At 46.6% G+C, this 535,925-nt stretch overlaps 1 long non-coding RNA gene across 1 annotated transcript; it reads right to left on the minus strand.

The window, feature by feature from the left end:
- Positions 1-46,860: 46,860 nt before the first annotated feature.
- LOC138258635 (uncharacterized) lies at positions 46,861-486,526 on the minus strand. The gene is made up of 3 exons (XR_011198469.1): positions 486,416-486,526; positions 224,802-224,934; positions 46,861-47,482 (listed from the first exon to the last, which is right to left on the minus strand). It is a non-coding gene; the product is annotated as an uncharacterized lncRNA (long non-coding RNA).
- Positions 486,527-535,925: the final 49,399 nt, after the last annotated feature.

Below are 535,925 nucleotides of genomic sequence, written 5' to 3' on the forward strand. Positions count from 1 at the left end.
TTTTAGAGTCGTGCAGAAGTGTTTTCCCGCTGAAAGAACGCCAACAAGCCTTGCTAGCTGCAAATCGTGCGGTTAGCGTTTTTGGATGCTGCTGTGGCCCAGGAGGGACCCGGAGGTCGCAAATTAGACCAGGAGGTAGAGGGGACGTCGAGCAAGACAAGGAGCCCTCTTAGCAGCAGGTAGCACCCGGAGAAGTGCCAGAAACAGGCACTACGAGGATGCGTGAAACGGTACTCACCCGAAGTCGCACAAAGGAGTCCCACGTCGCCGGAGAACAACTTAGGAGGTCGTGCAATGCAGGTTAGAGTGCCGTGGACCCAGGCTGGACTGTGCACAAAGGATTTCCGCCGGAAGTGCACGGAGGCCGGAGTAGCTGCAAAAGTCGCGGTTCAGAGCAATGCAGTCTAGCGAGGTGAGGCAAGGACTTACCTCCACCAAACATGGACTGAAGAGTCACTGGACTGTGGGGGCCACTTGGACAGAGTTGCTGGATTCGAGGGACCTCGCTCGTCGTGCTGAGAGGAGACCCAAGGGACCGGTTATGCAGCTTTTTGGTGCCTGCGGTTGCAGGGGGAAGATTCCGTCGACCCACGGGAGATTTCTTCGGAGCTTCTAGTGCAGAGAGGAGGCAGACTACCCCCACAGCATGCACCACCAGGAAAACAGTAGAGAAGGCGGCAGGATCAGCGTTACAGAGTTGCAGTAGTCGTCTTTGCTACTTTGTTGCAGTGTTGCAGGCTTCCAGCGCGGTCAGCAGTCGATTCCTTGGCAGAAGGTGAAGCGAGAGATGCAGAGGAACTCGGATGAGCTCTTGCATTCGTTATCTAAAGTTTCCCCAGAGACAGAGACCCTAAATAGCCATAAAAGAGGGTTTGGCTACCTAGGAGAGAGGATAGGCTAGCAACACCTGAAGGAGCCTATCACAAGGAGTCTCTGACGTCACCTGGTGGCACTGGCCACTCAGAGCAGTCCAGTGTGCCAGCAGCACCTCTGTTTCCAAGATGGCAGAGGTCTGGAGCACACTGGAGGAGCTCTGGACACCTCCCAGGGGAGGTGCAGGTCAGGGGAGTGGTCACTCCCCTTTCCTTTGTCCAGTTTCGCGCCAGAGCAGGGCTAAGGGGTCCCCTGAACCGGTGTAGACTGGCTTATGCAGAATTGGGCACATCTGTGCCCAAGAAAGCATTTCCAGAGGCTGGGGGAGGCTACTCCTCCCCTGCCTTCACACCATTTTCCAAAGGGAGAGGGTGTCACACCCTCTCTCAGAGGAAGTTCTTTGTTCTGCCATCCTGGGCCAGGCCTGGCTGGACCCCAGGAGGGCAGATGCCTGTCTGAGGGGTTGGCAGCAGCAGCAGCTGCAGTGAAACCCCAGGAAGGGCAGTTTGGCAGTACCAGGGTCTGTGCTACAGACCACTGGGATCATGGGATTGTGCCAACTATGCCAGGATGGCATAGAGATGGCAATTCCATGATCATAGACATGTTACATGGCCATATTCGGAGTTACCATTGTGAAGCTACATATAGGTAGTGACCTATATGTAGTGCACGCGTGTAATGGTGTCCCCGCAATCACAAAGTCAGGGAAATTGGCCCTGAACAATGTGGGGGCACCTTGGCTAGTGCCAGGGTGCCCTCACACTAAGTAACTTTGCACCTAACCTTTACCAGGTAAAGGTTAGACATATAGGTGACTTATAAGTTACTTAAGTGCAGTGTAAAATGGCTGTGAAATAACGTGGCTGTTATTTCACTCAGGCTGCAGTGGCAGGCCTGTGTAAGAATTGTCAGAGCTCCCTATGGGTGGCAAAAGAAATGCTGCAGCCCATAGGGATCTCCTGGAACCCCAATACCCTGGGTACCTCAGTACCATATACTAGGGAATTATAAGGGTGTTCCAGTAAGACAATCTAAATTGGTAAATTTGGTCACTAGCCTGTTAGTGACAATTTAGAAAGAAATGAGAGAGCATAACCACTGAGGTTCTGATTAGCAGAGCCTCAGTGAGACACTACACAGGTAACACATTCAGGCACACTTATGAGCACTGGGGCCCTGGGTTACCAGGGTCCCAGTGACACATACAACTAAACAACATATATACAGTGAAAAATGGGGGTAACATGCCAGGCAAGATGGTACTTTCCTACAATATGCAAATCAGTCTTGACCCTGTTCCTCATGGGAACAGTCCAGCCCGAACTGCCAGGCCAGGTTCTCCCTGGACAGGAAACAAGCATCCTGGGACCGGTTTCGGGGTTTCACCCCTCATCAGCCAGGCTAGCTTGAATCCAGTGGCACAGTGAACCCGGGACCCACGTCTGGGCATACCCGGCGCAGTTAGGGCAGCAAAAGCAAAACAAAACACAAACGCTGTAGGATAGCCTAACTGGATGGACGGAATGCGGAACCAATCAAACATTCACCCCCAGTCACAGATCTGGGTTTAATCCATCCATTATTTAGCTCACCATGCCACCCCAGTTTGAACCCAGCCATACGCAAATCAGTCTTGACCCTGTTCCTCATGAGAACAGTCCAGCCCGAACTGCCAGGCCAGGTTCTCCCTGGACCGGAAACAAGCCTCATGAGACCGGTTTCGGGGTTTCACCCCTCATCAGCCAGGCTAGCTTGAATCCAGTGGCACAGTGAGCCCGGGACCCACGTCTGGGCATACCTGGAACACTTAGGGCAGCAAAAGCAAAGCAAAACACAAACGCTGTGGGATAGCGTAACTGGATGGACGGAATGCGGAACCAATCAAACATTCACCCCCAGTCACAGATCTGGGTTTAATCCATCCATTATTTAGCTCACCATGCCACCCCAGTTTGAACCCAGCCATATGCAAATCAGTCTTGACCCTGTTCCTCATGGGAACAGTCCAGCCTGAACTGCCAGGCCAGGTTCTCCCTGGACCGGAAACAAGCATCCTGTGACCGGTTTCAGGGTTTCACCCCTCATCAGCCAGGCTAGCTTGAATCCAGTGGCACAGTGAGCCCGGGACCCACGTCTGGGCATACCCGGCGCACTTAGGGCAGCAAAAGCAAAGCAAAACACAAACGCTGTGGGATAGCGTAACTGGATGGACGGAATGCGGAACCAATCAAACATTCACCCCCAGTCACAGATCTGGGTTTAATCCATCCATTATTTAGCTCACCATGCCACCCCAGTTTGAACCCAGCCATATGCAAATCAGTCTTGACCCTGTTCCTCATGGGAACAGTCCAGCCCGAACTGCCAGGCCAGGTTCTCCCTGGACCGGAAACAAGCATCCTGGGACCGGTTTCGGGGTTTCACCCCTCATCAGCCAGGCTAGCTTGAATCCAGTGGCACAGTGAGCCCGGGACCCACGTCTGGGCATACCCGGCGCACTTAGGGCAGCAAAAGCAAAGCAAAACACAAACGCTGTGGGATAGCGTAACTGGATGGACGGAATGCGGAACCAATCAAACATTCACCCCCAGTCACAGATCTAGGTTTAATCCATCCATTATTTAGGTCACCATGCCACCCCAGTTTGAACCCAGCCATATGCAAATCAGTCTTGACCCTGTTCCTCATGGGAACAGTCCAGCCTGAACTGCCAGGCCAGGTTCTCCCTGGACCGGAAACAAGCATCCTGGGACCGGTTTCGGGGTTTCACCCCTCATCAGCCAGGCTAGCTTGAATCCAGTGGCACAGTGAGCCCGGGACCCACGTCTGGGCATACCCGGCGCACTTAGGGCAGCAAAAGCAAAGCAAAACACAAATGCTGTGGGATAGCGTAACTGGATGGACGGAATGCGGAACCAATCAAACATTCACCCCCAGTCACAGATCTGGGTTTAATCCATCCATTATTTAGCTCACCATGCCACGCCAGTTTGAACCCAGCCATATGCAAATCAGTCTTGACCCTGTTCCTCATGGGAACAGTCCAGCCCAAACTGCCAGGCCAGGATCTCCCTGGACCGGAAACAAGCATCCTGGGACCGGTTTCGGGGTTTCACCCCTCATCAGCCAGGCTAGCTTGAATCCAGTGGCACAGTGAGCCCGGGACCCACGTCTGGGCATACCCGGCGCACTTAGGGCAGCAAAAGCAAAGCAAAACACAAATGCTGTGGGATAGCGTAACTGGATGGACGGAATGCGGAACCAATCAAACATTCACCCCCCAGTCACAGATCTGGGTTTAATCCATCCATTATTTAGCTCACCATGCCACCCCAGTTTGAACCCAGCCATATACAAATCAGTCTTGACCCTGTTCCTCATGGGAACAGTACAGCCGAACTGCCAGGCTAGGATCTCCCTGGACCGGAAACAAGCATCCTGGGACCGGTTTCGGGGTTTCACCCCTCATCAGCCAATCTAGCTTGAATCCAGTGGCACAGTGAGCCCGGGACCCACGTCTGGGCATACCCGGCGCACTTAGGGCAGCAAAAGCAAAGCAAAACACAAACGCTGTGGGATAGCGTAACTGGATGGACGGAATGCGGAACCAATCAAACATTCACCCCCAGTCACAGATCTGGTTTTAATCCATCCATTATTTAGCTCACCATGCCACCCCAGTTTGAACCCAGCCATATGCAAATCAGTCTTGACCCTGTTCCTCATGGGAACAGTCCAGCCCGAACTGCCAGGCCAGGTTCTCCCTGGACCGGAAACAAGCATCCTGGGACCGGTTTCGGGGTTTCACCCCTCATCAGCAAGGCTAGCTTGAATCCAGTGGCACAGTGAGCCCGGGAACCACGTCTGGGCATACCCGGCGCACTTAGGGCAGCAAAAGCAAAGCAAAACACAAATGCTGTGGGATAGCGTAACTGGATGGACGGAATGCGGAACCAATCAAACATTCACCCCCAGTCACAGATCTGGGTTTAATCCATCCATTATTTAGCTCACCATGCCACCCCAGTTTGAACCCAGCCATATGCAAATCAGTCTTGACCCTGTTCCTCATGGGAACAGTCCAGCCCGAACTGCCAGGCCAGGATCTCCCTGGACCGGAAACAAGCATCCTGGGACCGGTTTCGGGGTTTCACCCCTCATCAGCCAGGCTAGGTTGAATCCAGTGGCACAGTGAGCCCGGGACCCACGTCTGGGCATACCCGGCGCACTTAGGGCAGCAAAAGCAAAGCAAAACACAAACGCTGTGGGATAGCGTAACTGGATGGACGGAATGCGGAACCAATCAAACATTCACCCCCAGTCACAGATCTGGGTTTAATCCATCCATTATTTAGCTCACCATGCCACCCCAGTTTGAACCCAGCCATATGCAAATCAGTCTTGACCCTGTTCCTCATGGGAACAGTCCAGCCCGAACTGCCAGGCCAGGTTCTCCCTGGACCGGAAACAAGCATCCTGGGACCGGTTTCGGGGTTTCACCCCTCATCAGCCAGGGTAGCTTGAATTCAGTGGCACAGTGAGCCCGGGACCCACGTCTGGGCATACCAGGCGCACTTAGGGCAGCAAAAGCAAAGCACAACACAAACACTGTGGGATAGCGTAACTGGATGGACGGAATGCGGAACCAATCAAACATTCACCCCCAGTCACAGATCTAGGTTTAATCCATCCATTATTTAGCTCACCATGCCACCCCAGTTTGAACCCAGCCATATGCAAATCAGTCTTGACCCTGTTCCTCATGGGAACAGTCCAGCCCGAACTGCCAGGCCAGGTTCTCCCTGGACCGGAAACAAGCATCCTGGGACCGGTTTCGGGGTTTCACCCCTCATCAGCCAGGCTAGCTTGAATCCAGTGGCACAGTGAGCCCGGGACCCACGTCTGGGCATACCCGGCGCACTTAGGGCAGCAAAAGCAAAGCAAAACACAAACGCTGTGGGATAGCGTAACTGGATGGACGGAATGCGGAACCAATAAAACATTCACCCCCAGTCACAGATCTGGGTTTAATCCATCCATTATTTAGCTCACCATGCCACCCCAGTTTGAACCCAGCCATATGCAAATCAGTCTTGACCCTGTTCCTCATGGGAACAGTCCAGCCCGAACTGCCAGGCCAGGTTCTCCCTGGACAGGAAAATAGCATCCTGGGACCGGTTTCGGGGTTTCACCCCTCATCAGCCAGGCTAGCTTGAATCCAGTGGCACAGTGAGCCCGGGACCCACGTCTGGGCATACCCGGCGCACTTAGGGCAGCAAAAGCAAAGCAAAACACAAACGCTGTGGGATAGCCTAACTGGATGGACGGAATGCGGAACCAATCAAACATTCACCCCCAGTCACAGATCTGGGTTTAATCCATCCATTATTTAGCTCACCATGCCACCCCAGTTTGAACCCAGCCATATGCAAATCAGTCTTGACCCTGTTGCTCATGGGACATTCCAGCCCGAACTGCCAGGCCAGGTTCTCCCTGGACCGGAAACAAGCATCCTGGGACCGGTTTCAGGGTTTCACCCCTCATCAGCCAGGCTAGCTTGAATCCAGTGGCACAGTGAGCCCGGGACCCACGTCTGGGCATACCCGGCGCACTTAGGGCAGCAAAAGCAAAGCAAAACACAAACGCTGTGGGATTGCGTAACTGGATGGACGGAATGCGGAACCAATCAAACATTCACCCCCAGTCACAGATCTGGGTTTAATCCATCCATTATTTAGCTCACCATGCCACCCCAGTTTGAACCCAGCCATATGCAAATCAGTCTTGACCCTGTTCCTCATGGGAACAGTCCAGCCCGAACTGCCAGGCCAGGTTCTCCCTGGACCGGAAACAAGCATCCTGGGACCGGTTTCGGGGTTTCACCCCTCATCAGCAAGGCTAGCTTGAATCCAGTGGCACAGTGAGCCCGGGACCCACGTCTGGGCATACCCGGCGCACTTAGGGCAGCAAAAGCAAAGCAAAACACAAATGCTGTGGGATAGCGTAACTGGATGGACGGAATGCGGAACCAATCAAACATTCACCCCCAGTCACAGATCTGGGTTTAATCCATCCATTATTTAGCTCACCATGCCACCCCAGTTTGAACCCAGCCATATGCAAATCAGTCTTGACCCTGTTCCTCATTGGAACAGTCCAGCCCGAACTGCCAGGCCAGGATCTCCCTGGACCGGAAACAAGCATCCTGGGACCGGTTTCGGGGTTTCACCCCTCATCAGCCAGGCTAGGTTGAATCCAGTGGCACAGTGAGCCCGGGACCCACGTCTGGGCATACCCGGCGCACTTAGGGCAGCAAAAGCAAAGCAAAACACAAACGCTGTGGGATAGCGTAACTGGATGGACGGAATGCAGAACCAATCAAACATTCACCCCCAGTCACAGATCTGGGTTTAATTCATCCATTATTTAGCTCACCATGCCACCCCAGTTTGAACCCAGCCATATGCAAATCAGTCTTGACCCTGTTCCTCATGGGAACAGTCCAGCCCGAACTGCCAGGCCAGGTTCTCCCTGGACCGGAAACAAGCATCCTGGGACCGGTTTCGGGGTTTCACCCCTCATCAGCCAGGCTAGCTTGAATCCAGTGGCACAGTGAGCCCGGGACCCACGTCTGGGCATACCCGGCGCACTTAGGGCAGCAAAAGCAAAGCACAACACAAACACTGTGGGATAGCGTAACTGGATGGACGGAATGCGGAACCAATCAAACATTCACCCCCAGTCACAGATCTAGGTTTAATCCATCCATTATTTAGCTCACCATGCCACCCCAGTTTGAACCCAGCCATATGCAAATCAGTCTTGACCCTGTTCCTCATGGGAACAGTCCAGCCCGAACTGCCAGGCCAGGTTCTCCCTGGACCGGAAACAAGCATCCTGGGACCGGTTTCGGGGTTTCACCCCTCATCAGCCAGGCTAGCTTGAATCCAGTGGCACAGTGAGCCCGGGACCCACGTCTGGGCATACCCGGCGCACTTAGGGCAGCAAAAGCAAAGCAAAACACAAACGCTGTGGGATAGCGTAACTGGATGGACGGAATGCGGAACCAATCAAACATTCACCCCCAGTCACAGATCTGGGTTTAATCCATCCATTATTTAGCTCACCATGCCACCCCAGTTTGAACCCAGCCATATGCAAATCAGTCTTGACCCTGTTCCTCATGGGAACAGTCCAGCCCGAACTGCCAGGCCAGGTTCTCCCTGGACAGGAAACAAGCATCCTGGGACCGGTTTCGGGGTTTCACCCCTCATCAGCCAGGCTAGCTTGAATCCAGTGGCACAGTGAGCCCGGGACCCACGTCTGGGCATACCCGGCGCACTTAGGGCAGCAAAAGCAAAGCAAAACACAAACGCTGTGGGATAGCCTAACTGGATGGACGGAATGCGGAACCAATCAAACATTCACCCCCAGTCACAGATCTGGGTTTAATCCATCCATTATTTAGCTCACCATGCCACCCCAGTTTGAACCCAGCCATATGCAAATCAGTCTTGACCCTGTTCCTCATGGGAACAGTCCAGCCCGAACTGCCAGGCCAGGTTCTCCCTGGACCGGAAACAAGCATCCTGGGACCGGTTTCGGGGTTTCACCCCTCATCAGCCAGGCTAGCTTGAATCTAGTGGCACAGTGAGCCCGGGACCCACGTCTAACGCTGTGGGATAGCGTAACTGGATGGACGGAATGCGGAACCAATCAAACATTCACCCCCAGTCACAGATCTAGGTTTAATCCATCCATTATTTAGCTCACCATGCCACCCCAGTTTGAACCCAGCCATATGCAAATCAGTCTTGACCCTGTTCCTCATGGGAACAGTCCAGCCCGAACTGCCAGGCCAGGTTCTCCCTGGACCGGAAACAAGCATCCTGGGACCGGTTTCGGGGTTTCACCCCTGATCAGCCAGGCTAGCTTGAATCCAGTGGCACAGTGAGCCCGGGACCCACGTCTGGGCATACCCGGCGCACTTAGGGCAGCAAAAGCAAAGCAAAACACAAATGCTGTGGGATAGCGTAACTGGATGGACGGAATGCGGAACCAATCAAACATTCACCCCCAGTCACAGATCTGGGTTTAAGCCATCCATTATTTAGCTCACCATGCCACCCCAGTTTCAACCCAGCCATATGCAAATCAGTCTTGACCCTGTTCCTCATGGGAACAGTCCAGCCCGAACTGCCAGGCCAGGATCTCCCTGGACCGGAAACAAGCATCCTGGGACCGGTTTCGGGGTTTCACCCCTCATCAGCCAATCTAGCTTGAATCCAGTGGCACAGTGAGCCCGGGACCTACGTCTGGGCATACCCGGCGCACTTAGGGCAGCAAAAGCAAAGCAAAACACAAACGCTGTGGGATAGCTTAACTGGATGGACGGAATGCAGAACCAATCAAACATTCACCCCCAGTCACAGATCTGGGTTTAATCCATCCATTATTTAGCTCACCATGCCACCCCAGTTTGAACCCAGCCATATGCAAATCAGTCTTGACCCTGTTCCTCATGGGACATTCCAGCCCGAACTGCCAGGCCAGGTTCTCCCTGGACCGGAAACAAGCATCCTGGGACCGGTTTCGGGGTTTCACCCCTCATCAGCCAGGCTAGCTTGAATCCAGTGGCACAGTGAGCCCGGGACCAACGTCTGGGCATACCCGGCGCACTTAGGGCAGCAAAAGCAAAGCAAAACACAAACGCTGTGGGATAGCGTAACTGGATGGACGGAATGCGGAACCAATCAAACATTCACCCCCAGTCACAGATCTGGGTTTAATCCATCCATTATTTAGCTCACCATGCCACCCCAGTTTGAACCCAGCCATATGCAAATCAGTCTTGACCCTGTTCCTCATGGGAACAGTCCAGCCCGAACTGCCAGGCCAGGTTCTCCCTGGACCGGAAACAAGTATCCTGGGACCGGTTTCGGGGTTTCACCCCTCATCAGCCAGGCTAGCTTGAATCCAGTGGCACAGTGAGCCCGGGACCCACGTCTGGGCATACCCGGCGTACTTAGGGCAGCAAAAGCAAAGCAAAACACAAACGCTGTGGGATAGCGTAACTGGATGGACGGAATGCGGAACCAATCAAACATTCACCCCCAGTCACAGATCTAGGTTTAATCCATCCATTATTTAGCTCACCATGCCACCCCAGTTTGAACCCAGCCATATGCAAATCAGTCTTGACCCTGTTCCTCATGGGAACAGTCCAGCCCGAACTGCCAGGCCAGGTTCTCCCTGGACCGGAAACAAGCATCCTGGGACCGGTTTCGGGGTTTCACCCCTCATCAGCCAGGCTAGCTTGAATCCAGTGGCACAGTGAGCCCGGGACCCACGTCTGGGCATACCCGGCGCACTTAGGGCAGCAAAAGCAAAGCAAAACACAAACGCTGTGGGATAGCGTAACTGGATGGACGGAATGCGGAACCAATCAAACATTCACCCCCAGTCACAGATCTGGGTTTAATCCATCCATTATTTAGCTCACCATGCCACCCCAGTTTGAACCCAGCCATATGCAAATCAGTCTTGACCTTGTTCCTCATGGGAACAGTCCAGCCCGAATTGCCAGGCCAGGTTCTCCCTGGACCGGAAACAAGCATCCTGGGACCGGTTTCGGGGTTTCACCCCTCATCAGCCAGGCTAGCTTGAATCCAGTGGCACAGTGAGCCCGGGACCCACGTCTGGGCATACCCGGAACACTTAGGGCAGCAAAAGCAAAGCAAAACACAAACGCTGTGGGATAGCGTAACTGGATGGACGGAATGCGGAACCAATCAAACATTCACCCCCAGTCACAGATCTGGGTTTAATCCATCCATTATTTAGCTCACCATGCCACCCCAGTTTGAACCCAGCCATATGCAAATCAGTCTTGACCCTGTTCCTCATGGGAACAGTCCAGCCCGAACTGCCAGGCCAGGTTCTCCCTGGACCGGAAACAAGCATCCTGGGACCGGTTTCGGGGTTTCACCCCTCATCCGCCAGGCTAGCTTGAATCCAGTGGCACAGTGAGCCCGGGACCCACGTCTGGGCATACCCGGCGCACTTAGGGCAGCAAAAGCAAAGCAAATCACAAACGCTGTGGGATAGCGTAACTGGATGGACGGAATGCGGAACCAATCAAACATTTACCCCTAGTCACAGATCTGGGTTTAATCCATCCATTATTTAGCTCACCATGCCACCCCAGTTTGAACCCAGCCATATGCAAATCAGTCTTGACCCTGTTCCTCATGGGAACAGTCCAGCCCGAACTGCCAGGCCAGGTTCTCCCTGGACCGGAAACAAGCATCCTGGGACCGGTTTCGGGGTTTCACTCCTCATCAGCCAGGCTAGCTTGAATCCAGTGGCACAGTGAGCCCGGGACCCGCGCCGGGTATGCCCTGGCTGTAAAGTATCCTTTGTGGTGTATTTATCGTGTCACTGGTGTTATGTGTGTTTTGCAAATGCTTCACACATTGCCTCTGGGATAAGCCTGACTGCTCATGCCAAGCTACCAAGGGAGGGAGCAGGGGTTATTTTAGTTGTATAGCTCCCTCGTCCTGACTAGAGTGGTGAGTTCTTCCTGGCTGAGGTGCATACCCTAGCCAACCAGAAACCCCATTTCTAACAAGGGGTCCCTTATCTATCACTGAGGAGTAAAACGGTGGTCTCTGGTCTCTTTCTTACAGTGTAGATGAAAGGAACCATGATCTGGGAAGGGGTATGTTTTATAGTGTGATTTGCAGGTCCACTGAGCCAATGTATGTCAGTTGTGTGGTTTTGAATCCATCCAATGGGCACTTGTCTGTTGCTTTCCTGAATGCGTATTGCAGCGGCAGCTGAATGCCCCAGAGATTGCCACGTAGACTGTGTTATTGTAATGGGTTTGGCGGTTCCTTGCAGCCATGACAGCCACAGAGTAAGCACCGCCAAGATCACAGGCTCTGCACAGCTACGGGCAGCCATTTGGGTTGGCAGATGGTGGTTCAGTCTGCATACATCGTAATATGGTGGTCTGGAGACTGTCGGTGCAGTGGTCTTTTTGGGACCCCTGTCAAACTCGTAATTGAGCAGTAAGTTTTAGAGATGCAGTTGTTCCCTTAATGCTAACTTCCGGTGGGAACTGGTGAGGTTGTAGGGTCCAGAGGGTGATCCTAGTTAAATGGGTGCGCTCACCACGAGAAAACGTGACCCCTGGGAAACCTGTTCTAGGTGCTTGCCCAGCATTACATCTGTTGCTGTCTTTAAAAAAAACTTTGAGACAGGTTTCTTAACTGATCTTGAGATAAAATGTATCCTGCCTGGACATTGATTACTAATTGTCTACATGCCCTCCAGTACTGAACACCCAGACTCTTGGTGCTCTTAGCACTCCATGTACTTGGGCGGAAACTTTGCTAACTAATTTACGTGTTTTTGAATGCAGGGGATTTTGGGAAAAATGTATAAGAAACTCAATAGCTAGGGTTACAGATTACCGAGTTTTCCATTGTAACCCACAGAATTAGACCATTGAGACACAGAACCGTTGGCTGACAGAGCATTATGTCAAAGGTGTCACACTGTAGAACCAGCAGAGCCAGGTTCTGGCGTTGGAAACCCTTCGGTTCTGCTGAAATGGGGCAGCAAACTAATATACAGCAGTGCCCCTGTCTGCTAAACTCTAAACGACCCCTTGGGTTTTCTTAGTGTTAATTACTGGGCCTAGCTGTATCTGAGTTTCTCATCTCTATCACCTCCTAGAGGAGAAAATCTTCACTGCTTGCTTTTGTCATTCCTGGAGAATCAGGTTCTCAAAGGGAATAATTTGGTTTATTTATTTAAGAGTGGGAAAATATTGGTAGCATTGGGACACCAACGGTAAATGACAAATGACAACACAGAAATAATGTTAGTAACTTCGAACTCCCACAGCACCTCAAGAAAAGGCCTTACACCTAACTGCTTTCATACGTAGAATAGAGAGCCTGTAACTTCCTTTACGATACTTACATTTTTATGGTGAAACTGCATGATGTTTATCAAGTATGTGCTGGCTTGGTATCAGGCCAGGCCTGCATTTTAAAAGGTGACAAATGCTTTGATGTCTGTTAGGAAGCAGTGCCACCAGGAATTCAAAATAAAAAAGGTAATCTGTGTTTTGCAAAAATTTCACAAAGTGTGAAATTATTTGATGTCTCTTGGGAAGGAGTAAACCCAGACATCAGAAGGACCTGGGAAGATCCCCTAAATCAAGGATGAAACGGAGAGAACAAATTGGCATAGCACCCGCCACCCCTTTATCTCATAACAGGTGAAGAAAGACTATGTCACTGCTATTTGGTCATATTTACACCTTCGACAAACTCCTCTCTCGGTTAGAGTCCTTTACAACGGAGGGAGTGGGGATGGAAGAAGGATAGTACACTTCAGACACATCTCCAATGATATGCGGGGAGATCACTTGGCATCTGCCATGTTGGGTGAGGAGGGGTCAATTCTGTGGCTGGAGAGAAGCTCTTGATGTCCACTTTGGGTACTGTAGAAATATATCTTTGGCACAGACCCGAGTTCTTCTGAGCTTACTCCTAGCACTCTGGTAAAGGGGAGCTTATAACCCAAGAATGCCTTCGTCCTTTCATAGGGCAGGACAGTTCTCTCACCACTGCAATGGCTTCTATGCACTTGACTTGGAATTTGCAAGTTATCTATGGCTGACTGAATTAGTCTACCTCCCTACTCTGCCTGTGAGGGCAAACTTAAACTGCAAGGATCTATGATCAAAGTACTTTCTCCTTGAGGGGATGCTGCCATGCCCTGGGGACGTGCATCTCCGGCCGTATTACTACGGGTCCCTTCACAATACGGTTACCTCATTGGCTCCTTAAGCTGCCTGCATGCTCCGCCCTCCTTCTTTTTCTCGGGCAGACGACTTAATTGGTCTGCTTACCCAAAACGACCTACTAATCTGTTGTCTTCCTCACTGTCAGGCTGTCATTTCAGACCTGGTTACCACATGCTGTCTTGACATGACAGTCAGTGAGCATACCTTGTGGCGCTTGGTGGTACAGAGTGGGTGGTAACGTATTTCTGACAAGCGGGCAAAGGACTGTGATGAAGTTGCCTGCATTGCGACTATTGCTATGTGGACGAATACGTATTTTTATTTTTGTGACTCCGAATGACCTAGCTTATTGAGGGTCTTACATTGTAAGGTGTAAATCTCTGTTTCGCATTAAAGATAAATGATACACCTAAACACCATGCTGAACCCTATGTAATTCATAAAATGTAAAGTGTGATGCAAATTGCCATTTAATATAATACCGGACAAGATATTGCGGGACAAAAGAAACAGAACTTGTATACCGATTTTATGAAATGGAAACCTACTGTATTTTCATGCAAGACAAAAGAAAAAAATACATGTAAAACGGAACTTACAATGTTTTTAGCTAAAAACCTTCCATTATTCTTATTACATATGGTTGCATTTTGATGGTAATTATTTTCAGCATTACCTTGGATCGCAATAAAAAATGAAGTATATTTTAATTTTGAATATGTTTGTTGTGATCGACTTTGTCTACCAACATGCTGGTGAATACCACTGCGCCACAGAGGTCAAGAGAAAACATTTATTTATGTACACGTCACCCCATTGTAAAGGCTCAAAATCTAGCCACGGAGGTGAATGTGTTGAGCACTTCACTCCCCTAGAGGCTATCACGGCTTTTATTTCATAGCACAGGAGTAAAAGAGTATGCAACAAGTAAGCCTCTGACCATGGCGCATGAAGGATCGTATGCATATTAATGAACGATACTAACATTAGAGGCCTGTAGTTAAAGGTAAGTAACCTATTTCTTTATCAGCACTGAATCTTTCAGACTCACATGCTTGAATCATAGTAGCAATCAGTTATCACGTGATAAGCAGTTTCTCTTTCCTTGGAAAAGGTTGCTCACAACTGCTTGGCACACTGAAGAATCTGCTGCTTTATTGAGGTCCAGGCATTTAGCATTTGGTTAACATGTGCCTGCTCATTCAAGTCGTGGCACAACAGATTTCACTGAGTGGCACAAATGCATGCAACATCGTTGTAGATGGCCTGCATCTTGTTGCACGAATATTAGTTTTCTTGTAAGTGGCTTCAATTTACTGATCTATCTTGCTGTGCACGGGTTTATGAATTGACAATCCACTCCCTTCAAGATTGTTTAAAGAGAGAGTAGATCAAACTAGTTACTTGCTTTCTGTAATGCATTTTCTGGTAGACTATGTAACCACAGATTCCTCGCCTTAGAATATTGCTTGACCAGCATACTGGATCTGGAAAATGTTTTAATCAATAATCCTGCCTGCAGGGAGTTGGCGCCTGCGGTCGTCATCCGCACCAGATGTGATGTGCGTGATGCGTGCTGACATCAGTTGTTTTTGTGATGCTTCCACACCTGCAGATGCAGTGCCATAAACAAAAAAAATGGTCTTGACCAGTATGCAGATACCTTAAAGGTCTTTTTAGGTGTAAGAGTCCAGTTCACAGAATAGAGAAGATGGGTCGGTCAATATGGAATCTTTAGTTGGTCTCTGCCAGAAGAGGAGATACCAAAGGTAAGTAACTTGTTCTTCTGATTGAACTTCTAACTGCAGATTCTTCACCTTAGCATAAATATCACAGCCGTACACCCCAGGAGGTGACTCTGAACTGGCTCATACCAGAAAGTCCTGGAGTACCAAACTGGCAAAGTGCTTGTCATGCCGGACTTGACAGTCCAGGTAGGAGTGCTTCGTGAACCTATGGAGTGACATCCACATTGGAGACTGTCAAATGGCCACCGTGGTAGGAGCAGCCTTGGCTCTGTTCAAATGAGCCCGCAAACCCTCAGGAGCTTCCTTCTTTGACAAGCAGGAGATGATCTGAATCTGCACTGCTCAGCCTTTCTTCTTATCCATGAACTGGATAAAGAGCTGGTAATTCACTTGGTGGTGTTTAGTCCGGTCAATACAGAAGCTCAAGGCCCTCTTCGGGTCCAGGCAATGGAGACGCTCCTCCGCTTTAGAGGGGTGGCGTGGAGCAAAGAACTACGGTAGGGTGATAGTTTGACCAACGTGAATAGGTGTCACCACCTTCAGCAAGAAGGATGCATTTGACTGAATAGAAGGTAGTAAAAGGAGGATTAAAAGAGAAGGCCTGAAATTCGCTCGCCCTCTGGGCCGATGTCATAGCCACTAAGAAAACTGTCTTAAGGGTAAGCAAACTAAGGGAACAGCTATGCAAGGTTTCAAACAGGGAACACGAGTAAGACCAAAACCAAATTCAGGTCCCACTGGGGCATGACAAAATGTGAGCAGAGAAACAAATGTTGTAGCCCTAAGAAAAGGCAACATCATTGGAGACTTAAAAAAGGAGGCCGGACCGACAATCCCAAGAAAGCCAACACAGCCAACAGATAACCTTTCTACTGTGCCCAAACCAAGAGCTTCTTGGATCAAAGACACCACAAACAACAAAACCTCAAACAATTTGGCATGAAGGGGTTCAACCTGATTGGTTGAGCACCAGACCACCAACTTCTCCCAGCGACAGGGTATGCACATTTGGAAGAGGGATGCCTGTCTCCCACAATATCTGGAGGGAGGGTAAAAAAAACAAATCTACCATCGTTCCATCTCCAAGCATGGAAGTAGGTGGACGCAGGTTTGGGTGCAGCACTCTGCCCTCTTGTTGCGACAGGAGGCTTTCCTGAAGAAGCAGCCCCATTGGAGGACAGATGATCAGGTTCAGGAGTTCATGATACCAAACTCTCATTCCCCAGTTCGGACCCACCAGGATGACTTGGGCTCAGTGTTTCTCGATCTTCTTCAGAACTGGGTGCAGTAGTGGTATTGACAGAAAAGCATACAGGAGTCTTGAGTTTCACTCGACATGGAATGCATCTCAAAGCAAGAGCTACTTTGAAAATTCCAATGCGCAGAAGCAATGACATTGCACGTTCCCAGTGGTTGCAAACAGATCGGCCAAGGTTTTCTCCATGCGCTGAACAAATCTTTTGTTACCTCCAGATCTAACCACCATTCATGATCAGCTTGGCGTCAACGACTGAGTTGGTGTGTCCTGGTATTCAAAGATCCTGAAGGTGCTGTACCAATGGGAACATTTCTTGGCCCTCCAGCCACGTCCAGAAGCGCAGGGCCTCCTGGCACTGGGTCCACAATCTCACCCTTGTTAAAATATCAGGAACATAGCCCAAATGTCTTGGACTCTCCCTCCCAGGGATAGGTGCAAATCTGCACTGTGTTCAAAATGGCTTCAATGACAGGGAGGGTCTGTGAAGGAGTCAGCTATGACTTCAGCATGTTTACAGTCAATCCCCAACAATTTGAGGAGATTTGCCATAGTCTGGAGGTGGATGACGACCACCTGGGGAAAGCATCCAGTCATCACGGTTGGGGAAAAGGGACCCCCAAACTCCAAAGAGGAGTTGCAACCACTGTTGACACTTCAATTAGCATGTGAGGGGTGCTGGTAAGGCCCAAAGGGAACACAGTAAACTGGAAATGCTCCTGGCCCACTGAGAATCGCAGGTAACGCCTGTGGGTCTGCAGGACAGGAATATGAAAATAAGCATCCTGCATGTCCAACGCTATCCTCCACTCTCCAGGATTGAGGGCAGACAAAACCTGAGCTGAGGCTAGCATCTTGAATTTTTTCCTTCCACTGGAAGGGATTAAGAGGGCAAAGATTTAGAATTGGACGGAGCCCTGCGTACTTTTTCGGCACCTGTGAGTAGCCGGAATAACAATCACGAACTAGTTCCGCTGTCTGCACCATCTTTATAGCTCCATTGGCCAAAATAGCCTGCACTTCCTGTTGTAAAAGGGACGGTTGGTCCTCTGTCTGCCGTAGTGGCATGGTAGCAGAGGGCATAACCCCAAATAACGATTTGCAACACCCACTCATCCAAGATAATGGCCTGCCGCTCTGGCAAGAAGTGGCAGATTCAGCTGCCAACCTGGGACACATCAAAGAAACTTTGGGAGAAGGGGTCTGAGAGCACCATTGTGTACTCTACCTTCTTCCTCAGTATCCCACAAGCCTTGATATCTGAAAATAAATTTCATCTGTTCCTGGGTTACTGCTGTGTCTAGTGGTTTTCTTTCATTGCTCCAGGGAGGGTTGTAAAAGTCTTCCCTAACATGGATGTCCCCCGAAAAGCCAGTGGAGCGCACCCAAGCATGTAGTCGGCTACCAACACTGGATGCAATAGCTGGCCCAAGGACTCCATAGTATCAAGGTTGCAGCAGTTAGAAAACTTCACCACATCACAGCCGTCCTGCATGGCCTGGGAAAGGATAGCATGAGCTTCCTCAGACACCACAGGAAGGACTTGGGCAACAGAGTTCAACAGCACATAGGAGAACCTGCTCAACAGACAGGAAGGGAAAGACTAGTGGATGAGAAAACCTTGTGCCCAACAGTGTCAAGGCATTTAGATTCCCTATCCAGTGACGCGAAAGGGAAAGGATTAACTGCGTTTGCTAAAGCCTCCACCACCAGACACTCTAGGGAAAGATGTTGGGTAAGAAAATCCAGATCCCCCAGTGCAGGACGGTGACGATGTGCAAATTTGGTGGTTGACTAGGTTTAAACTAGGTATTCTGAAGGGTATTAGTTAACGCTTCATTAAAAGTCAGAAGTGGCTCCATGGAGGTTTGTGTTGGTTGCAAGACCTCCGGCAACAAATGTTTATAAAGCTGGAGGTCAAGAATGACAGCAGCTCTATGGATCACCATAGCAAATGATGCAGTACCTGTAGTGGCTGGGCCCGGGGGAGAAAATAAGAAAGAGACAGGGGAAGCGTCTAATCCATTCGCCTCCTGTACCTCATCTTACCAATTGTTGTTGTGATATGCCAGAGTGATGTAATCTCCGGCATCCTACCTGCTATTATCTGAATCGTGCCAAAAATGTCACGAATAAACTGTTACTTGCTCCATTTAAGGGCAACAGTGTCAGTATCAGAAAGATTAGTGAGCAGAAACAAATGTCAAGCTCGGTCTCTGAATAGGTCGATGCTGTGCCACTTCAGTGTCAGACAGACCCCAGCAGGGACATGCAGTGCAGGTAAACTTGGCATTGGTGTCAATGGATCACACCCAGGCGTGGGACATGGTGCCAGGAATAGCAACCGTGCTGACATTGGCACACATCTGGACTCAGAGGGTCAATAGTTCCATGGAGGTCCCAGCAGATCTTTTGACCACCTGGGGCCCAAAGCGCTCCAGAGGGAATTTGCTGTGCAATCAGCCACATCATAGCCTCCTGGAACTCCTGAATCTGAGTGGGAGTGGTCCTGGGCCCAGGAAATGTGGGCTGGCACGAGGCAGAATCAGGAACCTGCTCTGCTGAATGACTTTGGGAGCGGGTCCTGGTGGCACAGTCTTCACACCCTTGTTGACAGACTTGGAGTGGCATGATGGGGAAGAACCCTGCATGGACTTCTTCTTTTTCTTCTTGTGCGACTTACTGAAGAATGGGACCTGGATGACAAGTCCTCTGGGGACCGGTCACAGGACTGAGAATGGTCCCATCCCTGTGACTTCGATCAGCGAGGGATCTTGCGTGTCGGGTAATGAAAAGCTTCACCTCCTGCTCCTGGATGGCTTTTGGATGCATCTGGGTACACTCACTGCAGGTTACAGAGTCGAGAGACGACCTCATGCACCAGAGACACACCACTTGGGAATCAGTGACAGACATTTGCTGGTGAAACTGCTGACAAGGCTTAAACCTTGCCCTACTTTGGGGGGACATGTCCCTGGCAATCTGGTGCAGATGTGACAGAAAACCACCAAACTTTGAGGAAAAATCATGCATGTCACATCCGGTGTGGACGATGCCAGTTCAGACCCACAGGAGCAACCTCCCAGCAAAAAGGGGTAATGTTTCAAAGTTTTTCCAGATCCAATCTGATGCCTGAGGAATAATCTAAGCCGAGGAATCTGTGGTTAGAGGTCTCTATTCAAAAGAAGCTTTGAAGCTCTTGGCCCAATCAATGTAGAGTTACAAGCACCTGCAAAAATCTAGAGAGTGCTCTGAAAATGGACTGGGAAAAATGAAAGAAGCACCACAGTCGCATTAAAATGAAATTGTGGGGCATCATTGGCGTGCATGTTTGGTTTGTTCCTAATGTAGCCATGTCCGTGATAAATAGAAGGAAAGGTTTCTTGACTGTAAATCCTTGAATGAGTCCACTTGTGTGGATGCCAAGGCTAGTAGAAGCACATTTTCCATGTGAAGTACTCCAAATCTAATCTATGCATCGGTTCAAACTGTGCTGACATAACTCGGCTTAGCAATCATATTCAGTTCCCAAGGTACATGTGAATGACATTTCAACAGAAATGTCCTTAGAAGACCTCTCATGAAGTCTTTTACAATCTGTTACAAAATTAAGGAGGTCAAGATCTTTTGTATCATGAAATGGTGCCAGGTGCACTTTAAATGATGCATACCTGAGTACTTCCTTGGCTGAGTGCAACACGTATGAACAAAATCTGATGGGGTTGTGATGGTACTGAGCGCAAGCCATGTTTTGTGCCTCAAGCACAACCATATTTCCACTTGGACCCATATTTGGAAAAGAGTTCCAAGTCTGAACCAGATTTCTTTCTGCATTCTGAAGTAACTCCCAGGGAGCCAACACTTGGTCAGAGGCCAGGTTCTTGCTGCTTCAAAAGATGAGTGTGAGGAAGATCAGAATGCAACAAGCCAATCCACACTGATTGGTGAACTAATGCTTTTTCAGCCTTGCCTGTGCACTGAGAACCATGGCATAGGGTTTCTCATAGCACTGACTTTTGGGTCCAGGGGACTCTGGAATTACTTTGAAAATTCCAATGCGCTGAAGCAATGACATTGCATGTTCCCAGTGGTTGCAAACAGATCCGCCAAGGTTCTGTCCATGCGCTGAACAAACTTTTTGTTACCTCCAGATCTAACCACCATTCATGATCAGCTTGGCGTCAACAACTGAGTTGGTGTGTCCTGGTATTCAAAGATCCTGCAGGTGCTGTACCAATAGGAAAATATCTTGGCCCTCCAGCCATGTCTAGAAGCACAGGGCCTCCTGGCACTGGGTCCACAATCCCAACCTGGTTAAAATATCAGGAACATAGCCCAAACGTCTTGGACTCTCCCTCCCAGGGATAGGTGCAAATCTCAACTGTGTCAAAAATGGCTTCAATGACAGGGAGGGTCTGTGAAGGAGTCAGCTAAGACTTCAGCATGTTTACAGTGAAGTCCCAACAATTTGAGGAGATTTGCCATAGTCTGGAGGTGGGTGATGACCACCTGGGCAAGCATCCAGTCATCAAGGTAGGGGGAAAAAGGGACCCCCAACCTCCAAAGAGGAGATGCAACCACTGTTATCACTTTCATGAGCACCTGAGGGGTGCTGGTAAGGCCCAAAGGGAGCACAGTAAACTGGAAATGCTCTTGGCCCACTGAGAATCGCAGGTAACGCCTGTGGGTCTGCAGGACAGGAATATGAAAATAAGCATCCTGCATGTCCAATGCTACCATCCACTCTCCAGGATTGTGGACAGACAAAACCTAAGCAGAGGCTAGCATCTTGAATTTGTCTTTCCACTGGAAGGGATTAAGAGGGCAAAGTTTTAGAATTGGACTTAGACCTGCATCCTTTTTCGGCACCAGGAAGTAGCCGGAATAAAAATTACAAACTAGTTCCGGTGTCTGCACCATCTTTATAGCTCCATTGGCCAAAATAGCCTGCACTTCCTGTTGTAAAAGGGACGGTTGGTCCTCTGTCAGCCATAATGGTATGGTAGCAGAGGGCATAACCCCAAATAATGATTTGCAACACCCACTTGTCTAAGATAGTGGCCTGCCACTCTGGCAAGAAGAGGCAGATTCAGCTGCCAACATGGGACACATCAAAGAAACTTTGGGGGAAGGGGTCTAAAAGCACCATTGTGCACTCTATCTTCTTCCTTACTATCCCACAAGCCTTGGTATCTACAAATACATTTAATCTGTTCCTGGGTTACTGCTGTGTCTAGTGGTTTTCTTTCATTGCTCCAGGTAGGGTTGTAAAAGTCTTCCCTAACATGGATGTCCCCCGAAACGCCAGTGGAGCACACCCAAGCATGTAGTCAGCTACCAACACTGGACGCAATAGCTGGCCCAAGGACTCCATAGTATCAAGGTTGCAGCAGTTAGAACACTTCGCCACATCACAGCCGTCCTGCATGGCCTGGAAAAGGATAGCATGAGCTTCCTCAGACACCACAGGAAGGACTTGGGCAACAGAGTTCAACAGCACTTAGGAGAACCTGCTCAACAGATAGGAAGGGAAAGACTAGTGGATGAGAAAACCTTGTGCCCAACAGTGTCAAGGCATTTAGATTCCCTATCCGGTGAGGTGAAAGGGAAAGCATTAGGATTAACTGCATTTGCTAAAGCCTCCACCACCAGACACTCCAGGGAAAGATGTTGGGTAACAAAATTCAGAATCCCCGGTGCAGGAAGGTGACGATGGGCAAATTTGGTGGTTGACTAGGGCACATGTGCAAGGTTTAAACTAGGTATTCTGAAGGGTATTAGTTAACGCTTCATTAAAAGTCAGAAGTGGTTCCATGGAGGTTTGTGTTGGTTGCAAGACCTCAGGCAACAAATGTTTATGAAGCTGGAGGTCAAGAATGACAGCAGCTCTATGGATCACCATAGCAAATGATGCAGTATCTGTAGTGGCTGGGCCTGGGGGAGAAATTAAGAGAGAGACATGGGAAGCGTCTAAACCATTCTCCTCCTGAACCTCAACTTACCAATTGTTGTTGTGATATGCCTGAGTGATTTAATCTCCGGCATCCTAAGTGCCATTATCTGAATCTGTACCAAAAATGTCACGAATAAACTATTCCTTGCTCCATTTAAGGGCAACAGTGTCAGTATCAGAAAGATTAGTGAGCAGAAACAAATGTCAAGCTCGGTCTCTGAATAGGTCGATGCTGTGCCACTTCAGTGCCAGACAGAACCCAGCAGGGATATGCAGTGCTGGTGAAGTCGGCATTGGTGTCAGTGGAGCACATCCAGGTGTGGGACATGGTGCTGGGAATAGCAACCGTGCTGGCATCGGTGCACATCTGGACTCAGAGGGTCAAGTGGTTCCATGGAGGTTCCGGCAGATCTTTTGACCACCTGGGGGCCAAAGCGCTCCAGAGTGAATTTGCTTTGCGAACAGCCACATCATAGCCTCCTGGAACTCCTGAATCTCAGTAGGAGTGGACCTGGGCCCAGGAAATGTGGGCTGGCACAAGGCAGAATCAGGAACCGGCTCTGCTGAATGACTTTGGGAGCGGGTCCTGGTGGCACAGTCTTCACACCCTTGTTGACAGACTTGGAGTGGCACGATGGGGAAGAACCCTGTATGGACTTCTTCTTTTCCTTCTTGTGCGACTTACTGAAGAATGGGACCTGGATGACGAGTCCTCTGGGGACTGGTCACAGGACTGAGAATGGTCCCATCACTGTGACTTCGACCAGCGAGGAATCTTGCATGTTGAGTAATGAAAAGCTTCACCTCCTGCTCCTGGATGGCTTTTGGATGCATCTGGGTACACTCACTCCAGGTCACAGAGTCGAGAGACGACATCAAGCACCAGAGACACACCAATTGGGAGTCAGTGACAGATATTTTCTGGTGAAACTGCTGACAAGGCTTAAACCTTGCCCAACTTGGGGGACATGTCCCTGGCAATCTGGTGCAGATGTGACAGAAAAACCACCAAACTCGGCTTAATAATCATATTCAGTTCCCAAGGTACATGTGAATGACATTTCAACAGAAATGTCCTTACAAGACCTCTCATGAAGTCTTTTAGGATCTGTTACAAAATTAATGCGGTCCATGTCTTTTGTATCATGAAATGGTGCCAGGTGCACTTTAAATGATGCATACCTGAGTACTTCCTTGGCCGGGTGCATCACATATGAACAAGATCTGATGGGGTTGTGATGTACTGAGCGCAAGCCATGTTTTGTGCCTCAAGCACAACCATATTTTCACTTGGCCCCATATTTGGAAAAGAGTTCCGAGTCTGAACCAGATTTCTTTCTGCATTCTGAAGTAATTCCCAGGGAGCCAACACTTGGTCAGAGGCCAGGTTCTTGCTACTTCAAAAGATGAGCGTGAGGAAAATCAGAATGCAACATTCCAACCCACACGGATTGGTGAACCAATGCTTTCTCAGCCTTGCCTGTGCACTGAGAACAGTGGCATAGGGTTTCTCATAGCACTGACTTTTGGGTACAGGGGTCTCTGAGGAGAGGAAAGGCACAGGCAAACATGTTACACTAAGTGTTAGACCTGACATCCTTAGTATGGGCTTTCCCCAAACTTTTTGCCCTAACCCCTTATGCTTCCTGAATCTGGTTTTGTTAGCTTTAGGACTGTGCACATTACCACTGCTAACCGGTGCTAAAGTGCTTTAGCTCTATCCTTTAAACATGGTGAAATTGGCTGACACTCAATTGGTGCATTTATTTTACTTGTGAGTGCTAAGTAAAGTAGTACTATTTGTACCCAGGGCCCCTAAGTTGAATGCTACTAGTAGGCCTGCTGCACCCATTGTGCTACCTATTTAAGAAGCATTTTAAAACATGTCTCAGGCCAGCCACTGCAGCAGGAAGAGCAGTTTTACCAGGCCTAAACCTTCCTATGTTAATACATATGAGCCTCCAGTAAGGTAGGCCCCAGACAGCCCACAGGGTAGGGTACACTGTATTTTAAAAATAGGACATGTGTTTTCAAGTTTTATATGTTCTAGCACTGAAAAACCTCACATATCCTAGTACTGAAAAACTCCTAAATTTGTTTTTTATTACTGTACTAGTGTAAGGCCTACCTCTCCCATAGGATAACATTGGATGTCCTTATTACAGTCAAGAAATGCAACTTTTTGATTGGTAACAGGTAGAAATGTCATGTTGGGCTTGAATTAATTGTTGTTTAAAATCCTATTTAATGGTAAAGATGTATTTTAAGTCACAATTGTGAAAATGTCACTTTTGGAAAGTTGGCAGTTTTGTGTCCTAACCATTTGGTGCATGCTGCAGGTGCCCTGGGTCACATGACCATGCTTCTAGGCTTTGTGTATTCCTCCCAGACAATGAGACAATTGGGCTTAGGTGTGGACAGGATGGGCCATTCCGACAGGATGGGTGGGGGTACAGCTGTTCCCTGCCCCACTTGCACTTCAAAGGGGCTGCTTCGACTACACACAAATAAACCTAACACTGGTACTTAGTCACACCAGACTGCTTCAAGTATTGGCAGGGGAAGGAATGAACTTTCCAGAGGCAAATGTAGAAAATTCCCACACTCCAAATCCTGGCATCAGGCATAAACAATGGACCATCAGACCAACTCTTTCAGTACACTCCTGGAACTGTGGAGGACTTTTGAAGCACTGCCTGGAACACCCAGACATCTGCCCTGCTGTTGAGGCATCTCTTGTCCTCCCTGAGGACTGAGCTACTGCTACCAGAGGATGGACCTGCTGCTTGAGGCTTGCTTTGCTTCCCAGAGGACTGCCCTGCTGCTTGAGGCCTGCCTTGCTGCTTGAACCCAGTAACACCAGAGTGACTTCAAGGGCTGAGTTGTCTGGCCGCTAGTGTAAAGTACAGGGACATACCAAGCTTCAAAGACTTTGAACATTGCACCTCACCACTGCTGGAGTAAGTCCCAACCCCCTAATGGTACCCTTCCAGTCCTGTACCCTTGATTTAGATGTTAAAGGTGCTGTTCTTGTCTAACCCTAAAAGTTGAGACTTGGAAACATTTTCACCGAAAATGCCAAAATAACCAACAGATGAGCAGGACCTACTTGCCAGCCGATCCACAAAAGGTGCATCAGCAGTCGGCCTGACTCCATGGTAGCTCCAGCTATGTTCTTTTCCACGCAGCAAATCCTGTTCAGCTGGAACTCCAAGCAACCATTTCAGCATTGTGGAGCCATCTTCAGCTACAGCATGCAGCTTCATCCGCTGGAGGTTTTCGACTTCCAAAAAGTTAAAGGTAAAAATCATCACCGGGCTCAACAGCAATAGGCTCCCCATCTTTGACAACAACCTTCTCAGCCTGGAAATCCAGCTTCTCCCGTTTGGGGCATTTTCCCACCATCACTGACAGCTTCACCGAGAACTTGTCCATCACTCCTCAGTGACAGCAACTCCCCTTCATACACTGGCTGTTGCTCTGCTCCATTGAACTCTACCTTATCTTAGACTTTTCTTCAGAAAAACCTTTAAGTCCGAAGGTAAGCCGAAAAAGGCTTACAGCAGGCTTATAGCATGTGTATCTGAACCATGCTACCTCGCAGTCAGCCTTAATTTTTTACTTTGTTCATCTCACGTGAATAGATACCCACAGTTGGCGCTTTGATCTTTTAGGTGCTATTTTCTACAACAAAAATAAATAAATTCATAACTCATGTTCTACTTTTTGGATTTTTTATGTCATTTTGTTTCTTAAAATGTATTCTATTTTTCTAAATTGGTTTGGGATTTTTCTTGTGTTGTGTTTTCACTATATTACTGTTTGTGTGCTGCATAACTTCTTAACACAGTGCTATTAAGTTAAGCCTAACTGCTTTTGTGCCAAGCTACAAGAGGGTTAAGCACAAGTTAATATAGTGACTCTTGTGGTTCACCCTGACAAGGATTGTGGTTGGTTCTTGAGTAGGGTTAGCACCACCATAACAAATAACCCAATTTCTTGCACGGTCATCGAAAATGCTTTACTCTTCGACTGTGGTTTCTAGAGTCTTTAGGAGAGGAACTGGCATTTTTTGTTCTGGTATGTAGTGACTGATTCAGGCGAGGCCGACAACAGTGTTTGAAGATCACCTGTAGCTGGTGTTGATGCAGCTCCAACTCACGGACGTATGATAAATAGTGACTTACTTCATCTACCATGTTGTTGATACCTTGACGATGCTCTGTAGAAAATCATTGTTTAGAACTGCCCAGTCCCAGAGCTTTGCACCCCTCTGATAGTGTGTCTGTTCTAAGGTGCAAAGATTGACCCTTCAATGTTGTCGTTGACTGCCCAGACCCACCCCTCTTGCACCTCCTCTGATTCCTCTGATAGTCAGAAATGCTTGAAATCTATTCATATCGCCTGCAATTCTAGGACATTGATGAGAATCATTTCGTACTCCTCCATTCACACTGTCTTTAATGCTTTTATTTACAAATCCTGCAGGTAAACTCCCACCCTTTCATTGTGCATTACTGTGCATTTTGCAGGCTCATAACAGAGGGAATGGTCGACCAACTTCGAGCTACTGAGAATCCTCCCTAAAAGCATCACTGTTTTGAGGCAACCTGCAATATGTATTCCTCCTCCGATGTTCCTGAGACAAAATTAAAAGCAAGGAGGGAGTTAGCAAAAAAAAAAATTATCCAACTCTTATAAAACTGTTCAGAATTGCCATGGAACCAATGGAAATGCGTTCCAGAGCTACAGATCTAGTACTGTAACAGAACTACTGCTACCCGTCCAGCTTAAAACAAGGAAATCGAAGATGATGTTGACATTTTGATGCAAGAGACCTCGTTGGAATAAAGGGAACTACTAAATTAGCCAAGAACTCTGACCCAGTCTAATAAACTGCCTAGTAAACAAATCAGAGTCCTGAACGTGTTCCTTGACTAGCAGCCAATGCAGAGCCTGTAGTTCTGCCAAGACATAGTCAAATAACCTGAGGGGAATACCAGTTTAACTGCCAGATTTTCAAGCCTTTTACTTTTATTGACAGACTTTGCCTGTATCCCCAGGTACAGAGACTTACCGTATTTACCAAGCGTTGACATAGACAATAGGTCTTACTTTTGGGACCTTGCAGCACATTATCCTGGGTGCTGTCCCGCCAGAGACTAAAGGGCTGTACAATTACTACACACTAGGTCATGCAGTCTGATTGAGGCATATATGCTTCCCTCAGGAAACATTTACGGACACATTGCAAGGGTTTTTAACTGCTGGTAATTTTGGATTGGGTACCCACTAAAGTAATCTTGTCTAGTGTGGTCACTACTTAGATAGTAGGTCCTTTACAGAAAAAAAATAGAGACCCCTGGTTTGTGTAACAATGAAAGAGTGGCTTACCAGTAAGGAGACAGCAGTCAAATGTAGGAACTGGTAGTCAGCATGCATTGCAATGCTACAGCATGTCCTGCTTATAAAAGAGAATGGTAATTAGGGTAAAATTACATATGGAACAGACAGTCTTTCCTGATGTTGCTCACTTGCTGTTGTCTTTAGATGAAGCAATTTAGATCCCTGTATGTGGAATTCACAATCTTAAAGTCAATGTGGCAATGCTACTACCAGAATAAAAATACAGGGATTTTAGGTATGTGCTGTGTACTAATTGATACTTTCCCACTAGAAAAACAGTTTTTAAAACTAAAAATCCTAATGGACACAAGTGCATCGGCTCAAATGGCGATCCCATAAGAAAGGTCAATACTAAGTTAAGATCCCACTGTGGCATAACAAACGGAGTGGGTGGAAACTTATTTGTGAGACCCTTAATGAACCTCAATACAAGAGGTGACTTAAACAAGGAGGGTGGGTCTGGAAGACACAGAAAAGCCGACAGCATTGATAAATAACCCTTAACTGTGGCAACTGCACAATCCCTCTGTGCCAAGGATAAAGCAAATAACAATACATCCGACAAATGGGCCTTCAAGGGATCAATTTGGTTCTTTCCACACCAACTGACAAATCTGGCCCACCTGCTTGCATAGATCGATTTGGTGGAGTGTCGCCTGGCCGATAAAATAACTTCCACCACATCTGGCGGGAGAGGAAAGGAACTGAGGTTGCCCCGTTCAATCTCCAGGCATGAAGGTGCAGGCTCTGGAGGTGGGGGTGTAGAACCTGCCCCTGCGACTGTGAGAGGAGGTCTGCCCTGTACGGGAGACGGAGCGGAGGGCACAGAGAGAGCTGGAGAAGATCCAAGTACCATACCCGTCTTGGCCAATCCGGAGCTATTAAGATCACTTGTGCCCGGTCTTGGCGGATCTTCCTCAAAACCCGAGGAATCAAGGGTGTGGGAGGAAACATGTAAAGCAACTGACCCTTCCAGGACATCTGAAACGCATCCCCCAAAGCTCCTTGCACCGGATACTGGAGACTGCAAAACGACGGGCAGTGTGCATTCTCCAGAGTGGCAAACAGATCTATTTGTGGATATCCCCACCTCTGGAAGATGTAAAGGACCAGATATGGATGAAGACGCCACTCGTGATCGGACGAGAGGAGCCGATTGAGACTGTCCGCATGCACGTTCAGAACTCCGGCCAAATGATTTGCTATCAAGCAAATCCTGTGGTCCTGAACCCAGGACCAGAGCCAAAGAGCTTCTCTGCAGGGAAGATACGACCCCACTCCTCCCTGCTTGTTTATATACCACATCGCTGTAGTATTGTCCGTCAGGACCTGAACCGACTGACCGTGAAGGGAAGGGAGGAAGGCCTTGAGAGCCAGATGTATCGCCCCATAGTTCTAACAGATTGATGTGAAACTTCTGTTCCACTGGAGACCAACAACCTTTGATCTCCAGGTCCCCCAGATGAGCTTCCTACCCTAGAGTGGAAGCATCCGTTATCACAGTGGCCACTGGCGGAGGTAGCGAGAACGGCCTTCCTTGCGACAGGTTGCCGACCGCAGCCCACCATCGAAGATCCGCTGCAGCGTCTCTCGAGATCTTTAGCGATTTCTCGAGATCTTCTTTGTGTTGAAACCACTGCCTGCGAATGCAACACTGAAGAGCCCTCATGTGCCAGCATGCATGAGTGACCAGCAGAATGCAAGAAGCTAACAGACCAAGCAGGCAAAGGACCTTGAGGACTGGAATGACCGCTTCATTTCGAAACATTGGAATCAACTCCTGAATGTCCTGAACCCACTGCAGGGGAGGAAAGGCCCGATACAATGTTGTGTCCAGTACTGCCCCTATGAACAGGAGGCGTTGAGAGGGCTCCAGGTGAGATTTGGGCACATTCACCGAAAAGCCCAGATCGAACAACAACTGAGTTGTCGACTGCAGGTGATGCCGCAAGAGCTGTGGAGACTTGGCTTTGATCAACCAATTGTCCAGATAAGGAAATACTGCTATCCCCTTTCTTCTGAGCTCCGCTGCAACCACCGCCATCACCTTCGTGAAGACTTGAGGTGCGGAAGTAAGACCAAACGGAAGGACTGCAAACTGATAGTGTAGGGACCCCACCACAAACCGGAGATACTTCCTGTGCAACTTGAGGATCGGAATATGGAAGTACGCATCCTGCAAGTCGACGGACACCATCCAATCTCCTTCGTTCTACGCCAAAAGAACCTGTGACAGGGTCTGCATCTTGAACTTTTCCTGCTCGAGGAACCAATTCAAAATCCTCAGGTCCAGGATTGGTCTCAACCGACCATCCTTTTTGGGGATCAGGAAGTATCTTGAATAGCAGCCCTGACCCGTCTCCTGCTCCGAGACCAACTCCACTGCGCCCTTTGACAAAAGGGAAATCACCTCCTGTTGCAGTAAGAGAAGATGGTCGTCCGAACAGAAGGATGGGTGGGAGGGATGGGAGGAGGAAACTCCCGAAAGAGATGAGCATACCCTTTCCCCACAATATCGGTGACCCAGGAGTCTGATGTTATTGACTCCCATGTGCGAAGAAAGTGAGTTAGTCTCCCCCCTACAGGAGATGTGTGAACAAGGAGTGGTGGAGAACTAAGGTTGCTTTTCCTGCTGCACCCCTCCAGAGGAAGAGGCAGAGTACTGCTGGGCGGCACCTCTCGTGTGTACTCTACCCCTGCCCCTGATGGATCTAAAAGGAAGAGTTCCTGCAGAGTGCTGTCCTGCCGCATGGAGCCTGCCTCGAAAGGAAGCGCCACGACCAAATCCTCTAAACCTTCTAAATTACTTTAAGGCAGAGGATGTGGCTGCATGTAGCCCCAAGGATCTCGCAGTGGCTCTACTCTCCTTAAAACCTTCCAAGGCAGAGTCGGCTTTCGATCCAAAAAGCTTGTCCCCATCAAATGGCAGATCAAGGAGAGTGGTCTGAACATCAGGGGAGAACTCTGACGAACGCAGCCAGGCATGCTGCCTCATCGCTATGGATGTGCCCATAGCCCTGGCCACCGAGTCTGAAGTGTCCAGCCCAGATTGGATCACCTGGGTCGCCGACAAAAGGTTCAACACCTCTGGTGATAATCCCGGGTGCCCCTTAGCCTCATCCATAGGGGCATAAATTTAATGTCCTAAAATTCAAGTAGCATTTGTGGATTTTAAAGCCATGCTGCATGATGAGAAGGCCTTTTTAGCTGTCTGGTCCATTCTCTTAGACTCCCTGTCTGCTGGAACTCCGGGAAACGATCCAGGAGCAGAACGGGAGAAGCACAACGCTTGCACAACCAAACTCTCAGGAGTTTGGTGCTTGGACAAAAAGTCTGGATCACCTGGGGCCACTCGATAACGTCTGGCCACCGCCCTGTTTACGGCAGCTGAAGTCACTGGCTTCTTCCAAACTTCCTTAATAGGGTTCAAAGGAGCCTCATTGAAAGGAAGAAGGGGCTCCGCCACAGCTGATGCTGGATGCAGTACTTCGGTAAGGATGATGGTCTTCACATCCGCAGCAGGAAGTGGAAGGTCCAAAAAGTCTGCTGCCTTCCTCACCACAGCATGAAAGGAGGCAGTCTCCTCTGTATACTCCCCCGGAGAAGCCAAGTCCCATTCCGGGGAAGTGTCTAGGCCGCTTGCAGTATCCAGGCCTTGCAGGTCCCCTGAAGGCTCCATGATTTCTCCTTCCTCCAAGTGCTGCTTCTCATATTCTTGTTCTTCCAGCAGCCTCAGCGCCAACCTCCTGGAGCGGAGCCTGGACTCGAGCACTGGCGTAGATAAGGCATCAGCTGACGCCGAAGATCTCTGACGACATCAACCCTCGGAGCCATCCGATGTGGGATCCCCCCGGCACCACAGGCATCTTCAAGGTCGACTGGATCCGTGGTGAATCCATCGGTGCCGGGATGGTGGACGTCTTCGGCGTCACCGGTCTTCTGGGCGACGCCAAAGGCATCGGCGCCGAAGCAGTACTTCCGGAAGGAAGAAAGGGCATAAAGGGTGTCGGCTTTTAAGGAGCCGGAGCACCCATGTCATAGGCCAAAGGAACTGACAGACCCGCATGCCCGCCTCCAGGCGCCATGGTGGCAAAAATATTAAATTTAGGATTTAGAAATGCTGCAGGGAGAAGCCCTCGGCTCCTGAAGCGGATCCACTTCATACACCGACAGTGGAGACGTCAGTGAAGCTGGAGTCGTTGGAGGTGGAGGTGTCACAGTTGGGCTGATCTCCCACGTCGGTCGGCACCGAGCCGATGGACACCTTGAACGGGAGCGATCTCTGCTCGATCGGCGCCGTGAGCCATGTCGGTGCCGAGAGTCCCGATGGCGTCGATGAGACTTCGAGGATCTAGAAGAAGACTCTCTATGATGATGCTTCTCCTTCTTCTTCTTAGATCGAGCAAGAAACAACTTAGCCTCCCATTCTTTCAGGGCCTTAGGTTTCATGCGTTGGCAAGAACCGCATGACTCGACCTCATGGTCGGAACTAAGGCACCACAAGCAATTCTCATGTGGGTCCGTGACCAACATGCGACCTCCACACTGCTTGCAGGGTTTAAAACCCGACTTCCTTGGCTGTGACATAGTTACACCGGAGTGAAACTGTAGCTCCCTGGTAGCCTTGAAGAAAAACCGTTACTCGACGGCACGGAAAAAAGGGAACTGACCTCTGCATGTCGACGAGGGCTTCTTATTGCCCGGATGACGTCATACGACGTCGCGTGGACTTGGGCAATTGTGACGTCATCGTCGACGTGCAGAGCTAGAAGAAAATTTCCATTGAAAGCTGGCGCGAGGAGAAAATTCTTTAGGTGAGGAACCCACAGGTAGTTGTATCCATCAGAAACACATGATTTTTGTGTCCACTAGCTGCCAAATGAATAATGTGAGCCAAATTTTATTGCTGCCATAAATGTAAACAATTAAAAAAATTGCAGTTGGTTTCCCTCCTATCAAGATAACCAGCAGAAGCTGTTCCCTGCTACAGCGGGGTTGGGGGGACAAGTTATAGTGTGCACTCCGAGAACACAAGGCTGTTGACGACAAACAGAGACAAAGGTAATATTTCAAGCATTTAATCATATAAATAAGTGTATTTCTTACAGGTTGCTAATTCTTTTGCTGAAATGCTTGTGGGATGTACCATATGGTAGGGGAATTATATATACTTTGTTTTGTTGGTGTAAATATGTCCTGCCTACGTGTTATCTTATTGGACTTGTTCTGTTATTTTCAGCATTGCACCTACATGCTATTTCAATGTTTGTTTTCCAGTTTGTAGAAGGGAGGACGTATTGAGTTGATTAAGTTGCTCCGATTCCACTGTGGCCCATTTCAGTTTGAAATTAATGTGGTTTAGCTTTGGAATGAATGGCACTGGAGGCAGCTGAAGCAGAGAAGCTATTGGAACGTTAGTTAACCAGGCTGTGTTTTTTATAGAAACAAATTTGCTGACCTGAGCTATTAACCCTTTGGGTGCACTGGACGAGCAGGTCTCACCCTCGGCTAGGGTTGCTGTGTGCCGATGACGAGACCAGCTCGTCCTGCACCTAGCCCACGGGTGGAGTGCTAGTGCTCCCCCCGTGGGCCTCCCACCCCCCCTCCACTGTGCAGGGATGGAAGGCAAATCGCTTTCCCTTCCACCCCCACCTCGGCGATCTGATGACATTGGTGCAACGTCATCAAATGCTGCAGGGAACGCGCAGGAGGACATTCGCTTCCAGCGCATTTGGAGAGAGGACTTACACAAGGTAAGGGTGGTGGGGTTGGGGAAAAACAGACGCAGGGGTAAAGGAAATAGTTTTTCCTTTCCCCTTGTGCCTGTTTTGAATGGATTCCTACTCCACGATCGCAGGAGAGGCACGCAATCATGGAGTAGGAATCCACCCACTAGATGCCAGGGATGTTTTTTTGTTTATTTTGGGGAGCGACCCCTTAGACAACGGTCACTCCCTGGAGGGCAATATCCGATCGATTTTTTGGTCGATCTGCCCTCCCCCTGGGGGGGGGGGTGTCGAAACCCACTAGACACCAGGGATGCAATTGCAAATATGTTTTAGAGCAGGGACCCCTTGGAAACGGGTCGCTGTCCTGGGGGCAAGACTTTTTTTGTTTTGCCCCCCCGGGGCTATATCGGCCATATTTTCACCCGATCTGGCCCCCGGAAAAGGGGGGGGCAAAACCCTCTAGGTGCCAGGGATCTGTGTTTGTGTGTGTGTTTTGTTTGTTGGGGGCAAATCAGCCTATTATTTTTAGGCCTATCTGTCCGCAAGCAGGGAGAAGAAGCCACAAAGACACAAGGTTTTTTTTTTTTGTTTGTTTTTTTGTATGGTGGGGGCAACCTATTTTTTTAGGTCCATCTGCCCATAACGGGGGCAGAATCCACTAAGGCGCAAGGGATTGTTTTTGTTTCTGTGTTTTTTGTGTGAGGAGGCGACCCCTTGGCCAAGGGTCGCTCCCCCAAAAGGGGTACACAACTGTTGGCCATGTCTGCCCCCCATGGTGGCAGATCCACCTATTTCTTTTAGGCCCATCTGCCCCCAAAGGGGACAGAATCCACTAAGGCGCCAGGGATTGTTTTTGTTTTTTGTGTGGGAAGGGCAGTCTTTTGGCCAAGGGTCCCCCCCCCAAGGGGGACACATAACTGTTGACCATTTCTGCCCTCTGTGGGTGCAGATCAGCCTAGTTTTTTTTAGGCCTAAGAGGGGCAGAAACCCCTAGACACCAGGGAACATTTCTAAATGTTTGGTGGTGGGGTGTTTGTCAACTGGCGAAGTATTTGCATTTGTGATTATAACAGTTTATTATACATTTTTCTTCTAGTTCAGAGCTTTTGCTTCCGTTCCTGTGACTCCTTGCGGTTTTGGCAGTAGTTGACTTGCAGTTTGCATAGTTGCATGTTTTAGGTACAAAAAAACAATTTACTCCAAAAGAGTATTGATGCCATGCATGAATGGCATTTTTATAGATGGTGTACTAAATGCAGGATTGTGTGTGAAATTATCCTTAGATTTGTGCACAATGATATTTGTGTTTTCTTATATCTAATATTCTTTTCTTTTTAGTGGGATATCATTGGTGATGGCTGTGTCTGTGCAGAGAAATTGCTGGTGAGTCTACCTTTTTCAGGCAAGCGAGTGGTACAGTTTTTGAGTACACAACTCTTTGTGATAAAGCTACACTTTGTTTATTACTTATTTTAGACAGTGCTGGTTGTTGTTGGTGCATTTGTCAAGTTACTTTTCTTGAAAGGATCATGGCTAGCCACAGGGCGACCACTCAGCAGGTTATTGATATGTTTTCTTTGTCGTCTTCTGATCATGATTATGAGACTGACTCTGCATCTGAGGCAGAGGAGAAAGTGAGAGATTCTGGTAGTGAATTTTCGCTCCGAGAGAAATCTTCTGATGAGGAAGCCACTGTTGGTGCAGATGAAGGATCTGTTTTAGAGGAGGACACTGATGTGCCAATAGTGCAGCAGCCTGGGGCTGAAGGGTTTCCCGCTGGAAGACCTGAACTCTGGGTTGCCCCAAACATGGAGCAGCCAGAGTTGCCTGCCTTTACTGGTCTCCCAGGGTGTAGAGTGAATAAAGAAAACTTTTTGCCTATCAGTTTCTTTCAGTTGTTTATGAACGATGTATTTTTGGAAGAGATTGTTGAGCAGACTAATCTGTATGTGAAGCAGTATTTGAGGGACAACGCAGGCAAACTTAGGCCACAGTCTAGAGCTACCCAGTGGATTCCCACAAATCTGGATGAGATGAAAAAGTTATTGGGTTTGACTTTTTTGATGGAGTTGATAAGGAAGCCGTCACTGGCTTCTTATTGGTCTACTAGTCCCTGGATGGCAACGGCTATATTTCCTGCAACCATGACTCGTATTCAGGATTTGCTTCTTCTTCGAATGCTGCATTTTGTTGACAATGCTTTGGCCTTGCCACGAGATCACCCTGATTCTGACCCTCTTTTTAAGATTAGGCCTGTCCTTATCATTTTGTAGATCAGTTTTCAGAGGTCTATGTTCCAGGGAAAGAAAAATCTGTAGATGAGTCTTTGGTCCTGTTCAAGGGTGGTTTGGTTTTTAGGCAGTACATTCCTAGCAAGAAGGCACAGTATGGAATTAAGATGTATATGCTGTCTGAAAGTAGTAAAGGATATGTTTACAATTTCCTGGTCTACACTGGTTGTCCGCCCAGTTTTGGAGTTAGTGAGATAATTGTGTGGGAAATTGGTAGACAACTGTTTAAAAAAGGTCACCATTTGTACATAGACTGTTTGGGGTGCGGTTACCGAAGTGCGCAAACCTGCATGCATTTTGGACTACAATAAGCACATGGGTAGTGTTGATAGAGTAGATCAGAGGTTGGAACCATGCACTGCTGTTCGTAAGTCTTACGTTTGGTATTAAAATTTGGCTATACATTTGTTCCATTTAGCAACCTTTAATGCTTTTATTGTGTTCAGGGATTGTTCCCCTGAGTCGGGGATGAAATTTGTTAAATTTCAGGAATCAGTGATAGAGAGCCTTGTTGTGGTTGAATACGCAAGAGTTCTTAGAGTAGCAGTGGTGGTGGATGTGGCTAGATTGAAAGATCGCCACTTTCCTGATCAAATTCCTCCCACTCCCAAAAAAAGACTTTCCCACTAAGAAATGTAGAGTCTGTGCCCAAAGAGGTATCTGGAGGGAGACTCGTATGTACTGCCCCGATTGTCCTTCTAAGCCTGGGCTGTGGGTGGCCAGCTGTTTCAGGAGTTACCAAACCCAAAAGAACGATTGGGAACTACGGTGAGGGTAAACTGCCTGTTCTATATTATTGTATATTTTTTGTTCAGTTTCACAGTAGGCATTACTGTCATGTATTTAGTTAGAGCTTTTGTTTGTAGTTTTGTACTTACTTATAGTATATGTGAATGCTGTGTCAGGCATGTGGGCATATGAAAGTGATGGGCACTTGAATGGCGCTGTCTGTTTATGTGAGTGTTGTAATGTGCTGGGCCAGCGGCTGGCGGCTTGAATGGTCCTGAGCATGTTATGTATGAAAGGTGTGTGAATGGACTGTAAAGCGGTTTGTGCTTGATGTGTCTTTACAGCTCACGAGCTGTGAATCATTGGTTCCGTTTTTTGGGCTTTCAATTATTAACAGTGCATTTCATTTTTGTGAAATCTCTTGTTAATAAAATTTGATCTATTGAACCATCATTCATCCTCGTGCCAAATCCAAACTGTATGTTTGGTCAAATTAAAAATGAAAAAGCCCCCTCCGCTGTAATCAGGCGTCGAAGCACACCTGTGACATGCTAGATGTCTCGGTTGGGACCCCGATGATGAAGCGTGCCACCAACTAGGTTGGTCGGAGAGGGGTCTTTTTATCATAACCTAAGGGTGTTTCTTTTCATAATTTGAATGTTTGGAACATCACAGAAGGATGTGGACACATCAAAATGATCTATTACAGAACCACTTGTTTTTGCGGGGGGCACCTGCGTTTTTGGTCCCGGGTGTGGCGGTCATCTAGGGAAACCTACCAAACTCAGACATTTTTAAAAACTAGACACTGGTGGAGTCCAAGGAGGTGTGGCTTACGTGGATTCCTCAACATTTTCTTACCCAGTCTCCTCTGCAAATCTCAAATTTAGCTTAAAAAAGCACATTTTCTTTGTAGGATCACCACGCCGGCACATATTTCCTACCACCCACCCTTCTCCTCAGTCTCACAAATAAAATGATACCTCACTTCTGTGGGTCTCCAGAGCAGAGCCCGCCTAAAAATGTATAAAAGTATTTTAGAAATTGTGCTTATCAACTTGCTGTGCTATCCCCTCAATCTCTACATGTTTTTGGCCCTTCCCTGTTGCAGGCACTTGGGCCACCCACACAAGTGAGGTACTTTTTTTATCGGTAGACCAAGGGGAACATTGGGTGGCAGGAAATTTGAGCCGGCAAAGTGATCCTACAAAAAAAGGGAGGAAAATTAGATTTTTTAGCTAGAATTTGCAAAGGATTCTGGGTAAGAAAATGTTCTCATACCTCCCTGGACTCCACCGGGTACCTAGTTTAAAAAAATGTCTGGGTTTTACATGTGTCTCTAGATGGCTGCCAAGCCCAGGACCAAAAACGCAGGTGCCCTCCTTGCAAAAACAGGTAGTTTTGTAATAGATAATTTTGTTGTGTCCATGTTGTGTCTTGGACCCTTCGCTGTCGCAGGCACTAGGCCTACCCACACAAGTGAGGTACCATTTCTATCGGGGAACGCTGTGTTCAAGGTCATTTGTGGCTCCCCTCAGATTCCTGAACTTTCCATCACAGAACTGTGAGGAAAAAGTGTTTTGGGCCAAATTCTGAGGTTTGCAAAGGATTCTGGGAAACAGAACCTGTTGACAGTCCCACAAGTCAACCCATTCTGAATTCCCCTGGATGTCTAGTTTTAAGAAATGTATAGGTTTGCTATGTTTCCCTAGGTGCTAGCTGAGCTAGAGGCCAAAATCCACAGCTAGGCACTTTGTAAAAAACATGTCAGTTTTCGTTGGGAAAATGTGATGTGTCCATGTTATATTTTGGGGTATTTGCTGTCGCAGGTACTAGGCCTACCCACACAAGTGAGGTACCATTTGTATCAGGACACCTGGGGGAATGCTGGGTAGAAGGAAAGTTGTGGCTTCCCTCAAATTCCAGAACTTTCCATCACCGAAATGTGAGGGAAAAGTATTTTTTTGCCACATTTTGAGGTTTGCAAATGATTCTGGGTATCAGAGCCTGGTGAAAGCCCCTCAAGTGACCCCATATTCTGGGTTCCTCTAGGTGTCTAGCTTTCAAAAATGTATAGGTTTGCTAGGTTTCCGTAGGTGCCGGCTGAGCTAGAAGCCAAAATCCACAGCTAGGCACTTTGCAAAAAACATTTCCGTTTTCTTTGGGAAAATATAATGTCTCCACGTTGGGTTTTGTGGCAATTCCTGTCGTGGGCACTAGGTCTACTCACACAAGTGAGGTACCATTTTTATCGGGAGACTTTGGGAAATGCTGGGTGGAAGGAAGCTTGTGGCTCCCCTTAGATTCCAGAACTTTGCAGCAGCGAAATGTGAGGGAAAAGTGTTTTTTGCCACATTATGAGGTTTACAAAGGATTCTGGTGAGAGCCCCACAAGTCACCCTTTTCTAAATTCCCCTACGTGTCTAGTTTTCAAACATGTATAGGTTTGCTAGGTTTACCTAGGTGCCGGCTGAGCTAGAGGCCAAAACCCACAGCTAGGCACTTTGCAAAAAACAGGTCAGTTTTCTTTGGGATAATGTGATGTGTCCATGTTGTGTTTTTGGGCATTTCCTGTTGCGTGTACTAGGCCTACCCACACAAGTGAGGTACCATTTTTATCAGGAGACTTGGGGGAATGCTGGGTGGAAGGAAATATGTGGCTCTTCTCAGATTCTAGAACATTCTATCACTGAAATGTGAGAAAAAGTGTTTTTTGGTCAACTTTTGAGGATTGCAAAGGATTCTGGGTAACTGAATCTGGTACGAGCCCCACAACTCTCCCCATCCTGGATTCCACTAGGTGTCTAGTGTTCACAAATAGGTCTGGGCGGTTTCCCTGTGTGCCAGCTGAGCTAGAGGCCAAAATCCACAGCTAGGCACTTTCCAAAAAACAAGTCAGATTTCAATGTAAAAATGTGATGTGTCTATGTTGCGTTTCCTGTCGCAGGTATTAAGCCTACCCACACAGTTGAGGTACCATTTTTATCAGGAGACTTGGGGGAACACAGAACAGAAGAACAAGTGTTACAGCTCCTTGTCTTTCTCTACGTTTTCCTTCCAAATGTAAGACAGTGTGTAATAAAGACGTTTATTTGAGAAATGCCCTGTAATTTACATTTTAGCATGGGGACCCCAGAATTCAGAGATGTGCAAATAACTACTGCTTCTCAACACCTTATCTTGTGCCTATTTTGGTAATACAAAGGATTCCCTGATACCTATTTTTGACTCTTTATATTTCACCAAATGAATTGCTGTATACCCGGTATACAATGAAAACCCATTGCAAGGTGCAGCTCCTTTACTGGCTTTGGGTACCTAGGGTTCTTGATGAACCTACAAGCCCTATATTTCCCTGCAACCAGAAGAGTCAAGCAGACGTAATGGTATATTGCTTTAAACAATCGGCCATAGCTGGAAAAAGTTATAGAAGAAAACGTGGACAGAAATGGCTCTTTTTTCACCTCAATTTCAATATTTTTTTATTTTAGCAGTTACTTTCTGTAGGAAAATCTTGAAGGATCTACACAAATGACTCCTTGCTAAATTCAGATTTTTTTCTACTTTTCAGAAAAGGTTAACTGTTGGGGATCCAGCATTGGTCGCACACCTGTTTCTGTCACTAAATAGGAGGAGGCTGAAAGCACAAAAAATAGTAAAAATGGGGTACGTAGCAGTAAAATGCCAAATTCTGTTGAAAAATGTGGTTTTCTGATTCAAGTCTGACTGTTCCTGAAAGCTAGAAGAAGGTGATTATAGCACCGCAAACCTTTTGTTGGTGCCATTTTCAGGGGAAAAAACGCAAGCTTTTGTCTGCAGCCCTTTTTCCCCATTTTTTAAAAAGAAACAAAATGTTAGCTGTATTTTGGCTAATTTCTTCTCCTTCAGGGGAACCCACAAACTCTGGGTGCCTCTAAAATCCCTAGGATGTGGGAAAAAAGGAGGCAAATTTGGCGTGGGTAGCTTATGTGGACAAACAGTTATGAGGGCCTAAGGGCGAACTGCCTCAAATAGCAAAAAAGGACTCGGCACCTGAGGGGTAAAGGCCTGGCAGCGAAGGGGTTAAACAAAAGGTAACATTTACCTTTTTGTCTCTAAATGTTTATTTATGGCTGAAAATATTATCCATTCAGGGGAAACAACTGTAGATCCCGAGTATGCCTTACAAATCTTTCTGTGAAGCCCCAAATGTGACATAACGGTTACTTCACTAAAAATGATCGCAAATTATTATTTGAAGCAAAAGTTTATCAGTAAAACTTAAAATAGTTTGTGACCGCAACAGACCTGTAAGTGCAGGACGGTCTCGCACCGAAGATTACGCGCTTCCTGGACCAGCACCTGGTTTTCCCTCTGCTGGGGTGTCGCTCCGTTAAAGAGGTCAGAGAAGGATCACGGAGAAGGAAATGAAAAATGGTTGTGCGGGAGTTGAGGTTTATGAATGTATCTGCTGTCTACTCACATATTGTATTGTATTGTATTGTAATCGTATTTATATAGCGCTTACTACCCCTGACGAGGCGTCAAAGCGCTTTTCGATGAGTAGCACGCTACTCCGGTACCCATATGGCAATATATTGAGTGTAAATGGGTTTACATGTTTTCTATTGAGGAAGAAATTTAGACGGCTCCTTCCGAACTCCTAATATTACAAGAGCTGTAATAGTAGACAAGGTTACTTCAGTGGTCACCACATGCCAGATTACCAACAGTGATTACCTCTATATATCAGGCATAGTAGCGAACAGTAAAGTAAAAACTTTTGTGACTGTCAAATGCCTCTACATGTTAAACACATTTTTAAATAAATGTTTTATTAATTTTCGAAAGACATTGTACAATTCAATGGAAATCAAGACAAGATATCCTGTACACCACAGGGTGCATTGTCGTAGGCTTTCACGTATACTATGTTTTAAACATACAAAAACAAATTAACTTGTGAATTTCCCAACTTCCACCTCTCCCAAACTATACATGGTTAACACATAACCACCATCACTGCAATGCAACTTAAAGCAAATTAATATTAGTAATAAGTGCTCCCTACTAGTGTTTGATTTGTATCACTCCAATTCCAGCTTTAAATATATATTGGAAATTAAACGATTATTCCCCAAACATCAACTTACGAGTTCGGAAAATACATATTTCTGTTACCCGAGCTGCATACAGGAAAGCTACTTACAGGTAGCTGGTACCAGTAGCTAACAAGAGAAGTGTGCACTGCACAGTCTCTAACACATCTCCATAAACCTAGTAATTTTCCTCACGGTCATCCTCTCTCAGAAATCTGCCTTCTTCGTTGTCTTTTTTTTGTTCTCCTAGCGTTCCTGTTCTTTCTTTCTTTCCCACATGTATGGACATTTGAGGCTCTCGCTGAGGAGATTAAGGTGGTGGTGGTGACTGAGAAGATGGTGTTGACATAGGTGGATAAGGTGGTGTGCTCCAAACCTAATGTAAAAATTCTCCATCAAGTGCTGCAGACTGTAAAAAGTCTAAGGAGATGTGAACCATGTAAGGATCCCTATAATATGTCCTAGACTCATAGGCCCATATTTATACTTTTGTGCGCCGCATTTGCGCCGCTTATTGACGGAAAAACGGCGCAAACTTACAAAATACAATCGTATTTTGCAATTTTGCGCCGCATTTGCGTAAAAAAATGATGCAAATGCGGCGCTAAAAATGTATAAATATGGGCCATAGTACGTTTATTTATTTTTTAGTACTGCTGCAGAGGGGTCTCAAACCCAGATGGCAATACTGGAAGAGAGCACTTCTTGCATTATTCTTTATAAAAGCAAAAACAAACTGCTAAGGAAGAGGGCACATTGTTATGTTTTATACTATAAAGTTCACTTTATCTTTCACTTAGCGAGCTCTTTTTGGGCACCAAGCAGTTTCTAAGAAAACAGTAAACGATTTTACAAAGCTGCAGTGTGTTCTCTTCCATTGCAATTGGTCTTTGCTTTTCACAGAAACAATGCAGTTTGGATTTGCTACAATTTTCTGAGGTTTTGAATTCATTATTGTATTTAACACATAGGGCCAATTTCTTATATGTCAATTGCTCCTGGTTCCAGATGGTCTAGAACATGACAGTCCATGTTTCCCTACAGAAACCCTGGAAGAACAGCAGTGATCTGTCCAACCCATGCTCTTCTTCCATGTCTAACCTTTTCCATATCCGAGAGGTGCTCTACGTTCAGCTGGCCTGGGCTGCAAGTTGTCTCTAAGTGCTGATCATGGTCGCTGTCATCTGCTTCCTCTTCTCCGTCTGGGATTTGGACTGGTAGCCACATGTGAACATCAGCAGAGAAGGTGGATGAACGCTTAAGGGATTGTATCTCTGGAGCAGAGGGCACTGTGATGTTCTCATTAACTTATTAAACCCATGTTTTAATGCCATCGAGGGATTAGTTGAAGAGGGCACAGCCTAAGCCACTGCCTACAAGACTATTGAGAAAATGGTTGCATGGAAACTGACAATGTTGTAGATGATCAAGGTCCTGAAGGTAAGTGGGCTGTCAGTACTGCCTGCGATGTCGGTGTTTAATGGTCAAATGATGGCTTCCAACCATAGGTACCAATGTTGAGAAAAAGCCAGCATTGTTCACGATATTCTTTTATGGGAAGGAAGCTTGCACTTTTCACGTTGCGGTGATTCTGCATTTGAATGAAGCTTGTGCTGTCTGTGATGTTATCTGTTTTACATGGGGTGGTCTGCTTTGTCTATGTCATAACTATTCTTTGTGTGTTCACTGTGCACGCTGCGCCTGTTCTTTGTGAAAGAAGCTTGCACTGTGGTGTAGATGTTGTTTATGTGAGGAAGCTTGCACTGCTGCTGCATATGTTGTATCTCGTGAGTGAATGTATGCGTGTGTCGGAAGCTTCCAGCATCGCTGTCCCTACTCTATTATGTGTATGAGGAAAAACATGCACTGCTTCTGCTGCACCTTTTATATGTGTAGTCTTTTGTTTGTGAGAAGGCGGAACTGCTGTTGCCCATGTCTGTTCCATTGTCACAGTGCATCCTGATGCTGTAAATGTTATGTTTGCAGGGGAGGCGTGCAGTGCCTGGTATACGTGTGAAGAAAGCGTACACTGCTTAGTCAGTTTGTATTCATTTCCGTAAGCATTTTGCACTGCTGCTATCCATGTTGTAGTGGTTCTGTTTACGATGGGACATATGCACCTCTACCGCCAATGCTTGCCCTTTCTCTGGGAATAATGAAAAGTGTATCCTGCTTTCTTTTTTTGATCCGTCCAGTGAGACGGAAGTAGGCATTGTTACTTCCTGTTGCATACCTGTTATGTACATTTGAAAGGAAGGCTTGTACCAATCCTACATCCGAGATTGTATTTCTTTGTGAGCAAGTCTGCAATACCCATTTGCATTTGTAGGGGCCCGTCTTTATCGTCTTTATCGCAAGAGCTCCAGTGAATTAATTTACTAGGTTACCGGAGTAAATGGAATTAGCTGGAAGATTAGTGATCTGTGTATTGTTCTTCCTGGTCCCCTAAAATGGCAGTGCTGTACACGGGCCAAAAAAGATAGATTATTTCAGTTTTATCCTGTCACCGACTCTGCATTTTGATGGACTGCATGGGCTTAGGCTGGATGCCACTGTGCACAGGTCAAAGTGTAATTGGCCTGGATATTGATGGGAATGCCTGAACCACAATGTTCTTAGATTTGAGAGGGAGTCAAGTGCACAAATGTCATAGAGGAAGGGTCTACGGAGATGTTGCCTGACATCTGCGGGGATGCACTTCTCTTTAAAGCTGCGCTTGGAATTCACTCTTCTTAGGAGTTTGCCAAATGCAGTTAATCCAAAGAGTAAGACTTCTGAAAAGAAGGCCTATCCTGAGCCACAGGCAGATGTTTCCCTCAGACGGCCATTACCACTCCGAAGGATGGAGTGGCAAGGACTCATTGGCAACACTTCACCTGGGGCTCAAGGAGATAAGCAGTAAGCAGACGGACATGCTCGGTCACCACTGTAATGCCACCAATCATGTGGGTGAGTCTAAATAAATGGAAGCCCCTTTTCTAGTTTTGGGTGGGTATTGGTCTTGGTCCTTATAGCAAGTCAAATGTAGGCTCTGACCTTTGATCAAGGTTGGAAATTCTTCAAAGGCTAGTGATTTGAAGCCTGATTTAGATTTTAGAGGGTGGGTGCTCTGTCACAAAAGTGACAGAATCCGGTCTGTCTTATTCTAAGTGCAATGTCACAAAATAACAGATTGTTGAAACTTTTCAAACACTCACCCCCAGTCACAGATCTGGGTTTAATCCATCGTTATTTTGCTTGCCACGTCACCCCAGTTCAGACCCAGCCATATGCAAATCAGTCTTGACCCCACACCCAATGAGAGCAGTACAGCCTGAACTGCCAAGCCAGGTCCTCCCTGGACAGGATTCGAGCATCCTGGGACCGGTTTCAGGGTATCACCCTTCATCAGCCAGGCTAGCTTGAATCCAGTGGCGCAGCAAGCAAGGGACCCACGTCTAGGCATACCCTAGCCACTAAGGGCGCACAAGGCAATGTCACAAAATAAAATGATGGACGGAGTGTTGAAACTTTTCAAACACTCACCCCCAGTCACAGATCTGGATTTAATCCATCGTTATTTTGCTTGCCACGTCACCCCAGTTCAGACCCAGCCATATGCAAATCAGTCTTGGCCCAGCACCCAATGGGAGCAGTACAGCCCTAACTGCCAAGCCAGGTCCTCCATGGATTGGATTCAAGCATCCTGGAACTGGTTTCAGGGTATCACCCTTCATCAGCCAGACTAGCTTGAACACAGGGGTGCAGCAAGCAAGGGACTGCTAAGTGCTGCAGGATATAATGCACTTGTAATAACATGGAAAGGACAGCCATCACGTTTGTGATGGAATAACCCACACGCCAGTCTCTACATAAGGCAAAAGGTATGGAACACCCTCAAAGAAGACGTATGTGTTCTACAAAGGCTTACCCCCTGGCTATGATAGCCTGGGACGTCTTGTTTTTGGTGTAACACAAGGATGCCAGGCTTCATCATGTTCACCAACCTACATGTCATATATACTGAAGTTACCCTTTCTAAGTGATTATGGGCCTCATTCGGACTTTGGCGGGCGGCCTGGCGGGCGGCGGAGGCCGCCCGCCAAAGTCCCGCCGTCAGAATACCGCTACGCGGTCAAAAGACCACAGCGGTAATTCTGAGTTTCCCACTGGGCTGGCGGGCGACCGCCAGAAGGCCGCCCGCCAGCCCAGCGGGAAACCCCCTTCCACGAGGATGCCGGCTCCGAATGGAGCCGCGGGAGTGGAAAGGGTGCGACGGGTGCAGTTGCACCCATCGCGATTTTCAGTGTCTGCTATGCAGACACTGAAAATCTCAGTGGGGCCCTGTTAGGGGGCCCCTGCAGTGCCCATGCCTGTGGCATGGGCACTGCAGGGGCCCCTAGGGGCCCCACGACACCTGTTCCCGCCATCCTGTTCCTGGCGGTTTTTACCGCCAGGACCAGGATGGCGGGAAGGGGGTCGGAATCCCCATGGCGGCGCTGCCTGCAGCGCCGCCATGGAGGATTCCTCAGGCCAGGGGAAAACCGGCGGGAAACCGCCGGTTTCCCTTTTCTGACCGAGGCTTTACCGCCGCAGTCAGAATTGGCCTGGATGCGCCGCCAGCCTGTTGGCGGTGCATCCGCGGTCCCCGGCCGCCAGGGTCGGAATGACCCCCTATGTGTGTTTCTAATGTAGACATGTTATTTGACCTGAGAACAGTCTTGAATATCCGGTTTAGATTCATCTCCTCAGTAGTATCACTTATGTCCCAGCATGAGAGTGCAACCCATTCCCAGTTGTGTACTCCCAACAAACATATATTTGGCACATGGCTCCGGTTTCTATAATCAATTGTGAAGAAGAAAAACAAATTCAGTGCAGATAAAACACCTGGTGGAAAAGCTCAATATTTTATGAGTTAGGGCTGACGTTAATGGGGCAAGGCACAATGCCACTGTCCACACCTGTGCATCGAAAGCCTACTCCTGTTATGGGACACCATGTAGCTACCCTGCCTGCTGGAACAAAAAACAAGATTCCTTTCTATAACCCTCATTAAACTTGGGGTTGGCTGGAGGATAATACTGGGTCACACATTCAACTGAGTAGGCTGCACTTGTTTGCAATGATAATTTTGTACATGTTCTGTGTTTAAGGGAGTTTGAACTGCTGCAATCTGTTCTGTGCGGGATCTGTCTGTGTGAGAAGCTTTAATGACCATGCTGTACCTCTTGTGTGTGGGAGTCAATGGTCTATAGGGGTTACAACAATGAACTACAGCTTCTTGTACATATATTTTCAGACCCGGAACCCTAGTACTGAGGCTGTTTATTGACTTGTTCAGAGGAATTTCCTCTGTAATACTAGCAAACCTCTGGCCACTGCCATTAAGCCACTTAGGAGGTATTTTGTTGAATGATTTCAGGGTGGTAATTGGAGGTCCTCTAACAAAACAGGTAAAGACGTCTTCTGTTCCTTGGCCTCTTTGCTTGATACAGTAACAGTCTTCATGTAGGTGTGTTTCTTGGGGTTAGCTATGGTCTTCCTCCTTGACCAGATAGTAGAGCGTCGATTGTGGTGCCTCATTCCTACCACAGATGCATAGGAGTTCTCATCTGGAAAAGAAAAGCATGTGAGGAGTGAACACACAAGACAGCTCTCCCATTTCTTTTTTGACACTGTTACACCATGCCTAGGAAGGGGAGTCTAGAAGCACAATTTTGTTTTCTACCCAGGGGCCCAACCTGTGATCATATGAACAAGTTACTTACCTTCGGTAACACTTTTTCTGGTGGATACAGTAGCTACCTGTGGATTCCTCACCTTATGAATTATCCCAATGCACCAGCATTCAAGGGAATTTTTTCCTAGCTCTCCAGGTCAACGAGGACGTCACAATAAGTAAGTAACCTGTTCTTCTGATGGATACAACTACCCGTGGATTCCTCACCTTATGAATAGAATCCCAAATCAGTCCCGCGCTCGGAGGTGGGTGCCCGACTGGTCAAACCAAGAAGTCCGGGCAAAATGGCCATCCCTCCTAACTTCTGAGTCTAAACAATAATGCTTTGCCTAAGTGTGGAGGGAAGCCCAAGTTGCTGCCTTACAAATATCAGCAACCAGCACACCTCTAGCTAAAGCCAAAGTGGCAGACTTATCCCTCGTTCAATGGGCCCTAATGCCCTCAGGGGGAACCTTCTTTGCCAGTGAATAAAAAATCTTTATGCAAAGAATGACCCCCCTTGAAAGAGTCCTCTTGTGGACAGCTTTGCCATTCATTTTGCACACATATCCAATGAAGAGCTGATCATCAATTCTGAAGTCTCTCGTCCTTTCTATGTAGAAGCTCAGGGCCCTTCTCGTATCCAAGTGATGCAGCCTTTCCTCCTCTTTTGATGGATGGGGAGTTGGGTAAAAGGACGGGAGAGTAATAGATTGTCCCAGATGGAAGGGAGTAACTACCTTGGGAAGGAAAGCCGCCCTGGTTCTCAGCACCACCTTGTCAGCATGAAAGGTAGTGAAAGGTGGTTTCGAACTAAGAGATTAAAGCTCACTCACACGTCTAGCCAACGTGATGGCTGTTAGAAAAACTGTCTTAAAAATAAAAAACCTCAACAGGCAAGTACGTTGAACCCATCAAAAAAGTCAAAACTAAATTCAAATCCCACTGAGGCATTATAAACGGAGTGGGAGGAAACATGTTTGTTAACCCTTTAAGGAACCTAAGAACTATAGGGGACTTAAATAAGGAAGGCTGATCAGGTAGGCAAAGAAAAGTCGACAGCGCTGATAAATAGCCTTTCACTGTCACAACTGCGCAACCTTTCTGTGCTAAGGAAAGTGCAAACTGCAAAATATTAAATAAATGGGCCTTTAAGGGATCAATTTGTCTCTCTCTACACCAAGTAACAAATTTCGCCCATCTACCAGCATAGAGAGTCTTGGTGGAGTGTCGCCTGGTGATAAGATAACATCCACCACTTCTGGAGGGAGAGAAAAAGAACTCAGATTGCCCCATTTAATCTCCAGGCCTGTAAGTGCAGGCCCTGGAGGTGGGGGTGTAGAACCTGCCCCTGCGACTGCAAGAGGAGGTCTACCCTGTGAGGGAGACGGAGCAGAGGGCACAGTGAGAGTCGAAGGAGGTCTGTGTAGCACACCCTTCTTGGCCAAACCGGGGCTATTAATATGACTTGAGCCCGATCTTGGCAAATCTTCCTCAGAACTCAAAGAATCAAGGATATGGGAGGAAATGCGTAAAGCAGTTGGTCACTCCAGATCATGCTGAAACGCATCCCCCAACACCCCCTCCATCGGATACTGGAGGCTGCAGAACAACGGGCAGTGTGCGTTCTTGTGAGTGACAAACAGGTCTATCTGAGGTGCTCCCCATTTCCGGAAGATGTGAAGAACCTCTTCCGGATGGAGACGCCACTCATGATCTGCCGAAAAGTGCCAACTGAGACCGCACGTCGAGAACTCCGGGCAGATGGTTTGCTACTATGCAAATCCGAAGGTCCTGCGCCCAGGACCAGAGCCGCAGAGCCTCTTTGCAGGGAAGGTACGACCCTACTCCTCCCTGCTTGTTGATGTACCACAATGCGGTAGTGTTGTCCGTTAAGACTTGTACCGACTGACAGCGAATGGATGAGAGGAAGGCCTTGAGAGCCAGACGTGTCGCCCGCAGTTCTAACAGACTGATGTGAAACATCTATTCTACTGGAGCCCAAAGGCCCTTGATCTCCATGTTCTCCAGATGAGCTCCCCACCCTAGAGTGGAAGCATCCAATATGACTGTAGTCACCGGAATTGGAAGACAAAACGTTCTTCCTTGAGAGAGTTTGCCACCCACAGTCCACCATCGCAGATCCACCGTAACATCTCTGGTGATCGTTATCAACTCCTGAAGATCCCCTTTGTGTTGAAACCACTGCTTGCAGAGGCACCACTGGAGAGCCCTCATGTGTCAATGTGCGTGAGTGACCAACAGAATGCAGGAAGCGAACAGACCCAGCAGACGTAGGACCTTGAGGACTGGTACAGTTGCTTCCTCTTGAAACATTGGAATCATCATCGCCTGAATGTCCTGAATTCTCTGAGGAGGCGGGGAGGCTTGATTAAATGTTGTGTCCAGTACTGCCCCTATGAACAGGAGGCGCTAAGGGGGCTCCAGATGAGACTTGGGCAGGTTTACCGTAAAGCCCAGGTTGAACAACAACTGCGTTATCACCTGCAAATGAGCTCCGGGGACCCAGCTTTGATCAGCCGATCGTCCAGGTAAGGGAATACAGATGTTTCCTTCCTACTGAGATCCGCTGCATTCACTGCCATCACCTTCAGGAGGACCTGAGGTGCGGAAGTAAGATCAAAAAGAAGGATCGCAAATTGGTCATGTTGCGACCCTACCACCAACCGGAGATATTTCCTGTGCGACTTCAGAATAGGGATATGAAAATAAGCACCCCTTGTTCATCGCAAGAAGCCTGTACTAGGGTCAATATTTTGAACTTTTCCTGCTTGAGGAATCAATTCAGAATCCTCAGATCCAGGATAGGCCTCAATCGACCATCCTTCTTGGGAACCAGGAAATACCTTGAATAACATCCCTGACCCCTTTCCTGCTCCGGAAACAACTCCACTGCACCTTTTAACAAAAGCGTATGCACCTCCTGCTGAAGCAACAGGAGATGCTCTTCTGTGTAAAATTAATGATAGGGAGGGAAGGGGGGAGGAAACTCCCGAAATGGAAGGGCATAACCTTTTCCAACTATGCTCGGCACTCACGGGTCTGATGTAATTAACTCCCACTAATGGAGAAAATGTAACAGCCTTCCACGGGTAGGACATGCTGGTGAAAGGTGCGAGAACTAGGGCTGCTTCCCTGACTGGACTCCCCTGGAGGATGAAGAGGAGGAGGTAGGTTGCTGGACGGCTCCCCGCATTCGAACTCTCGCACGACCCCTGTAGGACCTGTAGAGAGGGTTGGCAGGCTGTGGGACATAGGACTGCTTCCTCCCATGAAAGGACGATCCACGGCCAAACCCTCTTAATCTACGGAAAGGTCTGAAGGGCGCAGAAGAAGCTTGAAGTCCCAAAGATTTTGAAGTGGCTCTGCTATCTTTTAACCTTTCTAAGGCTGAGTCCGCCTTTGCTCCAAATAGCCTTGCATCATCAAATGGGAGGTCCATCAATGTGGCCTGCACATCAGAGGAAAACCCCGAACCTCTGAGCCAAGCATGCCTCCTAGTTGCAATGGAAGTCCCCAGGACTCTAGCAACTGAGTCCACAGTGTCCAGTCCTGATTGAATCATCTGCTTAGCTGCCACTTGGCTGTCCTGCAGCAGTTCCTTAAATTGCTCCTGAACGTCCTGCGGCAACTTAGGGACTACCTCCTTCACCGTATCCATTAGGGCGTAAATATAGCTCCCCAGTACACAGGTTGCATTCAGCGATTTCAAGGCCAAGCTTCCAGAGGAGAAGCATTTCTTTGCTGACTGCGCCATGCAATTTGACTCCCTATCAGATAGCGTTGTAGGGACTGAACCCAGAGCCGATCTAGATGAACAAGAAGCTTGTACCACCAAGCTTTCCGGTGTTGGGTATTCAGACAGAAATTGGAGATCACCAGGAGCCACTTTGTACCTTCTGGCTACAGTCTTAGAAACCGCAGTTGTCCTCTACCTTCGCCGACATCTTTTCTCCTTCTTAACTTTTGACAGAAAAAGGGTAGCCTCTCTCTCTTTCAGAGCTTTCGGGTTCATACATTGGCAGGACGAGCAACCTGCCACATCGTGATCAGAACTGAAACACCAGAGGCAGTTCTCGCTCGGATCCATCACCAACATATGTCCTCCACACTCGCTACAAGGTTTAAACCTGGATTTCTTCGGTGTGGACATAGTAGTGCTACCAAATAATTCCCTCAATACAGTTGCGAAACAAATGAGAGGTAGAAAACCATTAGCGTAGAAGGCGCAGAAAAAAGGGAACTAACGTCAGCAGACCGGCGAGGACTTCTTATGGCTCCGATGACATCAGACGGAGTCACGTGCGGAGCCGATCAATTGTGACATCCTTGCCGATGTGGAGAGCTAGGGAAAATTTCCGGAAAATGCTGGCACATTGGGAGAATTCATAAGGTGAGGAATCCACAGGTAGTTGTATCTATCAGAATGTGCTGACTTCGTCATATTGTATATTTACTTCTCCCAATCCATGTTGACTTCTCCATAGCCTGTACTTACTTCTGACTCCTTATGTTGCCTCCTATCTCTATGCTGACAGCTTCCTCTTTTAGTTGTCCCCTTCATGCTCTATATGTTCTATGTAGGCACCTCTGTACTATATGCTGACTTATCTCTCTTTGCACTTTTTTCTTCCTCTCCTGTACATTGTTTTCCACCTCTCTAAGTTGGCTATTCAGCTCTTATTTTTATCTTTGTTGGTCCCTCCCAAATTATTTATTGACTCCTCCATTCACTGGCTCATTATCACTCTATGCAGACATTTCCCCTCTATATGTTGTCTGCTTCCTCACTATGGTTATGTTTCTCCTAGGTACACAGATGTCTCCCTTCTATAATGGCCTTTCACTGCTTTATAGACTTCTCCATCTCTATGGTGATTCCCCCACCACTGAATATTGATGTTTCCTTCTCTAGAGTAGTACCGCAATGCTTTACATTATCATTTTCATCCTTATGGTGGCTTCTACCCACTCTATTAGCTTCTGCCACCAAGTGCCATCTCTTCTGCACAGCATATTGAACTATAATTCTCCGGTGGCTCTATCATGTTCTACGCAGGCCTTTCAACCCTCCGCTGGCTCCTCTATGGACTATATTATAATTTTACGTTTGTGTTTTTCAGGTTTTCCTAGTGGTTGTGGCTTTCCAATCTTTATTTCATCAGATTAGTAGGTTCACAGTTAAGCACTGGAAGGAAGGAAGAAAGAGGAACACTGGGAAAGAAGGGGACTAGAATGGGCCATGATATTTGGATGAGTACACTGGTTAACAGTCAAGGGGGTCAGAACTTGGCAGCTTGTAGTTCCTGCCCCTTGAATATGCAAATTCACATCTGGCAGAACAGTCAAATTTTGTTTTAATTATTTAACAGCAGCTAGATAGTGTATGTTGGGTGGTCAATCAGGTGTGCAATTTCAATTTTTTTGTCTCCTGCTCACACAAGAGCCTCAGTGTCAGGAAGCAGGTATGAAGGTATTGATTAGTGCTTGGAACCTGGTGGAGCAATACTCAAAACCCACTCACGTCACGTTTTTCCCAGGCAACTAAAGTCTAGATTTCCCTACAGAGTTTTGTCACTCTGTAGATTGAGGCTTGAAAGCGAGAAGAATGCCCTACCCAACAGAGCTCTGACAACAAACTAAGGGGGTCATTGTAGGGGACAGAGGAAGCACCGCCAACAGGCTGGCGGTGCTTCTGGGGCTATTCTGACCGCGGCGGTAAAGCCGTGGTCAGAAAAGGGAAGCCGGCGGTTTCCCGCCGGTTTCCCGCTGCCCCTGTGAATCCCCCACGGCGGCGCTGCAAGCAGCGCCGCCATGGGGATTCCGACCCCCTTCCCGCCAGCCTGGTTCTGGCGGTTTTCACCGCCAGAACCAGGCTTGCGGGAACGGGTGTCATGGGGCCCCTGGGGGCCCCTGCAGTGCCCATGCCACTGGCAGACACTGAAAATCGCGACGGGTGCAACTGCACCCGTCGCACACCAGCAACTCCGCCGGCTCCATTCGGAGCCGGCTTCCTCGTTGCTGGTGCTTTCCCGCTAGGCGGGCGGGCGGCCTTTTGGCGGTTGCCCGCCAGCCCAGCGGGAAAGTCAGAATGACCGCCGCGGTCTTTTGACCGCGGTACGGTCTTCTGGCGGTTCCCGCTTGGCGGGCGGCAAAGTAGGAATGAGGGCCTAAATGTCTCAGTAGGACATGAACTCTCACATAGCCTGGAGATGTGTCGGCCTTCTCTGATACCTGGGCATAGCTTCTCTCATGGTCCACAACATTTACTGGGAAATTGTGGTACACTTTTCCTAAAGCTGGGACCGTGACCTTGCTATGCCAACAGAGGGTGCTAAAAACCAGTTACTTCCTTGTATTGTTTTGTAGGACAATGGGAATACAAACAAATATTAATGAAAAAAACTCTAAACTATGTAAACTATCCTAACATTTGAATGAACTTTTATAAGAGTGTGGATTGGTTGCATTTCACTTGAACCTGTCCTGTGAAGCTACAGGAAAAACTATTATGCCAGGACTGTGCACTCATGTTAAGTTTAAGTGTCATAGCATAAGTTATCAGAGATCTACAAATTGTATGTGATTTGTTGAAGAAGTAAAAACAACATTTAAAATTTCTTTATTAGCTTTCAGTGATATATAGTTCACGTAGAAACTATAGAGAATGCATAGTCACAGACCTTGAGGTACTTTCTCTTTTCATATTGAAAAGTATTTCATTTAGGAAGTTCCATATCAAAGTACAGAGAGTTGGTTGTACTGAGAATGTTCCTGTGGAAAGCGTTCCAGCCGTGAGAGCTCCCGTCATGCTCTGCGGCTGAAGGCAGGAGGCAGTAGGAGGGAGAGCGCGCGGAGATTAGACGCGCTGCGGCTGAAGGAATGAGGAAGCCGCCCCAGGATAATTGCTGAAGCCGGGCTAAAGCCAGGTTGCCGGAGGAATGCGTAAGCTATTTTAGAGCCGTTGTTAGGGACGCCGGCTCGGAAAAAAAAAACGGGAAAGCCGTCCTGGAACTTTAATTACAGCCGGGTTCACGGAAGCCTCGGAGCAGGAAGGAGGTCGGACAAGGTTGCTAGGGACGCCGAGGCTGGCGTTTCCTAGCTGTGTCAACGCGGGGGGGGCCTCCCTAAGACCTCTCTACCGTTTTTTACAGCCTACTGGAGGCACTTATGTCTGGTTCTCTGTCGGAGGATCCTGGCCAGTCCTCGAGGAGAAGAGAAGAGGAAAACTGTAAGGAATTTACATCAAAGGCACAGGAGAGGAGGTGACTTTTCCAGGGCTTTTTTTCTTATGGGAGAGGTTGCGGCTCTAGTAGATTCTGTAAGACGCAGAGAAGCAGAGAGTTACATTCCTGCATATTTGTGTATCCCTTTTTTTCGTTGTTTTCTCTCCCCCTCCCTTTCTATTTTTCTTGGTGGGTCTGCTTGCCGAACCCCCCGGTTTTATCTAGTACTTAAGGCTTAAAGCTTATTTTCATTGCTATATTCTGTGGGGGAGGGGGACATAAGGGGATAAGCAGGACGGAGGGGGGGGGATTTTTCCCTCCTTTCTCTCTTTTTTTTGAGATAGAGGTTTCACCTCATCCCCTTTTTTTGGGGGGGGAATTTTGCTGGTGCAATTCAATTTCCTTTTTCTTGCTCCAGGGGGAGAGGGAAAAATGCAGCGGTCTCCACATTTTACAGGTCGCTCCGCTGCCAGAGCTCCTACGGTAACCCACATCACCAAACAGAAGCGACCAGCCCCTTCGGATAACCACCTGCACAAGGCTCTGGTCTCTGCCCCCCTCCTTCAATTTCAGCTATGGATTCAGTCTCTAGTTTGCCTGCACCTTTCCCTATCAGCCCTCTACCCTTAGAAGCCAATTCATCCGGCACCCCCCTTAGTCTGGATTGTCCGTCTGATGATTCAAGGGCCCCCCCATCGGATCTGGATTCTAGTCCAGGGTTAATGAAGGGTTCATTATTACTGACTCAGCCGATCACCGGCAGCGGCTCTGAGATAGCTGCTGATTCAACAGTGAACACTGGATCTGCTTCTAGACACCTTTTTCCTTTGTTTGAAAGTGGAAGGAATCGTAAGGAAGATCATCTGGTATTCAGCATTACCCACACTTCCCCTGTGCAGCCGGTTGACTCGGCTTCACTATCAGCACAAGAATTGATCAACAAAGCAGGGCCCAACGCAGTAACTGAAGCTTCTACCCTCGCTTCCTCCTCTGATGCTTCTTCTATTGATTCAGCCGGGCCTAAGGGGTTAAGGGAAGCCTCTGCACAACGAATGATAGTTATGGCAGACACCGGTGTTCCTGCTGATAACTTACTTCTGCAGATTCTAAGTGAGTTGAAAGCATTAAAAGTCTCCCAGGACGATGCGAATCAGAGAACAGAATCTCAACTGAACCTGATCTGCAGTAACATCCAGCAGCTCAACTCACGAGTTACAGGTATTGAACGAGTCTCTGCTCTGGAGGATACTTGGGTGACGGTGGAACCCTCTTTGGCAAAGTGCCAAGCTGACCTGCTAGATCTACAAATTCGTCTGGACGATGCTGAAAATCGATCACGCAGATCCAATTTGCGTTTTACGGGAGTCCCAGAAGGGCGTGAAAATGGTCAGACGGTCATGGAGTTGGTGACAGATCTTATAAAAAGTCATGTTTTAGCAGGGTCAGAGGATAAGTATCCGGATCTAACAATCATGAGAGCCCATCGGGTCCCTGCGGTCCAACCATCCAACTCTAAGGGGGTTATTCTAACTTTGGAGGAGGTGTTAATCCGTCCCAAAAGTGACGGATTTACCACCAGCCGTATTACGAGTCCATTATATCCTATGGAACTCGTAATACGGCTGGTGGTATATCCGTCACTTTACCGTCACTTTTGGGACGGATTAACACTCCTCCAAAGTTAGAATAACCCCCTAAGTATCCTCAAACTATATTAGTGAACTTTGGGGACTTTCGTATTAAGGAACAGATTTTCCAGAAAGCAATTAGAACTAAAACTTTACAAATTCCCGGAGACTACTCATTCAAGATTTTCTCAGATATGTCAGTGGTGGCAGCGCATCGAAGAAGAGAGCTAAAAGATATGATTCCAGCTTTCCAAAAAGCAGGGGCGCAGGCAGGCCTCGTGCAACAATCAAAATTTAAAGTGTTTTTTAAAGGCCATTCAAACTTCATTCATACGGTTGATGCTGCTAAATCTTTGTTGCATGCAATTCAAAACTCTGAACAACCGGCACGAGAAAGGGGGGCGCGGGGGAGGAACGCAAGATAGTCTATAAGGATCTATTAAATACTAGAAATGTCAGTCTCATAGTAGAGGCCGGACCTCCTTTTTGTTTTTGTTCCCCCCCCCTTTTTTTTTTTTTTTCTTTTTGGTTTGTGTTTTTTTTTTTTTTTTTGCCGTAGCGTATGGACAGACTACTCTAAACTTCTCTCTATAGCCTCTAGCCCAGGGTGCTATGACAAGGCACCTCGTAAGGAAAGAAGTGGGACAAAGGGTGGGGGAGGGATGTGGCCCCGGATCGTCCAGGCGGGAGGGCTCCAGGTGTGGGCCACTAAAAGGAGGGAGGGAAAGGGGGGGGGTATGGATATTAAGATTTGTTTTAGTCAATGTATAGGATCGTCACGATTGATTAGGAGTTTTGTCCCCAGATTTAGTGAGACTACAGGCACACGACCCCAAAATTTAATTAAATGACACAATTACTCTTACCATTAAGACTCCTATCCTGGAATATTAAAGGATTAAACAATCATAGGAAGAAGTCCGCTATCGAAAAAAGGGTAATTGATCTTAATCCCTCAGTTATATTTCTTCAAGAAACCCATATTCCATTTTACAAAGTTTCAGGTTTTCAAATGTTTAAAAGAATGGCTGATTTTAAAATTCTAGCGGCAGCCTCAGCGGCTCATAGAGGGGTGGCAGTTTTCTTAGCTAGAACCCTGAATGCACAACCGCTGGATTTTTTCTCCGATCCTGAAGGGCGTTGATGCTGGGTTCAGTGTACTATCGCAAGGGAGAGATTCATTTTTGTTAGCTTTTATGCCCCTCTGACAGATGATCCAGGCCCGTACATAGACTTGTTTCACTCCCTTCTCCAGTTGACAGGGAAAATTATTATTGGGGGGGATTTCAACTTTCTTCAGGATCCAGCTCTAGACTCTACCGTAAAAGGTAAGAGACAATATAAACCTAAAGTAGCCAAGATGTTTAGAGATTATGTTAAGGTGCTGGCATTATGTGATCCTTGGAGGAGAAACACCCCTGACGTAAGGGAATATACCTGTATCTTTTCCCGATTTAAAAGATCCTCGCGTATAGATTTCTTTTTGATCTCTGAAACTCTGTGTTATCGATCTCAATACGTCCTGCATTCTGGTCTTTCAGATCATGCCCTTCTGCTGCTGGAAATTTCATTCCACTCTACAATTAAACCACTGCAGATTAAAAGGTGGATTTTCAATCTCTGCCTTTTCACGGAAGAAGGGTGGATACAAACATCACAGGCTGAAATAAGAGGATTCTTTCAACGCAACCAGGGGTCGTCAACCCCAGCAATAATCTGGGATGCATTTAAGGCTTATTTCAGGGGCCAGGTGATCGTTAAAGAGGTAGCTGATAGACGGGCTCTGAAACAACAAACTGCGGCACTGGAAGAGGTAGTCCACAATTGTCTAATCTGTTATTTGAAGGCCCCTTCGGATATCAATAGAAAGGCGTTCGAAGCTGCCAAGAAAGCGTTAGCGTGATTTAAAAAAAAAAAGTTGATATAGAATATGGATCTTATAAACAGAAAAGTTATGAAGAAAGCAATTTTACGGGAAAATTCTTGCCATGGCAAGCTAGAGATCGTATCGCTGGCAATGTTATACACGCCTTAAGATGCCCGATCACTGGGGCCAGGCGCACTGAGCCTTGGGACCTTGATCAAATCATGCTGGAGCACTATAAACAAATCTATAGTGGCACACAGGGAATGTGGTTAGTTTCCCTAAGAAAAATAAAGATAGGGAGGATCCAAATGCTTACCGTCCAATTTCATTGTTAAACACAGACTACAAAATTATGACAAAACTATTGGCTAATAGGCATAATGGGGTTATTAATAAACTGGTGCATCCCGATCAAAATGGTTTTGTGGCTGGTCGACAGCTGGCTACAAACACACACTATTTAGCAGAGGCTCTTGATTATTTTACGACTAATAAAGTCCCTGCCATTATTCTTCTGCTGGACGCAGAGAAAGCCTTTGATTTGGTAGTCTGGGATACACTTTATTTAATTTTATCCAGCTACAAGGTACCCACTCAAGTGATCTCTTTAATTCAAAGGCTGTACTCAAATTCTGAGGCTAATATTATTATAAACTCAAGGTCTGTGGGACAGCTTCAAATACAACGAGGGACTAGACAAGGGTGCCCACTATCCCCTATTTTATTTGCCCTTTTTATTGAACCATTTGCCATTAAAATTAGACAGAATATTCAGGTTCAGGCACCGCTAAAATCAATGGGAAAAATTAAACTTTATGCAGATGATATTATTCTGTTTTTGGACACAAAACACTCCTCTCAGGAAGCGACCTTTAATATATTCAAAGAATTTCAGCAAATCGGTGGCTATAAGATTAATAGGACCAAGACCGACATCATTCTTTGTGGCACTACTCCTAATTGTCTACTTCCTGAATTAAGAGGATGTGTAAACCTCAACCCAAAGAGATACTTGGGGGTTTTCTATTCGGCCAATATAAGTGATCTTTATGAACTGAATTTCGCTCCTCTACTTCAGAAAACTCAGGCTTTACTCACTCGTTGGAGGCCTCTTCCTCTTTCGATATTAGGCCGCATCACATTAATTAAAATTTCAATTTTACCACTTTTTAATTTCTTATTTGCAGCCATTCCGTGTGTTTTGACGCAACCCTTCTTTAAAAAACTGGAATCCCTATTTCGCTCCTTTATCTGGCAGAACCGAAAAGCTTGAGCCGCCTTGAGCATACTGTATGCCGATAAGGAGAAGGGGGGACTGGCCTTACCCAATTTCAAAGATTATTATTATGCTTTCTTTGCACACTATTATGCTAGCTTTAAGTTAGAATACTTCGTGGGCTCCAAGTTTTTTATTGATTTTCGGGTACTAATATGTCAAGAGTATAATACTCGGAACCCAGCTCTTTTGACCAAATCGCCTAAAAAAGTTTGTTATAAAATTCTAAAATGGCTTCTTAAGAGAAGAGTGGATTTCGCTAGAAAATATTCAATTCCCTCTGTTCATTTTCACACCCCACTCTCACAGATTTCTCTATGTTCAGGGACACAGCTTAACGAAATTACAGTGAAAAGGTGGGAGCGCGCTGGATACAGTAAAATTGGAGATTTCTGGGTTGAGGGTAACTGGGAACCCCCATGGAAAATCGTGATTACAGTCAATAATGATCTTTTGCTGGTTAGATCCTACAATATTTTGCTAAAGGTTTTTAAAGACTTAGGCCCTCATTCTGAGCCTGGCGTGCGGCGGGCGCCGCCCACCGGGCGGAAACCACCGAAAGACCGCACCGCGGTCAATAGACCGCGGGGGTCATTTTGACTTTCCCGCTGGGCCGGCGGGCGATCGCCCGCCGGCCCAGCGGGAAAGCCCCTGCAACGAATGGAGCCGGCGGAGTTGCAGGGGTGCGACGGGTGCAGTAGCACCCGTCGCGATTTTCACTGTCTGCATAGCAGACAGTGAAAATCTTTGTGGGGCCCTGTTAGGGCCCCTGCACTGCCCATGCCACAGGGGCTTTACCGCCGCGGTCAGAATGGGCAGTGAAGCACCGCCAGCCTGTTGGCGGTGCTTCCGTTGCCCGTGGCCCTGGCGGTTTAGGACCACCAGGGTCAGAATGAGGGCCTTAGATACTAATTCTATCATTAATACCCAATCACTGGTATCAGAATTAGTTACTCCTCTGCGGGTAAGGAATGCAGGGGCATGGAGAAGGCTCTTGGCGGAAAGGTTTAAAGTGGATTTGGGGATAAGAGCTCAAAAGAAATGGGTTAGTCAGGTGGGCATGATGCTCTCAAGTGAATACTGGGAGACTATTAACCGCCTAAATTTCTCTGCGCTACGAGGGGCTAATTGGCACAGAATTATATTTTTTAGCAAATGGCTGCTGTATCGAACCCCACAAGCCCTATCCCGTATGGGGATTGGCCACCCAAATATGTGTTTTCGGTGCAAGGAAATAGGGGCAGCTGGTTGGATACATACAATAGCGACATGTAAATGTATACAGAGATACTGGGAAGAGGTCTTTGCAATGTTAACATCCATTGTGTTGGTACCCATATCTCCGAGTATTCCCTTGTTGAGTCTGGGCTATGATCCCGAGGCAAGACTCTCCCCTCGGCTGGAGAAGCTCGTATTTATAGCCTTGGCGGTGGCTAGATCACTGTTGCTGAGAAACTGGCGGTCTGAATTATCTCCTACTAGTCAAGGATGGTACAATAAAAAGATTCAAGTTAGACTTCAGGAGATGAGATATGCTAGGAGAATAGGCAATGTCAAAAAGTTCTCTCTAATCTGGGGAAATTATTTCTTGGATAAGCCTGATTGATTCTTTTTTTTCTTTTTTTTTTCGTTTTATTCTTTGAAAGTGACAATGTATCCTATTGTGTACTGATGTTAAAAATAATAAAAATAATAAAAAAAAAAAAGAGAATGTTCCTGTGTATGTGGTAAATGGTGGAGGCAATGAAAAAGTCGAGAGTGCTTCACTCCTGTTGGATTTTGAAAAGAAGGTTAGTGCATCCTGACAGATTGTCATCAAAACAGAGTGATGGACTTGGTCACCATCCTTTCTCAAATGTTAGCAGTTATAACTAAATTACAACAGGAGGTCAGTTTAGTGAAATCTGAAAATGAAGAATTACATGCAGAGTTAAGTGCAATGAGAGAGGATATAAGTAAGGTGTTAAAGTCACAGATGAAAATGTAAGTCAAGTATCTCTTCTTCACAGAAGGCAAGTTTTCCTTGAACATTCCAGTTCTGGGGTGATTCCAAGTATACCACTGGTACCGCCAGAAAGGTTCTCTGGAGAACCAAAGACAATTGTATTACTTCTTAAACAGTAAACTGAGGTAGTACTTGTTTTGTCCTGTTTCATTGTGAGTGCCCGCATGACAGCGGGCAGGGAAACAAATGAAAACTCCGCTCCCAGCAAGCAGGAGCAGTTTTCACGTTCCTGCTTGCTGGGAGTGGAGTTAGTGTTTGCTGTCACAGCTCCCACCAAGCAAAAGCAAACAGCTATTTCCTGAGGGTGGGCATCTCGGGAGATAGATGGAGCCAGCCCTTAGGAGTGGTGGTCCCCAGGGCCATTAATGGCTCAGGAAGGGATGGGGGGCTGCGCAGCCCCTTTCCTTTAATTGGCATGTGCTGGCCCTAGGGAGGTGGAGGTGGCCGGGGCTACATATCGCCCAGGAGGGGGCTCCCTCACAGATTTTATTACGTCTTTGGCACCGGGAAGGTAGTGGTCCACGCAGCTCTCCCATGCATCTTTCCTCTTTTAGCCTCAGGGAGGAGGGTCCCCAGGCTCAAATGAGCCCTAGGAAAGGACCCTGTGCACCCCCTCCTTTACTTTGTATATTGCCTCATGCACCTGGGACCTGGCCCCCACCCAGGGCTACATTTTAAACAAGCACAGGAGACTGCACTTTAAAAAAAAAAACATTCAGAGGATTCGCTGATCTTCCCCAGCACAAACACTAGAGAGTTAGGGTATTCCTAGCCCTGCCCCCTTTTTTAAAGTTTTTTTTATTTTTGGAACTCGGCTGAAGTCGAACCTAAATGGCTTGGTTGAAGTGTTGGCAGCCAATCAGATCTCAGCACAAGATCTCCAGGATCTGCGGAGACGCTGTGTCCCTAAATATCTAGATTTTGTTTTCCTTCAATATCTCTACAACATCCGAACGGATTTACACTAAATCACAAACAGCACGTTCTCCGGACCAAAAGTTAGCTTTCTGACAAATGCTGTATTATTCCGTCCAGCAGTCTGGGCTGCAGTTGTGTTCGAAATCCCTGTGGGAATTAATATGGGAAACACTTTTTTTGACTCCACTCCCCTTTTTTCTCAGCCCTCGCTTGACCAACCACCCCAAACTTACCAAGCACAGTAAGACACAGCAGGACACTTTTTTGGGGAACATTATGTGAAGATTCTTCACACGGCGCCAGAGTTATAGGCAAGTCAAAAAAACCTTTTCCTATTGAAACTAGGTCCTAACTTTAGCTACCTACTGGTGACCTCCAGTAGGTAATATATATAAATAAATTTAGAATATCTTAGACAGTACCTAGATGAAATCTGACTTATTAGGCCCATGTTGTCTCTTAAGTATTCTCCATTATTTTGTGTTCTCAAAAAAATGTGATCTGAGAACATGTATAGACTACAGAGCCTTACTAGAGTGACACCAAACAACTGTTACCCTATGACATAATTTTTTTTTTTTATTATATCAGTTTTGAAGCACAGAAATATTTACAAAATTGGGTCTCAACGGAGCTTATCATCTAGTTGGCGTTCTAGAGGGTGATGGGTGTAAAACGGCATTCCACACTAAACTTGAGTTTTGTAGGCCATGCCTTTTAGACCCAGCCATGCTCCCGTAACATTTCAGTATTTCATTGATGAGGTTTTGAAAGGATTGTTTGGATGTGTTTTGTACGGTCTACTTAAATGATATTTTGATCTGTTCTGACTCTTTAGAAACTCACAATTTACATGGTAAGGAAGATTAAGAGAATAACATATTTTCACTAAGATGGATAAATGTTTTTTCACACCGATAGTTGTTGGTGTACGTAATTACAGGAGGGCAGTAAGACAGATCACAATAAAATGTCAGAAATTGTTCCTTGGCCCGCACCACGTTTGGTCAAGGACCTTCAATATTTTCTGTGCGTTGCCTATTTTATAAGAGGTTCATGCGTAAGTTTTAAGAAATTATATAACCCCTCCCCACTTAACTGCGAAAGAGAGCAGTTTTTGCTTAACCTAAAGGAGCAGATAAAGCTTTTTGTTTTTGAAAGAATATTTTTCTGGTGCTCCAGTTCTGCAACATTCTAATGTAGACAGTCTTTTTATTGCTGAAACAGATGCTTCCTATCATGCATGGGATGCACTTTCTTTTAGAGAAATCCAAACACTCTTCAGGTTCTTTTATAAACTTACTTTTCTAAGAAATGTTCACCAACATAGTTGAAATATTCAATAATTGGCAATTCATTTTTGGCTATTAAGAGATCTTTTGAAGAACGGAGACAATATTTGATAGTAGTCAAATACACTATGGAAGTGCGCACTAGTCACAGAAGTTTGCAGTTCGCTTAATCAACCAAAGCACTAACGCAAAGACAGCTCGGATAGACCTTATTCTTTGTTTTTTACCATGATTTAGTGGTAACCTATAGACCATGTCTTAAGCCTAATAAGACTGATGCCCTATCAATTGAACAGATGAAAATCAGTTGACAGAGCATTCACCATTAATTTTGCCCTCAATCGTTTTTCATGATCATTCAATTGCTCTAAATAATTTAGTTTCATTTCTGACAAAAGTACACACAAAGTAAAACTACTGAAGAAACTCTGTTAAAAGAACAATAAAATAAACATAGAAAGGTGAACTACTGTGTCAATTGAATACTATATATTTATGATCAGTTAAGTTAAGAAAACAAGCTATTGACTGGCCTCATGATTCAAAGGTGTCCAGACTCCCTGGAATTGCTAAGACGTTAGCAGAGGTAAGGAGATAGGTTTGGTGCCCGGGCCTATATGCTGATGTTAGGAGTTGTTCTGCATAAACATGTTCAATCTGTGCCCAAATCACGCATTCACACAGTAAACCAGTGGGGTTGGTGAGGACATTCCCTGTCAAGTCAGGACCCTGTCCCACAGTGTCAATGATTTATCATGGAACTAGCCAAAAAGTCAAGGTTGCGCAGTATTTCTAGTGGCTGTGGGCCATTTGGCTGTGACCGGCGATTTCACATCCTTGGTTAGCTTTCTTACCCCTGAAGATTTAGCACAGAGTTTTGCACAAACCATTATTAGATTATATGGTATTCCACAGCAACAGAGGCCCTCAATTTATTTTAAAGTTCTGGTCTTCTCTGAATAAAGAACTAGATATGGAAGTTTTTCTTTTTACCAGTGACCATAGCCAGACTGAGATGCTGAATTAATGTTTTGAACAGTAGTTGAGATATATAGCAGGCCTTGTCACAAGAGGAGAATATGAGTAACAGGCTGTGGTTGGCAAAGTGAACATACAATAATAGCAAACATTCATGTATTAGAATGTCACCTTTTTGTGTGCATGACCATCATTCCTGCATACTTTCTTTTAATCAGTCCCTGACTGCACCAGTTCCTTTTGTACAGAAAAAGTTAACTAAGAGAATCAACTTTTAAAAATCAGCACAAAAAGCCTAAGAAAACTAATGATATTTATACTCTTGATAGTGACTGGAAGAGAAGACCACTACCCCAGTATGCTGTAGGTGAGAAAGTGTAATTGCTCACAAAAGTTACACCTGTAAAAATCTTCCAAAATGCAGTCCAGGTTTTTAGATCCATTTGTGATCAAACAGTTTTTGAAGACACTGTTGAAGTTGCCTTAGTCTATGAAGACTCAACCAGTTATTCAAATATTGTTGTTAGAACCTTGTTCTGAAAAAAAAACAATGTCTTGCTTCACATCCTCTACCAGTTCAGGAGGTTGTGGAAAGTGATTGTGAAGTACATATGATTTTAGATGCAAAAATTGTAAAACAAAAGTTGCAAAGTTTGGTGGAGTGGGAGGTGTCTGGCTATCAAGAATGATCATGGGAGCCTGTTTCATGCTCTACATTTGCTGAGAAAATGATGTGCAAAACATCCTGACTTAAGAGGAGCTCTTATCACCAAGATGCCGGCTATCAGATGTAGGGCTGGAGGAATTGATTACTGCTTGGAACCTGCAAGCGGGAATAATACTCCAAACCTGTTTATGCCAAGCCTTACAAAGGGAAGGAAAGGCTGGCAGTCCCGACAAAGTGTCAGCACCATCTGGACTGAGGCTTCATGTGTGTTGTGTTTCCCTCGTCCAGGTCTAGTTCTTGTGTTGTGTGCAGTCAGCTACCCCAGGGGTGCTAGCTCCATCATGCTACGTTAAATAATTAATGCAGTCAACTGTACTGAATTGCCATTGCTGGGTTTAATCAAGACTTGTTACTTGTTACTTGTTGCAGTTCATGTGTACAGTTGCCATTGCCAAGGCTCGGTTTTCTGCTTTTTTCTGCTCTCAAGAGGATGGTTTGTAAACACTTGAGCCTCTGCAGGTTTCTAGACAGCTGCTGTCCTGGTTGCTAGGCAACACCCTCAAGCTCTTCTGTTTGCCATGTGCTACATGTGACTACTTCCTAGAGAGACTATAAATAGCCTCACACAGGTCAGGCAGTGCTTGGCTTTGTTTGCTGTTTCTGCAGAGCTGAGGTGAGGAGGGTCAGCCATCACCTCCAAGCTTCTTCACTGTTGCCCAGTAACCAGGGAAAGGACTAAGCTGATGTCAAGAGCCAGCCCAGCAGAGAATTCCCCAAGGCTTTCTCACTTTTGCCCAGCAACCAGGATCCAGGACTTCTTCTAGTCAAACTAAGTGACAAAATAAAAGGCACTCACAGTAGTGTGGTTGCTTTTGAACTAATCCTTTGTGTATTTAAAAAAAAAGACTTTGGTGACTTTCATTTCAGAAAGAGACATTTAAGGTGGTTAGAAAGAATGTCTGAAAGACTGTTTAGTCTTGATTATTTTCATTATTTACTCTTATTCAACTGCTTGCTGTCTTTAACATGTGACCTGTGAAAGAAAGCAACACATCTGAAACCTGTTGTAAGAATATAACCCTCATTAATGTGTGTGTGTGCCGCCTGTTACTAACAAAATCACAAATTTCTACAAATCAGTTTCAGCTTTGATCCATACTCAATGTCAGTGATTGTCACAAAAAAGAACACGGGGGCAATCATGTTTTGAAAGTCTTCTGAGCTTTGTTGCTCAACCAGTGCTTATGTGTATTTATTTGTGGGGAGAAAATATTGCCATTTTGTGTGTTTTAGTTAAGTTACATGTTTAGTGTGTGCAACAACATCAAGAGTGATTACTTAACAAGATATAGGGCAGAGAGAAGTCCCAGGCAATAGTGACGCATTCCTGCAAGCCCTATGGAGTGGAGAGAAAGTACAAGGAAGCAAGTTGAGTGACAGGTGATTATTTGAGTGTTTGAGTGAATGCGTGAGCTTTAGCTGCCTAGTGGGCAGCACGTCACTCATACCTGTTCCTTTCCAGTATAAAACCTGACTCCTCAACAATGCAGTGACACCGACCACCTGCACCCTTAAGAGTAGGGGCCCAGCTGGACCAGGCAGCAGTGGCAGTGTATCTCTCTCTCTCTCTGTCATCCAAATCCCCTTCCTTTGGGGACACTTGTCGGGACTACCGTGTTACGATCGACACTGCTAAGAGGTGTCCTGGGAGGACGGGGGACAGTCATCGCCCCTGCAGAGGACCTGCTTTTCAGGTGAGTGGTCGAGCTCTCACAATGTTCAAGATAACCGCATCATGCACTAGCATCCTGACAACAAACTTAATTTCTTCACAGGTCATGAATTCTAACAAAGTATGGAGATGCAGGAGACAGCTTCTGCATTTTGATATATCCCTTTCCTCATGGCTCACGGCACCTTAGGTAGTGAATTATAAAACAATGTTGCCCAGTTAGCTGCCTGGATTGCATTGGAAAACACTTGGATTACAAATGGGAATTTCTAAAAGTCATATTGTTACTGGAAACACTTGTTCAATTGTTTGAACATTTACATGAATTCTTATAAGGCGGTGAGTTTGTTTCATTTTACTTTAAGGATCTTGTGAGGGAACAAGAAGGATTATTAAGCCAGGACTATGTACTCATGTTACGTATAAGTGTCACAACATAGGGTAATAGAGTGAGTTCGGGAATGTTTACACCACTTGTTAGAGCTGGAGTACCAAATCATTAAAGCTTGTAAATTAACTGTGCAATGCTTTATGAAACTTTTAACTTAAATTATTTGTCTGATGCCTACAACTTGTATATTTGAGCTCCATTGTTGCACATTTCTGTGTTGCTCAAACTTTGGTGATTATGTTGTTATAGCTTTTATTCTTTTTACACTTTTTATTATACTATTTCTCTTTTATGCTTACCTATTGATCCAAATTGCTGTCTGGAAGTTGTTTATGGCACTGGATGCCGAAATAAAGTTATCTGACTGACTGGCTTTATAAAACTGTAACTCACCTTACAGAGAGAGTACTTAGTGATGAAGCTTGAGGTAGCTATTCTATTCACAAGGACACACGTTTAGTGAACATATATTTAAGTTACTCCATTGTTTAGTTTCAGTAATTACCAGTTCCATGCCAAATTATAGAGAGCTTGTTACACAGAGCCATTACCAAGATATAGCCATACATTATTTCAGTTAAGTGCAGCGCTTTCATGGCATGTTACTAAAGATACCTTTTTGCCTTTAAATATGCACTACAGCCTACAGACATCATTGACCAGGAAAAGTGAAAAGTCAAAATGGTGGAGTCCAAGGTCTGTTTTCTTACTTATTCCATTCCTCTTTCTCCAGTTCTACTACTGGACCTCATATTCCTGTGTATGTGTGTTGGGATAGGAATGTCCAAATATACAGGTGTGTTATTATGCCATAAGTTCCTGGCTGCATTTGTATTTGGTATTGTGACTTTTACTTTTGGTCCTAGTGTCAACCTAATTTAGCAGAGGCTTAGGCTTGTCTTTGACTGTGCAAGGTCCAGGTAAGGTCACATGACCTGGAGGGGGTGCACCAAGCGTAACCTCATTGTGGACAGAGAACTACTGTTCCTGTCCAGGGTGTAGGATATACAGAGCTGGTAGCAGCGTATCATGTTTTATGACTGATAGATTGACAGGATCTTTTAATCTGACTCAATAAAAATATGGCCTATTGGCCCAATTGTATATTGTTTAACTATTCTATGAATGCCCAGAAACCTGAGTAAAAATTTATTGTGTATGTCAAGTGCTTGTAGCGCAGTTTTAGTAGATGTAAGACTCTATGTGTTTGAATCTGAGTAATGAAGCCACTGGGATCCATTTTCCGTGCCCATTGATTAGCAAGGCACATGGCAGAGCATGAGAAAAACTTCCCATCCTGTGGAAGTGTATTGCTTCAATTCTTTGGCTCGTCGATGAAGATCGGGAAAATAAAGTGAGGAGGATAGAGATAGGGTGACCTTTAGAGATTCCATGAGAACTTTATTAGCAAGGTGCTGCTTATTAGTTCCTCCTGACAACTGCTCTTTGGTAAACTGTAATGGTGAAGAATGGGACTGCAGTTTATATCGTTCAGGTACCCCATATTACTGTTTAAGAGAGGCTAATGTTGTGGGTGGTCCAGTTTGAAGGCAGCCCCACTGCTACCTGCAGTAAGATGAATCAATGTACACAAGGGCTATGTCTAGAGAGCAGCCTGAGAATGACCAACTGAAAGAGAACCAAACCAAACCAGTTATGCAATCTTAGACACTGAATCCACATCACCTCCTTAGAAAGTGGGTGTAAAAGTGAGATCCCAACCATCCCACTCAGTTCCAAGTCCTTCATGACATGCTGTGTGACAAGGCGTGTACCTGCAAAATAGATAGTCTCACAGGGATGAGGATACATCACCTGAAGTTCCAGTTTTTTTCTGGAGGTACTAAGGGTCTGCCTAGTGCCTAGGAGCTTGCTTGGCTGTTAAGAGAGGGAAGGTGTCTGTCTGGACCTGCAGCGGGAGGGACTGCCCAAGAAGGGCTTCCAGTCTCTTCAGAGTTCTCGGTGAGAACCGCAAAGGTCTATATGCTTTCCCTGATCGGCCAGGTCAGGAATGCTACTGTTTTGGTGTACTGATCAGCCCAGTATGACAGCCACTGCCTCAACTGACGTACCCACCAGGGATGTATATATATATATATATATATATATATATATATACACACACACACATATATACATATATATATTCAATGCAAAATGGTCTGAAACAATTGTACGTCGCGCGCACTTCACTAACGGTGCTGATGACGGAGGTGACCAACCTCAGTTAACATCGATATCAAAACTCTATTGTATTGTTGCAGCAACCACCAACGTGTTAGGAATTCTCACAGGTGAGACTGTGAGCAAGACTTGTGAGAAGTCGAAACGCGTTGGTGGTTGCTTCAAAAATAAAATAGAGTGTTTATAAACCTCCTGGAGTGCGATTAATATTTTCGATATATATATATATATGTAGGGGAGTGCCAGCTCTTGAGAGGCAGCAAAGAGGCACAAGCAATATGCTACATGCTGGGAAAAAATACAGATTGTTTGCCTAGTTTTCACTCTGCTGATATGTATATAAACTTGCGTCTGCCCACGCTCAAACCATGTAGGAGAGAGCGCGGTAGCAAGTGAGCTATTTCTGAAGCATGGGACTTAAACACATTTTAAGTCTTCAGGAAACCCACCTCACATACTCCGAAGCCACTATTGAACAAGTTACTTACTTTCTGTAAGTACCTTTTCTCCTGGAAACTCTATCTAGCTGCAGATTCCTCTCCTTTTAAATATTACTCAGGAATCAGACTCGATCCAAAAACTTTTCAGCAGTACCTCGGCATGCCTTCAGGTAACGACATGCGGCTGCACAATGATGCCATTACACTCTGGATATGATGTGCGGGGTCAATAAAGGCCCCACTCCTGCACGCTGACATCAGCTCATTTCAAGGCTGCCCACACCCCAGACCCAGTGGCCCTGGAACCAATTGGTTGTGAACAGTGTGCAGATTCCTAGAGGTGGGGTCTTATTAAAGAGTAGAGTCCAATCACAGAACAAGGAGGATGGCAAGATTGTTGAGGAATCTGCGGCAAGATAGACTTCACCAAAAAAAGCATTACAGAAGGTAAGTAACATGTTCTTCGGATAGAGACTTTGAGGTGCAGATTCCTCACTTTTCGAATAGATATCAAAGCAGTACCTATTGGAGACACGTACGTGAATGGGTTCAAACCAGAAAGTGCTGCAGGACCAAGCGAACATGTGCACCACCAAACAACAAATGTGTCCCAACAAAAGGCGTATACAGTTTTTGTAAAGGGACACTTAGATGTCAAAATACAACAATCCCCTCCAAAGCAAGGTCAAAGGTGGTCCACGGTTGCCGCTCAAACTCAAAGCATGAAGGTGAAGATTGTGAAGGCCCAGGCACAAAACTCTGCCCTTAAAATGTGACAGCAGGTACTCCCGGAGGGGCAGCCTGATCGGAGGACAGATGCTCACTTCTTGAAGTTATGGAATCCATACTTTCCAGGCCCAATTGGGATCCACTAGAATGATTTGGGCTCATTTGGTCCTGATCTTCTTGAGAACTCAGGGTAGAATGTTATCAGTAGAAAGGCATACAGCAGTTCTGAGTTACACTCAAGACGGAGTTCCTCGAGGGGAAAGGCAGGAAACCTGGACTCTATCCAGAATGGCTTTGATGAAAGCAAGTATCTCAGGAGAAGTCAAATGTGACTTTGGCATGTTGATAGTGAACACAAAAGAAGAAAGTGGTTCACCGTAGTCTGGAGGTGGTTGCCTGGGGCAAACCTGTAGGGGAAAAATGGCACCCCCACCTCTGAAGGTGAGCTCCAAACACCTCCATAAGTTTTGTGAACACCAGAGGGGCACTACGGAGACCAAAGGAGAATACAGCTAAACTGAAAATGCTTCTGGTTCACCACAACTCGCAGGTAGCTTTGATGGGCTGGCATGAAGGGAGTATTGAAATAGGCATCTTGCAGGTCCAAAGTCCCCATTCAGTCTCTGAGGTGGAGGGCAGGGAAGACCTGGGCTAAAGTGAGCATTTTGAATTGCACCTTGCAGTTGAAGACACTGATAGGGAGCAGATCTAAAGTAAGTCACAGGCCTCCATCTTTTTTGACCGCCAGAAAGTGGCGGGAATAACAACAAAAGGGCTTGCACTGCCTGCCGCAAAATGGAGAGATACTCTTCCATCAGTTGCTGGGGATACAGTAGAATGTGGGACAGAGAAGAAAGTAACAGTAAGGTATAACTCCTGTGGACAATTTGTAGAATTCACCTGTCTGAAAGTTCTTATCTGCCAACCCGGGTAGAATCGCTGTATTCTAACGCCACCAAATGGCTGTGCTCCAGTAAGGGCACGCTAAAGAGGTATGTCAGGTGGGGCTGCAGGAGGAGCAGTAGACAGGGTGGGCCGTTAACCTTGGCCATAGTGGCATGGGCACCTTGGAGTAGACCCCAGAACTGCTGGGTTCCTTGCGGAACTTGGATAGGTTGGCAATATGACCAGTGCTTAATTTGTAAATAAAAACGTGCTGGTGGCCAAAGCCCTCCCCTTGAACATGCGGCTGCTGCAATTAAATGTGCAAACATGGAATACTGAGGCAGCATAATCCTGAAGCCATCTCAGTCCTCTTCAATCCATTTACAGCCACTCCTGCCCCCCAGCTCAGTCTTGCAGCTTTCTACTTTCTCCCATTGTGATGCTTTTTCATTCTTCTCTTCCTCCATCTTTCCCATATGTGTTTTTTGCTTGCAGTAAATGCTTGAGGCAGAAAAATATGTGCCGGCCCTCAAGAATAAGTGCTGGTGCTCTGCACCGGAAACAACAAGCACAAATCATGCACTGGGTATGGGGCACCCTGGCCAAATCTGCGAAAGGAGCAGAGGAACTGTTGCAGTTGGCAAGTTGGGGGGGATGCCCAGAGAGAAAGCAGTAGCCCTGCTCTCCTTAAAATTTTGAAAACAATCAACCTTGTCCCTGAACACCCAAGGCCCGTCAAAGGCCATTTTCATCACAGAGGACTGGACATCACCTGAGAACCCAGTAGATCGCAGCTATGCATGGTAGCGAATGGCAAAGCTGGTGCCTAAGGCCCACTCAAAGAAACTGGTGGTGTCCAAGTCACAGAAAATCGGAAACGTGGCCGCATCATGCCCATCTTGAATTGCATGAGCGAGAACAGATCGTTGGACGTACCATTGAGGACTCATGCCACCATATTCCAAAGGGCGTGGGAATAGCGTTTGGCAGTCTGTTGATAGGGGGTCCAGAACAAGGTTTGATCCAAGTCCCCAATAAAATATTTGTCACTGCACTGTTAAATGGAAGAAGGGGCTCAGAAGTTGTTAGCCCCAGTTGAAGGACTTCTGTCAGGAAACTGGCCTTAACCTCCAAGATTAGGAGTTGGAGGTCAAGGACTTCAGCTGCCATATGCATCACCATGGCAATTGGAAGCAGATTACTCTATGGCAAGTCCAGGGGGTGAGGAGACCTATTTCAGGAGAGGTAATAAGACCACTAGCCTCCTGTAGGTCCTTGCACCAATTATTATCCTGGTAGGGTTAAGCAAAACTCGGGGATGGCTGGTCCCCAGTCCAGCTGTGAAAGAACGTTTATGTATGGGGCTAGCTACCCCACAATGTAAAAACGTAAAAAATGTTTTAAAAAAACCCTAACTACAGAAATGTCAACCAAAAAACAAAAGACATCCTGGCTTTGAGGTGAGAAGAATCTCCTCCAAAGAGAGCTATGACCTTGTGGTGAACGCCAGAGATCCCTGTAAGCCACAAAGCTGATCTACCTGCTTTCTACCAAGACCATCACCATTAGTACATGGAACATATGGACCATATATAGGCAAGACAGCCCTAGTGGCAGCAGAGATGAAAAATACAACCTTGCACTGCTTAGCATCAGCGAGACCAGATGGATACAGACTGGACAGTAAAGACTGGTTTCAGATTGAGATTGATGTCCTGAGATTCCAGGAAAATGCCCCTCTATTCTGGACACAAGGAAAAGAACACCCCACCTACTCATGGAATAGTACTGATACTAACCCCGGCAGCCAACAGAGCTCTGATTGTTCTAGAAACCCACAGTCCCAGAATCATCACTGTGACCTTCCGCAAAAAGAATAAGAGGATCAACATGAATGCTGTCCAATGCTATGAACCTCCAAATGACAGCAAAGATGAGGGAAAAGAACTGTTTTACAACAGACTCTAGTCCATCCTGGAGAAATACCTTGCAACAGACATCACCATACTGATGGGGGGACCACTATGGTAAGATTGGAAGAGACAGCACTGTATACGAAGAAGTCATGGGCAGCCATGTCCTTGGCGACATGAACGAGAATAATGAAAGGCGTGCAGATCTCTGTGCCCTGAACAGTCTGGTGATAGATGGTTGTGTATTCCACACAAGAATACATAAGGCAACATGGGCGTCATCAGACCATTCAACAGAGAATCAAATCAACCATGCCTGCATTGCCAAGAAGTTCCAGAGGTACCTGCAGGATGTGAGCGTGATGAGAGGAGCGAACGTGGTGCCAGACCATCCCCATGTCATGGCCAGGCTAAAGCTAAAACTGAAGCACGGATGAAACCAACAAATCAATGGCAGCGATATAACACCACCCATAAAAATGGAGTGAATACTCAGTCACCCTCAGTAACAAGTTTCAAGTCCTACAAGAACTAGAGGATGACAGAAACCCAGTAGAAAGTCACTGGGAGAAGATCAAAGAAATATTGACAGAAACCTGCAAGGAGGTACTAGGTCCCAAGAAAAAACAGCATTAAGAATGGATCTCCGCTGAAACTCTCCACTGACAGTCAACACCAGCCAAACAAGAGCAGAAAAAGGGAAAGCTCAAGGCGAATACACCAAAACCAACAAGGAAGCAAAGATAAGCTTAAGAGCAGGCATGCGAAGATTCATCAATGGTCTTGCCACAGAAGCCCAGGAAGCAGCAAGTCATGGAAACTTGAAAGAACTCTACAACATAACAAGGAAAATCTCCTGTTGGTGCAACAAGCCAAGAAAGACTTGTTAAAGACAAAGCCAGGAAGACACGTGGGTAACAAAAGCCAACAACAAAGATGGGTAGAGTGCTTTGAAGAACTGCTGAACCAGCCCATGCAGCAGCCTCCAACAAATATACAGCCAGCTGACAAGGACTTGCCAATCAACTGCAGCAGATCAACCAAGGAAGAAATATGGCAAGCCATTCAGCATCTGAAAAATAGGAAGGCAGCAGGACCTGACAATATTCCTGCAGAAGCACTTACGGCAGATACTGAAACATCAGTAGACATGCTCTAAACCATGTTTGCAAGGATCTGGGAAGAGGTAATGGTGTCATCAGACTGGAAGGAGGAATATCTCTTCAAGATACCAAGGAAAGGTGTCCTGAGTAACTGCCTGGGGTTAACAGAAGAGTTATCCCTCTGTATATTTTGCAAAGTGTTAAACAAAGTCTTCCTGTACAGAATGAACAAGTCAACACTCAGTTGTGGAACCAGCAAGCTGGCTTTCGCCAAGATAGATCCTACAGAGACCGGATTTCCCCACTGTGCATCATCATTTAGCAGTCAATGGAATGGAACTCCCCCTTCTATGTCAACTTCATTGACTATGAGAAGGCATTCAACAGCGTGAACGACAGACCCTTTGGAAACTCTCCCACCACTACAGTGTGCCAGATAAACTCGTAACAATCATCTTGAACTCTTACAAGGCAATGGCCTGCAACATTATCCATGCAGGACAACTCCTCGGAGCCTTCCAAGTGAGGACTGGAGTCTGTGAGTTTTTTTTGCGCTCGCCTTTTCTTTTCCTGCTGGCCATAGACTGGATCATGAAGACATCCACAGCAAGGACAAGAAATCGGATCCAGTGAACTCCTTGGACGCAGCTTAACAAATTAAACTTTGCACACGACTTGCCGCTACTCTCCCATGCCCATCTGCAGACTCAACAGCAGACCAACAATGTGGCAGCCACATCAGCACAAGTTGGCCTCAACATCTACAGGGGAAAAAACAAGATCCTGAAGGTTAAAGCAGCCAGCACAACTGCAGTCACTCTTGCAGGCGATGCACTGGAAGAGGCTGAGGCCTTCAACTATCTAAGCAGTGTCATAGACAAGCAGGGCAGCACTGATGCTGACGTCAAGGCAAGAAGCATCAAAGAAAAGTCTGCCTTCATTCAGCTAAGGAAGATCTGGAGCTCAAGGGACCTAATGCTGCAAACCAAGATCAGGCTTTTTAACCCCAATGTAAAATCGGGTCCTTTTATGTGGTTCAGAAACTTGTGGCGGTGGCAAAAAAAGTGAGCGAAGATACACCTCAGGGGGAATCTTTGATCAAGGTCAGACAGATGTTGATTCGGCATCTGAAAAAACAATTCGGACCTCCTAATCTGGAACAGATAGAGTTGGCATTGGCATCAAACAGCCCTGGGCCAGAGTATGTCATGGTGGAGGCAAGATGGGCTCAGAGGGTGTAACTGGCACCATGGGTGAACCCACCAATGGTACTCCAGATAGAACACCTCTTGACTCTTTGGGGCCTGACGGTGTGCCAGAGGGAGCTGGTAAGAATCTGAAGTGCTGGATCATGGCTGTGTAGAATTATTTTATCTGTTGTGGTGGGGCTGACTGACCCTGAAAGACAGGTCATGCTGAAACCAATTGTGGGATCTAATTGCGCCGCTGAAGTTGGCCAGCTTTGGAAGTGAGATTGAGAAAAGTGGCACTACCCCTGTGCCTGCTCAGATGAATGCGAATGGCACGAGGGATTGGAATTCTGCTCCAATTTCTTGTGTTTCTTCTTAGACTAAACCTGATGTTTTTGACTGTGATGAAGATTGAACTTTTGAGAAGTTATGGCGACTCAGGGAGTGAGAACGTGACCAGGACAGAACTTTCGATGTGGACTGCGACTTAAAATGGTTCTACCGGAGTCTTTTTGTTCTTGGCAAAATACTGCTTCTTCTGGCGTTCCCTGATGGTCTTCAGGTTTATCGACACATAGGTGCTGCAGGCCTTGGAGTCATGGCCCCCAACCAGATACTACAGGTGTACCTGATGTGGATCTGTCACAAACATCTGTTGCAACAATCCCTACAGCGCTTGAAGCCTATCGTTTTTCAGGTGAAATCTCTTGAACACTGGAAAAAAATTGAGAAAGGGAAGTACCGGATCATCATCTGGTGATGCAGAAATAAAGGAAAGGGCATCAGTGAGCAGCAGTGGTGCCTACAAGGGAACCATATGTAATTTCCAGAGTGGAACAGAGTCAATGCAGCGAGGTACTTCTAAAAAAGTTCCAGATCCAGTCTGATGCCTTGGGAATACTCAAAAGGTGAGGGATCTGTGGCTAAAAGTCTTGGTCAGAAAATAACATATCCAAATTTTATAAAGGGAATACTCTACCTAGAATCTATTACTTAATTAGCACTTCACCTTTTTCTGGACAAAGAGGAGTCTTTATAATAATATTTAACCAATCACTGAAAATGTTAAATGCTGAGATCGACTGCAGGCAGATGGAAAATAGCACCAGACTAGCAAACAGTTTGTTTCGGCTGATCCATATGCACCTAACCAGGAAAATCCTCAATTCTTTGCCAACATAATGATGGAAGATAGAATTAATCAGCTACAACATACTCACCATTACTACAGGCCACTTTAACTGCATTCTAAATCGAACAATGGGTGTCACTAACACGGCACACAAAGGCAGGATGAAAAAGACAGAGCTAGTGTCATCATTATGGTGGAATTACTGAAGCTGATGGATGATTGAAGAGAGCTTAATCCCAATAAAAGGGAACATACACTTTGCTCTAAACCCCATAGCAGTCCTCTCGGATAGATATATGTCTAACTAGTGCTCTGATTGCCTTACCTTGCAAAATACAAATTCACCATCTTTTACTTGCCCACCACTCAGCCATATAGCTTAAATGGGACTGCAGAGATACATAATCAATACTAGTATTACTTCCCAAAATATATGCTAGAATGGGATGACTATATCAAATACCATTGATGGGCAGGGCTAGGTCTGCCTGGCTTTCATGGATCTTTCCTGCACTTTCAATAGCATTGTCAGGTCAAAACAAAGGGAGATTATTTTAGACCTGGGGATGCAGGCTGACCTGGAGCTGTTTGTAAGAGCCCTTCATTTTGATTTGTCAGAGTCACTGAGGTTTGGCCCGCTAGGCGAGCGGACAGGCAGCATTATGTTGGGTTGCGGGGTGAGAAAGGGCTGCGCCTTGGCCCATATATTGTTCCTTCTGTATATAAATGGCCTAGGTGCAGCTCCTTCCAGTGTAGTCTCGGATGCCCCTTCAATTGGCTGGAAAAAGATCCCTGTTTTATTATATGCAGATGGTGCGGTTTTATTACTGAGAACTCCCAACGGTCTTAATATTTTATTTCTGGACTTTGTATCTTTTACGGGGACACTGGGCTTGGCAACTAATCAAGCAAAGATTTTCATTATGGTATGTAAGCCAATGAACAATAGGATGGGGGTATAGCTTTGAATGATCACCCCGTTGTACAAATCACAGAGTTCTCGTACCTAGGGGTTGTCATGGATGTTAGGTCCAATTGGGGGCCGTTCATAGCCAAGATGAGGCTGAAATTTGTTACTTCAATGGGCTGCATTTTAATCTGTCCATACATATTGGCAAAAACCTGTAGTCCCTCTATTGGAAGTTTATAAAAGGTAATGTCTTCCAATCCTTACCTATGGTGCCAGAATCTGGAGTTATGTGAATTCCACCTCTCTCCAGGTAGAGCATGATAGGGACCTCAGGAGACTCCTTAGAGTCCCTCCCGCATGCTCCACTTTAATAATCCATCAGCAGCTTGGGATGGAGTATGCTGAGGATGCTATCAAGCTTGCTTCTATGGTGTTCCACCTGGGCTAATCTCCATGCTGTGCTAAACAGAGAAATCATTAACAACTATCTTGGGTGTGACAAAGGCTCGAAAATCTCATGATTAGACTACATCCAAACTGAATTTACAAAGCTGGGCAGGCCGTCTCTCTTTATTACCCTCTCCTCCATACAGAAGACCGACACTGTGTAGGTTAAATCTGCTTTCATGGCCAGGTCAAGAACCTTGAGGAAGCACCATGAATTCAATAAATGGTCCGTCAGAGACTATGCGGAGGTTCACCTTTTTCCCTCCATGGAGCCTTATCTCAAGGCGATTGATAACTCACTGGATAGGTGTTTGCTTACAAGATTCAGGTTAAGATTTGTGAGGTGGCATCTTGGCTTTCCTGTTGGCCAATTTGAACCCACAACGGTTTTATTATGTCCATATGACGAATCCTCGCTGCAAAGCCTCCTACACTTCTGTAGGAAGTTGGCTCTGTATGTACTATTTCAAAGTAAGAAATAGCATGCACAGAGTCCAAGGGTTCCCCTTAGAGGTAAGATAGTGGCAAAAAGAGATCATTCTAATGCTCTATTTTGTGGTAGTGTGGTCGAGCAGTAGGCTTATCAGAGGGTAGTGTTAAGCATTTGTTGTACACACACAGGCAATAAATGAGGAACACACACTCAGACACAATTCCAGGCCAATAGGTTTTTGTATAGAAAAATATATTTTCTTAGTTTATTTTAAGACCCACAGGTTCAAGATTTACAAACAATACTTTAAATGAAAGGTATTTCACTTAAGAACTTTAGGAACTTTGAATTAGCAAAATAGCAGATACAGTTTTCACACAAATGGCAATCAGCTATTTTAAAACTGGACACTTAGTGCAGGAGGTAAGTGTTTGTTAGTTTTACAGGTAAGTAAACCACCTACAGGGTTCAAAGTTGGGTCCAAGGTAGCCCACCGTTGGGGGTTCAGGGCAACCCCAAAGTTACCACACCAGCAGCTCAGGGCCGGTCAGGTGCAGAGGTCAAAGTGGTGCCCAAAACACATAGGCTTCAATGGAGAAGGGGGTGCCCCGGTTCCAGTCTGCCACCAGGTAAGTACCCGCGCCTTCGGAGGGCAGACCAGGGGGGTTTTGTAGGGCACCAGGGGGGGGGGGGGGGGGACAAGTCAGCACAAAAAGTACACCCTCAGCGGCACAGGGCGGCCGGGTGCAGTGTGCAAACAGGCGTTGGGTTCGCACTAGGTTTCAATGGGAGACCAAGGGGTCTCTTCAGCGATGCAGGCAGGCAAGGGGGGGGGGGCTCCTCGGGGTAGCCACCACCTGGGCAAGGGAGAGGGCCACCTGGGGGTTGCTCCTGCACTGGAGGTAGGATCCTTCAGGTCCTGGGGGCTGCGGGTGCAGTGTCTTTACCAGGCATCGGGTCTTAGTCGCGGTCAGGGGGAGACTCGGGATTTCCCTCTGCAGGCGTCGCTTTGGGGGCTCAGGGGGGTCAACTCTGGCTACTCACGGTCTCGTAGTCGCCGGGGAGTCCTCCCTGTGGTGTTTGTTCTCCACAAGTCGAGCCGGGGGGCGTCGGGTGCAGAGTGCAAAGTCTCACGCTTCCGGCGGGAAACGTGTGTTGTTTCAAAGTTGCTTCTTTGTTGCAAAGTTGCAGTCTTTGTGGAACAGAGCCCCTGTCCTCTGGAGTTCTTGGTCCTTCTAGATGCAGGGTAGTCCTCTGAGGCTTCAGATGTCGCTGGACCCTGGGGAACGCGTCGCTGGAGCAGTGTCTTTAGAAGTGGGGAGATAGGCCGGTAGAGCTGGGGCCAAAGCAGTTGGTGTCTCAGTCTTCTCTGCAGGTTTTCAGCTCAGCAGTCCTTCTTCGTCTTAGGTTGCAGGAATCTATCTTGCTGTGTTCTGGGAGCCCCTAAATACTCGATTTAGGGGTGTGTTTAGGTCTGGGGGGTTAGTAGCCAATGGCTACTAGCCCTGAGGGTGGCTACACCCTCTTTGGGCCTCCTCCCTGAGGGGAGGGGGGCACATCCCTAATCCTATTGGGGGAATCCTCCATCTGCAAGATGGAGGATTTCTAAAAGTCAGAGTCACCTCAGCTCAGGACACCTTAGGGGCTGTCCTGACTGGCCAGTGACTCCTCCTTGTTTTTCTCATTATCTGTCAAAAGTGGGGCCGTCGCCGGAGGGGGCGGGCAACTCCACTAGCTGGAGTGCCCTGGGGTGCTGTAACAAAGGGGGTGAGCCTTTGACGCCAAAACCCATCTCTTGTCTTTCCCTTTCTATGGCTAGAAGCTGACTCTCCAAAGCCAATCTTTTAACCATCCTGGCTAACAGGAGGTCATCTTCATTGAGGCTGTCCTCAATGTTTCCAGAGGTGCTGGACTCTCCTGTGAGAGAAGCAGCATCTCTGACTATCACTTCTGGAGACAGGGTTTGAGGGACCCTGTGCTCCCTAACTAGGACTGGAGGTGGGAATTCCTCCACTTCACTAGCTTCCCCCTCTGGGAGGTTATCTTCAGAGGGGTTGTTCTTAGCAAACTCTGCCAAAAGCTCCTGGAGCTGTGCTTTGGTAGGGTTTGAACCAGTTTTAATCTTTTTGGTTTTGCAGAGAGACCTTAACTCTGACATCCTAAGATGCAGGTAAGGGGTGACGTTGAGTTCCATCATATTCTCTTCTGCATTAGACATTATGGGGGTCATTCCGATCTTGGCGGGCGGAAACCGCCATGCGGCCGCCAATGCGGCCGCATTCACGCGGCCCCCATTCCGACATTCCCGCCGGCCCAGCGGGAATGAGGCCGCAACACAGGAGCCGGCTCCGAATGGAGCCGGCGGTGTTGCGGCCGTGCGACGGGTGCAGATGCACCCGTCGCGCTTTTCACTGTCTGCTATGCAGACAGTGAAAAGCTGGCCGGGGCCCTGCCAATGGTATGGGCAGTGCAGGGGCCCCCAGGGGCCCCAGGACACCCCTTACCACCAGCCTCTTCCTGGCTGTGAAAACCGCCAGAAACAGGCTGGCGGTAAGGGGGTCATAATCCCCAGGGCAGCGCTGCTTGCAGCGCTGCCCTGGCGGATTATCACCGCCGGGGCAGAAACGGCAGAAAACTGCCGGCCCCGGCGGTGCGACCGCGGCTTTACCGCTGCGGTCAGAATAGGGGAGAAAGCACCGCCAGCCTGTTGGCGGTGCTTTCAGTCATTATAGCCCTGGCGGTCTTGCACCACCAGGGTCAGAATGACCCCCTATGTTTCTAAAAATTGGAATACTTTTTAAGAATCTAAAACTATCTCTAGAACTTAATTCAAACTTTTACAAAACTTTGAAACTCTAAAAGAAATGCTAACAAGGACTAACACAAGGCCCTAGCAGGACTTTTAAAAATTTAGAAAAATAGCTAAAAATTCAAAAATCAGTTTCTAATGACAATTTTTGGAATTTAGTCGTGTGATCAGGTATTGGCTGAGTAGTCCAGCAAATGCAAAGTCTTCTACCCCATCGCTGATCCACCAATGTAGGAAGTTGGCTCTGTATGTACTATTTCAAAGTAAGAAATAGCATGCACAGAGTCCAAGGGTTCCCCTTAAAGGTAAGATAGTGGCAAAAAGAGATAATTCTAATGCTCTATTTTGTGGTAGTGTGGTCGAGCAGTAGGATTATCTGAGGGTAGTGTTAAGCAATTGTTGTACACACACAGGCAATAAATGAGGAACACACACTCAGAGACAATTCCAGGCCAATAGGTTTTTGTAGAGAAAAATATATTTTCTTAGTTTATTTTAAGAACCACAGGTTCAAGATTTACAAACAATACTTTAAATGAAAGGTATTTCACTTAGGAACTTTGAATTAGCAAAATAGCATATACAGTTTTCACACAAATGGCAATCAGCTATTTTAAAACTGGACACTGCAATTTTCAACAGTTCCTGGGGGAGGTAGGTGTTTGTTAGTTTTGCAGGTAAGTAAACCACCTACAGGGTCCAAAGTTGGGTCCAAGGCAGCCCACCGTTGGGGGTTCAGGGCAACCCCAAAGTTACCACACCAGCAGCTCAGGGCCGGTCAGGTGCAGAGGTCAAAGAGGTGCCCAAAATGCATAGGCTTCAATGGAGAAGGGGGTGCCCCGGTTCCAGTCTGCCAGCAGGTAAGTACCCGCGCCTTCGGAGGGCAGACCAGGGGGGTTTTGTAGGGCACCAGGGGGGACACAAGTCAGCATAAAAAGTACACCCTCAGCGGCACGGGGGCGGCCGGGTGCAGTGTGCAAACAGGCATCGGGTTTGCACTAGGTTTCAATGGGAGACCAAGGGGTCTCTTCAGCGATGCAGGCAGGCAAGCGGGGGGGGGGGCTCCTCGGGGTAGCCACCACCTGGGCAAGGGAGAGGGCCACCTGGGGGTCGCTCCTGCACTGGAGGTCGGATCCTTCAGGTTCTGGGGGCTGCGGGTGCAGTGTCTTTACCAGGCGTCGGGTCTTTGAAGCAGGCAGTCGCGGTCAGGGGGAGCCTCGGGATTCCCTCTGCAGGCGTCGCTGTAGGGGCTCAGGGGGGTCAACTCTGGCTACTCACGGTCTCGTAGTCGCCGGGGAGTCCTCCCTGTGGTGTTTGTTCTCCACAAGTCGAGCCGGGGGGCGTCGGGTGCAGAGTGCAAAGTCTCACGCTTCCGGCGGGAAACGTGTGTTGTTTCAAAGTTGCTTCTTTGTTGCAAAGTTGCAGTCTTTGTGGAACAGAGCCCCTGTCCTCTGGAGTTCTTGGTCCTTCTAGATGCAGGGTAGTCCTCTGAGGCTTCAGATGTCGCTGGACCCTGGGGAACGCGTCGCTGGAGCAGTGTCTTTAGAAGTGGGGAGATAGGCCGGTAGAGCTGGGGCCAAAGCAGTTGGTGTCTCAGTCTTCTCTGCAGGTTTTCAGCTCAGCAGTCCTTCTTCGTCTTAGGTTGCAGGAATCTATCTTGCTGTGTTCTGGGAGCCCCTAAATACTCGATTTAGGGGTGTGTTTAGGTCTGGGGGGTTAGTAGCCAATGGCTACTAGCCCTGAGGGTGGCTACACCCTCTTTGGGCCTCCTTCCTGAGGGGAGGGGGGCACATACCTAATCCTATTGGGGGAATCCTCCATCTGCAAGATGGAGGATTTCTAAAAGTCAGAGTCACCTCAGCTCAGGACACCTTAGGGGCTGTCCTGACTGGCCAGTGACTCCTCCTTGTTTTTCTCATTATCTGTCAAAAGTGGGGCCGTGGCCGGAGGGGGCGGGCAACTCCACTAGCTGGAGTGCCCTGGGGTGCTGTAACAAAGGGGGTTAGCCTTTCACGCCAAAACCCATCTCTTGTCTTTCCCTTTCTATGGCTAGGAGCTATCTCTCCAAAGCCAATCTTTTAACCATCCTGGCTAAGAGGAGGTCATCTTCATTGAGGCTGTCCTCAATGTTTCCAGAGGTGCTGGACTCTCCTGTGAGAGAAGCAGCATCTCTGACTATCACTTCTGGAGACAGGGTTTGAGGGACCCTGTGCTCCCTAACTAGGACTGGAGGTGGGAATTCCTCCACATCACTAGCTTCCCCCTCTGGGAGGTTATCTTCAGAGGGGTTGTTCTTAGCAAACTCTGCCAAAAGCTCCTGGAGCTGTGCTTTGGTAGGGTTTGAACCAGTTTTAATCTTTTTGGTTTTGCAGAGAGACCTTAACTCTGACATCCTAAGATGCAGGTAAGGGGTGACGTTGAGTTCCATCATATTCTCTTCTGCATTAGACATTATGGGGGTCATTCCGACCTTGGCGGGCGGAAACCGCCATGCGGCCGCACTCACGCGGCCCCCATTCCGACATTCCCGCCGGCCCAGCGGGAATGAGGCCGCAACACAGGAGCCGGCTCCGAATGGAGCCGGCGGTGTTGCGGCCGTGAAACGGGTGCAGATGCACCCGTCGCGCATTTCACTGTCTGCTATGCAGACAGTGAAAAGCTGGCCGGGGCCCTGCCAATGGCATGGGCAGTGCAGGGGCCCCCAGGGGCCCCAGGACACCCCTTACCGCCAGCCTCTTCCTGGCTGTGAAAACCGCCAGAAACAGGCTGGCGGTAAGGGGGTCATAATCCCCAGGGCAGCGCTGCATGCAGCGCTGCCCTGGCGGATTATCACCGCCGGGGGCAGAAACGTCGGAAAACCGCCGGCCCCGGCGGTGCGACCGCGGCTTTACCGCTGCGGTCAGAATAGGGGAGAAAGCACCGCCAGCCTGTTGGCGGTGCTTTCAGTCATTATAGCCCTGGCGGTCTTGCACCGCCAGGGTCAGAATGACCCCCTATGTTTCTAAAAGTTGGAATACTTTTTAAGAATCTAAAACTATCTCTAGAACTTAATTCAAACTTTTACAAAACTTTGAAACTCTAAAAGAAATGCTAACAAGGACTAACACAAGGCCCTAGCAGGACTTTTAAAATTTTTGAAAAATAGCTAAAATTTCAAAAATCAGTTTCTAATGACAATTTTTGGAATTTAGTTGTGTGATCAGGTATTGGCTGAGTAGTCCAGCAAATGCAAAGTCTTCTACCCCATCGCTGATCCACCAATGTAGGAAGTTGGCTCTGTATGTACTATTTCAAAGTAAAAAATAGCATGCACAGAGTCCAAGGGTTCCCCTTAAAGGTAAGATAGTGGCAAAAAGAGATAATTCTAATGCTCTATTTTGTGGTAGTGTGGTCGAGCAGTAGGATTATCTGAGGGTAGTGTTAAGCATTTGTTGTACACACACGGGCAATAAATGAGGAACACACACTCAGAGACAATTCCAGGCCAATAGGTTTTTGTATAGAAAAATATATTTTCTTAGTTTATTTTAAGAACCACAGGTTCAAGATTTATAAACAATACTTCAAATGAAAGGTATTTCACTTAGGAACTTTACGAACTTTGAATTAGCAAAATAGCATATACAGTTTTCACACAAATGGCAATCAGCTATTTTAAAACTGGACACAGTGCAATTTTCAACAGTTCCTGGGGGAGGTAGGTGTTTGTTAGTTTTGCAGGTAAGTAAACCACCTACAGGGTCCAAAGTTGGGTCCAAGGCAGCCCACCGTTGGGGGTTCAGGACAACCCCAAAGTTACCACACCAGCAGCTCAGGGCCGGTCAGGTGCAGAGGTCAAAGTGGTGCCAAAAACGCATAGGCTTCAATGGAGAAGGGGGTGCCCCGGTTCCAGTCTGCCAGCAGGTAAGTACCCGCGCCTTCGGAGGGCAGACCAGGGGGGTTTTGTAGGGCACCGGGGGGGACACAAGTCAGCATAAAAAGTACACCCTCAGCGGCACGGGGGCGGCCGGGTGCAGTGTGCAAACAGGCGTCGGGTTCGCACTAGGTTTCAATGGGAGACCAAGGGGTCTCTTCAGCGATGCAGGCAGGCAAGCGGGGGGGGCTCCTCGGGGTAGCCACCACCTGGGCAAGGGAGAGGGCCACCTGGGGGTTGCTCCTGCACTGGAGGTCGGATCCTTCAGGTTCTGGGGGCTGCGGGTGCAGTGTCTTTACCAGGCGTCGGGTCTTTGAAGCAGGCAGTCGCGGTCAGGGGGAGCCTCGGGATTCCCTCTGCAGGCGTCGCTGTAGGGTCCCAGGGGGGTGAACTCTGGCTACTCACGGTCTCGTAGTCGCCGGGGAGTCCTCCCTGTGGTGTTTGTTCTCCACAAGTCGAGCCGGGGGCGTCGGGTGCAGAGTGCAAAGTCTCATGCTTCCGGCGGGAACCGTGTGTTGTTTCAAAGTTGCTTCTTTGTGGCAAAGTTGCAGTCTTTGTGGAACAGAGCCGCTATCCTCGGGAGTTCTTGGTCCTTCTAGATGCAGGGTAGTCCTCTGAGGCTTCAGAGGTCGCTGGACTCTGTGGAACGCGTCGCTGGAGCAGTGTCTTTAGAAGTGGGGAGACAGGCCGGTAGAGCTGGGGCCAAAGCAGTTGGTGTCTCCGTCTTCTCTGCAGGTTTTCAGCTCAGCAGTCCTTCTTCGTCTTAGGTTGCAGGAATCTATCTTGCTGTGTTCTGGTCTGAGGGGTTAGTAGCCAATGGCTACTAGCCCTGAGGGTGGCTACACCCTCTTTGGGCCTCCTCCCTGAGGGGAGGGGGGCACATTCCTATCCCTATTGGGGGAATCCTCCATCTGCAAGATGGAGGATTTCTAAAAGTCAGAGTCACCTCAGCTCAGGACACCTTAGGGGCTGTCCTGACTGGCCATTGACTCCTCCTTGTTTTTCTCATGATCTCTTCCGGCCTTGCCGCCAAAAGTGGGGCCGTGGCAGGAGGGGGCGGGCAACTCCACTAGCTGGAGTGCCCTGGGGTGCTGTAACAAAGGGGGTGAGCCTTTGAGGCTCACCGCCAGGTGTTACAGTTCCTGCAGGGGGAGGTGAGAAGCACCTCCCCCCAGTACAGGCTTTGTTACTAGGCACAGAGTGACAAAGGCACTCTCCCCATGTGGCCAGCAACATGTCTGGTGTGTGGCAGGCTGCTAAAACTAGTCAGCCCACACTGGTAGTCGGTTAAGGTTTCAGGGGGCACCTCTAAGGTGCCCTCTGGGGTGTATGTTACAATAAAATGTACACTGGCATCAGTGTGCATTTATTGTGCTGAGAAGTTTGATACCAAACTTCACAGTTTTCAGTGTAGCCATTATGGTGCTGTGTAGTTCGTGCATGACAGACTCCCAGACCATGTACTCTTATGGCTACCCTGCACTTACAATGTCTAAGGTTTTGCTTAGACACTGTAGGGGCATAGTGCTCATGCACTTATGCCCTCACCTATGGTATAGTGCACCCTGCCTTAGGGCTGTTAGGCCTGCTAGAGGGGTGACTTATCTATACCTATAGGCAGTGTGAGGTTGGCATGGCACCCTGAGGGGAGTGCCATGTCGACTTAGTCATTTTATCCCCACCAGCACACACAAGCTGGCAAGCAGTGTGTCTGTGCTGAGTGAGTGGTCCCCAGGGTGGCCTAAGACATGCTGCAGCCCTTAGAGACCTTCCCGGGCATCAGGGCCCTTGGTACCAGGGGTACCAGTTACAAGGGACTTACCTGGATGCCAGGGTGTGCCAATTGTGGAAACAAAAGTACAGGTTAGGGAAAGAACACTGGTGCTGGGGCCTGGTTAGCAGGCCTCAGCACACTTTCAAATCATAACTTGGCATCACTAAGGCAAAAAGTCAGGGGGTAACCATGCCAAGGAGGCATTTCCTTACAACTTCACCTTCTTCTGTACATTTATTAATGATCTTACACAGCAGTTTTTAATTCCCATTATACGAAGAAGGGGGGTCAGAACCTCTGGTGCAGCCCTGGTGTACCTACAACAATTTGACTCCCAACCAACTGCATTAATATTTGTTCCTTTCTGAAATGTGCTGTTTAGAAGAAAAGCATTTCTATAGCATTCCAACGATGTAGACGAAACCTGACTCCCTCTTCACTCTCCAGCCCCTCAAACAGCCCTCTGTACTTGACTTACTTTTACATAAAGCAATGTTTTCCCTTCTTTTTTATGCGTTCTTTGCATTTCTATATGCATGATAACGTTTGGCTCTGTGCCTTCTTTGTTCTGTGCTGTGTACATGGCTTTTACGCTGACGATTCGGGGAAGAAGGGTGCCCACTGTATGCTCCAAATTTGTGTGCTGCCGCTTTTCTTCGTTGGCTGGCCAACGAGCATTGATACCTACAAATATATTCTGTTTGTTCCTGAGGATCCGGTGTCCTTCTTCCCGTCCATTCGACGAGGATGCAGATGTTTTTCACTGACAACCAGGACTAATAATGTTGTCACAGTAGTAGTCTCTGAGGAACAACATGGCTCTACTCCAGGTAAATACACCACCACACCAACTAACCAGTGGCGGCCGGCAGCTTTAGGAGGGAGGGGGGTGGGCGGGGCAAACACACACACCAACACACACACTCATTCTTTCACACACAGACACGCATGCACGCACATCCATTAACACTCATACCATTCAAACATGCACGCACGCACCAAACATTCATTTTAAAACATCACACACACTCATTCTTTCACACACCCACGCACGCACATCCATTAACAACATTCACACCATCCAAACATGCACACACGCACCAAACATTCAATTTGAAACATCACACACATACACACACACTTACCTTCGGCCTCCAGGTCCCAGGAGGGTTGGGACTGCTGCCTTCCCTCATTGGCTGACCCTAGGTCAGCCAATGAGGGAAGGCAGCAGTCCCAGCCTCGTCACAGAGTGGGATGGGGTCAGTGAGACTGCTGACCCCACCACACTCTGTGACGAAGTGTCACTGATTGACACTCGCCCTGGGCACTTCAGGGCTTAAACTGAAGCGCCCAGGGAAGAGTGTCAATTGGTGACACTTTCCTCGTCACCCAGAGGAGGGCCTCGAGGCACCTTTGCTGGGCTCAGGAGGTCACGCCCAGCAAAGTTCAGCTCAGGCAGCCAGGAGTCTGTGCAAATCGCGCATGTCTGCTCCTGGCTGCCTGACCTGAACATGAAGAGTGTGTCAGGCTGACCTTTGTTCAGCCTGACAGACACTCTTCATGGGGGGGAAAAGGTGGGGGGGGTGTGGCCCCTCCACCCTAAAGGACGGGCCGCCACTGCTCCTAACATTGTTACCTCATTAATAGATAGAGCAGATGCATTACATCATATTATTTGACATGGAGAAAATATTTGATAGTGCATCTTGGCAAATCAAGTGGGAATTATTGAAAAAACTGAATATTGTACATAACAAGAACTTACCTCCTCCTTAACAATCACTCAAGGCACCAGGCAAGGCGGCCCACTGTCGTCGGTTCTGTATGCTTTATATATGGAGCCATATATTTACCAAATAGGAAAATCTGTACCCGCATCGCTAAGCAATCAGTTGGATGCCCCTTAACAGTCTACACCAATGACATAATTGTATTCACACCATACTACCATTCCTTACATATCATAGAACAAGAGGCTATTAAGTTTGACAAAATATCTAGTTATTAACTAAATTACCATGAAACTCAAATTGTTCTAGCTGGTGGAGCTACTAGCACACATGTACATATCACATAGAAGGCCAGATATTTGGGTATAACTATTGCACCTACATCAATCTTTTGTTTTAAACATAACTACGACTCCCTATTACAATAGATTAAAGCTTTGCTAGCTAAATGTAAGCATTTGTCAATCCCCTTTACAGGACCTATTACCTTGGTCAAGATGAATATTCTTTCAAAATTATCATACTATTTTTGTGCACTAACACTATGGGGGTTATTCCAACTTTGGAGGAGGTGGTAATCCGTCCCAAATGTGACGGATTTACCACCAGCCGTATTACGAGTTCCATAGGATATACTGGACTCGTAATACGGCTGGTGGTATATCCGTCACTTCACCGTCACTTTTGGGACGGATTACCACTTCCTCCAAGGTTGGAATAACCCCCTATATGTACCCAACAACTACTTTAAACAGCTTGAGTCAATTATTTCCAAAGGGAAAATTGCACGCAGGCCTATAAGATTCCTGAAACTGCCCGTCAGCAAGGGAGGATGGGATCTCCCAGGCTGGAGGCTGTTCTATTGAGCCAGCCTTGGCATTTGCATTAAACTATTACATGATAACAGCAGGCTAACTGGCAATACACAGTATTTAGGAACAGTAACCTGTGCATTAGAGAAAACAAACACGGTGATACCAAAATTAGATAAAAAACTATAAGGGATACGAGTAGGATTCGGAATGGAAATAAAAAACAATTCTTGCAGATTCCAGATGTACATGCATACACTCCACTACTCAATTACAGCAAACTTCCAGAATGTTTAACCTCTTCCTGTTTTGCTACATGGTATCAATCCAGGATTACCCCCTTAAAGGATCAGTTTGATCGACCTGTGTCATTTTGTAGATCTGAATGGGCTAAATCCCTTTCAGATCCACAAAACGAGTTCTCATTACATCACAGTGAATACTTCAAATACTTATAAATAGGAGACTTTTTCTTTAACTGATTATATGTTTACACTACCTTTAAATCAATATGAGTTTGCTAAGATGACTGTTAGCCCTAATCAACTATCGATTTCTGAACACACCCGTAAAAGAAATTTAAAACTGATGATAATATTATTATGGGTAAATAAATTGTCTATAGAATTAGAAGTAGTAATAACAATTCAGGAGTTTACTTATAGTCTGGCTTGACCTAACTAGACTACCTGGCTAACTTTACCTCACACTTTTAGACTTTTATGTTACCCCATCTAAACTTAGTTAAGTGGTAATTGTTTGACTTTTATGTTACCCCATCTTAACTTGGTAAGTGGTTTAAATCAGGTTACCACTGTCCACGATGTTCAACTGATGCTGCAGACAAGATACATGTTTGGTAACTGTCCCAAAATAAATTAATTGTGGACCTCAATTCTATGTGGAATCCCACTAACACAACTCTCTGTATTTGATATCACTCTCAATATGATTTTATTGTGAAGTAAGGCAGAAGACAGTTTGTTATGCAAAGGCAATTGCTAGACTGTTTATTGCACAAACAAAAAAAAATGGAAATCCGCAAACACACATACTCATGATGAATGGTGAAGGAAAGTCACACTGGCCTATGAACTGGAACACCAAAATGTGAGGATCAATCGCTATGCTTCAACGGATTTGGTGAAACATCTGTGACTATTTAATTAAATCAGTTATCTTCCTTTTCAAAATTTGTCCATCTAAATGATAAATTATGTATACTTACCTAATTCCTTTCTTCTGCCCATTTATTATGCTATTACTTATGGAATGTACTGTATTTTTCTAAATTTAAAAAAGGTGAGGAATCTGCAGTTAGAAATATCTGTCAGATAATTTGTTTTATTTCATACAAGTTGATCCTGAGGGACTGAAGAGCAGAACAGAAGAACTCAAGAACCCCAGCCCCCTGGTGACAAGTATCAGTACATATTAGTCCAATCCACCCTAAGCATAAAAACGGCTAAGGCATACTTGAGAGGTACATGAGTCAAGGATGACTTTAGTTCCTCAAAAAGAACCTCATGAAGAATGAATACCTGATAGTGATAAGTCAAAAGGCATATAAAAGAGGTAGCTAATGGAAGTATGCACAAATTACAATCACAGGACAAGTGAGAATTAGCCTCCTTCGTCTCTGTAAATCTGAAATACTCTGTTGGGCCGCAATCAAAGCAGCAGATTCCAAACATACTTATTTTGGTTTTGTGGTAGATCATGTTATTCTGCCAACTTCAATTTTTCTAATGGCAGTCCAGGTACTGGTTCTGTCCAAGTCAGAGCAATGTCCATATACCCTACTACTGTCCAGGTGACAGTCTTTTCCAAGATATATCATCTGCTTTCTACAAAAAGTGACATAATTTTCTCTGAAATATGCCTTGAGGCACGACACAAGAATTGTCAGGAGAAAATATCTCTTCCAGAGACAAGACCTGGCTTATCCACTGGCATGCTCTGCATTCCTAACAAATAATTTAGCAAGAACCTGGTTGGAGAATAAGAACCAAGATAAAATGACCAGAAGGCCAATGTCCAATCTAAGTTTCATTGGGAAAGGTCTGCACAACTATCAACCATGTTACATGAAGATCCTGGATGAAATGGTTAGATTTCTAGAAAGGATGCAGGATTTTGGCAGTGTCAGTTTGATCCTTTCAATAGCTTTTAACACAATTGACCACAAGGTGCGGCATACATGTGCATATGGCCTAGGAGGAACTGGGCATTGGATGACCTTCTGTGCATGCATGACTAACAAGGAGTCTTGGTTCTCCTCTTTTTGGTGTGCTAATATCCCTTTTGGAGTTTGTTATTTACTAATTATAGAGTGCAGCAATCACTCCTAAGTGTACCTTGGCACAAGGAAAATTTAGATCTGATAAAACCAGAACAGAATACATGAATTAACAATAAGCAAAATAAAGAAGTCAAACACTCTTCTGAGCATGAGATGAATACAAAAAGTCCTCATTTGAATTGAAAGATCACTCTTAAAGCTTTGAATCGAGAAATCCAATGGAGTGGCCCTCCACAGGTGACAGTCTCATCTGAGGAACCGCTTAAATCATAAGAGAGCTGCAAAATAAGGATCAAGATGACAGCACCAAATAGCTAGTGTCCAATCGAAGCTTCATTGGAAGAGTTCTGTACACCTTTCAACAAAGTTAAATGAAGGGGGGGCCATGGCTACGCCGGCAAACAAGATGGCCGCGTAGCGTTAGAGCTTCAATGGACCGGACCCCATAAACGGCGGAATTGAAGGATTCTGGCTGCTAGATGCCAGTAGGGTGACTGGTGCGGCAGATGATGGGGGAACAGAGGGGGCGGCAGCACTGTTGGAGCAGTGCAGTGACGCCCTGCACACCGGCCTTGCGCCTCGGAGGCCACGCATACAACAGGGGCTGAGGGTGGGCCTGAGGCGCAGGTCGGCTGGCTTCAGGGCTATCAACGTGAGGTTTGACACCATAGTCAGCCGTTTGGATCAGATGGTGGAGCGTCTTGACAGGCACAACACGCGAATGGCACATTCAGAGGACTGAATCTCAAAGACGGAGGAAGCGGCCACCAAAATGGCCAGGAGATTGGAGGTGCTAGAGACCCTTCTACACACAGTCACCATAAAAAATGAGGATTTGGAGATGTGGAGCAGACGCAATAATCTTTGCATCCTAGGGGTAGCGGAAAGGACCAATACAGGGTGCATGGACCTCTTTGTCGAACAACTGCTCATAGAACTGTTTGATCGTGCTAGCTCCACCCCCACATTTGTGGTGGAATGGGCGCACAGATCTCTCTTGGCACGACTCGTGCCGGGAGCCCCCCGCGACCGATTGTGGCACACCTGCTAAACTACAGGGATCGTGACACAGCGCTCCGCTTGGCTCATGCAAAATCTCCCTTGCAACATCAAGGAGCCATAATCTCTATCTATCAAGACTTCACGATGGTGGTACAGGAGGCCAGACTGAAGTTTAAAAATGCTAAGACCGCCCTTCGTGGTCTGGGTCTCCAATATGGGATGTTGTACCCAGCCAGACTTCGTGTCGAGTCCAGGGCAAGACGCGTTTCTTTGAAAAACCGGCTGAGGTACTTGAATTCTGTAAGACATTCTCAGGAAGAGCCTGCGATCGGCTCACTCATCGTCTTGGTGGTCTCCGGGCCATACCCTGGGGGTATCCTGTTAGGATCTGTTCTCAGAGTCATGAGTGTTGTCTCCTCTTGGGGGGCTATGCTGTTTGGATGGTGGCGAGGCACGCTGGTACAATGTGTGTCATGACTCTACACCTGCCGGCCATCCCACTACCCTTCCTCCCCCCTCTTATGGGGGCACCATGAAGACCGCCTGGAACCTTGGATTCCCCAATAATGCTAACAGTTCTTACCTACCTTTGCAAGATGGGGTCCACCATCAGTAGCGTTGTCACCCCTCCATGGTTGATACCTCACTGTTTGTTGTTTTGTTTGTGTTTCACCAAGGGGGTCACTTGGCAACTTCTGTCAGCTGTCGGTGGGGGGCGACGGACAATTGTTATAGAGGTAATGTTGCTGCCTTTATGCTGCTGTTAGTTTTTCTGTGCGCACCCTGGGGACATATGTGCACTCAATTATCTTACATCGATGACCGTTACACAGACTACAGGGAGACCGAATTTAAATATCACATTTCTATCCTGGAATATTAGGGGTTTTAATAATCCATGCAAAGGGAAGAAAGTTTTACAATATTTAACCAGAAATGGCGTGCAGATAGTCTTTCTGCAAGAAACTAATTTAGCACCCACATCTAGCGCTACATTTGCTAAACAAAGTTACTCTAACTACAGTTCCTACTCTCGGGAGGCCTGCATACTGATTCATAAAACTTTACCATTCCATCTCCAACACACTATTACTGACCCACAGAGCAGATTCATTTTTGTGCATGGCATGCTGGCCGGTGGCAGGATCACCCTACTTAATATATATGCCCCCAATGTAGATAACCGTGATTTCTTTTCCACACTCTAGATGTATATAGACAGGGAGCCTGCGGACCATCTGATACTTGGAGGCAACTTTAATCTACTCCAAGATACAGGTCGGGACATCACATCTTTGCACCCTGCAAATAAACCCCAATCTTTGAAAGTGCTACGCAGTATATGCCATACCTACTCCCTACGGGAACCCTGGCAGATATCGCCCTCTGCTGGGCTAGCCTATACATTCTATTCTGCCCCCCATGAAACCTGGTCCGCATAGATTTCTGGCTTCTGTCACCACAGACCATGTCCTGGTTTTCTCTGTCTCCCATCTCCCTCAACTCTTTCCAACCACTTCTCAGTTTGACTTGTTCTATGCATTCCCTGTCTGGACTATTTTGAGAGCACATGGTGTTTCCCTGCTATGGCCCTATTAGATGAGGTGTTCCAGTCTGATCTCTGCATCGCCATTATAGAATACTTTACCATTAACGCGGCCTGGGTTACATCTAAGGCTACATTATGGGAGGCGTTCAAGGCCTACTTAAGGGGGATCACCACTGCTAAGCACTCAGGTGTTCTGTGAACTATTCGCCGGGATATCAGCTGTATCGAGGTCGCACTGGTGGAGGCGGATAGTGGGGTGTCTTTGCGGGCGGATCGGGCCGCCCGAGCGAAATTACTGGACACATTTCGGGAAATGGCAGAACACGAGGTCAACTTCTTGGGTAAATATGCTAGGGTGCCCCGGTACAGCGAGGATGAGAGGCCCGGCTGCACGTCGGCATACCTTCTCAACCCTCCTATATCGCTCTCTTGTATCCCTGAGTTGCAGGGGCCATGTGGCACGAAAACCTCAGTGACTTCTGAAGTACAGACAGTACTATTTGATTACTATAAACAACTTTACACCACCTGCGTACAGAATCACTCCCCTCAGATGCAGCGATATCTGGAGCAGGTGGCCATGGCGTGGCAGCAGTGGCAGCAGATACTGCTGCCACAACAGCAGTATCTAAGCGAACCCTTCATGTCCGAGGAGGTTATGCTGGCAATCGACTTTTTGAATGGCTCTAAGGCACCAGGCATGGACAGATTTACAGCTGTCTTTTATAAGGCATACAAGCACATCCTGGGTCCCCCATCTTCTGGTCATGTACCAGGAGGCCTTGGAGGAGGGAGTACTCCCACCCATGCTGAGGGAGGCCATAGTCACTTTGCTGTTAAAACCGGTCAAGAGCCCTATCCTCTGCAGCTCATACTGCCTGTTGTCACTCCTGAATTTTGATATTAAATTACTGGCAAAGATGGTGGCAAACCTGCTTTTCCTATTGTTGGACCAGATAATCTCACCAGCTCAATAAGGATTCATTCCACACAGGTCCACATCGCTCAACTTGCATACAGTGTTCGCGTCCCTTCATTGGGTTTCCCCAAAGATACGAGCTGCAGTTCCCTCGTTGGATACAGAGAAGGCTTTTGATTCTTAGAATGGCCCTTTCTAGAGGCCACTCTCAGAAAGCTCGGTATGCCCCGGGGCTTCATCTCATTGATAATGCTGCCGTATTCCTCTCCTACTGCCCGCATCTGGGTAAACGGTACACTTTCACAGGGATCATCAGGGGTGCCCCTTTTCTCACCCCTTACCCTTCGTTTTCATAATTGTGATGGGCCCTTTCGTATTTCACCTCCAGGAAAAACACCTACATAGAGGATTACAATTCAAGACCAGACCATTGTTGGTCTTCTCTATATGCAGATGATATCCTCTTGACTCTCTGCTACCCTGTTACCAATTTGAGCCCGGTGATGGCAGAGAAAGCTCGGTTTGGTCATTTCTACGGCTTGCACATCAACTGGCATAAATCCGAGTTGTTTCCCCTCTTGGAGGTGACTACCCCAGTACACTGTGAGTTCCCTCTCTCAGGGCGCGAGGACCACGTTAAGTATTTGGGTATCCATATACATCTGGAGAAGGAGCACGTACTCAGATTAAATTATGAACCGGCAGTGGAGAGGCTAACCATGCAGATAGACCGTTGGATCCGCCTCCCCTTGTCAATGGCTAGCCAGGTGCATTGCATTAATTAAAATGGTGGTTCTTCCGTGTTTTTTGTATTTCTTTAATAAAATAACGATTCCCCTCACCAACACATTCTTAACTACACTACAAACCTCACTGATGTAGTTGATCTGGGCTGGGAGGCACTCCTGTGTACGTTGGGAGGTACTGACACTTCTGTATGAACAGGGGGTTTCGGGGTCCTCCATTTTCAGTTATACTATTTAGCTGCCCAATGCCACTACACATGCTATTGGTACCAGCCGGATGCTTGGCTACCATATTCAATACTAGAACAGGACACTGTGTTCCCTACTCAACTACAATCGCTGCTGGCGCTTGGCCATCCATTGGACTCTGTGGACGTCCAGCCGTTGGCCACGACCTGCTGGGCATGGCGCCGACTGGCTTGTCTTCTCTCCTGTAACTTGCTATACTTAGCGGCGCCCCCCCACCCCAGTGACAATCCATGGCTCCCCCTCACATCGGAGAAGCTGGTACAACAAACGCTTGACTCTTTCCAGCTTACCGCTATGGGCGACCTTTTCCCACAAGATCATATTTTCTCATGAACATAGTACAGTCACTTTGAATCTGCCACATACATGGATCACTTTATCTTCTGACGCTTGCAGAGCACATTACGGGTGCTTTTACCTACTTACCCGGTAGCACCCTCTGATTTCTCACTTCTCACATTAATTAATTATAACAGCAGACTCCAGTGTCTGTTCAGGACGGGAGGGTGCAGGAGGCGGACCTGGGGCATCACCTGTCTGATAAGATATGGTATGACTGTTGCTCTCAGACACGCATGTTGTCTTTAATAAACTTGTACATTATAAATTTCTTCATAGAATCTATGTGACCCATAGTTCCTTGGCAAAAATAAACCCCTCCCGATCCTCGGCATGCCTGAAGTGTAAAACAGAAAATGCAGACTTCATTTATCTAACACGGATATGTGGCGGGGCGATGAAATATTGGAGAAAAGGTTTTTCATATATTGTCGTTGATGGTGGGTACTGTTGTCACCCTGATGGCACTGATGGGATATGTTGAGAGCATTGCTAAACCTCTCCGACGCTTCACAGCCATACCTCTTCTCTTTGCAAGGAGAGAGAAAGTGTTACATTGGGATTCTGGGGCACTGCCTGTGGTGCAGGCTTGGCTCCGGAAGCCTCACATACTGTAACATAACCAGTGAGATATATGCCTCTGTGCAACCTCGCGCCCAAGGTATATCTGGCAGTCGTCCAGGGAGTATCGGTCAACCCTGGATGACTCCGTGATGCGGGGAGATCCTGCTTCTGAGCACACTGCAGCCCATGGTGTGAAGATATCCGGAACAAAGACATAGCCAATGACTGACTCTTTGACTTCTCCGTGAAAATAGTGCACAATATGTGTCATCCTTCTATACCCTATATAGTACTGCCCTTTATTTGTTCCACCTCTTCTCATATGAACTTCTTATGTGTACAGGTCCCGAACTGCGACTGTACACAGACACAAATGGTGCATATTTCTGCCCCTGCTGGGTGCACAACTTGTTATTTTTGTACCGTTTTTGTTTGAAATATAATAAAAATAAATATTTTTAAAAAAGCAAGTTACTTGAAGATTTTTGATGAAATGGTTGGATTTCATACAGGGTGCAGGTTTCTGCCCATGACAGGCTCATCCATTCAAATGCTTTTTACACAAATGACCAATAGGTGTTGCATGAGTGTAAATATTCTATCAGGTATTGCATGAATTGTTTTGTATGGGTAACAAGGTGTCCTGCAGCCACCAATGATCCTTCTCTTGTTGGTGTGCTATTATCCCCATTGGAGTATGATGTTATTTACTAATCATAGAACACAGCATTCCCCCTAAGGGTATCTCGGCAGTAGGAAACGTTACATCTGATAAAACCAGAATCCAATACATGAATCACTGATAAGCAAAATTCAAAAGTCTTAAATACTGTTCTGAAAGAGACATTAATTGTGATTATTCTTGAGCTGGATGGAAAGATTATTCCAAAGCTCTGAAGCTAGAAATTAGAGGGAGTACCCCTCCGTAGGAGAAAGTCTTATCTGAGGAACCAGTAACAGTAGAAGAGAGCAACAGTGCAGAAGTCTAAGACCCATTTTACAAGTTGCCCGTTAACTTATTGTGGAGAAAGTGGGGTCGGAAGTAACAATTTTATGTCAAGACAGGAGGCTAGCATTATGCATAAACCTTTTATTCACTCCTTCCAAACAGCACTTTTAAAAGTTTCCAATATACATCACAATAAACTAGAACTTTCAGTCCCATAAATACTCCTTGTTCTCCATCTTCCTCCTCTTCTTTGCTGCTTCTGACCAATAAGTACACTTGTGATTTTGTGTTTATGAAAGTGATGGTTTAATAATATTTATAAGGATGTTAATAATTATGTTGAAAATAAACAAGTTATGGGTATGAATGTTTAGTTTTTTAATGAGATGTTTCATGATTATGTAATATTTATGTAATATTTTAACACAGTTTTTCTGTTATTGTCTGTTATAGTCTGTTTATTTTTATTGTATTTAATGTATGATGCTTGAGTAACTGATTCATGTAAAATCCTTGAGTAAGGTAACCGTATTTCAAATTATTAACATCGTTGTGAGGTAAATTTTTAGATTTTTTTTTTTTAAACGGGTGTTTATCTTGAAAATCAAACACAAGTGAAAGTTCTTTGCACACATTCGGGTATCAGTAAGAAGAATTGAGCGCAGCGCGCTGTTCCGAGCGGGAGGAAGTCTGTTTGTAGGACAAGCAGAAGTGTGACAGCGCTAGAGCAGAAACAAACCTGAAACTTGAATGCTATGTTAGGACCGGAGGCTCCGATTATACTTCTCTTTCTACGCTTTAATATTTTCAGCAGCCAATAAGAAAGAACTTTTTAAAATAAACTACATATCCCTTGAATCCACCATAACTGATGAACAACTATAGAGGCCAGCCCTATAAAACCTTCATGAAGAAAAGTCTCTTTCTTTGCTGCTCCGCAGCCAGTTAAGTCATTCTGCCTTAGCGCGTTATTTGTATGCTCGTTACTGGTGTTTTTTACTGCGTAATTGCACGCTGCCGCTGCACTGCTTATTTTTTCTTTATAGATGCTCCGGGTGCGGCTTGCCGCCCCGCGTCTGTAGTGGAGCGGGAGTTATTCTAGTGGGAGTCCTCTTTTCATAATTATAGCTTCAGGACGCGCCTCGGCGTACGCGCAAGCTGGTGGGCGTTTCCACTTTAATGAGGGTTTGCTGACTTGCGTGTACTGAAATTACTGAGCGCGATCTGGCAAAAGTGAGCCCCTGTGCCTGCCAGCCTTAACGAAGGCACCAGCATGATCCTGGGGTTTATCCTCGATATTTCAAAAACCCCTTTGCTCCCACTGAACGCCATGACAGACTGAGATCTCTCAGGGTTGTAAAACTGTCAGAGGCTTTGCCTAGAGCCAATTTCAGGTGCTCCCTCCTCAGGTTATCTATTTTGTTTACCTGATTTGGGGTTTATATTAATAAGCTCCCCCTTGTTTCCCTTTGGGGCCCTGTGACAGGGGATACCGTAATGATGACTCACAGCCAGTGGTATATTGTGAAACACAATGGGGGTCATTACAACCCTGGTGGACGGTGTTAAAGCGGCGGTAATACCGCAAACAGGCCGGCAGAAAAAAAAAGGGAATTATGACCGTGGCGGAAACCGCCAACATAGACAGCCACTTTAACACTCCGACCGCCACGGCGGTATAGACAAGCAGCGCGGCGGTCACCGCCAACAGACAGGCGGAAGACAAAGTACCGCCCACAGTATTACAACAGGCCAATCCGCCACCTTTTCCGGGGCGGATTCACCGTGGATAAAAACACGGCGGAAACAGACATTTCAATGGGAAAACGCTCACCTGAACAAACTCCACGAGGAAGGAGGGCACCATGGAGCCGGAACTCCAAATACTCCCTGCGCTTGTCTTCCTGCTCCTCTACGAACATCAGCAAAGACAACGGTGAGTACTGCACCTACGACATAGGGGAGGGGGAGGCAAAAGTCACGGGGACACACATGCAACACCCCCACCCCCATCCCGACCCTCACCCACTACAACACACACACCAATGCATTTCCGAACATCACAGTAACAACCCCCAAACCCCCCGGAAGAATGCTAAGACAAAAGGAAATTAGTTCAACCATTGTAATGTATCAAAAAACAGTAAGCTCATATATACATCAATATATACACATTCCAAATATATACATCACGATTAGTAGTACAGGTATGCACATTTCAATGTCCGTGGACCACTGGGCCCAAAATGCATGGGTGAGGCCCACACACGATACCTGTCCTGGAACGGAGAGAACACTGCAGGGGCATCAGATAGAAATACAACAGGCACCTCAGGGGGAAGGGAAGGGGGGGCACCTCAGCCGGATGACTGCACCACGCCAGATCCACGACGGGGCTCCATGCCCATTGATGTATCCTGGGGAGTGCAAAGCCACAGTCTCACAAGTCTCTACAGTGGGTGGTTTGCCCACTGTACCATCCTGGGGAGTGCAAAGCCACAGTCTCTCAAGTCTCTACAGTGGGTGGGTTGCCCACTGCTGTATCCTGGGGAGTGCAAAGCCACAGTCTCTCAAGTCTCTACAGTGGGTGGGTTGCCCACTGGACCATCCTGGGGAGTGCAAAGCCACAGTCTCACAAGTCTCTACAGTGGGTGGGTTGCCCACTGTACCATCCTGGGGAGTGCAAAGCCACAGTCTCTCAAGTCTCTACAGTGGGTGGCTTGCCCACTGTACCATCCTGGGGAGTGCAAAGCTACAGTCTCACAGGTCTTTTCAGTGGGTGGTTTGCCCACTGCTGTATCCTGGGGAGTGCAAAGCCACAGTCTCTCAAGTTTCTACAGTGGGTGGGTTGCCCACTGTACCATCCTGGGGAGTACAAAGCCACAGTCTCACAAGTCTCTACAGTGGGTGGGTTGCCCACTGTACCATCCTGGGGAGTGCAAAGCCCCAGTCTCTCAAGTGGATAACAGTCTCCACTGGTTCTGGAGGGGGACTGGTGCCCAGAGTGCTTCATCCTGTGCAGGATAGATGGAGTGGATGCATGTCTCCACTGGTTCTGGAGGGGGACTGGTGCCCAGAGTGCTTCATCCTGTGCAGGATAGATGGAGTGGATGCATGTCTCCACTGGTTCTGGAGGGGGACTGGTGCCCAGAGTGCATCACTCACCCCGTGACGGTCCCTGTTGCATCACTGACCCTGCCGCTCATGGGCTAGCGGTGCTTGAGTTGGCGGTGCTTGCCCTGTTCAGCGGTGCTTGCCATGGCGGTCTTTGCCCTGTTCTGCGGTGCTTGACTTTGCTGTCTCTGACCTGTTCAGCGGTGCTGTCCATGGCGGTCTTTGCCCTGTTCAGCGGTCTTTGCCCTGTTCAGCGGTCTTTGCCCTGTTCAGCAGTGCTTGCCCTGTTCAGCGGTGCTTGCCCTGTTCAGCGGTCTTTGCCCTGTTCAGCGGTGCTTGCCATGGCGGTCTTTGCCCTGTTCAGCGGTGCTTGACTTTGCTGTCTCTGACCTGTTCAGTGGTGCTGTCCATGGCGGTCTTTGCCCTGTTTAGCGGTGCTTGCCCTGTTCAGCGGTGCTGTCCATGGCGGTCTTTGCCCTGTTCAGCGGTGCTTGACTTTGCTGTCTCTGACCTCTGCTGCGGTGTGTGCCATGGCGTTCCCTCATTGCCCAGCAGGGCTGTGGCTGCCGGGGCCCTCCTGGGCACTGACTCTGGCGGTGGTCTCCTGACCAGTGACGACAGTGCTGCCCTCCTGGGCACTGATTCTGGCGGTGGTCTCCTGACCAGTGACGATAGTGCTGCCCTCCTGGGCACTGACTCTGGCGGTGGTCTCCTGACCAGTGACGACAGTGCTGCCCTCCTGGGCACTGACTCCGGCTGTGGTCTCCTGACCAGTGACGACAGTGCTGCCCTCCTGGGCACTGACTCCGGCGGTGGTCTCCTGACCAGTGACGATGGGGATGGCGGTGGCGTCTTGGGCAGCGGGGAGGATGGCGGCCTTCTCCGCCGTGCTGCTCTTCCCAGACTTTGGAGACTTCTTCTGCCCCTTCACCACCTTATGAGGAGTCACAGCTGACTCAACACTCCCCCCTGGACCCTTGTGGGTGGCATTGCCGGCAAGTGTCTTCCCCCTCTCCAGTCGGGCACTGTACAACTTCTGGTGCTTCACAGGGGGTGGACTGGCAGTGCTTTGGCTCTGTGTCACACTGGCTACCCTGGTGCCCGGTGCACTCCACATACCTCGAACAGGCACCACTGGTACCGGAATCTTTTTGGCTGAGGTGCTACTACGGGACCTATGAATTGGAGGGGGGGGTGATGGGACAGAGGTCAAGGTTGCTCAGGAAAAGTTTCTGACGAACACTGGGGCGGGTAGCTGGAGGGGGTTTGGGAGTGGAGGAAGAGGAGATGGTTGTAGGAGGTGTAACCTTTGGTGATTTGGGTGCAGGTGCATGTTCTGGAGGCTGTCGTAAGGTGGATGGATGTTGGGAGTGTGTGTGCCCGCGCGTTTGTGTACTTTGGGAGGGGGCGTCACAGACACACTAGGAGAGGACACAGGGGACATGTAAATGGTAGTGGGGGTGGTGAGCGGGGTATGGTGCTGGGTGTTCTGGTGCGAGTCCTAGTGGCTGTTGTGGTAGTGCATGCAGGTGAGAGTGTAGACAAGACTGGGAGGGAGGAGGGAGACGACGAGGAGGGGGAAACAGTGGAGGCAGTGGATGTTGCTGTGTCTGTATGTGGGTGATGCTTGTGTGAGTGCCTGTGGGATGTGTGGTGCCTATGTTTGCCTGAGCTGCCCTTGTGTGTTGAGGTGTGTGCAGGCTGGTCTGATGGTGTGCTTGGGATAGGTTGAGGTACAGGGGATTGGGTCTGGGTGGAGGAAGTTGGAGGGAGGAGGCTAGACACAGGGACAATGGCTGCCATCAGTGCTGAGGCCAGAGATTGCAGGGTTCGATGATGGGCAGCCTGACCAGAATGAATGCCCTCCAGGAATGCATTGGTGTGTTGCAACTCCCTTTCTACACCCTGGATGGCATTCACAGTGGTAGACTGCCCAACAGTGAGTGACCAGAGGAGGTCAATGGCCTCCTCACTGAGGGCAGCAGGGGTGACAGGGGCAGGGGCTGAGGTGCCTGGGGCGAAGGTGATGCCCACCCTCCTGGATGAGCGGGCACGGCGCCAAGGCTGAGGGGCTGCTGGGAGGGTGATGCTGGTAGGGGGGTGGCGGCTGTACCTGTAAAAGTGGGGGGCACAAATGGTGCTGTCACCACAAGGGAGCTCCCATCGGCGGACGAGTCCGTGTCGCTGTTGGTGATCCGGTGACCGACGTGAAGCTCCCCTCGCCCTCCGTCCCACTGGTGCATTCTGAGTCCGTGGTGTGGCCCTCCATGGCCATGTAGGATGCAGCTCCCTCGTGCTCCGGTGCCACTGTACCTCCGCCTGATGATGCTGATGCACAAAAGAACAGGGAGAGCACAAAAAGGGGTGGGGAAACAGAAGAAAGACAGGTTGAGTGCATGGCTTACCGCTACAGTTGGCGGACAATACAGACACAGCAGCCCCCTGCACTACGCCGCGCTCTAGGCCTCTACAGCTGCAATTCCTGGGATCTGGCCTATATCGTTATGGTGGACATCTGCACACATGGATGCCACAGGGGCATGTATACCTGTACTTGGCACTCTACTGAGGTGGGGTGGAGTGGCACATGGCATGCATTACGGAGGGGCCTAGCCTACGGAACTCGCCCTGGCCTAGGGAAACCCACAGCCCTCCTCCCCCACCCAGAACCCTCAACAGCGCGAAAAGTCCCGAGAATGAGGGTGTACTCACCTCCTTGTGGCTGCTGTGATGCCCTCAAGCGCCCATCCAACTTCGGGTAGGCCACCGCCAGGATCCGGAACATCAGGGGAGTCATGGTGCGACGGGCACCCCTCCCACGTTGGGAGGCCATCCCCAGCTGAGCCTCCGCCGTCTTCTTTCTCCAGCGGCGAATGTCCTCCCATCTTTTACGGCAGTGGGTGCCCCGTCTCTGGTGGACCCCCAGGGTCCGTAGGTCCTTGGCGATGGCACGCCAAATGTCCTTCTTCTGGTGGGCGCTGACCTACATGACATGCACAGGGGAAGAAGAGAAGTCATTACCAAATGCGCCGTCAAAGTGAGTGGTCCACATCCCTGCCCTTGCACAGCAGCACTTGCAGTGTAGGTCCTCTCCTGTCGAAGATCAGGTATCGAGTGATTGAACAGATAGAAAATGGCAGTCACGTCTGCGGCGGTGACGTTCGCGGCGGTGCGTATTAGCACCGCCGGCGCACTTCATCATTGGCTCCTGGGACCCATAGGGTCCAATATTAACCAATGCAGCATTGCGCCGCGGTCTTCGACCGCCTACCGCGACGGAGTACAACGCCAGCGCAGTTACCTCACACCCCATTGTCCCAGTTTAGAGGTCAGGCAGCCGCCATTTCAGGGGCCCACATGGCTTCATTTACTACTGCGTCACACATACCTAGGCCTACACTCGACACACATACAGGAAGATTTTTGTCTTTGGTGTCGTGTTCTGTGTATCTGTGGGTACATACCTGGGATTTTGTTGAGTCTGTGGTCGCTGTTGTCCTTCCTAGGCACCGTCAGCTGGGACATGTGAGGAGATGGCGGAATCCTCCGGTGTACCGACCGCTGGTGGACCTGTTGACAATGGAGGAGCGACATTTAATCATCACCTACAGGTTTGACCGTGCCACAATCCAGGAACTGTGTACCCAGTTGGAGACAGATCTGATGTCACCAATCCGCCATCCCACAGGTATCCCCCCTCAAGTGCAGGTGCTGTCAGTACTCCATTTCCTAGCAAGTGGGTCATTTCAGACAACAGTGGCCATGGCATCAGGGATGTCCCAGCCTATGTTTTCTAACGTATTGTCCAGAGTGTTGTCTGCCCTGCTGAAACACGTGAGAAGCTAAATCGTTTTTCCCTCAGGTGGAGGATTTGGCTACAGTGAAAGGTGACTTCTATGCCCTGGGACACATCCCCAACATCATAGGTGCCATTGTTGGGACCCATGTGGCTATGGTCCCCCCCCACAGGAGTGAACAGGTGTACAGGAACCGGAAGAGTTATCATTCGATGAATGTACAGATGGTATGTTTGGCAGACCAGTACATCTCGCAGGTAAATGCTATGTTCCCTGGCTCAGTGCATGACGCCTACATCCTGCGGAATAGCAGCATCCCTTATGTGATGGGTCAACTCCAGAGGCACCGTGTGTGGCTATTAGGGGACTCTGGTTACCCCAACCTGTCATGGCTATTGACCCCAGTGAGGAATCCCAGGACCAGGGCAGAGGAATGCTACAATGAGGCCCATGGGCGGACTAGGAGGGTGATCAAACGCACCTTCGGCCTCCTGAAGGCCAGGTTCAGGTGCCTCCATATGACAGGTGGTTCCCTATTCTACTCACCAAGGAAGGTGTGCCAGATCATCATCGCCTGCTGTATGCTTCACAATCTTGCTTTGCGACGCCAGGTGCCTTTTCTGCAGGAGGATGGTCCAGATGACGGTGTTGTGGCAGCTGTGGAGCCTGTGGACAGTGATGAGGAGGAAGCAGAGGAAGAAGACATTGATAACAGGGACTCTGTCATACAGCAATATTTCCAGTGACACACAGGTGATAACTATTTTTTTACTATCATATTTACTTTCACACTTCTACCTCTATCCTGTCTGTCAATTTGAAGCAGTATTTGCTAACTGAGTGGTACATTTCCATTACGGTTTCACAGGTGTGGTTACCAACGTGTGTCATCTGCTTGCACTGCCCATATGGGCATAGGAAGTGGAGCTGGGGCAGTTCCAATCTGGACAGGGTAACAAAGTGGGACAATGGGATGTCAATCAGGGTGGTCTCATTTCTTGGCGGGGTCTTGGCATCGTGATCTGTCCTGTTCCTGGATCTCAGGGACCGCTTGCGGGGTGGTTGTCGGTCTTCAGGGGGTGGGGTGCTGGTGTGGTGGTCCTGTGGCGGGGCGTCCTGTCCACTAGCGCCGGCGGAGGTGGTGGGCAGTTCATCGTCCAGGCTAGTGTCAGGGGCCCCTTGGAGTGCCACGGTGTCCCTCATGGTGTTCTGTATGTCCTTCAGCACCCCTACGATGGTGCCCAGGGCGGAGCTGATGGTTCTGAGCTCCTCCCTGAACCCCAAATACTGTTCGTCCTGCATGCGCTGGGTCTCCTGAAACTTGGCCAGGACCGTAGCCATCGTCTCCTGGGAGTGGTGGTAGGCTCCCATGATGGAGGAGAGGGCCTCGTGGAGAGTGGGTTCCCTGGGCCTGTCCGCCCCCTGTCGCACAGCAGCCCTCCCAGTTCCCCTGTGTTCCTGTGCCTATGTCCCCTGGACCGTGTGCCCACTGCCACTGCCCCCAGGTCCCTGTTGTTGTTGGGGTGGTGGGTTATCCGGGGTTCCCTGTAGTGGTGGACACACAGCTGATTGACGTGTCCTGGGTACGGAGGTATGGGCCCGCTGGGTGGGTGCTGTGCTGGTGTTACCAGAGGGTGGAAGTTCAGGGTTGGGCTGTGCCTGTGCGAGGGGAACCGACTGTCCCGAGGCCCACGATGGTCCGGGCTGGTCATCTGGATCCAGTTGGCCAGAGCTGCTGTCATCACTGTGGGCCTCTTCTGTGGGTGGGGTGGAGATGTCTGGACCCTCCTGTCTGGTGGCGTTAGGTAGTGGTCCTGCAGGGGTGTAAAAGCATGATTATTGCATCTGTGTCTGTCATGGTGTGCAATGGGTGGGTGAGTGTGTACCCCTGTGCTAGCATTCCTGTGTGGGGGCTTGTGTGATGATGGTTGGGGGGTTGTTATGCGTATGTGCAGTGGGCATGCTTTAGTGATGGGTGTCCATGCTTTGTTGTGTCATGGAGGGCTTGGTGTTGGGATGTGTGGTTTGTGTTATTAGTACATTAGTGAGGAGTTGGAGTGATAGGGGAGGGTGTGAGGGTGGGGGTGTGTGATAGCATGCAGGTAGGGTGGGGGATATGATAGTTAAGATTAGACTTACCATTGTCCATTCCTCCACCGACTCCTCCGAGGCCCTCTGGATGTATAATGGTCAAGACCTGCTCCTCCCATGTTGTTAGTTGTGGGGGAGGAGGTGGGGGTCCGCCGTCAGTCCGCTGAATCGCGATGTTGTGCCTGGAGACCACTGAACGCACCTTCCCCCGTAGGTCGTTCCACCTCCTCCTGATGTCCTCCCGATTTCTTGGGTGCTGTCCCACTGCGTTGACCCTGTCGACGATTCTCCGCCATAGCTCCATCTTCCTAGCTATAGAGGTGTGCTCTGCACCTGTGATCCAAATAGCTGTGGCTCTACCCTTACGATTTCCTCCACCATGACCCTGAGCTCCTCCTCCGAAAACCTGGGGTGTCTTTGGCGTGCCATGGGGTGGTGTAGGTGATGTGTGTGGGGTGTATGTGGTGATGAGTGTGGTGATGTGTAGTGGTGTGTGGTATTTTGTGCGTGGATGTTGTGTGGGTGATGGTGTTGTGTGCCTCTGTGTGGTGGGAATGCCTATTGCTGTGCTATCTCTCTGTCGCCTTTGTCTCTAATTTTTGGTCGTAGGGGTTTGTGGGTGATGTGGGTGTGTGTTTTATATTGTGTTTGGTGTGTGGGAGTGGTGTTTGTATGTGTATCAGGTGTGTGTATTTTTAATTGTCCAATGTGGCGGTGTTTTGGAGATGTGTGTGTATTTTGAGCGCGGCGGTGTGTACCGCCAATGGAATACCACGGTTGAAAGACCGCTGCATGGATTCGTGGGTCGTGATAGCATGGGCGTGTTTCTGTTGGCGTGACGGTGGAGGTTTTGTTTTCGCCAGTTTATCACTGACTTTTGGTGTGGCGGACTCTGAGTTTCGGCGGATTCCGAGATGTGTGTTATAATAGCTGTGGCGGAATTCCGCGGCCGCGGCGGTGTATTGGCGGTCTTCTGCACGGCGGTAAGCGGCTTTTACCGCCAATGTTGTAATGACCCCCAATGTCTTTATTGAGTGAAATGACGTTTGTAGTTTATAGTTTCTTTTATTTTTCTTGGTTCTGCTTTCTAGGTTCACAGGTCGTTTATCTTCTTCTTCTTTCTTTCCAGATGGGCTCTCAGGAGGCACATGTGGAAAGAAGCAGATACAGACAACGATGAGTGGTCTGGTAAGTTTTCTTTCTTTTGTTTTATTCTATTGTTTTCCCTGTTCTATCTTATTTGTCTCTCCTTCTTTGCTCTTCGGCTTTTGCTCTCTCTCTCTCTCTCTGTGGGTCTGTCTTCTCCTGCTTTCCTCTGGTTTCTATTCTTCAGTGGCTGTCTTGTTTCCCTTTCTTTTCCCTCTTTTATTTATCTCTTAGGGTTATGATTGTGCTACAAACTACAACTGTGAACATCTTTTGTCTGTTTCCCTTTGCTATATGTTGAGTCAGTTCAGTAGAAAAACAGTCTATCATGACTCCGTAGTGAGAACAACAAACCTATGTTCCCTAATCAAATCAAAAGAAGTATGAAAATGCCACAAACAATTAAACAAAACAAAAGCAAAAACCAAAATATTCCCGTTCCAGAGGCTCTCAGCATATGGTAGGTAGCTGCCTGTCCCCCGCCCGCCTCCCGCTCGTATCGTGGGAAGGTTGAATTAGCTCGCAATCCTCGTACCTGCAGAGGCCACGCTCTCCCCAGAGCGTGGCCGGATCCCGGGGTTTTCCTCCTCCTGGCCCTTCGATGGCTGAAGTGGTGGAGAAACCACCGGTGTTGGACACCACTTCCTGGTCTCGGCGTCCGCTGCACAGGGTTGAACCCGGATGGTTCACCCACCTTCTCCGGGTCCTCCTTCTCCCGCCGCTCCTCCTGGGGTAGCTGTTGTTCCCGCGTCTGGTGCAGGCTCTGCCTCCTTGGCTGCCGCTGTTGTTACTGGCGCTGCCACTGTCTCCCATTGTGCCGCCGCTACAGATGGTGCCACCGTCCTTTTCCTCTCCACTGTTGCTCCTGTCTCGCCCGCCGCTCCACTCCCTGCCGTGTTCTCCCTGGCAACGTCAAGAAGGGATTTACAAATCCCCTCGTCACCCGGATGTCGATGCTGATAGGTCCCTGACCGGTCTGCATCCGGGTCGGGAAAAGCGGCTGCACTGGTGCCCCAGAGGTATGGCGGGATCGACCCCGTGTCGGTCGGCCCGTCACATTCACCCCCCCTAGGTTGTGGCTGATAGAGCCACACAGCCAAAGGATACCGTGATATGTAATCAGCATTAATCTGCCGGGATCCCTGAGAATGGTGAACCTGAAAGGTGAAAGATTGTAGTGACAAAAACCACCTGAGGACATGGGCGTTAGTATCGTTATGACGAGCCAACCAGGACAAGGGAGCATGATCAGTAAGCAGTGTGAAGGGGCGACCAGTCAAATAATAACATAGGGACTCAACAGCCCATTTGACTGCCAGACACTCTTTCTCAAGAGTAGGATAATGTCGCTCATGGGGTAGCAGTTTTTGGCTCAAACAGACAATGGGATGATAAAAACCATCCCCATCCGTCTGTGATAATACCGCACCCAATCCCAGATCAGAGGCATCTGTTTGTACCTGTAATGGTTTACTGAAATCAGGACAACAGAGTACCGGTTCGGAGGTCAAAAGAGTCTTTAGTTGCTCAAAACTGTGTTTCTCCATGTCGGAGAGGGAGGTAATATGGTTGGGTTTGGTTTTTCAGAGCAAATCAGTAAGAGGGGCAGCAATCTCAGAGAAATGGGGTATAAATGGCCTGTAACATCCAACCATTCCAAGGAAAGCCCTGATGTCTTTTTTCTGACGTGGAAGGGGCAGGTGGGTAATAGCTTGTACTTTCTCAACTTGGGGTCATTCCCTCCCTTCACAGATAATGTACCCGAGTTACTTAATGGAATTATGACCCAACTTACATTTCTCAGGGTTTGCCGTGAGGTTGGCTGTGCGAAGTGCTTGCAATACTTGGTTTAAATGAGATGTTCCTCCCAGGTAGAACTATAGATGACTATATCATCCAAGTAAGCGGCCGCATATGCCTGAAAGGGACATAGGACCATATCTATGAGGCGTTGAAAAGTAGCTGGTGCCCCGTGGAGACCAAACGGTAGGACAGTGAACTGATACAGACCTGAGGGGGTGGCGAAGGCCGTTTTTTCCCTATCTTCTTTTTTCAGGGGTATTTGCCAATAACTTCCTTAAATCCAGGGTAGTCATATATTTAGCTTGTCATAAACTTTCTAATAATTCATCAATCCGGGGCATGGGATATGAATCAAAGTGGGACAGAGCATTTACTTGTCTAAAATCAATGCAAAATCTGGTGGTACTAAGACTATGGGAGAACGCCAAGGGATGGAGGAGGGCTCAATAATACCAGCATCTAGCATATCACTGACTTCCTGTTCCACCACCTGCTGCTTAGCTTCCAGTATTCTATATGGGTGTTGTCGAGCTACTCTATCCCCGATCGTACGTATATGGTGCTGAATCAAGTGTGTTCTGCCTGGGGTTTTAGAAAAGACATCTAAGCTAGCTTGGACGAGTTCTTTTAGTTGGTTCCTTTGCTCCACCAAGAGCTTCTCGCTCAGTTGGGGCATCTTTATTTCAGTTGGTGTGATTACTTCAGTGGGATAAACTGGAATATCGCCCTCACTTCCAGTGGTTATATACATGTTTGTATTGGACTCATTATTCTCATACCATGTTTTAAGCAGATTAATGTGATAAATTTGTTCAATACCAGACCTGACTGTGTATGGACCCTGCCACCGTGCCAGCAGTTTATTTTTGGTAGAGGGTAAGAGTACCAACACTTTGTGTCCTATTGTCGGGCTATGTGGGCTACTGTGTGCGTCATAGTGAGTTTTTTGTTTTGCTTGAGCCTCTCTCAAAGTTTTATGAGCTTTTTCCCATATGGTATGTAGGTTTTCTTTGAGGTCTTTTGTATAAGTGAGGATGTCCTTTAGATCATCCTCTGACTCCTCCCATTGTTCAGCCAGTATCTCCAATAAAGTACACGGCTGTCTACCAAACAAAAGCTCAAAGGGACTGTGCCCAGTAGAGGACTGTATATGTGTTCATAACGCGTATAGTACCAGGTGCAATTTTTTCTCCCAATCTCTTCCAGAGTCACTTATGACTTTCCTCAAAAGTGTTTTAATGGTCTTATTATAGCGTTCCACCAGACTGTCAGTTTGGGGGTGGTACACTGAGGTCCGAATTTGTTTTACCCCGAGGGTGTGACATACACCAGACATTAGTCTCGACATGAAGGGAGTACCTTGATCTGTAAGGATCTCTTTGGGAAATCCTACGTGCAAAAAAAACTCGATCATGGCCTGGGCTATGATTTTAGTGTTCATGCTGGCTAGCAGAATGGCCTCAGGATACCTTGTAGCATAGTCTACTATAACTAGCAAATATTGGTGTCCCTTTATTGACAGTGTTAGGGGTCCCACCAAGTCCATTCCTACCCGGGTAAAAGGAACATCTATTATAGGTAGGGGTTGTAAGGGAACAGTTCGATTGTGGGACGGGTTTATTAGTTGACATTTTGGGCATATCTGGCAGTGTTTTCTAATATCCCTATAGACTCCCAGCCAATAGAATTGTTTTAGAATAGCTTCTTCTGTTTTTTCCCTCCCTAAGTGACCTTCCCAGTTATCCCCGTGCGCCAAGTGGAGGACTTGGTCTCAATAGGTTTGGGGCACCACCAGGTGGGATTTTTTTCCCCGGTACGTCTGGACATCTCCTATACAATAACTCATTGGTGAGTGTAAAAGTAGGACCTACCGGTGAATCGTCAGGTGCTAATGCAATTTGCCACGCATTCTTCAGGGTAGGATCTTCTCTTTGGGCCTGCCAGAATCTTCCTGTTATGAACATTATGGCCTTTGGGAAGGCAGAGACAGGGGTTGTGGTAGGAACAATCTCTTTCTGATACACCCGCTTTTGTTTGCGTTTTTGTTTTTTACTGAGCTTCCTTCTGGGACTATTTCCTTCTATATTGGAGGATACGAAAGGGGCTTCCTTCCACCATGAGTTTGCTATATGGTCCTGATTTGCGGTGTTCAGTAACTGGGCAAAAGCTTCATAATCAGTTCCTATAATCATGTCTTCACCTAATTCTGGAATTACGCCTACGGAAAGGTACTCCTCTTGTTCTCTCCAATTAATCAAAATAGTGGCCACAGAGTATGTCTTTCTGTCTCCATGTAAGCATGTTATTAACACTTGGGCATTTGGGACCCACTGATCTGGCTGTACATAGATCTGTTTTACCACACTTTGGCTGCACCCAGAGTCAATAAGGACATTCCTCTCTTCATTATTAATCCACATAATTGTGGTGTATTTCGCCATGTTGTGTCCGAAGCACAAGACATGACCCTTCATCATGCCTATTTCCATAGGCTCTTCTGGTTCTTTTTTTAAGGGACAGTGTCTGGCTATACGGCCCCACTCTGCGCAATGAAAGCATTAAGGACCTGTCATGACTTTTCTAGAAGGGGTTGGATAAGGGACACTGGCTCTATCACTTCTAGAACTCGCTATTGCTCTGGTATATAGGGGCTTGGGAGTAGGGACTTGCGAGGTTGTGGAAGTGCTTTTAGGATGGGCACCTCGAAATTCAGGAGCTCGATGAAAGGCACAGGCAAGATCTATTGCAGTACGATTACTGCGGTCAGGATGTTGTCTGATCCAATTTCTAGTGGTGGGTGGGAGGGCATCAAGATATTGTTCCAAAATAACAGCGTCAAACATCGCATCTTTAGAGAGGTCTCAGTTGGGTTTAGCCACTTCCCTCTAGCATTGTATGCCCTATAATACAGAGTACAGGGATTTTCCTGTGGTATCCATTTTGTTTGGCGGAACCGAACACAATAGCTTTCCTGATCCAGTACAATCCTTTCCAGAATTGCTTTCTTGATTTCACTGTATAGGGTTACCCCTTCCGGGTTGATGGCTTGATATGCCGCCTGTAGATGGCCTGTTAGTAAAGGGGCGATGTATTGGCTGCATTTATCAGTCGGCCAATTGGCTGAGCTTGTGACCCTCTCGAAATTAGTAAAGAACGAATCAGGGTCCTCATTGTCCTGATATTTTTGAAGGCACTGCTTGGAACATTGGGGTGTACCCTAGTATGGGCTATAGTTTCTGTCAACTTTCCCAGGGCGGTTTCATGCACCAGTTGGTTATTTGCAATAATTGTGGCCTGGCTCTTTAAAGCGGTCTGCAGCGCTTCTCTTTCTTCCTTCAATTGCTCCTCCCAGACCAATTTGAGATGCCTCTGTCCTTCTGGCTATCATCTCAGCAAGGGATGGTTTGTCTTCCATTATGGTCCCTTGTCTGTTGGGTCTTCCTAAGAAGAAATCCCACTTCTGACACCACTGTGACAGGTGATACCTTAATGACGACCCGCAACCAGTGGTATATTGTGAAACACAATGTCTTTATTGAGTGAAATGGCGTTTGTAGTTTATAGTTTCTTTTATTTTTCTTGGTTCTGGTTTCTAGGTTCACAGGGCGTTCATCTTCTTTCTTCCACATGGGCTCTCAGGAGGCACATATGGGAAAGAAGCAGATACAGACAACGATGAGTGGTCTGGTAAGTTTTCTTTCTTTTGTTTTCTTCTATTCTGTTTTCCCTGTTCTATCTTAGTTGTCTCTCCTTCTTTGCTCTTCGGCTTTTGCTCTCTCTCTCTCTCTCTCTCTGTCGGTCGGTCTGTCTTCTCTTGCTTTCGTCTGGTTTCTATTCTTCAGTGGCTGTTTTGTTTCCCTTCCTTTTCCCTCTTTTATTTATCTCTTAGGGTTATGATTGTGCTACAAACTACAACTGTGAACATTCTTTTGTCTCTTTCCTTTTCCTCTATGTTGAGTCAGTTCAGTAGAAGAACAGTCTATTATGACTCCGTAGTGAGAACAACAAACCTCTGTTCCCTAATCAAATCAAAAGAAGTATGAAAATGCCACAAACAGTTAAACAAAACAAAAGCAAAAACCAAAATATTCCTGTTCCCGAGAATCTCAGCATACGGTAGGTAGCTGCCTGTCCCCCTCCCGCCTCCCACCTCCCGCTCGTATCGTGGGAATGTTGAATTAGCCCGCAATCCTCGTACATGCCAAGGTTACGCTCTCCCCAGAGTGTGGCCGGATCCCGGGGTTTTCCTCTTCCTGGCCCTTCGATGGCTGAAGTGGTGGAGAAACCACCGGTGTTGGACACCAATTTCTAGTCTCGGCGTCCGCTGCACAGGATTGAACCCCGACGGTTTGCCCACCTTCTCCGGGTCCTCCTTCTCCAGCCGCTCCTCCTGGGGTAGCTGTTGTTCCCGCGTCTGGTGCTGGCTCTGCCTCCTTGGCTGCCGCTGTTGTTCCTGGCTCTGCCGCTGTCTCCCGTTGTGCCGCCGCCACCACTACGGATGGTGCCGCCATCCTTTTCCTCTCCGCTGTTGCGCCTGTCTCGTCCGCCGCTCCACTCCCTGCCGTGTTTTCCCAGGCAACGTTGAGAAGAGATTGACAAATCCCCTCGTCACCCGGATGTCGATGCTGACAGGTCCCTGACCGGTCTGCATCCGGGTCGGGAAAAGCGGCTGCACTGATGCCCCAGGGGTATGGCGGGTTCGACCCTGTGTCGGTCGACCCGTCACAGGCCCCTTTCCCAGTGGTGACCCTATGATTCTGGGTCAGATTGAGTAATACTTTACCAATCATGTATGAGAAATCCAAGAGGGGATGAGAACTATTATTACGACGAAATACAAACTAGTTATTTCAAACAGAACCTTGTGACAGCGCTGGATGCAGGAGTGCGCCAGAACGTTAATGATGCCTTAGCTAAGGCTCTAACTCCAGTGAAGAATCACCTTTACCGGTTTGCTCAACAACAAGGCTGGCTTCCCCCCTCGGGGCATGATTGAAGGGCATAGAGCCTCTTCCACAACACTGCCTTTTAAAGAAATTCAATAGAAATTCAATCTGAAGCCTTCGAGAAACTGGCAACCTCTTTGGCTAATGAACACCCCTACAGTATGCCTTCAGAACCCCGTGCAGAAGGGTTAATGGAAGACTCCGACACTTCCTCCTCTCGAAGTTTGTCGAAAGACGACTCTCAACCACCACGCAAGCGCAAGGCAAAAACCCATCATACCTCAGTCAATAAACAGGCAAAGCTTTTGACCTTTGAACCAGGGGAAATTATCCACCCCAGATCTACTGCTTGGATACCTTCCTTTGAGGTAGCAGACTATGTGAAGGATCACATTAGACAAGACTTCAATAAAGAGGTGCGCGCACATTTGCGCTCAGAGTGCCCCAGACCTGAACTCCCTGACAAGGTAGCAGAGACTCCAGAAGTAGACCCTTCCATGGTGACTTATCTAAAGAAATAAACTAAAGACCCAAAAAAGGGAATCGACAGAGCTTGCAAATCCTGTCAAGATAAGCTCTTAGATTTTTCAGGCCCTTTAACAAAAATCCTGGAACTGGCTTACCAAGCAAAAGAGTCTAACTCTCCAGTAGATACAGAAAACCTTATTGGTTGGGCACAACATGCGATTTGCCTGTTGGGCAATACCAACTGCGCTATTTCAAATGAACGTCCCTGTTCTATCCTGATGAAACTGGACCCTAGATTAGCAGACCTTGCATCCTCAGAAGCAGGCCCTGCGGCACAAGGCCTTTTATTTGGAGCTCCGTTTCTTAAAGAGCTGTCTAAATTCCTTGCCACTTTCTCCAACTTGGATAAAGCTAAGGGCTCGTTCAAGAGAGCCCTTCGCCCTCTTTTTACCCGGGCCGGATGCTTCAGGGGGCGAGCGTTCGGCTGCGGTTATCAGACTTCATCCGAAGACAGCTTCCAAAGCCACAAGGGTAAAGGTGGCTATCAAGAGCAATCCTCCACCTTCTACCCTTCAGAGGATGCTTTCGTAGAGGAAGGTTCAGGGATGCAGCAGCCGCCATCCAGGACTCCTCTCCTGCAGGTGAGAATAATTCAGTGGGAAGAGGTTTCTTTAGGGTGTTTTTTTCAACTTTTTTACCACAATTGGCAAAAACTCTCAAACTATCCTTGGGTATTGGAATCCGTTCTGGGTTTCAAGATAGAATTCTTTCAGACTCCCCGTCAAGTATCCTTCCCCAACGCGATGTATTTTTCCCACCCAGATCGGATTTTCATTCAAAAAGAAATTCTTATTCTTCTATCAAATAATGGCATAGAAGAAACCGATCTACATCCCGGGGGTTTTTGGAGCCCCATTTTCCTGGTCCAGAAAAAGGGAGGCGGTTCAAGATTGGTTCCCAATTTGAAGGAATTCAACCAGTGGATTCTTTACCGTCATTTCAAAATAGAGGGGATCCATTTACTAAGGACATCCTTCGGATAGGAGATTAGATGGTTTGTTTAGATTTGAAGGACGCCTACCTGTCCATTCCTATTTTTCCTCTTCACAGACGCTTCCTCCAGTTTCGGTGGGAGGGGAAGATTTACGAATTCAGGGTTCTCCCCTTCTGTCTGTCATCAGCTCCGTGGTGTTTTATGAAGCTCATGAGGCCGGTAGTGGAATCTCTGAGAGCCAGGGGTGTTCGTCTGATCATTTATCTGGACGACATAATAATCATGTCCCAGTCTCATCAAACTGTAATGACTCATCTCGAATGGCCGATTTATCTCCTTCAGGAGTTAGGATTTGTTATCAACGTCCAAAAATCCATTCTGACACCTACACAATCTATAGAATTCCTAGGTTTTTTAGTGGATTTGCTTTCGGACCAATTGATTCTTCCTCAAGTGAAAGTGAGGAACATCAAGAGAGAATTGAGACTAGCCTTGTCCAAGAAGAATGTATCCTTGAGATCCCTGGCTCGTTTGGTGGGACTTCTGGCCTCTTCTATTCAGGCGATTTTCCTGGGTCTCCTGCACTACAGGTCTCTTCAACGTCTGAAAATCATACACCTGAACAAGGGCTTGTCTTGTTCCCATTCAGTTCCCCTATCAGAGGAGGCGAGAATCGAAATCTCTTGGTAGCTAAGTCACATGGAAGCATGGAACGGCAGAGCCATCTTCCCCTGTTCCCCGGACCTAGTCATAGAGGCGGATGCCAGTCTGTGGGGTTGGGGTGCTCATTGGGGCCAAATATCCATCGGGGGTCATTGGTCCCAGGAGAATCTATATCAATTGGCTAGAGCTCTTAGCGGGATCCTGTGCAATTTGCAGCTTTACAGCAAAGCAAAATGCTGCATTCTACTCAGAATGGACAATGTTTCAGCAGTTCGGTATGTGAACAAATTGAGAGGAACACGTTCACAGTTACTGATGGAGACTGCCAAAGACTTTTGGCATTATTGTCACCAGAATCACATTTCAGTGACAGCAGAGTACCTCCCAGGTCAACGGAATGTGATAGCGGATTGGCACTCCCAACATTTAATGGATGCCAGTGATTTGAGATTGCAGCCATGAGTTTTCAGAGCCATCATGCGGAAGTGGGGTCTGTGCAATGTCGACCTTTTCACTTCACGCCTGAATACTCAACTCCCGACTTACTTCAGTTGGCGACCGGATCCGGGAGTGAGAGCGACAGATGCTTTCCTCCAGGAGTGGATTCCATTCCTCTCCTATGCATTTCCTCCACTTGTGATGATCCCCAGGGTCCTAGCACATCTTCAGAGACAGGAGGCAGAAATGGTGTTGATCTCCCCATAGTGGAGAGCACAACCTTGGTTCCCCATCATAATGGAACTGGCCTGTGCTCCTCCCAATCTCTTGTCCTGGCGATGGAACCTCCTTCTGGATCCGGTGGGGTCCCCTCATCCTTTGATCCTATCAGGACAACTGTCTCTACTAGCATGGGCACTTTCAGGCAAAACTGGAGTCTCCCAGGCTTTTCGAATGAAGACCAAAAATTCATCAATCAATCCTGGGCTCCCAGTACGCATAAACGTTATGCCTCAGCTTGGAGACGCTGGTGTAGTTGGTGTAATTCACAGAGTTCAGATCCCTTTAATGCCAATTGCACCTTGATTTTGAATTTTCTGGCATCTTTAGCTCCCTCAGGGATGGCTTATAATTCAATTAACAATTTCCGCCCAGCAATTTATGCCAGCCATTTCTTCATTGAAGGGAGACCGGTTGGTCAATTACCTGTTGTTTGCAAATTGATTTGTGGCATTAGAATGTTGAATCCCCCCTTACCTAAATATTCAGAACTTGGGATGTTAACATTGTTCTGCGATTTTTGGATTCCTGGCCTTCCAGTAAATATCTATCCAGGAAACAGCTATCTGCTAAGCTTACCATTCTTCTCTGTCTCATATCTTGTAAACGTGTGTCTGACGTTAATGCTTTGGATTTAGCAGGGAGACGCTTCTCCCCTGAAGGAGTTTCATTTGTTATATCTAAGTGCAAAGCCAGATTGGTATCCTATCCGGCATTTCCAGATAATAGCAAGCTTTGTGTTGTACAATGTTTGAAGGATTATGAAGTAAGCCATTTTGACCAGTCTCCTCGGCAACCCTAGCTAGATGGGTGAAATGGATCTTGTCAGAAGCTGCCACTGATGTATCCAAATTTGGCGCACATTCTGTGAGAGGTGCTATGGCATCAAAATCTTTTGCTCTTGGGTCTTGTTTGGAAGACATATTAAGCGCAGCAGATTGGTCTTCTGATTCCATGTTTAAAAGTTTCTATTATAAACCTATTTTGGATGTTTCATCAGTGGTAATGGCAAGACTTTAAACTAGCAAAATCGGAGCCTCCGGTCCTGACACAGAATGAAAAAATTTCTAGCATTTGCGTTAAGAATTTTCAATTCTATTAAGGACATGGAGGCGAGGATTATCCCACCCATTGTTTGAATTTCATCGTTAGGTCTTTCATGGTACATCGTATATTTGCATATTGTTTGATGTTGTTATTGCAATTTTTCCCATACTCATATTAATGTTGTACTATTAAAAAGAAAATGTGTTTTAAGTCTGTTTGTTTTGTCTATGAGACAGTGTTTATGGCTGTTCTTTCCCCATACTTGGTTTAGGTCAAGAGGAGAAAAGACTGAACCTTTTTTCAACGACTGGATCTCCTCTTGGGATTCCTGCCTCTTCCACATCATAGATGGGATGTTTCTTCGTCTTGGTTCGGAAGTTTGGTTGTTTATTTGGACTTGAGGTTTATTTTCTTGCGACACTTTACGGCATCAGGGCATTAGCTTTGTCTATGTGCGAAGAAAGAGGAAGAGATGTTTCTTCATGAAGGTTTTATAGGGCAGGTCTCTATGGTTGTTCAAGTGTTATGGTGGGTTCATGGGATATGTAGTTTATTAAAAAAGTTATTTCTAATTGGCTGCTGAAAATATTAAAGCATAGAAAGAGAAGCATAATCCTTGCCTCCGTGTCCTTAATAGAATTTTACATTCTAAACGCGATAGCTAGAAAACTTTTCAGTGGACAAGCGTTCTGTTACTGGAGGAAGCAGAGCGGGGCATTGACACAGTATTAGTGTCTATAGGAGGTAGACCTTATTTTGGAGCACTGGGAGCATTTTTCAGAGGAGATAGGCATTCAAACCACGTTGCTTAGCAACAAATCACTCCTGACAGAAAGCACTAGTCTGCGAGTGACGGGGAAAAACGGCAGTTGGTGGCTGACCTGAGACAAAAAATTCATGCGGTAATCATTGTGATTTCGGTGAAATACTGTAATTGTTATTCGGAAATCATCATGAAAAAACAATTTTTACAAAAGATGGACGAGCAAGGGAGTGTGAGATTTGCCAGGAGAGCCTGATAAGGAAAATCATCACACAGGAGTTAGGTGGTGCAGCTCAGGAAACAATAAAGCAGGTTTGACTGAAAAAAAGAGAGAAAGCCCACATAGATGATGAGGAGGTTTTTTCAATTTCTGGTGAGGATGAGGTGCAAAGAGGTCCAGGAGGAAAATATACAAAAAAGAGTTTGCAGCGTGATGCGGGTGATGAACTGCTTTCCATTTTGTCTGGTGTTGTGACTTTGCATTGGGATGAATAGAAGATAATGGGTCTGTTCCCCTGAAAGGTACCTTTATCTGTATATTGGAATCTACTGGTCTTGGACAAAATGTTTTGATGCAGGGGAACCTGTAGCATGAATTATTGACACCAGCTGCCACTGGCTATATGCCAGAACAAAATTACACATGATTGTGGCTTCAAACATAGCATTTTTTGAACCGCAAGGGATGAAAGGATAGTTCGGACTCGGGGCAACCTTCTCCAGCCAGTGGAAATGGATGCTTTGCGAAGGTTGTGAAGACTGACAGTATCTTTGTCCTCCTGGGCTTGAAGCATGGTGGAAACTGGTAATCTGCAGGCATGTGATGGGTCAGAGGTGTTGCAGGCTAACCTTTCTCTATGAAGGCAATGGAGCAGCTCCTCAAAACAGGTGATATTCTTGCTTTCTCCTCAGCAGCTGAGGTGACCTTGTGGCTCCTGGACAGACTCTGTCCTGCAAGTTGTCCCCACACAGGTCCTTTCAGTCAGCTGAAGGCCTTCCTTGAAGAATTGGTAACTTCTCTTGTGAGACACAATCCCACTACTTTGCAGGTTAGTAAGTTCTTCCTGTTTTTCTCCAAAACGCAACAGCAAGGTTACTCTGCAGGTTAATCAGATTGAGACTGACTCTAGAGGGAAAAGTGGCAATCGTGAAGAGGTTCCACTCCTGGACCTTAGTTCTTAAAGAAGATACCCCAAAACGTGTTTTTTTAAAATTATTATTTCTTTTTTTATTAACTGCCTGATTATTCTCCACTATTTGGTGGGGGGCGGGTTTAGAAGCTCTGCTAGCTTAAGCAACACCAAGATGCATGTACTGCAGCTCATAATATTAACAAGCATTGCCAAAGCTTTAATATGATACACTGCACTCACAGGCTCCCATTACATAGAGGCACACTTTCAAGCAACTCCTTGCACTCATTCCTCTGCAACCACCCTTGCGCTTATTCCAATGCGCTTGCTCAGGTAACCCCCTATACTCACCTACACACACTGCACTAACATCCTATAGGCACTGTGAGGCAGACCCCGTGCACGGGGCAACTACAGACACCCACATCAGGCAAGTAATGCATACCCCCAATAGGCACTGTCTCATTCATCCCTTGCACACACAAAGGCACTCTTAATCAATCAACACACAGCTTTATTCGATCAATTGACCATAAAAGCACATAAAACCAACTAGCGAAAATACAAGAATAAATTATCATTTTGATAAGATACAACAACTACAAATCAATAAATTATTTCGAAGTCATTAAAACATTAAAAACAATAAAACAATAAAAACTAAAATTACACAAAAAAACTCTAAAAAGAGATAATAACCTTAAGTTGCTTTTTGGTAGTGGCAACGCATGCGCCAGGCTGTTACTAAATACTTGCTCACTGGGAGAATTACATCAGCTGAATTGTGACTTTTTAACACCCATAGAGCCAAGGAACAGATCTTAAATCCCATAGCCCTGCAAGTGTTGTGAATCCATTTTGATCGCAGGTTCACATAAGCTGGACAAAAGAACATAAAATGTTCAATGGTTTCGGAGGTACTGCCACAAGCAGGGCATATATCAGGGAGACCAATCGGCCCCCACCTGTGGATCAATGACATCAGGGGCAGGGATCCAAAACGAAACCTTGCATATAGGCTTTTGCCGTGCAGATCCGGTATAATGTCCAAATAGGCTTCAAACTTTGGAGTCCATTTAAGATCAGTAAAAAGGTTAGTTAAACGGCCATGAGATTTACAGGTTATGTTGTTGTCCCTAACATAAGACCAATAAGTTGACTTTAAAACATTTTTGTGCCGTCTCTCTAATTTGTGGGGATTTTCCCAATAGTCACCCAAGCCCAACAAGCGGAACCAATGGGACACATGACAAATCCAAGGGACAGTATTGGCATTTTGACATTTTAATAGATCAAGTAATGAGATCTTATATATATCTAGTTCGGGGGTAGTCCATAACCTGATCCAGTACAGGAGAGGTCTTAAAGTAGCTAAATCTGCAGCTCGACTTAACCCCAAATCCAAAAATATTGGGATCAGGGGTGTGGAGCGTGGACACGCTATCAAGGCCCTCGCAAAGTTGTTTTCTCCCACTGAAATCTTGTTACAGTTGGAGAAACCCCATACCTCCGCTCCATACATAGCTGCACCTTGTGCCTTGGCTATATAAATCTTCAATGCTGGAGAAACAGCTTTTGCAAAAGAGCCCTGATAAAAGCGCAATATGGGCGAAGCTCTATGCTGTAACAACCCTGCACTTTTTGTGATCTGCTCTTCCCATGATAGTTTACTAGTTAACCTAACTCCCAAATAGTCTATAGAGCTAACTTCCTTCAGGAAAACACCATTGATGTAGATGGAACATCTTTTCCTAGGCCCTTTGGATAACACCATTAGTTTTGTTTTGTTAATGTTAACTTCCAACCCGTGATCGCGACAAAATAAGTAGAATCGATCAACAAGGATTTGTAACCCCATCGGTGTCTTGGAAATGAGGAGCGAATCATCTGCGAAAAGCAGGATAGGGATTTTTTGTGTGTTCAGGGAGGGTGCATCATTCTGGCATATGGACACAGCCTTCACTACTTCGTTGATGAATAAAGTAAATAATAAGGGGGCTAACACACAACCTTGACGGACTCCCCTTCTGATTGGGATCTGTTCTGTCAGTTCGCCTTGTTCGCCCCACCTCACTTGGGCATAAGTGTTTTCATGCAATCGTTTTAGCAGGAGTAGTAGGTCCTCTGGATCTCCGAGTCTGCCCAGCACTTCCCATAATTTAGCTCTTGGAACCAGATCAAAAGCAGATCGCAGGTCTATAAATACTACATATAGACATTGCTTGGCGACAAGGACATATTTCCAGTACAATATAGCCAGTCGAAAGACCTGGTCTACCGTGCTAGTTTTGGCACGGAACCCGGCCTATAGTTGAGAAAAAATGTGACACTCCTCAACCCAGCTAGTTAGCCTCTGCAGAATTTGTTTAGCAAAAATCTTTTGCAAGTTATCTATAAGGCTAATTGGCCTGTAGTTGGCTGGAAGGTTAGCATTTCCTTTTTTATAGATGGGTACAATTTCAGCCCCCTTCCATGTGCCCGGGATTTGTCCCCCTGCAGCTATGCTATTTGAAATGGCATTAATATACCAGGACCAGATGTTTGGTTCAGATTTATACAGATCTCCAGGGAGTTTGTCCGGTCCGGGTGCTTTGCCAAGTTTCAGACTGTTTATAGCCTCAAGGGTTTCTTCTACTTTAAAGGTGAGATGACCCTTGGGAATACACTGGGCCCCCACTTGGACTGACGTGCTGGGGATCACAAAGGCACTCATTCCCTGCATAAACAGACATCACTCCCTTCGCAGACAAACAGACTTATCGCTCACCTGACAAGTGAACCTCTCCTGCACTCACACATTGGCATGCCCTGCGCTCAACCCTCTCGAGCCACTCCGCTACCCCCCTTTTTTGTCCACTTACAGGCATCCCTGTATGTCATCCCCCTGCACTTCCCTTTGAAAAATGCATGCACCCCTTGCTCGTCCCCACATACACAAGACGTCCTCTGCACACCTTGAACTCTGGCACCTTGTGCAATGACTCTTTACAGGCAGCCCATGAACAAACCTCAGCCAGATATCTTCTGCATACACTCTTTAGAAACACCAGTGTATTCACAACCTGCACACACACAGGAACCTACTTAGATACCCACACTCTGCATTGCTACCACATAACATAAACCCTTCCTTATCCCCCACTCCCCCACCACTACCCACCAGCCCCCTGGACTCGCACCCCTGCCCTCACACAGACACCCCCTTTACTACACATAGATACATCACTCACCCTGCACTCTCCCTTTAAAGAAGAATCTTTTCAAAATATGGCCCGAGTATCGATTATCTGGGTGCATGGGTATGTTGGGGCTTCCTTGTGCAACCAATGTGGGAAAGTTCAGGATTTGGAAACATACTCCAGCTGGCTGGGTTCAAATTTTGCTTCACCATCTGAAAATGTGCAACTAGATCTATGTGGCTGGGTAGATAATAAAGCCCCAGAGTAGTTCTTAATTGTTGCACAGGAATGCTTCACTGTACCAATCACCACTTGACCCTGATGACTTCGGCAGGTGCAGTCTTTGCTCGTATCTCCGTGCATGATGCTGCAACAACCACACTTTTCGGGTATGGTTTGCCACCACCGATCACTATTCGACCCTGTGGCCTACCCTACAGTGAACCTCTACACCTACTATTAAAGCAGATGCAAACATCACCTTCCAGATCGTTTGGAGACAGTGAGTGGCAGTCATTACTAGGATGAGATACATATATGTGTATTGCACGGCATTAAGACTGTGCCCATAACATCTTGTTCATGAGGACCTTGACTCTTTTATTTAAACAAAAATAACTTATTTTAAATCCATAAATCGTTTTGGTCTTGCACGCACCTTAAGCCATTTGGGGTCTATGCAATTTGTTATTACATATGTCACTACGATTTGTATGATGAGCACAGAAAGGCTCTGTTCCACTATTGTAATTTATTATACATATGGGCCACATGTAGCAAATTTCAGATTTGCGACTCGCAAATTGCGATTCAGAGCGTCTTGCAATTTGCGATTTGCAAATCCGAATGTATGGCAGTGTCCTTGACACTAATTGCGACTCACAAGGGGGTCGCAAATGCCCATCTCATGAATATTCATTAGGTAGGTCGCAATTTGCGACCCACTTGTGAATGGCAGCCCTTACAGGGATGGTGGCATGCTACGGACAGGAGACCACCTTGTCTGTGACTGCTTTTCAATAAAGCTGTTGTTTTTTTTTTTTTGTAATGCAGCCCGTTTTCCTTAAAGGAAAACGAGATGCATTACAAAAACAAAAAATGAAACGTTTTCGTTTAATTTTTCAAAGCAGGCAGTGGTCCATAGGACCACTGCCTGCTCTGAATTTTTTTTTACAGTGACATTCACAACGGGGAAGGGGTCCCATGCGGACCCCTTTCATTTTGCGAATGGGTTAGCACCCATTTGAAATGGGTGCAAATTGCGATTGGTTTGCGACCGCGTTCGTGGTCACAAAACAATCCTACATTGCACTGCGAGTGGCAATTAGGAAGGGACACCCCTTCCTAATTGCGAGTCACAAACCCGTTTTGCGATTCGGTAACTAGGTTACTGAATCGCAAAACTGGGTTTGTGCATCGCGATGTGCTTTTTGCACGTCGCAAACAGCTAAATTAGCTGTTTGCGACGTGCAAAAAGCTTCCTACATGTGGCCCTAAGTGTACTAATTTTCGGAGACTAAATACACAACTAAAATGTCACTTTAGAAATTTTAATTCATGGATAAATTGTGGAGAAGATCAGCATAAATGTTGTTTATTTGTTTCCCCTCTGTTTAGATTTTTTCAGACCATCCTTTCCAATTACTTTCATCAGTACAAAGCAAAACCTTTGTTCTTTAGAAATGAGTTAACATCATAATTTTATAGTCCGATATCCACATTATATTAGGGTTTATGCTTAAGAAAATACATGTAGTGTTTTAATTGCAAATGTTTTCTTCTTGGGCATTTGTCTATAATTCATGCACAATTGTTTTAATGTTTTTGGCAACTTTCACAACTGCTCTAGAAACATTTTTTTTTTGTTAATATCTGCAAATGTATGTGGCAAATGAGACAAATCAATAATACTGGGAAAACGCAGAGGCAGAATAGTCACATAATTCCAGTGGCCCTGGGTATATTCTATTTTCATGCTGAATAAACAGGAACTCATTTTCAAGACCATCTAGTACTTACATTATGCAACATAATTAACTATATTTATAAATCGAATAGCACTTCCTCTCTGCAGCAGTTACACCCCTCCACTCCCAACTCCCCGCACCACACTGAAATGAACTCTAACACTTTTTGGATCATGGTCACAATGACCTTGTAAGGCATAATGGGAGGGGGTTTGTTGCTTAAATAAACTAATTGATCAGCAAGTCGCAATCTATGGATTTGTTATCCTTTCAGCTGGCACCCATGGACACCAAATCTAAAGATGAGAGCGTTTCATTAAGGTGGACTGCAAAAAATGACCCAAAGAACACCCCCATTTGTAAATAACTTGTTCAGGTTGCCTGTCTTATGTACTTGTAGGTTTCCAAAACGTGTTTCTTGAAAACCTTCACACTATATAATGCCTGCAAACTTTTGATGATCCTTTGTAGTTGAAGCTTTATTGTGCTGTTTAAATGCCATTTTTGTCATCTACAATGTACTGAGCCCCTACAGGGCCCAGTGCAAATTTAATAAAAGTACATGTTGAGAAGCACATTTCATATTTACTGTATTTCAACCCATATTTGTGTTTGAGACAATCCCCATTTATAATGACCAGCCCTTCATTTAATACAGTTTACCTCAAATGAAGAAACAACTACTCCATTACTTCACAGTAGAAGTGAAGAGAGATCCTAATGAGCATGGGGAAGCATTATAGGTTGTAGAGGCTCTTCGAATGACACGTGATCTATTTTTAGTGACCTTTTATTTTTTCACAGATAGTTTTCCACCACTGCCCACCTTTAACTTTACAGATCCAGAATCTATTTGGCTAAAAGCAGAATTTCAGGTGATGTTGAGTCTTAGTTACTTATGGTATGCATCAAAGAAGGAATTCTTGTTGGATTGAAATAGTGTCCCTTTTTAATGGTATTTATTTTTATACAAAGGAACCTGCATGGTGGTAGTGGACAGAGGATCTTCACTTACAAAGTAATCTGTGTTCATCAGTTATGCTTTTGGGGGCCCTGGGTGGGAAACATAGCAGTTAGAGAGAATGCGTTCAAGTCGATACAGAATAATCCAAAAGTAAACCCTGGCTTTGCAACGAATTCTCAAGTAATCCTCGTCCATCCTGAATTTGTCAGAGAATCTTCATAGACTAATCCACACTCATCACTCAGTTGTCATGGAATCATCCTAGAATATTTCCCATTCATTCAGAAGGTGTCATGAAATCATCTTGGAGTAATCCACGCTCATCCTGAAGTTGTCATGTGACCATCCTAGAGTAATTTACTCTGATCCTGAAGTTGTCAACTAGTATTCTTTAAGTAGTTAAAGGTCATCACACATTTTCAATTGGAGTAATCAGAATATCATCCTAGAGTAGTTTCTCCAATGACTCTGGGGTCATCCCATTTAAATATTACATCCTATATACAAACTTCAGGATGGTTTTGGATGACTCCAGCAGATAATTACAGGAATAGGCCAGCTAGAGTCATCAGATGACTTTGGAATGACTCCATGAAGATCTTCCTTTTTGACTTGGATATGGAAGTTTCTTCCAAAAAGAAAGGAGTCCTAAGCAACACAGAGAGAGAGTGGGTGTCTGAAGCGGCATGCAAAAAAGGCAGCCTAGCACTGCAAGTGATGACATACCATCAGATGAGATAGAATTAAAAGGAGGTGCATCCAATACAGATAAATATATCCTGGGTCTCGATTATAATGACAGCATCATCTGGCTCTGTGTCAGAGTCAGGAATAAGGATGGGGAAGGTGCCACTGGAGGTATCAGCACTTGAGTGGGCTCTGAGGAAGGTCTCTGTCTCGCCGGCCACTCCGCTCTGGATCCAGCAAGGGATCCATAGGGGCCTGACTGGCGTTGATGGCGAACCCACTGGTGGGCATAAAGCGGGACCCCTTCCCAAACCTGTAGGGTCGGAAGGTGCCCGTGAGGGGCTAGGCGAGGGTTACTTTGTCTCCTAGAAAATCAGGGAAATGGGGAGCAGACCCTGACTCGGGCTCCGCAGGGAATTTTTGTCCTGGTGAGACTTACCCAATTTCTCTGATGACTTGGATTATGACGTTTATCGCTGGGTGCATCTCCACGAACAATCTCAGGTCCTTCCGTGCAACTAAGATCTCCAGCGCACAGGTTGTCCAATGTTCAGTAGAAAGGAGCTTGAGGGCTCACTCACTCAACACCTTTGGATCAGTGGCGCAGCAGTCCTCACAGGTCTTGGAGTCTTAATCACGCTCCAAGCTCCACAAACACACCAAGTGGGATCTGTCACAGACATCTGTCTGTGATAGGCCTCACAGGGCTTGAAACTAGTTGGTTTCTTGGGTGACATTCTCACACCAGGAAAGAAATCTCTTAAAAAGAGTCAACAAAAGTTGGCAAAAAAGCCAGTCCAACAATGACTGAGGGCAGCTCAGACCGGATCAGCACTTTCTGGCGTAGAAAGGAAAGAAATGACATCCACCCAGCAAAGCAAACACAGCAAAGGGGCAGTACTCCTCCTCACAGCTCTTCTGCTCTTCTCCTTTGCAGAGTCTCCTCTTGATCCAAAAGTGTTCTAAAAGTCTGGGGTTTTGGGTCCAATACTTATACTTATTCCTGCCTTCAAAGGAAACCCTTTGTAGGGCACAATACCCTGCCTTTCCTGACCTGGTCCCAGACACACTCCAGGGGATTGTAAACTGCACTGTGTAAGGACAGGCACAGCCCTATTCAGGTGCAAGTGTCAGCTCCTCCCACCACTCTAGTCCAGGAACTCCCACCAGGATATGCAGGGCACATCTCAGCGCCCTTTGTGTGACTGTCTAGAGTAAATTCACAAACAGCCCAACCGTCATCCTGAGTCAGACATGTATTCCGCAGCATATACATATATATCTCTGTCTGTTCCCAATGGGAAATTAGACTTAAAAGATATTTCAAGGCAATCCCCATGTTAATAAATGGGAGGGATGGGCCTTGCAATAGTGAAAAGCGAATTTAGCAGTATTTCACCATCAGGACATGTACACAACACCAGTACATGTCCTACCTTTCAAATACACTGCACCCTGCCCATGAGGCTACCTTGGGCCTAAATTTAGGGGTGCTGTACATGTACTAAAAGGGAAGGTTTGCGCCTGGTAACTGGGTGCACTTTCCAGGTCCACATGGCAGTTTAAAACTGCATACACAGACACTGCAATGGCAGGTCTAAGACATCTTTACAGGGTTACCCATGTAGGTTACACAATCAGTGCTGCAGGCCCACTAGTAGCATTTGATTTATAGGCTCTGTGCACTCATGGTGCACTATACTAGAGACTTACTAGCAAATCAGATACGACAATCATGGATAACCAATCATAATTACAGTTTACGCAGAGAGCATATGCACTTTAGCACTGGTCAGCAGTGGGAAAGTGCCCAGAGTCCTTGAACCAACAAAAAGTGTGTCAGAAAAATAGAAGGCAAAAGGCAAAACGTCTGGGGATTACGTAATGTGGGATACATTTCTCCTACAAGTTATTACAGGAGCAAACAGATATATTACAGAGTTGCCATTACAATGCCAAGCCTAAAGAAAGTTAAAATGACAAAGGGTGTCATAATAAACAACTGCTTCAAATATGGACCAGCATGGATATAGGGATGTTAGTAGTCCAAAAGAAAACAACAATTAAACACAATGTTTGGGTATAAAAAACAAGGTTATAGAACTATCTGACTAGGTGGTAGTTACATTGGTACCATAAGGGCATACATGTGTGAGTAGATGGTTTGCATTAAGAAACATGCCTGTCTGCTGCCCAAGTGACCTAGGAATCTCTTGTGCTCTCGTTGCAGCTACTGACTTTTTTTTATTGATTATTGCATATGCAGAACAATGAAACAACAAGAATGGCCCCCCAAGTATAAATACAGGTTGTGTCAAAATGCAGCCCTCTCCTGACACAAATACAGTCTATTCGGCAGGCCCAGATTCCCACTGCATAAGGCATCATGGTAACAAACTGTCAGCGCCAGCCAAGTCCGCCAGCCTTCTCGATAAGTACAGTCCCTGCAAAAGTCCAGCAGAAGGGCCTTGAACAATACCGTGAAGTGAATGCTAACAACAGAAAAAAACAAAGAAAGAGAGAGGCAAAAGACAGGCAGAGTGTGCACACAGAGGCGCCCAACCGCAAACATCTATACAAAGGACACAGCGTGGGCGGAGACGATGGGAAAAAAGACGTCTAGGGTGTGCGCAAGCAAGCATCACTCAACCTTCCCACTCAATGTCGCCAAGTAAGCTTGCAAAGGAGCCCAGATATCTTTTGGTCGGGAGCCCTCGAGGGATAGCTCCCAAAAAAACATCAACTGTTCCTGGCAAAAGGCAGCGTCACAAAGCCATTCAGACCCATGGGGAGCTCGCCCCCTTCCCCAACACATGGCAACCTGTCGCTTAGCCAGCAAGAGAAGCAGACCCACCAGCCTTCTGTGAATCCGGCAGACCTCATTCACATTACCAAGCAGCGCGAGTTTGGGGGATATAGTTATCTCCAACCCAGTCATCTCAGTAATCATACGCAATACCTCCACCCAAAAAGCATGGACCTCTGCGCATTCCCACTCAAGATGCAGAAAACCAGCGTCCGGGGCATGGCAGCGCTCACAGCTCGCATCTGCACGCAGACCCATGGAGCACAGCCCACTAGGCGTACAGTATAGGTGGTGTAGAAACTTGAAGTGCAGCAGCCGCAACCTATAGTTAGGGTACAACGCTCTCATATGCGCACAGCAACTGCGCCACGTCTCCTCCGATATAGGCTCTCCCACATCCATCTCCCATCTAACCCCAGAGGACCCTCCTAGCCCACCCCGCTGCCCCTGGATACAGTTATATAATTTTGTAATTAGTTTGCGGGGCAACTGCGCACAACACAGCATCTCCAAAGCGCGACACTCTGACGGAGCCTCCGGGAGACCAGGGAACCGAGCACGCAGCATAGCACATACCCTCAACACATACAGCCGCTGTAATGCAGTTGCGCATTCATCTCCAAGCGCCTCACTAGGAGGAATCAAACGACCATCTGCAAACCAATTACCCAGCAGAGTTAAGCTGGCTTCCCGAAGAAATTCACGTATTCCCCCATCTCGGAACATCTGGGCATCAGCAACGGCTAAAACAGGTAACAAAGGGGCAAAAGGGGTGTCAGCTCCGGAATCATGCATCAATGCCTTCCACCCTTGGCAGTACACGCCACTGTGTCGACACCCCGCAAACGAGGCCGAGACGGGTGCCCAAGCACACGTACCAAGCCGTCTGGCCAAACTGCATCAATTTCAGGCGCCAGATGAGGCAGGTAGCGAATTGGGCGCAACCAGTAGTACGCAAAGTGCGCCTGCGCAGTTATAGTACAGCTCCAAATCAGGGGCGGCCAGCCCACCCAACTCAAAAGGCAGCGTCAGCTTCTCCCAGGTGATACGGGGCTGGCCGCCTGCCCAAACCAAACATATCAGAACAGATCGGAGACGCTGCAAAAAACTCCTCGAAAGTGGGAGCGGAAGATTTACAAACAAATACAAGAATTTGGGGAGCACCACCATCTTCACAATGGCAATACGCCCAATCAGCGAAAGCGGTAATGTGCGCCATGCCTCAACCTTCTCTTCAAACCACAAAATGGCGCATCATAATTGGCCAACCAGAGAGTTTCCGTGTCACAACTCAGCTGGACTCCCAGATAACGAACCGGGCCCGCCACCCATGCTATAGGGTACCGGGAGGAGAACTTCACGACACTTGGGGACAGAGGCAGCACCACTGACTTAGACCAATTAATCACTATACCAGAGGAAGTGCCAAAGTGCACGATCTCATCCAACCGAATGTCTAAATTCCGGCAAGGGTCCCATACATACAGCGCAATGTCATCAGCATACATAGATATCAAAATGGGCCGTTGCCTGAACTGCAGACCCTTGTCATTATGCCGCTGTCGCAACCCCGCCGCAAGGGGCTCCATTGCTACCGCAAAAAGTAACAGAGACAATGGGCAGCCCTGACGAGTTTCATGGGCAACCGGAAATGAGGCAGACACACTCCCATTTAGGCGCAGCCTAGCAGTGGGCTGAGTATATAGTAGTCTGACCAGCTTCACAAACTGTGCACTCGGACCCACTCGGGCAAGTAGCGCAAACATATACTCCTATGCTAAGGAATCAAAAGCCTTAGTAGCATCCAGAAACACCGCTGCAGCGTTATCACCAGCCTCCATCGAACCAGCAACCGCAAAAAACGTGTGTAGGTTATGAGACGTGGATCTCCCAGGCACGAAACCTGACTGGTCTGGCAGCACCATCAGAGGAAACAGCAGCTGCAAACGCGCAGCAATCATTTTGGCCAAGATTTTATTATCAATGTTGATCATAGAGAGTGGGCGATACGCATCACAACAACCCGGATCCTTCCCGGGCTTGAGAATCGTGACGATCAGGGCCTCCCGGAGCGAAGCAGGGAGAATCCCAGCCTCCAGAGATTCCGCGTACACCTCCAAGAGGTGAGGGGCAAGAATATCTGCATATTCCTTGTAGAACGCAGGGTTCAAACCGTCAGTACCAGGAGACTTATCGCCAGGCAGGCCTCGGATCGCTGCAGTCACCTCCTCCACAGAGAATGGAACGTCCAAATACGAGCGGTGGGCATTGTCGAACCACACAAGTACAATGTCAGAGAAATAAGCCTGCGCCGCCGCCGCATCCAGCCCTACCAGATCAGCATATAGCTGTGCAAAAAATTGGGTAAAAGCTTGCATGACGCCACTCATCCCAGCCACACGGTCATCACCGACACCTACAATCTCTGTGACGTAATTGCTAGCCCACGGCCTGCGCAACATATCCGCAAGCGTGCGTCCGGCCCTCTCCCCTTCACCATAGCGACGTGCGCGAGCGTTCTTCCCCAAGAAACAAACCTCTCGAAGGGAGGCCTCCTCATACAAAGACACCGCTCTCCGCAGCTCCGCCAGCACCTCACCAGACCAGCTCTCCACCAAGCGCCGCTCCAGCTCCGCAATCCTCCCCTCCAAATCCGCCAGCTCCCGACAAAGGGCCTTCAGCATCCCATGCTGTTTCGAGAGACATACCCCTCGAATAACCACCTTAAATGCCTCCCACAAAGTGCCCGCGACCCTCACAGAGCCACTGTTTTCAGCAAAGAACAATATGATGGCCTCGCGCACCTCTTGACGAAAGGTTGCATTCCGCAACGCCCCGCAAGGTAGCCTCCACAGGAACGTGCGCCCCAACTCGCAGGGCACCTCCAGCACTAACCGAACCCGCGAATGGTCGGACAGCGTGCGAGGCAGATGATCAACAGAGCTCATCCATAACTCCACATCTCTGGTGCCCAACCAGCGATCGATACGGGACCAGCTGCAGTGGGCATAGTTGACGCACATGCCCTCTCTGATAGCACCATGCCTCTGCCTCCCCAAATCCACCAGGGTGCCCCCATGCATTACCGACGCCAATGCCCTCGCCACCGCAACATGCTGCACCCTGGCCACACTCTTGCGGTCCATCCACGGATCCAGAACCACGTTGAAGTCACCACCCCAAATTACTATGCCGGTTCCCAACGACTCCACCAGACGCCACAGCTCTCGAAAGAACTCCAGATCGTCCACATTAGGACCGTAAACAGCAACCAACCGGCAAGCTCTGTCCAACAGTGTGCCACTCAGCAAAACAAACCTGCTGTACGGATCAACAATGACCCTCCGAGAACGCCACTGTATCCCTTTACGAAGCAGAATCGCCACTCCACGAGTGTCACTCGAGTACATCGAGCAGTGATATTCGCCAACCCAGCCAGCCTTTAACCTGCCCAGCGTTGATGCCACCAAGTGGGTCTCTTGCAACATACAAATATCTATGTCATGACGTTTAATAAACGCCGCCACAAGACGCCCCTTCCGCCTATCATTTAGCCCGCGCACATTCCAAGTCAAACAACGTACTTTTGTCACATTATTCGGTCCCATCTCGCCCACTTCGTACAAACCATGCACCGCCATGCAGCACCACCCCGCCAGCCAGAAACCAGCAAGAAGACAGAAAGAAAGGTGTAGAGGACAGAAAATATACAAAGTAACTGAACCCACCTGTAGGAAGTTGGCTCTGTATGTACTATTTCAAAGTAAGAAATAGCATGCACAGAGTCCAAGGGTTCCCCTTAGAGGTAAGATAGTGGCAAAAAGAGATAATTCTAATGCTCTATTTTGTGGTAGTGTGGTCGAGCAGTAGGCTTATCAGAGGGTAGTGTTAAGCATTTGTTGTACACACACAGGCAATAAATGAGGAACACACACTCAAAGACAATTCCAGGCCAATAGGTTTTTATATAGAAAAATATCTTATCTTAGTTTATTTTAAGAACCACAGGTTCAAGATTTACAAACAATACTTTAAATGAAAGGTATTTCACTCAGGTATCTTAGGAACTTTGAATCATCACAATAGCATGTACAGGTTTGGCAAAAATGGCAATAAGCTATTTTAAAAATGGACACAGAGCAAAAATCAACAGTACCTGGGGGAGGTAAGTATTTGTTAGGTTCACAGGTAAGTAAAGCACTTACAGGGTTCAAAGTTGGGTCCAAGGTAGCCCATCATTGGGGGTTCAAGGCAACCCCAAAGTTACCACACCAGCAGCTCAGGGCTGGTCAGGTGCAGAGGTCAAAGTGGTGCCCAAAACACATAGGCTTCAATGGAAATTGGGGTGCCCCGGTTCCAGTCTGCCAGCAGGTAAGTACCCGCGACTTCGGAGGGCAGACCAGGGGGGGTTTGTAGGGCACCGGGGCGGACACAAGTAGGCACAGAAAGTACACCCTCAGCGGCACAGGGGCGGCCAGGTGCAGAGTGCAAACAGGCGTCAGGTTTGTAATAGGATTCAATGGGAGACCCGGGGGTCTCTTCAACGATGCAGGCAGACAAGGGGGGGGGGGCTCCTCGGGGTAGCCACCACCTGGGCTAGGAAGAGGGCCGCCTGGGGGTCGCTCCTGCACTGGAGTTCGGTTCCTTCAGGTCATGGGGGCTGCGGGTGCAGTGTGTTTTCCAGGCGTCGGGTTCCATGAAGCAGGCAGTCGCGGTCAGGGGGAGCCTCTGGATTCCCTCTGCAGGCGTCGCTGTGGGGTCCCAGGGGGGTCAACTCTGGCTACTCACGGGCTCGCAGTTGCCGGGGAGTCCTCCCTGTAGAGTTAGTTTTCCGCAGGTCGAGCCGGGGGCGTTGGGTGCAGAGTGGAAAGTCTCACGCTTCCGGCGGGAAACGTGTGGTCTTTAAAAGTTGCTTCTTTGTTGCAAAGTTGCAGTCTTGTGGAACAGGGCCGCTGTCCTCTGGAGTTTCTTGGTCCTTTTAGATGCAGGGTAGTCCTCTGAGGCTTCAGAGGTCGCTGGACCCTGGGGGATGCGTCGCTGTTGCAGTTTTTCTCGAAGTGGGGAGACAGGCCGGTAGGGCTGGGGCCAAAGCAGTTGGTGTCTCCGTCTTCTCTGCAGGGCTTCAGGTCAGCAGTCCTTCTTCGTCTTCAGTTTGCAGGAAACTAGTTTCCTAGGTTCTGGGGTGCCCCTAAATACTGAATTTAGGGGTATGTTTAGGTCTGGGAGGGCAGTAGCCAATGGCTACTGTCCTTGAGGGTGGCTACACCCTCTTAGTGCCTCCTCCCTGAGGGGAGGGGGGCACATCCCTATCCCTATTGGGGGAATCCTCCAAAACAAAGATGGAGGATTTCAAAAGGCAGTGGTCACCTCAGATCAGGACACCTTAGGGGCTGTCCTGACTGGTGGGTGACTCCTCCTTGTTTTTCTCATTATCTCCCCTGGACTTGCTGCCAAAAGTGGGGTCTGTGTCCAGGGGACGGGCATCTCCACTAGCTGGAGTGCCCTGGGGCATTGTAACACGAAGCCTGAGCCTTTGAGGCTCACTGCTAGGTGTTACAGTTCCTGCAGGGAGGAGGTGTGAAGCACCTCCACCCAGAGCAGGCTTTTGTTTCTGTCCTCAGAGAGTACAAAGGCCCTCACCACATGGGGTCAGAAACTCGTCTCTCAGCAGCAGGCTGGCACAGACCAGTCAGTCCTGAACTGAACAATTGGGTAAAATACAGGGGGCATCTCTAAGATGCCCTCTGGGTGCATTTTTTTATAAATCCAACACTGGCATCAGTGTGAGTTTATTATTCTGAGAAGTTTGATACCAAACTTCCCAGTATTCAGTGTAGCCATTATGGAGCTGTGGAGTTCGTTTTTGACAAACTCCCAGACCATATACTTAATATGGCCACAACTGTACTTACAATGTCTAAGAACAGACTTAAGACACTGTAGGGGCATATTGCTCATGCAGCTATGCCCTCACCTGTGGTATAGTGCACCCTGCCTTAGGGCTGTAAGGCCTGGTAGAGGGGTGGCTTACCTATGCCACAGGCAGTATTTTGTGTGCATGGCATCCTGAAGGGGATGCCATGTCGACTTTGCCTTTTTCTCCCCACCAACACACACAATCTGCAATGGCAGTGTGCATGTGTTAGGGGAGGGGTCCCTTAGGGTGGCACAACATATGCTGCAGCCCTTAGGGACCGTCCCTGGTCACAGGGCCCTTGGTACCACTGGTACCTTTTACAAGGGACTTATCTGTGTGCCAGTGGTGTGCCAATTGTGGAAACAATGGTACATTTTAGGTGAAAGAACACTGGTGCTGGGGCCTGGTTAGCAGGGTCCCAGCACACTTCTCAGTCAAGTCAGCATCAGTACCAGGCAAAAAGTCGGGGGTAAATGCAACAGGGAGCCATTTCCTTACACAAGACCCCCCCCCCAGCCCACAGGCCAGGAGACTCAGCCAAAGCTGGGAGAGTCTTCCTAGTCTGTCAGGCGAGGAAGAGTAGAGGAAATAGGCTGGTCTGTTGCAGGGCCTACTCTGCCTTACATCCTCCTGTTCAGGTAATTTCCTTTGGGGAACTGACCCACTTCCACAGTGATAGGACCTAATCTGAATTGCCTCTTGTCTGTGCTTTTAATGTCTTCACCCATTCTCTCTATTTTGGGGCTAGAGGTATTCACCTCTGCTAATCTTATCTTAGCCAGGGTCACCACTAGCTTACCCAGAGGTTACCCAGAGCTGGAGTAACCCCACCATGACCAACAGGGTCAGGGGGACTAACTTGCTATTTGGCATGGGGTGAGAGCACCATGCCAAGGATAGTGCAGCCATAAAGGCTAACACCCAGCAGAGGCCACTGACAGCTGTCAGTGCCCAGAACCACACCTTTAGCTCTTCACCTACAAGGGAAGGGGCTAAGTTACAGGCTTCTTTGGGTTCAGGGTGCCTGTCTGCTGTGTAAGAGTGGGGGGTTACTAAATCTTGTAGTAAACGCCCTTCTTCCACTCTTTCTTCTGTTAACTGAGGAGCCACCCACTCAGGTTTAACAGTTGCCTGACTAGCCAGACTTCTTGTGGGTCAGGTTGGACTTTACCAGTGCCACTTTTGGAGTTCTCCCCTACTGGAGCAGAATCTCCTTGGCTTGCTGGAACCTTGGCTAAAGGTTGTCTGCCTTTCCTACACTGTTTTCTTTTCTTTTTCTTCTGGGGCCTACTTGCAGTTACTGCAGGGGTAGCACCTCCAGAATCCTTGGGAGAGGGCTGGCACTGGACCAGTTCCTCTCTTGGGCTCTGACTAACCTCTGGGTAGTCATTTCCAAAGAGACAATCAAGGGGGAGGTCTGTACTGACTACCACCCTTCTCCAGCTAAAAGTCCCACCCACTTCTATGGGCACAAAAGCCACAGGCCTATCAGTGACCCTGTCTGGGCTAACTCTTACTCTGGCAGTCTCACCTGGGATGTACTGGTTTGAGAACCCCAGCCTGTCATGCACAATAGTGTGACTGGCACAAGTGTCTCTCAGGGCAGTGGCTGGGATTCCATTCACCAGTAGGTAGTGGAAGTGTCTACTTCCCTCTGGAATCTCCAACTCACCTGTTGGGCCCTTTTTCCAGTTGAAGGCTTTGAAGACCTTCTCATCTGAGGAGTCATCCCCAATGGCTACACAGGTCACCCCTGGGATTTTGCTAGGGGGTTTGTTTTTTGGACAAGAAGTGTCCTTGGTGTGGTGCCCTGTCTGTCTACAGTTTTGGCACCATGCCTTAGTGGCATCCCAGTTCTTACCGTGGTACCCACCTTTGTTTTGGGTTGTGTCTTGGGGCCCACCCACCTGGTCTGGTTTTTGGGGGCCTACAGAGGACTCTTTCTCTTTGTTTCTAGTGTCACCCACTTTCTCCGGAGGAGGCTTTGTAACCCCTTTCTTTTGGTCACCCCCCGTGGAAGTTTTGGTTACACTAGTCTTGACCCAGTGGTCTGCCTTCTTTCCCAATTCTTGGGGAGAAATTGGATCTAGGTCTACCAGATACTGATGCAACTTTTCATTGAAGCAGTTACTTAAAATGTGTTCTTTCATAAACAAATTATAAAGCCCAACAGAGTCATGCACTTCATTTCCAGTTACCCAACCATCCAGTGTTTTCACTGAGTAGTCTACAAAATCAACCCAGGTCTGGCTCGAGGATTTTTGAGCCCCTCTGAACCTAATCCTGTACTCCTCCGTGAAAAATCCAAAGCCCTCAATCAGGGTAGCTTTCATGAGGTCATAGGATTCTGCATCTTTACCAGAGAGTGTGAGGAGTCTATCCCTACACTTTCCAGTGAGCATTTCCCAAAGGAGAGCACCCCAGTGAGATATGTTTACTTTTATGGTTGCACAAGCCTTCTCAAAAGCTGTGAACCATTTGGTGATGTCATCACCATCTTCATATTTTGTTACAATCCCTTTGGGGATTTTTAACATGTCAGGAGTATCTCTGACCCTATTTAAGTTGCTGCCATCATTGATGGGAGCTAAGCCCATCTCTTGTCTTTCCCTTTCTATGGCTAGGAGCTGTCTCTCCAAAGCCAATCTTTTGGCCATCCTGGCTAACAGGAGGTCATCTTCATTGAGGCTGCCCTCAATGCTTCCAGAGTTGCTGGACTCCCCTGTGGGAGAAGCAGCATCTCTGACTATCACTTGTGGAGTCAGGGTTGGAGGAACCCTGGTCTCCCTAACTAGGAGTGGAGGGGGGAAATTGTTCTCCACTTCACTAGCTTCATCCTCTGTAAGGGTATTTATTTTCAGAGGGGTTGTCTCTAGCAAACTCTACCAAGAGCTCCTGGAACTGTACTTTGGTAGGGTTTGATCCAGTTTTTAGTTTCTTGATTCTGCAGAGAGTCCTTAACTCTGACATCCTAAGATGCAGGTAAGGTGTGAGGTTGAGCACCACCACTGTCTCTTCTGCAGCAGACATTATTTCTCTAAAGGTTGGGATACTTTTTAAGAATCTAAAACTATCTCTAGACTTAATCCAAACTTTTAGAAAACTTTTAAACTCTAAAAAAAATGCTAACAGGGACTAACACGAGGTCCTAGCAGGACTTTTAAAAATTTTGAAAAATAGCTCAAATTTCTAAAATCAGTTTCTAATGACAATTTTGGGAATTTAGTTGTGTGATCAGGTATTGGCTGAGTAGTCCAGCAAATGCAAAGTCTTAGACCCCACCACTGATCCACCAATGTAGGAAGTTGGCTCTGTATGTACTATTTCAAAGTAAGAAATAGCATGCACAGATGCACAGAGTCCAAGGGTTCCCCTTAGAGGTAAGATAGTGGCATAAAGAGATAATTCTAATGCTCTATTTTGTGGTAGTGTGGTCGAGCAGTAGGCTTATCAGAGGGTAGTGTTAAGCATTTGTTGTACACACACAGGCAATAAATGAGGAACACACACTCAAAGACAATTCCAGGCCAATAGGTTTTTATATAGAAAAATATATTTTCTTATTTTTTTTAAGAACCACAGGTTCAAGATTTACAAACAATACTTTAAATGAAAGGTATTTCACTCAGGTATCTTAGGAACTTTGAATCATCACAATAGCATGTACAGGTTTGGCAAAAATGGCAATAAGCTATTTTACAAATGGACACAGTGCAAAAATCGACAGTTCCTGGGGGAGGTAAGTATTTGTTAGGTTCACAGGTAAGTAAAGCACTTACAGGGTTCAAAGTTGGGTCCAAGGTAGCCCATCGTTGGGGGTTCAAGGCATCCCCAAAGTTACCACACCAGCAGCTCAGGGCCGGTCAGGTGCAGAGGTCAAAGTGGTGCCCAAAACACATAGGCTTCAATGGAAATAGGGGTGCCCCGGTTCCAGTCTGCCAGCAGGTATGTACCCGCGACTTCAGAGGGCAGACCAGGGGGGTTTTGTAGGGCACCGGGGGGGGGGTGACACAAGTAGGCACAGAAAGTACACCTCAGCGGCACAGGGGCGGCCGGGTGCAGAGTGCAAACAGGCATCGGGTTTGTAATAGGATTCAATGGGAGACCCGGGGTTCTCTTCAACGATGCAGGCAGGCAAGAGGTAGGGATCCTCTGGGTAGCCACCACCTGGGTTAGGAAGAGGGCCGCCTGGGGTTCGCTCCTGCACTAGAGTTCGGTTCCTTCAGGTCCTGGGGGCTGCGGATGCAGTGTGTTTTCCAGGCGTCGGTTCCTTGAAGCAGGCAGTTGCGGTCAGGGGGAGCCTCTGGATTCCCTCTGCAGGCGTCGCTGTGGGGCTCAGGGGGGTCAACTCTGGCTACTCACAGGCTCGCAGTCGCTGGGGAGTCCTCCCTGTAGAGTTAGTTTTCCGCAGCTCGAGCCGGGTGCGTCGGGTGCAGAGTGGAAAGTCTCAGGCTTCCAGCGAGAAACGTGTGGTCTTTAAAAGTTGCTTCTTTGTTGCAAAGTTGCAGTCTTGTGGAACAGGGCTGCTGTCCTCAGGAGTTTCTTGGTCCTTTTAGATGCAGGGTAGCCCTCTGAGGCTTCAGAGGTCGCTGGACCCTGGGGGATGCGTATCTGTTGCAGTTTTTCTCGAAGTGGGAAGACAGGCCGGTAGGGCTGGGGCCAAAGCAGTTGGTGTCTCCGTCTTCTCTGCAGGGCTTCAGGTCAGCAGTCCTTCTTCGTCTTCAGTTTGCAGGAATCTAGTTTCCTAGGTTCTGGGGTGCCCCTAAATACTGAATTTAGGGGTGTGTTTAGGTCTGGGAGGGCAGTAGCCAATGGCTACTGTCCTTGAGGGTGGTTACACCCTCTTAGTGCCTCCTCCCTTAGGGGAGGGGGGCACATCCCTATCCCTATTGGGGGAATCCTCCAAAACCAAGATGGAGGATTTCTAAAGGCAGGGGTCACCTCAGCTCAGGACACCTTAGGGGCTGTCCTGACTGGTGGGTGGCTCCCCCTTGTTTTTCTCATTATCTCCCCTGGACATGCCGCCAAAAGTGGGGGCTGTGCCCAGGGGCGGGCATCTCCACTAGCTGGAGTGCCCTGGGGCACTGTAACACGAAGCCTAAGCCTTTGAGGCTCACTGCTAGGTGTTACAGTTCCTGCAGGGGGGAGGTGTGAAACAACTCCACCCAGAGCAGGCTTTTGTTTCTGTCCACAGAGAGCACAAAGGCCCTCACCACATGGGGTCAGAAACTCGTCTCTCAGCAGCAGGCTGGCACAGACCAGTCAGTCCTGCACTGAACAACTGGGTAAAATACAGGGGGGATCTCTAAGATGCCCTCTGGGTGCATTTAGTAATAAATCCAACATTGGCATCAGTGTGGGTATATTATTCTGAGAAGTTTGATACCAAACTTCCCAGTATTCAGTGTAGCCATTATGGAGCTGTGGAGTTCGTTTTTGACAAACTCCTAGACCATATACTTAATATGGCCACAACTGTACTTACAATGTCTGAGAATAGACTTAGACACTGTAGGGGCATTTTGCTCATGCAGCTATGCCCTCACCTATGGTATAGTGCACCCTGCGTTAGGGCTGTAAGGCCTGCTAGAGGGGTGACTTACCTATGCCACAGGCAGTATTTTGTGTGCATGGCATCCTGAGGGGGATGCCATGTCAACTTTGCCTTTTTCTCCCCACCAACACATCTGCAATGGCAGTGTGCATGTGTTAGGTGAGGGTCCCTTAGGATGGCACAACATATGCTGCAGCTCTTAGGGACCTTCCCTGGTCAGAGGGCGGGCCCTTGATACCACTGGTACCTTTTACAAGGGACTTATCTGTGTGCCAGGGGTGTGCAAATTGTGAAAACAATGGTAAATTTTAGGTGAAAGAACACTGGTGCTGGGGCCTGGTTAGCAGGGTCCCAGCACACTTCTCAGTCAAGACAGCATCAGTATCAGGCAAAAGGTGGGGGGTAACTGCAATAGGGAGCCATTTCCTTACACCACCCCACCACCCCTCCCACGCACCCCCCCCCAATTGGGCCATTGCAGAAATCCACCCTCCCAAGCCCCAAAACCACCCCATTATAACACGTAAACAATGATCAGGACTCATCCAAAGGGCGATAACCGGCCTACCATCTCACCACCCAGTTGAAACTGGAGGAGAGGGGCACAAGGGCCGAACAGCAAATTAAACAACAGAGCGATCCCAAGTACAGAAGTGGATCACCGTAGCCCGGCAGCTCCAACAGGCCGCGCGCGCTCCAGCAACTCACAAATTTGTCATTGTCACTCAAGGTAGCCCTCTCAGATCCGGAGCCGTCCGGGCTCGCAACCTCCAGCCGCTTAGGCAATCGTCTAGCAAACCTGGCAGCATGCTTTGGGTCAGTGAAAAACAGTACCTTTCCCTCATGTCGCACTCGCAGCCTGGCAGGGTATAACAGAGCAAATCTTACACCCGCCTGGGTCAACAAGCGCTTAGTCGGTAAAAAGGCCCAGGAGTGTAGACTGGAAAAAAACTGAGTTCAGAGTTCTTATACATCACCGGCTTCCTCTCACGTGCCAATCGTAGAACAGTGTCTCTGTCTCTGTAGTTCAGCAGGCGGGCAATGATGGGTTGCGGAGGTGTACCAGGCGGGGGCCGAGGCCCCAAGAATCTATGGGCCCTCTCAACCACAAGCAGACGGGAGAGCTTGCCCGCAAACAGGTCAGACAGCATGCTTTCGACAAAGTCCTCCATGCAACCCATGTCCGTGATTTCCGGCAGCCCAATTATGCGAATATTATTTCGTCGCGACTGCGCTTCTAAGTCCTCGTTTTTATTCCGGATAACCTCCAGAATTCACTCCATTTGCGAGAGCTGTTCTCTATTACCAAAACGGGCGTCCTCCATCTCCGATGTCCGCGTCTCCAGGATCTCAAATCTGGAATCATGGTCGTCCACCCGAGCTTTTATTCGATCTAACTGCTCAGTTACATGGTCCAGCTTTGCATCAATACCAGCCAGGCTGCTCTTGAGCTCTTGGAACATGGACTTCACTGGTTCATCCAAGCTCCCTTCCTCAGCTCCGTTGCAACTGGACGTCAAGGCGGAGGACCCACCTCTCTTTTTCCCTCCATCGAAGGTGAGCAAAGCCTGACGTTGCCCTGCCTTACCCATGGTCTCAGCTCTGTTGTCAGCCAGTACTCGCACCAAAGAAACGGATTGTGATGCAGCCAGATCCAAGGGTCTCCCTCCACCAGGGCCCCCTCTTCTAGCACTCGTGCTACACCTCACCAGCCGATCAAGCGAGGCGCGGGACACCAATCGATCAATTGGTCACTCCGCAGGACATCCAAGCAACACCCACCGCCACCAGCATCCACCGCAGACGTCAGCTCCACAGTCCAGTGCAACAGCACCTTCAGCTGCAAGCCAAGGTCAGGAGCTCAGTGCAGGTCCAAGCGCAATAACGTAGGTCTTCCCCTATCAAGCGCCCGACTCTCACCACATGAAGGCCAGGCCCGCCTCACCCTCTTCAGTGGCAGACCACCTCCTCCTTTGGACCGATCGCTCTCCTCCGCAGCCAGGATCAAGCGCGACCAGCCAGGTCCACCATGCAGCAGGCAGTTCGCACCGGCCCCCCAGGCCGGCCTCTAGCACCTCACTCCTCCATGCGCAGTCTAGGGCCGGTCCCCCGCAGCCCCCCTTTCACCAGGGGGCACCAACAGCAGGCACCAGCACCGAGCCAAGGACGCCCGACGCGCCGGAGGGCAAGCCCGGCCCTCCGAGCAGTCAGCTCTCCGCAGGCGTGCCAGCCGACCACCACCAATCACAGTGCCTCGCACCCCCGCGCCAGAGGGCACCGCTCGGGACGCGGTCCGACTAGACTGCCGATGGCCCCAGCCGCCGGAGGAAGCGAGAGACCCCCGGCAATTCCACTCGCCCCCAGCTTCGGAGGACCAGCGCACCGCACGGCCGGGCCCTCACCCGGGGCCCAGGAAACACCGCGATCTGCCTCTAGCAGCGGCCCGCTATAGGAATCAACGCGGCGCCTGCAGTCTCAGGGGCCCACACAGCCGGCTCAAATCCAGGAACGTCGCCCATCTGGAGAAATAAACGTTTAAACGGCCCGAGGCCCAGCAGAGCCTCACTCCATGTCGGCCATCTTGCCCGTCGGCTAGGCCACACCCCCCGTTGCAGCTACTGATTGACTTGTTTTGGGAGGGTTTGCATAGTATGTATGCTACACAATGTAGGTTTGGGGGAAGGACAGAGTTGTGTGAGTGACTGGAGGATATATTTTGGGAAAGAGATTGGGATTAGTGCTTACCTGTTGTAATGTTACGGTTGGGTGCAAGTGGTAACCCATACTGCAGTTGAGGGTCTATTGTGGAGAGGATATCCTCATCCAAGGCAGAAATAGCTTTCACAAGATGAAGCCTATCTAACTCCTTCACCCGCCAATTCTTACCTGGCCATTGTTTTCTCGGTGTCCCCCATGGTGTGGACTTCCTCTCCCAATGTATTCACTGAATCAGTGACCACCTTTGAGCCCCACTGTGGGTGAATGGAGGCAGGCCATGTCGATTTTGTAGTGTTTTACCATATATTTTACTACAAGGGCTAACTCCTCCACAATTAAATTTCTATTCCTTCGTAGATGGTGTCTGTATACTGGACGTAAGATGTAGTTGCTGGTAGATGCAGGAAGACAAACAGGAAACAGGAAAAAAAAAAAGGAGAGTCTATGGTGTGGGCTGTATTTATGTGGTTTGAAGTGAATCTCACGTTGGTGTGATTAGGCTCAGGTGTATTTTATCCTATAAGCGTCCATATAAAGGTCCGCCACTGCATGCAGAAGTCAACCATCTGCATTTGGAAGTCTCCACTAACTAGGCAGAATGTAAACTATGATTGTAAAGCTACTAGCAGTCATAGTAGTCATAAATTACATAGTAGGAGACTTCACCCCCTGACCTGTATGGTGGAGACATGTGCACTGACTGACACTCCAAATCTATGTGATCTGTGCCTTTAACCTATACAGACCATATGATTTCAAGGGAGTCTACCATTTGATATAGAATGTAGGTTTTGGACCTCTGACAATGTAAGGGCAGACATTGGCCTGCATTAGCTACATATTAACTGCATCCAGAAAGAGACTTCTCATAGTGGAGCCCAGGAATATGCTGAAAGAAGTAATTATATGCAGCCAGTTAAGCATGCAAAAGGTGATGGAAGGAATGCTTGCAAGAATTCTAACCAGTGGCAATTGCTTGGGGTAACATTCCCACCCATCATACTTCTGCCCACCATGCCACCTCAAGTTGGAGTCAGCCATATGCCAATCAGCCTTGACGGTGCTAAAATAGGAATGGCCCAACCTGAACTGCTTGGCCAGGTCCTCCCAGAACTGGAACACAAGCAACCCAAGACAGCCCCAGCCCCAGCCCAAGTAAATGTGATCAAAATTATAGTTCAGTTTATGTACTTGAGTTTGAAATGTCACCATATACTCCTTATGAAGCATGGAGTACTGCATGGTTAACACGTTGGTTTATTACAGTATTACTCAATGTAATACACGTTGTAAGTAGCGTGCAGAAAAAGGAAGTTGGGTGGCACACAATTAGAGAATGAATTCCTGTATTGTACTTGGAGAGCTGCATAGTCATTATATTTTCTGCTGAAAGACCGTGTTTTTAAAGCAAAGGACTACTCTACTGAATTAGGAACTTCTCTTATATCTAAACAAATTACCTGCTTCAATGAATTAAAACAAACAGTCTGAATGACATATGCATACTTCACATCATGCCCCCTTGAGATTAATTATAATATTTACAACAAAGAAAAACTGAACATAATCAGCAAGGTTTTTTTGTTGTTTTTTTTTTAAATAAAAAATTGGTTCTTTAATGAAAGGCTACAGTTACTTAGTGACTGTGAATAAAAAAAAATATTATTGACAGAGCTGGCCTTTGCTTTGCCTTTGAAACAAAGGATTCTGAATATATAAATTTCGTATTTGTCATTAATATATGTATATCCTTAGTAGGTGGTACCTTAAAATAATATGACTCAGCATTCCTTACATTGTGCCCAGAAAAATATAGTCAGCTGTGCAGGATCAGCCACATGGTGTAATTTTACATTGTTGATGGAGACAAAACAATTTTCTTTGGCCCCCGCCAATGTTGGTAGAATTACAGTTCTGGTCCCGTATATACCTAATACTGGGACTGGTGCTCGATAAGAAGGACCAAATTTATTTTTCACAGCGACTTTCTCACGTACAAGATCCCCAACTCTGAGAATCCAGCTGGTAGATGTTACAGGCACATCCTTGATTCCTGTGGAGGCAGCACTGATACAAGAATTATCGTCACGGAACTCTTGCAATTCCTGTAAGACAGTGACACGTTCATTTATGTCAAAAGGTGTTTCTGCTGCCAGGACCATCAAGATCTGGAACATACATTTGTGTTCCGAAGAGGCACTCATATGAAGTACGAGCTACCATGGGACCTTCTAGGCAGATTATTAAGTGCTCTCTGGACTCCATATAGGTGATTAAGCCACCTATGATCCGTACCTAAGACTCTGGCTGTTAAGGATTGCTTTAAATCACAGTTTAATTGTTTCACGACACTATGTTCCTCGGGATGAAATGGAGACGAGTACTGGAGATGGACCCCGAACGAAACCATGGCGTCCTTGCATGCCCTTGAGGCGAAAGCAGGGCCCTGGTCCGAATGGAAAGCCGCAACCGTATATGTACTGATAAAGACTCGCAAATCTTTATTAACAGTCCGAGAGTCAGCCGAGCGTTGTGGCCACACCCGTAAAAATCTGGAGCATGAATCAACAGCGACTAAAATATACTTGTATGCACTGTCCGGTGTCAGGGGACTGCAGTGGTCCAAGTACACACATTGTAATGTTTTGTTTGAAATCAGGAGGGGTGTCTGCGACAGGCGTTTGGCCGTGGAAACCTTTATTTGTTGGCAGTCATAGCAAAGGACATACTGCATGGTGTCTTTACAGAGACCTGGCCACCAATAACGGGGAACCAAAGCGGGTCCAAAAGGGCAGTATAAAAAAAAAAAGTTTTAAGGCTGACAAGTGGGGCAGAATTTTTATCGGTATAGATGAGACAATGCTGGGTGGTAGGAATGTTGTGGATTCCTGCAGATTCCGGAAGATTCCATCACAAAAATGTGGAAAACAATTGTGATTTCCAGCAAAGTTGGAGGTTTGTAGGGCATTGTGGGTACCAAAATGGTGCAGGTGCATGTGAAGCACACCACCCTGGACTCACCCAGATGTTTAGTTTTCAGATGTGTCTAGTTCTTGTGGATTTTTCTACATGGCAGCGACCCAAAGTCCAAAAAGTACAGCCCTCACCATTCCAAGTGGGACAATTTTGAGAGTTAGCGAAGCTCCCATGGCCCAAATGTAAAACAAAAACCCCAAATAATCAAATGTCCTCTTGCTTGCCTTAGGATAAGATATTTTAGTGTTCGGGGGGTGAGCTGAAATACTGTTATCCCCTTCAGTTGGGGTGCGGGCATAACCATGCCCATACTGGTTAGTAGCCACCACCACCCTTTTTTTTTTTTTTTATTCCCTGGCATCTCTTAGACTTTCTGCCCCCCCAGGGTGTGGATCTGGCAGGCAGAACAACTTTGGCCCCATTTATTTGGGGTGGTGGTATGGTCATACCCCCACCCTCTTATTTTGAAAAAAAATCTGCCCTGGTCTCTGGTGGGCTTTCCGCCCCCCTTGGGGGCAGATGGGCCTTCCAAAAATAGGCAGATATGGCCAACTGTAATGTGCCCCTATGGGAGCGACCCTTGCCCAAGGGGCTGCCCCCCCCAAACAAAACACACACATACACACACCAATCCCTGGTGTCTAAGTGGTTTCTGCCCCCCCCGGGGGCAGATCGGCTTAATAGAAATAGGCCAATCTGCCCCCAAGGGGAGCAGAAATGGCCTACAAAAATATGACCCCTCCCCTCGGGGAGCGACCCTTGCCTAAGGGGTTGCTTCCCTTGAGTGAAATTGGTGCAAAAAAATCCTTGGGACCTAGTGGTTCCTGCCCCCCTTGGGGCTAGATAGGCCTAATAAAAATAGGCCGATCTTCTCCAAGGGGGTAGAAATGTCCTAAAATAAATTTGCTCCCCAGGAGAACGACCCTTGCCTAAGGGGTCGCTCCCCTTGCGTGAAATTGACGCAAAAAAATCAAAATCCCTGGTGACTAGTGGTTTCTTCCCCACTTGGGGGGCAGATTGGCCTAATAAAAATAGGCAGATCCGCCCCAAAGGGGGCAGAAAAGGCCTAAAAGTAATTTTGCCCATAGGAGTCGCTCCCCACATATAAAAAAAGTAAAATAAACAAAAAAAAGTATCCCTGATGTCTAGCGATTTCTGCACCCCCCCCCCCCCCCACGGGGCAGCAAAGGTCTAAAAATAAATTGCCCCCCCTGGGGAGCAGCCTTTGCCCAAGGGGCCGCTCCCCTCATTCAATAACAAAAAATAAGAAAAAAACTCCCTGGTGTCTAGTGGGCATTTCTGCTGCCCAACCGCATCTCAATGCTGAGAGAGACATGAAAGGAGAGGAAAGGCCTTTCCTCCCCCCATGAGGCAGTCCAGGGACGTAACAGATACGTCCTTGACGCCTCAGCTCCGCAGCCAAGGACGTAACCGTTACGTCCTTGCCTGCCAAGGAGTTAAACAGACAGCATCCACTTCACAAACACTAGAATATCTAACATTTACTTTTTACACTGGGTGGATCTGCACTGGGCGAGTTGTTGTTGCTGCAAAATAGGTAAGCTCAGTAGGCCAAAGAAAGGTGTTTAAAGTGAATCAGAAAGTAATGAATAAGCTGAGGAATACCAATATTCTGAAAGAATGTTGTGCATTTTACCATTTCTGACTTGAGAGCCGTTGTTCTACAGAAGTGCACCAAGGATGGAACTCTGTGGGTCACTGATTCACTGATGAACAGCACCATGAAAAAAAAAATCATAAATCATGTCTGAAGCACTGAACATTTACCGAATCCCCCTGAGCACCCTTTTCTGCTCGAGAGCCTACCTATTGATATAACATTCACATTATGTTACATTATTAGTAAAACAGAAATAGCATTGTCAATGTTTTTACTTTCCATATAAGATAAGGCAAATGACTGTTAATCATGATGATCGACAAACAAGACATGGTGTTGGGTACACTCCAATATTACTGGGGTCACATCCGGAAGATCTCCTTAGCCCCAAAGGAAATGCACCCTATTTGGAGAAAAGAAGAGCTGGCTGAGGGATCTCGCTCTTCCTCCTGCAAGTTATGATCCATAAAAGGAGTGTTAGAATTCAGAAGAAGCTGTCAGAGAATTTATCAGCAGGCGGTGAAAAATGGAGCCCCACCCTTGTATCCCAAAAAAACTCAGTATGCACACACAATGGTTGAGATTTTTTTTACATATGAATATTTATATTTAAGACAATGTCTTATGGAGCCAGTTAACTGTGCTTGGCTCCTGCTTTGCTAACAAATGTGCAAACAATACCCCTTTGCAGAAGTATATGGAAGCTAATTGTAAGTAAATGCCTCCTTAGCATGGTTACCCCCTGACTTTTTGCCTTTGCTGAAGTTATGATTTGAAAGTGTGCTGGGACCCTGCTAACCAGGCCCCAGCACCAGTGTTCTTTCCCTAAACTGTACTTTTGTCTCCACAATTGGCACAACCCTGGCACTCAGGTAAGTCCCTTGTAACTGGAACCCCTGGTACCAAGGGCCCTGATGCCAGGGAAGGTCTCTAAGGGCTGCAGCATGTCTTATGCCACCCTAGGGACCCCTCACTCAGCACATGCACACTGCTTCACAGCTTGTGTGTGCTGGCGGGGAGAAAATGACTAAGTTGACATGCCACTCTCCTCAGAGTGTCATGCCACCCTCACACTGCCTGTGGCATAGGTAAGTCACCCCTCTAGCAGGCATTACAGCCCTAAGGCAGGGTGCACTATACCACAGGCGAGGGCATAAGTGCATGAGCACTATGCCCCTACAGTGTCTAAGCCAAACCTTAGACATTGTAAGTGCAGGGTAGCCATAAGAGTATATGGTCTGAGAGTCTGTCAAACACGAACTCCACAGCACCATAATGGCTACACTGAAAACTGGGAAGTTTGGTATCAAACTTCTCAGCACAATAAATGCACACTGATGCCAGTGTGCTATTTATTGTAAAATACACCCAGAGGGCATCTTAGAGATGCCCCCTGAAAACATACCCGACTTCCAGAGTAGGCTGACTAGTTTTTGCCAGCCTGCCACACACCAGACATGTTGCTGGCCACATGAGGAGAGTGCCTTTGTCACTCTGTGGCCAGGAACAAAGCCTGTACTGGGTGGAGGTGCTTCTCACCTCCCCCTGCAGGAACTGTAACACCTGGCGGTGAGCCTCAAAGGCTCACCCCCTTTGTTACAGCGCCACCGGGCATCCCAGCTAGTGGAGATGCCCGACCCTCCAGCCACTGCCCCCACTTTTGGCGGCAAGGCTGGAGGAGATAATTAGAAAAACAAGAAGGAGTCACCCACCAGTCAGGACAGCCCCTAAGGTGTTCTGAGCTGAGGTGACTCTTACTTTTAGAAATCCTCCATCTTGTGGATGGAGGATTCCCACAATAGGTTATGTGATGTGCCCCTCTCCCCACAGGGAGGAGGCACAAAGAGGGTGTAGCCACCCTCAAGGACAGTAGCCATTGGCTACTGCCCTCCCAGACCTAAACACACCCCTAATTTCAGTATTTAGGGGCCCCCAGAACCTAGGAAATTAGATTCTTGCAAACTTAACAAGAAGAAGGACTGTTGACCTGAAGCCCTGCAGTGAAGACAGAGACGACAACTGCTTTGGCCCCAGCCCTACCGGCCTGTCTCCTAACTTCGAGGAAAACTGCAACAGCGACGCATCCAACAGGGACCAGCAACCTCTGAAGCCTCAGAGGACTGCCCTGCAACCAAGGACCAAGAAACTCCCATGAACAGCGGCCCTGTTCAACAATCTGCAACTTTCTGCAACAAAGAAGCAACTTTAAAGAATTCACGTTTCCCGCTGGAAGCATGAGACTTTCCACTCTGCACCCGACGCCCCCGGCTCGACCTGCGGAAAACAAACACCTCAGGGAGGACTCCCCGGCGACTGCGAGCCCGTGAGTAACCAGAGATGACCCCCCTGAGCCCCCACAGCGATGCCTGCAGAAGAAATCCAAAGGCTCCCCCTGACAGCGACTGCCTGTAACAAGGGACCCGACGCCTGGAACCAACAATGCACCCGCAGCCCCCAGGACCTGAAGGAACCGTACTCCAGTGCAGGAGCGACCCCCAGGCGACCCTCTGCCTAGCCCAGGTGGTGACTACCCCAAGGAGCCCCCCTGTGCCTCCCTGCATCGTTGAAGAGGCTCCCCATTGCTCTCAATACAAAACCCGACGCCTGTTTGCACTCTGCACCCGGCCCCCCGTGCCGCTGAGGGTGTACTTTCTGTGCCTGCTTGCGTCCCCCCGGTTCCCTACTAAACCCCCCTGGTCTGCCCTCCGAGGACTCGGATACTTACCTGCTGGCAGACTGGAACCGGGGCACCCCTGTTTCCATTGAAGCCTATGTGTTTTGGGCACCTCTTTGACCTCTGAACCTGGCCGGCCCTAAGCTGCTGGTGTGGTAACTTTGGGGTTGCCTTGAACCCCCAACGGTGGGCTACTTTGGACTCAACTTTAAACCGTGTAAGTGTTTTACTTACCTGTGAACTTAACAATTACTTACCTCCCCCAGGAACTGTTGATTTTTGCAGTGTGTCCACTTTTAAAATAGCTTATTGCCATTTTTGTCAAAACTGTACATGCTATTGTGATTATTCAAAGTTCCTAGAATACCTGAGTGAAATACCTTTCATTTGAAGTATTACTAGTAAATCTTGAACCTGTGGTTCTTAAAATAAAGAAAATATATTTTTCTATATAAAAACCTATTGGGCTGGAATAAGTCTTTGAGTGTGTGTTCCTCATTTATTGCCTGTGTGTCTACAACAAATGCTTAACACTATCCTCTGAGAAGCCTACTGCTCGACCACACTACCACAAAATAGAGCATTAGAATTATCTCTTTTTGCCACTATCTTACCTCTAAGGGGAACCCTTGCACTCTGTGCACATTATTTCTTACTTTGAAATAGTATATACAGAGCCAACTTCCTACATTGGTGGATCAGCGGTGGGGTCTAAGACTTTGCATTTGCTGGACTACTCAGCCAATACCTGATCACACGACTAAATTCCCCAAATTGTCATTAGAAACTGATTTTTGAAATTTTAGCTATTTTTCTAAATTTGTAAAAGTCCTGCTAGGGCCTTGTGTTAGTCCCTGTTAGCATTTCTTTTAGAGTTTAAAAGTTTTATAAAAGTTTGGATTAAGTTCTAGAGATAGTTTTAGATTCTTAAAAAGTATCCCAACTTTTAGAGAAATAATGCCTACTACAGAAGAGATGGTGGTGGATCATCCCTTACCTGCATCTTAGGATGTCAGAGTTAAGGACTCTCTGTAAAATTAAAAAGATAAAAACTGGATCAAACCCTATCAAAGTACAGCTCCAGGAGCTTTCGTCAGAGTTTGTTAGAGACAACCCCTCTGAAAACCTTACAGAGGGGGAAGCTAGTGACCTGGAGGATAATTTCCCCCCTCCTGTCCTAGTTAGGGAGACCAGGGTTTCTCAAACCCTCACTCCACAAGTGATAGTCAGAGGTGCTGCTTCTCCCACAGGGGAGTCCAACAGCTCTGACAGCCTCAATGAAGATGACCTCCTGCTAGATAGGATGGCCAAAAGATTGGTTTTGGAGAAACAGCTCCTAGCCATAGGAAGGGAAAGACAAGAGATGGGCTTAGCTCCCATCAATGGTGGCAGCAACTTAAATAGGGTCAGAGAAACTAGTGACATGCTAAAAATCCCCAAAGGGATTGTAACAAAATATGAAGATGGTGATGATATCACCAAGTGGTTCGCAGCTTTTGAGAGGGCTTGTGCAACCAGAAAAGTAAACAAATCTCACTGGGGTGCTTTCCTTTGGGAAATGTTCACTGGAAAGTGTAGGGGTAGACTCCTCACACTCTCTGGAAAAGATGCAGAATCCTGTGACCTCATGAAGGCTACCCTGACTGAGGGTTTTGGATTCTCAACTGAGGAATATAGGATTAGGTTCAGGGGGGATCAAAAATCCTCGACCCAGACCTGGGTTGATTTTGTTGCCTTCTCAGTCAAAACACTGGATGGTTGGATTAATGGCAGTGGTGTAAATGATTATGAAGGGCTGTACAATCTGTTTATGAAAGGACACCTTTTAAGTAATTGTTTCAATGATAAACTGCATCAGCATCTGGTAGACCTAGGTCCAATTTCTCCCCAAGAATTGGGGAAGAAGGCAGACCATTGGGTCAAGACTAGGGTGACCAAGACTTCCACAGGGAGTGACCATATGAAAGGGGTCACAAAGACTCCCCAGGGGAAGTGTTGAGACATCCAAGGGAAAAAGTAAAGGGTCTTCTACAGGGCCCCAAAAACCTGCTCAGGAGGGAGGGTCCAAAGCCTATTCACAATCCTCATTTGGGTACAAGGGTAAAAACTTTGATCCCAAAAAGGCCTGGTGTCGTAGTTGTAATCAGCAGGGACACCAAACTGGAGGCAAGGCCGGTCCCAAGAAAGGTTCCACTTCTACTACTACTCCAGTTAGCACTGGAATAGCCATTCTCCAGGTGGGATCAACAGTGTGCCCAGAGTAAATCAGGGTCCACACTGAAGCTACATTAGTCTCTGAGGGTGGGGTGGACCTAGCCACACTAGCTGCCTGGCCCCCTAATATGCATAAGTACAGGAAACAACTCTTTATTAATGGGACTAGTGTAGAAGCCCTGAGGGATACAGGTGCCAGTGTCACAATGGTGACAGACAAACTGTTTTCCCCAGGACAATACCTAACTGGACAAACTTATCCAGTCGCCAACGCTGACAATCAGACTAAAGTACATCCCATGTGTAAAGAAATGGCTCCCTGTTGCAGTTACCCCCCACTTTTTGCCTGATACTGATGCTGACTTGACTGAGAAGTGTGCTGGGACCCTGCTAACCAGGCCCCAGCACCAGTGTTCTTTCACCTAAAATGTACTTTTGATTCCACAATTGGCACACCCTGGCATCCAGGTAAGTCCCTTGTAACTGGTACCCCTGGTACCAAGGGCCCTGATGCCAGGGAAGGTCTCTAAGGGCTGCAGCATATCTTATGCCACCCTGGGGACCCCTCACTCAGCACAGACACACTGCTTGCCAGCTTGTGTGTGCTGATGAGAACAAAACGAGTAAGTCGACATGGCACTCCCCTCAGGGTGCCATGCCAACCTCGCACTGCCTATGCAGTATAGATAAGTCACCCCTCTAGTAGGCCTTACAGCCCTAAGGCAGGGTGCACTATACCATAGGTGAGGGCACCAGTGCATGAGCGCTATGCCCCTACAGTGTCTAAGCAAAACCTTAGACATTGTAAGTGCAGGGTAGCCATAAGAGTATATGGTCTGGGAGTCTGTCAAAAACGAACTCCACAGCTCCATAATGGCTACACTGAATACTGGGAAGTTTAGTATCAAACTTCTCAGAATAATAAACACACACTGATGCCAGTGTTGGATTTATTAAAAAATGCACACAGAGAGCATCTTAGAGATACTCCCTGTATTTTACCCAATTGTTCAGTGCAGGACTGACTGGTCTGTGCCAGCCTGCTGCTGAGAGACGAGTGTCTGACCTCATGCGGTGAGAGCCTTTGTGCTCTCTGAGGACAGAAACAAAGCCTGCTCTGGGTGGAGGTGCTTCACACCTCCCCCCTGCAGGAACTGTAACACCTAGCAGTGAGCTTCAAAGGCTCAAGCTTCGTGTTACAATGCCCCAGGGCACTCCAGCTAGTGGAGATGCCCGCCTCCTGGACCCAGCCCCCACTTTTGGCAGCAAGTCCAGGAGAGATAATGAGAAAAACAAGGAGGAGTCACTGGCCAGTCAGGACAGCCCCTAAGGTGTCCTGAGCTGAGGTGACTCTGACTTTTAGAAATCCTCCATCTTGTAGAAGGAGGATTCCCCCAATAGGGATAGGAATGTGACCCCCTCCCCTTGGGGGGAGGCACAAAGAGGGTGTACCCACCCTCAGGGCTAGTAGCCATTGGCTACTAACCCCCCAGACCTAAACACGCCCTTAAATTTAGTATTTAAGGGCTCCCCTGAACCTAAGAATTTAGATTCCTGAAACTACAAGAAGAAGAAGACTGCCGAGCTGAAAAAACCCTGCAGAGGAAGAACAGAAGACACCAACTGCTTTGGCCCCAGTCCTACCGGCCTGTCTCCTGCCTTTCAAAGAAACCTGCTCCAGCGACGCTTTCCAAGGGACCAGCGACCTCTGAATCCTCTGAGGACTGTCCTGCTTCAAGAAAGACAAGAAACTCCCGAGGACAGCGGCACTGCTCCAAAAGAACTGCAACTTTGTTTCAAGGAGCAGATTTAAAGACCCCTGCAACTCCCCGCAAGAAGCGTGAGACTTGCAACACTGCACCCGGCGACCCCGACTCGACTGGTGGAGAACCAACACCTCAGGAAGGACCCTCCGGCGACTCCAAGACTGTGAGTAACCAAAGTTGTCCCCCCTGAGCCCCCACAGCGACGCCTGCAGAGGGAATCCCGAGGCTCCCCCTGACCGCGACTGCCTGAACTCCATTTCCCGACGGCTGGAAAAGACTCTGCACCCGCAGCCCCCAGCACCGAAAGGAACGGAACTCCTGTGCAGGAGTGACCCCAGGAGGCCCTCTCCCTTGCCCAGGTGGTGGCTACCCCGAGGAGCCCCCCCCTTGCCTGCCTGCAACGCTGAAGAGATCCCTTGATCTCTCATTGATTTACATTGAAAACCCGACGCTTGTTTCTACACTGCACCCGGCCGCCCCAGTGCCGCTGAGGGTGTACTTTTTGTGTGAACTTGTGTCCCCCCCGGTGCCCTACAAAACCCCCCTGGTCTGCCCTCCGAAGACGCGGGTACTTACCTGCTGGCAGACCGGAACCGGGGCACCCCCTTCTCTCCATTGAAGCCTATGCGTTTTGGGCACCTCTTTGACCTCTGCACCTGACCGGCCCTGAGCTGCTGGTGTGGTAACTTTGGGGTTGCTCTGAACCCCCAACGGTGGGCTACCTTGGACCCAAACCTGAGACTTGTAAGTGATTTACTTACCTGACAAAACTAACAAAAACCTACCTCCCCCAGGAACTGTGAAAATTGCACTGTGTCCACTTTTAAAACAGCTTATTGTGTTTTATGTAAAAAGTATACATGCTAATGTAATGATTCAAAGTTCCTAAAGTACTTACCTGCAATACCTTTCAAATGAGATATTACATGTAGAATTTGAACCTGTGGTTCTTAAAATAAACTAAGAAAATATATTTTTCTATATAAAAACCTATTGGCCTGGAATAAGTCTTTGAGTGTGTGTTCCTCATTTATTGCCTGTGTGTGTACAACAAATGCTTAACACTACCCTCTGATAAGCCTACTGCTCGACCACACTCCCACAAAATAGAGCATTAGAATTATCTCTTTTTGCCACTATCTTACCTCTAGAGGCAACCCTTGGACTCTGTGCACACTATTTCTTATTAAATAGTATATACAGAGCCAACTTCCTACACTAATGCTTCTTATTCCTCCTTCTGTCTAAAACAGATCTCTACAAGTTCACTTTCCCTTGCAGCTGCAGGTACGACACGTATGCCAGACATGTGGAAAGTTTTGTTTCCTGTACCATTAATTTAACTGGAATCTTAACACATGAAATTTCCAAAACTGAAAAACATGGCGCTCAAGCATATACTTGCTAGCATTGGCAAATTGTCAGTCAGATTCTGGGCTATCACACATAGGCCCTCATTATAACCATGGCGGTCGGTGATAAAGTGACGGTAATACCGAAAACAGGCAGGCGGTAAGAAATCTGAAATTATGACCGCGGCGGAATCCGCTCAGACAGACAGCTAAGTTAACACACCGACCCCCAGGGCGAAACCAACAGGCACCACGGCAGTAACTGTCAACAGCCAGGCGGAAGACAAAGTACCGCCCACAGTAATATGACCCACCTATCCGCCACCTTTTCCGGGGCTGTACCAACGACATCAATAGCATGGCAGAAACACTGCACAGAAGGGAAACGACTCACCTCTGGACACTCAAGGAAGAACCACGCCGCCATGGAGCCCGAGTTGCATGTCTTCCCTATGCTCTTCTACCTTCTCCTCCACAATGAACACATTCGCCGGCGAAGACGATCATGGTGAGTACTGCCGCCTAGCACACAGGGGAGGGGGAGAGGAAAAAGAGAGTCACACACACATACGCAACACCCCCACCCCCAACACCACACACACAACCAGATACAATAACATTACATATTCACCCCGTACCCCTCAGGAATAATTCAAGGACAACCAAAATAGAGTAAAAAGAGTGTAATAAGACAAATATATTAGTAGTACGTGCATCCAAATCAAAAAGTATATACATATTTACAATGCAAGGGACAGTGCTCAGTCCTCAATGTCTATGAGCCACAGGGCACATCACAAAGTCCAAGGTCCAACCTCACTCCTGCAACAACACGGAGAGAACACTGCAGGGGCATCAGGTCGAAAATAGACAGGCACCTCAGGGGGACGGGGATTGGAGGGACACTTCAGCCGGAAGATGGTACAGCGCCACTGGTCCTTGAGGGGGCAACATGCCCATCACTCTGTCCTTGGGAGTGAAAGGTCACAGTCTCTCAAATGGGTGATTTGCCCACTGCTTGGTCCTGGTGAGTGCACGGCCACAGTCTCTCAAGTGGGTGATTTGCCCACTGCTTGGTCCTGGGGAGTTCAAGGCCACAGTCTCTCTAGTAGATGGCTTCTTCACTGGTTCTGGAGGGGGCATTGTGCCTAGTGAGCTTCATCCTGGGAAGGATGCAGTGAGTGGATGGCTTCTCCACTGGTTCTGGAGGGGGCATTGTGCCCGGTGAGGTTCATCCTGGGAAGGATGCGGTGAGTGGATGGCTTCTCCACTGGTTCTGGAGGGGGCATTGTGCCCAGTGTGCTTCATCCTGGGAAGGATGTGGTGAGTGGATGGCTTCTCCAATGGTTCTGGAGGGGGCATTGTGCCCAGTGAGGTTCATCCTGGGAAGGATACGGTGAGTGGATAGCTTCTCCACTGGTTCTGGAGGGGGCATTGTGCCCAGTGTGCTTCATCCTGGGAAGGATGTGGTGAGTGGATGGCTTCTCCAATGGTTCTGGACGGGGCATTGTGCCCAGTGTGCTTCATCCTGGGAAGGATGCAGTGAGTGGATGACTTCTCCATTGGTTCTGGACGGGGCATTGTGCCCTGTGATGCAGATCTTGGGGAGTGCAAGGTCACAGTCTCTCACCTGGGTGTTAGACCCACAGGATTTGCAGGGGCCAGGCCGCACAACAGGCCAGTGATGCAGGACTACACGCTGTCCGCCGGCGGTGATGGTTGCTCAGTGGTGGCAGTGGCGGTGCTGGTGTCGGTGCTGGCAGTGGTGGGGGGAGGCTTCAGCCTTTCCCCTGCAGCCTCGGACGGCTGCCCACTCGGGATGCTGCTGCTGACAGTGGTGCTGGTGTCGGTGCTGGCAGTGGTGGGGGAGGCTCCAGACCTTCCCCTGCAGCCTCGGACGGCTGTCCACTGGGGCTGCTGCTGCTGGCAGTGGTGCTGGTGGTGGTGGGGGGAGGCTCCAGCCCTTCCCCTGCAGCCTCAGACGACTGCCCAGTCGGGCTGCTGCTGCTGCCAGTGGTGCTGGTGCTGGTGTCAGTGCTGCCAGTGGTGGGGGAGGCTCTAGACCTTCCCCTGCAGCCTCGGACGGCTGTCCACTGGGGCTGCTGCTGCTGGCAGTGGTGGGGGGAGGCTCCAGCCCTTCCCCTGCATCCTCTAACGGCTAACCCACCATGGTTGGTGGTGGGGGCTCCAACTGAGTCGCAGTGTCCTTTTTGCCTGCTGGCCAAGGCCCCTTGCCCTTCCTGTCAGCAGCTTGGGGTGGCTCCTTGCTCCTCTTGGCAGCAGCTGGGGACTGCTCCTTGCCCTTCCTTTTACCAGCTGGGGGTGCCTCCTTGCCCTTCTTTGCAGCAGCGGGGGGTGCCTCCTTGCCCTTCTTTGCAGCAGCTGGGGGTGCCTCCTTACCCTTCTTTGCAGCAGCTGGGGGTGCCTCCTTGCCCTTCCTTGCAGCACTTGGTGCAGGCACCCTATCAGTGTGGATGCCTGGTGCGCGGGATCCTCTCCCACCTGGTGTAGCTGTGGACACTACTGTGCCCCTGGACTGGGTGGCTGAGGTGCTTGCCTGGGTACTGACCACCCTGGCCTGACGTGAGGGATGGGGTGTGGGAGGGCTAGGGAAGAGGCCAAAGGTGGAGAGGAAAAGCTTCTTAGGGACATTGGGGCGGGAAGAGGGAGATGGTCTGGGAATGGAGGTAGAGGGAGTGGTTGTAGGAGGTGTCTGTCGGCTGTGTTTGGGTGCAGGTGCATGGGCTGGATGCTTTGGTGAGGTGGATGGCTGTTGGGTGTCTGAGTGCTTGCGTTTGTGTACTTTGGGAGGAGGGGGCACAGACACAGTGGGAGAGGACACATGGGACGTGTGCATGGATGTGGGGGTGGTGACTGCCAGTTAGGGACATGTGCTGATAGGTGTGCTGGTGATGGAGGTAGTGGATGAGGATGTAGTGCATGCAGGTGTGAGTGTAGACGCAACTGGGAGGGAGGTGGACAATGAGGGGGAAGGGGCCACAGTGGAGGCAGTGGATGTTGGTATGTCTGCATCTGGATGGTGTTTGTATGAGTGCCTGTGGGATGAAGTGTGGTGCTTGTGTTTGCCATGTCCACTCTTGTGTATTGTCCTGGGTGCATGCTTGTCTGACTGTACGCTTGGGATAGGTTGGGGTTGAGGGGAATGGTACTGGGTAGAGGAAGTTGGAGGGGGGAGGCTAGAAACAGGGACAATGGCTGCCATCAGAGAGGAGGCCAGAGCCTGGATTGATCTCTGTTGGGCTGCCATGCCAGTGTGAATGCCCTCCAGGAATGCATTTGCCTGTTGCAATTGGGCTGGCCGTCCCTGGATGGCATTCACAATGGTTGACTGCCCAACAGAGATGGATCGCAGGAGGTCAATAGCCTCCTCACTCAGGGCAGCAAGGCTAACTAGGGCAGGGCCTGAGGTGCCTGGGGCGAAGGAGGTGCCCACCCTCCTGGTTGAGCGGGCACGGGAAACACGCTGAAGGGCAGCTGGGAGGGTGGTACTTGTATGGGGGTGGCGGCTCTACCTGTAGCTGGGGCGGGCACAGAGGTGTCCGCCACCACCAGGGAGTTTCCATTGGAGGAGGAATCCATATCAGTACTGTCCCCTCCTGTCTCCGCCGTCTTGCTCCCCTCGCACTCCGCACCACTGGTGTATGTTTTCAAAGGGTGTTTATTTAAGTGCTATGAGGTAGAAGGGGATGTGCAATGGGCTGGGGTGGTGATGGAGGAAAGTCCAGGATATAGTTCCAGTCTATTTGTTGCACAGGTGCATTGTCCAAGGGGGCATAGGATGGGGAGCAATTGGCAGTTCAAGGTGGACAGGGTGACAGAGTGGGACACAAGGGTGACAATCAGGAGAGTGTTATTTCCTGGCAGGGGTCTTGTTGGCAATAGTCTCTGGCTTCTGCCTGGATCGCAGGGAACGTTTGCGGGGTGGTTCTCCTTCTGCAGGGGGAGGGGTGCTAGTGGCCTGTTGGTCCTGTGGTGGGCCTCCTGTCCACTAGCGGTAGCAGAGGTGGAGGGCTGTTCATCGTTTGGCTGGTGTCAGAGGCCCGGTGGGGTGCCACTGCCTCCCTCATTTTGTTGGCCATGTCTGTCAGCACCCTGCAATGGAGACCAAGGTGGTGTTATTGTTCTTCAAGTCCTCCCTGATCCCCAGGTACTGTCCCTCCTGCAGCCGCATGTTCTCCTGCAACTTGTCCAGTATCTGGCCCATCGTCTCCTGGGAATGGTGGTATGCTCCCAGGATTGCAGTGAGTGCCTCCTGGACAGTCGGTTCCCTGGGCCTGTCCTCCCCCTGTCGCACAGCAGGCCTCCCATATTCCCTGTTGTCCTGTGCCTCTGTCCCCTGAACAGTGTGCCCACCGCCACTGACCCCAGGTCCCTGATCGCCCTGTGTTTGTGGGGTGGCCTGGGGTCCCTATAGTGGTAGACACACTGCTGATTGATGTGTCCTGGGGACAGAGGTGTGGGCGCGCTGGGTGGGTGCTGTGCTGGTACTTCCTGAGGGGGGAGGCTCTGTGGTGGTGTGAGAGTGTGCCTGGGTAACCGACTGTCCGGAGATCCCTGATGGGCCAGGTTAGTCATCCAGATCCAGGCGAGCAGAGCTGCTGTCATCACGGTGGGCCTTTTCTGGGGGAGTGGGGACTGGATGTTGCTGGCACCTCTTCTCCGGTGACACTGGCTGGGGGACCTGTGGGGATGTAAATGCAGAGTTAACGTTTCTGCATGTGACATCATGTGCTATTGTTGTTGTTGCCCTGGCAGATCTGCCTTTGAGTGAGTAGCTATTTTTTGGACTAGTTGATTCTCGCCAGTGTGCATACAGCAGTGATAGGTGTCCATGCAGGTCTCTGAGGGGTGTCCATGCATTGATGTTACATGCAGGGCTTGGTACTGGGATGAGTGGGTTGTGATGGTGGGGTATGTGGGAGGTGGTGGAGTGATGACAGTGAGGGTAGGGGTGGGGGTTTGTGATGGCATGCAGGTAGGGGGTGATAGTAGTAAAGAGTTGTCTTACCAGAGTCCAGTCCTCCTCCTACTCCTGTCAGGCCCTCAGGATGCATGATTGCCAAGATTTGCTCTTCCCATGTTGTTGGTCTGGGGGAGGAGGTGGAAGTCCACCTCCAGTCCTCTGTACAGCTAGTTGGTATCTTGCTGCTGTGGAACCTACCTTCCCCCGTAGGTCGTTCCAACTCTTCCTGATGTCGTCTCTTGTTCTGGGGTGCTGTCCCATGGCATTGACCCTGTCCACGATTCTCCGCCATAGCTCCATCTACCTAGCAATGGATGTCTGCTGCACCTGTGCTCCAAATAGCTGTGGCTCTACCCGGGTGATTTCCTCCACCATGACCCTCAGCTACTCCTCAGAGAATCTGGGGTGTCGTTGTGGTGCCATGGGTTTAGTGTGAGTGGTGAGGGTGTGTGGGGTGATATGTTGGGGTATGTGATGTAAAGTGCGTGGATGGTGTATAGGTGATGATGTTATGTGGCTCTGGTTGTGTGTGTGCTCTTGCTGTCTTTCTTTGGTATCAATTCTTTATAGTCGTAAAGGGTTGTGGGTAGTGTAGGTGTGTGTTTTATAGTTGTGTGGGTGTGGTGTGTGTATGTGTGTCAGGTGTGTGTAGTTAGAATTTTCCAATGTGGTGTAGTTTTGTTTGAGTGTGTGTATTTTGAGCGCAGCGGTATGTACCGCCAATGGATTACCGCCACTGAATGTCCGCCGCTGTGATTCGTGGGTCATAATGCTGTGGTTGTAGTTCTGTTGGCGTAACAGTGTAGGTTTGGATACCACCAGTTTATCACTGGCCTTTGGGCTGGCAGACTTGTGTGTATGGCTGTATAGTGACGGATTGGTATGTGTGTGTCATAATATGCTTGGCAGTTATCCGCGGCGGCGGCGTTATGTTGGCGGCAGTCGGCATGGTGGTAAGCGGGATTTACCGCCAATGTCATGAAGAGGGTCATAGTCCCTAGCATTAAAATCAGTTATGTTCATATACAATCGGCCTGTCTGTATGTAACATGCACTATTATTACATGAAGGCCAAGCCACACATAATGGTTCAAAGGGTAGAATCACCTTGGCGTCAAACTCTGTTGGCAAGAACTAAAGGATCTTCCTTAAAATGCAATGCATAAAGCCAAGTGCAAAAAACATTATTGATTATGCTTTAAATGAAAGGTCCTCACCTATAAGGATTTCAAAGAATTTAGAGATATCCATAATCAAAGAATTCAGAGAAATCCATAATCATACTGCTTGTGAAATTGCTACACCATATTGCTGTCTGAAATCCCCGGGGACACTAACAAAGAAAATCTACTCCTCTAAGACTAATGTATTAGAACACATAGTGGGCCCGCAGATCAAGAGACAGGAGGATTGAAGGACTTTGTCCCACACCACAGTATGGTGAGAGAGAACTACAAACTAGTGCCAAGCAGCTCCAGGAGAAGGAGCGCTACTTAGCGCCCGTATTGGTCCTGCAGTGCACGACCGGGTTAAGACCAGGCCGAGAGCGGCCCATCTGTGTCCATCAGAGCCTGGAGGAGGCTGAGCTATACCACCTACTGTGGTTTTCTTGTTTCCTTACACTGGTAAACAACTGTAAAGGCCCAATATAGACCGAGCGGGGACTATTCTTCATTGATAAGCTCCAAACGAGGAGTGCACCAGGGCTGTATTCTGGCCCCTTTTTGACAATCCAAATCATTGTCACTTATCACAGAAAGGGAAAGACATGACAAGTGGGGAAACGCCCCACCCCAGCTCTTTTCTATTCGGACGATGCAGTTTTTATCAAGAGAACTGCAAATGGGTTGCATAATTCGAAGGATTGGTTTTCTGTTTTTATGAATGATTTAGATTTAAAAGTAATCCTTACTAAATCGTTTATAATGATTAGTGGTCCTAAATGCACTAGATACATATCTCATTCGATTGGGGGGACCCTGTTGCTAAGGTGATGCATTTTAATTATTTAGGAACCTTCTTTGATTCAGGGCAAGTTTGGGGCCATTTACGGAATCTAAAAGCGCATCAGTTTTCTAGAGTTGCTGAAGCAGTATTTCTCTTTGCATCAAAGTTGGGACATAAACCTGCGAGAGTTATTACAGTTGTATTACAGTTGTACAAGAGCAAATACATACCAGTGGGACGTTATAGGACTGGAGTCTGGGTCACACCAACTCAGAAATCCTGCAAAAGGTAGAAAATAACTCTATGCATAGACTACCCTCTGTGCCTCCACGCACAGCCACACCCACCTATATATGCCACGATGAAGTAGTGCTGATCTGTTTGGTGGCTACTATAAGAGTTGCTCCTCTGATATTATGGCTCAAGATGTGGCTCACACTGGAGGAGGGCTTTTCAACATCAACCTTAAAGGACTTTATGGCCTCAGATGAACAGGCTAACATCCCCTGACAGGCTGTCTCAATGTTGGGCATTCCAAAGTGTTTTCCTAATTCAAAGTCCATTGACTTAAGTTAGAACTTTGCTTTGTGATCACTGTCACAGGGTACGTGATGCTAACGCACAATGTTTGAAGACAGTTGTCGCATATTCTGCTTTGTCTACCAGCCAAATATTGGAGCCATATCTTTTCCATAATATATAATCCGCAACACAGATTATATCTAACGCTTTTACGTTTAAGCACTTTGCACTTTCCGTTAGCCTTCCGTCAACGGGGTGCTTTGTTCTCGAATCCCCCAAAATGCCCCGGTGATAACTTGTCGCACTATTCGCTTTATGCTTTTTTGCACTTTGTATAGATCCTGGTGCACCAGCTTTTTTATTACCGATCTTGCGAGCTGCTAACAGGAACTGTAGGATGGGCATGCCGTGTCTACAGCAGCTAGGCTCCCTCTTAGTTTCTGTAGCAGCGATTCATTATATTCGAGGTACTTTAACTGTAAGGAAAAGATCTGGAGTTTTAATATGATATTTTTGGATACAATATATTGATTACGTTTTAACCATTTTAACTACTGTATTTTGTGATTTGGCAATTTTTGTATTTGATTTCTTTGCCGCACATGTTTTTTTCTATGTTGTTATGAAATAACATACTTATTTTACGTTATGCATCAGCCAGATTTTACTGCTAGCCAGTTTGTTATGGAGTTGATTTACCGGATATGCCTTGTCATTCTTAAGTGTTTTAAGTTTTTTTATGTGTCTATGTCACATTCATGTTTTTTGTTACTATTTCGTTAATTTTCATGGCGTATTAGTCAAATAAAGGAACACTAAATGACTGATTAAGCATTATGGACCATTATAAGGGCTAGTTTTCTTAAGGAATATTTTTTGACGGAAAGCATTTCCTTGACATTTTCCTTGACATTTAGAAATGAACTTTTCCATGAAGTCAGCTATGAAACTAGCAAATGATCTTAAATATTGTGGAGGCCTGCAGAGAACCAGTGGAAATTTCCCATGTAAAGCCCCTCATTCAAACACCACACATCAGCATGTGGCCCAGATTATTGGACCTATTGTAAGCGACACTCTTTTAAACTAGAAAGCAGTGTAGAATACTGTTAGCACAATCTAACATTGAGTTCACAGGACCCGTGAATGTCACTTAACTACTTTCCTCTGTAGTACAAGGAATAACCCATGAACAACACTCTCCTCCGAAGCACTAATCAGTGAGCCAATATGCATTCAAAAAAGTAACTGCTTCAAACATCATCCTCAAATGATTCACCTCTGAGTCTAGAAATCTGTGGAGAGATAAGAGTGGAAGGGAACCTGAATACGTACGTCTCTGGAGATGACGAGTAATGTGCAGACACAGAATATCAACCAATGGGCTGTTAAGATTTGTAAACTTTTGTTTTCAGTCATCCTTTTATGCAAGGTACTCAGTGCCCCTCTCACAGTGGTGTACTGGGCGGAAGCCTCCGTAAAACAAAGGTAGGTCTTGGTGACATAACAACGTGAAACCTTAACTGTAGAGGTTCTAAAGTGACTTCAGGAAGGCATGTGTTGAGGGAAAGGGGGTACACTGACCACCACAACTGATGCGTTTTGAATCAAAGTGAAACACCCTATGTTCCTGCACCACAACATATCAGAACCACTCTAGTGCAGGTCACCAGGCCATAATAAATAAACAAATATTCCATATGGATATTAGGGCAGTCTCGGTACTCTTGACTGGATAGAAACTGCAGAGAGTACATTTCCAAACAGTGCTCCCACTGTTTGATCACAAAGCACAACTGTACATTTGCCAACTCTGGACAGTTAGCAATAATTATCTACCAAGTGCAGAGAACAGAGTCATATGAAGTTGTTTTTTTCCAGTTGTTGAGGGCCCTTTTCTGTCGGCTAGAAACAACTAGAATCATGGAAAACTGATTAGGGTGATACTAAACGAAATAAATCTCTTAGGGAGGAAACTTGTTTTTGCATTTAGTAGGAAATGCAGCACCAGCTGGATCATGAGAGACTGAAAATACATGTCACTGGTTACTGAAGGAGTCTCCACAATTCTGAAAGAGTGGACTCATACGACAGGGAGAAACATACGCATTAACAACAGCAGCCGAGAATAATTCAAAACGTTTCATCAAGCTAAAATGATAGGAAGAGGCAAGTAAGCCTACAAAATGCCCGAAAAAAGGTCTAATTTACTCTAAATAGCATGCAGTTGGAAATAAAGGAAAGTTTAGAACAAATCAATATATTGTAGAGGCACTATTGGCATGTTTCTAAATATATCGTTTTGTTATTATGCCAGAGACCATCTACCATTGTTAGCAATATCAATATTTAATCATACTGCACTGGCAGAACCATTATTACAAATTAGAAAATGAGACACAAGTTCAACCGAATTGGAGCACAAACTTGAAGCTTTCTCTGGTACACTATTTCCATTCCCAAAACAGCCATTTCTCCAGAAAGCAAAAACGATTTGAAGACCGACTTGAACCTTGGGTGGGCCATGAGGTACCAAATCAGCTATTTTCTCCAAGCTTTGACTCGTAATACGTGAACGTGCAATTTTGTTCAGGTGAATGACTAGCTTCCTACAGTGAGGAATATTCGAAACGCAGGACTACCATGTCATGAGCAAAGATGGCAACTACACTTGAAAAAAAATATGTATTTATGCTCACTCCAGAACAGACAAGCCTATGGAAGGCAAAAAGGCAGTGAATTTCATGAAAGCGCGAGCAAAGATCTGCTGAACTAACATGCCCCCTTCTTGCCAATATTCCAGTGCACATGTTGATGGGAGGCCTGCTACCCCATCTTTCTAGACATGTAAATCATTGATTAGAGTCTGGCTGCTGTAATGTTTTTACTTTACATAGTTAACCTGTGCGTTTGTGCATATTTCAGATTGTCACTGTCTGTGTACTAAGTGTGACTCCCATCCCATTAAAGAACCTGGATATTACAGAATGGAACAACGGTAGGTTTGAGTCTATGGGCACTCTTAAAAGTTAGGTACAGCTGTACTACTGCATATGTAATGAATTGTAAGATCAGCGGTTCATCAAGCTTGCTAAAAAAAGGTGACACTGATGTCTGATTGGGTGATACTAGTAAGCAACACATTTCATACATATTTATTTAGACCTTTGCTTTCATTATTTAAAGTGGTTTAATGAGTCTTGCTGCTCAGAGGTCTCCTTATCATACAAATTTCCATGGTTCTGCCGAAGGCTGCAGACACTTCAGAACACATTTTTTTTTGTGGCAGTTCGCAGATTTGGTGGTGGCGGAGTCTGGCTGCGCCCATGCCTTCGTTCTATGATGTGCACTAGAGAGGGACTTTCAGGAATGATCTCCAGGTCCGAAGACTTCCTTTTGAATAATTGTTTGATCTTCACTTCTTGCTTTTCCTTTGCTTTTCCATCTGAAGTTCTCCGTTGTGTCCAGATACTGGATCTCCGATGATGCTCAAAAGACGCCACAGAGCCATGTTCTGGAACAGATGGGCAAATGAGGGGAGCACATACACAGGACAGCTCTCCAACCTCCCCCCCATTAATTATATCCCTCTTTTCCATACAGGAGTAGGGATTCTCCATGGGCTCCTACTTCATTATTCAGTGACTAACCTATTGCTTGTCCCTAAAGCGCACCTGCTCTTAGAAAGTCAGTATGTTCTGACTAACAAGGATATATTTCTCCTTTGCTGCTCTGTTCCCATTCTATAATGAATTTATCTCCTCGAGGAGCCACCTGTCTGCTGTATATTCACTCTCCAATCCTTATGTTATGCCCTTTGTATTATTTATTGATTTCTCTTGCCCTGTGCCTACTCACGCCCACTCTCTATATTAATCTCTTCCTCTATAGATTAGCTCTTCCCCATGCAAAACTGAGTTACTTTTGTTGGCTTCTCCTCGCCTAGCACATACTAGCTGTCTCATGTGTGATATTGCCCTCTCTCTCAAAGGTATTCCCTCAAACATTCAATAATGTGGTCTCCCTTGCTGTAATGCTTTCTCTTTGGGTTTTCTAACTTCATTCTTTAAATTAGCTCGACCTAATCTATATTGATAATTTCTATTTGCGGCCTGATCTCCTTAGTGCTCTATTATTTTCATTGACGCCTTTGAACTCATATCTGTCCATATCTAGGTTGGTTTGCTGAGGGGTCCACCATACTGTACATAAAAGTCTTCCCTCTAAATGATGGTTCCTTCATTTTCTTTGCAACCATCTCCCACTCTACGTTACAAGCTCTACACTGACGTCTTCCAATTTATGTTGGTTCTATCTTGAGTCTCTTTCTTCATACTGACTTTTACCTTTCCAAATTCGGCTCCTTTGTGCTCTATAATCACCTACCTCTATATTCTCTTGCAAATCTATATAACTTAGTCTCCTGAATGTCTGCACATATGGACTAGCCCCTTTGTGCTGTGTTCAGCCTAATCAATTATAAATTTGCCTTCTCTTTAGGGTTCCTCCATTTTCACATTGTTATCACACTTTCCAACCTGTCCCAGCTTATTTGTGATAGCCCCTTCATAATCCACATATTCTTCACAATCCCCATACTGGTTATTTCCAGCCCTGCACGAACGTCAACCTCTTTATGGCTACACTTCCATTTTTTCCACCTCCCTATTTTATCCTTTTCGTGCTCTCTGTGGATTTCTCTGTCTCCGTGCTGGCTCTTCTACCTGCTCTGCATTTAGCTATACCTCTCTAAGATGGTCCCCCCAACTAGCTTTCAAATGAGGGTGTTTCAATCAGATTGCAAATCTCTGCAGCTTTTTCATAGATCAAGCAATTTCCAAGCAAGTAAAAATCTAATGCAACGTGAGAAACATTGGACACAGTATCTCTGAGATCCTGTGTCACATCTGACGCTTTAACTATGTTTCTTTCTTTCAAAAGTAGTCCACATTTCTAACACTCTTAAATTTAATCTCAAATAGGTCGCCATAAGCCCAGTACAAAAGAAACCAATGTCTGATCTAAAGGTACTCGCTAAACATTCATCTATATCCAACTTCCCAATCCAAGCAAGACAATGAAACAGAAACTCACAAAAAATACAACAGTGTTCGTCACAACTCAACTGCTGTTGCCTGATAAACCATCAGATCTAAGATCCTTTCCAGGGACAACCATGATTGAGAGCAGGGCAGAATATGATTCGCCAATAGCCTTTATCATTCTGGAGTTCTCACAGACTAGAACAGATACGATCATGAAATACAAATCAAACGACTTTAGCATAGCTGGGGATAACAGGTACAGCCCCCTGACTGAATTCAGTCATTACCCAGTAAGCCAAACTATACTGAGGAAGCTCAGGGAGGTAATAGCAATTAAAATCTGTACTCTACCTCTGAGTTAGGCAGATGTGTAGAGTAAGTGAAATGCATGCTTTCTACTTTTCAGCAGTACATCTCAGAAGCTACTCTTTCACCAGCCCCTTTTTCAAGAGGAGTGTGCATGTGAGTGTGATATCTATTTTTCTATTCTTCTTGCTCTAAGACAACTGTCCTCATTCTCTTCGTATCCCCTGTTTGGCATGCAGGCAGATATGCCACTGGCAGCCTAATCAATAAGAGGCAAACGTGAATGGCTTAATGAATGTGCTGTGGCTGTACAATGCCCCCAAGAATGGGTCTCTAACACATCTTCATAACTATTTGTTTGGCCTAGACACATGATCACTTTAAATTTTATAATACCAGTTGGAAATGTGCCCTTTCTACAGGATCATTCTAATTGGTTTGGCTATTTTCTGAACCCTATGTTTGCGGGCTATAGAACTCTGTGCACTTTATCCCTGCTAACCTGTGGTAAAGTGCTTGTTTCCCCCCACTCAATATGATAAAATTGGTATTCTCTTGATTGGCGTATTGAACTACCAATAACTCTCTAGTTTATGGTACCAAAGAGTACCATACTCAGGGCCTGTAAGTTACATTTCTCAAGTGGACTGCAGTACCCATTGTATCATCCAGGACAATTATAAAGTAAACATGAATTCAGGCTTGCCACCAGTTGTTTGGCTGTACATGTTTTAACTGCAAATTCAACCTGCCACAATAACCCATTTTAACAGGCCTAAGCCTTCCTTTTAAATATTTAAATATTGAAAAGCCACCCCTAAGCAAGCCTTACTGCCCATAAAGACAGGGTGCATGGTATTTAAGAATAGGACATGTAAAAGTTTAATGTTAAACACATCCTTACTGTCGAAAGGCCCAAAAAGCTATTTTCACTGTAGCAGGATTAGCTGTTCCATAGGAACACTTTGGGATAAAATATTAAGTTTGATAAATGGTACCTTCACCTAGGAAACGGCTAGAAAAATATATCAAAAACTCTTTTAATTGTAAAGTCAAATGTTGTCTAATAATTGCAGAATCGTTCTTAAGGAAGTTTCTTTTTGCCAGTCTTTCTTTAACTCCTTCGCTGCCAGGGATTTGCACCCTCTGGTGCCAGGCCTTTTTTTTTTGGCTATTTGGAGCAGTTTGCGCTTAGGCCTTCATAACGTTTTGTCTACATAAGCTACCCACGCCAAATTTGCGTCCTTTTTTCCAACATCCTAGGGATTCTAGAGGTACCCAGACTTTGTGGGTTCCCCTGGAGGAGACCAAGAAATTAATCAAAATACAGCACAAATTTAGTTTTTTCAAAAGAATTGGAAAAAAAGGCTGCAGAAGAAGGCTTGGGGTTCTAAAATCACCATCTTCCTACCTTTCAGGAACAGGCCAACTTGAATCAGGAAACCACATTTTTCAACACAATTTTGGCATTTTACTGGGACATACCCCATTTTTCCTGTATTTTGTGCTTTTAGTCCCCTCCCAGTTAGTGAAAGAAATGGGTGTGTAACCAATGCTGGATCCTGGAAAGCTAAACATTTCCGAAAAGTAGACAAAAGTCTGAATTCAGCAAAGGGTCATTTGTGTAGATCCTACAAGGTTTTCCTACAGAAAATAAAAGCTGAAATAAAAAAAAATATTGAAATTGAGGTGAAAAAAATAATAATTCTCCATGTTTTACTCTGTATCTTTTTCCTGTGATGTCAGATTTTTTTAAAGCAATATACCGTTACATCTGCAGGACTCTTCTGGTTGCGGGAATATATAGGGCTTGTAGGTTCATCAAGAACCCTAGGCACAGAAATGTCCTAAAACAATTTGTCCCTCCAGGGAAGTGACCCTTGCCTAAGGGGTCGCTCCACTTATCAATGTAAACAAACAAAAAAAACTGAGGTGTCTAGTAGCTTCTGCCAGAAAAGGCCTAATAAAATTATAGCCTCCTGGGGACCGACCCTTGCCTAAGTGGTCACTCCCCTTGTAAAACAAAAAAAAACAAAAAAAACATCCCTGGTGTCTAGTGGCATTGATCGTGCTGCAGGAATGCTCAGAGCGACATGAAAAGGGATGGAAACATCTTATCTTCCCTTTTTTATGACTCTCTGACCTCCCCCGATCGGAAGAGAAACAAAACCTTTTCTCTTCCGACCGTGCTGGAAGCATGCTTGCAGCGCGATGGGAGACGAGCTCTGGTGAGGTCAGCACGCGACAGCGCGCTGATGTCATCAGACGTTACTGGAGGGTGAGGACAGTGGAGGGGTGTGGCCCTCAGGGGGAGCGCTAGCACTTCCCCCGAGGGCCAATACAAGGGCATAATGGTAACATCCGTGGTGCCTCAGCGCCGCGCCACCGGACGTAACCATTACGTCCTTGGCACCCAAGAGGTTAAATGCGTTCCAATTGTCACTTGGCAGCTGAAGGCTCCCTTGTGGTGAGCTGTGAACTGCTAACAAGAGCAAATAATAGACTGGCAAGAATGGGCTGAACATGGACAGAACATGATAGAATATATAGGAGAGGGTGAGAGGATCCTTTTTAACATTTAAGTGTCAAAACCTGCTTGAATGTCACTTCCTGTTTGACATGTCTTCTGCAGTTTTTCATATGACCGTTTAGGCGCTCTTCAAAGAGACCCCCACTGTGACAGGCAAATGTTAGCTGACACATGGCAAGGCCCTTTTCTTGTCCACCCAGACAGTCAAGCCCCAATCACATAGCACTCATTGATAATAAAGTATCACAGTCTGTTTGACAGGTCTACTGAGTTTACATATAACATTTTGGGTGCACTTCAAAGTCCAGAAACAGAATGCCAAAACACTTTGTGTGTATCCACTGTTTGGTTGGAGAAAGTTCATCTTTGGTTTTACTAGATTTCTGACTGAGTTTGTTGGGGGCACAGGGGCAGTCTAAAACCAGATTTTAGTGTTAGATGTGGGATGACACTAGGATTGCCAAAGTAACACTCCCAGCCCTGAAAGGAGGTTTAGCGTTCCCAAAGACATCAACCATCTTGAAAATGCTTAAAGTGGGTAGGATTGGCCAAGGAACCTTTACTCTGTTGGTTAGGGCTTCTCCAGGGGTCGTTCCCACCCTCTAGCTTGTGTTGGGCATAATTGTGGCACATCTGTGCACACAATCCAGAACACTGCTGGACTTGAGGAAAATCAGATGAGGTCTAAAACTACTGTCTGTAACCTAAGAAGAGCCCTGGAGGACTGGATCAGCTCTTTCTCCTGTATCTAGGGGAAAGAAGGGGACTCCAAAGGTCACAAGGCCAACCTCCTGTTAAAGCTACTGTGACACAACAAGCTACAAGAAGCCTTTTCCTGCAACTATTCAGCAGACCTGTGGCACCTGGACTGGACTCTCCTGTTAGCCTCTGCCTTCCACCGTTCGGGTCTCTAAGCGCATCTCCTGCAGTCCAGGGTGATTCAGAAGTATTCCCCTATAGGAGATTAGAACTTAAAAGACTAAAGTCAGAAGGCAAAATCTTTGACCAGGACGAACCTGGTTGGTTTATTCGACCCAAACTCCAACGTGGTCAGTGTCAAATTGAGTCTAGGTCCTGTTCTACATCGACCATTTACTATCATTGGCACTTTGTGCTTCTTTTACTCTATTTCTACTCAAAAAATTTATAATCCATATCTACGGTATCCCTTATTGGATTTTTGTTGTTTTATTAAATTTTACTCTATTTTTCTAATTTGTTTTAGGATTTGTATTGTTTTGCATTTAAAATGTATTACTGTTTTAGAACAGCTTAAATACTTTACACCTTGCTTCAAAGTTAAGTCTTTCTGTTCTGTGCCATAGCTACGAGGGGATTGAGCAGAGGTTTAATTAGAGACTTTAGTGGTTTACCCTGACAAGGATTGTGATTATTATTTGAGGGGGGGTACTCACCCTCTTCAACTAATAATCCAATACATATTCTCCAACATTGAAAGAGGCAACAGAACTCTGACAGATAAACTCTTTAAACACCACTAACTAGGGACACAGAGAATGTAGAGTTATTGAGAATCCAGCCATTATACATGTGGAAGTATTTGCCAGTATGTGAGAACCGATCTATTTCCAAGTATGTGGTCAATTAATACATTAACACTTTGTCCATCAACTTTGTCATAGTCCTTACATCAAGAGTTGGGTCCCTGCCCAATGATGAATAACCATACATGCTTTTTAAGAAAACACTATTCCTTCTTCTATTTTCATCTGTTAATAATTTTTCCCAGGAGCAACTCTTGTTCCTCTTCCTTTCACAGGTTCTGTTTTAAGACAGTTTTCAAGCTGCAAAGCATCAGTGATAATTCTGCCTGAAAAACATTTGTTCAATTCTTTTCCCTGCTTCTCCTCATGGGCAAATACAGTGGCTCCAGAGAGATATCAAAGCACTCTGAACAGAAGCAGCCACCCAACTACAAGACAAACAACTCACAATACAACCCTCTCAAGATTGAAAGTCCTATAGCAATTGAGCACCTCCAGCTTTAAAATCTAAAGTTCTGGTATAAGAAGTCGTAGCAGGTGAGTAACTCAGAGTTAAAAGCTCAATTAATAAGCAGAGCAATATCAACGTGGGCAACCATTTTGACAAAAGCGTGTGGAACAAAACTGAGTTGTGGCAAAGATATTCAGACATAGAAACCCCATTCTGCAGAAGATCACTAAAGTACTTTAGGATATAGCTTTCACTCATGGTCCTCTAGAGAGAGGAGACCAAGAGCATCCGCCCTCACTCATACTGAGGGAGCTGGCCAAGTATGTCACTACTATGAAGATACCCTGTTGCTGAGCCCACTTCAACAGGTTAATTGCCTCCCAACATAAGGGCCATGACCACAATGACCACAAAGTGTCCTGTTTGTTGATATAATGGACAGTGATGACATTGTCTAACAATATCTGCAGAAGGCAAGGTCAATTCTAAGGTTTCAGCTGTAATATGTGCTACAATCATAAATGAGGAGCCTTCCTCTGAGGCAGGGCCTGAAGGGTAAGCCATGTCCTCATCTACTGAGGTGTCTATACCACTTACAATTTGTAAGTCCATATACAAGCAGCCATCAGCATTACAATTGGGAAGGAAAATATTATCTCCTAAAGTTTGTCTTACCTTTTTACCTCATACTAGTAACATCTTACAAAGTTGACGGCTTCAAGAGTGGTGTCGTAGTGGACACTATGGGGGTCATTCCGACCCTGGCGGTCATGGACCGCGGATGCACCGCCAACAGGCTGGCGGTGCATCCATGGGCATTCTGACCGCGGCGGTACAGCCGCGGTCAGAAACGGGAAACCGGCGGTGTCCCGCCAGTTTCGCAGCGCCGCCATGGGGATTCCGACCCCCTTACCGCCATCCTGTTCCTGGCGGTTGTCGCCGCCAGGAACAGGATGGTGGTAACGGGTGTCGGGGGGACCGTGGGGGCACCTGCAGTGCCCATGCCAATGGCATGGGCACTGCAGGGGCCCCCTAACAGGGCCCCACCAAGATTTTCAGTGTCTGCCAAGCAGACACTGAAAATCGCGACGGGTGCAACTGCACCCGTCGCACCCCTTCCACTCCGCCGGCTCCATTCGGAGCCGGCATTCTCATGGAAGGGGGTTTCCCGCTGGGCTGGCGGGCGGCCTTCTGGCGGTCGCCCGCCAGCCCAGCGGGAAACTCAGAATTACAGCGGCGGTCTTTTGACCGCGCAGCGGTATTCTGACGGCGGGACTTTGGCGGGCGGCAAAGTCAGAATGACCCCCTATGTGTGGAATTTGCATCAGCAGTACCCTGAAGGAGGCTCCGATGTAACATGGGTGGCACTTTAGCAGACTTAGACTTGTTTTTAGGCACCAGGGCTGAATCACATGGAGGTGAGGTATCGGGGTCAGAGTAGCTATAATTCACCAAGCTTGCAGAGACATTCTCCACCAATGGTAGGGCAGAGGTTGAGGAAGCCATCCTAAAACGATCCAGCAAGCAATCTGGAAAGCTACACGGGGTCAGCCAACGGACCCTAAAATGCCAGTCTCATCTTTTTCAGCTTTAGAATCTTCTCCACAGACAAGGAAGAGTATCTCGTCATCAGCATCAAGACTCTGAACAGTCCCAGAAGCTGAACCATTTCCTTGACGAAGAAGGAAAAAACAAGTTACTTACCTGTACACTGCGGTTCTCCAGTATCGATATCTTTCATAGATTCACATGGTTGAATCTTCCCTCTTGCCAAGGTGTTCAAAACAAGCAGTAAGTAGATTAATAGAACAGACAAAGTAATTCACATTGTTAACCAATTCAGATTGCTATGATAAGCCCAAACTCCGGCCCATCAGGCAAGACCCTGAACCACTCTCCCGCTGCAGAGCCACCATATCTCAGATTTTGAGTATGAGTGTAATAAGATATATCTGTGAGGCAACGCAATATTGCCTGTCTAACCGCAGCATCTGCTTTCCATGCTTTATCCAAACAATAGTGTTTGGTGAAAGTATGCACTTTCAACCACATTGCTGCTCTGCAAACTTATGGAATTGATACTTCGGCAAACAAGGCAGTGGATGTAGTCATCTTTCTGTTTGAATGTGCAGTGATTTTTGTGGACAATGGTCTTCCTGCTTTTTCGTGGCAATATGCAATTGCTGCCACTACTAATTAGCACGCTATGCTGCTTCTTGATAGTGTGTAACTCTTTATGGGTGAAGCAAAAGAGATAAGTAGTTGATCCGAATTTCTGAAGGCTTTTTGTTCTGTGAATTTAGAATTTCAAGCAACATTTGACGTCCAGAGAATGAAGATTGTTCGTCCTGGGGTGGCGAGGTGACAGGAGTCAGAATATTGTCACTGTCATCCAGTGGTGCCTTGGGATTTTCCTCCAGCCAAGGGTCGTCCTTGCACCGGTTGTCTTGAGTACGCAGAAGTGCTGGGGGCCCTGTAAGAGTGTTGACCAGTGTAATGAGGTCAATATCCCTGCTGTGAATATGGCTGCTATCATTAGGACTGGAAGGAAGGCCCTTGACCTTATTGTCCTCTTGCTCTACCTCCACAAAATGGCTGAAAATGCCATTGCTGGAGCATCCCTGGGGAGTGCACAGTATCTGTATGGGGTTTGATGGCCTGCAGAGCGTCATCCACATGTTTTCTAAACAAATTATCCCCTTTGAAGGGCATATCCAGAATTTTGAATTGTACTTCAGGGCAGAAAGAGGTCGCTTTTAAGCAGCCCTGTTGCCGTAATACTGCCACACCTGCCATCTCTCTAAATGCAGTTGATGAGATGTCCATGCCAGTATCTATCATTTCAGACAATGCTCTAGCCCCTTCTTGCAAACTGTCCCTCGCTTCCTTTTTCTTGTCCTCTGGCAGGAACTCCGAGAAGTCAGATAAATCAGACCACAAATAACATATATAATGGTTGTAGCGACACAGAATAGCCACCACATTTGACACCCTGATGGATGTAACTTTCATTGCTGACTAACGTTTGTCGATGTTGTTTAGCCACCTGTCCTCCTTGTCTGGTGGTGTTCAACTCGGAGCAGAAGGATTTCTGGATCTTCGCTGGGCAGCCAAAGCATCATCTAGAGCTTTATATTTTTTATCCAGCCTGGGGATAGCTGCAGGACCTTCTTCCGAAATATGGCTGATAATTGGAATAGAGCAGATGAATTTTCTGGCAGAGTCCTTATAGTCATACAGGAAACATTCTGTTTACTTTACTGGAAGAGGTGGATCACATCTTTTAAAAGCATGTTCCAGTAACTTGTAAAAGCCTCCAAGAGGAGAACTTGCAGGTGAAGGTGATGGTGACAAAGGGACAATGTAATCATCCTTTTCTTGAACTGGTACAACTGGGCCTGAATTAGTTCCCCTTTTTCAGGTTAGTCATCAGTGTTGCTAAATTTGTAAATATCCCTATTGGTGATAGGCAGTGGTTGTGGTAATGTCCTCTGCTCTTGAGCGGTAACAGGTATTGGACTTGTGGATAAAGGTGACGTGCCAGGAGCTCCTGCGCAACCCAGAGAAAGTGGTAACTGGGTATTTGCTTCAGAGAAGCACTTATAGTAATCTTTAAGCATATGCCTCAAGACAGTGATCAAGTAAATAGGTACTGGGATAGCATATTCTATTGAGCCTCGGTGTTCTAAATAAGGTTCCTCGTAAGTCATACCTATGAGAGTCACCCTGCTGGTGAGTAGCAAATGAGTAGTCTTCTTCCAAGTAGGTGAAAGTGTCTATCTTAGGGCCTTCCTCCTCATCCGTCTCCTGGCACTTGTCTCTTTGCTGTGACGGGCTATAAGCTGACCGAAAAGTCACTCCTCGCCTAATTCCTCAGTGTGAAGAAGGCAGTCTGGAGGTAATGGAAACACTTTGCTTGGTGACATTTAATTCAGAGCCAAAAGCACAGCTCTATTCTGCCTCGGCAATGGGCTCGTCATCAAAGGCGCAGACGAAGAATAGTGTGTTTATTCTCAGGGTTATGGCCAAAGATACTGGTATCGACGCTGGAGACTTATAAGTCGCCATGACAAGGTGGTCATTATCACAGCTTTTGTCAACGAAGCAGTCATCTGCGAAGCTGTTGTTGGAATCTCCGTTGACACTGTAACTGGAAGTGAAAGGGACTGTACCGTAGACGATGTTCTCAAGGAAGATGTCGTTGACCGGTGCGTTAACGGTCTAATTTTCGACGAAGATGCATCCTTGAGAGGAGTGACAGACACCGAGGATGAAGGAGAAGGTTTCTTCTGAGAAGAAACAAAGATGAGCCTTTAAAGATTGATTTTACAGGCACAGATGTTTTTCCAGTAGACTTAAGTCTCTTGGAGTCTTTGTCTCATGAGGCCGAGTCCTCATTTTTTGCGCTTACACTCAGCTGGGGAGCGACGTGGACCCTCTTCCTCGTTTGAACCAGGTTATTAGCTGCACTTTTGTTTCTGGAGCCAAAAGAGCAGCCTGGCTTCCCTGTCTTTTAATGTTTTAGAAGAAAACATTCTCCAATGTTTGCAATCCTTGGATTTATAGTTGGGATGTAAACAGAAGAGACAATCCTTTTGAGGGTCCTCTGAAATGTCTTGGTTTTCCACAAGATCTGCATGGTATGAAAAGGCTTATTTTGCATTCCTCTGATATGATGCCCAAATACTGAAGGAAGAAAACATGTTCTCTTTTCTTCTGCGGTATGGTGGCTCTGCAGGGAAAGAGTGGTTCAGGGTCTTGCCTCCGACTGGCTGGAGGTTGGGTCTATTATAACATTGTGAATTGGCTAACAATGTCAATTGCTTTTTCTATTCTATTCTATTCTATTCAAGTACTGCTTGTTTTGAATACCATGTGAGTCCCACCATGATGATAGGGAAGATCCAAGCATGTGAACCTAACAAAGATTCAATACTGGAGAGATTGGGAACTCTTCTGGGAGATCATTCCCTTAAATGTGACTTACTTGTGGGTAAAGGAGATCGCTTAGCTATGCAGGGCCTTAGCCAGAAATAACATGGCCTTCTGCTTCCTGGCGACCTTCGAGTGCACAGAGACACAGGAATGACATGAGCCAGCATTGTGCTCCAATTCGAGACACCATATGCACTTGTCAGGTGGATCTGAAAGGGACATCTTGCAGTATCTGCCAAAAGGCTTAAAACCTCAAAGTTTTGGAGGAAGCATATTAAAAATTATTTTGGTAAGACTGAGAGACGGCTTCAGACCTGCATCAATGAGGCATGGAAAAACAGAAACAGATGCCAACTTGCTGTCTGGCATCTAATATACCCAAGTATCATCATGCCTGGTGGCAGAATTACAGTCGGAGCCACATGGCACGATCTAGTGGCACTGTAGAGCTATTGCTGGGGAAAAGCTTTCCTGACCAGTCTAAAGTTGGGGAGGAAAATTCTTAAGATGAGGAACCTGCTGGAAGATGCATTCATCAGAAAACAGCAGATCTCTTGTATGCCATATGAAGAATGCACTGATGTCAATGGCACTCTAAATAAGACTCTGGGCAGGAGTCCTGTTCTGCCAAACTAAATACATACCACTTTCAGCTCTGTGAAGGTGTTGACATCAGCTTGTGGCACTAGTAGATTGCCAACCAGACAGACAAGCAAACATTTAGACTAAGAGACTTTGTTCAGCCTGCCAAGGGTTAGCAGCAGCCTGACTTTTTGTTATATTTTTATTAGGTTTCACCAACATACACCACAAATACAAAGGTACTACCGTAATAAATCACATCACTTTTCATCAGCATTACATGTCAGCAGGTACCGGTAAGCAATAGATCGGAGTACAGCTGAACAGCACAAATCAAATATATCAAAGCATCACTCATTCCACGGATTCCTCAGTCCCAGTGTTAGAAATGGGGTCTTTGATTGGCAGTCAGGTTACCCCCCTGTTCAAGTAAGGACCCTCACTCTAGTCAGGGCAAAGGAGAAACACACCTGGTTAACCCCTACTCACCTCCTTGGTAGCTTGGCAAGCGCAGAAAGGCTTAACCCAGGAGTAATGTGTAAAGTATTTGTACCAACACACACAGTAATACAGTGAAAACACTACAAAATGGACACCACACCAGTTTAGAAAAATAGGTACTATTTATCTAAATCAACCAAGACCAAAACGCCAAAATTCCAACATACACCAGTGAAGATATGAATTTTCAAAAGAATAAGAGTCTTACTCCATAAACAACAATGGAAACGTTGATTTTATACAAAGAACCTGGTCTGCGTCACAAATAAAGCCACACAGGGGAGTGTGCTTTGGTAAAGTCAGCCATGCGTTGATTCCTTACTCGCAAGTGAGGCCATGCGTCGTTTCTTTTGCGGTCGGTTAAACGATGCATCGTTTTTTTCCCTCGCAAGACAGTGATGCATCAGTTTCCAGACAGGGCACCTCGGATCCGTGCAGGTTCACGATGACTTTGACGCTCATTGACGATGTATGAGAAATCTGGACGCACAGTGTTGGAAAATTGCGCTACATGGGATTGCGTCCTTATCAGCAGCTGCAAGCGGGTGTTGCGTCATGTCTCCAGCCGCGATACGTCGACCTCCCAGCCTTGATGCAGGTGGGGCATAGATTTTTGCCACGAAACAGGTGGCGTGTTGTTTTTTAGTCGCGTTGCAGGTGGTGGGTCGAAAATTTTCCTGTACGGCATTCTGTGCTTGTATTTCAGTCCTTGTTCTGCCAACATACTGGGAGTCTTCAAGTCCACTAGATAGGTAACATCACTCTTGCGGTCCCCCACCTCAAAAGCCCCAGTCCACTTGCCCTAGAGGGCTATAGGCTCCACTGGGGCCATCATCCACACTTTCTGGCTAGGCTGAAAGTCAACCAGAGTTGCTTTCTGGTCATACCAGCGTTTCATATCTTCCTGGCTTGCTTCCATGTTCTCCGGAGCGAGCTTCCTGAAGCAGGCTGTCTGGTTCCTAAAAGCCAGCATGTAGCTAAATACATCCTGGGGGGGATTACTGGAGGCCTTTTCCAAGCATTCCCAAACCAGACTCAGAGGTCCTCTCACAGGGTGTTCATACAACAGTTCAAAGGGGTTAAAACCAAGTACCTTTTGTGGCACCTCCCTGTAAGCAAACACAAGGCAAGGCAAGGGAATGTCCCACTTACGCCTCAAGGGCTCTGACAGGCCCATAATCATGCCGTTCACAGTGCAGTTGAATCTCTCAACTAGATCATTTCCTTGGGGGTGGTAAGGAATGGTGAACATATATGTCACCCCACACTCCTTCCACAGAGACTTCATATAAGTAGATATGAAGTTTGTACCCCTATCAGATACCACCTCTTTGGGGATCCCCACGCGGGTAAAAACCCTCATCAATGCCCTTCCCACCACCGGGGATGAGATTGATCTCAGAGGTATGGCTTGAGGGTACCGGGTGGCATGGTTCACGAAGGGCAGAAAAAACATGTTGCCCATGGCTGTCTTGATATCCAGAGGCCCCACAATGTTAATACCCACCCTTTCGAAGGGGGTGCAGACAACAGGAAAAGATTGGAGGGGAACCTTACATTTACCCCCACTCTTGCCACTTGCCTGACAAGGCTTGCAAGACCTACAATATGCATCAGAGTGCCTGCGCATTTGGGGCCAGTAAAAGTGGGTGACAAGCCCCTCAAAAGGTCTTGTCCTGCCCCAAATGTCCCACCAAAAGCACATCATGAGCCAGACCCAGTAGGAAGGCTCTGATGCACTGGGGTACCAACATCACATGGGCTGCACCAGGCTCAGCAACCTTAGGCTCGCTACAGAGGAGGTCCTCCACCCAATAAATCAGATGGTCTGCAGCCTGCTGCCGCAAACCCTTGAGAGTAGGGCATGTTTTCTGTGCCTCACAGAATGCTTCCCTGGTGGGTCCCCCTTCCTGCTGCCACTGAGTCAGCTCAGGGACCTTCCCCAGCCCAGCCACCTGTTCCCCTGTAGGCTCCAGGGCACCCCCCCTCAGCTTCAGCCTCCCCCCGGACCATGGAAACTTCTGGGGCCAGTTTCCCGCGCCCCTTGCCCTTCCTCCTTCTGGCAGACACCCTGACCACTCTTTCAGGCTCCAGGGTTTCCTTTTCACCCTGACAGGCTGCCATTGACCGGGTGGACACACACATCCACCCTGGCAAACCCAACATCTCCAAGTGAGACCTGTGGTCCGCCTGCTTCCAAGGGGAATCTACCATGCCATTGCCAAGCAGACAATTTAAAGGTATAGTTGAACTCACAGCTACCCTCAAGGAACCCGAGAGCCCCCCCATTCAAAGGGAACCTGCGCCATGTCGCACAAACGCTAAGGAGTTGTCTACTGCAACTACTTGGTGAAGTACACGGGGATGTATCTGCTCTTCAGGTGTAGTCACACTGGCTCCTGTGTCTCTCAGAGCCTCCATCCTCTGTCCACTGATGGTCACCCACTGCCTGTATTTCTTAGTGTTCTCAGACACGGGGGTCCTCTGTATCATCCAACTGTCCCCTAGTGAGACATGGGTCATCTCAGCTGGCTCCCACCCACCTGGAACCAACTCCTCTCCAAGAGCTATACTGGCCAAACCCTGAGACTGAGCACCAGTGGGTGCTCGTGTCCCCTTTGGGACATTTGGGATCCCCCCTCATGTGACCCACCTGATCACATGCAAACCACTTGCAGGGACCCTTCTCTGCAGGTTTCCCTGTAGAGACCCATGGTTTGTTTTCTATTAGGAGCTGTGAATCCTTGCCCTAGGACCTAGCTTGGGGCCCTTTAGAGAACTCCCCTATTTACCCTTATACCCCCACTTCTTCTGACGGGGACCCTGGCCATTCTTGGCATGGTCTCCCCCATACCTCTTCTGGACCCTGGTGCTCTCCCACCGGTCCGCTTCCTGCGTAAGCTTTCTGGGGTCAGTCAGCTTGCTGTCAATCAGGTGCTGGCGCAGCTCTGGAAAACAAAGACTGGATAAATGCTCCCAAGCAATCAAATTGCACAGCCTTTCATACGTTGTCCCTTCACCCAACCATCCAGAGACCAGCAAAAAGAGTCAGCACATTCCAAACAAGTTGGGATTCCTCTTTTTTTGTAGGACCTAAACTTATCCCTGTACTGCTCAGGGGTGAGACCGTACCTTGTGAGTACGGCATCATTCATGATATAGTAGGTGAGTCCCTGAGGATCCCCTAAGGATGTCAGAGTGTCCCTCCCCTCTATCTCAAAGTGCTAATACAGACCCGCCCCCCAAAGTGCTTCAGGGACCATGTTCACGTGGAAAGCTGACGCATACCCTTTAAACCACAGATAGATGTCATCCTCCCTCTTATAATCCTTTATTAAGTCCTTTGGAATGTGTACTCTCCTCTTTGCATGCAATGAGGTACTGCTGCCATCATCTCTACTAGACTGGCTCCTCTGATCCAGTTCCCTTAAACTGAGCTCATGAGCCAATAGCATATTTTTCTCCTCTATGGCCAACCGTCTCTCTTCCATCTCCATTTTAAGCTTCTCTAATTACAACTGGTTCAACCTCTCTGCCTCTCTGTCCTGCAACTCCTCAGGACCCTTGGATAACATACTGCTACCTGCCCTGAAGACCCTCCCCCAGGCAGAACAGGCACATTCACTACCACATTATGATACTCTGCACCTCCCCACCCCTCATTGTCCTCCTCTGTGTGCCTCCCAGCCTCCTTGGCTGCCCCCCAGGCTCTCAATGCCTTTTGTAGCTTTTCCTTCCTGATGGAGCTCTTGATTGGGCAGGCAAAATCCTTACAAAATTGCTTAAGCTGACCCACTGTGTACTCCTCCACTTTCTCCAACTCAAAAACTGATTTTGTAGACACAGCTGGTGCATCCCCAGACTGAGACAGGTTGGTAAGGTTCACTCAAATGTGCAAAGTTCCAAAAGGAACAGAGTTCTCAAGAGAAGTTCAAAAAATCTAAAATCACCAAAAATATGGAAGCAGGAGAAAGTCCAAAAAGAGAAAAAGCAAAAACACAAAGACAAGTAGTATGTGGTCACGTAATGGTCTGCACTGAAAAGAGTAGTGTACACTTAATCACTGTATATCAAGTACAAATATAAGTCTAATCCCATCCACTGATCACCAATGTTAGAAATGGGGTCTTTGGTTGGCAGTCAGGTTACCCCCTGTCCAAGCAAGGACCCTCACTCTAGTCAGGGCAAAGTAGAAACACACCTGGTTAACCCCCACTCACCCCCTTGGTAGCTTGTCATGAGCAGAAAGGCTTAACCCAGGAGCAATGTGTAAAGTATTTGTACCAACACACACAGTAATACAGTGAAAACACTACAAAATGGACACCACACCAGTTTAGAAAAATAGGTAATATTTATATAAATCAACCAAGACCAAAATTACAAAAATCCAACATACACCAGTCAAGATATGAATTTTCAAAAGAATAAGAATCTTACTCCATAGAAAAGAATGTTGATTTTACACAAAGTACCTGGTTTGCATAAAAAATAAAGCCACACAGGCAAGCGTGCATCGGTAAAGTCAGTGATGCGTTGATCCCTTACTCGCAAGCGAGGCCGTGTGTCGTTTCTTCTCCGGTCGGGTAGGCGATGCGTAGTTTTTCTCCCTCACAAGACAGTGATTCATCGATTTCCAGATAGGTCACATCGGATCCGCACAGGTTCACAATGACTTTGACGCCCAGCGACAATGTATGAGAAATCTGGATGCACAGTGTTGGAAAACCGTGCTAAGTGGGGTTTGCGTCATTATTAGCAGCTGCAAGCGGGTGTTGCATTGTTTCTCCAGTCCAGATGTGTCAATCTCCCAGTCGTGACGCAGGTGGAGAGTCAATTTTAGTAGTGAAGCGGGTAGCGTGTCGTTTTTCAGCCGCGTTGCAGGTGGTGCATCGCAAATTTCCCTGCATGATGTCCTGTGCGTGGATTTCAGTCCTTGTTCTGCCAACTTCGCCTCTCAGGGGCCCAGAGACTGGACAGAGCACCACTTGGCAGGGCAGGAGTCTCAGCAGAGAGTCCAGGTGCTGGCAGAGGAAGTCTCTGACTGTCCTGATACTTCAACACAGGAGGCAAGCTCAGTTCAAGCCCTTGGAGATTCTTATCAAGCAGGAATGTACAACAAAGTCCAGTCTTTGTCCTCTTTCAGGCAGAAGCAGCAACTGCAAGCCAACCTAGCAAAGCACACTCACAAGCAATGGGGCAGTACCCCTCCGCCAGCTCTTCAGCTCTTCTCCTTGGCAGAGGTTCTTATTGATTCCAGAAGTAATCTAAAAATCTGGGGGTTTGGGTCCACTACTTATACCCCTTTCTGCCTTTGAAGTAGGCAAACTTCAAAGGAAAATCTCTGGTGTTGCAGGATCCTGCCTTGCCCATGCTTGGCCCCAGACACACACCAGGGGGTTGGAAACTGCATTGTGTGAGGGCAGGCACAGCCCTTTCAGATGTTAGTGACAACTCTTCTCTCCACTCTAACTCAGATGGCTCATCAGGATATGCAGACTACACCCTAGCTCCCTTTGTTTCACTGTCTAGAGGGAATTCACAAACAGCCCAACTGTCAGTCTGACCCAGAAAGGGAATCCACAAACAGGCAGAGTCACAGAATGGTTTATGCAAGAAAATGCCCACTTTCTAAAAGTGGCATTTTCAAAATGACACTTTAAAAACTAACTTTACCAAAAGATTTATTTTTAAATTGTTAGTTCAGAGATACCAACCTTCATATTTCTATCAGATCCCAAAGGGAATCTGCACTTAAAAGATATTTAAAGGCAGCCCCCATGTTAACTTATGAGAGGGATAGGCCTTGCAACAGTGAAAACCGAATCTGGCAGTATTGCAATGTTAGGACATGTACAACACATCAGTACATGTCCCACCTTTAACATACACTGCACCCTGCGCATGGGGCTACCTAGGGCCTACCTTGGGTGTGCCTTACATGTATAAAAAGGGTATGTTTGGGCCCGGCAAGTGGGTGCACATGCCAGGTCAAATTGGCAGTTTAAAACTGCACATACAGGCACAGCAGGTGCAGGTCTGAGCCATATTTACAGAGCTACTCAAGTGGGTGGCACAACCAGTGCTGCAGGACCACTGGTAGCGTTTGATTTACAAGCCCTGGGCACCTCTAGTGCACTTTACTAGGGACTTACTAGTAAATCAAATATGGCAACCATGGAAAAGCCAATTACACATACAATTTACACAGGAGCACTTGCACTTTAGCACTGGTCAGCAGTGGTAAAGTGCCCAGAGTACCAAAAACAGAGTCCAGCACACAATCAAAACACGGGAAGCTTACTAGTAAATCAAATATGCCAGTCATGGAAAAGCCAATTACACATACAATTTACACAGGAGCACTTGCACTTTAGCACTTGTCAGCAGTGGTAAAGTGCCCAGAGTACCAAAAACAGCAAAAACAGAGTCCAGCACACAGTCAAAACATGGGAAGCAGAGGCAAAAAAGACAGGGGAGACCACGCCAAGGATGCGAGATCTAACACTTGGACAATAAATCCAATTTAAACGGGCCCCAAATGTCCTTAGGCCTTAAAGGTTTTGGTAGCTCCCCTGCATATAGTTCAAGTTGCTCTTGCTAGTATGCCATATCTCTGAGTTAGTGTTTAACAATAGGTACAGCCTCCGTAGCCCAGTGTAGTGCAACATGTTTCACCCATGAAAGCTCCACCACTACCAGTTTACGATTTACAGGCTGTAATGGCTTAATTAATCCAAGCAGGCACAGCCGATGAGAAAGTTCGACCAGCTCCTGCACTATTTCAGAGATGGTGGCTGTCACCTGCTCCCAGAACCTCCTGATCTGCTCACACTCCTAAGCCAGATGTAAGAAGCCCACCTCCCTCTCCCCACAGAGCACACAGTTTGCATCTGCACGCAGTCCATATTTAAACAGACTCATAGGAGTGTAATACATTTGCTGCAGGAATTTAAAAAAAGTAGGAGGTGAGCATGACTGTTAGTGCACAGAAAATTTCAGTTCATCTAAACTGAGAGGTATGTCCAGGGCTGCGTTCCACCTCTCCATAGAGCCACACACCGGAAGCTGTATGTCCCCTGAGAGGTACTATAAAGGAGCGAAATTAGCTTCTGTCATATAGAACTAGTGATTAGTGTTTGGAGTGCATTGAGGGTTGGGGGTGCTCAGTAGGGAATTGGAGGTACATGGCTCTCAACCTATAGTAAGTGAAGGTCAGGAGGGGAGCCCACGTCTGGGGTGAATCCGTTAATTCAACAAATGTTCCTCCAGGATAGGTATCTCACATTGTGCATCCCGTGTACCTTCAATATTGTGACGGCTCCTGGTTCATGAGTGAAGGATAAATTGGGACGATAGGGAAGCAGAAGTGAAAGGGCATACAGAGGGAGCTTATTAGCTCGTGCCAATTGAAACCAATTATGAGCAAAGTGGGCCTTAGCACATAGGTGATACAAGTACAGATCCGGGGCTTCAAACCCACCCTGGTCGTAGGGCAATGTGAATGTGACCCAGCTAATTTGTGGCTGCTTTCCCGCCCTTACTAGAGTGATCAGATGTGATTTGAATTTGAAAATTGCTGCATCAGTGTAATAGGGATATTGGTGAAGAGGCAAAGAAACTTGGGTAATATCACCATCTTCACTAACGCCACTATATAGGCCAGCGAAAGTGGCAGGTGCGTCCATATGGTGACTTGTTCTTCAAGTTTAGAAATCGCCACCCTGTGGTTGTGGTGAATCACTAAGTCCGGGTCTCTATGCACTCATAACCCAAAATATTTAAAGGGGTCAGTGCTCCACTTAGTAGGAAGTCCAAACTATAGGGCAGGGTGGCTGTAGTTAGAGGGAGAACTATGGATTTTGACCAATTAATACTTAAACTTAATAATATGTAGTGATCATAACAGATATAGGCCCTCATTCCAACCCTGGCGGTCGGTGTTAAAGCCGCGACCATACCGCCGACAGGCTGGCGGTCCAAAAAATGGAATTCTGACCCTGGCGGTTACCGCCAACAGAGACCGCCGCTTCAACACTCCGACCGCCATGGCGGTACAAACAAACAGCCTGGCGGTCACCGCCAACAGCCCGGCGGGAGACAATGTACCGCCTACCCGATAACGACCCACCAATCCGCCACCTTTTCCGGGGCGGGAGCCCCGCCGATAAAAACACGGAGGAAACAGACTACGAACGGGAAAACGCTCACCTCCACATACTCCACGCGAGATTCCGGCAGTATGGAACCCGAGTTACAGGTCATCCCCGCACTCCTATACCTGCTCCTGTACCAGGAGCACGCCCGGCGGCGCGGAAGACATCGGTGAGTACTGCACCTACGACACAGGGGAGGGAAAAGATTACCGGCACACACCCACCCACCCACACCCACTACAACACACACATCAATGCATTCCCACAGATCACTGTCACAACCCACAAACCCCCCCCTCCGAAATAATGCAAAGACCAAAAGAAGAGATCTTAAACGGGCAGATATATTGAAAAATGGACAGCAGTAATCCAAATAAATAAATAAACTATGTACAAAATATATACATCTACTATATGTAGTCCAACCACTGTCCGTGGACCACAGGGGTCCTGAGCAAAGGGGCAAGGCCCAGTCCCACGACAAGAACTCCACGGAGAGAACACTGCAGGGGCATCAGAAAGAAAAAAGGACAGGCACCTCAGGGGGAAGGGAAGGGGGGGCACCTCAGCCACTTGAGTACACGACGCCAGATCCACGAGGGGACTCCATGACCACTGGCCCATCCTGGGGAGAGCAAAGCCACAGTCCATACAGTTGGTGGCCTGCCCACTGGGCCATCCTGGGGAGTGGAAAGCCACAGTCCATACAGTCCATACAGTGGGTGGCCTGCCCACTGGGCCATCCTGGGGAGTGCAAAGCCACAGTCCATACAGTCCATACAGTGGGTGGCCTGCCCACTGGGCCATCCTGGGGAGAGCAAAGCCACAGTCCATACAGTCCATACAGTGGGTGGCCTGCCCACTGGGCCATCCTGGGGAGTGCAAAGCCACAGTCCATACAGTCCATACAGTGGGTAGCCTGCCCACTGGCCCATCCTGGGGAGAGCAAAGCCACAGTCCATACAGTCCATACAGTGGGTGGCCTGCCCACTGGGCCATCCTGGGGAGAGCAAAGCCACAGTCCATACAGTCCATACAGTGGGTGGCCTGCCCACTGGGCCATCCTGGGGAGTGCAAAGCCACAGTCCAAACAGTCCATAACAGACTCCACTGCCACTGGAGGAGGCATGTTGGCCAGAGGACATCCTGCAGCCCTGCCCGAGACAGATCCTGCCCTGCCACGTCTGCCAAAGGGCCAGCGGTTCTTGCCTTGAAGGGCCCAGTTCAGCGGTTCTTGCCTTGAAGGGCCCAGTTCAGCGGTTCTTGCCTTGAAGGGCCCAGTTCAGCGGTTCTTGAGACGGCGGTCCCCAGCGGAGCGGTACTGGAGACGGCGGGGCCCAGTTCAGCGGTTCTTGCCTTGAAGGGCCCAGTTCAGCGGTTCTTGCCTTGAAGGGCCCAGTTCAGCGGTTCTTGAGACGGCGGTCCCCAGCGGAGCGGTGCTGGAGACGGCGGGGCCCAGTTCAGCGGTTCTTGCCTTGAAGGGCCCAGTTCAGCGGTTCTTGCCTTGAAGGGCCCAGTTCAGCGGTTCTTGAGACGGCGGTCCCCAGCGGATCGGTGCTGGAGACGGCGGGGCCCAGTTCAGCGGTTCTTGCCTTGAAGGGCCCAGTTCAGCGGTTCTTGAGACGGCGGTCCCCAGCGGAGCGGTGCTGGAGACGGCGGGGCCCAGTTCAGCGGTTCTTGCCTTGAAGGGCCCAGTTCAGCGGTTCTTGCCTTGAAGGGCCCAGTTCAGCGGTTCTTGCCTTGAAGGGCCCAGTTCAGCGGTTCTTGCCTTGAAGGGCCCAGTTCAGCGGTTCTTGAGACGGCGGTCCCCAGCGGAGCGGTGCTGGAGACGGCGGGGCCCAGTTCAGCGGTTCTTGCCTTGAAGGGCCCAGTTCAGCGGTTCTTGCCTTGAAGGGCCCAGTTCAGCGGTTCTTGAGACGGCGGTCCCCAGCGGAGCGGTGCTGGAGACGGCGGGGCCCAGTTCAGCGGTTCTTGCCTTGAAGGGCCCAGTTCAGCGGTTCTTGCCTTGAAGGGCCCAGTTCAGCGGTTCTTGCCTTGAAGGGCCCAGTTCAGCGGTTCTTGAGACGGCAGTCCCCAGCGGAGCGGTGCTGGAGACGGCGGCCATTCTATGGCCAACTGCTCATTGCCTGGTGGTGCCCTCCTGGGCAGCGGGGATGGTGCTCCTTCAATGCCCACCTGGGCTGTGGGTGGTGGGGCCCTCCTGGCCAGCTGGGCTAGGTCCTCCCTGGGCAGCGGCTATGGGGGTGGTGGGCTCTCCCTGGGCAGCTGTGACGATTCCTCCCTGGGCAGCGGCTATGGGGGTTGTGGGCTCCTCCTGGGCAGCTGTGACGGGTCCTCCATGGGCAGCAGGCCTGCTGCCTGACTTCTCCGCCTTGCTGCCCTTGCCCTCCTTAGTCGGGAGTCTGTGGCCCTTTCCTCCCTTTGGAGCTGTGGCTGTTGACGGTGGCTGGCTAGTGTCCTGGGGGGATATAGAACCCGGGCTCCTGCGGCGGGCCTTCCGCCTTCTGCTCCTCTTCCCAGGGGGTGGGCTGCCTGTCCCCTTGCTGCTGGACGAAGATCCAGACATGCGGGCTGGTGGGCTCCAATACCCCTGCACCCTTGTCAAGGGGGCTGCAGGGCTGGTGGTGGCTGAGGTGCTCTTCTTACCCCGACGAGAAGGAGGGGGGGGCTTAGGGTCAGGAAAGAAGTTAGCAGTAGCGAGAAAGATTTTCTTGGGACAATGGAGAGTGGTAGGTACAGTGGGAATGGGAGTGGAGGGAGAGGATGTGGTTGTAGGTGAGTCACGTTTGCTGTCTTTGGGTGCAGATGCAGGAGGGATAGGCTGTCGTGAGGTGGATGGCTGTTGGGTGGGTGGGTGGCTGCGTTTGTGTGGTGTGGAAGAGGGGGTGACAGACACAGTGGGAGAGGACACAGGGGACGTGTAAATGGCAGTGGGGGTGGTGACTGCACGTGTGCGGACTGGACTGGAGGGTGTGCTGGTGATGGAAACACTGGCTGATGGTGAGGTGAATGAAGGTGTGAGTGTAGACGTCACAGGGAGGGAGGAGGGAGACGAGGAGGTGGGGGTCACAGAGGTGGTAGTGACTGTTGGCATGTCTGCATCGGAATGTTGCTTGTGTGAATGTCTGCGTGATCTGTGGTGCTTATGTTTGGATGAGCTGCTCTTGGGTGTTGAGGTGTGTGCAGGCTGGTCTGATGGTGTGGGTGGGACAGGCAGAGGAACAGGAGACTGGGAGGAGGGAGTTAGTAGAGGGAGGCAGGAGACAGGGACAATGGCTGCCGTCAGTGCTGAGGCCAGAGCCTGGAACGATCGCTGATGGGCAGCCTGACCCGAATTAATGCCCTCCAGGTACGCATTGCTGCGATGAACCTCCCTCTCCACCCCCTGGATGGCATTCAAAAGGGTAGTCTGCCCAACAATGAGCGTTCGGAGGAGGTCAATGACCTCCTCACTGAGGGCAGCGGGGGTAACAGGGGCAGGGCCTGAGGTGCCTGGGGCGAAGGAGATGCCCGGCTTCCTGGCAGAGCGGGCACGGGGCGAACGCTGAGGGGCTGCTGGGAGGGCGGAGATGGTGCGCTGGGTGGCGGCTGTACCTGTAATGGCGGGGGGCACGGATGGTGCCACCCCCGCAAGGGAGCTCCCTTCCGAGGACGTGTCCGTGTCGCTGCAGGGTCCAGTCGTCCCCGTTGTGGAGCTCCCCTCGCCCTCCGTCTCACTGGTCCAGTCAGACTCTGTGGCAGCTCCCTCCTGCCCCGATGCCACTTCTCCTCCGCCTGATGATGCTGATGCACACAAGCACAGAAAGACAAACAAAAAGGGGGGGGGAGAGAGAAATAAAGAGATTTTGAGTACATGGATCACCGGTACAGTTAGCGGACATGACAGACACAGATGCCCCCTGCACTAAGTTGCGCACTTGGGGTCCGCTACGCATTCCGTGGAACATGCCCTACACGCCTAGAGTTGACAACTGCACCCATGGATGACACGGCCCAGGGATGGCTGTACTGGCACACTACTGAGGGTGGTGGCTGGGGACACAGGGGCTTACGGGGGTGCCCAGCCTACAGATATCGCCCTGGCCTAGGGGGACCCACAGCCCTCCTCCCCCACCCAGACACCTCCACTGCGCGACAACAGAGTAGATTATGCTTGTACTCACCCCCTTGTGTCTGCTGTGCTGCCCTCACGTGCCCATCCAAATCAGGGTAGGCCACCGCCAGGATCCGGAACATCAGGGGGGTCAGTTGACGGCAGGCACCCCGCCTACGTTGGGAGGCCATCCCCAGCAGAGACTCGGCGGTCTTCTTGGTCCCGCGGCGGATGTCCTCCCACCTCTTGCGGCAGTGGGTGCCCCGTCGCTGGTGGACCCCCAGGGTCCGGACTTCCTCCCCATCCCCGCCATGCCCCCCGCCAGGCCCAACATGCCCCCCATCCCCGCCAGGCCCCCCGCCAGGCCCCCAAGCCAGCCAGTGGCCCCAAATCCATATTGAATTAAACTCACTTGTTGGTCTGGAGGACCGTAGAGTAGCGCATACTGGGGGAGGACCCCATCCACAAGTTTCTCCAACTCTTCTCCAGTGAAGGCAGGGGCCCTTTCCCCAGGCGCAGCAGCCATTGTCCCTTCCAGACCGAGGTCACAGCAACACTTGCAGTATAGGTCCTCTCCTGTGAAAGTTCAAGTCGCGAGTGAATAAGTAGATAGAAAATGGCGGTCACGCCCGCGGCGGTGCGTACCGCGGCGGTACGTACCGCCACCGCCGGCGCCCTTCGCCATTGGCTCCTGAAACCCATAGGCTTCAATGTTAACCAATGCGGCTTCGCGCCGCGGTCTTCGACCGCCGACCGCCGCGGTGTGCCACGCCAGCGCATTGACCTCACATCCCATTGTCACACTTCACAGGTCAGGCAGCCGCCATTTCGAGGGTCCACATGGCTCAATTTCAACTGCGTCACACAGGCCTAGGCCTTGCATAGCCACTCATACACGCCATTCACTGCATAGAGAATCGTTTACTGTGCAAGCTGTGAGTACGTACCTGTGGGTTGCATGACTGTGTGCTCCATGTTGTCCTTCCTAGGCACCGTCCGCTGGGTTTGGCGAGGAGAAGGAGGAATCCTCCCGTGTACAGACCGCTGGTGGACCTGTCGACAATGGAAGCACGCCACATTATCCTGACCTACCGGCTTGACCGTGCCACTATACATGAACTGTGTGCCCAGCTGGAGCCCGACCTGATGTCCCCCATCCGCCAACCCACAGGAATTCCTCCTCTGGTGCAGGTCCTGTCAGTACTCCATTTCTTGGCAAGTGGGTCATTTCAGACAACAGTGGGAATTGCTTCTGGGATGTCTCAGCCCATGTTTTCGAAGGTGTTATCCAGAGTGTTGTGTGCCCTGATGTAATACATGAGGAGCTACATCCTTTTCCCTGAGGTGGGCGAATTGGCTACAGTGAAGGGTGATTTCTATGCCCTTGGACATATTCCCAACGTCATTGGTGCCATTGATGGGACCCATGTGGCTTTGGTTCCCCCCCAAGGAAGTGAGCAGGTGTACAGGAACAGGAAAAGTTACCATTCTATGAACATCCAGGTGGTGTGTTTGGCTGACCAGTACATCTCCCATGTCAATGCCAAATTCCCTGGGTCAGTGCATGACGCCTACATCCTAAGGAATAGCAGCATCCCTTACGTGATGGAACAGCTAGAGAGACACCGTGTATGGCTATTGGGGGACTCTGGGTACCCCAACCTGTCGTGGCTACTGACCCCAGTAAGGAATCCCTGGACCAGGGCAGAGGAACGGTACAATGAGGCCCATGGGCGTACTAGGAGGGTGATCGAACGCACCTTCGGCCTCCTAAAGGCCAGGTTTCGGTGCCTGCATATGACAGGTGGATCCCTAATGTACTCACCTAAGAAGGTGTGTCACATCATCGTGGCCTGCTGCATGCTTCACAACCTGGCTTTGCGCCGCCAGGTGCCTTTCCTGCAGGAGGATGGTCGAGACAGTGGTGTTGTGGCAGCTGTGGAACCTGTGGAGAGTGACGAGGAGGAAGACGACGGGGCTGAAACAGACAACAGGGACAGAATCATTGCACAGTACTTCCAATAGGACACAGGTAACAATTCAAACATTATTTAGTAAATGTAAACTACTCTCCTGCATCTCTGCTGCCTGTCTATTTGCCCCAGTGTATGATGACTGAGTTGTGGCTTTTTCCTCCCTATTTCAGATCTGGGGTCCCCACTACGAGTCCTGTGCTTCGTTTCCCCATGGACTACAGCTTTGTGGCAGCTGTTTGTTGACTTCACTATGTACAAGGACATATTTGCACTGTCATGTCAATTACAATATTTTGAAATCACAGCCAGACTCCAGATAGTTTTGTGCAAAATAGGTGTTTATTTCAGTGCTCAAAATGGGATGGGTGGTTTCAAGTGGGTGGGGGCTATGGTGAAGGAATGTCCATGGCAGAGTCCAGAGTAACAGTCACACAGGTGCATTGTCCATAGGCCTGTGGAGAGATGGAGCATGGGCAGTTCAAGGATGGACAGGGTGACAATGTGGGACAGTGGGATGACATCAGGTGGTATCCTTTGCTGGCGGGGGTCTTGACATCCTACTCTGTCTTCTTGCGAGATCTCAGGGCCCTCTTGCGGGGTGGTTCTTCTCCTGCAGGAGGTGGGGGTCTGGTGGGCTGCTGTTGTGCGGGGGCCTCCTGTCCACTAGCGCCGGCGGAGGTGGTTGGCTGTTCTTGGTCCAGGCTAGTGGCAGGGGCCCTTTGTTGTTGTTGAGTGTCCGTCCTGGTGTTGATGAGTTCCTGCAGCAGCCCTACCATGGTAACCAGGGTGGAGGTGAGGGCTCTGATGTCCTCCCTGTACCCCCGATAGTGTTCCTCCTGCAGTACCTGGATCTCCTGGAACCTGGCCAGTACCGTCGCCATCGTCTCCTGGGAGCGGTTGTATGCTCCCGTGATGGTGGTGAGGGCCTCGTGGAGAGTGGGTTCCCTGGGCCCGTCCCCCCCCTGTCGCACAGCTGCCCTCCCAGTTCCCCTGTTTCCCTGGGCCTCTGCCCCCTGGCCGGTGTGCCCACTACCACTGCCCCCAGGTCCCTGTTGTTGTTGGGGTGGTGGGTTATCCTGGGTGCCCTGTAGTGGTAGACACACCGCTGATTGACGCGCCCTGGAGACAGAGGCATGGGCCCGCTGGGTGGGAGCTGTGCTGGTGTTCCCGGAGGGGTTTGGGTCTGTAGTGGCCTGTGGCTGTCTGAGGGGAACCGACTGTCCAGAGGACCCCGATGGTCCGGGCTGGTCATCAGTGTCCAGGTCGACAGAGCTGCTGTCATCGCTGACGGCCTCTTGGGTGGGGGGTGTGGAGAATTCTGGGCCCTCCGTGGCGGTGTGTTGGCGGTCGGGTCCTGCAGGGGTATAGAGGTATGGTTATATTTTCAATGTGTGCCATATGGGTGTATCTGTGGGTTCCCGTGTCCCCAAGTGCTGGCATTCGTGTGTGGGGGCTTTGGTGAGGGTGGCTTGTGGGGGGGATGTGTATATGCATTGGGCATGCTTTGGTGATGGGTGTCCATGCTTAGTGGACGCATGCAGGCCTAGGTTTTGGGATGTGTGGGTTGTGATGGTGAGACATTGGAAGGGAATAGGTGTGCTGGGGGTGGGGGTGAGGATGGTGGTGGGGGTGAGGGTGGGGGTGAGGGTGGGGTTCGAGGATGGGGGTGAGGGTTGGGGTATGATTTGGCATGCAGGTGGGGGGGAAGCAGTATTGAAGCTTCAACTTACCAGAATCCATTCCTCCGCCGACTCCTGCGAGGCCGTCAGGATGCAGGATGTTCAAGACTTCCTCCTCCCATGTTGTAAATTGTGGGGGTTGAGGTGGGGGTCCTCCGCCAGTCTTCTGCACGGCGATGTTGTGCCTGGATACCATGGAACGCACCTTCCCCCGTAGGTCGTTCCATCGCTTCCTGATGTCTTCCCGATTTCTGGGGTGCTGTCCCACAGCGTTGACCCTGTCGACAATCCTCTGCCATAGCTCCGTCCTTCGGGCAATGCTGGTGTATTGGACCTGTGTGCCGAAGAGCTGGGGCTCTACCCGAACGATTTCCTCCACCATGACCCTGAGTTCTTCGTCTGAGAAGCGGGGGTGTCTTTGGGGTGCCATGGAGTGGTGTGTATGATGTGTGGGGTGGAGTATGTGTAGTTAAGTGTGTTGAGTGTGGTGGTGTGTGTTGTTTTGTGTGTGGATATTGTGTGGGTGATGGTGTAGTGTGCCTCTGTGTGATGGTGTTCTATGATCGCTGCTGTGTCTCTCAGTGCTTCTTTTTGGATTTTGGTCGAAGGGGTTTGTGGGTGATGTGGGTGTGTGTTTTATATTGTATTGTGTGTGTGGGAGTGGTGTGTGTATGTGTATCAGGTGTGTGGAATTCAAATCGTCCAATGTTGCTGAGTTTTGTTCGTTTGTGTGTATTCTGACCGCGGCGGTGTGTACCGCCAATGGAAAACCGCGATTGAAAGACCGCCGCGTGGATTCGTGGGTCAGAATGGCATGGGCGTATTTCTGTTGGCGTGACGGTGAAGGTTTGGTCACCTCCACTTTTCCGCCGACCGCTGGTCTGGCGGTCTGTTGTGGCTGTCGGATTTTCGGCGGTTTGGCTGCTGTGGGTCAGAATGACAGTGGCGGATTACCGCGACCGCGGCGGAATTATGGAGGATTTCTGACCGGCGGTAAGCGCCTTTTACCGCCGAGGTCAGAATGACCACCATACTCCCTTATAACTGTTGCCATGTGTGTGTGCGGGTCACGGACATAAAGCACCATATCATCGGGATACAACGAAGTGGCAAGGGGCACTGCAAAAAGCATAAGGCAGCAGCGGCATGTCGCTGTTAGATGATACACACCAGAGATTTCAGTACTACCACAAACAATAAAGGGGAGAGCAGGTGGCCCTGCTGCATGCCACTGTCTAGATGTGTGATTATAAATCCTCGCAGGACCCGTATATAACAGGCGCACCCACTGAAGAAAGAGTTGGGGTATTCCCATGCGGTACAGCACGGTGAACATATCCAAGTCCACTGTACAGGGTCAAAGGCTCTAGAGGCATACAGGGCAACTGCCGCAACCTCCATGGAGGGATCCAAATAGTGCAGAGTGGCAAACAGGGTGTGTAGGAAGCTCACTCTTTTTGGCAAGGTTACCCCAACATTTTGCCTGTTTATCAGTGTGCTAAGACTGCTTTCACTGGGATCCTGTTAAACATGACCCTGGTGATTGCGCTCTCTCCTCTAAATTTGGTGGCTTTGGTACCTTTTACACCCCACAATTGGCACACTGGTGTACCCCTGTAAATCCCTAGTATATGGTACTTAGGTACCCAGGACATTGGTACATCAGGGGTCCCCCATGGCTGCAGCATGCAAACTATGGGGGTCATTACGACCCCGGCGGTTGGTGCTATTATGGCGGTAGTACCACCAACAGGCTGGCGGTACTTACCGTAATATCGCCAATGTACCACACCAACCACCACAGCAGTAACAGCCGCCGAGCTGGAGATATATATCTCCAGTCTGGCGGCTGTCACTGTACTGCCGGCGGTATCATGAACCTGCATACCGCCATGGTTTTTGTGTTTTTTTTTTATCACAACGAAAATTATGGCGGTAGGCACAACCAGGCACTGATAGAGGCCTCTCCCTCCTCCCCAGAGTCCTCCCCCACCCTTCCCCTCCCCGACCCCCCTCCTGACATACACACACATACACGCACATACATACACGCATACCCACATTCACCCACGCATGCATACATTCATACACACACAGAGCAACACTCACTAACATACATCCAAGCACACATGCAATCACACGAAACAACATACACGCACACTCATTCATGCACACACGCATTACAGACGCCTAAAACCCGCACGCATGCGAGCATGCAAACGCAGTCACCCCCACACACAACACCTCCCCACCACCCTCCCCTGTTGGAGCACCCACTTACCTGCTTGCAGGTGGTCCTCCGGCAGGAGACGGGACACGGTGCTGATGCCAGCAGCAGCGTCCGCCAGCAGTACACGGCTAAGCCACATTATGGATCATAATGCGGCCGGCGGCGCTCTACTGGCAGCAGCGCCACCTTACCACCGACCGCCGCCATGACCGTCGCAGGAATTCCGCCAATCTTCTGGCAGAATTCCAGCTACGGTCATAATGGCATGGGCGGTCGGTAACCACGGAGACGGTATGTTGACGGCGGTCGCCGTGGCGGTAGGCGGCATTTTCCACCAAGGTCCTAATGAGGGCCTATGTCTGCAGGCCTGCCATTGCAGCCTGTATGAAAAGGTGCTTGCACCCTTTCACTGCAGTCACAACACCAGGTCCCTGTAAGCCACCCTTATGGTAGGCCTTTCAGCCCAAAGGGCAGGGTGCAGGTTCCTGTGTGTGAGGGCACCCCTGTATGAGCGAAGGTGCCCCTACAAACAACAGTTCCAATGCACTGGACTTCGTAGGTGCGTGGAAGCCATATTACCTGGGTACTGGCCACAGGTCACTCACTACCTACATAATGGTAACTCAAAACCTAGGCATGTTTGGTATCAAACATGTCAGAATCATATCCCAATACTAATGCCAGTGTCATGATTCGATGCACCCTGTGGGCTCCTTACAGGATTCCCCCCCCCTAGTATTGCTCCTACCAGTCTTCCAGGGTTTGCTGGCAGCCCATGCTGCTGCTGCCCCTCTGACAGGTTTCTGCTCTCCTGCTGCTTCACCAGCTCAAGCAGGGATAGTCACAACAAAGGATGTCCTGTGGGAGAATGGATGCAACACCCTCTCCCTTAGAAATAAGTGTTACAAGGCTGGGGAGGGGTAGCCTCCCCACGCCACCAACTTGCTCTTAAGGGCACATTTGGTGCCCTCCTTGCATAATCCGGTTTGCACCAGTCCATAAAACCCCGGTCCCTGCTCTGGCGCAACACCACACAAAGGAAAGGGGAGTGTCCACTCCCCTGTCCATCACCACCCAAGGGGTGGTGCCCAGAGCTTCTCCAGGTGGCCACCTGATTCTGCCATCTTGGAAACAAGATGTGCAGAGGCCCCTGGGAGCATAAGGTTGTTCAGGACAGGTGACTGACGTCAGTGACCCAGCAGAGTGGCCAAACCCCCTGTTACAGCTATTTAGGGACTCCATTTTGGGTGGGTCTCCAGATTCGGCATGCAAGACTCCACCAGGACTCCTTTGCATCAACCTCTTCTGCTCCTAGCCACCAGAACCACTGCTGTTCTTCACAGGAACCAAACAAGTCTGCAACTGCCAAGATGACCCTGACTTGCAACATTATTTCTCTGGCTCCTTTCAGCAATTGCAGCATTTCCAAAGCTGTGCATCCTCTGGAACCGGCAAGACTTCAGCTGCACCAAAGAAGTAGGAAGGCATCTCCCTTGAAGTGGAAGAGACACTGCCCTGCATCCACAGGCACCTAAGACAACAATGTCCGGCTGCTGGGATCTTTTCTCCACAGGAACGTGGATCCTCAAACACAGGTGGTGGTTCTGAGTGGTGTTCTTGGTCCTCTCTGCCTTCTGTCCAACTTGGGAGATGGTGAGCCCTTGCCTCTCCTTGCAGGACAGAATGCCTTTGCACCACCACTCTTGCACCAACCACAGCTTGTTGACTCCTTTTCCAAGGGATCTTCCGGCTCAGAGTAGCCTCCAGCACTTCACCCTTGCAAAGCCAGTCCCCTCTCTGCTTCTCCAGCGACGTGGGACTTCTCTCCAGGTGTGCTGAATGGGCTCACTGCAACTTACTGTGCCTGCTGCCAGTGGATTGCCTGTCAGGAATACGACTGCTTCAGTTGGACCTCCCAACTGCTGAGGGACATCCCGGACTACCCTACAAGGGTCGAGTCCTCTGGACCTTGCTGGTCCACTTCTTCTTTGAAAATCCTCTTCTGCCTAGATTTGCGTTTGCTAAGGCTTGTTGGTGGTCCTCCTGACTACTGACCGTGGCATGGGACAGCTTCTGCACGACTTGAGGGACTCCTCTTTAGCTCCTGGGCTCCACAACTGGCCTTCCAACTTCCCTCGTCAAACCATATCTTCATCCACAGAAGGGTGGGTAGTGGACACTCCTGTCTGGACTTGACCGTGTCCCCTTCTTTTGCAGGCCCTCTTCTTGTGTAACTCACTGTTGGGTTCCACTGGACTGGTCCTGTTCTTACAAGGTACCTGTTCTAAGTCCCATTGTTAGTCTTTGGGAAGACCAGGCAACTTACCTCTACTATCCAGGTCATCTAGGTACTTACCTTTGGGGGTCCCAAGTTCTCCCAGCTCCCTTCTAACTATTTCACATCCTTAGGTGGGGGATTTCACTGTGCATCCCACTGTTTTAGTATATGGTTTGGTCCCCCTATAGAACCCTAGCTATTTTCTGCTATTTCTTGCCAATGCTTGTTGTTTCTCTATGCGAATTCCTAATACTTATTGTGTATATATAGTGTGTACTTACCTCCGCCTATAAGTAATCTAGGGCCAGATGTACCAAAGGATTTTACCCATTCTGTGTCTATGGGAAAAAGCTTTCGTACATATGGGCCCTAGTTCAGTGTTACTGTAATTAAGTACCTTTATTTTTGCAACTCTGTGTGGTTCCTTTCATGTTAGATAAGTTACTGTGTGACTAGAGTGGTATTGCAAATGCTTTATATTCCTCCTAGATTAGGGGGGTCATTACGACCCTGGCGGCCCGCGGTAAGGTGGCGGTAACACCGGCAACAGGCTGGCGGTGTTCCGCCAGCAATTATGACCGTGGCGCAATAGCCACTGCCATACCGCTGGCCCCTCCAACATACCCCAGGGCAGCGGTGCAAGCACCGCTGCCCTGGGGATTATGAGTCCCCGACCGCCAGCCTGTCTGTGGCGGTACACACCGCCATGGAACGGCTGGCGATACGGGGACTTGGGGTTCCCCTGGGGGCCCCTGCACTGCCCATGCACTTGGCATGGGCAGTGCAGGGGCCCCCAGGCATAGCCCCGTCGCGCATTTCACTGCCCGAATTTCAGGCAGTGAAATGCGCGACGGGTGCTACTGCACCCGCTGCACATCAGCATTGCCACCGGCTCTATTATGAGCCGGCAGCAATGTTGATGTGACATTTCCGCTGGGCCAGCGGACGGTAACACTGTTACCGTCCGCTGGCCCAGCGGAAATGTCATAATAGGGAGCCAGGAATACCGCCGGCAATGGCGGTATTCTGTCTCCCGCAGCCTTGCGGTCTTTTTGCAAGACCGCTGAGGTTGTAATGACCCCCTAAGTCTTGGCTGCTCACCAAAGCTACCACTAAAGAACCCTGGCTTCCTAGACACTGTCACACTAACTAATAGGGGTTGCCTGGACCTTGTATAAGGTGCAAACACAAGAGGTGTCCACCACACACTAGGACGCTTCCGACCGGGTGTGCAAATTGTGAGTTGTCGATCGAGTGAGTATGAATTCGGATTGATCTGGCAGTACTATGTTAGGTAGCAAGGGCAGGAGTCTGGTGGCCAATTTTTAGCGTCAGGATTTAGGCGAGCGACCTACAGGACGTGCATTTATCAGACGGTTTATCCGGCTTAAGCAGGGTAATGATGAGGGCCTACCTGACAGACGGGGGCAGAATCCGCCTTGCATATGCTTCCTCATACATAGCGTGCGGGTGTGGTGCCAGGAGCTCAGCAAACTCTTTGTAGAATTCACCAATGAGACCGTACACCCCGGGGGCCTTGCCATTAGGTAGGGCGCGTATAGCCTCATTAACCTCTTCTACTGTGACAGGGCGCACTAAAAACTCCTGAGACCCACAGAGTGGCAAGCTAACTCAATATCTTCTAAGTAATCTGCTATCTCCGCTTCAAAGGCCGATGGCATGTGTCATATAATTGAGCATAATAGTCTGTGAAGCTGGTAATGATCTGTGGGATACTATGATATAAGGAACCATCAGGGCCTGTGATTGCTGCAATGTGTGTACGTGCTCTATATTCCATCAGCTTGGCCACCAGATTGTGCCAGGATCAGCCTCCTTCCCCATAGAAACGTGCCACATGACGCTGCGAGAGAAAACAAACTTCAAGTACTGCCTCCTCCTTGTATTCCGTCACCTTATCCTTAATCGATGCTCTGCAACTTTCTGCATATGGCTATTAGCACATCTACGTGGGCTCCAATACAGAATCCCCAGATGGTAACCTTAAAGGCTTCACAGAGAGTATCAGCACCCTCTACGTAGCCCTTGTTGTGCTTGAAGTGTTCTAGTATTGCTGCACACAGGTCGTCCCTAAATCCAGGGTCAAGCAGAGCTGTGGACTAGATCCTTCAGGTGAACGGGATTGGGATATGAACAGGCATTTCCATCACCAGTTTTACTGCAGCGTCTGACAGTGTTCAAGGCATATGACATATCTCAACCACCCAGTTACTAATCTCCTGGGTTCCAAACCAATAGTCTAGTCTTGACCATGTGCCATGAACTGAGGAGGTAAATGTGCCCTCCTTGTTAGCTGGGTGCCTCAGGTGCCAAAAGTCCATTATCCCATTGTCTTCCATCCCTTCTTGTATCACCAGTGGAGCATGCTTCCCTTGCCACTCACCATAGGCAGATCTATTCAGGGTTGGGTCAAGGTACGTGTTCAAGTCTCCGCCCCAGAGAAGAACTGCTGGTTGGGCCATATGTATGCGATGCCACGCTCGTGTATAGAATTTGTTATTGTCAACATTCGACCCATATGTATTAACCAGCATGATGGGTGTACCATAAAGGGTGTCCTGTGCCACCAACCAACTCCCCTGGTTGCCCATGTCTGAGTGGGTGAAAGTAAAGGGCACTCCTTTCCTAACCAATTGCAACACCCCTCAGGAGTATGAAGAGTAGGAGGAGGCTATATGAGTGCCCGGCCAGCACGCCCCCAATGGCCCCCTCTGGTGAGGTGTGTCTCCTCCAGTGGGGCGATCTGGATGTGATGCCTATCTAAGTATGTCAGTCCCTGCCTCATTTTGTGATGATTATTAAGTCCTCCTATGTTTCATGTCAAGAGTGTAACGTGTCTTTTACTAGAAGCCAGGGTGGATGAGACAGGACATGTCTGGAAAGTGGCAGTCCCAGGTGTCCCATGACATGATGAATAAAAACTGTAAGTGGCAATACAGCGTTGATATAACAACAAAAAACAGAAAATCCCCACCCATGTCAGCAACCCAAACATGCCAAAGACGTCTACATCTCCAAACATCAACAGTGCAGTGCATAACAAACAGCATTACACAGTAAAGAAATAGAAATTGGGGAGCTCCCATGTGGGAGACATCTAGAGGCACCAACAAGCTCCTGGTAAGCGAAGAAGGCTGGGAGTCAACATGTCACCTGCTATGTATCGTCGCGTGAGGTCCAGCTGTGCCAGAGGGCCCACATTACCCCGAAGGTGTGACCACAGCATGTGCCATTCAAAATGCAGATACTGTGGAGCGTCGACCAGCAGAACAGTACCTCAGCAAGGCCTCTGTTTGTTATCCTCCAGCACCCACTGGCAAAAGGGGTGATTGGCGATGAACCAGTTGTCAAATACAAGGGCCATACATTGATGGTACATTTAATGAGTGGCTAAGACAGCCAGGGCAGCAGGTCGCAAAGTTAGTCATAAGGTTCGTCAAACTCTGGGTTGCTTCCGACGTTTTGGTACAAGTGTTTTCACGAAGTCTAGTGCTGCCTTAGGTGTAGCCTGGATTTTGTGTGACCCTCCATGCTCGATGCGCAGCTGTTCCGGGTACAACATGGCATGTGGGAGCTCCAGTTGTTGCAACTTCTTTTTTTACTGGGAGGTGTTCCTTATGTGTCGCCTGCACCTCCATCGTATGGTCCAGAAGAAAGGCAACATCATTGCCCTGATAACAGATGGTCTTTTTCTCCTGGGCAAAGTGGAGTATTGTGTCCCAGTAGTTAAGGAGCCTCACTATAATGAGACATGGTGGTGCCCCCAGAGGTGGTCGAGCTATTAACTATCTATGTGCCCTCTCTACCACCAGCATTGTCAACAGATTTTTCAGACTGAAGACATCGCCAATCAGGGTTTCCACAATGAGTTCCATTTTACCAGTGTTGATGGACTCGAGCACCCCTATAATCCTCAGGCAGTTCTGGCGGGACTGTGCTTCCAAGTCCTCACTCTTGGCTTAAATCAACAACAAGACTTTTTCCATGTTAAGGCATTTAGAGGCCACTGCTTGTAGCTCATATTCAGCAGTGGTAATACATTGCTCTGCTTCCATTATCTGTGTGCTCTGCTCATTCAGCTTGGCTGCCATATGATCAAGCTAATGTTAAGAGTGTCTATTATCCCATCTATGGATTGGAGACTTTGCTGCATGGCCAGCAGTGTGGTCTCAAACATGGTCGCCTCCTGGGGGTTCGGCTCTGGTTCAGGGTCAGACCTGGGGTCGGGTTAAGTTCGGGGAGTCGCCAGGCCTCAAAAGGTGAGGCGTGATTGGTGCTCATCTGTCTCCTCCATTGCGGCGAGAGGGCACAGGTCACGTCCAGTGAAGTGTAGGGCTTGGACTCCAGCACATATGTGGCACACCAACCAAAAGGACCAGTGGCAAGGATGGGCAAACAGCTCTTAAACTGTGCCCAATACACCACATGATTTTGTTCACATGGCCGCCTACTGTGTCCCGCTGCCAGGAGTTGCGGCAGAAAGGGCCCGGGTGGCATCAACAGACTGTGTCTGCGCAATCCTCACTTATATTTGCTCCCCAAGGACACCCCACCTCCACCAAGCATGAGGGATACCTTATATCCTAGGCACTGCAAAGCTCAGGGAGCAACAGGGTCCCAGACCCTGGCACAAAGTGGCCCTCCTCCTGCCAGAAAGTCTGTCCCAGTGTGGGGGCTACAGCACATCTATCCAGGTAGTGGTTCCGCAGGCAGTCACACCTCCAGTCCCATTTAGCGCCTCAATTTGCGGGCCCAAAAGGTAGGATATTGTTTCAGCGGTGTTAGTGGTGTTGTGGGCCCCGTTAAGGAATCAGGGTGCAGTGGGCTTGGCAATTCTGACAGTGCAGGTAGTTGGCGGTGGCCTATGAGAAACTGCAAGTGTCCTCCTGCCCAGCCCAGCACAGCACAGCGCAGCGTAGATTTCAAACTCCACTGGTCCTCACAGATCAGTTTTCCTCACCACCCTGGGGCCGCCACTCAAATTCCACCCCTCAGGTACATTCCGCAAAGGGGCCCACACACCCGGGTCCACGGGGCACGCACTGTCCTCAATCAGCAGTAGCCACAGGTTCACATCTGCTCCCAGCACCATGCGCTCCAGTGGAGTCCTACAGCAACCTCCGCCACTGCAATCACTCCCAGTTCAGGCCGATGCTCTGCAGTGATAGCCCAGAGGGCAGCAGACCACCGCCTTGCGATCCACCTCTGATGCCACAACAGGCAGGGTCCTGCCAGGAGCTTTTTGGGGGGTGAGAAAGGTCACAGGGGCCGTCTGTATATCAGGCCAGCCGTTTGCAGTGTGGATGTTTTCCGGTTTGCAGGATAGTAGGTGGATTTTGGGTCCCAGCAGGCGGAGCTGCATTAGCGTGTGGCCATCCTGCTGTGGGCTCACTAGCGCCCCCTGCAGCAGCCTGACTTTAAATTAATAAAACTATGACAACACTGAAGGGTTTGAATAATTTAAGGGTGAACTGACACTCCTGCTTGTCATGATTGCTAAGGACCGCTCCTTTAACAGCAACTCCTCATCAGTGGAATGGCCCTTAGCAACAATGTAGCATGATTTTCAACTTCCGAAAACACAAAAAATGACAGATGGGATGCTTGATTTAATATCCGCCATGAGTAATTACTTTGCAGAGCATTTGCTCACTGTGGCACTACAGACTTAGACCAATCATTTGCAAATCAGTCTGAGTCCTGGGACAATAAAGACAGTGCAGATCAAACTGCAATACAACGCCCCTCTGCAAGAGCACACTAGCACCCCAGATTTCTTTAGACCCCATCAGCTAGGTGCACACTCAGTACTACGGTGCAATAAGTACAGAACCCAGGTCTAGGACTATTTGTCACTCAGAAAATTGAAAACAGAGAAGGCTGAAATTCCTGATTTAATCTCAGTCACCGGTAATTACTCTGGGCTACGTTCTATCCACCATTTTATGCTGACTGTGCCACTAAAGACAGGGAAAAATTATAAGAAAATAACTTCAGAACCAGCCAGATGATGCAGAAAATAGAACAACTCAAACATTAGAAAGCTTGACCAGATACACTGTGGGACAGAAGAGCAAACGAGACAAGTTATTGTCATACCGTAACCTCTGAATGTGGGTCTGGTTAAGGTAAGGCATGGATGTGACTCTGCGTGTCACTGTGTGTGTGAGAAAGGGAGTGTGCCTGGCATAAAGGCAACTATAGCTTAGCAGTGATTCTCCCTGTGGTCATCTTTGGCGAAGGCATCTAGGACCAAATATGGATAAAATGTTTGAGCTTAATGCTGGAATAATGGTGCCCATTCCTGATAAGTTGTTAGCATCTTATGCATGATGAACCCCACCCCTTGCATACAATGGGACCTGGCATAATGGTAAATGCTCACCATCTTGGCAGATTCTGGGTACACACTGGCAAATTACACGGATTATATAACGTTGTCCACTGTTGTCATAGTGTGGGCATTACATATCTGTCAGCATCCCTGGGATAACTGCTGAAATCCATAATACATAATGGACATTTCTTGCATGTCATGATACATAACCATGGAAGAGACAACCTCTCCCTTTGTGAAAGTAGTAAACAGTAGCTGATGAAAATGACAAGCCGTTACATTGGGATCAACACATATGTGCTAAAAAATGAATTTCTGGGGTCAGAGTTGTCTAGTGGGTAAGATGCAGCAGCTACGCCTGAGCTCTAAATGCTGATCTCGCATTTCGGTACATGGGCCTGGAGATACTGAAGCCTTTTTATATATTGCAGCAGAACTGATAGGGAGGAGGCTGGTTCTACCAATCTGAGGCACAAAGTTGAAGGGGCTTGCACAGAGACAGTGGAAGGAAGACCTCAGGACAGCAAGTGATAACAAGGCGATTTGTGGCCACTTCAGTATGCTGTTGATGGAGGATGGCCAATGAGAGCAGGGTGCTGTGCTTGCTTCGTCTTGACTTCATTTAAAATCAGCACATGGACCACATTTATTCTACGGAAAATGCGGGCTTAAGCAAGCCTAGGGTGGAGCCTCGGCCCGAACCTGCTGGGTGGTGTAGCAGGTTTGGCAATGGAAGAGCTCCTGGGAAGAGGCAGTGTGGTTCAGCAGGTCTGTGTGAGAGTTTGACTGCGGATTGATAGCATGACAGAACAGTGACTAATAGTGGCTAATAGCCCACCAATAAAAATCAGGCTTTCTGTCACCTCAGCTGGAAAGAGCTGGCAGAGCAAGCAGAGAGTAGAAATCAATGACCTGGTGATGGGTCAGTGAGAGAAGGTGAACACCATTAACTGCATCATGAAGAAAACTTTAGAAGGTTGAAAAGCCAGCCTCTGCAATGGAGACTCACTTTGAGAAGATGCAGTCTGTGTTACTTTGCTTTGAGGCCGTGCTGAAGTCACTGCAAACCAAGATATTATACCTTTAGTGGGCAGGTCAATGGTGCTGAAGAGGCGCAAACTACCAACACAATTATCTGAATTTCTAAATCTGATTAAGCCATTATGGTAACTTTCCTTCTTAGCAATAATGTATGTTGTTAAGTGTGGTCATGTGATTTGTTTATGTACAGTTACAGGCAGAAGCATTTTCAAACGGGGATCTAGGCCTCATAATCACAAAACAAAGCATCCAATTGTGGGCCTCTGCTAGATTATAAATCTTAGTTAAAACACACATAAAAGATAATGGAGGCTAGGATTATTATTCATACACAAGAGCTATAAAATGATAAATGTCTACCAAGCTCATGTAGAAAAGGTTACCAATACATAAAATGCTAATGGATAACTAGCTTTGAAGGAAAATAAGACATTCTTGGAAAAGGAGCACATTTTACAAAAATATATATATTTTTTAGAACTTATTAGTGAAATTGTGTAGCTTCAGGTAATCCAGTTCCAGTGGAAAACGTAGGGTCCAGTAATCGCTTAGACCTTGCAGAGAGAGTAAAACGTCCACAATACCCTATTCCATTATCAGACAACTTTTATAGGGATCTCGATAAGCTTGGTTATTTTCAAACTCTGGATTGGAGGATGCAAGACTTAAAAAAATTAGTGCATGTCTGTCTACCAATCCTGAAGTTTACCACCTAAAGTAGAACAACTAGGTTTCTGTAAGAAGAGTCAAGTGGCTCTACCATTGAAACTATTAGTTGGCGGCCAAACTGCTGTGGGGGCACCAGCTACCCTACATCCCATTTTATTTGGAGAAGGACTTTCCGTAGTTTTCATTTTCATAACTGAATTGCATACATACAATGGTGGTTGGGAACACAGAAAATGAAGAAATGTCCTTGACATACTGGAAGCATTTTTCCAGTGTCAGGGACTTTTCATTTTTAAGAGAAACCAAATAAGGCATTGTTTCTATAAAACAAAGCAACACAAACTGCTACTATGTCCTGAAAGCCACTGGGTTGTCAATGAAATAGCTGCCACAAGGGTGGAGTGCTCAAAATATGGTGGGCTTTTTGCCATCTGGCTAGAGGATTGGTGGACTACCAGTGGGGTCCAAATGACCCCTTTATGTTACTTATATTATGCAACATCCTCAGAAATGTCCGAAAAATCAACTGAAGCGACCTTTTTCTAATCTGGGTTGAGATGCTTGAGTATGATTAATGTGATCATTAGCAGTTTTGCAGAAATCAATGTCTGTGGCACAGTCTAATGCTCATCTACATGCTGCTCTCGCACTCTTTTTGAGAGCTTTAAAGTTCCTAAATTCTTCTTACAGGGGACAATACAAGCTTTAAAGATGGTGGTGGAAATCTAGAAGAGAGCTCCCAACTCTATGTCAGGCCCACTCATCGTACTGAAGTTTTTTTGGTACTTGGACAAAATATTGAATCTAAAATATCGAGTCATGGAAATATTGAGTTTTTAATATTGTGACACATAACTATCGTGATGCAGAAATATCACTGACATAAATATCAAATTTTAGGTAAATAATATCAATTTCAATAATATGGTTGTAAAAAATGTTGTTTTTTAATTATCTTGAATGTGATTTAGATATATTTTAATTGTATGTGTTTTATATTGTTGTATAATTGTTGGAATATTTATATCGTTTGTAAATTTTAATATTTCTGGTGAATTCATTGAGTTAATAAATTATGTTATGTGTTTTAAGTGAATTACTTTCTTTGCTGCTGCACAAACTGGAGTGGGAATAGTAAAATTTACCCCTCCCGAGTCCAGCTCTTTCCCTACTGTTGCATAGACAGGAGTGGGGATAATATATTTGAGCCCTCTAGAATAAAACGTTTTCCCTACTGTTGCATACACTGAAGCTGAAATAGTAAATTTTACCCCTTCTAAGTCCAACACTTTCCCTACTGTTGTACAGAGTGGAGTGAGAATGGTAAATTTTACTCCTATGGAGTCCAACACTTTCCCTACTGTTGCACAGACTGGAGCGGAAATAGTACATTTTACCTGTCCAGAGTCCAACGCTTTCCCTACTGTTGTGCACACAGGTGTGGAGATAGTAGATTTTATTCCTTGGGAGTCCAGCACTTTCCCTACTGTTGCACAGACTGGAGTAGGAATAGTAAATTTGACCTGTCCGTAGTCCAATGTTTTCCCTACTGTTGTACAGACTGGAGTGAGAATAGTACATTTTACCCATCCTGAGTCCAGTGCTTTCCATACTGTTGCACAGACTGGAGTGGGAATAGTAATTTTTACCCCTTGGGAGTGCAATGCTTCCTCTACTGTTGCACAGACTGGAGTGGAAATAGTAAATTTTATGCCTTGGGAGTTGAGCGCTTTCCCTACTGTTGCACTACCTGGAGTGGGAATACTAAATTTTACCCTCACTGGAGTACAATGCTTTCCCTATTGTTGCACAGACTGGAGTGGGAATAGTAAACTTGACCCATCCGGAGTCCAACGCTTTCCGTACTATTGCACAGATTGGAGCAGGAACAGTACATTTTATCTCTCCTTAGTCCAACGCTTTCCCTACTGTTGTGCAGACAGTTCATTTTACTCCTTGGGAGTCCAGTACTTTCCCTACTGTTGCACAGACTGGGGTGGGAATAGTAAACTTGACCCATCCGGAGTCCAACGCTTTCTGTACTTTTGTACAGACTGAAGCAGGAATAGTACATTTTATCTCTCCTAAGTCCAAAGCTTTCCCTACTGTTGTGCAGACTGGAGAGGGAATAGTACATTTTACCTCACTAGAGTCCAATGCTTTCCCTATTGGTGCAGAGACTACAGTGGGAATAGTAAATTTTACTCCTCTGGAGTCCAACGGTTTCCCTACTGTTTAACAAACTGGAGTGGGAATACTAAAATGTACCTGTGTAAAGTATAATGCTATTATTTCCAGAGTTTAATATATTTAGTAATATTTTTTAAATTGCCGTTATATTATTTGACAATTTTTATTTAATTTTATGATATATACATATATTATAATTTAAAACAATGTGTTTTTTTATATTAAATATTTTGGTAAGTTATTTAATGTTTTATATTTGGTTTTGTTAATTTTTTTTTATACTTTATCTATGTACATAGGTATACATATGTGTTTTAATACTAATACATTGGAAAAAGTACAAAATAAATAATATAATGTAACATTTGTGGTATATCATATGTATGTATATATAAATAAATATACATATATGTATGTGTATGTTTATGGAAGTAAATATTTATTTTTAATAACAAATGTTACGTACATTTCTTGATTATACATTATATTAATGTTATGTATTAAAATATTTAACATTTACTATTGTATACTGTCTAATGGAAATCAATATTTTTGTCCTATTTTTACAATTTCAATGTGAAATGATATTTTGTCCCGATATTTTATGTCCAGGGAAACGATATTTGCGACACCGATATTTTTGACACGATATTTCTGCACCAAGTATTTTTGGATTTGATATATTATGTCACTGATCCAGTTTTTGTCTGAAATTAGAATGTGGGAGTGCTATTCATGGAGCAGGACGACCTGTGGCCATAACCATGAATGACAGTTAAAGCACAGTGTTTGACTACTACGGTGACCTGCCCAGAGGTGCACAGGTCTGCAACTAGAGCTGTGCAGGCCAACTATCAGAGGCACGTTCATTTTAGGAATTCCACAGGGATCAGATTGAGATTGGGGGAAAATTATGACCAAGCCAATAAACTGCTATAGTGCTGTTCTAATAAATAAGGGAATTGTCAGATGGGGCCATGGACTGAGTTGAGTAAGAAGACAGTGTATAGAGCCTCAGCTGGCAAGCATTATGTCAACCCAGGGTAGAGGAAAGATCCAAAGGAGAGGAAAGGAACTGGTGCCCACAGCATGTAAAATGTGCATTGTAAAAAAGGGCAAGATAGATGTGTTAGCTAGAAATGGAGCAAAAATTGGGAATGTAGCTCACAATAAATACTGCCAGCAAAAGAAAATCTGCAACCCCAGGAGTCGACGTAAAGATCACTGGAACGTAATTATGTGTGATAATCTCTATCTAGTAGCTTTTGAAGTCAAAATACTCATTGCACTTGAGGGACTACACAAATTTCCAAAGTCTCCCAAGTTGCAAAAGAGGAGAACAGCACTACTGGGCCCCCGTGAAAGTGAGATCAATCTGCACCTTGGTGCATTGGGTATGGAGAGGCTAAAAGACTGAGTTGCAATGAGCAGGCCTTGAAAAATCATGAAAATGTTATTGGACCAGCAGGTCGAGTAACTTAAAAAATCTACTCAACCTAACTGTAATGTACTTGACCCGTAAACAGGTTTCAAATTGTGTGATCCTAGGCAAACAGTTTACAGAGTCGCCTTTTTCTTAATTCTCACATATGACTGCACCTTCAAATATGTGAGCTCAGCATTTCTGCAGTACAAAAAAAAACTCTTTTGTGTGATTAAGTAGACTAAAGTTTGCTGCATGCATCACAAGAATCTAGCCCACTTACCCATGAGGTCTAGCCCACATAACCTAGGATTTTTCTTAGTTTACTAACAACATTGCCATCAAGGCAGGACTGTTTCTCAATTTGTTTAAACAAATGTTAATAAATATATTACTAAACCATGATGTGGTAACATATTGTCATCTACACACAGTAACTTTCCAAGAAATGTCCAAAAACCTCTCCAATAACTAGCAGCTTTACTGATAAAACTATATAGTGTATTAACAATCTGTGACAATTGGGTTTCAGAAAACATATCCTTTGCACATCAACAAGTATTCTGATTTGTTTTCATCCTATTAAAATATTTTTTTTATCTCACAGAAATATTAGAAAGGGCTTTCACAACTACTGAAATACATTTTGAAAGGTTTTTACAGTTGGCTTAGTCATTTAAATGTTGTGTGTTAGGTTAGGAAAAACCCAACACCAATTATCCTTTTATTTTACATTCTAAGCAGCAGGTCACGCAGTTCACCTTACAAAGTCCTGGAACTCTGCAGTCAGAAGGAAAATTAATTGAAATACAAAAACTGGCTTTTGACCTCTGTGAACACAGAGCAAATCTCCACTTTTCAACTAAACAGTTGAGTGTCAACTTGCCAGAAAGGAGGAGTAAGTATTAAAAATAGCTTGTCCTGATAAATTAAGACTCGCCAATGCGAGTAGTCGAGTGGATTTTTCGAGCCCTGTAGAGGTCTGATCTTGAAGCAAATAAATATACGGAATAATGTTAGAATTGATCCTGATGAACCCTGTTATGTCAAACTTAACGTCCAAAAAGAGTGGCTTCCTTCACGCACTGCATATGGCAATATCATGCAATGTAGAAATAAATTCTCAAAGATGTTAAGTTTGTCATAAGTGAAAGGGGATCAATGCTTTTTCTGGTGGATATAGTAGCTTTCTGTGGATTCCTCACCTTATGAATTCTCCCAATGTGCCAGCATTCGACAGACATTTTTCTTAGCTCTCCACGCCAACGAGGATGTCACAACTGCTCGGCTCCGCATGCGACTCCACCTGACGTCATTGGAGCCATAAGAAATCCTCACCGGCGTGCTGACGTTAGTTTCAGCATTTTTTACTGTGCCCTTGAAGCAAACACATGAATACCGACATGACAAGCACAACATGTGCCAACTCAATAAATATATATATATATGTATAGCACAAGCTCTGGGGACCGGTCTTTGATCCGCCAATCCTCTAGGTGAGGGAATACCAATATTCCCTTCCTTCTGAGGTCCGCTGCAACCACTGCCATCACCTTCGTGAAGACTTGAGGTGCGGAAGTAAACCCAAAAGGAAGGACTACAAACTGTTGCGACCCTACCACGAAATGGAGATACTTTCTGTCCGAGTTCAGAATAGGGATATGAAAATAAGCGTCCTGTAAGCCAACATACACCATCCAGTCTTTCTTGTTCAACGCAAGAAGCACCTATGCTAGGGTCAGCATTTTGAACTTTTCCTGCTTGTGAAACCAATTCAAAATCCTCAGATCCAGGATAGGCCTCAATCGACCATCCTTCCTGGGAATCAGGAAATACCTTGAATAAACATCCCTGACCCCGTTCCTGCTCCGGAACCAACTCCACAAAAGGGTATGCACCTCCTGCTGAAGCGACAGGAGATGCTCTTCTGTGTAAAATGAATGATGGGGAGGAAAGGCGAAAGGAAACTCCCAAAATGGAAGGGCATAACCTTTTCCCACTATGCTCAGCACCCAAGAGCCCGATGTAATTAACTCCCACTCGTGGAGAAAATGTAACAGCTTTTCACCCACAGGTAGGACATGCCGGTTAAAGGCGCGAGAACTAGGGCTGCTTCCCCGGCTGGACCCCCCTGTAGCATGAAGAGAAGGAGGTAGGCTGCTGAACGGCTCCCTGCATTCAAACTCTCCCACAACCCTGGTAGGACCTGTAGAGAGGGTTGGCAGGCTGTTGGACATAGGACTGCTGCCTCCCGCAAAAGGATGATCCACGGCCAAACCCTCAATCTATGGAAAGGTCTGAAGGGCGTAGACGAAGCTCGAAGGCCCAAAGATTTTGCAGTGGCTCTTCTATCTTTGAACCTTTCCAAGGCTGAGTGCTCCTTTGCTCCAAATAGCCTTGCATCATCAAATGGGAGGTCCATCAATGTGGCCTGCACATCAGAGGAAAACCTCTGAGCCAAGCATGCCTCCTAGTTGTAATGGAAGTTCCCATGACTCTAGCAACTTAGTCTGCAGTGTCCAGTCCTGATTGAATCACCTGTTTAGCTGCGGCTTGGCTGTCCTGCAACAGTTCACTAAAATGCTCCTGAACTTCCTGCGGCAACTTAGGGATTACCTCCTTCGCCGTATCCATTAGGGCATAAATGTATCTCCCAGTACATAGGTTGTATTCAGCGATTTCAAGACCATGCTTCCCGAGGAGAGGCATTTCTTTGCCGACTTCTCCATGCACTTTGACTCCCTATCAGATGGCGTTGTAGGGAATGAACCCGGAGCCGATCTACATGAACAAGAAGCTTGTACTACCAAGCTTTTGAGTGTTGGGTGTTGAGACAGAAATTGCTGATCACCAGGAGCCACTTTGTACCTTCTGGCTACAGTCTTAGAAACCGCAGGTGTAGTAACCAGTTTCTTCCATATTTCTAATATGGGTTCTGTTAAGGCATCACTGAATGGGAGGAGAGGCTCTGAAGTGGAAGCCGATGGATGCAAAACCTCCATCAGAATATTGTTTTTTAACTCCGATGCAGGCAGTGACAAGTCCCAAAATGCTGCCGCCTTCCTAATCAACCCATGGCAGGTAGTCGCTTCTGACAATGAGTTCACCTCCAGGGGATAAAAGCTCCCACCCAGGTGACATATCTAACCCACTAGTTTAAACCCTGGAAATCCACTGAAGGACCCAGGATTTCTAAGACTTCCAATTGTTCTTGCCGTTGTTGTTCTTGATACTGCTGTTCCTCCAGAAGTCTCAACGCCTTTCTTCTAGACCTCAGGCTGAACTCCAAACGTGGTGTTGATGGAGAATTGATTGACTTCAAGGACGTAAGCTTTGAAGGAGAAGGCAACACCATCAGAGGAGGGGGAGGAGGCGAATCCACACTCCGCTCCAAAGTAGAGCGTTGAGATCCATCCAACGCCGGTATTGACGCAGCCGCCATCTGGGTAGAGGTGGTGACATCCTCGGCACCATGGCAATGCCCTTGTAAGGTGTTGCTGGTAAAAAGGGCATAAATGAGGCCTGCTTATACGGCGCTGGCAACCCCAGTGTAAAAGCCAATGGACCCGTGGGACCAGCAGGTGTACCAGAGGGGACAATCTCCCTATTAAAAATGCTAAACATAGCATTGAGGAACAAAGACGGATCCGCTCCCGGAGCTGGGAAGGCAGGATGCACTTGTTCCCCTTGCAGTGGTTGCGCTGGATCTGGAGCTTGAGCCCCAAACTCCTGACCGTGGGAGGATGCAGGAGAAAAGTGAGCCGTTGGACTCGTAGGAAACTCTAAGATCTCAATCAAAGCCGGCACTGTAGATGTCTCAGAAGACTGTGCTTGTCGAGTCACAGTGGGCCTAACTTCCCACATCGTGCGGCGCAGTCTCAGGGGAGATTCTGTCTGATCTCTGGATGAAGGGCGCCGTGACTCATGCCGTCGGCGTCGCTTCTCGAAGATCTGTGAGTCGAAGTGTCCGGTGTCCTCGACCTTGGCCGACCTCTTTTTTCCTTCTTAGCTTTTGACAGAAAAAGCTTAGTCTCTCTCCTTTTCAAAGCTTTCGGGTTCATACGTTCGCAGGATGAGCAACCTACCACATTGTGATTAGAGCTCAAACACCAGAGGCAGTTCTCGTGCAGGTCAGTTACCGACATATGGCCGCCTCCACATTTGCTACAAGGTTTAAACTCAGATTTTTTCGGTGGGGACAAAGTAGCCCTACCAAATAATTCCCTCAATACAGCTGAGATACAACGGGGAGGTAGAAAACCGTTAGCATCGAAGGCGCGGAAAAAAGGGAACTGACTTCAGCACGCCAGCGAGGAATTCTTATGGCTCCAATGACGTTAGACAGAGTCACATGCAGAGCCAAGCAATTGTGACATCTTCATCGACGTGGAGAGCTAGGAAATATTTCCATTGAATGCTGGTGCATTGGGAGAATTCATAAGGTGAGGAATCCACAGATAGTCAGAAATATGCTTATGTGTACATGCATAGCATTAAAAAAAATATGCAGTGGGTGTATTAGTTGATTTTAATAGATACAGTCTAGAACATTTCTGTTTGTGAACTGCAAGTTTTAAGACACCTAAGATACAATAAAATTAAAAGACCCCTTTCAGTTTGTCAGGTTGTTAGCTAAATTTTCAAACAGGTAGCTCAAAGCCTTTAAAAATTGCACCTCCTAACAGTGAAAAGCTTTCTCAGAAGTCAGTCTAGAAAACGCCCGGATTTAAGACAGTGCAGCATAAACAAGTAGTTAACATGGTGACAATGTTATGAATCTGAGTGATGAAGAGAGACCAGAAAAGTGTGCATTTTAGTCCCAAACAGAGTGGTCTTCAGTGCCCGGGGACACTGCTTGAAACTTAGAGGAAATAATATTAGGAACTCAGGTTAGGAAATAACTGCACATTCCTTCCACAGCACCAGAAGTTTAGTGAAGAATTAACCAGCTCCTTTGAGCAGCAGTAATAAATTTAGAGAATCATTAGGTACATCGCTCAGGTATCCAAAAAGATTAAGGGGGTCATTACAACCTCAGCGGTCTTTTCACAAGACCGATGAGGGACCGCCGTGCTGAAGACTGCCAGTGATGGCGGTTTTCCGCTCGGCGTATTATGACTGTTGGGAGCTCTACGTCGTTGTTCCGACGGAGAGCCGCCAACAACCATAGTGACGGGCGGCGGGGAAGTGGAGGTTGCTCCACCTCCACCGCCACGCCAACAGAACACCACCCGGCGAATCACGTCCTGTGATTCTGCACAGCGGTGTTCTGTTGGCGGTTTGGTGTCGGCGGAGCTGCCCCCATGGCTCCCGTCCCCTCCCGGAGAATCGATGGAACAGGTAAGTCGATCGTCCGTCAAGGGAGGGGGGTGGAGGGGTGTTGTGTGGGTGCATGGGGGTGTGCGTAGGTGTATGTAGAGGGGGTGTGTGAGTGCGTGTATGCTTACAGGGGTGGTGCGTGTTTTGGGAATGAGTGCGTGTATGTCTGTAGGGATGTCTGTGTGGATGTGCGCGTGTATGTTTGAATGTGGGTGTGCGAGTCTGACTGTGTGTGTGGATGTTGGCAAGTGTGTTGGTGTGTGTGCGTGTATGTGTGTTGGTGGTGCCTGTGTGCGTGTCGGGTGTGTATGTGTAAGGTAATGTCAGGGGTCGGGGAAGGGAGGGGGGTCCTGCCACCTTTGGGGGGTGGCAGGGGTTGTGGGGGGTGTAGGGGAGGGAGTCGAGGTGGGGGTGGGGGAGACCCCTATCAGTGCCAGGGGAAGGGATTCCCTGGCACTGATAGTGCTTACCTACCGCTGGAAATCCACGGCGGTAAGCCGGGTCAAAATACCGGCGGTGGTATTGTCACGGTCGCCGTGCTGGAGACCCAGGTCTCCAGCCCAGCGGTCGTTTCTGCCCTGGCGGGTGGAACGGAGAAGCAGCGGATGACCATGGCGGTAACCGCCATGGTCATAATAAAAAATAAAAAAAAGACCGCCAGCCTGTTGGCGGTCTTACAGCCGCTTTAACACCGTCCACCAGGGTTGAAATGACCCCCTAAGACACTTATTAATAATTGACATTGTAGAGATGTTCAATTTCAATATCGATCAATCAATCAAGTCGTACTTGTATACCGCAGCTAATCACCCCGGGGGGTATCCAGGTGCTGTGCTGCAGGTATCAGTTGAAGAGCCAGGTCTTGAGTCCTTTCCTGAAATGGATCAGCGAGAGTGCAGTGTGAGGCTGGAGGTTGTCCAGGCTTTGACAGCGAGGTGGGCGAAGGAGCATCATCCGAGATGTGGTGGGGTTTGACAATGTCTGCAAGTAGTGTCATATAGATGTGAAAGTGGGTTGGACTGAGGGATGAGCTTTGAGGTGCTCCGCAGATGGTGTGCTTGGGCTGTGAGGTGAAGGGAGGGAGGCGGACTCTCTGGGTGCGTCCTTTGAGAAAGGAGGCCATCCATCTGAGCACATCATAAGTGATTCCAATCAGGCGTAATCGATTGATGAGTGTGTGGTGGAAGTTGATATTGAAGGCTGTGGAGAGGTCCAGGAGGATAAGGGTGGCTGATTCTCCTATGTCAAGTAGGGCACGGATGACATCTGTTGCGGCAATCAGGGCTCTCTCAGTGCTGTGATTAGTTTTGAAGCCCGGTAGGGACGGTCTAGCAGTTTGTTTCTTTTCAGTTGATCGGTGAGTTGGATGTTGATGAACTTCTCTAGGACTCTGGCAGGGAAGGGGAGAAGGGACAGTAGTTCTGTAGTTCTGTACCTCGCTGGGGTCAACCAAGGGTCCCGACTCTGTGTGCTTCCATGCATTCAGGATGGCGTGAGCAGGTGGCTGATCTTGGTGCTTCTGAGGTTGAAGAATCGATCCGGGCATGGGTCAGTGGGTGCTCCTGAGTGGGTGGAGTTCATCAGGGTGGGTGTTGTCTGTGTGCTTAGCTGTTCCCATGTGGTGAACGGGTGGTTGGTGGTTGTGGTTGATGAGGCGGTCAAAGGGTTGGGGATCGAAGTTTCTGTAGATGGTTACTATTTTGTTGTGGAAGTGGTCAGCGAGGGCGTCGCAGAGGTCCTGTGAGGGAGGGATTGAGTTCTGTGTCGCTGACGGGTGGGTGAATTCTCTGACAATGTTAAGGAGTTCCTTAGTTTGGTTGGAGCTGTTCTCAATCCAGTGTGTCAGTGCCTCTCTTTTTTTGCCGCTTTCAGCTGGCGGTGGTAGTCATTGAGGGCTGCTTTGTAGACAACTTGGTTGGTGTTGTTTTTGCTAGTTCGCCAACTTCTTTCTGTCTGTTTACACTTGCATTTTGATGGCCTGAGTTCAGGTGAGTACTAGTTGGCTTGTTTGGTAGGTCTGTGCATCTTGGGTGGTTTGGTGGAGGAAATTTGGTTGGCAGCGTTAGTGATCCACATGTTGAAATTTGACTGTTTGTTCCAGGTTGGTGGTTATGTTAGGCTGAGTGGTGCTAAGGGCATTGGTTCATTGCTGCTGAGTTACTTTGGTCCAGCTGCGGTGTGGAGCACTGTGTTGGTTGTGGGGAGTTGCACGATGGGCCAGTGAGGGTGAAGTGTACGATGGAGTGGTCCGCCCATGTGAGTCCTGATGTATGGCCGTATCTGATTCTGTTGCTGGACATGAAGATGGGGTCTACCATGTGTCCTGCTTTATGTGTGGGGTCGGTGACTATCTGCCTGAGGCTGAGGTTTTCTAGTCTTTTCAGGCGGTCGGTGAGTTGGTGTCAGTGAGTCGTCCAGGTGGAAGTAGAGATACCTCAGGAAAACGAAGTGGTCGGATTTGATGGCGAGCGGGGTGACGAACGAGTTGAGTAGATTAAACTTCAATTTAACTCCTTTACAGCAGAAACAAGGTACTGGTTTCTAGCATGAACCCTGCAGATATATTGAACTCAGTTTCTGAGCAGCTGATTGACATGCAACTATTTTGCTTGACAGAGCGGCAAAATTAGCTTTACAGACATAAATCAAGAAACTTTACGATCTTTTTAAGGAGATGTAAAATGCTTAACGATCATAGGTAACCATGAAGAGAACTAATTAATGATTGTGTAATACAGTTAGAAATTATGTATGTATCGGTAGGGCATTCTTTTTAGAATGTATAAGGTCACTGTCATATATTCTAAGTACCAGGTATAAATATTGGCGGGTAGAATGTAGGCAACATTCTTGTACTGGGAGTTGATATTGATGTTTGGATACTTTGGAGTTTATAATAAAAAAGACTTACATCTTTGGATTTGCATTTATTTGGATTATCAGTGGAGATAACTACACAAATTGGCAACAAGGATGGTTATCAGCCTCCTGGATCTTCTAGAATTAAAGACAATTCAAGGAGTTACAAGGATTTACTTTCTTTCCAAGTACCAAGAATTTCAAGAATTCCTAAATCCTACTGGAATTCATGGATTTCTGAACATAGGGTTTACAAGTGAGTCGTTTGTGGATTTAATTTGCTGCGGGTACATTTGTACCTCAAGCCATTAATAGCAGTTTATTTTCAAATAGCCACTATGCAGCCTCAGTGTACATTAAAAAAAAAGGAAGTACCATTGCATGCTCTCAAGCGTTCCCATCCTGTATCTGCGAAGATAATGTACCACCTGACAGGACGGATGCATCATTTGGACTGCCAGCACGTGTCTATTTCATCGAAGATCCCACACATTGGATACTGGATCAGCGCATTTGTCCCTGGGTCATGTTGTATGACCTTACATGCCTCCATTTTGGATTCCACATAATTGCCCATATTTGAAGCACTTTTCAGCTCCCTGCACAGAATAAATTTGGATCACGTTGTGTGACCTGGCATGTCTCCACTGTAAATCATACACATTTGCAAATACTCAAAGCGTCTTTTAGATTCCGACAATGCAATTGCTGTTAAATCTCACCCTGGGGCCTGGCATCAACATCCACCAGAATGGGAGAAGGGAGCTGTGAGCTGAGACTCCCAGCTCTCCTGCCCTGTACTCCTGCAGCCATCCAGTATCTTAAGGAGGGTTCGCACCCCGATCTGCACAGCCGACAAGGAGTCAAAATGGCGGCTGTCTGATCCTCTTTAGAAGCAGCTGGTTGTGACCTGAGACTCCCTTGCCAGCTCCGGGACTGGCACCTGGGCCGCTGACCTGCATAACAGAGGGGCGCTGACTCCATCCTCTAGAAGAAGCCAGGAGGACACTCACAGAGGCACCGTGACGTGTCCCGCTTGGACACCATTACAGCAGCTCCCCCCACCCCTCCCACAGCCAGACTCAGCATGTAGCAACCAGCAGGCAACAACTCCCAGACTAAATCTCTGCCATCAGAGGCCACAGCATCTTGCCAGCAGCACAGCCTTATACAACTTGCCCAAGCACTACTCTAGCGGCAAAGATACCTCCGTCTCTACATTGCTGTTGCCAGTACCTGTGCTGTCGCACAAAGAGGTGAGGGATTGGCCTGCTGGTCGGCCTCCTGGGACATGGGGCCTTTCGCCTGCTCCAGGCCCCTGGCAACCAGCTCACTCATCTGCACGGCTAGAGACCCTGGCTCTGGCATTGACAAGAGCCAGGTTGTGACTCTGCACTGCGGCACACCCCAGACCACATGGACACTATAGAAGCAGGCTACCTCCCTGGCTGCAGCCCACTCTGATTTGCCTCAAATCAATGGAGGGGCACTTTCTTCCATGCACACCAAGGCCTTGCATTAAAGATGCTACCACCTCCTGCCCCAGTCAGTGGTTACTGCCCAGACTGCAGCACGTAGGCTGTGTGGGCGCTTGTGGGGCCACAGAGAAGCCTTAGGACTGGCTGTGAAAGGGGGCTGGGACCCTGGGGGTACAGCCAGATCAAAACCTGTAGCCTGGAACACTGATCTTAGCTGCCACTGGGGGCCCTCACCCACACAGGCACCACACACCGAGACTTTCCTGCCCACAGTAGAGGCCGGGGCATAGGAGATGGTACCCAGGGCTCCCCAGTGCACCTGTAGACTCCTACCCCTTCTGGTGTCCCTGTGGTTGACTCTCCTGGCTGCTGCCAACCTGGTGAGTTGGCAATGGAACAGCCCTGACCCAGTCCGACCTACTCCATGCCAGCAATGGCAGTCACCTCCGGTCACTACCATGCACACAGCTAACCCCTCATCGACTGTGAGAGGAGCATTGGGGGCCTTCAAACCACATTTCAGGGCACTAAAGATTGACTGGTACCCACTTTATTTCCCATCCAGCTTCAGAGTGCACCCTCGTGTACCATAACCTTGCCATCTTCCAGCACCTGGCTCTGTAGCGGGGGTGCTGCTGTAGCAGGGACCCTCGGTGCCCACATGAGGCAAGGCGGATACGCAGTGCAAGTGCCACATCATCTCTCTTCTGTGGGACGCCCCAGAAAGTATTAGACACACATAGTAGGTCGGTCCTGACCCAGCAATTTATGGACACTGACAATGACACTAGTTGCATCCCTCAGCTCTAAGTGTCCAAACTGGGACATGGTGGGACCTCTGCCCTTGACGGGGCTAGGAACTCCTACACCACCAACAAGTGTACCCAGGCTGGAATTGCCCGGCTCAGCACTCTCCTTTACCCCCTTGCATACTTGGAGACACCCGCTGATATATCTCCATTGAGCTTTGACCCCCCGTGACCCCAGATCTGCCTGGTCAGCTTCGGGCTTTCGTCTTACCCCGTTGTCATCCCACTGTGGAGCAAATATCCTCCTGCTGCAGCTAGCCCAATAAACACTGCATCGGCATTGAAACTGCCACAACCAGACCCTCCATCCATGATCCTGACAACCCACAACAGGAAGCACCTGGTGTATCATTGCAACCCCCACAGGATTAACTTGATCATGTTTTAGCAGCTATTGAAAGCTATCCCAAGTCAATGGAAACTGCTCGGGCCTCTAGACACAGAACTGAGATTCCTCATTGATGAAGACCAAAAACGTATGGACAGGATAGCTGGGGGAGAAAAACACTGGTGATGCTACAGCCCCAAACCTCTGATAACCAACAAGCTACTTGTGATTTACAGAAGCAGGTCCGCACGCCCGAGATGCATATTGGTGATGCTGAGAGCCACTCCCATGGGAGCAATGTTCGGATCCTAGGCCTACCGGAAGGGGTGGAGAAGGACTATCTGCAATTCCCGGACTCTTCGGCTTAATCCTTTGTCCCTGCCTCGGACCTTACCACTGTCTTCTCTCTGGAGACAGCACATCTTGCCTCCAGAGGTGTCCTCCTCCTGGGAGCACCACCCTGACCTATGCTGGCAAAGCTTCTTCACTTTCGTAGTCAGGGTGCTATCCTGCACGCAGCCCGCTGTTATGTCCCCCTTCTGCTCGTGGACAATCATGTTATGCTCTTCCCAGACTATAAACTAGGGGTCCTACACCAACGAACTATCTTTCTCCAGGCCAAGAGAAATCTCAGACAACTGGGGGTCCAATACTCCTTCCTCTAGACAGCAAGACTCAATATTATACATCAAGGCGTAACCCACTTCTTCACAGATCCCAAAGAGGCATGGGAATAGACAGAAAGAAACTCTGACTCCTCCCTAGCACGACTAAACGGCAAAACCTCCAGACCACGGAAATGGAGGAACCGTTCACAAGGGAGGGCTCCTCCCTTATCAGCACTCCTCCTTCCTTACCGAGATCACCCTCACTGAACAACCCACAGTTGGAGCAGATAATAGAAAATGTGGCCTTACCCTTGTGGTTGCAGCAGAACTGGGAGCGGAGGCCAACCCTTCAGAATTAGATAGTGGACATTTTCTCCATGAATGGTGACTCCGACCCTTCTCCTGCTTCCGTAGAGTTTGCCGGTTCTCCCACTGGTTATGCCTCAAATGACAGAAACTATAATTTAATGACTCTGTTCACTATTGCCCTGTGTCATAACTGCTAAAGATGCGCCATATGCAGCCAACACCTTGGGCACACGGCTTGACCTCTACACTACACTGTGCATACACTGCCAGTCCAATAGGGTGGACTATACTCACCCCTTCTTGTTTCACACTATGGCCACCAACCACTTACTATGGTTAAGTATCATCAACCCCAGTTTAGGCGTTCCATCTGTTGCAGTAGACTCTATTTGTTCAGTTGCACACCCATCCTCTAACTATCCAAGGAGGCATACATCACTGACCCAACACTACAACTGTGGAGGCGCAGCTACGAGGACACAACAGGACACACCTCATCCTCTTAATGTTCTACAGACATCACACTCCGACCACACTCAAAATGGCACCCTTAACTACTACCAGATTCACCACTCTGAATGTTAGGAGAATGCAAAATGAATGCAAGCATTACTTAGTATAGTCTTATCTCAAACGACACCACCCCCACATAGCTTTTCTTCTGGAGACACACAACATCTTGACGGAAGTGCCCTCACTCCAAAAGCAATGGCAAGGTTCATTCTATGCTACCACGTACTCAGCATACATCAGAGGTGCTTTGATATGGATTCGGCCAAGGGCTCCTTTTCAGGCCACTGATACTATAATTGACAAAGAAGGATGGTATGTGTTTGAGGGTCGCCTTAACAGCCTCCCCATTTTCCTGGGGAGTATAATCATGCCCAGTGTCAATCAAGACACTAGAGCATCCACTTCCAGAATGACTTAGGAACTAGCACCGCTCTCTGACCCTGCGCTGCTGCCTGCACCGGAGTCATGGTCCCAGCTGAGTCCAATGACGACGTACAACGCAGGCCCAGCGTTGCCGTAACACCTCCCAAGTCTCACCACAGCGTGAGTCCAGAGTGCTGTGTCACCAATGTCCATGGCACTCAACTCCACTGCAGCACCTATGACCCCGTGGTGTGATCTCAACACCGCAAAGTTGATGCCTCAGATCTTGCCCTGCTGGATTTATCGACCCCAACTTTTCGTAAGGAACCAACACCGCACCGCCAATGCTACCTCCTCTGCAACCATAAGGAACCAATGCCTCACCTAACTGGTGACAGTAAGGAACCGATGCTGCACCGGCTCCAGCAACGCCCCAACTCAGTGCAATGTCTTTGTTTCCTCATCGTTTTCCAAGATACTGTAACAGGGGTCTATACAACCTGGCTGACCACACTCTTTTGCGGTGGCACCGGACTGTTGGAAGCGACTTCCATTAAGCCTGTTGGAGCTATTGTGTTCCCAAGCACAAAACATTAGTGCTACCAGTCCACTAGAAGCATTTGATTTACAGGCTCTGAGCACACATGGTGCACTATACTAGGGGCTTACTAGTAAATAAAAAATGCCAATCATGGAGAAATCAATCACCAATACAATTTACACAGGGAGCACTTGCCCTATAGCACTGCTCATAAGTGGTAAAGTGCCCAGAGTTCTAAAACTAGCAAAAATGAAATGCACCACACAGTCAAAAACAAGACGTCAGAGGCAAAAAGTCTGTTGATAACCCTGCAAAAAGGTCAGTTCCAACAATAATGTACAAAAATGGGTTTAAAGCCCATTATTGTCCAAAGCTGTGAAACCTTATACAAGTACTGGCCCTGCATCTTGCTGATTGGCTGAGGCGTGCTGACGTCACTATCTAGTTTCCTGACTGGAGTAGGAAGCAGCCTTGCAGCCGCTTCCTGCTCCACTCAGGAAACCAGACCCAAACGAGCCTTCCTGACGTTCAGGAAGGCCTTGTTTGAAAGGGGAGATTCTAAGCTGCGATTGAGGGCCAAGAAACCCCACTAGACACCAGGGATTTCACTTGGAGGGGTCGGCCCCCTCAACAAAAGGCCGGCCCTCCCCCCCGGGCATATTTTTTAATGAAAGGTAGGTTTAATCCTGGGGGGCGCAATAGCGATCGCGCCCCACAGGAGTTTAACATTTTTATAAAAAAGTTTTTTTTTTTTTTTAATGAAATTAACAGGGGGTCGCTCTTGAGCAGGGCAACCCCCTGTGGGGGTCACAATGTTTCTAAATAAATCTATGTTTTTTTAAATAGATGTATGGCATAGATGTATGCCCCAAGGAAACCGTACAGCTATTAAAAAATATATAGATCTATATATAGACATATCTATCTATATAGATAGATATATCTATATATAGATATGTATGTGTATGTGTGTATATATCACTTTTGTCAACGTGTGTGTGGTTAAACCACACCCATATATAAAAGTGATCTCTCTCTCCCTCTCTCTCTCTCGATAAATATATATATATATATTCGCCACCAGTTCTCTTGCAGTTGCAGCTTGCGTCTTCAAAGCAATTCACATACTTCAACTGACGCGTATCAACTGAAGCTTTTAGGCAGCAATAAAAAAGTCAAGTAAGTCTTGTGATTATGTTTCTGCTACAAACGGATCTGACTTTTGTTTAGTGGCAGTTTTGATGCCATAAAGTAGCACAGAATGTTTATATGCCTACTGCAAAGATCAAATCTGTATTTTATGTTAATAGCTGAGTAGATTAGTACCGTCAGCCATTATCTGCGCTATCATATAAATTAAATGTATGTGCGGGGGCTATGGAGAGATGAAGGGCACTTTTGCTGGGTGGCAGTGAAGGAATCCGAGAAGGTGGTCATGGGAGTGGGAGCACCAATAATGATTGATGAAGTGGGCAACAGAGGCACTAAAGACTGTGACGAATGGTATGTGACAAGGTGAAGTAATAGTGTGTCTTTTTTTGTGTGTCTTGAAAGAACGTGCTGATTGAGGGAAGAAGCGAAGGTAAGGTGACCTCTACTGTTGCACGTATCACACACACCCACCAGCAATTTTGTGACCATCTACGTAGGCTAGTGTTGTAGATTGACAGTTTAGCCAGTAGCAGAGATGGCATCTCGCTGGATGGCTGATGCTCAAGCCCTCATTCGGTTTATAGAGGACAGCCCTGACGTAGGATCAGAGACTGAGACAGCAGATACTGAGGCAGCATCTGAGGGATAGGACAATGGCGCAGATTCTGGGAGTGATTTTTCAGTTGGAGGAGTCCCATTCGATAACTCCTCTTCCACTGATTATGAGGGAGGTGACGCGAACAGTCCTGCTGTCCCTTTGCAAGCACAGTCTGTGCAGGGGGACAATAGCGGGTTAGCCCAACTCAGAAAGCAGGTGCATGCAGTGACAAGCACAGAGAGAGTGCTCTCTTGGGAGCTCCCCAATTTAGTTCAGCCCCAAATTCCACCGCCCAAATCGTATTGTGGAGACATCAAAGTTATTTATCACACAACAACCTGGTACTGTAAGGCAGGCACCTGCGTTTTTGGTCCTGGGCTCGGTGGCCATATAGAGAAACCTACCAAACCCAGGCATTTCTGGAAACTAGACATCCGGGAAATGTTGAATAAAAACTCAATTTGTTCTTGCATTTCTGTCACACAAACTACAGGAATATGCTTGGATCCTCAAAATTCCTACCACCCAGTGTTTCTCCACCTGTCAGATAAAAACGCTACCCAACTTGACTGCCTATACCTAGTGCCTGCGTCAGGAATGGATCACCGCAGGGTCAACAGTTGCCCTCATGTAAGGACAAACATTGACCGTTTTGTAATCTATTTCTGTTGCGGGCACTAGGCCTAACCACATAAGTGCGGTACCATTTTTTTGGGGAGACTTGGGGGAATGTTGGGTGGAAGGAAGTTTGTGGCTCCTCTCAGATTTCAGAACTTTGCAGCACCGAAATGTGAGGAAAAGTGTTTGTTTTGACAAATATTGAGGTTTGCAAAGGATTCTAGGTAACAGAACCTGGTGAGAGCGCCACAAGTTACCCCATCCTGGGTTCCCCTAGGTGTCTAGTTTCCTTTGTTAGGCCACTGCCACTAGCCAAAACTCAGATTTTTCTCCAGCACAAACGTTTACCACCTAAGTTATCTTGACATTTTTATTGTTGCCTGAAAACTGCTGAACACACGGAACTCTGCAGCAGGTGTTTTAAAATAATGCCACATACACCCCAACCCAAGATCAGCGTCATGTGCGAATGAACGGGTCGCACTGCCCTAAAGCCAGCCCTGGCTCCAGGCCAAAGGTAGTTCAGTTTGTAATTCACCAAGGACAGTCTGCTTTGGCAGAAGTTCGAGCCAGAATGAGGAAAAATAAACAAACACCTGTATAACACACTGACAAGGGATGTCAGCCTGGCACAAGTCTTGCAAGCACTGCACACGATAAAAATAGCTGGACTATATACATTATCTACAGTAAAAGCCTTTTCTGGGGATTGTGCCTTAGAGGAGAGAGGAGTAATTTAAACCGAATGAATAGGTACAAGGAAGGTAAGCAGAAGTGAGGCAGAGGTAGATGAAAGACAAAGAGTATAAGCCCTGAGCAGTTAATTCAATAGCGTTTAGGTGTTTTGTGGGGAAGAGATAGACTTGAAATATAGCAATAAGGCAAGTCTCAGAATTTTGAAAAGAGAGCCATTGCTAATTCAAGAGATTACCTAGGTATCAGACTGGATCTGGAAACTTTTGCTTGAGCAATACCCCTGCGCGCATCGTCAGATGGCTCCGTTTGGTTCCGTGTGATGTTGCTGCCGCCTATATAAGCACCACCAGGCACATACATGGGCGTCAGTATCTTTTTTCATGACTTTCCACATCAGGAGCCCAGAGCCATGTAATTAAATGATGATTGGGCGTCCAATCTGGGGCCCTTAAAAAAGGGATCACCCTAACCCTAGAAAGTTCGCAGAGCAGGGAGGCATGGGTAGGTGTTAGGAATCTGCCGCTAGATATTGTCTCTACCAGAAAATGCGTTATAGAAGGTAAGTAACTTGTTCACCTGATAGAGACTTATAGCCGCAGATTCCTTACCTTTGAATACAAACCCAAGGCACATCCTACTGGGGGTGGGCTGCGGAAATAATTTTTCAACTATAGTCCTGCAGGACCGAACTGGCGAAATGCCCATCCTTGTGGACCTGACTGTCCAGGCAGATGTGTTTGGCAAACGTGTGCAGGGATGCCCAAGTTGCTGCCTGACAGATGTCCAGGACTGTGACTCCACAAGCTAACGCCGTGGTCGCAACTTTTCCCCTGGTGGAATGGGCTCGTAAGTGCTCAGGAGGCTGCTTTTTAGCTAGAAGGTAGCAGAAATATTTATACACAGAATGACCCAGTGCACAATGGTTCATTTCTGCACTGCCTGACCTTTCTGTGCTCCCATGCATCCCACAAAGAGTTGGTTGTCTACCCGGAACTGTATTGTGCGGTCAAGGTAGAATGACAACACTCTTTTTGGGTCCAGCTGGTGGAGATGCTCCGCTTCCTTAGAGGCTTAGAAGAATGCAGGGGAGCAAAGAAAGTGGACCGGGTGACAGTCTGTCCAAATGAAATGGGGTCACCACTTTTGGGAGGAAAGAGGCAGAGGTGCGCAGCACCACTGTAGGAAAGTACCATCTTGCCTGGCATGTTACTCCCATTTTTACTGTCTGTATGTTTGTTTTTGCCTGTGTCACTGGGATCCTGCTAGCCAGGACCCCAGTGCTCATAAAGTATGCCCTGTTTGTGTTTCCTGTGTGGTGCCTAACTGTATCACTGAGGCTCTGCTAATCAGAACCTCAGGGTTTATGCTCTCTCTGCTTTTTAAATTTGTCACTGCAGGCTAGTGACTAATTTTACCAATTCTTATTGGCACACTGGAACACCCTTATAATTCCCTATTATATGGTACCTAGGTACCCAGGGTATTGGGGTTCCAGGAGACCCCTATGGGCTGCAGCATTTCTTTTGCCACCTATAGGGAGCTCAGACAATTCTTACACAGGACTGCCACTGCAGCCTGAGTCCACGTTATTTCACAGCCATTTTAAACAGTCACCTATATGTCTAACCCTCACTTAGTGAAGGTTAGGTGCAAAGTTACTTAGTGTGTGGGCACCCTGGCACTAGCCAAGGTGCCCCCACATTGTTCAGGGCAAAGCCCCCGGACTTTGTGAGTGCGGGGACACCATTACATGCGTGCACTACATATAGGTCAACACCTATGTGTAGCGTCACAATGGTAGCTCCGAACATGGCCATGTAACATGTCTAGGATCATGGAATTGTCACCCCAATACCATTCTGGTATTGGGGGGACAATTCCATGCATCCCCGAGTCTCCAGCATAGAGCCCGGGTACTGCCAAACTAACTTCCCAGGGTTTTCTCTGCAGCTAACGCTGCTGCCAACCCTCAGAAAGGCTTCTGCCCCCCTGGGGCCTGGTCAGCCTGGTCCCAGGAAGGCAGAACAAAGGATTTCCTCTGAGAGAGGGTGTTACACCTTCTCCCTTTGGAAATAGGTGTGAAGGGCCTGAGAGGAGTAGCCTCTCATGGCCTCCAGAAATGCCTTAAAGGGCACAGATGGTGCCCTCCTTGCATAAGCCAGTCTACTCCGGTTCAGGGATCCCCCCAGCTCTGCTCTGGCGCAAAACTGGACAAAGGAAAGGGGAGTGACCACTCCCCTGACCAGCACCTCCCAGGGGAGGTGCCCAGAGCTCATCCCCTGTGTCCCAGACCTCTGCCATCTTGGATACAGAGGTGTGAGGGCACAATGGACAGCTCTGGGTGGCCAGTGCCAGCAGGTGATGTCAGAGACCCCTCCTGATAGGTGCTTACCTTTCTCTGTAGCCAATCCTCCTCTGAGGGCTATTTAGGGTCTCTCCTGTGGGCATCTCAACAGATAACGAATGCAAGAGCCTCCTCCAGGGGGTGACCTCCTGGTCCTTCCTGGGCCCTGGCAGCACCCAAAACCTTCAACCGCGACTCTTGCAGCTAGCAAGGCTTGTTTGGGGTCTTTCTGCGTGGAAACAACTCTGCATTCCTCAGTACGCCGTGGGACATCTTCTGACCAAAGGAGAAGTTCCTGGCACCTTCCGTTGTTGCAGAATCTTCGGCTTCTTCCACCTGGAGGCAGCCCTTTTGCACCTTCATCTGGGGTTTAGTGGGCTCCTGCCCGCCCCCCCCCCCCCCGGACACTTGCGTGACTCTTGGACTTGCTCCCCTTCCTTTACAGGTCCTCAGGTCCAGGAATCCGTCTTCAGTGCTTTGCAGTCAGTTGTTGTCCTTGCAGAATCCCCTATCTCGACTTTACTGTCTTTTTGGGGTAGTAGGGTAACTTTACTCCTACTTTTCAGGGTCTTGGGGTGGGGTATCTTGGACGCCCTTAGTGTTTTCTTACACTCCCAGCCACCCTCTACACACTACACTAGGCCTGGGGTCCATTCGTGGTTCGCATTCCACTTTTGGAGTATATGGTTTGTGTTGCCCCTAGGCCTATTTTCTCCTACTGCATTCTACTGTGTTCTACAGTGTTTGCACTACTTTTCTAACTGTTTACTTACCTGATTTTGGTTGTGTGTGTATATTTTTTGTATATTACTTACCTCCTAAGGGAGTATATCCTCTGAGATACTTTTGGCATACTGTCACTAAAATAAAGTACCTTTATTTTTAGTAACTCTGAGTATTTTGTTTTCTTATGATATAGTGCTGAGTGATATAAGTGGTATAGTAGGAGCTTTGCATGTCTCCTAGTTCAGCCTAAGCTGCTCTGCTATAGCTACCTCTATCAGCCTAAGCTGCTAGAACACCTCTAATCTACTAATAAGGGATAACTGGACCTGGCACAAGGTGCAAGTACCACAAGGTGCCCACTATAAGCCAGGCCAGCCTCCTACAACCACTTCATCAGGAAATACTGTGAGATATGGAGGCTTGGATGATAAGGACTGGAGTTCATTAAACTTCTGGGTAGATGTTATGGCCAGGAGAAAGGCTGTTTTGTTGGTGAGTAGCTTGAGGGGACAAATATGAAGTGGCTCAAACAGAGCACACATCAGAAATGAAAGAACTAAGTTCAAATCCCACTGAGGCATAATGAAGGGTGAAGGGGGAAACGTATGTACAAGCCCTTTTAGAAACCTATTTACAATAGGGAACTTAAACAAAGAGGGTTGTTGAGGCACCCTCAGGAAAGCAGACAGTGAATAGCTAGCACTTAAGAGTGCCCAGTGCACATCCCTGCTGGCCGAGGGACAGAATGAAAAGAAGGACATCAGAGAGAGAAGCAGAAAGAGGATCTAAAGACTTCTCTGTATAACATTTTGCAAATCTTTGCAAACAGCAGGTGCATGCTGTTTTTGTGGAGTAATGCCTGGCTGCTAACATAACATTAGTCTTAGGGAGGAAGGTCAAAGGCTGTCAACTGTCGCCACTCAATCTCGACGCATGAAGGAGCAGAGTTGACAAGTTCAGGTGGAGAACCCTCCCCTGCTGCTGTGACAGACGATCCTCCCAAAAGGCCAACCTAATAGGAGGATCAATGCTCACTTTCAGATGTTCCGGATACCAGACTCTCCATGCCCAATCCGAAGCCACAAGGATTACTTGGGTCAGGTCATTCTTGATCTTTTTGAGAACTCTGGGCAGGAGTGGTATGGGTGGAAAGGTATGCAGCAGTTCTGAGCTCCACCTCTGACAAAAAGCGTTGCCGAGCAATTGCTGCCTTGGAAACTCCAAAGCGCAATACTACTGGCATTGAGTGTCTTCTTCAGAGGCAAACAGATCTAACCAAGGCTCTCACCACTGCTGAAATAGTCCTTGCGCCACCTCCAAGTGGAGACACCACTCATGATCAACTAGGCATTGATGGCTGAGTTTGTCTGCCCTGGAATTCAGAGAACCTGTCAGGTGTTGAACCACCAGGGTTATGCCCTGCTGTTCCAGCCACGTCCAGAGACACAGAGCCTCTTTGAACCAATCACAGTTTGTAATCCACCACTACAGGTCTTTTGCAGTTCCTTCCGAGATCCACGTTGGAGAGATTTCCCTGATGCTGTGCCCACTGGAACTTCAGGTCCCACTGCACAGCCAGCATATGCCATCTGGCATGATTTACCAGCCAGATACAGGAGGCCATGAGGCCCAGCAGCCTCAGAGTCAGTCTCACCAAAATACAGGATAAAGGCCAAAAAATTGGTATCATAACCTGAATATCCTGGACTTGCTGCTTGGGGGAATAAGCCAAATACTGCACTGTGCCCAGAGCAGCTCCTATGAAAGAGAGTGTCTGAGAGATATTCAGGTGTGACTATGGCACATTTGTAGTGAGCCCTAGTCAATGCAGAAGGTTTGCCGTAATCTGGAGGTGGGAGTATAGGGTGAGCCCACCTTCAACAACCAGTCGTTGAGGTAGGGAAAGATTGCAACCCTAATCTGCGCAGATAAGCTGTGATCATAGCCATTGGTGAACACTCGAGGGGCACTGGTAAGGCCAGATGGGAGCATGGTGAACTGACAGTGCTCGTAGCCTACCTTGAACCACAGATAGCACCTGTGAGCAGGCAGGATGGGAATGTGAAAATACGCATCCTGTAAATGCAGCACAATCCAACTAGTCGTCTTGGTCTAGGGCAGACAAGACCTGAGCCAACGTAAGCATCTTCAACTTCTCCTTCTTGAGGAAGAGATTGACGGTCCGTTGGTCTAGAATACGGCAAAAACCCCTGTTCTTTTTGGGTATCAAAAAGTAGCAGGAATAACAACCATTAACTACTTCTGATATTGGGACCCTTTCTCTGGCTCCTTTGGCCAAGAGAGCCGTAACTTCCTCTAAGAGCAGAGATAAATGATCCGCCGCCATCAGTTTGAATGTTGCCAGTAATGGGGGAGGAAAGGACTGCAAAGGCAGGGCATAGCTCTTCTGAATCATCGGCAGAACCCAAGTGTCCGAAACAATGGACTGCCACTGGAGGAGATGATGTTGAATTCTCCCTCAAACTGGGCAGGCATGGTCCTGCAGAATCAAACTATGAGGGCTTGGAGGCTGCAGCTGCAGGGGAGCTGGGTGGCAGACGTCTTCTGACTTCTAGACTCTCTAGGTCTGAAGACACCCCGCCCACGTCCTCGCACAGCTTGGGACACATAGAAGGAGGCTGGCATAGGGTTGGCACAGTGGTATGCCCCTTCCATGGCCACGAAAGGAGAAAAAGGCAGATGGTAGACGAAGGGCCGTAGCCCAAGAGTCCTGAAAGCGCACCAGCAATGAGTCTGCCTCCTCGCCAAACAAGAAAGTGAAGGGCATGTCCATAAGGTTTGCCTGGACATCCTACAAGATGCCAGATATTCTCAGCCAAGCGTGGCACCGTATGACCACCGTCTACGAAACCACTCTACCCAGCGAGTCAGTCTTATCCAGGATGCACCTAATGTTGAACTTTGCTGCATCTCTCCCATCTTTCACCGCCTGGGAGAGAATGACTAGGGTCTCCTTTGGGACCTGCGGCAGCACTTGCATAACTGTATCCCATAAGGTGCACAAGAAACGGCCCAATAAGCATAAGCATCACAGAGAAAAGTTCACATCACCAGTAGCTCACCCGGAAACAGCATTGAGAGCTGCTGCCGAGCCGCTGGGCATTGGACCTGCAAAGAACGCGGAGCATCGCTGGGCGTCCCACGCCCGTGACTGCGCCCTGCTGGGGTACCGGGGACAGGACAAGGACCGGCCAACCCGCCCACACCCGTGTTTGTGCCCTGCTGGTGTGCCGTGGACAGGGCGGACAGGGTGTGGAGAGGAGAAGAGGTAAGGCAAAGGTGCCGAGGGGGTGCATGCGTGAGGCGGCGCAAAGCACTGGGAAGAGAGGAGGTGGTGAGGTGGGGGGAGGAGGGAGCTGCGACGTGTGGTGCGGTGTGTGGGGGCAGGAGAAGTGCCTGGGTTGGGGTCGGGGCCAGAGTCAGGGTCAGGCTGGTTGGTTGGGCCGGGCTGGACACAGTGGACGAGGGAGGTGTTTGAGGTTTGTGGTTGCAGGGCGAACGGGACCGGTAGGTGGAGGTCCCACTCTCCTGCATCCACCACATGGCTTGCCGTCATGCCACTACCGGCATCTGCACCTCTCTTCTGCCCCTCTGCCCCCTGGCTCTTCCAACCCGGCTTCCCCCTCTCTCGCTTTTGCCCTCGCCTCCACCCCACCACTCGTCACTGCCCTGCGGTTGGGGCCCTCTCCTCGCCCCTCTCTGGGATCCTGCCTCGCCGGCGCCTCCGGGCTCCTGAGCCCTCAGCTCCTCGGCACCTGACCTCCCATATCCTCCAGCAAGCCTAACCCCACCGCCCCGGCCAGGCCCCTGGCAGCGCCAACAAGCAGGCAGGGCCAGGCAGAGGGAGGAGGGCTGCTCGGACCCCTCTGTGTGCAGGTGACAAGCAAGTGCTGTGACTGTACCCAGTCACTGCAAAGGGAGTGCCCCAGCATCCGCAGAAGCTGCCCACCTCGGTTGGGTGAGGCTTGTCGACGACTGGTGAGCCCCACTTCCCAGTCAGTAACCTCAGCAGCACCAGCACCGAGATCTCCATATTCTTCCACCTACATCTGACTCTACCTCAGAGGAGCCCAGTGCCCTCACGAGTGACAGCTTAACAGCCAACAACTTCCCCACGCCACCACTTCCACCACCGCAATCACCCCATCAGCGGGAAACTACGGGCGCCACAGGAGGCAATAAAGGGAAGGAAGTGTTGGAAGGAAACTACATGACCATGCGGTCAGGCAAAACAAGAGAGACACCCCCCAACAAAATCACTATGGGAAAAAGGAAGAGGAGACCTCAAGCTCTGGACTGCCATCATGAGGCACAGGAGGCCTCACTCCTTATTGAGATCGAGTCAGAGCCACACCAGGGAGGACCAGAAGAGCAATCCACCTCCAGACCTCATGCTGGGCACAGTCTGGAACCGAGAAACAGTCAGGAGCAACCCAAAAACACTGTTCCACCAACTTCCATCCGAAAATCTACACCAAGTTCTCTTTTTTAAAAAGCGGTAGACCTGCCCTCGTCTCCAATAGCAACGACACACAGGGGTTACAGTCACCACTAATCTCGTCGATCTTTACATGTACAGCAGAAAGCCTCCCACAAAGAAATGACTCAGACACAACAGGGGATTCCTCACGCCCAATCCCTGCTCAACCTCCCGCAGCAAGCACAATCTCGACACCTCTGGGGCAATCTACCAAATTCGCCAGGGCAGAGGTGCACGTGGAGCCCAGACGGACTCCAGCAAAGTCATGGTGGACCATCAAATTCACCTAGCGCTCCGTGGACTGAAAGCGGCGCAGCCCGACTTTGTCAACGAGGTGGGACAGCTGGCCACAGACGCTCTGGCCTCACCCTTGATGGCCCCCGATGATGCCCGCCTGGAAATCGCATCAAAGGATGGACCTCTGGTCCCCTTCCCTTCATCTCCTTTAGCAATAATGAAAACAGAGGGCCTCTATATAGGAGCGGACGTAGAAACTCTAACCTCTATCTAAACACACAAGAGTGGGAAAACATGCATGTTGCATACTCTCAAGACTCCCCTTCTGACTCTCCTCAGTACCTAGCCAGCAATTCCGAGTGATGAAGCAAGGAACAACGTGACCATTCCACTTCCTAGCCAACCGTCTCCCAATAACGGTGCAAGGATCAGACTAAGCATGGACACTAGCACCACATCAACAACTGGACAGGACCCTGCCTCAAACCGTCTCAATCCGCACAAGGATGGCATCCGGGCTTCCCTGCTCAACACAATGCATCTCCTAGCTGAAGCATTCCACTATCAATCAAACAAAATGGACGTACAGGTAACCCTACTCAACACCTTGGCAGTATTCGTAGCAGGTATTGATGAGAAATTAGGAAACCTCAAATCCCTCGTCATGCACTCACAAGTAAACTCCATGAGCCTCCCCATAAGCTGCTCATGTGGCCCCATAATAGACAAACTAGCCACATTACCTCTGATGCTAACCAACCTTTGTGCATCTCTAAAGACGGGAGCGGCCAGCCAGCACCCACAGTTGCATCTCTCCCCTGGCCTTTCAACACAAGTCCTGGGAAAGAGTCACATGGATCCACTTGAGACCGCAACCATTGGCTCAGGAACAAAAAGCGATGGCAGAGCAAATGGCCCCATCCAGGAGACTCCAGCAATCACAAACTCTTGCAATGTGACCACAAAAGTAACCGCACCGGCACCTTCAAGGGACACACTCTCAACTGGCAGTCCTGGGGAGGGCAACGCCATGGTGAAACTTAATGCCAAGCAGAGACGTACTCAGCGAAGGAAAGGCTGCAAGTAGCGAATCGCAGGGAACAGAGCGATCCCAGATGCAGCCCCCAAACTAACAATACCTGACATCTGGGCCTCCAACAAAGCTATCTCTCCTGGGTCACCTGCCCCAAAAACAATTTCTCTGGTCCCATCCTTGAATTTGGCCACCAAGCAGAAGATCGCTGCCAAAAGCGACCACCCATGGTCTGTTGAAGGGGCGGGCACTACCGGGGAACTCCAAACTGCAACTTCCGGAAGCCACAGACAATCTAAGTAACTTCCCACAACCCAATCCCTGCCAAACCATCGGCCCCTCCTCCACAGGCCCTGGGAGCAACTATTTCATCTCCCAGCCCCACATATCAAGCACAAGTGGGAAACTCTTCAACTAGCAGGTCTAACAATTGCCGGAATCAGGGAGGAGACTGCCCCCGGGGACCCTTCTGCATCTACTCCAGAAATTCAAGACATGACCAGATTACGCAACCATCAACTCACTAATTTTTCATCCTCATTATAAGGGATCTGGTGACATCCTGAACAGGGGGAATATTCTTCGGCTACTTTCACATATTCCCTCCAGAAGCGGCCTCAACTCAACTTATCTTATCTTCTAGCAGTTGAATTTCTCCACCCAACTAACACCACTGCTCCTGAATCCACTAAAGTCACATGGAAGAAGAGCCTGATCGACCAAACAATCCTAGGAGAAAGCGCAACCTTCGAACACTGATGTATCAGTATTACCACGTACTGTTTGGCTACCCAACACCTCTGCTATCTCCGGATGCCGCCTTGGAACCAGGCCGCCAGTGCTGGGAAACACACCCCGTACTCTGGAGCGCTCGGGGCTGCTTTCCGGCGATCTCAAGCTCTGCCATGACTGCTAGGGGGGAATCACGGTCTCAAAAATCTATGGGGGTCATTCTGACCTTGGCGGTCCATGACCGCCATGGCGGAGTGCGGCGGAAGCACCGCCAACAGGCTGGCGGTGCTTCCTGGGCGATTCTGACTGTGGCGGTAAAGCCGCGGTCGGAAAAGGGGAGCCGGCGGTTTCCCGCCGGTTTCCCGCTGGCCCAGGGAACCCGCCATGGCGGCGCTGCTTGCAGCACCGCCATGGGGATTCCGACCGCCTTCCCGCCAGCCTGTTACTGGAGGTGTCCACCGCCAGAACCAGGATGGCGGGAACGGGTGCCCCTGCACGGGCAGTGCAGGGGCCCCCTAACAGTGCCCCACAAAGATTTTCACTGTCTGCACCCGTCGCACCCCTGCAACTCCGCCGGCTCCATTCCGAGCCGGCTTCATTGTTGTAGGGGCTTTCCCGCTGGGCCGGCCGGCGGTCTTCTGGCGGTCGGCCGCCGGCCCCGCGGGAAAGCCAGAATGGCAGCCGCGGTCTTTTGACCGCGGAGCGGTCTTTCGGCAGGAACCGCTTGGCGGGCAGAGACCGCCGACCGCCGCGGTCAGAATGACCCCCTATCACCTCAGCCAACCTCTTCTCAAACAATAATGATTTAAGGTGGTTTTCAAAAACAATCAACAACTGCAATAGGCAATGGTAGCAAACCTTAGACAAAAAGATGGGCTCTACATTGTCAAAGAAGACCCTTCATATATTTTCATGGAACGTTAACAGCCTCCTCTCCAAAGCTCAGGACTCCGACTTCATCCAATACATCAGCATCTTTGACATTATATTAATGCAGGAAACCTGGCTGGATGAACCATTCCACTTGAAGACCTATATGTGCTTCATTACCCCAGCAACCAGGAAAGCGAAGTATGGGCATTCGCAAGGTGGCCTGGCCACTTACGTCTCCTTAGCACTATCGGCTAGAGTCACCAGTTCGCACTCCAACTGCTCCTCCATCAATATTGTGTCAACTGCCGCCACGACGAGTGCGCCCGCAGCAGAGACAGTTCTCGTAAACACCTACCTTCACCCCAAACTCAAACACAGCGATGCCAATAATTTATTGGCTCTACTCGAGAACTACATAAGCAGCGGCGACATAGGTGACACGGCCGACATCATCGTCTCAGGCGACTTCAACTTGCATCTATTAGGATCCTCAACAGATGAAACTACAACTGCCCTTTCAAGTGCTTGGGACCTCCCCGTACAAGGGGCCAACAAACATGGCCGTCTGACAAAGATCAGCAGGCTCTGCTCAATGGCTTAGAATTGTTACAGCTAAGAGCCCTGAACAGCAGATTTACTGAGAACTCGCCTCCGGCAGCATCATATTTTTCAACAACAGCATCCACCACAATTGACTACACATTTGTTTCCCTTCCACTATACAAGCAAGTAGCCTCTTTTCAGCTAGGCAACAGGTGCGAGAGCAATCACTGCCCACAGGAACTATCCATCATCCTTGGGATAACCAAAATGGAGAAAACGAATATTGCACACATCACCACTTTCACCACAAATTGTAAACGTGTCAAATGTGGGCAATCAAACATTGACATCCCGTGATAGCTAAAAAATGTTTCGCTGGCACAGTGACCCAGCACTCACCCTCATACATACATTCCAAAATGTATAAACTGTAAATTGGGAGATTTTGAAAAAAATTGGGGGAATGTATTTTGCCATTTTACTTATATTGAGGCAGAAGCGGCAGACAAAAAAAATAAAGCCTTTTCAGCAGAAAAAAAAATCAGGTCTGTTGGCGTATGCCTTTAAGAAAGCAGCTGGGAAATCACTTAAGGTTTAATCACTACTGGAGGACAAAGCAGCCTTCTCACGGAGGTCTCATGCCTGCATGACTTTGCACACCTACACTTCTTCGACACCACAGTCATATCTAGGCCAGGGCTTCTCGAGACGAACAAAGGACGAATTCCTTAAGTATCGACTAGGTCTCCTACCACTTGCTTTAACTGCGGCCCTCTGGTTGAGGGACGTAAACGACTCTATCTGCCGCCTGTGTGGTGAGGACACAGAAGATCTCTTCCATGTCTCTGTTTATGCAATCATCTTGCACTTGAAGAAAAAGCCCTATTAAAGAGCAAATTTCATGAAAAAGGCATACGGACACGGAGACAAGCAGTGATGGCATGCTTTGTACCTGGTGACCTATGGTTGAACTGTGCCTTGGTGAAGTTTCTATAGTAGGTGTCACAAAAACAGGATTTAACTAATCAGCATTGCCACCCTTGTGAATCACAGGAGGTTAGCTCACAAATTAATGCCTGACAATGGCATTAAGCACGCTGGAGCAAGCAATCTTAAGTAGCAATGCACAATTATGTTTTAAAATTAGCTCCTATGAAGCGTGAATTAAAATGACTAGACAATGTATATAACCACTTGATGGATACTTAGTAACATCAGAAATGTGTTTTTCTTTTTACATAGTGTTTTTCTATTTTCTTTATTTTTTTGGATATGGTTTTAAGTAACTAAACAATAAAATCTTCTCTCTCTCTTCTCTACCTTTCTATATGTCATTGCGACACACTTTACAAAAATACTTGATAAAATGTCGAAAAAATCCTATTAAAAAAAAAACAACAGGGTGTAGCTCTCTCCGGATCTGCGCTAAGTGGCAGGGAAAGAAAAGAACTGATGTCCACGTGCCTGGGTGGCTTTTATATAGTTGCCAGCAATGTAACATATGGCGCCAACAACGCCAGGCGGAACCGAACGGAGCCACCAACGGCACACATGGGTATTGCTCAAGCAAACGGTTTCGGATCTTGTCTGAAGCCTGGGAAATACAAAGGTAATGTCACCAAAGTATTTTAGGTTCAAAAAGTCACTGCTGCAAAGTACTCCAACGCTCCTGAAAATCAGATGCTGTGAGCAAAGTAACAGAAGCCAGCAAGACAGAAGAACTGTGAAGTACTATACTGATATTACATGCAGTTCAGAAAGGGAAAATGAGAAACCCTTCCCCAAATTAAGATAATATCTCAAATGTAGCCCAAAAATGTGAGAACCTTGCTGGCTTTTATGTAAGTCCCTGAAAAAAGGGTTCAAGGATGAGCAATTACTGGTTCTAATTCAGGGTCTGACACATATCAGGCTCACCGCAGCAACACATAAATATTGAGTTATTACCCCAAAGTTAGGATGAGAGAAAAAATATATAAAACTGAATTTGCTAGTACAGCAGAGGCTTCTGCTATCAGAAAACCAGAATTCTCCTCCAAGAGAGGATTGCATATTACCAGGAAGAACCCTGAAATGAAACCAGGTATCATCCTAGAGACTTCCTACAAGGAAGACAAGATCTCTGCCTTGGAAAGCTGTTACACAGATGACTTATAGCATCAAAGTGGCAGATTTAATACAGAAGAACAAAAATGCTTAAGAAAGATTCTCTCGCAAGGCAACAGAACCAGGAGGAAGTGCATAGCAATGACTCTTCTCCTTCACCTCAAAGCACTGCAACAGAACTAACACAATCATTAGAGAAAACAAGGCAGACATTCATAATGCCTCATATTTTTATGAAACATTACTGTTAAAGAGAAATGTTTTATGCCAGTGACAGTTCACAATTAGATAAAATGTGCTTGTAGCTTGCATGTTATGTTCATATCTCAACTTTAACTTCACAATTTGGATGTAAATGTTTTTATTGTAATTTTAAAAAGAACAGTGACACAAAAGTCACTTTGTAACCTCCTTCTGAAGTTCCGACTCCTACCTTCTGAAATCTCGAACCCTACCTAACGAACTCACCACCCAGTAGCAACAGCTTCCCTCCCACTATGACTCAGTTTACCGCTTACTCAGTGCTCACCTTGCATATCCTGGTCTGAGCTCTCCCAATTTACTGCTTCTACCCAACTTACCTGCAGTTCCTTACCCCATGTTTCATCCCTGCTTAATACAACCTTTCATTAGCCTGTGAGATTAGATGACTGTGGTGATGATGTGTGGTGCTTCGAAGTAGGGGGCAAGTAAGCACCAGGAATCTGTTGAAAAGACTTGTAGCATGGGGTCCCACTCTGTATCAAAACTATGCAGCTGGCTCAAAACTGCCACTGACAATTTTTCCATGGGCAGAAGATGCCACATTCTGCACTCTGTCTCCTCTCTGTATCTAAAAAAGCAGATATGTTTGAGCTGTGAGCAGCTCTTTGGCTATTAACTGCCCTGTTTTAGAATGTAGAAGGACCATTGGTCGAACCAGGAAGACTGTAAAGTTACTTTGTGTTCCTTGGGTACAGCAATGTCAGAGCCAGCACCTATTCCCAATACTACATCAGCAAGGGAAACTCCCTCATTTCTCCAACCTTGCCAGAATCTGCCTTATTTTCCTGATTTCCAATTATGTAGTCTGGCAGGCATATAAAACCAGAGAAGGAGCAGTTTGCAAATAAATTATCTGCATGCCATGTTCCTAGTCTTGTTGGATACCCTAACAAGTATGACCCCAGTTGGTCTTCAGATAATTATGCAAAGAGTGGCTGTTCCCGTGCCCTTGAGGGAGCTGCTTATGAGATATGTCAACAGTGTGTATACAATAGTACATATGGATTTCACTAGTTTGTTCTCCCCTATTGCCTGAATACTATTTCTCAGAGTCAATACATTTCTAAGAGTCAGTGAGCACTATCTTGGTAGGAAGCTTAATTGATAGACGTTAACCCAGTGCTTGGAGTTTGATGTATCTAAACCTCTGTTTTTAAAATCAACTTCTCTCTCCACCTGTTCAAATGGTTTAATGAATCTATGTTTAAATGGTTCCTCACATTTCTCTAACTTCCTCCAACCAAGATCTCTGCTTAGCAAAAAAGGAGTGAAGCATAACTTATTTCCATTGGGGTAAAGGGAAGGAGGTGAGTTCTTTGGATAAACTGAGCTTGTCCCAGATGGACATGAGGGCCCTGTTAATGTGGGAACTGTACCCACCTTTGGGTTGTTGGGACATAGATAGCCACAATACGGTCCAAAGCTTATAGCATTCGAATATGAAGAAACATCTGTAGTTTCAAAAAGCCTCAAAGCTTTCCTGCCCTTTTAGAGTATTGCATTGGCTTTTACAGAGAGTTTAGAATGCCAGGATTATTTGCTATGGCAAGAGCCTGGAAATCATGCACCATCATTGAAAGCAATGTTATCTTGAAATCAGCAATAGTGCCCAACCGAGAAGAAGCCTTCACCTGTAATTTCTGGAGATCTCTTTGAGCTTCATGTACTGAGGGACAGCAAATAATAATTCTGTTGCATGTGGGGTTAATTCAATTCCCAGGTACATGAATAACTGTGATGTCCATTCAGCAGAAAGTCCTTGCTTAGTTAAACTTCCACTTCCCTGGGGATGGACATATTAAAGACATCAAAGTTTTGCAGATTTACCTTAAAACCTTTTAGGTATCTGTACCTATCAAAATCTGTTTTCAGCGGTGAAATGATACAAAAGAGCTGAACAGCAGAACATTTGAAATTGCCTTACCCTATTTTCATCAAGGTACACGGCTGACAATGTCTGTTCTAAGAAATGCCAATCAACTTCATCAAACACCTTTCTGGTATTAAACATGCTGAAAGGCTTGTTATAGTATATGCTTTATAATGTCTACAGCATTAGATCTTCATGCTGCTGTTCTATCTCTCCTTGTTTTAATGAACCTCAATTGGATAAAGTAAGGCATTAGTATCTTCAGCCTGGAGGTAAGCACACTTGTGAACAATTTTACTTCTAAGCTGAGTAGAGAGATTGGGCAAAAGGAGCTGAGGAGTTAGGGATCACAGGTGTACTGATGGTGCCGGTGACAGCGTGGTTATGTAAACAAAAAATGTTTAAAAGCAACATCAACTTTAGGTACTATAACCCATCAAATGGTGTAGAGAAAGGTGCACAGAAATCATCACACCGTGAAGCTTTTGTCATTTTCAGCTTGTTAACTGTCCTCCGGACCTCCTCAATATGCATGGGGGCTCAAGGATGTCAATGGTTCTTTCTTGATGTTGGGAAGGAGGAACTTGCCCATAAAGGACTCAGCTTCTGTTTTTTTACAGGCTACCAGGTATATATCTCTTAGTACAAATCATTGCAGCTAATCACTATGTTGGGATCAACATGCCATACTGTTCCATTCCCTTTCCTGTGCTTCTTGAATCTAAACTGGACCCCCATCTCCCATAGCTTCCATGCCAAAATCTCCAAACTTTATACTGTCTTTTGTAGCACTTCCCTTTCTACTATAACACTGCATATTTCTTCTTTCCATGTTCAAGGCTCTCAATTAGAACCTAACTGCCAGAACCCCACTTCATGTCTTCTAGGACAAACTGGCTTTATAATCTATCTCGAGGGGTGCCAAAACCATTTAGAAATTGAAGCGAACAGATGTCCATATTCTATTTAGTCGGCAACTGCCTTCAGAAAGTGGCCTCTGGATAACTGCCTTCATAGAGGCCAACAAGAGTGTTTTGTTCACGACCTCTGTCACATTTTCAACATATTATTTTCCTTCCCCTAAAACCACAACTAGTACTGTACCCCTCAGCAGATTAGCTTTCAGCCTCCAAGCCCTAGGTGTAATGTGCTGGAACTCCCACTGAATCATTAGATATATGGGCCTATGATCCAAAAATGGTCTCTTGGCCAAGGAAAGTCTCTTCAACCGCATCCTGAAGAAAGGTGCTAATAGGAACACGGTCCAGGTGGTGTGAGAAAGTAGCCTCTTTCTAGCCTTGTTACCCCCACTTTTGTCCTGTTTGTGAGTATATGTCAGGGTGTTTTCGCTGTCTCACTGGGATCCTGCTAGCCAGGGCCCAGTGCTCATAGTGAAAACCCTAGGTTGTCAGTGTGTTTGTTATGTGTCACTGGGACCCTGCTAGCCAGGACGCCAGTGCTCATAAGTTTGTGGCCTATCAGTATATTTTTTTCCCTGTGTGATGCCTAACTGTCTCACTGAGGCTCTGCTAACCAGAACCTCAGTGGTTATGCTCTCTCTGCTTTCCAAATTGTCACTAACAGGCTAGTGACCAATTTCATCAATTCACATTGGCATACTGGTACACCCATATAATTCCCTAGTATATGGTACTGAGGTACCCAGGGTATTGGGGTTCCAGGAGATCCCTATGGGCTGCAGCATTTCTTTTGCAACCCATAGGGAAATCTGAGAATTCTTACACAGGCTTGCCACTGCAGCCTGAGTGAAATAACGTCAACGTTATTTCACAGCCATTTACCACTGCACTTAAGTAACTTATAAGTCACCTATATGTCTAACCTTCACCTGGTGAAGGTTGGGTGCAAAGTTACTTAGTGTGTGGGCACCCTGGCACTAGCCCAGGTGCCCCCACATTGTTCACGGCAAATTCCCCGGACTTTTTAAGTGCGGGGACACCATTACACGTGTGCACTATACATAGGTCACTACCTATGTATAGCGTCACAATGGTTACTCCGAACATGGCCATGTAACATGTCTAAGATCATGGAATTGTCACCCCAAAGTCATTCTGGCATTGGGGAGACAATTCCATGATCCCCTGGGTCTCTAGCACAGAACCTGGGTACTGCCAAACTGCCTTTTCAGGGTTTGCACTGCAGCTGCTGCTGCTGCCAACCCCTCAGACAGGTTTCTGCCCCCCTGGGGTCCAGGCAGCCCTGGCCCAGGAAGGCAGAACAAAGGATTTCCTCTGAGAGAGGGTGTCACACCCTTTCCCTTTGGAAATAGGTGTGAAGGCTGGGGAGGAGTAGCCTCCCCCGGCCTCTGGAAATGCTTTGATGGGCACAGATGCTGCCCATCTCTGCATAAGCCAGTCTACACTGGTTTAGGGATCCCCCAGCCCTGCTCTGGCACAAAACTGGACAAAGGAAAGGGGAGTGACCACTCCCCTGACCTGCACCTCCCAGGAGAGGTGCCCAGAGCTCCTCCAGTGTGCCCCAGACCTCTGCCATCTTGGAAACAGAGGTGTTGCTGGCCCACTGGACTGCTCTGAGTGGCCAGTGCCAGCAGGTGACGTCAGAGACTCCTTCTGATAGGCTCTTACCTTTCTTACTAACCTATCCTCCTTCCTAGTTAGCCAAACCTCCTTTTCCGGCTATTTAGGGTCTTTGCTTTGGGGAATTCTTCAGATACCGAATGCAAGAGCTCACCAGAGTTTCTCTGCATCTCCCTCTTCACCTTCTGCCAAAGGATCGACCGCTGACTGCTCAGGATGCCTGCAAAACCACAACAAAGTAGCAAAGACGACTACTGCAACCTTGTATCGCTTCAACCTGCCGGCTTTCTCGCGTGTTTCCTGGTGGTGCATGCTCTGGGGGTAGCCTGTCTCCTTCTTGCAGCAGAAGCTCTGAAGAAATCTCCTGTGGGTCGATGGAATCTTCCCCCTGCAACCGCAGGCAACAAAAGACTGCATCACCGGTCCTCTGGGTCCCCTCTCAGCACGACGAGCGTGGTCCCTGGAACTCAGCAACTCTGTCCAAATGACTCCCACAGTCCAGTGACTCTTCAGTCCAAGTTTGGTGGAGGTAAGTCCTTGCCTCCCCACGCTAGACTGCATTGCTGGGTACCGCGTGATTTGCAGCTGCTCCGGCTCCTGTGCACTCTTCCAGGATTTCCTTCGTGCACAGCCAAGCCTGGGTCCCGACACTCTAACCTGCAGTGTACAACCTTCTGAGTTGTCCTCCGGCGTCGTGGGACTCCCTTTTCTGACTTCGGGTGGACTCCGGTTCACTCCTCTTCCAAGTGCCTGTTCCGGTACTTCTGCGGGTGCTGCCTGCTTCTGTGAGGGCTCCCTGACTTGCTGGGTGCCCCCTCTGTCTCCTCATCCAAGTGGCGAGATCCTGGTCCCTCCTGGGCCACAGTAGCATCCAAAAACCATAACTGCCACCCTTGCAGCTAGCAAGGCTTGTTTGCGGTCTTTCTGCGTGGGAACACCTCTTTAAGCTTCTTCACGACGTGGGACATCCATCCTCCAAAGGGGAAGTTCCTAGTCCTCTTCGATCTTGCAGAACACAAAGCTTCTTCCATCCGGTGGCAGCTTCCTTGCACCCTCAGCTGGCATTTCCTGGGCATCTGCCCACTCTCGACACAGTCGCGACTCTTGGACTTGGTCCCCTTGTCTTACAGGTACTCAGGTCCGGAAATCCACTGTTGTTGCATTGCTTTCAGAATCCCCCTATCACGACTTCTGTGCTCTCTGGGGGTTGTAGGTGCACTTTACACCTACCTTACAGGGTCTTGGGGTGGGCTATTTTTCTAACCCTCACTGTTTTCTTACAGCCCCAGCGACCCTCTACAAGCTCACATAGGTTTGGGTCCATTTGTGGTTCGCATTCCACTTTTGGAGTATATGGTTTGTGTTGCCCCTATACCTATGTGCTCCTATTGCAATCTATTGTAACTTTACACTGCTTGCATTACTTCCTTTTGCTATTACTGCATATTTTTGGTATTGTGTACATATATCTTGTATATATTTGGTATTCTCATACTGAGGGTACTCACTGAGATACTTTTGGCATATTGTAATAAAAATAAAGTACCTTTATTTTTAGTATATCTGTGTATTGTGTTTTCCTATGATATTGTGCATATGACACCAGTGGTATAGTAGGAGCTTTGCATGTCTCCTAGTTTTGCCTAAGCTGCTCTGCTATAGCTACCTTCTATCAGCCTAAGCTGCTAGAAACACCTCTTCTACACTAATAAGGGATAACTGGACCTGGTACAGAGTGTAAGTACCCCTTGGTACCCACTGCAAGCCAGGCCAGCCTCCTACAGGTGGGCATAAGAATTATGTGTCACCAAAGAGGAGTAGTCCCTCTCCTCTTCAAATGTCGAAGCCAGACCAACTGAAACCAATTTCTTCCTCTCTGAACAAATGAGCTTGTCCTTTCCAGTCTAGTTTGTGTCATATGCCTTGTGTCATTCATGCAGATGATGCTGTCTCTCCCTATGATCGCCTCCTATCTGGAGAAATGTTGACATAGTGTTCAAGAATCTGGCTGCAAAAATGGAGGCTGCAGTATATTTTTGAGTGCCAACCTCCAGGATATCTAATAAGGCCCTATTAGGGACTCCTAAGTGGGAGACAAGAGGAAGAGAATATTGGTAGCAGAACGGCCCGTGAGAAAACAAGGCTGATTGCAGAGGCCCCCTAACTTTTTGCCCCCATTTTCCACTTTTTGCTGGTGTTTTCCTGACTCTGATGGTGCCCTGGGTACTGCTAACCAGTCCCAGGGTCTGTGCTCTGTGTAAAATGGATATGCAAATTAGGCTAATTATAATTGGCTAAGTTAACCTACCTATAAGTCCCTAGTATATGGTAGGGCATGTAGGTTTAGGGACCACAGTATAGGTAGTGCACCCATAGGTGCCCTGCTGAGGTGCCCATTGTCATTTTAAAGGCAGGTCTGCCTTGCTGGCTGCTTTTAAATTAAAGTTATATGCAAATTCGACTTTGGAACTAAAAGTAGTTCCAAAGTCTTAAACCACCTTATTTTTACATATAAGTCACCCCTAAGGTGTGCCCTATGTGCCCCTAGGGCTGGGTGCCATGTAACTATAAGCAGGGACCTTATAAAAATAGTTTTATAAGCCCTGGTGAGGTAAAAACAGCCAAATTCGTTTTGCCCTCATTGTAGTAAATGGCCTTCATAGGCTAGAATGGGGAGACTTTATTTTAATTTTTAAAGTCTCCTTAAATGATGCATACCAAGAGTTTGGTATCAAATTAATTGTTGTAATAAATCCCACAACTTCCAGTTGTTGGATTTGATATAACTTGTTTAGGTAAAGAGTTTTAAACTTTACCTGAAAAGTTGCCAATTTCAGCCCTGCATTGTTTTTGCTGCTGTGCTCTGATTGGCCAGCCTCTAGCAGCTTGGCCAAGCTACCTTGATGAGGTGTGAAGTGGCCTGGCTTCACACAAAGGAATGTGCCCGTGGGAAGGAATCTCCCCTCAGCAGATGGTGAGGCAGGAAGGGGGAGGGCTGCCAAACTGGTCTTCAAAGGCAGAGAAGGACATTTGGAGCAACCAGCAACACCCCCACATCCTGCAACCCCAGACAACTAGGTGCCCCCTTGATTAGATTAATAGAGGGCAGGAGAGGGTTGTGTTTATGATTTTTAGCCACACCAGTGGGTGGGCTCAGCCAGATGTAGCCTCCAAAAATCAGATTCAGCCATGATGGATTTTTAGAGAATGTGGCCTCCTGGGATTGATTTTTGCCACACTTCCCAGGAAGTGGTCATCACAGGGGGAAGGACCCTGCACCTGATTGGAGAACCAGGACCCCCCTGCTTTTCACCCAGGAGCAAGGATAAAACTGGCAGACCTGCACCCACACCTCAGTTTCCTACCACATCCAACAAGGAAGAACAACAGAAGAAGAAGGACTGCCCTGCTGGACCCCTGGCCTGCACCTGGAACCTGCACTCAGAAGGACTGCACCAGCTGCACACTTGGGCTTCACCACAAGAAGGACTTTGCCTGGCTTCAACTGGTTCAAGGAGGGACTCCCTGTTTGCTACAGGTGAAAAATTGCTAACCAGAGTCCCCTGCACCAACTCCTGAAGAAAGCGACCAGCTGACCACTGTCCAGTGGCCAAAAAGGAGTTTGCGCCAGGTGCATTCTGGGAGTTGTAGTCCGCATCCCCCAAGGACCATCTCAGAACTTCTGGACCCTTGGGGTGAGCTGTGGACCCCAAAAGAACCTTAAAAGGACATCTGGGAGAAGCCCCAGAAGTTTGGAGAAGTTTGGACAACTGTTGTAAAAAAGCTCCATAGAGGGACCGACCCGCGGCGGCAACTCTAGCCGGCTTGCCTCAACCGCAACCCGGCCTAATTTGCTGGTTTGTCCCGGTAAAGAAAATTTCCGAAAAAGAGACTAAGGCCCTCATTCTGACCCTGGCGGTTTGAAACCACCAGGGCAGAGGAAGCACCGCCAACAGGCTGGCGGTGCTTCCTGGGCTATTCTGACCGTGGCGGTAAAGCCGCGGTCAGAAAAGGGGAACCTATTGTAACTTTACACTGCTTGCATTACTTCCTTTTGCTATTACTGCATATTTTTGGTATTGTGTACATATATCTTGTGTATATTTGGTATCCTCATACTGAGGGTACTCACTGAGATACTTTTGGCATATTGTAATAAAAATAAAGTACCTTTATTTTTAGTATATCTGTGTATTGTGTTTTCCTATGATATTGTGCATATGACACCAGTGGTATAGTAGGAGCTTTGCATGTCTCCTAGTTTTACCTAAGCTGCTCTGCTATAGCTACTTTCTATCTGCCTTAGCTGCTAGAAACACCTCTTCTACACTAATAAGGGATAACTGGACCTGGTACAGAGTGTAAGTACCCCTTGGTACCCACTACAAGCCAGGCCAGCCTCCTACAGGTGGGCATAAGAATTATGTGTCACCAAAGAGGAGTAGTCCCTCTCCTCTTCAAATGTCGAAGCCAGACCAACTGAAACCAATTTCTTCCTCTCTGAACAAATGAGCTTGTCCTTTCCAGTCTAGTTTGTATCATATGCCTTGTGTCATTCATGCAGATGATGCTGTCTCTCCCTATGATCGCCTCCTATCTGGAGAAATGTTGACATAGTGTTCAAGAATCTGGCTGCAAAAATGGAGGCTGCAGTATATTTTTGAGTGCCAACCTCCAGGATATCTAATAAGGCCCTATTAGGGACTCCTAAGTGGGAGACAAGAGGAAGAGAATATTGGTAGCAGAACGGCCCGTGAGAAAACAGGGCTGATTGCAGAGGCCCCCTAACTTTTTGCCCCCATTTTCCACTTTTTGCTGGTGTTTTCCTGACTCTGATGGTGCCCTGGGTACTGCTAACCAGTCCCAGGGTCTGTGCTCTGTGTAAAATGGATATGCAAATTAGGCTAATTATAATTGGCTAAGTTAACCTACCTATAAGTCCCTAGTATATGGTAGGGCATGTAGGTTTAGGGACCACAGTATAGGTAGTGCACCCATAGGTGCCCTGCTGAGGTGCCCATTGCCATTTTAAAGGCCGGCCTGCCTTGCTGGCTGCTTTTAAATTAAAGTTATATGCAAATTCGACTTTGGAACTAAAAGTAGTTCCAAAGTTTTAAACCACCTTATTTGTACACATAAGTCACCCCTAAGGTGTGCCCTATGTGCCCCCTAGGGCTGGGTGCCATGTAACTATAAGCAGGGACCTTATAAAAATAGTTTTATAAGCCCTGGTGAGGTAAAAACAGACAAATTCGTTTTGCCCTCATTGTAGTAAATGGCCTTCATAGGCTAGAATGGGGAGACTTTATTTTAATTTTTAAAGTCTCCTTAAATGATGCATACCAAGAGTTTGGTATCAAATTAATTGTTGTAATAAATCCCACAACTTCCAGTTGTTGGATTTGATATAACTTGTTTAGGTAAAGAGTTTTAAACTTTACCTGAAAAGTTGCCAATTTCAGCCCTGCATTGTTTTTGCTGTTGTGCTCTGATTGGCCAGCCTCTAGCAGCTTGGCCAAGCTACCTTGATGAGGTGTGAAGTGGCCTGGCTTCACACAAAGGAATGTGCCCGTGGGAAGGAATCTCCCCTCAGCAGATGGTGAGGCAGGAAGGGGGAGGGCTGCCAAACTGGTCTTCAAAGGCAGAGAAGGACATTTGGAGCAACCAGCAACACCCCCACATCCTGCAACCCCAGACAACTAGGTGCCCCCTTGATTAGATTAGGAGAGGGCAGGAGAGGGGTGTGTTTATGATTTTTAGCCACACCAGTGGGTGGGCTCAGCCAGATGTAGCCTCCAAAAATCAGATTCAGCCATGATGGATTTTTAGAGAATGTGGCCTCCTGGGATTGATTTTTGCCACACTTCCCAGGAAGTGGTCATCACAGGGGGAAGGACCCTGCACCTGATTGGAGAACCAGGACCCCCCTGCTTTTCACCCAGGAGCAAGGATAAAACTGGCAGACCTGCACCCACACCTCAGTTTCCTACCACATCCAACATGGAAGAACAACAGAAGAAGAAGGACTGCCCTGCTGGACCCCTGGCCTGCACCTGGAACCTGCACTCAGAAGGACTGCACCAGCTGCACACTTGGGCTTCACCACAAGAAGGACTTTGCCTGGCTTCAACTGGTTCAAGGAGGGACTCCCTGTTTGCTACAGGTGAAAAATTGCTAACCAGAGTCCCCTGCACCAACTCCTGAAGAAAGCGACCAGCTGACCACTGTCCAGTGGCCAAAAAGGAGTTTGCACCAGGTGCATTCTGGGAGTTGTAGTCCGCACCCCCCGAAGGACCATCTCAGAACTTCTGGACCCTTGGGGTGAGCTGTGGACCCCAAAAGAACCTTAAAAGGACATCTGGGAGAAGCCCCAGAAGTTTGGAGAAGTTTGGACAACTGTTGTAAAAAAGCTCCATAGAGGGACCGACCCGCCGCGGCAACTCTAGCCGGCTTGCCTCAACCGCGACCCGGCCTAATTTGCTGGTTTGTCCCGGTAAAGAAAATTTCAGAAAAAGAGACTAAGGCCCTCATTCTGACCCTGGCGGTTTGAAACCGCCAGGGCAGAGGGCAGAGGGCAGAGGGCAGAGGAAGCACCGCCAACAGGCTGGCGGTGCTTCCTGGGCTATTCTGACCGCGGCGGTAAAGCCGCGGTCAGAAAAGGGGAACCGGCGGTTTCCCGCCGGTTTACCCCTGGCCCAGGGAATCCTCCATGGCGACGCTGCTTGCAGCGCCGCCATGGGGATTCCGACCCCCTTCCCGCCAGCCTGTTTCTGGCGGTTTTCACCGCCAGAACCTGGCTAGCGGGAACGGGTGTTGTGGGGCCCCTGGGGGCCCCTGCACTGCCCATGCTACTGGCATGGGCAGTGCAGGGGCCCCCTAACAGGGCCACACAAAGATTTTCAGTGTCTGCTTTGCAGACACTGAAAATCGCGACGGGTGCCACTGCACCCGTCGCACCCCTGCAAATCCGCGGCTCCATTCGGAGCCGGCTTCCTCTTTGCAGGGGCTTTCCCGCTGGGCTGGCGGGCGATCTTTTGGAGATCGCCTGCCGGCCCAGCGGGAAAGTTAGAATGACCCCTGCGGTCATTTGACCGCGGTGCGGTCTTTGGGCGGTTTCCGCCCGGCGGGCGGCGGGGTCGGAATGACCCCCTAGGTCCGAAGGTACAAAAAGTTGACCGGGACCTCCCAGCCAGCGAATCCAAGGAGGGCTCCATGGACGTCAGATCAAGATCCAGGTTTACCCCGGTCGAAGGATTTTCACATTAAAAAAAACGACTAAGTCCGAAGGTAAAAATCTCCACTGAGGATTCCAGCATCGCATATCCAGGGAACGGCTCCAGGAGGTCGGATTGGACTGGCTGGTTCTTCCCGCTGAAGAAAACCTTCGAAAAAGAGACTAAGGGGGTCAATCTGACCCTGGCGGTCTTGGACCGCCAGGGCAAGAATGACGGAAGCACCGCCAACAGGCTGGCGGTGCTTCAATCCTCATTCTGACCGCAGCGGTAAAGCCGCGGTCGCCCCGCCGGGGCCGGCGGTTTTCCGCCGTTTTTGCCCCGGCTGGGATAATCCGCCAGGGCAGCGCTGCCCTGGGGATTATGACCCCCTTACCGCCAGCCTGTTTCTGGCGGTTTTCACCGCCAGGAAGAGGCTGGCGGTAAGGGGTGTCCTGGGGCCCCTGGGGGCCCCTGCACTGCCCATGCCACTGGCATGGGCAGTGCAGGGGTCCCCCAACAGGGCCCGGCCAGCTTTTCACTGAAGCGCGACAGGTGCAACTGCACCCGTCGCACGGCCGCAACACCGCCGGCTCCATTCGGAGCCAGCTCCTGTGTTGCAGGCCTCATTCCCGCTGGGCCGGCGGGCGCTAACTTGGCGGGAATGTTGGAATGGGGACCGCGTTATTGTGGCCGCATGGCGGTTTCCGCCTGGCGGGCGGCTACCGCTGCCCGCCAAGTTTGGAATCACCCCCTAAGTGTGAAGGTAGACTTTTAACCGAGGCCTCCCGCGGCCTGTAGCCGAGCAGGGCTCCATCGCGGTCGGCCTGAAACTTTGACTTTGCCCCGGTCGAGGTGCAACCAGATGACCCGATTGGCGCTTTTTGTTTCTAGGCACTAAAAAAATAATAATTCTTTAAAAATTCATATCTCCGGTTCCCCTTATCTGATTTTATTCGTTTTGGTGTCATTTTAAAGATAACAATATAATCTATTTGGATTTTTAAACCGTTTCCTGTGTTTTATTTAATTACTGTTTTGTGATATTTGAATGCTTTACACTCTGTCTCCTAAGTTAAGCCTTGATGCTCATTGCCAAGCTACCAAGGGTTGAGCTGGGTTTAATTTACTGAGACCTAACTGGACCTTAGTGGAGGTAGGTGGCCTATTGCTAAGTGTAGGTACCTACCTGCCCTTACCAATAACCCATTTTCCAACAATACCTATTAAGGCCCTATTAGGGACTCCTAAGTGGGAGACAAGAGGAAGAGAATATTGGTAGCAGAACTGCCCAAGATCACAAATGGAGTCAGAGAAGAAGAAGAGGGACTCAATGAAGAAGTCCTGCACATAGTAACAAAAAGGCTATGTTGAAAAAGAACAGGCTGCAGATATCACATATTCACATGTACAAAACACATGGAAAATCAGTGTGTGGTGCTAATAACTTTTGTGATGTTATAAGAGGTAACACAAAGATAATGTAATGGTTGAGAAACACCACCTGGGTTGCTAACTATGCCCATGAATAATCCTGGGAACTACACAGGAACACTCAAGCCACTACCAGCAAGCATGGTGGTCATAAGACACACCCACAATAGACAAGGAGCTGGAGAGTAACAGTGATTAACAAGAACTAATGGAAACTACAGTTAACACTTGGCAGAAAACAAGAAAACATGTCACACCTAGAGAACTGAGAACTAAGGCAGCAGGAAAGAAAGGCAACACAGTGGAAACTAAGAAAGTATGGGAAAGAAGGCAAGGAGAACAGAAATGATAAGTAAGAAAAACTGTGTAAGTTCAAGAAACAGGTTGAAGTAAATCATTACTTGGTCTAGGAAACAGTGCTGAACAGTGCTAGTTCTGGCTAGAGCAGCTTAGGAAAACAAAGATGGACTTCAGGACTGTGCTTGTTCAAGACACAAGTATACACTGCTAAATATTGCATGCATCGAAACGTAGGAGCAATGCAAGGGAGTGCTAGTCAAGAAACAAGGACAAAATGCTAAATCATCCAAGTTCAGGAAAGAGTATTGCTAAAGCAAAAGAAGCAGGATTCTCTGGAAACACATGGCCAGCCAAAAATGAACACCATATCCATGACCAATGCTGGACTAAATCAAACAGGCTTCCTTAAAAAGAGCTAATTAATGAATATATGCCTTATGTGATCACTGCCTGTCTTAAGTTACTTAAAACCATCAAAATAAAAACAGCAAAGACTAGGTGCACACCTTTGCCCTCCCATACACTAAACATAAATGTATTAGTCACAGAGCGCACAGCCGACAATGAACTGATAGATTCTTATCACCCAAATAAGTATAATTATACAGTAAATATAGTAAATAATGTCCTAACGCATATGCGACTTCTATATAGTTCCTTCTACCTAAAAGGGTTAATGCATCAGCACGGGTAAAGATAGTAAATTGAGGAACACTGGCTCCAAAATCTGCTTTCTTAAACTTGAGAAAGAAGATTATCCAATAACAAGTGTGAAAAGAAAATTCAACCGATAGACCACGAATTGCACATCTCCTTATGTTTTTACTGTAATAGCTTCATAGGGCTGTTAGTTCTCCAACTAAAATTATCGTTTCTCATCTTGTGGTCAAGAAGCTCCTTCAAATAATTAATCACTATAAATTTTTCAAGATAACTCAATGAATGAAGAATTGATTTTTCCCTGCGAGATAAGGGGATGTTGGGTAAAGCACTCAGGAAGCTCAGGGCAAACATCACATTTTGAATATTCAGTTTCCTTCATTGTATGGACGACTCTTGATTGTAATACAAAGGGTTTAATACTAGTGAGAACATAAACTTTACTGCAGGTGTAGAGGCTTCTAAATCATGTCAATGTTGCAGATGACTAAAACCCAGTATCAGTAGTTTACAATTGTCAGAAGACTTCACATTTCCTAGAAAATGTAAAGTACAACCGTAAGAAGCAATTTCCCCATGACATTTAATGTAGTTAGAATCTAAATGCCTGGTTCTAATCGCATGGATAGAACAGGCCTGGGATGTGCCTAACGCTTTCTTATAGATTTGTCCATCTAGAACTGAGATACTAATGCACCAGTATCGGAGTACCACATGAAAAACATGATACAATCAATTTTTGATCTAATGGTAATTAATAATGGTTACAAGGAGGACCACTTCATAAATCTCCAAGGATGCTCATCACTTTTATTTTACATTTTCTCTGTGTTAATCTCAAGTTAGAGAGCAACTAAATGACATTCCTAGGTACTGGTAGGATTCCACCACCCCTCAGTTCCACATCTCCTATCCACCATGAGGAGGTAATGTTTCATACCTAAAAACTAATACAGAGGTTTTGCCAATAATCTAGTCTTTTAATCTGCCATAGCAGTTGATACCAGTAACTAAAGGAGTAATCTAGCACTTCGGCAAGGGCCTAAAAAAGGGAGAGGGTTCTAATAGCCAGTTTAGCCCACTAATGCAGAACATTCCACCATATGAGGACTGAGTATTCTACTTAACCCTTTGAGTATGGGTGTCGGCCGTCGGCCACCTGCTCCGATGGGGAAAACAGCCCCAAGCGGCCTTCCCCATGTTCGGGAAGGCCTGGTATGAAAGGGGAGAATCTCCCCTTTCATATGAGGCCTTCCTGAACGCATTTTCTGGCCCTGCGATCGAGGGCCAGGAAACACCACTAGACACCAGGGATTTCACTTGGGGGGGTCAGCCCCCTTAGAAAAGGCCCCCCTCCGGGGCATTTTGTTTTTCAATAACAAGGTAGGTGATTGCGCTCAATCGCGCCCCCCCAGGGGATACAAAAAAAAAAAAAAACACTAAATAATTTGACAGGGGGTCGCCCGTGGGCAGGGCGACACCCTGTGGGGGCAATACTTTTTTTTTGTAGTTTAGGGTTTCCCTGGGGGCCATTTTGGCCCCCAAGGAAACCATACAACTACTAAAATATATATATATATATATAGATCTATACATATATAGATATATCTTTCTATGTCGATAGATATATCTATCTACATGGATTTATCTATAGATAAATCCATGTGGATAGATATATCTATATATATATATATATATATATATATATCTAAATATGTATGTATATATATATATATCATATCACTTTTGTCAATGCATGTGTGGTTTACCTGGGGGCTGTGGTCGGCCGCCAGAAAAACCAGACCCACATATCAAAGTGATATATATATATATATATATATAATTTGCCACCAGTTGGCTTGTAGTTGCAGCTTGTGTCTTCAAAGCAATGCACATACTTCATCTGACGCATTTCACCTTTAGCTTTTAGGTAGCAATGCAGAAAGTCAAGTAAGGCTTGTGATTATGTTTCTGCTACAAAAGGATCAGACTTTTCTCTAGTGGGAGTTTTAGTGCCATAGAGAAGCGCCGAAGGTTTATATGCCTACTGCAAAGAGCTAATCTGTATTTTATGTAAATAGCTGAGTACATTAGTAAAGTGTGCCATTTCCTACGCTATAATACAAATGAAATGTACATGTGGGATGGGTGGCAGCTATGGAGAGATGAAAGGCACTTTTGCTGGAGGGTAATGAGGGAATCCGAGGAGGAGGACATGGGAGTGGGAGCACTAATAATGATTGTTGGACTGGGCGCAAGAGGTGCTAAAGACTGTGACGAATGGTATGTGACAAGGTGTTTTTTGAGTGTTTTGAAAGAACGTGCCAATTGAGGGACAAAGCGCAGGTAAGGTGGCCCCTACTGTTGCACGTATCACACACACACCAGCAATTTTGTGACTGTCTACGGAGGCTAATGTTTTATAGCAACAGTTTAGCTAATAGCAGAGATGGCATCTTGGTGGATGACTGCTGCTGACGCCGTCACTCGGGTTATAGAGGACAGCTCTGACATAGGATCAGAGACTGAGACAGCAGATACTGAGACAGCATTTGAGGGATAGGACAATGGTGCAGACTCTGGGAGTGATTCTTCAGTCGGAGAAGTCCCATTGGATAACTCCTCTTCCATTAAATTATGAGGGAGGTGGTGGGGACAGTCCTGCTGTCCCTTCACAAGCACAGTCTGTGCAACGGGGCAATAGTGGGTTAGCCCAACCCAGGGAGCCGGTAAATGCGGCGGCAAATACAGAGAGAGAGAGCGCTCTCTTTGGAGTTCCCCAATTTAGTTCGGCACCAAATTCCACCGCCCTAATCGTATTATGGAGATATCAGAACTATCACAAAACAAACTGGTTTTGTAAGGCAGGCACCTGTGTTTTTAGTCCTGGGTTCGGTGGCCGTATAGGGAAACATACTAAACCCAAACATTTCTGGAAACTAAACATCCGGGGGAGTCCACAGAGGTGTGACTTGTGTGGATTCCCCAAAGTTTTTTTACCCAGAATACCCTGCAAGGCTGAAATTATGAATAAAAACTCAATTTTTCTTGCATTTCTGTCACACAAACTACAGGAATATGCTGGGATCCACAAAATCCCTACCACCTAGTGATTCCTCACCTATCCTGATAAAAACACTACTCCACTTGAGTGCCTATACCTAGTGCCTGCGTCAGGAATGGATCACTCCAGGGTCAACAGTTGCCTCATGTAAGGACCAACATTGACCGTTGTGTGATCTATTCCTATCGCGGGCACTATGCATACCCACGCAAGTGAGGTACCATTTTTATCGGGAGACTTGAGGGAGCGCTGGGTGGAAGGAAATTTGTGGCTCCTCTCAGATTCCAGAACTTTCTGCAAAGGATTCTGGGTAACAGAACATGGTGAGAGCCCCACAAGTCAGCCCATCCTGGATTCCCCTAGAAGTCTAGTTTTCAAAAATGCGCAGGTTTGTTAGGTTTACCTAGGTGCCGGGTGAGCTAGATGCCAAAATCCATAGCTAGACACTTTGCAAAAAACAGCTCTGTTTTCTTCGGGAAAATGTGGTGTGTGCACGTTGTGTTTTGGGGCATTTCCTTTCGCAGGCGCTAGGCCTACCCACACAAGTGAGGTGCCATTTTTATCGGGAGACTTGGGGGAATGCTGGGTGGAAGGAAATTTGTGGCCCCTCTCAGATTCCAGAACTTTCTGTCACCGTAATGCGAGGAAAAAGTGTTTTTTTGGCCACCTTTTGAGGTTTGCAAAGGATTCTGGGTAACAGAACCTGGTGTGAGTCCCACAAGTCATCCCATCCTGGATTCCCCTAGGTGTCCAGTTTTCAAAAATGCGCAGGTTTCCCTAAGTGCCGGCTGAGCTAGAGGCCATAATCTACAGCTAGGCACTTTGCAAAAAACACGTCAGATTTCAGTGTAAAAATGTAATGTGTCCATATTGCCTTTCCTGTTGCGAGCATTAGGCCTACCCACGCAACTGAGGTACCATTTTTATCGTAAGACTTGGGGGAACACAGAATAGCAGAACAAGTGTTCTTGCCCCTTGTCTATCTCTTCATTTTTTCCTTCCAAATGTAAGACAGTGTGTAAAAAAGACATCTATTTGAGAAATGGCCTGTAATGCACATGCTAGTATAGGCACCCCGGAATTCAGAGATGTGCAAATAACCACTGCTTCTCAACACATTATCTTGTGGCCATTTTGCAAATACAAAGGTTTTCTTGATACCTATGTTTCACTCTTTATAGTTCAGCAAATTAATTTCTGTATACCCGGAATAGAATGAAAACCCATTGCAAGGGTCACATTTTACGGTATATTGCTTTAAAAAGTTACAGAGTAAAACGTGGAGATAAATGGCTGTTTTTTTAAGCTCAATTTCAATATTTTTTTATTTCAGCCTTCTGCAGCCCTTTTTTCCCATTTTATTTTAAAAAAAAAGAAATTTTAGGTGTATTTTGGCTAATTTCTTGGTCTCCTCCAGGGGAACCCAGAAACTCTTGTTATGAAGGCCTAAGCGCGAACTACCCCAAATAGCCAAAAAAGGGCTCAGCACTGGGGGGGAAAAGGCCCAGCAGCAAAGAGGTTAACAAATAAAAACATTGAAGAGACACAAGGGTTTTAAATCCCTACTGCCAACAAAGCTCCTGAAAACATTTTGACTGGTCCCACTGTATATGTTTAACAGTAATTGCTGCACATACAGCCATAACTGGAGAGGGAAAACAGTCTGAAGTCAGGCTCTTATTCTCCCTTGATACTGACAAACTTATTTCCTTTGCTTGGCAGAGCCAAGGGAGAGACAGGAGCTGAGAATTCCCTCATTAATCCTCCAGTGTCACTGTCAAATGTGGGGGCTCTGCCTCTCACATTCCCCTACGCAATCGATAAATCTAGGCGAGGCAACAGAGAGAGAGACAGAGGGTGGCGATCAGGACATTAAAAATCTGACAGCAGCTGGCATATCAGTCACCATTTCAAAGTACGACATGTGGTTAAAATATTTGTCTGGCAAGAGAGCTTGATCAACTCTGTATAATAAGTGAACTATGTACCATTCTTCATTCTGAGATGAAAAAGAGTTTGATGCTAACAAATACTCAACTCTTTTCCAAAAAGTGAGGGGTGTGAATAAGCACCTCAGCTAAAGGTGTTGGGGCCAGGGACAGCACCTGCGTAATGTATAGAAGCCTGTGTAGTAATGTCATTTTTACTGCAGCTAGTTTGCCCATCCAGGACATGCAGCTCGATTTCCAACTCTCAAGGTCTTTACAGACCATTGCAAGATGCGAACAGTACTTACACTCTGAATAAGGTAACACCCAGGTATGGCACCCCTTACCTGCCCATTAGAAAGAAAAGCTCTTTTCCAGGGTGGCCTGATCCACAGTTAGGTTGAAGATTTGGGTTTTGTGACCGATCACTTTGAAAACAGATTCCTCCTCAAAGGCCCTAGGTCCCTCTACAAGAGGGGGCATGGATGTTTAAGGCCAGGTCAGTGGGTTCATCAGGTCAACAGCATTGAGGGCCATTTCATGCTCCTGCGGCCGAAAAGGATTCTCTAAATCAATGTGCTTGCCCGTATCCGGTCTGCAAAGGGTTCCTTTTAAAACACAAAAATAAATGGGGACAGGGGACAACCCTGCCTAATCTCCTTGGTGATCATGAACGGCCAGGACAAGGTATGGTTAACTCATACCTGGGTGCTCAGGTTTGTATAGTTATTCCAGGCCCATATCAGGATTCATCACCCAAGCCCTGCCCTCTCCAGTACCAGCTGGAGGAACAGCCAATGCACGCGATCGAATGCCTTCTCAGCATCGAAAATCAACATCAGTAGTGCTGGCATACATCATCAGGCTACTTTATGCATATGGTGGAGGAGACGATTGTTATTGTTGCTGTAACCTCTTTCAGAGATAAAGCTGGTCTGGTCCAGGCTGACCAATCGCTACATGTAGGGATTCAACCGAGCCGCCAAGTCCCCGATGAAGAGATCAGCATCCCCATTTAAGAGGGAAATTGGGCAGTCAGAACATTGCAGTGGATCATTCCCAGGTTTAGATAAGACTGTGATAACTGCCGCTATCACGGAGGAAGAAGGGTGCTGAAATCCCCTATGGCATTGTAGAGGCGGACCAGGAGTGGGACCAGTTGTGGCCAAAAGAGTTTATAAAACCCAGGGGTGAAGCCACTGGATACAATGGCCTTCCCTGGCTGGAGTCTGGGTATGGCAGCTAACTTCGTTGAGGCAGATATTGGCTTCAAGCTTGAGGGCATCGTTATCGGGTAAGCATGTGAGAGACTCCGAAAGCAGAAACCTCTGACAATCCTCCACAGGCAGCTTTTCAGCTTTGTATAGGGTAGCATAAAGGCACTCAAAGGCTTTGGTGACATCATTGTCCTGGCAGACACTACTGCCATCTGCCAGGCTGATTTTGGTGATCCCCTGTTTCTGGGTGTTAGGCTCTTAATTTATTAGCCAAAAGGCACCCTGCCTTATTACCACCTTCATAAAATGTTTGCTTAGTCCAGAGTACGGCATACTCTGCCCTATCCCAGTCCAGCACCTAGAGTTGTGCCATGGCCAAGGTCAGCTGTCTATGTATTTTGTATGCGCCCATGCATTTGTGGGCTTCTTCTTGGTTGTGGACCCGGGACTCTAAGTCATGTCTCTTCTCCTGTTGCTCCCTATTAAGCTTCGCAGAGATCACGAGGAAAGCCCCCCCTGACCATCACTTTCAGTTTTCTGAGAGAAGAGGGACAGGAGTGTTGGGCGTGTCATTATCTTCAAGGAAATGTTTGATGACAGCCTGCATCTCTTTTTGGGTGGAATCATAGGTAAGCAGTTTGTCATTGAGCCACCAGTGGTGGTTATGTACCCCTCTGTCAACGATAGTGAATGTGAGTGTAATCGGGGAATGATCAGAGAGCACTTCAATGTGAGTCTGTTGCAGGTTTGCCAGAACGCACAGGGAAAGTAGGATGCAGTCAATGCAAGAGTATGTCTGAGGGGCTGCAGAAAGAATGCATATGCCCTTAAAGAGGAGAGTGGCTGTCACCAGACCCAAGGCTGTCAGGACAAACTGTTCCTGGTGTTCATCAGGGGCGTATAGTGTTGCAAGAGTGAAGGTATGTGCATTCACAGTAAGGCAGATGGAGAGGAGTCTCCCTGGGACCTCCACTTGGGTTTGAAGTACTTGGCCAGGGAATTGGATGGCGAAGAGAATGTCAACCCCTGCTGTCTTGTTGTGGTCAGAGAAGTATCATCTGTCAACCAGTGGGAGCAGAGCCTTCCCCAGTCCCTCCTATGAGGCACTTCTCTTGCAGGAGGGACATGTCACAGTGGGAGTCTTTGAGAAAGGTCTGGAGAGTCAGCTGCTTTGCAGGGGAGATGAGGCCCTGAACATTATAAATCATCTTGACCATCTGCAAAAAACTACTGGGAGTTGTGGTAGGTCGGGTTCAGGTGCAAACGTCCTGTGGATGTCATGTCGGTTCTGGCACTTCTTTCAAAGAGCAAGTGCAGAAGTATTAGAAACCTCTTGGTCAGGTGGAACTTGGGGAGAGCAAGACAACTCACCACTCCCTCCAAGGAAACTCCAACTCCAAGGGGGTTCCCATAGTTTTGAGTTTGGAGTCGCAGAGCACACTACGTTGAAGTGTGAATGATGGGCCAGGTGAGGTGAAAGCCACACCAGCCTGAGGTGTGTTTTAAGTAGCAGATTTAGCAGTAGCGGGCAACCGCCCTGAGTTCAAAGGGAACAGATCTTGAGCCAGGTTCATGAGGTTTGCCTACGGACAAAACACTGAAGGTCGACAGGCCAGGATCAGTCAAATGTAGAGTCTTGAGTTGGTGTCACAGTCCCAGAGCTTCTGCCAGCATTCATGCCAGCTCTTGTCCTGCATAGGTTGAAAGTAGCTCTCCGCAGTCGGCAGCGCTGTCTGGTTTGCTAAATAAGCTGCTGTACTGGGGGACGTCAGCAGCTCCCCAAGGTCGAGGTGCACGTGCAGCCCAAGGCCCTCATAACCCTCATCCACTGTGCGGACCATGTGGGTTTTGTTTTTCCAGACGAATGACAATTTGAATGGATGCTACGATTAATTTTTTTGGCGTGGTCCCGAAGGTAGGCAGTGATCGGACGTAAGAGATGGCATCACTGTAAGGTAATGAGGGGCAGATGCTGATAAAACCATACTTTTCAATCATCGAACATCACATGACTTGGGTCCTTGGCCACTGTCATTATGGCTTCCTTCAGTTTGTAGCTGTGAACACAAGTAAGGATGTTTCTGAGGCTATCCCAGTAGGATTGCAGGGAGGCTTGATGTGTGTATGAAGTTGAGCACTATCTCATTATCACCCACTTCCAAATGTACATGAGGGACAGGCGGATGACGTAGCCCTCTAAGTCCTCCCCATCATCTAGTCTCCAAATACTCCATGTGGAGTTGCCGGTCTAGATTCTGCTCTCAAAGCTCCACCAGCTCCCCCCCTATGACTTTCTAGTTCTTCCTGCCGGGCATTCCCACAGGTCTTCAACATCCCCACTTGGTTGCTAAGATCGGTTTCATCCTTCCTGACCTTCTTGGTGTCCGCCGCCACATCTTCCCAGAGTGCCATTATGCCCTTGAGGAGTTTGGCAAAGAGAGCTTCCATGAACGTCCAGGTGATCAGGGCAAGGAGTTCTTCTGTGCCAGCTCCGAGGCGCCGATGGATGTACGTTAGGTTGCTCTGTGCAGGGGTCAGCCTTCTTAGCTGCCTATTTTGTGAGTATGTCTTTGAAGCCCTTCTTTACTCTATGGCATATCGTTACAGTCCACCCTCGGTAGTGCAGTGTGCACGCCAAGTAAGAGACCACAGATGAAATATGTCACCCAGAACGTTCACAGGAGGGATGGTCACTGCAATCATACTCTACATTCGTCCCTCTGTTCACAGGGGGCAGACCGGAGGGTAGAGACGTGCACCCCTCAACTCTCTAGTGCACCCAAAGACTCAGCGGCCCATGACCCCCCAGGCAGTTCAAAAGTCCAACATGCGCCACGTGTCACATGCTGGCACTCCCCGCCCCCCGCAAAGCCTGGCAGGCCCCAGCCTTCCTGGCCTCTGCATCTTCCTCGTATCAGCAGGGATGGTTGAGGGAGGGGAGGTGGGAACAGCAGGGGGTTAGGCCCGGGCAACAGTCCCTTCATGCCCCAGGGACTGCGCTCAAGAGTAGCCAGGTGTGTGGCCCACAAGCAGCAGCAGCAGTGCACTTCTTTCAGGGCCAGCGTGGCTCTGCAGCAAAGTGTTCAGGCTGGCGGCTCTGTGCCGCAGGAGTGAGGTGGCTGTCGAGGTCTGCTCAGGAGCTGCCCGTTTGCTTCAGGGGCAGCCCACAACCTTGTTGAAGCACCCACGCTCACTCACACTGCCCCTCACAGCTTCCTCATATTAGGCGGTGTGGGAGGGCCACAACAGGCCATCAGGCCTGGTAAAAGTCGCTTCTGGCTCCATGGTCCGCGTCTGGGAGCAGCCCGGAATGTGGGCTCCGCAGATGGCGACATTCAAAATGGCGGTGCCACGCCGCTGTAGAAAGGTGGTGGTCATGGTCAGCTGTGGGAAGCTGCTTGTCAGCTTCAGTGGTGGCCTGCAACCTCCTGGGTTGGAAGGGAACGCCTACTCTAGGCCTCCTGCATCGTCACATCCTCCTGGAATAGGGCCGCCCCAGCCATTGATGATGTCGGCCTGGGGAGCTTCGGAGGGGAGCTTCTAGCATGTTGCCATTTTGTCCACACCCCTTTAGGTATATACATACAAAAATATTTTTGTATGTTTTTTAAACACTGATTTTTACCTTTTTGTTTATTATTTTATAAACATGATCAAATAAAATACTTTTTAACAATGATTTGTATAGTACGGAAGTCTTATTTTACTTTAATTGTTCCACCATCTCTTTTCTAGAATCTTTGGCTTTGTAGTATTTCTTCATCACTTAGGAATGTTCATGGAATTTGGGGTCGTGGTTTCCCACTGCTGGTGTCAGATTAAGGTAAGACTATTTTAAACATATTTCCTCAAAGTTTAGTAACTCTTTGGAGGAGTTTAGATTTAGGGCCTGATTTAGATCTTGACAGTATTATCGCCATCTCACACCCGACGTGGCGGACTCCAATGCCGACCAGCAGGATCTCTGTCGCTGTCTTGTTGGCGGCATCCTGCTAAGCCTATTTAGATCACACAATTGTGCTGATGGTGTTTCAGGGGTGGGCCCATGATGGCGGGAGTCTGTTGTGGGACCTGTGCAGTATAGTATTATGGCTGTGGCCATTGGTTGGATGCAAGTGAGACACACCTGTTGTATATTGGACAATTGAGAACACCTACAAAACACACTATAAAACACACTCCATTCCAGACCATGATCCTTTGTCATTACACAGCAACAGACCATTCAGGCACTCGATATTTCGAGCCAAGAGACAGGTTTCTGCTTTGTTTTGTTTTCCTCTCCCTCTGTGTTGTTTTTTGTACAACTTTAATTAATTTAATTACACTTATTTAGTTTAGTACTCTAAATTTCTTCTGGTTATTAAAATTCACAATGGCAGGAGGGAGAAATACCCGTTTCACAGGAGAGCTGACCGTCATGATCAATAAAATTATTAGAGTAGAGCCACAATTCTTTGGAGCACAAGTACAACATACTATCATTTCCAAGGAAAGGCAAATGTAGTCCAGAATAGTGGACAGAGACAATGCTGTTGCTAAAAATCTGCACACACAGGATGCGATTAGGAAGAAGTGGAACGACCTGTGGGGAAAGGTCCATTCCCTGGCATCCAAGCGTCACCTGGAGACCCAGTGGACTGGTGGTGGTTCTCTCAGCCCCCCTTTACAACTATTTCCCTGGGAGGAGAAGGTCTTGCAGATCCTACATCCTGAAGGCTTGAATGGAATCCCTGGTGCAGTGAAGACTGATAAGTTGCACTTGGCAATGCCTACACAATCCCAACTGTAGTTCTTCCCTTAAGTAAGATGTTTAGAATGCTTCAACACCCTTATCAAAACAGTGTAAAGTAAACCTTACTCTCTAAAATATCTTGTGTCATACAAATTACTAGCATCATGGTTGTATCTCTCTTTTGTAACAATGTGTAATATGTGAAGTTAGATTGTGTGTTTTGTTCATCTTGGATCATCCCTTGCATTTGCAAAGTCCTTTGCTTCCTATCAACGTATGTTGTTGTTCTTCCCAAAACAGGTCCAAACCTCATTCCATTTGCGCAGGAAGGTATAGTGGCTGTAAGTGGTATTCTCACTTATTCACATCATACCCATATGTGTGTATATGTTGTAAATTTGTGTTCATCTTCACTATAGACATTGAAATGGATATGTCCAACTCTTTTCCAACAAGTATTATCTATGGTGTGAACAGATGACTACAACTACTGTGATGCCCTGGTTTTGTAGCTGCAAAACTATAGTGCTGTGTAACATTGCTCCACCTTTCTTAACTTCCATATGTGCACACATCTCAACAAATTGTGCAATTCAAAGTCACCATGTCAAGCTATGGTTTAAACTGTCAGTTGGTGTGTATCTCAAGCATGTTGACACCTTCTCATAGCTACATAAAAGCGACAGAAATGCTCACATATTTCATAGTTCTCTGCATCCAAGAGTTCCTACATTGTGATGTGGCATGCTATGTAAAAGTAGTACTCCCACACAATTCACATTTCACTGTCCATTTGATGGCCAACAACAGTTACATTTTGAAGTTGCCGCAGATTGCTTCAAATGTCTTTTAGCCAGCTAGGCATTGGAATGGTTTGGTATTGTAATCTACTCACCACTATGTTGTGTTGAAAGTTTACTACATGGAATGTACAATGCTGCAATAACACTTTTGCATTCAAGGACGTGTGCATGTGTAAAACAATGAAAATCACACCAGAGAATATTCATTCTATCATTCGGATTTTCCTTTTTTCAGGTTGCCCCATTTGTAGCTACGTATTCTCTGTATCCTTCCCGGACCAAAGAAACAGCAACTGCCACCCAAGACACCTCTACTCCAGACCAGGAAAAAGCCTTCAAAGAGGATACCACTCCTTAAAATCTGGAAGATTCACTAGCAACCTCGTCCATTTGGTCAGTCTGTCCACGGAGCTCCAGTGGTTCGCGCTCTGCCCACACCTGCACCTCCCACTCCAACTGTAACAACACCTCAGCCAATGGATCTCTCCACTTCCTGTGTCCAAAGGAACATCACATCAATCTTGAGCCCCTAGTCCTGGCTGCTGTTGAACACCGCCTCCAGTTCTGCCAGGAACCAGTGGGATGGGGCACACCACTTCGAGGGCACAGATTAGTGGGGTCGGGTCGTGAGAGGGAATCTGTGGATCAGCCATGAGAGGCTATTGGAATCTTAGTCAGCCAGAACACCATTAACCAAGTCTTAGGATCAGTCCGACAGTCCCAAGATGTGATGGGCCAGGTAGCAAGTGAGCTCAAGGAGATGAAGATGGAGCTTATTTTGGAAATACTTAACCATAATGAAATATCGGCTTCCTGACTTGGGTGCTGTTCGACATACACCACCACGTGAGCAGGGCTATAACTGGTTCTACCTGAGACACATTTACCTGTTCAGTGGACTGTTGTATTTTGTACAATGGACTCCAAACTATTATTGGCTCTACTGCCATACTTTCTTTCATCATCATCATCACACCTTTATTCGGCTATAAGCCATAAAAGGAAAATACAATCAAGTAAAAGAAAGACATAATTTCAACAGCAATTATTCACACGATCAGTCAAACCAGCTTGCATACATAAATGACCAATGATACTCCTAAAACAATAAATAACGATCATTTCCATTATTACTTTAAGAGAAAATTATTAACATTCCTAGAATTGATCTCCTACCCAAAATACCACCACTAAAATGTTAGCTAACTAATGGTGAACTATTTAATCTTTATGTAAAACAATAGATAAATAAATAAATAAATAAATAGGAAGGAAATCCTTACAATGCATAAAAACCTATTTTTCCTTCATACAATAGACGAAAATGACATTTTAGGCAAGATAATTTACCAGTGTCTATTTAACTTATTTAAAGGGGGCCTATTTGCCACTTGATCTTCGTAAAATTTATCTATAGATATTTATTAAATCTGAGCTTATTAAAACCTCAGGCCCTCCTTGTCCCCGATAAATGAAGTCGCTAAGAGAAAACTACTTATTCCAAAAACAATGGATGGGGTAGTAGTAGACCTAAGTAATCTGGACGCTTCTTTATAATTTCTGATTCCTTCATTCCTGCAAATAGGTCGAATCCATTTTTTCCTTGGTTTGTCGTAGGCTTTGCAGAATAACAAGACATGATCCACCGTTTCAATGGTCTCCATATTGCATAACCCACATTTCGCCTCATGATTATTCTCTCTCTGGGAACTCCATTTAATAGTAAAAGCTTTAATATGAAGGATCCCATATCGAAACTACATGAATAATGTTTTCGGTCGCCTAGGGTAGATTGTATCTAACCAGTCCTCAGCTCTTGGTATTGGTTTAATGTCCAGAAAGTTCGCCGTCAATCTACCCAAATTCTTGTTGCGAAAAAGAGTACTCGAAGAGAATTCCCAGTATGCTTGTTTTAATTGGATCTTGGACTGTATCGTAACTGTGTGAGGTTCGTCCCAATAGGGTTTCAACCCTAGGTTATAGAACCAGTACCTTACATGATGTAACCACGGGAGAGAAACTGATTTATCAAGGTCCATTATCTCCATTAGTGCTTGCTTGTAATGGGTTAGTTCTGGAATTGTCCACAGTCTACACCAGTAAAGCAGTGGCCTCAAAACTGCCAATTTACCTATTTGTTTCAGATTTATATCATAAATGAGAGGGATTAACGGAGTAGATGATGGCAATCCCAATATCCCCCTCAAAAAACTGTTTTCTTGAGATACTAAAGAATTTAGATTAACAATCCCCCAAAGTTCGGCACCATATAATGCAGCAGCCTGCGCTTTATATCTATAAACCTCAAACACTGGTGAAACAATCCCAGTTCTTGAACTTTTATAGTTGTTGTTTATAGCCGCAGAGTTATGGACTAAAGATGTTGCCGCTTTATTAATCTGCGGCATCCAGGACAATTTAGCATCCAGCAGTATCCCTAGATAGTTGAAATTGTTTACGCATTCTATATCGTGCCCATTAACCACAATATTCCTTTTCAGTGCTTTGTGAGGATTAACAGTCAAATACTTTGTTTTAGTTGCATTTATCTCCAGCCCCTTCAGGTTACAATATTTACCAAACATTCCTAATAGGGATTGTAAACCCATGGGAGTTTGCGATAATAAGATAGTATCATCGGCAAAGAGGAGAGCAGGAACTGGTTCTCCATTCAATCTTGGAGAGTCATGATTACTCTCTTTTAAATATTCTACCAAGTCGTTAATATACAATGAAAAAAGAGTCGGGGTAAGCACACAGCCCTGCCTCACTCCCTTTTTAATAGGTATTGGGTCAGTCAACTCTCCATTTGGGCCCCATCGTACTTTTGCAAAAGTATTCTCGTGCAATCTCCTTATCTGGAGCAGAAGGCTCCCTGGAATACCCTGCTTCCCCAATGCGGTCCATAGAGAGTCTCTAGGGACCAGATCAAAGGCCGCACGCAAGTCCACAAATGCATTGTACAAGTGGCCCTTTTTTAGTTTTGTATATTTCCACATTATTGCTAATAGCCTAAAGACCTGGTCAATTGTGCTTGTCTGCTCCCTGAAACCTGCCTGGTATATTGTCAAGATGTTTTTTTCTTCTATCCAGCAACCTATTCTATTCAGCAGCTGTCTAGCATAGATTTTTTTGCATAACATCAATAAGGCTAATTGGCCTATAGTTCCCAGGGTCCTCCCTAGATCCTTTTTTATAGACGGGGATTATTTCTGCACCTTTCCATGTCTCAGGAACTGGCTCACCCCTTGCTATAGCATTACTAAGTAAGTTTACATAAGGTGCCCAGATTTCTATGTTATATTTGAACAACTCCCCTGGGATTTTATCCAGACCTGGGGCTTTACCTAATTTAATCGCTTCAGTGGCAGCCACCGTTTCTTTCAGGCTAAACTGTATGATGGACGAACTATTCCAGAGGGATACTTCTTTGGTCCAGGAAAGATGTTCATCAAAGATGGGCAAGTCAGAGTAGAGGTGTGTAAAATGATTGACCCAAACACTGGGATCTATATGATGTTCAGTGCTATGTATCCCCTCTTTCCTACCATAAGTAACTATTTTCCAAAAGGCAGCAGTATCATTACGTTTGGCTGCCTCTAGGAGGTCTTGCCATTTTTGATCCTCCCAATTTCTTTGTGCTGTAGCCAGAGTTTTCTTATAACCAGCTCTTGCCAGTTGTACGGCTACTGGGTTTTTCTGTTTAAGGGCCTTTACCAATAATGTTTTCCTCTCTCTGCATTCAATGGTATACCAAGGGTTAGATGAAGTAATTAGCTCCTTGCCATTTTTGTTTTTTTGTTGTACCTGTTTAGTGAAATAAGGTCTCAGTGCAGTACTCATGCATTGATGAATATCCATGATAGGGATCTCAGTACAAATTTTAAGGGCATGGGGTTCCATTAGTTCTACATATGTATTATAAATATTAGTCATGACACCCAAATTGCCCAATATCACTGGCCACTTTACTGCCCTTCGATTATTACTAAGAGTGGGTTCTAACTCCATCTTGTCCTTTTCCATGCAATTCAATTCCGTGAGGTAGCCCTTGAGTTCAACTATTAATGGAAAGTGATCGCTTTCCCTCCTCTTATCTATTTTAAAGGTCACTATTCTCTCCCACGTACTAGTGCTATACAAAATATAATATAATTTTGAACCTATATTACCTCTTTGAAAAGTGTCCATGTTGAGGCCACCTTGGCCCACTCTACCATTGCACGCCCTCAATCCATGCTTTAATGTAAGGCCCATAAGTTGCAATGCAGCAACTGTACCAGGGATCGACTCTTCAATTGAGAGGCGGGGGACTGCTCTAGCTTGGTCTTCCTCTTCTGCCAGGTGTTCAAGACCAATTATAGGTTCATAGTTACAATTGAAATCTCCCCCAATCATGATTGACTCTCCTACCGTAATTTTTTCCAACAAGCCGTCCAATATTTCTATTTCATGTGACTCAAGGTTTGATCTTCTGGGCCTTATATACACATTAAACAAATGAGATAACCCCTTATTTTTATTCCCTAGTTCTAACCAGAGAATATCAGCAGACCCTGTGTCGCATTTGCATGTCTCAATATTGAGGGAAACTTTTACCCATGTAACCAGTCCCCCAGACGGCCTTCCTCTCGCTGCAGCAGTTGCACTAACAAAAAAAGTTTTATAACCCAGCTTATGTGGTGGGTCCTTTAGCCAAGTTTCTTGGAAAAGACAGACATGAAACTGTTCTATATAAGCATGCCAGTCATGATCTATAAACTTGCTTTTTAAACCTGCTACATTCCAGGAAACCATGGAGATCAGCTCCCTTCTGGTTACAAACGTTTCATTGGTAGTGGGGCTTGGAGATATGGTCATTTCCTTTCTACAGGGTAAATACTCCTCAATGCTTCCTCCCCCTGTATCTTGATAACTAGTATCTTCCTGGAACTCCACTACTGTTTGATCTCTGGTTGGTCTCAGATATACTTGATTCAGTCAATCAACTGCTTCCAGATGAGAGTCTCTTTTTCTCATTTGTACTCTCCCACCCCCAAATTTATTCCTCTGTGTTATAGACTTACAGGTATATGGATTCAGGCTAAATCTCATAGCGTTTTCTATGGGTGCACTGGCTCTCTGTTCCATACTGATCAACCCATCAATTAGTCTTTCATCACTTAATGTCAGAACAACAACATCTTGCATCCCAACCTCTCCTGGAATCCTTTCCGCCCTCGTAATATCTGAGCGGATTAGAGATAAACAGTGTCGTTTATGTCTAATCCAGTGTGTAAATTTATTCTTTAGGGAATCCTCATCCTCAATACAATTTTGAGCCAATTTCGGGACATTTAGTAGGTATACTGCATCAGTCCTAGGGGACCTTGCTTTTCCTTTGTGATATCTATTCCTTATGAGGGAATGCATGCTACCATTTTTTTATATAGTATAGGGTTTAAATTTGCTTTCCGTCTTCTCTTCCTGAGACCCTATTCCCAAGCATGACACCCTTAAGGGATTCACAAGTTCTTGTCGTGGTTCTCCTACCTTACCCACAGGGTCAATGCAAGTCCCTCTGCTACACTCATTTTCCCCCCTCACATATTCCTGCGATACACATGTTCTACTAGCTGTAGGAAAAAAGGAATTAGACTGGGCATTCATAGTTTGAGGGGACACACGTCTACCTTGTGTATATGATGTTGCTAATGTAGTCTCCTCTGTGCTCTAGTCGTTCCTGTATTCCCCCCCTTCTTCACAGGAGCTGATAGATTTCACACTTCAAATTTAAGCTCTCTGACTTCCTGGATTAGTCCAGTAATTAGATCATAAAGATCTGTTAAACTCCTTGTTTTACATTTTAAACAGGTCTCTAGATCTTGATTAGCTGATGGTACCTTCTCTTTAACTTTCTGTTCTAAGGGGGTGATTTGATCATGCGTGCCCACAGAATTCCTCTCTAGGGCCTTTTGCGCTTTAGTTGTGGCAGGTTCTGCCAGAACTGCATACTTATTAGAGCACACTATATCACTCTTATGCACATGAACCTTCTTCTTAGTATTTTCTAGTGTAATTATATGGTTGCGCTTGGCCCGGAGTGTATCATCTTTATGATTAGGTCTCCTACTAACAGGGGATACATTTTCATCTTGTTGACCATCACTCTCTTTCCTATCAATTACTTCCGCTTTCCCTACTTCTGCTTTCTTTGTGTAATATGAAGTTATCTTCTTGTCGAACCCTACCGAGATATAGTCCTGTTACTTAGTAAAGATTCTACCTCCTCTATGAGAGCATCAATTTCGGATATCGTACAATTTTCACCTGAAGTTTTTTTGGAGTTTTCTCTTTCCCCCGTGGTGGTTCTGATGCCTTGCGTTTCCCCATATCTCTTTTCCAGCTATTTGATTCTTTGCTAATTTGCTAAATCAATATCTAGTATAGGGGACTCTATGGTCTTACTCTGTGATACTATTTATGTTATTGTAGCTAGAAGGAAATGGCTACTATTATTAAAGCTACCTAGAGACACAATAGCCCAAATTAAATTATATAGAGTCTCAATACCGGATGGCAATCTAGTCCCTTACTGTAGATGAAAGAGGGGGGGCCCAGCCCAGTCTCTGACGGGCACAGGATAGGCCCGCCCTTGGCCCGGACTTCGCCCACGTGCGTCCCGCGAGGCGGGAGCGCTGTGCAGAATTTAAAGGGCTCCTGCCCTTTAGCAGTGGCTGCCTGCGTCCTTGGTCCCGGGAGAGAAGGAAAAAAATAAAGCGCGTCCCGCGAGGCGGGAGCGCTGTGCTGAACTTAAAGGGCTCCTGCCCTTTAGCAGTGGCTGCCTGCGTCCTCGGTCCCGGGAGAGAAGGAAAAAAAATAAAGCGCGTCCCCCATACTTTCTATCACTATAATAGACTTATTTATTTCATTTCCACTTTTTTTATTTACAATTCTGTGTTCTATTTCATGTTAATAAATGGTATGGTATGATATGGACACAGGTTACAAGATTATTGTTGCATTATATTGTGGCCTCTCATTTGTCATGTCTGTCTTCCACCTTCATGTAGTCATGTCTTCTGAAGATTTATTTGCCAAAGAAAAGGTCTATTGACAAAGAGATAAAGTATTATCCAGTTCATTCAAAGGAAACAAACAAGTCCTTGAAGAAAGAAATCTGGGTTTCAATAACCAGGTCTTACACCAATTGTCTGTGCCATTAAGGGTTATACGCTCCTCGACCTTGACACCATGGAGGAAAGCGAATATTTGAGGGGATTTAATTAAACAGACAAACTATTACTGATGCATGACCTCAGTTGAATTCTAGATCAATAACACCAATAGTCTACTTCATGGCAGTAACAACATTTGAGGCCACATGACCACTACAGGGTAATGTGGCAATATCTGGTGCTATGAATCATTCACCATTCAGTGGTGTTCTAACAAAAAGTCCTATCAGCTATTAGGCGACACATCAACAGCTACCTCCACTGTCCACAAAAGGAAGATCTAGCCAATGTGAAGGAGGAACAGTAAGCTAGGGCTAGACATACACATGTGGCTTGAGAAAGTTAAGTGGCACATATTGCCTTGATGGCACTATCACACAGAAAACAGGTCTGAAGCAATCTTCTGAACTTCCATACTTTCAGAGTGCAAGCTGTCTCTCCATGAGATTTGTCCATCTCAAGTGGGTGTCTGTCTCAGGACCAACACATGTTCACTTTGTACTTTTCAACAGCAGTATATCACTGCAAATGTCACAACTTTGAAATGTTCAGAACCTTGAAGCGGAATAACAAGAGAAAAATGATTTCACATATTCAACCTGACTAATGACAAACTATGTGGACACACATACTTAGCACAAGCACAATTAATCTTGGTCAATGACCACAGTATTTGAAGTAGGGAAACTCTGATCCACTAACGGATTTTGCCTTGGACTTTCCTGCACTGACCATTCCTAACAAATTACCATAGCAGACTGATATGCTCCTATGTCACAAGTTGTTCTGACATTGGAGGTTACAATACGTAAAGATAAACTTAAACTCCGGTGAAGAAGTGGTCAATCACATCTTGACGAGGTCATCTCCTCCTTCTTCACCACTGGCATCTTCATAGGCAATTCCAACATCCTCACCTGGGGGCTAATCAGGGACTCTCTCCTCTGCAGTTACAGGAATGTTCCTCCGCAAGGCGATGTTATGGAGAATAGCAGGCAACCGTGATTTGGCATACCTTGTCAAGTGAGTAGAAGGCTCCACCAGCCTTGTCCAGGCACCTAAACCTGGCCCTCATGAGCTCGAAATCCCGCTTCACTGGCCTCCGTGTTCTTCCATGGGCCTCACTGAAGCAGACTTCCCCAGGCGTAGTTGGATTCCTCAGCGGTGACAATAACCATGGTCGGTTAGGATTCACTGAGTCTCTTACACGGAAGCAACATATCAACAGATTACTCACATATCAAGCCATTGTCCCTTCCTAAACTAGGATTCAGGCAAAAGATCATCAAGTCTTATTGTACTTTCCAACAAACCAGGCCCTCTGGTCCAAGTTGTGACATCTGCATGGGTATGTTGCTGTTCAACAGAATGACTGAATCATATGTTGACACAGGGAAGTGGGCACACACCCTTGAGATGTATAAGTCTGGTAGGCAGACAACTTGCACATTGCAATTTTAGGGGCGGGGTGGGGGTTTAGGGGCAGGGTGGGGGGCTCGGAGTAGTTTTAGGGGTGGGGGTACTTTAGGTTTCAGGGATGGGGTGGGGGTTGGGGTTGTTTTAGGTTTTGGGGGTAGGGTGGGGGTCAGTTTTAGGGGTGGGCGGGGGTAGTTTAAGGGGCAAGGGTGGGGGTTGGTGTGGTTTTGGCGAGGGGTGGGGGGGTTGCGGTAATTTTTAGGAGTGGGGGTGGGAGGCCGGGGGGGGCGCATGCAGGAACAATGGATGCCCATCACTAATGCCTTTACCAGCAATGCCTTTATAACGAAAAATCGTTGTTAAGGCATTCGTGGTAAAGGCATTAGTGGTAACAACGAGGTCGTTGTTCCGACCTCGTTGTTCAGTCAATCGTTGTTCCGACAGGCATCGTTCCGACATACATTCGTGTAATTACACTAAGTGGGGGTAATTGCAAAATTGTTTGCAACACAAAATTCTCAAAATTGCGCTGGCATAACAACAATTTTCCTGAGGCCTAGTTTATATTTTTCTCCTTAAAAGGTTTCATTTTTGGATGGTGGACTATTTTTATCCAGAAGGTTTTTTATTTTCAAGGAAAAAGAGTGGGTTATTTTTTTTTACCAAAATTATTTTTTTGTAGTTTTTTTTTCCTGGATCATGTATTTATTTTAATCAATTTCTTTGGGTTTTGGATGGGTTCCCTGAGTTACAGGACTCATATTGGATGTTCTATTTTAGCCAGATTAATTTTTTCATTGTTTTGGAGGACTGTATTTTTTGGATTGCCATTTAATTTCATTGGCCAAGACTTCAGCTCAAAATATCATATGTTTTATCTGAGGCTCCTATTATGCTTTCTTTTCCCGATGGAAATTTAATAGCAGCAGTCAAGACAGAATAAAAACTAGAAATCCCAAGAGGCAAATGACAATAGCCAATGGGATGAAAAACCTAGCCCACAGAAATACACCAATCATAATCCAGATGACGCTATAGTTCTTAACTGTGAACAGCCCTCTTTTCTTGCTGCTCGCATTCAAGATAAGTATACTTTATGTGTCTCTACAAGTTCTATTATGCCGCTATTGTTGTGCATGATACATATTTATTTATGCACTTGGTTTTAATGCGCTATTGAATTTCCTTTCCCTCTTTCCAGCTGGCTTGTTGGGACGCCGCCGCGAGTGCTCCTTTCCTCGAGCCCTTCTCATCTTTTCTGACGACGCTCTCTTGAGACCGCGGTCGCTATTTTCAACGACAGTTGGGAGACACGTTGTTTGGCTCACCTGGGGTTTCCCTGCGTTCATCAAATAACTTCTTGAGTGTTCCGGTCTGGTTGTCTGTTCTTACAACGTTTCCCCCATTTCTGGCACAGTTTACATATCCTCAGTGCTGCCGGACTCAATTGTCTTCTCCCAATGATTGGTTGGTACCCGCCCTCTTCAGTCTCCGCCTCTCCCTCACTTGTGCCTCCCTTTTCTCCACCCATAGGTTGTGTTTGCTCATTTCTTCATCCTTTACTTAATTTTAACCCCTTTTTGACCAACTTTAATTTTGAGGCAGTTTTCTCACTATTTTATCGTAGAGATTGACAGCACTCCTATAATGCATGGCATCAATAATGATGAGGAGTCCGTTAAAAACAATTTGAATTACTTTATCCAAGTGTCAGTGGAACAGGCACTTTCTGCCTCTATAGATAAATTGACACTTTTTTAATAAAATTCTTTAATTAACATTGTTTCTAAGACGATTTTGGCCCATTCTGCGAAGGGTTAGCAGAAAGCACCCTTTTCCTAGAAAAATAATCTCCTAAAATGGCACTCTTGTTTAGTGAGGGTTCTTCTCACAAGTCAGAGGACGTGGCTCATCACAGGCCTCCTTTAGAGAAGGGGATAGTGAGAAAAAAATATTGTCTCTAATGTAAATCAAAATCTAAACATGCTGCCTCTCCTATAATTATTTCGAATATACCCGACACTGATGATGATATCGGGGATGCAGATTCGGCCGTCGGGAAGTACGATAATGGGAATTGGAACCCATTTAACCCTGCCATCAAAGCAATCAAAGAATTTGGCTCAAGAGGTTTCAAAGCCTATTCTAACAACAGACTTTGAAGATGTCCCTATGTTTGACTCAAATTATATTCATCATGCTCATTCCAAAGAGTGGATTCTGCAGACCATGTGGGGGAGTATGTCTCTTCTAGATTACACACCCCTTTAGACAAACAGACCAGAGTTAAACTAAAGTCTGAATGCCCTCGCCCTTCCCTCCAGTCAAAAATTACTATAACACCTTCCATTGATCCTTCACTTCTAATCTTTTTCTCAAGATTCGTGAAAAAGACCTCCGTAAAGGAGTCGACAAGGCATAGTCCACATGCCAGGACAAACATTTAGACATTGTGGGGCCACTGACTCGCATCTTTGATATGGCGGATGCAGCCAGGTTGGACAACACTCCCCTTAGCCTAGTAGAATTATCTTTGTGGGTCCAACATGGCTTTTGTTTACTGGGCAATGCCAACTCTGCACTTACCCATGAGCGGAGAAAAGGACTCCTTCTTAAACTAGACCCTAAGCTGGTAAACCTTGCTGTGGCAGACCCAGGCATCAAAGCGGAAGGGTCTTCTGTTTGGGAACACTTTTATTAAAGAACCCAGCAAATATACAGCTACATTTGCTTCCCTGGACAAAGCCCAACAATCACTCAAAAAGATGCTCTCCACCCGGACTTTCACCAGGGTCAGCAGTGGCAGGAACTCCTTTGTCCGCCGTGGATATAAAAACCAAGGTTCCTGTGGTGCATTCAACTCGTCGTACCTGGAGTACAGACCACAGTTTTACCCCCGGAGGGGAAGAGGATTCCGCAACAGGGGAAAACAGGAGTTCCAGATATTCCACTCAATCAGGTAAGTCACCTTTCTGACCTTCCTTGTGTAGGAAGCCACCTTTTACTTTTTCTCCCAAAAAGGCATTCGATTATTTCAGACCCATGGGTACTAAACACCGTTCAAGGTTGTGATCGAGCTTTACTCAGAACCTTTTCAATCGGTTCCTCCTCATCCTCCCCAGTTTTCTGCAGAAATGACAAACCTCATTTTGTTAGAAGTTCAAGCTCTTCTTCAAAAGCAAGCAATTGTTCCTTGCCATCTCGACCGTTCAGTTTTCTTCAGCTCAGTATTTCTTGTTAAAAAGAAAAAGATGCATCCAGTCATCAATTTAAAACATTTCAATCACTTTGTCGTTTACCGACATTTCAAAATGGAGACCATCTTACATCTCAGAGATTTTCTTCTTCAAAATGACTGGATGGTTTGTTTGGACCTACAAGATGCTATCTCACTGCCCCCCTGCAGTCACACTCCAGGAGGTATTTGCAATTCCAGTGGTTAAACCAGAGCTTTCAATTTTCCTCTCTTTCTTTTGGTCTCTTCTCGGCCCCATGGTACTTTACAAAGCTCATGAAATGGGTAGTAGCTCTTCTCAGAGCACAAGAAGTCAGGTTGATCATCTACCTAGGCGATATTTTAATTATGAACCAAAATCTTCCTTCTCTTCAATCTCAAGTCCAGTTAACTTGTCCTCTTCTGTCAGACCTCGGATTTGTAATCAACCAGGAAAAATCCTTTCTTATTCCGGTTCAGCAAATAGAATTTCTAGGTTATCTCGTAGAGTCCGTTTCTGCTACAATACATCTTCCCTCAGCAAAAGCAGAGTCCATAAAATCAGAGATTCTTCAAACTTTACACAATTCTCTGATTTCCCTCAGCTCCCTAACAAGGATTGTAGGGCTTCTGTCTTCTTCAATCCAAGCCATATTTCCAGGTCCTCTACATTATCGGGCCCTCCAAAGATTAAAAAATACAGCACCTACAGAAGGGTCTTGCTTATTCCGACAACATAACCCTAGATGAAGAATCTTGCATAGAGTTGCAATGGTCGATAGACCATTTAGATGCCTGGAACGGCAGGACCATCTTTTCATCAGCCCCAGATCTTATCTTAGAATCAGTTGCTCGGATTGGGGCGCCCCGTGTGGCTCAATCTCGACTGGAGGTACATGGTCACAAGTGGTGCCCAGTGTGGTTCAATCTCGACTGGAGGTACATGATCACAAGGGGCGCCTGATGTGGTTCAATCTCGACTGAAGGTACATGGTCACAAGAGGAATCCAAATTGCATATCAATTGTTGAGGGATGCTTGCTGGCTCCTTTGCGACCAGAAGCCCAGCAAGAAACAGGACTCACTGTTCTGTTTTGTTCTCAGAATGGACAACATCCCATCAGTTCTCTACAGCAACCATTTGGGGGAACAAAATCCAAAGCCTTAGCGGAGCTAGTGAATGGGTTTGGGGATTTTTTGCTCCAAAACAGAACCTCAGTACATGCAGAATATTTACCAGGCAATCTAAACTCAGTAGCAGACTGGCATTCGCACCATCTTCAAGATTCAAGCGATTGGAAGCTTCATCCTGATGTATTTGTCACTCTTCATGGGAAATAAGGTCCTTTTCCAAATATATCTCTTTGCTTCTTGCATCAACTCCCAACTTACCCAGTTGGCACCCAGTTCCCTTGTCATTAGCCCCCGATGCCTTTTCGCAGGATTGGTCAACTTCTCTCAATTACCCTTTCCCACCGTTCATCATGATCAACTGGTTGTTAGCACATGTAAGACGTCAACGAGCAGTTGCTATCATCATAAGCCCCTTTTGGCAATCCCAAGTGTGGTTCCCTACTCTTCTAAAACTGGCCACAGACTTCCCGATTCTTCTTTCTTCATTTCTGACCCTACTTTCAAACCCTCTTGACCTCCTTCACAAATTAATTTTAGAGAATCTTGTTTCCCTCTCAGTTTTTAAAATATCAGGAATTTCCAGCCAGTCCCTCTTATTTCGGCATAAACTCCAATCTACATCCAACACTCCTGGACTCTAGGAACTACAAAGGCGTACAAATCAGCATGGTCTTTATGAGTTGGCTGGTGCATGGGAAAACATATTGATTCCCTTTCAGCGGATGTAACTTTTATTGTCAATTTCCTAGTGGCAGAAGCTAGCAAAGGTAAAACTTAATGCATCATCAACTTGTAAAGATCAGCGATTTCTTCCGATCACCCATACAATAACAGAAAACCAGTGGGAGAACACCCTATGTCTGCCGCTCGGTTAAAGGGAGTAAAGTTTTGTAATCATCCTCCACTGAAATATAGTTTTCTGTGGGATGTTAACGTAGTATTGAACCTATTTTTATCTTGGCCTGATAATGCAGTTCTTTCTTTAAAAATTGTACCTGCTAAGCTTACCATGTTGTCATGCTTTGACTTTCAGATGTTAGAGCTCTTGATATTACAGCTTGCCAATTTACTCCAATAGGTGTCTTATTTACAGGTCATAGACGTACGAAGACCTATTTATCAACAGTGTTTTATCCTTATCTTCCTGACCATCCCAAATTATGTGCTGGCCAATGCTTGAAAATGCACGTCCTCAGTGTCCCAACTCCTTATTTCCTTCAGAAAACCTTTTAAGCCTGTATCCTTTACAACTCTTGCCCGTTGGGGTAAGTGGGCTATGTCCTTAGTGGGCACTGATACCTCCTCTTTTGGCACCCATCCTTCCAGAGGGGCTATGTCTTCTAAAGCATTCTGGGCTGGTTCACATCACAAGGACATTCTCAGATCAGCTGATTGGTCAAATGATAACGCCTTTAAAGTGTTTTAATGCAAACCTGGGCAACATGCTTCTCTAACTGTGATTAACTTGCTTTAAACAAGCATAATAGTATCCTCCGTCTTGTTATGAAATGGAGATTTTCCTAGTTAGCTAGGAAGGAAAGTCTTAATTTTATTAAAGACACGAAGACTCGTATTATCCCACCTCAACATTGTTACTATAACCTAATGTTTTTTCTCCCTCACCAACAGCGTCTTCGGCTCCTACGCAAACGTCCTCCTAAAGATGCTTCTCCAATTCAGGAATATATGCTGGTTTCTTCACCCTCAACAGATCTCCTCAACACTTAAGTTAGATGCTTTGGGCTGCCTCCAGAACTTCTCAAGAGTTGTGAACTTTTTCCAAGAACTGTTTTCTACTATTATGGCTTTTTGCATCACTTGTTCTATTTTGCCAATGATGAATACTTTCTAACCCCTCGCACAAGAAAAGAGGGCTGTTCACAATCAAGATAAGTACTATAGGGTCAGCTGGTTTATGATTGGTGTATTTCTGTGGACTACATTTGTCATCTCATTGGCTATTGTCATTTGCCTCTTGGGATTTGTAGTTTTTATTCTGTCTTTACTGCTGATATTACATTTCCAGCAGGAAAAGAAAGCATAATACTCACCTCCATGCCTTTAATAAAATTAAGACTTTCCTTCATAACTCACTAGAAAAATCTACATTATTTAGGTTATTGGGTTGACAATGTTAATTTTTTGATCATGTGGTTGCTTAGTTATTGTCTATATATAAAAAAATTTAATGGTGTTAAAATATTTTACTGGTGATAGAAAAGTATTTATTTAAAATAATGCTGGTTATTTTCTATTATGTATTATATATTAGTTTTTAAAATCTATTATAGTACATTTTAATTATCAATCTGAATTACTGTTTTGAATTATTTTTATTCAGATTAGTATTTTGCTTTAATGACAGAAGTAAATATTAATAAAGAATAATTGTTTGTGTTTTAGGGGGGATAAATGAAGTTAACTGTACAGGAAAAGTAGGAATCTTGCTATTAAGGCTTGATATGGTAGGTCTGGATTGTTAGTAAAGAGTCTTAATTTTATGATAGGAGTTCATGCATTAATTTAGTTTGTTTGGGGGTTTTGGTTTGATTTAGGTTAGGGCGTTTTTCTATTCTTGGCTCTTCGTAGCTTAGGGTGGATTCTTCCAAGTGTTCCTTGGATGGAATATTAATACTCTTTGTAGGAAGCTGGGTTCTGGTTGTAGTACCCTTCCCCCCTCTTTTTGCCTGTTTTTTGATGCAACTTTGACTGAAGTGCACTCGGTTCCTGCTAAGTCCAGAGTAAATGGTACCTCTGGTACCTAGGCCTAGATTCTAAAGAGGGACTGTAAGGAAATGCCTCCTTGGCATGGTTACCCCCTGACTTTTTGCCTTTGCTGATGCCAAGTTATGATTTGAAAGTGTGCTGAGGCCTGCTAATCAGGCCCCAGCACCAGTGTTCTTTCCCTAACCTGTACTTTTGTTTCCACAATTGGCACACCCTGGCATCCAGCTAAGTCCCTTGTAACTGGTACCCCTGGTACCAAGGGCCCTGATGCCAGGGAAGGTCTCTAAGGGCTGCAGCATATCTTATGCTACCCTGGGGACCCCTCACTCAGCACAGACACACTGCTTGCCAGCTTGTGTGTGCTGGTGGGGATAAAACAAATAAGTCGACATGGCACTCCCCTCAGGGTGCCATGCCAACCTCACACTGCCTATGGAGTATAGGTAAGTCACCCCTCTAGCAGGCCTTACAGCCCTAAGGCAGGGTGCACTATACCATAGGTGAGGGCATAAGTGCATGAGCACTATGCCCCTACAGTGTCTAAGCAAAATCTTAGACATTGTAAGTGAAGGGTAGCCATAAGAGTATATGGTCTGGGAGTCTGTCATGCACGAACTCCACAGCACCATAATGGCTACACTGAAAACTGTGAAGTTTGGTATCAAACTTCTCAGCACAATAAATGCACACTGATGCCAGTGTACATTTTATTGTAACATACACCCCAGAGGGCACCTTAGAGGTGCCCCCTGAAACCTTAACCGACTACCAGTGTGGGCTGACTAGTTTTAGCAGCCTGCCACACACCAGACATGTTGCTGGCCACATGGGGAGAGTGCCTTTGTTCCTCTGTGGCTAGTAACAAAGCCTGTACTGGGTGGAGGTGCTTCTCACCTCCCCCTGCAGGAACTGTAATACATGGCTGTGAGCCTCAAAGGCTCACCCCCTTTGTTACAGCACCCCAGGGCACTCCAGCTAGTGGAGTTGCCCGCCCCCTCGCGGTCACGGCCCCACTTTTGGCGGCAAGGCCGGAGGAGATAATGAGAAAAACAAGGAGGAGTCACTGGCCAGTCAGGACAGCCCCTAAGGTGTCCTGAGCTGAGGTGACTCTGACTTTTAGAAATCCTCCATCTTGCAGATGGAGGATTTCCCCAATAGGGATAGGAATGTGCTCCCCTCAGGGAGGAGGCACAAAGACGGTGTAGCCACCCTCAGGGCTAGTAGCCATTGGCTACTAACCCCCAGACCTAAACATACCCCTAAATTCAGTATTTAGGGGCTCCCCAGAACCTAGGAACTCAGATTCCTGCAACCTAAGAAGAAGAGGACTGCTGAACTGAAGAACCCTGCAGAGAAGACGGAGACACCAACTGCTTTGGCCCCAGCTCTACCGGCCTGTCTCCCCACTTCTAAAGACACTGCTCCAGAAACGCGTTCCACAGGGACCAGCGACCTCTGAAGCCCCAGAGGACTGCCCTGCATCTAGAAGGACCAAGAACTCCTGAGGACAGCGGCTCTGTTCCACAAAGACTGCAACTTTGCAACAAAGAAGCAACTTTGAAACAACACACGTTTCCCGCCGGAAGCGTGAGACTTTGCACTCTGCACCCGACGCCCCCAGCTCGACTTGTGGAGAACAAACACCACAGGGAGGACTCCCCGGCGACTACGAGACCGTGAGTAGCCAGAGTTGACCCCCCTGAGCCCCCACAGCGACGCCGGCAGAGGGAATCCCGAGGCTCCCCCTGACCGCGACTGCCTGCTTCAAAGACCTGTCGCCTGGTAAAGACACTGCACCCGCAGCCCCCAGGACCTGAAGGATCCGACCTCCAGTGCAGGAGCAACACCCAGGTGGCCCTCTCCCTTGCCCAGATGGTGGCTACCCAGAGGAGCCCCCACCTTGCCTGCCTGCATCGCTGAAGAGACCCCTTGGTCTCCCATTGATTCCTATTGCGAACCCGACGCTTTTTTGCACACTGCACCCGGCCGCCCCCGTGCCGCTGAGGGTGTGCTTTTTGTGTGGACTTGTGTCCCCCCCGGTGCCCTACAAAACCCCACTGGTCTGCCCTCCGAAGACGTGGGTACTTACCTGCTGGCAGACCGGAACCGGGGCACCCCCTTCTCCATTGAAGCCTATGCGTTTTGGGCACCACTTTGACCTCTGCACCTGACCGGCCCTGAGCTGCTGGTGTGGTAACTTTGGGGTTGCTCTGAACCCCCAACGGTGGGCTACCTTGGACCCAAATTTGAACCCCATAGGTGGTTTACTTACCTGCAAAAACTAACAAACACTTACCTCCCCCAGGAACTGTTAAAAATTGCAGTGTCTAGTTTTAAAATTGCTATATGTCATTTATGTGAAAACTGTATATGCTATTTTGCTAATTCAAAGTTCCTAAAGTTCCTACATGAACTACCTTTCATTTGAAGTATTACTTGTAAATCTTGAACCTGTGGTTCTTAAAATAAACTAAGAAAATATATTTTTCTATACAAAAACCTATTGGCCTGGAATTGTCTCTGAGTGAGTGTTCCTCATTTATTGCCTGTGTGTGTACAACAAATGCTTAACACTACTTCTCTGATAAGCCTACTGCTCGACCACACTACCACAAAATAGAGCATTAGAATTATCTCTTTTTGCCACTATCTTACCTCTAAGGGGAACCCTTGGACTCTGTGCATACTATTCCTTACTTTGAAATAGTGCATACAGAGCCAACTTCCTACAGGGACCCTAAGAGCTGATGCATAACTTGTGCCACTTCAAGGGACCCAGCAGCAAATTCATGCAGACTGCCACCGCAGGCTGCGTGACAAGGTGCTAAAAAAAGTGAAAACACAACATGGCACACGCTTGTGTACCATGTCCCCTAACGCTACCTGTAATATTTGTGAGTCACCCCTACAGCTGGACTTACAGCCTTAAGGCAGGGTGAATTAAATTACAGGTTAGGACATGTATGCAAGAGGAAATATGCCCCTACAATGTATTTGTCAATTCTTAGACATAGGAAGTGACTCTAAATACCTATGCTCGACACTGGTCAATATGAGTTCCCCAGCTACATGATGCTTCACTGAAAATAGTGATATTTGGTATCAAACATCTCGTATTAATAAACCCTCACTGATTTCAGTGATGGATTTATTAATACACGCACCATAAGGGCACAGTAGAGGTGCCCCCTGAAAACCTATTAACTGCTGGTGGGCTACCGGACTAGTTATAGCTAGCCTGCCACCAACAGATGAAATTCTGACCCCTAAGGGTGAGAGCCTTTGCTCTCTGGAGGTCATAAACAAAGCCTGCTCTGGCGGAGGTATTACACACCCCTCCCAACAGGATGACCTGCAAATCTGCCTTCCAAGGCAAACAGCATCAAAGATCTCGCTCTCCTCAGAGGCAAATGAAGACCCCACTGCCCCAGGGACCATCTGGCACCTGACAGGCAGGAAAATTAGCTATAAAAGAGGCGTGTTGCATTTGCAGGCTAGACACACCTAGGGTGACCAGCCTAAAGTGAACACAGCCGTAGGAATTTCACCATCTTGTGTGTGGTGGAACTAGGATCTCTGGGACAGGGTGATGCCCACTCCCTAAAGGAAGTGGTCATCTAGGGGGTGTGGGAGCCCAAAGGTAAGTAGTCCCTTGGCTACTACCCTTCACACCCCCTAAACTGAGTATTTAGGGGACCCCCTGATACAGTAAAACAGATCTTCCCTGGATACAATAGGAGTGGACAAGAAGCCTACTGACCCAAGATCCAAGGAACACAATGGGCTCGGTACCAATGCTGCCTGTCTGTCTGCTGCACCAGACCCTTGTGGAGCAACTTACCTGCCCTGCCACTGCAGCCTCCAGGAAATCAGGAGAACTGCCAGTGCTCCGCAAATCGCCAAGAAGAACTCTTGGAGCCCAGAAGCTGCTTCCCTGCATCTGCAGGCAACCAAAGAAAAAACTGTGCGGACTGGGATTGCCAAACCTGGCACCAGATATCACCACTGCACCTGAGTCACCTAGCCCGAGCTGAAGGGGGCCAACAGTGTTAGCATGGTTCCAGGCCCTCCAGAGACGAAGCCCAGCTTAAGTTTGCCCACTGTAGACTTGCTAACAGTGTCTGTAGCCTCTTTTTGCAGACCCCCCCTTCACCTGGACCAAGAAGAAAAGGACCACTGGTGTCCCTACGTCCCCCCGGCTCGTATGACCTGAGCCACTCGTTGGTTCAACCAGACTGGTATCCCAGCCCATGCCTACAGCCCGTTTCTGTGCTCCCCCTCCACCGCAACCCGTGATGGAGACCGGCCGCCCAGGAGCATGGAGACCAGGACCATGGGCCTCGCAAGACTTGAACCCCCCCCTCAGTGGTTCACCCGGACTGGACTCTCAGTCCACCCCTGCAGCATCTTTGTGACCAGACCGATCCCTATTGACTTACATAGGCCACCCGACGCTAAAATGCACCACTCCACCCGGCTGCCCCAGTGCTGCCCAAAGCAACCTGTTGGTGTGGCCTAGGACCCTGCCCTGAACTAACCTTAAGTCCAGAAGATTGGTCCTGAAAGTTGCTGTGAGGTACCTCTTTGCCATGTATATTTTGTCTTCCATAGAGTAACACTGCAGCTACAGAAAAAAGTGTTGACTTCTGAAAACTCTAAAAATTTCTACCTCAAAAAGTACTTACCTAATTCCGGTGATCTCTGTATCTAAATTTATATAAAAGTACGTGTTATTTTTATAAATTGGTGTCAGATTTCTTTATTGAGTGTGTGTCTCGCTTATTGCCTAGGTGTGTGCCTTACATGCTTAGTACCACCCTTTGATATGCATAACTGCTTGCCCACACTACAACAAAGGGTAGAATTTGGGGTGTCATTTGTGACTCTGTGATTCCCCTGGGGTTTGCTTGAACTCTTTACACAGTGTACCTATTTTTGGTCCACTATATAAAGAGTCAGCTTTCTACACTCTTCCACTGTGTTATTCGCTTTTGCTTCCTAAAAAATGGAGCTGTCATAGGTATTCCCCTATAGAATTTGATAGTTGGCTTTCAGGGAGGCCAACCATTGCTTGCAGAGTGCATTTAGGGCAATCCTCCGGGTTCTGGTGGAGGTTGCCTCTTGCAGAATTTATAAGCTACCCATTAGCAGAAGGAAGGCAGATCTCAGGGAGGAAGTCTGTTGTGCTTTGGTCACTTTCTGCAGGACCAGAAATACTGGACTATTTTGGCAGACTGTTAATAATAATAATTTGTTAATATTGGGTCCTAATTTTATTTGTGCCGGTATTAGTGCTGAATTGGGGGTATGCCACTTTAAACAAGTTTATCATATGCTCGAGTCTGCTAGTGGGGAGACAGGTTTTTGCATGCCTACTTTTCCACTGGCTATTAAATTTTCAGTGGACGAAGTAGCCAAAGCCATCCACGAAAGCCTCATGCACAAAACCCTGGGCCCAATGGAGTACCCATGGATCTATACAAGTTGGAGTTGGATCGGTGGACACGTATCCTAACAACTTATGCCAATCTAGCCTGCAAGACCAGCCGCCCAAGTTCTGGCGTTCACCATTAATTGTTTCTGTCTTTAGAAAAGGAAGCAGGCCTTCTCTCTGCTTTTACAGGCCCAAATCCCTTTTGGACTCATCAGTGAAAGTTATTGGCAGGTTATTCATAATAACATCATGCTGTGGGTCACTGAGAATCATTATTTCTGATGCTCAATATGGCTTCAGGCACCCAAGAGCAGAGTCTTAATTTTTATTTATTAATTATTAAATATACCTCAGCTAAAGGAGACCCTTTTTATTTTACATTTATGGACCTGGTTTGCAATTATGGTAGTGTGGTCAAATCCAAACTAGGGGAAGTCTATGGGACTCGGCTCTGGTTTGGTGACTTTTTTAATGTGCTCTCCAAATCCATTTTAATGCCTCACTTAGATATGGGACGAATGGAGAATGCACTGAGGGATTTGGCCTAGGTCAAGGCATCCACCATAAACCGGAGATACTTCCTGTGTGACTTGAGTATCGGGATATGAAAGTAAGCATCCTGCAAGTCGACAGACACCATCCAATCTTCCTTGTTCAACGCCCAAAGCACCTGAGCTAGGGTCAGCATCTTGAACTTTTCCTGTTTGAGGAACCAATTCAAGATCCTCAGGTCCAGGATTGGTCTCAACCGACCATCCTTCTTGGGAATCAGGAAATACCTTGAGTAACAACCTCGACCCCTTTCCTGCTCTGGGACCAACTCTACAGCGCCCTTTGAAAGGAGGACTTGTACCTCCTGTTCTAGCAACAGGAGGTGTTCTTCTGAACAATAAGATGGGCGGGGCGGGATGAGGGGCGGGAACTCCCGAAAGGGAAGGGTGTAGCCTTTTCCCACAATACTGAGAACCCAAGTGTCCGTTGTAATAGTCTTCCACTTGCGGAGAAAATGCTGTAATCTTCCCCCTACAGGAGAGGAGTGAGTGGGAAATGGTGGAAGCCTAAGGCTGCTTTCCCTGCTGCACCCCTCCAGAGGACGAGGAAGAGGCAGAGTGCTGCTGAGAGGCTCCTCTGGTGCGGGCCCTCCCTCTCCCTCTAAAAGATCTATAGGGATGGGAAGAGGCAGGTTGCTGGAATCTCCCCCGAAAGGAAGAGGAGGAAGAGCCACGCCCAAATCCCCGAAACCTCCTGAAAATCCTGGAAGAGGCAGAGGAAGAAGGAGCTTGGAGTCCTAGCGATTTGGCTGTGGCCCTGCTCTCCTTAAAACGTTCCAAGGCCGAATCTGCCTTGGCGCCAAACAGCTTGTCCCCATCAAAAGGGAGATCCAATAGGGTTGACTGCACATCTGCAGAAAACCCCGAATTACGGAGCCAGGCCTGTCTCCTTGCCACCACAGTCGTGCCCATTGCTCTGGCCACCGAGTCGGTCGTATCCAGCCCAGCCTGAATAATCTGGGCCGCAGCAGCCTGGGCATCTGAAACAACATCCAAAAGACCCTGGGGAAGCTCCGTAAATGATGAGGAAATGTCCTCCATAAGAGCATGAACATATCTCCCCAGGATACAAGTTGCGTTGGTGGCCTTCAACGCCAGACTGCAGGACGAAAAGATTTTCTTGGACTGCGCATCCAGTTTCTTCGAGTCTCTGTCCCCAGGCACCGTCGGGAAAGAACCAGGCGCTGATTTGGATGAACAGGAGGCCTGCACCACCAAGCTCTCCGGTGTAGGGTGCCTAGAAAGAAAGCCAGGGTCAGTTGGTGCAGCTCAATACCTCCTGGCTACGGCTCTATGAACCGCTGGGGAAGATACTGGTCTCTTCCACACCTCTAGCACCGGATCCAGCAAAGCGTCATTAAAGGGCAATAGAGGCTCTGCCGCAGCTGAGGCCGGATGAAGCACCTCTGTCAGAAGGTTCTGTTTTGTCTCTGCCACCGGCAAAGGCAGGTCCAGAAAACTAGCTGCCTTCCGTACCACTGCGTGAAAGGAAGCAGCCTCCTCCGTGTATTCCCCTGGAGACGAAAGATCCCACTCAGGGGAAGTGTCCAGCCCACTGGCTGTATCTAGACCATGCAGTCCATCAACCGAGTCCTCTAGTTCTCCTTCTTCCAGGACTCGTTGGTACTCCTGCTCCTCTAATAAACGGAGAGCACGTCTCCTCGAATGAAGCCTCTGCTCGATACGCGGAGTCGACAATGCCTCCGCCGAAGCCGAAGATCGGCGCCGATCTTCAGAAGCCACCGACGCCGCGTCCGGCGCCACAGGTAACTTCGGCGCCGATGAAAGAGCACTCGGAGCGGATGGACCCACCGGAGTCACAGGACGAAATCCCGACGTCGACGGGATGGAAATCTCCGGGGCCAATCCCTCCGAAGCCACCGGAGCGGCCACCGGAGTGGCCACCGGCGCCGACACCGGCGCCGAGCCCACGTTCCCAAAAGGGAGAAAGGGCATAAAGGGTGCCGGCCGTAGAGGCGCAGGATCACCCAATGAAAAGGCCAGAGGGCCAGCCGGAGCACCCCCTGGAGCCATCTGTTGGAAGATGGTATACATCGCATTTAGGAATGCGGTACTATCGGCTCCAGGGGTGGGAAAAGCCGGATACTGGGGTGCCTGTATCGAAGGCGACCCCGACACCGGCCTCGACGTCTGCGACGCCGGGGACAACACCAGAGGCTGCACCACTTCAATCACCGACGCCTGTCCAGGTGAAGTCGGTGACGCCGGAGAGGGCAACGGCGTCGATGGATGCGGCGTGACCGTGGGACTGACCTCCCAAGTCCTCCGGCGCCGATCCGAAGACCTGGAACGAGTCTCCTTGCTCGAATGGCGCCGTGATTCTCTACGGCGCCGGGAGTCTCGATGACGCCGATGCCTTGGCGAAGAAGACTTCTTATGATGTTTTTCTTTCTTCGACTTCGCCATAAACAACTTCGCCTCACGTTCCTTGAGGGCCTTTGGATTCATGTGCTGACATGAATCGCAAGTCGAGACGTCATGGTCGGAGCTTAAACACCAAAGACAGTCGGCGTGAGGATCCGTAACTGACATCTTGCCCCCACACTCACGACAAGTCTTAAAACCCGACTTTCTCTGCGACATTATTACTGCAGCGAAGGACTACGCAGCAAAAAATACACTGTAACCACGAAAGTAACAGTTGCTCCCTCGAAGATAACCGTTTCGAATGCACGGAAAAAAGGGAACTGACGTCGGCACGTCGTCGAGGACCTCTTATTGCCTGTATGACGTCAGACGGCGTCGCGTGGGCTAGAGTGACGTCCTCGTCGACGTGCAGAGACTAGGAAGAAGATTTCCGTCGAATGCTGGCGCCATGGGAGTATTCATTAGGTGAGGAATCCACAGGTAGTTGTATCCATCAGAAGCACTGTTTTTATAACTGATGTATGATTTTGAATTCATCTCTTTTACTATTATTTATGCATTTAATGTGTTTGTGCTTCTATGGTTTGTTTTTATGAACTGAAGCTATTGATTGAAACTTGGGTTGGCATCGGTGGCCTGATCATTGCAAGCGACCAACCCAAGTATATTCACAATAATCCATTAGTGGAGCTAGTTTTGTTTTATATTGTTAGTAAAATTATAATATTTAGTAATTCCTGTTACCGGGACAAATACTAAAGCTATTAGCTTATTTACTGAATGTGTCAAATTCTAGGTTAGTTGCATATTCTGTACTGTAGATGCCTCCATATGCTCTGGTCAAAGTGATACTGTGTGGTTGGATTGTAATACATTGTGGGCTACTTTTGTTAATTTGCTGTTTTATGTGTGTTAGTATTCCATTACAATTTGCACTTTGTTTGTTAGGTAACAGCACATACACTAAAGGAATACTTGTAATTTGATACTGATCATGTATTGTGTATATCTAACTTAAAGGTGGAGGACAGGACTTAAAGTGCCATCCAACAGCTCTGTGTTTTATTGCATTAGGGCTATAGGTATTATTGTTACTGGTAGCATACATTGTTATTTTTATTGAAGTTGTCATACAGTAAAAAGCTGTCTTTTATGTGTGATTAATGAGTTATGTTATGCAGATTTGTAGAGCGCACAATCGCCCGATGGAGTATCCCGTGCTAAGAAGGTGTGAGCCTAGCCAAACCTATTGCCTAGTGGGACTGCTCAAAAAGCCAGTTCTTCAGCTTCTAGCGGAATTCAAAAAGTAAGTGGGAAGCTCTCATGTGTAGCAGAAGGTTCTTCTACGCTTTAGGAGTGATGTTAGAGAAGTCTCTGCTGCTGGATCTGGTTTTCCGTATGCATGGGATATGTGCAAGCAGGAGTCCGGACAAGTGGAGTGTTTTGGACGTTCTGCAGTGGCATTTCATCAGTCTGAGTGCCTTCATGTGCCAATTGGCCCTGGGGTCTAGATCTTGTTATACCGATGTGTCTGAGGGGACCCAGGGACCTAGCATAGGAGGTGTTCCAACTGTAGAAATACTTGATGGCTTTGGGGAGGCTGTTGCTGTGTTCAGGTCAGTAGATGTTGAGAGTCCTTGTCAGAAAGGATGCTCCAGAATCGTCAGACTGGTCTTTTAGTGGTGCGTGTGCACTGAACTGGGACGGGGATGCTGAACTTGATGAGGGCGGGGTCTATCCAGGAGACTGGTGTGGGCTCTTTGTCTCAGATAGTGCAGAAAGAGGTGAAAACAGAGTCTAGAAGGTGTCTGGTGACGTTGTTAGATCCCTTTACTCACTGGGTGAGGCTCAGTCTTCCAAGATCTTCGATGAGTGCTTCTGAGTTGGAGTTGGTGCAATATTGTAGGTGGAAATTCAGGTCTATAACTAGGATGTAATTCCTAGCGTCAAAGGTGAGTGATGCGATGAAATCTGTGATGTCAGTGAAGTTGGCGCCCAGTCTTGGTGGTCTGTAGATGGGAGTGCCACTTAAAGTGAAGTCGGCTGTGAAGTGGAGCGTGAACGACAGGTGTTCAAAGTTGGAGGATGACGTGTCCATGAAGATGGTACAGCTGATGGCATTCTTGTGAATTATGGCAATTCCACCCCTATGCTTAAGAAATCTGTCTTCTCTGGCAATCTTGATTGCTGTAGAGGCTTTTAGTGCTGATGCAGGCTTCGGCCAGGTTTATGAGTGTGGGGGTTCCATGCTGGTGCTGTGAGCTTCTGGTGTGGGTAAGTGCACAAAACTTGCTCAAAGCCAAGAGAATGCTTCCTCAGTGTTGTGTGGTGTAGCCAGGCAGTAGCCTAGGGATTTCTGGCTGGGGGTTAAGGGCGTGGAGGGTTGCAACGGGGCAGCGGGGAGGAGTGGGGACCAGGTTTGCTAGCACTTGGTGAGGGTCAGTCGCAGAGGGGGACAGACAATCTTGCCTTTGGCGCGTCTGCTGCTTGTCCACACTGCAGTGGCCATTAAGTAGACCCTGGGAGTGCTGTCAGTTCCTGTGGAGATGGATGATGGGACATCTAGTGGCCACTTCCTGTGCAGATGCACGATGGGAAAACTAGTGATGTCACTTCCTGTGCAGATAGATGATGAGATATCTAGGGATGTCACTTTCTGTGCTTGCTTAGTGCTGGGGCAAGTCTGCCCATATCTTCATAATTATTAGGTGCTTTCCTGGATGTTCTGTCAATCTTTATAGGGTAGGTAGGCCTGGAAGTTTACCTACTGCTTGTTCAGAACCTTTGGCATAATATTTTAAAATACTGTTCTTGCTGGCTCGAGTTGAGAGCTCGTACTGGCCTCTTAGGTCCTGTAAAATATTTCTGAATTTAGTTACAGTGACATTAGGTGGAAGACTAATTTTTAGTGGTAATCCTATTATACTGTGTTTGAGTAATATCTGGTGCGTATCCGGTGTATTTTGTCACTCAAGGTGCTTTACTTAATTTCTCGTATGGTTTGTCACTGGTGGTGCGCTCTTTAATATAGGTATATCCTCTATTATTTGGTAACAGCTTCCCTTTTGGGATTTGATATATTTTGCTGTGTTAGACACTGTTTAGCTATGGGTTTTAGAGTGTAGAAAGTACTGATACATTTCTTTAAAAATCATTACCAGATGTTTTATTTATTTTAACATTTTTAACCTACAGACGTAAGCTTTAACTTACTTTCTGGCTGTTGTCTTTACTCTGTTTTAATTACAGAAATTTGCTTTTCAGGTCTGTTTGGAGTTGTTGACACAGTTTTCTTTTTCTGCAGTCTGGAAAATGTGTTAGTTGTGTTAGTTTACAATTTACGGGTTTGTTTTATTTTATTTTGAATATGTTAAAGTGCTGTTTTTTGTTTAGTTTGAGTCTTGTGCTTTGTTTACCATACATACTTTTGAGGTGGTTTCGAGTTATTCAATATGATGTCTTTGTTTCCATTCCTTTTAGTGGTTCCTCCTTCTTGTACAGGATGCACTTGTAAATGTGGAGAACTTAAAGGATCATAGTTTCATTTATTGGTTATTTTAACATACTTTTAGCTATTTGTTAGTTTTGTTAGATTCCACTTATTGATATACTTACTTTGTTTGTATAATTTTGCAGTTTTTTGTGTTATAGTCTTCTTTTGTAGGTTTGGAATCCAGCAGAGTGCCACTCTCCTGCTGTACTTCTTTTTCATAAGCATTTTATTGTACATTTTTGTGACATTTTATGCTGCGTGTCAGCTAGAAAAATGTTTTTGTTTGCTAACTCTTTTTAAGTTTAATTTGATAGGTTGGTCGGAGACTGGTTTGAAAATATTTGTACACAATTTACTCTACACACGAATTAGTGTTTTGTTAGTTAATAAATATTAATTTTATTCTGACAGTTTTAAATTTGTATATATACATATGTATATATTTTATATATTTTTTTTTTATGTAATATTTTAATTAGGATTATGATTATTTTCTAGTGTTCAATATTTTGGCTTTTGTGACGTTTCATTAGTTTTAACATGTGCCGATATTTGTTATTTTTTTTCTTTATTTTTATTTACAATAGTGTTGTTTTGTAGAATGTTTTCACAATATTTTGTTAGCAAAATTTATGTTTTTACTGTTTAAGTAAAGTGTTACAATATTTATGTTTTTGCTATATTTGTGCATGTCGTATTGTGTTTCTCAATACAGGGTCAAGAAATAGCAGGCTTGGTTAGCAGGCATTCCTTTTAAAAATACTGGCTTAATTATGGGACTGTCAAAGTTTCTGGGATCCTTCCACTTTCAAAATACATATAATCCCACATGTCCATGTTGAGCCACAGTATGCTTCTGTTTGAGTATCTGAGTCCACATTCTTACTTCTATTCAACGTTCGAGTAACAATTTTTGAATTCACCGGCATACATGCAAAGACCTAAGAAAGCATAACCAAATCCAACAGATTATAATAAACAAAAACAGTCAAACTGCCTTAGACTGGTGTTTGATACACATTGGTTAAAAAAACAGATGCATCAATCTTCTGGCATATTAACGTCAAATAATGTAATCAATCCATTCTTAAAGATTTATGTTTTTATCTTTAAAAAGTCTATCATTACGATACAAATTACACTGCCGGCAATTGCTTCCGTATTCCAAAATACTCTCCAGCAAACCACTTTTCAGAATTCCGTTCTTCACTATCTTTACGATGTTGGACCATAAAACAACAAATCTTACCCATAAGAGCAGAATACTAATATTGTCCATACTACACAAAAAAATAAGAAGTAGTGATCAAGCTAGCCCCACCCTGGGTCATATGTGGCTTTTAAGGGTGGAAACACACAATGCGAAGGAAATTTAGTGTTTGGCAGTAAAAGCATTTGGGCTGACAAAACCAGGAGTGGATCTGGAAAAGCCGTCAATTCCTTAATGTTTTCCTGTATTCTAGAAATTAGTTCTGGGATAAGTCATGAGGTCAGGAATCCCGATGAATGCAGTCTTTGCAATGAAAAGCTTGCTGGCCATCACAACCCACATCATAGATCCAAAATGAAAGGCAAGTTCAGAATGCAAATGCTGAAACTCAGTACACAAGTGTTTTCCTACCACCTTTCCCACAAACCTTCAGGTTCCCGACACAATCTTCAGGCAATCTTTGCAAGAAATCGTACAAGAATAAATCACAGAATAATACAAATAAACTATGGGAGAAAATCTGAAAAGACAGCAAAGAAGTACAAATAACCCTACAAATATTACAGGAAATGTTGTCTGGGAAACAACAATACAGCAGTAATCTATACAAACTGCCTTGTTAGTGTTTGCTCAGTTCGCAATTAAAGTTATATTCAGATGTACTGGGTTTAGGTTTGTTTTGTATTGTTATGAAGGAGCTTCACCAGTGTTGACAGAAAGCCGAGCCCTGTGCCGCCCAAGAGAAAAAGACCAACACAGCAAATACTCTTTCTGTAAACTGTTTTTGCATTTATAAGTCAAGTTCAGAGAATCTCTTTTAGTTTTTGGAATAACTTTTTAACAGTAGATTTGAAACAAGGGTTATGTTATCAACTAGACAAAAAGGCATTTTCTTGACACTCCATATTCTTCATATTTGGATATCAACGTTAACCTATCTTCTCCAATGACCTCAAATTCTCAACGTGGCCATCCATTACCAAAGCTGTTCCTATTCATTTGAGTGGTCATCTAATATGTGTTTGATCTCATAAGCGTGGCCCGACTCATGTATATCCCTTCTCAGTTTGTAGATGTCCTGCTAAAGACCCTCTTGCATGGTTACCATGTCTGCTATTGTCTCCATTAGGAAGGCTTCTATGTATTCTATTGTGACCTATCCACATGGAGTATCTTATTGGTGTTGCGGACCACTTAGCTAGCCACTAATGGATCTTCTTATTTCATCTCCCTTTGTGGAACAGGAATGGGACTGATACTTAAAGCTAGTTTCTGCTGCCAACCAGTCTTCTATTTCACTTACATGAAACACCAAAGGTTTCCTGGATAGGGATTACTGTATTTGGTCTGCTTCAGGTTGCGCTACGGTCCACCATGTGACAGTGCCAGTGCAAACTGTCTCCTGAAGGTATGTTTCTGGCATTCGTGTGCCTTCCTTACCTGAGGGACTGGCTCTGCATTCCCTGCTTTAGTAAGGCCAGTCTCAATGTGGGTCAAAATAATTAAACAACAGGGCTCCATGGACCTAGCCCTCTGATCAAGCCCCACAATTAGTTAGCTAGTATCTATGCTTTACAAAGCACCTTTCAAACTGGCTCACTCTGGAGTCCACTAGACCTTTAGGTGGAAGAAGTTTAAAGTGTGGAATTCCGATAAATAGCACTGAGGTGAGAGCCTGTGTTGCATGTTCCTGGAGTTCCAGGGTGCTGGATCGAGCCCTGCTGAGTGATGGACAGCAGACGGAGTCTGTGAAGGCAGCTCCATCAGACTGAGCAAGTACCCAAAGAGCCAACTAGCAGAACCACAAAGCCCATGTGCCGGGGTCTGGAAGAATGTTCACCATCTCTAAGTTTGGGTTTTTGTCTGAATCCCATAGCTTGGGTGCAAAAAGGCAAAGGTTGGCCCCCACAGTAAGACGGGCAGTATTTGGGACCTGCGTTACACCTGCATGCTCTGTGTAGCGGTCTTGCAGCTGGGCGGCTAGAATTGCTAGTGGCTTGTGGGGGCCTGCACCAGGCCACTGAGCATCAGGGCCAGATGCAGGACTTACAGTGTGGTGGAAATCAGACACTATGGCATACAGTGTCCAATCCCTGAAAGGACCCCAGTTGGTCACTAAACTGCTGGGGCAGTAGTCATGCAGACTCTTTGGTGGCTTTTAGAAGAGCCCGGGCACACTGGCACTGCATTGTTCTGATTCTACGCTGCCTCTATTTGGCCCACAAGTACATCTTGATGGCCTCCACACACCCTGATTAGTTCCCGGTGAAATATGATCACAGGATACATTGAGATGTTGTAGAGCACTGGGCTGGAGCAAACCAGTTAGTGGCTGCTGCTCCGTGCCGCATTTGGCCAAGCCACCTATTGCACTAATTAAATGCAGACAGGAAAGACTCTTGGCAATTCCAAGTTTGGCATGTGACTAGCACTTTCACACATCGAAGCTGTTACTACAGCAGACCAGGAACTTAAAACTGACCTTAAATGTTTTTTCATAAAGTCATTGAACCCAGTAATGTAGAGCTGATTGTATTCAAAAGTTATCTACATTGATCATTTGTGTCACCCATATTCTATGGACTCAAGTGCACATTAGGAATAATGCCACAACGCACTTAATTGGAAAGCTTCAATTATCTGATTGTGATTTAATTTCGAATGTCCAAGCTTCTGATATCATAACGTTTGCATCCATTGATAATGCTGATTCCACCATTCCCCTCGATAAGCATCTTGTATGAACACAGTGATGAGTGGAATTTACATCCAGAAGGGAAGAAAAGAGTAACTTAACCTGTAACAGCATTTCTCTTTTATAGATTTACATGCTTCAGTAATTCCTGTCCGTAATCTAGGAGACTCCCTTTAACGTTAAAACAGTATTATAATTCTAAACCTAGCCTGAAAAGGTTTTAAACATTGTCACTTTCATTACTGAAAAGGAACCAAACTTTAGTCACTGAGAAAAAAGCACAGTGTCCCCTGTTCTCTCCAGAGCCCCAGAGTTCGTATCGTGAGAGGACGTAAACTGATAGGTGAACCAATAACTTGGAGGGCGGTTGCTCGCAAGTGAATCTATGAAAAATATCCATGCTGGAGAACTATAGTTACATGTAAATAACGTCCTTCTGCTCCAGCATTGAACCTTTCATAGATTCACGTGCTTAACTAACACAGGCAAGCAGGTAAATACCATTATACCTAAGAAGTGGATGGTAGGTAAACAAAGATTGTCTCACCATATTGGAAAAGCTGTTGTGGGAGAGCCAGTTGTACTGCTGCGTCTCTCTATTTTTCTGCTTATCCCTAACGGCTGCTTCTAAACAGTACTGCGGAGTAATGGTGCATCCATTGTACCATGTTGCCCCCCGACTATGTCTGCCATACACACTCTTGTGATGTGTGCTTCAGCTAAATGAACTATACAACCCACAGCGGGACTCCATGGTCGGCAAATCTGCACGGTGCCTATTTTCCTTAGCAAGTGGAACTTCCTTGTCTTGTCAGTTCACATGAACGATGAAGTGGTGCAATAACGTGTTTCTGAATAACTCTAGCACAGCAGACCTTTTTCCTGCTCTCTGTACAAGGGCGAGTAGCCTACTGGTCATGTCTCTAAGGTACAGCCTAATCTCATGTAGGCAAGTCTGTTGGTACATCCTGTGTGCCTGGATAACGCATGTATGTAGCTGACGTAAGTGGCAATATGTGTATGGACTGTGTGCAGTGTGTGGATGGGACTTTAGTGGAATTAAATTTGGATTGCCAGTGAAAGCATATTGTACAAGATGGAAATTGGAGGTAGCCTGCCCACCTAATATTGCTAGTATTCCTGAAGTTTTTGTTTTGTGTAGTGTTAGACTCAGTGTTGGGACGATGAAGACATTTAGAAGTGAAGAAATTACTTTTTGCAGTGTCTTTCATTTTGTTCCTTCCTGGAGCACTCCCACTAGATTACCTGTAGTCTATAGAGGGTCTGGAGACTTCAGTCTTCTCCAAAGTGCATGGCTGGCCTTTTGACAGGGCTGGCGCCTTTAGTTTCCCTAGAAGTGAAAAGGTTTATGGGTGTAAGATGTGAAGACTTCTCTCCTCTATGGGCTCATGGTGTGGGTTTCTCCCAGCGGAGACTGCCAGCCTCACTACATACTGCCTGGCTTCATCTGTCTGCCCTGGAAGAAAGGGACACACAAAATGAAGGAACCAACTCTACAACAAAAGCCAGCCCAACCATCGCCACCATACTCCGTGACATAATCAACTCCTCCTTCGACTCCGCCACCAACCCAGACCCCTGGAAGCACGCTGAAATCACCGCTCTCCTAAAAAAAAAACAAAGCCGACCCAGAGATCCTCTCCAATTAAAGCCCCATCTCCCTTTCCCCGCCAAGGTCGCCGAGAAACTAATCAACACCCGCCTATCCTACTACTTCGAAGAAAACAACACTCTTGACACCTCACAATCCGGGTTCCGCAAGAACCACAGCACGGAAACCGCCTTCATCGCATGCACTGACGACATTAGGACCAAAGTTGACAAAGGCGAGACCGTTGCACTCATCCTCCTGGACCTCTCCGTAACCTTTGACACTGTCTGCCACCACACACTCCGCACACGCCTCCACAACATAGGAATTCGCCACAAAGCCTTAGATTGGCTCACCTCCTTCCTTACTGACCGGACCCAGAGAGTCCGCCTCCCACCTGTCCACTCCACCACCACCAAGATCATCTACGGAGTCCCCCAAGGGTCCTCTCTCAGCCCCACACTGTTCAACATTTACATGATCCCCGAGCCAACATCCTCCGATCATACGGAATCGCTATCCTCTCCTACGCATATGACACCCAACTCATCCTCTCCCTCACCCGCAACCCCACCACCGCCAAAACCAACCTACACGCAGCTCTCCTCGACACCGCCAACTGGATGACAACTAACCACCTCAAGCTTAACTCCAACAAACCTGAGATCATCATCTTCGGCCCCAACAAAACCGTATGGGACGACTCCTGGTGGCCCACCACCCTAGGACCCGCACCCACCCCAGCAAACCACGCACGCAACCTCGGCATCATCTTGGACCCCTCCCTCTCCATGACACAGCAAATCAATGATCTAACCTCCTCCTGCTTCCACACACTCCGCACTCTAAAAAAATCCTTCAAATGGATTCCCCCAGAGACCAGGAAGACAGTCACCCATGCACTCAGCAGCAGACTAGACTACGGTAACGCCCTCTACGCCGGCACCACACTCAAACTCACACACAAACTCCAGAGAATCCAGAACACAGCCGCAAGCCTCGTCCTTGGCCTCCCCCGCCACGAACAAATCTCCTCACACCTTAAAACCCTTCACTGGCTCCCCATAAACAAGAGAATCACATTCAAGATCCTCATCCACGCACACAAATCCCTCCACAACACCGGCCCTACATACCTCAACGAAAGAGTGAACTTCCACACTCCCACCCGCAACCTCCGATCAGCCAACCTCGCCCTAGCCAGTCCCCCGCATCCAACGCACCACCACAGGAGGCAGGTCCTTCTCCTACCTCTCCCCCAAAACCTGGAACTCCCTCCCCATCAACCTCCGCAAAACCAAAGACCTCCTGCTCTTCATAAAGAACCTCAAAACATGGTTGTTCGAACAGTGACCTTCCTGCCCCCCCCACAAGCGCCGCGAGACCCTCACGTGTGAGTAGCGCGCTCTATAAAACAAAATTGATTGATTGAAACCATCCCTGGACAGAACAAGTGGAATACACAAATCCTGTCTGAGAAAAGAGTATAAGAGAAAGAGTTAAACTGCCAGTGAGTGTTCCAAAACTTCTTAATGGCAAGTGTAGGTGTCAATAGTGGATACAAGCAAGAAACAGGGCTGGTGTCCTTGAAAGCCAGCTTCCCAGAGGTGAGGGGACACATGACCTGCAATCATCTGCTGGTGATGCTGTCGATGTGTATAGAAGATTGTGCCTGACCTGCTGAGAGAGTGGTATTGAAAGTAACCTACAGGAAGAGGTCTGCCTTTAGGAAAGGATTAACCATAGCTGTTTGGGGTGGAGCTGCCCAGAGGCAGCAGACTAAGTGAATCATCTTGATGATATAGCATAAAGTGTTTCGCTAGTGTTTCCCAGAGTCTCAGTGTAGAGCGCTGCAGAAAGTGAAACGGAATTCCTCACGTGTGCAGCATCGGCAGAGTGTCTTAAGGGACTGACTCATGTGGTACTGTTGAGTATCTCAAAGACCCAGTAGATCCCTCTCTCTTTGACTGAAGATTATAGAGTGCGAGCACTAGACACAGCTGTAGTCCCCTTGACGTTCTGTGGATGGGCTGGGGTTTTTCTTCGGCCTAAGAAACATCTCAACCATGGCCGGACATCTCATGGAAGAGGAATGGTTGCGGAAGAGCAGTCTACAAACCGAACCCATCAAAGACAGACTCAATCTTGAGGTCCCCATAGCAGCAATAGCAGGTAACCCCGGCTCATTTGCAACACAAGTCCTCCTATGGGGCAGAGAACGGCAACAGACATGATGTATACGCAGACAAGCAATACAGCACATTACAAAGACCGGCCATTGGTTCACTGACCTTACAGAAAGCTGCTCACTTTGCGTAAAGTGAGCAATACCTTCCTAGATTCCCCCCTGTAGTGTTTATTTCTGCAAGTCAGGGACAACAGCATATTAGTAGTGTCCTTACATTCCAAAGTTTCAAATCTTTCTGTACCATTAAGTATAAATTAGGATATTGTTTCGTCTTAAGTAAAAACACTGGTTGAGCACCATATATGAGTCAGTACAGAGTGCAGAGTGCTCAGTCTCTAACTCCACACCACCTCCCTGAGTAAGTTTGGACTGCTCACCTCACTATCAAGAACATCAAGTGCTACAGGGATTCTCTTAGTGCTCAGTTATCAGTTCCTATTAACAGGCTAGGCCCAGAGTATTAGTGATGAACAGACTCAACCACTTCAGGTCGAGACGTAGGAGGCTTTGTGTGAGCTGGAACCCAGAACAGGATTTGACAGGCTCCTTGAAGGATGGACTGTTAAGAACTGTGGAACAGCCAGCATGCCCTTAAGTGACATAAGGTAAGGCCAGTCGAATTCTTCTTGGTCACTCGTAGGGAGTGTAGGAAGACGAAGCTCTAACATGAATGTGTGTTTCTGCATAGTATCCACTGGGCATTCTGTGGTGGAGAGCGCCAAGTGGGAAGTCGAAAATTCTCAAGCAATATCCAATGGATGGCTTAGAATGTCTTTTTTGTTTTTATGTCCTCATATCACCTCTCAATGAGCACGCACCGTATTTTAGACTGCCTCTCGTCCTCTGGATCAGGGTCAAATTCAGTCAACTGTCTGAGCTGAGGCTCCATATCTTGACCTCACCAGCCAGTACTGACTTCAGAGGTTTAATCATTGAACACATTCCAAATCATACAGTTTTCAACAAATTCAGAACCATTTTTTCTCTACCCTAGTCATACTCTTCTTGTCTAGCTCCCTAAAATATATCACTGACATCCACCAGTCGCACCAAACTGGGGCTGAAGATTGACACCACCTTTTTACACATCTCCCTCCTTGTCAAAAGAATCAAGTAAAAAAAAATCAGCTTAAGTTGCTTTACTGGGAAAGGCATGACTCCCACCTCCTGTATCCCCAAACCAAAAAACTGGTCTTACCTCCATGGTCATTCCCAAGGTATCAGAGATTGTTTTGCCCACACTAGGTCAGAAACCATTCAAGCTTGGGCAACTGGCAAACATATGGAAATCATCCACATCTCGAGCACCACACCTTCTGCACCTGGGAACCTCGTTTACTCTTGTCCTAGCCAGCTAAAGCGAAGTCCAATAAACTCTGTGGAGGGTGAAGAGGTGCTTAGTGCAGCAGATTTAATCACTGTTTGAAACGTATTCATAGATACTTGCCATAAATTCTCCAACTCCACACTCTGCATGTATCCATCCCAAACTTGATGTGGAGGTTTCGTGTTCTCCTCAGCTGCCTTCTGGAGGTATTGGTACCAGTGTGACACTTCCATCTTCCTTGTCTTGAGTGACTGAAGATCCCTTTCCCCTGTGCTTGTTTCATGCTCAGTCCACCCCCAAGGTCTAAGCCAAGCATTCATCTGGTAAAACAAATCAATAGTGACCCATTTTTCACCTCCTTTCAGGTGTCCCATGCTAAACCACTGCCTCCTTCCACAAACTGTCTACAAGTGACTATGCCACACTCCCTCAAGAGTTTCGCTTGGCAGTCCAACATGCACTCTGGGATCCCCGGTGAGTCCCATACCAGTGACAGTTTGCTATAATGCGGGATTCCAAGAATGATACAATCCCATACCCCACTTTGGCAGGTACCTATAAGCACTGTAACTGTACCTTCTTGAAATGTTTGGGTGCCCCAAATTTATAGAAGAAGCCTTCCTCTGCAAACCTACTAAAATAGCGATATCTATGACTCAAGACAGTGACTCATTTGGGCGAAGAAGAAGAATCCGGATATTCTTCAGTTGAAAGGCACAGCAACACAGTTTCCCCACCCCCGTCCTCAGCTTTTTCTAAAACAGTCTTTTACCCTTACTCACCCATATAAAGAAGGCTGTTTTCCACTGTATTTTTGTAAGGGCTTTCTTGACAAAATCCAATACAATATTGTCGAACAGATAGGTAAATCTGGGTAGACTAGCCATCTTAACAAAATTTATCTGGCTATGTATGGTGATGGGCAAGTTCTGCCATCTCTTAATTTTCCTGTCCATCTTGTTGTTGACCCTCTCTAAATTTACTCCTGGAATTTTCTCTAGATCTTGCATTAATTTTAACACCAAGGGCCTCATTCTGACCCTGGCGGACGGCGGAGGCCGTCCGCCAGGGTACCGCCGCTGAATGACCGCACCAGCGGCCATTCAGACATTTCCTCTGGGCCGGCGGGCGCTCTCCAAAAGAGCGCCCGCCGGCCCAGAGGAAATGCCCCTGCAACGAGGACGCCGGCTCAGAATTGAGCCGGCGGAGTTGCAGGGGTGCGACGGGTGCAGTTGCACCCGTCGCGTATTTCAGTGTCTGCTTAGCAGACACTGAAATACTTTTCGGGGCCCTCTTACGGGGGCCCCTGCCGTGCCCATGCCATAGGCATGGGCACGGCAGGGGCCCCCAGGGGCCCCGCAGCACCCCCTACCGCCATCCTGTTCCTGGCGGGCGAACCGCCAGGAACAGGATGGCGGTAGGGGGTGTCAGAATCCCCCATGGCGGCGCAGCAAGCTGCGCCGCCATGGGGGATTCTAAGGGCAGCGGTAAACCGGCGGGAGACCGCCGGTTTGCCTCTTCTGACCGCGGCCGAACCGCCGCGGTCAGAATGCCCTGCGGGGCACCGCCGGCCTGTCGGCGGTGCTCCCGCCGACCCTGGCCCCGGCGGTCTTAGACCGCCGGGGTCAGAATGACCCCCCAAGTATCTTATCCCACCACTGCTTTGTACACCCTCACAGCTCTGATTCCATATCATAATCTCAGTTTTTTTGTCATTAAGCTCATAGCGCCTCACTTTTGACATTAACTGTGGCATGGCACTCACAGATTCAGAGGTATAAGTCATTAAATCATTATCAGCATACAATGATATTTTACTAGAGAACGCACCTACTCTAAAAGGCTTTATTACCCTGTTCATTCTCTGACTTTAGGCCATGGGCTAGATGTAAAAGTCAAATAGAATAGGTGAGAGAGGGCATCCCTGCCTTGTCCCTTTTCCTATTTTCCTTGGTACAGTGAGATTATCATTGACTAGAACCTGGGCATTTGGCCAGCTATAAACCTGAACCAGTACATAGAAAACAAATCCAATGTGTCAAAATGCTTTAATACAATCATTAGATACTTTCAATTAATGCGGTCAAATGCCTTAGCTGCATCCTGTTTTACAATTGTCAGAGGGACCTCTAAAGTTGTTGCCAGGTCAACTGAACGTATTACTGTATGTGTCAGCTCCTGCAGATGTCTTCCAAGTAAGAACCCCTTCTGATCTTCATTTATGAAACTGCCCACAACTTTAGGTAAACATGTAGCTAAAATGCTAGAACAAACCTTGTAATCACAGTTATGCAATGATATTGTGCGTTATGGCTGACACTGTGTAGGGTCCTTACCAGGTTTCAGAATCAGTGAGATTAGTACCTCGTTCCAAGCCCATGGTGTGGGTAAACCCTTCAGTAATATGAAATTGAACAACTTAATCCGGACAGGAATCACCATCTCTGACATCAGAACTTATAGCTTGTTTGAAATCCCGTCAGAGCCTGCAGCTTTCCTTCTTTAGAGTTTCCTAATTGCTGTCAAAATTTCACTCCCTGTTACTTTATGGGTCAGGTATTGTTGCTGTTCTACAGGAAGCCTGCGTAGCTGCTTATCCTTAAACCAGCTATCTAAGGGCCTGATTTAGAATTTGTCAGAGGGGTTACTCCATTACAAACGTGACGGATATCCCATCAGCCATATTACGAGTCCATTATATCCTATGGCCATCTTAATACGAGGGATGGGATATCCATCACGTTTGTGACAGAGTAACCTGTCCGTCAAACTCCAAATCAGGCCTTAAGTCTTCAACATCTATAACAAAATTTTCTGAATATAAATCCCAGAAAAACTTATCAAAAGCGGATTCCATAACACTGCACTCCTCTCAGATTTGTCTCCTCATCTAGTGCCTCCTTAATATATTTCCTGTTTCTATCCAATCTGGCTTTCCAGGTTAACAATTTTCCACAACTCTCATTATATGCACATCCCCTAACCATAATGACGTCTCATTGTTGCATCTGTGCCGTGGTTGTTTTCAATGCCGCCTCTAGACTAGCAATTTCATCATCAAACTGCACTGCCCGCTTCCTCCTCTTTCTATTCCAGGCTACCAAAAGACTCTTTGAAGTACCTCTTAGCCAGAATTTATGTGGCTAGGGACAGGTGTTGTATTCCACCTGAAAAACTTTTCTGTTCCCTTTTCCACCTCCTGCATAATCTCAGATTGAAGAAATAACCTATTAATGGTTCATCTTCTACTCTGTTTATAAACTGGCAGCTTAATCTTTAAAAATAAAGCAGCATGGTCCAACAGGTGATTTGGAAGATGTTTTATCTTTAAAATTATCTCTACCTCTCTGCTGTCTATAGGAAAGTAATCTAACCTTGAATAGTGACCATTTTGTTTTGCTGTGGAAAGTGTAATCCCTGCAATTTCCGTTTGCCCTGTGCCACACATCATATAAATTCAGATTTTCCCCCCGCAGAGAGATTTAGGCCCTCATTCTTGGTGAGCTAATTTGGGTATGTATTGAAGATCTGCCTAGGTGATTATTCGTTAATATATTCAAATTTCCACCTAAAATAATAGGAGACTTACATTTCACCAATGTGGTGAAGAGCAGAATCAGGGGTGAATCATCATCTGTGTTTGGGCCACAAATATTAACCAACGTGAAAAGGTTTTGACTCACTTCAATTTCAGCAATTATCCAGTGTCCACCCTCATCAGACCTGTGCCTCACTATTTACACACCTGAGTTTGCCTTAACTAAGATAGCTACAACTTTAGTGCAATGTTGTTGATCAGTTGCCACCATATTCACTGCCCATCTCTGTTTTAGTATAAGATCTTTACAATCTTGTCTCAGCAAGTGGGTCCCTTGCAATATAATGACTTGGGATGCATTCTCTAAGTATTACAGGATCACACACTTCTTTTTCTTTACCCACAAACCATTCACATTCCAGCATAATATTGAAAGAGTCTGCCAATTCTGCAGGTCAGGAATTTCCCTAGTAACCTTTTACCCTTGTTTTATGCAAAATATACCTACAATTTTATTTCTTTTATTTGATGACATATCTTCTTTCATTTTCTCCCACATGCTCCCCACCTCATTTGACACCCCCTCTCCCCAATAAGAACCCTCCCATATCTTTCTCTTGGCATGCCCCACTCCAGTCTGAACCCTCCTTCTAGGAGAAGCATATATAGACAGCTATGCTTACACACTATTTACATTATTTCTCAACCCATCCAGATCTGAACAATAAATGTGTCCACCTCTCCGGGAATCGGAAAAATTACACAATTTGTTCTCCCACATCACTTTCAGTATGACTAGAAACCTAAGCTGGACACAATTCCCAATGCCTGTTTTCTGTGACTCGAAAGAATAAGGCTCTGATTTTACACATAAGCCCCTGGGCCTGAGGGTTTTTCCCTTTAGGGCCAAGCCCAGAATTTGTTCTTTTGCTGAATACAACAAAATAATTACTAAGGGTTTCTGGGGTTTCTTTCACCCCAACTTCAGTTTAAAGAGGTCTCTATGGACTTTTTGAATTTCATTCATATGATCAATTGAAGAGATTTCCTGAGAGAGTGCTCCTGTTGAAAGGTTTATTACAAAAAGATTTACGTCACTTCCTTCTGCACCTACATTCACATTCGGGATTCTGATATTATTTCGACTCAAATTGTATTCTATTCTCGCAAGGTTATCTTCCTGCTCTCTCTCTTTTTACTTTAACTGGAACACCTCTTGCATGTCTGCATTAACTGCTGAGCTAAGATCTTGAACTCTAGTCTCCAGTACCTCAGTATGCTGAGCTAAACCCATTATTTACTCCTCCAGGCTTGAACAAGTTAATTGAATCTCTTTCTGATTAGCCTCGAAGGTAGAGAAGCTATCCTTAATCTCCCAGGGTAACCAACCAAACATTTTCTGCACCATTTCCCAACTATCAGGGCTACTACTACCAGGGGCTTGACCCTGCAATGGGTCCAATTCTTGCTCTACCAGGCATGCCAAGTCTGTTACAACTCCTTCACCTGAGTCCTCTGACACCAGAGAGGCAAACTGTTTGTCACGTGTTTGGCTGGATGAATAAGATCTACTGCTGGGCTCATTTTCTCCATCGCTGTCTCCATGCCTTTGCTTTGACTGACGTTCTTGTCACCCTCACCCTGCGCTAAGGTTGCCGGAGTCCAGCTTCACCGTGAAGAAGGACTTTAGGGACGATGTGACTCTGGCACCTCTAATGTTTGAATTGCTTGATTTCTCCTTCTGGACCGGCACATCCTTTATTAATGCTCTAGTTGAGGGTCCCGTGGAATTCACACACTTATCATAGGCTCAACCTGCTTAACCTGCTGCTGACAACTTCTCTCACTGACCACCAAGCCAGCTTTGGGTTCCACTAAAAGTGGATTTATGCACCTTAGCGTAAAGCGTTTACAAACTAAATCGCCTTCCTTCCATTTATCTTTCTGGCCCCCAGCACTCTTATGCTTTTTTCAAAGGAGAGATGGTCCCCCCAAAGCGCTCTTGCTCTCTGAGTATATACCGGCTGGGTTGCCTGCTTCCATCAGATCACTACAGACACCACCATTGCTTTAAAAACAAACAAAAAAAAATGCTTTCCAATGGTATCACAGGTTTTCCTGGTCCAGAGTGTCCATTGAACTTCCTTCGCCGCCAGCAAGCCACTCTTCTAGGTATTCCACCAGGACTACTGGGTATTCTATCCTTCGTCAGGGAAGGGGCCCTGACCTCATGGATTATCCCCCTGCTGCCGGCAATCTTGCTTGTGCTGGTCCTGCCGATGCCAATATCACATTGCAGCAGGAGGAAGACATGGAAGGCTGTGCCTCATTCTTGTCAGTATCCAATCTTGAAAGAGAAAATGGTTTTATCTACCGTGCTGCGTTTGAGTTTAGTTCATTAACCTCGTGAATAAGGACAATGTCAGGTTTCTAAGAAGGCTAGCATTTTCCTGCGTTAAATGTAGTGGGTCTTGTCATTTACATTGAGACCAGAGTATTATGTCACAGTATGATGATAGGGCATGGTGTTTTATCCAGTGAGGGGTATGAGGAGGGCCAGAAAGACACAGACAAGATAATGGTCTGGCAGCAAGCAACAGAGTTTATGGCCCGAAGGGTTGGAAGGAGACGTCAATCCAAACTTTTGGTGGGTGATAGACCACCATGAATGGCCACTGCTCCATGGTACATGGTTGGGTGAAGCAGCCCAAGCTTGGGGGTGGAGAGGAGGCCTACATAAGGGGAAGGAAGACCTAGGGGGTAATCTGCATGGGAGTCCGGGGGATAGTAGTCACGGTTTGTGGGGTGATCTTGATTTACCTCTATCCTAGTTGGAGTCCTGTCTGGGGTTTCTGTCTACTCTGTCTGCATCTCTCCTCCTGGTGGGCACCTCCATATGTGATGTCTGGGGCATCCCAGTGAGGACAAGGCAGTATCCATAGGCTGCTGCCACTGGGCCTTGTCGTTTTCCAACCAGAAGTCTAGTTCAGCAGGGTCCAGGAATTTCTTGATCTTGCCATTAACAGTCACCAGCATGAGGGCTGCCCGGCAGGGTGGCAGCCACAACTGGTGTTACTTTTTTTAAATATTTATTTTATTGCTTTCAACGGAGTTATAAATGGAGGTCTAGCATGTCCCATTCCATACTACACCCCTGGCCTGTCCGACCATACTCCAACCTGTGTTGTACTCCACACTCGGCCCTAACTAAACAGGCAAATTCCCTCAACCATTGTTTGCAGGTAGGCAGCCTGTTAGTCATTCACTTTAACGCTTCCCATTTCTTGCCAACCGCTACTCCTAATTCTAGTACTTTCTCCATGTGTTTAGTGTGTTTGGGCAGTCACAATGGCAGTAAACAGAGCTGTATCGTCGGCTGTATTGCCATTCTGGTCAATTCCCCCAATACGTCAACCACCTCCTTCCAAAAATCCTACACTCCTCGGTATGATCACCACATGTGCAGGTAGGTCCCCACTGCTGCTCTACATTTGGGACATTGCTCTGGCTTGGAGGGGGTCAATCCAATGTATCCATCGTTACATAATCCCTATGGCCACACTGACCCCAATGGGTCAGTTTCAATCTTGCATTACGTGCGACCCCTCTACTGCTGCCTAAAATGGTCACCCTTGCATGTTTTCGTAGTTCCTCACTAAATCTCTTACCCACTGCAACTCCAACTTGTCACGGGGTCAGTCATGAATGGTATCAACAACGTATATAACTGTGTAATGAGTTTACCTTCTCCTCCCATATCTGGCAGTGCCTGATTTAATTTGTGTGTTTCTGGTTCCTGAGGGGAAAGAAACACCTAGTATTTACTCACAGCTGCTGCCAGGCCATCTTAAGCCACTAAACGTCCATCAGGCAGCTCCCCCCAACCCCCGCCCAGCACAGAAGTCTGCAAACCCAACCAACCTGCCATCCTCATATAGCTCTCCTATGCCCTGCAAGATACCCCTTCCACCTTTGTGCCGAAAAAAGATGTGTAACATAGGGCTAGCTCCTGTTTTCCAGGGAACTACTTGCTGGAAAGAAATACAGTTGTCCCTCTCTCTCTTTTGGATGCCTGCATCCATATATCCAGCAGCATTCTAACTTAAAGTGGCAGAGCTGTCTTTTCTTTCAGGGAACCAGAGTCACCGCTAGCAATTTCCTAGGGCGTATTAAGCATCTCATAATCTGAACCACAGGGTCAGTACCCTCCTCTTCAAACCACAGTACTGCATGCTGTAGGTGGGCTGCCCAATAATAGGCCCTGAAATACGGTGCATGCATGCCTCCCCTGTCCCACAGGAGCTTCAAGACCTCCAAGCTATTCGCTGTTCTACCCGTTCCCCAGTATAACAACCTAAGTAATTTATCTAGCCTGCGAAAACATGCATCTGGTATAGGCATCGGCATGTGTTGTAACTTATACAAAACCCTAGGTAACATGGTCATTTTACTTATAGCTATGTGCCCTATCAGAGACATCGGAATCTCAGACATCTGTGCAGAGTAAGCTCTAAGCCCCTTATCAATGTACATATATTAGTGTCATAAACATCAGTCACATTAGAACCTTAATATATACCCAGGTATTTGACTGGGGTTATCTGGACCTTTATGCTGGCCAGATCCGCACCCACTGCCTGATCGGCCTCCAAATTGGATAATTTACGGATTTCTCAGCATTCAGTCGGAAACTCAAGTATGCCCCCCACTTCTTCTATTGTACTGTTCACTGCGCGTCAGGTGGCAGTCGGATTCCTCAAAGTCAGCAAAAAATCATCAGCACATAGTGAGATGATTTCTCATATGCCCCCCACTAGGGTACCGTCATCTCTATGTCTAGTACCTATAACCTGGGACAGTGGCACTATTACCAATGCCAAGATCAGCAGCCATATGAGGCACCCCGGCCCCGTTCCTCTCTCCACTGCCCAACTGTCCAATACTCTATGGTCAACCTTCACTTGCGCATTGCTACCTCTGTAAAGGAGCTCTTCCCATTTCTGGTATTCCACTCCCAAATCATAGTGCTGTAACACACTTTTCATAAATGTCCAGTCTACCATATCAAATGCCTTATGGGCATCTAAACTGGCAATAGCACAAGGTTCATCCCCTTTCATGGTCTGCTCCAATATGAGGAAAATCCACCTACAAACCCTGCCTGATCCGAATGTACTTTCCCCTTGCTGCCTTTACTAAGCATTGGGATAGTGTTTTCCCCCGTATTTTTGCATCCATAATAATCATAGACAATGGTCTATATGATTCACCCTCTTTGGGATAACTCCCTGGTTTAGGCAGAACCACTGTATAAGCCTCTTTCAATGATGCCCGTAGAACCCTCATCTCGAATGCCTCCCTGTACATGGCCAGCAAAGGTGTGCTCAGCACATCCACGTATGTTTGATAAAAATCAACTGACAGCCCATCACTACCGGGTGCCTTCCCCGTATTCATGTGTTTGATTACCTATTTGATTTCTGTTTCATCTATTGGGGCGTTCAATAGTGCCTGTTTCTGCATCCACACTGGGTATTTGTGTCCCATCTAATACTGCCGCTATGTGTGGCCAATCACTTTGCCCCTGCTTTGTATACAGCACTAAGTAAAATTCAGCAAACCTTCACCCTGCCTCTTTACGGCCTCCCCATTCGCATCTTTTAGGGACACAACTGCATTATCGTCCTTCTCCCTACAGACCAGCCATGCCAGTAATTGACTAGGCTTATCTCCCTGATCATTCTGCGTTTTAGTGTATGTTCTATAATCATGGTGCCTGGGGGTGTTCTGCACCTCATCTAACTCTTACTGCAGCTGTTGCTGTTCTCGTATCTCAGCAGCATGCAGAGCGTATGTCTGCTATAAGTTCCTCCAGACTGTATTCCCCAGAGTTTTCCACACCCCATATGTTGTACCCATACATATCCCACTGATGTGCACCTTAAGAGCTTCCCATACCTTCCCGGCTGACTGAATCGTCCTCATGTTCACAGCAAATTACTCCCTCACTACCTCTCTGATAACCTCTCTGAAAACCTGATCATGTAATGCCCTAGTTGGAAGCGCCACTCTGGTATCTGTGCTACATAAGCTTGGTTCTTTAGTTCCACTGCAAGCGAAGCGTGGGTCAACAGTGTGGTCAAGATACTGGACCACCCGGAAGTCTACCACCTGCTCCTGGTGTACAAATATGTAATCTATCCTAGAAAAAGTTATATCGGAGGGGAATAAAAAGAGTAGCCCCTTGTCTGGCCATGCTGCGTTCTCCATGGATCTACTAAATTCAGGGTATCCATACCCTCCAACAATGCCCTAGAAGATCAGCCAAGAAGCCTATTGGTGGCTCTCGAACTATCAAGGGTGGTGTCTAGCGCACAATTACAGTCACCCATCCTAATAATATTGTAGTGTGCATATGGCGTCAACAGGCATACCACCCCAACAAAAAAGTCTGGGGCATGTATATTTGGCGCATATGTGTTTAACAAAAATGTGGGTTTACCACATACTTCCACCACAACATCTATCAGCAGCTTTGAGTTCAGTCTCCACCTGGCATCCAACTCATAATAAAACACCACCCACTGAGGTGGTAAAATTGGCATACCACATGGTGCTTCCCCACCTTAGCCCTTATTTTCTCGTTTTCCTGTGGTAGCAAATGCGTTTCCTGTAGCATCCCATGCTTGTTGCTTTGACATAGGACCATATCCTCTTGACGCTTAATAGGACTCTGTATCCCCTTAATGTTCCAGGATAGTGCTTCCACCCTCATTTGTGTAGACTGTGTGCCACCTCACTCCAGTGACTTCTCCGTGCCGTCAAATTGCCTCATCTCTGATAGTCAAGCACCTCCCGCAAAACCTAAAAACCGTATCTCCCCCCCCACCCATGTGTCCCACCCCTAACCTGGCCTCCACAATGGACATATAGGCCCTCATTACAACATTGGTGGTAAATCCTGCTTACCACCGTGCAGAAGACCACCAACACACTGCTGCGGCGGCGGAATTCCGCTACAGCTATTACGACCCACAGCTCGGAATCCGCCAAAATCTAGACACCCACACAAGTCCGCCACACCAAAGGTCAGTGATAAACTGGCAATAACAAAACCTCCACCGTCACGCCAACAGGAATACGCCCACACTATCACGACACACGAATCCACACGGCAGTCTTTCAACGTGGTATTTCATTGGCGGTACACACCGCCGCACTCAAAATACACACACGCTTACAAAACAGAACCACATTGGACAAATCGAAATACACACACCTGATACACATACACACACCACTCCCTCACACCCAATACAATATAAAACACACACCCTCATCACCCACAAACCCTTACGACCAGAATTGCGACAAAAGGCCAGAGAGAGACACCACCATCAAGAAACTAGCATCCACAGGCCCTCAACACCATCACTCACACAACATCCACGCACCTCACACAACTCACACAAACACATCCCCTCACATATCACAACCGACACCACCTCACACATCACCCACACCACCCCATGGCACCGCAAAGTTACCCCAGGTTTTCTGAGGAGGAGCTCAGGGTCATGGTGGAGGAAATCATCCGGGTAGAGCCACAGCTATTCTGATCACAGGTGCAGCACACCTCTATTGCTAGGAAGATGGAGCTATGGCGCAGAATCGTGGACAGGGTCAACGCAGTGGGACAGCACCCAAGAACACGGGATGACATCAGGAAGAGGTGGAACGACCTACAGGGGAAGGTGCGTTCCCGGGTCTCAAGACACCAGATTGCAGTTCAGAGGACTGGCGGCGGACCCCCACCTCTTCCCCCACAACTAACAACATGGGAGGAGCAGGTCTTGGCTATACTGCATCCTGAGGGCCTCGCTGGAGTAGCTTGTAGGAATGAACTCTAGTAAGTCAATTCTTAAATACCATATCCCCACCCTACCTGCATGCTATCACATACCCCTACCCTCACCCCCATCACTCCAACATCTCACATATGTCCCACTATCACAAACCACCCATCCCAACACCAAGCCCTGCAGACAACAACAAAGCATGGACACCCATCACCAGAGCATTTCCACTACAGATACCCACACAGACCCCAAAACAATCACAAGATCTCCTACACAAGAATGTGAGACTGGGGTACAGGGTCACCCACCCATTGCACACGATGGCACACACAGATGCAATAATCATGCCTCTACTCCCCTGCAGGACCCCTACCCAACATCACTGGACAGGAGGTTCCAGACATGTCCACCCCACCTCCCCCCCCCCCCACCCCCCCAAACAGAATAGACCCACAGTGATGACAGCAGCTCTGTCCAACTGGATCTAGATGACCAGCCCGGCCCATCTGGGACCTCTGGACAGTCGGTTCCCCTCACACTGGCACAAGCCACCACAGATCCTCCCCCCTCAGGAAACACAAGCACAGCACCCACCCAGCAGGCCCATACCTCTGTCCCCAGGACACGTCAAGCAGCAGTGTGCCCACCACTACAGGGAACCCAGGCAAACCCACAAACCCAGAACAGCAGGGACCTGGGGGCAGTGGGCACACGGTTCAGGGGACAGAGGCATAAGAAAACCGGAGAACTGGGAGGTCTGCTGTGCGACAGGGGAGGACAGGCCCAGGGAACCCACTCTCCACGAGGCACTCTCCAACATCATGGGAGCGTACCATCATTCCCAGGAGACAATGGCAAAGGTACTGGCCAAGTTTCAGGAGACCCAGCGGCTGCAGGAGGAACAGTATTTGGGGATAAGGGAGGAACTCAAGTCCATCAACACCATCCTGGTCACCATTGTAGGGGTGCTGAAGGACCTTGTGAACACCAGGAGGAACACAGTGGAAAAACAAGGGGCCCCTGACACTAGCCTGGACGATGAACTGCCCACCACCTCCGCCGGCGCTAGTGGACAGGAGGCACCGCCACAGGACCACGACACCAGCACCCCACCCCCTGCAGATGGAGAACCACCCCGCAAACGGTCCCTGAGATCCAGGACAAAGAGCAATACCAAGACCCCCGCCAAGAAATGAGACCACCCTGAATGTCATCTTTCTGTCCCACTTTGTCACACTGTCCATCCTTAAACTGCCCTAGCTCCACTTCCTATTCCCCTTTGGACAATGCACATGTGAGACTAATAACTGGACTCTGCCATGGACATTCCTCCACCAATCATCGCCCCTGACCATTTTACAATCCCCTCCACTATTTTGCACTTAAATAAACACCCTTGAATCACAAAACAATCTGGAGTCAGTCTGTGCTTTCACAAATGTGTATTTGCAATAACTGAGGAAAATAGCAATGTCCATTGTATTGTCAACATACCTATGTCACACAGCTCTAGTCCATGAGGTAACATAGGTCACACAGTGGGACCCACATCTATGAAATGGAAAGGGAAAGTGACAAGTCAGGGTCCATACACTGGGTGAAAGTGGCAGACATATGATGGGTCTAACAATTTTATCAGATGTAGGAGGCAGTGATGTCTTCTTACCTGTGTCTCACTGGAAGTATTGCTGGATCACGTTGTTTCTGTTGTCGATATCCTCTTCTTCTGCCTCCTCTTCTTCACTGTCCACAGGCTCCACAGCTGCCACAAGACCTCCTTCTGGACCATCCTCCTGCAGAAAAGGCACCTGTCGTCGCAAAGCCAAGTTGTGCAGCATACAGCAGGCCACGATGATCTGGCACACTTTCTTTGGTGAGTTGTACAGAGAACCACCTGTCATATGGAGGCATCGGAACCTGGCATTCAGGAGGCCGAAGGTCCTTTCTATCACTCTCCTAGTTTGCCCATGTGCCTCGTTGTAGCGTTCCTCTGCCCTTGTCCCGGGATTTCTCAGTAGCCATGACAGGTTGGGGTAACCAGAGTCACCTGCAAATGTCGAGGGACAACTGTTAGACACACACTAACCCTTAGGGACAACCCCAGACAACTATTCACAGGGTATAGGGTCCTTGTCCTCAACTATTAGCCACACACGGTGCCTCTGGAGTTGCCCCATCACATAAGGGATGCTGCTATTCCTCAGAATGTAAGCGTCATGCACTGAGCCAGGAAACTTGGCGTTCACATGGGAGATGTACTGGTCGGCCAAACACACCATCTGCACATTCACTGAATGATCGCTCTCCCGGTTTCTGTACACCTGTTCACTCCTGCAAGGGGGGGGGGGGAACCAAGGCCACATGTGTCCCATCAATGGCAACTATGATGCTGGGGATTTGTCCCAGGGCACAGAAGTCACCTTTCACTGTAGGTAAATCCTCCACCTGAGGGAACACGATGTAGCTGCGCATGTGTTTCAGCAGGGCAGACAACACTCTGGACAACACGTTTGAGAACATAGACTGGGACATCCCTGATGCTATGGCCACTGTTGTTTGAAAAGACCCACTTGCCAGGAAATGGAGTACTGACAGGACCTGCACTAGAGGGGGGATTCCTGTGGGATAGCGGCTAGATGACATCAGGTCTGGCTCCAACTGGGCACCCAGTTCCTGGATTGTGGCACAATCAAGTCTGTAGGTGACTATTACATGTCTCTCTTCCACTGTCGACAGGTCCACCAGCCGTCTGTACACCGGAGGATGCCGCCATCTCCTCACCTGCCCCAGCAGACGTTCCCTATGAATGAGAACTTCGAGCACAAAGTCAGCCAACACTGAGGTAGTAAAAAAACAATTTTATTGCACACATTTGTCAATATGCTATGTGCCTGTCTTTGTGTATGCATTTAAAAGTAATGCCATGTGGCCCCCTAAAATGGCGGCTGCCTGACCTATAATGTGGGACAAAAGGGATATAAGGTAACTGCGCTGGCGTTGTACACCGTCGTGGTAGGCAGTCGAAGACCGCGGTGCAATCCTGCATTGGTTAACATTAGACCCTATGGATCCCAGGAGCCAATGGCGATGTACGCCGGTGGTGACATACGCGGACGTGACTGCCATTTTCTGTCTGTTCACTCACTTGATAACTGATCTTCGACAGGAGAGGACCTACACTGCAAGTGCTGCTGTGACCTCAGTCTGGAAGCGACGATGGCTGATGTCTCTGGAGTAAGGGCCCCTGCCTTCACATCGGAGGAGTTGGATAAACTAGGGGATGGGGTCCTCCCCAAGTACACGCTACTCTACGTTCCTCCAAACAGGTGAGTACACTGTGAGCATGCTGTATGGGCAATGCCTGTTTGGAGTGGTGTGGAAGGAAGATACGGGGGGATGAGGCCTGCATGATTGGACAGTGAGTGTATGTGCGTCAGGGCAAGGGTGGGAACGTGGGACAGTGACCGTGACGGCCCGGACAGTTAAAGTTTTTCCTTTTCCTCTGTACTATTCCTGTAGGTCAGCGCCCACCAGAAGAAGGATATTTAGCGTGCCATCGCCAAGGACGTCCGGACCCTGGGGGGTCCACCACAGACGGAGCACCCACTGCCGGAAAAGATGGGAGGACATTCGCCGCTGGAGCAAGAAGACGGCGGAGGCACAGCTGGGGATGGCCTGCCAACGTGGGAGGGGTGCCCGTGGCACCATGACCCCCCTTATGTTCCGGATCCTGGCGGTGGCGTATCCGGAGTTGGATGGGCGCTTGAGGGCATCACAGGAGCCACAAGGGGGTGAGTACCGTCACATCCATCTGACTCTGTGCGCATTGGAGGTGTCTGGGTGGGGGAGGTGGGCAGTGGGTTCCCCTAGGCGAGCTTTGTAGGTAAGGACCCTTTGTGAGGCAGGCTAAGTGGCACCCCAATCCCACCAGTGGTAAGAGCCATCTACACCTAGTCAGGCTCCTGTGACTTCCATGTGTGCAGCAATCAGGCATAGGCCATGTACCCCATGTCCCTGTGATGAATTAGGGAACTCTAACTGCATGGCGTAGTGCAGAGGGATGCTGTGTCTGTAGTGTCCGCCAACGTTAGCGGTATTGCATGCACTGAACATGTCTTTCTTCTTTCTTCCCCCCCTTTTTGTGGTCTCCCTGTTCTTGTGTGCCTTAGCATCATCAGGCGGAGGAGCATTGCCACCGGAGCAGGATGGAGCTGCATCCCACATGGCCCTGGAGGGCGAGACAACAGAGTCTGAAGTCACCAGTGGGACGGAGGGCGAGGGGAGCTCCACGGCAGGGACTGGAGCAGAGACCAGCAACACCGACTCCTCCTCTGATGGGAGCTCCCTTGCGGTGGCGGGCCCCTCTGTGCCCACCGCATCTACAGGTACAGACGCCACCCCCCTACCAGCACCGCCCTCCCAGCAGCCCCTCAGCGTGTGTCCCGTGGCCACTCACCCAGGAGGGTGGGCATTTCCTTCATCCCAGGCACCTCAGGCAAAGGCCCCAGTCAGCCCTGCTGCCCTCAGTGAGGAGGCCATTGACCTCCTGAGATCCCTCACTGTTGGGCAGTCTACCTTTCTGAATGCCATCCAGGGTGTAGAGAGGCAGTTGCAACAGAAATACATGCCTGGTGGGCATTCATTCTGGTCAGGCAGCCCAACAGCAAGCATTTCAGGCTCTGGCCTCAGCACTGATGGCAGCCATTGTCCCTGTGTCCAGCCTCCCCCCTCCAACTTCCTCCACCCAGACCCAATCCCCTGTACCTCAGCCTATCTCAAGCACACCATCAGACCAGCATGCACACACCTCAACACACAAGGGTGGCTCTGGCAAACATAAGCACCACACATCCCACAGGCACTCACACAAGCATCATACCCATGCACACATACCAACATCCACTGCCTCCACTGTGTCCCCCTCCTCCACGTCTCCCTCCTCCCTCCCTGCCATGTCTCCACTCACACCTGCATGCACTACATCTTCAGCCACTACCTCCATCACCAGCACGCCCATCACCACACACCGCTCACATGCACTCACCACCCCCACTACCATTCACACATCCCCTGTGTCCTCTCCCAGTGTGTCTGTGAGCCCTCTTCCCAAAGTACACAAACGCAGGCACACACCCACCCAACAGCCATCCACCTCACAACATCCTCCAGCCCATGCACCTTCACCCAAAGTCAGCAAACGAACACCTCCTACAACCACTACCTCTTCCTCCACTCCCAAACCCCCTCCATCTACCCGTCCCAGTGTGTCTAAAAAACTTTTCCTGTCAAACCTTGACCTCTTCCCTTCACCTCCCCCACCCCGTCCGTCCCCTAGGGCCCACCTTTCCAGGTCCCAACCCAGCACCTCAGCCACCACATCACCGGGCACAGTGGTGCCAGCAATAGCCGGATTTTGGAGTGCGCCAAGCAATAGGGCTGCCAGTGTCCCAAGGAGCGAGGCCAAGGACATTCCCCCACCTCCTAAACAGAAAAAGTTGCCCACATCCCAGAGGGAGAAGGCCAAAACACCCGCCACCAAGGGCTCAGGCAAGACAATTCTTGGAAGTGGCAAGACAGCCGCGCCACCATCCAAGGTGGGGAAGGGCCTGAAAATGAAAGGCAAAGCACCCACTGGAGAGACTTGAGAGACTGTGGCTTTGCAATCCCCAGGATGCAGCAGTGGGCAAACCACCCACTGGAGAGACTTGAGAGACTGTGGCTTTGCACTCCCCAGGATACATTAATGGGCATAGCCGTGCACTCATCCGGCTGAGGTGCCCCCCCTTCCATTCCCCCTGAGGTGCCTGTTTTATTTCGATCTGATGCCCCTGCTGTGTTCTCTCCGTTTCGATCGAGTGTGGGCCTCGCCCATGCATTTTGGGCCCTGTGGTCCACGGACTATATAGGTGCAGTACCTGGAATTTAATTCTTGGTGTACATAATTGTTTATAGTGTATATAAATGTTTGACTAATGGATTAATCTTGATTACAACAGTTACAATCGTTTCCTTTTGGCCTTGCATTCTTCCAGGGGGATTGAGGGTGTAAATGTAATGTTGCAGCATGTACTGGTGTGTATGTTGTTGTGTGTGGGGGTGGGGGTGTTGCGTGTGTGTGTCACTCTCTTTTTCTTTTCCTTTTTTCCCCCCCTCCCCTGTGTTGTAGGTGCAGTACTCACGGTGGTCGTCACCGCCGTCGTTCGTGCTCCTGGTAGAGGAGCAGGAAGACAATTGCAGGGAGGATTTGGAGTTCAGGCTCCATGCAGTCCTGGTTCCTCGTGGGGTGTGTAGAGGTGAGTGTTTCTCCTTCCAAGTCCTGTTTCCGCCGTTTTTGTTCGCGTTGAATCCGCCCCGGAAAAGGTGGCGGATTGGCCTCTCATAATAATGAGGGTGGTACATTGTCTTCCACCTGTCTGTTGGCGGTGACCGCCTTGCTGTTTGTTTGTACCGCCGTGGCGGTCGGAGTGTTAAAGTGGCTGTCTAAGTTGGCGGTTTCCGCCATGGTCGTGATTCCATTTTTTTTTTTAAACCGCCGGCCTGTTGGTGGTTTTACCTTCGCTTTACCACAGACTGCCAGGGTTGTAATGAGGGCCATATAGGGCCATATGTACAAACACATTTTCCCATTGACACAGAATGGGAAAAACCCTTTGCTACATCTAGCCCATAGTGTCAACCCAACCGCCCTAAGTTGCAATAAACTTTTCCCCACTATAGAGCGCAGCTCCAGTGGCCCCATGTAGAGGACACCTCAGAAGCTAATGCCACTAGCACTTATACATGGCAAGGAGGGAACACTGGTGTGTGTAGAAACCTCTTATACCACATTCGTGGAATGCTCAGTTCTCTGAAATTCTCTCTCCCTTTTAGATTTCTCATTTGTTTTCATCTGCACCCAGCTTTCCCCACTCAGTTGTCTCTAAACCTCTGTCTATATGTGTACCCTCTTCCTCCAGGCCACTTAGTTACTCTCTACAAACTGCATAGCATCCTCAGCATTATTGAAGAAATGTATCTTCCCTTGCAAGCCACTCGAAGACACGCTGGTGGCAGCAGTGCATGAGCCAGTCCTCATTCTCCAAGTCTGTTCTTTACCTCCATGAAGGTCTTCCATTTCTATGCCATAGTCAGGGTAAAATTAGATCTTGTTGCCATTGTATTCCACATTTCCATGCGGAAGTTAGGATACTTAATTTATCCTTATACCTCAACATTTTGGCAATAATCATTCTTGGAGGCGCTCTGGGCTTCAGCCGCCCACCTGGGGTTCAATGGGCCCTGTCCACCTGCACTTCCTCAACACCCTGAGCAAGTGGCAGAACAGTAGGTAGCCAGGTTCCCAAAAACACTGTTCCACGGGTGCAGTTTCAGTCCCTTCTAGCAAGCCTAATATACGGATAGTGTTGCTTCAGGACCTGTCTTCCAGGTCTGCCTATTCGGCCTCCTGCATTTGTAAGCGTCTGTACTGGTTCACCAGTTGTCTAGAATGTACCCCCAGGGTCTCCTGGCCATGTCTTTCACTTAGTCTCTCAGTTTGTCCATGTCCTGTTAAAGCAGCTCCACAGTGATTGGCACCCCATTGATCTTTTCTGTTATGGCACCAGTATGCCTCCAATGACACTGAATTAGGACCATGCAGTGAGGGAGGGCAGGGGTGGGGGGACAGGGTGGCGGGGTGTCAGATAAACTGGAATCAGTCAGAGCAGCGAGCTGGTGTATCTGTTCCGGTGGCCATCTCAGCTCCTCCCCTAGCCACAACTGGTGTTAGCTATGTGTTTAGGTTGCACATGCTGGTGGGAATCTGTGTGAGTCAATGGCATAGCAGCAGGCTCTCTATGAGCTCTTTTGATTGGTCTCGCCCGATCAGGGCTAGAATCCGGGGCGAGGGCAGGACCTGTCTATCGCAGAGGTATAGGGGTAGGGAAAGAAGCTCTGTCGTTCAAAGTAAACAGGTCATATAGACTGGCAGGCTTGGGAGCTTCACTAGGGAGCCGCTATCTTCATTCACGGCATAGCTCCTCCCCCTCTACATAACCCTGAGTGTGTACCCAAACTTCAGGAAGTTGATGACCCATAAATCTGTAGTGATGACATTCGACTTTGTGGAATTCCAGGGGAGGATGATTTTGGATTTCTATGTAGTTATGAGGAGAGGGTAATGGGTCTTCTGCAGTACCCTCAGTTGGGGAAATCTGGGTATTTTTCAATGAGTCAACTGCCATAATATATGGCAATGTTTAACCCCTTCGCTGCCAGGCCTTTTGCCCCTTAGGGGCCAGAAGTTTTTTTTTGGCTATTTTGGCCAGTTTGCACTTAGGCCCTGATAACGTTTTGTCCACATAAGCTACCCACTCCAAATTTGCGTGTTCACCCTAAGCGGCCACCGTGCCGCACCATATCTCCTGCCCGACTCCTTCCTAAGAGGGTGTATACTCCTGTTCCTTGATATTGTATTGAAACTGGCTCGATGGCTTCCTTAAGAAGAAGGGATTGTACCTCTTGTTTGAGAAGAAGGCACTCCTGCGAGAGCTTGTGAGACCAAGGGGCAATGTTTGGAGGAGTAGTAATGAGCTACAGATAGTAACCATGTTGGATAATGAACAGGACTCACTGGTCCGAAGTGATGATGACCCATTGTGTATAGAAACCTTGAAGGCATCCCCCAACAGGTGTGGAGTGGGGGGTGGGTAGGCGTAGATAGTCACTCTTTACCTGTTGAGGTAGAGGGGCGGGAGATGTTGATCTTACCTCCACCTCTTGTGTTGTCAACTCTATAGGCGCCGCTATAGAATCCTTGTGAGTAGAACTGGAAGGCTGTCTCGCCGGAGATATGGAGGCCTCTGAGGTCGTTGGTTTGTCCCCACCTCCAAATGTGCAGCGATGAAAAGTACCTCTTTGTGAGGGAGATAATAAACTGCTCATGGCCTTTGCCGTATCTGTGCCTTTTTTCAGCTTCTCAAGGGTGAAGTCCACTTGATGGCCAAAAAGATGCTTCTTATTGAAGGGTATATTTAATACTGCTTGTTGGAGCTCAGATTTCAAACCTGAGCATGTCTCTTAACTAAAACGGCAGTGTTGATACCGCGCGCAAGGGGGTCCGCTGCATCTAGGGCACATCTGATGGCATTATTACAAATTGTCTGCCCATCAGTGACAATCTATTGAACTCTTTTACGGTGCTCACCTGGGGTATATTGGAGGAGCTCTTCCATTTCATCCCAGTGATCCCGATCATATCTTGCAAGTAAAGCTTGTGAGTTGGCGATACACTGCGGTTACAATCTTTTTACACTCCTTATCTGTGAGAGGAGAGTCCCCTATTCCTTGACTATTGGCCCGTTTACGTGTGGTAGTAGCCACAACAGAATCTGATGGGACCTGAGATGTTATGTATAAGTAAGCTCAGAAGGTGCAGCCTTGTATTTTATTAATCAACTCTATGCATGGTAGCCCTAGAGCGAACTGGTTCTTTAAATATGTCCTCAGCACCAGACCAAGCATGACAGGGAGCATGAAGAGGAACTGAAGATCCTTGTGTGTTAACGTTAGGCTGTCAAAAAGAAAGTCTTATTCAATGGCGTCCCTGTGAAGGTTGACATTGTGGAAGGGGGCTGTTCTAGCAATCACCTATTAGTAGGACGTAAAATCCTCTGGTGGTGAAGCTGATACGGGGTACAGATCTGGATCCATAGAGATCATGGGATCAGGGTCATATGTATCCCAGGGATCTGGGTACTGGTGTGTGTCATCTAAGTCTCCCCCAGTGAATAACGGGGAATCGTGAGGTTTTACGTCTGCAGAAGTAGGAGAGGTGGATGAATGAGGAGGGGATGAGTGTGTAGGAGAGGCAGGTGGTGGAGAAGGTAGTGGAGAAGGAGGAAGAGGAAAAGGATTGTGAATGGTGATAGCTGATTCCTTGATCTTCTTTGGAGGTGAAGTGTCCACCGCCTCCGAAAAAGATCATTTTCCTTTTGATGTAATAGGGGGGAATGCTATGATGTGTCCTGTTCCCTCTTGGATGTGGAGTGGGCACTGACAAGCGTCCAAGATCTCCAAAATGAGTTTAAATGGAGATGGAGTGGTTGAAGATTGATTACAGTATTTCGGTTCCGAAGAAGCTTAATCCCTTATTTTTGGCACTGAGGTTTTGGACTGGTGCCCTTTCATTGGTACCGAAGCCTGTTGTTCGGCTCAGTGCTGAAGCGGTCGTTGCTGAGGTTTGAGGCGGAATAGGACTGTTGTCTCGGACCAAAGATGACGAGGTTGACGCCAAAGACGCTGACGTGGTTTTAGAGATTTTTGGTGCCCAGCCGGAAGGCGAGGCATCCAAGCCAGTTTTTTTGGAGCCAGCCATAACCCGAAGGCAGTGGCAGTCTAGCGATCTCTGTACAGGGTCTGTTGGAAGTCTTAGAGGGGGCAGGAAAGGCAATGGTACTCACAGGTTGCATCTGCATAACTTCTTGCCTTTTGATGTCAGACTGGATGTCGGAGTCCTGGGCGGAAAAGGCCTCCTCCTGTTCAGGCTCCTCCTGAGCTTGCGCCTCACAAAATATGTTGAGAGTGTCTTCCAGGGTATTGTGCGCCATCTCTAGTCGTCAAGCCCTCCAGTCCTGCATCGTCTTTTTCGACCGGAAGGATCTGCAGGCTTCACAGGTGACTTCTTGGTGGTCAGGGGAGAAACACAGGTTACACACCACATGTTGGTCAGTGTGCAGGAGTTTGGAGTGGCACCAAGGGCAGAATCGAAACGGTGTTTGTTCCATCATCACAGCATGCTGTTCGGTGCCATGCTGTTGAGGTGGGCTCGAAAGGGCAAAGACACCCGAAGGGTGTTTGGTTGGTTCGTGAATCGAGGGAGTGAGACAAGTGCGATAATAGAGAAGCACGATCTAAGACAATACTGTTGATTTATAGAAAGACAGAAGAAAGACTTCAAAACCAGTGCTAAGGGAGAACGGAGTGAAGAGACACACGTCGGAACCCGATGGCGGAGACAGAGGAGTCAATGCCCAAGTGCAGTATCACCAAGGAGGAGACATTCAATACTATGACTGGAAAATGCTCCTTTGACGAAAAGCAACCTGCAACATCCAAACCTAACACTAGATGGCAGGAGCTTGCAGAGCATGTGCATCAACAGCCACACATGCCATCAAACACTATATTATGATTTCTATGAAATATTTCCAGGAGATTCTAAAGGTTGTGGTTTGAAAATGCTTCATGAGACTACCACTCCCACACATCCTAATATGAACCAGTTTCTGTGAGACAATACTATCTGCTATTAGCATTTCTGAAGTCTTTGGCACAAATGATCAAAAATCTAGACAGAAGGAAATTATTTATCCTATATATATTACCCAAACAATTGTTTATTAAAGATACTGAAGCTTAATGACCAATAGAGATTGTGTGGACCTGAAAATTTAATCAAAAGGTCTACGTCTCAGATGGTTCCAAAAGTATGCTGAACATGCTATTTCGCAGATAAGTGGTTTTAGGCCTTTGGAGTTTTCACCTGCCTAGTTCTGACTTCTGGATTCTGTTGTGTACTTGTCAGATTAGTATTAATAACGTTTTTACATTTACTTGTAAAACAAGAGTAAAGCTTGACACTGACAACCCTTGGGTGCATTAAAAGCAGTAAGGAGATTAATATCTTTTTATACAAGACACCTGAGGAGTCTGCTGAGGGAGGACTTGGAATGTGTCGATGATGTCCTACTTAAAACCTACACAGTAGTAAAACGCCTAACGAAAAACCATCTTCTCACCAGAAATTAGGCTGGTGCTAACTGACATTCCTGAACGCTCAATAGTGTCAAGAGAAGGTTGATTTCTTGTAACATTGGATTATTTTTGAGTGACTCAACCACCAAATAAATAAAGCATGGGCTACTCAAATTAAGAGATGCAACTTCAATGAAAGAACACCAGAGTTTACTTAGTCTTTTACAAATTATAGTTGCTGAAGTGATACAGCCATTAACAGTACCCTTAGCAAAGGGAGTGGGGAAAACTCAAATATGTTTTGAGTTTACGCAAAAAGAAGCTATCTGACGTCCCTTGTTTAGCTTACCCTGAACAAAATTGGGAAATCCATTTGGAGACAGAGAATTGTGGTGATTGCCTGATAGCAGTTCTATATCCAAAACATGATCAAATAACACATGAAATCCTCATGCTTGTAAGGCCTTGTCTGTTGGGGAGCATTTAAAACCCTGCTAGATCATCCGTTTGGCAGCCATATGGGCTGTCAATCATTTACACAGATTCATCCAAGGAGATAAAATCGTAATAGAAACGATCAATCAAGTCGATCAATCTCTACTATATTTACCAAGTCACTGAATTAGTGGGGACAATCTTTCTGATTTCTATACGTCCAACTGGCTAACCAGCCATGTAGTGAATTGCCATGATTCAAATTATGTGAGTGATGTGCAAATTCAGAACGATGCAATAGTCCAAGGATTAGTTAATCTTCCTGACCCCACTATAGAATTGCAGTATTAGCTGACCTTTCTAACTCTGTTCTAATCGGTGCACAAACATATGGCCACATGGAGGCTTACTCGGTTTCCCCCCTAAAACGTATAATAAGGATTGCATACTGTGTATGTAGATGAGTGTTTTTTCACAATCTCCAAGGAGATAGGGAATGACTCTAGCTGAGATTTGGGAATGTGTAGAATGAAGTCTGTGTTGCCCAGCCTGCTGGTTACAATTTGGTAGTAGTTGAGTTGCCTAGTTGATGGCAATTTATAAAGCTGTCCTCATGGAAGTGCAAAATAAGCTGTAAGTAGTGGTCATTGTAACTGACAAAAGGTATCTCAAATAGACTTATTGAGTTTATGTCAAACAATGAGGTATGCGTGGTGGATCTTGAAACATTGCAAAGAGATCTGAGTTTTGGAGCACATTTGAATCAACTGTCCTCTGATAGCACTTGTCCATATAGCAGTATGCTTAGTGGATATAGAAATACCTTGAAACACTGCAATAGGAGTCTCAGTATTTGAGTTATGAAGCACCTGTTGAATCAACTGGTTCTTGATGGCATTGGCCAATGGAACTATGATATCTCAGCTGCAGATATGATGACTACCCATGGAAACAATCTGATAATTTTAGTCTTTCTAAGGTATATCAACGTTGTTTAAAATAACCGTTTAACCCAGGATGATTGCACATGGAATAAGGAATTCATATTTATAATTTTATAATTTATGATTATAAAGTAATCAATAAACAGTCCATATAATATAGTTCCTCATCTCTGTTTATGCAACCCCCCCTTTCTTCATGCGAGAGCTGAATCCCACAATAAAGATTACTTCAACCACTGGCATACTCCTGTTTAACAGTGTTGTTCCCTAAAAAAGAAAACCAAACTTGTAATATCCTTACAATACTTATTATAAAGATCAAAACTCGAGTCCCATAAAACATTATCATAAGCAACCGCATGTACAGAGAACACTACAGAACACTGTCTTAATAACTATCAAACCCTTTCCTGACAAGAAACTTTAATATACTGATCCTAAAAAAAACCTCCAGAATTCCACAATGATGCAAGAAACATCAGGGAGGGAACAATCAGTCTTGAGTTGGATGGGAATAATCCTTGCCTCCATGCCCTTAATAGAATTGAAACTTTCCATTACAATAGCTGGGAAATTGTATATTCTATACCAGGACCACAGGCAAGGATTATGCTCGTTCAAAGCTTATTCACCACCAATAGCCATATTCATTACCGGTTTAAAATACAATGTCTTAAACATGAAGCCTGACAACCAATCGGCCATATTCACTATGTCCTTGAGATGACCCCCTAAAGAAAAAGCTTTGGAAGCTATAGCACCTCTCGCCGAGTGTGCTCCGAACACTGGTGTCAATACCTGCCTCTTGCACGACATACCTCACCCGCCAAGCTATATTGATAGAAGAAACCACCTTGAACGGTCTCATGTAAAGCAATCAAAAGCTGTTATTCCCCAGCTGGGCAAACTTCTTCTGTTAATGCTTCATATGCTTTAAGACAGCAGACTAACACAATTTGAGGACATCCACGAACATCAGAAAATAAACAATCTTTGAATTACATTTTTTTTGTCTTGTGATATGAAAGGTAACCCCTTCAGAGTGAATATCCTACCTTTAATATCTGAGACTTCTACATCTGGCACGTGCTTTCAGGAGATAAAACACAACAACATGACCAGCTTAACTAATAATTGTTTCCTCAAGAGATACTTATTGCTTGGTCAAGACAAAAACAAATTGAGGACAAATTTAACATCCCACAGGGTGGAGTATCTAGGGTCAGGAGGCAAAGACTGTCTCACTCCGCTGATCAATTTCCTTACCAATGGGTGTTCCCCTACATGGAAACCTTCTACGGGCAAGTGGCCTGCCGATAAAGTTAAGCGGAAAGTATTTACTGACCTGTAAGCCATACTGTCACTAACCAGAGAGGACAAAAAATTAAAGATAGGAACGACTCTTGGTGCCAAGGGATCAGCATCCCTCTGCACACACCAACGCAAGCCTCTGCCCCAGGCAGCCCCGAATCTCTTATGGGTGCCATTCGCCCAGGCCTCGGACAAAAGCCCTTGACCAGTCTCCGAAAGTCCTGACTTTCCACCTAGACCTGTAATCCTCAATTCCATGAGGGGTAGTGTAGTGATATTTTTGTTTTGACCACTGACTCCATGTCGCACCACTTTGCACTTGGATTAGCTGTCCACCATCATATTAGCGGTCACAAATTACAGACTCCATTTTGTATTCAATTTAGCCTTAGCTTTACCGCCAAGTTAAAGGTACAAGTATTTTTCCCTACAAAACATGTTTTGCAACATGTTTTCTTGTTCATCTTTTTATTCTGCATGTCTGCGTGTTCTTTCTCACCAAGGGCTAGGACGTCACATGGAGAAGTCAGTCAGCAAGATAAGGATGTACTAGAATGACATTTATGGCACAGCAGGAAACGGTTTAGTTTTGGGAGGCACACCTTGGGAAACTGGCCGGTCCCAGCATGTTTCTTTCAAAACCGACCTGAAGTAGCCAGCATTTCTGAACACTTTTCACAGAGCGAGAGAGGTTTTCTATAAATCTCCTTCCTGGCTTGTTTAAGGTATATAAGAGACCAGGTCTACGGTGGGGAGATTCAGAGACCTCAATCAGGATTAAGACGTTGAATGCCTGATATTTCCTGAGGATAGATCTCTCTTTCTCGTTGCAGCTGAACCGGTGTCAACGACTTGCTGGCAGGAGAAAGATGAAGGAGCAACTGTGCCCCATGGTGATTAATTTTTACTAATTGTTTGCTTTGCATTGTGTATGGATATATATGTCAATATAGGTATTTGTATATTTGCTGTTTATAGATTGAAGATTCTATGTACATACCTTCCCTTTATTGTTGCACATTTTAAAGGTGCACTTTCGGTTGTACTGACCTTCCTTCACGAGCCTTGCAAAGTGATTTAATAAATGTCTTTTTTAGACTAAGAAGCGCATTTCAGAGAATCTTTTTGACTCTTTTCAGTGTGTGTATTTTGGCTCAGTCAGCAGAAAAGCAAAACAGGTAGTTTACCTTCCAGGACTAGATGGTGAGGATTCCCCAAAGGGTCCCACAGAATGTCTTGTCTCTAGGGTAGAGGGATTGTAAAATCCCAAGAAAGTTGCATCATCACTGGAAACCAGACTTGCGATCTCAAGATCGGTGTGATGACCGTCTGTTTCGCCTGCTGACAGACTTGCATGGCCACTTGCATCATCATCACGAACGGGGAAAACACGTATACCTCTTCCACACTCCAGTCTTGTAGGAAGGCATTGGTTGCTTCCGCTTGCGGATCCGGCCTCCAAATGAAGAACTGATCCAGTTGACAGTCTAAATGAGAGGCAAAGAAATCCACAGAGAGCGGCCCCAATATTCTCTGAAGTATTTGGAACATTACCTGATGCAGTTGTCATGCAGTGAGATCCTAAAGGTGGTGGGAATGCCAGTCAGCGACTTTTGCGGGACTTCCTCTGGAGATATTCCGCCATCACCAAGATGTTGCATTCCAAGCAGTAGTGCCAAAACCCTTTTGCTGGATACGCTAGCATCTTGGATTATGGACCCCCCCAGGTGGTTGATATACCTCACTGCCAAGATGTTGTCCATCTTCAGCAGCACTGAGCAGTTCACTCTGTCCTGCGTCCAACCCCAGACCGCGAAGGAGCCTGCCAGTAATTCCAGGCAGCTGATGTGCAGAAATTGTTCTTCAGACAACCACTTTCCTCCTGTGGACACCCTGCCAGAGCCGGCATCCCAGCTGATTTTGCTGCCATCGGATTCAATCACAATGTTTGGACTAAATAATTCTCCTGTTCCAGGCTTCTATACAGGTTAATCACCACTGCATTTCCTCTTTGGTCTCCTCCGATAATGGTACCATCACCAAAAGTCAAGCCTTCAATCGTTGTAGAGACCTGTAATGAAGAGGGCTGAGGAAAACTGCCTGAACTAGGGGTATGGAATTCCTCTAGCCCGACACCCAGGACACACTGTTTGGAGTAAAAAATAACAGGTTTTCATATTTATTTAGTCCTTGGGACAAGTGTTTCCAACCCACTGCAGCACACACTCTATGGCTGCCAGTTCACAGCACCACATTACAGAGCAGGGAAGGGAACTGTCTGCAGTTTAGGCAACATTTGTGTTCATATGCTAATGCTGTTCAAGCTTATATTTATGGTTCATTAACTCATAGCCTTTATTACTAGGGTGAGTGCTCTAAATACAAGTTGTAAGCTCAGGCTGCTGTAAACACATTTGCAAAGTTTAACAATAGGAGGCTAGATTTAATGGTTGCAGAATGCTCTCTAATTAGACGAAGATATTTGCACAAGCTTGAAAGCTAGACAGATTCTTTGCTTTCAAAATAAAATGTTCACAAAAAATAAAACTAGGAAAAGCGTTTTGCTAAATTATTTCGAAATTTTAGGTGCCATTTCTTTGATGTATCATTCAGTAAAACGTTTTCATGCATGCTAGTATTTCCCAAAAATATTCATAATGAAAAATCAGAGAAACCAGTTTCAACAAGAATATAGGAAACATAAATTGGCAAAGCCAATAGGTCCGACATTGGAGGTCAGTCTTTTAGTTTTGTCAATACATGTCTCATTTTTACATGGCTTCTGTAAACCTTTGGTGTTGTGGAAGCTGCCAACCTCTCACCATTGTAACAAACATTGGCAAAAATATTTTTGGTCTCAAAGGCCACACATTGGCTTAGTAGTTTCTGGCATCGAACAAAACTACTTTGTGTGCACCTTGTGAAAGAGCAGATTGCCATCATTCACAGTGAAGCCTGTCAATATATGGATAGAGATCGAAACAGAATTGTAATAAAAACAAAAGGTCTTGGTTAACACAATACCTAATTGGGGGCCCAATTGTTAAAGAAAGTCACAAAAGTGCACCCATGGTACATGTCTTTGCATTCGTGCAGATTTACATTTCATGAATTCACAAGAACTTACAGAAGTAGACCAGGAAATTGTAAGCCTAAGAAATATTTGTAAACTGTATTTTAGCATGAGCAAACATGAATGTGTACATTTGCTCATGCAAAAATATGTTGTGTTTACAAGTTCACTTTCTATCCAACCACTTTTTTTACCCCCGACACTTGAAGTTTTACTTCTGCCCTTACCAGAGGTACATTTCAAGCATTTCCCAGTATGAGAAAAGATTAGAAACAAACTGGGGAAAACCCAGCAAGTTAGTAGGTTTTCACATACTCAAAGGGACATTCCAACTCTGGAAACATTGCTTACTGCGTCCCTTCAGTCCCAGTAAGTATATCCCCGGAAAGGTGGCAAAATAAGGAAGTTGCCAGTATTCACGCCCTCCTGTAGTATTAGCCCTGGCATATTCAGAGAGGCTATTATCGGAGCCCTTATATAATGATACTGCTGCCATAATATGTCATCATTCTACATGTCATCAAAGTGACAAGTAGATTTCTTTTATAGGACAAGTAAATTTATGAAGGGACATGTCCTAAGGACAATTAGATATTTTATTAAATTCCACACCCCTGTCGAACGGAGGATGCTAACCGTCTCACCTGATGGGTCAATTGCCTGAGCGCCGTGTGCATCCTGGCCATAGTCTTCTTGAGTTTGTGACAAATGTTTGCCATCTACTTGGCCTCCTTTCATTTATCACGAATCCCAGATGCTTCAGCAACTCCACTGTCATTGGAGCTGCGCTGAAAAAATAATTGGGCACTGATGCATCAGCAGAATATTATCAAGGTAAACGATTAAGCGTATGCTCCTGGTGCGGAGTTATTCCACCATCGGTTTTGGGGCAGATGACATGCAAAAGGGTAAGCTCTGAAACTCAATTACATTCTAACACCAAAGGAAGTTCAGAAACCTGAAATGAGGTGGGAAAATGGGGACTGTCAGATAAGAATCCTTGAGGTCCAAACGAACCACCCAATCCCCCAGACCAGGAAGGTCCCTGTACGAAGGAGGGGCAGATATACAGATGAGGAGGCTGCATTTCCTTCTCATTGTTGATTTTATTTGGATTTACAGATTGTTAAAGAAAAGATGATGTGTATATATATCCAATGTCTGGCACCATAGGTTATAGCCAAATCCTGATGCTGAAGATTTCTTCTGTCTCCCTCCTCCAGATATCTTAGCTTGGATTATGCCAGCCCGGAGTCTTGGAAGAAGAAATAGAGGTAGGTATATATAAAGAGATAAGTATGGTATACCATCACCATCTCCAGGTGTGCCCTTCTTTTTATGCTGGTTTCTTTTTCTATATTGAGGGAAACATGCACCCGAACCATCCCGGGACTTCGCCCTTGTGTTGAGTACTCCTCAAATGTCAAAAGTGGTTGTCTCAGGTGGTTATTACTCTGTAATATGCAGGGGTTAAATGTCACCTGGCTTGGTTTTGATTAACATAAAGATCCTAGCCATCATCCCCAGCTTTAACAGGGAAGAGAAAAAGGCTCAACATATGGGGTGGTTTCGGCAGTACATGCACATGTGAAAAACAACTATGTGCCCTAGATTCGGAGTTGTCAAGCTGGTACCATATGGTTTCACAGTTATGCCCAAGCTTAGTATCCAAATAAAAACACCATCTTCCGTGCTGTTCCCTTCCCAATACCAACCTCCTCCCGGTCCCTCCCTTTGGCACTTACTGCTATGCCGCAACTCTCCTGAGTTGTGGCGGCTGCTCAGCTTCCTACTAGGATGTCCACCCTTCGTACTACACATTACGGAGACTCCCTCCGTGTCCGCTGAGTCTTCCATGGCATCGGTGGTATTAGAAGGTTCTCCCTCAGGACTGCAGCTTCCTGCTCCTTTCGGACTCTCGTTCTCTTCCTCCTCCGTTGGTCTGATGACAGCGTCCATTTGTTCTCCCCTGGGCTCCTCCGGCTGCCTCTCTCCTTGCACAGTTCTGCCTCCTTGTTTCAAAATACAGTATCCTTTTTTATTCTTGGTGGTTGGGGAAACTCTCCCGGTTTAACCTGTCCTCTCTTTTCACAGGTGTTCTGGAGGCAAAGGTGTTGATGTGGCAGATGCGGATACATTTGGGAGGTAAGTAGAGGGCCTGGGGGTTGCATTTCTCACAGTCCCGCAGAAGATGGATCCCCTCTATCTTGAAATGGCAGTATACTAGCCATTTGTTGACTTCTCTGAGGTGGAGTATGGAACAGTGACCCCCATTTCTCTTTTCCACCAGGAAGATACTGCTGACAAACCTATACCGATGAAGAGTTGAAGGCATGATCTCCCCTTCCCTCAACAGTTCCTTTACCTCTAGATGTATGAGGGCAGACCGACTTTTGGAGAAGACCAGAAGATGAGACTTGGAAACCTGAATGGGAGTCTCCAGGAACTCCAGTCAGAAGCCCTGGATCATCTGAAGGACCCAACCATCAGCCATGACCTCACACCAGTTCTCTACAAACAGATCCAAACCTCTGCCCACTTTTAGTTGGGAAGAAAGGAGTCCTTACCTTGGGCGTGTCCACGTCCAACCCCTCTGCCCTAGTGAGAGCACTTGAAACGCCTGGAGGAAAATGTTAACAAACCTCGCAGAGTCCTAAAACTTTTTTGGGAGGCAATGGTAACAAAGCAGCCAAATGAGCGCTCCCTGACACGTCTGGCCCGGCAAAAACTGTGGGGGGGGAATTCTTTTTAAAAGAGTCTGCACCTTATCCAGAGAGTTGAATGTGGCACTGAATTTACTGAGTACCTTTATGAAGGGGTCTCTGACCACCCCACTTGTTTGTTCAGTGGAGCCTGCTTCTGAAAATGCCAGGTCTCCAAGTTTCGGGTTGGCCTTAATTAAAAGAGAACACCACTGCTCCACCGAGAGCACACAATTTGCGTAGTTTGCATTGCCCATCAGCATGAATGCTCTTTGGGCTCATTCAGACAGAATTTTGTGAGCTACGAGGACACCTGACTGCCTGGCTGCTTCAGCCATGTCTTAAGATTTTTGTGATCGGCCCGTAACATCCAATAATTTGTCTTGACCTGACTGCCAGGAGCAATCTGTGCCCTTTTTGGGGTCCCTAATACACTCTGTCAAGAAAGTAACCATGCGCTCACCTATCTCAGGAGTGAGGGCCACTTTGACCTCCAGGAGGGGACACTCAGCCCGCAGGCAGGCCCTGGCATCTTTGTCTAGTAGCCTGCGAAATCTCCCCACCACGTATGTCGCAACCTTCTTGTTTAGAGACCAAAGGGAAGCCCTAGGATGATGTAGATCATCTGGATCCAGCATGTCTACCATTAAGGAGTTCGGGACAGTAGTAAGAATAGAAGGAGGAAGGGGAGCTTCATCCGCAGAGGGGTGCCATGACCTGGGCAGTACCGGATCCCCATCAGAATATCCCTGAGAATAGTTGTTCTCTGAGGGGCTGGGGGAGGCAGAAAAAAGGTTTCAGGGGTTGGCTTCTATGGCGGAGCCTGAAGGAAGGCCTTTTTGAGGCGTTCAAAAGCCTCTTCATCAATGCCCTGGTCTGCAGGGTGTTTCAGGACTTGGTGTGGTGCCTTTTTGTGCTGCACCTCTGACACCTTCTCAATCTTTTTTTTCTAGGGGCGCCAGGGGCAGGGACACAGCGTGCTGTATCAGGGCATCCACTACCTTGCAAACCTCATCATACAAAAGCAGGATGGAGACAGGTTCCTCCACCACATAATCAGCATCTGCTTCTTGTATAGCAGAAAATACTCTGTGGTGCTAGGCAGCCTGGCTTGTATTAAGAGTCAAGGACTCAAGACACCAGGACAACACCCTATAATGTATGCAGAGTGTAGAAAGCCTGAGTTTGTCCCTGTGGTGCCGGAGGGCCTGACAGTTGACTAGAAGGCCGTAGCTAGCCAGTTAACCAGACCACCCATAGCAGGTTGAGAGGGGCTTATGAGCCCAGAGTGGACACACACTGCCTGCAAACAGGGGACTCGACCCCACTGAGCCCAAAACCACACCTAACAGGCTTTGCAACAAAAGTGGTGTGCCTGCAGGCACACCTGCACAGTAATTCTGGCATGTAGGGGTTAATTTTTTTTTTTTTATATTCTGACCCCACTGGTCGTAGCAGTCACTGCACTTTGTACTGACCGTCTACAGGTGTTAGCGCTCTGATTTACAGACCAGGGTAGGGTGTAGAGGCTCCCAGGCTGCAAAAACAGGCACCCATGACTGGCCAAGGCTACACTAAACGAAGCGGCATCCCTGTAACTGCAGAAATGGCACGCGATGGTCGCTGAGCATCTTATTCTAGTTTAAGTGCCATCTAGTGACTGTCGGGCAGAATTGCGCATATGCAGCCCCCGTCAAAGTATGTAAGCCGTACGAGGAGCACTGATCCACGCTTCTGTGGCCGTCTAAACAAAAAGGCAACATTAGAACGCACAGCATTAAACCATTAGTATCACCATTAAATCACCGTTAAATCACCAGTAAAGCATCAAAACTGTACATTGAAGCGGGGAGACAATGAAAGGCACTTAAACTCATGGCTGCCGAGCAGCGAAGAAAGAGGAGGCATAAACAGAGAAGATGGACTATGTTACTTGGACTAATTATTCGTTGGTTATGATGTTTTTCTCTTTCCCTGATGTGTTTTGGGAAAGAAACCTGTTCTTAAAAGGCTGCTGTATGGAATAAAGTGGAGAAAGACGAGCATAATCCTCGCCTCCGTTCATGACACAGAATTCCTATTTCAGCTTTGTTAGTTGATTTAATCAAGATTTATCTGGGTTTAGTTTAAGGTAATTCTCTTGTATTTATATTTGCTGCTACAATTTATTCAACTTGGAATTGTCCAGTTTGTTCTTTCAGGGCATTAGTGTGATCATATGTCCTCATATGGTGATTTCAGGGCTTCCAAACAATTTGGGGGTTAGGACCTCAGATTCTATTCATTTCTATAAATTGGGTAATTTCCTTCTTAATCTTCCCCATGAAGACAAGGTCTTTCGTGAGAAGACTATTAATTCTCCATGTTTTTCGTTTGTTTGAGGATGAGGCGATGTCGTACAGGAGGGAGATGCATGCATTTTCTGAAACTCTTATTGGCTCAATTGCGAGGTTAGATGTAATGGCAATGTGAGCATCACCTATTAAGATGTCATCTATACAAGAAAAGGAGTTGTGTGGGTGGGAAAATAATGTGCAGTCCTTACCTGTAGGGTCAATTAGTCTCCATATTTCTTTCAGCTTGAGAGCCTTGCAGAGATTTAGCATTTGCTTGTGAGATTTATCTAGGGTCCCTTTCCACAGAAGGTTGAAGTCAACACTCATAACAAGTCTGCTTTTTGGAGGGATGTGATCAAAGTATTTGTTTAGCTCTAGCCAGAAATATGGGAAGTCATTATAGGGAGTATAAATGTTTACTACAACTAACTAATTATCATCTTTGTGGAGGTCTGTAATTAGCCATCTGCCACTGGGTCTGCTTCAAGGGCATGATGTGGAGGCCCAAGGCGTTAGATATAACAGTAATGAGGCCATTTTTCTTTTTGATAGCTGGGGCACAGGAAAGGTCATTCACCCGTACTTTATGTAAGAGTGTTACTCCTTTCAAGGCAATCTTGGTTTCTTGTAGGAGAATTAGGTCACCATAAGTTTATGAAGGTAGTCTAGATGTTCTGGTGTTTCGTTGGTTGGTTCAATCTCTTCATACGAGTATGATTCGTAAAGATTGTCTGTTGCTGTGACGTGATCAGTCACATTGGATTGAAGGTATAGATGCCACCCAATATCCAGAAGGGGGGCTGAGGAGAGTAAGGAATAGAAGAGGGAGAACAGCAGAGGGAGGATGGTGAGTAGAAGGGAGAGTGGGAAGCAGGGCAGGTAATATGGAGGGTAGGGAGGTGTGTAGAAAATAAGAAAGGATGGGTAAACAAGAGAGTAGAGAGAGAAGAAAAAAGATTGAGATAAAGGAGAAATGGAAAAGAGCAGAAAAACATAGTTATGATACAGATTAGAAGACAGGCTGGAGGGTAAAGAGACAATATGAGGAGGTGGAGACAGCAGTTGCAATACTACTTAGTAAGTTAGTGGAGTGAGCATAATGGGCGTCAGGCAGCTCTGTAAAGTAACTGATCTAACAGTGCACTTAAAAAAAAAAAAAAACGGTTGGGGAACATGAAATATCCCTGAAGTAACTGATGCCTGATATGTGAAGTATCCGATGTGCACAGTGTGCATGGGAGCCAAATACACCACATATCGATCATCATGGACATAAATTACATCAAGGTCTAGACAGAGAAACTATGAAGAAACTCTGAAGTCTTGTTCACTGATGAAGGGATATGATGTAACCTGACAAAGGTGGTTCGTTTTGGTCTAGTATGCAACTGGTTCGCCAAAGGTAACATTTAAGTCCAACTAGCTTGGGTAGATAATATTGGACGCAGTGTAGAAAGAGAAGAACAAGTAGATGGTGTATCTAAAGCAACTGTTTATCAGGATGTAATAGGTAAGTATATTGACCATCCATTGTTTATAGCGAATGGTGCATTCACATCTGACATAATGGTAACACATAACATCTAAACGTGGTTAGAACAATCATAAAAGCAATTAAGTTGTCAAATCTGGTGATGAACTTGCTGTGTTGTTCCAGACTTCCAGGTCAGTATAGAGTCACATATTGTTCATGAAAGACTCATGTATATAGATGACACTGGGTAGGGACATCTCGTGTGGGGATAGTGTAAGTTATGGAACGAGAGTGAACTATCCAGTAAGAATCAAACATTTGAGAGAGGGTATGAGAGTGCAATGTTTGTTAAAGGTTTAATGGTCTCAGAGCTGTGATGAAGTTAGCGCTCTTGGTTAGGTGCATGCGTTTGGACAATAATAGAACTTTAACGTCAGAATTAGTTATGTGAATGCGCATTGACACAGTGGATGCCTTACTTTGTATTGGCGGTGAAATACAAGTTTATTGCCAATAATGCATAATTACTTAAAACCATTGCAAAAAGTTTTTAAAAAACCTATAAAAACAATGCAATGTTAAAATGCTGCCAGCGCCAGTTAGATATTGATCACAGAAAGTACTGTATAATTATAAGGTGCATTATGGATCTTAAAGTGCATACAAAAATAGTCTTCAAAGCTTAACCGTTCACTGCAACTTAAGGTGCGGTAAAATGTGAATATAGAACAGCTGAAAAGAGCACAATGTTGCCCATTAACACCGAGAGACCTTAAGCTGTTATACCTCCAGTTTTTAGAACCAAGCTATGCATAATGAAAAAAAGCTATTAGGAGATCATATAGTCTGTAATGAGCTTTTGAGTATAGTTAATTGGCTTAGTTCCAGTAAATCACAGGCAGGGGAGTGCTCTGAGTTCATTAGCATATCTGGCAGATCTTGCCAAAGATCTTACATCTGTTTGTGCAAACAATATCGCGGAGGCCTCCTGGCAAGTATGGGCCCTCTTCAGCATGAAAACGGCTTCAGGGCACCTCCTAGCGGCGTTGAGGGCAGGGTAGCAAGACACTAGATGGAGCCAAGATTCCATACTGGAGTCACATAGCCTTCAAGTCCACCCTCGTCCCCGGCTGGGACCAGGCCCGATTAAAGTCTACCACAGGTATATCTAGCAGGCACAGGCACATGATGTCTTTATGTATACGAGGGTTGATAGCCTCTGAGAGGAAGAGCAGACCTCTTACCACCAGGTAGGACAAGTTTAATGGGCGTAGGATGTCTGAAGCCTGAAGAGAAGCACTGTATTGCTGGAAGGATACCATGGGCACCTGTTTATTGATTACCCTGTTCCATGATTGAAGGTCAACGGTGTCGATTGCTAAGGCTGCTGTTGCTATTTAAGGAGACTGACTTGCCTTCTACACCTGCCGCTGCCAGGGGTTCCCAGGCCTCTCAAAATTTTCTTTCTGGAAGGCTTTCAGTGTGTTTGCTGGTGCTCTTAAAATGCAAATATAATATTTCAGAATGTCTTACGCACAGGTTAGTCGGTGGCTTATCAGTTCAAACTCCAGGCAGGTTCTACTTCGTCGCACATGTCCTTGTATCCTAGAATCTGCAGGTGGCTCAGAGTGATAGCACAGCAACAGTTTAAGAGACAGGCCTTCATAACTTTCAGGACTGAGAGCTGCAGAGGCGCTTTTTAAGGTCGAGCCTGCGTTGCATGCGCTCCCGCATGCGCTTAGCAGGGAGACTCTTTTGTATTTAGAAAAGGGCTCGGAGCCCTGTCAACTTCATGTCAGTGTTTTTTATTGGTTGGTGGGCTTCCCTAATAAAATCTGCTTACTTTCATTAGTCGAAGGCACCCATATGTCATGCCTTTTCCGGTGGCAAGCCCTCCTCCAGCACAGCGACCAAGTACAGAAAACATGCGAGGCTCGCTGTTTTCCATCGGGCTCGAGGACTTTTTTTTCTCTAATTTACGAGCCGATCTTGCTTGGCAGAAGTCGAGCGCTTTACATACTTGATTTCACTTTTTCGGGTTATGTACATAAATGCACTTTTGCCCGATAGGTAAAAAGTCGGGTTAGGAGTTTACAACGCGATCAGCTCTAACATGTGCAAACGCGAGACCCGATGCATTGTAAATGCTTGTTATTTTTGTGTTCGGGCTAGCGAGCCCATACTTTATCACTGCTGCTTTCTTTATTTTAGTGAAACTTTGTGCGCTGTGTGGGCTTTGATGTTTCAGTGAACCAGGCCCCCAGGTAGTTGTATTACTGTGTCGTTTTGATGGTATTTTCCCCTATATTCCACGTTAGTACTTTCTTTTTCTTATAACGCCCAAATACTATGACCTTGGTCTTATCTTGGTTGATCTTGAGAAAATTCAGTTCATTGTAGGTGTAGAGACTGTTTAATGCACACTGCTGACCCGTTTTAGTATGGTCCATTATGATAGTATCGTTGGTGTATTGCAATATATGTAGAGTTATGTGGCTAAGCCTTGGTGGCACCAGACTACTGTTTGCTAAGGATCTTCCACGTCTACTGTGCATAGATTAAAGAGCAGCGGGGCAAGTACGTAGCCCTGTTTCAGACCGCCCTGGGTAGGTATTCTGGGGGTAACAGTGTGAGGCCCAATTTTAACGTGGACCCATGTTTGTGAGTAGAGAGAGACCATTGCTCGTAGGAGAATGGGGAGATGTCCCACGTGCTAAGTTTTCCTCATAACATTGATCAGTCGACTTTATCAAAAGTGGCACTATAGTCGATAAAACAGAAGAGAGGCGGCCGTTTCATTTGGGTTGCCTGCTGGCTGCACGTCAAAAGATGTGATATTGTCAATTGTTGATGCTGCTGCCAAAAGCCTGTTTGAAAAAATGGGAGTATGTTGTTGTCCTGTTCCCTGTTTTCTAGTTCCTTGAGTAGTAACCATGCATAGGCTTTCGCCTCTAGGTCCAGCAGGGCTATCAATCAGTAGATGGCTGTGTTTTGTCTCCTTTTTTGAAGACTGGACACAGGATCAAGCCATTCCAAGCCTCAGAAATTTGGGTGGTAAGAAAAACTTGATTGTAAAGAGGAGTTTGCAGCTTGGCCCAGTTGTCTACTGCGCATTTGAAGAAGCCAGCCGGGAATCCATTTGGTCCTGTTGCCCCATCGTTTTTAATTTCCTTGACAAGTCTGCAAATCCAGAACAGGTTTGTAAGATCCGACTGGTTCTGGGTCGGCAAGATGGTCCTTTCCACATTTTTCAGGTCTGCTGGGGCCATCGGGCGCTGCTACATATATTACACAGTCTCCTTCCGTGACTCTGTTCTCTAGTCCGGTATGGTGATGTTAATTTGTTGATATAGGTCCAGAAGTGGTGGTGATGTTAGTAGTTGTTAGTTGGGGTCAGTTACCATGATCATAAAGGGGAAAGTGGGGTGACGTTATATGATTAAGGTATGAGAGGTAAGGCTAGTTAGTTAGTCTGTTAAAGAGATGTTTTAATACTGTATGGAATGTGTATGGAATGTTAAGTGTTTAAGTGTTCAAGAGCTTAAGGAAGGGTAAGTAGCTTGATGCATCACTAGCGATTAGGGGTTAGTCGTGGATTACATTCTATAAACAGGCCAAAAAGTAAGAAACCTAAGAGTTCATATTTAACTCCTGAATCTCCGCAATGAGAGAATCCAAGTCATCTGGGTCAGCGAAGACTGAAGTATTCCCACTGTAGACAGTATTAAGTTGAGCAGGACCAATGAAGCAGAATTGTACTGCCCAATCTTTCAGAACTTTCCTTTGGGAAAGGAATGCTTTCCTCCTTTTCACTGTGTCTTTGGAGTAGTATGCAAGATGCCTATAGAGGAGCCGTGCAAGATCAACCTTTTTACTTTCTTCATGCAGGAGAGAATTGTATCTGTGTTTGAGTGAGTAGAGAGTTGTAGATCAGGTGTTTTTCGGCTTAGAAGTGGGGACTCTGACAGCCCTAGTTATATCGAAGTCCTTTGTAAAACTCAAGCCCAGAATTTGGGGGATCCATTTTTCTACAAAGGCCGCACAAGATGAAGCCTGATCCTCCACGCCCTTCGGGAAACCAAAGATTCGGAAATTCCCCCTGCTGTGTCTGTCTTCCAAGTCCCCAAGATTACTCTCCAATCTGGCTAGCCTTGAGGTGGTGGCGGACATGATTTTGTATTTGTTATGTTTGTGGTCCTCTAAGCGGCTTATATGGGATTCTGCTTCCATTACTCTCCCTTCCAAAAGATGCATGTCCTGTTTAATGCCTGTAAGGTCATTTTGCATGGAGTCTGTGCTAGCTTTAGTGGATTGTGCAAGGATATGTAGAGCATCGAGCTTCTGCATGACGTGGTCTATAGTTGGTCTAGCATCTAGTTTGTATTTAATCGGTGATTCCGGGGTTGGGAAATCTGCTTGCATCTCTTCAGAACAGGTTTTGTGTCTTTCAGGCCACCGTTGGTGCCCCTGGGTTCGTGAGATCGCTGGTCCGACAAGTCGGAGGTGAGCTGTAGGCAAGAGTGAGAGTATTGGTGATTCACAAGCATAGGGGTGAGTGAGCTGAAACCCCCGTATGAGAGGAAGTGAGGGCATTGGCTGGTTATTGTGAGGTGGGTCCCTCCTTTGTGGGTGAAGATTATAATCTTGGGTGCACCGTTATCATGAGAACTTGCGAGGGGGTGAGAATACCCATCTGTGTAGGATCGACTGGTGGCTCCCAGATTCAATTGGAGTAGTTAGCAATGGTAGCAATGGTATGGAGATTGGGGTTGGTTGGGAAGGTGAAATTCCCAAAAGTTCAGTAGTATTTATGATGGCCATCTTAAGGTCAGGTAAGTGGCTTCACTGACTGAAGGAGGTACTGTTGATTTAGGAGCACGTAAATATGAAGAATATAGGGACCTCCACACCCTCGAAAGCTATTGGGACAAGAAGTGATCCTGGAGTTCAGCAAAATAGTTCAGGAATGACTCACTTGATGTTCCCTGTTGACATTTTCCCCAGTGCAGCCATTTTAGGGTCAGGGGAGGCCTCCCTTAACTGTCAGGCTGCCATGAAGTCCCAGACGAGCCCCGAGCACACCGCCCCACCAGGGGCAAGAGTGAGGAGCCAAACGATGTCCGCAAAAGCCCCTGCTCCCACTGCAGCAGTGGTCGTCAAGGTGTTGGTAGGTATGTGTTGTTCTTAGGAAAAGCTGCATTCAGTGGCAAGTGCAGCAGAGCTCTGACCCTAAGCAGCCATTTTCTCAGGCAGCAGCCACGTCCCTATTCTTATTTGTTACTAATTTAATTCTGAACTATTTAAAGATGTTTGCATTTTTGTGCAACAAATATTTCTAAGGCACAGAAGCTGCTTCATTATTTTCATTACGCTTTGGTAGTATTACGGCAGAAATTAGGTTCAACTCTCTACACACTTCAAAACTCTTTAATGCTGCACCTTTCAGGGTGCTGTTAAAACAATTCGTATCTTACTTGCTGTATATAAATCATGGTTTCGATTTATTAAGTTAGTCTTAGTGGTTACACAAGTGGTTTAAGTGCCTTGTAACTGAATTCTTGTTTATTTGATTTAAGTCAATAACCTCCATTGTAGCTAGATTCTAGTACACCACTGTAAATGCAGAATTCTGAAAATAAATAATTTGAATTTGTACATGATTTAAGTCTTTATCTGTAAATGATTGCTGTGGCTGAAAGCTGTTTGAAAACTCAGCACTTTTGGAGTGAAACATGGGAGACTGTGTGTTAATAAGTTATTTGGTAATTATTTCACCCATTAGGAGATTATAAAGAAAGCACTGAACACTCAAAGTTTACTAAAGAAACTCCTCTTACAAGAAAGTAAGAGTAAGAAGTGCAAAAGAAAAAGGGATTTGCCATCTACTTGAGGTCTCGACAGAGGCAGTGAGAGTCAGTCATCTCAGCTTTATTCGATTTGCCATAAAATCATAAAAGCAGACACATACACAAAATGCATTATTAAAACAAAGGTCCAGGCAGTATTAAAAACATTATTCAGTGTTGTTGAAATGGTTTCTTATTCAGATCACTAACCCTAAAAAGCAAGACATTTTGCAGCAGATTATCAAATAATTAAATTGTTAAAACAGCAAAGCAGGCCTACACTGCTTAAAATTGTACTCACGAAGGAAGTTGCACAGATAAGACTCTAGACTGTTAATATATAAGGTACATAACAGGAATGCGAGGACGCAACCCTGCCTTACCCCACGCCGAGATCAAAAGTGCTAGTACATTTGCCATTGGAACCGAACCATACTCTAACTCTCCCTGCAGAGTACAAATCCCTAGTTAAAGAAATAACCACCAGGTCCACCCCTAAGTTAGAAAGAAATGCCCACAAACGACCATCCTGGATGCTATCAAAAGCACTCGATAGATCCTCAAAAGCTAAAAACAGACCTCCCCTCGTCATAAAAGTATACTTAGCAATGAGCAGATTAGTATTAAGGCTCGTCTCTACTGTACTAAAGCCTTTTCGGAACCCATATTGAAGGTCAGATAGTATGGAATTGTTCTCAGCCTGTATCTCCAGGTGATTCCTCAGGATTCTCCTTGCCACTTTAATCACAGTATCAATGAGTGATATTTGGAGGTAGCAAGTAAGATCAGCACAATCATCTTGTTTTAAAATTGGCACAATTACAGACTCCGACTAGGTACTAAGAATGCCAGAGTGACAACAAACATTAATAACCATTGTATCAACGGAGCCCCATAAAGGGATATTAGCCTTAAGTAGGTCGATAAGGGATACCATCTGAACCAGGGGCTTTGCCGCCCCTACTACCTGCCAAGGCCTCATTGACTTCAGCTAGTACCAATCACGCCCCTTTAGGGGTCCAGAAACTGGTGGCAGGGATTAGAATACAACTTAGAAAAATGGGCACTCCACTCAGATTCACTGATAGCCGACTCCAGGCTCAGGCTGAATCATCCTTAAGAAGTGGAATGTTAATGACCTGCCAAAAGGCACAGGCATCTTTAGAGTCACTGGCTTCAGTCAATAAGGCCCAGGCCAAGGTTTTCAGTTCACTCTACCATGTTTTCAAAGCCAGGTTCTAAGCATCTGTATTGTCTCACTTCCTGGGGGCAGCATAGTAACTTATGGAGGGCTGACATAAGATGTTTATGAGCAATTACTATCAAACCAGCAGGGTCCCAGAGTCCAATGCTGATTGGTAGGTCTGACTAGGGCAGTTTTAATAGCTCTCGCAGTAGACAAAAAGACCAACCTAATGTCGGAGTCAGTAGATGTACCGTCCAGACATATGATGAAGGCATCCACTTGTGAGGAAATCAGATTACCGAAGAAAGCCCCAAGATCCAACTTAGACCAGCAGACAAATACCATTACGCAAAGTAAGAGCAGAATTTTCTAAAGCATGTTCCACAAAAATGTTACCATGTCTAAATTCCAACCTAAGTAAGATTGACTGGGGGAAATGGTCACACTCACAGGTCTGATGACTCTAAAGTCAGCTAACACCAAGTTAGATTTGTCAAAATATAAAATTTAATTAATAAATGAATTGTGCCCACTTCCAATGAAGGTAGAAGTAAAGGGAACTTGGGAGGGAACACAGCTCATTTGCGAAACCAAGATTAAATCTCAAAATTAAATCATTCAAAAGCATAGCTATTATGAGGAAAGTGAGTTTGATCATTGTTCATCAAGTCAACCAACCTGCAGATAGCCTTGGAAAACGGGCACAAGTGAATATTAAAATCACCACCCCAGACCAAAAGACATTCCTTCCCCTCACAAAAACAAATGTTATCCAGCTCCTTTCCGAACTGTGATAAGACAGGGTTGATACCTGGTGGGGGGGGTGTTGGGAAGAGAGGGATGTTATTATAAAAATTCACCACAATAAGATTTCATTTGGGAGTAAGCGCATACAATGATTACAAAATATGATACCAGCACTAATGATATTGTAAGGCAACTGGTTGGAAACATAAGTGGACAGACACCCATTTGGCCTGCCAGCATGAGATCGTATAGCAGCTAAATGGGAAGTTTTAAACCCATTAATATGAATGGGGTTCACAGACCACATCTCCTGTAAACAATTAAACTGAAAGTTTGATACAAAATCCGCCCATGAGGGAAGCGTAACCTTAAGAGAGAAGACCGACCAAAGTTCACAAAAGGAAATGAGATGGAAAATAGCACTCAGCGTCCTAGGGTTGGGAGCTATAGCAATAGTGTCAGTTACCACTGATGAGGTAACCTCCTGGAATTAAGCAACTGCGCTGGGACTCAGGTCAATAGATGGAAGGGTCACAAAGTCAGGAGATTTCTCTGGTTCAGGTTGTAGTCAATTCCTTCCAAGTCTGGCAGCAGGCATACTGGTTCTGCAGAGCAATAATGGGGCGATACACTGAGGCATCATGTTGGTTGGTGTCCCAAGAGACGTGAAACCTCACGTCTAGGGTAGATGGTCGATAGAAATAATCCAGTGGAAACAAATATGTGGAGTTTGCTGTAGTTCTATTAAAAATCAACTGAACCAAACATGGCGGATCACAATACAATCACCAGAGACGGTTTTTCCTCCTCTGCCAACCAAGTTGATCCTTCTAACCCTTTTTAAATCCTCAAACACCTCATGTGTTAGACCAGTTTACTTGCTGACCAGGTGAACTGATTTATTTTTTTTAACTTTCCTAGGATTCCAATTTGGGGTTGGGAAAGGCTGGAACATTACCAAGAACCACCACAAATGGCGTAGCATCTGGAGGGAGATACAGACTAACCAGAGAACTTCCATAAGGCGTACCATGTGACGGGTCCCTGAATTTAGTCGGTAAGTTGTTACAGCACGGGACTGACCGGATATCGTTGTTGGCTACTTGGAGAGCGTTTGAAATATTGGTAAGCTTAGTTGATGGTTCGCCTGTATGCGAATGGAAGAACTGCTAGGAATCACACTAGTTTGCAGGGCAGTAATAGGTTGACTCTCAATCAAAGGATTTAGCTTGGATACAGAATGTAGTTTTGACAGATTGTGCAAAAACATCAAGACAACTAGCAGTACTTTTTTCTATTTCTGCCAACCTGGATGTCAGGAAAGTTAAAGCATGAGTAACCGAGCTTTCTAGTGACAGAACAGAAGAGTAGAGACGGTACAGATCCTCAGCTATGGACAATACAGATTTTATTTGTCTCAAAGGTTTTGCTGGTTTTTAATGTTTACTTTTAGTTGCCAGCCGCTAAAAGGGGCTGCGTTGATTTATCACGAACCAGATCCACAAAGATTGTGTTTTCCACTGAAGTAACCAGGGGAGGGTGCGGGGATTTTCTTGAGTTTGTGTGGCGGGTCCAGGGTTATTTCAGAGGGAGAAACAGATGTAGCTAAGTCCACATTATACTGAACGCATCCGTTCGCAACCTTACTAGGAGTGTCACTATGGCCTGCAGGAACCTCTATAATTAGAGCCACTGGTAGTGGAACAAGAAAGGTCAGGCAAATCTTTAATAGAAAGGGCACAAGTGCTTAATCTCCATTCAACTAAGGTTCTCTCTATCAAAAGCACCCATTATGTTGGCCAGAAAATTGGTAATAGAGGAGCTGGGCTTATCTGGTGCCTTGGGTGGTGGTAGCTTGCATTTCCCCATGGTGTGTGACCACAGATGTAATGTGGGACCGAGAGGTGGGGCCCTGCCCACCATCCCCTGGCCGCAGACGAGCCCGCTCTTGGCCCGGGCACATGCCTGGGCGCATCTCGTGCTGCAGAGATGAAAGGAGCTTTACAAGCGTTGCATGAGCCCCTCCTCCTGGGTGGCAGCATAGTCCCACCACAGAAGGTCACAAGAATTTGGTGCCACAATTAACGCGTCTCGAGCTGCGTGAGCCCCTCCTCCTCCTGGGTGGCAGGTGATACAGTAGGGCTGGATTGGGCATGTAGTCGCACCCATGCAAGTCACTACGAGTGCCTGGTGCCAAAATTAGCACGCCCCCAGATACTGTGTCTATCACCAGTTTATTGAGACAAAGAGCCTAGCCTACCGGGAAACATCTTTATACATGCCCCAGGCGTAAACAAGTAAACTCAATAGGTATTTGTAACAATTGGGATCCTCTAAGTGTCATGAGCTCAAACAGAAATTATTACTGAACATCCACACCTAAAAAAAGCTGGCACAGTAGTCAAGTTATACTGAGGCCTCATAATGGAAAATATCATGCAATGTCTTGCAGAGTTCATAAAAAAAACTCAACCAGACAGATCAACTGCATTAATTCTTGGGAAACACCAGAGTAATCAGAAAATGGCATGCAGGGATTAAATTCAACAGTAGAGGCTACAGAACAGATGGTCAAACAATGAGAGAATCAGACAAATTATTAACAGTCTCAATCTCAACCTGGAATGTATATCCATGAGCAGAAGTATACATGTGATGACGAAACAACAACAAAAGCACAAATTAATTCCTCAAAAGAGTTAGGGAATATCTACAGTGAGTCAACCGCAAAAGCAAGAAGCGAGGATAGGTACTTTACAACAAGACGGTTCAACTACAGAAAAAAAACAGATTTTGCATGCAGGAAGTGAAAATTTCAACAGCCATTATATCTGACACACAGAAGAAGAAAATACACTATGACCCTCATTATGACATTGGCGGTAAATCCCACTTACCCCCACGCGGACTGACGCCAACTTACTGCCATTGCAGCAGATATCCGTTCACCAGATTATGACACACACACACACACACACACACACACACACCAATCCGCCACTATTCAGCCACAAACACAATTCCGCCAGCCCAAAGGTCAGTGCTAAATTGGCAGTATCAAAACCCACACCGTTACACCAACAGAATACCCATCCCATTATGACCCACGAACCACCACGGCGGACAGGTGCAGCAGATATCCATTGCTAGGAAGATGGAACTATGGCGGAGAATCGTGGACAGGGTCAACACCGTGGGACAGCACCCCAGAACTGTGGATGACATCGGGAAGAGGTGAGACGACCTATGGGGGAAGGTACGTTCCATTGCAGCAAGACACCAACTCACTGTACAGAGGACTGGTGGTGGACCCCCACCTCCTCCCCCACAACTAATAACATGGGAGGAGCAAGTCTTGGCAATCATGCATCCGGAGGGCCTGGCTGGTGTAGGAGGAGGACTGGACTCCGGTAAGTCAACTCTCTACAACTATCACCTCCTACCTGCATGCCATTGCATACCCCCACCCTCACTCCCATCACTCCACCACCTCCCTCACACCCCACCATCACATCCCACTCATCCCAATGCCAAACCCTTCATGCAATACCAATGCATGGACACCACTCACAGCCCTGCATGGACACCTATCACTAAAGAATACACACCAGAGAGAATCACCTATCCCACCATATACCAACTTACACAAGTGAAAGCTGCCAGGGCAAATACAAACAAAGAGGGCAAGCCACGGATCCACAATAGGTCAGAAAAAGAAACAATAATACATCATTTACATCCCCTCAGGTACCCCGGCCAATGTCACTGGAGAGGAGGTGCCAGTAATATCCAGTCCCCCAACAGAAGATGCCCACAGTGATGACAGCAACTCTGGTCTTCTGGATCTGGATGAACAACCTGGCCACTCAAGGACCTCTGGACAACCGGTTACCCAGACCCAGTCACACATCACCACAGAGCCTACCCATCAGGAAACACCACCACAGCACCCAACCAGCGTACCACACTTCTGTCTCCAGGACACCTCAATCAGCAGTGTGTCCACCTCTACAGGAACCCCAGGCCACACCACATACCCAGAACAATCAGGGACCTGGGGTTAGTGGCAGTGGGCACACGGTTCAGGGGACAGAGGCACAGGCCAACAGGGAAACTAGAAGGAGTGCTGTGTGCCGGGGGAGGTCAGGTCCAGGGAACAGACTCTCCAGGAGGCACTTGCAGAGATCCTGGGAGCATATCAACATTCCCAGGACACGATGGGCAAGATCCTGGACAATGTGCTGGAGAACAGGCGGCTGCAGGAGTGACAGTATCAGGGGATCAGGGAGGACTTGCAGGCCATCAACAACACCCTGGTCTCCATAGCAGGGGTGCTGGCAGGCATGGCCATATTATGAGGGAGGCAGTCACACAACAGCAGGCCCCTGCCACTAGCCAGTTATCTGAACAGCCATCCACCTTTGCTGCCGCTAGTAGGCAGGAGGCCCCGCCACAGGACCACCAGGCCACCAGCACTCCTCCCCCTGCAGAAGGTGAACCACCCTGCAAACGTTCCCTGCGAACCAGACAGAAGCCAGAGACACTGGTCAAGACCCTGCCAGGAAATGAGACACTCCTGATTGTCACCCTTGTGTCCCACCATGTCACACTGTACACCTTGAACTGGCACTGCTCCCCTTCCTATGTGACAATGCACCTGTGCTACTAACAGACTGGAACAATACCCTGGACTTTCCTCCATCATCACCCCAGCCCATTGCACTTGCCCCTCTATATTTTAGCACTTCAATAAACACCCTTGGAAAAAAAAGAAGTTTGGAGTATGTCATGATTTTTTATTACGTATTCATTGAAACAGGTACAAACATTGCAATTCAACTGTACAGAAAATGACCATAGATTAATGACCTGTAGCTGGCTGCAGTGATCACACCAGGACTGTATGTGAGGTCACCAACATCTGCAAAAAGATTTGCCAGAGGGAACAGTGAGTGGGCATAGAAGTTAGAAATATCAGCATGCCAGTGCCACAAAATGCAAACAAATGTAATTAAAATGTGAAGTAACACTGTCCTACCTGTGTTTCATTGGATGTATTGTCTGATGGCTGATGTTCTGTTGTCCTCATCGTCATCCTCTGCCGCCTCATCCTTAATGTCCACAGGGTTCACTGCTGCCACATAGGCAACTCCAGCCTCCTCCTCCTGCAGAAAAGGCACATGGCATCTCAGGGCAAGGTCGTGCAACATGCAGCATTCCACTATTATCTGGCAGACTTTCTTGGGTGAGTAGCACAGGGATCCACCTGTTAGATGGAGGCACCTGAACCTGGCCTTCAGGAGGCCAAAGGTCTTTTCTATTATCCTTCTGGTTCGCCCATTTGCCTCATTATAATATTCTTCTGCCCTTGTCCTGGCATTCCTTACAGGGGTCAGCAGCCATGAGAGGTTGGGGAAACCAGAGTCACCTGCAATATTGAGGGACAACATTAAGCCACACTATCCTATATGGCTAACACCACAGGCATACACCAACATAAACTGGGTGGGGACCAGGGCTCACCTATTAGCCACACCCTGTGCCTCTGTAGTTGGGCCATCACATTTGGGATGCTGCTATTCCTCAGGACAAAGGCATCATGCACCGACCCAGGATACTTAGCAATGACGTAGGAGATGTACTGGTCCGCCAAGCACACCATCTGTACATTCATAGAGTGGAAACTCTTACGATTTCTGAACACCTGTTCATTTTGACGGGGGGAACAAATGCAATATGTGTTCCATCAATCGCCCTAATTATGTTGGGGATGTGTCCCATTGCATAAAACTCGGCCTTCACTGTGGCCAAATCTTCAACCTGGGGGAAAACAATGTAGCTGCACATGTGTTTAATCAGGGCAGACAACACTCTGGTCAGCACTATTGAGAACATTGGCTGTGACATTCCTGCTGCCAAGCCCACTGTCACTTGGAAAGAACCAGTTGCCAGGAAATGGAGCACTGATAAAACTTGCACAAGAGGGGGGATCCCAATGGGGTGACGGATAGAAGATATCAGGTCAGGCTCCGATTGGGCACATAGCTCTGTGATTGTGGCCCTGTCAAGTCTACAGGTGAGGATGATGTGTCTGTCCTCCATTGTTGCCAAGTCCACAAGGGGTGTGTATACCGGGTATGTCTCCATCTCCTATTCATCCACAGTGGTAGCAATCTATGGGGCAAAGGAGTGAGGAGCCGGTCACAAACTGACCAATGGGGCTACAACAGAACTTTGCATGCTGTTAACTTGTAATGGGTAAGAGTGATTTGTATAGTATGTCCAAATTTCACCAGTGACGCGCAAGTATCCAGGCCCTGCCCACACCACCTCCCTAAAATGGTGTCTGCCTGTCCTGTGTGGAGGGACAGATGGAAGTGAGGTAATTCTGCTGACTTTGTGCGCCGTTGCGGGAGGCGGGCGGGAACGGCCGTGCAACTCCTCATTGGCTAACACTGGGCCCTATGGGGTATAGTGGCCAAAGGTGATCTACGCCGGTGGTGACGGTATGCACTGCCGTGGACGTGACCGCCATTTTCTATCATATTCCTCACTTGCTACCTGATCATCCACAGGAGAGGACCTACACTGCATGTGCTGCTGTGACCTGTGTCTGGAACCTACCATGGCCCGTGTGACTGGGGAAAGGGCCCCTGCCTTCACTTTGGCGGAGTTGGAGAGACCGGTGAAGGGGTCCTACCCCAGTACGGACTGCTGTATGGGCCTCCAGACCAACAGGTGAGTACACTGGGCACGATGCATGTATCATGAATGCATGGAGTTGTGTGTGAAGGCCTCGGGTAAGGGGGGTGGGTGGATGTCCTCTGGTTGGCATACTGGTTGTGTGCTGGGCCATAAGTGTAACAGGCAGGACTGTTTGACTAATACTATTTTCCTGTGTGTATTTCCTCTGCAGGTAAGCGCCCATCAAAAGATGGGTATATGGTGTGCCATTGCCAAGGACGTGCGGAACCTAGGGGTCTATGGCAGGCAGAGCACCCACTCTCTGAAACGGTGGGAGGACCTGAGACGCTGGGCACGGAAGACGGCAGAGGCCCAGCTGGGGATGGCCTCTCAACAGGGAAGGGGTGCCCGTCGAACCCTGACCCCCTGTTGGCCCGCATACTAGCGGTGGCCTATCCTGAGCTGGATGGGCGCTTGAGGGCATCACAGCAGCCACAAGGGAGTGAGTACAGTACCCATCATTACAACTTATGCATGGTAGGGTGGTATCCAGGTGGGGGATGTGTGTCAATGGGTGCCCCTAGGCCAGGCCTGACATTGCGTAGGTCCCCTGGTGGCTAGGGTTCTGAAGGGATAATCCTGCTACCTAGCTTGGAAGCATCCACTACTGGTCCCAGGTGTGCTGCATTTGGCGGTGTGTGCCCCATGCCTTGGATGCTAACTTTTTCTTTGGTAGTGCTATGGCATGTTGCATAAGCCTGTTCCCTGTGTGTGTGGGTGCTGTGTACGCCAACGGTGGTGTCGGTGCAGCCATTGACCAAGTGTATCCTTTGTATCTCCCCCCCACTTTTTTGTTTTGTGATCCTGTCCTTATGTGCATTAGCATAATCTGGCAGAGAAGACTGGAGGGGACATTCTGACCCGGATACCTCCTCTGATGGAAGCTCCCTGGTGGTGGCAGACACCTCTGTGCCTACCCCAGATAGAGGTACAGCAGCCGCCCCCGTACCAGCACTGTCCTCCCAGCAGCCCCTCATTGAGTTGCCCATGCCCACTCACCCAGGAGGGTGGGCATCTCCTTCGCCCCAGGCACCTCAGGCCCTGCCCCAGTGAGCCCTGCTGCCTTGAGTGAGGAGGTTATTGACCTCCTGAGATCCATCTCTGTAGGGCAGTCAACCATTGTGAGTGCCATCCAGGGGCTAGCAGCCCAGATGCTACAGACTAATGCATTCCTAGAGGGCATTCACACTGGATTGGCGGCCCAAAAGATCGATATAGGCTCTGACCTCCTCTCTGATGGTAGCCATTTCCCTGTTTCTACCCTCCCCCTCCAACTTCCACTTCCCAGACCCATTCTCCTCAACCCCAACCCATCCCAAGCACACAGGCAAACATGCATGCACACAAGACAACACACAAGAGTGGTACAGGCAAACACAAGCACCACGCTTCATCCCACAGGCACTCACACAAACACCATCCAGATGCAGACATACCAACATCCAATCCACTAATTTCACTGTCTCCCCTCTGCCTCCTCCTCCACCTCCCTCCCTTCAAGTTCCATCCACACTCACACCTGCATGCACATCATCATTATCCACTACCGTCATCACCACCACACCAAGCAGAACACACACCTCCACAACAGCCATGCACACGTTCCCTGTGTCCTCTCCCATTGTGTCTATCCCCCCTCCCTCCTAAGGTACACAAACGCCAGCACTCAGACACCCAACAGCCAACCACCTCACAACAGCATCCAGCCCATGCACCTGCACCCAAAATCAGCAGACACCTCCAACAACCACTGCTTCTTCCTCCACTTCCAAACCTTCTCCCTCTTCCGCCCCACTGTCCCTAAAAAACTCTTCCTATCCACCATTGACCTCTTCCCTACCCCTCCTCCTCCCCCCCCGTCCTGCACATCTGGCCAGGGTGGGAAGAAACCAGCCTAGCACCTCAGCCACCCAGTCCACGGGCCCAGTCCTCACCACACCAACTCGTGGTGGAAAAGGAGCCGGGGCACATGTCCTGAGGGTGAAGGAGCCTGCACAAGGCAGCCTCAAGGGAAAGGAGCCATCCCAAGCTGCTGCCAAGCAGGGAAAGGAGGCATCCCAAGCTGCTGCCAAGAAGGGAAAGGAGCCTGCCCAAGCGGCTGCCAAGAAGGAAAAGGAGCCTGCCCAAGCGGCTGCCAAGAAGGGAAAGGAGCCTGCCCAAGCGGCTGCCAAGAAGGGAAAGGAGCCTGCCCAAGCTGCTGCCAAGAAGGGAAAGGAGGCATCACAAGCTGCTGCCAAGAAGGGAAAGGAGGCTGCCCAAGCTGCTGCCAAGAAGGGAAAGGAGGCTGCCCAAGCTGCTGCCAAGAAGGGAAAGGAGCCTGCCCAAGCTGCTGCCAAGGGAAAGGAGCCTGCCCAAGCTGCTGCAAAGAAGGGAAAGGAGTCTGTGCAAGCTGCTGCAAAGAAGGGAATGGAACCTGCCCAAGCTGCTGCCAAGAAGGGAAGGAGCCTGCCCAAGCTGCTGCAAAGAAGGGAAAGGAGTCTGTGCAAGCTGCTGCAAAGAAGGGAATGGAACCTGCCCAAGCTGCTGCCAAGAAGGGAAGGAGCCTGCCCAAGCTGCTGCCAAGAAGGGAAGGAGCCTGCCCAAGCTGCTGCCAAGAAGGGAAAGGAGCCTGCCCAGGCTGCTGCAAAGAAGGGAAAGGAACCTGCCCAAGCTGCTGCAAAGAAGGGAAAGGAGCCTGCATCAGCAGGCAGTAAGAGCAAGGGCCCTGGGGCAGGAACTGTGATGGAGCCCCCACCACCAACCATGGTTGTGCAGCCGTCCGAGGTTGCAGGGAATAGGCAGGAGCCTCCCCCCACCTGCAGCACCACCACCATCACCTCCAGTGAGCAGCCATCCGAGGTTGCAGGCGAGGGGCAGGAGCCTCCCCCCACCAGCAGCACCGCCACCTCCAGTGTGCAGCCGTCCGAGGTTGCAGGGGATGCGCAGGAGCCTCCCCCCACCAGCAGCACCACCCCCACCTCAAGTGAGCTGCCGTCACCGCTGGCGGACAGTATGTAATCCTGCCTCCATGGGCTACTGTGCGGCCTGCTCCCTGCAAATCCAGTGGGTATGACACCCACCTGAGAGACTGTGACCACGCACTCCCCAGGATTAAGAGCACAGGGCATGATGCCTCCTCCAGAACCAGTGGGTAAGACACCCACCTACCCCAGACTCGCCAGGATCAAGAGCACAGGGCACGATGCCCCTTCCAGAACCAGTGGGTAAGACACCCACCTACCCCAGACTCCCCAGGATCAAGAGCACAGGGCTTGTTGCCACCCTCCAGAACCAGTGAGCAAGTCACCTACTTGAGAGACTGTGGCCTTGCACTCTCCAGGACCAAGCACCAATTCACTGTCTCAAAATAATTTTGTCCTTGCATTATTCATCCGAGGTATGGGGTACAAATGTTTTGGTAATGCAGCTGAATGTGTGTATGGTGCAGGGGGAGGGGGTATGCGTGTGTGTGTCACTCTTTTTCCTCACTCCCTCGTGTGCTAGGCGTCTGTACTCAATGTCGTCATCTTCGCCGGCGTTGGTGATCATGGTGGAGCAGCACATAGAAAATCCTGGGGAAGACTTAGAGCTCTGGCTCTGTGACGACCTTGTTGTTCCCTGTGTCTCCAATGGTGAATCCTTTCACTTCTGTGCAGTGTTTTCCACCAGGCTTTTGATATTGTTGGTACCGCCCTGGAAAAGGTGGCGGAATCGAGTGTCTTAATATGGTGGGTCAATGTTCCGTCTAGCTATAGGCAGCTACCGCCGTGGTGGCTATTTCCACCCTTGGGGTCGCTGTGGTACATTGGTAGTCTATCGAAGATAACACCGCCATGGTCATAATTTGGCAGTAATTACCGCCAACCTGTTGGCGGTATTACCACCACTTTAACACCAACCACTAGGGTTGTAATGAGGGCCAATCTACTTTAACCACATCGATGGTGCTTTTTTAGAGTTTGGCCTTCTTAAAAACACACAGACAGGAGGAGTCTCAAGAAAAAGCAACTGTCGGGGACAGAAAAAAATATTAATCAACATCTTAAAAAACAAGCTTACAGAAATGGAGAGAAAAGTTTTAGAAAAGGGGACATCTTTAGTACCTATGTATAGTATGAAACTGAAATCTGCATGTAGAATCATGTAGCAACTTATCACGTAGCAACTTAGATTAAAAAACGTTTACAGCATATTTAAAGAGAACGAGGAAGGAGACCTCCCATCTGAGAGGAATTCAAGAAAAAAGCTGTATGCTGCTTACAAGGTTTTTCCTACCATTCAGGAATGGTTTTGAAAAATGAATTGATGACAGGAAGTGACTGAATTAGAAACATAAAATCAAAACAGTAAAGAACAAGTTATTTACTGTTATTTATTGCTATTTTATGGTAGAAAGACTATCTAGCCACATATTCCTCACCTTTTTTATGTTCTCAAGAGTCAGTCTGGATCCAGAAACTTTTCCAAAGTACCTCCAAGTGCCGGAAGGTGAACTTGTATGGCTCTGCACAGAAGTGGTTTGTAGGAGGCTGGACTGGCTTGTAGTGAGTACCAAGGGGTACTTGCACCTTGCACCAGGCCCAGTTATCCCTTATTAGTGTATAGGGTGTCTAGCAGCTTAGGCTGATAGATAATGGTAGCTTAGCAGAGCAGCTTAGGCTGAACTAGGAGACGTGTGAAGCTACTACAGTACCACTTAGTGTCATATGCACAATATCATAAGAAAACACAATACACAGTTATACTAAAAATAAAGGTACTTTATTTTTATGACAATATGCCAAAGTATCTTAGAGTGTACCCTCAGTGAGAGGATAGGAAATATACACAAGATATATGTACACAATAGCAAAAATATGCAGTATAGTCTTAGAAAACAGTGCAAACAATGTATAGTTACAATAGGATGCAATGGGGAAACATAGGGATAGGGGCAACACAAACCATATACTCCAAAAGTGGAATGCGAACCACGAATGGACCCCAAACCTATGTGACCTTGTAGAGGGTCGCTGGTGACTATTAGAAAATAGTGAGAGTTAGAAAAATAACCCTCCCCAAGACCCTGAAAAGTGAGTGCAAAGTGCACTAAAGTTCCCCTAAGGACAAAGAAGTCGTGTTAGAGAAATAAGGCAGGAAAGACACAAACCAACAATGCAACAATGCTGGATTTCCAATCTGGGGTACCTGTGGAACAAGGGGACCAAGTCCAAAAGTCACAAGCAAGTCGGAGATGGGCAGATGCCCAGGAAATGCCAGCTGCGGGTGCAAAGAAGCTTCGACTGGACTGAAGAAGCTGCGGTTTCTGCAGGAACGCAAAGGGCTAGAGACTTCCCCTTTGGAGGACGGATCCCTCTCGCCTTGTAGAGTCGTGCAGAAGTGTTTTCCCGCCGAAAGAACGCCAACAAGCCTTGCTAGCTGCAAATCGTGCGGTTAGCGTTTTTGAACGCTGCTGTGGCCCAGGAGGGACCAGGAGGTCGCAAATTGGACCAGGAGGTAAAGGGGACGTCGAGCAAGGCAAGGAGCCCTCTTAGCAGCAGGTAGCACCCGGAGAAGTGCCAGAAACAGGCACTACGAGGATGCGTGAAACAGTGCTCACCCGAAGTTACACAAAGGAGTCCCACGTCGCCGGAGACCAACTTAGAAAGTCGTGCAATGCAGGTTAGAGTGCCGCGGACCCAGGCTTGGCTGTGCACGAAGGATTTCCGCCGGAAGTGCACAGGGGCCGGAGTAGCTGCAAAAGTCGTGGTTCCCAGCAATGCAGTCTAGGGAGGTGAGGCAAGGACTTACCTCCACCAAACTTGGACTGAAGAGTCACTGGACTGTGGGAGTCATTTGGACAGAGTTGCTGGATTCGAGGGACCTCGCTCGTCGTGCTGAGAGGAGACCCAAGGGACCGGTAATGCAGCTTTTGGTGCCTGCGGTTGCAGGGGGAAGATTCCGTCGACCCACGGGAGATTTCTTCGGAGCTTCTAGTGCAGAGAGGAGGCAGACTACCCCCACAGCATGCACCACCAGGAAAACAGTCGAGAAGGCGGCAGGATCAGCGTTACAGAGTTGCAGTAGTCGTCTTTGCTACTATGTTGCAGTTTTGCAGGCTTCCAGCGCGGTCAGCAGTCGATTCCTTGGCAGAAGGTGAAGAGAGAGATGCAGAGGAACTCGGCTGAGCTCTTGCATTCGTTATCTAAAGTTTCCCCAGAGACAGAGACCCTAAATAGCCAGAAAAGAGGGTTTGGCTACCTAGGAGAGAGGATAGGCTAGCAACACCTGAAGGAGCCTATCAGAAGGAGTCTCTGACGTCACCTGGTGGCACTGGCCTCTCAGAGCAGTCCAGTGTGCCAGCAGCACCTCTGTTTCCAAGATGGCAGAGGTCTGGAGCACACTGGAGGAGCTCTGGACACCTCCCAGGGGAGGTGCAGGTCAGGGGAGTGGTCACTCCCCTTTCCTTTGTCCAGTTTTGCGCCAGAGCAGGGCTAAGGGGTCCCCTGAACCGGTGTAGACTGGCTTATGCAGAATTGGGCACATCTGTGCCCAACAAAGCATTTCCAGAGGCTGGGGGAGGCTACTCCTCCCCTGCCTTCACACCATTTTCCAAAGGGAGAGGGTGTCACACCCTCTCTCAGAGGAAGTTCTTTGTTCTGCCATCCTGGGCCAGGCCTGGCTGGACCCCAGGAGGGCAGATGCCTGTCTGAGGGGTTGGCAGCAGCAGCAGCAGCTGCAGTGAAACCCCAGGAAGGGCAGTTTGGCAGTACCAGGGTCTGTGCTACAGACCACTGGGATCATGGGATTGTGCCAACTATGCCAGGATGGCATAGAGGGGGCAATTCCATGATCATAGACATGTTACATGGCCATATTCGGAGTTACCATTGTGAAGCTACATATAGGTAGTGACCTATATGTAGTGCACGCGTGTAATGGTGTCCCCGCACTCACAAAGTTCAGGGAATTGGCTCTGAACAATGTGGGGGCACCTTGGCTAGTGCCAGGGTGCCCTCACACTAAGTAACTTTGCACCTAACCTTTACCAGGTAAAGAGTAGACATATAGGTGACTTATAAGTTACTTAAGTGCAGTGTAAAATGGCTGTGAAATAACGTGGACGTTATTTCACTCAGGCTGCAGTGGCAGGCCTGTGTAAGAATTGTCAGAGCTCCCTATGGGTGGCAAAAGAAATGCTGCAGCCCATAGGGATCTCCTGGAACCCCAATACCCTGGGTACCTCAGTACCATATACTAGGGAATTATAAGGGTGTTCCAGTAAGCCAATGTAAATTGGTAAAATGGTCACTAGCCTGTTAGTGACAATTTGGAAAGAAATGAGAGAGCATAACCACTGAGGTTCTGATTAGCAGAGCCTCAGTGAGACAGTTAGTCACTACACAGGTAACACATTCAGGCACACTTATGAGCACTGGGGCCCTGGGTTACCAGGGTCCCAGTGACACATACAACTAAAACAACATATATACAGTGAAAAATGGGGGTAACATACCAGGCAAGATGGTACTTTCCTACATGGTTTCACTCCCAAAAGTGACATGCAAGGCCTATGTAGGAGCCAGTCCTGCACACAGACATCAGATGCTTTCGAGACTTTCTGCACCTTCAGACGTGGAGCCACAAAGGCAAACTGACAGACCAGTTTACACATTCCTAGACTCTTATTAATGTGTAAAGTCCAATCACAGAACGGGGAGGATGGGAGAATTGGAGCAGAATCTGTGGCTAGACAGAGTGTCTACCAGAAAGAATGTTACCGAAGGTAAGTAACTTGTTACCCTGGTAGAGACCTCTAGCCACAGATTCACCCTTTGAATAGATACAAAAGCAGTAACTATTTGGAGGTGTGATGTGAATGGACTAAAACCAGAAAGTCCTGCAGGATCAAGTAGCTAAAGAGTCCTTCTCTGCGGACTTTGCTGTTCAGACAATAATGCTATATTAATGTATGGAGGGATGCCATGTAGCTGCCTGGCAGATATCTAGGATATGTATTAAGCGCACAAATGTTGTGGTAGCAGCTTTGGCCCTTGTGGAATGGGCTGAAGTCCGTCTGGAGGCTGATTCTTTGCCACTCCATTGCAATTAGGCTACAAGTGCAACCCTTCCAGTGGTCTCCAAACTTTTCTGTAGTGAAAGTTAGTTACGTTCAATGAAAATCATCCCGAGCTAAGATTATTATTAGAATTTTAATATTGACCACATCAGACAAGTTTACATTTTTGTTTTGAATATACACTATCCAGTTTTTATAGGCTGGATTGCACACTGGAGAGCCATTTATGGGTAGCTCAAGATCTATTAGTAGCTCACAAGCTACTTATTGGAGACTACTGCCTTAGACCCTTGAAAATATGGGTATACAATTGTAACAGGCAACAATAGTTCACATACGTATCATAAAAAAAAAAGAAATATAATAATAAATCAGACAAATAGTCCCTTGGTTCTGACATGTGAAGAAATCACAACAAACATCACTTATTTGAAAAAGCAAATATTTGTTATATAACAAAGTAAATACACACCCAGCCAAGAAAGGCACGGTAAACCATTAGCACCACAATTTGAGAAAGACAAAGTGCAATGTGTCCCCATTGTCAAAACAACAACACAAATAATGTCAAATAATAAATATGATGCACAAATCTTTCGTTTGTCAACTGACAATTCAGAATAACTAGATAAGTCTCACAGAGAATCAAAACAGCAGCCTGTTTGTCTGTGCAATTAGCAGTTGATGACATTTCGACCCCGGGAGGGATATAGGGGTCTCATCACACCTTATTTAGATAAGGGACATCCTGATTGCAACAGTAATCACAAGGGCATTCAAACGGTGGGCATGCTCACCACAGAGAATAAAGAATGTGTACCTTACTCTTTAGCGAAAGCAAGTTTAAGCGTGGAGGATGAAGAGGACAGGTCAACAAAGAAGTGATGTTACAGACCTTGGCTGGCGTGTCCATAATAGAAAGCCATGAGATAAAGCTGGAAGGGAGCCAAACCGCCCCTCACAGGAGTGGCAAAATGGAGCAGAGCAGTGAGCAGGCCCAAAGTGGTGCCGCTCAGAGTAGCATTGAGATAATCCTCCGTACACTGACAGGGCAACGCATCTGTTCAAACTGATAGAGGAAACACAGAGAGAATCTTCCATGCATGGCTGACGCATTGCTCTTTGTCTCTGTCAAATTGTGATGATAATGGTTTATCCGGCCTTTCTAGCTGGATGAACAAGTTACTTACCTTCGGCAAAGCCTTTTCTGGTGGATACACTAGCTACCTGTGGATTCCTCACCTAAAGAATAGAGTCCCAAAGCAGTACCGCCCCCGGAGGTGGATGCCTGAATGGTCAAACCAAGAAATCCTGCAGCACTGAGTGTGCAAAATGGCTATCCCTCCTAACTTCAGAGTCCAAACAATAATGCTTGGCAAAAGTGTGGAAGGATGCCCAAGTTGCCACTTTGCAGATGTCAACCATAGGAACACCTCTAGCCAAGGCCGATGAAGCAGCCTTAGTCCTGGTAGAATGGGCTCGGAGCCCCACAGGAGGTTCTTTCTTTGCTAAAGAATAACATAACTTGATGCAAAGAATGACCCACCTGGACAGCTTTCTCTTGTGGACAGCTTTGCCTCTCCTCTTCCCCACGTAACCAATGAAGAGCTGATCATCTTCTCTGAACTCCCTCGTCCTGTCGACGAAGAAGCTCAACGCTCTTCGTGGATCCTGCCGGTGAAGCCTCTCTTCCTCCTTGGATGGATGAGGTGGAGGATAGAAGGAAGAGAGAGTAATGGACTGTCCCAAATGAAAGGGTGTAACAACCTTCAGAAGGAAAGCTGCCTTGGTCCTTAACACCACTTTGTCCCTGTAAAAGGAAGTATATGGGGGTTCTACATTAAGAGCCTGGAGCTCACTCACTCTTCTAGCCGATGTTATGGCACCAGAAAAACAGTCTTCAAAACCAAAAGTCTCAATGGACAAGAGTGCATTCGCTCAAATGGCGAACCCATAAGAAAGGCCAATACCAAGTTAAGATCCCACTGTGGCATAACAAACGGAGTGGGCGGAAACTTATTAGTGAGGCCCTTAAGGAATCTTAATACAATGGGCGATTTAAACAAGGAGGATTGATTTGGAAGGCATACAAAAGCCGACAGCGCTGATAAATAACCCTTAACCATGGCAACTGCACAACCCTTCTTTGCCAAGGATAGAGCAAATAACAATATATCAGACAAATGGTCCCTCAAGGGATCAATTTGGTTCTCTCCACACAAACTCACAAATCTGGCCCACCTGCTTGCATAGATCGATTTGGTGGAGTGTCGTCTGGCCGATAAAATAACTTCCACCACCTCCGGCGGAAGAGAAAAGGAACTCAGATTGCCCAGTTCAATTTCCTGGCAGGAAGGTGCAGGCTCTGGAGGTGGGGGTGTAGAACCTGCCCCTGCGACTCCGACAGGAGAGATTTGGAGAAGGTCTGAATACCACACCCTTCTTGGCCAATCCGGGACTATTAAGATGACTTGGGCCCGATCTTGGCAGATCTTCCTCAGAACCTGAGGAATCAAGGGTATGGGACAAAACACGTAAAGCAACTGACCCTTCCAGGATATCTGAAACGCGTCCCCTAAAGCTCCTTGAATCGGATACTGGAGGCTGAAAAACGACGGGCAATGCATGTTCTCCCGAGTGGCAAACAGATCTATCTGTGGATATCCCCACCTCTGGAAGATGTAAAGGGCCAGATCTGGATAAAGAAGCCACTCATGATCGGTCGAGATGCGCCGACTGAGACTGTCCGCACGCACATTCAGAACTCCGGCCAAAGATTTGCTACCAAGCAAATCCGATGGTCCTGGAGTCAGGACCAGAGCCAAAGAGCTTCTCTGCAGAGAAGATACAACCCCACTCCTCCCTGCTTGTTTATATACCACATCGTGGTAGTATTGTCCGTCAGGACCTGAACCAACTGACCGCGAAGGGAGTGGAGGAATGCCTTGTGAGCCAGATGTATCGCCTTCAGTTCCAACAGATTGATGTGAAACCTCTGTTCCACTGGAGACCAACAACCATTGACCTCCAGGTCCCCCAGATGAGCTCCCCACCCTAGAGTGGAAGCATCCATTACAACTGTGGCCACCGGAGGAGGTAGCGAGAACGGCCTTCCTTGCGAAAGGTTGCCGACCGCAGCCCACCATTGAAGATCCGCTGCAGCGTCTCTGGAAATCCTTATTGAGTCCTCGAGATCTCCTTTGTGTTGAAACCACTGCCTGAGGACGCACCACTGAAGAGCCCTCATGTGCCAGCGTGCATGAGTGACCAGCAGAATGCAAGAGGACTGGAACGACTGCTCCATTCTGAAACATTGGAAAGGCCTGATCCAATGTTGTGTCTAGTACTGCCCCTATGAACAGGAGGCGTTGAGAGGGCTCTAGGTGAGACTTGGGCCCGTTCACTGAAAAGCCCAGATCGATCAACAACTTTTTGTCGACTGCAAGTGATGCCAAAAGAGCTCCGGAGACTTGGCTTTGATCAACCAATCGTCCAGATAAGGAAATACTGCTATCCCCCTACTTCTGAGCTCAGCTGCAACCTCCGCCATCACCTTTGTGAAGACTCGAGGTGCCCAAGTAAGACCAAACGGAAGGACCACAAACTGATAGTGTTGCGACCCCACCACAAACCGGAGATACTTCCTGTGCGACTTGAGGATCGGAATATGGAAGTAAGCATCCTGCAAATCAACAGACACCATCCAATTTCCTTCGTTCAACGCCAAAAGAACCCGTGACAGGGTCAGCATCTTGGACTTTTCCTGCTTGAAGAACCAATTCAAAATCCTCAGGTCCAGGATTGGCCTCAACCGACCATCCTTTTTGGGGATCAGGAAATATCTTGAATAACAGCCCTGAACTCCTGCTCTGGAGCCAACTCCACTGCGCCTTTCGACAAAAGGGATAGCACCTCCTGTTGCAGTAACAGAAGATGGTCTTCCGAACAGAAGGATGGGCGGGGAGGGATGGGAGGAGGAAACTCCTGAAAGAGAAGAGTATAACCTTTCCCCACAATATCGGTGACCCAGGAGTCCGATGTTATTGACTCCCACATGTGAAGAAAGTGAGACAGTCTCCCCCCTACAGGAGAGATGTGAACAGGGAGTGATGGAGAACTAAGGTTGCTTTCCCTGCTGCACCCCTCCGGAGGAAGAGGAAGAGGCAGAGTGCTGCTGGGCAGCCCCTCTAGTGCGTACTCTACCCCTGCCCCTGAAGGACCTATAAGGGAGAGCTCCCGAAGACTGCTGTCCTGCCGCATGAAGCCTGCCATGAAAGGAAGCGCCACGACCAAATCCTCTAAACCTCCTAAATAATCTTAAAGAAGAGGAGGTGGCTGCTTGCAGTCACAAAGATCTTGCCGTGGCCCTACTCTCCTTAAACCGCTCCAAGGCAGAGTTGTCTTTTTCTCCAAAAAGTTTGTCTCCATCAAATGGCAGGTCAAGCAGTGTGGTCTGAACATCAGGAGAGAACCCTGACGATCGCAGCCAGGCATGCTGCCTCGTCGCCATGGACGTGCCCATACCCCTGGCCACCGAGTCCGAGGTGTCCAACCCAGACTGAATCACCTGGGTCACCGCCGCCTGAGCATCCAAAGGGTTCTGCACCTCCTGAGACAATCCAGGGTGCCCTTTAGCCTCGTTCATAAGGGCATAAATGTATCGTCCTAAAATGCAAGTAACATTTGTGGATTTCAAAGCCATGTTACAGGAAGAGAAGGCCTTTTTAGCTGACTGGTCCATTCTCTTAGACTCCCTGTCTGCGGGAACTTCTGGAAACAATCCCAGAGCAGAGCAAGAGGAACACGAAGCCTGCACAACTAAACTCTCCGGAGTCAGGTGTTTGGACAAAAACACCAGATCACCCTGACGGCTCCATGAGCTCCCCTTCCTCCAAGTGCTGCTTCTCATATTTCTGCTCCTCTAGCAGCCTCAGAGCCAACCTTCTGGAGCGGAGCCTGGACTCGATCCCCGGTGCCGATAAGGCGTCAGCCGACGCCGAAGACCTCAGACGGCGTCAATCCTCGGAGTCATCCGACGCCGGATCCCTCGGCGCCACAGGCATCTTTAAAGTCGATTGGATCCGTGGTGAACCCATCGGCGCCGGGGTGGTGGACGTCGGCGGCGTCCCCAGTCTTCTAGGCGACGCCGAACCAGTACTTCCCGAAGGAAGAAAGGGCATGAAGGGCGTCGGCCTGTAAGAAGCCAGAACACCCATGTCAAAGGCCAAAGGACCTGACAGCCCCCCATGCACACCTCCCGGCGCCATGGTGGCGAAGATATTAAACATTGCATTAAGGAATGCTGCTGGATCCGTGCCCGGCGCCGGATAACTTTGAGGAGCCGGTGCTTGAGGCGAAGCCGGCTCCTGATGCAGATCAACTTCATACACCAACAGTGGAGACGTCGGTGAAGCTGGAGTCGGAAGAGGTGGAGGCGTAACAGTTGGGCTGACCGCCCAAGTCGGTCGACGTCGAGCCAATGGTGACCTCGAACGGGAGCGGTCCCTGCTCGACCGGTGCTGTGATCCATGCCGGCGCCCAGAGTCCCGATGATGCCAATGAGACCTCGAGGATTTAGAAGAAGATTCCCTGTGATGATGTTTCTCCTTCTTCTTCTTGGACCGTGCCAGAAACAACTTGCCCTCCCGTTCCTTCAGGGCCTTTGGATTCATGCGTTGACATGAACCACACGCCTCGACTTCGTGGTCAGAACTAAGACACCACAAGCAATTGTCGTGTGGGTCCGTGACCGACATCTGACCTCCGCACTGCTTACAGGGTCTGAAACCCGACTACCTTGGCTGCGACATTGTTATACCGAAGTTAAACTGTAGCTCCGTGGTAGCCTTGAAGAAAAAACTGTTACTCGAAGGCACGGAAAAAAGGGAACTGAAGTCTGCACTTCGATGAGGACCTCTTATTGCCTGGATGACGTCATATGGCGTCGCATGGGAGTCGGGAAATCGTGACGTCATCGTCGACGTGCAGAGCTAGAAGAAAATTTCCGTCGAGAGCTGGTGCGTGGGGAAAAAAACTTTAGGTGAGGAATCCACAGGTAGTTGTATTCATCAGAAATGTGTGTTTACTCTGTTACACAAAAGAACTCTGCTTTTTAAAATCTGTGGTATCTGTTGTGAGATCTGAACACGTCAGAACAGAGGGTTCTGACATGTTTAACGATTTTTTAGACTGTTTGTCCGATTTATTATATTTGTCTTTTTAAGCTACCTATGTGAACCACTGTTATAATCTTTCCCACTACATAGCAAATCTAAATGCAGAACACAATCCAAAGTGAGATGGTATGCTTTTTTTTTTTTTTTTTTTTTTTACAGATTTGCCTTTCTTCGCTCCATTGAACTCCACAAGAGCTGATCATCCACCCACCAATGGTCTTTGGTACAATCAATATAGAAGCTCAGCGCTCTTTTGAGGTCCAAGGGATAGAATTTCCCCCTCCTCCTAACAGAAGTGAGCAGGAGCACAGAACACCAGCAGGGTGATGGTCTGACTGACATGGAATGGAGTTGCCCTAGTTTGCAGATCCAGCTGATCAGAGAAGAAGGCGGTGTATGAACTAAGAGTTTAAAGCTCACTCACACGCTGTGCAGACGTGATGGCAACAAGAAACACAGTTTTGAAGGTCAGGAGCTGTAGAGGACAGCAGTGGTGCAGCTCGAATGGAGTACACATCAAATAAGTAAGAGAGTTTTAGGTCATATTGGGGCATCTCAAAAATAGATGGGGTAAAACGGAGGTTGCAGCCCTTCCAAAAACTCATCACAACCAGTGGTTTAAATAATGAAGGCTGATCAGGAAATCAAAGAAAGGCCAGAAGATAACCTTTAACTGTGCCCAAAGCAAGGCCTTGCCGGGCGAAGGATAGAACAAACAGGACATCTGACAATTGGGTCTGGAGGTCAATTTGGTGTGTGCGCAGCAACAAACCACAAACTTGGCCCTGTGACATGCATTTACAGTTTTTGTGGAGGAGCCCCTGACTGCCAAGATGACGTCCACCTCCTCCAGAAGGAGATCGAAGGCATTCAGTTGGGGCCACTCAATCTCTATGCATGAAGGTGGAGATTGTGAAGGCTGTGATGGAGAACCCTACTTTTCTGCTGTAACAGCAGATCCTCCAGAGGTGCCACCTGATTGGAGGGCAGATGCTCAAGCCAGTAAGATGACGTGGGTCCAGCCGGTTCTAATCCTCTTGAGAACTCGGGCAGGTGTGTTATTGGCAGAAAGGCATACAAAAGTCCTGAGTTCCACTTGAGACAGAATGCATCTGAGCGACAAACGTCTTGGAAACTGCTATGCAAGAAGTTCTGAGGTACATGCTTGATGATGGTGGAACTGATCAAGCCAAGGTTCTCCCCATTCGCGGAAGAAACACCCTGCACTACTTCTGGGTGTAGCTACCACTCGTGATCCTCTAGGCGCCGACATCTGAGTTTTTTCACCCTGGCATTCAATGAGCCTGTCAGGTGGTTCACCACCAGGAAAATTTATTGGCAGTCCAGCTATTTCCAAAGGCACAAGGACTCCTGGCAAAGGGTCCATGATCCCACCCTGTCCTGTTTTTTGCAGAGCCATTTGGTGGTGGTGTTGTCTGTTAGCACCGGTACCTTGATAGACCGCAGGAAGGCTTTCAGAGCCAAGCAAATGTCCATCAGCTCCAGAAGTTTGATATGGAGCGGACCACTGCTGAGACCAGAGACCTCTGATGTCCACCTCTCCCAGGTGGATGCCCCAGCCCAGAAGTGATGCATCAGTCATCACTGTCAGCTCTGGGAGGGGGAAGCAAGACGGGTTTGATGATGACCCAATTGCGAACCAGTAACCACCAAAGCAGATGTTTTGCAGTCTCCTCTGAAACCTAAATTTGGTTGAAAAGGTTCCCTTGATGTTAAGACCACTGGAACCTCAGATCCCATTGCAGAGCCCGCACAGGCCACCTGTCATATTCGACTGAGGCTGAAAGATCAGGATCATACCCTGAAAACCCTGGACCCTCGTTGCCAGGGAAAAGAAACAAAACTGAACCATGTCCAGTATGGCTGAGATGAAGGAGAGAGTCAGGTGTGACTTCAGCAGGTTTATAGTGAACTCCATAGGTGACAGGAGGCTATCTGCAGTTTAGAGGCCGCAGACGACAGCCTGTGGCAAGCCTGCCTTTAACAACCAGTCATAACGTTAAGGGAAGGCTGGCACCCCTGACCTCTGAAGATGTGCTGCCACCATCAGCATCACTTTTGTGAACACCCAAGGGGTGCTGGAAAGACCACATGGGAGCATAGCGAACTGATAATGCGTCTCTCCCACCACTAATCTCAGTTAGCACCAATGGGATGGTAGGACGGGAATATGGAAATAGGTGTCTCTAGGTCCAATGCCACTATCCTGTTTCCAGGGTCAAGGGGAGACAAGACCTGGTCAAGGGTGAATATTTTTAATTTCTCCTTTCAGAGGAAGGCGCTGAGAGGGAACAGATCTAGAATAAGCTGAAGACCTCTGCCCTTGTTGGGCACCAGAAAGCAGCAGTAATAACATCCATATCCTATTTCTGACTCTGGCACCATCTTAACAGCCCTTTTGGCCAAAAGGGCTTGCACTTCCTGCCAAAAAATGGAGAGATGGTCCTCCATCAGTCCTTGGGTGGATGGTAGGAGGTGCAACGTGGAAGAATGGAAGGGTAAGGCATAACCTTAGCAGACAAGATGCAGAATCCGTCAAAGAAAGGGGGGATTGGGAGGGATAAAGGTCCAGTGTATATCCTTCAATGCAAGTTTAATAGTAACGTAATACACTGTTCCTAAGAAAGCCAGGGGACTGCAGGATGAGTGCTCTAGGGTCCCATAACTCAGGAGCACGAGTCCTCACACACCCAATTGGGTGTCATGCTTCATCATCGGACAAGCTCCTCGTCAGACTGGAGCTGCAATGTCTGACGGGCACCACCCAATGGGGGGGCTCTTTGCCGGAGATCTTCTCGATGATGCCGCTCTCGCCCTCAGGTAGATAAAGGGGGAAGACACCGAGGAGGGTTAGAAAAAGAAAGAATCTAAAATTGGCTCTGAACCCTGTCTCGTTTTGACTTTATTCTATTAATGTCGGGTAGAGGCCAAGATTAAAATACTCAACAAAAGAGTGAAACAGAGGTAATGCTCAACCACTCTCTAACTGTATATCTCATAGTGGGGGGTCAGGAAACTACAGGACCCCACCTCTGTATTGGGTCGACATGTTTCGCGTCTCAGCGGTCCATATGGATCCAATGACGCTTCCTCAGGACCTAGTGTAAACGAAACTCCTCCAACTGTAAGCTAAATTGGCTAATTATAAATCAGAACTGACAGTCAAAACAGTAGATAACGTCAGTCACTTACAATAGTCCATTGTGGCCATAAATTCAGTTCCTATTCGTCGCCCTGGAAAATATCAATACATTAATTGAAGAGTTAATAAAAACAGAGTGAGTGATAAACTGTATGGCAAACGGTGATAGTGTGGTGATAACATATCCATGCCAAAAAAAAGAAAAAGAGGAAGAAGTGAGACAATGTATATATGCTTACCCGCCCATTTAGAGTAAGGGCTTCCTGGGATCACGCGGGCCTACAGCCAGATGCGCATACCAAACTAATCGTTGCATAGGAAGCAATAAAACATGGGGATGAATCACATTGTTTGCAATATGGACAATGTACATTCCCTTGTAACAGTAATCAGCAAGTCACAACATTATATCCCATATAGATATTCCAATGAGTATCAGGTAAACATTTAGGACTGAAATGTGCTGAAACTAGCATTATCATAAGAATAGTAACTTATGATATACCGTCTTCGTAATCATTCACTATTCCCAAATGAAGAGCCATATCAGCGAGTGAAAATAATTATAGTTGTTTAGGTATTCAAAAGTAGACCAGAACATGATTCAAGATAATCAAAGCACCACTCAGTTAGACATAAGTTGTCACGTTATACATCACAAGTATGGGGAGCCAGCATACTATAATTATAGAGAGCCCGGGAGGATATATCAGACAAGCTGTAAAGCGTTCTTTTTCTGACACTCGAGCAGAGTTTTAGAAACACACGTAGCGTCGGCTATGCTGCACTTACTTGTGGATGCCTGGTTGCGGGTGGATACACCTACCCTAGTCGCGCTCCCGTAGATGACTGGGAGACGCGGACGGGGCCGCATAAGAACACGCGCTAGATGAGAAAATTGAAAGCCGGTGCGCGCGTTGCTAGGAGACGCAAACGCGTCCCCGGCAGCGTGGCCGGTCGTAGAAATCGAAGATGGACTTAGATTAATGCTGGGTTGAGAAGCCGAAGATGGCGGCCATTATTAAATGGTGGGGTAGCCCAGACGTTTAGTGTATTGATGGTAGTTCGAGGCACATAGCCTACATAATGCAATTCTATTAAGGAGGGATATAAAAACTAATGGAGTCTAGGACTACGGGTGTACAATATTGCTCATCTTGGCATCAAACATTAACACAATGTGTGTTTTTTATAGAAATGATAGTCAATCGATATAATAATCAAGGGTATATAACAAACTAGGTACCTCTCTAGTGGGCGGAGATAACACATCCTAAGACTACAGGTACTGACTGGTCCTAATCTTGTCAAAGGAATTAACGAAGCTCATATTTGATCTTAATGTCACATAGTCATGGAGTCTCTCATAAATGTCGTGTGCCCCCAAAAATAAAGTCAGAAGATCAGCGAGGGAAGCTCGTCCATGGGATGTCGTCATTTAATCCCTTCCGATGCGTCCCCAATTTAAACACCCAGCGCTGTTCCAGTTCAAAGAGGGATTCAGTGCTTTTTTTGGCACATGTTTGTAATACAACCCACCACATGTCATCCGGGCTGTGTTGTACCTCGATGAAATGAATACTAAGTTTCGTCGAAGTTCGTCCACAGCGAATATTGCTGCGGTGTTCGTTGATTCTAATTCTGACTGCTCTGGTGGTCATCCCTACATATTGTAGGCCACAGGGACAAGTGATCAAATAGACACAAAACGTAGTGTTACAGTTAGTATGTTTGAGCAGTCGCCAGTTGCCTATCGGTGCTAGATCAAGTGTCTAATCGTTTCGTTAGTGCACAGACGTTGCAGTTACCACACGGGTAGTGTCCAGTTACTGGAGGTAAGTCCCAATATGTGCCTTGTCTTTTGGATAATGCCTGTGGTTTAGGTCGCGTATGGATCAGTATATCTTTCAGATTAGTCGTCCTTTTGAACGCAAACAGTGGCTTTGGGATGTTCTCGCCGCCACTGCACAGGATATTCCATCTCTTATTGACGATTTTCTTAATGGTGTTAGACAGTGGTGTGAAGGTAGTGACACAAGTTAATTTATTCACTGGACACCTAGGGGCCGTATGGAGTAGTGACTCTCTGTCACTATATTTGGCTCGTTTGTAGGCGATATTAACCACATTGGTGGGATAGTGGCGGTCACCTAATTTATGTTTTAGTTCTGTGGCTTGTGAGTCGAAGGACCGGATGCTGCAACAGTTGCGGCGTAACCGCAAAAACTGACCAAAAGGTAAGTTATCCCTGAGTGCTTTAGGATGGAAACTGTTGTATAGTAATAAACTATTACGATCTGTAGTTTTATGATAAGTGTTGGTCTTTAGTTTGCCTCCATCCATGCTGATCTCTAGATCCAAAAAAGGGATCGTGGTGGTTGAGACCGAGGAGGTAAAGTGTAAAAAGGGATCCAAATTGTTAATCCAAGTAGTAAAGGCTGTAACTTCGTCAATGTGGCCCTGCCAAATGACCAAGATGTCGTCAATGTATCGGCGCCACAATTTAATGTTGCCGTAAAACGGGTTGGAATCAAGTAGTATGAATCGTTTTTCAAAGTCATACATATAGAGACATGCTAAACTTGGAGCAAAAGTGCTACCCATTGATGTCCCTCGAATTTGATGAAAAAGCAGATCTTCAAACTGGAAAAAGTTCTCTGTCATGGCTAGGGAGGCACAATGCATGATAAAATGTACAGGTGTGGTAGACTGCAGAGTAGCAGCGAGCAGGGCTGACTCAACTACTGACAAAGTGTCTTGTTGTGGGATATTGGTGTACAGTGCTTCGACATCTAAAGTGATCAATGCTTGAACAATATCTGTGGTATTGATAGATTCAATCAGCTTGAGAACATCTTTAGTGTCTTTCAGATAAGTGGAAGATTGCTGTACAAGAGGTTGCAAAAAATGGTCGCAGAAAGTCGAGAGGGGTTCAAGAATCAAGCCTATACCTGAGACTATAGGGCGACCAGGGGGAGGGGTTTTCCCTTTGTGGATTTTCGGGAGGCAGTAGAAGTATGGAATTCTAGGACATGGTGTGTATCCACCCGCAACCAGGCATCCACAAGTAAGTGCAGTATAGCCGACGCTACCTGTGTTTCTAAAACTCTGCTCGAGTGTCAGAAAAAGAACGCTTTACAGCTTGTCTGATATATCCTCCCGGGCTCTCTATAATTATAGTATGCTGGCTCCCCATACTTGTGATGTATAACGTGACAACTTATGTCTAACTGAGTGGTGCTTTGATTATCTTGAATCATGTTCTGGTCTACTTTTGAATACCTAAACAACTATAATTATTTTCACTCGCTGATATGGCTCTTCATTTGGGAATAGTGAATGATTACGAAGACGGTATATCATAAGTTACTATTCTTATGATAATGCTAGTTTCAGCACATTTCAGTCCTAAATGTTTACCTGATACTCATTGGAATATCTATATGGGATATAATGTTGTGACTTGCTGATTACTGTTACAAGGGAATGTACATTGTCCATATTGCAAACAATGTGATTCATCCCCATGTTTTATTGCTTCCTATGCAACGATTAGTTTGGTATGCGCATCTGGCTGTAGGCCCGCGTGATCCCAGGAAGCCCTTACTCTAAATGGGCGGGTAAGCATATATACATTGTCTCACTTCTTCCTCTTTTTCTTTTTTTTGGCATGGATATGTTATCACCACACTATCACCGTTTGCCACACAGTTTATCACTCACTCTGTTTTTATTAACTCTTCAATTAATGTATTGATATTTTCCAGGGCGACGAATAGGAACTGAATTTATGGCCACAATGGACTATTGTAAGTGACTGACGTTATCTACTGTTTTGACTGTCAGTTCTGATTTATAATTAGCCAATTTAGCTTACAGTTGGAGGAGTTTCGTTTACACTAGGTCCTGAGGAAGCGTCATTGGATCCATATGGACCGCTGAGACGCGAAACATGTCGACCCAATACAGAGGTGGGGTCCTGTAGTTTCCTGACCCCCCCACTATGAGATATACAGTTAGAGAGTGGTTGAGCATTACCTCTGTTTCACTCTTTTGTTGAGTATTTTAATCTTGGCCTCTACCCGACATTAATAGAATAAAGTCAAAACGAGACAGGGTTCAGAGCCAATTTTAGATTCTTTCTTTTTCTAACCCTCCTCGGTGTCTTCCCCCTTTATCTACCTGAGGGCGAGAGCGGCATCATCGAGAAGATCTCCGGCAAAGAGCCCCCCATTGGGTGGTGCCCGTCAGACATTGCAGCGCCAGTCTGACGAGGAGCTTGTCCGATGATGAAGCATGACACCCAATTGGGTGTGTGAGGACTCGTGCTCCTGAGTTATGGGACCCTAGAGCACTCATCCTGCAGTCCCCTGGCTTTCTTAGGAACAGTGTATTACGTTACTATTAAAGATGCAGAATCCACCTGCCCGACACTAACTTTGCCATCACGGATAGAACCAGTGGATTCTGAGACCTACTTGGGAGGGGGGGGGGGGGGGAGGAGGGGGGGTCTGTGGCCATGAAAGAGCACGCTATAAAGGTTTGGCAGGTGGGGACATAGGAGGACTGAGCAGCACGCTGACCTTGGCTGCAGGCGCAGTGGGCACTTTGGTCTCTCCCACAAAACTGCTCAGTGGAATTGTTGCAGCTGGCAAGGCTGTGCAAAGACACCCAGAGACCAAGCGATAGCCATACTCTCCTTGAAGCGTTCAAGGTATGAGTCAGCCTTGTCCTAAACAGGTGAGTTCCATCGAATGACATGTTCATCAGAGAGGTCTGGGTGTCACCTGAGAGCCCAGTTGATCGCAGCCATGCATGGCGACAAATGGCAAAGCTGGTGCCCACAAATCGCCAAACAGAGTTGGTAGTGGCCAAGCCATAATGAATTGTGAACTTGGCTGCATCACAACCGTCTTGAATCACCTATGAGAGGAGATGGTGATGGTCTTCAGGTACACCACAGAGGACACGTGTGACGGAATCCCAAAAGGCATGAGTTTAACAGCCAAACAAACGGTAGGAGTTGATCGAGCACATGGCCAAACTGGCTGAAAAGTAGAGGTTTGATTCCCTGTCAGGGAGAGTGGTAGGAACATTTTTGGGGTTGGTCCGGCTGATGGAGGACTGCACCACGAGGCTCTCTGAAGAAGGGTTATGTGACAATACGGCCAGGACACCTAGAGCAATGGAATGGCGTCTGATGATCTGTCTGTTAGCTGGAGGGCCAGTACAAGGCCTGGCCTAAGCCTCTAGGAGGATATTTGTCAGGGCCTCATTAAAAGGGAGGAAGGGTTCAAAAGAAGTCTTGACTGGTTGTAGGACCTAAATCAGCACGTTTTTCATCTTGATGGTGGGGAGTTGCAGGTCGAAGACTTCAACTGCAATATGCATAGTCATAGATTAGGAGGCTGATTATTCTGTGGCTGAGCTAGAAAGATAGAAAAGAGCAGTCTCTGGGTAGGTATCTAGCACACTAGCCTCCTGCAAATCCTCATATCAATTGGCATCAGTACAGGGAAGAGCAAACTCATCACCTTAGTCATAGCCGTTGTCAGAGTCAGTGCTGAAGAGGGAATACAATTAATGTTGCCTGCCATGTGGAAGTTCGAGTGCTGGGGCCAGCACTTTGTTGGATTCAGCACTGGTCAAATACGGACTGGCATCATTTCGGCATCAGGGAGGACAATCAGGTCTGCCTTGTCAGGACACAAGGTCAGCATTGGCGGCAATGCACCTAGACTGACATTGGTTTAGCTGCTGGGCCACAACAGAACTGGAACAGAGGGCAAAAGTGTCTCAGAGGGTCCAATTGGTGCCAAGGGTGAACATGCTGGCAGTAGTCCAGGAGGTAGGCCTCTCGGCACCATGGGGTCCAAAGACTCAGAGGGAGTCTGCAGAGATCCCAAGAGCTGCAGCATAGCTACGTGGAATCCCTTTATCTGGCGTGGCGTGGCTGAAGGCTCCAGAAAATCGGGTTGTGCTAGGCCAACTGCGGAATTGACTCTGAAGTAGGCCGAATTCGAAAGTGGGAGCAAGACAGTTGGTGCCGCCCACAGGTTTAGCCAGGGAAGTGGGAACTGCGGAAAAGAACTGAACTCCGCTTCTACTTTTTATGTTTTTTTGTGCTTACAGGAGCATGACAATGACTGGCCTCTAGATCGGCTCAGTCAATCTGGGGAATGGGAGTGGGACTGGGATCGAGCTTTGGACTTGGAGCGGGACTTGGAGCAGCCCAGCAGGTGCGTAGTCTTGTACTTGCAGACAAAGTTTTGCCTTGTGTTTCCTGATCGCCTTCATCGACATGCAGAATCTGGGGTCAGGCCAAGCCGCCAAGACCTGCAGAAACCACAGGCTCCCTGGTGGGAATCTGTCACAGACATCTGCTTTCAACAGTCCTTAGATGGTTTAAAACCTGTCATCTTGGTACGGGACATCCCTTGCACACTGAAAAAAAATGTGTAATGGAAAAATCGAAGCGACAGATCTGTGTCTGGTGGTGCGGAAAGATAGGAAATTAAGTCAACATGCAGGAGTGGCGTCTATATACGTCCCACATGCAGGAGTGGCGTCTATATAGGATGCCGGGGAATATTCAAAAGTAGAGGAATCTGTGGCTAGAATGCTCTATCAGAACATGTCAATTAAAAAAATAACCATTCTCATGGCTGATAAAGGAGAGACAAGAGTTATTAAGTATAATCACCTTTACATTATGGGTAGATGAAAATCAGACCATAGCGATATTGTCAAGATAGTCCTGTAGTGTTGAACCCAAAGGCTCAGTTCTCACAGTATAAAGACTGAAGTAATATTAAAAAAAAAAACTCTGCCAAGTCCTCTTTGGTGCCAGCAGGAATACTGCTGTCAGGTCTTTGAATTTCGAGTATATGGGATACGGGACAAGAGGGTCGGATTAATCTGGCAAGTAATCTCCCAGGCCTATCTCCCTCCCCCTATCTACCAGCTTTAGTATACTTGCTCATGCATTGCAACTCTCGCTCTGCTAAATCATTGAACTCAAGCCTACAAGGACCCAGATGGAAGGCAGCCTCGACGTCAGTGGATTTATGGTCGAAGTCAGCAAGCTGCGCCTCGACCTGCGTAAGACCGTTGCGTATGTCACGGAGAACACCAGTGTGTGCTGAAATGCCTTGAAGGCATCCCACAATGCTGCCCAAGTGTCCACCGATCCCTCATTCCATTTGAAAGGGTTAAGCACTGATTCGCACAAAGATGAACAGAACGGCGCACCCAACCGTGCCATGTCCAGGAACCTCCAAAATTTCCTGCAGCTGCTGATCGCAGGTATAGAAAGAGTTAACAATACCAGGGAGTGGTCAGATAGTGTTAGACGGAGACGCTGAACCACTGTGACCCACTGTGCAGCAGCACCCTCAAGAAGCCAATAATCTAGGCAGGTCCATGTGCCATGTGGTGCAGAGCGGAAAGTATATGCTAATGCACCAGAGCCATGCAGCTGCCATGGGTCCTGAAACACTAAAGCTGAACAGTGATCCTTCAACACCCTGAAGGAGCGGGGCTTAGGATGACGGGCATGAGAAGTGGTATCCAACGCTGGATGCTAAATTGAAGTCACCGCCCATTAGAATATGATCTATGTTAAAACGATAAATATGGGAATTAATGTCTTGGAAAAATTCAGGGGCGTAGATATTGGGTGCATACACTAACAATATCTTGCGCTTCTCCAGCATCCCTGCAACCATTAAATATCTTCCTGCATAATCCAACCGGGTCAACAGTAGCTAAAAAGGCACAGATTTGTGGGCCAGAATACAAACCCCACTGGAGTAGGTGCTGTAGCTCGTGAAGTATCTGTGGGGGCCCAAAGTGGTGGCTAATGGGTGGGCCGCCCCAGCCGCAAGGTGCGTCTCCTGCAGGAACGCAACCTGCACCACGTGCCGGCGAAGGTACTGCAGCACCATCCTGCATTTACGGGGATTATTTAGACCATGTACATTCCAGGACATGAAAGTAAGTCTCAAAGCATTTGTGTATGAGGAGGCCGCCATTCCCCCGCGTGGATCATGTGATGTCATCTGCATACACTTCGTTAATGGGAATAGACTGCACTGCAAAACAAAACATTACAGTGCATAAATTGAGAACAGAAAACACCCCTTCCACCACCCACACCCAGGGTACAACTACCAGGCGAAACCTACAGGACCCTGAACAAGAACATTAAGACTAAGAAAACGGATCATGGTGTAAACCATGGCAACATGGCAATGCAACCACAGGAATCTCCCACACTGCAGATAAACTTGACAGTGCAATATGGATGAAAATGGCCCAAACGAGACATAGTAATGAATCTGTGAGAAGTCATAAACAGTGGTGGGGTAAAACAATCAAAGAACAGATAGCATGGTCATCAGACTGGCGGCAGTGTGGAGTCAGAAAGACTCGTCTAGTCGGGAGGGAAGAGCTCCATGCTCGAGGTGGGGCCCACATCAGGATCATTATTGTCACATGGAGAGTCATGAGGCGAGCCGGTCGGCTGAGGATGTTGCTTACAAAACGTCATGGCCTCTGTGGGTTATCAAAGTACTGCGTTTTACCGTTGACCTCAACCCTTAACCGGGCTTTATGGATCATGCTGTAACCTACACTTGTTTTATGAAGCAGATCTTTGACCTTGGTGAATTTCTGCCTGGCTTCCTGCACCGCAGGCGTAAAATCGGGAAAAAGGGACACTGCAGCACCCTGATACTGTAAAAGAGCTTTCTCTATGGCAAGCCGGAGGGCGGTGTCTCGGTCCCTGAAATTTAGCAGATGAGTGATTATCAAGCAGGCAGGAGCCCTGGGGGTACGGTGTGCTCTCTCCACCACAAAAGTTGAGGTGAAGTCTTGGTGCCCTAGTAGATCCATCAGCAACTTCTCCACAAATAGGTCAAGCCGGCCGGTGTTAGTAGATTCAGCAATTCCGGCAATGCGCAAGTAGTTGCGCCACCCCCTGGCAACCAAATCTTCATTCTTTAAGGTCACAGTCTTTAGCCTCCCCTCTACCCTCTCAAGACTCTTACGCAGTCATCCTCAATGGCAGAAATTCGACCCTCCAGGCGTGATTGTTGTTTGTCCAGGTGACCGCTCATTCTATAGAGTCTGGTGGTCAGGGAGTCAAATCTGTTGTTGATGGCACAAAACCCAGCCCTCAGCCCCATCAATATGGCCTCTGCTCCCAACGATCAGTTATGCACCGCCGGGCTTCCCAGCTACCTCAGGCTCACCCGAGGCCTGTTTCCTCGGGCGACCGAATTCAGCCGCAACCAGTACAGCGGCCACTCCCCTCAAATCTGTTGCTGCAGCCCCCCACTTAGTGCTTACCCTTTTCCTCACCACAAAGCAGGCATCATCTGCCCGATCGGAGGTCCCGGGCGTCTTCAATCGCAAATATTAGGAGATCCTCCATCGGAGCATCAACGCCGCACGGCCATTACAGTCAGTGGCTTGGCCACGCCCAGTTTCTCAGTTTATTTAAACCCACACTTTTATTAAATAGATTACTAAAGCATGATGTGGTTACACACTGTCATTTACAAACAGAACATTTCCAAGAAATGTCCAAAACTCTTTCCATTAATTTTCAGTTTTACTGATAAAACTATATAATGTATTAACTGTATAATGTATTAACAATCTGTGAAAATCAGGTTTCAGAAAACATATTTATTCATTGCACATAACCAAGTAAAGTGTTCTGATTTGTTTTCATCCTATTAAAAAAAAATCACCACACAGAAGTACAAACAATGGACTTTCACAACCACTGAAATATATTTTGGAAAAGTTTGTACAGCTGACTTAGCTACTTAAATGTTGTGTGTTAGGAAACACCTGATAACATCCTGGAACTCTGCAGTGAGAAGGAAAATTAATTAACCAGACTTTTGACCTATGTCTCTGAACACAAAGTAAATGTGGCAAGAACAAGATTTGAAGGCATCCACTTTCTGACTGAAGAGAATATCTGTTCTTTGTCAACTCGCCAGAAGGGGCAAGTAGGTCCTAAAAATAGCTTGATCTGATAAAACATAACTCGCCATAGCAAGTGGATGAGTAGATTTTGAGGTCTGGAGTTCAGTTTGTCATTCAATGCAAAAATGATCTCAAATCAATAGATTGGGCTTTATGCAGAGGAGTACCTGGGTCATTGCATGGGGAAGGAGCAACAAGAGCCCCCTGAAAATGAGTGAGCAATTTATATTGAAGCTTAATCAAGACTTACACTGTACAAGTTGATTAACAGCAAGAAGCAAAACATGGTGTGCCATGTTAATCATGTTAATTTGTACCACTGAGTAAAACATTTTTCAAGATGCGTGGGAGTTAACATAAGGAGGCACAACATAAGGGTCTAAGTGTATAAAACAAAGTGAACCCAACACCAAATAACATGACTGGCATCTGACACCCAAAAACTGAAAAGAGTGTACTAAGGGTAGCTAGAAATGTGCTGAAGATGCTTGGGTGTTAATTGAGATGATACACTTATTTGTTGATGTTATTTTTTTTGCAGTACAATGATAGGTCTAACCAAGGACTGCATGGAATGCCTAATCACTTAAGTTCAGAGAATGGATCAACTGAAACAAAGGGTCTTATTTAGAGTTTACAAATGTATAATTTTACACAACATTAACAACCTATTGGACTAATAGCCCTCAGCAATAAATGCTACCTTCCTCTATTCAAAAATCATACCACCATATTTTCACTTCATAGGGAATAAAAGAATGTGCACTATGTGTGTCCTGCAGAGCGGCCTCGTTCAACATGGTTCATTTCCACAGACGACTGCATCCTTTGGAGTGGCCCAGTCTCACTTGTGCATTCAAAGAATTAACAGAGGTAGGAGTCCCGTAGACATGCTTATGCCACAAAACTTTTCAGTGACTTTGATGTGTATACTTACAGCAATGTGATACTATTCACAGGCATGAATATCTACCCCGAAGTAAGTCATCCTTATAAAACAATCTCAGGGTGACTGTTATCACACTTAGTGCTACAGGTGGGCTTCTACCACACGTTCACTTCTTTTCTAAGGTGGTGCACACTTTTTTAAAATTATAAGGTAGTATTGATTACTCCTTCTCATTCTCTATTTTCCGCATTTCAGACTGTTGTCCCTTGCCTTTTTTGCAGGGTCATCCCCAAAACGTTTTGCCTTCCTCCTTCTATTTTTCTTACATTCTTTTTGTTTACTCCAGATGCTCCCCTCTTTTTCCATGTCTTGATGAGACCCGGTTACTCTATCTGGGTTGAAACATTGTTGACTCCATAAAAGGAACAAGCAAGCATGATAACAATTGGCCCTGAAAGGGCAAATGGACTACTTTGCAGCATGTGTTGTTCATTAGAAGAAATACACGTTTATTAGTAGAATACATATATTGGCAGTTCTTCAACTTACTGGGGACATGATGCACATTCTTTCACACTTCTTATAAAAAGTCAAAATTATGTTGATCATTATCAACAAGTTTCATTAAGATGAATACAAATAGTATGGTGGTCTGATTTTTTAAAGTAAGATTTATTGTTGAGGGCTATTAGCCTAATAAATTGTTATTGTTGTGTGAAATCATACCTTTGAGTGTCATTGTTTATTTTTGCTATTACTCCCAGTCCTCACAGGTTTATGGGCAACTCCTGTAGCTTATTACATTATTTAGCGTTTGTTAGATGGAAAAGTAGTGCCATATTGCAGTTGACCCTAGCTATAATGCACGTGTTATACAGCGGATGCGATATCTGCCACATCTGTGACAGAGTATCCTGTCAGCCAAAATCTAAATATGGCCCTAGGATACTTGGCAAACACAGATATGATCAAACCTAAGAGAATCCTGCTCATGCAGCTACTGCAGATAGCTAAATCCACTACAGTGAGTGGCACTTTAGGCTGTGACCATAAACTCTATAGATCAAGACCAAACCAGATGGATGGTGTTTTCTTAACTGTAACAATAGTGGAGCCTTTTATCTGTGAACACTTACACTGATAGTTTCTTTCCAGTCTCCTTATTGTATTGATATTAATTGCCACATCTCCGGCTCAGGGTCTGTGGTCGTGGTGGCAAAGACCCCTTAAAGTGTTCAGTGCATGAGATGTCCAACACTGTAGAAGACTATGTGATTAGGCAGTCTTTGTTTAAAAACTAAAATTAAAAATTACTGTGCACAGGCAGTCATTTTTAGTATCTTGTGACAACTGCTGCGAGACAAAAAAAAAATAATAGGCAAATGAACTGCCTTTCCTCTTAGTCTAGGGGTGATGGTGCCAGATGCTGCTGAAGGACTAAGCAATGGTCTAATCTTTTCTTTGTGACTCTTTCCTGATGACTGCAGTGAAATTTGATCACCTCCGTGCTGCAGAAGGTATGGAATCTTCTTAAAAGGGATTCCTGTGTATTCATGAATGCTCTTTATTGCGCACAATAATTATTTTTCAAAGCTTTTACATTATATGTTCATTTGCCCGCAGTAATTATAGCCCCAAAAGAAAAATCAACCAGTTTGAACATGTCATTGTTCTGATGGCTATGCTGGTCTCACTACTGGGTTTTCAGAAAGACAAAACACAATGAGTTGATATCATGGTGGTTTCAGTAGCACTCAAATCAACTAATGAATAATTCTGTGAACACAAGCTAAGACTCTAGATTTCTGTTGGGTGACAGTCTAATGCAAGAACAATGCTCTCAAGAACAGATGTGACGTGTTATGTGTGTCCGGTTTCCTGAGGAGCAATCTGGGAGCAGGAAAGCACAAATCAGAAAGACTCCATAAGATCCGAAAGATGGCTAGAAAGAGGACTCTGAATTTGAGAAAATCCAGCACTACTGCACCACCACATCCAGCAATATCGAAACAGCAAGCCCAAATAATATAAAAACAGCTGCATTTTCCCAATTATGTCATCTGTCAAAACGTCTCAGTGATTTGTGAATGTGGAATTCATATAGCCCGATGCCCAGGACATATTGTTTGGGGTCAAGGACAACCGGTTTTCTGGTTTATTTTGTCCTTGGGACAAGTGGGCCCAATCCTGTGCAGCACAAACCCTTTGGCTACTACTTTGCACTACCACATCATGGATCAGGTAAGGGCATTGTCTGCAGTTAAGGTAATGTTTGTGTCCATACTTTAATACTGTTTGAACTTGTATTTATGGTTCATTAATGCAAAGCCCGTACTATAAAGGTAAGCACTGTAGAAAAAGTTGTAAGCTCGGGCTACACTTCTGACAGTGCTCCCAATGTAAAAATGTATACACGCATTTGCAAGGTGCAACAATATGAAGCTACATATAATGTTTCCAGAATGCTCTCTGATAAAATGCAAATATTTGCACAAGCTTCAGAGCAAGATTGCTGATTCTTTGCTTTCAAAGTAAAATGTTCACAAAAATGCAACTAGATAAAAATGTTTTGCAAAACGACTGTGAAAGTGAAGATGCCATTTCTTTGAAGCATCATTCATGTTGGTATTTCCAAAAACATATTCATAATGGAAACATCAATGTAACCATTTTCAGCAAGATTATGGGAAACATGAAAATAAACAAGATCTAACACTGGTGGTCAGCCTTAAGTTTTGTTAATGTGTATCTTGCTTTGACATGTTTTTTTTAAACCTTTATGGTTGTGGGACCATCAAAACAAACATTATCAAAAATCAAAAATATTTGTTGTCCTCAAAAACAGCACACATTGCCACAGTAATTCCTGGAACGAACAAAACTAATTTGTGCCAAAAGGCTTCTGGTGAAGGTGCAGAATGCTGTCACTTACAGTGAAGCCAGCCGATAAATAGGTCTAGAATTTTAATAAAAACAAATGGCCTTGGATAATCAATCAGGAGTACAATTCTTAAAGTAAATTACAAAGTGCACCCATGGTATACGCTCTTGCATTAGTGCAGATTTACAGTTTTCATGAATTCACAAGAATTTACTAAAGTAGTCCAGCAAATTGTACTCCTAGAACATATTTGTAAACGCCATTTTAGCACAATAAACTATGCATGTGTACATCTGTAGAGCTTATACAAGTTCAGATTCCCTCTAACCACTTTTACCCAACCCTGGAAGAAGTTTTGCTTCTCCCCTTGTCAGGAGTAAATTTCCAACCTTTCTCAGTATGGGTAAAGATTAGAGATGAGCTGATGAAAAGCCCTAAAACATGCAGTTAGTTGTTTTGCATGGACTCAGAAGGGCTTTACAACTCTGGGACTATTGCTTGCTCCTATCTCCAGTCCTGTTATTAGGATGCTGAAAGGTGGCAAAGTAAGGGAATTGCAAGTTTTCAAATCTTACAGCTGCATGAGCCCTGACATAATCAGAGAGGCTATTATCAGAGCTCTTGTATAATGAGACTGCTGCCATAATTTGTCACCACACTAAATGGCACCAAATGGACAAGTAGATTTATGACTCAACCTATCTGATGGACAAGTAGATATTCTAGAAAACTCCACACCGCTGATGACTGCATGATCAGTGAGCCCCAGCATGGCGCTCATAGGTGGCCCACCTAGCTTGATTGATGCACCCAGTTTGCAAACAGAGCTGGAGGTGCTCTGTGTACACAAGGCTTCTACAATTAAAGCCTCAGCCATCAGACCCACATTGCTACTACCAGTAACAAGCACCCATCTCTGTCCCTCAGTGAGTTTACCATGGCTTCGATTTCCAACAGCATAAACAGAGCAAAGGGACACAAGATGTGGGAATCTGAGCATGTCCTGGTGTAGGAAAATGGCTCCCTGTTGCAGTTACCCCCCACTTTTTGTCTAATACTGATGCTGACTTGACTGAGAAGTGTGCTGGGACCCTGCTAACCAGGCCCCAGCACCAGTGTTCTTTCACTAAAAATGTACCATTGTTCCCACAATTGGCACACCCCTGGCATACAGATAAGTCCCTTGTAAAAGGTACCGGTGGTACCAAGGGCCCTGTGACCAGGGAAGGTCTCAAAGGGCTGCAGCATGTGTTGTGCCACCCTCAGGGACCACTCACCTAACACATGCACACTGCCATTGCAGATTGTGTGTGTTGGTGTGGAGAAAAAGGCAAAGTCGACAAGGCATCCCCCTCAGGGTGCCATGCGCACAAAATACTGCCTGTGGCATAGGTAAGTCACCCCTCTAGCAGGCCTTACAGCCCTAAGGCAGGGTGCACTATATCACAGGTGAGGGCATAGCTGCATGAGCAATATGCCCCTACAGCAGTGGTTCCCAAACTTTTTCGACCCGCGGCTCCCTTCACCTATATTTGCCATTGCCCACGGCTCCCCATTATGTTACTTTTTTTTTTTCGGGTGGCCGATGTAAGCCCAGCCTCGGGAGTACTTTAATTATATCAACGAGCATAACATGGATGTTTTGTATGTTTCCTCCTCCCTGCTAGACCACATCTCCTCCAATTCAACCTCTCATTCTTAAACGTCTAAAAGATTTAGCCACATCTCCCCCCTGTGTCACACTTGCTGTCCTCCATGCACGTAGTTTCTTCTCTGTTTACAACGTCATTACATTGCCTTGACCACACACACATCTCACACCTCACCTTTGGTGCACACATTCTGCCTTCAATCTGGACACTTTCTCATCTAAAACTACTTAACAGTACTTGATCATTCACAAGTGCTTAATTTGTGCTTTTAATTGCAGCAGCCACATGTTTAAAAGGAGGACTTTGGGCACCGGCACGTTTTTATTTACAAATTAAGCACTGCCGTTCACACTCCCACTCTGCAGTTTCTTGAGAATTTAGGAGGCACCGCTGCCTTAAATTATTTCAAAGGCTTCAGCTTTTGATAACTGTGCTTTCCAAGTTCCACTTGGTCTGTACCTCCCATAGCCGTTTTTCTGGCATCCCAACGAAAATTGCCTTCCCCTGGCAGTAAGACTCAGTAAGTAATCTGATTTGGGCATGCAAGTGAGGGAGGACTGTGGTCCTATAATTTATTTTTAACAATTTACTAGCATTTAGTAAACACAAATGGGGAAAAAAGGAAAGGTGTGCTTAATAATAAGAAAAGGGTGGAAGGTTAATCTTTCACAAAGCAGAAATGCTGCAATTTTCCCCTGGACTTGAAATCAACAAGGAACTAATAATTCTAATAATGTCTTCTAACCTAAATAAACAAACTCAACTTCTGTGTGTGTGCTGAATCAAGCATTTAGCAGTTTTCTCCTGTCCGGAAACTACACAGGGGCCTCGTGCTCGCCCCTGGGAAATATCCATCTGTTTTAAAAACAGAACATTAGTTATTAATAATTAATTAATATATCAGCGCTGCATAGGAGAATTTCCTGCACATTCCTGTGATCTCCGGTCCTGCCGTGCCCTCTCTCTCACCCTAGATTAGAAATACTAATAATATTAACTATAATTACCTGATTATTGTAAATTCAACAAGGAACACGTCCGATGTGCGCACTTCAAGAGGATCCCACGGGAGCAATAACATTCCAGTGCTCTCTTCTGAATTTCCGACCGGCTGGCAATGACGAAGGCTTTTTAAGAACTAATCACGTTTGGTGAAACCATGCTGCAGAGGGCAAGACCTTGACAGGTGGGGCTTATGTAACTCCTTATGTAAAATGCTAAAGAGTTACTCGGCCGCAAAATACTTTTAACTCGTCATAAACAGGTCATTTATAAACTGCACGCATAAATCTTTTGAAAATGTTCATATCATGTTTCCAAAATGTGCGTGGCGCCCCTGGCAACTTTTAACGGCGCACCAGGGTGCCGCGGCGCACAGTTTGGGAACCACTGCCCTACAGTGTCTAAGTCTATTCGTAGACATTGTAAGAACAGTGTGGCTATATTGAGTATATGGTCTGGGAGTTTGTCAAAAACGAACTCCACAGCTCCATAATGGCTACACTGAATACTGGGAAGTTTGGTATCAAACTTCTCAGAATAATAAACCCACACTGATGCTAGAGTTGGATTTATTAAAAAATGCACACAGAGGGCATCTCTAAGATGTCCCCTGTATTTTACCCAATCCTTCAGTGCAGGACTGGCTGGTCTGTGCCAGCCTACTGCTGAGAGATGAGATTCTGACCCCCTGGGGTGAGAGCCTTTGTGCTCGCTGAGGCCAGAAACAAAAGCCTGCACTGGGTGGAGATGCTTAACACCTCCCCCCTGCAGGAACTGTAACACCTAGCAGTGAGCCTCAAAGGCTCAAGCTTCGTGTTACAATGCCCCAGGTCTCTCCAGCTAGTGGAGATGCCCGCCCCCTGGACACAGCCCCCACTTTTGGTGGCAAGTCCAGGGGAGATAATGAGAAAAACAAGGAGGAGTCACCCACCAGTCAGGACAGCCCCTAAGGTGTCCTGAGCGGAGGCGACCACTGCCTTTAGAAATCCTCCATCTTGATTTTGGAGGATTCCCCGATAAGATTAGGGATGTGCCCCCCTCTCCCACAGGGAGGAGGCACAAAGAGGGCGTAGCTGCCCTCAAGGACAGTAGCCATTGGCTACTGCCCTCCCAGACCTAAACAACCCCCTAAGTCCAGTATTTAGGGGCACCCCAGAACCTAGGAAATTAGATTCCTGCTACCTTAACAAAGAAGAAGGACTGCTGACCTGAAGCCTGCAGAGAAGACGGAGACGACAACTGCCTTGGCCCCAGCCCTACCGTCCTGTCTCCCAGCTTCGAAGAAAACTGCAACAGCGACGCATCCAACAGAGACCAGCGACCTCTGAAGCCTCAGAGGACTGCCTGCACCCAAGGACCAAGAAACTCCCGTGAACAGCAACTCTGTTAAAAACCAGCTACTTCTTGGCAACAAAGAAGCAACTTCCAAAGACTTCATGTTTCCCGCCGGAAGTGTGAGACTTCACCCTCTACACCTGACGCCAACGGCTCGACCTGCAGAAAACGAACACCTCAGGGAGAACTCCACCGGCGACTGCGAGCCCGTGAGTAACCAGAGACGACCGTCCTAAGCCCCCACAGCGACGCCTGCAGAGAGAATCCAGAGGCTCCCCCTGACCGCGACTGCCTGTAACAAGGGACCCGACGCCCGGAACCAACACTGCACCCGCAGCCCCCAGGACCTGAAGGAACCGAACTCCAGTGCAAGAGCGACCCCCAGGTGGCCCTCTGCCTAGCCCAGGTGCTGGCTGCCCCAAGGAGCCCCTTCCCCCATGCCTGCCTGCATCATTGAAGTGACCCCCGGGTCTCTCCATTACTTCCTATACAAAACCCGACACCTGTTTGCACATTGCACCCGGCCGCCCCTGCGCCGCTGAGGGTGTACTTTCTGTGCCTTCTTGTGTCCCCCCCCGTGCCCTACAAAACCCCCCTGGTCTTCCCCCTGAGGACGCAGGTACTTACCTGCTGGCAGACTGGAACCGGGACACCCCTGTTCTCCATAGACACCTATGTGTTTTGGGCACCTCTTTGACCTCTGCACCTGACCGGCCCTGAGCTGCTAGTGTGGTAACTTTGGGATTGCCTTGAACCCCCAACGGTGGGCTGCCTATGCCCCAACTTTGAGACCTGTAAGTGTTTTACTTACCTTCACAACTAACCTTTACTTACCTCCCCCAGGAACTGTTGATTTTTGCACTGTGTCCACTTTGGAAATAGCTTATTGCCATTTTTACAAAGACTGTACATGGTATTGTGTTCATTCAAAGTTCCTAAAGTATCTAAGTGAAGTACCTTACATTTAAAGTGTTTGATTTAAATCTTGAACCTGTGGTTCTTAAAATAAACTAAGAAAATATATTTGTCTATACAAAAACCTATTGGCCTGGAGTAAGTCTTTGAGTGTGTGTTCCTCATTTATTGCCTGTGTGTGCACAACAAATGCTTAACACTACCCTCTGATAAACCTACTGCTAGACCACACTACCACAAAATAGAGCATTAGAATTATCTCTTTTTGCCACTATCTTACTTCTAAGGGGAACCCTTGGACTCTGTGCACACCATTTCTTACTTTGAAATAGTATATACAGAGCCAACTTCCTACAACGGGTATAACATTACAGTTCTAAAAGTAAGTACCAAATAGTTCAGAAGAATGAGGCATTACAGAAAAAACTCCCTTGTGTAAAGAAAGCATGGGTTGTGTGCCACATTAACCCTATACCATACGCTTCACATTAACAATCAACCACAGATATAAGGTAAACCCTAAATGCATACAGTCGTCAATCTGCATACACCTGTCAGCCAAGTTCTTAAAAATACTGAATGTCTTTTCTATTCCAAAACAAATTTCCTACTACGGACAGCTTTTATCTGTATCAAACCCCGACAACCTACATTGATAAATGAAGTTGATATGAGTAGACAACTGGGTACTGTAAACAGTGTTTACTCTATGGAGAAAGTTTATTCTGTACCACACTACTCGCACGTGAAATACCCTACAGAGTATTAAATAGTATCAATTAATAACAGTGATAACTCTATGCAACACTTGGCAAAAAAACACAATCCCCTAAAATTGGCAAAGTCTGAAGGTGCTAAAGGTTACACCACCTGCAGCCTTCATACTGTGGTGAAATCTTTACATTTAACCCATCTTTTGAAGCAAAACAAGCATATGTACATAGCTTAATACCTGGTGCTATGTTACGTAGAAAGTCTCATGCTGAGATGTCCTATCTAATTACTCAAGGATGCTTACAATACTTAGTATGTTGTATGTATAATTGTTTGCCCTCTTGCAAACTTTTGATGCAGTCTAAAAACCTGTGTGGAATATAATGGACACAAGTTATCAACTGTCACCCGCACACAGGGCTACTCTTCAATACAAACATTTACAATGTGTTGAATACCTTTACACACCTATGATACCTTAGGAGCATATGAGTTTTGTAAACAGTTACACACATTAGCTGGACACAGACTGTACAAAATTAGGGAAAAAGGTAACATTTCAGATACTTGCCACTATGTAAACCCTAAAACAAATTAGCACACTCACTGGATGATGTCATCAGTGATGTCATCAATGATGTAATTTGATATGTCAGTAATGTCATAAATGATGTCAGATAACATGGCACGAGTGATGTAATATGTGAGGTCATAAGCAGTGCAAGGCGATGGTGCAAGTCATAGTTAGCTCTGCTAACTATAATTGGTGAATTTATTTTTTTTTTCTTTCTTTTTTTAGTTCACAACGTTACTGTTGTAACTGACATATTCACTTAACTATAACATTGTATTAACCTTTTTTTTTCCAATGAATTATATATATATATATATGTATATATATATATATGTGTGTGTGTGTGTGTGTGTATATGTTACCCAGTTTCCATAGGAAAGTATTGTTTTGTTTTCCTAACAACTTAATCTTGGATATGTGCAAAAGAGAGCGGATCTTTAATGTTTTAGGCAATTTAAGTTTGACCACGACAGAACCCACTAAACCCTCAATCAGAATAGACCTAGAAATCAGGGGATAACGTGACTTAGGATTCTGCAATTAGTAAATGTGAAGGCGGCAACCAAACTAAAGCTCTGATGGCATATGTGGGTGGGTGCGTTCTGCGACTATATGCAAATTAATTTCTTTGTTGATGGCTTGGCAACTGATGGATTTTGGATGATCAACTTTTGAAAGATGGATAAGACCCAGAGGAGTGACTGCATGGGTGGTACATTGATATGTGAAAATACAGAAGGCCTAAACCTTGGTTATTAATCCTTAAGTGGAAAAGAAAGGAGAATAGCACACTGAAGACTGCAATGAATTATTATAAGCATTCAGCCAATGGAGACTAAGAGACCCAATGTCTCTGATCTTTACAAAAGAAAAATGCTAATAGTGTTCAACAGCTTGATTGAATCTCTAGGTCTGCTCAGCCATCTGTGAGTGATAATTAGTTCACATAAACTTATAGTACCAAGTTGTTCTTAAAAATATATTCCAAATTCTAGACATAAACTGAGCCCCTCATCTGTTGTAATGACTTCAAGTCCATCAAAGTCCACTCAGTTGTAATATTGCCAGGAATCACCACATTCAGCAACTCAGCAACAAAGAGAAAATAGCTACTATGCTGGGAAGTGTCCCGCTGACTTGGAGAATCATGAAGACCACAATTGTATCAGTCCCTCCAGCAAGATTGGGTCAATCCACATCCAGGTATAAGGCATGATGGATCGCAACCTTCACTTTCATGTTGCGATCAGCAGTGTCTTCCAATCGAGGATGTCTGCAGTTAAATGCCTGGCAACATAGCATTGGTGGACTCTCTCTCGGCCAATCAGCCGACACTCATTTTCCCTAGTAAATGCACATTTGTTTGACTAGTGTTTCCCTTCATGTTCAAACAAATTTAAATTTTCTGAAGATCTTTATGGGAGCCAGCATCTCTCAGTGCCATCTGGGACACTGAGTCTACATTAATGTCATAGCTACACCATTCTAGATATATATGTTTTGTTCTCCTCATTCTCTCCTGCTTTGGGAGTACCTTAGCCTTACGGATTCTATCACTGGCAGCTTAATCTTTATAATGTCTGTTATCCATTAGATTCTTCTGCACTTCTGAAGCTAATCTACCTCTGAGAAGATGTTTTCTTTTAGTGAACAATACACCTCTATTCCAGCAAAGCCTAGCCATTAAAGTGTGTGTAAATATGTCCTTCAGGTTTCAGGTTCAAGGGAAACAGTGGGATTCTTTCAGTAAGATCCACTGCAGCTTTTATGAAAATTATTTCTTTAAGAAAGTACCAAGCCCGCTCTGTAGCTGTCGGTAGCTTGGTCAAAGGGACTAAAGGGATTGGTGAAAAAATCTATTACTGTCAATAACACAGTATCCTTGAGAACAAGCGAGTTCAACAATGTAACGGAAAGATATTTATTACCAAGGCTGTTTTGGCATTCATAATGTTAGTAACACCTAAAGTCTTCTTATCACGTACCTTATTTTGGTAATAAAAAATCAGCTGGTTACAATTTCAGCAACATATTTCTTGATATTTGGCCATCAAAAGGTCCTGGGGATCACGTTTTGCATTTTCCTTACACCGAAGTGGTCTGAATAGAGATTATCATGACATACTTATGTACATGTTATTTGTAATGATTTGTCTTAAGTGACCTCCTTATTGGACTAAAATAGCAATCTTTGGATCTTGTTGTTTAATTGCATGTAATTTCACCAGTAACAATGCCTATCAAGTTGTTTCTATAAAGTCTTTGGGAACTTTGTAGTTTTATGTGTAACTAGGATTGTCTGAGGAGGGTCAGGTGGTACTTCCATTTTTTGCCTACATAAAGTATCAGCTTTCCGCTGCCTTGTTTTTTAGTCAATATTAATGTATGAAAAGCAAAATAAAAAAACTGCAATATGCCAGAGCTTTGATTGTCTATGTTTTCTTACATGTGAGCCCCCACATACCTGTGTTCCCTACCTTTAAGATTATCTGCCTGCACTGCTGTTTCTGAGCCGCCTTAAACCTTCTTATGAGATTCGCTCTCCTTTTCTGTTGGAGTCTGACATTTCCTACCTCTTGTTGAGGTTCCAAAGCACTTTCCTGCTGGACAAATGAAGTTACTACTGTGGCTAAAATGCCAATATCTGTTTTGTTGCCATGCATGAGACCCAGGCACTGTGCTCCAAGCTTGGTGCGGTGGCATATAAAAGCGATTGATTTTGATTTAGAGTAAAGCCAGGTTTTAATTGCTCTACTGAATTGTCAGTGGTAATGTGCATTTGTATAGCTCACAACTCACTGGGAAGGTATCTTGCAGCTGAAGCAGAACTGTATGGGCCGAGCCAGGATTGAGGCTAGGTGAAGAGCCAGGTCTTCAGTTTCTTGCAAAAATCAAGAACCGAGCAGAAGGCTTTGATGTACAGGGGCAGGCTGTTGCAGGTTTTAGGAATAAGGTGGGAGAAGGCCTGACTATCGGCTCTGGTTCTGACTGTGAGGGGTGTGTGTGTGCGCGCAGAGAGAAGTCTGGAAGAGGGGAGTTGCTTGATAGATTCGTGGAAGTGTATGCAGTTGTTGAGGTATGTGGGGTCACTGCTGTGTAAGGCTTTGTATGTATGCGTAAGGAGTATGAAGAGTGCTCATCTGTGGACTGGGAGATAGTGGAGGTCCTTGAGCTGCGGGGTGATGAGAGTGTGGGGTGGAAGGATGAGTGTGAGCCTGACCACAATTTTTGTACAGTCTGGAATCTTCTGGTTAGTTGAGCACTGATTCCAGCATAGAGTGCGTTGCTATAGATCAGTTTGCAAGTGATGGGGTTTTGTGTGATGGTTCTGCATGTGCTTGGCTAGGAGTCACTTGAAGATCTTCGTGAGGATCTTGAATGTGTGAAAGCAAGAGACAGACTGCATTCACTTGGTCTTTCATGGTAAGTTGGTTGTCAGATACTATGCTGAAGTTTTTTGTGTTGGTTGCTGGGAGGGCTATGGGTCTGGGAGGCCACCAGGTGGAGTCCCAGAGCAAGGTGTTTTTGATTTACAAAACATTCCTACAGTTTGCTTTTATCCATCTGTCCACTTTAGCTATCCAGGGGGGTAGGGAAATTGGTCTGGGTGTTTGGTGTCTTCTGAATGATGGAGAGTTTGAGCTGAGTGTCATCAGCAAAGGATATAATGTCGATTTGTTGGGAGTGGATGATTCTGGTGAATGGGGTCATGCATACATTGGACAGAGTAGAGGGCCTTGTGGAACTCCACAGATGAGGTTGACAGCCTCCGAGATGAAGGGGGCCAGGCTGGACAGCTGGGTACAGCCTGTCAAAGAGGAGCAAATCCAGTGAAGTGCAGGACCTTGCTGGCTTTGTGCACTGTTGGATATCCCTGGATGACATTTGGTTGGATAAGGATGGGGTTGGAGGTGGTGCAATAGGCTGCGTAAAGATCCAGTAGGATGAGGGCCATGGTGTCACGTCCATTCATGTTCACCCGGATATTGTCCGTGGTGGAGACAAAGGTGGTCTCTACACTGTGGATGGGCCAGAATACAGATAGACTGATGTTGAGGAGCAATTGTCACTGAGGTGGGCGGCTAGGCATTTATCATCGTTACCATATTTGGCAGGTGGAGTAGCAGGAAGACAGACCAGTAGTTGGCTTGCATCTCTGGGTCTGCCAAGGGTTTCTTGAGGAAGGGGAGGACTGGTGTATTTCCAGGTGTCCAAATAGGTGGCTGTAATGATTGATTTGTTCAGGATAGTGGAAGGGGGCGTGGCCTGACCAGCAAGTATGGTGGACCCGGAGTAAACTCGCTCCGTCTGGGCCCAGTTTTTATCCTGCCTGTCGGCCCCGGGGGATAGGAGGAAAGCATATAATCCTGTGAGAGCCAGGAGGGGCGCCTGTGGGGGCGTTGGGACCATTGAGAGCAGCTCCTGTGCATAGAGGAGGCCCCCGGAGGACGAGGCGTGGCCTGGCCTGGTGCCGTACGCGCTCAGGGCCTGTGGAGCAGTGTGGCTGGACTGCGGAGGAGGGGAGCGGCCTCGGCGCAGGAGGAGGCTGCCCCCGGAGCACCAGGGAATCCAATAGATGCGATGGAGCAGCGGAGTGTGAGCTGCTAGAGAGCCGGCTCGGCAGCACGGAGGCCTGAAGCAGCAGTTGTGGCTGGGCGCGATTGAGGGCCAGGTCGGCCCGGGGACGTATCTGGGCATTTGTCAGTTGGCGACCCCAAGGGAGCCAGGGGAGCCTTCGCTGCTGAAGCACAGTTGCGGTGAGCGGTGTGGGGCCCCCAGGGAGCCGGTGGGAGGCCCCCACCGGGCGGTGAAGAGGAGGTGGGCCACAGAAAGTATCTGAAGGTGTGGGGCGGCCTAGAGTGAGGAGTGGCAGCCACACAAAGGACAGATTGAGGCACATACCTGCTGTGCTTGCCTCGATTGGGCCCAGTGGAGAGCCGGACGGCCCTTGACCACTAAGGCGTTTCATGACATTGGTATGCTGGATGATGCCCCGCCCTGAAGGCCCCATCTGAGACTTTGGACTGTACCCTAGTGGGCAGAGCCACCATGACGATGACGCCTAGGGGCCAGTGGTGGTGATGAGAAGACGGTAACTTTCGTGGGGTTTACCCTGGGGGAGGGGGGTCTGATCCCCTGATATAGCGGGCTCCCTTTGGCAGTGCTGACCCGGGGTGCAGCTGGACGGCCCAGTGAGCAATCCACGTAGCCTCCGCTACCACCCTCTGGGGGGGCGCTCAGCCTGCCCGTATGTCTACCAAACAACGTACAAAGGGCAAATCGCAGGGGAAAAGCCGAGACGGCGATTCATCCCGGTCAGACATGGCTACGCCGGTTCCACCTTCCTTACAGGATATGCTGGACAAGATCCTGGGCGCCACTGAGGAGTCTAAAATGACTCTCCAGCGAGAAATAGGCCAGGTGTCAGTGGAACTTGGGCTGCTGCGAGCAGACCATCAGAAGCTCACTGACAGAGTACGATGCGCTGAGACAACGCTTATGGATATGGCCCCGGCGCAACAAGAGCTCCATGCTACTGTGGTGCCGCTAATGGACCGGGTTTAACGACTGGAATGTCGTGCTGAAGATGCAGAGGGCCGCAACCGGAGAAACAATGTACACATAATTGGTCTCCCGGAGGGAGCTGAGGGGACGGACGCAGTGACCTTCCTTGAGCAATGGCTGCGGCAGGAGGTTGCCCCGGGACTGCTTACCCTCTTCTTTGCCTTAGAGAGGGCCCATCAGATGCCTTCAAAACCTGTTGAAGCGGGACGACCCCCGCGAACAGTAGTGGCCAAGTTTCTTCACTACAGAGACAGATATCCTGCTCCAGCGGGACAGGGAGGCTGGGCCCTTCCGCGTGGACAATGGCTTGGTCACCCTCTTCCCGGACTTCCCAGCAGAGGTGCAGGCAGGCACGCTTCATATGGAGCAGTGAAAAGGGCCATGAGGGAAGCGGGCATCCCATACTCACTCCTATTCACGGCCAGGCTAAGGGTGATACTAGATGGGCATACAACGTTTCTACAGACGCCGGAGGAGGCCTGGGAGTGGCAAAAGACAACTCTGGTGCTCAGTTGGGGTAGGCACTTCGGCAAGATCGCAGAACAGTGCAGAGGAAAAGGAATAGAACACGCCCAAGAACGAGACAGACGCCTGCACAGAAGGAGCTGGACAGACAGGCTGCATTGAAGGCGGCAGCCTCCCTACAGCAGGCGGCTTCGGCTGATGAGGTTAGCGGAGGTGAATCGAATCACCACTCTCACTCCATTGACTCAGATTCCCATCAATCTGACGCGGCGCCGCAGGTGACCCCCCAAACGGCAGATGACCTGTGCTAAGGTTTACTGAAGGGCGCTGCACCTCATCCGGGGCTTCTGCCTGTCTCTGGGAGTTGGGGTTTACTGTTTCCTTACTTTGGAATGTGCTGGAGCTTAACTATGCATGATCTAACTCTTGCAGTGGTTCGTGTGGGACTTAGGGGGGAGATGAGTGTGGTTGAGCATGGGAAGTGGTGGCCCCCTCCCCCGAAATCATTTATGCCCAATGATGGCCCTCAAGTTGCTAACATGAAACATCAGGGGGATGGGGTCTCCAATTAAGTGACACAGAAACCTGGCATACCTCAAGAGAAGAGGGGTACATATTGCACTGCTGCAGGAGACGCATCGCACCACTGGGGAAGTAGATAAGTTAAGACGCAGATGGAGAGGGCCCCTGTTTGCCACCACGTATTCAGCGTTTGCAAGGGGCGCGCTGATCTGGGTGAGGGCTGGGGTTCCATTCGAGCCTATATCTGTGGACTTAGACCCCGATGGTAGATACGTCATGGTGGAGGGCAGACTACAGGGTAGACCCATAGTGTTGTGCTGTGTGTATGCACCCAACCAGGAGCAGACCGCTTTTCGCAGACCCTCTCGGGGTGCCTGGCCGGCTCCTTAAGTAGGCGCTTTATGATTGGGAGCGACTTTAACTGCATATTAGACACTGATATGGACTGTTCCTTTCCGCCCTTGCTTGGTGCGGTAACGCACAAGATGCTGAAATAACTAGTTGACTGGCTGACTCACTGGGGGTTGGAAGACTTTTGGTGGGAAAACCTAGAAAAAGAATACACAATAGGGAGGTGGAACAGGGATTGGATTTGACCACACAAGGTAGACTTTAGCAAGCACGGGACTCGTTCCATCAAATGTTGGAGCGGTTATGCTACCATGATTATCGGCAGCATATGAGGTCCATACAAGAAAAGGAGGGTAAATCGGGTAGGCTTTTGGCCTGGCTGATGCGCGCGAAGGGAGGTAGCGCCCCGATCACAAGTGTATTGGGGGGGGGGTAGAGGGGAAGCATGTCTATGGCCTGTCTGAGATAGCTAACACATTTAAAACCTTCTATACATCCCTTTATAGCCGACCTGTGGAGGCGCTGCTGCAATCCTTGGAACATCATTTAGGGTCTCACCAGCTGGTCACACTGCAGCCGGAGGATAGGGATCCCCTAGGGGAACCGCTCACCCAAGAGGAGGTGAAAATCGCTATCACACAGTTAGCCACAGACAAGACACCAGGTTCAGATAGACTCCCTATAGAGTTCTACAAGACCTATGTAGATCTGCTGGCTCCTGTATTGGTTGATCTGTACGCTGAGGCTTACGACACGGGGGCCTTGCCTGAGACTCTGCGGGAGGCACTGGTGGTTCCCCTGCCTAAAACCAAGTCACGAGACACGTCGGTGACCGATTTTAGGCCCTTATCTATGCTCAGCTGCGACTTCAAAATCCTTAGTAAAGCCCTAGCTAATAGAATTCTACCCCATTCCCCTAACCTCATTCATGCGGACCAGAACGGTTTTATACCTGCACGCAATATCTCTCTGAATTTGAGAAGGCTCTTTACACTTCTGCACCTCCCACACGGGGAGCGACCCCCTGGGGCCATACTGTTATCAGTAGACTTCGAGAAAGCATTTGATTCATTACGATGGGATTTCCTGAGGGCAGTGATGGCCTGAATGGGATTGGGCGAGAACTGGATCCGATGGGTTGAACTCTTGTATTGTCTCCCAGTGGCGAGGGTGCGGGTGGGTGGGGTGACGTTGACTCCTTATCCAATATGTCGGGCACCAGGCAGGGCTGTCCTCTTTCGCCTTTATTGTTTGCGCTGGCCACTGAGCCACTGGCGGCGCAGTACCGGATGGAATGGAGCAGTCGGGGGGGTATCATGGGGCCACGAAGAACACATTATGTCACTCTACGCGGACGACCCGAGATGGTGTGTCCGGGATCCCATGGGCTCTCAATCTACTTGAGCGATTTGGTAGCTCATCTGGTCTCCGGGTAAATAGAAGGAAGACATATGTTTTTCCAATGACTGAGGGCGCGGAGCGTCCTGCCTCCTGTTCAGTGGATATTCCCTGAACTCCTCATACCTTTAAATATCTGGGCGTACATGTCTTTCACGACCTGCGTGACCTCCGAGATGGAAACCTTGGTGCGGCGCTCATATCCTTACAATCTTGTGTGGCATTTTGGCGCTCTCTAAAGTTTTCAATGATTGCCCGCGTGGCGTTGTCTAAAATTATTATGTTACCCCACCTGCTGTATTACTTTGCCAACATCCCGTGACTATACCAGCGGCCTGGTTTAGGGATCTGAAAATGCTCCTTTGGGAACTCGTGTGGGATGGGGGTCGCCAGGGGACATCCCTCTCCACCCTCCGCCGGCCCACTTCGGAGGGCGGACTAGCTGTACCAGACTTTGAGCTATATTATTTGTCGTGTCAACTTCAATGGGTGGCTGGATGGTTAGCGGGGAGGCAGCGGCAGGACTTGACCACACCCGGTGGAGTGATTCGTCCGGATCATCTCTTGGCCGGCTTGCTGGGGGCTCGGGGTGTCATGCCTAAAAGGATTGTTTTATTGCAAGTGGCTCTCTCCTGCTGGAGACGGTGCCTGAAGCGTATGGGTACGAAGGTGGCCTAGTCGCCTGGGGTGCCACCGTCTGGTGTTCCTTTGGGGATGTGGGGACACAGGGGCAGTTGGAGACCAGGAGCTGGGCGGAAGTGCAGACATTGGAGGATCTCTTTAGGGAGGGAATTTTACGCCCCATTCCGGAGCTCGTAGAAGAAAGTGAGATCCTGAGGGGACAATTTTTGACATATAGGAAGCTGGTGTTGGCTATGTGTAGAATATAACCTACTGTGAATGCGGAGCCAGAAACACATGCTATACTGCATCTCCTATTGACGGCAGGAGAGGAGGCACACTTGATTACTAGACTGTATGGCGCTCTCACTGCGGCTACATTACTCTCTTTGCGGAGACTGCGGACGTGATGGGAGGAGGCAGTGGACAAAGACTTGACGGACATGGAATGGCAGAAAATGTTAGCATACCCCCCGAGTGTTTCCAGGAATACACGTTTTCGATATTCCAAATATAATTTTGTACATCAAACGTACCTCACCCCACATAGGCTCAGAGTAATATATAGCGGAGAGCCCAGGGGTCGTCCTAAATGTGATGCGGTGGACCTAGGTTTCCATTATATGGTTTGGGAGTGTCACGCCATACAGAGAGGTTGGAAGAGAGTACTTGATGACGTGGGGGAAACACTTGGCACATAATTGTGTTTAGACCCCTACCTATGCCTGTTGGGCTTACACAAGAGGCCCTCCTCTAAGAGGGTGGGCACTAGGTTTCTGAATCTCGCTTTGGTCCTATTTAGGTGGCGGATTGCCATGGCCTGGAAGTCCCCATTGGGCCCACAGTTATCGGACTGAAGGCGAGATGTGTCAGTGTGGGCCCAGGCCGAATTACAGGTGCTGCACAGGGAAGAGGATCGGGTAATCAGGACGCAACCTTTAGCACCACTCTGGAGTGAGATACTGGAAGAATGGGAGGCTCGGAGGCGGGAGGGTCAAGGGATGCATGAGACTAGAGGGGGCGAGCACCCTTGGAGGGTGGGAGAGATGCTGCCTAGAAGGAGGATGGCACAGCAGGAGGCTACGCCTGGCTGAATGCAACTGGGTTTGAATTACATCATTCCAGTGGAAGGAGGGATGAGAGGGCGACGAACTTGCGCTCCCTGACACCTACCTTAACTTTACATGTATTGCTTACCCCACTGAACCACTGCTTATTAAGCCAGCGCACACCTTGTTTGATTTGCCATTTTATTTTTTCTCTTTTTCTTTTTATCATTGCACTGGCTTAAGTTTATATGGTACTGTTTGGAAAGATGTGGAGCCCGCCGGCCCTCACTGTAGAATGATAACTGTGTTTGAGCAGGACTTGGCTAATGTGCGGTACAGATTGCCAGAATATATGCTGTTTATGAGAGGGGCGAAGTGGCTATGTAAATGATTATTATTCACCGCTAAAAGAATGTATAGAACCGGATGGCCACCCTGTGACGAGGGGGCCCACTCATGTACTGGCTGTTTCTCAATTACAGAAATACCAATAAACAAAGTTTAAAAAATTAAATAAAAAAAAAGACGTGGTAGGGACCTGGGTGCTCCAGGAAGTATGGTCTGCATGGTTGGTGCTATTCCATGAGTGGTGATGGTAAGATAAGTGGTCAGGGCGGGCCTCTGGGTGTAGAGGTGGGCAGGAGGGCTGAACGGGTGTCAGGAGCTTGTTGGGGCTCAAGGTTTTTAGAGCTGCTGGTGAACTTGTTGCTGAAGCTGAGGGACAGCTGGGTGAAGGGGTCCTGACAGGGTGCTACGCTGGTGAAGCTTGCTGCCGAGGAAAATAAGTCTTTCACTATGGTAAAAATTTATTTTGTGCTATTGGAGCTGTCAAAGTTGGCTCATGGTCTGGGAGGACAGGAGACGAGGGTGCCGCTCAGGGTGCAGTTGGCGGTGATGAGGAGTTTGAAGGTCAACTGTTCCATGTTGCTAGTGGTGCTTTCTGAGGTGGTGGAGCATTTAATAGATTCTTTGAAGATACAGATTCCACCAGGGATCAGTTTGTCCTGTTTAACAATCTTTTATACTGTCCTTGAAGGCTGGTACAAGGTAGAGAAATATCTTCATTTCTTCTGGCTTTTTCTTCTTTGTATGTGCCCTTCATACTGCAGTACACATACAAAAGGGAGAAATTCTCCAAGATAGTTTTTGTGCATGACAGAAACCATTTCTGCACAAAATCTATCCTCACCAAAATTTAGACACCCTTGCACTATGGTACAAGGGGGTCTGCAGGTACAAGGGGGCCTGCACTGGAGAAGCTCAAAGTGTGGCAGCACATTAAGAGAATAGAACTGTGCCATTTCTTTGAAGTTATGGCACAGTTCTGCTCTCATCAAATAACGTAGCGACACACAGCAACTTTGCTTGCTGCGCCGTGTTGCCCAACTTTTTTGTAACTATGGCAATTAGTGGGACGGATTACCAGAAAAGCAGCAAATCTGCACACTTAGACTTAAACCTTGAATGTATACAAATACCCAAACTGTGATGGGACGAATGTTTGCAAATAGTTCAACCACAGGCAATTCCGGGGGGAGCATTACAAACCACTGTTTTACTTCCACTTTGCCAATCAAGACAGAGGGACTGACTTAGCAGCTAGAGCACAAGCAGACAGGATGGCAGAAGACTTTCCTGCCTTTACTTCACTTGCCAAATTTAGAAATGTCTGCCAGCCCTGCTCCATACACTGGCATGGCAGTTTCTTTCAGTGATCAAACATAATGATTGGCCGGAAATCTTTTCCAAAGCTTTATTTTTCAAAAGCTAATTGGAAATGTAGGAGTTTGTTTCGGAAAAATAGAAGTCATCGGACTGTGCACTCTAAAGAGGACAGACAGTTGCATGGCTTACCACTGATAACACCTACCCTGTCAGGCCACAGAGGGACATTTTATACTGACAGAGGACATTTTTATTCCCTCAGTGTAAAAGGTGCGGTTCACTCGTCGCAAAATCGGGCAAGTGGACCTTGATTTTGGCAGAGAGCGTATTTCGTCGCCCTTGCAACAGAGTACCTGTCCTCCAAACTCTATACCAGGTCCAGAGGCCCACCTAATGCAAATCATCACCAACCCTTCGCCTCATGGGAACAGTCCACCCCAAACACTGGTCACCTAACACATTCGGTGTTTGGGCAAAATATCAGAAAAAACAATTGTGGTACGAAAATATTATGTCAAGAATATCAGGACATAAACCGCTAAAGGTGTGGGATAGTTGAGTTTGAGGGTGGAATTAGACCAATGTTCTATTTTTCTATTTTTCCTCTGACGCGCCGCTATCCCGCGGCACGTCATGAATACCTGGCTCCCACAGGACTCCATCTCCCGACGTCCCGGGGAGCCACACTACGCGGCGCGTCATCTTTAAGCGCCTCGCCATGTCCGAGCCTCTGGACATGGCTGAGGCGCACCATGGGACTCTGTTTCCCAGAGTCCCGTGGAGCCACGTGACACGCCGCGCATCCCGCGGCACGTCACACCTATGCGCCCAACGGCGTCCCAGCTTTGGGACGCGGTCGGAGCAGCTACACCTTCACTTCACGGCGTGTCGGGGCCGCACCCTAGACACGCCTCCCTGACACAGCGCGTCTGCTAAAACATGGCTCTTCCTGACATACCCGGACTTCCGGGACCGCCATAAAACGTTTGATGTACGCCTGACACTGCCGGCCCAGCATGCATTCTGGTTTCCAATGCCACTGCTACCTTAAATACCGGGCCCACTTTTTACTCGACATCAGAGCGGTCGGGCACCGGCATGTAGATACTCTCACCGGGTATTCCCTTTGGAGTGTTAAGTTTTTTATTCAGGCTATGCCTGCTCTTTGGATCTCCCTTTCACCCCGGTCCTGTGGCAACCCCACTGAACACCAGCATTTATTTTTATACTGCTGGGCTATTCTTTTTCCTTTTCTGCCTTCCTTTTTCCTTTTTTTCCCCCCTTTCTTTTTCCTTTCCTTCCTTCTCTTACCTTGATCTGATTTTCCCTGCTTCCCCCTCCCTTTGTCCCCTTCTTCTCTTTTTTCCCCCCAAGAGTGTGACTACAAGGGAAAACCCCACCCCCGGCATTACCCAGACCAGAGGCCAATCGCCCCTATTTCCAGGGTAAGTCATAACTGCATGTGTTTTGAGTGTTTTTATCTAAGTGTGTGTTACCACCATACTTTGCTGTGTTGTGTGCTGTGGTGTGTCACCCTTTTCCCACCTTACTGCAACCTGCAGCTTATTTATCATACCTTACAGACCTACCCTAATATGAACCACCTGTTCAGGTAGGCCTTTAGAACCCCTTTTTTACTTCACTTAGCGAGCACACCCCTTAGTAGTAGTGCTTTGGGATCCTAGATCCTAGACCCTGACGAATGCCCCTGACCTTCCAGCACATTGTGAGGGCAGAAACATGTTGGTCCTACTTTTTTTTAGACTCTAAGAGACATTATTCTCTAGTGAGCCTTTTTTCCCCCTAGTTTTAACTTTACCAACATGCACCTCCATTAAAGTTTAATCAATTGAAATAGGTGACATGTATGGTAATTTTATTCTAACCCTATCTGGATCCCTGATATTTATCCAGTAAGATTAATTTCAGCACTCCCTCTTGTTCTTTTAACAAAGAGGTTGAGTCCGCCCAAGTAGTATCATCTTACTTGGGTGGGGCTATGTGGTCAAATGATGAAGCAAGACACTACTATGTGTGTGAGACCACCTAGTCCGTAAAGGAACTCCCCCCCTTTACTTAACACAGCCATCCGTTTAGAGACACTCTTCACACATCTCTCTCCCTCTATCACGAATCCTTACTTAACCGGTACTGATAATTGAGGGAACACTGGTTTAATTCCACCCTCAACCTCAACTATCCCACACCTTTAGTGGTTTATGGATATATAGATTTCTATTGGGAGTTTGTGTGGGATAGCATCACTCCCATAACTCTCTCTTTGTGTTTAATAATATCAGGACATCAAAAACATCACGGACAGGAAAATTGCAGGTAAAACTAGTTTTTAGTGTTGTCTTTAATGTCATAAAAATATTGATGTAGGAAATATTGTTATATGCAATATTGTTTGTAAGTGGTAATTAGTATGCAATGTACTGTGTTTTATTGTATGTGCTTTTATTTGTGTTTTTAGTAAGATACTTTTTACTGATGAAATTGTTGGTATTTGTATTTTTAGTTGTATATAATTAATTGTGGAATATTATACTTTAGTAGCAGGATATTGGGTTTTAGGGGATAAGGCTGGGGAGATTTCTAAAAAAAATAGGTTTTAAATGTATACTTTTACGTAACAATTTTAAAGATATGAAAATGAATCATTTAGATTTTTCAAAATAATGTTAATCATATTTTAATATATTATGTATATATATATATATATATATATATATATATATATATATATATATATTTTAATGGTATATGAATAAAGTAGAATGTTTAGAAATGTTTTATGGTAAAATTTAACAATTTACATTTAAAACAATTATAAGTGTAAAAATAAATGGTATTTTTACACCATTTTTCACAAAAGTTCATGTTCCACCATTTTCTATTTTTGTAAAGCTTTAAAATATAAAATGTATGTGAATATTTGTAAAAGTTAGGAAAGTTAATTTTGTATTATGATTTTTTTTTTAAAGTTTATCAATGGTAGTAAATACCTTCAATATATTAATTTCTGATAGTAATTATAATATTAATTTTATAATTTAAAATATAACTATGTATATAAAGGTTCAGTTTAGTGTATTTAGATAAAATTGTAGTTAATTTTATATTTAAAAGCTAGGTGATAATATGGGCTGTATAATACTTTTATTTTGTAATATTGTATGTAAATTGTTTTATTTTGAAGGGGATATTGCAAATTTGAACTCTTTTGTGTCCAACATCCTGTGCCAATATGGTTATACTGCAGTGGGTAGAGTAAATGTCGCCCCCTTAGTGTCCAACAACTTCCCCTAAACTGGTTTGGATTGAAGTGGGACTAGTAAGTGTCATGCCTTTTAGCGCCACATTTGCGTCATGTTTTAACGCAAAAGCGGCACAAACTCACAAAATACAATTGTATTTTGTGAGTTTGCGCCGCTTTTGCGTCAAAAAGCGGCACAAATGCAGCGCTAAAAAAGTATAAATACAGGCCTAAATGTCAACCCTTTAGTTTCCCACACCTTCCCATAACTAGTTTAGACTACAGTGGGAATAGTAAAATGTCAGCCTTTTAGTGTCTAACACCTTCCCCAAATTAGTTTAGATTTGAGTGGGAATAGTAAATGTAACCCCATAAGTACCCAACATCTTCCTCCACACTAGTTTAAAGAGGAGTGGAAACAGTACATTACCCCTTTTTTGTCCAACACCTTTCCAAGATTGGTTTAGATTGCAGTGGGAATAGTAAACGTCACACCTTTAGGGACCAACAGCTTCCCCAAAATTGGTTTAACCTGGAAATGGTAAATGTCACCTTTATTTTATGCCCTACCCCAAATTTGTTTAGATTGGAGTGGGAATAGTAAATGTCACACCTTTAGTGTCCAACACATTCCTCAAATTGGTTTAGGCTGGAGTAGAAATAGAAAATGTCAAGCCTTTTGTGCCGAAGGTCATCCTCAAATTGGTCTAAGTTAGCATGCAAATAGTAAATGTCATCCCTTATGGGCCTATCACCTTTCCAAAATTAGTTTAGATTGTAGTGGGAATAGTAAACATCACACCTTTAGGGACCAACAGTTTCCCCAAAATTGGTTTAAACTGGAAATGGTAAATGTCACCTTTATCAAATGCCCTACCCCAAATTTGTTTAGATTGGAGTGGGAATAGTAAATGTCACCCCTTTCATGTTAAACGCCTTCTTCCGAATTGGTTTTGATTGAGTGGGAATAGTAAATGCCACCCCCTCAGTCAGGGATGGGGAAATCGTATCGCCCGACGCCCGAGCCATGTTGATTATCACAACGGGCTATAAGATTTAGGGCCTGATTCTAACTTTGGAGGACGGTGTTAAACCGTCCCAAAAGTGGCGGATATACCACCTACCGTATTACGAGTTCCATAGGATATAATGGACTCGTAATACGGTAGGTGGTATATCCGCCACTTTTGGGACGGTTTAACACCGTCCTCCAAAGTTAGAATCAGGCCCTTAATGTCTATTTTGTCCGACGGACAAGTAGACATTAAATCAATATCTGTGAGCGCTGCCTCGGGCTTTGTCAGTTTGCACTCCCCTCCCCCGCGGCGACGCACTTAAAAAATCTGTGGCCGCCCCCTCTGTGGCGGGTAAACTGGAGCAGAGTGGCTGGAGCCTTCCAACGTTTCCTGCGGAATCGGAGGTGAGCTGGGGAGCACGCGGCCGGTGTGAGCCAGAGAGCGCGAGCGAGCAGGCACTGCCAGCCCTGCCCTCTGTGCAGCCAGTCGGGGATGCAGCGGCTTTTCCCCGGGATCAGCGGAATGCGACTAGAAGCCTACTCCTCCAGCCCTGCCGGGCTGTGGTGAGCGGACGCTGGGCAGCGAGAGGGCGCTGCCTCCTTCCTTCTCTCCTGCTCCGGAGCAGCGGCAGAGGGCGCCGGACCGAGCTCCCACAGCAGGTAGGTCTCTGTGATTTTGTTGTTACCTCTCAGTGACATCTCCATCCCACCCTGGATGCAGCAGTGGCAGGCGGCCGTGTCCCACATCCTTCTCTCGCAGCAGCCTGTCGCGCTTGCAGAAGCCCCTCTGCCCTCTCCGCCCTGTGCAATGCCTGCCCGGGACGCAGGCGAGAGTAAAGTTTCGTCCAGGGTCACCGAGGCAGGTTCGAATTTTGACAGCCAGACCCCCGTTGGCACGCGCACGGCGCGGGCTCCTGCGCTCCCAGTGCCTGGGGGCAGGGGCTGCTGGTCAAAGAAAACAAAAGCCTTTGATTCTCAGCGTGGGGCCCCTTTGAAGACTTTTGGGTCTTTATGTCAGGTGCATTTTTTTGTAACTGACCAGCACTTGGAAGGATGGGTGGACAAGCCTTGTTCAATGAAATATGTTGCCTGGCCTTGTGTAAACTTCACTCCCCGTTCACAACACGTTCGTAAATATAAGAGATATATGTAAAGGGACATGACTAGTGAAAATCATCGCAATTGACTGATTATTCTATTTTTGTGGGAAAGTAAGGGGGTGATTTCCTGGTAATTTTGACCCGGTAAGCACAGCAGTCTGTTTTGTACTCTTAAGAATTCACAACATGAATTTAACCATCTGGTGGACGAGCGGCCGTGGAGCGGCCCCTATAACCAGCGCTAACGTGCAGGTAAGGGGCGAACTGATTGAAAAAAAACTACGACTTCGAGCTGGAAGTACCGCATGTATTCTGTATTTGTACAGAGATTCCAAGCTTTCCCAAGCTTTCCGTGTCCGGGAGCGTAACTCATCCACTCATCGTCTTTTGGTATATCTACTCCAACGAATATAGGCAGGCATGCGAGTTCCATGTTATCTTTAAGTGAGAGCGTTATTCAATGAGACTACTGTCTGCAGGCTTACATTGATTGATGCAATGAATACGCTTTCTTGTGCAGGGCATGCAGTGGAAGACCAGAAGAACGAGTTACTTACCTTCAGTAACTACTTTTCTGGTGGATACATTAGCTACCTGTGGATTCCTCACCTCATGAATACTCCCATGGCGCCAGCATTCGACGGAAATCTTTTTACTAGTCTCTGCACGTCGACGAGGACGTCACTCTAGCCCACGCGACGCCGTCTGACGTCATACAGGCAATAAGAGGTCCTCGACGACGTGCGGACGTCAGTACCAATCATTTTTTACGTGCATGAGAACAACCAGGCAATGCAATGAAAGAGCAAGGCAACATCCCATTATATTGTAAAAATACACAACATTGTATGAATGACTGTAAATCTTTTTATATAAATATATATATAAAACTTTCTCTTTTAAAATATATACACACACCAAGTATATACACAAAGATATATACATATATACATATATATAAATATATATTATATACACATCTATTGCACCCTCAAAGACCAAGAGGAGCGCACTCAAGGATTACTTGGTAAGACCAGAAAGGCAACGGGGAGGCGGGTGGGACCGTGAGGAATCCACAGGTAGCTAATGTATCCACCAGAAAAGTCGTTACCGAAGGTAAGTAACTCGTTCTTCTGATGGATACAACTACCTGTGGATTCCTCACCTCATGAATAGAGTCCCAAAGCAGTACCACGCCCGGCGGTGGGTGCCTAAATGGTCAAACCAAGAAATCCTGCAGCACTGACCGTGCAAAATGGCCGTCCCTTCTAACCTCAGAATCCAAACAGTAATGTTTTGCAAAAGTGTGAATGGACGACCAAGTTGCGGCCTTGCAGATGTCGACCACAGGAACACCCCTGGCCAAGGCCGAAGTGGCCGACTTAGCTCTGGTGGAATGAGCTCTAATGCCCTCAGGAGGATCCTTCTTTGCCAAAGAGTAACATATTTTAATGCAAAAAACAACCCACCTGGATAGTGTTCTCTTGTGGACTGCCTTTCCTCTCCTCTTGCCCACGTATCCAATAAACAGCTGATCCTCCAGCCTGAAATCCTTTGTTCTATCAATAAAGAAGCTCAACGCTCTCTTTGGATCCAGACGGTGCAGTCTTTCTTCCTCTTTGGAAGGATGAGGCGGAGGATAGAACATGGACAAAGTAATTGCCTGAGCCAAATGGAAGGGTGAAACAACCTTCGGGAGGAAAGCAGCCTTGGTCCTCAACACCACCTTATCCCCATAAAAAGTTGTATAAGGGGGCTTTACTGATAAGGCCTGCAACTCACTCACTCTCCTTGCTGATGTTATAGCTATCAGGAAGACTGTTTTTAAAACCAAATACCTCAAGGGGCAAGAATGCATAGGTTCAAAAGGGGACCCCATAAGGAAAGTCAGGACCAAGGACAAATCCCATTGCGGCATAACGAATGGCTTTGGAGGATATTGATTTAGAAGACCTTTCAAGAATCTGATAACAATAGGGGATTTAAATAAAGATGGTTGGTCTGGAAGACATACGAAGGCTGACAAGGCCGATAAATAACCCTTAATGGTAGCCACTGCACAACCTTTCTGCGCCAGAGATAGAGCAAAAGACAAAACGTCCGATAGATGAGCATGCAAAGGATCAATCTGCCTCTCTCCACACCACGCAACAAATTTAGACCACCTATTAGCGTAGATAGATTTAGTGGAGTGTCGCCTGGCCGCTAATATAACATCCACTACCTCAGGCGGGAGAGAGAAGGAACTCAGGTTGCCCCGTTCAATCTCCAGGCATGTAGGTGCAGACTCTGGAGGTTGGGGTGTAAAACCTGCCCCTGCGACTGCGAGAGGAGGTCTGCCCTGAAAGGGAGACGGAGCGGAGGGCACATTGAGAGTTGGAGAAGGTCGGAGTACCACACCCTCCTTGGCCAATCCGGAGCTATTAAGATGACTAGCGCCCGGTCTTGGCGAATCTTCCTCAATACTCGAGGAATCAAGGGTATGGGAGGAAACGCGTAAAGCAACTGGCCGCACCAGGTTATTTGAAACGCGTCCCCCAACGCTCCCTGCATCGGATACTGAAGGCTGCAGAACAACGGACAATGCGCGTTCTCTCGAGTGGCGAACAGATCTACCCGAGGAAACCCCCACCTCTGGAAGATTAAACGGACTTGATCTGGATGGAGACGCCACTCGTGGTCTGCCGAGAAGTGGCGACTGAGACTGTCCGCACGCACGTTCAAAACTCCGGCCAGATGGTTTGCTATCAAGCAAATCCGATGGTCCTTTGCCCAGGACCATAGTCGAAGAGCTTCTCTGCAGAGAAGGTATGACCCCACTCCTCCCTGCTTGTTTATGTACCACATCGTGGTAGTATTGTCCGTTAGGACCTGTACCGACTGACCACGAAGGGAAGGGAGGAAGGCCTTGAGAGCCAGACGTACAGCCCGTAACTCTAACAGATTGATGTGAAACATCTGTTCCTCTGGAGACCAAAGACCTTTGATCTCCAGATCCCCCAGATGAGCTCCCCACCCTAGAGTGGAAGCATCCGTTATGACTGTGGCCACTGGTGGCGACTGCTGGAACGGCTTTCCTTGTGAAAGATTGTTGCTTGCAATCCACCACTTCAAATCCACAGCAGCATCTCTGGAGATCTTGACAGTACCCTCTAGATCCCCTCTGTGTTGAGACCACTGCCTTCGGAGGCACCACTGAAGAGCCCTCATGTGCCAGCGAGCATGCGTGACCAACAGAATGCAGGAGGCAAAAAGACCGAGCAGACGAAGGACCTTGAGGACTGGAACTACCGCTCCATTTCGAAACATTGGAACCAAATCCTGAATATCTTGAATCCGCTGAGGCGGAGGAAAGGCCCGACCCAATGTTGTATCCAGTACTGCCCCTATGAACAGGAGGCGCTGAGAGGGCTCTAGGTGAGATTTGGGCTCGTTCACCGAAAAACCCAGGTCGAACAACAACTGGGTTGTTGACTGCAGATGATGCGACACAAGCTCCGGGGACTTGGCTTTGATCAACCAGTCGTCCAAGTAAGGGAATACTGCTATCCCCTTCCTTCTGAGTTCTGCCGCAACCACTGACATCACCTTCGTGAAGACTCGAGGTGCTGAAGTAAGACCAAACGGAAGGACCGCAAACTGATAGTGTTGCGATCCCACCACAAACCGGAGATACTTCCTGTGTGACTTGAGTATCGGGATATGAAAGTAAGCATCCTGCAAGTCGACAGACACCATCCAGTCTTCCATGTTCAACGCCAAAAGCACCTGTGCTAGGGTCAGCATCTTGAACTTTTCCTGCTTGAGGAACCAATTCAAGATCCTCAGGTCCAGAATTGGTCTCAAACGACCATCCTTCTTGGGAATCAGGAAATACCTTGAGTAAACTCCTCGACCCCTTTCCTGCTCCGGGACCAACTCCACCGCGCCCTTTGAAAGGAGGACTTGCACCTCCTGTTCTAGCAACAGGAGGTGTTCTTCTGAACAATACGAAGGGCGGGGCGGGATGAGGGGCGGGAACTCCCGAAAGGGAAGGGTGTAGCCTTTTCCCACAACACTGAGAACCCAAGTGTCCGATGTAACAGTCTTCCATTTGGTGAGAAAATGCTGTAATCTTCCCCCTACAGGAGAGGAGTGAGTGGGAAATGGTGGAAGCCTAAGGCTGCTTCCCCTGCTGCACCCCGCCAGAGGATGAGGAAGAGGCAGAGTGCTGCTGAGAGGCTCCTCTGGTGCGGACCCTACCTCTCCCCCTGAAAGATCTATAGGGATGGGAAGAAGCAGGTTGCTGATATCTCCCCCGAAAGGAAGAGGAGGAAGAGCCACGCCCAAATCCACGAAACCTCCTGAAGAATCTGGAAGAGGCTGTGGAAGAAGGAGCTTGGAGCCCTAACGACTTAGCCGTGGCCCTGCTTTCCTTAAAACGTTCCAAGGCCGAATCAGCCTTAGCTCCAAACAGTTTGTCCCCATCAAACGGGAGATCCAACAATGTGGACTGTACATCTGCCGAAAAGCCCGAGTTACGGAGCCAGGCCTGTCTCCTTGCCACCACAGTTGTGCCCATTGCCCTGGCTACCGAGTCGGTGGTATCCAGTCCCGTCTGGATAATTTGGGTCGCAGCAGCCTGGGCATTTGAGACAAGATCCAAAAGACCCTGGGGAAGCTCTGTAAACGAAGAGGAAATGTCATCCATCAGAGCATGAATATACCTCCCCAGGATACAGGTTGCATTGGTGGCTTTTAACGCCAGACTGCAGGACGAAAAAATCTTCTTCGACTGCGCCTCTAGCTTCTTTGAATCTCTGTCCCCAGGCACCGTCGGAAAAGAACCAGGCGCTGACTTGGACGAACAGGAGGCCTGCACCACCAAGCTCTCCGGCGTAGGGTGCCTAGATAGGAAACCAGGGTCAGTTGGAGCCGTCCGATACCTCCTGGCCACGGCTCTGTGAACTGCTGGGGAAGATGCCGGCCTCTTCCACACCTCTAACACCGGATCCAGCAGAGCGTCATTAAATGGTAACAGAGGCTCCGCCGCGGCTGAGGCCGGATATAACACCTCTGTCAAAATGTTTTGTTTCGCCTCCACCACCGGCAAAGGCAGGTCCAAAAAACTAGCTGCCTTCCGTACCACTGCATGAAAGGAAGCTGCCTCCTCAGTATATTCCCCCGGGGACGAAAGGTCCCACTCAGGGGAAGTGTCCAGCCCACTGGCCGACTCCAGTCCACGCAGCCCATCACCCGAGTCCTCTAGCTCTCCTTCCTCTAGGGCTCGTTGGTACTCCTGCTCTTCTAATACCCGGAGAGCACGTCTCCTTGAATGAAGTCGTTGCTCAATACGCGGAGTCGACAATGCCTCCGCCGAAGTCGAAGATCGGCGCCGATCTTCCGAAGCCACCGACGCCGCATCCGGCGCCACAGGTAACTTCGGCGCCGACGGAAGAGCAGCTGAAGCAGATGGACCCACCGGAGTCATAGGCCGAAATCCCGACGTCGACGGGATGGAAATCCCCGGGGCCAATCCTTCCGAAGCCACCGGAGCGGCCACCGGCGCCGACACTGGCGCCGAGCCCACGTTCCCAAACGGGAGAAAGGGCATAAAGGGTGCCGGCCGAAGAGGCGCAGGATCACCCAAAGAAAAGGCCAAAGGCCCAGCCGGAGCACCCCCTGGAGCCATCTGTTGGAAGATGGCATACATCGCATTCAAGAATGCGGAACTATCGGCTCCAGGGGTGGGAAAAGCCGGATACTGGGGTGCCTGTCTCGGAGGCGACCCCGACGCCGGCCTCGGCGTCTGCGCCGGAGAAAACACTTGAGGCTCCAATACCTCAATCACCGACGCCTGTCCAGGTGAAGTTGGAGACGCCGGAGAGGGCAACGGCGTCGAAGGATGCGGCGTAACCGTGGGACTGACCTCCCATGTCCTTCGGCGCCGATCCGGAGACCTGGAACGAGTCTCCTTTGAATGACGCCGAGATTCTCTACGGCGCCGGGAGTCTCGATGACGCCGATGTCTTGGGGAAGAAGACTTCTTGTGATGTTTCTCCTTTGACTTGGCCATAAACAGCTTCGCCTCACGTTCCTTGAGGGCCTTTGGATTCATGTGCTGACATGAATCACAAGTCGAGACGTCGTGGTCGGAGCTCAAACACCAAAGGCAATCGGAATGAGGATCCGTCACCGACATCTTGCCTCCACACTCACGACAAGGCTTAAATCCAGACTTTCTCTGCGACATTATTTCCACAGCGAAAGACTACGCAGCAAGATATACACTGTAACCGCAAGAGTAACAGTTGCTCCCTCGAAGATAACCGTTTCGAATGCACGGAAAAAAGGGAACTGACGTCCGCACGTCGTCGAGGACCTCTTATTGCCTGTATGACGTCAGACGGCGTCGCGTGGGCTAGAGTGACGTCCTCGTCGACGTGCAGAGACTAGTAAAAAGATTTCCGTCGAATGCTGGCGCCATGGGAGTATTCATGAGGTGAGGAATCCACAGGTAGTTGTATCCATCAGAAAATTTAGCTTATGGGAATGTATATGTTTTGTGCAGGATAACATAGCTTGTTAGAACAAAGAAGCTGTGATTAAAACCTTGGCCCCCGTCCTGCTGATGTGCTCCAAAGTAATTTTAAATAACGTCCCACAGACTCCCTGCTGCTAAACAGGAAACTTTAACATTTATTATAGCAATCAGAGACTTTTTAGAATTCAACAGAATGGTCACTGCTGTTGTTCGTTGGCCTTGGCTTCTAATGCTTAAATTCTGCAAAACATGGCAATCCCTCAATGGAATGCGTCATAATTGCTTAATGGAACTCTAACCTTGTTTCGCACAGTAAAATGGTCAGTGTATATTGATAGTTGAGCAATTAAAAATTGTGACGTGGGTTAGAAACTATGGAGGTTATGGTACAGACAAGTGACAGGAAGCGTTAGGTGCTTTTAGAAACTGATTTTACTTTTCCTGTGTTTTTTTTAAAGCACTTTATCTGGTTGCTATACCAGTCTACAATTAGTTTTTCTCAACATTTCAAGTCGTTTTTTCCAATTCGAAGTAAATCACCTTTTTCCCCAGAAAAGTAGTAATCTACAAGTGGATAAAGCCCACAATTTAATTAATATAATTGATGTTTTAAATACTCCAAAGTGCCCATGACGAAGAATGTAGTTAGGATGAAGGTGCCACACATAACGTGGGTTAGCTAGACATTCAAAATGGTGTGTTTCATTATACAGATTTGCAAGAAAAAGAAATATCACGTTTGCAATTGGTGTTTGTAAAATTTCATAAACCGTCTGCGCTACAGAGAACAACAAATTTTGATGCAGGACTGGGGGCAGGTACTTTCGACTGGAATCCTTGCCCCTTCCCTCCTAAAACTGCCGGCCAGCCACTGGCGCTGGGGCTGCGCCCCTCTGAAATTCCTACTGCTCTGCTGCAAAAAATATTAAATACATCTATTTTATTGAGAGATACGGTTGTATCTCTAAATAAATCCATGTAATTAAGTCTGTGCTGCTTGTGCCAGGCTGTCTGCCCTGCCTCACTTTGAACAAGGAGCCAGAAGTCAGGCAGTAAATCAACTTTCTGCAATGTGACACACAACGCAGGGCTTACCTTGCTAACTCCCTTTTTGTGCCATGGGAGTCTGTAGTGATATCACTGCAGGCCAGTGATGCTGCTGGTGTCATGGGTTTGGGCATTTAGGCTGCATCCCTGCGTGAGGCCACCCGTCAGTCATCCATAGGCATAGATCCCACCCTTTCCCATTTATCACATGGTAGGACTGGCCGTGAGCCCATGAGATTCAGGCCCAGATTTATACTTGATTTGCGCTGAATTAGTGTCTTTTTTTGTTTTGTTTTTTTAAAACTAGTTCAGTGCAAACTTAACTCCTTATTTATATTTAAAATATCGGTCATAATAATAGTCATGGTTTAAGTGTGTGAACCTACCTTGTGTCAATGAGATGCAAGGTAGGCGTTCCCGCCCAAAAAATGACTCTAGGGCCCTAATGCCTTATTTATCCTCCTGTGCAAAGATGGTGCACAGGAGGGAGGTGGGACTAAATAATGGCGCTAAGCCTGCTTATCGGCAATATTTAACGCCTGGGTCTGGGCAGGAGTTAGGGGGCCTGTGGACCCATTTCCATGGTCAAACACCATGAAAAGAGCACACTGGTGCCTGCCCCAGGTACACACCCACCCACACCAGGGGGTCCCCACAGGATGGGGGAAACCATTCCAGGTAAAGTAGAGGTAGGTATTTTGCTTTTATTTTTATTTTAATTTAATTTTTTTAATGCCATTGCGGTTCCTGACCAGTAAAACAAATACCATTATATTTTCTAAATCATCATTGTCAATACAGCATTAATAAAACAAATTCAAGGTGTACATATTTCTTTTTTCTACTTTGATCGAGGTGTGCCTGCAGCTTTAGGACCAACAAGCAGGGCTCCCCACACTCCACAGCCCTTGTGCAAAACCCCAGCTCCAGGAGTGCTTTATACCTTGAAAATGCCCTCCAGGGGCACTAAAGTAACTCCCTGGGAGACTTAAGGCTACCTTTAAGCACAACATCTGAAAGTGCGGCTGCACCTATGGTAGGCCCCCCTGCACATACTCTAAAACTGTTGATTCTAACATTGCCCACTTGTGGAGCACCACAAGGAGAAATAATATGGAAATTTCACCCCATGCAAGGGCTGATATGGCTTCCCTCAGCCTCAGAGGTGAATGTATTGTGATACAATACTTTTTTGGAAATCCCAGATGCCCCTGCACTTGATGGGGTACTCTGCAATTGTGACCCCTCACCCCATGACCACCTTCGATTCCCTCACTACCACCCAGCCCCTCATCTTTCCAATGCCCTCTTTCACATGCATTAATTTGTTTGAAAGCACTTGTAAAGGCTCTGACTTTACTTATCAACTTAATTATCACATAAGATATAAATCTGTTCTTTGCAGCAGGCACCCTGTACGCTAAGTTTATGGCTGCCACTAGAGAAAACTCCCCTCTCTCTCCCTAGCAGGAACATTAATCACAAGAGGTATCTTTCTTAAGCAGCCAATTATACATAATTTCTAATGGTTTATTGAATTTTTGTTATGGTAACATGGATGGTAGATTTGAATCCCATTTAGGTAAGCTTGTCATTTCCAAAGCCCACATCCTTGTTCTTAGTGTAAATATTTTCTTGGTTTCTAGGTCTACTGTGCAGCCAGTGTAGTACCAGACTCCGTGTGTTCACAACTTGGCAGGAAATCACTACGAACCATAGCAGCATAGCTTAATTGCAGCAGGCTGCCTCAGGCACTTGTTCTCAGAGAGTTTGGAAAACTGTTTCTAGGTTTATTGGAGTCGCCTATGTGAAAGGCTTGTCGCAACTGGCTCTACATTTCTGGACTGTGAGTATAAAACTGAATCAAGTAGTCTCAGACTTGATCACTTTGTCCTGTTGATAGAAAATATGTCCCAGCAAAGTCTTTTCAACTTTGGATTCAAAAGAAGTAAAGACACTGATAAAGAAAAGCCAGGGGAAGGAAATCAAAAAGAACCAACTGAGGTTCCGTGTTGTACCACCCCACATAATCCTAACCTAAACAAGAACAAAAAGTACGATGCTGAAAAAAGAAAACGAGTTTTTCAGTCTCACTGGGTGGAATCCTGGCCATGGCTAGCCCTGAAGGAAAGCCAGGAAGGAGAAGGACCAAAAATGTACTGCACTATTTGCCAAAAATATCCTAATGTAGCAGTCAGCTATTTAGGTTCAGGTAGAAATGCATTCTTAAGTGGATGTGACCAGTTGCGCATTGAACCAATTAGAGCTCATGAAACTAGCAAGGCACATATGACATGTGTTTCATGGCACCGCCAGGAAATGAAAGAAATGGCGTTGCAGTCTCAGACTCTTAGAGCGAGTACCTAAAATTCCAGTCCCCCTACAGAGCAGCCCCTCATCATGCAAGCACTGCAAAAGCTGAAGGAGAGAGAAAGAAAGAAACTGACCATCTTGTTTAACAATGCTTACCTAATAGCAAAACAAGGTAAGCCACTCTCAGACATGGAAATCATATGTAGGGCTATGAAGAAAGCTGGTGTGGATATAGGAGAAAATTATACAAACCGTGAAAAGGCCTCAGAGTTCATAAGATGTGAGGCAGATATACTTCGACAGGACATCCAAAAAATTGTTTCAAATTCTCGCTTCATTTGCATTATCGCGGACGGAAGCACAGATAATGCCATCATTGAACAGGAAACCGTGCTGGTGAGAGTAGTCAGTGATGGGAAACCCTACACTCTATTTGCAGATCTTGTTCCACTTAAACATGCACATGCTCGCGGTGTCCTGGATGGTATAGCTAAAGGAATCCAAAGGTTATCTTTAGATTTAGTAGGCATGAGGTCCACAGAATATCCAGGCCCATCACTAATAGCTGTCAATTTTGATGGTGCTGCAGTAATGATGGGATCTAAGGGAGGAGTTGCAGCACTTCTAAAGAAAGACATTCCTTTTCTTCTACCGTTCCACTGTGTAGCTCACAAACTTCAGCTTGGGATTCTAGACGCTGTAAAAATCCAAACCCTCTATTTGTCAGTTTGAAGAAACTTTGAAATGGATTTTCAAATTTTACTGGTACAGTCCTAAGAGGCGACGAGATGCCAAAGAAATTTCAAGAATAATTGATGAAAACTTTGCACATTTCACTGATATTAAACAGATTAGATGGGTATCCAGCAAAACCCGAGCTTTGGCAGCCATGCAACAAAATCTGCAGACTGTGGTTCTACACCTGGGACAGGTTGCAGCTGGGAGTGATGATTCTGCTGCTAAGGCAAAAAAGTACCTCTCAATTGTAACGAGCTTTCCATTTATAAAAAACCTTTACAGCCTGAGAGATGTTCTGAAGCCAGTGTCTAAGCTTTCAGAATTCTTTCAGTCTAATGAACTGCTTTTAATGCATGTTCCACCTGCTGTAGAAAAGTGTGCATTGACCCTAGTAGGCCTTAAGAGTGAGTTGGGTGAATACATGCAGCAGTTTAAAAAACTGTACCACCCTGAAGAAAAAAAGTTTGGAAACATTTCTACTGATGGCTGGGAAATAAAGTTATCAGGCTGCTGTCCACCAGCAGCAACAATCCAAAGTGACAGTGAATTCATTGACAGTGTAGTTAAGTATATTGATTAAAGGTTTGCAAATTTTAATTCCATGCCAGTTCAAGGATTTCAGGCATTTGATTATACACTATGGCCAGAGAGGAGAGAGGAGAGAGGAACTGTATAAATATGGGATCTCTGATATTGAAGCAATTGTTCAACATTTTGAAGTACTTTTCACCACAGACGAGCGGTTGGCAATTGTAGAGGAGTTTTGTGGACTTAAAACCCATATGAAAAGCTTTCAGAGCAAAGGCATTCCTGTATTGCCTGCATACTCCACCCTGCTAGCAACAAAACCTCCTACGTTAACTAATATATTAAAGCTTGTGGAGATGATGTTCACATTTAGTGTGTCTACAGCAGAAGCGGAACGTGTGTTTTCTGCAATGAATGTCATTAAGAACCCACTAAGAACATGGTTAAATCAAGATATTCTCCAAGATCTAATGCTTCTTAAAATAGAAGGGCCCAACTTTGAGGAATATGATCCCAGCAGAGCTATTGATCTCTGGCTTACAACAGGAGGCACAAAGCATGTGTGCGGACATAAGAGGCCACATCTATCATAACTACTGAAGTATTGTCAACAATGAGTCTTAGAGCAGCTTGCCATGCAAGATCATTTACTGCTGTATTCCTATACAATTTCTATACTTTTGGACAATAGGGATAATGTAACAGCTTTTCAAGTTTTTCTTTAGCATGATTACAAACCACTGAATAGTTATTGGTTTAATAAAACAAAATAAAAACATATTACATGTTTCTGTGTCAGCCCTTATAATTGATGTAGGTGGGACAAGTGGATTTTTCAGGACATGTAGATATCATTAGCATTTTGTCCCTTGGCCAAGTAGATTATTTTAAAAATTCCACACCCCTGCTCAGTGTCCAAAGCCTTTCCCGAATTGGTTTATATTGGAGTGGGAATAGTAAGTATCCAACATCCGCACCAAAATGGTTTAGATTGGATACTTTCTCCAAATTGGCTTGAGCTGGAGTTGGAATAGTAAATGTTACCCCTTCAGTGTCCAATGCCTTCCTCAAATTGGTTTAGATTGAATTGGTAATGTTACAGCTGTAGTGTTTAACATCCTCCACAAATTTTGCCCAATAAAGGTCACATTTTTCTATTTCTATTTGTTTCTAGTTCGTGCTATAGTTTAATAATTTGCTTTATATTTACTTCAAGTATAAATAAAAGAAATTACAATGTAAGGTAAATAATATATTATTTTTTAATAATAAAAAACAGGTAACTCATATTTATACAAATTTATATGTTGTATATTTTCAACTTTCATTTGTTAATTAACAATTTTTAACCTTTCATAATCTTTTTTAATATACATATTTTCAACATTATTTTTAACATGTCTAGTTAGTATATATTAAATAATTGTATATTTTTTATATCATTAATTTATATGTTACAATTGTTTTCATATTTTTTAAAATGTTTTACATTTTTTAAACATTTATTCAAGATTTACAATGTATCCCATTCCACTCTATAAGGAGATAGTGTTTTTTTTCAGTTTCCTTAAGCTGCCATTTTGTTTTTTTACTGCTACTTGTATTTTGTAATCTGTGTTTTTTTGGTCTATTTTCTTGTAAACAGGTTTGTGGTAAGGTGCTGCTGTACGTAGGAACAGGTAAATCCTTTTTAAGGGTTTTACGGGTAGGGGGTTCAGTAGGCAGGTTTATCAGTCAGTTATAGTGTTTGTGTTTTTTTTGGTACAATTAGATGTACTGCTGTTAAGTGTTTTCCCTAGTTTGTTGGTTTGCATTTTTGTTCACTGTGAGTAATGTATCACTATGCTATGTTAAACTGTGTGATGATAGTTATAGTTTGACTATTAATTGCTATGTATATGTATTTTGGGGAATTTAATGTGTTTTGCGGGTGGGTTATTTGCTTTTCAGTTTTTTGTCTACAAATAGTGGTGTCTATGGGCATCTGGAATTTACGGTTCTTTGTTTTGTAAATACATCAGTTTTGGTTTATGGTAGAACAATTGTTTTTTACTTTGATTTTCTCTTTTTGGGTTTCCTGATGTGGTTCCTTTTTTTTTTTTTAAACACTTTTTTTTTTTAAGGGTCGAGCCTGCGTTGCATGCGCTCGCGCATGCGTATCGCAGCGAGACGCTTTTGTATTTAGAAAAGGGCTCGGAGCCCTGTCAACTTCAAATCAGTGTTTTTTACTGGTTCGTGGGCATGCCCAATAAAATCTGCTTGCTTTCATTAGTCAAAGGCAAGCATACGTCATGCCGTTTCCGGTGGCTAGCCCCCCACGAGCGCAGCAACCAAGTACAGAAAACTTGCGAGGCTCGCTGTTTTCCATCGGGCTCGTGGACTTCTTTTTCTCTAATTTACGAGCGCGATCTCGCTTGGCAGAAGTCGATCGCTTTACATAGTTAATTTCACTTTTTCGGGTTGTGTACACAAATGCACTTTTGCCCAATAGGTGAAAAGTCGGGTTAGGAGTTTACATCGCGATCAGCTCTAACATGAGCAAACGCGAGACCCGTTGCATTGTAAATGCTTGTTTTTAATGGGCCTAGGTACGTTGGATAGCTTTGAGAGATGTCGATTGGATTAGTTATACTTTTGTATTTGTGGGGGATTTTTTTTTTTATTCATTTACTCATTTTTTGGTGGACTACTATTTTTTAATTACACGGAGACAGAGAAAGAGCTGCAGCTACAGAAAAGTAAATTTTATTTGTTGTATTTATTTTGGGTGGGAAATGTGATAGTGTACAAGTTACTTACCTTCGGTAACAGTATATCTGGTAGAGACATCTTCTAGTTGCAGATTCCTTACCTTTTGAATTCCCACAGGCATCAGACTGGATCCAGAGACTTTTTTTTCAAGCAGTACCCCTGCAAGCTGTTAGGTGGCGTTGGTTTACTCCGCGGGCATTGGTGGCGTCTTGTTTGCCGTGATGACGTCGCGGTCGTATATAGGCGCCACACCGGTGTGCTGACGTCAGTTTTTTTTCACGACTTTCCATGCCAGAAGCGCAGAACGATGAACACTGATAGTGATGCGCCAAAACTAGGGCCCTTTAAGGAAAGTTCCCACTCATAGAAATCAGTTTGCAGAGCGGGGAGGATGGGCAGGTCGATAAGGAATCTGCAACCAGATTGAAAATGTCACTTACCCAGTGTACATCTGTTCGTGGCATTGGTCGCTGCAGATTCACATGTTGTGCACAGTCCGCCATCTGGTGTTGGGTCGGAGTGTTACAAGTTGTTTTTCTTCAAAGAAGTCTTTCGAGTCACGAGACCGAGGGACTCCTCCTCTTTGCTTCCATTGCGCATGGGCGTCGGCTCCATCTTAGATTGTTTTCCCCGCAGAGGGTGAGGTAGGAGTTGTGTGTGTTAGTAATAGAGCCCATGCAATGGAATGAATAAGTATGTACAAATTAAGGTTAAGTAATATATATATATACAAATGTACAAATGTTGAAGATAACTTCCAACGGCTACAGGCTCCCGGGGAGGCGGGTGGGCACATGTGAATCTGCAGCGACCAATGCCACGAACAGATGTACACTGGGTAAGTGACATTTTCAGTTCGATGGCATCTGTTGCTGCAGATACACATGTTGTGCATAGACTAGTAAGCAGTTATCTCCCCAAAAGCAGTGGCTCAGCCTGTAGGAGTGGAAGTAGTCTGAAACAAAGTTCTCAGTACGGCTTGACCTACTGTGGCTTGTTGTGCAGATAGCACGTCTACACAGTAGTGTTTAGTAAATGTGTGAGGCGTGGACCATGTGGCTGCCTTACATATTTCGTGCATTGGAATATTTCCTAGGAATGCCATGGTAGCGCCTTTTTTTCTGGTTGAGTGTGCCCTTGGTGTAATGGGTAGTTGTCTCTTTGCTTTAAGATAGCAGGTTTGGATGCACTTAACTATCCATCTGGCTATACCTTGTTTTGATATTGGGTTTCCTGTATGAGGTTTTTGAAATGCAATAAACAGTTGTTTTGTTTTCCTAACCTCCTTTGTTCTGTCGATGTAGTACATTAGTGCTCTTTTGACATCTAATGTATGTAGTGCCCTTTCAGCTACTGAGTCTGGCTGTGGGAAGAACACTGGTAACTCTACCGTTTGATTTAAGTGGAACGGTAAAATAACCTTTGGTAGGAATTTAGGATTGGTTCTTAGTACAACCTTATTTTTGTGTATTTGGATAAAAGGTTCTTGTATTGTAAACGCCTGAATTTCACTTACTCTTCTTAGAGATGTGATGGCAATGAGAAATGCAACTTTCCAGGTTAAGAATTGTATTTCGCAAGAATGTATGGGTTCAAAAGGTGGTCCCATGAGTCTTGTCAAGACGATGTTAAGGTTCCATGAAGGAACAGGTGGTGTTCTTGGTGGTATTATTCTTCTTAGGCCCTCCATAAATGCTTTAATGACGGGTATCCTAAACAGTGAAGTTGAATGGGTAATCTGCAGGTATGCAGATATTGCTGCAAGGTGTATTTTAATGGAAGAGAAGGCTAGATTTGACTTTTGTAAGTGTAGTAAGTATCCCACTACATCTTTTGGGGATGCGTGTAATGGATGAACTTGATTATTATGGCAGTAGCAAACAAACCTTTTCCATTTGCTTGCATAGCAGTGTCTAGTGGATGGTCTTCTAGCTTGTTTTATGACTTCCATACATTCTTGAGTGAGGTTTAAATGTCCGAATTCTAGGATTTCAGGAGCCAGATTGCTAGATTGAGCGATGCTGGGTTTGGATGCCTGATCTGCTGTTTGTGTTGTGTTAACAGATCTGGCCTGTTGGGTAACTTGACGTGTGGTACTACTGACAGGTCTAATAGTGTTGTGTACCAAGGTTGTCTTGCCCATGTTGGTGCTATTAATATGAGTTTGAGTTTGTTTTGACTCAATTTGTTTACTAGATATGGAAGGAGAGGGAGAGGGGGAAAAGCGTATGCAAATTTCCCTGACCAGTTCATCCATAGGGCATTGCCTTGAGACTGTCTGTGTGGGTACCTGGATGCGAAGTTTTGGCATTTTGCGTTCTCTTTTGTTGCAAATAGGTCTATTTGCGGTGTACCCCAAAGTTTGAAGTAAGTGTTTAGGATTTGGTGGTGAATCTCCCATTCGTGGACCTGTTGGTGATCTCGAGAGAGATTGTCTGCTAGTTGATTTTGGATCCCTGGAATAAACTGTGCTATTAGGCGAATGTGGTTGTGAATTGCCCATTGCCATATCTTTTGTGCTAGGAGACATAGCTGTGTCGAGTGTGTTCCCCCTTGCTTGTTTAGGTAATACATTGTTGTCATGCTGTCTGTTTTGACAAGAACGTATTTGTGGGTTATGATGGGTTGAAATGCTTTTAGCGCCAGGAATACTGCTAGTAATTCGAGGTGATTTATATGCAGTTTTGTTTGATGTACGTCCCATTGTCCTTGGATGCTGTGGTGATTGAGGTGTGCTCCCCACCCTGTCATGGAAGCATCTGTTGTTATTACGTATTGTGGCACTGGGTCTTGGAACGGCCGCCCTTTGTTTAAATTTGTACTGTTCCACCATAGAAGCGAGATGTATGTTTGGCGGTCTATCAACACCAGATCTAGAAGGTGACCCTGTGCATGTGACCATTGTGATGCTAGGCACTGTTGTAAGGGCCTAATGTGCAGTCTTGCGTATGGGACAATGGCTATGCATGAGGACATCATGCCTAGGAGTTTTAAAACCACTTTTGTCTGTATTTTTAGTGTTGGATACATGGCCTGTATGACCTTGTGAACATTTTGAACCCTTTGTGGACTCGGAGTGGCTAATCCTTTTGTTGTGTTGATTACCGCTCCTAAGTAGTGCTGTATTTTGCACGGCACAATGTGTGATTTTTTGTAGTTGAGGGAGAACCCGAGTTTGTAGAGGGTTTGTATGACATACTCTGTGTGTTGTGAACACTTTGTTAGCGAGTTGGTCTTGATTAGCCAATCGTCTAGATACAGGAATACGTGTATTTGCTGCCTTCTGATGTGTGCGGCTACTACTGCTAGGCAGTTGGTAAATACTCTTGGTGCGGTCGTTATACCGAACGGTAAGACTTTGAATTGATAGTGTATTCCCTTGAATACAAACCTTAGGTATTTCCTGTGCGAAGGGTGTATCGGTATGTGGAAATACGCGTCTTTGAGATCTAAGGTTGTCATGTAATCTTGTTGCTTTAGCAGTTGTAACACCTCCTGTAGCGTGACCATGTGAAAGTGGTCTGATTTGATGTAGGTGTTTAGTATTCTGAGATCTAAGATTGGCCTCAGTGTTTTGTCCTTTTTGGGTATTAGAAAGTACAGTGAATAGACTCCTGTGTTTATTTCTGTACATGGTACCAGTTCTATTGCTTCTTTTTGCAGTAGAGCTTGAACTTCTATTTCTAGGAGGTCTAAATGCGGTTTTGAATTTTTTTTTGTTTTTGGTGGGATATTTGGAGGGATCTGTAGAAATTCTATGCAATAACCATGTTGGATAATTGCTAAGACCCAAGTGTCTGTTGTTATATCCACCCACGATTGATAAAACTGACTTAGTCTTCCCCCCACTGGTGTTATGTGGAGGGGTTGAGTGACTTGTAAGTCACTGTTTGGTTGTTGGGGTTTTGGGGCTTTGAAATTTTCCCCGGTTTCTCGGGAATTGTCCCCCTCTGTACTGGCCCCGAAAACCTCCTCTTTGGTACTGTCCCTGGTAGGTAGACGGTGTTGATTGTGAGGTGCTGGCTTGTGTGGCCTGACCCCGAAACCCCCCTCTGAAGGTTGTTTTACGGAAGGTGCCGAAAGTGCCTCTGCTTTGCGGGGAGTAGAGCGCGCCCATGGCCTTGGCTGTGTCAGTGTCCTTTTTCAGCTTCTCAATCGCCGTGTCAACCTCTGGTCCGAACAATTGTTGTTCGTTGAACGGCATATTGAGTACTGCTTGCTGTATTTCTGGTTTAAAGCCAGACGTGTGTAACCATGCGTGCCTTCTGATGGTTACTGCAGTGTTTATTGTCCTTGCAGCTGTGTCCGCTGCATCCATAGAGGAGCGTATTTGGTTATTGGAGATGTTTTGTCCCTCCTCAACCACCTGTTTTGCCCGCTTTTGAAATTCTTTGGGTAGATGATCGATGAGATGCTGCATCTCGTCCCAATGGGCTCTGTCATAACGCGCTAGGAGCGCCTGAGAGTTTGCGATGCGCCACTGGCTTGCAGCTTGTACAGCGACTCTTTTCCCAGCTGCGTCGAATTTTCGGCTTTCCTTATCCAGGGGTGGTGCATCGCCCGATGTGTGTGAATTGGCTCTTTTGCGAGCTGCTCCTACCACGACTGGGTCTGGTGGCAGTTGAGAGGTGATAAAAGCTGGGTCTGTGGGAGGTGCTTTATATTTTTTCTCTACCCTCGGAGTGATCGCTCTACTCTTGACAGGGTCTTTGAAGATTTGCTTCGCGTGCCTTAGCATTCCTGGAAGCATAGGCAGGCTTTGGTAGTTGCTATGGGTGGAGGAGAGGGTGTTAAAAAGGAAGTCATCCTCGACAGGTTCTGTGTGTAACGACACGTTGTGGAATTCTGCTGCCCTAGCTACCACCTGCGCATACGCTGTGCTGTCCTCAGGTGGTGAGGGCTTGGTAGGGTATGACTCTGGACTATTGTCTGACACTGGGGCGTCGTATAGGTCCCAAGCATCTTGGTCATCTTGGCTCATGGTGGTGTGAGCCGGTGAATGTGACGGAGTTTGTGCCGGTGATATCTGAGTTACAGGTGGAGGAGAGGGTGGCGGAGTTGCTTTCTTTGCCACCTTTGCTTGTGGTGTTAGTTGTTCAGTTTGGAACTCTAGTCTCCTTTTTCTCCTGATTGGTGGAAGAGTGCTAATCTTCCCTGTTCCACTCTGGATGAAGACCCTCTTTTGTGTATGGTCTACATCAGTAGTCTGTAACTACTCTTCAAACCTGTGTTTACGCATTTGAGAGGACAATGATTGTTCCTCTGAATATGAGCCGGTAGTGGGTTCGGTTGCTGGTTGTTTTGGCACCGAAACTGTGTCTTTTTTTGTTTTCGGCTCCGAGGCGAATCTCTTCTTTTTCGGAGTCGAGCCTTCTCGGCGTCGATCATCCTCGGTGCCGCTGTCTCTGCGTCGAGCAGCGTCGGCTCCGCTTTCTCGGTGTCGATCTTTTTCGGCAACACTTTCTCGGTCCCGAGAATGTTGCGTGCCTGTGTCTCGACCCGAGTCGGACGTTCTGGGCACCAGTTCGGCCTTTTTCGGTGCCGATGGACGGTCACCTTTATGGGTTGAGCCATGGCCAGTTGGCAGTGGCGTCCCCTGGGCCTTGTCTGTTTTCTTGTAATGTGTGCTTTTCGACGTCTTACTCACAGTTTCATCGACGTCGAATTCATCCGAGTCCGATTCATGGATGGAGAAGGCTTCCTCCTCTTCTCCTTGTTCCTCGAACTCTCGGTGTTCTGTCGGCGTGGACGCCATCTGTAATCTTCTGGCTCGACGGTCACGGAGCGTTTTTCGGGACCGGAACGCACGACAGGCCTCACAAGTTTCTTCTTTGTGCTCGGGTGACAGGCACAAGTTACAGACCAAATGTTGGTCCGTATATGGATATTTATTGTGGCATTTAGGACAGAATCGGAACGGGGTCCGTTCCATCGGTGTCGATGTTACACGCGGTCGGGCCGACCAGGCCCTGACGGGGGATCGAAATTACCCCGAAGGGCTACCGGAGCTCTTCACGATTCGGTGTCGATTCTAACTATCCCGATCCCGAGCAAAACAATACCGACTTAGTTTTTCGAAGTTTTGACTATCTTTCCGTCCCGAAACCCGGAGCGAAAAGGAACACGTCCGAACCCGAGGGCGGAAAAAAAACAATCTAAGATGGAGCCGACGCCCATGCGCAATGGAAGCAAAGAGGAGGAGTCCCTCGGTCTCGTGACTCGAAAGACTTCTTTGAAGAAAAACAACTTGTAACACTCCGACCCAACACCAGATGGCGGACTGTGCACAACATGTGTATCTGCAGCAACAGATGCCATCGAACATATCGTTACCGAAGGTAAGCAATTCGTACATCTGAAAGAGACTACTAGTTGCAGATTCCTTACCTTCTGAATAGATACCCGAGCAATACCATCCCTGGAGGTGGGCTGCGAACCAAGATCACACCAGGAAGTCCTGTAGGACCGAACAACCAAAGTAGCCGTCCCTACGGACCTGACTGTCCAGGCAGTAGTGCTTGGTGAACGTGTGCAGAGAAGCCCAGTTGACTGCCTGACCGATATCCAGGACTGGAACGCCTCGTGCTAACGCTGTGATACCTGCAGTTTCTCTGGTTGAATGAGCTCGCAAGCCCTCTGGGGGTTGCTTCTTTGCCTAAGCGTAGCACATTTTGATGCACAGGAGGTCCCATCATGAGATGCTTCTCTTTTGCCCCGCCTTCCCATTCTTCACCCCACATATCCTACAAAGAGTTGATCATCCAACCAGAAGTCTGTAGTACGATCATGGTAGAACTCCAATGCTCTTTTTGGGTCCAGGTGGTGGAGTCTCTCCTCCTCATGCGAGGGTGGGTAAAAAGTAGGCAAGGTGATGGATTGACGTACATGGAAGGGTGTTACTACTTTAGGGAGAAAATAAGCCTTAGTGCAGAGTACCACTTTGTCAGGATGAACTGCCAGAAAACATGGTTTAGATGACAGAGCTTGGAGCTCCCTTACCCTGCGAGCAGCGGTAATGGCAACCAAGAAGGCAGTCTTGATGGTTAGGAGCCTTAAAGGGAAGCTATGATGCGATTCCAATGGAGTGCACATCATATATGTGAGGACTAAAGTTAAATCCCATTGGGGCATGATAAATGGGATGGATGGGAAGAGATGTGTGAGGCCTTTGAGAATCCTCCCGACAATGGGAGATTTTAGTAAAGAAGGTTGGTCAGGTAGTCTCAAGAAGGCAGAGATAGCAGAAAGATAGTCCTTGAGAGCACTGTTGGGCAAGACAGCGAGAGAGCAAAGAGCAGAACTTCAGAAAGAGGTACAGAGAGAGGATCAACAGATTTGTCAATACATCATGCCACAAATCTTTTCCAATGACAGATGTATACCGTTTTGGTGGAGGGACGCCTGGCTGCCAAGATGACATTACAGACTTTGGGTGGAAGGTCAAAGCCATCAACTGTCGCGGCTCAATCTCCACGCAAGGTGGCGGAGAGTGGACAGGTTCGGGTGGATAACCGTCCCTTGCTGCTGTGACAGAAGATCCTCCCGAATGAGCAGCCTGATCGGAGGAGCTATGGCCATGCTCAAGAGCTCGGGATACCAAACTCTTCATACCCAGTCTGGAGCCACCAGGATAACTTGTGCCTGTCTTGCCAGATCTTCTTCAGAACTCTGGGCTGAAATGGTAAGGGCGGAAAGGTGTACAGGAGGCCTGAGCTCCACTCGAGACGAAAAGCATTGCGGAGTGACTGCCGCCTTGCAAACTCCAACGCGCAAAACAGCTGACATTGCGCGTTCTCTGCGGAAGCAAAGAGATCTAACTAAGGCTCTCCCCACTGCCGAAAGAGACCTTGCGTCACCTCCTGATGGAGACGCCATTCATGATTGACTATCCACCGTCTGCTGAGTTTGTCTGCTCTGGCGTTCAAAGAGTCCGCCAGATGTTGAACCACCAGGGAAATGCCCTGATGTTCCAGCCAAGTCCAGAGACAAATAGCCTCTTGACAAAGAGTCCACAACCCCACTCTGCCTTGTTTGTTGCAGTACCACATGGTGGTGGTGTTGTCCGTGAACACTTGCACTGCTTTCCCTTTGAGAGAGGGAAGAAATGCTTTCAATGCTAGTCGAATTGCCCAGAGCTTCAACAGACTGATATGAAGCCCAGATTTCGCCGGAGACCAGAGGCCTCTGATTTCTGCCTCTCCCATGTGGCCGCCCCATCCCAGGAGTGACGCATCTGCCACTACTGTGAGGTTTGGCTGGGGAAAGGATAGGGATCTGCCCTTGACTCAATCTTGAATAGTTAGCCACCACTGAAGATCTTTTGCAGTTCCTTCTGAGATCTGTACATAGTCGGAGAGTTGCCCCTGGTGCTGCGCCCACTGGAACTTCAGGTCCCATTGCAGAGCCCACATATGCCATCTGGCCTTTTGAACCAGCAGGATGCAGGAGGCCATAAGGCCCAGCTGCCTCAGAGTCATTCTCACCGAAATCCAGAACAGAGGCTGAAACATTGGTATCATAGCCCAAATATCCTGGACTCTCGTTTCGGGAGGATAAGCCTGAAACTGCACTGTATCCAGAACAGCTCCTATGAAAGGGACCGTCTGAGAAGGAGTCAGGTGTGACTTCAGCATGTTTATTGTGACCCCAGCGAATGCAAGAGGTTTGCCGTAGTCTGGAGGTGGGAGATGACTTTCTGGGGTGTATCTTCCTTCAACAGCAAGTCGGGGAAGAATGGGACCCCTAATCTGCGCAGATGAGCTGCAACCACTACCATCACCTTAGTGAACACCAGAGAGGCGCTGGTAAGGCCAAAAGGGAGCATGGTGAACTGAAAGTGCTCGTGGCCTACAACGAATCTTAGGTAACGTCAATGGGCCAGCAAGGCTGGGATGTGGAAGTATGCGCCCTGCGAGTCCGACGATGCCATCCAGTCTCCCGGGTCCAGGGCAGATAAGACCTGAACCAATGTTAGCATCTTGAACTCCTTTTTGAGGAAGAGATTGAGGGACCGAAAATCTAAGATAGGATGAAGGCCCTTGTCATTCTTTGGCATCAGAAAGTAGCAAGAATAACAACAACCTACTTCTGACGCAAGGAGCCTCTCTATAGCTCCTTTGGCCAAGAGAACTTTGACTTCCTCACGAAGAAGGCTCTGTGGAAAAGGACGTGGTTGGGTGCCCCTTCCGAAGCCTCGGAAGAGGCAAGAGGTGGACTGGTGGGGTCTAGGGGCAGGAGCGAGGCCAAGGGACCGGGCCGTGGCTCGGGAACCCTTGAAGCGCTCGAGCGCCAAATCCGTCTTGTCTCCGAAGAGACAGGTGCCATCAAAAAAGGGCATGTCCTTCAGCATTTGCTGGGCATCCCAGAGAAGCCAGATGTTCTCAGCCAGGCGTGACGTCTTAATGCTACCGTCGATGCAACCGAGCCACCTAAAGAGTCGGTCGTATCCAGTCCACAGCGAATGATGAACTTGGCTGCGTCTCTTCCATCTACAAGTGATTGGGAGAGGACAATCCGGGCTTCCTCCGAAACTGCAGGCAGCACCTGCACAACCGTATCCCAGAGAGTATGGGAATAGCTGCCCAAAAGGCATGCAGGGTTTACCGACCGCAGCGCTAAACTGGCAGAAGAAAACATTTTCTTCCCCAAATTATACAGTCTTTTTGATTCCCTATCCAGGGGGGCAGTAGGTCAGATGAAGAAGAGGAAGCCTGGATCACAAGGCTCTCAGTCGTGTGGTGGTGAGTGAGGAATTTCAGGTCTGTTGGTGCAGGCCGATGGCAAGGGTCAATCTTCCTATTCACAGAAGCCCCTGTGCTGGGTATGGGGACGAAGTACTCAAAAGGACATCGGTCAGTGCCTCATTAAAACGGAGAAGGGGTTCTGATGTGGAAGACCACGGCTGCAACACGTCGGTTAGGATACTAGGCCTAACCTCCACAGAGGGTAGCTTGGGGTCCAAGACCTCAGTCGCCCTTCTCACCACCATGGAGCACGTGGCGCCCTCCTCCGTAGCCATGGTCGGGGGAGAGAGCATACCAGTGTCAGGGGAGGTGTCTAGACCATTGGCATCACCCAAATCCTGCACCCAGTCCATTTGGGGGTCAAGCTGGTGTTCTAAAAAGGTCCAGCAGCCCCTCTAAACTCTACCCATATACATTTCCATAAGCTTAAGGCTCTGGATCAACCCTGGGCCCAGGAGAGCCCACAGAGAACGGAATCAGCCTCGAGCGACGTCGTTCTGGCTCCAGGTCGTCGGGTTTGAGAATAGGATCGACGTCGATTGTGGACCCAACTGACGTCGAGAGCGTCAACGTCTGACCTGAAGCAGGGGAAGGTCGTTGTGGCACGACCGGCGTCGGGGCAGATCTGAGATTGGATCCGGAGTCGTGGCCGAAGCAGACAACTATGAACCCGAGGGGGCCCTCACCGACTCACCTGTGCCCGAGGGCGGCGATGGTGGGTCGGTCTGCCCAAAAATGAGGCGCACTGCCTCATAAAACTCAGAGTTGGGCAGGGGTGGCTCCGGCTCCCGGAAAGTCAGGGAAGCATGAGGCAGACCCAGATGGAGGCTCTGAGGACGGAGGCCTAGAGCGTTGACGCAATTCCCACGCCGCATTGTCCGAGTGATGGGGTGAAGTCGAAGAACGTTTGTTCTTCTTCGACTTCTTTTTCTTATGACCCGAATGCCCCGATGACTTTGAGTACGAAGAGTGGTGGTGACTCTGCGGCCGGTCTCGAGACCTTCCTCTCGAACGAGACCGTGAGCGCCGCGGAGTCGAGTGTTGGGCTGCCATGAGCTTTAGGGAATGGTCCCTCAAAGCTTTCGGGTTCATGGCCTGACACTCTGATGAGCATGACTTCGGGTCGTGATCGCGCTCCAGGCACCAAAGACACAGGCGGTGCGGATCTGTCACCGACATCATTCCGTGACAGGAGTCACAGGGCTTGAAACCGGTCTTGCAGGACATCCCTTGACGCATCCAAAACCTCGTAAAAAAATTGTCGACAAAAATGTCGTAGTAGTCAAAAAGTGACTGAGGTAGCTCTACTCCGGATCAGCGCGTAGGCTGGCGCGGAAAGAAAAGAACTGATGTCAGCACGTTGGGGTGGTGCCAATGTACGACCGCGACATCAATCATCAAGGCAAACACAACACCACCGACGCTCGCGGAGTCGACCGATGCCGCCTAACGGCACACAGAGGTACTGCTCAAAGAAAAAGTCTCTGGATCCAGTCTGACGACTAGTGGAATTCAAAAGGTAAGGAGTCTGCAACTAGAAGTCTCTATTAGATATATTGTTTCTGTTAAATTTATGTGATTGTTATGTGGAATTGATTGGATTATGTGATGGATTGAGTTTGGTTTTTACTATTTTGGTTGGTGATGTTGCATATTTTAAATAATGTATTACACTGCTATTTTAAATAATTGTTTGATCTGATAAAATATTTATTTTAAACAAAAAGATTTGGTATGCTGATTTAGAGTTTGACATAGTTTGAGGACTTTGGTAGGTTAACAATTATTTTATAATATGCTTTGAACTATGATTTCTAAGGAATCTACTCCTTGGTTATTTATAAAGAGTTTGACTTAGTTGTAACATGTCAGACATTCTTTAAATTTGTTTGCTAAGTTTAGGACCAATTTGGCTAACAGATTGCTCCATTCATAGTTCTTAGTAGCTTAGCGCTTCTATAAATTTATATGTGTAGGTTGAGTTTTGCCTAGTGTGAATTCAAGGCATTGTGCCATCCTCCCACTGCATTGTTTGTTTTAGCTTCCTGTGCCAATGTGCTTTCATAGACACTCCACCATGGTATTTGGAATTTGGGTTGGTGTCTTTGTCCCAAGTGATGTATTCTGCCAAACCCGAGTGCCTTAAAAATAGTCCATTAGGTCACTAAGTTTGACTTCATTTTGTTGGTATTAGTAAATTGTACTCTGACTGGGACATAAGGTAGTGCAAAATTGTGTTTTAGTTTTAAAACTAAATTGGCTGTGGAATATTCTACACTATGTGCAGATTTGTGAAGCTATCTCTATATACTTACATGTTGAAATGATAGTAACAGCCTTGTGTGGTTGTGCAGTGGTATATTTTTAGAATGGTTTGAATCAGGGCTTGCTCAAAGTCTATGATTATTTTTTGGGGGTAGTAATTTGTTTTATAAGGCTTAGGAGTTAGTACTAAGTACTCCTTTGTTTATTTGGTAGTAAGGCATGCATAAAGAGGATATTTGTGTTTTGATATTTACCACGTATGGTGTATATCTGAGTGGATGGTCTGAGACACATTCTGAAGGTCTCATCATTCACCCAGGCTACGTTTAATTGAGCTGTTTGTTGTAGAAAATATTAGGATTTGCTTCTCATGATTTAGATTGTCATGTAGAAGGAAAGGTTCCTCATTATGTGCAATTTTTAAATGTTCAGGTATGTGTTTGTCTCCGTTTCTTCTAGGGGAGGTGGTACCTCTAGTGGCTTTTTAAATTCCTGCAATAAACGCTGTAAAGTGGGGGCTCTGTAATGTGTTTGGGGACTCTAGGTTGTATGTTTTCAGGAATTTGCTTGTGGGTTCCTGGGAGCCTGTGCTTGCCTCTCTGATATCCTGCAATATTTCTCTTAATTCTAGTTTTTGTCACATTTGGGGGGTTGCTCTCTTACATGAATTACACCATCATCTTTTCTGGTTTCCCTCCCGTAGCATGCATTAGAATAGTATTTAGTACATTTCCAGTTTATATTTTCTGATGATACACTGTCCAGCTGTAGATGTAGCCCATGTGATTTACTAACTGATTTCCTTTCTGTGAAGTTAGCATTTTGGCAGCCTTTGTCATTATATTCTAAAGTCCTAAAGTAGTGTAATAGTATACATTTATATTTTAACTTTTACACGTTTACTTTTAACACATAAAAAATGCAACTACTTCTATTTTCTATACTTAACGCATGTATTGTTGAGATGTAATTAATGTTTTGCAGTTTTTTCATTGGGTGTGTTTTAATGTGGAGCAGGTGCTTTTCTGTTGAATGAACAAAAAAAAGTTTTATTTAAAATGGCATTTTGTTGGTAGTTTATAGAGGTTGAGGTCGTGAAGTGAATTTCTGGTTGCAATTTGGGCGAATTTATAATGTACACTCTTTTTTATAACTTTTTATATTTCTTTCCTGGTTTGTGTTGGTAGTTAGTTTCTGCCATTTTATCGGTTTTCAAGTTGGAGATTTTATTTTAGGAAGTCTATGTAAAAAGATAAGAGCTGAAGAATGTGGTAAAATATGTGCTATTTTATATTTTTAATTTTAATAACAACAGTTATATTTTAGTTTAAACCTATGTATTACTTAATTGGTTATGAAGTTGTTGATATGTATAGATTTCATTTGTAATGGTTTGTTGAGAGAATCCAGCAGAGTTTCCTCGTCTTGCAACGTTTGTAGTTTTTTTGAAGTTTAATTATTTAAACTGGGTTGCTTTTATATTGTTAATTTTTTTGTTTGATTTTATTGGTTAAATTTGTTTATACTTCTATTGGTTGGTTTAGTATAGTTTTATTTTTTATAATTGAGTCTTTCTATAGTCAACGCTAATTCAGGTTTTATTTTTGATATATGATATATAGTTTGATGTTTTTGGACATAAGATTATATATATATATTAATTACACACCCACATATTTAGGTTGGTGTTTCAATGTTTGTAGTTAATGCTATTTCTTAGGAGAATTTATTGTAATTATTTTAGAGTGGCATTCGGATGTATTTGAAATATGTGTATAACAAGTTTTGGGTTTATCTGAAGTAATTGTTTTATGTGAAAAGTGGTTCATCTTTTAATTAATGATTATTTAAATATTTTGGTGATAATATTGTCGTCAATATTGTGTGAAGACCGCTCCGCCGAACCTTTGACAGGAAGGCTGCCACTAAACTGGCTACCTCCCCGGCGGACACATTATGACTTTCCCGTTAGGCTGTCAGCCCAGCGGGAAAGTGGTGGCAGCATTGTCCCCGGCTCATAATCGAGCCAGCGGCAATGCTGTCACCTGCAAGGTGCACTAGCACCCTCAAAATGTTAACTGTCTGCAAAGCAAACAGCGAACACTGTGCGGGTGCTGGGCAGGTCGACCCCAGCACTGACCATGCCAAGTTCATGGGTAGTGCAGGGGTTCCCCTGAGGCCCCTGCACCTGTTCTCCGACAGCCTTTTCATGGCGGTGATACAGCCATGAAAAGGCTGGCAGAGAACCAGGTCATAATGCAACAGCCGTCAACCCACCAGGACCACCAATGCTGGCGGAGATGGCGGTACCCTGGGGGTGTGGCCAGGGTCTTAATGTGGCGTGAGGCTGGCAGTCTCACTACCGCCAGCCTCGTAAAGAGGCCCTATATGTTTATAGCAAGGTAACAATATTTTTTATTCTGCTATTTTTGTTTTTGATATATGTAAAAAATAAATCGATATTTTAAACAATGATATTTGTGTTCTCGATATTTGTGTTTTATAGTTAAGCATACAGACTCCATATATTGTTATCGATATTTACGTTCTGCTATTTTTGTATTTCTATATTTTATGGACTGATGTTAAGTTGGTGATTCCACACATTCACCCTGAGGCACACTGATTTATTAGTTGGGAAATTTCAGAATAACAAACCCGAATCTCAATGACTAAGCTACGCCCCTGCAGACGGATGATGGGAAATCTAGTGATGCCATTTCCTGTGCAGAAGGCTGAAAGTAAATTCCATGATATCACTTACTGTGCAGATGGATGATAGGAAATGAGTCCCCTTCCTTGGCTTCTTCTTCTGAATACATTTTTGGTGGGGACCCAGCAATGTAACTTCCTGAAAAGATGGATGATGGGAAATCCAGTGATATCACTTTCTGTGCAGATGGAAGATGGGAAATCCAGTGAAGTCAGTACCTGTGTAGATGGATGATCGGAAATCCAGTGATGTCACTCCCTATGCAAATGGATGATGGGAAATCCAGTGCTAACACTTCTTGTGCAGTGCAATGGTGGGAGCCAGGATGTGCACTGACCAGGTCATCATCTTCCATACGAGTTCTACTCTGCATGTGAAATGGTACTATAGAAGCCAGTCAAAGAGAGCCTGTAGCTAAAAGAATTGACAACAGCATACGCTTACGTATGACGGTGTTGCACGGATGCGCGGTTTAAACTTGATAATACCATATTGCCCCGTTAAAGGTTCAATCCTGCTGGGAACCACTCTCCCATTATAGTTACTGTAATCCTGCGAAGGTATTCTGGCACTATGCCTTTAAAAAGAGAAAGCTTAAACAGGGATCTCTCCAACAAAAGCATTAACCTATCAAAATATATTTTATAAAATACAAATCTGTTACCTACAATTTCTTTGCAACGCTCTGCAGCGGACACCACCAGAGGAGTAGAATATGTCCACAAGTTACAATTTGTGAGACTGAAATAGTGTAGGCCATTCCTGGTCTTATTCCGCAGTTGCTCTGATTTCGCAGTACCACACAACTTCCATTTGAAAGTATATGAAATGCTGGACGAATCAAAGGGATGGAAGTACCCTTCAGTAAGCATGGCAAGTTTGCAACTCCCACATTGCAAAAGCTGTGAAGTGACATCTGTTTGCAAATCATGTAGTCTCACATTCGCTTCCGCTCAAAAAGACCTCTGTTTTATCATTCAGACACTTGAACTTGAAAGGCAACTGACTCTCCTTTAATAAAGCTATCTCCTAGCCGCTTGTATCTGCCTACACCAAAACATATACAAACATTTTGTGAAAGGAAAGACGGAAATTGGCAGATTTATAATGCCATGTAGGAGTCATATTGTTGAAGGACTTTCTGCTACTGTGAAAGGCAGCTTTTCTAACTTTTCTATGTTAAGCATGGTGTAACATGCTTCCTTTTTAGCCATTATTTGTTGCTCCCTGGACAAATTAATAGCAGAAAACAAGTCACTGTTAATGTGTTTCCATGGGGCAAGGCCATTTTTCAGAATCTGTAATGTCCAACCCAACTTCATGATGGATCGCAACTGACTTTGCTCAGGTTGTAATAGGGCATGTCTTTCTGTATGATATCAATTGCAGAAGACACTATCGGCCTCATTATCGGTTTGGTGGTCCGAGGTCTGTTGCAGTGGTGGTCCGACCGCCAAAAGGCTGGCAGAGAAGACTGCCAAATTATGACATTGGCGGCGGTGCATACAGAAGACCGCCGGCACCGCCAGTGCGGACAGAAAAACGCAGTTGATTAGAGCCAACACTAGTCCGGCAGAGACCAGGTTTCCGCCAAACTCATTAGGAGGTTGCACACCGCCAAGGTTTACGTCATGGTCAAACCACCACAGAACACCAGGCAGAAACGAACAGAATAAAAGGAGACACTCACCTACAGGAAGCCATACGCGTCCAGAGCCACCATGGACCTAAAACTAGACGTCATCTCGCTGCTCCTGCTCGCAGAAAGACAACGGAATAATCGCTGACAAGGAAGACCAAAACCATAAGAACACACTCACTCACCTGTTACAGTTACACAATGTATAAATTTGAACTGTTACATAACATACCATAGGGAGGGAGGTGCAAGGACTATACTCGCACATAATAGTACAATAATACACACACACATACAGCAACAAATACACCGACACATACACAGCACGCACACTGCAGCCAGCACACACACACCAGATGTCAATAACACATACTTATGCACGGCAACACAGCAGAGGTCCAGCCTCACAAATTCACATTCAACATAGAAACTCGTAACAACACCACAACTGCACAGTTATAAACACATGTCAAATACTCATAACTTATACTGGCTAGGGACCCCAGACACATACAACACAATATACAACCATCTGTGATGAAACACACACAATTACACTATCATAAAACCTAGCAATAGACATATACATCACACACACATACACACACACACACGCAGTACACTGAACCTATAATGCCATGTACAATACACACAGACTCAAACAGTCAACACAAAAAGCACTACAACGAGCACTACAACAAATACATATCAACACTAACACAACACACCACCATGAGAACAACATTTCAGCTACATACACAAACCCATTCCTCAAAACACACCCCATCCCTGGGGATAAAAGCACTGCAGACAACCTCACAGACTTTCACAGACTGCTCAGACAATACCGAAAGCATCAAGCTGTGCACACACACACACACACAAAGCACACACAAAGCACACACAAATACTTCCACACAACCAATGTCAGTCAGGAACAACTCAAGCCTAGGAAAGGAAATGCAGGACAAAGATGTAACCAAAAAAAAAAAAACTATTTGGTTATACTATTGTTATAAAAAATTAAATAGAAATCCAAGGCCATTGGCCAGTCTATAAATACAACATATGCACCATGTAACCTCCACAGGTAGGGACATCAAGGGGGTGAGACAGGCACTTCAGTGATCCTTGAAAGGGTGGGGGGAGAGAGGGGTGTGTTAAGGTGGTTGGGCTTAGGCTTGGGGTGGGGGGTTTAGGCTTTGGCTTGGGGGGGGGAGGTCAGACGTTTTTGGGAGGTGTGGACTTCTTTTTGGTGGAGGGAGGGCATGGGTGCTGGCAGGGGGGGTAGGGAGGCCTTGGATGTGGAAGGGATGGCCTTGGAGAGGGAAACCGTTCTCTTAGGGGTGTCACTGGGGGAGGAGTGGGGAAAAGGTCAAACTCAGAAAGGAAAGATTTTTTTTTTTTAGACACAACGGGACGGTAATCAGAAGGGGGTTTGGGTGTGGAGGGAGTGGTTGTCCTGTGGATGTTTTGGGTGCATGTTTGTAGGAGGTGTGCTTGTGGGTGTCTGTTTGGTGAATAAGTGAGGGCGTTTGTGTCTTGGCTGAGGGGGGGCAGAGGTGTTGGGGAATGCCGTGGTAGGTGGGTGGCTGTCTGTTGGGGTGGTGACTGCAGGTATGGTGGATTTGCTGCATGTGGGTGTGGTTGTGGTGGCTGCGGTTGTGGTGACGGGGTCTGCTGAGTGCTGTCTGCGGATAGGATAGGTGTGGTGGCTGGGTCAGTGAATGTTGGTCTAGTGTCTGCAGGTGTGTCAGGTGATGTATCTGTGATGCTGGCAGTAATGGGGGTGTCAGGGCAGGTCGTGACTGTTGCTGTGTCTGCAGGCAGATGTTGTCTGAGTGCATGCCGGTGGGGTGTCTTGTGGTGCTTATGTTTGTCTGTGCTACCCTTGGATGTTGAGGTGGATGCATGCCTGTCTGTCTGTCTGTGTGCTTTGGCTAGGTGGGTGTAGGGGGCATTCGTACTGGGAAGAGCAAGGAGGAGGGTGGACGGTAGTCTAGGGGTGACTGGCTGTCGTCAGTGTGGAGGCCAGAGCATGAAATGATCTCTGTAGGCCAGCCAGTGCACTGTGAATGCCCTCCAGGAACGCATTCCTCTGTTGGATTGCATTCACAATGGTGGACTGACCCACAGAGATCGACCTCAGGAGCTCAATAGCCTCATTACTGAGGGCAGCAGGCTAACAGAAGCTGGGGCAGAGGTGCCTGCGGCAAAGGAAATGCCCACCCTCTTGGATCGGCGGGCACGGCCAACTGGGTGGGAAGCTACAGAGAGGCCGGTGGTGGAATGGGGGGTGGCAGAGATGGTACTGGGGTGGTCCCAGATGGGACCGCCACCACTAGGGAGTGGCCACTGGAGGAGGATTCCAAAGAAGATGTAGTGGATCCGGTCTCCCCCGTGGCACTCCCCTCACCTTCTGGGCCACAGCATCCCTCGCTGTCTATGTTCTTGTGGCTAGAGGTCCTGTGGCCAGAAGCTTCCCCACGCAGCTGTGCCCCGTCTCCTTCGCCTGCTGGTGCTGAAAAACAGAAAGTCATGTATGGTCATCACATTCACAAGTTAACACTTCCACCATACAGTACACAAGTCACATTACATCCTGTTCACCGACACCCCCAGGAAGTGCCAGAAAAGTGCCAACAGCAACAAAATATGATGCACGTTCCTCAATATGAACATTGTTAAACACCAGCTAAGCTACCTAACTGACACCTACGATACCATGAATGAAGTTGACCAATCACACTGACCATACCATGACCTGAGGACCAATCAAGCAATAGTTTAGGAATGTGGCATTGCCTATCACTAATCAAAAACACATACTCAACACATACAAATAATTTACTCTGATGTCATGTACAAGGCTATAACACATGTCGTAAAGTAAAGGCAAGCAAGCCTAGTGTAGACAAGTCATACCTTCTTCATTTCACATACTTATAACCATACACAATGGGCATATGCAAACTTGTAACAACTCAAATTGTCATACATTTCAATTTAAGGTTAAGGAGTCAGAACACGTCACATGTACATGCACCAATAGTGATTTATCATGGATTGAAAAACAATGTGGACCCAGTCATCTAGGTCATTGGTCTTCTGAAACAAACTTTATCAGTCAGGTAAGGGCAAAGTAAGCTCAGTCCTATGTCCCACACACAACCACAAGATATCAAAAAGAGTGTATCGTACATATGGACTACTATATTGTGCAGAAAGATGACAATCAGACCTACCTAATCATGCACTAAGTCCATCAATGGGCCACTGACTGAGTGGGTACATCACTACACACATCAGACATGGTAAGCCTTACATCTGAGATTCCCAGGGCCAAAGCACATGTGTTGCTAACATGACAGATACACCTACAATGGTGCCAAATTTTTCCACCAGAAACATCACTGTCAATAACACCTCCACACCTTTTTGGGCTGACCACCACGGCATCCGTTTCATCATCACCTCACCGACCATCCACCTCGGAGCCCCAAGCAAAAAGTGGAACCGGATCACTGAGAAACAGCTATCCAACACCATCAGCAAGTCTCCACCCCTCACTGCAGACCCTAACATCTCAGCACAGAACTTCCACCAACGGATCTTCGAATGCGCCAACACCCTACCACCTCTCCGTAACACCTCAGCTAAACACCACCGCAAGAAGGCCAGCTGGTTCTCCCCCACACTCCAGGACTCCAAACGGACCTGCTGGCGGCTAGAGAAAAGATGAACAGCAAGTGCCCAGAAGTCTTTCAAAGCGGCCACCAAATCCCACCACCACTTCATCAGAGTCACCAAGGAAAGCCACCTTGCAGGACCGTATAAGCACCACAGCTCACAACGTCAAAGAGCTCTTTGCCGTGGTCAGAGTTTGCCAACCCTCATTCAGATACAGCAAGCATCCCTCCATCTCAAGACCACTGGGACAGGCTATCCAACTTCTTCCACCAGAAAATCAAAGACATATATGACAGCTTTAGATCTCAAGACCCACTGAGCCCTCCAACAACCCACCAGATACGTCCCATCGAACCAGCACAGAACCTACACCCATGGACCACCCTCACTACAGACGAGACCAGCACCATCATGAGCAGCATCCACTCCATAGCCCCTACGGACCTCTGTCCTCACCACATTTTCAACAAGGCCAACACATCAATTGACCCGAGCTCTGACACCAACTGCTCCATAGAGACAGCCACCTTACCAGAGGACTAGAAGCACGCAGAGATCCACCCGCTCTTGAAGAAACCCACAGCCATCCTCCTGGACCTCAAGAATTACCTCCCCATCTCTCTACTGCCTTTCCCAGCCAAGGTCATTGAAAAGGCCATCAACGCTCAGCTCTGTAAGCACATCGAGGACAACAACATACTGGACACCTCTCAATCAGGCTTCAGAAGCAATCACAGCACTGAAAACCGCCCTCCTCGCCGCCACAGATGACATCCGCTCGCTCCTCGACCGCAGCCTTCATCCTACTGGCACTATTGGCCGCCTTCGACAGGGTCTCATACTTCACCCTCTGATCCAGGCTCCACGCAACCAGCAACTGTGAAAAGGCCCTAAAATGGATACGCTCCTTCCTGACGGGTTGAACACAGACAGTCAGACTCCCGCCTTACCTGTCAGAACACACGGAGATCAGCTGTGGTGTTCCACAGGGCTACTCCCTAAGCCTCACACTGTTCAATGTCTACATGGCCCCTCTTGCATCCATCGTCAGGGACCACGGACTGAACATCGTCGCCTACGTCGACGATACTGGACTGATGATCTCACTGACCGAACACCCCACTATTGCCAAAAAGAATTTCCACAACGGGATGGAAGCCGTCACCACCTGGATGAAGGACAGCTGCCTCAAGCTCAACTTGGCCTATGCCGAGATCCTCATCCTGGGACCATCCACATCAGCCTGAGAGGACTCCTGGTGGCCATCAACCCTCGGCATCCCCACCCCAACAAACCACGCAATCAACCTTGGCGTCTTCCTGGACTTATCGCTGACCATGACCCGTCAAGTGAACTCAATTGCATCCTCCTGCTTTAACAACCTCTGACTTCTTCGGAAGATCTCCAAATGGATCCCAAAGGACTACCGCAAAAATATAACCCATGCCCTGGTTACCAGGAGACTCAACTATGACATGCCCTCTACGCCAGTACACCCAGAAGAACCTTCAGAAATTACAGCACATTCAAAATGCCTCCACCAGACTCATCCTGGACATGCCCCACCACAAACATATCTCCATTCACGTAAGAGACCTCCACTGGCTCCCTACTGAGAATAGAATTAACTTCAAGCCTCTTGTCCACGCTTACAAGGCCCTACACTATGTAGGACCTGCCCACCTCAACCACCGCAACATCATCTACTCCCCCCACCAGACCTCCCTGCTCAACAAGCACTAGCCGCCGTACCCACCATACGGAAGACCTCGGCTACTGGGAGATCCTTCGCCTACGTCACGGCAAATAGCTGGAACACCCTGCCCCGACACCTCAGGTAGTCACCATTGCTACCCTAATCTAGGAAGGACCATAAAACCTTGCTCTTCGACTGAAGCTCAGGGGACAAACCTGCTTAGCACCTTGAGACCGTTACTGGTGAGTAGTAGCGCTTCATAAACTCTGATTTGATTTGATTTGATGCAAGCCACAAGCCTAGATACACTTACAATACTACTCACATGTGTATGTGAACTACCACTCCTACACCACATAGGTGTTATTGTTAACAATAGGTTCAAAACAGCCAGGACTCATTTGCCACATCCTTCATGGGACCACCAAGTAGACATACCTATTCCCAATGTTGATTCATTACTGGACCTTTCAATTGTCACATGGTGTTGATACATATCTATCAAGAATGTAACTGTGAATAGGCTACCATTGCCTGTGTGTAATGCTTACAACAGCATGCCCAAGAACAATGCTGTGTGGCCACTTTGTACTAACAGAACATTAGCAAGGTAGTAACATTCATAGCCTTTGATACCAATATATGTGTTGCCATTGAAATTTTGCAACACCTTAACGATATCCAACAAGCATGTTGTCTACTATGAGACTTCACAAATGTCTAAGTACATCCCTCACTTACAAGGGGGTTTATCTTGTAACAGGTGTGAAGATGTTAACTTTCTATGTCATGTGACATGTCAGATGGACAACACAATCTCACAGGCTGCTGCCACTTATCAGAAAGCATTAGAAAACTAGAGATGATTTGATTGTCTGACTATGTTGCACATAGACTGGAATCTTGAGACATCATAGAGGACAGAGATCAAGGACCTAGATACCTTACCACCATGACATTGGGAGGATTGACCTGTTGGTCGGTCTCAATCACCAGAGTAGAAAATGCTGTATAGTGGTACACATGACAGTCATATGTGCACCATAATATGCTATTGTACTGAGGGGACAAATTAGCTGAGTAACATGTCTCCAAATACATTTGTATGTGCACGCCGGTGTACTATAGATGGCTACGGTTCATCAATGTGTACACAGGATACCTGCAACACTCTGCACTTACCACATTGTCAGAGCCAACATTCTGTTCCTTCACTCAATCACCTGGTAAAGGGACAAACATGAGTTAAGTCTGTACTTACCCCTTGGGGTTGATGTGTTGCCTTCAAATGCCCATCCAACTCAGGGTAAGCCACCACCAAAATGCGGGCCATTGTGGGGGGGTAATTGGCCGACAGACACCCCATCCTCATTGGAAGCACATTCCCAGCTGGGCCTCTGCAGTCTCCGAGGACCAGCTCCTCAGGCCTTCCACCTCTTCAGACAGTGGCCACTCCGCCGGCTGTGGACCCCCATGGTCCTCACTTTCTTGGCGATGGCACACCAAATCTCTTTCTGATGGGCGTTGACCTGCATGGATGACATGAAAAAGTATGTCATGTCAACATGTATCATATTAAAGGAATGGGATCAAATCATAACATGCAAACAGTGAAGGGTTCAGTCATCCTGGATCTAATCATCAGGGTAGCTGGAGTCTCAAGTCCAGTGTTCTTGTGCCATTGGAAAATGGAGAGTAGTTGTAAAACAGTGAAAAGGGTGTGTCTGTAACACACAAGGGGAACCAATGAGTAGAGGATCACTTCCTGGCAGTGGTCGAAGTCTTGGCAGCTGCTCTTCCTGGATGTTTTGATGAACATCCACGTTTGAAGGAGGGGGGTTCTTCAGCTACAGAGACTGGGGTGTCTGAGGTATGTCCTTCCCCTTGCAGAGCCCCCATTCCACTTGCTGTCACAAATGTAGAAGGGGCTGATGTTACATGGCCAATGGAAGGGGTCTGTTGTTGTGGATATAACCTACTCAGGGTAGTATCAATGATTCTTAGCACACCTGTTTTGGGGGGGGGGGGAGGGAATGTTGGCCTCCCACTTTTCATGACTTCCTTGTGGTTGTCCCTCTGCAGCTGCGTTATCTCCCCCATCATCGCAAGTACCTGGCCAATGACATCTTGGGACTGTTGGTAGGCTCCCAAGACTTGGGAGATGGTGTCCTGGCCAGTTGCATCCCTAGGAGCCTCAATTTGCAGGCCCACACCATCCTTCCCATGCACCCTACCCCCACATGCCTGTGCCCTTGACACAGTTTGCCCACTTTTACTTGTGCAAATTCCTTCATTGTCTGAGTTTTCTAGTGGTGTCTCTGTACCCGTACTGGGGAGCACATGACGGTTGTAACTGTCCTTAGAACACGGGTTTGGGGACAAATGCTTGCTTGGGATGTAGAAGCAATAGGGCTGAGAGGGGTCGATGTAGGCAGGGTTAGGCTGACAGTTGTAGGTAGACTAACCAGATTTGCTAGATGGGTCAGAGTCATCCTCAATGGGCCTCATTATGACCCTGGCGGCCAGTGGTAAGCTGGCAGTAACACCGCCAACAGGATGGCGGTGTTCCGCCAGCTATTATGACCGTGGCACAATAGCCACAGCCATACCGCCGGACCCTCCACTATACCGCCAGGCTTTCGCCTGGGGGTCATAATCCCCAGGGGAGCGGTGCAAGCACCTGTACCCTGGGTATTATGAGTCCCCAACCGCCAGCCTAGCCACGGCGGTAAACACCACCATGGAAAGGCTGGCGGTAAGGGGAACTTGGGGTGCTCCTGCACTGCCCATGCCCTTGGCATGTCCCCAGGCATAGCTCCGTCACGCCTTCGGGCAGTGAAATGCGCGACGGGTGCTACTGCACCCGCTGCACATCAGCATTGCCCCCGGCTCTATTACGAGCCGGCAGCAATGTTGATGTGACTTTTCTGCTGGGCCAGCGGAAAAGCCATAATAGGGAGCCAGAAATACCGCCAGCACTGGTGGTATTCTGTCTCCTGCAGCCTCGGCAGTCTTTTTAAAAGACCGCCGAGGTTGTAATGAGGGCCAATGTCCTCACATCCAGGGGTGCTGTCCTTACATAGGGCTTCATCCAGGTGGTAAGTGGCTGTCTCAGGTACCCTCTCCATGATCAAAATTGGTAGGTGACCTTTTGAAGTGGAACACACTGTTACAGATTGTAATGCAACATATGGTATTAACCTTTGACAGGTAGATATGCTTTGAGCCATGTGCAGAAAGGCTTTGCTTTATCCTACAACAGTGACACCTGCTTTCAAATCTGGGGTTTACAGTTATATGGGATAGAGGGAATTCCTATATCATACACATGCTACAGGATATCAGATTAGCTTGGCAGTTGGATATCTGTTGATAGACTCATATTTTGTTTGCTGTATAGCTTTCTATTATTCATGTTACTTCCCTGTTAGCAGTAGTCAGTACTAAGTCACCAGACAGCTGCAGAATGTAAAGTGGAAACTGACCTGTCCATCAGCTTATGAGTAACCATTCTACCTGGTCATTTATATATCAGGTTACACCTAGTACAGCACACTGAAGATATGTGTGCCCTCTCCCCCCCCAGGTGAGTATCTTTCAATGGGTGATGGAAAATAAAAGGGCCATTTTAGCAGAAGACACAGCTGTAGCTGTATATTGGTGATATTGTACTGGCAGAAGCCCATAGCATTGCTGTCACTGCCCTAGACTGCAAAATTGTGGATCATTTAGGTGGGTTGAGTTGATTGTGTAGTTGACATGCAAAGCTATTTCCATTATGGTATACTGTTCTGGTTTTCTTAATGGTAAAACAGTGCCTGCTGGGAGTTGTAGTGCTGTCAGTCCCTGTACTACCCAAGCCACACAAAGACACTGTGCCACAGAGGGGTTTAGTTGAAATGTGGTATGCCAGAGAGCTGTATTTGGGAAATTGGACACAGGGGTGTAGTGTGTTGGCTGTTAAGATGTCAGTGAGCATGCAAGACAGGACTTTAGGGTGACAGTTTCAGTGTTGTGACTTACCTGACTTCACTCCTTGAGGTATTCATGACAAGCCATCAGGATGTCCAAGACCTTCTCCTCCCATGAAGTGATCGCTGGGGGAGGAGGTTGGGTCCCACCGTCAGTCTTGGGGACCGCCAGCTTATGCCTGGCAGCCATGGAACCTACCTTTCTTCTGAGGTCGTTCCACCTCTTCCTGATGTTCTCCCTCGTGCGTGGATAGCTGCCTTCAGAGTTTACCCTGTTGAATATTTTTTTCCACATCTCCATTTTCTTGGCAATAGAGGTTGGTTGGACTTAGGCTCCAAATAGGTTTGGCTCTACTCAGATGATTTCGGCCACCATGACCTTCAACTCATCGTCTGTGAAGCTGGATATTTTTGTGGGGACATGGTAGTGGTGAACGACAGAAAAACTATGAGGTTAAAACAAATAAATATATAAATGTTTTAAAAAAGGGTGATGATGTGTGTGTGCTGTGTTGTGAGTGGGTGAAGGGTGGTGTCTGATATATGGCGAAAAAATTGTGTGATATGTATGATGTGCAGGTGTGGGATAGGTGGGATTTGGAGTGGAGAGGAGTGCCTATTCTATTGTTCCTAATTTCTGTGTGCAGCCTCTATCTTGCTGTGTATGGTGTTTTTGGTGCAAAGGATTGTGGAGTGTGAAAGGATGTGTTAAACAGTGCTGTTTCTAAGTGTGTTGGGTGTACGGATGTGTGTCAGGTGTGTGGAATTCAAACTATCGAATGTGGCGTGGTGTATTACTGTGTAGAACACTGACTGATGCGATTCACACAGTCCTTGGTTTTTTGCCATGGGAGAACTGCTATCGTGATCTGTGGGTCGTAAATGGTTGGAAGGATTTTTGACAGGCTGGCGGTGCTGATGGTGAAATTGTCTCTTTCCCGCCCTCCAGACCTGGCGGTGTCAGACTTTTGGCTGGGTTTAGGCAGTCCTGTCTGTGCAACTTGTGGTACGGCAGTCTGTATGACTGTCAACATGGCGGTCTTTTGGCAGCCACCACCGGGGCGGTCTTACTGTCAGAACGTCAAACTCGTAATGAGGCTCTATTTTAAGAGTGTATATTCTCTTGGACAGAGTATTCATGCCATTATCGACAACAGCTAAAGTCTTTTCCATATTTTCCTTATCTACTTGCCTTAAACATGCAGCTGCTTCCATTTGAGAAAGCTTCCATATTTCAGTGTATAAGGCATACAGGAATCGTTTAGAACGTGGCTTTCTTGGACCTAGCACGAAATCTTGCATGTCTACTTCCTCCGACAGGAGATTAAGATGTTCCTTAACTGCTGCTAAGGTCTGTAACCATTGTTGGTACAGTTTACCCACACACTGTATGTGATAACTAAACCAGAGAGCTGACCTGAGACTAAGCAAGGGTATGGACGGCTAATCCTGAAACCTTACCCCGAGGAACTTCCAAAACGTGCCTGACACCCATTTTGTGTCTATTGACCACAATAACCTCCCGCCACAACTGGAGAAGGTGGAATTATAGGTACCATCTTGAACACAAGCATTCAGTTCTTCCTCTGTGACATTTGGGAAGGTGTGCCAATCGGTGAATTAGGCTGGTGTGGGGATACTGGCACAATAATTTATTTAATTTTTGCTAACCCTAGGCAGCATGTTTTGTTGAACTGTATTGAGTATTTAATTTGAACAGGAATAAGGCATGCTCTAAACAAAGCTTCCCTAACCTAAATTTGCCATTTGCCATTTTCACATCGATAGTGCTCTTCCAGTATTCATAACCTTCTACAGCAAGTCGGGAAACAAAGGAATCTGAATAGATTAATTTGGTGTAAGTCAGCAAAGGTTTCCGCATTTTGGATGGTGCTAATTTCAAATAATATGACTCTGCAATTGTAGTGTCATGGCCAGTAAAGCATATAAATTTGTCTACATATGTTTTGGGGCTCCCCACAGGTGGAATAGAACAATGTTCCCAGTGTGTGTGGGTAAATACTGATCTATGTCTAGTTGCTCGGTGCAGTCAGTAATGTCCCCAATGATTATAACAGAACATTTCCCCATAATTCACTGTGTTCATATATACATCATCACTTTCAAATACAGTGTAATCCTGCAGCTCAGCAAGCATAGAATCAACTGTTTGAACACCCCAGTCGTCAGAAACACCTGGTGTAATTACATCAGTCATTTAAATTTTGAATACATATGGAATATAAACTCAGTAGGCCCATATATGTCAAAGGGAACTTTATCCCAAACAACCCCATCTAGAATTCGCACTGCTGAAATGTTAACAAGGGAAACGTCTCTTCGGACCTTATATGAGGAAAGATAGGGGGTTAAAACTTCATCCACTGGCTCGAGAGAGGAATGTTCAGGAAGATAATGATCATTTATCAAGAGAAAGAAAACAGTCACAAAACCAATCCATAACAGAAAGGCAAGCAATGTCAGAAATATCCACAGATAATACGATAGATAAACTACATTGTTATTGTTAAGCCATATATACAGCTTACATGTCTTTGAAAAAGTTTCAGTTGCAGGTGCAGATGAAGTGGAAGAAAAGTCATCAATGTCTGTGAAATAGCTAGAAGCAGTCTCAGCAAACACAGGAGCAGGTGCATTACTGGTGGATGGATCCACTTTGCGTGGAGGTTCATAGTAGGCGGTGTTGTCAGTGTGTATTGCATCGGAGTAAAAAAAAAACAGCCACCTCCTGGGCAGTTCTTGACCGTGAAGTGGTAACACGAATCAGCAGAAGCTTATTCTTCGCCCTCCCAAAGCTCGAAGAGGAATTTGTGGCATTGTTGTACATGCTGGTATATTCAGAAGTGTTGTTTCTTCCCTTGAGAGGTACGTACTTTTGGGTAGCAGGAGGCGACTGGGGACTACCCAAGGCACCTCTGGGTCCTCTGTGCAGGATAGGCCACATGGTGCAATTTTATGTTTCCGATGGAGACAAATCTGTTCCCTTTGAAACCTGGCAGCAGTGGTAGGATGACAGTTCTGGTGCCTTGTAGTCCCAGAACTGGTCCCAGACATCTCTAGGATGTGCTGAATTCCTACTTCACAGCAATCTTCTCACAAACGCAATCTAGCCTTTAGGCATACAGCCTGTAGAAGTTCTTGGCAAATCCCTTATTCTTAAGGGGGCAGCACTGGCTGATTAATTTTCACGAAATTGCTGAAGCTCCTGTAAGACGGTGAAATGTTCTTTTATGCCAAAAGGTTTGTCTGCTGTCACCATACCAGGGCCATCTAGATCTGGGACATACATAGATATCCCAAAAAGAACCTCGTAAGGAGTGAGTCCTCCCAAGGACCATCTTAGAAGATTATTCAGTGCTCTCTGGACTAAACATAGGTGATGAAGCCTACTACCGTCTGAACCTAATACTATAGCTGTTAAGGACTGCTTTAGGTCATGATTCCTCCTATCCCCCATAGAATTTCCTTCTGGATGATATGGGGAAGAGTTATGGATTTCAACACCCATCGCCGTCATGGTGTTCCTGAATGCCCTGGAGGCAAAGGCAGGGCCATGGTCCCAGTGGAAAGCTGCAACCGCATGTGTACCGATAAAGAACAGCAAGTCTTACAAAAGTTCGAACGTCAGCCGACCGCTGTGGCCATACCCAAAGGAATCAAGAACAAGACTCAACAGCAACTAAAATGTTTTTGTATGCACCATCAGGTTGTAAAGAACGACAATGGTCCAGGACAGTGTCCTTTTGGACAACAAATACATGTGGAAGCCAATGGTGTCTAATAGAACTGCTATGCTTGAAAAGACCATAGTAGGGCTACAGAGCTTTTGTAAAAGAACTGGTTACCAAACCAGCGAAAGAACTGTTTACTGCTATATACTTCTAAATTGTGTCTACTGCTACCTATGGGACGGTATATGGGGTATGGTAGATACCCACTGGATTCAGCGGGTGGGAAATGCCTTTCTTAAAAAGGTGTTAGCCGTCCCGTGTGGCTGTCCCACTACTAAGTGCCCTGAGGAGCTTGATATGCCCCACATTGAGGACAAAATTAAACTACAACGGCTTTTGCTCTGGCAATCTATTTAGGCCAGGTAGTCTGCTCCGTTAAACCGTAAGGTCATCGAGGACAGCGTAAAATTTTATGCAGTTTTCGCGATTCCCTGGCTAGCGTATCTCAAAAGGACTCTATAAGATATTGGGTTACCAGAGCTATTAACTTGCCCTCCCAGTTCATGTAGAAGTTGTCCAGAGGCGAGGCTGATAAAGATGTCCACGGGGAAAGCTTTGGCTTATAGAGAAGCGGCTGATTGTAACAAACCCAGTGTCCAGTTACAAACAGTTATGTCCACAGGGAGGCATCCTATCGTATTTATCCATGATTCAGAATTATGAACATTGCTATGTGCTTACAAGATTTTGTTTTAACTATCTTCAGATTATTGTGAGAAATCCATCAACCGGTCGCTCCTTTTCAGAGCCTGCTTCCTGCCCCTGTGACAAATCGATCCAGTCGAATTTGCACATTATGTTTTTCTGCCCCTTCTATAAAATACCCAGGATAAGATGCACTTGCCACTTTTTAAATTATTTAATTTTCATCAATGTAAACCAGCGCTGTTATTTCTCCAGCGACTGAAGTCTCCCCTGGTGTGCAATTCGGTGGCAAACTTTATCTGGCAAGTACTGAAACTAAGAAGGATTGTAGCTAGTTGATAGTCGATCCATTCAGAATGTAGTACCGTATGTGGTATTATTTCTAAGTGTATTCTCATGAAGACTGGTCCCTTTTTGTCATCATTTTTATATAACGTTTACTTAGTTTTATCATTGTTTATTATGTTGTGTATTCACTGTTGAATGATTTTATGGATTTTTTGTTATTTGTCTTTGTGGTTTTATGCTGCAGAAATGCAGCGAATAAAGTTAGAACTGACTGAATTATTATGCTTCTGTAACATTTTACATGTTGGCAAATGTCATTTTGTGGTTCTTGGAGTGTAACAGATTATAACTAGAAAGAAGAATCCGTTCATTAGACGCTAGTGATCCCATCATTAACGTTTTCCTCCCTCGTCCATAAACCCAAAGCAGTAATGTAGTACTGGTACAAGAAAGTTTGTATTGTCGTTTTGTTTTTATTTTAGAAAGCTTACCTACTATTTATTTTTTTCATTGGGTGCTGCATGCCTCTTTTTTAACAGTATCCCACATTCTATGTCAAGTATTTTGATGTAGGAAGAATAGGAATACATACCATACAAACAAACATAAGTTCCCAAATCCCAACACAAACATTTTAGGCTAGAGATAGTTGTAAACCAATGTAAGTAGTGAAAGGCTTAATACATGACATGATAAAAAAGACAGACTGTGGGTTCAATAGAAAAGGCAGGTGATAGTTAGGACAAACAAACACTTATTACTTAGGAAACTTATACACATGCTGCATTGTTAAGTTAGCTGTGCTGAAACACACAAGAGGCCCAAGCCACATTAGAATGAGAGTTTTTCGTTAAAGCTGCACTAACTGTTGCTTTTAAAATGTTCACTTAGCATGAACAGGGTGGAACAAAAGGGTGTATCCTTCCTTAGCACAGGGGTCCTAAAAACCACAAGCCATTCATATCGTGGTAAGGGGAACTGTGTGAGGCTCAGATAAGTATTTGCAAGGCAGGGCTACCATGAGCAGCACGCAACATATAATCTCTTGTTGTGCAGAAAGATAGATATGGTGAATGACATCAGTGTAATTTACCTACCCATGAGGCCAACAAGTGCAAGTGCTTCTTTCCAGAGGCACCTCACTATCTTATCTGTACTGCTTGTAGTTGCTTACATCAATGGTGAACTCTTGACCGCAGTTTTTTGTGTTTCTTACAGTATAAATGCTACTGGTGTTTGAACCAGAACTTTGAACTTCAGTCATGGCCTCTATATTGAGACTGCCTGTTGTTCCCAGCTGACAAATCGATTAAAACTATATTATTGTGTCAAATTGATCTGTCTTATTTTATTAACAGATTTCCCTCTAACATATTGGCCAGCTAAGCCAGGAGCTCTACTTTGATCTCACCAACTGCTGGACGGGAGCCCTGCCTGTCTCCACGAGGTGATTTGCGCACTTTTGAAAGAGGTAAGGGAGATGCCAACATTTATGTAAAAATCTCTTATTTCGAGGTCTGTTCCTTTTATTTTATAAAGACATTTACAATTTTGACACTGTAATGTATGTAATTTTTGTGTTTGCAGGCAAGATTGTGTATGAATTGAGATAATATTAAGGGATCCCGGTGGTAAGTCCGGAAGATACAGGGAGCTTGACTAAGTAAGTCAAAAGTGGTCAGGAGTAGTGGTGGACTTGGGGCCGAGCAATCAGTGTATGTTCTAAAGAACACTCATGTCAACCTAACCCAGACCTTAAGTCTGGAAGTCACAATTTACAGTTGCAAATAGTGAAAAGTTGTCCCCTCTATGAATCCAGAGGGAAGTGACCAGTAGTATTTTGTTTGCCCTAGTATGAAATTGAGAATTACTGTGTATGTATATGCATGTATAGATAGAAATGTGGCCACATAATAATGTCAATATATAAGTTTATGTTATTTAGTGTATAATTTAGGAATAAGTATCAGATCTCCTATTCTTATGAAGGTTAAGTTAAAACAGTATACTCAAAAGTGAAGTAATGTCCCAAAAAAGTCAACTAATTAATTCCACACCCCTGAATTAATTATTCATTTTTATAACAGTCAGGCTGTCGCCCTCTGCAACAGAAATTACCTTTGTAGATCAGCAATATCAATACCATAGAATTATTTTTTAAGTCAGAAGTTTATGAATGCCTAGGTATTTATAGTATATCACCCCTAGGCCTAAAAACAACCTACATTGACATAAGAGAAATGCCTGTTAGACAATTATAAAAAAATATTTAAAGAACTAATACAAGGACATTATCCTCCAAGTTAAAAGTAGTGTAGTAGCCTCATGAACCCCATAACAAATATTGCCACTACTAACTAGTATCCCCATTATGAAACTATAGAGCCTCAAGATTGGGGGCTAGATGAATGATCAAATAGTATAGACTGGGACATACACACATATATTGAAGGTATACAAATAGAAGGAGAATTATCAGCTACTATACATACAAATATATTTAACTGCCTTTCAGATAGATGTGAACAGGATCTTCGCATAATCAGAATAAAAGAGTTTATTTTGAAATCTACAAAACCTGTTGCAGTTGTCTTTCCATGAGTAAAGTACCCCTTTGAAGGCCTATAAATTTTTTTTTTCATGTGTGACACTGGTGCCACCTTGTGGCCGGAAAGTGAATATATTGAAGTTACTGCAATTTTTCAGTGGAACCATGCGCAACAGTCATGTGAATTCCCTGCAATAATAACAGACTCATATTTAGTATTAGACCTCCTACTGTATGCATTTATTAGGGACCTCCCAGATGGAATTTAGGATATGAGTAATTTATAAACATGTATATATATCACAATAACATTGTTTGTTGTGTCAGGCAAACAAACCACTTAGGCCACACATACATGCACCTACCCAAAATATATATAAATGAACAAAGTCTTTCAGAGATTAGGGAGATATATATATATACATGAACATGATATATATATATATATATATATATATATATATATATATATACACATATATATATATATATATATATATAAAATGTTCACCTTCACAGCCTAATAATAGTTTATGTGAAGTCTGGAAATACCCTAGGAAGTAAATAGAAGTCCATTTAGAGTGTAAAACATATAGTAAAAAGATTAAGTTCACTAAACAGACAGGGGGCCTCCTTTAGAACACATGGTTAAAGTGTTCTCAGGAGACAGGGACAGGATAGGAAAATACTGTAAGAAATGGCACAAAGCATCATTAAAACTTGCACATGCATGGCCCAAAGAGGGCACATTTGATAATACAATAATAGAACACATGGCCACCTTCCTACAGAGTAAATGCAAGGGAAATAAACTAGAGAAAAGGGAAGATCACACTAGACCAAGGGAGGGTCTTTTGTGAAACAAATACGAATGAGTCAAATACAAAGCCTCAAACCCTCCCTTCGGCTCCTCCACCCCCCCTATCAAGATGTGCAATTAAGGTTAGGCAGTGCAAAGGTACAGGGCATGTATACATTGCAACCTGGAGCCCCACACTCATTACCCACCTCTTCACATCCCCCTACTGTGGGATATACAGACCCAGAGTATAGCCCACCATTAGAATATTTTTCTAAACATAGAGAATATGTTCACCCATCTCCATGTCCTAAATGGCCAGTACACGACGGGAAATGTCAGGTGGGGATAGTACTAAATACATAGGGACCATAGATGCCACATTTACACTTCATTTAGAGGACGAGATGTCCCCCACTAGGAAGAATGAAGGTATACCTAATGAGGGATCAAGAGGGGTACAGAGAATGGAGGGGGCAAGAAAAAAAGGAAGGCGTTTTGAAAAAAATGAGTACCAATATTAAAAATGAGACAAGAAGGTAAGCTTTCACACCAGAAAGTCCTCCCACAGAGTGCTGGAGGTTCATGCACTCAGGAGCAGAAGAGAATAGTGTAGGCAAGTGGGTCACAGAGCAGGAAGATGGACGGGTAGACCAAAGAGCGACTTGGGAAAAGGAGGAAGGGCCCCTGAGGCAGTCAAGGGCCCTCACTAGGCCACAAATAATTGAACAAGAAGGACTAGGTGACACAGTCTCCACACATAGCAGCTTAGGTGAAGAAGAATAAGTTACCTACCTTCGGTAACGCTTTTTCTGGTGGATACATTAACTACCTGTGGATTCCTCACCTAAATAATTCTCCCCCTCGCACCAGCTTCAACAGAAATTTTCTTCTAGATCTGCACGTCGATGATGACGTCACAATTGCCCAACTCCACGTGACGCCGTATGACGTCATCCACGCAATAAGAAGCCCTCGTCGACGTGCCGATGTCAGTTATCACCATTTTTTAGGTGCCTTTGAGGCGAACAGGTGAACATTGACCTTGAAGAGAACATAATCACATCAAATGAAGTGAAAACGCAACATTTATTACAATAAAAATAAAAAGAAACTAACAGCAATAACTGTTTCATATGGAACCAAATAAGTCAGTCAAGTTCAATCATGTGTCCTTGAATTATCAAAACCAGAGAAAGAAATACATATATACATGCCATAACTATATACATGAACCAAGCATATATATATATATATATATATATATATATATATACATACATACATACACACACACAAGACAATGGTGCTCACCCACGGATTTCGTGGTAGGACCACTCAGGCAACGGGGAGGCGGGTGGGACCGTGAGGAATCCACAGGTAGTTAATGTATCCACCAGAAAAAGCGTTACCGAAGGCAAGTAACTTATTCTTCTGATGGATACACCTACCTGTGGATTCCTCACCTAAATAATAGAGTCCCAAAGCAGTACTACCTCCGGAGGTGGGTGCCTGAGTGGTCAAACCAAGAAATCCTGCAGCACTGAGCGTGCAAAATGGCCATCGCTCCTAACCGCAGAATCCAAACAATAATATGTCAGACAAGTGAGCCTTTAAGGGATTAATTTGGTTCTCTCCACACCAACGTACAAATCTAGCCCACCTACTTGCATAGATCGATTTGGTGGAGTGTCGCCTGGCCGATAAAATAACATCCACCACTTCCTGCGGGAGAGAAAAAGCACTCAGATTGCCCCGTTCAATCTCCAGGCATGAAGGTGCAGACTCTGGAGGTGAAGGTGTAGAATCTGCCCCTGCGACTGCGAGAGGAGGTCTACCCTGTAAGGGAGACGGAGTAGAGGGCAGAGAGAGAGTTGGAGAAGGTCAGAATACCACACCCTTCTCGGCCAAGCCGGGGCTATCAAGGTGACCTGAGCCCCGTCTTGTCGGATCTTCCTCAGAACACGAGGAATCAGGGGTATGGGGGGGAAACGGGTAAAGCAACTGACCCTTTCAGGACATCTGAAACGCGTCCCCCAAAGCTCCTTGCACCGGATACTGGAGTCTGCAAAACAACAGGCACTGCGCGTTCTCCTGAGTAGCAAATAATCTATCTTCGGACACCCCCACATCTGGAAGATGTAAAGAACCAGATCAGGATGAAGACGCCACTCGTGGCCGACCGAGATGCGTCGACTGAGAACATCCACACGTACATTCAGAACCCCGGCCAAATGATTTGCTACCAAGCAAATCTTGTGGTCCTGAAGCCAGGACCAGAGTCGAAGAGCTTCTCTGCAGAGAAGATAGGACCCCACTCCTCCCTGCTTGTTTAAATACCACATCGCGGTAGTGTTGTCCGTCAGCACCTGGACTGACTGACCGCGAAGGGAAGGGAGAAAGGCCTTGAGAGCCAGACGTACAGCCCGCAACTCCAACAGATTGATGTGAAACTTCTGTTCCACTGGAGACCAAGGGCCTTTGATCTCCAGGTCCCCCAGATGAGCTCCCCACCCTAGAGTGGAAGCATCCGTTACAACCGTGGCCACTGGCGGAGGCAGCAAGAATGGCTTTCTTTGCGACAGGTTGCCGACCGCAGCCCACCACTGAAGATCCACAGCAGTGTCTCTGGAGATCCTAATCGAATCCTCGAGATCTCCTTTGTGCTGAAACCACTGCCTGCGGACACACCACTGAAGAGCCCTCATGTGCCAGCGTGCATGAGTGACCAGCAATATGCAAGAAGCAAAAAGACCGAGCAGACGTAGGACCATGAGGACTGGAACTACCGCTCCATTTCGAAACATTGCAATCAACGCCTGAATGTCTTGAACCCGCTGGGGCGGAGGAAAGGCCCGATTCAATGTTGTGTCCAGTACTGCCCCTATGAACAGGAGGCATTGCGAGGGCTCCAGGTGAGATTTGGGCACATTGATCGAAAAACCCAGGTCGAACAACAACTGAGTTGTCGACTGCAGTTGACGCTGCACGAGCCCTGGAGTCTTGGCTTTGATCAACCAATCGTCCAGATAGGGAAACACCGCTATCCCTCTTCTTCTGAGCTCTGCCGCAACCACCGCCATTACCTTTGTGAAGTCTCGAGGTACTAAAGTAAGACCAAACGGGAGGACCGCAAACTGATAATGCTGCGACCCCACCACAAACCGGAGATACTGCCTGTGTGATTTGAGGATCGGAATATGGAAGTACGCATCCTGCAAATCGACAGACACCATCCAATATCCTTCGTTCAACGCCAAAAGAACCTGTGATAGGGTCAGCATTTTGAACTTTTCCTACTTGAGGAACCAATTCAAAATCCTCAGGTCCAGGATTGGTCTCAACCGACCATCTTTTTTGAGGATCAGGAAGTATCTTGAATAACAGCCCTGACCCCTCTCCTGCTCCGGAACCAACTCCACTGCGCCTTTTGACAATAGGCATAACACTTCCTGTTGCAGTAGCAGAAGATGGTCTTCCGAACAGAAGGATGGGAGGGGTGGGAAGGGAGGAGGGAACTACCGAAATGGAAGAGCATACCCTTTCTTCTCGATGTCGATGACCCAGGAGTCTGATGTTATAAACTCCCACATGGGAAGAAATTGGGCAAGTCTCCCCCCTACCGGAGACTCGTGAACAGGGAGTGGTGGAGGGCTAAGGCTGCTTTCCCTGCTGGGTGGCTCCTCTCGTACGTACACTACCCCTGCCCCTGAAGGATCTGTAAGGCAGGGATCCAGCAGATTGCTGTGGCGCCTGGAACCTGCCACAAAAGGAGGAGCCACATCCAAAACCTCTAAACTTCCTACAGAATCTAAAGGTAGAGGAAGTGGCTGTCTGAAGTCCCAACGACCTCGCTGTGGCTCTGCTCTCTTTAAAACGCTCAAAGGTAGAATCTGCTTTTGTTCCAAAGAGTTTTTCCCCTTCAAAAGGCAGGTCCAGGAGAGTAGCTTGCACATTCAAGGAGAAACCTGATGAACGCAGCCAAGCCTGACGCCTCAACACTATGGATGTGCCCAAAGCTCTTGCCACGGAGTCTGAGGTGTCCAACCCAGACTGAATCACCTGGGTTGCCGCCGCCTGAGCGTCCATTAACAGATGCAACACCTCTTGTGGCAATTCAGGATGACCCTTTGCCTCCTCCATAAGGGCATGTATGTAATGCCCCAAAATGCAAGTTGCATTGGTCGACTTCAAGGTCATGCTGCACGTCGAAAAGGCCTTCTCTGCTGCCTGGTCCATTTTCTTAGACTCCCTGTCCGCTGGGGTCCCGGGGAACGAACCAGGAGCTGACTGGGAGGAGCATGATGCCTGAACCACCAAACGCCCTATTGACAGCTGTAGAAGTCACTGGCTTCCTCCAAATATCTTTGATGGGGTCCAAGAGAGCCTCATTGAAGGCCAAGAGAGGCTCCGCCACTACCGAAGCCGGATGCAGCACTTCAGTCACAAGGTTTCTTTTCATCTGTGCAGCTGGAAGATGAAGATCCAAAAAGTCTGCAGCCTTCCTTATTACTGCATGAAAAGATGCAGCCTCTTCAGTATACTCACCTGGGGAAGCCAAATCCCATTCAGGGGAAGTGTCAATGCCACTTGCTGTGTCCAAGCCTTGGAAATCACCTGAAGGCTCCAAGATCTCGCCTTCCTCCAGATGCTGTCTGCTGTATTCCTCTTCCTCCAGGAGGCGTAATGCTAATCTCCTGGATCGGAGCCTGGATTCGAGTCCCGGTGTCGATAAGGCGACGGCTAAGATCTTCGCCGGCGCTGCTCTTCGAATCCATCCGACGCCGGACCCTCCGGCGCCACAGGCAACTTAACTGTAGACTGGATCCATGGAGAATCCGCCGGGGTAGCAGACATTGTAGGCGTCATAGGCCTCCTGGGCGACGCCAAGGGCATCGGCGCTGAAGCGGCTCCAGAAGGCAGAAATGGCATAAAGGGTGTCGGCTTGTAAGGAGCCGGAGCACCCAAGTTAAAAGCCAAAGGGCCTGACGGACCTGCATGCCCTCCACCAGGTGCCATGGTGGAAAAGATATTGAACACTGTATTTAAAAATGCAGCAGGATCCGTACCCGGCATAGAGGCCGATGATGGACCAGGCATCTCCCGCTCCGGAGAAGCCACTGGTTCCTGATGAGGCTCGACTTCAAAACACCGAAAAAGGTGAAGTCGGAGAAGCCGGAGTCGTAGGAGGTGGAGGAGTGATGGTCGGGCTAATCTCACACGTCAGAAGGCACCGAGCTGACGGAGATCTGGATATGGACCTGGATCGGCCCCTGCTCGATCAGCGCCGAGAGTCGTGACGACGCCGAGAGTCCCCATGGCGACGATGAGTCTTCAAAGATTTCGAAGAAGACTCTCTACGATGACGTCTTTCCTTTCTTGGAACGGGCTAGGAATAATTTCGCCTCTCTCTCCTTAAGTGCCTTAGGGTTCATGCGGTGGCACGAACCGCATGACTCGACCTCATGGTCGGAACTAAGGCACCATAAACAAAAATTTTCATGGGGGTCAGTGACTGACAACCGACCCCCACACTGGTTACAAGGCTTAAAGCCAGATTTTCTTGGCTGCGACATAGTAACACCGAGGTTCAACTGTAGCTCCCTTTTAGCCTCGAAGAAAAAACGTTACTCGAAGGCACGGAAAAAAGGGAAACTGACGTCTGCACATCGACGAGGGCTTCTTATTGGCTGGATGACGTCATACGGCGTTGCGTGGAGTCGGGCAATTGTGACGTCATCGTCGACGTGCAGAGCTAGAAGAAAATTTCCGTCGAAGCTGGCGCGAGGGTGAGAATTCTTTAGGTGAGGAATCTACAGGTAGGTGTATCCATCAGAAGATATGTGTTTAGAAAAATCCTACAAAGGATCAGAGGGGGCATTAGATGACATCACTGAACATGTTAAAAGAATGTCCCTTCTTGAGGACCATAACAAGGAACAGTCACAATATGCCTGTAAGGGAGAAGAAAACAGTAAGACAGGACAGACTTTACAAAAGAAGCCAAGAGAATTACAGAGATTAGTATTTGATGGGGCGCATGCACGCCCATATGAGAGAAAGGGAACATTTGATATGGCAGGAAACATTACACTGAGGAAAGACATGGCATGTGCCTTCCCTGTATGTCCTGACAATAATTTGACGCCCACCTAGCAGGTTGGACAACCTAGCAGGTTGGACAGAAGGATTGGCATCACAGATGACACCATGGCCGCGAGAGGGTTCCTTTGAACCCCGAGACATGGCTAATGCAGAAATGTGCATTTTTTCAAGGTGCAGGGGATCCTTACTGGGATTATCCCTATATGCAGAAAAGTTTAAGGGTGTGGCAGAGATATGCTTGTAAGTATGACTCGCGTCACCCTACTGGCAATAAGACTACAGTCCTGTCACAACTGCCCTTGATATTCAAGGGCCCAGGGGCGCCTCAATATATACGATGGCCCCAGGTGGACAAAGAAAATCTTAAAAAACAGTTGCCACAACTTGCTGAGGGTGCTGGGAAATGGATAGCAGCTCTGGAAAAACTTACTGCAGGGATTACTCTTGCAATAGGGGACATTAAGAGTTTACTTATAGGAGATGAGACAGACACACTGTTCACAAAGGCAGGAGTAAAGGATGTGACATTGACTAACCCAAAATGTGATGGGGCACCCTTTAATAGAGTAAGGGGAATTGTTTGGAAACAACTGAGGAAAATGTATCCAGACAGGCCAGACATTGGGTCCCTTATGGCACAAACAATGCAGCCAAATGAGGACCCAGTCCAATTCCTTAGCAGAATGAAGGGAAAATGGACACAGGAAGTGGGGGAGAGTTGGGATGTAACTGTACAGAATGCAATAATATTTTTCAATACAGTGAAAAAGGGTCTGCCAGTTGAAGTGCAGGATAAATTAGATAATATAGTGGCCATGGAGGCCAAACCATGGACAGAGATACAAGCACACATAATACATTTTTGTAAGAAGAGACAAGAAAAGGAAATGAGCGAGAAAGATAAAACAGAGAAAGCAGCAGCTAAATTGGTCCAGCAGAAACTAGCCAAGAAGACAGAGGAAGGAATTGCCACTGCCACCACCCAGTTAGCTGCAGTGTCCCTGGGAATGTCTCCTTCAGGCACCCCAATGCAACCCTACCAGTATGCCCAGAGAAGCAATAACAGGAATAATGGAAGAGGAGGGCGAGGAAGGTTTGGGGGAAATAGAGTAAACACATTCCAAAGTGGACAGACATGCCACTTGCAAAATGACAGGACATTTCATTAGAAACTGTCGGTTTAAAAAGGAAGATGAACTTAGCAACCAGACAAGGGCACATTATGGCCAACAAATGGTACCGCCTGGTGGCATTGTAGCACAACCTGCCACGAGTCCCCAAGTGATATATCTCCCACAGCCCCAAATACAACTGCAGCCTCAACCACAGATACAGCCTCAGCAGTTACAACAATCAGTGCCCCAAATACAGTATGGGCCACAGCAGACAGTGCAGCCCACCTTGCAGCACCAGAACTTACAAGGAGGGGTAACTGTCAGGGGATGGAACCCATTCCAGCAAAACTACATGGGAGGATATGCCCAATGAAGGTGCCCAAGGAGACGTCTCATGTGTCCAGTCTTATCGGTAACTCACAGGCCAGATGAGGAACACACTGTGATGGTAGCCATAAATGACAAGGAGTACACCTTTCTCATCAACACTGGGGTCACTAGGTCCTGTATCCGTGAGAAGGGACTGCAATTGTCAAATTTATCAATGGACACACAGGGGTTCTCCGGGGCTGTAATGAGGAGTCCATTCACTAAACCGGTGGAGATGGAAATAAGGGGAGGTATGTTGATGGATGTTTCTTATTCTCCCCAAATGCACCAGCTATTCTGCTAGGACGTGAGCTCATGGCAAAATTAAATATGACTATTCACTTTGAAGAGGATGGGACTATGATCTGTTCAACACCTGGAGTATCTAGTACACGCATCATGACAATGGTTACACACCCCCTAGATGATAACTAAGTTAGAGCCAGACCTGTAGACATTTTAGCCTTTACTAGAGCAGTGTACACCATCATAGCAGAAACACCAGAACTGACAGGGAAACTAGTTGAATTACGCAAAACCTTTCTCTTTAGACGACAGGGCCCCTATTTTGAAACATTAGACAAAAACCTCATTCTGGAAATAGAGGCTCTAGAAGTGTCCCCCACCTATAGGACAACTGATGGCAAGTGACCACACTGGTGCGATGTGGGCATGTGCCATCTTTTATGATCCCAACATGCAGGTGGGCGACATATCAGATGACCAATTGTTTGCTGATGACTCTAGAAGGACAGAGATTGTTTTTCAAAACAGTGTACCTTTAAGCACCACACTGGAGACAAGGCCTCTGATACCAATAAATGTCTCCAGTCCTATCAAAGATAATGACCTTGCACAGGTACCCCCTAACTTATGAACAAAAGGCCCTTATGATGTAGGCCTCGTCCGCACAGCAGTACCATTCAGAATAACTTTGAAGGAAGGAGCATTACTGCCAAGAGTGAGACAATATCCTCTATCCAAAGAAGCAGAGGAGGGCATTGCACCTGTTATACAGGCTTTGGTGGAGCAGGGAGTCATATACCCAGGTGTATCCTCCTGCAACACCCCAATTTACCCAATAAAGAAGGCCAAGGGAAATCTGTGGCGCATGATTCAAGACCTGCACCCCCATAATTACATAGTGATACCAGAATTCCCTGTAGTACCTGACCCTTCCATCATCCTAACCAACATACCCCAAGATGCTAGATACTTTACAGTCATATACTTGAAGAATGCATTTTTCAGCATTCCCCTACACCAAGACAGTCATTATTTGACTGCATTTTCCTATCGTGGTTCACAGTACCTGTATTCCAGATTACCTCAAGGGTACTGTGAGTGACAGGTACTGTGAGTTCCCTAGTGTCTTTAACAGGACGGTCAAGAATGACCTCACCAATTTTCAATGTGACAGCACAGTGTTGCAGTATGTTGATGACCTACTGATCTGTAGTCCAACAGAAGAGCAGTGTAGAAAGGCCACTGTGTCCCTGTTGTGCACCCTTGCTCAAAGAGGTTACAAGGTAGACAGGGACAAATTACAGTACTGTCAGGAAGAAGTTCAATACTTGGGGCAACTACTGTCAGCATCAGGCGGCCGAGTTATGCCCGGGAGAGCAGAATCCATTCAGCAGATGACAGAACCTGAGACTGTGAAAGGAATGCAGAAGTTCCCAGGCTTACGTAATTATGTCAGACATTGGGTTTTTGACTACAGTACTTTAATATCCCCACTGCTTGCATCTATCAAACAGGCGAAAACACAGAAAGACAGGATAACATGTACTACAGAGATGAAACAAACCTTTAGTAAGATAAAAACTGAGATAACAAATGCACCAGTGTTAGGAACACCAGACTATAACAGAGAGTTTTTCCTTTTTTGCCACTGTAATGGCCAGGTGATTACGGCTGTCCTCACCCAAAAGTATCATTTAGGTCACAAACCAATTGCATATTTTAGTGGCCTACTTGATTCTGTCATGAAAAGTCATTACCCTTGTGAACAAGCACTAGCCACAGCAGCCTTTGCATTAGAGAAAAGTGTTCCCATGGTCATGGGTGCACCCTTGACACTGTATGCTGAACATGCTGCGTTTGCAATAATTCAGAAAGCTAAAACAACACTAACAACACAGAGAGTATCAGGCTACAAGATAATATTATAATTACCATCCTTGAAGGTGGTTAAATGCCACACAGTCAATCCTGCTACCTTCTTTGCACACCCCATTTCAGACACTGATGATGATGCCCATGATTGTGCCATATATACTCCAGATAAGTGTAGCCAAGCAACAGAAGACCCCATTCCAGGTAGTGTTGTATATTTTGTGGATGGATCTTCCACAATAGATCCGAACACAGGGGTAAGACATACAGGTGCTGAGGTGGTCAGAGCGATGCAGCACAGCTCTTCAGACACACTGCAGATAACTGAACAGATAACTCTGCCATCTCAATATTCAGCCCAGGCTGCTGAATTAGTAGCTTTAGTGGCAGCCCTCAAAAAAGGGGAAGGAGAAACAATAACAGTATACTCTGATTCAGCCTATGTCACTACAACAGTGCATTCCAGCGTTATGCAGTGGAATAGACGGGGATTTCTCAAGTCTGATGGAAGCCCTGTCATGCACCGCCCCCTTTTAGAGGACTTGATACAAGCTTTAACACTGCCACATGCAGTTGCAGTAGTGAAATGCGCAGCCCACACTAATGCTCAGGATTTTGTGTCCCGTGGAAATGCCCTGGCTGATTGGGCAGCCAAAGATGCAGCAACACGCCCTCTTAGTGATACACATACCACAGTTTTGTTAGCTAGTGAAACACTGACATCTTCAGACCCTTTGAATGCATCCAGACATCACACAGAGACCGCTCACCTGCATTTAAGAGAGATACAAGAAAATGCACCAAAGCATGAGAAACAGTTGTGGGAAGCCAGAGGATGCACACAGACAGGAACAGATTTAATATACAGACAAATATAAACAGGGAAGCCTGTCATGCCCCAAGCATTGCTACAGGTAGCTCTAAACCAGCTACATATTCCTTCACGCACTGCTAGAGTCAATATGTCCCTCCAAATACGTCAGGATTGGTTTGTCCCTAACTTGCATGAGATGATTACAATGTACATACACATCTGCACAGAGTGCCAGCAGTATTCACCAAATCCCACCTTTAAGGTAATAGCTTCTAAAATATCTCACCCACAAGGTCCTTTTAAGGAACTGCACATTGACTACATTGATATGATTGAGAGATGCAATCATTATCGCTATCTTATAGTTGTAGTCTGCCCATTCTCAAGGTGGATTGAAGCAGGGCCTTGTGTTCACTGTGATGCCAAATCTGCTGCTAATTTTTTGATCCGTGAGGTAATACCGCGGTGGGGTGTCCCTGAGGGGATCAGATCCAACAATAGCACCCATTTTGTCAATAATATATTTTCTCACCTCACCACCTTGTTAGGAATAACACACAAATTGTCCTCAGCTTATCATCTGCAAAGCAATGGAATTGTGGAGTGCCTTAATGGCCTCAAGAACAGAATAAGTAAACTATGTGAGACATGGAAAAAAAATGGCTCTACTGTCTCCCACTAGCCCTCTTTGCTTTGAGAAATACCCCAGGATCAGATCATCGTTTAACTCCCCCATCAAATAGTGACAGGTAGAACAATGAGCACATTTGTGCCATCAACTAGACATAAATTGGAGACAGAGTGCACCTGAAGTTGTACAAACTGAAATGAATGAATACATGTCTGAGCTAACCAAAGTTGTAAAGTTCTTCTCTAAACAGGTTACACGTGCAGCCAAGAAGTGTGCCAACGCATCTCCTGTAAAGGATCAACAAACACCATTACCTTTGGGAACTTTAGTATGTATTCGCAATTTTGTCAGAAAGTGGAATGACTGCAAATACAATGGACCCTTCCTCCCAGTGACATAAAGCACGACTACAGCAGTGAAAGTCCAAGGCCACAAACCATGGTACCACCTCCAGGATATCCGCCTGGCCCCAACCATGCCATCCATTCCTTTGGACACTGAGCAGGAAAAAAGAGGGGGGAAGAACAGGAGAAGCCACCGGAGTAAAGCCTCCCTCTACATTTTCAATCTTAGACAATTCTTCTTTTAAGTTATGTTTTTTTATGTTTGTTTTTTCTCCTCGTTGCACTGATATTGCTGCTTTTAGCCCTTGGATGTTTTAATTATTTTGATCCTATATCAATTATTACACGCATGCGTAGAACTGTTGATAATGATACTGACCATCACCTTCTCCATATTGCTTTGTTTGACAATGTGTGGTATCAGCACATGCACAATATAGGCACACCCACATCCAACACCAGTTGTTATGTAGGCTCTCTCATCACCCATGCTGCTGGAGTAGATACATTGCATCTCCCTAAAGAGGTATCCCCAAACATTACACATTGTCTCCTGCACCTATTTTTATCCAGAATGAGAGTACAGCTACAGCCAACTCACGTTAGTCCTGCTACTGCACGAGTTAACACAACTAGATTTGACACCACCCCAGAAGTCCTACAAGTCCTGACAGAAAAATAAGAGATAATGGAAGAGATATCAAAAATGAAGGAAGCAGGACAAACAATGTTTCACCCAGATTGGGAAAAATGGGTATTACGTTGAGGTATTTTTGGAAGGTCTTACCCATCATCTGAATGTAGTAACTATTTAGCTAAACCCCTGCCCTCTGATTGCGCAGGCAGGCCAGTTCTTAGTATCACAGGATCAGTATTTGCCCATGATAAATGGCATACCGAGGCCAAGTTCTCATGTAGAGCAATATCATTATGGAATGGTACCAAGACACAAGGTCCACTAAGCTTTATTAAGATAATAGGCCAGTGTCAGGAAATATGGGATGCGAACATACAGAGATATACATGGACAGGGACCACCATACACCCTAGAATAGCAATGAAGTTAACACAGTTTCTCTTTGTTTCAGAGGGAAAGGGACAGTGAAGGTGGGGAGTAACCTCAACTGCAACATCACCACCTACAACGCTGATATGCAGGGCGGCACCTCCAGCCTGATGGATCACTACTGGATGTGTGGGGCCCGGCTCCACATGCAACTACCCCCGAACTTGAATGGCCTCTGCTCCCTAGTGACTTTGCACACCACCTCCCTGGTAATACCAGGTGTGGACATCTCTCAGTTACATTGCCATCCCATGAGCCGTCCAACAACCTTGCCTCACCATTACCGGACAAAACAAGCTGCTGAGCTTCTTGGTACTGAAGTGTGGAAAGACGTTCCACAGGAACATAGACTATTTAATGATGCCCAAATCTTTTTTGGTAGCATCCTACCATTCATTCAGGCGAAGGCAACTACACGCTGGCTGCAGATCACGCGCTTTGAATTGATGAAGACCATAAATGCAACTGAAGATGGGTTCAATGCTATCAAGGAAGAACTCCGAGCCCTTAGGCTGGTGGTAATGCAACACAGATATGTACTTGATTTAATGACGGCCATGGAAGGAGGGGTGTGTAAGAAGATTGGATCGGCCTGTTGTACTTATGTGCCGGCCAATGATGCGGACAATGGGACATTAACTCAGGCCATTCAGACATTGCATGATCTACAAAAGAAAATGATCGATGAGGGGGGTGCCCCTGATGGGTGGTTCGAGGGCTGGTTTAAATTAGTGCCGTCCTGGATGTCAGGGTTGTTCAAGGCCTTGTTGCCTTTGATTGTGTTGTTGCTTTTGATGTGTCTTATTTCTCAGGTAATAATAGCATGTTGCAAAAGGATGACAGCTAAATTGGGAGGGACAGAGTAGTGGGTATGTGGTAATTCCCCTAGTTTCATTAGTAGATGGGAGGTAGGAAAAGTAGTTGAATAATCAACTAGAGGGGGGAATGATGTAGGAAGAATAGGAATACATCACATACAAACAAACATAAGTTCCCAAATCCCAATACAAACATTTTAGGCTAGAGATAGTTGTAAACCAATGTAAGTAGTGAAAGGCTTAATACATTACATGTTTAAACAAGCATTTGCAATGCAACGGGTCTCGCATTTGCTCGTGTTACAGCTGACAGCGTTGTAAACTCCTAACCCGACTTTTCACTGGTAATTAAACCTATCGGCAAAAGTGCATTTATGTACTAACCGGAAAAGTGCAATTAACTGTGTCTCAGGGTTGATATTATGGAAAGCGCTCAACTTCTGCCAAGCGAGATGGCGCTGGGAAAAGAGAGAAAAAGGAGTCCACGGGCCGGACGGAAAACAGCGAGCCTCGCATGTTTTCTGTACTTGGTCAATGCGCTCGAGGAGGGCTATCCACCGAAATAGGCATGACGTATGCATGCCTTCCACTAATGAAATCAAGCAGATTCTAACAGGCAAGCCCATGAACCAATGACGTGCCGTGGACGGTGCTCCGAGCCCTTTTTAGTAACTAAAGCGTCTCGCTTAGAGAAACGCATGCGCAAGCAACGCAGGCTCGACCCTAAAAAGAGAGACTGTGGGTTCAATAGAAAAGGCAGGTCATATTTAGGACAAACACTTATTACTTAAGAAACCTATACACATGCTGCATTGTTAAGTTAGCTGTGCTGAAACACACAAGAGGCCCAAGCCACATTAGAATGAGAGTTTTTCTTTAAAGCTGCACGAACTGTTGCTTTCAAAATTTTCACTTAGCATGAACAGGGTGGAACAAAAGGGTGTATCCTTCCTTAACACAGGGGTCCTAAAAACCACAAGTCATTCATGTCGTGGTAAGGGGAACTGTGTAAGGGTCAGATAGGTATTTGCAAGGCAGGGCTACCATGAGCAGCAAGCAACATATAATCTCTTGTTGTGCAGAAAGATAGATATGGTGAATGACGTCAGTGAATCTTACCCACCCATGAGGCCAACAAGTGCAAGTGCTTCTTTCCAGAGGCACCCCATTATCTTATCTGTAGTGGCTTACGTCAATGGTGAACTCTTGACCACAGTTTTTTGTGGTTTTTTACAGTATAAATGCTACTGGTGTTTGAACCAGAACTTTGAACTTCAGTCATGGCCTCTATGTTGAGACTGCCTGTTGTTCCCAGCTGAAAATCGATTAAACCTATATTATTGTGTCAAATTGATCTGTCTTATTTTATTAACAGATTTCCCTCTAACAATTTGTTTAATCTTGCTGTGGGAAGAATGCTCCCATAAACGCATTTTGCACTACTACTCAATTGCTCTTTACTTATCACATTTTGTCGATGAGTGGTGTTATAAGACCGGTGATCATCCACTTCTGGGAATGCTGTTCGGAGTGCACAGCTATCGTAAACTGAACTGTAGTCACTGTTGGAGGAAAAAAAAAAACACTCACCCATTTCTAAGTAATGTTACCGTTGGATGTGGCGATGTGTTTTCATCACTATTACGGAGACCAAAATGCATATGCCATTATTGTGGTGTAAAACACACAGGTCCCAACTTGGAGCGTAAGGCCTGTTCAGCCGTGTATGTGCACGTCACACACAAGCAGCGTCTTGAATTCAGGCTGCAAGTTGGAATGCAGTGTCTGTCCAACCATGGATTTGTTCTTGAGGCAGGATGCATCGTTGAAGTGTGAGTCCCACGCAAGCGCCATCTTGTAATGATTTTTTTATTTATTTTTTGTTACTCACCACGTTTATTTTCATGGCTTCTGATGTACTGTTGCCAATGAACAAGTGGCTGAGATTACACAAGTGTCAGGTGGTTTTACTTCAAGGCATAAATCACTTCATCGACTTTAAACTTGAGTACTACATAGTTTCCTCTTACTGTTTTCTTAATAGACAATTTCTACGTTTAAACAAATTTGTGATTTATCTTTATTTGGTAAAAGATGAATTTCTCCATTTCACTACACATGTACTTTATTCTGTGTGTATCTCAAGCAGTGTCTGTGCTGCTTGAACAATTTTCAACTCTGAATGCCTTTTATGGCACTCCTCCACCTACATTTTTAATTGTCGGAATCAACCCATGAAATGGGAGAAATGGCTGAAACACTTAAACTATATGTTAACCATTAATGGTAATTATTTTGATGCTGACAGAAAAAAAGGCATTATTATTAAATTTAACTAGGATTGACGCTGAAGGCATTTTTGAACATCTGCCACCCCTGTTAGCTCCTCAAGGAGTGGAAGCTGGAGACAATGATTGTTTTTCAGAACCACTAGACAGACTGAAAAAGAGATTTACTGAAGAACCACATATAATTTTGGAGCAATGTAATTTTATACAAAACATCAGCATTTGAATGAATCTGTTAATTTTTATGTCTCAACTTTAATAATTCTTGCAACTGATTGTGCATTTGGTGTAGAAAGAATTGGATACATACATTGGGGATCAATTAATAACACAATGTTCTAATAAGATTCAGGCTAAATGAAATCTAACATTACAAGAAACTATAGACACAGCCAAAAATGTAGAAGGTTCAATTCACTCTTTCAAGAATCATTAAGGTTGAGAATGTGCCTGGTGATATTGCAGCTTTAGCAACCAAAGAATCGGTTAAAGAAAGTAACAGAATGTTTAGTAAATCTAAACAAGCATTTGATTCAGGTTCTTCAAACTTTTGTTGCAATTTTTGTGGATCTGGAGCCCATTCTGCACAATTTAAGTCCTATCCTGAACATGTGAAAGAATGTTTAAAATGTGGGGAAGGGAGGCCATTTTGGGAATGTGTGTTTATCTTTCTTTAATAGAAAAGTGTCATCAATCCAAAAACTTGCTGTCTGTGATGAATGCTCCCAAGAGAACTTGGTCTTCTGTGTGCCTGAAAAATTACAGAGTGAAAATAATGATATGGTGGATGCAGATTAACAAACCATTATTGGTTCACCAATTGTTTCTTCAGTTCATAAGGAAACTACTGACAGAAAATTGGAACCCAATGATGTAAGAGTTTTTGGTGGCAAAGAAATTAATAAAATAGGTTATCTTGTCAAAAGTAAATTATAACACAAATCTATTTTAGGTAAAGTGTATGTGGCTGTTGATGGTTTGCAAGTTTTGGGTTAGAGACAACCAGTAAGATTTGGAATAACTCATAATACAAAAAATCCTGTTCACATTGCTGATGATGTACAAGTTATACAAGGAATTACACACATACTGGATCAGTTAGAGAAGTTATTAGAGAAACATAAGAGTTTATTTTGTAAAGAGTTTGGTAAAGATGTTGGTTTTACACATCACCTTCAATTGAAGCATGATGCTTCTTCACCCATTAAATGCAAATTGAGACAAGTTTCAATTTCAGTTAGAAGTGAATTATCAAAAACACTTTAGTGACATGTGAGGTAGGAATAATTGAGCCTGTGAATGATTCCGAGTGAGTTACTCTCATTGTTTTTTTTTTTGTTTTTTTTTAAAGGGATTTTAGAATGTATGTGCATCTTCAATCAATGGGTAAACAAATTTTTGTGGATTGTCAGCTGCTACCACACATTCAAAAAGAAAGCCGGATGGGGCAAAGTATTTTACCACTATTGATCTCAAACCAGCGTATCACCAAATTGAGTGGACTGCTGATTATCGTCATAGCACTACTTATGTTACACCTTATGGACCTTTCAGGTACATGAGCATGCCTTTTGGTCTTGTTTCGGCTGCATCAGTATTTCAGAAACTCATTTTTTGTTTGTTTGGGAATATGGATAGGAGAGTTGCATTTCAGGATGACATTTTAGTGTACATTGATACAGCAGATCAACATTATCTCTTTGTTTAGGAATACTGATAAGGTTGTTGCATTTCAGGATGACATTTTAGTGTACACTGATACCGTAGATCAGCATTATCTTCTTGACAGAATTTTGTCTATTGTACAAAAAAGGGATGAAAATTCATCTTAATAAATGCAAATTTGTTTGTGTTGGAAGATGATCTTGGGCACGCTATCTCAGGTGAAGCTAATACTAGTAACAAAGATTTCGTAAAGACTATTCAAGATACTCAGGAATCCACTAACAAAGGTTTACTCAGATCCTTCTGAAGTATGTGTGACTACTATTCAATATTTGCCAAAGGATTTGATTTTCTGATATTCTTTGATCGTTAAGAGTTTTACTTAAACAGGCATTCGCCAACAGGTTTCGCCTACGCAAGACCTATTTGCACTGTGAATGATTTTTTAACAATGTTGCAATGCAGCGGAGGCAGCTGTGCAACATGTCTTAAAGTAAATAAAAACAAAGCTTTATGGCACAGTAAAAGGTTACTGAATTACACTTGGGGCAGGGTTGAGAGCAAACAAGGTAACCTGGAGTTTACCATCTCAATGGACATTGGAAGAAAATGACAGATGGTGGCAGAGGTTACAGAATGGAGTTCAACAAAGAAGCACTCCTGCTCCTTGTTGCCAGAGCATCGGGGAAGGATCAAGCAATGGGGAAGGGCATGGGGGAGTGCGGGTGGTGAGAAACTGACGGCAGGAGGAAAGGGTAGGCTGGTGAAAAATGGATAGTGGGAGGAGGGGGTGAATAAACAAAGGACAAAGGAAAGAGGGTGCTTTAGTGGACTAGCATTTGCAAAAAACACAGCTATACAAAAAAAACATGCAGATTAAAAAAGACCTTAGTTGCAAATAGCTCCTGCAACACAAGGTGCAGATGAAGACTACACAGAACAACAAACACATGAAAGCACACAAAGAGAAACCAGAAACCTACAGGAAATAACAACTGATAACCAATACAAAGCAAGGAAATCACAGAGAGACAAACAAGACAACAAATGATAAGTACTGGGCAGGCTGTAAGCTAATGTCAAGATTGATTTTTTAATTACAAGATATTTCTGCAAACACAGTGCCAGCGCTGTGCATGTGAAACATAAAATGGTACAACATTTAATAAGTCCGGAACAAAAAGAGGCTTTTAAGAATTAAAAAAACTTAATCATTGACATGTTTAGTTGCTTTAAGTAAGATTAAAGGTAACGTTGAACATACCATTGCCTTTGCATCTAGACCTTAGACTCTGACTAAGTACTCTACTTTTGAACTTGAAGGCTTTGCTTGTGCCTGGTCTGTTGAACATTTTAAGATGTATTTTTGGGGCAAACCTTTCCCTTTAAGAACTGATAATAAGCCACTGATTGTCAAAGAATGGTGTTGATAAAGCTTCTATGTGATTTATAAGGTTATTTGCGAATTTGTATGAGTACAATTTCTCATCACATATATTCTGGGTACACAAAACATGAGAGCTGTGTTTTTTTTTAGATTACCTTGTGGCACATATAAAAGTGCTACTTTAGACACAACTGAAGAAGTTGTTGTGGCTAGAGTTGAGGATGCTGTGCTTTCCTAAGGGCATGTGTTGTCTAAAGATGACTGGCTCAGTGCACCTCATGATTAGATCACCTAGAAATCTGTCAAGAGAATTTTTGTAATGAATGTTTTTTGAAGATGCATTTGTCCAAACAATTACAGTTTTTTTTATTTTTTTTTTAAAGAGGTCAAGGGTGAATCATCAATTGAAAATGACAGTCAAGAACAATATATGTTTTGTTCCACCTGTTGTAAGGAAAAAAAGTAATATCTATTGCTCATATAGGCCATATTGGACAGTCTGGTACTAGTAAGAAAACCAGGGAATAGTTTTGGTGGCCATTTATGGACTTGGCTATTATTCGTTTTATTTAAGATTGGTCATAATAAATATACGTACAGCCGTGCATTTCTCCAATATGAATGTCTCTCGTTGAGAGGTTTAATACCCTCTTGTTGATGGAATTTAGTTGGCTATCAAGCATGAATTGATGTAAAAAAAATTGGCAGATTTGTTATGGTCGCATTGCACTCCTCATTGCTCTACAAAAATGTCACTGTTTTTATTAATGAAGGGAGCAAACTCAGGCAAGGATTGAATCCAATCTGCCTGACAGAACATAATTGTGAATGCAATATCAAAGATGTCCATCGCAAAACAAGGGAAAATGTGAAAGAAAAGTATAGTAATGTGTAAGGAAATGCCTCCTTGGCATGGTTGCCCCCTGACTTTTTGCCTTTGCTGATGCTATGTTTACAATTGAAAGTGTGCTGAGGCCTGCTAACCAGGCCCCAGCACCAGTGTTCTTTCCCTAACCTGTACTTTTGTATCCACAATTGGCCGACCCTGGCATCCAGATAAGTCCCTTGTAACTGGTACTTCTAGTACCAAGGGCCCTGATGCCAAGGAAGGTCTCTAAGGGCTGCAGCATGTCTTATGCCACCCTGGAGACCTCTCACTCAGCACAGACACCCTGCTTACCAGCTTGTGTGTGCTAGTGAGGACAAAACGAGTAAGTCGACATGGCACTCCCCTCAGGGTGCCATGCCAGCCTCTCACTGCCTATGCAGTATAGGTAAGACACCCCTCTAGCAGGCCTTACAGCCCTAAGGCAGGGTGCACTATACCATAGGTGAGGGTACCAGTGCATGAGCATGGTACCCCTACAGTGTCTAAACAAAACCTTAGACGTTGTAAGTGCAGGGTAGCCATAAGAGTATATGGTCTGGGAGTTTGTCAAACACGAACTCCACAGCACCATAATGGCTACACTGAAAACTGGGAAGTTTGGTATCAAACTTCTCAGCACAATAAATGCACACTGATGCCAGTGTACATTTTATTGTAAAATACACCCCAGAGGGCACCTTAGAGGTGCCCCCTGAAACTTAACCGACTATCTGTGTAGGCTGACTAGTTTTAGCAGCCTGCCACAAACCGAGACATGTTGCTGGCCCCATGGGGAGAGTGCCTTTGTCACTCTGAGGCCAGTAACAAAGCCTGCACTGGGTGGAGATGCTAACACCTCCCCCAGGCAGGAATTGTCACACCTGGCGGTGAGCCTCAAAGGCTCACCTCCTTTGTGCCAACCCAGCAGGACACTCCAGCTAGTGGAGTTGCCCGCCCCCTCCGGCCAGGCCCCACTTTTGGCGGCAAGGCCGGAGAAAATAATGAGAAAAACAAGGAGGAGTCACTGGCCAGTCAGGACAGCCCCTAAGGTGTCCTGAGCTGAAGTGACTCTAACTTTTAGAAATCCTCCATCTTGCAGATGGAGGATTCCCCCAATAGGGTTAGGATTGTGACCCCCTCCCCTTGGGAGGAGGCACAAAGAGGGTGTACCCACCCTCAGGGCTAGTAGCCATTGGCTACTAACCCCCCAGACCTAAACACGCCCTTAAATTTAGTATTTAAGGGCTACCCTGAACCCTAGAAAATTAGATTCCTGCAACTACAAGAAGAAGGACTGCCCAGCTGAAAACCCCTGCAGCGGAAGACCAGAAGACGACAACTGCCTTGGCTCCAGAAACTCATCGGCCTGTCTCCTGCCTTCCAAAGATCCTGCTCCAGCGACGCCTTCCAAAGGGACCAGCGACCTCGACATCCTCTGAGGACTGCCCCTGCTTCGAAAAGACAAGAAACTCCCGAGGACAGCGGACCTGCTCCAAGAAAAGCTGCAACTTTGTTTCCAGCAGCTTTAAAGAACCCTGCAAGCTCCCCGCAAGAAGCGTGAGACTTGCAACACTGCACCCGGCGACCCCGACTCGGCTGGTGGCGATCCAACACCTCAGGAGGGACCCCAGGACTACTCTGATACTGTGAGTACCAAAACCTGTCCCCCCTGAGCCCCCACAGCGCCGCCTGCAGAGGGAATCCCGAGGCTTCCCCTGACCGCGACTCTTTGAACCTAAAGTCCCGACGCCTGGGAGAGACCCTGCACCCGCAGCCCCCAGGACCTGAAGGACCGGACTTTCACTGGAGAAGTGACCCCCAGGAGTCCCTCTCCCTTGTCCAAGTGGAGGTTTCCCCGAGGAATCCCCCCCTTGCCTGCCTACAGCGCTGAAGAGATCCCGAGATCTCTCATAGACTAACATTGCGAACCCGACGCCTGTTTCTACACTGCACCCGGCCGCCCCCGCGCTGCTGAGGGTGAAATTTCTGTGTGGACTTGTGTCCCCCCCGGTGCCCTACAAAACCCCCCTGGTCTGCCCTCCGAAGACGCGGGTACTTACCTGCAAGCAGACCGGAACCGGGGCACCCCCTTCTCTCCATTCTAGCCTATGCGTTTTGGGCACCACTTTGAACTCTGCACCTGACCGGCCCTGAGCTGCTGGTGTGGTGACTTTGGGGTTGCTCTGAACCCCCAACGGTGGGCTACCTTGGACCAAGAACTAAGCCCTGTAAGTGTCTTACTTACCTGGTTAACCTAACAAATACTTACCTCCCCTAGGAACTGTGAAAATTGCACTAAGTGTCCACTTTTAAAACAGCTATTTGTGAATAACTTGAAAAGTATACATGCAATTTTGATGATTTGAAGTTCCTAAAGTACTTACCTGCAATACCTTTCGAATGAGATATTACATGTAGTATTAGAACCTGTGGTTCTTAAAATAAACTAAGAAAAGATATTTTTCTATACAAAAACCTATTGGCTGGATTTGTCTCTGAGTGTGTGTACCTCATTTATTGTCTATGTGTATGTACAACAAATGCTTAACACTACTCCTTGGATAAGCCTACTGCTCGACCACACTACCACAAAATAGAGCATTGGTATTATCTCTTTTTGCCACTATCTTACCTCTAAGGGGAACCCTTGGACTCTGTGCATGCTATTCCTTACTTTGAAATAGCACATACAGAGCCAACTTCCTACATAATGTTAATGACTCTCCAATAAAAAAATGTAAAAGGTTCTAAGTTGAATGTTTAATGTGGGTGTGATTAGGTTAAGGTTAAACTCTGTGGCATGTTCCTAAAAGAAGTCTTTCAAATTTTCTAAAGCATGGAAAGTTGTGAAAGTTTGTAAGATTTCAGCATTATTGAAGAACGGTTTATGGAGGAAATGTTCCAGGTTGGTTTAGTTGAACAACGATAGTTGGTTTGAGTCTATGGATTTGTCTAATCCCGATTTTGCTAGCAATTCACGCGAGTTGAATGTTTTGCTGTCCTCTGATATTTCATGTATCTATAAATGATGTTCTTACATCTTTTGATAATTTTAATGTATCCGTCTCAACCTCATTTATGGGTTCTTATAATTCAGAATGTACCAAATTAAGAATACAAAGGATGACCACCTCACTGAAAGTTTTGATGATTTTGTAGTATTTTAATTGATGTTCTTTCATTCATTTCTATATTTTATTATATAGAAAGGAAGGGGGTGTCTAGTACTGACAAGTATGTATCTACTGTTTTTTTCATTTTCCTTTAAGAATGCTTACCTATTTGTATTCTTATCTTTTCACGGGGGTTTCTGGATGCTTCTTCTTTAATAATATCCCTCAATCTATGCCAGTTATTTGTATCATCTAGTTGTTAGTGGATGCTCAGATGAACGTGCTTTGCACTACAACTCAATTGATCTTTATTTTCTGTAAGCAGGTTCAGGGATCAATGGTTTTGGATGTAACTTTCTGGAGAATAAAGGCATTTACATGGCTCTGGTTTATATACCCCTGCAAGGCTCCTATTGCCGTTTTTTTGTTGTCCTGCAGACCTTGAGGATGTCCTTATTCCCTGTAAAGTAACGTTTCCTGGGGTCAGGTGAAACTTTTTTGTCACATTAAAACTATTTTATGCACAGCACTCTGATGCAATTTATCGGAAGTGCCTTTAAGTAATGTAATGTGTTAACATGCCTTTATGAATGCATTACAACACAGTGTGCCACTGTTTGTGGAACTTTGGTGTGGAACTGGCTACCATGATTTTTTGTTGATTTTTGTTTCCTGTGATTGCTTTATTGCCCATGTTTACTCCCCCACAAGCACTGAGGCAAACGTTCACTTGGATTTTCTTTGCCTCCCGTCTCTTCCTCTAAATGTCCCTGGGTTACCTTTTTTTATTGCTCTCTTTCTTTCTTCTCTTCTTTTCCCACATTTTTGTCTCTCCAATTTATTTTTCCTTTGCTTCGCTGCTTTCTTTCATGCCCTTTCCCTCACCTCCTTTTTTTCTGGATTCTTCCTTTGTTTCTGCTTCTTTTTCCCTCCATTTTACCACTATTACCTCATCATTCCTTCTCCTGTTTTCTACCTTTAGCCGCCAATACATCACATTTTCTTTTCCTTTCTCTTGCTCCCCCATGAGTCATTCTTCCAATGTAGTCCAATATGTTCGCTTTCCTTTGCTTTCCCTTCCTTACCCCCTTTGCGTCTTCATATTTGTATGCCCATTTAATCCACTCCTTCCTGGTTGTCCAGCCAAAGTGCCGGTAAAAGGGCATTGTCCTGAGTGTCTTGACTTTTGGGTCCTGGGAAAGGCCTACGTCCAGAACCTGAGTTTTTCTTTCTTTCTCATATGCCTCCCTGAATCCCTCCATGCTCGGTCCTGGGTGAACACAAAACATTATTCCTTTGGTTATTTAACAGTGCAAGTAAATAATAGCTTGAGTGAGTCTCATCTAATGTTCCAGAGAATACTCCATATAATACTCCTTGGTGGTTTAAGAGTGCTTCTAATATGAGTCTTTAACTCTGATGCAGGCTCCATACAACACTCCTTGGTGGAGTAAGAATGCTTCCAATGGGTTGCACCTCTGTTGCACCTAAGCAGATTCCATATAACCCTTGTTTTTTTAACAATGTGTCCACTGGGTTGCACGTCTGTCACTCCTAAATAAACTGTGTTTATTAATTCCCTGTGGTTTAAGAATGTCTCCAAAATGTCTTTCTTCCATTGCTGCCTGACAGACTCCACATAACAAACCTTAGTGGTTTAACAGTACCCCCAGTGGGTTGTTTATCCACTCCTCTTGATTAGACTCCATATAATGTTTCCTGGTGGTTTAACAGTGCATCCAATATGTTGTTTGTCTGTAACTCTGGTAAGGACTCCCTTCAGCACTGCTTGGGTATTTAACAACATTTCCAAAGGGCTGCTCGTGTTTCTCCTCAGTCATTTCTGGGGATCTTTATAAAATATTAATTAGCAGTATATCCGTGGTTCCAAAGATTTGCTCCTCTGTAACTCCTAATCAGACTCCATATAATAACCCTTGCTTTTTTACCAACACATCTAAAGGGTTGCCTTTCTGCTGCTCTTAACTAGACAGCATATAAATTATTCCTGGTGGTTTTAGAATACATCTAGTGATGAGGGCACATTCCTCAACATTATCTGGGGCTGCCAGAGGGTAAATAATACTGGTAGGCGATAGTTAATGAACAAGAAGCAATTATGGAGACTAGCATTCCCAAAATACCCCACATGATTATCCTAGGCATACACAACGACATGGACATTCCAAGGAAACAACTACTGTTCTGTAAGTTGGGCTTTGTAATAGCCATGCAAGATCTGGCTACGCTCTGGGGATGGGGGAAACACATCCACAAGAAACATATGGTGGGAGGGGATGAATCAATGCATGTAGGCAGAAAGAGTGGTGTACAAAAGCTTAGGATGCCCCAGGAAATTCGAAAAGGTTTGGGGGAAATGAAAAGCATACCACAGATTGATGGAGGACTACAATGACTCCCCAGGAGAAGAGACTCTGGGCCTGATTCTAACTTTGGAGGACGGTGTTAAACCGTCCCAAAAGTGGCGGATATACCACCTACCGTATTACGAGTCCATTATATCCTATGGAACTCGTAATACGGTAGGTGGTATATCCGCCACTTTTGGGACGGTTTAACACCGTCCTCCAAAGTTAGAATCAGGCCCTCTGTCATAGCAATGCCAGCCACGGGGCAGAGGATGTCAGTCGGTCTGCGCTGGGGATGCGGCCAGATTGCTTACCATGATACTGATCGCCATGCAGGGGAGGACGGTCTGCCAGACACGTCAATTCGGGACCTTGTGTTCTATAAAAACTATAGAAATATGTATACAAAAAAAGAAGGCATCCAGTGTGTCTTTCTTCTATTGCACCCTAGTAGACTCTCAATATCAATCCTTTAAAAGTGCCTTCAAAAAGTTGCGCATTTGTAGAGCTAGGGGAGAATCCAAATGCTATTCTCTAGTGTTTTAAATGTACTTTAAGTAGGTTGCTCCTCCCCCACTCCTAAATAGACGCCATAAAATAGTCCCTGATGATTTAACAGTGCCTCCAATAGTTAGACCCCTCTGATCAAAGGGTCCAGTGTAAAAAATGAGTGCAAGTACTTGCATACACATCTATTTTCAAAGTCTATGCAGTACTCATGCTTATGCACTGTATGTATCCACAAAGTCAACAAACCTCAGGTACCTATCAACCTTTCCCATATAAGCGAAACTATAAATAATACCATTTTAATAATACACTGCAAAAGGCACAAAGGAACCCAATGCAAATCAGAGTGATTAACAACTACACCAAGTATATGAAGTGATATATAAGTCATGAACCAGGACCACCAAGGAAAGCATTTCAGATCTCACAAGGGGGATGGAAAGAGCTATATAAATACTTATAGAATAGTATGCAATATTCACAGCCAGTACTCATACTGTCTTAATTTTGTGTAACACTGGAGTTATTAGTTCACTAATCAGGTAATGGCAACCAAAGGATAATGGCAATTGCTCACTCTGCCCTGGAGAAGGATCCAGGAACACAATGGACACAATTTAAAGACTCACCCATGGATCTGGCACTTGAAAGAAGTACAAAGCCACATATGATCTAGGAGAACATGTCCTGACTACAAGAAGGACTTGGGGAAAGCTTGGAAAGCAATATTCCTGCCTTACCAATAATTACTTTTTAAATAAAAGCATCCAGAACCAGCTGTTCCGAACAGGGCACAGTAAATCCTAATAAGGGTTTGTGGGTGTCATTTTGTAGACCCCATTTGAGAACTAATCATGTTTTAAAAAATTTAAAACCTAGAGTTTCAAAATGGGTTCAAGACACCAGGACTTGGTATAGGACATGGCCAGAACTCAAGTGCAGAAGCCTCCCAGAGCCCACTACGCATCACTGAAGGCTATGAGGTGTGGATTTGGGGGGGGGGGTGCAGAGGGGGGAGGATGGGTGCATATCTTTGTGAAAAGCCAGCCCCTGCTACCTGAGCCAGCTGCAAATGGCCATAAGGCAATGTGTTTTTGACACAGCGGCTGAGCACTGGTCAAATTTAGCATTTGCACCTACTGTGCATGGCCAAAGTCTGTTCATGTTGGGTTACAGAAGATGAAAGCTAGGACCAGAGCACAGCAAAAAGCTAAGCCTTGCGCTGAGAATCAGTTGCAGTAAGCAAGGGATTCTCTGAGCATCGGGATGGGTGCACTGTGTCTAGGCAGAGCTTGCTGCATATGAAAACACCAGCATCTACATGGCCCGCTAGCCAAGATAATCAAACAACACGGGATAAACAGTGTCCTACACAGATGATACTTAACTGATCCTCCTTCTGTCTGAGGACCTTGCAAAGGCAAAGAGAAATTTCCACAACAGGATGAGAGCAGTCGTTGCCTGGAAGAAAGCCAGCTGCCTCAAACTCAGCTCAGACAAGACGAAGGTCCTCATAGTCGGCTCCACCCCTTCCGCCTGAAACGATTCCTGCTGGCCCACCGCACTGGGAAACGCCTCCGCTCGCATGGACCCCACATACACACACACACAAACACACAATCTGGGTTTCATCCTGGACTCCTTTCTATTCATGACTCGCCAAGTCAACGCCGTCTCAACATCATGCATCCACACCCTTCAACTGAGTTTCAAGTGGATCCCCTCCAACATGAGGAAGACAGTCACCCATGCACTAGACACTAGCAAACTGGACTACTGCAACACACTCAATGCAGCCATCACCAAGAAACTACAATCAAGACTACAAAGAATCTAGAATGCTGCAGCCAGCCGCATCCTGGACATTCCCTGACACATCCACGTCTCCTCCCACCTCAGAATCCTACACCGGCTCCCAGGCAACAACCGTATCACATGCAAACTCCTGATCCACACCTATAAGGCACTACACAACCTAGAACCGGCATACCTCAACCACCTCCTCGCCTTCTACATACCCAACAGACATCTCCGCTTTTCCCATCTCACCCTAGCAGCCGTTCACAAGATCCGGAAAAGCACAGCAGAAGGAAGATCATTCTCCTACCTTGCAGCCTGGACATGGAACACGCTACCTCTCAAACTCAGGCACACCGCATCACCGAAGCAGTTAAGGAAGGACCTCAAGACCTTGATCTTCGATTGAGCAGCATGCCCACAAACAGCACCTTGAGAACTACAGGTGATTAGCGGCACTTTAGAAATAACTGATTGATTTAAACACCCTTCGCCAGGCAGCCGGAACCATGTATTCCCTTTCCAACGTGGGCAAAACAACCAACACGTTGTTACCACGTGTTCCTTTACCACGCAAGTCATTACAACTTGCTTTAAGGAACACATTGTTGGACTGATGTTGAATTTTCAGTCCAACACACCTTCCCTACTAGTGCACAGACTGGAGTTAGAATAGTAAATTATACCATTCCAAAGTCCAGCGCTTCCCTAAGGCAATTCATTGTAACGACATGCGTGGTAAAGGTGCACATGGTAACAATGTGTTTGTTGTATTGCTCACCTTGTAGAGGCATGTGTGCTAAACGCATGAATGGCTCCTTCATACAACTGCTGCATACAGCCAAAGTCCTCTTGTTCTTAATTTGAATATAACTAGTTTTATGTGTTATAGAGACTGTTCTTGAATGGCTTTTTAGAGTGCAGAAGGGTAGACGTCGTCACAGAGAAGAGCAGTGTTGATATCGTTATGCAGTGCTACAAACTATAAAGAATTAGCCTTGGCTCGATACCTATGATCATATTTCTTTGTGGCTCCTAGATAGATAATGAAGAAAGCAGTAGCCAGCTACACTCCCCCATCCACTATAAATACATCGTTCTGCCACGTTTGGGTCTTTCTATCGCTCAAATGCTCTCCTCTTCATTTCTCTTTAACCCTTCTAATGTTCATAGATCTTTACTTTCTTTTTCAGTATCCCATTTAACTATTAGCCAACTTCCCCTCCACGCCCATCCTCCAAATCCACTTTGATAACATGATTGTTGAATGAAAATGTTTGTGACAAAACGTCTTATCCACGGGGGATTTCTTCTGGGGGGGGTTCGATTCCATCGTTTCTAACTCATCTGTGCCTTTATATAATGCGACCAACCACAGGCTAATAGGACTTTGCACCACCATTAAGAATGAATCAACAGCTAGGCCGCTTGCTGGCTGCAATAGGAAAACAAGCACCGTGTTTCACTTTACTAGGACTCCCAGGGTCTTTTCTTGCCAACATAACCACTCTTTATAAGTAAAATGACTGCTCTGCTTTTCTAAATATTTACGGATCCCTGAATTTGACTACCGAAAATACCGAGTGTCGAATCACATCACAAAGGCGTAACTTAATACACCACCTAGAATGACACCTTTCTAGATTAGCAATAACTCATCTACATGTTTAATTGACAGCGCCGATCTAATTATTCACTTCTGCCCTTTCGGTTTTCACTCCCTTTCGATATTGACCTTTCTACATATACCTCTCCCTATATCGAACTTCACTAACTGTAATGACTCGGACCCTCTTGCATAGGATCTTTCCCTCCCACAGTGACTAAACTACGCTTCTTTGCCCCGATCTTTCACGCACTGATTGATTCATTCTCTCCATTATCTATCATGTATCGTTCCTCTACCTTACTTGACCTTCTCTTCATGACTGTGTTCACTCTTCACGTATGACGTAGGAGCCCTATAATACATGTGTAACTGACCACAGCTTTATATTTTATATCCGCCCTCTTTATAATGCTCTCTTCTTATTGACCCGCTCTCCTTCCCCCTTCCCCTGTGCCCATAAGCCACAGTTTACCTCCATAGTGCTCGTGGTCTGCGTTTCCGGAGCAAGGACATCTAGAGGGGGCACAGCCCATGCTGAGCTGCGACTTAAGGCCGTCGCGCCCACGCTTCCAGAACTTTCCACGTTTCCATTGTTACACACACACACACACCGAAGCATGTTAATGAAGTAAGTGGAACACTTTGCGCCATTTTGGATTGGGTAATATCACGGAGACATCGCTTTGCGAATGTTTCTGATCGATGTTCTTATGGACTTGGAGAAGAGGGTAGAAACCGAAAAATAGCTGAAGGCAATTTCCAGCTATTGTGGTAAATAAAATGTTCCCCGTGCTGCCCCCTAAGGTCACTATCTTTTTCGGATAAAAATACCGGACATTTGTATACCTTTTGCTATTTTGGAAAGGCGAAGAAGAGGTAGGTGAAAATAAAGTGATGTAAATCCTCAGTATTCTCTGGCAATTATCCCTCTGTTTGCTTTAATAATTATGTTGAAATAATATAGATACCCTTTATATACAATTAAAGTGATATTTTCAAGTGTTTGCTGTTTTAGGTTGATAGTTCAAAACTAAAAAAATACCAGATTTCATTGTTTTAAACTATTTATTTTTCCTGACCTTGACATACAAACACAATCCAGGTGAGTGAAATACCAGCTAGGTGGCGTCCTACTGCCCACCCTTAATGCTCGTCAGGCCATGAACCAAGCCCATCTGGTACAGGGAGGATCTAGAATAGCTTTCTGATAGTGTATTCTATACAGTTTTTTTGTTAATCTAATTGCAGCCCAAAATGTATGGCTACCTGACCGTGATGTGCCAGTGCCGCGTCCTAATCTACTTCATCGAACAAGCTCAGCTCCCACAACCACTTTTTAATGTTGTCACTGCATCTTTCATGTTGCTCATTACTGTCCTATAAATTCCAGATATATCTTTTCAGTTAATTCCTCTATGAGAACCCGTGCTTCCAACATGGTCTGATTAAGAATCTTCTCCCAATCCAACCCATTCATCTTATTGTATGTTACACACATAAATACCGAAACTTTTTTGAGTCTGTTAATAAATTGTGTCTTTAGCTCCTCAGATGACGTTAGCCTTTCCCCTTCCATCAAATGCCCCAACTTTGAAGTTCCTAGAAGAACCTGTGCACAATACACAACCAAACAAGGCACTACCTGTAACGTTTCCATGTCAACAGCAGTATCTCCCTAGTTAATACACCATCTCAACATCTCATTCCTAAAGCCAACTTCCAGGCCCTTAACACTGTGACAATAATGTCAAGCAAGGCGCTCCACCTGCCTCATTCCCCTCACCATATAGGAACTATTGGTAGAACCTTTTTTAGGTTGAGCGCGCTTTGCCCTGTTGTTAGTATTGTGGGCTTTTAACCAAGCCCATCTCACGCCCATCACTTTAACTCATTCGCGGGCTTGCCTTTCAAAAATCCCTTGGTGTCATTGGTAATTGCCTTACATTTGTCCCACTTTTGGCCGTTTATTTTATCGCCTTGCAGACTGACCCTGCTACATGGATAATGCACGATTGCCGATATACTTCAGCATAGGTAAACTCTTTTTTTTTTCTTTTGTCTCCCCTCTTCCTGCTCCAGGGCAGCCATGGCCCTCACAGCACCAACAACACAAACTCCATCAGTGGTTATTGGAGGGCTGGTTACATTGTTCGCAATGTTTTCTAATCAGAGTTATTTATTTTGTCTCTTCCCTTCACGGTCCATAGGTTTCCGAAAAAAACGTATAATTGGTAAATGCTTTAATAAAAAAACACATAAATCCACAACGCATTTCTCTCCTCACAGCGGGAGAGCCGATTTTACAAGATTCACTGCACTCTGGGAAAATCCACCCTATAATGTTTTGCAAGCATTCTTTTTCAAAACATTTTTTTAACATAACTCAGCCTATGGTAGTCCTAGGACAATGGGACTGCCACCAAAGCGTTCAGCATGATGCACACTTTCTGTTTAGGTCATCTCTGGGTTCCCACACTAGGTGAGTGGGAATCCCAAAATAATAACCCTGTCACCATTCTGTGTCTTTTCAACCTCTCTTATGGCTGGAACGTTTGTTTTACAGCTGAGAGTAGTTTGTGTTTTAAGGGTCTTGTTTGTAATATCATTCCAGTAGGCCTGCTAGCTGTGAAAATGTGTAATACATTATGCCTTCTAGGGGCTAAGTATATGGTTATTATATTGCAATACATTCAGTCATTTTCTTTTCATGTGGTTATGCCCTCTAGGGGAAAAGAAAATTAGTTACTTACCTGTAACTGCAGTTCTCCAGTATTGGTATCTTTCATAGATTCACATACTTGAATCATCCCCGTCGTCGAGGTGGGAGCCCCATGGTAAGTTTAAATACATAAAGCAGTAAGTAAGTAAGTGTAAAACCAGTAGGCCCTAGTAGGCCTCATAGGGTATTTTACAGTCTATCCACTTTGTTTTGTGAAAAGACCCAAACTTCAGTGTCAACCAATCAGGATTCAGCCCCTCCCAAACACTCCCAACAGAGGCTGAATTCCCTCAGATTTTCTAGTAGAAGTGTGAAGTTTAATATCTGTATAATAGGGGAGCCTCTGAGGGGAGGAGGGTGGGTCGCATGTGAATCTATGAAAGATACCAATACTGGAGAACTACAGTTACAGGTAAGTAACTAATTTTCTTCTCCAGTATTGGATCTTTCATAGATTCACATGCTTGAATCAGAATAACTAGCAGTAATGTCTTCTTAATTAGTGAATTATTGACTGTAATTTTATCATAATTCTTTAAGTGATGTGACTCGCATTAGTTCACCTTTATACATCCATATATATATATATATATATATATATATATCTATATCTCAATATAAGAATAATAGAAAAAGCTGCGTGGCAGAAAGTTTTGACACAATCTGTTTTGTTATTGTTTTGAGGTCTACAACATGTTAACACAATATAAAAAAGCGAATAATTTGAAGCACATTATTAGAGTAAACCACACTGTGATATAAAATTAGATATTAACGAGACTGAGAACCAATTTCGAACATACCTTGAGTGTGGTGGTGGGATGTGAAAGAGGCTCACCTTAACGAAATAGATGCCTTAGCACTGCCTGTCCCACTGCTGTATCAACGTTACTAGTCTCCTCGAGACAGTAGTGTTTTGTAAACGTATGCTAGCTGGACCATGTGGCTGCTCTACAGATGCTATGTAGTGGCACCCCTGCAAAGAGTGCAGCTGAAGTGGCTACCGATCTTGTAGAATGGGCTCTCACCTTGGTGTGGAGCGGTTTACCTGCTTTTGCAAGGCAGAATTGAATTGCCAGGCCAATCCATATTGCTATAGTCTGTTTGGACACCGCATGCCCCTTTCTTGTTCCGCCAAATGCAACAAATAATTGGTCAGACTGGCGGGTGGTTTGTGTTTTCTGTAGATAAAACTTTAAACACCTTTTAATATCAAGGGAATGTAATGTCCTTTCGGCTACTGTTTGCGGATTTGGAAAAAAGGTTTTTAAGATGACTGGTTCATTCAAGTGAAACGTTGAGGGAACTTTCGGGATGAATTTAGGATTTGTTCGCAGGATCACACCAGAGTTTGTGAATTGGAGGAAAGGCTGTTTGACAGTGAAAGCCTGAATGTTGCTGACTCTTTTGGCTGAAGTAAGAGCTAGTAGTAACGCTGTTTTCCATGAGATGAACTTTAGATCAGCTTTGTGGATCGGCTCAAAGGGAGCTTTCATGAGCTGCATTAATACAACATTCAGGGACCATAACGGCTGAGGTTTTCTAACTGGCAGGAAAACTCGAAAAAAGGCATTTCATGAATTTCTTGACAATTCTTGTGGAACATAATGAGACCCTGTGTGGTGATCTGCGGTACCTCGAGATTGCTGCCAGATGTACTCGAATGGAGGAATATGAAAGTCCTGACTTTGCCAAGAGCAAGAGATATGGAAGTATCTGTTCTGGAGGAGCGGACAAAGGATGTATGTCTTTTGCTGCACACCATATACAAAAACGTTTCCATTTAAGTCTATAGGTTTTGTTGGTAGTGTCAGCTCTAGCTTTTGCTAATATGTCTCTACACTCCGGAGAAATGTTGAGATTCAAGTATTCATTGTATTCATGAGCCAAGCCGACAAATGAAGAGATGACGGATCTGGGTGTCTGACTTGTCCCTGGTGCATCGTTAAGAGTCGGACTCTGAGTTGCAGATGTGGCTGTTCGGAGAGCATCAGGAGGTCCGTGTACCAGACTTGTCAGGGCCATCTGGGAGCTATGAATAGGAGGCAACACCCCTCTGTCTTTAGTTTGTTGATGACTCTCGAAATGAGCGGGATCGGAGGAAAAGCGTAGGCATAAACTCCGGACCATCTCATCGAAAACGCATTCCCCCACAAACCTTTCTGGGGAAGCCAACTTGCCTAAAACTGGCATTTCTTGTTCTCGAGAGTGGCAAATAGGTCTAGGTTCGGTTTGCCCCATAATAGAAATAGGCGGTTGAGAGTTTTTTGGTCTGGTTCCCACTCGTGATAAGGAATCACTGTCCTGCTCAGGGTGTCTGCTAGAACGTTGGTTTGCCCTGGCACATGCTCCGCTTTGAGTGAAATATTGTGCTTGATGGCCCATGTCCAGATTTGTTGTGCTAGCTGCGAGAGTTGTAGGGATCTCGTGCCTCCTTGCTTGTTTAGATAAAACATGCTGGTTGTGTTGTCTGTCCTGATTAAGACGCTTGAATTTTGTAGCTTTGGCAAGAAAGCTTTTAGAGCTAAGTGTATTGCCTTGAGTTCTAGGTAATTGATGTGGAGCTGAACCTCTTTCGCATTCCAGGTTCCGCTGATTTGCAGGTCCTGGCAGTGTGCACCCCATCCTTCGAGAGAGGCATCCGTTGTTACTATGTAACTGGGTGTTTGATGAAGGAATGACAGTCCGTTTGACAAATTGGTTAGAGTCGCCCACCACCTCATGGTGTTTTTCATTAGAGGTGTTATGTGAATCTTGTCTTCGAAGGAACCGTTGATCTGGGTCCATTGTATGTCCAATTGCTCTTGCAGGGGTCGCATATGGAGCCTGCAATCTGGGACTAGCGGAATGCAAGATGAGATCATCCCTAGCAATGATTTGTAGATGCGGACTGAAACAAACTTTTTTGTGGAGAGCCTGCCTGCCAAGGAAGTAAATTTTTGTTTCCTCTCGTGAGATGGGTATGCTTTGTTGTGGACTGTGTCTAGTATTGCTCCTAAGAAGTTTAATACCTGTTTGGGGTGGAGCTGAGATTTCTGGTAGTTGACTACAAACCCCAGGCTGTGTAACAATTGAAGGCAATAGGAGATATGACTTATTACTTGTGACTTTGAGGGTGCCTTTATGAGCCTGTCGTCCAGGTAAGGAAAGACCTGGATACCTGACTGGCGGAGATGTGATGCTACCGGAGCCAACATTTATGTGAAGATTCTGGGGGCCGATTTGAGACCGAATGGGAGAACTCGGAATTGGAGGTGCATACCACCCACTCTGAACCTTAGGAATTTGCGGTGGTTGCGATGTATGGGAATATGAAAGTAAGCATCCTGGAGGTCTAGGGATGCCATCAGATCTCCAGCATTTAAAAGACGCAGGACATCCTGAAGTGTTACCATCCTGAACAACTGTTTCTTTAGAAACTTGTTTAGTGCTCTCAAGTCCAGGATGGGGCGCCAGTCTCCTGAGGGTTTCTTTACGAGAAAGAAGCGGGAATAGAATCCTCTGTTCTTTTGAGAAAAAGGGACTGGCTCTACAGCTCCTTTGCTCAGCATCACTCTTACTTCCTTGAGGAGTTGGTTCATTCTCAGGGGTGGTGGGCCCGATGGGGGAACAATTGGTGGTGTTTGTGTGAATTCCAGAGTATGACCTCTGGCCACTACATCGAGTACCCATCTGTCCGATGTTATAGCCTCCCGTTGGCAGAAATAGGAAGTGATGCGACCTCCGACCCTCGATATTGGTGGGTAGGGAAGTGCCGAGATGACTGGCGGGTCATTGTTTTCTGCCCGTATCTCTTCCTCGGGCAGCTCCTCTTCCTCTAGTTGGATGTTTATAAGCTGCGGCCGGTGGCAACCTATAATGCTGCTGTTGCTGGTGGTACTGGTGTCGTGATCCTGTGGAGGAAGACTGATACTGGGATCTGTATTGTTGGTATCCCCCTCGAAAGGAGTAATTTCCTCTTCCCCTTGCTCCACAAAAAGGTTGTTTTTTATATTGAAGGGAACCTAGAGATTTTGCTGTATCCGTATCAGTTTTGATAGCCTGCAACATGTCGTCAACATGCTTCCCAAACAAACTTTCTCCATCAAAAAGCATGTCGAGAACACGACTCTGGACTTACGGTCTAAATGATGTAGCCTTAAGCCATCCTTGCCTGCGCAGGACTGCTGCGCCAGCTAATTGTCTGAAGCCAGTTAGAGAAATGTCTATTGTGCTGTCTATAATCACTGCGGAAACCCTTTCTCCCTCCTGCAACACCTTTTTTGCTTCCACCTTGACGTCTTCTGGCAGTAGATCTAAAAAGAAAGACATGTCTGCCCACATTTGGCGATCATATCTTCCCAGGATGGCGAGGGAGTTAGCCGCCTTAAATGTGACCGCTGCAACAGAGGAATTTGTTTTACCGATGTTGTCTAATCTCCTCCCTTCTTTGTCTGGGGGAGATGCTATAGGTGTGGAGGGGTTTCTGGAACGTCGCTGCGCCACCTGTGATATCACAGAATCAGGTTTTGGCTGCGACACTAGACAGGCCAGAGAATCATCTGGGGCTTTGAACTTTTTCTCCAGTCTTGGCATTTGTGAAGGCACTGTTGCAGGATTTTTCATTGCCTTCAAACCCTCCTGCCATAAGAAATCTACTATGGGTATATGTAGGAAGTTTGCTCTGTATGTGCATACTATTCCTTACTTTGAAATAGTGCAGAGTCCAAGGGTTCCCCTTAGAGGTAAGATAGTGGAAAAAAGAGATAATACTAATGCTCTATTTTGTGGTAGTGTGGTCGAGCAGTAGGCTTATCAAAGGAGTAGTGTTAAGCATTTGCTGTACATACACACAGGCAATAAATGAGGAACACACACTCAGAGACAATTCCAGGCCAATAGGTTTTTGTATAGAAAAATATATTTTCTTAGTTTATTTTAAGAACCACAGGTTCAAATTCTACATGTAATACTTTGCATGAAAGGTATTGCAGGTAAGTACTTTAGGAACTTTGAATAATCACAATAGCATATATACTTTTCAAATAAAACACATATAGCTATTTTAAAACTAGACAGTGCAATTTTCACAGTTCCTAGGGGAGGTAAGTAATTGTTAGTTCTTGTAGGTACGTAAACCACCTACGGGGTTCAAGTTTGGGTCCAAGGTAGCCTACCGTTGGGGGTTCAGAGCAACCCCAAAGTTACCACACCAGCAGCTCAGGGCCGGTCAGGTGCAGAGTTCAAAGTGGTGCCCAAAACGCATAGGCTTCAATGAAGAAGGGGGTGCCCCGGTTCCAGTCTACCAGCAGGTAAGTACCCGCGTCTTCGGAGGGCAGACCAGGGGGGTTTTGTAGGGCACCGGGGGGGGGGGGGGGGACACAAGTTAGCACAGAAAGTACACCCTCAGCAGCACGGGGCGGCCGGGTGCAGTGTGCAAACACACGTCGGGTTTTCAGTTGGAATCAATGGGAGCCCAAGGGGTCTCTTCAGCAATGCAGGCACGCAAGGGGGAGGGCCTCCTGGGGGTCACTCCTGCACTGGAGTTCCGATCTTTCAGGTCCTGGGGGCTGCGGGTGCAGAGTCTTTTCCAGGCGTTGGGATCTGGGAGTCAGGCAGTCGCGGTCAGGGGGAGCCTCGGGATTCCCTCTGCAGGCGTCGCCGTGGGGGCTCAGGGGGGACAACTCTGGCTACTCACGGTCTCGCAGTCGCCAGGGAGTCCTCCCTGAAGTGTTGTTTCTCCACAAGTCGAGCCAGGGGCGTCGGGTGCAGAGTAGCAAGTCTCACGCTTCCGGCGGGAAACGCAGTTGTTTTAAAGTTGCTCCTTTGGAAACAAAGTTGCAGTCTTGGGTGAACAGAGCCGCTGTCCTCAGGAGTTTCTTGGTCCTTCTAGAGCAGGGCAGTCCTCTAAGGATTCAGAGGTCGCTGGTCCTGGGGAAAGCGTCGCAGGAGCAGTGTCTTTAGAAGTGGGGAGACAGGCCGGTAGAGCTGGGGCCAAAGCAGTTGGTGTCTCCGTCTTCTCTGCAGGGTTTTTCAGCTTAGCAGTCCTCTTCTTCTTAGGTTGCAGGAATCTGATTTCCTAGGTTCTGGGGAGCCCCTAAATACTCGATTTAGGGGTGTGTTTAGGTCTGGGAGGGCAGTAGCCAATGGCAACTGTCCTTGAGGGTGGCTACACCCTCTTTGTGCCTCCTCCCTGAGGGTAGGGGGGCATATCCCTAATCCTATTGGGGGAACCCTCCATCTGCAAGATGGAGGATTTCTAAAAGTCAGAGTCACCTCATCTCAGGACACCTTAGGGGCTGTCCTGACTGGCCAGTGACGACTCCTTGTTTTTCTCATTATCTCTCCTGGACTTGCCGCCAAAAGTGGGGGCTGTGTCCAGGGGGCGGGCATCTCCACTAGCTGGAGTGCCCTGGGGCATTGTAACACAAAGCCTGAGCCTTTGAGGCTCAATGCTAGGTGTTACAGTTCCTGCAGGGGGGAGGTGTGAAGCACCTCCACCCAGAGCAGGCTTTTGTTTCTGTCCTCAGAGAGCACAAAGGCTCTCACCGCATGGGGTCAGAAACTCGTCTCTCAGCAGCAGGCTGGCACAGACCAGTCAGTCCTGCACTGAACAATTGGGTAAAATACAGGGGGCATCACTAAGATGCCCTCTGTGTGCATTTTATTAATAAATCCAACACTGGCATCAGTGTGGGTTTATTATTCTGGGAAGTCTGGTACCAAACTTCCCAGTATTCAGTGTAGCCATTATGGAGCTGTGGAGTTCGTTTTTGACAGACTCCCAGCCCATATACTCTTATGGCTACCCTGCACTTACAAGGTCTAAGGTTTTGCTTAGACAGTGTAGGGGCATAGTGCTCATGCACCTATGCCCTCACTTGTGGTATAGTGCAGCCTGCCTTAGGGATGTAAGGCCTGTTAGAGGGGTGACTTACCTATGCCATAGGCAGTGTGAGGTTGGCATGGCACCCTGAGGGGAGTGCCATGTCGACTTAGTCATTTTCTCCCCACCAGCACACACAAGCTGGTAAGCGGTGTGTCTGTGCTGAGTGAGGGGTCCCTAGGGTGGCATAAGACATGCTGCAGCCCTTAGAGACCTTCCCTGGCATCAGGGCCCTTGGTACCCGGGGTACCAGTTACAAGGGACTTACCTAGGTGCCAGAGTTGTGCCAATTGTGGAGACAATGGTACATTTTAGGTGAAAGAACACTGGTGCTGGGGCCTGGTTAGCAGGGTCCCAGCACACTTCTCAGTCAAGTCAGCATCAGTATCAGGCAAAAAGTGGGGGGTAACTGCAACAGGGAGCCATTTCTTTACAGTATAGCTCTTACCAATCTCTTTGATTGCTCTTTAAAGTCGTACAGAAAACATTCGGTTTCATGAGAGACAATTGAAAGGCCAAAACGCTTTGCCGCTCTCTCTATTAAATTATGAAAACTTCCTATGTCCTCTCGAGGCGAATCTACTGGACCTGCTGGCGGTGGAGATGGTGTGGAGACGAGATAATCATCCCATTCACTAGCCGCCGAATCTCTTAGCTCACCCTCTTCCCTTTCGTCATCTGACGAGGGATGAGCTTCCTGAGTTTGGCTAGTTACCGGTATGCTAGCCTGTGGTGTTTCCGGATGATTAGTAGTCTGGGTTTGACGAGGTGTCTGATAGCATTCAGGTCTAGGTGGCGTGGTCTGAGTTGATGGTGGAAACCTTTTATAGTAGTCATTCAGCATATATTGTAGGTCTGCCACTAGTGTCCTAGGCATGGAGAGGGGCGATTGTTGTTCTGCCTGTGGGTAGGATGTTGAGGCATAACTAGGCTGGTAATGCTGTTCCTCCTCATCATCAAAATCTTGGCATTTGACATGGAGTTGGGACGGGCTACTAGCTGCCCCAAACATTCTGTCGTTTTGAGAGTATGCATCATCGTCATCATCATCTAAAAGATGTTGTGGGGGGTATGGCAATACTTTACTTGGTGAGGTATGCATTGGCAGAATATCAGACGCTTTGTCCCCCATGGTAATAAGTGAAAGGGGTAAGAACCTGGTGGAGTCGTCCTGATGATATGAGGAATGTTGCGGCGAAGTATCCAGGTAGGTCGATGGTTTATACACTGTTAGTGCTGTGGACGATATGATCGTCGACGGATCCGTCACGGACGGCGTCTTTGTGGATGGGTCCTTCGTGGATGGGTCCTTCGTGGATGGGTCCTTCGTGGACGGGCCCTTCATGGACGAATCCTTTGTCGACCGTTGTTTCGTCGACGTATCCTCTGTAGGTGCCGTCGTGGGCAGTGCCTTTTTAAACCTCATTGAGAGGTGCTTCTTAGATGGGAATGCCCTGGTCGATTGGTGAACCCAGGAGGCCTCCGCCGCCGACGATGTGTTTGCTGACGAAGCCTTCTTAAAATTTTTTGCCGTAATTAGCGTTGTCGACGATAACGGCGACGACGTCATAATCATCGGTGAAACCGCTGTTGTGAACGTAGACGACACCGCAGTAGATGTTACCGTCGACACCGTCATCGACGGGGTGGTCGTCGACGGTTGTTTTTTCCCTGAAGAGACTTTTTCTGGCTCTTTTTGGGGTGACAGAGACAGGGATGCCTTTTTTGAGGTGCTTTTCCGATGCAAAGGCGTAGTAGGCTCTGAATGAACCTTTTTTGGCAAATTTTTTAGTGTCTCTGAGTGGGAAACATCCTTTTTTGTCTCAGTAGAGACTGGTTTTGTCTTTTTGGGCATCTTCCTTGGTGGCTCATCAGACACTCTACTTCTCTCACCTGTTCTTTTCTGAGGGCGAGAAGCATGAGATGACGCTTCACTGTCATCTGAGGAAGGATGTTCTATGGCTTTCTGTTTCTGCAGCCATAAGAGAAGTCTACCCTCACGGTCCTTGAGGGTTTTTTGACTAAATGTGCAACAGATTTTGCAGTCTCTCACACTTGTGGTCTGGATGGAGGCAGTAGATAAATTTCTTGTGGGGGTCATCAATATGCAGTCTCTTCTTCCCACAATTGTCACAGTCTCTGAACAGACCCTTCTTTAGCTTTACAGCGTTATCATGTCTGAAAAGACAGTTTCCTGAGAGAAACAATCTTCAGTCAGAAATAAGGAAAAAACTGAGCAGAGCTCAGGGAGACTCCCTTCACAGGACGTGCGGTTGAAAATCTGAGGGAATTCAGCCTCTGTTGGGAGTGTTTGGGAGGGGCTGAATCCTGATTGGTTGACACTGAAGTTTGGGTCTTTTCACAAAACAAAGTGGATAGACTGTAAAATACCTATGAGGCCTACTACGGCCTACTGGTTTTACACATACTGACTTACTGCTTTATGTATTTAAACTTACAGTGGGGCTCCCACCTCGACGACGGGGATGATTCAAGCATGTGAATCTATGAAAGATCCAATACTGGAGAACTATATGGTAACATGACCATGTTTTTATACAAATGCTATTTTCATTGTGATGTCCTATAGGGGTTGTTCGGAGCATTACAGTCTAATGCCAAACCTTTATTTCCGATAAAGGTTTTTATTGGGTTTATATGATAATTGTATATGTTTATTAATCTCTCCTTATTGCAGTTATGACCGTGAGTCAGACTAATTTAACATCCTTATTACACTATGACTGTTTAAAAACTCTTGATATGTTTGTGTGAACCTTCTAGATTACTTCTCTCGTTACCCCTCTGTGGCTGGCTTGATTTGAGAATTGTTTTAGCCAGCCAGCAACTCTGCTGGTGGGGTGGTGAAAGTGGTATTCTAATGGAATTAACATGGCAGATTTAAATTAGGAGTTTGAATGGGAACATTTTCATTTTTGGCTGAAGCTAGAGGAAGAGGATAAATGGAAGTGCTCTAGTTATATGCAGGGCCAGTGGAAATATTTGGCAGGAAAAGACCAAATTATGAATCAGGATTGACCAGTTTATGTGGCAAGAAAAGTCCGGTTATGAATTTACAACGCCAATAGCTCTAGCTCACATAAATGTGAGACCCTTTGCATTGAAAATGCTTATTTCTCATTACTATCCTATCTTATCAGACCAAGCCGTTCATTCTGTGGTGAGTAAACTCAGGCATTCGCCACCACCAGGTAAAAGACCCAGTACCAGCCCCACATGTATGGCAGAGCAATAACCTCACTTTAGACGGATTCACTAAGTTGGACTAGTGAGAACCTAGAGGCCGTTGAGCATCATTACATTATGTGAAGTATAGCATCTGTGAGTGTGGCGCATTGGAGTGGGGCACATTGTTTTGGATTGGAGTGGAGTGGGGCTGATTCGATTGTGACAGATTGTTTTGGATTGAAGTGGGGCAGATAGTTGTGGACTGTAGTGGGGCAGATTGGAGTGGGACAGGTTGTTTTGGATTGGAGTGCAGCAGATTATAGAGGGGCAGATTGTTTTGGACTGAAGTGGGGCATATTGTTTTGGATTGGGCAGATTGTTTTTGATTAGAGGGTGCTGGCTGATGTGTTCAATTCGTTGGACAGTGGCTGGGCAGTGAACTGGACTTTACTGGTTCTTCCTTGCTGGGTGCAGGGAGTGATACCTTCACTCTGGAGGGAGGTACTTGCCAGTGTTTAGACGGTTGGAGGTCCTGTGGCATTTCTTAGAGTCTGTCAAATATCCAGTGAACCCCTCTGCAGCGATGGTTGAATCCTGGCTGCAGCAGGCAGGGCTTGGTGCTTTATTCTTCTTAAAGCAGGACTTCTGTTCTCAAGCCATGGATCATCTTTGTTGCTGGCCTGCTTGAGTCCGTCAAATCTGATCAGCACATCTAGGGATGCCCAGTAGTACTGCATTTAGTGGGCGTTTAGGGGAGTACCTGGTAGTGGCCAATGGGCACTTACCTTAGGGTGGCTACACCCACTATGTGAGCACTTCCTGCGGGAGGGGTTCACACCCCTAATCCTGATAGACTATTTTCCTGTCATCCAAGATGGAGGAATATTAAATGGAGTGGTCACCTTCTCTGCCACACCTGAGGGGTGGTGCAGGCTGAGGGTGGTCACTCCTCCTAGTCTTTGTGCATTTACCTGCTGTTTCTCCTGTTAATAGTGGGGGTTTGAAACCTAGGTGGCCATCTTCTGCTAGCAGCAGTGTTGGGGGTTGAGTTTCAAGGGCGGCACCCCTTTGAAGCTCGCTGGCTGGGCAGTGCACATTCCTGGGGAAGGCGGTATAACACCACTGCTCAAGAAGGGCTTTGTTTTCTGGGCCCAGAGAGCAGAAGCTCTCTCCCCATCATCCAGACTCTTTGGTGGTTGCAGGCTGGTTTGAACTAGTACGCAACTGTGCCAGGGTGGTGTAGGTTTTGTAGGGGCACTTCTAAGGTGTCCCTGGAGTACATTTTATAATAAATCCAACACTGCTACCAGTGCAGATTTATTACTCTGAGTTGTTTTGATACCAAACAATCCAGAGGTCAGAGTGGCCATCTTGTAGCTGGGAAACTCGCAATGACCAGTGTCCAGCACATGTACTTGTTATGGCTCCCCTGTACAATTACTGCACTTTAAGGTTTTGTAAAGACAACGTAGGGGCATATTTGCCCATACAACTATATGCCCTCACATGCATTATAGTGCACCCTTCATTAAGGCTGTAAGGCCTGCCAGAGGTGTGGCTTACCTATAGTGCATGCAGTGTTAGTGGACATAGAGTGCCATGTTGAGTTTGCAACTTTTAAATACACCTTGTCGTGCACTTGCAATGGCAGTCTGCATGAGACTAGTGTGGGGCCTTTCAGAGTGGCACAATTGGTGCTGCAGCTCCTGTGCCCTGGGTACCAGGGGTACCATTTACTAGGGACTTACAGGGGTGATTAAAGTGCCAATATGTAGGACAGTTTTGGAGAAAGAGACCTGGCCCTGGGAAACTATTTAGCAGGGGCCCAGAGCACTTACAATTTTGAAACCACATAATTTTCCAGGCAAAAAGTGGGGGGCTAACCATGCAAAAAGAGGCCTCTCACAGGAATATCGGACATTTAAGGGAGCACTTCATCAGCATATACTGAGATGCAGTCTACATGACCTGCCTCCACCAAGAACGAATTAATTCCTAAACCAGTGCACAAGTAGCTCAATAGAAAAGGCAGATAAAATAAGGGATAGTGGGTGTTCTGCCTCCCCCTCTGTAATGCAAGGGCATTAGATAAGAGCTTTTTAACCAAACCAGTGAAGTAGGTGACATGTCCAAAAGCTCAACCCGCAATAAAAAGTGAGGATCTCCCAACCATCCTGAGTACTACAGTGAGATATCTCCATTCAGTAGAATTGAAGGATTTCTAAGCGCTCATGATGCAGATGGCAAGCGGGCCCTGGAGCTAGTCAGACTCCTAGATGCAGCCATGCATCTTTCTTAGGTTGAACCTGATAGAACTATGCTGCAGCATATAACTGGATTAGTTTGTGTGTCTAACCTTCGCTGCAATAGAAATCAGGATATTTGTAAATTATTTCCACCAGAATTTTCGTTACCACATTGAAGAGAGAAATGGGGTGGTAACAATGGCACACTGTCACATGGTTTTTCATGCAATTGTGGCACTGATATAATTTGATAACGATCTCACTTCCCATGTTACATAAAATGACTAACAGTTTGAGGAACAGCTCATTTTCAAACCTCTTAAAGACAACTGCAGGAAGGCCGTTAGATTAGGGACTTTGATTTTAGCTGTTTAATTTCTTCATCAACCTCTAGGGAAATATGCTTCTCGTATTGAAAATAAGAGTCATGTTACTTTTGCTTAACAATGGAACCAGCTACTTTTATTTACAAAATATAAAGCAAATGTAATGAAAATGATATAAACAAGATAACTAACATTTTAAAATTAGAACGACAGTAGGAGTTTCTTAAAAAATATGGCAGTATTTGGTGCCATTTGGTTCTACATGAAAAGGGAAGAGACACAATTATTTGGAGATAAATAAGTAGCTGACAGCTTTTCTGTATTTAAAGCTGTGGCATTTTTTTGTGTTGGTGTGTGCCATTGTGTGATGTATGCATTTGTGCTGTATGATACTTTCTCACTTCTTGCAGGTGGGCAAGGATCAGATTGTTGGTCCTATTTTTGTTTGCATGTAGAGGCATGTTGTTTGGGCTTATTAATAAAATGAACATTTACAGAATGCACTTTTATCATTTTTATTTTTCACCTACAAGGCAATGCATGCATGGTCTCCTGCACAACATATTGTCAACTTACAGAGGGCTTAGAGTCCACCCTTTGCTCGCTGTTATTTGGCTTCATGGTCATTCTCATTTGCTTGCTTCTTCTTCGTTAGCTTGTGTGGGTTTACTTCCTCCTTGTGTGTTTATCACTTCTGGAGCATGGTAAATTACTTGTGTCATTCCACTGCTCACTTTGGGGTACTACTTTTTTCCCCTTTGTTTTAAGCACTCCAGAAGAATGCATATTTTTTCCAGCTGCCTCCTTCGTATAGTCCCCCTGCACCCCACCATGCTCATGTTGTTGTTTCTCTACTATTGTGCTTCTCTCTGCCCCCTTTGTGATGCACTTGCCCTGTTGTGTTTCACACCTCTGCTTTCTTGCCTATGTGCTTCTCCTCCCAGGTCCATGTTGAGTTCCCTCTCACCTGTTTGCTTCCGCAGCTCCATATTTCTCTCTCTACATTTGCTTCCCTTGCTGCACACTCCGTGTTGCCCACCATCCTCCTGTTGCTTCTGGTCTAGGAGGGGGGAAGCCACACAGGGACAGAGGGGGTTGTAATCACAGGGGGCGAGGGTGGGGAAGCAACAGGACCATTCAACTATCAGCCTTGATTCTATTTTGGAAATGCCAACATTTTCCTTAATCAGCATATCAGCTTCTAAAAAGAAATATATTTTTCTGAAAAATACAGTATCCATTATGGAAAAACTAAATTTTCCAAGCTTCTCTAAAAAAAAGATCACTGTTAGCTTCAAAATGTCAGTTTTTAGTTTTAGTAAACACACAGTCCCCAGACATCAGCTTTTCATTGACATAATCTACTTCAGATGTACAGACATTCGGATTACATCCCATGGATGCCTTTAATATGCCAGTAATGCTTCCCACTATACCAGAGGCACCAGTGTGCAAAGTCAGAACATCTCAATAGCTAAGATGCTCAGACAATATCAATAAGGCCCTTATCGTGCCAGAGGTAGGCAAAATTAGGTCATCCATTCTCACAAATTGTCAATGACCATTACCAACATGCATAACTGGCCCAAAAATGCCCAGTATGCCCTGACATACAATGACAGTTACTGTGCCTGGGCCACTACTTTGCCAGGAACAGATACAGTTGTGCTAGACATGCAACCTGTATGATGGTACCCCATATATACCTTTGGTGATCCTTGACTTGAGGCGTAACTTCCAGGGAGCAACCATGTTTATCACGGAGACTCAAAATGCCAAAGACAAACACAGACAGACAGGCAGATGTGCACACATGTATATACGTACAACGATACATGCAGAATGAGGTTCGGAAGTGGATTCCAACTCTGGATCTAGCCCATGTTCTCCTCTGATACTGGAATAATCATGTACACAGCTCATACACAATCTTTATAGCTCCTGCCAACCCACAGTTAGCTGACTTCCCTTTAGCTTGTGGACCGATTCCTGCTTGCGCTCTTCTTTCCTGGCCCATAGTTCACACACACAGTGTGATGATAGAGTGGGACCTACAACAAGTTTAAACTCCTTGTGACTTTGCTAGATTGAGAGTGGCTACAGATGGCCACATTGCAGACATTGTTAGCCAACAGAGATTGTTTTTTGTGTGTTAGCATAAGGCCCTGCATGAGACATGTTCTTGTGCTAGCATGAGGCCCTGTCATTCGTGTTGCTGGCTGCCACTCTAAGGGTTTTGAGGTGAGCACTGCTGTCTTCTTTAAAGAACATTGTTGGACCTGGCCCTTTTTTGCAGGGTTACCCCAAATATTTTGCCTTCCTCCTCCCATTTTCCCGACCTTCTTTTTGTTGGCTATAGGATTCTGGACGCTTAACCACTGATAATCAGTGCTAAGGTGCATTGTTTACACCAGTTTAGCATATTTGATTTACTTGTAAGTCCCTTGCAAGGTCATATACCATATACCCAGAGCATGTAGTGGGCCTGCAGCACTGATTGTGCCACTCACAAAAGTAGCCTTTTAAACCTTCTCAGGCCTGCCACTGCAGTGCCTATGTGTGCAGTTTGCTGCCATGTTGACTTGGCATTTAAAACTACTTGCCAAACCATAAACTCCTCTTTTATTATACATAGGTCACTCCTAAGGTAGGCCCATTAGGCAGGGTGCTGCACAAGTAAAGGTAGACAATGTACTGTTATGTTTTGCATGTCCTAGCATTGACAACAGCTACTGTGAGGTCTGCTCCTCTCATAGGTTAGAATTGGAAATTTCCATATACACTTTTAAGTGTTAATTCCTGTTCATAAAGGAGTAGCTTTGTCATGTTTTGGATGTTTGAAATGGTAACAATAAAACTTACTTACTGGGGTAGTTGTATTTCACAATACTATTTTAGAAATGGCACTTTTAAAAAGTGGGCATTTCTTTGTGCATACAACGGTGTGTGCTTTGCGGCCTGTCTTCAAAACATGCCTGGCCTGGGTGACAGCTACGCTTTGTGCTTACTCTCTAGACAGCCACAACACAGGAAGCACTGGGTGTGGCAGGGGATTCATCTGCATACTGATAGGTCTTCCTAGGCTGGGAGACAGATAGATGGTTCACGCTTACATGTCAAAAAGTGGTGTCCTGCCCTCACACAAAGGGCTGATTTACCCCCTACTGATTGTCTGGAGCCAGGACTGGGCTGAAAGGGATTGTTGTGCACTTCTGAGGATTCTTTAGAAGTCATCCCCTACATTAAAGGCATTTGGAGAATAGGTACTAGGTCTCTGACCCCATGTTTTCGGACACTGCGCAGGACTTGTTACCAGACGCTACTGGCTCCCCATGCTGCACATTGCAAAAGGACTGCTGTGCTGCCAGGAGGAACCACCATTGGGACTGTTTGCTTTGCTCTGTTGGGCTGCAGGAGAGACTGCATTTTTGTGTCCTGCCTTATGTGCTGGCCAGCTACCTGCCTACTTGCTCTGTGCACCCTTGTGCTCTCCAGGGATTGATTGGCTTGCCCCCCTCCCTGTTCTTGTGGTGGTTGTCAGGGATTATGGGGATTCCATTAACCAATTTGGGAAATTGGTTGTGGTACTCGTGAGTCTGGCCATCTGAAACTTTTCCATCAGCATGTGGTGAGCGCTGGATTTTACCTAACCGCATGGTTGTCCTCTGCGTCCAGCCCCCACATCAGTGCGTGGGGAGCGCTGCTCCTGGTTCTGTCAGTGAGTGGCTGATCCAACATTTTGCCCCAAAGCAGGTGGGGTGCTCCATTTTGTGACCCGGCAAGTGCCCCGCTGAAGATACAACAGTCTCCCGTTTGCTGGGCTCACACTGCTCCAGCCTTGCACGCCAAGCCATACTCCGTGGACGACACATTGCAGAGGCAACGAGGGTCCTCGCTGCCTGACTCCGTCCACGGGAAACTCTGGAGCCTTACCAGCACAAATCCCGCTCTCTGGGAGCCCGCCGACGTCTTTGGAGTTCAAAGTGTCCCCAACCAGACTGCCACCGAGAAGCCCTCTTTCCAGGCCGACGCCCAGGTCGCACATGACATCAGAGGCTATTGGGCCAAAGGGGGCTGCATTGTGAGTTTAGCAGCTGTACCATGCGCTGAAGGGCAGCTGCATTTGGCAAATTATAAGCAGGAGGAACTAAGCGAAGCCTCCCCACTGGATACCAGAGTGTATCTTGTCCAGGCCAATGAGTATTATCTGAGTAATTACAATGGATGCACAGTATTTATCGTTCATATAGTTTTTGGTCTGATTTTATGTACAACATCATTTATATATAAATTTACATAAACCAGTGTGGAGTCTCTTGTGGTGTATTCATTGTGTTGCTGTGGGAGTGTGTTGTGCAAATGCTTTACATATTGCCTCTGATGATGAGCCTGTCTGCTCTGCGTCATACCAGAGGGTGACCACGTTATCCTTGGTGTGTAACTAACGTGCCCTGACTAGAGTGGTGGGTTCTGCCTGCCTTAGGCACATACCCTAGCCAACCAGAAACACCATTGCTAACATGCATCCTCTGAATGATGCATACTGTGCTAAGCTTCTTTTTGTGCAAATACTGCAAGGGTGCTGGTGAGTTACCAGTAGCGTGCGAGCTATTAGTTGGAGAGCCATGTGATGCATACAAAAAAGGCCTGGTTGTATGCTAACACAAAAAATACATATAGAAGCCTTGCCATACACGTCACCACCATCTTGTGCATGGATCATCAGAGTTGACAGTCACTTGCTGCCAACCTGTATGCATATTAGTAGCTTGACAATTAATGTTTATTATCTGCATAACTTACATGTTTGTAGTTCTAAATGTTTATGTGCAAAGTAGGAGAATCTGGCTGCCTGAGCATTAAAAAAATTGCTCAGTGATCATTATACACAGTGCTTCAGACCATCATTTCGTCACTGTGGTATTTTTCAGTGAATAGTTTCATCGCTGAATTGTGTTCTTCTGTGTCTAGAGCAATTCTTGCCAAGAAAGGCTCATGTGCATAACAATTTTTCATAGTACCAGTACTTTATGAGTTGTTTCTAAGCCAGCATCTTCAGAGTTACAACGTGAACACCATTTCAGTCTACTGAGCAAAATAGTTGCTTGTAATACTATTGCAATAAATACTACACCACCCGCAAGCATTATTTGATCCAAGGCAGATATAAAATTTGTGAGGCTGATCCTAATGTGTATTTAAAGGAATTCAATATTTCTTAAGGAGTTGCTTTAAGTGAAACCAGCCTTTTCCATGGACGTAATTTAGGGGTCACCAGCGGTCGTAGTTGCGACCCCTAGCTTGCCCCTTGCGACCCCTGGCCTTACAGATGGGAAAATCAGTGTCAGTAAGACAGGAGAAAGTCGTCCTTATGGACTTTGACTGTGGCTCCAGTTTCCTTGCATTTTTAATTACACTAATAGTGAATAATATCATACTATATCATTCACTATTACTGTAATAAAGAATGGAGTACAATTAGCTGGAATATCACTCTCCCTAGCAACTAAGGTAAGATAAAAAAAATATATATATGCTTTTAGATGTATGTTGCGTGCATTCTTGTTGGTGGGAGTGTGTTCATGCTAGAGTGTGTGTTTATGTGTAAGCATATGTGGGGGGGCGATGGGGGTTTGGGTGTGTGTGTCTATGAAAGTAAAGGGCCAATGGGCATGTGATGTCTCTTTTGCTACCCCTGGCGGTTTGGTGAATTGACGTTCATGGCCTTTTCATGTTTGAAGAATGCATTGTTTTTACTGTCATAAAGCAAGTAGCCCCATTGACTAGTGTGAGGCTACACAATGACAACTCAGCAGTGCTAACTTCCAGATATGACTACTAAATGTACTTGAAGGTATCAGTAGAATTGCTTCATCAAACTTGATTTATTACCCATTTCAAATTTAATATAAGTATTTTACAAATGGCAACTTTGGAATGTTCACAAGTAGCTGGTTCACTTCAGTGAACCGGAACCAAAATGTACAACTAATGGTGGCTGAAGGCCTCAATGATGAACAGTTCTTGTTACTCCCGGTCACAAACATAGGCCCTCATTATGAGGCTAGCATTCTTGAGACAGACAGCCCCTCAGGCTGCCGCACTCCAGGCGGTCCGACTGTCACATTATGACTCTGGCTGTCGGACCTCCGGGAACAAGGTTCCCAACAGCCTGACAGCAGGCAGACTCGTGGTCAGCCACGGCGGCTCAGAGTTCAGTGCCTCTGTGCTGATCATGACTCCTGTTTCTGCCAGCCTTTCCATGGCAGGGACCCCACCATGGAAAGGGTGGCAGAAACACAGTGCAAAGGTCCCCTGTCCAGCACCCTGGGCATGCACACTGTCCCTTAAGGGAGCAAGGGAGCAGAAGCCAATACCATGGCACTGTTCCACCGGTCAGCCCCGCAGGAACCTTGTAATACGACCCAGGGGGAGTTCAGCCGGTATGACGGCTGCCTCCTCCCCGCAACTTTGGCGGTCAGAGTTTTTTCTTCCACACTGTATTCTTATTGTTGTATCTGCTTTTTTTCATTTTGCACTATTTATTTAGAGAAACATGTCCTCACAAATATGTAATCAATCTAAATGTTGCTTCACACTTGTACAAAAATGACACTGTCAATTTCACATTCCATTCATAAACACCTTTGACAAAATACCTAATGCATTTTGGGTGAAACACCCTTCATCAGGGGTAACTATAAAACAAAACATATGGCACAGAGGTCAAATGACAAGGATCATGAACTATCCCAACAGGTAAGAAAAAAATAGAGAACAGAAAAAACTGAAATCAAGCTTCACTTGAAAGTGTATCAACGTCACACCTTGACTCGAGACCCTATTAAAACCCAGTGATCTAATGTGTCTGACACCCAGGCACATTGTTAGAGACCAGAAAGTGATACCTCAGAAAAATACCAAAGTCCGAGAGAAAACACACAAAGACGCTGGAGAGAAGCTCTGCAGCCCCGTTCAGAAACCTGCAAAGCCCATTGTGTTCCGTCAAGCAACAACACAATTGTGAATATTATGAGCTCAGTGTTATACTATATGTGCTAATACTTCCCTTGACTATATGCTGCACTCTCAGCGTATGAAAAGAGATGAAGTAAATATCAATACACTCACAATCTATACGTCAAGTAGTTGCTGCCCGATGAGGACTGATCTAAAACATCCTTCCAAATGTTAGAGGTTGGATGATGCTGTAAAGGCAATCACAAAAACAAAACATGATCACTAAGTCACCAAGATGAATAAAGTGAAACCCTGTGCTCTACTGTGCGTGTACAATTAAAATTGAATACCTGGAATACATGCAGTCAAGGACTTGACCATATGCATGTCTGGATTGTGACATCAACAGAGTCATTCTTGTACAAGTGTGAAGCAGCATTTGTATTGATTATATATTTGTGAGGATGTTTCTCTGAATAAATGGCACAAAATGAAAAAAAAAGAAAATACGAATACAGTGTGGAAGATTAGGTTTGTGACACGGAATAACAAGAACGGTTAATCATTGAAGCTCTCAGGCCACCATCAGTTGTGCGTTTTGGGTCTGGCTCACTGAGATGAACTAGCTACTTGTGAAGTACTGACACAGAGTGAGGCAGAGCTCGTACCAGAGCAGCACACTGCTAACTTTTATGTTTGGTTTTATTTTACTTTCAATCTCTGTTAATTTTGTGTGCATTGTAACAAATGTTATTAACTTTAGAAAGTTTATTGCACAAGTTTTCCAGTAGCCATTTCTGTTGTAAATAGCTGCAACCCTCTAGACAGCCTGCTTCCCGTCTGGGGAGAGGCAAGACCAACTCTCAGATTGAAGAACAAAGGACCTGCCTAGTAGAGATGTGTGACCTCCTCTTGACAGGATGACCAGATGAGGTGTGAGCCTAGATGGGGAGCTTTAGTTTGAGAACTGCCTTGGAAAGGCAAATGCTAGTCCCATTAAGAAAGGGTTTACCTTTTGTTAGGTAGGCTGGCTGGCATTTCGGGCAGAAGAGGAAAACCTGTTTTCAAACTAATTTTCCAAGAGGAGTGTAGCCCCACCTATGGGTTGGACTAGAGATCTCCACACACCAAGAGAAGTGTCTGACCATGCTGGGAGTGAACTCTGAGATAGCTAGATACCACACTCCACAGGAGGTCGTCATCAGGCTGGAAGGGACCTGGCAGCTTAATGGCTAGTTAGTCACCTCCACCCTTGAGCTCGTAGTGGGCATAAAAGTGGCACTTCAGTCACCCAGACCCTAGATCAATACTGGCCTGAAAAGAAGACTGGTCTGCTTTTCACTGGACCCAGCAAAGAGAGGCTGCACAAAAAACTGGACTGCACTTGCTGAACCTGAGGACTGGCAAAGAGAAGACTGTGCCTGTGGGGACCACTCGTGGAAAAAAATTCCCATGTGTGCCAAACAGAAGAAGTGACCCCACCAGTAAATTGATTGAATCCCTGTTACCGAAACAGGGCCATAAAAGCTGATAAGCCTGCCCCCTTAAAGACCAGTGCGAAGAACCTTGACCAATGCTGAGGTGCAGCCCAGCACAAAGTGCCCCTAAGTTCACTGCACCCATGAAGGGCATCAGAATGCGCTTTGGTCACCCTGCAATAATTTTATCACGAATTAAAGAAAAACACTGGTTTTGCTGTAACTGGAGAGCGATAAACCAGTGGAAACTGGATCTGTGCTAGATTTGCATGGACACTGTTGGAGATGGACCACTGAGGCCAAATAACCCTCCTCCCAAGCTCGAGGACCAAGGGGTGGCCATGGGAAGGTCAACTGCACAAGCCCACCATCCTTCAACTTCCTGTATCCCATCCTTCAGGACAACCTCTATTTACTTCAATAGAGTTCCTGTCTAAGGATTCGGACCTGGACATGAGACTGTTAAAGGTAACAGTTAACGGTTCTTCTGGACAAGTTTGTCCCTGTGGTTGATCCCCTATGGGAGTGGGCCCTTCCAATAGTGCCCATAAAGCCATTTTCAACTTTCTTGTCATGCTTAACCAAAACTGCTAGCACGGTTGATTATAGTGATTTATTTTATCAAGTGATTTATTGTTTCTTTTAAAAATCATATCTCCAGATCCCTCTGGTAGATATTTTGTCTGTTATGAATTAGAATCAGATTTTTCTTGTGTTGTGTTTTCTTGTTATTTACTGTTTTGATACTTTTTAATGCTTCTTTATTCCTTTGATAAAGTCTTAATTCTCTGTGCTACAGCTACCTATGACCGAGCTAAGGTTTTACAAACAACCCCAAGTGGACCGGATACAGAATTGTGACATTATTACAAGGTGAGGTAGCACAACCACACTATATAATAATCAACATTTCTCACACTGGTGTACAGGGGTGGGATCCAGAACTTGTGGTTTTTCAGTACACCTCAGCCAATAAGAGTGAAAATCTAAAAATCCCTCAACTGACACATGACCAAAAAGTATTTTAGATTTTGAATCAGGCTTTTTAATTGGATAATGTTTGAAGTCTCAAAAGTACTGTTTTGATTTTAGTGATTCATCTTTGTTTGAAACCACTAGTGTGTGATGATGCTCAGGTCCTTAGCTAAATCTTTTCTTTCTTTTTCCAGCATGTTGGTGAGGGATAACGTTTTTTTCTGCCACTCTGTTAAATCTATTTTCATCACATACTTTAGGTAATTTTTTTGTTTATTTGCAAGTTTTTGTGCTTAATTGTTGTACCCCTCAAGTACATGAATTTGGGTTACAGCCACCTTAGGTACTATATATTTGAACTTTGTTAGCTGTTATGATCACATTGAAGATTAAGTCTACGGTCTTGAACAGATATATAAGTTAGCAGTAAGCTCAGTAGGCCCAATAATCATGGGCAGGGAGTATAATTTCACCCAGACCCCAAAGTTAGATGCTTCACACATGGGTAAGAAACAAAAAAAGACCAAAAACTGCATCAAGAATTTCAGGTTCAAAGCTAGAATGAGGTCTTTTGGACACATGGCGCACAGATAACCACAAGACAAAGCAATATACTTGTTTTTCAGCAAGGTTTAACTCAGCCTCCAGAATAGATTTTTCTTTATCTTGCAGAAGGATTTTGTAAGGAAATGGCTCCCTGATGCAATTACCCCCACTTTTTGCCTGATGCTGACTTGACTGAGAAGTGTGCTGGGACCCTGCTAACCAGGCCCCAGCACCAGTGTTCTTTCACCTAAAATGTACTATTGTCTCCACAATTGGCACAACCCTGGCACCCAGGTAAGTCCCTTTTAACTGGTACCCCTGGTACCAAGGGCCCTGATGCCAGGGAAGGTCTCTAAGGGCTGCAGCATGTCTTATGCCACCCCAGGGACCCCTCACTCAACACAGACACACTGCTTGCCAGCTTGTGTGTGCTGGTGGTGAGAAAATGACTAAGTCGACATGGCACTCCCCTCAGGGTGCCATGCCAACCTCACACTGCCTATGGCATAGGTAAGTCACCACTCTAGCAGGCCTTACATCCCTAAGGCAGGGTGCACTATACCACAGGTGAGGGCATAGGTGCATGAGCACTATGCCCCTACAGGGTCTAAGCAAAACCTTAGACATTGCAAGTGCAGGGTAGCCATGAGAGTATATGGTCTGGGAGTCTGTCAAAAACGAACTCCACAGCTCCATTATGGCTACACTGAATACTGGGAAGTTTGGTATCAAACTTCTCAGAATAATAAACCCACACTGATGCCAGTGTTGGATTTATTAAAAAATGCACACAGAGGGCATCTTAGAGATACCCCCTGTATTTTACCCAATTGTTCAGTGCAGGACTGACTGGTCTGTGCCAGCCTGCTGCTGAGAGACGAGTTTCTGACCCCATGTGGTGAGGGCCTTTGTGCTCTATGAGAACAGAAACAAAAGCCTGCTCTGGGTAGAGGTGCTTAACACCTCCCCCCTGCAGGAACTGTAACACCTAGCAGTGAGCCTCAAAGGCTCAGGCTTCGTGTTACAATGCCCCAGGGCACTCCAGCTAATGGAGATGCCCGCCCCCTGGACATAGCCCCCACTTTTGGCGGCAAGTCCAGGAGAGATAATGAGAAAAACAAGGAGGAGTCATTGGCCAGTCAGGACAGCCCCTAAGGTGTCCTGAGCTGAGGCGACTCTGACTTTTAGAATCCTCCATCTATGTGCCCCCTCCCCTCAGGGAGGAGGCACAAAGAGGGAGTAGCCACCCTCAGGGCTAGTAGCCATTGGCTACTACCCCCCCAGACCTAAACACACCCCTAAATCGAGTATTTAGGGGCAACCAGAACCAAGCAAGATAGATTCCTGCAACCTAAGAAGAAGAGGACTGCTGAGCTGAAAAACCCTGCAGAGAAGACGGAGACACCAACTGCTTTGGCCCCAGGTCTACCGGCCTGTCTCCCCCACTTCTAAAGACACTGCTCCAGCAACGCTTTCCACAGGGACCAGCGACCTCTGAAGCCTTAGAGGAATGCCCTGCATCTAGAAGGACCAAGAACTCCCGAGGACAGCGGCTCTGTTCACCAAAGACTGCAACTTTGAAACAAAGAAGCAACTTTGAAACAACTCACGTTTCCCGCGAGAAGCGTGAGACTTGACACTCTGCACCCGACGCCCCCGGCTCGACTTGTGGAGAACATCACTTCAGGGAGGACTCCCCGGCTACTGCGAGACTGAGTAGCCAGAGTTGACCCCCCTGACCCCCCCCACAGCGACGCCTGCAGAGGGAATCCTGAGGCTCCCCTGACCTCGACTGCCTGCTTCCAAGATCCGACGCCTGGTAAAGACTCTGCACCCTCAGCCCCCAGGACCTGAAGGATCCGACCTCCAATGCAGGAGCGACCTCCAGGTGGCCCTCTCCCTTGCCCAGGTGGTGGCTACCCCGAGGAGCCCCCCCTCCCCCTTGCCTGCCTGCATCGCTGAAGAGACCCCTTGGTCTCCCATTGCTTTCTATTACAAACCGGACGCTTGTTTGCACACTGCACCTGGCCGCCCCCGTACCGCTGAGGGTGTACTTTCTGTGTGGACTTGTGTCCCCCCCGGTGCCCTACAAAACCCCCCCTGGTCTGCCCTTCGAAGATGCGGGTACTTACCTGCTGGCAGACTGGAACCGGGGTACCCCCTTCTCCATTGAAGCCTATGCGTTTTGGGCACCACTTTGACCTCTGCACCTGACCGGCCCTGAGCTGCTGGTGTGGTAACTTTGGGGTTGCCCTGAACCCCCAATGGTGGGCTACCTTGGACCCAAACTTGAACCCCGTAGGTGGTTTACTTACCTGCAAAAACGAACAAACTCTTACTCCCCCCAGGATCTGTTGAAAATTGCACTGTCTACTTTTAAAATAGCTATATGTCATTTATATGAAAACTGTATATGCTATTTTGCTAATTCAAAGTTCCTAAAGTACCTACCTGCAATACCTTTCATTTGAAGTATTACATGTAAATCTTGAACCTGTGGTTCTTAAAATAAACTAAGAAAATATATTTTTCTATACAAAATCCTATTGGCCTGGAATTGTCTCGGAGTGTGTGTTCCTCATTTATTGCTTGTGTATGTACAACAAATGCTTAAAACTACTCCTCGACCACACTACCACAAAATAGAGCATTAGTATTATCTCTTTTTGCCACTATCTTACCTCTAAGGGGAACCCTTGGACTCTGTGCATACTATTCCTTACTTTGAAATAGTGCATACAGAGCCAACTTCCTACAGATTTCATTTATTACCACAAACTGCTTCTCTGGTCATCCCCAAATGGCACTAGAACTAAAGGCAAAAGTTAATTAATTCCCTAACTTGAGATGAACTTTCAATAAATCTCTTCTTTTAGACTCAGACTGGAAAGTTTCAATTTGCCTTTTAAAAAAAAAAAAATTGTTTTCCAGAACAGTCTACTACTGCTCATTGCCCACTATATGGGACGCTTTTAAAACAACATTCAGGGTCAAAAGCCAATTATTTCAGATAGGAATCTGAAACCTTAGTAAATGCGCCTTTTCATGTGTAATTACGGAAACTAAGCTAGTGTGGACGTTGCAGGAATGACTTTCTCAAGGAGTCAAGGAAGGTGCATGTGGCGGATGAAGAGTCTTTAGGAGTGGACCGGAACGCAGTGTATGCAGATTTTCGAAAAGAGAAAGAAGTCAGAGGAGCCTTGCGAGCTAAAGGTGAAAGGAAGCTGAACAAGAGGATGTGGTGATCCTGGGCTCCCTTAACTACATAAAGAACGAGTTACTTACCTTCGGTAATGACTTTTCTGGTGGATACATTAGCTACCTGTGGATTCCTCACCTATTGAATACTCCCATTGCACCAGCATTCAACAGAAATCTTCTTTCTAGCTTCTGCATGTCGACGAGGACGTCACAATTGCCCACGCGACGCCGTCTGACGTCATACAGGCAATAAGAGGTCCTCGCCGACGTACTCCCCAGGTGATGACAAGTCCCATTCAGGAGAGGTGTCCAGACCACTAGCAGTGTCCAAGCCATGGAGACCTTCACGAGAGTCCTCAATCTCCCCTTCCTCCAATGCCTGTCTCCGGTACTCTTGCTCTTCAAGGAGGCGAAGAGCAAGCCTCCTCGAATGTAGTCTCTCCTCTATCCTCTGCGTCGACATGGCATCAGCAGATGTCGAAGCTTGACGCCGATCCTCGGATCCGTCAGACGCCGGATCCAACGGCGCCATGGTTTTCTTCGGTGCCGAACGTCGAGCAGGACGGACTGAAGACTGTTCTGGAGTCGGTGGAGGTCTAGTCGGCGTCGCTGGCTGAGACGCCGAAGCCACAGGAGCCGAAGCCACAGGCGCCGATACCGGCGCCGTGCCCACGTTTCCCAAGGGAAGAAAGGGCATAAAGGGGGCCGGTCGAAGTGGAGCTGGAGCACCCATGTTGAAGGCCAAAGGGCCTGATGACCAGCCGGTCCACCACCTGGAGCCATCTGTTGGAAGATGGAGAACATCGCATTCAAGAATGCGGTACTATCAGCTCCAGGGGCCGGGAAAGCCGGGTACTGAAGTGCCTGGTTCGAAGGCAACATCGACGCCGGTCCCGACGTCTGCATGGACGGAGAAAACATCCGAGGCTGTGGAACCTCGAACACCGAAGGAGGATTAACCGATGACATTGGTGAAGTCGGAGATGGTAACGGCGTCGGCGGCTGGGGAGAGACGGTGGGACTAATTTCCCAAGTCTTTCGACGTCGAGTCGATGGTGACCTCGATCGAGACCTCTCCTTACTCGACCGGCGTCGAGATTCTCGACGACGCCGGGAGTCCTGATGACGCCGATGCGACTTCGGTGAAGATGACTTTCAGTGATGTCTTTTCTCCTTCTTCTTTGACTTCGCAAGAAAAAGTTTGGCCTCACGTTCTTTCAAGGCCTTTGGATTCATACGCTGACAAGAATCGCACTTGTCAACGTCGTGGTCGGAACTAAGACACCACAAACAGTCAGAATGTGGGTCCGTAACTGACATTTTGCCTCCACACTCTCGGCAGGGCATGAATCCTGACTTCCTTTGCGACATTGTAATGTCTCAAAGCAAAAATAGCCAAAAAAACACTGTAACCACGTCGAGCAGCAACAGTAGCTCCCTCGAAGATAACGGTTTCGAATGGCACGGAAAAAAGGGAACTGACGTTGGCGAGGACCTCTTCTTGCCTGTATGACGTCAGACGGCGTCGCGTGTGCAATTGTGACGTCCTCATCGACGTGCAGAAGCTAGGAAGAAGATTTCCGCTGAATGCTGGCGCAATGGGAGTATTCAATAGGTGAGGAATCCACAGGTAGTTGTATCCATCAGAAATGTAAGATATGAGTTGTGCGGTTTTAAAAAAATACACAGATACCTCACAGCTTGATTTACTGGCTGACAGCGCCTTAAGTCAGCATTCCATTGAATAACACCAGAGAGCCTGGAAAACAGTACTTGCATAAAATATCCAATGCACTTGCACGGCGTTTCGAAGCGCCTGATTCAATGCATCACTGGAACAGTCCACTATTCACTATGCAGAAAGATGACATGCTGTCATTTGAAGAAATCTGTGATGCCATTTTCCATAGGAAAGCCCATCCTCCCAGCCAGTCCATCCAAATAGAACCACTTTTATCCACAAACTGTACACAAGAGCGGGACAAAATTACACAAGATTTTGTGACAGAACTTCTAAATGCCCGGAAAACCATTGTTACAGGAGACTTGATTAAGGAGCCTGGAGCTAATGAAAAAACAAGGTTCTAAACCAGTGAGCTGCAGTTTGCATGCAGGTCCTTGATGCCGGTTCATAGCGCTATATTAGAAGGAATGCAAATTATGAACTGCAAGTAATAAAATGATCTGTATCAAAAACAGTGGCCTGCATACCTATCTACAGAACATAACAATCTGGGATCTGCAAGTTAAACAATGTACTTAGCAGGAGACATATTAACCATCTAGGCTACTTTATGCATCAAAACTGTGCATAACACAGATCTCTCCAGCAAGTGCTTTAACCACTAGAGATTTCTTACCATTATTATTATTCTCTGAGATTTACTAGGCACACAAGGCTCACTGCAGCAGGTGCTCTAACCCCTATAAAAAATTTAAAATGCAGACCTTGCAACAGATTAAGCCAGAACAGATTTCTCCTTGGTGCCAATTTCTTTGTGACAGAGGTTTAAAAAAAAAAAAAAAATGTAAATGCTGACTGTCCGAGTGCTTTTTCAGGACTCAGCCCTGTGTGACTTCACACCCCTTTTTTGTTGGCCACCTCGATTCCCCAATTTATTGGTCCCCCAAAGAAACGTTTTTCCAATTCTAGAACTGCTCATGACCTTACAAGTTATGAGCAGCGAGTCTTGGCTCACCAAGCCATAATACTTTTCTGACCTTCCCTCACTGGATCACAAACAAAAGCTCTGATCACTCCTTTTGTCCTTTGTGCTACTTGTTTGCTCTTCCTCTGGCTAAGATTATTTTATTTAGGGATTGTTTTTACACACGCTGCTAATCACCTTTAGTGATTTCCGAGTGCTTATCTGACCTATGTCCTCTGGTACTTCTCCGCCGATATTGACACAGCTCTTCCTCTTTCAACAGTTTCCAGTTTATTTTGTACCTCAGTGTCCTTTCATATACCTATTCATTTACTTCTGCAATCCATCCCTCACTATAATTTGGTTTTATTTATAGTGATTCATAATCTTCTGTTTTTAGCACTATAAATGATAGATTATTATTGCTCCTATAATAATACTCAATTTGCTATCCTTATATGGAGGGAAAGTGAAACGTTCACTGCTAGGATCTGACCTTTGCAGACTACAGCAGTTCCCTGGAGTAAACTTTAACCCACTGAGCCATTTAGCCAATCTGCTGATTCTGCCTAAACAACTCTGGTTTCTTTCTTTGTGCTGCTGTCCCATCACCTGCTCTCCCCTCTGTCCTAAGACTAGCTGACCTATTTCCTGGACTCCATGGTTTGGGTGCCTTTATATTTCTCTTGCCAGCCTGGTTTCTTTCTCTCCAACATCCTCCAGTGTGTTTGCCCTTGAAGTCAGCAAGGCTTTCTTCAGAACCTGTGTGCCCTTTTCTAATACTAGACCACTTCTGTCTCAGTTGTTTATCAATTTATTCCTTGGATCTCGTTGCAGGCCTCTCCAGCTGTCCCTATCCTAATACTTGGCCAGCCTGCCTCTCTTGAATTTTGGCTACGGATCTTGAGTGTCTGGTCTGTCCACCTCAATCTTGCCTTGCTCCCTCATGTATGTCTCAGTGCCATCTGTGAGTCTCATGACATTTCCTTCATTGAGGTGGGTATTACACTATTGAAATATCCACTCTCAGACCTGTATTGTCCAAGATGTTTAATTTTGACTTCTTCCTCCTTGGCCAACCATTGTGCCCCATTGTGTAATTAACCACTCCCTTCTACTGCCCTTTTTGCACAAGTTTGGAACAGATACATTTGCATTGCCATCAAAGTTTCTATATGTACATGCCTCGACCTGTGCTGCTCTTTACAATGTGTCTTCACTACTAGGGTTACTATGAGGGCAGTTGGCAGGGCTGCTGGAAGGCAGGAGGCAAAGTGGACTTGGTAAAGTAAACAGATTGCCCAGAGACCATAGATAAGTACAGATCACAGAGGGAATTTAAAAAGGTTGAGCAGTCTGTGATGAAAGAGTGGATGCCAAGGTAGCAGCTGTTGACAAGAGAGGGTTTTGGACGAAGCCTGTGGTGAGACTGGAGGGGCCATAAAATGTCTTCTGAGAGGAAAGGAGATCCTGAAGCAAAATGTGCAAGGACAGAGCCGGAGTTTAGGGAGCAGAGAGGTGGTTATGGAACGGCGATGAGAGGAATACTCCTTCTAATGTATGTAGTGTGAACGTACATGTGTAGCAAGGGAGTGGTGTACATTAACAGTAAGGATGTGAAGCCCCTGTGAGCAAATAGGACAGAAGGATAATTGACCCTATGTTGAATATGTGGATCGGTATGGGCCCTATGGCAACTTAGTGGAAAGGCAAATGTTTTACTGCTTATAGCAAGAAAACAGTGTGTAAGGTAATTAGAGATTTTACAAGGACAAAGAGGAGGGGGAGGTCATGTTTACTTTGGCTTTTGCAGTTGACTAGTAACCTGGCCTTGCTATTCCTTGTAACTTTTGTAGAGTTTGTGGGACAAGTGGATTTCTTCACAGGACTAGAAGATTATTGTAGTACTTTGTCCCTTGGGCATGTACAGTTTAAAAAAAAATCCATACTCCTGTGCCATCAAAGGATTAGTAGACCAATATAAAGACAATTATGGATTTATTAACAATGCCATAAATAAATGTAAAGCCCAGAATTGCTTTATCTCAAGATTTGTGGGCGACCACTGGGTAGCTCTATAGTGGGTCTTAAGTGGGGCACTGTTGTCCTCAAAACCAGTTCTGCATACAAGTTGGTCTGCTCAGCAATGCTAATCAAAAATACATCATCAATAAAAAGTAGAAGAAACTGATAGGCAAAAAGTTATTTGCCTTAACTTTATGTCCTGCAATACCACTAAAGGCAGGCAAAACAGGATGCACCATGTTGGGGGCAAGCCAGTGTTCAGCACTTCCAATAGGATGTTTCCCAGCTCCTTAATGCAATCCAGCTTGCTAGAGCTGCACAACAGGCATTTCAATGTCCTCTAAATCAAGCATTTCATCTGCAGTAACTGTCAGATAACTCATCTCGGACAGAAAGTTTAGTGCTAGATCTTGCCCTTGATCCTCTGCCTCAGAGGCAGAGTCAGTCTCGAGGCCATGTCTGGAGATTGTTTAAAAAAGCAAACCAACAACGTAAAGGGGAGTCAGCCATGATACTAAATAATAAAACAGTCACAAAAAAAAGAGAAGACAATACTGCGTAAAATTAGAACTCAACAAACTGTGACTGTATCGAACAGTAAATTGGACTATTGAAATATAAAAATCTGGAAGGAAACTTAAGACAAACCACTCCATGATTTTCTTATTTTTTTTTTTTACAGTGGGCAATATTATATCAGTCACCTTCGGTGGCAGCTGTACAAGGTCAGATGTGCCTGCTGAATTTCTAGCTATGAAGGTGTATGATATGGAGGTCTGGGTGCAGTAAATGCCCCTCTGACTGGTAAATTAAGTCTGCCCTGACAGCAGCGGGGGATGACAGGAGAGGTCCAGGAAGTCTGCATTCCACACCCAGCCTTGGTGACAAAGATGACTTGGGCCTGATCCTGTGAATCTTCCCCAGAACCGGAGGAGTGGAAAGGTCCACCCCAACCAAAACATGCCGATACTGGAGGACAAGAACTGCAAGACAATGGGCAATGATATGCTGTACCACCTCCAGATGGAGATGTCACTTGTGGTCAACAAGGTGATGCAGACAGAGGCTACCTGTCCTGGTGTTCAGAGAGCCAGCCAGATATTGCCGACTAGCCATATCTCATGCTGGTGCACCCAGACCTAGTGCCTCAATGCTTCTTGACAGAGCAGGTGAGGCCTCACTGCACTAGATACACCACATTGCACTTGTATTGTCTATTTATATTTGGACGACGAATGATGAAGGAAAAGCAGGAAGGCTTTTAGCACCAACTGAATCACCCTCAGTTCAAGCAGGCTGATGTGCAAAACCTGCTCTTCTGGAGATCAGAGGCCTCTGAGGCCCACCTCCTTCAGATGAGCACCAAACCCTAGGGTGATACAGTGCCGATAACAGTCCAGACTGGAGAAATGGAAGTGAGTGGATCATCCCACTTAGTGCGGGTACCTCCATTGTGAATCTAGGATCAGAGTACAGAAATACACATTCTGCATGTCGAGGGACACCATCCAGTGTTCTACCTCCAGTGCCAGAACAACCAGAGACAGCATCTCAAGCTTTCCCTAGTGAGGGTAAAAGTTCAAGAGCCCGAGATCTAAGATCGGATGCAGACTGCCGTCCTTCTTGGGAATCAGGAAGTACAGAGTAGCACTACTGTCTGATTTCCAGCTCTGTTACCAAATGGAGACTCACAGAGCCTTCCAGTCCTTGGGCATTGTATCCAAAATATTAGTTACTAACCCTGGGTTGGGTTTGATGGCATTGTGGAGCTCCTGTGGCTTCATTTTAATCATTGTCAATGGTAAAATCCTGCCAATTCATGTTAGATGGACTGAAAATGTGACAGTAAATAGAGGTCTAAGTAAGTGGTAGAAGGTTGTCTCTGGAACACCATCCCGCTATGTACAACGTCTTTGGCCTCAGCTGCAAGATGTATGTTTTTCAAAGAGGCTTTTTTATTGCTGGAGCTGTATAAACATACGTCATCGTGGTGATCCTTCAGTGTATCAAATGATCTTAGCCAGCTTTGCAAAGTTGCTATATAAACATTATTAAACCTGATTTGTGTTGGTCTAGGTTAATTTCCTGAGTGAAACGAATGGCAGAGACAAACATGTATTACCAAATGTATTCATGGTGGGCAGCTACAGTGTCTGCTCTTACTGGGGCCAGTTGCTGGTTGGCTGCTGTCTAGTTCAATTTTTGGATCTAGATCCGGGGCATTACATAGTTGGTCAGAACTTTATGAATGTGTACAATGGTGACGGGTGAATGCAGACCCGTTTTAGGTTGTGTGATTGATAGGATCAGACCACTATTAAAATGATATACCTTGTATTTTAAGATGAGGGTTGTTTTTACATTTTGATCTATATTTATTGATTGCTACCAATCTCTATTGTATTGATTTTAAACAACCAACAATATATTTTTAATAGTAAACGCCATTGAGTTCGGCCATAAGCCATGCTATGCAACTGGAGCTTGCTGGGCATGGCCCAAAGCTGTGTGCAGTAGGATCTGCGGGTACATGGTGTTGGTAGAGATTGTGGACAAAGGTCATGGTATCTGTCCAAGGTATGCTGCACGTGAATAAAGGTAATGTACAGTGGGCAATGCAGCCAACGGGTGAGGGTGCTGGACATTAGCATAGCAACCAACAAAACTGTATTAAAAAAATAAATAACAAAAACAACAACAAAGTTATGTTTTGTTTCGCTGAAAATAATCTGTGGTATTTTTTTAAAAACTTTTAAATTGCCCTATCAGTTGAAGAAGGTTATGGTAGGATAAAAATAAAAACAGAAAAACACATTCACCATTTTTGGTGAGCAAAGCAACCATTACCCACTTGTCCCCAGTGCACTGTTTGTAATCTTACAAATCACGTCATCTGTTTAATCAGTGAAGCTTGAATGAGATCTGGGGCACTGAGGATTAAAGTGAAGGGCCAGACTAAAGGCCAGGCTCAGCACCTGCAGCACACACTGCGTTTAACCAAAGTCCATATTCCATTCACCTCATAAATTGATAATGTAATGTGCTCAGCCATCACTCAAAATCAGTAGGAGGTAGTGTGCGATGCTGACCCATACATGGTGAATTGTGTTGTTGCTATGTATTGTGACCATAACATCCCTTTTACTGCAAGTTTTTATGGAAGTTTGAATGTCCTAGTACTTCCGAGTAATGCAGCATAACTTCCCTTTACCAAATAATGTTCTGTTACATTATATTGATCTTCTGTTTTTCTTCTATTGTGTTCTTTCTCTGGATGTTGGTGCTGGAGTGGGTATGCATTCCCTGGGCCCTGGCTAGGCTTTGGCGGGAGGTCGCCCATTTACAGGCTGCCTTGGTTGGTTGATGGAGGCAATCTGTTGTGAATCATGAGATGTAACCAAATGGGCCACTCTGAATATCAAGGCCTTACATCCCTCACAAAGAGGTTCCTCCTGCAAAGAGTTTTTCAAAGCAGGCTTTATCAATCTTCTTTAATCCATTTGGAAAATGGGGCCCAATTTAGAGTTTGGCAGAAGGGGTTACTTCATCACAAATATGGCGGATATCCTGTCTGCCGTATTACGATTCCATTATAGCCTACGGGGATCGTAATACAGTGGACAAGATATCAGTCATGTTGTGACGGAGTAACCCCGCCGCCAAACTCTAAATCAGGCCCTTTGTCTTATGTAGTGAGGGAATAAAATTGCTGAGCTGATACCATAAAAGAAGGATGGTGCAGAGATCCTGCTGAGGTCAGGCATACAGCTTGAGTTGATGGCAGTGAAGTGAGTTGTGGACGGACTATTTCTTCGTGAAGGATTCTCCCTGATCAGATCCTCCAAACTGGCTTGTGTCTATTGGCCAAACCCAAACCAAGTGAAATTCTCAGAAGAAGTGTTGAAGAGGTTAGACAAATTTCAGAAAGGCAAAATTTTCAGGACTTGTGACAAAACATGGTGCAATCCCGGCCTTTTGATTGGCTAGGTCAAAGTAAACTGGGGATGAGCTTTGATGAAATTAATCCACAGAGACAACTCATAGATGTTTAGAGGTAAATCCAACCTTTAGAGAAGAGGCATTCCATTTACCCTCAGGCCCATGCTCTTATGAATTAATTTATGTCACTTTTGTGTGGTAACATACTCTAAATAAGTCATAGTCTCTATATAGGTCAAGCAAATGGTGAAGATATATAAGAAGACCAAGTGTATTCCATCTGAAGGAAAGGACATTTCTTTCCCTAATTTGAAGGTGTATGTCAGGGCCACACAACTCAGGTTTCAGGGAGATAATCTTCAAGATAGGAATGGAAAGCAGTGGAAAACTGTGCAACTGCACCCTTTTGTATCACATACTTAGTTTGGGCCCCTAGTAAAAGATATGCTGGAGAAGATGAAGCAACACTCAACTTTATGAAAACTTTGGGTGGCGTGAAGTGATCCACCAGCCAATGCCGAGTTGTCCACGTGGCCATGCTGCAGAGTCTTAAACGTTTTGATGCCGAATCTCCAGAAGGCTGACTTCAGCATGTGAGGACCTTGTGCGACCGTAATTATATTGTTGTGATGAATTTCCACGAAGAAAGAGAGCCTGATAAAACAGGCTGACTAAACTTCATTGAGAAATATCACAATTTTGCAAGGAACTGTTGTTTTGTATAAAAGCTGTACTGGGCCTGGGATTAAACCTTGGAACTGAAAACACTAAAGTCTTTCTTTTATGTCTACTGTGACAAGAAGCCACTAGGAGACGACAGCAACACAAAGGTAAGCAGGTAAATGTGGGGGGTAATAGTGGTTGAGAGGTGGTGTGGTGGGGTCGGAGAAGACGTTCTAAGAGCAACAACAACAAAAATAGCAGGTTTAAACGGAGGAGAAGCAGAACAGAGGCTGTTTAAGATGGAGGTAGGAAAAGGATTGGGGCGGTGCAAGATGAAAAGCTTCTTCCCCCCCTCCCCACAAAAAAAAATAATGAAAAATTAATAATTAGAAGGTTAAACGAGGGAACTCCGCATTTCAGAGAAAGCAAAACAAAATGAGCCTAAAAAAATATTTTGTTAGGTTGGTTTAGTCAGGAAAACAAATTATTAAGAAAGGTTCAACCAAATTATTTTGTCAAATACATTTTTTTCAGGCTGATTTTTCATTGAAGTCACACACAACTGTGCAACCATATAAGAGAGAGCAGATTCGCAGGGAGAATCTCTAGATAAGGTCACATTAGAATGAATTGTGTGGAGCGACAATATGGAGAATACACCTTTTAAGTTCAGTTCGACTTGTAACAACAATCATCTCCTGTGCTTGGATCATCACCAGGTCTGTAACTTCTGCCTCCAGAGGGATCAGAAGTCCATCTTTCCAGCCCGTAAAGCCTTGTGGTGGAAAAAAGACCATCTGGTGCTGACTAGAGAGACTGGGGGTACCTTACAGGATGCAGAGCTGAGACTGTCCAGAGCAGACGTCCAAACTGGATGTGAAAGGAACTTACTCCTATAGTGATCAGGGCTCACCCTCATGCTGTCTGTCCTGAGACACTTGGCGAGGACAGTCACAAACCTACTTCGGTGAGCCATCTTCAATAGGGCCCCTTATGGTCTCCACATCACAGGATAAGCCCACAGCTCCGGTTTGTCATGGACTGATGATCTTTACTCAAAGGCTCAAACGCGGGCTGAGCCTTACTCCAGGCAAGGATTAGCCCTGAAAAGCTCCATGCCTTGACTCCGGAAATACTTTCGAAGAGGTGCTGACAGATGAGTATTTACAACGACCCAGTCTCTGGGCATATTCATGCACGCCTCCTCGATCAGGCCAACCAGACACCAAAAATGCTGCCTCACCCTTGATGAGGCAAATGTGAAAGACGTCCAGAAAACTCCAACCTCTTTAAACTCCATCACCCGCCCAGTCCATTCATACAGACTCCGGCCAAGACCCCTTGACCGCACACCTAACCCTTACCACGAGCTGATGGTCCCAACAGATGGAGGGCAGTCCTTGGCATGACTAGAACATGGGCCATCCAGACGAACGATCTTGAGCGATCTCACGTCCACTCTCTGCCAGCAATGATACATCCTCGTACCACCTGGTCATCTAATGCCGGGCTGCCACCAGAAACTCAACGTCATGTGGAGGAAGACTACTTCCTTATCGAGACTCTGCAAGATGAATGGTCTGTGCACTTCCTGCTAATGCTTAAACGCATGCTAAAAGCTCCCCTGCGAATATCCGGGACAAGGTCAAGGCACGAGATATTTGGATAAAACATGCAGAGCTGCTTCACAAGATCCCATCTCCATTCGCAGTCCTGCTGCATCTGGTTCCTTTGTTGTCGAGACGCCATGTAAAATGGCACTTGTTCAGGCTACAGGGGATACCGCTCCACTCGAAAAAGTAATTAGATCAATGCTGCTGCTGAGTGGGCACTTTAGGGGCTGCCATTAAATGGAAAATCAATAGCTCCTTGTCCTGCTCTCCAGGTGTGATGAACAGAGCTCTAGGAAACAGAGGAGGTTCCAAAGCATCTCCCTGAGGCTTATGGAAAGTGAGAGAAAGACGTTGTTCCACTTGGGCAAGATCATCTCCCATTCCAAATTCAGGTGTCCCCCCGACGCCGTTGTTATTGCTCCTACAAGACAAACACCAGCATCCTACCACACCGTCCTGCTTGGCTCAGTGTGTCCCATTTCCTACCCGACGTGCAGATGCACCTCATTGGCTTCCCCTTTAATAGAGAACTCCTCTTCGGCTAACAAGTTTACTTCATCCTGGAGAATATAAATATTGACACCAACACTGTGAAGGCCACAGGAGTGCTCCAAAACCAGCTACAAAATTCAGGGCTTCATAGCACCCTGATTAAATGTTTTATTATCATAAGCATTTGGCTATTCAAAAATTGAGTAAAGATAAATAAATGTTAGAAAAGTACACTTATTAATTAACTTCAAACATTACAAATCTTGAAAGTGTGTTTATACAATACTACTTTTCTTCTCATATTACACCCATTATATTCCTTGAACATATATTTCCTTACTATGTATTTACATATCTATTACTCTAGTCCTACTGTACTAGAGAAAAATTAACTAAAAGTAAAATTCATAAATAAAATAAGCAAATTAAAAATATTAATAATGAATAAATAAATAAAATAAAAATGATTAAAAAATGTGTTTGTATATATATATGGAAAATGTCACTTACCTAGTGTACATCTGTTCGTGGCATGAGACGCTGCAGATGGAGTCGACGTCCATGCGCAATGGAGCCGAAAGGGGAGGAGTCCCTCGATCTCGTGACTCGTAAAGACTTCTTAGAAGAAAAACAACTTGTAACACTCCGAGCCCAACACTAGATGGCGGGATGTGCAAAGCATGTGTATCTGCAGCTACACATGCCATCGAACATATATATATATATATATATATATATATATATATATATATATATGTGTGTGTGTGTGTACAAAATATAAATAAAAAATATTATATTTTTACTCTCTTGTAAGCTTTACTTTGTCTACTCAACACCATGTCATGTCTCTATCAATCTAGCCTCCATCTCCACTGACTCATCCCAAACCCAGTCTACTACTTTCATCTCCTAAATAACCCTGCCTAAGCTCTTCCCTCCTCTTCCACACGTAACTCAACCAAACCTCAGTTTACTACCATGATCTCCCAAACAACCAACTAAATTCTCCCTCATTTATCTCACCTTTGACTCATCCAAAACCCCTCCTGCTACTATGATCTCCCTAACCCTTTCCACAGACTCTTCCGTCCTCCATCCCCCCTTTACTCAACCCAAGCCTCATCCTATTACTATAAACTCCCAATTAACACTTCTGGATTCTTCCCTCCTCTACCCCGCCATTACTCCAGTCAATCCAATCAACAAACTCACATATCCACGGCACAAATTAACTCATAATACTTCTAAAACTGTACTCATATTTCCCTATACTAATCCACCACTAATTCCTTTTGGGTTCCGGAGTAGCGTGCTACTCGCGAAAAGCGATTTGACGCCTCGTCAGGGGTCGTATGCACTATATAAATACTATTACAATACAATCATTATTGAGCTTGCTATGGCGAACTTTGCTTAGCTTTAATAGGACAGAGCTTTGCTGTACTAGGGGTGAAAAGACTGAGGGCTCAAGAAAGTAAGTCAACAGTTTTGGTTGGGTTGTAGTGTAGTAACACACTCTTAGGACAAATTTGGCGGTCTACAGGGAGTGCAGAATTATTAGGCAAATGAGTATTTTGACCACATCATCCTCTTTATGCATGTTGTCTTACTCCAAGCTGTATAGGCTCGAAAGCCTACTACCAATTAAGCATATTAGGTGATGTGCATCTCTGTAATGAGAAGGGGTGTGGTCTAATGACATCAACACCCTATATCAGGTGTGCATAATTATTAGGCAACTTCCTTTCCTTTGGCAAAATGGGTCAAAAGAAGGACTTGACAGGCTCAGAAAAGTCAAAAATAGTGAGATATCTTGCAGAGGGATGCAGCACTCTTAAAATTGCAAAGCTTCTGAAGCGTGATCATCGAACAATCAAGCGTTTCATTCAAAATAGTCAACAGGGTCGCAAGAAGCGTGTGGAAAAACCAAGGCGCAAAATAACTGCCCATGAACTGAGAAAAGTCAAGCGTGCAGCTGCCACGATGCCACTTGCCACCAGTTTGGCCATATTTCAGAGCTGCAACATCACTGGAGTGCCCAAAAGCACAAGGTGTGCAATACTCAGAGACATGGCCAAGGTAAGAAAGGCTGAAAGACGACCACCACTGAACAAGACACAGAAGCTGAAACGTCAAGACTGGGCCAAGAAATATCTCAAGACTGATTTTTCTAAGGTTTTATGGACTGATGAAATGAGAGTGAGTCTTGATGGGCCAGATGGATGGGCCCGTGGCTGGATTGGTAAAGGGCAGAGAGCTCCAGTCCGACTCAGACGCCAGCAAGGTGGAGGTGGAGTACTGGTTTGGGCTGGTATCATCAAAGATGAGCTTGTGGGGCCTTTTCGGGTTGAGGATGGAGTCAAGCTCAACTCCCAGTCCTACTGCCAGTTCCTGGAAGACACCTTCTTCAAGCAGTGGTACAGGAAGAAGTCTGCATCCTTCAAGAAAAACATGATTTTCATGCAGGACAATGCTCCATCACACGCGTCCAAGTACTCCACAGCGTGGCTGGCAAGAAAGGGTATAAAAGAAGGAAATCTAATGACATGGCCTCCTTGTTCACCTGATCTGAACCCCATTGAGAACCTGTGGTCCATCATCAAATGTGAGATTTACAAGGAGGGAAAACAGTACACCTCTCTGAACAGTGTCTGGGAGGCTGTGGTTGCTGCTGCACGCAATGTTGATGGTGAACAGATCAAAACACTGACAGAATCCATGGATGGCAGGCTTTTGAGTGTCCTTGCAAAGAAAGGTGGCTATATTGGTCACTGATTTGTTTTTGTTTTGTTTTTGAATGTCAGAAATGTATATTTGTGAATGTTGAGATGTTATATTGGTTTCACTGGTAATGATAAATAATTGAAATGGGTATATATTTTTTTTTGTTAAGTTGCCTAATAATTATGCACAGTGATAGTCACCTGCACACACAGATATCCCCCTAACATAGCTAAAACTAAAAACAAGCTAAAAACTACTTCCAAAAATATTCAGTTTTGATATTAATGAGTTTTTTGGGTTCATTGAGAACATGGTTGTTGTTCAATAATAAAATTAATCCTCAAAAATACAACTTGCCTAATAATTCTGCACTCCCTGTAGAATGTGAATCGTTCTGTTTTTGGGGCTAAAACCTGAGCTTGCAAATAGGAAATGGAGCAAAAACATGGAACCAGTGACAGCTGTCAAAGAAGTGTGTGTCATCTCTTTGGATCACAAAAGCCTACTGGAAACAAGGACAGCATAATTAGTTCCACTGAAGCCCACCAACATTCAGTGGATTAAAGGATAGGCTCCTCCCCGATTGAGTTATGGAATAAATATAGCAAAGCATATCCCATGGGGGTTTATGAACGCAGGCTTTATAATGCCACATAAGTGTTCCATTGCAGGGATTGAGAACTCTATATTATTATCCATCGGCATTGTGAAAACAATTGAAAAAAAGATTGAATGTTGCAAGAAAAGCAGTGTGTAGTGATCTAGCCCTGTCATTTTCTGATAAGGTAGCAATACAAGCCCAGAAGAAGTATCCTTTGAGCCCAATACTAGTGTTGACTGTGTACTGGTTACTGTAGTGGTTCTCTGTGTAGGAAGCTGGGTTCTGGTTGCAGTACACACCCTTCCACTTCTTGCCTGGTTATTGATGTGACTGACTAAAGTGCACTGGGTTCCTGCTAACAATGTCCCCAGTGTCAGTGTTCTTTCCCCCAAAACAAGAAAACTGGTCACTTGATCCCCAAGTGACCAGGCCCTTTAGCACCTCTCTAAGTCCCTAGTAAATGGTACCCCTGGTACCTAGGGAATGGGTACCGAAGAGGGCCCCTAAGAGCCGCAGCACAACTTGTGCCACTTTAAGGGACCCAGCACCAACCTCATGCAGTCTGCCATTGCAGGCTACATGACGAGGTGCTCGCAAAAGTGAACACACGACATGGCACACAGCCTGTGTGCCATGTCCCCTAACACTGCCTGTAGTATCTGTAGGTCACACCTACAGCAGACCGTACAGCCCTAAAGCAGGGTGCATTATATTACAAGCTAGGAAATATCTGCATGAGCAGATATGCCCCTACTATGCCTTTGTTGATTCTTAGACATAGTATGTAAACAGGAAGGCCATTTTACATACATGTGATGGACACTGGTCAATACGTGTTCCCAAGCACCATGTTGGCTTCAATGAAACAAGGGATGTTTGGTATCAAACATCCCATATTAATAAACCCTCCCTGATGCCAGTGATGGATTTATTAATACATGCACCCAGAGGGCACTTAGAATTGCCCCCAGAAGACCTACCAACTGCTGGTGGGCTCACTGATTAGTTCAAGCCAGCCTGCACCCAACAGACGAGATTCTGACCCCCAAGGTTGAAAGCCTTTGCTCTCTGGAGGTCAGAAACAAAAGTTGCTCTGGCAGGGGTGTCACACACCCCTCCCAACAGGATGACCTGCAAATCTGCATTCCAAAGCAGGAGGCTTCAAAGAAGCCCACTGTCTTTGGTATACAGATCTGACCTTCCTCAGAGGAAGATGCCAACCCCTCTGCCCCAGGGCCCATTTGGATCCTGGACAGGTGGGAATATTATAGCTATGCCGGAAGCATATTGCATTTCCAGGCTGGACACACTCCTAGGGTGACCATCCTGAAATGAACAGAGCCTTATTAATTTCACCATCTTGTGTGTGGTGGAATTAGGAATTCTGGGACAGGGTGAGAGCCACTCTCCAATGGAAATGGTCATCTAGGGAGTGTAGTCACCCCAAGGGTAAGTAGCCCATTGGCTACTACCCTTCACTCCCCTTAACACACCCTAAATTGAGTAGTTAGGAGACCTCCTGATACCAGGACCGCAGATCTTCGCTGGACACAAAAGAAGGAGTGGACAAAAAGCCTGCTGACCCGAGTACAGAGAGAGCGGAGCACAACTGACTTGGCTCCAACCCTGCCAGCCTGCACCCAACTCTTGAGGAGCAACTCACCTGTCCTGCTACTGCAACTTCCAAGAAACCACGAGAGCTGCCAGTACTTCGCAAATCCCTTAGAGCAGAGGAGCTGCTTCCCAGCAACTGCAGGCAACAAAAGAATTTTGAGACTCGAGAGCACCAAAACCAGATGCCAGACATGACCACTGCACCTGAGCCACCTAGCCAGAGTTGAAGTAGACCAACGGTGCCAGAGTGGTACTCTGGCCCTCCAGAGACAATGCCCACCTCCGACTTGTCCACTGTGGCCTTCCTGATGGCGCCTGCAGCCTCTGTCTACAGACCCCGCTTGTACTGCCATTTGATAAAGTTTGTTTTGACCAATGACTTTGTGTTTCACCACTGCGCATATTAGTTGCTCAATGTTCACCAGTAGCACATGGTATGTTTTGTTCAGTTTAGCCGCCTATGGGCTTTGACATTGCATTAGTCATTACATTCTGTATTCTGCCTATTGGCTTTGACATGGCATTAGCCATTACTTTCTGTATTCAGTTGAGCCGCCTATGGGCTTTGACATCGCATTAGCCATTACATTCTGTATTCTGCCTATTGGCTTTGACATGCTGTATCCAGTCTAGCCGCCTATTGGCTTTGACATTGCATGCCTATTGACTTTGACATGATGTATTCAGTTTAGCTGCCTATTGACTTTGACATGCTATTAGATATTCTGCCTATTGGCTTTGACATGATATCATATATTACATTTTGTATTCAGCTCCGCTGCCTATTGGCTTTGACATGATATCATATATTACATTTTGTATTCAGCTCCGCTACCTATTGGCTTTGACATGGTATTATACATTGCATTTTATATTCAGCTCAGCTGCCTATTGGCTTTGACATGATATTATACATTGCATTTTGTATTCAGCTCAGCTGCCTATGGGCTTTGACATGATATAAGACATTGCATTTTGTATTCAGCTTAGATGCTTATTGGCTTTGACATGACACTAGACATTGCATTTGATATTTAGGTTAGCTGCCTATTGCCTTTAACATGACATTGCATTTGATATTTAGGTTAGCTGCCCATTGCCTTTAACGTGGAGTTAGACATTGCAGTTGAGAATCCAAGCTGTATTTTTCCAAGCTGTGTTTTTGCACCAGAGAACCAAGATGTTTTTCTCACAGTAGACTAGACATGATAAGAGAGAGTACATGGGTGTTGTTTTTTCTTCGCTTGAGCTTGGGAACAGGAGTAGTCTTGGAGACCTGGCCAGTCTCCAAAAGGCTTGCTCAGTTTCCCAGGTCTGAGAGGAGGGGGCACACCTTTGTAACGAATGTAACAGGCTGCAGAGAGTCAGATTCGAATCTGCCGGACCTCGTGCTGGAGCTTGGCGCCAGCTGCCAGCATCCCGTGTGGGTAGATGAAACTCTTTCTCGCGGCTGACAGGGGTCATCAGCTTGCAGACCTTAGAAAGATGTAGCTGTAAATAGTTCCTACACGGTGAAGTATTTGTTTTGCTTTGCATTCAATATCTTATAAATATAACCTGCTGTGTATATTGCAAACTGATATATTTTGTTTGATTAACGCGGACTTGAAAGCTACTAATTCGTCATTCATATAACAACAATAAAAGTCTTCTTTGACCTCAGAAGTGCATTTCTGTTGTGTTATGTTAGTGCTTAGAAACTAAATAAGAGGAAAGCACTACACCGCTCTACCGCAAGTGACTTAGAGACAAAGACCCAACGTCTCAAGACACCGCTACACCTGTCTGCCCTGGACTGAGGAGAAGCGAATCAAGGGTGTCCCCACATCTCCCAGCCTTGTGAGACCAGAGCCTACTTGTTGGCTTGGTTGGACTGACCCCCCAGTCCATGCCTGTAGCCTGTGTGTTTGGGCCCCCTCCAACCGCCAGCAATTCCAGCTCTGGACCAGACAACAATAGACCATTGCACAGAGCCCTCCAGCCTGAGGAGAAATGGACCAACTGTGTGCCCGAGGACCCTCCGGGTCAAGCCCGTGCCCCCCTACATCCCCCTGGGCTCCCCCGGACCGACCTTCTAGTCCCAGCTTGCAGCACCTTCCAAACCGGACCATTTCCCATTGAAGTGACTAGGACACCTGACACCATAACACCTTCACACCCAGATGCCCCAGAACATCCTGAGGTAATCTTTTGGTGTCGCCTTGGACCCTGCCCCATACTCAACTTAAGTCTTGGAGGACAGTCCCGTATGTCGCTGTGAAGTACCCGAATGCAGTACATGTTTTTCCCCCATTGGATTACATTACCGCACCGAAAAATTTCACTATCAACTTTTGAAAACTGTATTACTAACACAAAAAGTACTACCTAATTCCAGTGATCTTGGTATCAAAATGTATGTAAAAGTAAGTTATTTTTTAGAAATTGTTGTAAGATTTCTTTGAGTGCGTCTCACTTCCTGCCTACGCGTGTTCTTTACATGCTTAGCACTATCCTCTGATATGCCTAACTGCTCATCCACACTATCACAAAAGCGAGCATTTTGGGTGTCATTTGTGCCTCTGTCATACCTCTGGGGTTTGCTTGGACTCTGCAATGTCTACCTCTTTTTGGTCCACTATATAAAGAGCCAGCTCCCTACACTCGAGCAAGCCCATTTTGGAAGGAGTACAACAATGATTACGATCTTTTTTTTTTTTTTAAAGACTGGCAAATTACAACAACGTGCATTTTTTGTAAAGACAACGAATTGCGACAACAACAAATAGAAAAGAAAAACAATGGAGTCATTTTAATTACCGTTACAGAATATGACAGTAAGGTACTCTGCTAAAGTATGTATTAGTGAATGCACCAAATAACAATTAGCACCATGTATTTGTTAGATTTGCAGTGGGGGAAGATACTGTGGTTTTGAATAATGTTCTCCTGAATTATGGTATGCCTAGCAATTAACTACAGGGGTCACTAAACGTTCTCAAATTAGGATGAAATGAGCTCCCATTACTATTAACAGAGATAAGTCCTAAAAAACGAATGTATTACGTAGGATGTGATAGTGGACAATGGGAGCCTTTATATAGTAAGTGCAGATTTTTAATTGTGAACATAAAGTATGAAGGGATTTAAGGTTTCAGTTATGACTGTACCTCCAACGGTGTGAGATACTCTACAAATGTATCGCCATCTTCATCAAATACGTTTTTCGAGGAGTCATTTGTAATGACGGTATTACAAGACAAAAATGTACTGTTCCTCTAGAGAAAGGTGGCATGAGTTTGGGGAGTCGTTGAAATGCTACATTTACGTTTATGACCTACTGTCACGCCCCCATCCTGAAGAAACTTCATTGGATCCCCTTGCCAGCCCACACCATCTTCAAAACCAGTTGCATTGTTTACAAAGCCATCATGATCTGCCGCATTCCTTATCTTAAGAATACAGCTATTCATCGCTCGGAATATCCACAGCAAGACATAAAACCGAAGGCCTTTTCCATCTATCCACCCAGGATTTTAAACAACATCCCTGCAACCATAACGGCTGCCCCAATGCTACTCCAATTTAGGGAATAGTTAAAGACAAATTCCTTTAAAGGACAGTACATAAAGATACAGTAGCAATCCAATAACTAGCCACCTCGCCTATCACTAAGTGACTGTATACTTAACTTTGACCGTGTACAGCACTCCACTGGCTTTTTGGCTAGACTCACACTATACAAATGCCACGTACTTACAAACATATTGATTTATACAAAAAAGAGGGCTAAATTGAGCTATGTATTCTTTACCTCCTTATGAGATCCAAATTAAAGCATGTATTTATACAAAATGTGTGTGCATTCAAGTGTTTGAGTAGGTGTAGGTTTAGAACTGTGTTTTTTGGATGTTTAATGTATGAATTGTAACTTTTTTTAAATAAATTTTGCAGTAAAAAAAAAAAAAAGACAGTTGTGTGGAGGACAACTCTGTAATGTGTTTGGTAGTTTTGTCACAATAATAAGGAACATAGCTTTTTAGATGTACAAAAGGGAGCTGTCAAATTCTGTAACAGTAAGGTACTCTGCTAAAGTATGTATTAGTGAATGCACCAAATAACAATTAGCACCATGTATTTGTTAAATTTGCAGTGGGGGAAGATACTGTGGTTTTGAATAATGTTCTCCTAAATTACGGTATGCCTTGCAATTAACTAGAGGGGACACTAAACGTTCTCAAATTAGAATGAAATGAGCTCCCATTACTATTGATTAACAGAGGTAAGTCCTAAAAAACAAATGTATTACGTAGGATGTACACAAATGATAGTGGACAATGGGAGCCTTTATATAGTAAGTGCAGATTTTTAATAGTGAAGATAAAGTATGAAGGAATTTAAGGTTTCAGTTCTGACTGTACCTCCAACGGTGTGAGATACTCTACAAATGTATCGCCATCTTTATCAAATACGTTTTTCGAGGAAGTAAGTGGTTATCTTCAGTTTCCGTGGAGATTGTTAGACAATTTATGCACATTGAGTGGTAGTGGCTTGTTGTTTCTGATAGATTCACATTCTGTACACAATCCTGCAATTTCGTTTCAAAATACAGGGGTCTCCAATCTTTTGTGTAAAATCATCGCAAGAAACTATCATTAGTATGGTAACAGTGACCACATCGGACAAGATCACATTAGTGAGCGCCATACACAGGATTACCAGCAGTGGTCACCTCGGTGCCTCAGGAAGGATTGCCAGCAGTAATGTAAAAAAAAGGCCTTCTCAATTTGGAATGCCATTACAAACGTAATATATGCCAATCACTGCTACAGTACTCCTGCCATGAAATTAATATTAGTAATATGTCTCCCAACATGATTCATCAATCAAAATGCAGCCTTAAATATATTCTGTAAATTCTGCTAGTTTTGTCACCAAATATTAGCTTACGAGTTCTGCACACACACACACACACACACACACACACACACACACACACACACACACACATATATTTTTGTCTAGATGTATCAATTTAACCAAGCAAAAGGTTCCAATTTAGCTGGCTGGGACGCACACAGGAGAGCTTCTTCTAGCTAGATGGAGATAAGAGTAGCTCACAAGCTACTCGTTGGAGAAGCCTAAAATAAGAGTATGTTTTCTTCACAGAATGGGAGGG

Source organism: Pleurodeles waltl, chromosome 9 (genome assembly GCF_031143425.1).
Source record: "Pleurodeles waltl isolate 20211129_DDA chromosome 9, aPleWal1.hap1.20221129, whole genome shotgun sequence".
Lineage (NCBI taxonomy): Eukaryota > Metazoa > Chordata > Amphibia > Caudata > Salamandridae > Pleurodeles > Pleurodeles waltl.